The sequence below is a fragment of the Sus scrofa genome, chromosome 6 (genome assembly GCF_054392235.1).
Source record: "Sus scrofa isolate SSC_HxYL_T2T_F1_AM1 chromosome 6, Sscrofa_HxYL_maternal_Yorkshire_Landrace_v2.0, whole genome shotgun sequence".
NCBI lineage: Eukaryota > Metazoa > Chordata > Mammalia > Artiodactyla > Suidae > Sus > Sus scrofa.
In genome coordinates, this window is record NC_139388.1 from 154,626,881 (window position 1) to 155,203,596 (window position 576,716).

The 576,716-nt window shown below is 40.2% G+C and overlaps 3 protein-coding genes, 6 long non-coding RNA genes, 1 other non-coding gene and 2 pseudogenes across 20 annotated transcripts; 5 read left to right on the forward strand and 7 right to left on the reverse strand.

Annotated features, from left to right (window-relative positions):
* Nucleotides 1–4,079: 4,079 nt before the first annotated feature.
* On the reverse strand, nt 4,080–6,349 carry LOC146402916 (endogenous retrovirus group V member 2 Env polyprotein-like). Its single transcript, XM_084964859.1, has one exon. The coding sequence runs from the start codon at nt 6,119–6,121 to the stop codon at nt 5,015–5,017; it is 1,107 nt and encodes a 368-aa protein (XP_084820985.1). The 5' UTR covers nt 6,122–6,349; the 3' UTR covers nt 4,080–5,014.
* Nucleotides 6,350–8,857: 2,508 nt separating this feature from the next.
* Nucleotides 8,858–10,899, reverse strand: LOC100624077 (uncharacterized). The gene is made up of 2 exons (XR_014808121.1): nt 10,857–10,899; nt 8,858–10,163 (listed from the first exon to the last, which is right to left on the reverse strand). It is a non-coding gene; the product is annotated as an uncharacterized LOC100624077 (transcript).
* A 1,801-nt stretch (nt 10,900–12,700) lies between these two features.
* Nucleotides 12,701–13,120, reverse strand: LOC110261404 (phosphatidylinositol N-acetylglucosaminyltransferase subunit P pseudogene; annotated as a pseudogene).
* Nucleotides 13,121–23,724: 10,604 nt separating this feature from the next.
* Nucleotides 23,725–31,176, reverse strand: LOC146402917 (uncharacterized). 2 transcript variants are annotated; one of them, XR_014808126.1, is made up of 3 exons: nt 31,117–31,176; nt 30,177–30,309; nt 23,725–25,574 (listed from the first exon to the last, which is right to left on the reverse strand). It is a non-coding gene; the product is annotated as an uncharacterized LOC146402917 (long non-coding RNA). The 2 variants fall into 2 exon arrangements; XR_014808125.1 differs by lacking the exon at nt 23,725–25,574 and adding an exon at nt 28,373–28,641.
* Nucleotides 31,177–32,405: 1,229 nt separating this feature from the next.
* Nucleotides 32,406–389,397, reverse strand: PATJ (PATJ crumbs cell polarity complex component). 6 transcript variants are annotated; one of them, XM_084964860.1, is made up of 46 exons: nt 389,268–389,397; nt 375,335–375,394; nt 375,066–375,232; nt 372,446–372,640; nt 370,341–370,480; nt 364,296–364,491; nt 361,911–362,039; nt 349,165–349,383; nt 342,817–342,919; nt 339,717–339,808; nt 337,734–337,875; nt 331,908–332,051; nt 327,307–327,383; nt 325,260–325,316; nt 313,487–313,621; nt 307,868–308,029; nt 304,027–304,158; nt 279,485–279,694; nt 274,664–274,777; nt 272,457–272,852; nt 266,862–266,985; nt 260,122–260,296; nt 248,652–248,723; nt 246,590–246,767; nt 240,779–240,889; nt 236,436–236,513; nt 225,548–225,647; nt 188,301–188,497; nt 161,785–161,876; nt 140,558–140,630; nt 125,763–125,855; nt 110,287–110,361; nt 104,727–104,841; nt 100,974–101,107; nt 80,670–80,753; nt 74,468–74,661; nt 70,957–71,104; nt 69,722–69,808; nt 65,813–65,927; nt 64,534–64,571; nt 61,222–61,344; nt 60,384–60,488; nt 42,561–42,667; nt 39,096–39,219; nt 34,231–34,397; nt 32,406–33,120 (listed from the first exon to the last, which is right to left on the reverse strand). In XM_084964860.1, exons 2-45 carry the CDS (start codon nt 375,354–375,356, stop codon nt 34,251–34,253), a joined length of 5,721 nt encoding a protein of 1,906 aa, XP_084820986.1. In that variant the 5' UTR covers nt 375,357–375,394; nt 389,268–389,397; the 3' UTR covers nt 32,406–33,120; nt 34,231–34,250. The 6 variants fall into 6 exon arrangements, with proteins under 6 accessions (XP_084820986.1, XP_020952216.2, XP_020952217.2 ...); XM_021096557.2 differs by having other exon boundaries at nt 32,406–34,397; XM_021096558.2 differs by lacking the exon at nt 125,763–125,855 and having other exon boundaries at nt 32,406–34,397.
* On the reverse strand, nt 221,238–224,532 carry LOC146402918 (uncharacterized). Its single transcript, XR_014808128.1, has 2 exons — nt 222,911–224,532; nt 221,238–222,468 (listed from the first exon to the last, which is right to left on the reverse strand). It is a non-coding gene; the product is annotated as an uncharacterized LOC146402918 (long non-coding RNA).
* LOC146402919 (uncharacterized) lies at nt 361,508–365,344 on the forward strand. Its single transcript, XR_014808127.1, has 2 exons — nt 361,508–363,728; nt 364,003–365,344. It is a non-coding gene; the product is annotated as an uncharacterized LOC146402919 (long non-coding RNA).
* Nucleotides 389,398–399,188: 9,791 nt separating the features above from the next.
* On the forward strand, nt 399,189–436,034 carry TM2D1 (TM2 domain containing 1). 5 transcript variants are annotated; one of them, XM_013988894.3, is made up of 7 exons: nt 399,189–399,365; nt 400,598–400,671; nt 405,607–405,715; nt 414,492–414,583; nt 422,900–422,973; nt 433,361–433,489; nt 435,712–436,034. In XM_013988894.3, the coding sequence occupies exons 1-6, from the start codon at nt 399,208–399,210 to the stop codon at nt 433,469–433,471; spliced, it is 618 nt and encodes a 205-aa protein (XP_013844348.2). In that variant the 5' UTR covers nt 399,189–399,207; the 3' UTR covers nt 433,472–433,489; nt 435,712–436,034. The 5 variants fall into 5 exon arrangements, 3 of the variants coding, with proteins under 3 accessions (XP_013844348.2, XP_084820988.1, XP_020952221.2); XR_014808123.1 differs by lacking the exon at nt 422,900–422,973; XR_014808122.1 differs by lacking the exons at nt 433,361–433,489; nt 435,712–436,034 and adding an exon at nt 425,702–426,000 and having other exon boundaries at nt 422,900–423,387.
* On the forward strand, nt 407,100–409,738 carry LOC146402920 (uncharacterized). Its single transcript, XR_014808124.1, has 2 exons — nt 407,100–408,255; nt 409,081–409,738. It is a non-coding gene; the product is annotated as an uncharacterized LOC146402920 (long non-coding RNA).
* A 31,461-nt stretch (nt 436,035–467,495) lies between the features above and the next one.
* Nucleotides 467,496–467,813, reverse strand: LOC146402921 (putative G antigen family E member 3 pseudogene; annotated as a pseudogene).
* A 62,466-nt stretch (nt 467,814–530,279) lies between these two features.
* Nucleotides 530,280–541,306, forward strand: LOC146402922 (uncharacterized). The gene is made up of 3 exons (XR_014808129.1): nt 530,280–530,589; nt 531,371–532,288; nt 537,906–541,306. It is a non-coding gene; the product is annotated as an uncharacterized LOC146402922 (long non-coding RNA).
* Nucleotides 541,307–560,252: 18,946 nt separating this feature from the next.
* Nucleotides 560,253–565,007, forward strand: LOC146402923 (uncharacterized). The gene is made up of 2 exons (XR_014808130.1): nt 560,253–560,543; nt 563,321–565,007. It is a non-coding gene; the product is annotated as an uncharacterized LOC146402923 (long non-coding RNA).
* Nucleotides 565,008–576,716: the final 11,709 nt, after the last annotated feature.

Genomic DNA, 576,716 nt, shown 5'->3' on the forward strand with positions numbered 1-576,716 from the left:
CCAGGTGCAAGTCCTCTGTAGGACTATGAGCAAGTGAAACTACAGGATGCACAAAGGAAAAAAAAAAAAGAAGGGTTAGACTTTATTTCCCAGGAGGTGTTAATGGGCTTTGCTGGTGACAGCATTACCGATAAGATGAACTCAGCATCTCCAAAGCATATAAAACTTACTAGCAATCTCCCTAATGCTCCATACTAAGACCTCAATTTTCCTGTTAGGTCAGGTCACACAGTGGTTCAAGGAGAAGCTGGGTGGGAGGTGGAATGAACTGCAATAATTGAGAGTAAGTACTTCATAGTGCAGGACCTTGGTGCATTCTTCTATTTCTAACTCTGTTTTGGTTGAACTTTGTCCTTTTAAAAAAAAATTATTTATTACCATTTTCAGGTCAAAGAAATTTACTGAGATATAAGAACATTAAGTGTAAGTTTAAGGTGTACATATTTTGTCCTCAAGCTCTAAAATTCTACCTTCGTTATTCTTTTGTTACCTTTAAATAAAAGTAAAAATATTTTATTAGTATTTTAATTTACCTGAAGGTAAAAAGAGTTTGTATATTTGTTTATGGAGTCTGCTTCCCTTTAAGTTTTAACCACCTCCTGCTGCATCCTGCCTGGTACCTTCTCATTTAAAAAAACCTTACCACCTAAATTTTTTTTTTTTTTTGGTCTTTTGTCTTTTTAGGGCTGCAACCGCGGCATATGGAGGTTCCCAAGCTATGGGTCGAATCAGAGCTGTAGCTGCCAGCCTACTCCACAGCCACAGCAATGGGAGATCCAAGCCGAGTCTGCGACCTACACCACAGCTCACAGCAACGCCAGATCCTTAACCCACTGAGCAAGGCCAGGGATCAAACCCTCCTCCTCATGGATGCTAGTCAGTTTCATTAACCACTGAGCCACGACGGGTATCCAACCACCTAAATCTTTGAATGCAGCTTTGATCATGACATTCCCCTGAAATAATCCTTCAAAAGCCTCTAAGTTCTATAAAATCAGAATGGCTTACCCCTAACTTTGGAGAAAAAGTACCAGTGGAGGCCCACTTATCTGCCTAAACATCTAAAAATTATAAAGCTAAAAAACTGCTATAGATATGCCTTCATGAGGACCTAGAATTTCAAGTTCAAATTCAGAGTTCTCAGACCCCTCAGAATGCTGTCCTAGAATCTGGAGAAGAGGGGAGTCATCTCTGGCTCGTAGCCCATCTCTTCTCTGCCTACTCCCAGCTCATGCTTGAATTTGGAGGATTCTCATAATATACAAGTGGACATCCAGATTCATGCACATGTCTCTCCAATTAGCCCCACTCAGAGAGTCAGTCCTCTGTCACCTCTAGGGCCCAGCGATGCTCACATCAGCTGTCTATCCTTGGGAGGTTAGGTGGGTAATAGGTGTTGGAAAGCCCTAGTAAGGGGCTCCAAGCTTTCCAACCAGGAAATTCCTAGGCTAGATGGTGAGGGGAGGAGTAGGTTCTCTGCATGGGCTCCTCCTTCAGCTCCTTGGACTCCTCTTGTGGGTGGGGGTAAGGTCCAAGAGGTAAGGGGATTTGAGAACCCAGTGGGACAGAGATTAAGATGAGGGGGGGTTTAAGGACAGCGGTGGCCTCCAAGTTTGCTTGCAAACACAGAGTCCTCTCTATACTTCTGCCCTGAGGAATGGTTTTCTCCAGCTCTTGCTCTAAACACGAACTAAAATAAAACACAGGAGAGCAAGGGAAAAAAACGCATAATCAGATAGAACCCTAAAGTGAAGCAGGGATAAAGGGAAAGAGTGACTTAAAACTACATTAGGAATAAGAAAGAAGAGTTCCCACTGTGGCATAGTGGGTTAAGGATCTGTCATCGCTACAGCTGAGGCCCAGGAACTTCCATATGCCACAAGTGCAGCCAAAAAAGAAAAAGAAAAAAAAAAAAAAAAGAACAAGAAAGAGGTAAACGCTGGTAAAAGAAATGAAATAAAATTTTAAAATAAGCACTGGAAACCCCAAGGAGATATGATGAAGGATATTTAATGTAAATGGATTAAAATGCTAAAACCAATACAAGAATTTAAAAACAGGAAAGTAGAGGGGATAAAAGATTTAATGGGTAGAAAGGTGAGCACACAAGGCCCAGCTCTTTAGGCCTGCAAGGAGAAATGAGATAAAAAGCACTTAAAGTTATAAAAGTAAAAGCACATTCTACAAGTAAATAAATGGGTGCAGTGCCTGAACATAACACCCAGGGAAATAATGCAAGCAGAGGTGTCGTATCTCAATAGAAGTCAACATCAAAAGTTACAAGGTACCACTTTTTTCATATCAAAAGGTGTTTTTAATTACAATAGTCCCCTCCCCTTTAATCCAGGGTTTCACTTTCCACAGTTTAGTTGCCTATGATCAACCTTGGTCCAAAAGTTTTAAATGGAAGATTCCAGAAACAAGTTTTAAATTGCACACCATTCTGAGTAGTGATGTAAATCATCCCTTTGTCCAGTGTCTTAGTCTCTTAGAAGCCATTTAGTTTATCAGATGGCTGCAGTATTGCATTGCTGGTATTCAACTGACCCTATTTTATGTAATAATGGCCCTTCAAATGGGGTAGTGCTACTGGCCAAAGCAAAGACATAATGTGCTTCTTTTAAGTAAAAGGGTGAAAGTTCTCAGTTTTCAAAACTGAGAATACAGTGTTTAATGGGGAGAGTTTCAGTTTGGAAAAATTGTGACATGGGCAGTGGTGATGTTTGCATGACAATGTGAATGTATTTACTGGCGCTCGACTCTGCTTCAAAATACCTGTGGTAAATTTTGTGTTACATATACGTTACCACACCAAAAAATGCAAGAGTTTAAAAGCAAATAATTTATAAACATAATTCACTACTTTAACCACTTAAACAATCTATATTGGTTATTAAAAACTCTTAAATTTAGCATTTGTTTGTTATAAAATAACTCAAATTATGAACGACAGATGAAGGTTAAAAACGTATATGAAAGGCGTTACGTTACAGAAAAGGTCAAAACTGAAAACATAAGAATGATTACTAATAAAAAAGTGATCAATGTTAGTTACATACACCCTCTTGATGAAATAAACTAAAAATAGAAGTTGTATCTAAAGCTATCAACGTGAGTGTGAGGAAGCAACCAGAAAATCCACAGGTAGGATCTTCAACAGGGCTCCAATAACTCCATGACTTGGGGGATGAGGGGCTGCTCTAGTTTAGCAGACAAAGAGAACTATGTGCCTCTTATTTAGATTCTGTCTTGAATAAATAAATTGTAGAAGGAAATTTTGCATATGGACTAAATATTAAGGAATTTGAAATTTATTAGCTGGGGCAATATTATTGTGATTATTTGAAAAAACATTTTTATATTTTAAGAGGTAGATACTGAAGTTTTTAAGGGTGAAGTAGTATTGTGGTTGGAATTTACTTTAAAATACTTCAGCCAAAAAAAAAAAAAAGGAACAGATGAAGTAAATAAAGAAGATGCTTGTTCTTGAATCTGGGTGAGAGTTTATTCTTTTGTATGCTTGAAAGTATTCCTAAGGAGTTCCCTTGTGATGCAGTGGGTTAAGGACATGGTGTTGTCACTGCAGCAGCTCAGGTCACTGCTGTGGTCCAGGAAATTTCACATGCCACAGGTGCCTAAAAGGAAAGAAAAAAGAAAGTGCTCCTAAAATTTAAAAAATTGAAAAGTTGTGGAGTTCCCATGTGGCACAGTGGTTAACGAATCTGACTAGGAACCACAAGGTTGTGGGTTCGATCCCTGGCCTTGTTCAGTAGGTTAGGGATCCAGCATTGCCATGAGCTGTGGTGTAGTTCACAGACACGGCTTGGATCCCTCACTGCTGTGGCTCTGGCATAGGCCGGTGGCTACAGCTCTGATTAGACACCTAGCCTGAGAACCTCCATATGCCATGAGAAGTGGCCCTAGAAAAGGCAAAAAAGACCCCCCTCCAAAAAAAATTGAAAAGTTGTTAAGGAAAACCACTGAACTCTCCCAGTTGAAATGCAGGCTGTTACTGAACTGAATGCCAAACTGAGGTCTGCTCACCCAATGCACAGTAAAGTCAATCCACTGACACTGGATTGTGATGAAGAAAAGTACAGCATTTATTCACAGGATGTCAAGCAAGCAGGATGGGCAGCTAATGCTTAATGGACCTGAACTCCCTGATAGCTTTCAGGCAAGGGTTTTTAAAGACTAAAATTAAGGATGAGTGTCTTAAGCATGTGATTAGCTTATGGATTCTTCTGATTGTCTGGGTGTTAAGCAACAAAGTTATATTTCTGCCATCTTGGTCATCACTCTTCTGGTTCCAACTTTTCTGGGTCTCCATGGCTGTGGTCAGCAGGTTTCATCACGGGGTCTTGGTTTCTGTAAAACAACTCAAGAAAATGCATCGGATTGTTATCTATATCCCTTGAGGAGGAACTAGGAGTCCTGTGACTCTGCTTTATGGCTGAACTTTTCTTGCTTGATTGCTATTCTTTGTTTCTGCATTTTTTTTTCACTTCTATAATTATTAACTGCTTGAGTCTGCTCTTTGGAACCTGCAAAGGCCTAGGGGACTAAAGATTTTTCTACAAACAGGAAGTGGGGGACACAGAGGGCACTGTATCCAGGAAGGCCCTGCAGGATCCTGCTCAGTTTCAGTTCCCCCTTTCTTCCATACTCCTCAATCCTAAGGGGAACAGGGGCGACGACCGCTCTGGCTACTTCCTGCTGAACAGGGGCGATGTTAATTCTTTAGGATTAGAGGAGAGAAAGTTTTGAAACTTCTTTTCAAAGAATTCTCAAGTCCCAGGCTTAACATCAGTATTTTGGATTATGAAAACATTTGTCTCTCTTTTGACCACTTTGTCACAGCACCTGGACAGATATTTGAAAATTAATAAGCACATTACAAAGAGGATGATCATCAAAGTGGACCCTTGAATCAGTACCCCCCAAAGAGTCCCCCCTATTCCAGATGGCAACCAGGAAAATAAAAGTCCTGGTGCATATCCTCTTTAGGTCCATCCTATAACCAGGTAGCCTGTTGACTTACTTTATTTACTTGGGTTTCAACTTCTCCATTGGAATTGATGTATGTGCAGCATGTGTCATGAGCCACTGCACATACTCCTCCTTCTTTTGCCCGTAAGAAATCAAGAGCCATTCTATTATCCAGGACCACTCGAGCCATGGAGTTCAAAGATGTGTGTTGGGCTGCAATACTTTCAGCTGTGTCCTCAGCAATTTGTTCAATTGTGGCAGATAGGTTATGGATCATATCTCTATTGATATAAATTCCGGCACTTGGTATGAGGTTGCTTTGTCCTTTATTGTCCTCATACCTAGCCATTATCTCTCTTTTAAGGCGGGAGTTTGATTTAGAGTGGGAAGTGATGCTCTGCAGGCTGTGCACGGAGAAGGGGGTCCTAAAATATCCCAGTAGACATGACCCTTGCATTTGCCAGCTGTCTAAGCAGCGATGTGCCCATCCTTGCGTTGGCGAGTCACTCCCTATGCCACAGACAAAGACAAATCCCGGAGGAGCACAAGTTACACCTCCCAGGGTAGTGTCATTAATTTGGTCATTTTGGGGGAGTTTAGAGATTATGTTGTCAAGCCAGGAGTGAGAACTACTACAAGCCTTCCACAGTCCATTTACATGATATCCAACTTGTTTGACTTTCTGGCATAAATTGGAGTCAGAATTAGCCCTTACACATTCATTCAGTGTACACTTGGGGGGGTTTTGGGCATCACATTTTCTCAGAAGAAATTTGAGGGACCTTGGGGGACCAGTAGTCATTTTTCCTGCAATGGAAATTACCTCAGACAGGTGGAAGCAAGGAGTTGGGGTATTCGGAGGCCCACTGGCTATCTGAACTTGGAATGTGAGTCGTGGAGGAGAAAGATTATAGAAGGTCTCAGGGTCTGGTATGGTATCAAAATCAGTGATGGGGACCACTGATGGGAGATACTGTCCATGGCTGGCATGAGGGCTCATATGACATATCCAACAATTATTTAAATTCCCACCATCGGCTACACTCTGAGACAACTTAACTAGAGTATTTTCCTTCCAGGAAGTAGCAGACACCAGTGAGATGAGACAGTAAAGAACAACAAGAGCCATCATTACAGTTGGGGCCAACAGCTTATATGGGAAAAGAGTGGTGGCCCTAAACTTTGGTACTAACCCTATTACCACAAGGGTTAAATTAAAATAGAGCAAGAGATAAGTATCTCCTGTTATCAGTATTACAACAAATAACAGATCTGATTGACTGCAATAACAGGCAGGTAAAATGATGAATCAGGAAGCAAGCAAAGGGACCTAAGCAAATGATAAATCGGAAAAGTGCTCCAGCTGATTATAAATGCTATTATGAATGGCCACACGTCCTTGACTACTTATCTAAGATAATTTCTTCAACTTTAACTGGAGCCTGGGTCCAGACTTGCAGGAAGGAGCACTGGCTTTCAGCCAGCCTTGTGGTTATCTTTTCTGTAACTGCTGAGGACTAGGTTCGCAGTTGGGTCAGGAGCCAGCTTCACCCACGTGCATGCTTCATCCACAGCTTGACTCCTGTCAATTTAACGGAAGAGCGAGTTACCAGCAGAACAAGGTAAGGTCCCACCCTCTAAGGGTGGAGTCGGTTCTTTGGGTGTTTGCCCTTCTGCGTTTTCAGGAGTACCCAGTCTCCAGGTCTACCATGCTGGAGGGGGACATCTGTGGGAAGCATCATTTTATCAGTAACAAATTTATAAGTAGCATCTAAAACCAACCCCAGGGAGTTCCTGTTGTGGCGAAGCGGAAATGAATCCAACTAGCATCCGTGAGGATGTGGGTTCGATCCCTGGCCTCAGTGGGTTAAAAGATCTGGCGTTGCCATGAGCTGTGGTGTAGGTCACAGAAGCAGCTCGGATCCCGAGTTGCTGTGGCTGTGGTGTAGGCTGGCAGCTGTAGCTCTGATTTGATCCTTAGCCTGGAAATTTCTGTATGCCATGGGTGCAGCCCTAAAAAAAAGACAAAAAATAAAAATAAAACCAACCCCAATATTTGCACATATCATACAGTGTCTTGTTCTCTTACCTTTCGATCAGATGTCTGGTCCCCTAACCACTCAGAGTAGAGGAAGGGTCTCCTACACAATATCTCATAAGGACTCTACTGGAGTCTACTTCTAGGAGCCACTCATGTTCTTTTTTTCTTTTTTTTTTTTTTTTTAGCTACAGTTGTGGCATGCAGAAATTCCCAGGCCAGGGGTCGAACCTGCACCGTAGCAGCTACCCAAGCTACAGCAGCGACAACACTGGATCCTTTACCCACGGAGCTACCAGGGAACTCCAGAGGCATTCTACTTCTAAGCAGTGTGACCAGTAGTCCTCTATCCCAAGTTATGTTAGTTTCTTGGTAGAAACTGTCAAGATACAAGATTCTTCTTTCTCTAGCTAAAAGGAAGTCCACAAAACTGCCAGCAAATCAAGAAGAAAAAAAAAAGCATACTAAGAATAGGCCGCCTATTCTGAAAAGTTAATTCCCCATAGAGGAAACACAAGTAGGTAATAAACATATGAAATGATGGGAGTCACAAGCCAAGAAAATGCAAATCAGAACAAGCTTTTTTTCACCCTTGAAATGAAGGGAAATTGGTTTACTGTGGCACAGCCTTGCAGGAAGCCCAGGTGAGTCCCGGAATTGGAGACCCAGAGAAACGCAGCCAAATGCAATTTACGATTCGCTCTATTTATTGCACACAATCCCAACATCACAAGTGAGTCATGTAAGTAAGAGAGAGAAGAGGGTTCTGGAAGGAGGCAGCCCAATGGGAATGATGCCCCCAGCCCTCACCCCCATGGGTCTCAGCATTAGAGTGAGGGGGACGTCACAGAGCCTCCAAGAGCACAGCTCACCCGTGACCAAGAGCCTTCAAGTTGCTCAGCTCAGTGGTTCCATTTTAAGGAGCCTCCAGCAGGGAGTACCCGTTAGGTCCTGGGGTGGGGGTGGGGGTGGGGGTGGGGGTGGGGGGTCTTATCTCTATTAATCGTTCCTGTTTCAGTGAAGTCTTTCCTTGGACCTTACCAAAGTCTTTACTCCTATCAATACTCTTAATATATCACACTTACACACTTGCAGTCTAACATCTTTTTTTTTTTTTTTTTCCCTTATTTTTAAGGGCCGTGCCCACAGCATATGGAGGTTCCCAGGCTAGGGATCTAATCGGAGGTACAACTGCCAGTCTGCACCACAGCCACAACAATGCAGGATCCAAGCCACGTCTGCAACCTACACCACAGCTCATGGCCATGCCATATCCTTAACCCACTGAGCGAGGCCAGGGATCGAACCCACAACCCCACGGTTCCTAGTCAGATCTGTTTCCGTTCTGCCACGACGGGAACCCCAACATGTGAGCTTCTTAACCTACTATTTAACAAGATTGAGTGGCAGATCTAAACTGTTTGTAAATTTTGACGTAGAATGTAAAACTCCGCTTCATGATACGTGCAAAACTGTAACATAAAATTAAAACACCTGTGATTTCTAGTAGTGACAAAGTCATGAATTCTGCCAATAATATTGGGCTGCCAAAGCTCCAGGTTAAGGATCCCCATCCTAGACTTGTTCCTCATCAGTCCAAAGGGCCACTTCCCCGATTCACTCTAAAATATGTGTGCCCCCACCCCCGCCCTCCACTTCTCCACTTACCGAGACACTCAACTACCAAGTCTTAGCTGCTGATTAAGTGAAAAACCACAGGCCCAAAATGGCATCACTTATGCTAAAGCCAGGAAACCAAATCTAGACTTGACTTGACTCATCTGCATGTTTCCACCTTCTCCAGAAATGTAATCCTTTTTTTTTTTTTTCTTCTTTTGCTTTTTAGGGCCGCACTCACAGCATGTAGAGGTTCCCAGGCTAGGGATCTAATCAGAGCTACAGCTGCGGGCCTACACCTGAGCCACAGCAACGTGGGACCTGAGCTGCCTCTGTGACCTACACCACAGCTCACAGCAACGCTGGATCCTTAATCCACTGAGCAAGGCTAGGGATTGAACCCGCAACCTCATGGTTCCTAGTCGGATTTGTTTCCGCAGCGCCATGACAACTCTCTCCAGAAATGTAATCTTAACCAAGGAGTTTGGAATTTGCTGGTCAGCACCAAGGAGTGGTCTGTCTGTGGACCCTCTCCATCCCTGGTGCCCAGAGGAAGAAGTGGATTTGTGTGGTAAACTCCATTCCTTTCCCCCGTCAAAGAAAACCTGGCCTAAAAATAATCTTTCCTTTTGTTTCCCTAATGGCTCCCTTGCTCCACCCTTCTTCCTATTAAAAACCTTGTATTTTGTGTAATTGCTGGAAGCCTTCTGGTTGCCACATGGGCTGCTGCCCAGTTCTTGAAACACCTAATAAAGCAATTCAGTCTTCACATGTACTCAGTTGAATTTGTGTGCGTGTTTTGTTTCTTTGGGTTGTTTGTTTTTCCTGCCACATGAAGCAGCTTAAGCTGGGAATCTCAGTTCCCAGACCAGGGATTGAACCTGGGCTGCAGTGGTGAATGTGCCAAGTCCTAAGCCCCAAACCACCAAGGAACCCCTTGAATTTTGTTTTTTTGATGTTTTTTTCTTTTTTGGCTTCCTTGCAGCATATGGAGTTCTCGGCCCTGGGATGAGATTGGAGCTGCAGTTGTGACCTATCAGCAGCTGCAGTAATACTGGATCCTTTAACCCACTGTGCCAGGCTGGGGCTCCCTGGCACTGCAGAGACACCATCCATCCCAATGAGCCACAGCAGGAACTCCTGAATTATTATTATTATTATTATTATTTTGTCTTTTTAGGGCTGCACCCATGGCATATGGAGGTTCCCAGGCTAGAGGTCAAATCGGAGCTGCAGCCGCTGGCCTACACCATAGCCACAGCAATGCAGGATCCAAGCTGAGTTTGTGACCTACACCACAGCTCAAGGCAACACCAGATCCTTAACCCACTGAGCAAGGCCAGGGATTGAACCTGCGTCTTCATGATGCTAGTCAGATTCGTTTCGGCTGAGCCACGACAGGAACGCCCTTGAATTTTGTTTTTTTAACACTGCTCACCTGCTGAAGATCCTTGTTCTGGAAGGAGAAGGAGTTCTCTGCAGAGCAGGACTTGGTCTCCTGTAGAGCTGCGTCTCAGGCCTAGAATTCAAGAAAAGTCCATGATACAAAATTCAAGTTTAAGGTCTAGCATGTAGAAGAGTACCCAATTTTGCACATGGGAAAAAAGATACTCATCTAGCTATGTGTTTGTTTAAACTTCTGTGACTATAGCAGTAAACGTCATTCCTTTCATTGCTTGAAAGATAATTCAATCAATTGTTTGAACAAGGAAGCAAATGCAGAAAAAGTTAACTACTTCCAAATCTATCTCCCAAACATACTCTGAAGAAATAGGTTGGAGATAAAATTCAGTGCCTCACATCTAGGAAACGGAGGGGATAGAATGAAAGCCTCGGTCCAGGCTCCAAAGCTCTCACTTAGGCCATTGCTCCCAAAGACACTGCCAATTTCACCTCCCGAACCTGGGGCAGGCAGGTGCTTCTAGGCCAGGGATCAAACCTGCACCACAGCAGTGACAATGCCAGATCATTAACCCCTAGGCCACCAGGGAACTCCCCAACCCTGTATTTAAAGGTGCTTAAGTACGTCCTCATTTCCTCCTGGACTTTGTTTTCTGCTCATGGCACTCCTCTTTCAATATCCCCATCTGGGGGGAAGGGGACACCTAGGAAAGTGCCTTTCTCCCAGGCCGGTGAGGGACAGAGCAGGTTGTAAAGCTAGCGGGGCTCAGAGCAGCACCCAGCCCCTGCCCCCTGCCTCCCCCATTCTTACCTGGAGAAGGGCGCCAGCCCAAGGACGCAGCCCTGAGCAAAGTGAGGAAGGAGGCCAGGGGACTGGCTCTTTTTGTCTGGCTCCTCCCCTCCTCTTGCAGAGTCTGCAAATTCTTAGACTCAATCCTTTTTCAATCCGCAACCCCCCTCGGGATATCTCAAGCAGCCCAAGGTCCCTGCTGACTTCCTGTCCAGCGCCCACTTGAGCAACACCTCCAGCTCCCATTCGTTGGTTCTCTAGCTGAATGCATCTCGCCCCCAACACACAGCCAGGATGCCAAGCTCCCCATGCAATAAAGCCACTGCTCATTGCCGAGTTATTCAGCCAGAACCCCCAGAGTCAAACTTGTTTTCTCTTTTCCTCAATCCTCACATTTAATCACTCGCAAGCCCTTGACCTGGTCTGCTTCTTTCTCTCTGTGGCTCTGTACCCCGAGCAGGACCCTATGGGGTCTTCCCCCCAGGTCCAATGCTACAGTGCCTCTCGGAAGCACCTAGGTAACAGTCTCTGATGCACATTTCCTGAGTTGTTTTACAGATGCTGAAACCCCCACCAAATGGAAGAAGCTAACTGCTTGACAACCATGAATCCCCAGACCTACTGGAGTCTGAAGATTGAAATGTGACACTGCTTGGTTACCGCACCACCAACCCATCAGAGATTTGTGCATGAGCTGATCCCATACCCTGGGACTCCTATTCCCCACCTAGCCTTTAAAAACGCTTTCCTGGAAAAAAAAAAAAAAAATGCTTTCCTAGAGTTCCCTTTGTGGTTCAGCGGGTTAAGAACCCGACTAGTATCCATGAGAATGTGGGTTCAATACCTGGCCTCACTCAGTGGGTTAAGGACCTGGTATTGCTGCAAGCTATGGTGTAGGTCGCAGATGCAGCTTGGATCTGGCATTGCTGTGGCTCTGGCATAGGCTGGCAGCTGCGGCTCTGATTTGACCCCTAGCCTGGGTATGGTCCTAAAAAGAAAAAAAATTTCCTGAAACCCGTGGGGGCTTTCAGGTGTTCTGAGCCCTGTCCTGGACCCTTGCTCGGCACCCGCTTTCCTCACCACAACCCCTTGTTGGTAGATTGGCTTTACTGCAGGTAGGTGAGTGGTCCAAGTCTGGTTCTAAAACAGCTCCTGATGTGTGTCACAGGGCCCGGCAATCAGGGCAGGCAGATAGTAAAGGCACTGGAGAGAGACCAAACACGGCCAATATTCGATTCACTAATCACTCAGGTTATTGCACACAATTGACACACAAGACAGGTTAGTCAAAGGAGGAAAAATAAAAACAAAGGTAAGGAACCCCTCCAAGGAGAAGTCTGGGCAGGAGACATCTCAGCAGGAGCAGGGTCTCCAGACAAGGGTGAAGGGGAGTCCCCTAGACTCCGACAGGGTCCCTCTGGAACAGCTCTCAGCAGGTGCAGTCAGGTCCTCAGCGAAGAGCCTCATTTAAGCAGGGACATGTCCTCAGGGGAGGAGGCTTTGACTCTTTATCAGTTGCTCCTTCTGTTCCAGTACGTACATCACCCATCAAACTCCTCTCAGTTTATCCAAGACACCCTCAGTCCTAGAGCAGATGTTTCAAGACAACAGATATGGAAGTTGACCACTGGCCACAGCTGCCTCCATGTTGAACTGCTTTACCTGTCTTAACCCAGTTGAAATCCTCTGAGTTTCACACAAGATGAGTAGGAATCACAACACAAAAGAAGACACATTCTAACCCCATTTATAACTAATATTTGAGAACACATATAACATCAATGGTACTTAATGCTAAGACATTCAATTTACATTTTGTTTTACATCTCAAACAAGAGAGATGGTCAAAATAATTATAGTCAAAATTATAATGTCAAAAACTTATAAATGCCTTGTGTTAGTATGTCTATGTTCAGTTTTTGTTGAAATTCTTTGGCTGTAAGAAAGAACGTCCAGTTCACTTTATTGAGAGGAATAGCTCTTAATACCAAGATGGCTTTTTCTTGGCATTTCTTCTGTGATTGTACGAATGAAGTTGAGTGACAAGGTACTTACCAGGTAATTCCAAAAAAAGAGCACGCAGCCAATGATTATAAAGAGGTAGACAGGTAGTGCAACTGCCCAATATTTTGGAGGCTGATATGTTACACATAAGAAGTTTAGCCAAGTTTCAGGAATAAAAGCCTACATGGGCTAGAGGATGAAGCTAAAGTGGGAAGTTAAGAAAAGAACGAAGCATTGATGAATAGCTCTTTCCATCACAGCCATGGTGAATTTTCTATCATTTTCTCTCTGGCTTTGCACATTCTCAGTGTTAAGTCTAAGAGGGTAAGAGAGGAAAAACCAAGGGAAAGACGATTGTGCCACAGCCCCTCAACCTACACACTGTGGATCCCGAATAGTTTTAAGAGACTCGGTTTCCAGGGTCTCAACTTCCATAAGTATCTGAGGCTTATCTCCCTGAGAAGGTGAGTGAGCTATTTTTTTTCTCTCTCTTTCTCAATTTTTCTTTTCCTGATTTACAGAATGATTACTGGACTCACTATGGGGGCATTTCTCCCTGGTATAAAAGTCTAGGTGAGAGTGCCTGCTTCTGAGTAGGAATTCCAGGCCCAGCCTGGAGGATTCCCTGAGAAATATTGAAAAGGGAGTACTTCCTCTCATCCAGGCAACAAATCTCTCTATCCTGCCATCCATCCATCCATCCACTCATTCATCCACTCATCTATCTATCCATCCACCCACCCGTCCATCCATCCATCCACCCACCCCTTCATTTATCCACACACTCTTCCCTCTCTTTCTTCCTTCCTACCCTCCACCCATCTCTATTGGACTGAGAATCGAAAAAGTGAGAGAGATGTCGCCAGGATATACTTTAACACTATTATTTCGACTAAAATGTGAATTCCAACTTTTCCTGATAGAAAGTATGATTTGTCTGAGGGGACTGGCTATGCCAATTAGCTTATAATTTTCCATAAACTGGATGAACTAAACCTATTTTTGACAAAAAAAATACACTTAAAGTATGTCGGAATATAAAAAACACTAGAAAATTTATCCTTTGGGAGTTCCTGCTGTGGTTCAGTGAAAACAAATCTGACGAGCATCCACGAGGACGCAGGTTCGATCCCTGGTCTTGCTCAGTGGGTTAAGGATCCAGCATTGCCATGAGCTGTGGTGTAGGTTGCAGACTCGGCTCAGATCCCATGTTGCTTAGGCTGTGGCATAGGCCAGCAGCTACAGCTCCAATTGGACCCCTAGCCTGGGAACCTCCATATGCTGCAGGTGTGGCCCTAAAAAGACAAAGAGAAATAAAGAAATAAACTACGATTCAAAATTTTTAGATGTCATCCTAAAAATGTGTTTTTTAAGGAATATAAGTGAAAAGCATTAGAAAAAAAATGTCCCTTTGGCCCCTACCTGGTCTAAAACAATCCTAAGGAATCACCTTGGAAGTAGAGAATGAACTATCCAGGGGGTTTGGGCAAAGAGGCTGAGCCTTGCAGCGGACTTCTTGTCCAAAACCAGTTCATCTTTGAGTCTGCCCAGCTCTTCAGACTTGTCTGGACTGTCAGAACAGATTTTGCCTGTTTCAGTTTGATTATGAAGTTGACACTCCTGCCACCTGCTAGACCACCCTTGGCCCCAAAGGCAGAGGCATTCCTGGACTTGTAGCATCCGAATGTTGAAGAAACCTAGCTTGGAGCAGGAGCAGAGACACACCTCTTATGCTTATTCTGCTTGAGAAGCCCTTTCTCACCCCAGATCCACCCTCTTTGCTCGGTTAATCAGCTCACTTGTCAAATGTTTAGTGTAAACATGCTGGGCGCCAAGCACTGTTTTTCAAAGTCCTGCTTTGCTGACCCTCTGTTCCTCTAAGGAGAAGTACTGTTTGACCCTCTAGCCCGAATTAGGAACTGTCCCGAGTCCCAGCATCCGGAGACTTCTGCTATTAAGGCAGTCACCTCTGGGTACAGTCATTGTTTTTTGGAATGTAGAAATGGCCACTCAAAAGACAGCTGGAGCCAGATTCAGGCTATTGGGCTGAAACCACCACTTTACCAGCTCTGTGAACTTAAGTTGGTTAACCTCTCTATGCTTCCATTTCTAAAAGCTATCAGGCAGGCAAAACAGTACCTGCCTCAAAGTTTTGGGAAAACTTGAGATAATTCAGTGAAAGTGCCTTTCACAATGCTTAGAATTCAGTGACACACGCATATTGAGATGTTTGTTAAATACAAGAAAGCATAAAGAATTAAAGACTATGGTCAACATTTGATGCACATTCTTTCGGATTTTTTCTAGCGCTTAGGCACTTACATAAAATATGAACCTCTTCCACAGTGAACTTTCCTTCTTTAGGGATTTTGATGAGATTTGGGTTAAATATAAAAGCAATTGGGGTGGAGTTTGTATATTATTCAAGCTTTCCAGGAATGAAGTCTCATCAGGCAATTACTTAACCTCTTTGTACCTTTGTTTCCCTTAAAATACTGTAGTACCTCCCTCATAGATTGTTGGTTAAGTGATCTAAAATATGCAAAAGTGCTTAGAATAGTGCTCTGGTAAGCCTCCTATAAATGTTTGTTATTGATATTGTTAATATCTGGAGTTCCTACTATGGCGCAGCAGGTTAAGCATCTGACATTATCTCTGAGGTGGCGTGCGTCCAATCCGCAGCCTGTCACAGTGGGTTAAGGATCCAGCATTGCTGCAGTTGTGGCACAGCTGTGGCTCATATTTGACCCCTGGCCCAGGAACTTCCATAGGATGCAGGTGAGGTAAAAAAAAAAATTGTTAATATCATTTGTTCCAAATTTGGCCATTTTTTTTCTCATATAGGTCTTACATATTTTCTTATTTGGGGTTAATATTATTCCTAGGTAAGAATTATTTTCATTGCTATTGTGAATGATATTCCCCCCTCCCCCAGTCTATGATTGATATGTAGGAAGGCAGTAGCTGACAGGTGACAGCTAGTGGCTCAGCCTAGCATCTCCTGGGAAAGATGGATCTCGTAAACAGATTAATTTTAATGCAACTTGTTCATTGAAAAGGTAAAGGCAAGCAGGGGTTCTACGAATGGCAGAGAAAGCTGTCAGTGATGCTTGCAGGGGAGGCCTGGACAAGGTTTCTTGGAGTCATAATATGGGGCTGGATCTTGAAGGACAAGGCATATTCTGCACATGTTGTGGGAACTGTGCTCCCATCACTACTTAGCAGTGTTCAGCAGAGGTGCCAAGGTGGTGGGCTCTGCCTCCAGCTCCCATTGACATGAGGACTCAAAGTGGAGGCAAAAGAAGAGAACAGGTTAGGGAGTCTGTTGCATCCATCTCTACTTGTGCTGGGACGAGAGACCTTCACTCCTGTAGTTCCTAAATTCCAAAGAGACCCACACTGCCCTAACCGCTGGCCCTGACTTTGCAGCCAAGATGAAACAAGAGTTTGCTTAGAGCTTTCCTTTGGGGTGTCGTAGTATTCTAGCCCAAAGGTCATATCCTAACCTACTGATTTTTCTCTAGAGGAAAGTGGCGTCTAAGGAGAAAGAATGCTTAATTCCATCCTTCATTAAAAGTTCTTGGGAGTTCCCACTGGTGTAGCAGAAACGAATCTGACTAGCGACCATGAGGTTGCAGGTTCGATTCCCGGCCTCGCTCAGTGGGTTAAGGATCGGCATTGCCGTGAGCTGTGGTGTAGGCCGATAACGAGGCTTAGATCCTTGCGTTGCTGTGGCTGTGGCGTAGGCCAGTAGCTGTAGCTCCCATTCAGTCCCCAGCCTGGGAACTTCCATATGCCATGGGTGAGGCCCTAGAAAGCAAATAAAAAAAAAAGGTTCTAGTTTCTCATTTCTGGGTGAGGGTGCACTCCTGGATTGTGGTAATGAGATTAAGCAATTTCTTTTGAACAAGATTTCATTCTGAAGGTAGTGATCAGGTCAATGGAAAACCTGCGCCATCTTCTGGCCATGATTGTGAATAGCTTTTTTGAGACGCCTTGTTCCTTTTTTTTTTTTTAAATGAAGCATAGCTGCTGTACAGTATTGTATAAGTTACATCATAGTGGTTCACAATTTTTAAAGGTTACACTCCATCTATACTTCTCTAATAGTAAACACAGGTTTTTCTCTTCTTTCCTAGTTGTTAAAACAAAATTTTGGAACTTCAGCATGTATTCAATGAAGATTTACCCAAGGAGCTTGGTGAAAGGGCAGATTCTGATCCCTAAGTGTCCACCCGTCTGCGCCAAAATCCTTCTGAAAACTGTTCATGGACTATACTGTTTCTTGAGAAACAGTAACAATGATGGGATGAATGCCAAAATATAAAACAAATAATGAGTTTCTAAAATCATTCTATGATTAAAAAAGAAACCACTTTTTCATTCAAGTATAAACGTTTGGAAAGTCCAGAAATTTTAGAGATTAAAAATTAAAATGACATATCCCAGATAAAAGCAACATTTTATAATCTTGCTTTTGTGCCTTTTAATTTTGTATCCCCAGTACAGAAATTACTTTGAAAATGTGCTTTGAACTAGGCGCGTCATTTTCCACTGGGTGGCTCTGTGCCATGTCGCGTTTACCTGTTCCCATGTGGATTACGAAGACCTTTAGGCTGTTTTCACTATTATAAATCTAGTACGGTATTGGTGTGACCATCTAGTTACATTAATCTTTGTGCAACTTTGATCATTTCCACGGCGTATACTAGGAATGATCGTGGTAACTTACTCTCTTTTTTTTTTGCTTTTTAGGGCCACACTCTTGGCATATGGAGGTTCCAGGCTAGGGGTCAAATCCTAGCTGCAGCCACCAGCCTACACCACAGCCACAGCAACATGGGATCTGAGCTGCATCTGCGACCTACACCACAGCTCATGGCAATGCTGGATCCTTAACCCACTGAGCGATGCCAGGGATCAAACCTGCAACCTGATGGATACTAGTCAGATTTGTTACAACTGAACCACAACCTGAACCCCTTATTAATTCTTAATAATATTGCCAGCTCATTATTTCCTGATTTACTACATTAGCCAGGATGTCCAAAACACGGAATTGCATAGATTAAAGGAATCTATAACTTCTCTACAAACGTAACAGTCTCTAGTTAGAATTATGGAGACTAAGAGTTCCCGTTGTGGCTCAGCAGTAATGAACCTGGCCAGTATCCATGAAGATGAAAGTTCCTTCCTTAATCCTTAGTGGGTTAAGAATCCAGCATTGCCATGAGCTGTGGTTTAGGTCGCAGACGCGGTTGCCAGCGTTGCTGTGGCGTAAACTGGCAGCTGTAGCTCCAATTCGACCCCTAGCCTGGGAACCTCCATGTGCCATGGGTATGGCCCTAAAAAGACCCCCACCCCCCCAAAAAAAGATTATGGAGATAATGTTTGATGGAATTTTGCATCCTAAGAAATAATTCCTCTGCACGTAGACTTTCTTACTTCTGCTCTTTGTTTTCCATTCTACTTTTCTTCAAGTAAAAAAATCTTAAATTTTGATGGTTTTTAAAATTAGCTATTAGAAAAATAGCTAATTTTACTATGTGCCAAGCACTGCTGTTTTTACATCTACGATAATTTGTTCAATTGCCCTATGTTATGTTATCCTATGAAGTAAGTCTTATCTTTTATTTTTTGTCTTTTTGCCTTTTCTAGGGCCGCTCCCATGGCACATGGAGGTTCCCAGGATAGGGGTCGAATCGGAGTTGTAACCCACTGAGCAAGGCCAGGGATCGAACCCGCAACCTCATGGTTCCTAGTCAGATTTGTTAACCACTGGGCCACGACGGGAACTCCAGTAAGTCGTATTCTTATCACCATCTTCCCCATTTCCAGATGAGGATATTAAGGCAGACTAACTTGCCCAAAGTTCTAAGAGCCAGAATTTGAACCTGGGTGTTCCTGCTCCAGAGTCCATGCACATAACTGCTAAACAATAGTATCTCTGTGTAATACCAAACGGAAGGATTCTAACTGTGGAGGGTCAAGAAGATTTACAAAATCACTACTTCAGTGAATGTTAATTGAGCAACTACTACATGGCGAGCAATGTGCAGAGCTGGATGGATACACCGTGGTGAGATAGTCATGGTCCCTGTCTTCATGAAGCTTGGGCCAACTTAAAGCAACACACACAACATAAGAGTGTGAGTTTCAGTTTATTCGGGGAACTTACTGAGGACTATAGCCTGGGAAAGAGCCCCACAGACAGCTCTGAGGAACTGCTCCAAAGGGGAGCAGGGAGGGGCCAGTATAAATATGATTTTGGCTTGGGAGTACGTGCAGACAAGCCCAAATCTTTTTTTTTTTTTTTTTTGTCTTTTTGCCTTTTCTAGGGCTGCTCTCTCAGCATATGGAGGTTCCCAGGCTAGGGGTCGAATCGGAGCTGCAGCTGCCAGCCTACACCAGAGCCACAGCAACGCAGGATCCGAGCAGCATCTGCGACCTACACCACAGCTCATGGCAATGCCAGATCCTTAACCCACTGAGCAAGGTCAGGGATCGAACCCGCAACCTCATGTTTCCTAACCACAACCTCATGTTTCCTCAGCGGAATTCGTTAACGAATTCCTCAGCGGATTCGTTAACCGCTGAGCCACGACGGGAACTCTCCTAAATCTTGATATAAGGTTACTGCCAACCATGAGGGCGGATACCTCAGTTAATGATTTTAGTGATTTTCCTATGTATGGGAAGATGCAAGAATCCATAAAAGTTTCATTAAAAATTTTCCCAAGGTACATCTAACTTTCTAAGGGCTTGTTTTCAAAGCAGAGTGCCTCATCCTGTTCTTTGGCTGGAACTGTTTCCAGGGCACACTGTCAGTCAGCAACTGCTGTGGCTAATGACTTGATCCTTACAGAACTGGAGAATGGGCAACATTCTTTGTTTTACACTTGCAATCAAGCAGGGGAGCCACAGAGTAAACAAAAAACCCAAATAAATACACAATTGCATACTATTATAAATGTCACAGAAGCAAAGAAACAAGTACTAATATAAAAATAACAACAGGATGAGGAGGGGGTATTAGGTTATGGTGGCATCATGAATGACCTCTCCGAAGAGACACCAAATCTGGAATTGGGGGAAGAGGAAGCGTTGACTAGGCTCGAAAGTGGGAGAAAGAACTTGAGTGCAGGCCCTGGGGTCAGAAGCTCAGGACAAAAGGAACTGAAAGAGGTTGCAACAGCACAGGAGATGCTGTTAAGAAGAGATTATTCTCGGTCATGTCAAACAGGAAATGAATTTATCCTGAGGTCAATGAAGGGTTTGAAGCAGGAGTGGAGAAGGGGTTACAAGGTCCTATTAACATTTCGAGAAGATCATTCGGTTCTATAGAGTATGAACTGAAGGCTGAGAGGCTGAAAACTGAGAGAGCAGTCAGAAGCTGTTCCAGGCAGAAACGATGGAGGTCGGGACCAGGCTGGTGCCTCTGGAGATGGAGCCAAGTGGACCTTCTACAGACACGCATTTGGAGCAGACCCAGCAGTTCTGGGGTGGCTAAGACGTGAGGGTGACCTCTAGGGTTTTGACTTGGCCAGCTAGATGGAGGTGAAGGTGTTGATTGAGATGGAGAAGACGGGGGCGAACAGGTTTTGGAGGCATCACAGAAGATCTTTTAAAAAGCCAGCTCCCAGAAGTGATCTTCTACCAGAGTTCAACTAACTTAAGCTAGTTCAATCACATTCCCTTTTCAGCATAATTCACACTCACCTCCTCTTCTATCTCTATAAACAATCCTAATAACCCCAGGACAATAAGCACTGTGACCTAGGGTCTTGAGAAGTGGGACGAATGAGCACTTGCACCAGACTCCTCGAACCTCACCCAGCCATCTTTCCTTCCTTTTGTGCAGTGACTCGACCCTCTGAGAGGTCAGGGATCTTATCTGATGGTTCATGGACACATCCCTTTTCTGAGAGGGCTATTGTGTTTTCAGACTTATTCCTTGATGAGCTCTCAACCAGCCCTTTCCACTCACAATTAGAAAGTTTATTACTCACCCCCCATTTTTTCCCCAAATCAATTTCAAAGGGGAGGGGAATGCTGGAGTATTTTGGACATCAGGGCAGATATTTGAGATTTTTTTCAGACATACAACTCTTGTTCTTACTCCACTATTAGAGTGATTTCTTTAAAGGGCAAATCTGACCACAAAACTTCCCAGATTAAATGTTCTCAGTGACTCCAGGATGCTGAAAAGATAAAGTCTAGGCTGGGAAGTGGCCCAGAGGCTCCTTCCTGACTTGGATCCTGTCTGTCTGCCCAGTTACCTCTGATCCCACTTCTCAAATCTCATGTTCCAGTCACACTTGACCCTTGGTAGTTTGCTGAACTCACCATTGTTGATTTTCACTTTGAAAATGCTGCTGTTCTCCCTGGACTCCTTGTCACCCCTTCACCTAGCCACCTAGCCACCTGTGACTGCTCCCAAAGCCTCTGAAGGCAGTTTCCATAGCACCCTCTACTCGCCCCCATCACAGCATGACCTCCCTTGGCCCTAATATCAACCTCCCACTACGGCAGTACCATTTCCTTACCTGCCTCCCCTTTAGACCAAGGCGGTCAAGGACAGGGAATATGTCTTATTAGCTTCTGTATCTCTGGAACCTAACACACAGTCAGCTCTTAATAAATGTTACATGAATAGTAACTGAAAAGGTCTTACTGTACCTCGTTGTTTTAAAATCGATTTTAATGACTGTTAAATCTTTTAGCACTTTCTAAGTGTATCTAACAAAAGCAATTTTAAAATGCACAATAAAATGATAAATTCCAGCAATAGGACTGTGCCAGAGCTCAGGTTCTGAAAGGGAGCAGGACGATGGGCGCCGGGGCGAGAGGTGGGGGGGGGTCGAGGGGTGGAGGGGGCCCCGAGAGGTGGTGGTGGGGGAAGGGATCTTAAGGACTGAAATTCTTGCCCTAGCCCTGAAATCCTAACATCTCTAACTTATTTGCTCACTGTCAAGAGCCAGACAATTCAGTTAATGGAAACGTGGAGCTTATAATGCAATCAAACCTGGTCATAGGACCAAACCACTAACAACTACGAGATGTGATGTCCACGCTCCTTTACTCTTAATAACGTGGCCGGCTGGGAGGGCCAACTTTCCAAATCTCTGCCCTTCTCCATCCTTCACTTCCTCTTCTAGTTACTGAAGACTCAGCTAAATGGTACATGTTTTTCCCCCCAATCTGGTGCAGCTGCTGATTGCAGACTCCGAGGACTCGCAGCATCTCTCGTGCGCCCCCGCGCGGCTGTCTGTGGTTTCGCAGGTTGCCGCCGGGAGGGACGCACTTGGGGTCTAAAGTGAGCAAGTTTGGGTGCAAGTGGCCCTGAGCCAGGCTTTCATTTCTAGCCTTTGCAAGTGAAAGAGTATCAACCTGCCAGTGAAGCACATGTCCTGACCTCACTGCGTTCGGCAAACCAAATGCCTGGCAAACTTCCCTGGTTAAAATCCTCCCATGTCTCTAGAAAACCAGTGTTTTAAGGAAAGGTTTGAACAGAGTAATTATATTTCAGTTATGGACATAAAACTCCGAAGCTTTGGGAGAGTCCCAGTGGTGTTTCAGACGAGTCCTTGATCCTCTGCTTTGATTTTTAAGCCACATTTAATTGAGGCATCTTTGTCTAATGTTAATACAGAATGGCTCTGTGAAACAAGGACATTGCCTACTGAGCAGTCAGGCCACTTCCGGGAAGGAGCGTGTGTTGGGGTGGGGGTGAGGGGAGTCCTCCAGCTCCCTAGGGAAACAGGAAACCCCACCTCTACCCTCTGCGTTGGTCAGAAGCAAGCATTGTAGCCTTCCCAATCCTGGAAACAAAACGTTTCCGTTTAATTCATGGGTCACAACTGGGCTATCTGGACCTGGTGACCGCATTCTGTCTGACAAACAGAAAAGGAGTTTGTCTCAGAGCAGAGGGGGAAATGGTTTGGCAGAGTAGGTGTGATCCCACTTCCTTCTTTGTGTGACCTTGAGCAGGTTTCTAATTTATTTGATTATTAGTTTCCACCTTTTGTAAACGGTGAGGACAATAAAATCTATCCTTAAGGATTGTGAAGATGCATTGGGTCTCCCCCCAATATTCTCTTATGCAAAATTTCAAACATTCAGCAAAGCTGAAAAATTTCAGAGAACATCCACCACCAAGACTGTCATTAACATTTTACTAGGCTTGTATTATCACACAGCTATCCATGTATCCATCCATCTATTCATCCATGAAGACTTTCTTTTAAAAGATACATTTCAAAGTAAAGCACAGAGAGATTTAAAAAATTGTATCTGGTACAGTGCCTGGCCACATGTTTCAATTCAACAAATATTTGAACATTTAGTTTGTGCCAGGAAATATGCTAGGTGCTGGGGGTACAAGTGGGAAACTGTTTTTGTCCTTAAGGTGTTCAGAATTTGGTATGAATAAGAGAGAGAGTTTAACAGTTGCCAACTTTCTTATAGTTGATAGCATAGGGAAGCTCCACAGTTGACCCCAAAAAGAGGAGAGAGACTTAACAAGATATGTGAAGTCAGGGAAGTCTTCCTGGAGGAAGTGACTTTTTCAAAAGAGACTCTGTGTGATGTGCACTTAAACTAGCTTTACCCTACACCCCAGGATGGTGAATTAACACTGAGGTTGTACTCCAAATAGGAATCTTATGTCCAAAAAGTGGATAATTAGCATCTAACTCCACATGCTTCTAGAATGTCTTCAATAGCGATGGAAAGATATTATACTCCTGGGATGGCTCCACACATCAACATCAAAAATTAAAAGGTTCATTAATTACCTTAAGGGTAATTTCTTTCTTTTTTGTCTTTTTTTTTTTGTTGTTGTTGTTGTTGTTGTTGTCTTTTTTTTTAGGGCCGCACCTGTGGCTTTTTTTTTTTTTCTTTTCCTTTTATTTAAAGGCTGTACTTGCAGCATATATAAGTTCTCAGGCCAGGGGTCCAATTGGAGCTGCTGGCCTACACCACAACCACCACAGCACCAGATCCAAGCTGTATCTGTGAACTACAATGCAGCTTGCTGCAATGCCGGATCCTTAACCCACTGATTGAGGCCAGGGATCAAACCCACATCCTCATGGAGACAACATCAGGTCCTTAACCTGCTGACCCACAACAGGAACTCCTTAAGGGTAATTATCAGGCGAAGTGAATGTGTACACGATCTGCTGTTGGTAAGAGGATGGAAGCGGCACTGCCCCCGCTCTTGCTTGAGTAGGAACTGGTGATCTAAAGCCAGAACCTTCAAGGGGCCTTCTGGGTTGAGAACTCTCAGTTCAGCCTGTCCCATCTCCACCCCCTCCTCAAGAAGGGTTTATCTGATGGGTCAGAACGTCTGAATGTTGTTGCGATTGCCTGGGACTGAAACTTTTCAAGCCAGGTGTTTGTGGGAGGACCTAAAACAATTGTACTTAACTGCATCTGAACATTAGAATCCCCGGGGGATCCTTAAAAAAAATACTTGGACCCCCCCCCCAGCAGTTCCTATTTACAATATTGACCTGGGGTGTAGCCGGCCCTTGGGCACTTAAAATACCCAGATGATTTTAATGTACGGCCAAAGGTGAGAACCACTGGCCTAAAAAGAAAGGACAGCTCAAGAGACTTTCTAGACAGGTGGGCTGTATGTTGTGGTGCCTGCTGACGAATGGTTGTACAGTTGCCCAACTCAGGCGGGCGGGCTTTCAGTGTGAGAGAGAGCAAGGCAGTGAGGAAGGAGGCCTGCCTTCCTGTCTGCCTCTAACACTAGGGGTCCATAGGTATTTACCAAAAAGAACTTGGCAGCTGTAACTGACCACTGGCCAGAAGGAAAAAGGAAGAGAGTGGTCCACCCTAGTGGTTTTCCAACCTCTGTATGTATCAGAGGCAACTGGAGAGTCAGTTAAAACACAGGTTGCTGGGGGAGTTCCCACTGTGGCTCAAGGGGTTAAGAACCCAACTAGTATCCATGAGGATGCAGGTTCGCTCCCCGGCCTCGATCAATGGGTTAAGGATCTGGTGTTGCCAGAGCTGTGGTGTAGACTGCAGATGTGGTGCAGATCCGGCGTTGCTGTGGCTGTGGTGTAGGCTGGCAGCTGCAGCTTCGATTTGACCTCTTGCCTGGGAAGGTCCATGTACCACAGGTGCGGCCCTAAGAAGCAAAAACAAATGAAAACACAGATTGCTGGTCCCCACCCCAGAGATTCTGACTCAGTTGGTCCAGGGCAGAGCACACATTTGCATCTCTCCCAGCTGCTGCTGCTGCCCGTCAGTGGTTTAAACCTTGAGCGCCGTGCTCTCTCTGCTAATGAAAAAGGTGTGCGAAGACCTAAGGGAAAGAGAGCTTGGCAAGCTTATTCCGGGAGGTACCTGGTGACACCAGTGTTAATCCTATTGCTGGAGGTTGAGATGGAGGCTGAATCATGAAGTGCCTCCATAACCTGCTGAGTTTGGACTTTACCCTGAATGCACTGAGAAGCCCCCTAATTAGGTATAAATACCTAGGGCTCCCTGGTGCTGGGATGGCAGGGGCAAGATCTCAGCTATCTGCGAGGGGCCCGGGGAGGTGATTGTGGTGATGGTGACAGCATCGGGGCTGTGGACACCAGAGGGGGACAGGAGACCAGTTGAGAACGAGGATAGAGATCATGCCCAGGCTTACCTTAACGGCAAGGCTGCCTCTAGAGGAGTTGCAGTTCAAAGTCCCATCGGGTCTGTGATAGCTGATGTGAAGTGTCAACTCTGAGGGTGTTTTGGATGAGATGAACATTTAAATCAGTACACTCAATCTAACCAATCGGTTGTGTATGTGTTAAAAAAAAAGAAATGCAGGAGTTCCCGTTGTGGCTCAGTGGTTAATGAATCTGACTAGGAATCATGAGGTTGCCGGTTCGATCCCTGGCCTTGCTCAGTGGGTTAAGGATCTGGCGTTACCGTGAGCTGTGGTGTAGGTCACAGATGCGGCTCGGATCCCGCGTTGCAGTGGCTGTGGCATAGGCCAGCGGCAACAGCTCCGATTAGACCCCTAGCCTGGAAACTTCCATATGCCTCAGGTGCGGCCCTAGAAAAGACAAAACAAAAAACATGTAATCTTATAATCTAATAAATAAATAAATAAATCAGTAGACTCTGGGAGTTTCCGTTGTGGTACAGCGGAAACGAATCAGACTAGGAACCATGAGGTTTAGGGTTCAATCCCTGGCCTCGCTCAGTGGATTAAGGATCCAGTGTTGCCATGAGCTGTGGTGTAGGTTGCAGACTCGGCTTGGATCCCGCATTGCTGTGGCTGTGGTGTAGGCCAGCAGCTGTAGCTCTGATTCGACCCCTAGCCTAGGAACTTCCATATGCCTCGAGTGTGGCCCTAAAAAAACCAAAAAACAAAAAACAAAACAAAACAAAAAAACTCATTAAAAAAAAATCAGTAGACTCTGAATTGGCAGATTGCCTCACATGACATGGGTATGGACTTCAGCAGTTGAAGTCCTGAATAGAACAAAAAGACTGGCCTCCCTGAGCAGGAGGGAACTCTCCTGCAGCCTTTAGAACTCATCTGCATCAACTCTCTGGAGTTTGTGAAACTGCCAATTTTGGACTTGCCAGCTTCCGTAACTGCATGAGCCAGTTCCAGGTAATAAATCTCTCTTCTCTCTCTCTCATACACACACCACCCCCCCCATTGGTTCTGTTTCTCTGGAGGACCCTGACCAATACTATGTCAGGCAGGTAATTTCTGCTCCCAACCTTTAAAAACAATAAATCCCATCCCTCAGCGGGATGGGGGCCACTTGGAACCTGTTTTCAAACACCTCTCTTGAAGTTCGCAGGAAAATAAGTTTCTGGAGTTGAGTGGCTGGTATCCCTGGTTCCATCACCATTTCTTCTGCTCTCCCAGGAGGGGAAAGCTGGGCACATATACAGACAAGATATTAGGCAGGAGGGGCAGGCGACATTGTACCTGTCATCAGCCATGGCTGTCTTGAGAAGAATTCCACCCTGCCATAAGCATTTCTCCCAGAATGTAGAGCTGAATGTGGAGTCGGCAGCCTGGGTTTCTTTGTCAATATCCAAAAGCTACCTCTCTTTTCCCTTCCTTCCTAGGCTTTATTTTTGTCTTGTAAGAACCTTGTGTGGGGGAACTAAGTTAGGGAGAACTGACATATGCTTTAAAAGTGTTGGGCTAATTTACAAGCCATGTGTGGATGCTCTGCAATAGCTTTCTAAATTGATGAATTCCCACCGAGGTTTATTGAAGACTTTTCCGCCTGCGAATTAGCTGAGTGAATGGGCAAGCCCCTTACTTCCTCTGGCATGTTGTCCCCACCTGTGAAATGGGAGTGGCAAGCAGGTGTGAGCAGGACAGACGCTGATTTTTTTTTTTTTTTTTAATGGCTGCACCTGCGGCATATGGACGTTCCCAGGCTAGGGGTCCAATTGGAGCTGTAGCTGCTGGCCTACGCCACAGCCACAGGGGATCTGAGCCATGTATGCTACCTTATATCATAGCCCATAGCAATGTCGGATCCTTAACCCACTGAGCGAGGCCAGGGATTGAACCCGCATCCTCATGGATACTAGCCTGGTTCGTTACTGCTGAACCACAATGGGAACTCCCAACAGATTCCAATTCTGAGGTGGCCAGGATTTCTAAAATCTGATTATAGAAGGAGGATCAGAATTTTTTTTGCTCCTGTATAGCTTTGCCCAGCACAGGTCCTGATACTTGATAGCAACATCTCAGGGACCCATGGCCAAAGCAGCTTCTTCCTCCTTAAAGTGACAGGAAATGGAGTGCTGCTCAGAATGGGTGGAGATTAGAGACTTTTAAACACACATGCACACACACTTCTCTTCCAAATTTTATCTTGGTTTTATGCAGACAGTGAAATTTCTTTTTCATCTTTACTTAAATACAGAGAATCTGAAGTTTGTCAAGCTATTGAAAACTTACCGTTTGTACTAGGCTGACATAAAATTGGAGTTATTACCTAAATTGAAAACTGTGTGCTCAAAAAAGTCTCACTATTCTGATCACCTTTAATAGAAAAATAGAGGTATAAATAAAATATAAAATTGGGGAAGGGAATTGGGGACACAAGGTTTGAAAACCAACACTTAAGTAAAGGAGATGTGGCTCCATCTTTCAAGATGAGGTGGTGGTAGTTCTGATCCTGATAAAGTGTGTCCTGAAGATGATGCTCCCTCCAGGTCACCTGGGCAGGTGTGGCAATGGCCAGGGGTGGGAGAAGGAGCCCAAGGACTGAGTCAAATGGACTGTCAATTCCAGAGACTGGGAGAAACCAAGGGGTATCCTGGGAGAGTGCTTCTTTGAGCAGAAAATGCTTACAGAAAATCGAATCATCATACTGTGAAAAATGCTCATTAGCATCTCAAATCCTTTTGATTAGATCAAGGATAAAGGACTTTTGCTTCTGTCCATGAATGAAATGCTATGGGAATTACCCACCTATGCTATGGGAATTTCTAGTGAACAATTAGAAAAGTGGGTATAATATATTAAACAACCATTTTCAGACACCGGACAACAGGCAGCACAGAATTTTAATGCCCCAAAGAGGGGAAACAAGGGATGGTCTACAAGTGCCCCAGTTTACTGCCTGGAAGCAGTGCCCAGGCCCCAAGTCAGCAAAAGGGAACCAAATGGACTCCATGAGCAGCGGAAAGCAAGATCAAAGTTGAGGGAGGCCACGGCTTAAGTCTTGTTAGGAATATCAATCTGCACATGCACAAGAGGGAACTCCTCAAGGCCAGGGAAGAACCATCTGGAGTGCAGACTATGGATAGTTTCCACCTGTCAGAGTAGAAAGACCTCATAACACAAAGCATTGGGTAGAAATTTCAGAATAATGACTTAATAGTGAGACAAAGTTAGCCCTAATGGCTGCATTAGACCCACCCTGAGAAAGCCTAAAATCAAGAATTGAAAGGTTCCAACTGGGAGTTCCCTTGTGGTATAGTTAGGTTAGGTTAGGACTTGGCATTTTTTACCACTGTGGCCCAGGTTCCACCCCTGGTCTGGGAACTGAGATCCCGTATCAAGTCACTGCATTCCATGGCTAAAAAATATTTTTTTACAAATGGATCAAACTGATCACAAGTTAACATAACTGCATGCCAGAACAGTCTACTGCTACTTAAAGGAATGCAGTGGTACCCATCACCCAACAATGTACATTTTCTTTTTTATTTTTGGCCCCGCTGTGGCATATGAAAGTTCCCAGGGCAGGGATCAAATCCTTGCCACTGTGGCAGGCCAGATCTTTAACCCAATGCACTAGGCTGGGGATTGAACTCATGCCACCACAGAGACAACACTAGACCTTAGTTCACTGTGCCACAGCAGGAACTCCTCTGATAATGTAAATTTTACAATGTCTGGCATCCAACAAAAAATTATCAGACATTCAAAGAAAAAAAAATTAGACCTATCCATAGTCAGGAAAGATATTTCAATCAATAGAAAGCCTCTCAGGAATATCAAAGACGGAATACTAATTCTGGATAAGGATCTTAGCTACCATAAACCTTAAAATACATTCAAGTATATGCATGGGTAAAGTACAGCCTGTGGGGCAAATGTGGCCCACTGCCTGTGTTTGTAAGTAAAGCTTTATTAGAACACAGCCAGCTTGTTCATTTATGTATTATCTATTGATACTTCCATGGTAAAGTTGAATAGTTATGACGAAGGTTGCAAAGGCCTGAAAAACTTAAAATATTATTTGGTTCTTCACATCAAAAATTTGCTGACTTCTGATGCAAAGGGAAACATGAACATGAGGAGGGAAATGGAAGATATTAAAAAAAAAAAAAACAAATAAAAAAACATCTACAGAGTTCCCGTCGTGGTGCAGTGGCTAAAGAATCCCACTAGGAACCATGAGGTTGCGGGTTCGGTCCCTGGCCTTGCTCAGTGGGTTAAGGATCCGGCGTTGCTGTGAGCTGTGGTGTAGGTTGCAGACGCAGCTTGGATCCCGAGTTGCTGTGGCTCTGGTGTAGGCCGGTGGCTACAGCTCCGATTAGACCCCTAGCCTGGTAACCTCCATATGCCTCGGGAGTGGCCCAAGAAATGGCAAAAAGACAAAAAAACAAAAAACAAACAAAAAACCCATCTAAAGATGGGACATACAGAATTTGAAAAGGACGCTGGATGGAATTAACATGAAGATCAATATGACCTAGTCCTTGTTTGCAAAGCTTATCATCTGGTGGGAGGAGGCTGACTTCGCTGACAGTGGGTAAGTGTGAAGAAGGGAAGAAAGGCAGTGTCGCTGAGTTGATAAAATACAGTTTACAATTCCAAATTCATGGAACTAAGGTACATACCAGGTTAAAATTCCTTGCCAAGGGGTGATAGTTCTGGACGTGGGTGGCAGGGGCAGGCATATGAGCTGGTACTACTCCCATCCCAGCAGCACAGCTGACGGCTGAAGCCTTGATTTCAGCTTTGTGGCAGCTTCTTGAAAACACAATCTCTAGTTACTCAAGCTCATGCCATCATAATCAGATACACACTTCGTTATCTGATTTGGGGCAACCATTCAGAGCTAAGCCACCCTCAAAAATAGTTTTTTTAAAGGTCATTACTGATTTACACCACTAATCTCCAGTGTCTAAATGGGATAAAAGGTTTATTGTTAATATTTACGTAGTACTTACTATGAGCCAGGTACTAGACTAAGGGTTCTACTTAGATTTTATTCACTATAGTGCTTAAAACCCCTTCCCCCCTTCTAGCCAAAGAAACTAAATAATTTGGATAAGGTCACATGGCTAATAACTCAGGATTCAAACTCCAGCAGTGTCATGCCAAGACTCATCTCCCCCACATACACCTTTTTTTCCCCGTTGAATCTAATGATAGATTTTTAAAAAATTTTTATTTGGCCACATCTGCAGCATACGGAAGTTCCTGGACCTGGGATTGTGATAGAGCCACAGCTTAACCCACTGTGCTGGGCCAGGGATCGACCCGTACCACCACTGAGACGATGCCAGATCTTAATCTGCTGCATCACAGTAGGAACTCGTTTATTTTTAAAATTCAGATGATTTACAATGTTGTGCCAATTTCTGCTATACAGCAAAATGACTCAGTTATATATTCCAGGAGACTGGGTAGAGTTCCCTGTGCTAAACAGTAGGACTTTGTGGATAATTCTAAATGCAATAGTTTGCATCTATTAATCCCAACTCTTAGGCCATCCACTCCCTCCCCCTATGGTTGGCAACCACAAGTCTGTTCTTTATATCCCAGAAAACTCACCTTCTGGACTGCTATACTGGCTCCTTTGTAAAGCATCTCTTCTAATGCCTGACAACACAGCTGGCAATTAATACAAGATAGTTATTAATGGGCCCCAGATTGTTAAGGGGATTGGAAAACTTTGTGAAAAGTTGAATTTTTTTTTTTTCTTTCTATTTGGGAACATAATAGCTGAAGAAAGAAAATCAGATGCAGGGGTTCCTGTCGTGGTGCAGTGGTTAACGAATCCGACTAGGAACTATGAGGTTGTGGGTTTGATCCCTGGCCTTGCTCAGTGGGGTAAGGATCTGGTGTTGCTGTGAGCTGTGGTGTAGGTTGCAGATGTAGCTCGGATCCTGCGTTGCTGTGGCTGTGGCGTAGGCCAGCGGCAACAGCTCTGATTAGACCCCTAGCCTGGGAACCTTCATGTGCTGAGGGAGCAGCCCTAGAAAAGACCAAAAAAACAAAAAACAAAAAACAAACAAAAAAAAAAAACCAGATGCAGAAATTAGCATTTTCGTATAAAATAAAACTCCATTTGCTCCCTGGCAACAATATTTATTTAGAATCTTTAGAAACATTTTATACATACAGACATTCATCATTTTGTTTTGTTTGTTTCGTCTTTTTAGAGTTGTACCCGCAGCATATGGAGGTTCCCAGGCTAGGGGGAAGAATCAGAGCTGCAGTCGCTGGCCTACACCACAGCCACAGCAATGCAGGATCCTTAACCCACTGAGCAAGGCCAGGGATCGAACCTGTATCCTCATGGATACTAGCTGGGTTCGTTAATTGCTGAGCCATGATGGGAACTCCAAACATTCAGCATTTTTATCTTTTCTGTCTTAATTTCCTCTCATGCTAACTCTTATTTGTAATATCATTACTATAATTAAATGGCCCAAATGATGAGGTTATAACAATATATGTGGCTATGAGATAACTACTCCTTTCACAAATTCTCATCTTCACATCCTCTTAGTTTGTTGGTAAGTTCTGATGCAAAAACAAATGTTTTGGGGAAAACATTTATTAGTCATGCAAGAAAGAATCAGTTATGAGAAGCACTAGTTCTATCAATTTACTGCTGCAAGGAGTATAAAGTATCACAATTCCTTTATCAATAGACTTTTCGTAGCATGTCCTAAGAGGATACTGTGTAAAGAAATACAACAAGGGGAGTTCCCTGGTGGTCTAGTGGTTAGGATTAGGGGCTTTCACACTGTGGCCCGGGTTCAGTCCCTGGTCTGGGAACTGAGAGCCCACATCAAGCCACTGCACAGTGCAGCAAAAAAGAAACAGCAATGATGTATTATTTCAAAATGTGAATTTAATGGCCATTCCATCAAAATCAAGCAGAATCACATTTCAAAAGTGTGTATATATATATAATATACAACATATTATATATATATATTTTTAAGGTGCATTTTCAAGTTTTATTTGGGCTTCATTTCTTCTTGGCTGCTTGAGATGTTCTTGCAGATATAATTACCATAGAACATTCTGAGGCTGATAGGTTTCATGCATTGAAGGACAGTTTTTAACAACACTGCAGATCTTGGGATACGTTAGAAATTTCAAAAGCCATGTGTAATTTCAGAAAACTTGATACCAGTCATGAAAGACATTTTCAACAGAAAATTTAGGCACTCTATACTTTGGAATAGCCACAGAATATTCCAACAAGGGTTAATGCACTTTGTGATTACAGCGACTGAAAGATAGCTCTCAATTAAAGTCTCTACTTCTTATCAAATCACATTTTAAATTAGAGCCCACTACATTTTGCTAATTTTTGTGACTCATTTATAGCACTGTGTTTTTGTTAAATAATGCCACACTATTGGTACGCATCTTACATGGCACACTTTTTATAGAGGAACCTAGAACATTCACTGATAAGCATCTCCCCCTTTTCCTGCTAATACCTGAATAAGAAGGCTGCTCACCAAACTGAAAGGTATTCTTGTATTTTCTGTAGTTGCTTTCTTAGCATGCACACTTCAGCAAATCGGAGGCTCCCTGGAGACCAGGAAACATTATTAGCCAAGGGGCCACCACTGACTCCCAAGGCTCAGTTCATTTGCTCAGTCACATTGTGGCTAAATGCATTGCTCCATCTATGGTCCTACAGTCTGTGCTGTTAGACTGACAGGGAGGGAGCCAAGGGGAGGGATCTTCACAACTGTCACTTTACTTTGCACAGTGCCAAGGCCATCCAGACCTCGGCTGACGTGAGGCAAAACTCACTGATCTCTGTGGGGTGACGCTGGGGTTTCCACCTCCTCATCTGAAGCCTGAGGGGTGGTAATGATGCCTGCCTGCTGAGATGCCATTAACTCCAGATGAAATTCCCAGACTTAGGCATCACTTAGCATTGTTAGGATTCAGAACATGGAAGCTAATTGTTCCGGCTGAGAATAAGGTGCAGTTGCTCAATAGTATGCATTTATGTAGCTAAGAAAATAATTAGGAAGCCATTCAGAATTTTTAGATTACAGTCTGCAAATTGACTCATCATAATCACCAATGACTAACTTATAAAGATCTATCCAGAGAAATGAATTTGAGACTTATGTGACGATAAGCTGTACAGAAAAGAGCGTAGTAATTTCCCACGGAAGAATTTGGTATTTCATCATGGGGATCACTGCTAAGTTAATTACACTGCTAATGTTTCCTGGTGTATCTGAAGAGACAATTAGCATAGGTAAATCATGAGTGAGATGACAGGATGCTTAACATTTGTTTCTGTTCATTGGATGAGATCTGGTTGCTGCTCAGCCTCCGTATGAGTCAGGATGGGAAGAGAAGGACATAAGGAATGAGAGGCTATGAACTTTAGTTTCAGCAAATGTAAACAGAACCACTTGCAAACGTGGACAGACATTGATGTTAAATGCAAAATGCATAAGACTAATTCAGCTGTCAGGAATTGACCTCACCAAGAGGTGAGAGAGGCTGGGAAACACTGGACTGTTTGTTGACTTGGGAGAGTCATGGGAATCCTTGGCTGTCTCTTCTAAGAAGCGAGGATAAGACAGTAAGAGTGAAGGTGGGTTTTGGTTGAGACTGCTTTTCATCCTCTTTCAGATCGTGGGCTTCCTATGGATATTCTACAACGACAACTACCTCTGATCAGGACCCGAGGCTCATGACAGCACAGTTAAGACTACAGTCCCTCTCTGGTGTTTAAGAATGGCCACGGCTTGCTCATGAGTAACGCCTTCCAGAGTCTCGCCATTAACTGCTAAAATCTGATCACCTCGCTTCAATCGGCCGTCATCTGCAGCTGCTCCCTACAAACAAGAAACATTCTCGTTTAATCGGGGGTGATGCAATTAAGAGTCAAATAACATTAACATCATAGGATGCATATTAAAAGAACAACTTTAAAAACAGTTATTTCTAGGTAATGTATTTAAATTAAGGAAACTAAGAAATGTAGGACATATTATTTGAACACTAGTCGAATAGCAATCATAATTATGCATTGTTAATACCACACACTAGTAGAAATTTACTGACATTCATATTTTAATACAGGTAGGACCTTATTTCAAAATTCAGTACTGAATGGAATTTGAACGTCATACCATATCATGTTCATGAATATATAACCTACAACAAAGGCAGAACTGAATCTGGTATTAGTTTTATTGCCAACGCCATCATTATACAGGGCTTCATTGCATTATGAAGCTATCAGCACTGCAGTGATCTGTCAGACATAACTGTAGCTTCTAAATGAGTGAATTGCATCGTACGTGAATTATAACTCAATAAAACTGTTCTATATGAAGATACACAAAAGCAGAGCATCTCTAAAATTCTGCAATATCATATCCAAGAGCCTCAACTTCATCTGTGATCCATCTACATAGGTTTCTAGATGACTGCTTTCATTACAGACTCAGTCAGGCATGGCTCTTCAGAATGGCAAACACAAGAGAAACTCGGGCTTTTTTTCACTCTAACGCTGAATATCCCCAAATGCCACAATATTATAAGAAATACTTTGGATGGGTAAGGAAAGAAAAGACCTAGAAAATGATTCATAGGAAGCTTTCTGCATCTGCCAGGGTAACTGTGAGCATCCCTTGAAGAGTTGGTGCCCCAAGAGTTCTCTACATGATGTCGAACTACTGGGGAAAACAATCCAGGCCCACACCTAGCTGGTCCCTGACTCGCTCATGCAGAAGCAGAGCGAAGCGGCACTAACACTCTAGAGGCTTGCATCCCACAGCGTGGGGGTCCTGAGCTGATGGGTGCATTAGCTAGAATTTCAAAACTGTGAACAGGGTGGAGTTCCTGTATAAAGGTGTAATAAACAGTACTCAAAACCAGGGGGAAAATACGAAGATTAAATAATTTGTAGCTTTATTCCAGTCTTTTTTTTTTTAAGAAAATGTGTTAACGGCACTAAGGACAGGATTCAACCAGTTACTCTAATGGATAAACTAACTTGATTCCGATCCATTTTACATGCTGAGATTTCAGGGCTGCCGTAAACGTCAGATACCAGAGCCATTCGTTTTTGAAAAAGCACATGAAGCTCTTCAAGTTTTCATTTTCACTACTGCAAAAGAGGAGGGTTGTTCAGCCTTCTAGGGACTGAATACTGTTTCAGGTATTGCTGTGCTTACCTGATAACTGACCTGTATCTCCTCTCCTACTTGATCAGTGTGGCATTTGTGGACTAGACAGGGAAGGAAGAAATAAACGACTCACAGGCAGACGTCCATCTAGCTTGGACACGTGGCCTTACCCACTTGCTCTGTCCCAGCTTGGACACTTTGCCCTCCCTGATACTGTACAATGGGCTTTCCAGCCTGGTCTAAGGATTAAGTGTAGGGCACACAGCATTGACTCAGACATGGTGGTCATGTAATAAAATGAAACCTGAATGATGATCAAACTCATGTTTTCAGATTTCACAGGCTCTGAAAAACCGCTCCCTCAATTTTCAGGGTTGCTGAAGTCTTTAGGCCAATCTCTTGTTGGTTTATGTAAAATTGGCTGCTGAAGGGACTAAGACCTAAAGTTGGCTTTGATTTAGATTTGATTTGATTTCCAACCAAACACTTGAAAGAAAAGGGAAGGCCCTAACAGTCTGTTAATCCAACTAAGTCTTTTTTTTTTTTTTTTTTTTTTTTTTTTTGGTCTTTTTAGGACCACATTCTCAGCTTATGGAAGTTCTCAGGCTAGGGGTCAAATCAGAGCTGTAGCCACCAGCCTATGCCACAGCCACAGCCACACAGGATCTGAGCTACATCTGAGACCTACACCACAGCTCACAGCAATGTTGGATTCTTAACCCAGTGAGCAGGGCCAGGGATCGAACCCATGTCCTCATGGATACTAGTTGGGTCGTTACCACTGAGCCAAGACGGGAACTCCCAGACTAAGTTTTATAAAGCTTACACACCTGAAGTCCCTGTGATACTTCCTACTTCTGGAGGTGAAAGAAGACCTGGATGGGCCAAGTTAATTTTTCAGTTGAGTGAGAAAAGTGTTACAAGATGCTCAGGGTATCAAAAAGTTCATGTGATAATCCATACCCTGTGGACATCTGAGATCCAGAAACCCGAGTCAGAGACAAACATTTTAAAGACTATAGGTTCAGTGTTAAAGAAACACAGAAAATACATAGCTATAATTCTTAGATCTTCAAAATTCCTATTGGGGGAATCTTTAGCTTACTGTCCAAATTTGCTTTTTTTTTTTTTGGTCTTTTTGCCTTTTTCTAGGGTCACACCTGCGGCATGTGGTGGTTCCCAGGCTAGGGGTCTAATTGGAGCTGTAGCCGCTGGCCTAAGCCAGAGCCACAGCAACATGGGATCCAGGCTGCGTCTGCGACCTACACCACAGCTCACAGCATCGCCGGATCCTTAACCCACTGAGCGAGGCCAGGGATCGAACCTGCAACCTCATGGTTCCTAGTCAGATTTGTTAACCACTGAGCCATGACGGGAACTGCAGTGTCCAAATTTGTTGTACAAAGACATTACCATAAATTCCTTTGCTAGGTTTTGGTTTATTCATTCTCTACAGAAACCTTTTACATTATGATATACTGGTTCACTCTAACAAATAAAAAAAGGAGAAAAAGGCATCACATGAAATCATGTTAGAATAAGCTATCAGAATAATAAGCAGGATAATTATTGGGATTGGAATATTCTTTTATTGAGGCTGAAATAAGTAGGCCATTAGCTAGGACTTTAGAACTTTTTTCTTGTTCTATTGAGTTTTTCATTTCCAGGTGTGCCTCACTTTACCAAAAAGGTCCATTCCTTAATAAAACACACCGAGGATACTCAGTCCTTACTACGCAGTTACTGCTTGCACAGGTGCTTCCTCAATGAACTCGGTCAGTGGGGACCTTTGAAAAGAGTGTTCTGTGTGAGCTTCAGTCCATTCATTACACCTACTGCTCCTGTCCCTGCTACTCTTGTTTCTTTTCAAAAATCTGCCAGAAAAGCATGTTCTGGTGACCTGAGAAACAGCGCCTGGCTCATCCCATAGTCTCTGTGCAAGTGTGGACAGGAACAGGAGTGGCCTGAATAACTCTGGGCCCCGGGGCAAAGGGCCTTAGAAATTAACCTGTCCTCCCTCTGGACTGTAGCTGATCTACCCACAGTTATGAAGTGAGCTGTGATTACAGACATTCTGGAGTGGCTTTGCAGAGGCGAAGGCAGGCAGAACTTGCGAACAAGTAGGGGCTCTCTCTGTAGCTTTCCACTGTCCTTAACTACAGAGCTGGCTCTTTACATGCAAAGCAAAACAATGCCCCTAAAGAAGAATTATCTCAGCTACTTAGGGTGTTATCTTAGGAAAGAAGGGTCTGAAGGTGGATTATCCACCTTGGAAATTCTCAGACTGGGGTTGCATGGTTATCCAGAATATTCTGATCTGCCTTCCCTCTCCCCTTTCCTCTGTCACCAGGTCAACAGTCGTGTGTTTGGGAATAACATGGCTTCTTAACAGGCACTCTAGCAAGATGGAAACAGGTGCATAAATCTGCAGCTGCCTAATGTGTTCCAAAAGCAAATGCCAGATGATGTAAGGCTTACGTCAGGTCTCAGATCCAGGTAACAGGTAGATAAGAGCTGCACAGGGAAAAGCAAACGTGCATGTAGTGTACAGTGTAGCTTTCCAGGCAGAAAGAATCTATCTTATTTTTTCTTTTGAAGATCTTTATTACTTTAGGAAAATAAAGCGCTAGGGGTCAACTGGATCAATTAATAAGATTGTGATAAAAATCAATGAAGAATAAAGTTGTAATATCAATACTAAATAATTTTCAGAGATCTCAAAAGTTTATAATAAATTTAAATTCCAACTTATAATAATGAAATGAAAAACTTATCTAAGAGCCATCTAGGGGCAGCAATAGAGGGGCACACCATGACCTCTGAATTAAGTAGGATAAACTGGAATATTTAATTCCTGAAAAATATCATTATCCTGTCTTGGTCTAACTCACTGGGCAGTTCCTGCAAGTACTTGGCAGATTATTGGGAGAGAGAAACCACCTTCGGCTAAAGCATCCTGAGGTTTTGGTGATGGGCAGCCATTGACGCTGCACCGATTTGAGGCTTATACAAAGCTTTATGCCAAGGCCTTTTGATAACATAAAGGAGAAAGCCAAATCTGTGTCCAGCCCAGAACAATAGTTCCAAGACTAAAGAACGCTTCCAAAGCATGTGGCATGCTCCTTATACTGGCTGCTGAAAGAAGACACTCTTTAAAAAGTGTTAGCATCTACTTTTGTAATAGGGTCCAAAGAAAATTATATTTCTTGTGACTCCATTTTTACATAAAAGAATTCTTCTTGTGCTAGTGTGGTGCGGGAATTTCCTATAAGATGAAAATGAAACAAGCATACATGCACATATTCAGGTATTATCCAAAGTAAAGCAAAGCAAAACACTTGAAAAAAAAATCTCACCTAGGTTTCATTAAAAAAATTAGAGTGAAAAGGAAAAAAATACCTTTGCAAATATAGTCTTGACATAAATTGGCAGGTCTCCATGGGGACTTCCATAACCCCCTACAATACTAAACCCCAATCCTTCAGAGCCTTTCTCCAAAGTAATAATCTTAGGTGGAGGTGTTCTGAAAACACAATGCATGCTGTTTAATTCAAGAATCGATATTGCGAGGGAATTTCATTTTAATGGAAGAACACAGATTTGAGAGAGACTTTCATACTGCGAAACGATGAAGGTCAATTTATCAAATCAAACTGTCAGAGAGCAATCTAGAAACTTATTTTGAAATGGCCTATATCATGCCAATATTCTCGATGTTTTAGAGGTTTCTCTTTCATAAAACTCACTGTTTTTTTTTAACTAAAAATAAAGTCATGAGGCTGACGTTGTCAAAGCACTCTTCCATTCACTGAGGTCTTAACTTTTAAACTTAACTGCTTAACGCTGAACAGAACTGTCTTCACACCCTTGAAAAATGAGCCTGGACAGGGGATATCCTCTGAGCTTGGTGTGCACCGCAGTTTCAAGTGGACTTCTGAACAAAATAGGTGACGCCAGCCCAAGAGCTCCTTTGAGGGCTGTTCCTCTTCTACCTGAACATCCTCACGGCCCCTGACCCCACTCCCACCGAGAGGGGAAACTCACTCTTCAAAAACCCAACTCTGATCTCCAGTGTGATGCTTCTCTGACCCTCTTGGAAGCATGAGCCCTGATCTTCTCTGTGCTCCCTTTGCTCCTGGTCCAGATTTCCATACGGCACTTGTCATGTCACACTGTCATTACTCAACCGTCTTTCTCCTCTAACAGGCTAGCAGCCTCTCAGGTCCCCCTCCCGTCCCCCGCCACCGCTGAGCACTCCCAACACCAAGCATCATGCCTGGCACAACCTCAGGATCATGACTGTGTAAATGATGACTGAAATCCAGGAGAGAAGAGAGAAACCATGGTGAAGCAAAACGGATGAGGACAATCTGTTTCAAATGCGCAATTTCGATTTTCAAAGCTTCGTCCAGTGTGGAAGTCATCTCTCTCAGAAACAACATAGGTAAAAATGAAATTACCTGTGTGGGCTCAAGGAGTTAAAGCTAAGCTTAACTAATGCCAATTTCTTGGTCCCAGATGTGGTTGTCCGAAGGGTAAAAACCTAAAGGAACTCTGGCACCCCAGACCCTGTCCTCTTACTTGCAGGAGTGTATCCTGGCAGTGTCACTTGTTTTGGGGCCACACACGTCCAAAGAGGCTGAGCCATCTGATATAAACACAGCCATTTGTGTACTCAGAGCAATTTGCAAAACTGGGATATAAGCAACCTTTGAAAGAGCTGTTCTGTCTGACTAGAATATTCTTCCCTCTTCTCCTCCTTAGTTTGGCCCAGCTTGTTTTAGGCTTTATTTTGAGCTGCTTCCCACGGATACCAGTGCTGATGAACTTGCTGGTTGTTTACAGCAGGCATCCCTAGTAATTGCTAACGTCTATGTCAGATATATATTAACTGTTTCAAATGCCACTTCTGCTTCTTCCAGTTATTTCATTTATTTATTTAAAAATTTTTTTTTTTTTTTTTTCTTTTTAGAGCTGCATCTGCGGCATATGGACGTTCCTGGGCTAGGGGTCGAATCGGAGCTGCAGCTGCCGGCCTATGAGGGATCCGAGCAGTATCTGCGACTATGATGCAGATTGCGGCAATGCCGGACCCTTAACCTGCGGAGCAAGGCCAGGGATGGAACCCACGTCCTCACGGACACTATGTTGGGTTTTTAACCCACTGAGCTACAATGAGAACCCCTTTCCAGTTATTGCAACACTTGCCAACTCTTTCGGAACCATGGATGCATGGCTTTGTTTTCCAGTTCTCAGGCAGATCCATGAGGACTGGGGCAATGCCTTCACTATGTTTCTAAGTTTGAATCCTTAGGATCCAGCACTTGTGCAGTGTCTAGCCTTAGGAAAGCACCCAAAAAATATCTGCTGAAATGATTCATTATTCCCCAGGCTGAATGGTAATGACATCGTGAATAAGCTCTACCTCTCATCACACTGTGGCCTTATAAGCACGCTCAGGAACAGCCCCACTGGCTAGGCATGAACTGGATTCACGTCTCTGCAGTCAAACAGGGCCCCATTTCTAAGGATATTGAAATGGGAACCCAGGCATCCAAAGCCACTGTTCTAGAGCTAGCCCCTGGGGGCCACCAAATCTTTAGAGACGTTCACAATTGTGTCTCTTCACAATCAGAGCCTGTTTTCTCCGGAAGAGGGAGGGACACAGCTCTACTCCTCCACTGGCACCATTCGATGGAGTTTGTCTCCTTTGTCGCACACTTTCAGTTAATTTTAATTTACTTTCACGTAGAAGACTGATGGAAAAACAAACAAACTTCAAATGTTAACAGTGGTTGGATCATAAATGACTTTTAAATTATTTTATTCTAGTGGTTCCCAATGTGCCAGGAGCTGTGGAATTAGAGCAAAGGGCCTAAGTACACAGGGCATCTCTATTTCTGTGGACACATTAAGGGATGCTAAGTGTACAATATTCTTCATTTAAGGGCTCTGTTTTTTTTTTTTTTTTTTTTAATAAAGGGCCACTAAAGCTCAAAAATGTCTTACTTTCATATATTTGTTACATTTTAATAGTAAGCATTCATTATTTTCATAATGAGAAAAAAGTAAAATGAGTTTAGTTTCATATTCTATCCTCAAGAAAAACAAACTCAAAGCTGTCATTTAAGCTGATGAACTATCAGGACAAAGTTGGGAATGGCTGTGACCATCAGATCCTTCCAATAAACCATTCAGATCAGTCAACAAACATTTATTTAGTGACCAGGCAGCGGAGGAGCTAAGAGGAGTAACTCTGGGCAGCATTTCTCCAAGTGTGGATCCTTTGTCTGCAGCAACATTTCCCCGGAGAACCCACCACAGACCACCTGCTAGAACCTCTCAGAATGGGCCATAGGAATTAGCATTCTAAAATATGCTCTTTAGATCATTCTTAGGGATGTTCTAGTTTGAGGGACACTGCTTTAATGAGCAGCTTTAACTGCAATGACTGGTTTTAATGAAGAATGAATGCCAGCAAGTACGACAGTAAGAGTTAACCTCAGAACAAGATTTTAGCTCGGAAGACAGAGGCAACCTGTTTCCTTGCATAATAAAGCAGGGTGCACCTGGGCCATAAATCTGTGGTTTCTTAGGGGAAAAGGCACGGGCACTGGTCACAATGACGAGGGGCTGTGCGGGCAGGCTCTGTGGCAACGGTGTGTGCAGGGGGTGGAACAAAGCCCCATTAGAAGAAGTAGGGTAATGCTGGTGCTTTCTTGGAGATTCTCTAGCAACTAGAAAAGGTAAGGTGCACCTTCCCATTCTTCTCCTTTAGACAGCAACCTTTTCTACAATCTGGAAAAGGCCTCACTGCACTTTGGCCCACACACGTATGAGATGCTCTGCATCTAGAATACTCACTCTGTGTCCTCCGGATGGTGCTCAGTAGTGGGTGAACCAAGGTGATAGCCCGTGGACATGTTTTCAAGTTGAGTTGCTATGGCGCTTATATTGGTATCTGCTACAACCTGGGGGGAGTCAGAATAGGACAATTCATTATAAGTCAGTGGGCCAGCAGAGAAACTGTGCTCTATCCAACTTCAGTTCTCAGCCTCATCTTTTTTAACCTATCTGCACATTGGCACAATGGATTATTCTAAACTATTCTCTTTATTTGGCTTCTAGGACACTCCACTTGCAACCAGTTTCCTTTCTACCTTCTGGATCACTTGCTGAAGTTCTTGGATGATTGATTTATAAGGTCATCTATAAGTGATGTGCCCAATTGGGTCTCCACCTTCGTCTCCTAAGGTTCTCCTCTGGCTTCATTCTGCTCCAGCCCTGCTGGCCTCCTGGCTGTTCCTCCAACATGTAGAGACATCCCCACCTTGGCGCTTTGCAACTGCTGTGCATTCTGCCTGGAAGGCTCTATAGCCAACATCTGCATGGCCAGCTCCTTCACTTCCCTCAGGTCTTCACTCTAAAGTCACCGTCCTTGGCCACTCTAACAAAATTTCCACACCGATATTCCAGCCCCATATTTTATATTGTTTAAAAATAAATAACAGGCTCCTGGCACAAAAACAGACACATGGATCACTGGAACAGAATCAAGAACCCAGAAGTAAATGTACACACTTAGGGTTGATTAACCTATATCAAAAGAGGCATAAATATGCTATGGGGAATAGACAGGGTCTTCAACAAGTGATCCTGGGAAAATTGGACAGGTAGGTTTAAAAAAATGAAATTAGAACACTTTTTCACATCATAGAAAAAATAAACTCAAAATAGGTTAAAGAGCTAAATGTAATACTGAAAACCATGAAACTCCTAGAAGAAAACAAGCAGTACACTCTTTGATAGAAGTCTTAGCAGTATTCTTTTGGATCTGTTTCCTTAGGTAAGGGAAACAAAAGCAAAAATAAACAAAGGGAAGTAATCAAAAGTTTTTCACAGTGAAGGAAACCACCAACAACATGAAAAGACAACCTGTGAATGGGAAAAAATATTTGCAAATGATATGTCTGATAAGAGGTTAATATCCAAAATACATAAAGGGCTCATACAAATCAATGTCAAAAAAACAAACCACTTATTCAAAAAAGATGGAGTTCCCTTGTGGCATAGTGGGTTAAGATCTGACATTATCATTGTAATGGCTGGGGTTGCTCCTGTGGCATAGGTTCCATCCCTGGTCTGGAAACTTCTACATGCTGCAGGCATGGGGGAAAAAAAAAAGACAGCAGACTTGAATAGACAATTTTTTTTTTTTTTTTTTTTTTTTTTTTTTTTGCTTTTTAGGGCCAAACTCCTGGCATATGGAAGTTTCACAGGCTAGGGGTCAAATTAGAGCTAAAGCTGCTGGCCTACACCACAGCAGCTCTGGATCCAAGCCACCTCTGTGACCTACACCACAGCTCACTGCAACGCTGGATCCCTGACCCACTGAGCGAGGCCAGGGATTGAATCCACATCCTCATGGATACTAGTTGGATTCATTTCCGCTGCGCCAAAATAGGAACTCCAACAGTTTTTTTTTTTTTTCTAAAGAAGACAGAGATGGCCAACAGGCACATGAAAAGATGCTCAACATCACTGATCATCTGAGAGAAGAAAATCAAAACCAAAATGAGATATCACCTCATACCTGTTAGAATGGCTATCAGTAAAAAGACTACAAATCATACATTGGCAAGGATGTGGAGAAAAGGGAACCCAAGTACACTTTGGTGGGAATATAAACTGGTGCAGTCACAAACAGTATGGAGTAACATAAGTGTCCATATACAAAGAACAAACTAGTTGTTACCAGTTGGGAGAGGGAAGGTGAGAGGGTAAAGATAGAAGGAGTTTAAGAAAAATAAACTACTAGATATAAAATAAATAAGATACAAGGATATAATGTACAGCACAAGGAATAGAGCCAGTATTATACAATAACATTAATGGAGTACAATCCGCAAAAACACTGAAGTACTATGTTGCATGTCTGAAACTAATACAATGTAAATCAGCTATATTTTAATTAAAAAATAAATTAAAAAAAAAAGAAACTGGCCCAAAATGGAGTCATTGCATGCTAAGCCCCTGGGACTTAACACCTAACTTAAGTGCAGTTTCAGCTCCTCCTTGGAGTGAATTTTAAACCAATCAGTCAGGAATTTCCTATCAACACTAGAGAGGGGATCTTCTTGATAAGACCCTCTGCCTTCCCCTAAGGGCAGGTGACCTTGCCTGAAATAATCCACTCTTTTATTTTCAGAGAAAGACAAATATATGATATTGCTTATATGTGGAATCTTAAAAAAAAAAAAAAAGATACATAGAAAAAAAAAAAAGAAAGAAAGAAATAGACCCACAGACATAGAAAACAAATGTATGGTTATCAAAGGAGAAAGGAAGAGGAGGGATAAATTAGGAGTTTGGGATTAACAGATACATACTATTACATATATGATAGATAACCAACAAGGACCCACTGTGTAGCACAGGGAATTATACTCAATATTCTGTAACAGACTATAAGGGAAAAGAATCTGAAAAAGAATATATATGTGTGTGTCTGTGCGTATAACTGAATCACTGTTCTGCACACCTGAAACAAATTCAACATTGTAAATTAACTATACTGCAATAAAATAAACAAAAAACCACAAAACCATTTCAAAGTATTAAGAACAAATATGGTATAGTTCCGACAGCCCATAATAGGTACAGAGAATGAAGATCTGGAGTTGAGTTTTTGCCACCTAAATGATACTGTTTTGTTTTTGGCACTCAAGTTTTAGATTCCTCATCTGTTAAACAGGAATCATAAAAAGCCTGCATTGTCCTCTTATCCTGAAGTTGTCTTCTATCTCAACTAGTCTGTTTGTTAAGTTTGTTTTTTCCTTTTTACACTGCCCCTGTGGGATAAGGAAGTTCCCAGGCTAGGGGTCAAATCAGAGCTATAGCTGCTGGCCTGTCTCACATGCAGCAATGCAGTATCTGAGCTGCACCAGATTCTTAACCCACTGAGCAAGGCCAGGGATCAAACTTACATCCTCACAGACACTATGTCATGTTCTCAACCTGCTGAGCCAAGACAGGAACTCCTTGTCAGAGGTTTTTATTTTGTTTTGTTTTTCAAGAACTCCTGGGCTACCTCTGCTTCTGATGAATAGTTCTTCTATATAATAGTTCATTATAACAGTGTACAAGTACAGAGTGAAGGGATTTGGATGGCAGTGAAAAAGGAGCTTGATTTGATAGCAGCTTCTGAATAAGCCACAGAGGGTATGGTTGCCTAAATAGGTAAATTTTGCCTCAGTTAGTAGAGTATTAAGAACAAGGAAAGCCACAGGCAGGGCCTGGCCCCAGCCCCTGCTGGATCAGAATACATTTTGAGTGAAGCACTGTATTTTTTTTTTTTGATTTTTCAAAAAGTTTTATTGAACTATAGTTCATTTACGAGGTTGTGATAATTTCTGCTGTACAACAAAGTGACCCAGTCAAACATATCCACATATCCACTCTCTCTCAGAATCTTTTCCCACATAGATTATCACAGAACACTGGGCAGAGTTCTCTGTGCTGTACAGCAGGTCTCTGTTGGCCAATCATTCCACATACCTCAGCGGAAGCATTATATTCTGGGAGGAAACACTGCTCTGCATGGATTATTGGATCTTCTGGAAAGTCCATCATATAAAGAATGAATTGGAGAATATTTAGGATAAGAGACAAAGGAAATGACAGATCCTTCCTGACCACAAGAGTCCCTCTACTTACTACCAGTTCTTTATGCTCTTCTCCCAGGCAAACGAGTGGAGGAGTTGTCTTCGCTATGTAATCCTATCTACTCTTAATCTCCACCATCTTCAGAAGCCCATTCCATTCCAGCTTCCATCCCTACGGCCTGGCCCAAACTTCCATGATCACCCTCTGGTTCTTCCCTTGCTCCTGGGGCCCACCCTTCCATCTCTGCTATTCAGCCCTCATGGCTCAGTCTTGACTCCCTTCCCACTTGCACCCTCAGGGTCCAGGTCACAGCATGGACATTTCTGCAGCTCTAAATACCAACAATGTGGATGGAGTTCCCAACATGGCTCAGTGGTTAATGAATCTGACTAGGAACCATGAGGTTGCAGGTTTGATCCCTGGCCTTTCTCAGTGGGTTAAGGATCTGGCGTTGCTGTGAGCTGTGGTGTAGGTCACAGATGCGGGTTGGATCTGGCGTTGTGGCATAGGCCAGCGGCTACAGCTCAGATTCGACCCTTAGCCTGGGAACCTCCATATGCCGCGGGTGTAGCCCTAGAAAAGACAATAAATAAATAAATTCATTCATTCATTCATTCACTATTCATTCCAACAATGTGCTGCTTCTTCCCAGCTTAGTCGGTTGTATCCAACTGCCAGTTCAACATTTGTGTTTCAATATTCCAAAGCTTTTGTTTTTTGGCCACACCTGCTGTATGTGAAAGTTCCTGGGCCAGGGATTGAATGCATGCCACAGCAGCAACCTGGACCACTGCAGTGATAATGCCAGATCCTGAAGCTGCTGTACCACAGGAGAACTCCTCAAAGTCTTATTAAAGTTAACACAACCAAACCCAAACTCTTGATTCGACAACCAAGTACCTTCAATTCATTTTCCCTCTGGTTTTCTTAGTGGAAGGCACTAAGATGCCTTCTACTAAGGCACTTCAAAGCTGCCTAATTAGAAACTCACTAGGTGTAATACTGCATATACTAGATTGCTGGCTGGTGACCATCTAACTGGAAAGGATGCTAGGATGCTAAACATACAGGTGCTTATTCTGAATATCAACCTGATTCCGCCCTCACCTGTCATGTGTAATCCACCACCAAATCCTCTGGACTTTACCTCCAAAGTACTTCTCAATTCTGTTTACTTTTCATCTCTATGGTGACCATTCTGACCAAGCCATCATCACCAGCTGGCTTTTTTTTTTTTTGGTCTTTTTGCCTTTTCTAGGGCCTCTTCCCGGGGCATATGGAGGTTCCCAGGCTAGGGGTCTAATCAGAGCTGTAGCCACTGGCCTATGCCAGAGCCACAGCAACTCAGGATCCAAGCCATGTCTGCAACCTACACCACAGCTCATGGCAACGCTAGATCCCCAACCCACTGGGCAAGGCCAAGGATCAAGCCTGCAACCTCATGGTTTCTAGTCGGATTTGTTAACCACTGCGCCATGATGCGAACTCCCATCATCAGCTGCCTTTTAACTGGAATTCCCATTCACCCTCTTCCACTCTTTCTTCCATACAACAGCCAGTTATCTTTTAAAATATAAAATGGATAATGGCCCTTTGCTGCTCAAAACCTTTCAGTGGTCTCTCTTTGTACCTGGAATAAAATTACAGACTCCCTAATTATAAACACAAATATCCCTCCCTAGCCTACCCCTCTAATCCCATCTTTATCTTCCACTCCACCCCACATTCCACAGTTCTCTCTGCCTGGAATTCCACACCCTCCCCACCCTCCATCAAACCAGTTGGCCTGGCATCAGCTTAAAAGTCACTTCTATCATACAAGCCTTCTTTGGCCACCCCACGGCTAATTTCTTCTGTTTTTCTCCCCATAGCACTCTAAGTATTTCTCACAAACTGTCATGACATTTCCTTGTGATTGTTAACTGCCTTTCCCACCCAATCACAGGATTCATGAGGATAAGAACAGTTTCTCAGTATGAAGGTGCCCAGCACACAATTGTTTAGTGAGTATTTGCAGAACGAATAAGTGACTGAACCTAAAACCTTCCTAAGGAATATGGTGTATGAGGTTCAATTTTCTGAATTTACACAGAGCCAAGTGAGACTGATAGAGCTTATAAGGAGACTGGTTTGGGGTCTCTTTAGGAAGAAAAAAAATCTAATAATTAAGGCAGTGACAGAATGGAATGGCTCCCTTTGTTAGGACATAAGCCCACGGAGAAGCAAGTACTTAAATAGATACCACAAATCTATCAAATCTCAACGTGGTCAAGGGGATTCCTGTAGTTGGTGGGAATTTGGACTGTATATTCTCGACTGACATGAAACAGATCATCTGCTGTAGAGGTGAGGAAGAAGGTCAGTAGAATACTGTTTTTTACTTTTCTTTTTTTCAGGCCACACCTGCGGCATATGGAAGTTCCCAGGCTATGTGGGGGTGGAATTGGAGCTGCAGCTGCCGGCCTACACCACAGCCACAGCAACACCAGATCCGAGCTGCATCTGCGATCTACACCACAGCTCACAGCAATGCTGCATCCTTAACCCACTGAGCGAGGCCAGAGGTCAAATCTGCATCCTCATGGATACTAGTCGGGTTCTATTCTTTTTTTTTTTTTTTCATTACTCCATGAATTGTATTACATTTATAGCTGAACAACGATCATCACAACTCAATTTTAAATCATTTCCATCCCAAATCCCCACTAGTCAGGTTCTTAACCTTCTGAACCACAATGGGAACGCCTGCTTTTTTCTGTTTCCTTTTGGTCGCACCCTGGCATGGAGAAGTTCCCAGGCCAGAGATCAAACCTGTGCCAGGGCAGTGACAATGCTGAATCCTAACTACAAGGTCACCAGGGAACACCCCGCTTTTTTCTAAGATACCTTCAAAAGCTAAGACTTGATTGATGGCAACCTGCTCCTTTCTTTAGTGGCTCATTTATTCAACATATAACAGCTCCATGATACTGAATATAAACTGACCACTTACTCTGTGCTAAGCATTCTTCCCTATAGAGACAGGTACCATAATTATTCCCATGTTACAGAGCAGAGAGGTTAAGTAACTTTACCAAAGTCAGCTAAGGAGTGAGGGCTGGATTCAAATCCATGCCACCTCTCGCTAGAATCCTGTGCTCGTGATTGAATGCAGCGTGAGGCAAACCGCCTGGTGAGGGAGTCACAGGGTACAGACCCGGTCTGCCTCACCTGGCATCTAACTACAGTCTAGATGTGGAGCTGGGAAGAAAGAGGAGCAGAGTCAAACAAAAGCAACAGCAAGGAGAGTAGGTCTTCACGGCCCGTGCTTAGCAACAGTGGGACGGGGGAAGGAGGGAAATACATCTCTCCCAACCCCCACCCAGTACTATAACGAGGGGGCTCAGGGTGTAGGAGGGGCATCCCACAGATGTTCTAGGAGGAAAGCTTTTGAACTTTAAGAGAGTAAAATTTCAGCAGTCCATGAAATCAGGCACGTAAAACTATGAAACCAAGGTCGTCGGTTTTATTTGGGTAAAATTATTTTTTTTTAATCTAGCTAGAAAACATCAACTTACTTCCACAGCACCATCTTACAGAAAAACTCATATTCCCTCTAAAATCTGAAGGCCTCTTGCTCACCTCCAACCTTGAAATGAAAAGGGCCTGCCAACAACCGATAATGTTAAATCCTAGGGACCACCGAGGGTCCCTGGATCCCTAGAGCACACCGGGCTCCTGCCTGGTTGGGAGGCGTGAGAAATGTGAATGATTTTCACTGATAGCTTGGTCTTCTGCAGGAAAACAAGGAGACAAATTCATCACCCCCAGATGACTTTACAGCCTCAAGGCATATGTATTAACCACCCTGGTCTCAGAGTTGATTGGTCTTCCCAGGGATTGACCTGGGAAAGGGGATAATCTGATCTTGGAAGGGTGTAGATGTTCCTCTGGGTACAAGTTTGAGGAGATTGCATGTGGAGTGGCAGTCCTGGCTCAGCCCTGTGTCTGAAGTGCTCTTCGCCCACCAATACCAGGGACTGCAGCATGGAGGTAAGGCTGGGGAGGTCAACTTGAGTGTTTGAGGAAGGTGGGAAGGCAATAGGCTCCATGGGAAGTTAGCTCATTTTTTAAAATGTAAATCTTGGAGTTCCCATCATGGTTGTGGAGCAGTGGTTAATGAATCCCGACTAGGAACCGTGAGGTTGTAGGTTCGTGAGGTTGTGGGTTCGATCCCTGGCCTTGCTCAGTGGGTTAAGGATCCCGAGTTGCTGTGAGCTGTGGTGTAGGTCCCAGATGCGGCTTGGATCCCGAGTTGTTGTGGCTCTGGTGTAGGCCGGCAGCCACAGCTCTGATTAGACCCCTAGCCTGGGAACCTCCATATGCCACAGGAGTGGCCCTAGAAATGGCAAAAAGACAAAAATAAATGAATAAATAAATAAATAAAACAAAAATAAATGCAAATCTTGAACTCTTGGGCGCAAACTTCTGTGGTAGGTCCTGAGGACAGGGATGGGAGCAGAAGAAACCACAGGATAGCAAATTGTTCCCTGCACTCCAGTAAGCAGGCTTGCCATGCATCTAGTTCGGGAGGCAGAGAGGAACACGTGCCCTTCTGAATTGAGTGGAGAGGGATTCCTGGGCAACGCAGAGAGGCTTTGAGGTCCCGGGGATGGGTACTAAGGTCCGTGCAGCTTGATAGAGCTGTGGTGTCTGGAGTCCTTGGATCCCGCCACGGCCAACTCCAGCTCCTAAGATCTGCAGCCGAGGGTATGGCTTTTTACATCACTCAGATCAGCAACCCTTTCTCTCATCCCTCATGCCCAGGGGACTGGAGGGTGGCAGATGTGCTGCTTGTTTCCCACTCACTCTACAAGGTCATTAACCTGGTTCAAGACCTGTGGGTTCCTAAACCTATGTATTCCTCTTTGTTGCATGCAGTGCTGCTGTAGATACCCTGAGAGAGGTTCTTTTATTTTTTTTTAATTTTAGTTGATTTGCAATGTTGTGCCAATGTCTTTTGTACAGCAAATTGACTTAGGCATATATATATATATATATATTCTTTTTTTTAAAATATTATCTTTGGAGTTCCCATTGTGGCTCAGTGAATTTAACTAGCATCCATGGATGCAGGTTCAATCCCTGGCTTTGCTCAGTGGGTTAAGGATCCAGCGTTGCTGTGGCCCTTAAAAAGACAAACAAAAACAAAAACAAAAAACTTCCATCATGGTCTATCCCAGGAGATTGGATATGGTTCCCTGTGCTATACAGTAGGACCTTATTGTTTATCCATTCTTCTTTTTTTTTTTTTCATTAGGGGTCACACCCGCGGCATATGAAGGTTCCCAGGCTAGGCGTTGAATCAGAGCTATAGCTGCTGGCCTACACCACAGCACAGCAATGCCAGATTTGAGCCACATCTGTGACCTACACCACAGCTCATAACAATGCCAGATCCTTAACCCACTGAGCAAGGCCGGGGATCAAACCTGCAGCCTCTTGGATATGAATCGGGTTCATTACTGCTGAACCACAATGGGAAATCCAGGGTGCATGTATCTTTTTGAATTATAGGTTTGTCCAGATATATGCGCAGGAATAAGATAGCTGGGTCATATGGTAGTTCTATATTCAGTTTTCTGAGGAAGCTGCATACTCTCTCCCATAGTGGTTTTACCAATTTACATTCCCACCAACAGCGTAGGAAAGTTCCCTTCTCTCTACACCTTCCCGAGAGAGCTTCTTTAAGAGGGCAACTAGAAGGATGCACATATGAAATGCACAGACCTCCCTAAGGTGCCATGTAGTTGCACCGGTCCAAACTCTCACCAGATACTTAATGAAAATACTTTGTTTTCGCACATCTCCCCAACCTTGTTATGATCAAACATCTCATAAGCGCCTACCAGAGCAGAGGGATGTCGCTGACCCAAAGGAAGAAGAGGAGGAAACCTCGTCCCCGGAGCACAGGGCGGCCATGGACTTGGAAGAAGAGGAGCAGGTGTCTCTACCTTTGGAGGGGGAGGACACTGATCTGAGGGAAGAGGAGGAGGAGATCACCCCACCTGAGGAGGGATGGACGTGTGAAACGACGGATGGGAAAGAAGCCCTATCCTTCAAGCCTAAGGAACAAGCAGAGAGCGTGGAATCTCTGGAAGAAGAACCAATCAGTGTATTCCCACCTCCAAATACGTTTCCTCCTCCTGATGCAACTCCCCCTCCCTCCGTGTTTCCCCCTCCAACAGCATTTACCTTTAACTCTGTGTTTCCCCCTCCAACTGGGCATACCCCCAACTCTGTGTTTCCCCCTCCAACTGGACATACCCCCAACTCTGTGTTTCCCCCTCCAACTGGCCATACCCCCAACTCTGTGTTTCCCCCTCCAACTGGGCATACCCCCAACTCTGTGTTTCCCCCTCCAACTGGCCATACCCCTAACTCTGTGTTTCCCCCTCCAAATGAATTCCCCCTTCAAGAAAGTTCCCCCTTTGATATTTATTTCCTTCAATTTTCTCTCTTCCTCAAACTTACTCTGACATGCTCTCTTGTGCTTTGGCTCCTTTCTGGCATTTAGTAATTTATATTAAAAGCAAAACTAAATTCCATCAGAACTGTACGTTCTATATCAGGACCCTGTATGTCTGGTAAATTTTCTAATTTACCAGAGTAATAAAGCACAGGTCTTTACGGCATGGACCCTAGGATGAGCACCTTTCCTTAGGAACAGATTTGGGGGATGATGCTTTGAAGAATTGAGAAGTACACATATTTTCCAGATAAGTATGACCTTACAATGCATGAAAGCATGAGCTTCTTGCTTAGAACCTTCCTGACCTGCTAGTCCTGTAAAGGAGGGAGATTAGCTTTTAGATCTGTTAGGACTCAAGATCTTGTAGTACAAAATACAAACTCAGCACTCACGCCCAGCTGCTGTCCTGGATCCATAGAGCAGATATACTAGAGAGAGACAGGAAGGCTGTCACGTTAAGATGACCCTTGAGAAAGTTGGCATCTTAAGGGCACATTACAGTACAATCAGAAAAGCTTGCCTTGTCCTATGCCTGGCGTTTGGTGTAACTTAATGAGGTAGAAAGCATACCTGATTAAGATTTTCATTTAGAATCTAAAGACACCGATTCTAGCGGCATCAGAATATATTGATTTTAATGTACCTGTTGTAAAAATATAATGGTCTGACGGTCAAATGGTTTTAAGTTTGGAGGGAAATAAGAAAGAAAGTGACCTAGCCACATCACCATCTAGTGGCACACACCTCAAATGCCACCTGGAGAACCACCACACTTCTAGAGTTCAGAGGAATTTTAGCACCCTTTGACTTCAAGACTATGCCATTACAATGAGATAATAAAATATCCCCTACTTAATGCTTAACATTTGCAATTAGCTGTTTTTATTAAATGCTACATCTCAATCCTCACAGTGACCTTGGAAGGAAGAAGCTATGATCCAGTTTTCCTAGAGGAAACTGAAGGATTAAGAGGATTCAAAACACACAGCCTTCTGAGAGTTCCCTTCTTGGCTCAGTGGTTAATGAACCCGACTAGGATCCACGAGGATGCAGGTTCGATCCCTGGCCTTGCTCAAGGAGCTAAGGATCCGGCATTGCCACGAGGTCGCAGATGTGGCTCAGATCCTGTGTGGCTGTGGCGTAGGCCAGCAGCTGTAGCTCCAATTCTACCCCTAGCCTGGGAACTTCCATATGCCAAGAATGAGGCCCCGAAATGCAAAACAAATAAAGGTAAAAATAAAAATAAATGAAAAGCACAACTTTCTGACACTAAATAGCCTACCTGTCCTACAAAATTCACCCTAGGTCTTCACTTCGACTTTCTAACCTTGAGCTTTGTCCTTTTCCTGAAGCTTATGACCACTTCCTGGCATCATTTGGCTCTTTACCCATCATGAACCCCCACAGATCAGCTGGTCCTAACTCCTGGCTTCAAAACCTAATCACCTGGAAAGCTTTAAAACATGCCAGGGTTGGAGCCATGGTCCAGACCAATTAAATCCATGGAGTGAGACCCAGAAACTGACACTAGAATCTGTGATTTTATTGGGCAACCAAGGTTAAGAATCAACCATATGTACCTTTCTAAAGCGGGGATGTGGGTGGAGAGAGATCATATTCGAGGCATAGAGAAGAGCATGTGTAACCCTTTGCTCAACCCTAAAGGATGCACTACTACTCCAGGGGCTCTCAGGTTGCTCTCTGAGCTGGCAGCATCAGTACCACTTGGGAGCTTGTTATAACTGGAAATTCTTAGATCCACCCCCGTCCTACAGAGTCAGAAGCTCTGGGGACCCAGCACTAGTGTTTGTTTAATGAGCCCTCCAGAAGATTCAGGAATGTGCAAAATTTGAGAAGCACTTCTCCCAAATGTCAAAATCTTATCTCTGTTCATTCTTGGAAAATGATTATCCTAGAAGGGAAGCCATCAGATTCAAATGCCCCTGGAAATTCTTTTATCCTCTTTTTCAGAGGTAACATAATCTCCATCTATTATCTTCTTTGCTCCCAACTACTTTCCTGCTCTCTACTGATTTGCCACCAACTTTGAAAGAAAGAAAGAAATTCCTTTAAAGAGTACCACTGATTTATCTGCCAGTTGTAGTGACTTTCCCAGCTTGATTTACTTCTGCCTCATTGGTAAGTGTGCTATTCTTTTCTTTTTGTCTTCTTAGGGCCGCCAGCAGCATATGGAGGTTCCCAGGCTAGGGGTTGAATGAGAGTGTAGCTGCCGGCCTACACCACAGCCACAGCAATGCCAGATCTGAGCTGTGTCTGTGACCTACACCACAGCTCATAGCAATGCCGGATCCCTCACTACTGAGCCAGGCCAGGGATCAAGCCCATATCCTCATGGATACTAGTGAGATTCATTTCCACTGCGCCACCAGAGGAACTCCAGTAAGTGTGCCATTCTTAAGTTTCTTTTCTCTTGGGAGTTACAGACGTGGCTCGGATCTGGCGTTGCTATGGCTATGCTGTAGGCAGGCAGCTATAGCTCCTATTCAACCTCTAGCCTGGGAACTTCCATATGTTGTGGGTGCAGCCCTAAAAAGCAAAAAATAATTTAAAAAATTCTTTTCTACTTTAAGGTCTAGGATCTATATTCTTGACTCTTGGTCTTTTTCAATTTCGTTTTTTTTTTTTTTTTAGGATATTTCCTTTTGTGTGCACATGATAAAATTTTAATAGTACAGTATATGATAAACTCAACACTCTCACTTCCTAGAGAGAGACATATTAAACTTTTCTCTTTTCTTTTCTTTTTTTTTTTTTTTTTTTTTGTCTTTTGTCTTTTTGTTGTTGTTGTTGCTATTTCTTGGGCCGCTCCCGCGGCATATGGAGGTTCCCAGGCTAGGGGTCGAATCGGAGCTGTAGCCACCGGCCTATGCCAGAGCCACAGCAACGCAGGATCCGAGCCGCGTCTGCAACCTACACCACAGCTCACGGCAACGCCGGATCGTTAACCCCCTGAGGAAGGACAGGGACCGAACCCGCAACCTCATGGTTCCTAGTCGGATTCGTTAACCACTGCGCCACGACGGGAACTCCCTTTTCTCTTTTCAATTCTAGAAGTATAAGCTAAATAATATGCTTTATAAACCTTTTTTGAAATTTATCTTGATGACATCTATAGATTACCTATTCCAACAGATGAAAAATTTAGCTTGCCAAAATCTTACAATTAACTTTTATATTTTTAAGTTCTTTATGTTTCCTCTGTTTAAATATGTACTTAAACCTTGGTAGTTTCAATGATTTTCAGCACTCTCTTTATTTCAACTTTAAAGATTTAGTTCTCTTATATTTTCCTCTCCATGAACACATCCCAAACCCTCACGCTACTCACATTTCATGCATTATGATGCTTCATTTTATTGGCTTTATTATGATTTTAATGCTTATAAAAATGTTATTCATACTGAGCCAACTACTATACTTTGCTTACATTTCTCTCTTTTTTTAGTATAAGTTTATTTTCCTCAAGGTTAATAATGATCTCATTTTAACTTTCATACACATATCAGAAATTCAGTCCCAAACTTTCCAACTGATCTTAAACTTCCAATTCACTTAAACATATGAGATCATCTATTTGTTCCTCTTTTTTCCCTCCTTAATTTAGAGCATCTCTCTTAGAGCCCTCTTTTCCTCCTGCTCCAGTTTGGACAAATTGTTCTCCCAGGACACTGCTGTCCTGGGAACTTCCATGTTCCTCATCATTGGATCCACTGGCTTCCCTCTCTCATACTTCGCTCTTTGGCTGGAGTACATCCTCAAGTCATTTTCTCAAAAATACACTGCTGAAAAAGAGATGGGTGCCATTTGAATCTCATGTTCTTTTGGAAGCAGCTTATACTTTGAACGTTTTAGAATGTAGTATACAGGTATTATTCTTCTTTTATTTATATTGCTTATTGATTAATGGACCTTAAGCTCAACTTATTTCATATCTTTATTTTTCTGTTTCTCTTTTTCAACCCCTGGTGGTTGGATATTGGACCTCCTGAATTCATCCTGTGTCTTATTTTTCCTCTTCTATTTTCAATCTAGGGATCACAAGAGAAGTGACTGTTTTCTCTACATTATCTTGAACATGACACATCTCTCTCTCCTAACCAGCTACTGGGCCCTCTCACATCAGTTTGTGTGTGTGTGTGTGTGTGTGTGTGTGTGTGTGTGTGTGTGTGTTCTGGAAGATGTTCTCAAGGACCCCCCAAACTACTTTGTAGACAGACCCTTAATTAATCCCCCTTGACTGCAGACTCTCTTCTGCACTCCACACTCGCTGCTGACTCCAAGCCTTTGTCCTCTTTGTCTCCACTGTTTTCACTCATTTATTCAGCCAGTATCGGTGAAGCATAAGGTGTCAGGCAGTGAAGATGTCAACCCCCAAAAGCCTCAAATGGCTTTCTTCACCCCGGTTTCCAGCACTGACGTCTCCCCGAGAGCTGGCAGGGCATTTCCTCTGCCTGCTGGACGTCTCCACTGGGACACCTCCCATACAATGTTCTCCTCTCCCTCAACGTGCCCTCCTGGTCTAGTTAACCCTACCTCGAGCCACATTCTCCTGCAATGTCTGACCAGAATGACCCCCACAAGTTCCTTTAGCGATAAAAATCCCTGATGTACTCTTTTTATCTTCTATGTTCTCGAAGAAAGAGGTGAAAATAAACACAATTTTCTGGGGGAGAGCCTTACTTGATTTTATCCCGTTTTAGGTGCTACGGTAATTCATAGACAAAAGCACTAAACCAAGCAATCAGATTACAGAAGCAAATCTACTTGTGAACATTTAAAATGACCCTCCCTGGAGTTGCTGCTGTGGTACAGCAGAAACAAATCCAACTAGGATCCATGAGGATGGGTGTTTAATCCCTGGCCTCGTTCAGTGGGTTGGACATCCAGCATTGCTGTGAGCTGTGGTACAGGTCACCGATGCAGCTTGGATCCTGCGCTGCTGTGGCTGTGGTATAGGCCAGCAGCTGTAGTTCTAATTTGACCCCTAGCCTGGGAACTTCCATATGCCACAGGGGCAGCCCTAAAAAGCAAAAAAAAGAATATAAATAAATAAAAAAGACCTCTTATGCCCAAATCAATCCCCACTGACCGATCTATAATTGACAATAGGAACCTTTAGACTTTAAGGGCAGAAATATATACCTCCTCACTACACGTAGTAGTAGCAATTTGAACTATGGGGAGAAGCTTCCAGAAGTGTGTTGGTTGTCTCCCCCACTCTCTTCCCCTTCTCCACCCTGCAGTCTGCTGACCCAGACCTTAATCTTCCCCGCTCAATCAGCAGTTGCTGGTTGCTTTGCACGTACACCGACAATAAGTCTTTTCCACATCATCAGACACAATTATCTGACTTTCCCTACTACCCTGTCAATGGGCTGGTTCACCTAATAATAAAAATGATTACCTACTGCCAAGTCAGCTGTGATAATTGCATTGCTGGTACCACTCCATGCACATTGTTTTAATTAAAGTAAATACACTATGCAATCGAAAGGCGTCTGATTCAGGACCTAAGAATTTCCTGAATTTTGTGTTTAAGGCCTTTGGCAGCACATATGCTCCATACCCAGAGTTGTGTATATCCCAACTGTCAAAATCCCAAAGGATTCCATTAAGCTTTTAACAGCACCTGTTAGACAATAACACCACTAACTGATGTGATTAACACAAGAGAATGTTTTGAAACCAAAAGTCATTTTCTTAAAATGCAGAAATAGGAAAAATAAGGAACTCCTTCAGAAGTATGTCCACAGTGGCAATCTGGCCGAAGGAAGAGTTAACTCTGCATGGGAGAGCATGAGTTCATTTCCAGTTAAGGTATTTTTATAGTGTTACACTTTTACACTGTGTCTTCTCACTGTGAAGAAGGTGGAGCTGAACAAATTATACTGGCATATAAAAATGTCGACAGGGAGTTCCTGTTGTGGCTCAGTGGCAACAAACCTGACTAGTATCCATGAAGGCACGATTCGATTCCTAGCCTTGCTCAGTGGGTTAAGGATCGGGCATTGCTCACTTGCTCAGTGAGCTGTGATGTAGGTCGCAGACACAGGTCAGATTCTAAGTTGCTGCGGCGTAGGCCTGCCACTGCAACTCCACTTCAACCCCTAGCCTGGGAACTTCCATATGCTGCGGGTGCAGTCCTAAAAAAAAAAAAAAAAAAAAAGACTAAAAAATGTCAATAATAGTAGATTCTGCCAAGGGAAACACCTTGTTTTTTTCCCTGACATAGTTACCATTTGAAGTAAATTCTTCATAAAATTCTGTATAACTAATGGGCCGCAGCTGGGCGACTGAAGCGCTACATCTGTACCGCCTCTAGGGGTCAGCATAACTCGAAGGAAGCACAAGGTCCGCAAATACGGAACCGCAAGGATCTGCAGGTTCTGAGGATGGCGGGGGTGGCAGGTGAAAAAGAGGTAACCCCTGGGGGTGAGGAAAAGGAGTGGAGAGGAAGCCAGCCCTCCTGCCAGTCCCCACAGTGTTTCTGTTTGTGTTCAACAAAGAGTACCCACATCACTGAATAGTATGTTGCCTATCACATAAATGCCCTGGAAACTACCGCATAAAAGCCGCTGACTTTTTTTTTTTTTAAATGTCTGTTTTGGCACTTTGAATTTAGATCTTTGAGTTATGAGTTAAGCATTGCAATTGGTCCTCCCCAAAGCAATGGTTTTTCAACTCAAACTTATTATTTAAAGACTAGAATGATTAGGGGGGCTGGCTAGCCCTCTCTCCAAGGTACTAAATGGTGGATTTTATCCTTTCCACCTATAAACCATTTAATACTACCCCTTTGGAAGTACGATGATTATAGCCATACATTTTGGAGGGAACTCATTAACAAAACTGGCTGCCAGTATGCTGCCTCCAACTCACTGCACGATATCATTCTCAGAGATATTCAAAGCGCTGAAAGAGAGGGCGGGGGGCTTAACAGCACACCTCGTTTTTACTTCCTAGTATATCTCCCTGTGCCTCTAGACAATACTCTCGGGGACCACAGTGGATCAATGATTGTCTGCCTTAGTTGATGACTACCATGCAGTGAGAATTTAGCAGTGTTGGCAATCATTCCTGCTGCAGGAAAGAGCACTGTTACTTTTCCCTTCCTTTGAAAGGAGTGGAAGAAACAACCCTTGGGCAGTTCAGACACAGTTTTGGGGCATAAGAAAAGAAATCATTTCCTATTCCTTGCAAACTTTGATTTACAAAAGGATGCCAGAAGCTAAAAGCCTTGTTGATTTATCATGTGAAGCAAAGAGTAATTTTTCTCCCCTTGTTATGCTTTCATATAATCATGCTCACTGCCTGTATGGGTGGCATTAAAGAATTTCTGAATAAAAATAATAATTTCTTGCTTTCAACCTTCATAATTCACATCAGCAAGCACCCTGCCGGGTGGTGATGCCTCCTGCCAGTGACGCTCAATCTTTTTTGCACGCCACTTATCTGCCTCTTGCAGCTGCCCTTTCCATTGATCGTGGTACCTGCAGGATAATGCGCCCGTAGGCGTTCTTCAGCAGATTAACCACATCCGCGTGAGACAGCCCATCCAGAGGTTGCCCATTAATGCTGACAATCCGATCTCCAACCTGGAGGTACAAAAGTGGGAGAAAAATCACTATCATTAAGAAAAATTAAATTTGAGAAGAATGCTTAAAATTCTTTGTAAGTCATATTTCCCATTTGTGGCTATTGTGAAGATTCTGTTGCTACTGTGTATGCATGTTCCAGAAGCATGAGGAATTTTTATGGCTTTCTCCAAATACAGACCAATCACAGAAACAAGAAGGGGGTCAAATTTGATTATTAAAAGGCCCGGCAGGCCACTTTTGTGTTTTGGTAATGGTGGTGTTGCATACATCCATTTGCCAGTAATAGTGGGGTGTACAAATTAACTGTTCAATAAAGCTCTAATGAGGAAGCCAAACATTTTCTGCTTTTTTTTTTTTTTCTACTTAAGATTAAGGGGGGATGGGGTAAAAATCATAAGAACGTTAATTCTTTTGGTGGAAGGGAGAGGCTATGGTCAAGTCTCAGGTGAAAATAATTTTGGCTGGACTGAGGTGCTAAAAATATGGCAGGTTTTGCAAATGAGCTGCAATTTCTTCTTTCACTGAGACGCTCTAGCCCAGAACAATATTTTTATATGCTCAGGGACATAATGAATTTCAGGTATAAACTTTCTCCAGTGCATTTTGCCTTCAGTGTGGGTTTCTGACAGCTGCTGGATTCCAGTTTTAAACAGAGAGTCTCTCGAGGCCACCCTCTCCCACCCCCCCACCCATCGCATGCTGTTAGCGCTTCGCCACCCCCTTTGTTTACTTTAAGCTTCTGTGTACGTGCAGCCACGCCGCTGGCCTGAATCATGGCAATAAATATTGGTATGTCTCCTAAGGGACTTCCTTTTCCTCCAGCAATACTGATTCCAAGGGCATCACTGAGCTCCTAAAAAAAGAAGAAGAAGAAAAACAATGAGTATGCACTGAACAAAGAGCCACAACCTGACTGTCCTCGGATAGATGCTGAACAGAATCCCTCTGTGATGCAGGAGGCCAGGGGAATACAGGAGTTAACTGCAGCATCTTTGAAGTCCGAAAGACCAGTGTTTCAGCTCTTACTAAGCTGGAGCACTCGGGGGGGGTCGGGGGGGGGGTCCCAAGGAAGTCCCTTAACCCCTTAGAGCTTCTGTCTCTATGCATAAAGTGGAAATAAAAGCAGGAAGCTCACAGAGCTGATGTGAGGATTAAATGAGGTGATACAGTGCAGTCCTGGCCCACAGAGAGGGCTCAGTAAAAGGCAAGAGTAGGAGTGGAGAAAACAAACAACCCTATGCTATTGCTCAGTTGACTGGCCAATGTTGATGCAAACTTGGCAAACATGTCCTCATATGGTGTTTACGATTAAACTGCCGCACATATCATGCTCTTCTGGGTGTGAACAAACACACTTGGCTCTGGAAAAGCTTCAGGCCGGCGTTAGAACAAAGGATCTTCTAGGACGCCCCCTGTCGTGATTACAGTTTGGAGAGAGAAGTTTCACGTGACTGAAAATGTTCCCTACGATTAGTAGGTGAGGCAGTCTGGTTCACTTCGACCCTGGTGAAGGGACCCCGGCTTTTGTTTATGTTTCCCCCACATTTATATCACAGGCTTAATACTTTAAAACTCCCGAAAAGAACAAATGACAAGGTTCAGGTTCTGCATGGTGGCATGGGCCCCCTATAGCGTCGCTCTCCTGCTGATTAAAATGAAGACTTTTTGTCCAAATCTAAAGAATGACTACCAGAGGCTTCTGAAAAGTAAAGAAACTCAAACAAATTGTGGTAGAGACCCAACACCTGGAGAAACGACAGCAGGGGGTGAATTTCCCAGGAGTTTTCTGGGCAGCTCTGTCCTGAAGGCAAGACCCATTCAAGGAGCTGTAAAGGTGGCGCAAACTGCTAAAACTCTGATGTTAACTCCCAACTTTCTGGTCAGAGGAACCAGGAGAAGGAGCCCTGGTGCCTGGAGAATAAAGGAAGGAAACTAGAGAGAGCCCGCCGAGGAGGGCACTCTTTCCCACTGTGAGTAAACCCAGAGAACTCTCAGGCTCCATTTAAGCCACACACGTGCAAGACAGACCCATACTTGGCAACAGAACTGAGATGTGAACAACCACGCACAAAAGGTGATGCAGAACCTGCAGTCTGAGCCTAACTGGGCAGACACTGGCTGAAACATAAATACAAATATTCTTCACAGCATAACTTTCACCCAAGCTGGGAAAAACTCCTATGTTACTTGGCAAGCAAAGAACCAGGAAAATGTGACCAACCTTCTTACGTTTTTTCAAATATGCAGGACAGTTTAAACCAAAATGATGTGCCACTGTCTGGTGGGGCTCTCAATTTACGTAGATATAAACATATGACAGCTATAACATAAATGTTAGTGGCGTGGGTGGGGTCAAGTGACCTACAGGGCTGCAAGGCTTCTGCAGTTTTAACTGATCACTTCAAAACATACACGTTTAACGTGCTTCAATTTTCCTCAATAAAGTGGGAAAAAGGAAAAATAAAGGACAACAAAACCACATAAGAAAGAACGATCATATCCTTTTTTCCAAAGTGTTTGTGATTGGCTTATATTTTCTGAATGCATCAATAGTACAGCCCTACATGCAAAATGGCAATACGCATTTTATCATGAAGTTTCTGCTTGGACTGCATGTGGGAGAATAGGGTGGGTAGGAACAGGTTTTTGTTTTTTTTTTTTAATATAAAATCCTGTAAAAACAAGCAACTGAAATGACATTAAAAATCTCAGAATGAGGGGAAATTTCTGGAATGATTTGGCTTTGTTCAAATCCATTTTCCATTATTACGCACATGTTGGTACATTTAACTTCCCCATCAGAGGAACACGTGAGTTGCCACTCTGGTGGAAAGACGCTAGGAACAGATACGGCAGATTTAGTCAAAGTTGTAGTCAGGAACAATGGACGGCACTTCCTGGCCATTCATGAGGCACTTGGTATGATGCTAAGTACACTGTATGCGTTACCTCATTTAATCCACATAACAAGATTTACCTGGTGAGGTAAGCGTAATCATTTTCAACCTACAGATGAGCAAATTGGTCACAGAGCTAATACACGGTAGTGTGTTCAAACACAACTGTGATCGAGTCCAGAAAAATAAGTTAAGCTGGATAACTTTTACGGCAGTTGATCTATGATTTACAACAAGGCCATTTTTTCATGACTTCTGGAATCCCCATTTTTTTTTATATTATGATTTTTATTTATTTTTTTCATTATAGCTAGTTCATGACATTCTGTCAATTTTCTACTGTACAGCATGGTGACCCAGTTACACATACATGCACAGATTCTTTTTTCTCACATTATCATGCTCCATCCTAAGTGACTAGATATAGTTCCCTGAATCCCAAATTTAATGGTGAGAATGATAAAAATCAAAGTGCTTTCCGGAATTCAGGATATCATACAGGAATCTCAAAGTCAGAATTTGACAATTTAAGAACTGAAATGCATCTTACACAATCTTCTCAGGAGGGCGATTTAGAATTACATATAAATGCCTCGAAACAAATGCGGATTTTGACGCAACAATTCATTGCTAATAACTGATCCTAAGGAAATCACCCATGATGAGCAAAAAAGAAAATACAAAGATATTTTGCTATAAAAGACAGCAAAGGTTGAGAAATATGCTAATATGCTTAATTATTATAAGAGGACACTGGTTAAGAAAAAGGAAAACACATTCATATGATGGATACTAAGAAACTGATAAAAATCATGCCATATGCTTCCAAAAAAACACTTACTGGCATGGCTAAAAGTTCATGCTTTAAAGTAAAAAAAGGCAAGCTACAAGAGTATAATACTATGACACCATTTTTTGCTTTATAAAACTTAAACACAGGGCATAAAAGGTAGTGGATAGGATGTACCAAAAAATTCACAGTGGGCATGTATGTGCTTTATTACATTTTTCTAAGTCTGTTGTATTACATAGACCACACATTTTCTTCAGTAACTTAAAATAACATGCTAACAATATTGTATTGAGGGGACTAGGTACATATGATGTAAATCCAACGCAAATCAGAAGAAAAACAATTCACTTACTCTGATTATCTCAACAGTCCTTGGTCCCACATCTGTGCCTATAAAGAAGCAACAAATTAACTTTTTAAAAGTAAGAGATAACATATTTAGGATATAGTATTGTCCCATGAAAATGGTATCATTTTCTCGGTCTTTCAAGAGAGAAAACTAAGGCACACAGGCATTATAACTTTTCTCAAAATTCAAACTGGCAGCTGTCGATATGGCCTATGTCCTCTATTTTAAAGAAGTCCTCTGTTTGAGATGGATGTGGCTGTAATCATTTGGCCTGACAAGAGCTGATAGGCTATAGCAGCAGCTGCCTGGAATATGGTGATTAAATGGCTTAGAGGGTGAGCCATTTGTGTTTCATTTCACATTTTTCTGCCTTAAACAAAGATAACCTTACCCAAGGAAAGACTTAAAAAGACCCCCTGCCCTATTCTACCCACAATGATGTAGGTGCTTCTGACCTTCCTGGAGTGACCTGTAATTTTTAAATTTTCTCTTTGGAAATGGCTTTACTTTATAAGTATTTTAGATTTCTGCTTTTCTCTCTTTTTTTTTTTTTTTTTTTTTTTTTGTCTTTTTGCCTTTCCTTGAGTCACTCCCGAAGCATATGGAGGTTCCCAGGCTAGGGGTCTAATCAGAGCTGTAGCCACCAGCCTGCGCCAGAACCACAGCGACATGGGATCCAAGCTGTGTCTGTGACCCACACCATGGCTCACGGCAATGCCAGATCCTTAACCCACGGAGCAAGGCCAGAGATCGAACCTGCAACCTCATGGTTCCTAGTTGGATTCGTTAACCACTGAGCCACAATGGGAACTCCATCTGCTTTTCTCTTTTTTATGTGATTTGCATAAAGTTAAAAGCAAATTCCAAAAATGAATCTCTATGGCCTTCCTTCCTTTAGAAGAGGCCTTTTAGAAAGCTTGGGTGTATGTTCAAAGATTTTAAAATATTTTAATTGAAGGCAAAAAGAATCTTTTTTTTTTTCTCCTTCTTTTAGTGCCATACCTGCGGCATATGGAGGCTCCCAGGCTAGGGGGTCCAATCGGAACTGTAGCTGCCAGCCTATGCCACAGCCACAGCAATACATGATCCAAGCCTCTCTGCAACCTACACCACAGCTCACAGCAACATCGTATCCTTAACCCACTGAGCAAGGCCAGGGATCGAACCTGCAACCTTAAGGTTACTAGTCAGATTTGCTTCCGCTGCACCATAACGGGAACTTCACCAACTATTAATATTTTTAAAAATTGGGTAACAGGATGGTTTTGCTGAGGGTGTGTACCTGAGCCTTTTGGGGAAGGATCCGAAGGTCTTTTTGAGCTGACCAGGTTTTGCAGGCTGGTGATAACAGGAGCAAGGGAAGGAGGAAAGCTGCTGTGTGTGCTGTTCTGACTCCCCTGAAAAGGAAACTCAGTGCTCAGTGTTAAAAATTCACACTTATTTTACTGTTTTACTTACTGAAGTAACCATAACAATGTAATAGAAAATTCTGGAGAGCCCAAAAGAATAAAAATTACCCATACCCACTTGCTTTTCACCCTAAGCAATTCCATTAACATTTGCTCCACTGTCTTCTCCATTGTACATCCTTTTTTTTTTTTTTTTTTTTTGGTCTTTTTGTCTTTTAAGGATAGCACCTGCGGCATATGGAGGTTCCCAGGCCAGGGGTCCAATCAAAGCTGTAGCCACCAGCCTACACCACAGCACAACAATTCTGGATCTAAGCCGTGTCTGCAACCTACACCACAGCTCACAGCAACGCCAAATCCTTAACCCACTGAACAAGGCCAAGGACTGAACCTGCTTCCTCATAGATGCTAGTCAGGTTCGCTAACCACTGAGCCACAATGGGAACTCTCACTGTATGTACTTTTATATGTGGTTTCAATCATCAAAGTGGAAAACATGCAAAAATTTTAGCTTTCCATGTTCCACATGAAATCAGAAACATTTTCCTAACCTGTTACACAGCGTTTACATTTGATTAGTTAACGACACTATGTGTCATTTGGGGACTACAGTCAACATTTATTTCCTTACTACCCAAATTACATGATCTATCTTATTAAAACAAGACTAATAAGATCAGAAATTTGGGAAAACAGAACCCTCAACTGTAAGCAAAAGCAACAAATACCAAGGGAACATATTGTTTTAAGAATATTAAAATTTTTTTCTCAAAGATTTTCCTGGGCTAAATTTGCTCTACCTGCATTTCATGGATTTTGAATAAATCCATGTTTATTTAAATAAATTTAAATAATGTATAATCATGTTTGGCTAGTGGCTAGTCAGTGAAAATCATATGCCCAATGAAGGATCTTTCCAAGGCAGAAAACAATGACACCAATAATGAATAAAGACTTTTTTCTACCAAATTATCAATATTATGTGTAATTGCCTCAAAATTTGAAGATAAACCTAAGCCACAATAATCACATGATAAATTATAATTTGCTCTATTTCCTTAGTGTGATGTAAGTTGTTTAATACTTTAACATTCCTTAAATATGAAAATTTTCAAATATACAGAACAGTTGAATTATACAGTAGACACAATACCTAGATTCCAAAATTAATATTTTACTATATTTTCTTTGTGGTATGTCCATATGTTACTCATTTGTCTTTTAAAAAAAATTCACTTCAAATTTACAAACATCAGTATACTTCACAATATTCATATATCCACACACACACACACACACACACACACATACATATCCAAATAGTGCTTTTCTATTTTTCCTGAACAGATAGGATTTAAATAAATTGTGCTATAATAGGCAACTATTTGGAATTAAGAAAGGAAGGAAGCATATAACAATTTGCCTAAACAAAAATCTCAGAACATTGGGTTTGCCAAGGCCTTTAGAAATATGAATTTTGCCTAGCAGTGTCCCCTCAGTTATCTGAGGAAAAGATTTCTCAATACTATTACACATACGTTCCTCTGCAAAGTAGTGACACTTTTTCCTGGTTAGTGGGGCCTTTTTGTTGTTGTTGTTGTTGTTGTTTGCCACACCGGCAGCATCATACTGAAGTTCCCAGACCATGAATCAAACCCATGCCACAGCTGTAAACAGAGCCACAGCAGTGACAACACCGGATCCTGACCAGCTGAGCCACGAGGGAAAAGGCATTTTAAAAGAAGAGGCTTGGTAACCCCACAGCTAGAAGATCACTCTTAGGGAAGCGACTTTAGGACAAGTCAATGAGCTATAATTCCTCCAGACCCTCAAAAGAAAACATTTGTGTATCATATAATTGCCCTCAAAGAAATCTGTGCCCCTAGAGAGTCCTGACTGCTTTAAAAACACGTGGAGGGGAAAATGCTTGGGAATAGGTTCCATTTTTTCTCCGTCTGGGTCATGGACTGGTCTTAACTCATGATGATGGGAGAAACTTCCTTTTCACAGCCAGCTATGAGCCTTCTTCCCATTAGCCAAATCTTAGGATAGACTCTCATATCATCTAGGTCATAATTTTAAGGACAAAGCAAGAATAAAATGTATTTGCTGTTTTTCTTAAAATGGAATTAAATGTCTACCCTCTCAAATAAAAATTATGTGCAAGGACATTAAAGTATTTGATACTTTGTCCCAGGTTTCTAAAATATGACAGCTTACATTACCTAACAGATAAATGGCAATGGTAGGTTTTTGATATTTAACAATGAAGCCCCTAAATATGTTAGTTCTGTATTTAACCTGTGAACTTCATTAATCATCTAGATGCATATATATATTCCTCAAGGACAGAAATCCAGTTCTATCTACCATCTCACCTGGCTGTTCAAACTTTTCTTAAAACACTGGGATTCCTTGCACCCCTTTTTGCCTTTGCATATGTCACACCCTCTGTCTAAGAGGTCTTCTCCCTCTTTTCAACCTATCAAACTCCTTCTGGAGTGAGACCCAATGGAACCGCCTCTGTGTCACCCTCCTGTACTCTCCAGGAAGAAACATTTCATCTCCAGTGTTTTTCATTCTGCATTCTAACCCCTATGTACAATGGGGCTTCAGTGAAATCACTCCAGCTAATCTTCCCTTAAGGAGGAAGCCAAGACAACTACTTTGCATCTCAAGTTTCCACTTTTGATTCAAGTCTGGTCAGAATCCTCACCAACCACTGACTTCCAGAATCCTACTCTGGGTGTACTTGATATTTGCTACTCATTACATAAATCAGAAATGGAAAAAAAAAGTTCCAAACTTAAACATGAAGTTTATCGGGTTTGACTGTGATGAAGATTCTCTAAGACAAGCCAGCTGATCTGTGATCCTGTCTGAACAATGGTATTTTTTTTTTTTTTCCAACTCATTTTCTAACACGAATGAGACAAAAGGGGCAGCTAATAGCATTCCGGAAACACCTGTGTGCTAACACTACAATCAGAACATCTTTCAAACAAAGGCTTTGGACAGGCTTTAAGTCTAAGGAAACCAGGGAAGGGACCAAACGTCGTGCTTTAACCTCAAAATAAAGGCCTATCTAATAACCCACAAGGGGAATAGGGGGTCTCATCTAGGTTTCTATAGCTTTATTATGACTTAACATAGAGTCTACCATCTTGATTTTGTCAGCCTTTATGATGGTAAAAACAAAACAAAACAAAAACAGTGAAATATACTTTAAAAAAAATGGTACTTACATCAGCCTTGCAAATAAACATGAGATGTTTGCTAACCCACAAAATATCACCCACTAAGACCTCCCTCCCACAGGAGAAACTCCCACACTTTGCTCTCCCAGGAATATACCATTAATTGCCCTCAGCATGTGTGAGTGGCTATTCACAAGTTAACTTTATGGCAATATTTAATTGAATGAACAGAACAATGTTGTGCTAATGAGGGTCAAATTGCCACCAGATGTTGCTGCTTTCTCTTTTTTTTAAATAAACACAGCTGTGTACAGGCAATGCCTGGGCAATATAGAACTAATAGTGGGAGAGAAAAGTTGTTCTAAGAAAACATTTGGAGGCAATAAAGGAGAGAAAAATCTAGGGATTCATGAATTTCCATCCCCCCTCTCATTTTTATTTCAAACACATTAAAGTACAACCCATTGGGTGTTGTGAATATGCTATTAGACATTATTTCCAAACAATCATTAATGAAATGGGGAACTTTCTCCCAATGGGAACAGGTGGGTGAGTGAGTCAGTCCGACAGGAGCCCATCAACAACCTGACTGTTTTGCGATGTCTTCCTCGAGGAGGTCCAGGAACCAGCTCGCAGTCTTCCAATCTCTAGCTGCACAAGCCCCTGTGCACACTTGAGAAGACATGAAAAGAACATCGGTGAAAAACTGGAGCATCTGTGTTCTAAATTATCATGGCAGAGCCTCCCACTCACCTCTGCAGCCAAGAACTGTAAATGGCCAATGAAGGCCACAGGTGGAAAGGAAATTCAGTTATCAAAAAAAAAAAAAAAAAAAAAAAATCACATGAGGTGACAAAAGTTCATCAACTCATGATTTTGGACTTCTTTAAACATGTTAAAAGGGTTACGTTTCAATTCACCTCTTTTCCCTTCTGATGAACGTATTCATGAGCAGTGAAATGATCAAGAAATGGTGAAAAGGAGAAGAGAAAAACCCAACACAGAGGTGATCTATACAAGCCCTCCCTTGAGTGATAACTGATAGTTGACTATTTCAGGAAATTAGGATTTTAAAAGACACAATATTCATTTATCTTTGCAAAAGTTCCCACAGTTACAGTATTTGTGAAACAGAATATGATTATTTATAGGTGAATGGACCTGGTTATAGTTGAATGGAAATTTACAAGGACTTTTATTAACCAGTTTCTTCCAAAGGAGGTAGGATCCACGTGGCAGAGATGCCTGGAAGGGAATCTTGAGCCCTAGCCTCTCTGGAGCTTCAGTGAGAGACAGCTTGGATGGCAGGAAAACCCCTCACACACAGCTTTGGGATCATCCTGCTTCTCAAACTTCCTTGTGAGACAGAGGAGTTGGTCTTTAACAATTTTTAATGTCCCTTCAAGCAATAATAGCTGGATTTGATGAATTCATAAATATAGCCTCAGAGGGAAGAAGATAAATGTTGTGACTCCAGGAGAACCTGTCCCATCAGATGCATTGAGAGGACGGTTATGGATACTTGGAATTCTCACAAATATGAAAAACTAGCTTAGAAATCCCTGAATAGCATTCCCGTCAATCCAGTCAGTCAATATTACAACTTCCTTTTAGAGCTATTCCTGATTGGCTAAAATAATCAGAGATTAAGTCTCTCATAAAGAGTAGAATCAGCATAAAGTAGAATCAGCACAATACGCAGCATATGAATATATGTTATTGGCATATAACAATCCAGATCAGAATCCAGATCCAGAATCCACATTAGAATATACAGACCTGAGTTACACCAGCCAGACGGAAAGCAGCTAGGGACTCACCTTGAGGATAGTGGCCACTGTCTCCTGGGAGGCACTTCTCATGTCCTCCCCATTCACAGATAAGATCTGATCTCCCTGAATCAACCTCCCATCAAGGTCTGCGGCTCCACCTTTCACGATGTCAGAAATAAACACTCCACTTCCATTTCTGTGAATACCATAAAGCAGTGTAATGGCACCACCTAAGTATTTCTGTACTAAATCTGAGATTACTGATACTCTGCCCAAATGATAAACCTCAGAGTGCTCACCCTTTAAAGAGTTTATACCTAAATGCTGCCTATTGTAATACTCACTTTCATTGGCCCATGGGCATAATTTCTGCAAGAGGATAATTTTAATGAAATGAAATAGAAATTCACTTTAAAGAGGAAAGTGCTGTTAAAATGTGCAAGTTATTTCCTTAGAGATCAATTCAATTGTTATCATCTGATCTATTTCTAGACTCTCACTCTCCCTCCCTTTCTCTGCCTCTATTACTTTAAGGTTTTAATTACATTTATTTTGCCATCAGATAAATAAACGTGCATATTAAAATTCAAGAGGTTAAAAAGCGGGACCTTGAAAAGTCCTCCTCTCACCTCTATTCTGTCCCCCTTCTCTTCTCAGAGGTAACCAATGTTACCCATTTCTCAGGTATCTCCAAGAGATATTCTGAGTATACATAAGAAATACCTGTATGTATAGTACATATATTTGTAAGTGGATATACATGCATATATATTCCTTTTATCCCATACAGTTTTATTTTAACTTTGCTTTTTTCACTTAACACGCTTTGGCAATGGTCTTTATCAGCACTTGGAGCTTCCTCAATGATTTTTTTTATGGCCACATACTATTCTATGAATGTTCCTTAATTTCATTTATTGGTAAACCATTGATAGATGTACAAGTTATTTCCATTCTTTGGCTATTCCAAACAACATACAGTGAATAACATACCTACAAGCATATTGCTGGGATAAATTCCGAGTCATGACGTTGCTAAAGAATTGTGAATTTTGGAAGCTTATACATCTGCCCTTTTACAATGAAACCTCTCATGCTAAGGAATGTAAATGTTCCTTACAAACTCAATCTAAAATGCTGGTGTTGTATGAAGATTGTTTCATCAACCTACTACGAGACAATAAAGGAAAAAACCATTACTCTAAGTGGAATCTCTCCAAGCACAAGTACACATCACAAGAGAGCAAACTTTAACATGGGCTCCATCAGCTGTTCTGCACCCAGATGTGCACTAAGTTTGCTTAGAAATATGTGTCCTCAGCTCCTCTGTTTTGTAATGCATTTCCAAAATGATAGTTCTATGGTGCTAAAGTGAAAAATGAGATTATGAGAGCACAGTATATAGTACAAACTCAGTGCTTAAAAGGGGTATCTTTTTCTTTTTTCTTTTTAGGCTGCACCTGCGGCATAGAGAAGTTCCCAGGCCAGAGGTCAAACCCGAGCCACAGCATGTGGCTGTGGTGTAGGTGTGCTGGCCTACACCACAGCCACATCAGTGCAGGATCCGAGCTTTATCTGCGACCTACACCACAGCCCATGGCAACGCCAGATCCTCAACCCACTGATCGAAGCCAGGGATCCCTGAACCCACTACCTCATGGTTCCTAGTTGGATTCGTTTCCACTGCACCACTACAGGAACTCCAGCTAATATCTTAATAACAGCTCAGACTGCTGGAAAAATCTCTAGGCTAGTCAGCAGAGGTCTGTGAGGGCAGATGACAATGTATATAAAATTAAGTTCGGAGTTCCCGCAGTGGCTCAGTGGAAACGAATCTGACTAGCATCCATGAGGACACAGGTTCGATCCCTGGCCTTGCTCAGTGGGTTAAGGATCCGGTGTTGCCGTGAACTGTGGTGGAGGTTGCTGTGGCTCTGGTGTAGGCTGGTCGGTAGTTGTAGCTCCGATTAGACCCCTAGTCTGGGAACCACCATATGTCACGGGAGTGGCCCTAGAAAAGGCAAAAAAAGACAAAAAAAAAAAAAAGTTCAATTCTTCCTCATACGGTTGATACCATTTAAAGCTATTTGGGGCGTCAAGTGAAAATCCTGCAGCCCCGTTGGAATAAGTACACTGTAGATATCTAAAGCCAGTAAATGGTGGAAGTTGGAACTGCAGTTTCAAGATCCTACTTACTTCTCTAATTTATTAATATTATTCTGGAATAACTATTGCCATTCTTATGAGTAAGCAGCATGGATTTCAAAAGAGAAACCAAGCCATTGGGATCTACCTACATCTTTGGTGCAAGCTGTTATTTTGGGGACATTTTTCTTTTTTAAATCTTTTTTTTTTTTTTTTTTTTTTGGCTGTGCCTGTGGCACGTAAAAGTTCCCAGGCCAGGGACTGAACCTGTGCCACAGCAGTCACTTGGGCCAGAGTAGTGATAACACTGGATCCTTAACCTCTAGCCCACCAGGGAACTCCTGGGAACATCTTTCTTAATAAAACACTGTCAGGAAGAATCTATGTCACTCAACTATGTCAACTCAGCTAATTTCAGTAACTCTTCAAGTAGCTTTAGGTAACAGAGTATGAAATTAACATGGTACTCTATGGCACAGCAATTGTCCTAACCCAACATTGTATATATAAATCTTTCTTGACACTAGCTGTTTCTTGGGTATGGTTGCTTTAATTAACCTCCACAAGCCTCCGATCTAAGTGACTCCAAGTTGAGAGAACTTTGTTGACTCTATTCTTACTCAACATGGGAATTAAAGTCTAAACAGTCTAGGTTGACTGGACTTAGAGTTCTCTCTCTCTCTTTTTTTTAAAGACTCATCTGACTGATGTACAAATCCAGTTTTCTTTTTAGGGCCGCATCTGCGGCATATGGAAGTTCCCAGGCTAGAGGTTGACCTACAGCTGCCAGCCTATGCCACAGCCATGCCAGTTCTGAGCCGTGTCTACGACCTACAACCACAGCTCATGGCGACACCAGAGCCCCGACCCACTGAGAGGGGCCAGGGATTGAACCCGCATCCTCATGGATTCTAGTTGGATTCAGTTCCTCTTCGCCATAGAACTCTCCATAGAGTTCTATCTTTATATGACACAGTTTTTGGCTAAGACCTGCTCAGAAACATAACCGATCTTATTTAAATGTTCATAAATATGTTATTTAGAAATTAAGGAGTTCCCTTTGTGGCTCAGTGGTTAATGAACCCGACTAGGATCCATGAGGATTCAGATTCAATCCCTGGCCTCGCTCAGGATTGCCGTGAGCTGTGGTGTAGGTTGAAGATGTGGCTTGGATCCTGTGTTGCTGTGGTTGTGGTGTAGGCCGGCAGCTGCAGCTTCAATTCAAACCCTAGCCCGGGAACCTCCATATGCCGCAAAAAGCGAAGGAAAAAAAAAAAAAAAAGAAAGAAAGAAATCAAGTCACTAGTCTGCATTAGGCTTACTAGGTTTTCTCTTTCAGTATTTACAGGCATTAGTCCCTAGGATTCCAAAGGAACAAGGCCAATCGGTCCTAACATTCACGTCATTTCCTTACCGTTTCCCAACGATGCTCAGGCCCAGTCCTCGGCCGGCCTTCTTCTGAAGATCCACGGGAAAAACCTCCAAGTTCTCCTCATCCCTATAGTGGGCCTCATCTCTATACACCACCAGTCGTACCTTCTGGGGGGTCTGCCTCAGAGCTGTGATGGCTTCTTCGTGGCTGGCGCTTCTGAGGTCAATCCCGTTAACCTGGAACAGTTGGCATCTGAGATGGGCTGCTGACAGCAGAAGCCTCTCTGCCTGCTGGAGCTCCTTGACCCAACCCACGAAAAACCTCTAGAAATTTCCAGCCATTTCCAAACATACTGGTAGTGACCACTAGCAGTCATAGCTGCTTCAGATACCAAGGACGTAACCCTTATACTCCACACCGCCCCCACCACCAAAAAATATTGAGGGTAGGTTAGTACACAGGAGAATGTGACTTTAGATAGCTGTGAACTTTACTACGAACTCAGCCTGAGAGAGCAAGGACTGACTGGCTCATATAATTAAGGTCAAAGGGGAAATAAACATTAGTGTTTGGTCAGCATCTTTCAGATGCAGAATGCTTATTGAATTTGACATCCTCAGCCATAACTACTGACATCACAACTACTTCAGAACAGGCCAGAAAGAGATGAGGGACTGGAATTTGACAGCGTCATAGACACCCTGAAGCCCGCTTATTTGAACCTGGATCCGAGTGAGCAGAGATAGGACCATGTATTCGACAGCAAACTGCACCAGAAAAAGCACTGAGTAAAAACACCGCCCTGTTGCTGGCTGGTCATGTGACCTCTGAGCCTCTGTTTCCTTGTCTGTTAAATGGAAATTATAGCCAACTTTTTACTTAACAAATGCCTTTCATGAGCATTTTACTCTATTAATCCTCACGTTAACTCTTTGAAATAGATACCATCTCCATTTTACAGATGAGGAAACTGAGGTATGGAGAGGTTACATGACTTAACCAAGATTACACAGCTAGCACATGGAGGGGCCACAGTTTGAACCCAGACTACCTTTCTTTCCACCCCTAGTCTCTATACCATGCTGCCTCATCTTACGCTGGGTTTTTGGAGCCCTCTGCTACAAGGAAAGTCAAATACTTTATTTTTTGCTTTTTAGGGCTGCATGTGCGGCATATGGAATTTCCCAGGCTAGGGGTCGAATCAGAGCTGCAGATGCTGGCCTACACCATAGCCATAGCAATGCAGGATCCTTAACCCACTGAGCGAGGCCAGGGATTGAAGCCGTATCCTCATGGATACTGGCTGGCTCTGTTCCTGCTGAGCCACAACAGGAACTCCCAAAAAGTCAGGATTGATGTTGATAAGTGAACTTCACACAAGGGAGAAATGGAGGGGCAGGGCAGCCCAGACTCAAAGGAAGGGAGTCCTGGGTCTCTTCTTCAAGGTCACAGCTAAAAAGTTCCAAACAAAGGGAAGGATGGGCCCAGGCTGTGGCCAGGTAGCTGGCAGAATAGGACCGTTCTTTCAAGATGCTGGTCTCAGTCCATGTTTTGGTCCATGCCTGTGTGTCCTGGGCAGGTCAAACCTACGTCTGCACCTTTATTCCCTCATTTGTATAATGAAGGGCTGCTCTACAGGCTTTTTCAGTTTTAACATTCCAAACACTTGTGCATAAAGAATGGTTGCCAAGAAATAGCAACAACAACAACAACAAAGGCAAAAAGACAAAAAGACAAAAAAAAAAAAAAGAATGGTTGCAGGAGTTCCCGTTGTGGCATAGTGGAAATGAATCTGACTAGTATCCATAAGGATGCGAGTTTGATCCCTGGCCTCACTCAGTGGGTTAAGGATATCCGGTGCTCCCATGAGCTGTGGTATAGGTTGCAGACATGGCTCAGATCTGGCATTGCTGTGGCTGTGGCCAGCAGACATAGCTCTGATTCAACCCCTAGCCTGAGAACTTTCATATGCTGGTTGTGCAATGCTAAAAAGCAAAAAAAAAAAAAGAATGGTTACAGAGAAAGAAAAAAGAGGAATGAGCCTTCTGGAGGAAGTGATTTAAAAAAATTTTTTTTTATTTTTGTCTTTTGTCTTTTTAGAGCTGCACCTGTGGCATATGGAGGTTCCCAGGCTAGGGATATAATTGGAGCTACAGCTGCTGGCCTACACCACAGCCACAGTAACACAGGATCGGAGCTGCGTCTGCGACCTACACCACAGCTCATGGCAACGCTGGATCCTTAACCCACTGAGTGAGGAGGTGATTTTTGAGCTATTATTTAAAGCTGATTCTATGAGTCAAGAAAATGATTAAAAGCCTGATTTTTCAGAGTTCCTGTTGTGGCTCAGTGGTTAATGAACCCAACTAGTAGCAATGAGGACACCGTTTCAATCCCTGGTCTCGCTCAGTGGGTTAAGGATCTGGCGTTGCCATGAGCTGTGGTGTAGGTCCCAGATGCAGCTCGGATTCAGCATTGCTGTGGCTCTGGTGCAGGCTGGCAGCAACAGCTCCAATTAGACCCCTAGCCTGGGAACCTCCATATGCCTCGGGTGCGGCCCTAAAAAGACAAATACATAAATAAATACATAAAAAAATAAAATGCAAGCCTGATTTTCAAGCTGCTTTTTCTTTTCTGGTACATCTTGGTAAGTGTGTGTACTTGTTTAGATTAACTACACCTAGATTAACAGTGATTAGGCATGGGTCTTGGATATAGATGGACTTTGGTTTGAGTGCTGATTTCAACTTACTGTGTGTAACCCTATATACAGTACTTAAGGCAGCTTCACCTCTGACTTCCACCAGCTGGAGAGTCATCATCTCTAACATCACCTTCATATCTACGTAGTGTTGTGAGGATTAAATGAAACAAACCCTGCAGTATATTCGGCATAGCTTGGCGCACAGTTAAGTCGATGGAAGTTAGAAATTGCTATTTTACAAGGAACTGAAGTCACTGCAGTCGAGGCTGTGCTCTCTCAGCACCAGCACTCACTTTAGGCCCACGAATGCACTTTCATTTTTCCTGAGATAAAACCCACAGAACAAAAGGGAAAACAATGTCTCTGGCAAAAGTGGCCTGAGCTGATTATGTTCCTGTATTCCAACAGATGGCACACTAGACCACTTCTGTTACTCAACTGAAAAAAAAGTTACCTCCATGAACGGAAGGTGAATTCTCTAAGCCTCTAAAATATCTTTGGAAAGGCCCTAACAGCTATGCTTTTAATTAAAAGCATTGTCATTAAACTGTAATGTGACAAAAGCAATTCACACTAAATGGCAGCATCAAGATGTCTGTTCAAATCAAAGTGATCGGTTCCAAGTTCACAATTTTCATTTTCTCCTCTATGGAGAGACACCACTAAATGCACCAATAATCGTAAGAGAAATACTGCCGTGCGGCTAGAGTATTGTGCGGTGATGTATTACCTTAAGTGCCTTCCATAAGTAGCAGATAAATTATTCAGAACACTGATTGTAGAGAAGTAGGGGTGGCAACAACAGGACTCCCTTTTTGAGAAGGGCCATAGGAAGCCCCATTTGTCAGGGTGTATATCATGTCCCTCCAGTAGGACGAGCATGAGGGGAAGAGAGTGAGCTGCTGCTTTGCAAGGAAAGAATAATCAAACTAAGGGCAGCCGTTCCACATTATTTGATTCCACAGGGAAAAATAAGGTATGAACCCTCTACTCTTTCTGTTCCCACTTGTACAAAAATAGAAGGGGATCACAGAAGTAGGGGTAGGGTAAGAGGAAGGACTGACCCTTTAAAAAGATCATAAAGTACAGAGTCCATGCCAATTAATTATTTGACTATATCATTGTAAGCAAAATCTGGCTTGTCTTAATTTTAACATGAGGATAGTATAAAACCATGGAAGGCCAGCTTGCATAATGCAGAGGACTCATGAGTAGAAAGGTCATTGTTTGGAAAAATACGGTCTCAAAATATATCACCGAGGCTGATCTGTCTTCTTCTCGAGGCAACCTTCAGGCCCCAGGCTGATTATATCTCATTATACATCTGTACATAGAGACAAAATCAGAACAAGTTCAAATGTGGAGTCTAAAGGTGCTTGGAAAGGAGACATGTTCCTTGACCAAACTGAGAGCTATATTTCTTTCTTTTCTTTTTTGGCCATGCCCATGGCATGAGGAAATTCCTGGGCCAGGGATCAACGCCACACTTGTAACCAGAGCCATGGCAGTGACAATGCTGGATCCTTTACCCACTAAGCCACCAGGGACCTCTGAGAGCTACATTTCTTAACAAAACACACAATATTCTTTTGTGGACAAGACCCTGTCTGGCCATCTTTCTTTGGGGGGGGGGTCTATTTTAGGGCTACATCCATGGCATATGGAAGTTCGGAGGCTAGGGGTTGAATTGGAGCTGCAGCTGCAGGCCTACATCACAGACACAGCAACGTTAGATCCGAGCTGTGTCTGTGACTTACACTGCAGCTCATGGCAACATCAAATCCTTAAACCACTGAGCAAGGCCAGGGATCAAGCCTGCATCCTCATGGATACTAGTTGGGTTTGTTACCACTAAGTCACAAAGGGAACTCCTTTAATGAGAAGTGTAGACCATCCATCCACACTGGGTAATATAACTCGGCCAAATGCCAGGAAATAGTTTACTTGACCTTTCAAATTCTCCTTGCACTTAAAACAAATTTGCTTTCTTCATGCTAATCTGTCCTAAGGATTCACTTGAACATAAATATACTTTATGGAAGAGAGAAGCTATAGCTGACGGTCTATTCAATACAAATAGATAAATTTAAAATTTTTCTTTTATTGAGGTATAACTGCTATGACACAAACTATACATATATAAAGTGTACAATTTATACTGTAAATTATACCTGTGCAACCATTGCCACAATCAAGATAATGCACATTTTTAAATCTATATGACCATTATGGAAAAATGTGTGGGCTTACAAATCATCTAAGTACCAAGACATGAATGCATCTGTATTCTTTTGAATATTCAATCTATTCCTCTGTAAACCAATTATGATAGCGAGAGCTAATTAAAAAATCTGGGGGCAGAGGGGAACCCCTCAAAACTCCTGACCACTAAAAAACTGGTGTTGCATGCTAAAGCAGACAAGTTCATTCCCAAAGAGGACACATTTATTTTTCTAACCTCATACACTTGCACTTTAATGAACACACTGGGAATATGTCCTAATCCAGTGATGAAGTACAGTACAGGCCTGCAGAGAAACCCTATAACTTGTCCTGAATTTAATTTGTAGTCAGCCTGGCCTCTCCTTTAACTCCTTCTTGCCTATATTCCCTACCCTTAATTATATCTCTAGTTTCATCTTGGGAGGCAGACTTGAAACACCAACGGGAAAAATAAAATTCTATGATGTCATGCATAATGTGCTATATTAAAGTTGCAAAGCAAAAATGCACATGCCCACCATAAAATGTTAACTATTCAATTAAATTCATCCAATGAAAGAAATAAATGTTGCCTAAAGTTTTCACACCATTGAAAAAGCTCTTTAGTTTCACCTACCAGAATGCCTGGCATTGACTTGCTCTTCAACCGTTACCTAGTTCAGATATTGCCTGCCCTGGCTCTTTTTAAAAGGCTTTAACACCTTTCCAAATGAGAGTCCTTTTAAAAGAGGCAAGTTAAGTTTCAATGTTTAATAAATACCATATACCACCTAAAAAGAAGATTCTACATTTTCATCAGCTGGAAAGCAAAGATGCCAGGGGATGGACCTCCACGTGACATAAACATTTATCAGGAATAAGAAAAATATACTTAGAGCTGCAATAAAATCTTTTAAGATATCAAATGTGCATGTTTATGTGTGTCTATAGAAGGGAATTTAGTAAGAGGTAATAGAGATGGAAAAAGTAAACTGCAATACTATAGAGTTTCCTTTGATAAAATTATAGAACCATGAGCGGTACTTTCCCTTTTAATTAAAAAAAGTTTCCAGAGACAGATTTAGGTTGATAATCTGTCATAATTCTAATGACAGCTATTTGATGCATATCAGAAGAAAAAAGAATATGAAGAATACACACACACACACACACAAAAGAAAAAGAAAAAGAAGAAAGAATATAGTACATGTTTTGTTAAATTTGGAAAAAAATAAGTGAGGATACAGTTGAATGGGAGACAGTGAATAGGTAAATTGACTGCTGGTCAAGTCAGTAAAGGAACCATATTGGATGGTATGAAACAATTCATAATCATACCTCTAATATCTGGTCACCAGCCCAAAGTCTTCCATCTCGGGCTGCTGCCCCTTCTTCATAGACTTCGTGTATAACTATAGCATCCTATGAAAAAAAAATCCTTATTAATTTTCAACAACCATAAATGCTTCCTTAAGCAAACAACCAAACCATAGGCAGCAATCCATAATTTGCAATTTGCTAATAAAGCCATATTTTATTTGACTTAAAATACACAGTTATGGTACATTTAGAGGTATAATTAATTTTTTCTAAGTTTATTATTTCATTCTTTTAGGACTGGTTTTGCCTAATATTTCAGGTTAAACTTCCCCCGTGTGTTTTACTGTTAACTCTGTGTATACATTGCTGTTACGTATAAACTTGAGGTGAACTATGCCTCATTCTTATTTACATTTTATGGTATATTTTGAAACATGGTTTCAGGTATTTATTGATATTCAAAGATTTGGCATAGCTGTGTGGCCTGATGAAGGGGGCCCATCAGGCCTCATTACTTCGGCAATGAAAGACAAGAACTTAGTGGAATGAACTGGCCCTGGAGGACAGAGCATGGAGTAGGAGAAAGGGCAATCTAAGACCAATGTGGGTTCAAATCCAGACTCTGCCCCTGTGCAATCTTGAGCAAATTAACTCCTGAACTCAGGCTTCTGAACCATAGAATCAGGACAGACAGTAGTTACGGTAGGTAAGGTTTGGTTGAAGAAAGTGTTTCATGGTTAATGAGTTAAAAAATAATTTTTCTTCAAATTAATAACCTTAAATTTGTTATCATCATAAAAATAACATGTATCAACGTAAAGGACTTGAGCAAAACCACAGGGTGTAGGAAACCACAAAAAGACTGCCTACTGTGCCTGGCCTTCAGTCCTGCTCCCCAGAAACAATGACCACCAACAGTTTCCTAAGGATCCCTCCAGACAATTTACATCCATACACCCAATTATTTATGTTCTGGTGAGATGTATTTGAAAACATTCAACAGTGTATGTTCATACAATCTTTCCCCTTTCCCTCAGGTTGAACAAGAAGTCAAGCTTTGACATTTCTTGCCTCAGGGATTTTTGTGGAGCTGAAAACTGAAGCAACCAGAAGTCATTTTTTTTCTGCTGCTTATAAAAGTGAAGGGCACTGAAAAACCGATGTTACAGGAGGTTCTAGGAGTCTTGGAGAGCTGCTGGGAGAGGAAAAGTGCTTTTGAATGGAGACTAGAAACAGAGTTGTGTGGAGCTCCCCCTGTGGCACAATGGGATGGGCAGTGTCTTGGGAGCACTGGGACACAGATTCGATCTCCAGCCTGGCACAGTGGGTTAAGGATCCAGTGTTGCTGCAACTGAGGCTAAGGTCATGACTGCGTCTGGGATCTGATTCCTGGCCCGGGAACTCCATATGCTGTGGGGTGGCCAAAAAAGAAAAGGAAAAGAAACAGAGCAATCCTGAGGAACAAAAACCATGCAGGAGGCATAACTCTCCCAGACTTCAGGCAATATTATAAAGCCGTGGTAATCAAGACAGTGTGGTACTGGTACCAAAACAGACATACAGACCAATGGCACAGAAGAGAGAACCCAGAAATAAATCCAGAGACCAAGAGTCAATTTATCTTTGACAAAGGAGGCAAGAATATAAATGGGAAAAAGTCTTTTCAGGAAGTGGTGCTGGGAAAACTGGACAGATGCATGTAAATCAGTGAAACTAGAACACATCCTCATATCATATACAAAAATAAACTCAAAATGGCTTAAAGACTTAAACGTAAGGCAAGACACCATCAAACTCCTAGAAAAGAACATAGGTAAACATTCTCGACATCAACCTTGCAAATGTTTTCTTAGGTCAGTCTCCCAAGGCAAAATATATAAAAACAAAAACAAACCAATGGGACCTAATCAAACTGACAAACTTTTGTATAGCAAAGGAAACCATAAAAAACCAAACCAAACCAAACAAAAACAACAACAAAAACCCTACAGAATGGGAGAAAACAGTTTCAAATGATGCAATTAACAAGGGCCTAATCTCTAAAATATATAAACAATTTATACAATTTAATAGCAAAATAGCAAAAGAACCAACAACACAATTGAAAAATGGGCAAAAGAACTGAATAGACATTTCTCCAAAGAAGATATACGGGTGGCCAACATGAAAAAATGCTCAACATCACTGACTATTAAAGAAATACAAATCAAAACCACCATGAGGTACCACTTCACACCTATCAGAATGGCCGTCATTAATAAATCCACAAATAAAAAATGCTAGAGAGGGTATGGAGAAAAGGGAACCCTCCCACACTGTTGGTAAGAATGTAAACTGGTACAACCACTATGGAAAACAGCATGGAGGTACCTTAGAAAACTAAATATAGAACTACCATATGACCCAGCAATCCTACTCTTGGGCATATATCCAGACAAAACTTCCCTTGAAAAAGACACATGTACCCGCATGTTCATTGCAGGACTAGTCATAATAGCCAAGACATTGAAACAACCTAAATGTCTATCAACAGAAGAATGGATTAAGAAGACATGGTATATATACACAATAGAATACTACTCAGCCATAAAAAAGAACAAAATAATGCCATTTCCAGAAACATGGATGGAACTAGAGACTCTCATACTAAATGAAGTAAGAAAGAGAAAGACAAATACCTTATGATATCACGTGTATCTGGAATCTAATATATGGCACAAATGAAACTTTCCACAGAAGAGAAACTCATCAACTTGGAGAATAGACTTCTGGTTTCCCAGAGGAGGGGAAGGGAGTGGGATGGACTGTGAATCTGTGGTTAACTGATGCAAATTATTGCATTTGGAATGGATAAGCAATGAGATCCTGCTGTATAGCACTGGGAACTATATCTAGTCACTTGCGATGGAGCACGATGGAGGATAATGTGAGAAAAAGAATGCATATGTATGAATGGGTTACTTTGCTGTACAGTAGAAAATGGACAGAATACTATAAACCAACTATAATGGAAAAAATAAAAATTATTTAAAAAAAAAAAAAGAAAGAAAAGTAACAGAGATCTGAGGGTCCCCAGAGAAGTGAGGATTTGAGTCTTGCACTGCCCAGTGTCCTCACATTCCCTGGCCCTTCAGCCCACACACAGGAAAGACTCAGCAGGCAATGGTCAAAGGTGGCAGACTCCAAGCATCCCACACTGAAAGAGGTCTTGAGTCCAAGCATGAGGCCCGGAAGCAGGAGGACTTCTGGATGTGATGAGATGGTACAGGCTTGGATAAGCATGGGCTTATGATTAACAAGATGGATTGATGACAATGACCACAGGGGCCTACCAACATTGGGGAGCTTGTGGCAGAACCAGCTCAAAAAAGACTGAGGTTGACTCTGCCTCAGTCCAGAGTGTGGAGCTTCAGAGTTAGAATTAAATTCACTTGAAGTAAATAAATGAAATATTTCTTGCAAAAATATAAGATAACCCCAAACCAAACCTTTCAAAAAACTTCAAAAAAAAAAAAAAGTTTCCTAGACAAACGCTGGGAAGCAACAAAAGAAAATAGGAGGTCTTTCAAGATGATCCATCTGGATTCCAAATATCTTTACAATATTAAATGCTCTTATTTTATCACCCACACAGTTCTGAAAATATTCTTTATTATGGCAATTACAGAGGCAGCCCCTAAGAGCCAGGAAAAGTTCCTGGATCCAGACAATTTACATTTTAGATTCTGTACCAGCAGTATATTTTAGACTATTCTTTGTTTTAACTCTGACTTATGAAGTTTCCAGACCCAGAGAGCATTTATATTGCCAGGAGATTGTTTCTCTGAACTGTTTCAGGGGAATGATCTTGAGGAAACTTGCTGGGCCAGTGGCTTAAGGCAATCCCAACAACCCTGCCATTTGACACTAAGGGCCATTTTTATGAAGGTAGTGCAGGGAGCAACTGATGCAAGCTCCTGATTACACCCTGTGCCACGCTGGTTTTCAAAGCCTTGGTGGCCAAACACCCGATTTTCATTGGATCTGGGAGAATCAGACTGAACTCATACCACGCATGGCTTTTACAGAGTTGAATTTTCAGCATAAGCTCCTTTGATCTTGGAACATTACATAAGTTGAATGGAAAATTTCTCTTAGTTCATACTCAAAGAGAAGAAAAAGACTCACTGAAGTTTCTGTTCAATAGAAGCAGACTGAATTCAAACTCTTACTTTCTGGTACTCAATGAATTATAAATACATAAAATAAATATACTGCTAGTAAGCTCAAATAAATGCTGAACTCCCTGCCAGTGATCTGTTTTTAGTCCATGAGTCTTGCCGTATGGAAAACTCCCTTTCTTTCTTTTTCTTTCTTTCTTTCACTTGACTACTGCTGTGATTTCTCTTAAAGTCAGAGAACTTACAAGAAAATGTGACACTCTGACCTGTCAATAGAAAAAGGTCACATTTCTTACCATGTGTTCCTGTCTGCCAGAAGTGTTCTATGAAGCTGTGGTTCTGGACAGCTGTATTAGTTGGGGGTGACAGAGGTGAGCGAGAAGGACCACATTAGAAATGTGAGCCACTGAATTGAAAAGTTTTTTAAACTTACACAGTTCATAGCATGGGACAGAAATAGTAAGACAGATGCTGGTTTGGGATATTTTAGGCATCTGCCTGATAAGGCTACATTAAAATTTTGGTTCTTTTTGGCTTTGAAAAAATTGTGATTAGATGAAATAATGGGTCATTGATGAAAGACCGACCTTTTTTATTTTAAAGAAAAGTGTGGAGTTGAGGCGTTCCCTTGTGGTACAGCAGTTAAGGATCCAGCATTGTTGCTGCAGCAGCTTGGGTTGCTGCTGTGGCACAGGTTCAATCCCTGGTTGGGAACTTCCACATCCCACAGACACAGCTGATTATACACTTCATTCTTACCTGCTCATTGTATCCTCCTGATCACAATGCTTTTGAGCTATTGGGCAATATTGCTTATTGGCACAGTTCTGAGTGCTTGGTCCCCCTATCTTTGTATGTTTAAATAATACTCCACCCTGGATGCCTCAGTGACTCTGTCTACCAGTACCAAGGACATCTAAACATCACCTCTTCCAGAAGCAGTCTATTGGTCCTTTCTCTGTGGCTGGGTTGCTGGCTCATGCTGAGAAGAGGCGGTAGGGATAAGTGATTATGAGGCAGGCCTCTGGAGTCAGACTTCTCAGTCCAAATCCTGGCCCTGCTACTTCTGTCCTGGGAAGACTGTTAACCTCTCAGTGTCCTCATTTTCACATGGTTTTAACAATACTATCTACACATAAGGCTTTAGGAACAATGCCAGCATGCAGTAAGGAGGTGATAACATCTCATATAACATCTGTGTGGCAAAGAGGCCCCACACTTTCCACTTGTGCCATTGAATCCTCCTAGCAACTATGCCAGTTTAGTATTATTAGTCTCATGTACAGTTGGGGAAAAGGAGGCTCAGAAGGGTCAGATTTAACCAGGTCTTTGCAGCTTCTAAGTAGGAAAGACGAAATTCCCACTTGGGACTGTTTAACACCAAAGCCTATGTTCCTAACCACTACTGCAAGCTTCTCATCTGCTTTGAATATTTTATTTTGCACTTGTATAAAAATGAACTTGAGATTTTCCATATGGCATCAATTCTGTTGAAATATTATCTCCTCGACTCCACAGCAAAAACCTTGAGGGCATGAGCTGATCCTTTTATAGAGAGTGAATAAACAGACAACTATGGAAGTGAAAACTGAAGCTTTGGGCTTAACGAGGTGGGTGATGATCTATGGGTCTCACTTGCTGGTGCTGGTACCTGATTAGGGATTTGCATGGCACAAAGCATGATGGGCAGGCCCTCTACCCACCCCGACACAAGGTCTTTCTTAATTCTACTTGTTATTCTTGTCACTTTTTCATCTTTTCAGTCTTGGTTCTGTGTACTCATATTATTCACAGAATATTTTTTGCCCCCACAGGAGCAGATAGAGACCATTATATACAAGCGATAAATCAGTGTTTAAAATAAGAAGTGGAGTTCCCATCATGGCTCAGTGGTAACCAATCCAACTGGTATCCATGAGGACTTGGGTTGGATCTCTGGCCTAGATCAGTGGGTTAAGGATACGGAGTTGCCGTGAGCTGTGGTGTAGGTCACAGACGAGGCTTGGATCCTGAGGTGCTGTGGCTGTGGTGTAGGCCAGCAGCTGCAGCTCCAATTGGACCCCTAGCCTGGGAATGTCCATATGCTACAGGTGAAGCCCTTAAAAAAAAAAAAAAAAGTGTTCAATCCAGGAAAATTAATTTCTCCTAATTAATGGTAGCCTTGAGAATCATTTATAGATGACCAAGACTGACATATTAAAAAAAAAACAACTAATTTTTCTTGGTAGCAAGGTGACTTTCACTGGGACAATAGTAATTTAAATAAGATAGTTTGTTGACTTAATGTCAGAGCTGGACCAACAATTTCCCCTGGACATCCAAATTTGAGCCAGAGAAGAATTTGATCAGAGAAGAAGAGCTGATAAGAGAAGAGCTGTTTGAGAGAGTTGGAGAGTCTCGCAAACAATGGGTTTTCCCTAATCAGAAGGGTAAGGCAGGATTTTAGAAATTAGGAAAATCTTCTACTTAAAAACTTCTCCCTCACCAGTCTATATCTGAAACACATTCAACTTGAAAAAAAAAATTCCCTTATTCCACAATTGGGGGTAATATTAAAACAAACAAACAAACAAAACCCCCAAAAACAGACAGCCAGGAAGAAGTAGCTGGCTAGGGAATTCATCATATTGTTTAAGGAATCACTCATTGCTTTAATGTCTCTATCCCTAAAATAGTAAGTATTTACTTATTTTAAAATATAAATAAAAGGAGTTCCTGCTGTGGTGCAGTGGAAACAAATCCGACTGGGAACCATGAGGCTGTGGGTTCAATTCCTGGCCTTGCTCAGTGGGTTAAGGATCTGGCGTTGACATAAGCTATGGTATAGGTCAAAGATGAGGCTCAGATCTGATGTTGCTGTGGCTGTGATGTAGGCCGACAGCTGTAGCTCCAAATGGACTCCTAACCTGGGAACCTCCATATGCCGCAAGTGTGGCCCTGAAAAGCGCACAAAAAAAAAAAGTATATAAATATATATATTTATATATATATAAATAAATATATATATATAAAGTATGTATACATATATATAAAGTATATATAATATGCACATGGTATTAGCCTCAAAAATAATATATGCTGAGATGTTTCTCTGTAGTACCTGTCCCTCACTCGATTCCCCTAATGAGAAACATTGAGTATGAATGTTTCTTATGTCCTTTTACAATGAGTCTCTATATCTACATTTAGTAAGTACTTAGATATATACTTAGAAACCAAATTAGGCACCAAATACTTGAAGGTTGTGCCCTCTTTTATCTGCTACCTCCTTTGTTTCATGAAATTCTGTTGGAGCCAGCCAACCATCAGCTCTTCTGTGAAACCTCTGACTCTCTTCCTCGGTAAAGTGGATCAACCTGCCCTGTGGGTCATGACTCTCTTAGTATTGAACTTACAGATCACGATAGCTTGTTCATGGATCTAGGTCCTGCATCACTTCCTACCCTCAGTGGAGCCCTTCCAGAGAGGGGCTGTTCCCAACTCTTCTTTATATCCTGGTGCTGAGCCCAGAGTAGGTGCTCAATGAATGTTTGCTAAATGACTATCAAGAAATGGGTTGGAGATAGAAAAAAGGCATCAAAATGACCCAGAAAGAGGAGGCTGGCAGGGTTATTAGGATGTCATAATCTTACCCTGACCCAAACAAGTTTCTGAAATAAAAGTATATACAATCAAAATACCCATCACACATGGATATTAAATCCATCTGAATTTCCGAAGGATTTACTTTAGCTCAGAGAGCAGTTTTAAAAAGCCAAGTATGAGGGACTTAATTATCACCAAGACCCACAAAATCACAAACATCTCCAGGGGGATTTAAACTTTGAATTACTGGAAAAGAATTTCACAACATGCAGTAATGTATCCTTAGACAGAGTCAAAGTCATCAGACACTTCAGCCCATCAATCACCATTTTCTTTACTGTTCAAGCTGCCAACAAGTAGATAAAGTAACTCACAAACACACCAATCATTCAGCAAAAGGAAATTTTACTGTTGTCACAATAGGCCCATAACATTTAAAAAAGCCATGTGTTAGAAAAATTCACCACGGGTCTCCTGTGGATTGAAGGCTACCAATGAGCACTGACTGCTGTGTGGGTAAACTATTTCCACAGAATGAGGTTTTATAGTTTTCATTTCGAGATATTCAGTGGATTGTTCTAAAAAGCATTTTAGGACAAAACTTTGACACAGAATTGTATGTCAGATATTATTATAAAGGATTACATATATAAGGCTTAATTTTACTGCTTGAAGGCACATCTTACTTAATTTGGATAACTCTGGAATTCAACTCAATCTTTGCCATACCCATAAAAGCCCCCACACCCACGCCTAAGGGACATTTTAACTATAGAAAAGTTTCACATTGAATTTCATATTCAAGTGGAAAACATATTTATCAATGATCCAAAAAGAGTGTTTTGTGTTTTTTACCCCCTGCTTTATGAGAAAAAATAAAATCCCTGCTAACAAGAAGAATTTAAAATATTATATGTAAAATGGGCATTTTCTTCCCCCTTTAGAAGAAGCCATGGTTCGGATCTCCAGCCTTAGAGGAGCAATGCTATTTTTAAACATTTAATAAAGTTTCCCTTTATGGCTGTGTGTGTTTAGAAGTCATACAGAGTTCCTGTGGTGGCTCAGGAGAAACGAATCTGACTAGGATCCATGAGGACACAGGTCCGATCCCTGGCCTCACTCAGTGGGTTAAGGATCTGGCACTGCCATGAGCTGTGGTGTAGGTTGCAGAAGAGGCTGGGATCTGGCATTGCTGTGGCTGTGGCATATGCCAGCAACTGTGGTTCTGATTTGACCCCTAGCCTGGGAACCTCCATATGCCTCGAGTGCGGCCGGAAAAAAAGCAAAACAAAACAAAAGAAAGTCATACAGACATGCCTTCTATAGAGTTTACTTTCTTAACAAGAAGGCCAAACCAATGAAGGATGATAATACAGTGGGGTTAGTAAAACATGTAAATCAAAATTACATGCAACTCTACACTGAAAAACGCATGTAGATGAGTAAGTTACTGATTTGTGATATCTATCACCGTTAGAGAGTTTAAAAAGAAAGTGTGGGTTAAGACTGTTATAGGATATCTCACGTTGAGCAAAGACGACAGGCTCCAAACTGTATTTATATAAAGGGAGGAGTATCCTAGAACATGATTCTTTTCTATCCCAAATCCCTGTGGTCCACATTCTTTAAAATCGCAGCTTTTCTTTACATTTCGATTAGAATATGATTTGCACTTTGATGCAAAAAGTGATTTGAAAAAAAAGGGCAGTAGGTTGTGAAAGAAGGACCCAGGACTGGGAGTAAGAGGAGTTAAATTTTCTGACAGCTCTGCAGGTAGCCAATTCTGCAAGTGGTTCTGCATGAACCACTTTTTTTGGTGACACTTACCATCATCAGGAAAGCACAGAGCTAAATCACAGGACTTCTAAAGTCATTCCAGCTCTAAACTTGCCCACTGTATGCCCACCTCTATGGACCCATACAGTGGGCAAAGCAAAGCAGAGAAAGCCTTTGTTTTACACAGATGCTTAGGCCTCACCTAGGAATAAGACCTCCTTCTACATGACAGACCAGGAGAACTCCAACCCTCAGAGCCTGAGAAAGACCAGAAAGATACAGGGGCTTGGGCAGACTACATGAGTCATCATTTGCTGCAAAACGTATTGGCTTAAAACAAAAACTAACCATTTGTTTGTAAAATGCAAAGATGATTCAAGACAAGTTGCAAAGTAGTTAATCTTCCCCACCTTCAGACCAAGAACTTTTTTCTTCTTCTTTGAAGCAAAAAGTATTTGGCATATCCTCATGGATTCATAAGAAGCAAACGATTAAGAGGTTACTTTCAATATTCATAAGAATGTGCAGGACCTGAGGCAGAATGCAGTCAATAATTACCATATTTCCTTTATTCTAAGATTTTTTTCTCACTTTAATAATTTTATAATTTGGTGTCCAATTAATGTACTGCATTCATACCTTGGATACAATAAGATTGTTACTTAAGAAGAAATACAGTATTTGTCAAATTGATGTAGTTTTGCCTGCCAACTTCATAGACTGAATATTCTAATTGTTCAGAATATCTGAAAGGCCTATAGGTTATACAAGGGAAGTCAGCAAGAGTCAAAGGAACTTATCTTACATATTTGGAATTTTAAGAACCTGGATTCTCTATTCTGCTCACTGTTAAAACATACGGATTTTCTAAGAATCTCAGGATAATTAAGACTTCAATTAGTCCCCATACAACTCTGCTACAAAAATAAAGAAGCATCTATATATTCTAATCTCAATTTATTCATCTATTCTAATATGCTTGGGGTGGCATATAAAGATTTGCACCTACAAAACCCTTCAAAGAGAAGGAAAATGGATCACAGGGTTCGGTACCTATTATTTTGGAATACTGCAATATTCTCAGACAATACCTACAGACAACAAATAAGCTTTAAATCAGCAATAGATATAGAGGCTCTTTTGATATAAAAGTAAAAGTAAGGATTAAATGATCAGCTATACAGTATGTAATAACATCAACCTGTGTGTGCATGACTATATAAGCTACGCTAAAACTCAAACTCAGGGATTGCAAATTTTTGCACACTATTTACAAGTAACTAAAATGTGGAATGAAAATCACAGCAATAAAAGAGCTAATATAAGAATTGCTGTGAATACATTAAAAAAATGTTTCACATTTTAAGGCTTTGAAAAGGTTTCTCTTCTCAAGCTCAGAAGAGAAAATCTTTTATATTTACTTAAAATGGAGTTCCCTAGTCAAGGCTGATTTAACAAAAAAGTTGATACTCATCAATATGAATATAATTTTTCATACTGAAATACAGGTTTAAGGAAATGGGATAATATTTGCATTATAGTTTATAAGTCCCTATAGTTCCATCTGGTCCTTATTTATCTAAATTTTACTCAGCTTGCATATTATTTTTGCTTACAGTCATCTTCTTTAAGATCAGAAATGCCCAAATCTGGAAATTTTGAGGTACTATTCATTAACATTCTTTCAGTGTGATTCATGGACTTTTTAGCAAACTCTGCTTTGATTTAAAATAAAACTAAGGTAGTAAGATGTTTTGTATAAAAATATATGACTTAAGCAATAACAATAAAAGGAACTTAGCTTTGGGGGATTACATGCCAAAGCAAACCACACTCCTCGTGAAATAGACTGTGCAAAGTTCATTTGAAGGGGAACAGCAAAATAAAACACTTAATCAAAAGTAAAATAGCTTTCTACGCTGCTTACTTAAAATATCTAGTGTTTTAAGTTGCTACAGTCCTACAGTTAAATGGTCAGAAGCTGTAACAGCTAAACAATAGCATGCCGCATGGTGAAGAGGTTAATCAGGTCACTTCAGAACCTGATATTGCTACAGCTAAAGGACATCCTTCAGTTTCTAGATGGACAAACTTTGCCACATAGCGTCCTCCCTGATGCTTGTTGTTAATGTGCCTACCCTACAGAACTCCTCTTTAGTAAGAATGAATTAAATTGAGAGTATTTTGGGTGGTGAAAAAAATAAAGGTGTACAACCTGGACAGAAATGATGAGATTCTGAATCTGACATTCCCTGGCCTTTTTAATATTAAGAGTATCTAAATTTTACAATCTGGCATGCTGGAGTTCCTCTCGTGGCTCAGTGGTTAACGAATCCGATTAGGAACCATGAGGTTGTGGGTTCGATCCCTGCCCTCCCTCAGTGGGTTAAGGATCTGGTGTTGCCATGACCTGTGGTGTAGGTTGCAGACGCAGCTCAGATCCCGTGTTGCTGTGGCTCTGGTGTAGGCCAGTGGCTATGGCTCCAATTCCACCCCTCGCCTGGGAACCTCCATATGCTGCAAGAACGGCCCAAGAAATGGCAAAAAGACAATAAATAAATAAATAAATAAATTTCACAATCTATCCTGGAAATCCACTGACCTCATTTACAATGGGGTAGTACCAAGAATATAAAGATAAATGCCCTAGTCTAACTGTTTTCCTTTTGCAAAGAGACAAGCTTATCTCCAGACCCAGAAGAATACCAGTATAGCCACTAGGGCTTATATTTACACACTGTTCTTTACAAAATGATAACAAATATTAGCTTCCATAAAACAAAACAACATAACAATGATTATGCCTTATTCTCTAGTTTAAAACTCATGAACATGAGGTTTAGAAATTTATGAGATAGGAATGCAAAGGTGGGGGGGGGGATGAATTTTCTTATATTATCACTATTTTGAAAAAGAGCGTTATAAATGAAAATGTTCCTCCCTGATTAAGAAACAAATCTTAGGCGTTCCCACTGCAGCACAGAGGGATTGATGGCATCTTGGGAGCCCTGGGACACAGGTCTGCTTCCACGCCCAGTACAATGCTAGAGCTGAGGCTTGGGTTGAGACTGTGGCTCAGATCTGATCCCTGGCCTGGGAACTCCATATGTCATGAGGCGTGTCCCCCCCCCACCAAAAAGAAAAAAGAAAGCAAGCCTAATAATAATACAATCCTTGCAGAGTGGCTTCCTGCCTTTGTCAAAATATTTCCTGAGATGGGACACTCATTATCCCCAGGCAATTCATCCCATCTTTGGTTTGCTGATGTTCAGAAAGTCCTTCCTTAAAACAATGTGAAACCTGTCTTTCTATGGGTCCCTTGGGAGCACCTGAATTTTCTCATCTTTCATCCATAAGAAAATAATCTTAGAGGAGTTCCCATCATGGTGCGTCGAAAATGAATCTGACTAGGAAGCATGAGGTTGCAGGTTCAATCCTTGGCCTTGCTCAGTGGGTTAAGGATCTGGTGTTGCCATGACCTGTGGTGTAGGTTGCAGACGAGGCTCAGATCTGATGTTGCTGTGACTGTGGTGTAGGCCAGCAGCTGTGGCTCTGATTCGACCCCTAGGTGGGAACCTCCACATGCTGCGGGTACAGCCATAGAAAGCAAACAATAAATATATAAGAAGATAATCTTGCATGTTTGCAGAAAGTCACTATTTGTCCTTTCTGTCCTTTCTTTTCCAGTCTGTTCTACTCTTCCTTAGAGGATGCTGTTTCAACAATGTTTTTGTTAAGCCCAGAAATAAACAGAGTACTCTAGTTATAGTTAAAACTTGTCAGAGAAGCACTCCAGACAGATTTAACAGCATGTGCAAAAGCCCTGCCTTAGGTGGGAACAAGTCTCTTTAAAGGACCTGAAGGAGGCCAGAATGGCTAGAATTTAGCAGGAGCCAGTGAGGGCTGGGTAGAGTCCTATTTGCTTTTTTTTTTTTTTTTTTTTTTTCTTTTTTTTCTTTTTAGGGCCACACCTGTAGCATATGGAGGGTCACAGGCTAGCGGTCCATTTGGAGCTGCAGCCACTGGCCTACATCACAGCCATAGCCAGAGCAATGTCAGATCAGAGCCGTCTCTACAACCTACACCATAGCTCACAGTAATGCCAGATCCTTAGCCCACTGAGCGAGGCCAGGAATCGAACCCTCATCCTGATGGATACTAGTTGGGCTCATAACGGGAACTCTAGAGTCCTATTTTAAGTGTGAAGGCATTTGTGAGGGTACGAAAGATACAAAATAAAACAGGTCTGTTCTCAAGGAGGTCAGGGTCTGGTGGGTAAGGTGGATAACTCCCTTTCCAGGTGATGACACAGAGTGGCAGCGCTAGAAAAGAGGCCCACAGAGTGTGGCTTTTGAGTCAGATTGCCCGATGCAACCTCAGCTGGACCAACTGCTAGTATTTCGTGCTTGGAGAAGTTACCTAACTAATCTGTGTCTCAGTTTCTTCACCTATAAAATGGGGCGAATACTACTCCTTCTCCTACAGGGTTGTTATGAGGATTAAATGAGATGATGTTTCTAAGACCAGGACAAACCACTTTTTAAAAGTTAGATGTTAAAAAACAGCTAATTATCTCAAAATGAAGTCACTTTTCTCAACGTGCAGGTATCATCCTAAAGACGCCCAGATGAGGGGAGTGAAGGATGGACTTTAAGACAAATATTTAGTAATAATTAATCATAACTGAACTCAGTGTACACAGCCACTGTGTAAAAGTCCTTTACAATCTTAACTTTAACTAATCTCTATATCAACCTTAAGAGAGAGATTTGGTCATCACCACTATTTTACAAAGGAAGACACAGATTTAACTTAGAAGAGTTAAGACACAGGTCCAAGGCCTCACAGTTAAAGACCTGGGATTCTGAGGCCTTGGGAAGCATCATCACTCTGCTATGCTGCCTGCTAGATTTAAGGAAACATTGCATATAGTCAATGTGGACCTTTGACCACGGTACTTGGAGAAAAGAAAATGCAGAGTGAAGGTCCTGGAGAACCTTTCCTCAATCTTTCTCTACTTCATTCGCTCAATCCCAAGAACAGTTCAAGTCGGCTGATACTCTAAAATAAATTAAATTTTTTCTTTGAATCTAGAATTTCCAAGGCTGATAATAAAATAACCTCAATAAATGACACTAGAGAACTATATTTTACTTCTTCTGAAGACACTGCAAAAAAAATTTTCTCATCAGCAAGCAAACATTTCTGAGAATTGGGCATTGTGAGGAATATGGTACAAGCATCCTAAGAGCTAAGAGTCCTTGATCTTGCCTTTGGCAGAATACATCAAGTCTTCGGAGCAAAGGGATTTCATGCAGACTAAAAAGAGGTGGCAGGGAGAGACAGGATGAAAGGATGGCTAGATAGATAAGACGGAAGGAAATTTTAAAAATATAAGTTAATATACTATCTCTTTTATGCATGAGCCTTAGCCGGTTTCTTGGCTGTGTGTCCCCTTAAAATTCATATGTTGAAATCTTCATGTCCAATGTGATGGTATTTGGAGAAGAATCTTTGAGAGGTGACGCGGGCATGAAGGCGAAGGCCTCATGAATGGAATGGGTGCCCTTGTGAAAGAGATTCCACAGAACTCCCTTGCTCCCTTCATCATGGAAGGAGATGAAATGAGGGCTATCATTTGACCATGCTGGCACCCTGATCTTGGACTTCCAGCCTCCAGAACTGTGACAAATAAATTTCCCTTGTTTATAAGCCACCCAGTCTGCTGTATTTTGTTACGGCAGCCCAAACGGACTAAGATATCTGCTTAGGAGAAACATAAAAACTAACCTATATTAATTAAACCTAGAAAAGTTTATACTATGGTTTTACTTTTTTCTATTTTCTAGAGTTATTCCCTATTTAAATAATCCCTGCATTAGGGATTAATAAACATTAAAGGCAGTAGAATCACCTTGAAGGGCAGGGTTATTTTAATTCTGTATCCTCAGCTCTAAGCCAAGGGCAGCCTTTGAGCAAATACATGCATCCTATCACAGAAGAGCCACATTTGCCACAAGAAGACCTAGGAGCACATCATAGGATTAAAACAACAGAGGCAACAGAGGCAAAGGTTGTCACCGAGGATCGGGTCCAGGTGTGCTCGTAAACCTACCAAGAAGCTCACCTTTAGCATTACCTTGGTGTTTTAAGAGGTCTGTTTAGATGACTGGCTACAAAAACAATGAGATGCTGTGTGAGATCTCCTTCTGTGATCTGGGAAACCATCTGTCTTGGCTCCAGAGAAGCTATTTATAGCAGGTAGGACGGATATGGTGTCAAGACCAAGTCCCAGGGGTTTAATTCTTCTAAAGATGGCAAAAAATATCTGTTGGACACACGCAGAAACCCTAATTGGGAGGGTTGTGGCAAATGCTTAATGAAGATCACGAGTCCTCAGAATTCGCCCTTTCCCGGCATCGGAGCTGAAGTAGGGATGTGTCATATAATCGAAAGCACAAAGTGCTAAGGTGCTTCTGTCCGCGGATCTCAACACTGTCCACAATTTCTTTCCATAAGGTCTCACCTTTGTTTGCTAACTTCCTGCTGGCTGGCTGCACTTCCATGACCTGACTGGATAAAGTGACCTGGACTGTCAATTAGGCTGTGTGTCCCATGCCAAAATTTGGGAGTGGGGGGAGGAAAAAAGATAAGATTCTTATTGTGATGAATAACAATTTTATCTGTTAAAGCACCTTCCACCTGCTGCTGACCAGCCTCGCCAAAATAACACCCCTATATATTACTCGTGAGCCTAACTTACAGCTTTTGATGAGGTACTTGAGGTTAGGAAATAAAAGCTGTGTTTCATTTTTCATGTTTAAGTGGTGCTTATCCTTCCAAGGACAATGCGATTTACAGTCTCAAAAGGCAGAACTATATATTATGAGCCTCAAGATGCTCTTAAAGAATTTTTTTGGGCTGCCTCATGGTGGCAAGAGAAGCAGAGCACAGGTGAGCAGAGTCTGAGAGGCTTGAATGTGTACGTGGGTCTGGGTTACACTGGTCTGGTCCTGTGTGGTGGTGTGTTGCCTCCTGCGTACAGCAGGAGCTTGCTGAATGGCTGGAAGGATGGCCAGAGGGTTTCTATGAACTGTTCAAAGACCAGGTCACATATAATTAGAGGGCATTATGAAATATACAGTTTGAAAAGATAACCTAGACCAAATCACATGAAGGGAAGCTTCTCTAAGGAAGACTTTGCCCCCTTCCTCACAAAGAGCCTCCCTTCCAGGATGCAGGAGGTGATGTCAAGCAGCAGAAGTCCTCCAGCTGGTGGCCAGAAGCACAACCATACACAGTATTAAGAACCCGAGAGCAGCCAGGCACATCTGACCAACCCGCACAAAGGAAAATTATATTGATAACAACAAAAGCGAAAAACAAAACCCAAAAAACCAAATCAGCTAACAAACTCACTCAGCTAGGCCAGACATGCTGATTAAAGTCTTCTAATTTCCTCTGGGAAATCTAGTTCTGTATTATTTTTGAGCCGTATTAAGAGAGTTATATTTATGAAAAATCAGAGGATTTTTATTCTATGAAATAACTCACTGAAGAATTTCCTTCAAGTGTAATTTCTCTGGTTCATTGCAAATATAACTTTATACAAATTCAATTTATTTACTGTTCAGGAACACCACTTTGGGAAAATGAGGCAACAGGCTATGGGAGGGGGATATCCCTCATGTTCAAAGTCAACCAGCAGTTTCTGAAAACTTCTCCAATGGCCTTAGTAGAACAATGATATATGTATACATACATAGAATTTTCTACTGTTTATAAAGGCTCTGATACTCATAGTAGTACCATGAGTTGGTATTATTAAGTTTACTTAGTACCTGTGGTAACTGAGGCTTGGAGAAGGTACATGTCCTGTGCTATTTCTTACTATGTACGAAGCACCAGGCTGAGGTCATCTCTTTGATCTTCCTAGCAACTCTACAAGGTATTAGTGCCCCACACTAATAGATCAGGAAATAGGCTGAGAGGTTAAGGGACCTACCCCAGCTGGGAATGGTCGAGAGAAAATGTGGCTGAGCATTGAAGGAGAGGGATGGTTGGCCATCTGCTTCAAGTTCAACTGAGGTGAGACTGTGGAAGCCGGAGAAGCAAGGGAAGATGCAGGCGTGGGGTTGGAGAAGGAACAGAATCTTGATGGGGGGGGGCAGCTGTGCAGGAAGAGAGCAGTTCGAGGGGAGGTGAGCAGAGTCTAAGAGGCTCAAATGTGTACGTGGGTCTGGGTTACACTGGTCTGGTCCTGTGTGGTGGTGTGTTGCCTCCTACATATAGCAGGAGCTTGCTGAATGGCTGGAAGGATGGCCAGAGGGTTTCTATGAACTGTTCAAAGACCAGGTCACATATAATTAGAGGGCATTATGAAATATACAGTTTGAAAAGATAACCTAGACCAAATCACATGAAGGGAAGCTTCTCTAAGGAAGACTTTGCCCCCTTCCTCAGTGACAAAGCCTGAACAGAGAGCATCCCAAGCCAGACAGCAAAAAAAAAAAAAAAAAAAAGTAGAAAAGTCCTGTGCCTTAAGCGGCCAAAGACCCATGAAAGGGCTGGGAGCTGAAAGTGGCCACTGAACTGGCTAACTCCAGATGTTCCCAATTCCATGCAAGCTGATGAAAGCATCACAGCTATGCAGGAAGCCACACACAGCAGCTCCTGCCTGCACAGGCAAACCGAGAGTAACTCAGGAAATAAATTATCCCAAACCCTGGAGAAAAATTTTAACAATACTTTAATCAAGCTGGAGGTAATAAAATCCTTTAATAAATAAATATCAGCCTCTTGAGCACATTTAGGTTCAGGTGGTTCACTGGCAGAGTCAAACTAAACACCGGGATTCTCTACATCAGGCCGGCTGGGAGAGAGAAGGATCATGACAGGAAACACGCAGAAGCATTAAGACCCTGGTTTCTGTGGCATATGCTGTTGTTGAGTTGCCTTGTGCCTCAGAGGACCAATATTTATTGCAGAAAAATAAAGTAGGACCTCCTCACCCCCCCAAAAGTACTAACACAGAAACATTACATGCCTGTCAAAAATGGAAAGAATTGTCTTATTGATCATATTATACCTGTTTTACCTAAAAACCTGGCATGTACATTTACTTTTTGCCAAATGAGCAAAAGAAATACCAAAACATTCATTTAAAAACATATTAAGCCAAAAAGAAAACAAAAAGACAACTTACGGAATGGGAGAAAATAGTTTCAAACGATGCAATGGACAAGGGCTTCATCTCTAGAACATACTTATACAACTTATATAACTCAACAGCAAAAAAGCCAACCACCCAGTGGAAAAATGGGCAAAAGACCTGAATAGACCATTCTCCAAGAAAGATATACAGATGGCCAACAAGCACATGAAAAAATGCTCAATATCCCTGATTATTAGACAAATGCAAATCAAAACTACCATGAGATACCACCTCACACCAGTAGGAATGGCCATCCTTAATAAGTCCACAAGTAACAAGTGCTGGAGGGGGTGGGGAGAAAAGGGAACCCTCCTGTGCTGTTGGGGGGAATGTAAGCTGGTATAGCCACTATGGAGAACAGTATGGCGGTACCTTAGAAATCTATACATCGAACTGCCATGTGACCCAGCAGTCCCACTCTTGGGCATATATCCGGACAAAACTCTCCTTAAAAGAGACACATGCACCCGCATGTGCATTGTAGCACTATTCACAATAGCCAAGACTTGGAAACAACCTAAATGTCCATCAACAGACGATTGCATTAGGAAGATGTGGTATATATACACAATGGAATACCACTCAGCCATGAAAAAGAACAAAATAATGCCATTTGCAGCAACATGGATGGACTCTCATACTGAGTGAAGTAAGTCAGAAAGAGAAAGACAAATACAGTATGATGTCGCTTATAACTGGAATCTAATATATAGCACAAATGAATGTTTCCACAGAAAAGAAAATCATAGACTTGGAGAATAGACTTGTGGCTGCCTGGGGGGAAGAGGAAGGGAGTGGGAGGGATCAGGAGCTTGGGGTTAACGGATGCAAACTATTGCTCTTGGAATGGATTTACAATGAGATCCTACTGTGTACTGAGAACTATGTCTAGATACTTACTTTGCAACACAGCAATGGGAGGAAAAAGTATGTGTACATGTATGTGTAACTTGGTCCCCATGCTGCACAGTGGAAAAAAATTTAAATTTTTTAAAATTTAATAAAAATAAAATAAAATATATAAAAAACTTAAAAAAAACCCCATATTCATTAATAAGAGTGATTGTCTCTAGGGAGAGGCCCTGGTTGGGGTTGAGGGTGGGGTTGGAGGGCAAGGCTAGGGCAAAAGGGTAGGAGGGGGATTTATCTTTCACTTTAGATCCTTCTGTGTCCAATTTAACTTTGCATAATGTGCAAGTATTGCCTATTCAAATACATATGCATTAATTAATCACATCTTTGTAAGTCAAAACCCCAGAAGTTTCACATTTTAATGGCACTATTGATTAGTGACATTCAAAATGCACTGAATAATCAAAGTTCCATCATCCGAGTAAAAACATTCTAAACCAATTTTTTAAAAAAATTACAAGTAGACATGAACATGGTCAAAATAAGGCCATGCCTAAATTTGGGGGCTAGAATAACTGATGTATACTTTTATGTAGCAGTCCACTAAATAATAATGACGATCATGATAACAATAGTTCATATACGTGCGGTGAACAGTCTTCCACAGAAGTGAGACGCCTAGGACTCAGCAACGAACTCTGTGCCAACAGATATATTTCATTTCTAGAAACTTACCAAGGGTGTGTCTTTTCCTCCCACGATGCTGAGACCAAGCCCCGAACGTCCCTTGGATATTTCTATAATCATTTCTTGGCCGGGAATAATGGGACATGTGGCAGGGTCCACTGACAGAGGAGCCTGGAAACCACCTGGAGAAGGATTGAACACAGAATGACTGGCAAGTAGGAGATGCAGCTCCACCTGCACGCTCCACCGCTCGGGCCGTGTTTATCATTTCACTCCACTCCTGCCAAGCACCATGAAGGGGCAAGTGGGTCACTCCTGCCCATTCACCCGGTGAAGAAACATGACACCCCTCTGACACTTTTGAGATTAAAACAGGAACTACCCCAACCCCAACAATCAATTACTTTAGTTATACTTGACATTTTTAAAATCTTAAAATACACCATGAAAACTGGTATGGAAAATTTTAAATTGACTGAATGACTAAGTATATATGGGTATGTGTTATAATGAGAATAAAGACTGATATAAATTCTGAGCTATAGTTATAAAATACTAATTAAGAAATAATGCTTACTTTTCAATTAGAGCATATCATATGGATTAAGATGTATAAAGGATATAATCAGTAAAGTATGATGCACCTGAAAATAATAATTACCTAAAAATTATCCCCAAATACATAATAGTAAAAAAAAAAAAAAGTTATAAATACTGTGGAATTAATTGCTCGGTCCATAACTGAAAAGTTTGTTAAAGGAATTAGTGCTGTTTTACAAAGGTTTACTTTTAAAAATCATTGTTTTAAGCTGAGCTTTTCCAAAAACTGGAAGAAAAAAATATTTACAGGCTAAGAGATGTTCAGTCACGCTTACTAAAGAAGTTCTTACTAGCATAAATTCTCCACATGTTCATTTTCAGTCAAACCTAACTCACTGAAAAATGAAAACATCCAGAATTCCTATTGAAGCTCCAGGGTAATGAACCCAACTAGTCTTTGGGTTTGGTCCCTTGATTCGCCCAGTACGTTAAGGATACAGCATTGCCATGAGCTGTGGTGTAGGTTGCAGATGCCGCTAGGATCCTGCATTCCTGTGGCTGTAGTTGGCAGCTGTAGCTCTGATTCGACCCTTAGCCTGGGAACCTCCACATGCTGTGGGTGAGGCCCTAAAAAGTAAATAAATAAATAAATAAATAATCTAAACATCCAAAATGTTAGTTTCAAGAGAATCTTATACAAATAATAGTTTCTAGAGAATGCCATCTTTTCTGATAATTAGGTTTGATCATTAAGAGTACTGACTCTTACGTAGTGATATAATTGGGTAAAAGGCTGGTGACAGAGGGCCCCGTCTGCTGGTCAGGTGCAGCTAATGCACAGGGGCAAGGCTGAAATCCACAAACCTCTGAACAAGCAAGAGCCAAGAGACTGTGGCTAGAGGACCAACAATCATTTTTGTTTTCAAAAGGTTGGGGGGAAGAAAGAAAAGAAAAAGAACACTAAATTCCATGAACTTCAAATTTTAACGTCCATAAATAAAGTAGTATTGGAACACAGCCTTACTAATATATTTCCATCTAGACTACGGCTACTAATGGCAGAGTTGAGAAGCTGCAACAGAGACCATATGGCACATAAGACTTAAATATTTACTATCTGCTCCTTACACAAAAAGTTTGCCAATCCTTGTATAAACCAAAAGGAAACCGGCTCTAGCCTGTGAGGGTTCTGCTCTGACTAAGCAACAATCATTGTCTTTGGGACAAAAGGGCACAGGTTTGGGGGTGGTGCAGAAATGGATTTGAGGAGTTCCCATTGTGGAGCAGCAGAAATGAATCCGACTAGGAACCATGAAGTTGTGGGTTCGATCCCTGGCCTCATTCATTGGGTTAAGGATCTGGCATTGCCATGAGCTGTGGTGTAGGTCACAGACGCGGCTCGGATTTCGTGTTGCTGTGGCTGTGGTGTAGGCCAGCAGCTGCAGCTCCAATTCGACCCCTAGCCTGGGAACTTCCATATGCCGTGGGTGTGGCCCTAAAAAACAAATAAATAAAAAATAAACAAACAAACAAAAAGAAGTGGATTTGAGTTCCTAAGAGGGAAATCAGTAAGTGGGTGAAACTGAGGCTCATCTGTCATCAGAAAAAAGCATATAATCACAATCTAAGAGGCTGTTCCAGATCTTAGGCCCAGGTACTGGCATAGCGTAGGAGTCACATAGGTGCTGTTCCTGGCCACATGGAATTTATTAATCTGATGGCCTCTTGGTTAACAGTGAGAAATTCAGATACAACCTCAGCAACAATTTTAAAATGCCAAATTAGAGGAATATTAAATTGTAAACCTAATTTGACTCTAGATCTTTTGGCAACATGTATTTCATGCTACATTTTTCACTAATTTACCGTAAAGACAATGTAGGATAGAGGCAGCACACCACAGATGCTTTAAAAATTGATACTCCTTATGTAAATCACTAGCTTTAGTGTCTTGAGTGAGTAGAGAAAACACAGCAGGAGATACTGGTGGTGGCATTTCTTTCCCTCCTCTGCTTCTGCCTCACCCTGGCCAATTCTGGTCAGTGTTGGTATTTATTTCTCTCATAGAATCTGGCTGAAGGCCTGGCTCCCTCCGAGCCCCCCAGTCAATGCTTGGTAAATGGACAGCTGAATGAATATAACCTCCACAGATTAAACTGCAGGATGAGTAATTTCTCTTCTCGAGGTAAAGATATATGATATATACTCTCAATACTCAATTGGTCTACATTGGGGTCATCAAACATTTTTGGTAAAAGGCAGGTGGCAAATATCTTAGACCATACAGGCTCTGGTGCAGCCACTCAGCTCTATCCTTATAGAGTGAAAGCAGCCATATACAATATGTACACAAATGAGTATTCCAACAAAATACTATGTATGGATACTGAAATCTGAATTTCACATAATTTCTATGAAATAGTCTTTTGATTTTTTTTCCCAACATTTTAAAAATGTGAAAACCATTTTTAGCTTGTAGACCATATAAAAAGAGCTGCTGGGCCAAATGTGACTCAGGGGTCATAGTTTGCTGACCACATTCATCAATTATTTTAGCAAAAAGCTAGAGCTTTAGAATAATACCTGCCTGCTAAATTTTTTGTGAGTTAATGTTCATGAAAAAAATACCGTAAAGACAAATACCATGATGGTGTCAGGTCTGCTAAATTCATGCAGGGTTATATTTTACCATTGGGGAGCATGGTGTTTTAAATAGTCCTTCTTTTAAAACTGACTTATATTGCATGAAAGCAAAATGGAAATATTCATTATTCATCTTGAAGTTCTATTTTCAACCATTAGTCAGCATAATTCAACCCAGAAATTCCAAGAGAGAAAGTGAATACCAATGTTTTTAAGCACTGAAAATTAATAGTCTTTAAATAGCTGATTACATTGACCTAAGCAAAAGCTACAGTCTGGTTCAACGTGATTTTTAAGAGATACTGCTCATGAACTAAACACAATCTTTTGGAGAGCTTAGAGAATAATCTGGAAACCTCAGATTCAACTAGCATTTACTGAGGGCCTTTTTGTTCTGGTATTTTTATGTTCAATAAATAAGAGGCAATCCCATGGATGGAAATGAAGAAAATGGTGTTGGAAGTAAAGTGACCTGCCCACGTCCCATAGCTCAGGGACTGGGGTAGGGAGGACGACCAGGCTTCCTGATTCCTGGTCCACTGGGCTCCTCAGGACATCACAATTCCTTCCGTTCCTAAGGTTTGATGAATCAAGTCAATTCTGCTGAGAGAGACATACCATAGCCTGTGAAGTCTGCATCTGTTGAATGGTATGAAGCTGGTGCTAAAGGGATCTCTTGTGAACTGAAGGAGACCTTTGTTGAATATTTCTGCTGTTTACTTTGGCTGCCAGCCTACAAAAAGAAAGAAAATTAGATGAACATCAGAGAGGAGAAAGGTAACAAGAGAAAACTTTAAAATTGGTGTATTAACCAATGGTACACTCCAATAACGTCTCGTGAAAGTTTAGAGTTAGAGAGGTGGCAAGGGGAAGTTGGGATGATTTCTGCTCCATTCTCCATGCTTCCCTGTTTAACTTTACATCTAAAATGCTTCAGTGAAGGATGGATCAAGGAAGGGAAGAAGGACAGAAGCTGAAGCTAAGTGAATGGTGTGGTTTGCGAATGGAGCTGGGGCTGGGAAGCATTTTTACATGACGAAATCATCATGGAGTCTACGTATCTGTGCTGTGCCCAATGACAAACAATCTATGCTGTGGATGTTCTGAGCACACAACACTGTCCATCTTTTCTGGACATATTCATATAGTTAAAAAGCATGAGGTAGGTTAACTGCACAACATAAGGGGCAGGAAGAGACAACAAACATCTACTGAAAGCCTACTAAGTGCCAGGCACAACAATTACAATTAATTTACCTAAAATAGTGCATATTCACCTTTGATTCCCCAGCCTGGAACATAGTGTGACCTCAATAAATGTTTGATGAATGAATGAATGAATAAATGAATAAATGTAGAAGAGCAAAACTGAAGACATGGAAACAGAATAAGAAAGAAATCTGTAATTCAATGACGGTACAGAGACCTTTGCTGTGTGAGCTTTGGAAAATTAACTTGTAATTCTGTATTTTTATTGATAATACCACTAATGAATATTAGTATTAGAAAAACTAAGACAAACCAAAAGGACTCCATGCTTTCTTAACAGGCAGCTAGTTAACATAGGTAGTGACCTGACCTGCCTTCTGGATCTGTAGTTAGCCAGGGAACCCATCCCCAGCTGGAAGATTCTGGTAGAGGCAGTGAAGCACCAGACTGTCCCTGGAGTCTAGAAACAGGATCAAATTAACTGCTCCAGAACATAACCGTTCAAGATTCTGTCAATGGAAGGCTGTGCCTCACTCAATACACAGTACTGTGCAGTGTGTAACAGGAAATACAGTAACACCCATGGTACATCTGCATTGTGCGTTCCAGTTTTCAAAAACACTCTTACATTCAATGAATTCATTTAATCATGAGAACAACCCTGAGAATTAGACAATATTCTGCTTTCTTACAGATGAAGAAACTAAGACACAAATGTCAAGTGACATATCTGAAACCATACAGCTAAACAGAGGAAGAGTGTAGGACTGAAAGTGGGTATTTGAAGAATGCTACAAATTTAAAGAGTTTATCAAACAGCTAGGCAATGATTCTACTGATGTTCTTTTTTTTCTGCAGTTTTTTTATCACCGTCATTTCATAATGACTGTACACTTATTTAAAAAGACTTTTTTGGAGTTCCCACTGTGGCGCAGTGGAAATGAATCCGACTGGGAACCATGAAGTTGCAGGTTTGATCTCTGGCCTCGCTCAGGGATCTGGCATTGTCATGAGCTGTAGTATAGGTAGCAGAAGACAACTCAGATCCTGTGGTGTAGGCCGGCATCTATAGCTCTGATTTGACCCCTAGCCTGGGAACCTCCATATGCCATCTGGGTGTGGCCTTAAAAAGCAATAAATAAAAATAAATAAAAAATAAAGACTTTTTTGGGTACATATTTTCAGTGATTTTTTTTTAATTTTAATTTTAATTTAGTTATTTTTGGCTATGCCTGTGGCATGCAGAAGTTCCTGCACCAGGGATTGAACCCGCACCACTGCAGTGACCATGCCAGATCCTTAGCCTGCTAGGCCACCAGAGAACTCCATTTTCAGTGATTTTAAAAAGAGGAAAGTGGAAAAATGACAAAGTGGGGGTTACAACCAGAAAACTGAACAGTGGAACCACCTAGATATCCAGTTACTCCATGAACCACATCTGCCAACCTCCTTGAACTAGATGTGACCACAGACCACTCTATGGTCAATGGGATGGAAACAGATAGGAGCTGTACAATTTTCAGGCCATTTTCTTAAGGAGAACAATCTTGCCTTTCCCTTCTCTTTAGATGAAATACAGATGGAACAGTAGTAATTAGAGCAGCCATTTTAGACTAAAAAAGTGGATGCTACGTTTTGAGGACGGTAATCAAATAAGAATTGTACAGTAATCAGATAAGAGGTGCTTGGGTCCATGACATCATGGAGCCACCATATGGTCCTCAAACTGATCACATCTGCACTGTTATGTAGAAGAGAAACTTCTTGTACCAACGGAACATAAGCTTAACGGAGATGGTACAGCTTTCCTTTGCATCGTCTCAAGAAAGAACATTGCTAACAAAGCTAAACGCAAGCTACAGAGCTCTTTTATGAAAAATGGCATGAATTTTAAAACAGGAAAGCAGAAGAGACACCCATGACTATAGCATGACTTTTATAACAGCAGGGAATGTTTGTTGTTCATCTTTATTCCCCAGCTTATGCAGCCTCCCATTTCATTGTGCATACTAGGTAGGCTTCTAATAGATATGGGTAGAACTGAATTCAATTCAAAAATAAGGAAACAGGAGTTCCCGCTGTGGCTCAGTGCAAACAAATCTGACTAGCATCCATGAAGATGCAGGTTCGATCGGATCCCTGCTCAGTGAGTTTAGGATCCAGTGTTGTTGTGAGCTGTGGTGTAGGTCACAGACACAGCTCAGATCCCACGTTGATGTGGCTGTGGTGTTGGCCAGCGTCTACAGCTCCAATTTAACCCTTGGCCTGGGAACCTCTATATGCCATGGATACGGCCCTAGAAGGACAAATAAATAAATAAATGAAATGGTCCATAGAAACCAAGAGAAACAAAATGTGTTTAGAGGCAGACTGCTTGTTGCTAAGTGTGGTAATGGATGAACATAGCTCCCATGACTCATCCATTGACGCAAAACCAAACTACCAAGTATGAAAGATAATAAAGGTCAGATTTGTAGACTGCAACCATTAAAAATTATATAAATTTTATTTTATTTTATTTTATTTTGCTTTTTAGGGCTGCAACTGTGGCATATGGAAGTTCCCAGGCTAGGGGTCAAATTGGAACCGCAGCTGCTGGCCTACGTCACAGCCACAGCAACTCGGGATCTAAGCCGTGTCTGTGACCTACACTAGAGCTCACAGCAACGCCAGATCCTTAACCCACTGAGTGAAGCCGGGGATAAAACCCACATCCTCATGGATGCGAGTCGGATTTGTTTCCACTGGGCCACCATGAGAACTCCCCAAATTTTTTTAAAATAAGAAAAATCAGACTTGCTATTGAATGTCACTGTATTCAAACATAAGAGCTGGAGAGGACTTTATTTAAGTCATTCAACCTAACTAAACCTGGGGTTCTCAACCCTGTCTTCATAATAGGAACTGCTAGGGAGCCTTTAAAATTTATGAATGCTGGAACTCCCATTCTAGACCAAACACACTAATATAGGAGTGTGGAGCTCAGACGAGTATTTTCTGGTTTTTTTGTTTGTTCGTTTTTGTTTTTTTGTCTTTTTAGGGCTGCACAGGCAGCATATGGAGGTTCCCAGGCTGGGGGTCGAATCAGAGCTACAGTTGCCGGCCTGCATTATAGCCACAGCAACTCGGGATCCGAGCCGTGTCTGCAACCTACACCACAGCTCACAGCAACACTGGATCCTTAACCCACTGAGTGAGGCCAGGGATGGAACCCATGTCCTCATGGATACTAGTCAGGTTCATTAACCACTGAGCCACGATGGGAACTCTCATTTTCTGGATTCTTTTTTTGAATTTGTGTGTGTGTGTTTTAATTGAGACTTATTTTTTAAAATTAAATTATGGAGTCATAACCCATAAATGGGTAAATGGGTTTCTGAGATTTAGATGGAAATTCTAGGAACTGTAAAACCTCTGCAGTTGTATCAAAGTTTTATCTAACAATGTTCTTCTGGAGAAAGAGTCCACAATTCATCAGATTTTCATGCTGAGGAAAAAAAAAAAAAGACCACTCCTCAAAAGAAGATATGAATTGCTGAGTTTTTTAACACTAATTAGCTGTGTGACCACAGCCAAGTCACTCAACCTCCTAAACACCCTCATCTGTAAACTGGTGGCCATACATTTCTGCCTTGAAGGGTTGTTGTGAAGACCGAGGAGATAGGTACATAAAGAAACCTCTCGCCATGTCAGGAACAAAGGAGGAGTTCAGTTAATAATAGCTACTAATGTTTTATGTCTTTTGATAACTTGTAATAAATTATCACCCAGCTTCAGATGGAAAAACTTCAAGGATGAAAAAATTCCATTTCCTCAAGGAACCTCATTCCATTTTGGAAGAGCGCGAATGCTTAGCAAGTTCTTTATGATGAGCTGCCCCAGCTTCACTGCAGACGCTGCCCACTGCTCTCTGGGCTGTTTCTCTTCTGCAGCCACAGAAAAGGCAGATAATCACTTTCCCAAAGGAGAATGCTTTAGATATTTTAAGTGCTCCTTTTTCAGCAAGGAAAAGAAAGGCAGGAGGATGTGTAAGATGTGCCTCAGCTCTAAAGTCCTATGGTTACACAATTTTAGAGATGGTTAAAATAGAATGTGTACATGTATGTATAACTGGGTCACCATGCTGAACAGTAGAAAAAAAAAGTATTGGGGAAATAACTATTAAAAAATAATGAATATGTACCTTGAAATAGGTAAGAGTATGTATATAAAGTACTAACATATTAATAGTATTGGCAAATACATTAAATAAAAATCTGGTTCTACATTTTTTAAAAAGTGCTTAGAGGTTTTCAATTGCACCTTATTTTTAAGGGTCTTTTATACCTACTTATATTTACTTAGATATTTAGCATATTAGCATATTAGAGACTTTTCAAAGGCATTTTCTGTGGCAACGTTTGAAATATCATATATTTCCTGTAAGCTCTGATCATCTATAGTTCCATAAACATAAAAACAGTTAACATTGTAATAATGTAAATTTTAGCAGCACAGAAGTACAAATGAGCACACAGAAATGAGAATCAGGACTTAAGAAAAAGTTCAGCAGCAACACAAATACAAAAATCTGACAGAAATTTATTGTTTTTTTTTAAGAGAAGTGAAACTCAAAATACAAGGAACTGCATTTATATTTTTATAGAGCTACAAATGCTCCCACTTAAAATTTTTATTTATCTAAGACATGAGGCTCTCAGAATTTAGATGCAAGTGTGTTTTCAGGGATGCCTCACTTTTAAACCCTGCTTAAGATGCTGGTACAAGGAGGCACACAGAAGCTATTTCCACACACCTTACGCAGAATCGGTGATACAGCTGTGGGCTGACTCCAAGTTGAAAGACACACCATAACTTCCTGCCAAGTAGTAAAGGGTCTAATTTCATTTCAATCACTCCCTTTTCTTCTGGAACCCGTTTATAATGCACACCACATCAGAAGAGCAAACCTAAAGGGTAGGTTACGTACATTGTCAGTTGGACATTCTGGTGCCTTCTGCTGACCTGTCACCACACCTTGACCAGCTGCCTGGGAGATGTCTTCCTGAAACGTAAAAGATATGGCCAGTTATCAGCATTATAGGGCTCACCTGCACGCTCCAACTTCCACAGTCAAGCACCATTTAATGGGGTTTCAGGCAACTGCCAGGCAAAAAAGTTGTATTTATCCATCTGGACTAGTTCTCAGAAATGAACATAGCCTTACCATTTCTAAATGCTTTTTTGGCCCTTTTAAATCTGTTAGTCTTTAAGCCTATCAGATACCTTTGGATGGTCATTTCAGCCAGAATTTTTTTCTTCTGCTGTCATACCAGTAATCCCTATATATAGATATACTTACACTGGATATTAAATCCTTTCAGGTTTCAAGTCGTGACATGAGAAACTCACTAAAGATCCTGGGAAATACAAAGATAAGTTGGCCCTGAACTCCATGGAAAAGTGTAAACTTCAGTCTTGGGAGAGAGGCAAACTACCAGAACATGTGTGAAACCGATGAATAATTAAAGGATAGTTAACTGAAATACGTAACAGTGATAAATTGACCAGAATGCTTAGGTCCATCTTCCACCTTATCTCATCCTTTTTATTTTTTTAATTGCTTAATTTTTATTTTATTTTTTTGCCTTTTAGTGCTGCACGCACAGCATATGGAAGTTCCCGGGCTAGGGGGTCTAATGGGGGCTACACCTGCTGGCCTATGCCACAGCCTCAGCAATGCAGGGTCGGAATGGCATCTGCACCCTACACCACAGCTCACGGTAGTGCCGGATCCTTAACCCACTGAGTGAGGCCAGGGATTGAACCTACGGCCTCATGGTTCCTAGTCGGATTCGTTTCCACTGTGCCACCATAGGAACTCCTTCTCTCATCCTTTTTAATAGGCAGTTTACAGGGGAAATGATCACACAATGGTTTACTCTAAGGCATGAACTCACGCATTTGGCTTGGACAAGGCAGGGAACACAGGAAGACTGATTTGGGTAGGAGAAAGGATGGTTTACTCTGGCTCTTGGTAAATGTCTCCACACCCAGGTGGGGAGGTCTAGCGCACAGCTGACAGGTAGGCAAGCTATCTCAGGACGACGCCGAGAGGTGTGCCTTGTACAGTGGAAAGTTGGGAGTTTGTGACCCTAGCTCCTTGACTGAAAAATTACGAAATCCTGAGCAGGTTATCTGACCTCTCCAAGCCTGAATTTCTTCATCTTTAAAATGCAAGAAAAATAAGAGTAGTTAAATAATAGGGATGTTGAAAGGATTAAATGGAGGAATGCATGCAAAGCACTTAGCATGTTTCCTGGCACATAGCAAGTATTTAATAAAGATGCTAATGACGACAGTAAATGAAATCAACCTATGGGACACTCTGCTAGCTCTGCTACAGGGGTGGTGAAAAGAGTTACCTGGATGGGACACTTTCTTCTCAGGGGAACACTGGCCTATTATCTGACACCCCAACCCCAACCCTCACCCTGGTTTATTTTCTGGGCATACTGACTTACTCTTTCTTCAATAGGCTCCCATCACATTTGTAACAATACAACAGATAAAGATCAGTGTATGCCCAGCCATTATTACTAGATTATGTTATACTTTCCTTTTGTCTCTGCAATTCCTTATCAGTTTCGAACCTGAGAGATTTAACCCTACCATGTAAAACCCTGAGACAGCAGCCGAGGACTGCTGGAGGACTGTGAGTACCCAGAGCTGCCTACTTGTAACTTATGTTTTAGGACCAGAACTATCTCCCATTTAGATTATCTCTTATTTCTCCCATATGGGAGGAAGATTCTAGAACTCCTCTCCCTCATTCCTGTTTTTTTTTTTTTTTTTAACTTTACTCCTAAACAGATTATGTGACATAAAATAAATTTTTATTTTTTATTTTTTTAGAGCTGTGCCTGTGGCACATGGAAGTTCCCAGGCTAGGGGCTGAATCAGAGCTATAGCTGCTGGTCACACAACAATGGAACTGTAGCTGCTCGTCACCACAGCTACAGCAATGCCAGATCCAAGCTGCATCTGTGACCACAGCTCATGGCAATGCCAGATCCTTAACCCACTGAGCAAGGCCTGGGATCGAACCCACATCCTCATGAATACTAGTTGGATTCATTACCACTGAGCCACAATGGGAACTCCTAAAATTAATTTTAAAATTACCTCACCCTTTAATTCCTCCCTGAGCCCCTGGGTGATGTTCCTTCCACAGCATGACCAATTATTTCACCACAATTTTTGCAACATTACGTAAATTTAAGTCTTATGTGTTTGCCTTCCATATAATAACGTCATTGATTTTGTCCTACTGGTTTCTTAAACATGTGGTAGAATAGAATATGCACTTGATAAAAGGCTAGTGCTGAATGAATCAAAGTTCGAGAACTTAAATCTTAAATGCACCTGGGTGGATGTCACAGCCAGCCACGAAAGGAAGGTGACCTGTGGCCTCTACTTTAAAGATTCACAGTTGAAAAGAGAGAAGAAAGACATGGGAAGGTCAATAAATAGGGCTCAATTTTCAGAATAAAGTTCAAAAACCCCTGCCTTATAAATGGAAGCCATGGGTGTTGTTCTTTACAGTGGGGATCAAATGGCTTTAGGATCAAATGCCTCTATTTGAAAATGATACTGCAGAGGTCCGCCATCCTGGCTTTGTTTAAACCCGGATTAACCAGCAAAGTGGAGCTGCCTCTCCCAACTAAACCCACTTTGCATATGATGTAGAGGTACTATTAATTTGGTAGAATTTGTCCTCATCATTGACCCTTGTAAATAAAAGAGAGGGTGCTGGGATAGCAGCCAGAAAAATCTGGGCTTACATTGGTTATACCACTTATTAGCAGGAGTAGGACTTGGAAAACTTCGTTTTTTGCAAGAGTAAGAACTACCTGAATGAAGAGGTGGGATCAAAGTTGAGTTCAACACACGATCATTGAGCATCTGCTCTGTGCTCTGAGAAAAGATGAATGGAACTTAACATTGAAGACATATTACAGAAATAATTACGGAAATGTCGAATTACAACTGAACGATATATGGGGTATATGGGTGAAGGCATGTGGCAGACAGCAGGTGCCCAAGAGGCGTCAGTTCCCTTCTCTTTCTTTTATCTCGTCCTGAAAAATGTGAAAGGAGGAAAGCAGAGCTCTGAAAAGCATCCGGTCCACCACACTGTCCCATGTGTTATACAGAAGATCCTTAAACTTTTGGGGCCAAGGGATGGAGCCAGTCCAAGATGACCATAATAATAACATCCGCTAGAACTTGCGGAGCACTGACGCCAAGGTACCCAGCCAGGTAGGTTACACATTTTAGATGTCAATGTATGCAACAGATTTACAAGTCAGGTACAGCGTTAACTGCCATTATTCTTGGAAGCTCTGAAAGCTCTCTGAAGGTAAGACCGATGTGTCCTGTTCACTGTGATATGCCCTGTGGGGTCGCACAGTGCTGGGGACATAACAGGCTTAATTTCCACTTTCTTTGAAGGAGACCATAATTAACATAGGGTTTAGAACCTTAAAATTAGATTCAGTAAAAAAGGGTTCCTCAGAGAAGTAAAAACTTTACAAACTCAAAGAACATCACTACATTAAATAAATGAGCAAACAAAACATATAGATATGTAGGAGTAATCTCCCTCCCTCAAAAAAAAAAAAAAAAAAAGGACATCACTACATCTCTAAGAAGCTCTGGGATTCAGATGATAGGGCACCAGACACAGGTAAAAGAGTATGAATTCAGGGCTCTGAGCTGCCACGTCTAAGGGCTTCTCTGGACCCTTCGTGCATGCTAAACAATTATGATTGTAAGATTACTTTCTCAATTTAGAAACATCTGATAAGTAATCATTTCCTTCCAGGCAAGATGAAATTCCACGTTGAATAACAAGTCTCCATAGCAGGCCATGAAGTTGGTTGGGAGTAAAAGAAAGCTAGCAGACACCCAAGATGTGAATTTGTGTTAAAAATGTATACCTAATATTTTTACTGTCTTGGAGTTCATGAGGTTACTTTACTGGCTACCCTCACATCTCTATATTATTGTCATTTCAATGCAGAGGGGAAGAGAATGAAAGAAAATGCCAAAAGCTTGTCTCTCCTGACTTCCATAAGGAGGAAGGCTTGACTGTAGATCCGTCTTTTATGACCAGGAAAGGGAAATTTATCATGTAGGCAAATCTCAAGTGCTTTTCAGAAATACAAGACATAAAGTACAATGAGCTGTGAAAAATATCCCCTATCTGAATGCACCTGAATTCTGCCACTGGCAATTTGCATACTGTCACAAGAGAGAGGCCAGTGCTGACTGAGACACATTCTCTCCTGCTCCCTATAGCGGATGCCTACACTCCTGCTACAGATGCCGTTCTCATATCAGATCTAAAACAGAAAATAAGATTCACATAGTGGCCCTGGCTTCCACAGCCAAACTAGAAATCCTGCACTTCTTGATGGAGAGCAAACTGGGGATAAAAACGGATTTTAAGCACGCAGCTCAGAACTTTGCTTTTAAAATGAGTAGGATATTACACCTGAAAATTCTAGCCTGGATATAAGACCTAACAAGAAGCTTATAATCATCAGAAACACATTTTAAAGTCCCCCCACCCCAAATTTGGATGACAGCACTTTAAAAACACTTAGGAATAACTTTTAATCAAGCACAGCAGTCAAAATTGATAAATTGAACCTGTGTCAGCAACCACATGGTATGTTATACCTTATTCATTATCTTCTCACACATCCACTTTTTCTCATATTCTTTTTTTTTAATTAGTGATAATATCAACTTCCTGCATATCCAGGTTTAAAACCACAGCTAGCTTGTGTTAACCTCTCTCCTTGCCTGCTTTCATCTAATCATTTGTAAAGCACTCTCAATTCCAGGAACACAACATGAAGCAAAGTAGATTTTTCTTAGATGCTGGGATTTCACAGACCAGAAATTTTTCCAAAGAACTTTGAGGATATAGAGTTACCTTTTCTTTTTCCCCAAGTAATTGAGACCAAAGAAGTATTAGGTTGGAGCATATGAATTTGCTACTTTATGGGTCAAGAAAGGGTCAAATAGCACCGATTTCTGAGGGTCCAACCTATTAAAGTCATCTCTCCCACAACTAACCACTGTATGTTACCACCATAATGTCAGGTAGGAAGAGCCATGAACACTAAAAAATTAGGTGTGACACAGTTTTAAATTGAAGGACAGTCCTTTGGAGTTCCCGCTGTGGTGCCGTGGGTTAATGATCCCGCCTGCCTCTGGTGTTGCCAGTTTGATCCCCGGCCTGTTACAGGGGATTAAGGATCCAGTGTTGCTGTAGCTGTGACAGAGGTGGCAGATGTGGCTTGGATTCAATCCCTGGCTCTGGAACTTCCATATGCTGCAGATGTGGCCAAAAAAGGGAAACATGTTTTTAAAAATTGCAAATTAAAGGACAGTTCTTTAAATTGAATAAATTTAGCTTTATGAAGAACTCTCCATGTGGTTATTATTTTTCACATTTCCCACAGACTCATGAAAACTGTCATGGATCCACATGGGTCTAATTAATAACACTTCAGAATTATCTGGACACAGAAGAAAGCTTGGACTCTGAAGTCTGCCAGTGGCTCATATAGATTACATGCTCTGTGACAAATTAGGCCTCTCTGAACTTCAGCTTCTTTATGGTTTAATACCGAATATCTCTTGGAGAGGCAGGATGGCATGAGTCAGGCACGTGAGGCACAACCATAAGGTTTTGAATCCTTACTGTGGTACTTACTGCCTCTAGGTTTTTGAGCAAGTGAATTAACTTGTGAAATACTCAGGTACCTCAGATGCAAAATGGAGATAATAATGCTTCATTATGGAGAGGATGGAGATAATACACTGTGTTCAGTTCCCAACAAATAATAAGTGCTCAATAAATGGTAGATGGTATTTTTTTTTTTTTTTTTTTTTTGTCTTTTTGCCTAGAAAGGGCTGCACCCGTGGCATATGGAGGTTCCCAGGCTAGGGGTCTAATCGGAGCTGTAACTGCCAGCCTACGCCAGAGCCACAGCAACGCAGGATCCGAGCCGCGTCTGCGACCTACACCACAGCTCACGGCAACGCCGGACCCTTAACCCACTGAACAAGGCCAGGGATCGAAGCCACAACCTCATGGTTCCTAGTCGGATTCGTTAACCACAGCGCCACAACGGGAACTCCTAGATGGTATTATTACTACTACTATTAACTACTGTTTTTGTCGGGGTAAATGAGATAACCTTTTAAGGTGCCTACTACAGTGACAGGAACATAATGAGTAGCCATTAAATAACAATTGCCTATCTTACAGTGACACCTAAAACTCAGTAGACAAGAAAGAACAAATCATCTTTCCCCACAAATCTGCTTTTCCTCCTGTCTCTTTTCTCAGTGAATGGCATCAGCCACCCAGCCAGTTCCCTGCCCAGGATGAAATCTGAGAGTCCTTGCCTCACCCCACTTCACCTCCAGCTTTGACATTCACACAACCATCAAGTCCTATCAATTTTTTTTTTTTTTTTTTTTTTTTTTTTTTTTTTTTTTTTGTCTTTTTGCCATTTCTTGGGCCGCTCCCGCGGCATATGGAGGTTCCCGGGCTAGAGGTCGAATCGGAGCTGTAGCTGCTAGCCTACGCCAGAGCCACAGCAACGCAGGATCCGAGCCACGTCTGTGACCTACACCACAGCTCACGGCAACGCCGGAACCTTGACCCACTGAGCAAGGGCAGGGATCGAACCCGCAAGCTCATGGTTCCTAGTCGGATTCGTTAACCACTGCGCCACGACGGGAACTCCCCTATCAATTTTAACTCCTGTATTTACTGAACATCTTGCACTCACTGACAGATCCCTAGTTTAGATCAACTTTCATCTCAGTTACTCTAACAGCTCTCTAACTCCCAGCCTTCAGTTTTGATTTTTTATCAGATTCTTCACAGGGAGCTCAGAAGGGTCTTTTCAATAGGCTAATCTCATCATTATAATCCCCCTGTAAAAACCATTCCAAAGGCTTCTGCTGGTATAAAGACTTTCCTTCTGGCCCACAAGGCCCTCTACCACCTAGCTCCCGTCTATTTCCTGGCCTTCACCTTCTACCACTCCATCCACATGGCCACAGCTAGTAGACCAGGGATACAGCCTCAGGTACCCAGAGGTGATGTGGATGACGTGGGGACTCAGGTACATCACTCAGGTGGGTGATGGGGAAGCAGGCTGGGGTTAGAGAATGGTGGAAAGGTAGGGACCGAAATAAACTAGAAGAGTGTAATTGGGGAAACAGACAGCCTAGAATGCTGGTCCATTTTCAGTAGAAAATAGAAACTAGGATTTTTAATGTAAAAATCTTCTGACAACCAGTTTGTAACCTTTGAATTAGACCTCAAATGGTAAACTCGCGAATGAGAGATGTCTTTTTTATCTTTACATTCCTGGAGCTTGACACACCTCAGGTTCTTGGGGAATGCATACTAAATAACGAGCTTTCTGGCACACCTGGATCTTACATAGACAAAATCCGGTGTTAACAACAGCTGCATTTACTGGGCCCTTACGGCATGCTGATCACCATTAAGAATTTCACATATAAAATCACACTTGATCCCCACAAAAAAATAGGCAGGCTTCCTCCTCCCCCATTTTTGGAGGAAAAAGTGAAAACGAGTAAGAGAATTCACTTTCTAGGTCAGAGCTAGTGAGGGCAAAGGGGAAGTTCATGTTCGTTCAGACTGCAGAGCCCATGATTGATATCTGACAGCCTTTTTCATCTGAGAAAGCAAGTGCTAGCAGGCATTTGAAGATATAGGTATTATTTATAACACTCAACACTGATTTTTCAATAAGTATGTTTGGAAATTTTGTGCAGATCGAGCGTCTCAAGGTAGAGAGTAAAAAGTGTTCCTAAGATATTGCTATGCTGGCTGGTGGGGACTCTTGAAATGCATCAACTGTGGCGTGAATTTCCTGTCACAGCCTATTCAGGTTAATGATAGTTAATTCAGAAACAGTTCGTGCTTCCCAGGCATCTTGCTACCCTGTAAATTCTAAAACCTCCACAAAGAAATTACAGGTTGAATGCCACATCAAGCTGACTGGAATACTCTCATTTTTCTATTCTTATCCTAAGGGTCAAAAATTACATTTCATAATGAAAGACAACAGTAAAGACAAACACGGCAGACAGTTTGAAAAAAAATCTAGACGTTCTGAGGAATTTTGAAAAATCTAATCGTTATTGAGGCCGTCTCTCATGACAGGGATCGCCTGACACACAGACTGCATTGTTGCTAAGCAGTGTCGTAAAACAGGGAAAGAACGCTGGGCGCATCTGCCAGGGGCATTTCCTAGCAGGGTTAGCACGGGCTGCGGGCCAAACTCTGGGATGATGCTTTTTCTCAAGACCCAGATGGTGTAGAAAGCGCCATTTTAATAGCTCTAAATCTGCATGCAGAGGAAAGCTTAAAGCATACATGCGGCAGCAGGTTTGCGTACTGAGAGCAAGAGAGGTATATTCTTTGACTGGCAACTCTCTGTGGCTCTTACTTGGTAAACACATATATTACCTTGCCATTTATTTTATTATGATTTTTGCAAAGACGAAATGGGAGACTATATCCTGCCACCGCCATCTCTCACAGGCTGCCATTGCCATTGCCACAGCAGTCCGTCAGCATTCACTCTGGCCCCTGTCCAGCCTGATGGCTACATTACAGCTACAGTTTAGAGTCACCTCCTACTAAAGCCCTCTGTGGCTTCCCCCTGCTGTTAGCATACAGACCATCTAATCAGCATGGCCTGGCTCCTGTCAACCACTCCAGTGTCGTTCCCATCTCATCAGTTCTGGCAACCGTGAACTTTCTGAGTTTCAGTTTCCCAGACTCCCTGAGGCTCTTAAGTTGCCTAGCTCCCTCCTTTGTTTCTTTTTTGTCCCAATGTCAGGTAGCACCGGCTTCTCCTTCAGTTTTCAGTTTAATTTCTACCCCCCACCCCAAGAGCCCTCCCTGATAAGGTTAAATCCCCCTATTATATGCTCTCTTAGTACCAAGAGCCTCTAGTTCTCAGCTTTGATCCAAGTTGAGATTTCAATCTATTTGTGACACGACATGATGTCCCTCTCCCACACAGACTATGAGACGCAAGGAGAGAGACTATTTATCTTCAGTAGCATCTTCCCAGGAACCAGCAGAGAAGGTAGCAACAGGCAGAATGCAAGAATCTGTAAGATGAAGTCAGGCTTTCATTCAGATGGACAAGTGGGGTTTTTTCTACCGGGGTGCAAATTACTAAACACTTGCAAAATTTTCCAAAAGATAGACTAGACATTTAAAATTCTTTGCATGGATCATATTATATTTATTTAACAGAATCACAGAATTTCCAGTCTGGAGGTTACCTAGAATCAAATTTCTGATTTTATTTCGGTTTGTGGATTATCTATATTCTATCGTTCCTTCTTTCTTCTTCCTCTTGTAATTTTTAAAAACATCTTTACTGAGATATAATTAACATAGCATAAATGCACCCCTCTAAAGTAGGCAATACAATGGTTTTGCCATTCAGAGTTGTAAAAGTGTCATCACAATTTGAGTTTAGAGCATTTCATAACCTCTGAAAAAAACCTTGTACCTCTTAGGTTCCTCCTTATTCCCCAGCCATAGGCAACTACTAATTTACTTTCTGTTTCCATAGATTTTACTTCTTCTATACAATATGTGGTTGTAGCATCATGTATCAGTCTTTATCTTTCATTGCTAAATATTATTTCCATTGTATGGATATACCATATTTTATTTATGCATTCATCAGTTGGCAGACATTTAGGTTGTTTCCATTTGGGGGCTATTATTAATAACACTATGTGTTATGTGTCTTATGTGGTTTTGTTGTAAGCTAGTTGCTTTGAAATTATTTTATAGGCTATTAGTATCTATAACAACATAGAGAAAGAGACAGATAAGAAAAGAAAATGTAAACTGGTTTTACGTCAAAGCAGAAAACTACAGAATTAGACAGGGATAGAGATCCAAAAGTGGTAGCAAGAACAGAGGTTAGTATTTATAAGAAGAATATACACTACTGCCTCTTCTTTTCCTTCTCTTGCTCCTTCCTTCTGGCCTAACTCCTGAGCTTCTAAAGACCGCAAGGTGATGTGAACACCTGTCCTTGACCATCTCAAGCCTTTTAAGCACTGCTAAGTTTTGCTCATCACTGAATCCTCTGTACCTCACACTGTCTGACATGCAAGAGATACTCAATATTTGTTGTTTGAACAAACAGATCACACAGTGATATTTCTGATATTCCAAGAAAGGCTGTCTATGCGAACTACACAGTGAAGTGAAGATGGTGATTAGAGGCAAAGAGAATGGGGTTTGGGTCCCAGTGGTACAACCCACCAGCTGGGAGATCCTGGGAAGAGATTTGCCATCTTTTAGCCTCAGCGTCTTATCAGTTAAGTAGGGCCAATAACGTGTTCACCATGGGGTTAAATCAGATAACCAGTATGAAAGTGCCGGACATAGCTTAGCTTCTTGAAAAGTTTTAGTTTCCTTCATTTTATGAAACATCTGTTTGGAGGTCTATATAACTTCATTTACCAGTGTGAAAGGCAAATTTCAGTAACTATCTGTTTCTACACCGTAACTTTCTATGTCAAAGTTCAAGATGTGGACAAAAGGGAAAGAAAATCACCAACTTCAAACCCCAGCATAACTTTCTTGCTGTCCCTTGTTTTGTCTGCCTCCGAGAGGCAGTACTACACAGGGGTTATAGGGCAGCCTCTAGTCCCAAAGGGCACAGGCCTGGATCCTGGTTTTACCATGTGCTTACTTAACATTTCAGTACCTCGATCTCCTCATCTCTAAATTTGGGTAATACCAGTACTAACTTCATAGGATTGTTATGTGAATGATCTTAGAAGAACACCTGACACATAGGCATTCACTAGATGCTGTCTATTATTATCAGCAATTGCAGTTTGGGGGTTAAAAATTCACTTCAGTTTTCTAAGTTACATCAAATGCTTCCTTCAGTACAGCCCTCCTGGCTAACCCTTAATGCTTTAATCAGCATAACACCATCAGCATCAACGAGTCCCCTTTGTACACTGACTCCAGTGTATTCTGGTATGGTTCTACATAGTATTTTTTTTCCCCTTTTTTAGGGCTGCACCCACGGCATATGGAAGTTCTCAGGCTAGAGGTCAAATGAGAGCTATGGCCTATGCCACTGCCACAGCAACACCAGATCTGAGCCACATCTGTCACCCATGCTGCAGTTCATGGCAACTGTGGATCCTTACTTAACTCACTGAGCAAGGCCAGAGGTTGCATCCTCATGGATACTAGTTGGGTTTTTAACCCACAGTGGGAACTCCTAGTCCTTTATCAACTCCTTTCTTTTACATTAACTCTTTGTTTCTTTCTCCTATTTTACAGATGCAGAAACTGAGGCATAGAGAGGTTAAGCCATTTGCCTAAGGTTATATTGCTAGTAAATGGTGGAACCAGAATTTGAATCTAAGTAGAATGGCTCTAATCTTTGCACTCTTAATAATTTAGTTACAGGGCCTCAAAAGAGTATATTATGTTAACACAGATATCCCCCAAATGACAAAAACATACCAAAAGATTAAAATAATCATTTGTAGGGGTTCGTGATCTTCTATGTCTAGGGAGATACCAGGGAGACAAAGGACCCTTCTCTTTTGAGGCCCATCTCTTTTAATTTCTTGTTTTGCGATCTTTCACTAAAGCAGCTTAAAGTCACATCTGTAAGTCAGGGATAAATAACTCCTGTCCTACTTTTTTACATAGGGCTATTTGGGGGATAAAATTGAATAAAATTATGAACACACTAATATCATGTTAGAAAAATTTAGATATTAAAAAATTAAGCTAATGAGATATAGTTGAGATTGTCCCGCAAATTGCAAAGCTCTATGTAAATAGGGTTTTTTTTTTTTTAAGTTCCTTTCAAAAGGCTTAATGGGCTCTCACCTAGACATCTGAAATAGATTCCAGACACTTCCCTGCCTCCAGTCTCTCACAATTGAAATCTATGCTTCACAAACCATCATCTGATCAGTTGTTTAAAAGTTATTTTTCCTTTAAAAAATATTTTAGGGAAATCTAATACCTACCTACATTATTCTGAACTCCTTGGCTGTCGATCTGGAGACTACTGAGATATGGACCAAAGCCAACCATAACTGAATAGTGGAAATAAGCATTGGAATATATGTCAACTCAAGCCTTAGTCCTGCTCTGAAAACAGGTAATCTTGGAGAAGCAATTTAATAGCTCTTTGGGGTACGGTTTCTCATGGGTAGCACTTTGGGCATGTATGTGTCCATGCAGTTAATGAGACATTTATTGAGTACCAAGCATAAAAAGATGAATACACTAATCTATAATTCATAGTGTACAGTTCTGTGAATGGTTCTACTGTTCAACCTTATTGCCCACTGTACAAAAGCCCAGCCCTTACTCGTTACTCCATAATCCACATTTTGATTCACCTGGTGAACCGTCTCCGATTTATACCAACTTCAGCAGTCAATTGCCTTCCCATCTTTAAAGGTTCACCTTAAAGGCCATGATCCAAGACACCTTCTCTAATTCCTGAATGAGACAGTTTTCCTTCCACTTTTGAACTCTCATAACATATCTTTCCCCCTCTCTCTAGTACACTTCTGCCTGGTCTAATTTTCCAGACACAAATTCTGTTATTCTCACTGATAGCTCGAGGGTAAGCCACTTAAGAGCAAGGCCTGTGTTTTTCTCCTCCTCGTCTCTCCTGTAGGGGCCAGCAGTGCTTAATGAAATGCAGGCTCCCACAGGAGGCAAGCAATGCAATCTTTAGAGGTTTAGAACCTACTGCTTCCAACTGACATAAAATAACAAAAGCCAAGGCCCATAAGGATCACAGACTGTCCTCTGACAAGGCACATCCAGCAACAACCCTGGAATGGTGAAGCAATACAGAGGAGCTCACACCAATCTCAAAACAGAAACAATCAAACGATGACTAGCGATGAGGAACTACTATCAATACGGTCAGCCCTTGAACTGCATGGGTTTGAACCATGTGGGTCCACTGATACACAGATTTTTTTCAACAGTAAATACTATAGTACTGCACAATACGCAATCTAAGGTTGGTTGAATCCATGGATGTAAAGGAACCCTGAACCCAGAGGGCATTATAACTATGTGTTATTCGTGGATTTTCCACTGCGCAGAAGGTCGGAACCCCCAAGCAATGCATTTTTCAAGGGTCAACTGTACTTTATAATGGGACAAAGATGAATATTTTAGGTTGTGCCATTTGAATTTTTTTTCCCCCTCAAACCCAGCAATTTCATATGATTTACTACAATTCGCTAATTTATGTATTATCTAACTCCCTTTCCCCCACCTACCCATGAATGAGTCTCCATGAAGGCAGGCATTTGCATTGTGTTCACTGTTATATCTCCAATGCCTTGGACATAGTGGTATTTGGCAAATATTTTCTGAATGAATGAATGAACTTACTAAGCACCAACTATGTGCCTCAAACTCCACTATATGTTTCTACTTTATTGCCCATTTGTTTCCTCATAACGTCCCAATGACTCCCATTCTTCGGAGGAGTAAACTAAGGCTTGGTGAGGTTTAACTTCCCCAAGTTAGACACATGCTTAGCAATACTTTATCCTAGGCCATTTACAATACCTAAAAAGTATCCCCCAGGCCTCAGGTCCTCTGCCTCAGGGTGGGGCTCATTCATTTTCTTGGCACTTGGAGCCCCATCACTGGCGGTGCCTTCTTGGGAAGAGGGGGCGGTGGATGATGGATGGCTTTTGCCTGCAGCCTACAAGTGAGCCTCTGTGGGATGCCAGCCTCTCCCAGCAAGCAAGGGAATGTTCTCACTCTTTTCACCATTTCCTTTGTGGATGAAATCGGGGGCCCCTACTTACAAAACCCTTTTGCTTTAAAAGGCATTTCCCTAACATCCATGGAGAAATGGTGCCAAAGAGAACAAGTTAATGGTATTTTTAAACGAAGGAAGGAGTGTGAATTTGAAATTTGTTGATGTTACCCATTCCCCTTCGGTGCAAATATGCAGTTTATCTTTTGGAAAGGGAACAGTGTAACCCTGGAACATCTTGTTCAAGAACAGCAGTCATAATCTGCTAGTCCCACTATTCTTGATGACTGACATAGGGTTTGCATAAGCGTGGCCCATTATAATTTTCCTGCAGACTGAAAGAATCAGTTCATTTTCTAGGATATGGATTCTAAGCCAGTCCTGATAGATACTTTCTAAAAGTTGAAGGAAGATAAATGGATGATTTTTCAAACTCCCTGAAATAAAATGAACAACTTTGTGCTGTCATAAAATCACAGGGACCCTCCTAAATGATTAATTCTTTGAGATTTGTAAGACAGTTTGAAACACAGAAGGGAAAAAGTCCAGATTTCTTTCCAGAACTTGCAGTCTAACCCTGGAAGTTCTAGGCCACAAAACAGAAAGGCAGATTATGAGCAAAGGGTTAAAAGTCAGATTGAATGAGATCAATCTCCAGTCTAGGACACACCGTGGAGTGGCCTTTGGTTAGTTAACATTGCTAAGCCTTCAGTTCCCTCACATGTAAAAGAAAAATACTGTCACCTACAGAAAATGAATGTAGAACACAGCATAGTACATGGTACACAGTGAAAGTTCCATAAATAGTAAATAATAAGGTATCAAATGTCAGGACACATAAGGAGGGAGCATTCTCTAAAATCACTTCTCTCCTAATGCTCCAGCCCTTGGATGAGTTTAAGCATCTTTTACTATGAATAAAGAAACACTTTTAAAAAATTAATTAATTTATTTATTTATTTTGCTTTTTAGGGCTGTACCCGTGGCATATGGAAGTTCCCAGGCTAGGGGTCAAATGAGAGCTGCAGCTGCAGGCCTATGCCATAGCCATAGCAATACAGGATCTGAGCTGCATGTGTGACCTACACCAAGGCTCATGGCAACACTGGACCTTAACCCACCAAGCGAGCCCAGGGATCGAACCTGCATCCTCATGCATACTAGTTGGGCTTGTTTCCTCTGAGTCAGAACAGGAACTCCAAAGAAACACATTTAACATCCCTTTTGAGCCTCTAGGACTAATTTGGCACAGTCCCAGCCTTAAAGAAGCCCAATGTTAAATATGATTTAAAATAGAGATTACTTTTTTAGTCGTAGACAGCACTTAAGTGTGAAGAAAGCAGGAGAACCTGTTGTTCTTTGGGTCATTTGCTGTGTGGATGAGTCATTTTTTATACAGAACAGCTTCCCCTGTCTCAGCAATCAAGATTCCTAGAGACATAAACACATCAATTGATCCAAAATATAAAAAAAATACATCCCTAAAAAGAACACTGGATGAAACGCCCAGGATTCTCACCAGTTTGGAGCTTGCACTTTCAGGCAATTGCCTAATACCAACTTCGACACTGCCGTCTTCCTCACTACCAACCAGTTCAGTGCCACTCTGATCCTACGAGACATTAAAAAGAAAATGGCAAAGACGTCATTCTTACTCACAGTGACCTGAACTGTACGCAATCAGAGTTACTTGTTTTCTTCTTGCAATGGATAGTGTCTCCTCTCCAGAAGTCATTCTTATTCCCCTCCTTTGCAGAAGAAGGCCCTCTTTTCCCTCAGGTACCTATCCCATCGCTCAGAGACACACCTTAGAGAAGGCTTATCCTCCTCTCCGTCCCAAGAGTAGGCCTGACCGCCCTAAAGCTAATCTCATTCTTTTTGCCACTGATTTTTTCAGGAACAGGTACGTGATCCAGTTGCAGTCAATGAGACACTGAGACAGCTTTGCTGGAGACTTCTGGAAAGGTCCCTTCCAGAACTTAAAGAACTGCAAGCAGTCCCCATACCTCCCAAATTAGCAAGAGAGCATTAAGTGCAAATAGCCACGGGCAGCCATTGCATAACGAGAAGGAAACAGCCTGAGAGTGACAGAGCAAAGACAGAGATGGAAAGAACTGGATCAACCAAACCTGAAGCCCAGCCTTATTCTTAGCAATCTTCTAATGAGACCTGACCCATTTACTTATTGTTTCACCCAGTTTGAGTTTGCTATTTTGTTCCCTCCAGCCAAAACTTTGAGACATTTCTTTATCTTCTGCACAAGTCTACACTGTTTGAGATAAAAAACTGTGTTTATCTTTCTTATTTCTGAAACTCAAGTACTCAGCATCCTGCCTGGCATGTGGAAAACACTTGATAAATACTGGTTGAATCAGTGAATACGGTGCTTGTTTTCTTGATGATTTTTTTCCTGAAGATTCCTAAAAATATTTAATATAAATAAGACATCTGGTAATAATAAGCCCCATTAAAATTTCAAAACACATTAGGCATCTCTTCAATTGAATTATGAGATATTAAATGTTATAGTTAATTAACCAGAATTGTCTTCACTTTCTAAGGGCACACAGAGGAGAATAAGGGTATTAATGGAATATCTACACTGTATTTATCTGGATTTTTATTTTAAAACACTACTGTCATGGGATTACTACAAATTCATGTGGGAATGTTTGTACAGAAAGAGTTTTTATTTTGAGACATTTAACCTCATAATTTAAGAAGTGCAAATTGGGAGTTTTCCTGTGGCTCAGCAGGTTAAAGATCTGGCTTTGTCATTCATTACAGTGGCTCATCTTGCTGCTGTGGTACAGGTTCAATCTCTGGCCTGGAAACTTCCACATGCTGATGGTGCAGCCCCAAAAAAAAGGGCAGTGCAAATTAAAGCAAACATTCTTTTCATCTGTCAAATGGACAAGAGAATAGACAGAGAACATTCTGTATTAATAATGTTGTAGAGAAACAGGAATTCTTACACACCAGTGAAAAATGTAAATTAACACAGCCTTTTCAGAAAAAAAGCCTCATACATTATAAAGATACAGATGCAGGGAAAAATATATGTAAGCATATAGAACACATTTTTAAATGGCATACTTCTGGGGAGTAGGATTAGGGATTTTTCAACTAATTTTTGCATTTAGTAAGTTCTACACTGTTCGATTATAGAAGAATTAGTGTGTATTATTGCATGTTAAAAACAATTAGGCAAAGCTATGAGAAATGTCTAAAGGAAAAAAAAAAATCCAAGAAAGTAAGTGGCATAGGCTTTAGAATTGGTCCGACCTGCCTGAACTTAAATCTCAACTTTGTCAATAGAATTAGAATTACATGATTTTCTGCAAATTACTTTCTAAATCTGAGTTCAGTTAGTTGACCCTTGAATAATGAAGGAATTGGGCAACCAACACTCCCTACAGTAAAAAAAATCTATGTGTAAATTATAGTTGACCCTCTGTATCTGTGGATCCTCCACATCCAGCTACAGATTGGGTAGTACTGTAAAATTTACTATTGAAAAAAAGTATGCATAAGTGGATGCACACAGTTCAAACCATGTTGTTCAAGGTCAACTGCGCTTGTTTTTAAAGTACAGATAAAAGTATAAATGAAAAATACTACACCACTAGGTTGCCTTGAAGACTAATTCATTAATACTAACTTTTGTTTCCAGATTTTTGTTGACACAGCTTCTTTGACCTATTTCATATAGTTGCCATAAAAATGCTAAATGGGTTTGTACCACTGTGATCCCCATTCATAGATGGGAAAATGATACATTTAAGATACATTAAGATACATTAACAGGTTACCTTTCAGATAACCTGTTAAAAGAACTCCTAGCTGGTAAGATGTGAGCCCAGCTTCCACAGCTAGGTAAGACTGCCGCAGAAGGCCATGCTTTTGGTAATTATGCTCCAGGCCCTAAGTAAATGATGCTCTTGTTTCTCTCTCTCTCTATTATATATATATATTTTTCAGTATTGAGCAATGATAACTAATCTCAGAGAAGACAAGATTCACAATCTTAAAAAAAAAAAAAATCACTGTCATTAGACCATGGATTTAACAAAAAGCATTTCCGCATCTGTCAACCAGAAAATTTCATTAGATAGGACATCCTCTTCTCAGTGAATTTGGGGGAATCAAGAAGTTACCATACAATATAAACATTCTGAAGTTAAGAAACAAAGCTTGAAAATACATTGATTTTCAGTGTTGCCGACAGTGGGTAAGTTCCAGAGACAGAAAAATTCTTTAGATACAAACTATAGTTTTAAAAAACTTAACTGATGAAAAACCTTTAATGCTCTGGTTACTTAGTGTGTCTGGTTCTGTAAGCTGTGGGAAACCCTGAAGGGGCCCTGGTGAGGTTACGCTATCCAATCGGAGGATATGATGGAAACCATCCTTGTAACCTCAGCATTAGATTAGAAAACAAACCTACAGGTAGCTTCTCTAGTCACTCTGTAAATGGCCACCTCCTCTGGTCCCAGATAAGAGGAGGTTTTTTCACCAGGATGGTGGTCAGCTGATGCCATAGATCTAATTATGTCTCTTTGGGGAAAGTGTCGTTTAAAAAATCAGAGGAATCTTTACATTTCTCAGCAATATGAGTATGCATGTTGAAATTTTTTTGGTCTTTATAATATGAATATTAAAGAGGGAAAGAAAACAGCTGTTTGATGCTTCAACTTTTTTTTTTGGTCTTTTTTTTTTTTTTTTTTTAGGGCTGCACCCCGACATACGGAGTATCCCATGCTAGGGGTCGAATAGGAGCTATACCTGCTGGCCTACACCACAAGCCACAGCAACACGGGATCCAAGCCTCATCTGCAACCTTCACCACAGCTCATGGCAACACTGGATCCTTAGCCCACTGAGCAAGGCCAGGGATCAAACCACTGTCCTCAGAGATGCTAATCAGGTTCATTAACCACTGAGCCACAATGGGAACTCTCTGATGCTTCAACTTTAAGAAAACATGGGCAAGGCAGTCTAGGTTGCAGATGGTCTACATCTCCTTTAAGATTTAAATAAAAACAACAAAAAAGAATACCCTTTATCTCCACCACACCCATAGATTTTATCATACAAAGTCTCCAATGCCACTTGCTCCAAAAACCTTATTCTTCTTAACTAGAAAATGTCTCTTCTTCCTCTCAGTTTATCTAACAGTTTACCAGAACTTCTCATGTCACTCACATGTCTCAATTGTATCCTAATTATATATGTACAGAATTGATCTCCCTGATGAGATGGAAAGATGCTTGAATCCAACATCTGTGCCTCATTCATTTCCTTGGTCTGATTCATTTTTATATTTATCCTAGGTCTGTCTCATTTCGAAGCTGATGCTCTTTTTAACTGAACTTTGAGCCCCTTCTAAAGCATTTCTTCTGTTTTCAGTTCCCGGTTTAGTATGAGATAGCTCCACAGAGGAGGGTTTGAGGTCAAAATCAAGGTGGAGAGTCAGGGAAAAAGGAAGTTGGAATTGAAAGAGGTTAGCAATAAAGTATTTACTTTCCTAGGAGAGCCAAAGTACATAAAAGAGTTTTCATGCTTAAATGAAGCACAGAACAAAACAATGAAACAATGTAGGGTCTGTTCTGAAAAAAAGAACGGCTTATATGTATGAAGGAGCCTTCAAAATACCCTGATGACTAGGAGCTTAGAAAACAAGAATCACTCGGAGATGGAAAGGGGAAAATAGGTCAGCAGGCATGATTTCTAAAGCACAATTGCATCATGGTGGTTTGAGGACCATCTGGCTGATGGATGGTGGCCCATTGACACCCAAGATGATTTGGCTTATCTGGATGGCTGGGTGTTGCCTCTCTCTGTTGCTGATCTTCAAACCACCTGTCCAAAGCTGCCAGCTCAGCCAAGGCTGCTCAAAGAGAATGACCTTTCCCCATGAAGACAACAGTCAGTAGATTCCACAGTGAATTATGCTTTATAGATAAATGAAAGGAAAAGGCAAGGCTCATGATTTTACATTTAACACTGACTTCACCCCTCAAAAAAAGAACTGATAAGAAATGCTTTTCAATTCCTACAGAGAAGTCTCTTACAAATTCTTTGAAAGTTTTGAACTCCCTCTGCTGGGTTCCTCCAAAACCTTCTACAGAAAGTGATGATAAGTTTTGTTTTATTTTTGTACTACTTTGTTTTTTTTCATACCCATTGTCTATAGTTTTCTCCAACTAGGCAGTGAGAACCAAGCAGGAGTTTTTGTTTTATTTGAAGGAGGCTATCAATAAAAGTTAAATTACTTGTTGTGGATTGGAAAAACACTTCTGATCAGATAAATGTTCCAAAGTGTTGTTCCCTATCCTCTTTCTCATTTAACATGACACAGGGTACATCAGTATACACAACTGTTTTTCCTTTTAAGATTTTACTAGGCAAAATTAATTTTAAAAACCCTAGCAATTATACCTCTCTGATATAACTGAACTTTTTTAAAAAAATAAATAAAACATATGTTGGTTTAAATTTTGTCATCTCATTATTTCCTAAATCCAATGCTCTCTTCAAAAAACCACAAATGATTTATTAGTTTCATTGCCGGCCTAAATTCACAAATATTTCTTTCTGCAAAGTCATATTTACTTGATGTGACAAACTGAATTTCTTCCTCCTACCACCAATTATGAGCACTATTTTCAGGGCTACTCAGAATTCCAGGAAGGCAGTGCACAATTAAAGATAAAATAGAAATTATGGTAATAGGACTCCCTAGGTGATCAACCTTGTCATTCTTTATGAGGTCTGCTCCATCTCAATATTCAAAAAAGCACAGCTTCTGAAAAAAGAAAAAAACAAAGATTCTTGTTTCTATAAAGATATTCTGAAAGACTCAGCCTGCCTGGTTGAGGAATAGAATAAATATCTTACCTCCCAACAATACCTGAGCCCTCATACCTCTGAAAAGACACCAGAGCAGTAACTTCGTATTTGGGTTTCCACCTTCAAGATATCTTTGACTTTGCTATTAGACTAATCTACCTGAAGTAGAGCCCTGATCAGATCAATTCATTATTCAAAATACCTTCAACACCTCCAAGTGCCTACGGCATGACATTCAAAGATTTAAATTCAAGTCTCTCTCATTTGACTTCAATTTATTTTTCCAACTCTATCTGCCACTACTCCCTTTCACATACCCATCTTATTCTTCTCCCTATTCCTCACCCTATTCTTTTCTTACTTTCGTGTTTTTGTCTGTGCTTTTCCCACATTCTTATCTAACAATATCCACATTTTATTTTTATTATTTTATTTTATTTTTTTGTCTTTTTAAGGGCCACACCCCTGGCATATGGAAATTCCCAGGATAGGGGCTGAATCAGAGTTGTAGCTGCCGGCCTAGGCCACAGCAACATGGGATCCAAGCCACATCTTCAACGTATACCACAGCTCATGGCAATCCCAGATCTTTAACTCACTGAGTGAGGCCAGGGATCGAACCCACATCCTCATGGATACTAGTCAGGTTCGTTACCGCTGAGCCATGACGGGATTTAAAATCAAATATATCCATCAGAAATAGCTGTTCTCCTATCAAGAAATACAATTCATCTTCTGTGAACTGCTACGATAGCTTTATCTCTTGGGCCACTCTGTTTTGGTTATTTGCATGTCTTATTTCCCCTGTGAGACTACAAGTTCTTTGAAGGTAGGAATGTTGTACAATTAATCTTTTTATGCTCTACAAAATAGGTATTTGGCAAATAGTGGCAGAATGAATTGAATCAATAAGAAATAAATATTCAGCATTGAAATAAGGCATTTAGAATGCAGTAGAAATGGCAGCAACCTAAATTTCCATTGACAGATAAAGAAGAGGTGGTACATATACATAACAGGATACTATTCAGCCATAAAAAAAGAATGAAATAATGTCATCTGCAGCCACATGGATGGACCTGGAGATTATCAAGTCAGAGAGAGAAAGACAAGTACCACATGATGTCACTTATATGTGAATTCTAATAAAAATAAAGAACTGATTTATAAAATAGAAACAAACTCACAGATTTCCAAAATCAAACTTATGGTTACCATACATAAAATTGGGGCAGACCGAGGAGAGATGAATTAGGAGGATGGGAATAACATATGGCTACTGTATAGTAGTTATTTGTAATAACTTATATGGGAAAAAAGAATGGATATATGTGTGTGTATAATGGAGTCACTCTACTGAACACCTGAAACTAACACAACATTGTAAGTCAAGTATACTCCAATAAAATTAAAATGAGAATACAGTGGAAAAGCCAAAATATAATTTCTATCATTCACTTATTTCACAAATATTTATTAAGCAAGCACTATATGCTAAGCACTGAGGATACAGTAGTCAAGAAGACAACAAGCCTGGCCCTGCAAAAGCATTCAATTTAGCGTGGTGTTTATGGACCCACTCTCTTAAAACATGGAGATAACAAAGGAAAGACAAGTGAGAAGATCTCAGTTTATAAATCCATTTAAACATGGGTCCCCCCTTTTCTTCTCTTTCTTCTTCCCTCCCTTTTTCCCTTTCTTTCTTTTCCTTTCTCTCTTTTTTTTCTCTCCCTCCCTTCCTTCCATCCGTCCATCCTTCCTCCCTTCCTCCCTTTTCTTTCCTTCTTTCTTCCCTCTGCTTTTTAGGGCCGCACCTGCAGCATATGGAGGTTCCAGGCTAGGGGTCAGATCAAAGCTGCAGCTGCCAGCCTATGCCATGGCCACAGCAATGCCAGATCCAAGCTGTGTCTTTGACCTACACCACAGCTCACAGCAACGCCCAATCCCCGACCCACTGAGCAAGGCCAGGGATCAAACCTTCATCCTCATGGATACCAGTCAGATGTGTTACCGCTGAGCCACTGCAGGAACTCCAAGGGTCCCTATTTTTCTATAAGGCCCAAGTGACATCACACAAAGGGCAAAGGGTAATTTTTATTTTTTAAACAAATCATAAGTGTAACTACAAAGGGATTAAAGATTACCAAAGGGAACAGTGTGGGATGAAGTTGGTCAGAATAGTATCCCACGTCTTTGAGCCTTATATCCCAGGTACTATGCTTATTGCTCGGTATGCATTATTTTATTCATTTTGAGTCATGGAAAAATTGGAGGCAGCTCCCAAAAAGCAATTCTTCAAGGACTGTGCATTAACAAAGAGGAAGTGGGAAGGCAACCCTGGTGGAAGAAACAACAGGAACAAAAACATAAGGGGTGGAGAGACAAAGATGCCCATGGCGGGGTGGGGGTGGGGGGGTTGGAAATCAACAAACGCATGTAGAGTGCCCAGCACTGTGGTATACACGGGAGAGAAAAAGGGCTGTGGAAACAGGTATGATCACAACTACAACGAGCTCTTACTGTGTGCCAAGAGAAAGGCTAAACATTTTATAAATATTATTCAATTCTCCCACCCAATCTAAAAAATTATTATTATCAAACGCCATTTAAGAGTGAGGAAATGCCATTATCAAACACCATTTAAAAGCTCTTACAGAGCTTAACTGGCTCAAGTTCACTGTGCTAGTAAATGGCTGAGCAATGATGAGGGATCTGTTTGACTTCCAAGCTTGTGTTCTCAATCACTGTGTTGTTCAGCTGCCCCAACAATATTACAATTACCCAAAGTGCAGCAGCAGAAATGCTAATCATCCTTGACATATGTATAGAGCTGCACAGACTATAAAGTACTTTTACCTCCATTTAGAACTTGATCCTCACAGCTACCTGTTGACATGGGCATGGGAGGCTACTGACCTGGCTTTACAGGAAAAGGCAGACTCTGAAAGGTTAAATACTTTTGCAGATAGTCAGATGCCCAACAGGCAATTGGTAAAGCAAGAATAAGAAGCCACATTTTCTTGTTCCACAGTCAAGCGAGCGCTTTTGTTCACTCTCTTAGTGCACAACTGCAAGAAGCAATTTGTTCTCTGCTATAACCATGGCAGTTGCTGACACATAATAAGAGCTCAGTAAATGTTTGCTCAAAAAAGGCATGAACATGAGGTCCCATTAGTATTTAATAAAAGTGCTATTCAGCTATACTGAATTATTATGTCAGGTCTGAATTCATGATGATATGGCTGAATTTCATCTATTTGATCATGATCTAAATGGGCTAGCTCCCTCGGTCATATGTCACATATGAATTATGCTTAAGTATTTACTAGAAATAGCCGTAGGGGGAACTGGCATAGTGAGAGGGGCACACAGGTGGATGGGGAGGGATAAAGAGGTGGTCACGGGACCAGAGCAGTCCTATATAGTACTTCATATACCACCTGCAGAAGGGGTATCGCTCACCATTTGGTGGCAGCTACTGGAGGCTAAAAGTCCAGAGAGAAACTAAGAAGAAAATCTCTTTATAGCATAACTCACTGTGAATGTGCAACACAAGCATCACATAGGGTATCCTTTTAGAGAAGAGAATTTATTATATATTTATAAATTTAAATGCCTGACGTGATTTATTTTGGAAGATTAAATGCAAATAAGGCACCCTCAAACCTGATTTAAGTATTGTGATAAGGTTCTTAAAACTTAAGACTGGCATTATTTATATTTTACACATACTATTGGTTCTTTATTCAAAAGTAAAATCAGTTCTAAAATTTCAGAATACAGTGGAGTTATTTTTCTCACTTACTACTGATTCTGCTGTTATAGTATAAGTGAAATTTATTTTTTTACAGGTGACTGAATAATGACAGTCATTTCTGTGGTTAGCAAAATTTAAAAAATTAAATACGGCTAATATCAAATCATATATTTAAATATTTTAATAACTAGATCACTTTTACTGAGCATTTACTTTGTGCCATGAACTATACTAAATGCTTTAAATACATGACTTCCTTTACTTTTTTCTAGTCTACAAAGGATTGGTGGTAACACCTCCACAGACAGATGAGGAAACTAATGCTGAATAACACAGCTGTCTCTGGGCACATGGGTGTTCTCTGTAGCCTCTCTACACCCCAATCTCTTCCTCTGTAAAGTGAAAATAATAATAATGTCTCTCAGAAGTCTGGATGTAAATAGGACTTGGGACAATGTGTCTAAGATAGTGTTTAACACAGTCCATATTATACTCAATCATTCTCTTCCAAGTTGCTGCCCTGTCAGCAGGAAGGCAGCAGAAACCAGCTGGCTGGGTACAGAGGAGAGAAAACACACAGCTGATATCATAGGTCATTCCTGACAGAAGGAAAACACAGGAAAACAGAGACCCCAGAAATGGTCTTCTCAAACTAAGTGTTCACACCTCCACTATACCTTTACTCTAAGACACAAAAGCTGGATCTTACATCAGCTTTACAAGTTGATGACAGGCTAGCCTTCTGGATTATAAAGGCTTTTTTTTTTTGCTCTGAGAAAAAAATATGAGCAATGAAAGAAAAATTCAGTTCCAAGGGGATGCTATTTGGTCTTTTTTTTTTTTTTTTTTTTTTTTTTATAGGGCCATACCTGCAGCATATGGAGGTTCCCAGGCTAGGGGCTGAATCAGAGCTGTAGCTGCCAGCCTACGCCAGAGCCACATCAATGCCAGATCCGAGCCTTGTCTGGGAACCTCATATGGAGGTTCCCAGGCTAGGGATCGAGTCGGAGCTGTAGCCGCCGCTCTACACCACAGCCACAGCAACTCGGGATCCCAGCCGCGTCTGCAACCTACACCACAGCTCATGGCGATGCCAGATCCTTAACCCACTGAGCAAGGCCAGGGATCAAACCAGCAACCTCATGGTTCCTAGTCAGATTCGTTTCCACTGCACCACGATGGGAACTCCATGGGGATGTTATTTTGATGGGAACATTCATAACTAACAATCCTATAGAAAACAATTATTCTAAAATATTGAGCTCCACCCATCCAAGAAAAAGATTTATATGACATCGTATAAACAGAAAATTAGGAATTAAGTCAATAACAACAACAACACAACCCAATCAAAAAATGGGGAGAAGACCTAAATAGACATTTTTCCAAAGAAGACATACAGATGGCCAATAGGCACATGAAAAGATGTTCATTATCGGTACTTATTAGAGAACTGTAAATCAAAACTACAATGAGGTACCATCTCAAACTGGTCAGAATGGCTACCTTAAAAAAAAGTCTAGGAGTTACCATTGTAGCTCAGCAGTTAATGAACCTGACTAGGATCCATGAGGATGCAGGTTCAATCCCTGGCCTCTTTCAGTGGGTCAGGGATCCGGCGTTGCTGTGGCTGTGGTGTAGGCCAGAAGCTATAGTTCTTATTCGAGCCCTAGCCTGAGAATCTCCATGTGCTCTGAGTGGCCCTAAAAAAACAAACAAACCCAAAAAACACAACTCTACAATCACTAAATGCTGCAGTGGATGTGAAAAAAAAAAGGAGCTCTTTACTGTTGGTGGGAGTATAAATTGGTGAGCCACCATGGAAAACAGTTTGGAGGTTCTTCCAAAAACTAGAGTTGCCATAAAATCTAGTAATCTCACTCCTGGACATATATCTGGACAAAACTATAATTTGAAAAGCTACATGCACCTCTATGTTCATTATAGCACTATTCACAATAGCCAAGAATGGAAAAAACTTATATGTCCATCAACAAATGAATGGATTAAGAAGATATGATCTATATATCATACATATATAAACATAAAATGGAGTATCACTCAACCATTAAAAGGAATGAAATAATGCTATTTGCACAACGTGGCTGGATCTAGAGATTATCATTCTCAATGAAGTCAGAAAGAGAAAGACAAGTACTATATCACTTATATGTAGAATCTAAAATAAGGACACAAATCAACACATCTATGAAATAAAAAGACTCACAGATATAGAGAACAGACTTGTGGTTGCCAAGAAGGAGGAAGTGTGGGGGAGGGGAGGAGTGGGAGTTTGGGATTAGCAGAAGCAAAATATCATATAGAGGATGGATAAACAACAGGGTCCTACTGTATAGCACAAGGAACTAAATTCAATATCCAGTGAGAAATCATAATGGAAAAGAATATGAAAAAGAATATATATATATGTATGTATATATATGTATATATATAACTGAGTCATTGAGCACTTTGCTGTATAGTAGAAATCAACACAGCATTGTAAATCAACTATACTTCAATAAAATTTTTAAAAAGAAGTAGAAATTAAGTTCTAATATTTATTGGGTAGCTACCTTGTGCCTGGTAAAAGATATCTCTATCTAGAATGACAGATAACATAGATATGGATACTTTCTTTCTCACTTAATCTTAACAACCTTATGAAAAAGTAACTGTTGTTATCTCCCTTTAGATAAGTAAGGCTAGAAGAAGTTACTATAACTACCCAAGTTCATACGACCAGGGTGTCTTTGTGCTGGGAACTAAAAGGAAGCAGTGTGCCTTTGGGGCCCCTCATCTCCACCACCATGCTAACTGCTTACCCTAGTCTAAGCACAATGAAATCTATGCTATAGAAATAAAAGCACCATGAGTTCCCATCATGGCTCAGCAGTTAACAAACCTGACTAGTATCCATGAAGGCGCCGATTCGATCCCTGGCCTTTCTCAGTGGGTTAAGGATCCCATGTTGCTGTGAGCTGTGGTGTAGGTCGTAGATGCAGATTGGATCTGGTGTGGCTGTGGCTGGCAACTACAGCTCTGATTGGACTCCTAGCCTGGGAACCTCCATATGCCATGGGTGTGGCCCTAAAAAGCCAAAAAAAAAAAAAAGAAAAAGAAAGAAAGAAAGAAGGAAAGAAAGAGAAAAAAGAAAAGCACCAGTATCAAATTATTGCTATACACATGTGTACACATTGCACATGTATGTTTATTTTGGTATTCTTTTCTGGGGGGGGGGGGGGCTGCACCTGCAGCATATGGAAGTTCCAAGGCCAAGGACTGAATCTGAGCTGCAGCTGCAACCTACAGCACAGCTGCAACAACACTGGATCCTTAACCCACTGTGCTGCACTGGGAATTGAACCTGCACACCTCAGCAGCAACCTGAGCTGCTGCAGAGACAACGCTGGATCTTTAATCCACTGCACCACAGTGGGCACTCCGATTATGGTATTATTTAACTGGAAAATAATTGGAAAATCATCTGAATGTCTGTCAATTGGGAAAAAAAACATGTAATACAGCATACTAAAATATGACCATTAGATTAGAGAACATTAAAAATAGTGTTTCTCTCTCTCTCTTTTTTTTTTTTTTGTCTTTTCCAGGGCTTCAGAGTAAAGCCAGGAAAAGCCATATGGAGGTTCCCAGGCTAGTGGTTGAATCGGATCTGTAGCCGCAGGCCTACGCTAGGTCCGAGCTGCGTCTGAGACCTACACCACAGCTCAGGGCAACGCCAATTCCTTAACCCACTGAGTGAGGCCAGGGATCGAACCTGCAACCTCATAGTTCCTAGTCGGATTCGTTAACCACTGAGCTACGACAGGAACTCCCAGTCGTTCTCTTTTTAATGTATAGAATCTATTCCAGAAGAATGACACCTCAAATTTGACGGATCTAAAACAAATCTCTTAATTTCTGCCTAAATGTAAACGGCATCACCATCCGTCTAGTTGCTCGTGCCAAAAAACTAGGCTTAGGTAAGATTCTCTAGTTCTTCTGAGCTCCCACATTTAATCAGTCAAATCTGATTCAACACCCCAAACATCACGCCTCAGCTCACTTTGCTTCCAACAACAAAACTTCACCTAACCACAATCAAGCTTCACCTGGGCTTTTGCCATCTAACATACTACTTTTACTGTCCATTCTCTACCTAGCAGACTCAATTATCAGCCCATCTCACTCCCCTGTTAAAATCCTCCCAGTGGCTTCCACTGCACATGGAATAAAACGTGAACTTCTTACTCTGACTCACAGAGCTCCTCTCTCACTTCCATCTCGCCCCACCCTTCCATCTTCCTCCCACCCCATCCTATTCCACTATTCTCCCAATACGCTCCCAGCTCATTCTCACTTGAGAGCTATTTTTGTCTTCTCTACAGAAAAAGAGCTTTCCCCTTATTTTTGCATGTCTGGCTCCTTCTTATCATTTTGACCTTGTTTAAATTTCACCTTGCCTAAGAGGCTTCCTCCATAACCAAAGTGGTCACAAGCCACATTTCCTTTTTAAATTCCCTGCAAGGCACTGAGCACTACTGATAATTCTTTTAGTCTACTTACGCTACTTGCTAATTAATTTCCTCATCAGAATGCAGCTGAACCATGGCAGGGAGCCTTATCTGTTTTCTTCATGCCTATACCTTTAATACCAAAATAGTACCTGACACGTAATATGCATTCATCGAATACTTGCTGAATGGAAAGAATAAGTATTATATGATCAAATATTTACTAAAAAAGATGCTATTCATATATAGGTGTTTATTTTTGTTGTAGGAGCAAAGGAAAAAGTAAACAGAGACAATAACAAGTAAATATTAATTTCCTTGAGAGGGAGGAGGAAAATCAAAATTTCTTTCTTTTTTTTTTTTTTTTTTTTTTTTTTTGTCTTTTTGCCTTTTTTAGGGCTGCTCCCATGGCATATGGAGGTTCCCAGGCTAGGGGTCTAATTGGAGCTGTAGCTGGCCAGCCTATGCTACAGCCACAGCAACGCCTGATCCGAGGCGCATCTGCGACCTACACCATAGCTCACGGCAACGCCGGATCCTTAACCCACTGAGCAAGGCCAGGGATCGAACCCTCAACCTCGTGGTTCCTAGTCGGATTCGTTAACCACTGAGCCACGACAGGAACTCTGAGGAAAATCAAAGTTTCTAATAACTGCATTGTTTGATTAGTTATGATAAACATGTATTGGGGGATTAAAAGTAATTTAAAAAGTAAAAAATGTGAGGAGAATGTGATATTCCCTCAGCTGATTATTTATACAGCTAGCTAAAAGTAGATCAATGTTAGTGACCTTGCTGTATTAGTAATTTCTTAGTAGATAAAAGTATTTCAAAACACCCACAATCATAACATTAAAGTCTTTTGAAACCATAAAGAAAGGTACAATTCAGTTATTCAAAAAGAGAATTTTCTAATAAATTCTGAAATGCCCAATGTGGACAACTTGCATATCTAGAATGAACCTTAAGGAACTTTGAGGAAAGCGGCACTCATACGGTTAAGTTCTGATGTGCTTAACACTTTTATAATCATACCTCAAATACTTCCAGTTTTAATTAGGGAAATCCCCTGGTTAATAAGTTCTGAGTTCAGAACACCAGACACTGAAAATAAAAAATGTCAGATTTGGGGAAAATGACCATGACAAATCCATGTCATTTATTCACTGAGCTTATTAGGAGCCAACTTACCTCAATAGAAGAAGGAGAACTTGACGGCAATGGAAAGGGAGTAACGGCCATCTGATTGACCGCATCTTCGTTTCTGCGGATGTTAAAGTAGGCAGAATCAGTACACAGTACACGTTAAGTTCTTGGCTCAAATTAGAATCGTTTCCTCAGTTCTTAGTTGAAAATGCACATACAGCACCACAGAATTTAAAAAAAAAAAAGCATGTAAATATACATTGGTTTCAAGCATGACAAGCTATTAGGCACAGAAAGAGATATATTACTCAAGGAATACTAAGGTACAATTATTAGTGACAAAGAATGATGATGCAAGGGGTTGGCCAAATCCTGCCCCGTCAGTCAGGTGCTGCAGAAGGTAATTGTGGGAAGGCATCAAGTCTCTCGGCACCAAGGACTATACACTTTTTCATATAGCCATGTGCAACTTCTAGGACCCGTTAACACCTAGAGTATTTTGTTTTTTGAACTGTAAAGTAGGTTCCCAGCTTCATCACTTGCCTTCTAACTTTGTTCTACAAGATGAAGGATGCTGGGATGTATGTGACAGTGGCCGTATGGATGGACTGTGTAAGGAGGAGTGATGGATGGGGAGAGTAGAAATCCAGACAGACAGTGCTTTGTGGGTTAGGTTAATTCTACTCCTCATTATCCTAATTGGAGCAGAAGTGGGAGCTGAAACTTCATTACCAGGAGGTGCAGAACAACTCCTAGGATACCAGTTCTGGTGATGTGGGATTGTTTCCGCTACATTACTAGCAAACGGTAGATAGGCAATGGTTCTGTGGGAGAGCTATCCTTTACTGATATTTCATGATGCATCACCAAAATAATTATCTCAATATTTACGTGACATTTGACTTTAGGTTTCACAACATAAACCAAAAACTGGTATGCAAAGATCTAAGATTCTCATAACTTTCTATGTCCAGGGTACACAGGATAGCCAGTACTTGGCAGGAAGGCACTTAAGTCCATTTGACCAAATTCTAAAATTCTCACCAACTGAAAAAAGATTCGTTGGTTGCTTTCATTCCTACTTTGAGGCTTTAATCTTTCTTATCACTTCCTTTACCTGAAATCCTTCTCTTTCATTGCGAGTTCAGTAACCTCAACTACATGAATTATTCCCTTGAGCTCAAAAAATACAAATTGTTATCTTTAAATGCACAGTCAGCCTGTATCTTTTCTCTTTCTTTTTTTCTTTTTTTTTTTTTTTGTCCTTTTTGGGACACACCCATGGCATATATGGAGGTTCCCAGACTAGGGGTCGAATTGGAGCTGCAGCTGCTGACCTACCACAGCCACAACAACGCAGGATCCGAACTGCGTCTGTTACCTGCACCACAGTTCACAGCAATGCAGGATCCTTAGCCACTGAGCAAGGTCAGGGATCAAAACCGCGTCCTCATGGATACTAGTTGGATTTGTTTCCACTGAGCCACAACGTGCACCCTGACAGTTAGCCTGGACCTTTTTCTAAGCCTAGGATCTGCATATTCAACTCCTACTTTTGCATCTTCACTAAAGGTCTTAGAAGCATCCCAAACAAAATAGAACTCTTTATCCCACTCAGTCCCCAGAATGGTCTATAATCAACTTCCTCCCCACTGTAGTAAAGATCAGCAATATTATCCAGTTATTTAACCAGGAACCTAAGAGTCATTCTTAAACCTCTCGCCCCTCAATGACATATCCACTCCATCAAGAAGTCCTACTGATTCTACCTTCAAAACGTAGCTTGAATCTTTGCACTTCTTTCTATCCTATCCTAGTATATACTGTCATCATTCCTCACCTGAATTAATCTAAGAGCATCCTTCATCCTCAGTCCAATTCATTCTTCAGCCGAATGGTTATTATGGTTCTAAAACATTAATCTGCTTATATTTCTATCACCTGCTTAAAATCCTCCTATGGCTCTAGCCTTGAGCAATATGGCCTTGAGCAACATGGCCCCAGCTCCTATCTACCAACTTTTGTCTCCCTTCTCCTTCCTCACTTTGCTCCAATCCAGCTACACAGGCCTTCTTTCCATTTCTTAGCTGAGCCAAACTCTATCCGTCTCATGGCCTTCTCTCATCATCTTCTCTTCTGCTCTGCATGCTTGATGACAAAATCCTTTGTCTGATTTTCTATTTCTCCTTCATAGCTCACCATAAATGTTATTTCCTGAAACAAGTTTTCCAGAACCTATATATAGCCAATCTATATGCTTATAGCACCCTACCAATGATCACGGATCTGTTTTCTTTCATAATTTACCTAACTGATTTGTTTGAATACTTACTTCAAATACGTCTTCCCCTTAGACGGTAAGCACTCTGAGGATGGGACTTAATTCTTCCCACTTTCAGTTACATCATCTACAGCAAACTCAGTACCACCGGGCAAATAATTTGTTCTCAACAGTTATTGAAAAAAATCACTTCAGTAAGGAGAAAGAGGTAGAGTCAGTCTCAGCACTATCACAAATTAGCGGTAGGGTTTGGGGGTAATCACTTCTAAGAGAATTAGTTTCCTGATTTCTTAAGACAGTTGAACAAGAAGAATCCTAAGCCAATAGAAATGCTTGTGGAATAAGGCAGAGTAGAAATAAGGAGATTAAACCTAGGTACCACTTCTTTCTCTAACCTTCTTAAATTTTTGAATTATCTAGCACACCAGCCAAACCAAAGCAAAAGGGAGAAAAACTAAAACCAAAGTGACACAGAGCATGAAGAATATTTCTTTTGACAGCATTATAGAGGCCTTGAACATGCACTATTATGTTAGGAGATGGCTGTTGTTTTTCAGGGAGTACAATCCATTCCTCAGCAGTTCGCCTGTACATGGAAGAAGTAATCAGTTACCCCTGGGTAAGGGATAGCATTTTCCCAGTGGCAATTCCCTTTTCCATTCAGTTTCCCCCATGGAATAACACAATGGAGCTCAGTGCTGGCTTAGAGCTGAAAGCCAACAGGACATGTCTGTTCCAGATTCAGAACCCATGGGGGTAGAGAGTATTCAGGAGTAATTAAGCAGATGGCTTTTCATATATCTTTCAAAGGTTACCGGCATTAAATATACGGCTGCACACAAATTCTTACAGAGAAATCATGATTAACTGGACCAAGTTAGCGCAAATCAGCCAAGTTACCCCTTCATAATTTAATAATTTCCCCCAAATTAGTATGCCTACAATGGCCTTTAAATCCACATTAATTTTTTTAAGCCCCCACCCCCACCCCAAGAATAGAAAACCTCAATGGAGAGAAGAAAGCTGCTTTAAGAAGTTACAGTTCATAATCCCTCATAATCCACTTGTGAGTGAGTGTTCACACACTCCGCATCAAGCAAGTGGAAACCTGACAGGGCAGCAAATTAAAAGAGAAAGATGTGGGAAGAGGGAAACAAAAGGAGAGAAGGCATTTACACTTTACACAAGCAGTTATCCCAAAAGAATTCTGGTGACCCTGTGACCCCCTCATAGTCCACGATTCTCATAAGGAAGGAAATCTGTTTGATTCATCATTAACCTTTCCTTTCCAGTATAATCAACATACGTTTCTTGGGCCCCATACAGGACACAGCCAGGAACTGTAACTGTTTGTGGTGTTTTTATGACTCCCTTTAACAGCTGCAGGGAGAGAGACAGTGGAGTTCTCCATAAATGCGAGTAAGAAGGCTTTCTGGGGTACAGAACCCTGTACATATATCGTCCTCATCACTGTACTTTCCGAGCTCTATTAAAGTCATTTGTGCTGTTCTTTCTCCTTCCCAAAACAGAAATGGGATCTTATTTCTTTGTTCCCCAGTTTGTAGCAGGACACCTGACAGAGAGTAAGTGTAATACAAATGTCTGTTGAATGACAGGGGTCTTGACAAAGCAGGAAAAACATATGAAGCAGAACTATCAAGAGCATGCCCTGTGCATTTCAAGCTGCTTCACGAGTTAGTGACAGTGCGCTGCCTGCAGTCACCCAGCTATTGGTGTTTACATGGATGAATGTTTCTTGGGGCATCTGCCCAGCTCACAGTGTTTCCCTGAATGGGCTGCACTGTGACACACGGACAGCCAGCCTCAAGCTCAGTGCACATAGGGAGCAGACATCTGCCTCGTTTTGAGCCAATCATGTTCTCTCTCCCAGGGACTCAAAATTTATAGAGACGGAGAGTGGGGTATCCAGACAATACCAGCGGAAATGCTCAAGGCGACACAGGGGGTCAGAACTCCCTCTGCTGACATCTCTGGAGGCACCCTGGTTACTTCTCTTCTGTCTTAATTGTACTTCTTAAAGAGTCCTCAGATACTCCTGGTTTGAAATGATGATGGCCCAATCCAGCTGCAAGGATCTGAGATCTAAGCAGGCTGGAATAGGTTGTAGACCCTGAGGAGTCAGCTTGAGTTTTATTTACAAACTAAATCATATCAACAGTATTTTTATTCACACTGGAATGTTTGTTCTTAAATTTTATTCACTGTAATTAAAGAATAAAGATAAAGCCTTAAAAAAAAGAGTCCACAAGATAGTACTGCCTTCTTTAAAAAAAAAAAAAATTAAGGCATTCCCATCATGGCTCAGTGATAAAGAACCTGACTAGGATCCATGAGGATGCAGGTTTGATCCCTGGCCTCCCTCAGTGGATTAAGGATCCAGTGTTGCCATGAGCTGTGTTGCAGGTTACAGATGTGGCTTGGATACCACTGTGACTGTGGTATAGGCCTGCAGCTGTAGCTCCGATTAGACCCCCAGCCTGGGAACTTCCACATGCTGTGGGTACAGCCACCCCCCCAGAAAAAAAATTTTTTTAAATTACAGTTGATTTATGTGTTCTTTACAATACGTTCTCTTTTTAATTTAAGCTGGCTGGAGTTTAATTGGTTGAAACTCAACAATATAGTTCTAAATTTATTTTGAATATATTCATTTGTTTATTTAACAAATATTTATACTATGAATACAAAGATGAATAAAACATGATTCCTGCCTTTGATGATATTAGCAATTAGTGAGGAACATAGCTAAGTAAACAGACAATTATAATGGTGGAATTTCTATCTAGGGACTGTCAATTTAGTTTTTCTCCAAAAGGATGCTAGAAACACACCCACTTCAGTTCTTTGTTTGTAGAATATACTTATATATATGGCAAACACATATTCTAGGTCCTGGTTTCAATTCTATTTCATTATAAAAATATATTCACATTGGTAAAAATCATACAACATGTGTTAGGCAGAATTCTAAGTCTTACAGGTTACGAACAGGATGAATTTCACTTTCATATAAGTCATATTCTACAGCACAGTTGACCTCAAGATAAAGGGACCCTACCAGTATGGGCCAGACTTAATCACATGAGCCCTTTAAATCTGGAGATTTCACTTCACAGAGCCTCACTGTCCTGATCTCTTAAATGAGTAGGTTGACTTAGGTGCATTCTAGAGAATTTCTGGAGGTCAGAGACAGAAAGTCAGAGCTCAGAAGTGCCATCTCTGATTTGAAGGTGAAAGGTGCCTCATGGTAACAAATCTGAATGGCCTCTAAAAGCTAGGAGAAGTCTCCATCTAAGAACCGACAAAGAAACCGACTTCAACAAGAATGAGCTTGCAAGTGGATTTTTCTCAAGGCTCTAGATGGGATCAGCCTGGTCAGCATCTTGATTTCTGCCCTGTCAACCAGTCAGCAGAGAGCCCAGCCCTTTTCAGCCTGACTTCTGACCTCCAGAACTGTCAGTTCATACACGGGGTTATTTTAAGCCATGAAATTTGTGGTAGTTTGTTATATAGCGAGAGAAAAGTAATACACAACAAAACTTTTTGATTTGGAAAACATGGGCACCATAAACATAACTTTTGAGTTATCACATATCACTATTCTAATGCTTTTTACACGTTAACTCACTTAACTTTCACAACAGCTCTATGTGGTAGTTACAGTTACTTGCTTCATTTTACACAGACATTAAGCAACCTGACCAACGTCACGAAGCTAATACATAGCAAGCTGAGATTAAAATCCAGCTGTCTAGTTTAAAAACCTATTCTTTTAAACTATTACAATGTTTCCCATGTCAGTAGCCTATTCCAAGGCCACAAATATATGCTCTTATTTATCCAGACCCATCCTGAGGAGAAGTTCTACTAGGTTGCAATTTACGCTTTTAAAGCTATTGCACAATTTTCTTTGGGGTAAAGATGCATGCAGGGTTCTAAGTTTGCTCACACTGATCCTACCAACTTTTCATATTTAAATGCTGAGTGCTACAACTGCAGTACCATCCCTTAGATGAATGACTATAAAATGCATTAAAATATTCACTGTGCTTGGTGGGGCAGGCAGGGTGGTGAATAACACAAGGGAGTACCATTCCCTCAGTCCTCTTCTGTGATAGTTATTAGCACTGCTCATAAATGCTCTGGCTTGTACTTTTCTTCACCTTTAAAGTTGAGCCAGTACTTGATTAACTGTGTTTCCCTTTCTGCATCAGTGGTCATGGAGACACATGCTGAGATGGAACTTCTGTTGCCTGGGTACGTGAATGACCACAGTGAGCAAAAAGCCCCCCTGTTGAGCCTCATGTAAACATGAGAAAGAAATAAACCTTTGTTGTTTTAAGCCACTGAGATTTGGGCTGTTAGTTACTGAAGCATACAAGACAAGGATGCCCACTCTTACCACTTTTATTCAATACAGTATTAGAAGCCCTAGCCAAGGCAATCAGACAAACAAAAGAAATAAAAGGTATCCAAATTGGAAGAGAAGAGGTAAAACTGTCACTGTATGCAGATGACAGAATACTATATATAGAAAACTATAAACTAGAAAACTATAAGGATTCAACCCCAAAACTACTCGAACTGATCAACAAATTCAGCAAAGTAGCAGAATACAAGATTAATATTCAGAAATCTGTTGCATATCTGTATACTAACAATGAAATATTGGAAAAGGAATATAAAAATACAATACCTTTTAAAATTTCACCCCATGATGAGCATTGTACAACCATAAATGTAATAAATTCATTGAGTAATAAAAAAATAAAATTGCACCCCCAAAAATTAAATACCTGGGAATAAACCTGACCAAGGAGATGAAAGACTTATATGCTGAGAACTATAAAACATTTACCAAGGAAATTAAAAAGGATTCAAAGAAATGGAAAGATATTCCATGATCCTGGGTTGGAAAAAATTAATATTGTAAAAGTGGCCATACTACCCAAAGCAATCTACACATTCAATGCAATCCCTATCAAATTACCCATGACATTTTTCACAGAACTAGAACAAACAATCCAAAAATTTATATGGAACCACAAAAGACCCAGAATTGCCAAAGCAATCCTGAGGAACAAAAACTAAGCAGGAGGCATAACTTTCCAAGACTTCAGACAATATTACAAAGCCATAGTAATCAAGACAGTGTGGTACTGGCACCAAAACAGATATACAGACCAATGGAACAACAGAGAGAACCCAGAAATAAACCCAGACACCTATGGTCAATTAATCTTTGACAAAGGAGGCAAGAATATAAAATGGGAAAAAGACAATATTTTCAGCAAGTGGTGCTGGGAAAACTGGACAGCCACCTGTAAATCAAGGAAACTGGAACACACCCTCACATCAGGAACTAAAATAAACTCAAAATGGCTCAAAGACTTAAACGTAAGACAAGACACCATCAAACTCCTAGAAGAGAACATAAGTAAACATTCTCTGACATCAACCCTACAAATGTTTTCTTAACTCAGTCTCCCAAGGCAACAGGAATAAAAGCAAAAATAAACCAATGGGACCTAATCAAACTGACAAGATTTTGTACAGCAAAGGAAAACATTAAAAAAAAAAAAAAAAAAGACAACCTATGGAATGGGAGAAAATAGTTTCAAATGATGCAACGGACAAGGGCTTCATCTCTAAAATATACAAACAATACAAACAATTTACATAACTCAACAGCAAAAAAATCAATAACCCGATTGAAAAATGGGCAAAAGACCTGAATAGACATTTCTCTAAGGAAGATATACAGATAGCCAGCAAGCACATGAAAAAATGCTCGGCATCCCTGATCATTAGAGAAATGCAAATCAAAACTAGTATGAGGTACCACCTCACACCTGTCAGAATGGCCATCATTAACAAGTCCACAAATAACAAATGCTGGAGAGGGTATGGAGAAAAGGGAACCCTCCTGCACTGTTGGGGGGAATGTAAGCTGGTATAGCCACTATGGAGAACAGTATGGGGGTGCCTTAGAAAACGATGCATAGAACTACCATATGACCCAGCAACCCCACTCTTGGGCAAATATCCAGACAAAACCTTCCTTGAAAAAGACACATGCACCCACATGTGCATTGCAGCACTATTCACAACAGCCAAGACATGGAAACAACCCAATTGTGCATCCACAGACGAGTGGATTAGGAAGATGTGGTATATATACACAATGGAGTACTACTCAGCCATGAAAAAGAACAAAATAATGCCACGTGCAGCAACATGGATGGAATTAGAGACTCTCATACTAAGTGAAGTAAGTCAGAAAGAGAAAAAGAAATACCATATGATACCACTTATATCTGGAATCTAATATATGGCACAAATGAACCTTTCCACAGAAAAGAAACTCATGGACCTGGAGAATAGATTTGTGGTTGCCGAGGGGGAGAGAGTGGGGTGGACTGGGAGTTTGGGGTCAGTTAATAGATGCAAACTATTGCATATGGAATGGATAAGCAATGAGATTCTGCTGTATAGCACTGGGAACTATATCTAGTCACTTATGATGGAGCATGATGGAGGATAATGTGAGGAAAAGAATGTACATGCATGTGTGACTGGGTCACTTTGCTGTGGTATAGAAAATTGACAGAACACTGAAAACTATAAAGAAAAAAATCATTAAAAAAAACACAACTAAATCTACACTGATTCAAACATGCTCCAAGCAAGTTTATTCCATATATATTTTTTAATTATTATTTTTTTTTTGTTTGTTTTTTGCCTTTTCTAGGGCTGCTCCCGCGGCATATGGAGATTCCAGGCTAGGGGTCTAATTGGAGCCATAGCCACTGCCTACTCCAGAGCCACAGCAATGCAGGGTCCGAGCCACGTCTGCAACCTACACCACAGCTCACAGCAACGCCAGATCCTTAACCCACTGAGCAAGGTCAGGGATCGAACCGTAACCTCATGGCTCCTAGACGGATTCATTAACCAGTGAGGCACGATGGGAACTCCATATTCTATGTATTTTTTTAAAGTCATGCTTGCATCTTACTCAGAATAGCTAAATACTGGAAACAACGTAACTGTCCACCTACAGGAGAATGGATCAACAAACTGTGGTATATTCATAGACTGGAATATTTCTCAGCAGTTAAAGGAACTACTGACATACAAAACATGGATAGATCTCCAAAAATTATATAAAATGAAAGAAACCAGACACAAAATAATGAATGTTGTTTAATTCTATTTACAGGAAGCTCGAGAATAGTTAAAACTAATCTATGGTGACAGAAATCAGAAGTGTTGGTGGCTCTGGGGGATCTAACTGGAAAGGAACACCAGGAAATGTTCTGGGGTGAATGACCTTTTTATGTTTTTGTTTTAGATGATGGCTACACAGGCATATGCTCTTCAAAACTCAACAAACTTAACACTTAAAATATATTGCAGTGAGTATAAAGTATATCCCACTTAAAAGTAATTCATAATTATATACAGTATAAAACAACTATGTGCTATTCTGGAAAGAAATCCAGTCCAAAGCAGACCTAGGTAAATGTACAGTCCTATCTGCAGTTCCACCAGTAAGATGAAAGCAAGATACTAAACTTTTAAAAAGTCTTTTTTCTTAATCTATAAAATTAGAATAATATCCTCCAATAGAATCGTGAAGTAATATAAATGTCAGAATAGTAAAGCAGCAGAATAACAATAGTTACCATTTAATATTTTATATTCAGTCTTAGATGCTTACATTAATAGGTGCTAAGTCCTCAGTTACTGTTAATTCATTCAATCATCAACACTTATACCCAAAGAAATCATCAAATCTAAAGGCTTCATTCTAAAGATTTCATCTTTATTTTCTCTTTTCTTCCAGGGTCATATCTCCATATTAATTCATGTACTTTTCATGTTGCCTATAGTGTGAAAACAGTGACCCTGCTAGTTTCCTTGTTCTGCTTTCTCTATGTTTTGGTCAATCTAAATCACTCCACTCTCAACTGTGCAAACCCTCTCTGCAACTAAGCCTCAAATGCATCTGAATAATCCAACATTATAGAGTTCCCCCTGTTAGTGCTTGTTTTGCATGATGTATAGTTATTTATCTGCATGTCCTAGACATTCTTGGAGATTTTCTTACTTAACTCCATGTTCTTATATACCATCAGAGATACAGTACGTACTCAATAAATACTTGAATTAAATTTGTTCATGTGGTTTAGACTTAATTTTATCCTATGTAAATCTATCTGGGTAGCATTAACTAGCTCTTGCTATACCAACTTTCCCAGCAGATCTCTCTCTATCTCTCTCTCTGAATTTCTAAACTACTTACATGGCTTTTCGCAGCAACCTCATTCTATTCTTCTAAGAATATGTCACTGCGTTTTGGAACATACAAGCCACACACAGGGATTTGCTGATAAAACCTTCTTTGTCTATTCCTTATCCGTCAAAGTTGTAACCATAACTAAATTGTAGTAAGAGATCTCAGTACATGTTATTTGAAGCATCAGTCCAGCAACCATTGACTGATTCCTTAAGATTAAGTAAGAGGGAATTAATATTCTCTAATATAAATTTTGAAAGAATGCTATAAATTGTGATCAAAAGAAAGATTAGTGCAATATGAGGAGAAAATGATGAGTCCAGGACAACAATGTCTGAATGAGGAGAAAAAACACATCTGATGTAATGGGCTGTGTGTGTGTGTGTGTGATTCCATAACTTTTCATTTATCAGGATCTGAGATATCTCCAAGGAGTATTTCTCATCCTTTAAAAAGTGAAAGTATGTTCCATCCTAAAATTTTTTTGGAACATCCAAAAAAATCTTGGAAAAGAGCAAAGTTGCTGGTCCCACCCATTCTGACTTCAAATGTACTACAAAGCTACAGTAATCAAAACAATGTAGTACTGGCTTAAAAACAGGAATGTAGACCAAAGGAATAGAATAGAAAGTCCTGAAATAAACCCTCACATGTCAGGTCAAATGATTTTCAACAAGGGTGCCAAGACCATTCAATGGGGAAAGAAAGATCTTTTCAACAAATGGTGCTGGGAAATTTGGATATCCACACGCAAAAGAATGAAATTGGATCCTTCTACATCATATACAAAAATTAACTCAAAATGGATTGAAGACCTAAATGTTAGAGCTAAAACTGTAAAACTGTTACAAGAAAACATAGGGGGAAAGTTTTATGACATTGGATTTGGCAATGATATATTAGATCTGACACCAAAAGCCCAAGCAACAACAAAGAGATAAACTGGACTACAATAAAATTAAAAACTTCCATGCATCAAAAGACACAGTCAACAGAGTGGAAGGCAACGTATGGAATGTGAGAAAATGTTTGCAAATCATACATCTGATAATGAATTCACAAAGAATTCCTACAACTCAACAGTGATAACAAAACAACCTATTTAAAAAAAAAATCGGCAAAGAAAGGACTTGAAAAGATATCTCTTCAAAGAAGTTATACAAATGGCCAATAAACATATCAAAAGATGCTCAACATCACTAATCATCAGTGAAGTGCACAACAAAACCATGCTGAGATACCACCTCATAGCCAATAGGATAACTAATATAAAAAAAAAAATAGAAAACAACAAGAATTGGCAAGGTTGTGTAGAAAATGGAACCCTTGTCTGCTGTTGTAGGAATGTAATATGGTGCCGCTGCTATGGAAAATACAGTGGTTTCTCAAAAAATTAAAAATAGAATTACACCTTTAGGTATAGATGGAAAGACTTGAGGGTGGTCTCAGAGAGACATGTGTATACTCATGTTCACAGTAGGATTATTCACAATAGTCAAAAGAAGCAACCCAAGTGTCTCTCAAAAGATGAATGGATAAACATTCAATAGAATATCACTCAGCCTTAAAAAGGAAGGCAGGAGTTCCCATCGTGGTGCAGTGGTTAACGAATCCAACTAGGAATCATTGCGGGTTTGATCCCTGGCCTTGCTCAGTGGGTTAAAGATCCAGCGTTGCCGTGAGCTGTGGTGTAGCTTGCAGACGTGGCTCGGATCTGGCGTTGCTGTGGCTCTGGCGTAGGCTGGCAGCTACAGCTCCAATTCGACCCCTAGCCTGGGAACCTCCACATGCTGTTGGTGTGGCCCTAAAAAAAAAAGGACAAAAGACTAAATAAATAAATAAATAAATAGGAAGGCAATTCTTCTTCTTCTTCTTTTTTTTTTTTTTTTGGTCTTTTTGCTTTTTCTAGGGCCACTCCTGTGGCATATGGAGGTTCCCAGGCTAGGGGTCTAATCAGAGCTATAGCTGCTGGCCTATGCCACAGTCACAGCAATGTGGGATCCAAGCCACATCTGCAACCTATGCCACAGCTCACGGCAACGCTGGATCCTTAACCCACTGAGCAAGGCCAGGGATCGAACCGGCAACCTTATGGTTCCTAGTCAGATTCATTAACCACTGAGCCATGATGGGAACTCCAGGAAGGCAATTCTGATGCATGCTTCAACATGGATGAACCTTAGAAATATTACGGCTAAATAAAATAAGCCAGTAACAGACAGAAAAATACTACAGACAAATACTATATAATTCCACTTTTATAAGGTACTTAATATAGTTAAATTCAGAGACAAAAGGTAGAAAGATGGTTGTCAGGAGCAGGGGGGAGGGTAGGTGAGAATGGGGTGTTATTTGTTAATGAGTACAGAGTTGCAGTTTTGCAAGATATGAAGAATTTTGGTGATGGCTGCACAACAATGTGACTATACTTAATGCCACTAAACTGTACACTTAAAAATGGTTAATAAGGTGAATTTTATGTTATGCACATTTTACCATAAATTTAAAAATTAGGACAAAAAATACAAGTGTGATGAGAATATGTTTGAATTATTTAGAATATCACATAAAAGCATTTTATCTTCAGGACTGCTCTGGTCTTGCCATTTGGAAATTCACCTTCACTAAACCCATAGAATCTTATTTCATATCCAAAAAACAGCAATATATCGAAAGTAAAAGTTATATGCCTGAATTCAACCTGGATTCCTGAGTGAGCTGATTTCATTTTCTGCAACCTGTTCATAAAATGATCTAGGGGCTACCACATTTGTTTAGGTCCATTCACAATCTAGGGGCTACCACATTTGTTTAGGTCCATTCACACACACACACACAAGCTGTATTAATGAGGAACAGATAAATACAACAAAACTTGCCTAGATAATGTTTTTCTGACTGTACTAAATACAGTGATGAGAGGCAGCTGAGGACAGAAAAAAGAAATACTGCATTTGCTCTATTAATTGGAACATGACATACTAACATTTGGCCAGGAAAGCTCCATGTAAATGAACCAGAAGTAACATATAAAACAAATCACTACATCTCAGTGGGAACAAAACTCCTTTCTGAAAAGATACCAAGAGATATTTCTAACTCTATGAGTACATTGAACAGTTTCTGATTTCCAACAGGGAGAAACCACCAACATAGCTGAATATACTGAATCTGAAATAAATGTCCAATGACAGTGGGATTATGAACTCTATCTACTTGGCATTCCAAACAGTGCCAGTCACTAAGGAGGGCTGCTGGGAGTAACTGAGCATCTAGACCCACATCTTACAAAGGTGGCCCCAGGCAAGTTCTAAGTAATTGTTGCCAGTCATAAAATACTTGATAGTGTAGGTTGGTGGCAGTGTTAGTGTGGGGAACTTTAGGACTGGACAGCCTAGTAAGTTTCTCATAGAGATTCTTTCTAAAGACAGCATGGTAGACACCCACAGCCATTCTTCTCGTTACCCTGGCTGGCAAAGTCCAAGTGCTGTTAAGATATCCAGCCCTCACCATAAGGCCATGTGCAAGGAAAGATGACTCTTCTCACAGGCATAAGTCTGGCAAAAAGCCTGCCTGATTGCTCTGAAATCAATCTCATTTCAAGAGCCAGCAGCAATGGCAACATGTCACACTGGAGATCCTTGGTAGAGACTTGTTCAGAGGGAGGTCTATGCTCTGCTAAATAAGTTTGAAGGATATAAAAACTTCTTAGGATCAAGGGTACAGCCCACATGTGACAAGCATAGGTGCAGAGGGAAATCACTTTGGTTGCTCATGATTTGTTCAGATAACTCTTACCACCCTTCTCATTCATGAGGATTCTTTGGCAACAAGCAATAGAAATGAATTTAGGGCAATTAAGCAAAAGGTAATTAGAGGGGTATTCAGATCTCACAAAACATAGGCAGACTCTGTACTCAGACTTGGAACAGATAGGAACTAAGAGACCTCCAGTGACAAGGAAGCTGGATGCAGAATGACGTCATTTTGGGAACCTCTCATCAAGGCCCTGTGGCTCCTTGAATAAATACCATCCAAATAAAATCACTCACATTATCTGCTTCCTGTTCTAAGTCTAAGGTATCACATTGTCCATATTTAGGTTGCAGGACCACCCACTGGCCACACCTTGGCAGTGAGAGAAGGATCTGGCTCCTTCAGCTTCTATAGAGAAAGATAGATTTACTGTTTTTACTGTTCCACCACACTACATACATTGTGTGTGTGTGTGTGTGTGTGTGTATCTTTGCCTATCAAAGGAAATAGACATCCTATGGGGAAAGGAGTAAAAGTATTGATCAGCGGGGGGGCGGGGGGGGAAAGACAAAAGGTGGAGGGAGAAAAATGCCCTTGTCATCCCTGACCATCACAATGAGGTGCTTTCGAGGGCCCAAAGAAGTGAGGCAAATAGTTATAATTACCACAAGCTGATACTATGTTAAGAAATAGGAGCAGCAAATGAAAAATTAGCAGTTCTATTCATGAGATATTAAAATTGGTTTTCAAAGATAACAAGTCCTACAAGAAAGGTGGGCTTGGTGTTTGGTAGCAACACTTTACCTAATTGACTGAATTCACCTAATTCATGAATGGCCCTATAAAATTTCTGGTTATTTCAGGCTATCTAACTCCAACCACTCCTCAAAAGAGGAAAATGTATGTCTGCTGTAGATATTCAAAAGAGAATGTCACAGGCTTTCAAGATGATTCCAGAAATGTACGACCCAGTGGAAATGATAACTGGATTAAATATACAGCTTCCCAAGGTTACTATAGACTGAAAGGGGCAATGTTTCCTATGTGGCTGTATAAATTCCCACGTCTTTGACAAAAGATCAAAACACAAAACACTCCAATTCCACCTTGTTCTTGAAGTAAAAGTCTTATAAATTCTACTTATGTGCACTTGAAAAGGGACACTGCATTCTCTAATGGTCCATGAGAGTGATAAAGACGCTTGCTTACAGGTATCAAAACAAATGACATACTTAGCTGTATTCATCCAATAGTACTTTCCTAGAGATGGACTGCTTTTCTCCTAGAGATAAACATGCAGGTACACTGGGCATAACACCCAATTCCAGAAATGTTTAGGTTGCTGTCCATGCTATGAGTTTGCTGACTTCAGGTCTGAGCTTTACAAAGGCTGACACCTTTACAAAGGCTGCAAAACTAGGTTAGATGTGTCTCCCATATTTTCCTGCAGTATCACATCACTTACATCACTGGGTAAGGTACCAGACTGTTTTACTCTCTGCTTCCTGCTTTAGGGGACAGATTGTGTTATCTGTCACTTGCTCCACAGCACCCCCACAAGGTGGCACTCAGCTAATGCTTGTCAAGTAAATGTGTGAATATCTATGAAAGTCAAACTCATACTTGTTCCTACAATCTTTTTCTATTTATCAAAACTAGATATAAAAAGGTGGCTGGTGGGTTAGCAGGTTAAGAATCTGGTGTTGTCACTGCTGCGGCACGGGTTCAATCCCTGGCCTGGGAATTTCCACATGCCTTGGGTACAAAAAAAACAACTAAAACCAAAGCATCATGCCTACATGTATAACAACAACCACCCAACCTAGATATAAAGGATCAAGAACATGACAAAGATGTTAAAAACAAGTATTCCATTGGCTTACTCAGCTGGAGTTACTCTGACATTCACGTTAATTTCAAATCAACCTCCTCTTTTATGGACATGGCCAGAGGATTATAGGTCACACTCTTTTTAATTACAAAAAAAACAAGACATGTTCAATGGATGGATACAGTCCTGTGGCTCCCATGGTGAGTCCACACTCACTCAGTAGGTCTTTATAGCTATAGCACTAAATCTCTCCAAGGGTTTCAGTTTCATTTGGCCTCCTTTAGCCTCAGGAGTTTTTCACAGTACACATTTTCCACATGTAATTAAGTAAAGGAGAGTGAGTTGTTATACATGACATTTAATTTTCGATAGTGGGGGAAGGTATGACAGGAGCTGCAGGCAAGATCATTAATCTCCTTGGATCCCTGCACTGCCAAACACAGCAATTCATTCTTCATCGTTATTAATACAGCATTCCTCCTGTACTGAAAATGCAGTGCTTGTGTAGAGGGAATCATGCGGCATGGAAAACCCATAGAACTGCATGGGTGGTACACGGTAAGATCCCGGATTGTGATACACGTCCAGATGATCCACCGTAGAATAATTTAGTGTCCCAGAGTCCATGTGTGCTATCGGGCACAACTACATGATTACGGAATTGTCCACAATCTAACGATGTGGGGGGAAAAGGCCAAAAAGCGATTATGTAAATCATGCGTACCTAGCATCACTTGCTAATTTTCCCTAATGACTCAAAGACCTCTTGTGAATTATAGATCAATTAGTATACGAATAAATACAAGTGCTAAAAGAATATGACAAGGACCTGATCAAACAAATGCACATCACTGCAGACTAAAGGCCCTAGTTAATTAAAATGCTGCCTGCAGCATATTTTAACAGCTTTCTGTCATTACTGTTAATCATTCTCTCAAACCCGTGGCCAGTTCCCATTTTTAATCTCAATTGTCAAGAAAATTTGAAAGGAGTTGCTGAGGTGTAAAAGCCAAAAATTTCTGTATAATGGAAATGCACAGGGAATCAAAAATTTCAGCCAAGATGGAGTTCCCGTCGTGGCTCTGCAGAAACGGAGCTGACTAGGAACCATGAGATTGTGGGTTTGATTCCTGGACTCTCTCAGTGGGTTAGGGATCCAGTGTTGCCGTGAACTGTGGTGTAGGCCACAGAAGTGGCTTGGATCTGATGTTGCTATGGCTATGGCATAGGCTGACAGCCACAGCTCCGATTCGACCCCTAGCCTGGGAACTTCCATATGCTATGCATGCAGCCCTAAAAGGCAAAACAAAAACAAACAAATAAACAAAAAACAAACAAAAAATTCAACTGAGGGAGTTAGTACTTCCAAGTAGAAACACTAACCAAAGATACACGATTTATAAAAATTAGTTTTTAAAGTAACATTATATAACACAAAGCAAGTTATGCCATTTTAAAGAAAAGTATAATTGCATCCATTGTACTGAGATGACTTAAGTGCTAACTTCCTGAAACTTGGTAACAAATCAATATTTAATTGTTTCAGGATTTGGCTCTAAAACCGACAAAATTAGGGTTCTGGTAGCAATAGTCTGAAAAAAGTAATGCATAGGCAGAGGTTGAAAGAAATACCTAAATGAGCAATGAACCAAACAGTCTGAAGAAGTGAGGATGATGTGTGGGTAGCATCTAAAATGCACAGGTAACCACACATGGTTAGGATACCAATTACCATCATACTCTTACTCGTGATGTACCGAGCTGATGAGCAGTAAATATTTTATGCTTTGATTTTCTTAAGTGCTTTAAATTCTGACCCTATTTGGTATTACTTACCTCAGTAAAATCTGTTATATTTTATTGACATGGGGATAATTCCTGTTAATTAGACTTCTCTTTATACATTTCTAAACTAAATAGCATTCTACTCCTCATTAGAACATGAGGTCATCATTTAAAAAAAAGAAGACAACGACAATGCGGAAGCATCAGCAGCGAAGGGACAGCAGACAGAGAACTAGATGTTTTAGGCAGGCTGTGTCCATGTCTCTTATTCTAACATTTACCAGAATGTCTGTATGTAATGTCTGTGGCTATCTCTTCCCATACTTAATCATTACGATGTTAATCAAAGCATCCTTAAACTGTGAATGTGCTTTACTAAAAAAAAAAAAGTCTAGAAGTAGGCAAAGCATATGAGAAATCATTCTTTTTCCCCAACCTCCTCTTTCATCCTCCCTGACTACTTCTTTCCTTTTCTTTGACCTCCGGCCTCCCTCCCTCCCCACGGTGTCCTGCCATGGACATCATCACCACCATCTCATCACCATAGCAGCCAGCCCTGTAGATTGAGTCCATACTGCCAGGCAATTTATATGTATTAATACACAAGATAATTTATGAGATAGCTATATTATTCCCATACTATAGCTCAGGAAATTGACCAAGCTCACACAGCTAGGGTATCACAGAGTGGGTTTCAAACCCAGGTGGGGTGAATTCATGATTTCTTTTTTTTTTCATCTCTAAGCCTTTGAGTTCAGTCTTGCTTTAGAAAAGAATTCATTACTGAATTCTTTTTAGGTGAGAGTTCTCAGTCGGATGACTAGTTCCTTCCCTATGGAAACTGAAGCATTAACTAATTAATGTTGGCACACAAATTATCAGCTACATATCTGCTGATCAAACAAGAGGTTGTGCTCAGTGCATACATCACTCTTGATTCAACTAATTTTCCTTTGGTCTAAAAGTGGTTATGACAATAGATTTTTCAGAATCATGCCTACATCATTTTTCTTCCTACAAAAGAAGATATAGAAAAATCTTCCTAGTTAAATAATTTGGAAAGGTAGTGGGAAAAGGGACTAAGGTATGAATGTATGAGAAATTTTGCAAAATAATGAGTAATCTATCTATATGTGGTTTTGAATCCACAAAATAAGTTTAACTTACTATGATTGTTGTCTTGGACAGTAAGTAATCTGGATTGCTCAATAGGAGCTAAAAGGAAATTTATTCTGTAAAGCTTTCTGAATACCCACTATGTGCTAGGCATGATAATTTAATGACCATGGAATAAAGGTTCATCATTAGATGACATGAAATTCTGAAAGAAGCATGATATTTCAAAAATCAAAACTGAAACCATCAGACACTAGACTACTGGGGATTTATTACTATTAAAATTCTACTCAGCTTTCTCTTCTGCATTCTAAATACTTTCAAATCATTTACCCTTTCTTAAAGATGAGGGCTTCTGTTTCCCAACTACTTAATTGCATTACACGATCTCCTTTGGAATCTATTCAATTTTTTTTCTCTTTAAAATGGGATGACTCAGTGTGAGTAATAAAGGCCCCAAAAATGCTGAAGAAGTAAACAATCATGTTAATGACATCTTTTGCTGCACTTTTGGCCACCACTGCAAGCACTGATGTGTGGACAATGAGTGCTACATAATGTCTTCTTATGTAAGCCTCAAACCACTTTATACAAAGTTCTCAAGCCTACATGGTTCAACTCTTTACTTGTGTGGGCTTCTATTGATGGACATCTTAAATTTTCGAGTGGCTGAACCTTCTTCAAGTCTGTTCATGCTTTTACATCTAACTCTAACTTTGTGACCTCTAGCTACACGAAGGATCAAGAATCTCCCCCCAAAAGAGACTGGTGCCAAACAGAGGACTTCAAGGTAAGTAAGCCAGAGGAGGTTTCTTAATACATGAAGACAGATGAGAAGGAAGGTTTCTTCCTCTAGGAAAAAAAAAAAAAAAAGTAAAAAAACCCAAAAAACCTGGAAATCTAGGAAGTGTTACTGAGCAGAAGAAAAGGGTATCAACATAGGCTTTCTCCAGGAGCAGAGGAGCAATGCCTGTGAGACTAAAGCGATGGCATGGGAAGGAATATTTCAATCACCTGCATTAGGGCCCATCTCTGGGAATAAAACTACTCCTTAGTCCCAGTCGTCTCCTGGGAATAATAAGCAGGTCTTACTGACAAGTAACTACTGAGAAGAGGAAGAATTACAATCACCACCATAAGGACCAGCTAACACTTTTTCAAGCCTTTACTCTATGCTCAACATTGTGGTAAGCATTTATTTTTTTTACGGCTGCACCAGCGGCATATGGAGGTTCAAAGGCTAGGCATGGATCTAGAAATGCAGGATCCAAGAGGCTTCGGAGGCAACCTACACTGCAGCTTGCGGCAATGCTGGATCCTTTAACCCAGTGAGTGAGGCCAGGGATTAAACCCACATCCTCATGGATATTAGTCAGATTCTTAACCTGTTGAGTCACAGTGGGAACTTCATGATAAGCATTTCTAATTTTTGAAATACCACAATGAATGAGGCAAGCACTTTATAACCCCCATTCTACAGATAATATCTGAAGCCCAGAAGGAAAAGACAGAGGGACAGTTAACATACAGGGTTAGTTGCATCCCGTAAAAATAATTCAGATTTATGTCACTTCGGTCCAACAACAGGGAATCCAACCTCATTCCACTGCTGATGAGGCAATGATGGCTACACAGAAGGAGAGTCCCAATCCTGACTCACTTATGCCAAAAGGATTCAGTCAGCAAGCAGACGAGGTATGGGCAAATGTGGAGCCTCACCAACCACACAATTCAGACAGCAGAGCTCATGTCCCCTCTGCTGTGTATTTCTTATCAGCACTCTTAACTGTGAAGTACCTAAAACTTTCCTGGGTTCTGCGTTCCTGCCCACTTTTCAACAAAGGCATTAATGAGCCAGCAAACGTACTGAGTGATGGTGACAGGAGGAGAAGCTAGAATGCTGTATTATATTTATAAAGAGGATAATCAGGAAGATCCAGGAAGGGAAGAATTTTTAAAAATGGAAAATATAAATACCAGCCCCGACTAACAGTTCTATCACAGGAAACAAATAACATCTCAAAATCAAAACAATCTAGAAAGTGTTGTTACAGAAGGAAAATGCATTTTTAGAATACAGTGATTTTGTTAAACGAACCAAAGATAAAACAGTCTCACACAAATAAGAACATCTCCAGAAGAGATGTGAAGCTTTAGAAAATCAGATTTCTCTCTCTTACCTGATGAAAACCAGCTTGACCTTTGAGGGGGCAGTCTTAATAATGGCAGATGCATTTTGGTGACTTCTTCCATACAGGATCTGATTGTTTATCTACATGGGCAAAACAAAATTTTTTTTTGTAAGATTGCAATGAGTATATTTTGTATGGAAATATATAGGAATATACTTATACATGTGTCCAAGTATATGTGTATATACTTGAAATTAAACAATGAGGTCCATTCTTTTTTAAGTAGGCAGATGAAGGACTCTTTAATGCTAAAAATCTTTCTCTACAATCTGGATTCAAACACGAATTCTAAGCAGCTACTAAGATCTTATAAATTTAGCTTTGAATGCATTTGATAAAGAACTTACAGTTTTTGACTCTTTACTAAACTGGAGAGCAGTAGTTGAGCTGGATGCAAAAACCTTATGATAAATATTTCATTTCCTATCGCTTTTCCAGGTTCCTAAAAAATGTGGAAAGCAGACCAAATTGTGGTACCCATCAGAGCTCTGAAGGGCCCATTAAACGTGATTCTGTAAACGTGTCAAGTTATTACACAGCATAAATTTTGTTACTCCAGGGGACATAAATACTATGTCTTCATTGTAAGTCAAATATTAGATCAGCTGCACAGAAACATTTTACATAACCAATCAATGAGGCATCTGCTCTTATGCAAGATGCGGTGGGATTTTTAACTTGATTGAATTCACCTAAGTATGATCTAAAAACATCTGTATTCTAAATTTTTTCACTCCAGATTTTCCCACTGCTAAACTATGATGATAGTCATAAGCAATCTTTTATTTTATTTCAGCCATCTGATAAAAGCTCATACAGTTTTGGTTTTTTCCCTCATCTCTTCAATAAGTAGTTAATGACCTATGTTATACTACCCTTATTTGAGGCCTTGATAATTTCTACTATTTAAAGGACAATAGAGTACACTATATAAACAATAGTAAAAAGGGATTTACACTTTTTGTAATTAGCATCTAATTTGTCTGTCCTTGATGTCTCTGAACATTTGCATTTGAAGACACGTCTGAAAAAGGTATCATTTTTGTCATAATAGCTAAACTGAGAAAATATATGGAAATAAACCCTTCAAAGGATGGAATTCACCATTTCCAAGTGGTAAAGCTGGGATTCGTATCACAGGCTGTTACCAAGACTAAACCTGAACTACATTTCACTACGCCTCTCATTTTGTCGGCTTTTGTTCTTAAGATAATCAGTCTCCCAGAAATCCAGTGATCTCCATACTGTCAATTCTCTGTGCCTCAGTTTCTCCTTCTTTAAAAGGAATGTAGGCATCTATTTCATAGAACTGTTGTGAGAATTAAATAATGCCTCAAAATTTTATTTACAGTAATCTTGATGCTCAAAGGATTTTTATGTGTTAAAATTACTTGTCTTTTCTGTTAAGATTTCTCCCTTTTTCAATATCGTGGGTTATTTTTCCTTTTTTGAACACACTCAGGGCATATTTGAAGTTCCCAGGCCAGAGGTCAAATCTGAGCCACAGCTGTGACCCATGGGCTGGAGCTACGGCAACGTCAGATCCTTAAACCACTGTGCCAGATAGGGGATCGATCCCACACCACCTCAGAGACAACGCTGGATGCTTAACCCGCTGCACCACTGTGGGAACTCCCCAGTGTCATGTGTTTTAAAATGCGTCCACCCTCTGTATGATACTATGATGATGGATACATGCCAACATCCATTTGTCCAAACCTATAAAATGTACAGCACCAAGACTGAGTGCTAATGTAAACTGTGGACTTTGGGTGACGGTGCTGGGTCACTTGTAACCAATGTACTGATCTGGAGAGGGAAGTTGGTAATGAGGGCAGCTGTGCCTGTGTGAGGATAGAAGGGATGTGGGAAGTCTCTTAGTTTTCTCTTAATTTTCCTGCTCCAAAAATATAAAAAACATTTTAACTGTCCACCCTCTAGATAATATATTTTCTCCTAATACTTCATGGCTTTATTTTTCTTATATACATACACACACACACACACACACACACACATACATATATATATAACCACGTAGTCATTGGGAGTAATGTGAAAAAACATACATTAATGACATACGAAATATCCAAAATGTATTAAATGACAAAGCCTGGCTACAGAATAGTATATCTAGCATGATCACTTTTTTTTTTGCTCATCAGTTTATTATAATGAACTGAATAAAGTAAGGAACTTTAAATCACAATTTGAAAATGAGCTGATGCATGAAATATGCTTGATTCAATGTCTAGGCACTCAGGTAATTATTTGTGAATATCTTCCCCACTGTGCCTGGCCTCTATTTTCAAAAAGTCTTTCCTAAACCATAACCTATCAAACCTTCCTGTCTTTGAACTCTATGGCACTAGGCTTAAAATTTTTTCTCTGATCGCACTTGCACTCCACCCACAAAGTCAAGTCCACCTGTCAGGTGGAAGCTTCAGTGCGGGCATGCAACAGTTACTGAACAGAGCTAAACCCTGTGAGGGCAAGAACTGGTATCCTTTTCTTGGAATCCTGATATCCCCCGGCTTGCACACAGAGCTTGCCACAGTGATGCTCCATGAGGATGCACTGAATCACAGAGCCCTGAATGGAAGTAGTCCTTCCATTAATTGACTGCTAGGACACTTTCTCTAAGGTGGGCTCCAGTCTTCAACGTGATTGAAGTTTTTTTGTTTTTTTTTTTAAGTTTTTTTGATTAGCAAAAGCTTGAGCATATAGAAAACTGAGCTGTTTCATGTTTATGAATATGCCTGCTTTTTAGCTGTGACCCTCCATTTTGATAGGATAGAATCCTTGGCACTACTATTCTAAGAGGGAAAAATCGCAGTCCAAATGAAAAAAGCAAGTCATTAATTTTAATTTACCTAAGAGTAAATCTCAAGTTATATCTTTCATGGTGCCACTTCTGAATATTCAGAGGCCCTGGCAGTAGAAAGGCGAGGCAGCTTGCTTGCTGTCGATGTTTTTTTCCATTGCCAACAACGGTAGCATTTACTGCTAAGGCATCAGCTCCCTGCCAATGTTCAGGGGCCTCTGGAGAGACTGTTACCCAGTGGAAAACTGGGAACAAAACAAGAAACCCAAGATAGAGTGAAACCTGATTTTACCGGATTAAATCTAAAAGAAAAGTGCATCTTTCCGGATTAAAAAAAAAAAAACAAAAAAAAAAACAAAGCCTCTTTTCGGCTGTAGAAATGATACATTAGCAGCCCTCTGAGTTTCAGGAGAGAATAATCTTTGCCTTTTCTCAGATCTTAACTGTGTATGAAACAATTTCACTATTTAAACAAAAGGTATATAGCTTCCAATGATATCAACAGTTTTTATATTTCCTCATCTCTAAGGAAACACATTCCAGAGAAAATTTGCCAAGTGATTAGAAAGACTACGCTGCACTTCAGGTGACTTATCCTATTTCTGAGAAACTGCTATTTTCTGAGGGCACTATTGTTTAAATAACAGATTTATGACATCTTCTAAGTACAGCGTTGACAAGAAAGAAAACATTTTACACCTCGTGGAAGTTTTTCGGGTTAATTCTAATTAATGATAGCCTCCAGTTACTGATTGCTTACTCTGTGCCAAACACTCTGCAAAGCTCTTTATGCACAGAATCTCAGTTAAATTTCAGAATAACTGGGTGTAATGTACTTTCACCAGATGATGAAACTGTCACTCAAGAGCTTGTTCAAGGTGATTTAGCTATTAGCTTAAAATCCTATAATCCTGAAGCACACCTAGAAGTTACATCATCTGTACAGTGTACATAAAAATCAGTTGATTTCTGAAGTCATCTTTGTAAAAATGTCTATAAAATAAACTCTGAACTGGACACTTACCATCTTGGGTCCTGGAGTTTTGAAACAAAAAGACAACTTACAAAATGGGAGAAAAATAGTTTCAAATGATGCAACTGACAAGGACTTCATCTCTAAAATATATAAACAACTTATGCAACTCAACAGCAAAAAAGCCAACCACCCAATGGAAAAACGGGCAAAAGACCTGAACAAACATTTATCCAAAGAAGATATACAGATGGCCAACAAGTACATGAAAAAATGCTCAACATCACTGATTATTAGAGAAATGCAAATCAAAAACTACTATGAGGAGTTCCCGTCATGGCGCAGTGGTTAACAGGTCCGGCTAGGAACCATGAGGTTGCGGGTTCGGTCCCTGCCCTTGCTCAGTGGGTTAAGGATCCGGCGTTGCCGTGAGCTGTGGTGTAGGTTGCAGACACGGCTCGGATCCCGCGTTGCTGTGGCTCTGGCGTAGGCCGGTGGCTACAGCTCCGATTCAACCCCTAGCCTGGGAACCTCCATATGCCGCGGGAGTGGCCCAAGAAACAGCAGCAACAACAACAACAACAACAACAAAAGACAGAAAAAAAAAAAAAAAACTACTATGAGGTACCACCTCACACCTGTCAGAATGTTTGTCGTTAATGACTGCACAAATAACAAATGCTGGAGGGGGTGTGGAGAAAAGGGAACCCTCCTGCACTGTTGGTGGGAATGTAATCTGGTACAACCACTATGGAGATCAGTACAGAGATACCTTAGAAATCTATACAAAGAACTACCGTATGACCCGGCAATCCCACTCTTGGGCACATATCTGGACAAAACTCTCCTGAAAAAGACATGTGCACCCACATGTTCATTGCAGCACTATTCACAATAGCCAAGACATGGAAACAACCGAACTGTCCATTCACAGACAATTGGATTAGGAAGATGTGGTATATATACACAATGGAATACTACTCAGCCATAAAAAAGAATGACATAATGCCATTTGCAGCAACATGGATGGAACTAGAGACTCTCATACTGAGTGAAATAAGTCAGAAAGAAAAAGACAAATACCATATGATATCATTTATATCTGGAATCTAATATACAGCACTAATGAACCTTTCCACAGAAAAGAAACTCATGGACTTAGAGAATAGATTTGTGGTTGCCAAGGGGGAGGAGGAGGGAGTGGGGTAGATTGGGAACTTGGGGTTAATAGATGCAAACTATTGCATATGGAATGGATAAGCAATGAGATCCTGCTGTATAGCACTGGGAACTATGTCTAGTCACTTATGATGGAGCATGATGGAGGATAATGTGAGAAAAAAGAATGTATACATGTATGTGTAACTGGGTCACTATGCTGTATAGCAGAAAATTGACAGAACACTGTAAACCAGCTATAATGGAAAAAAATAAAAATCATTATATATAAAAAATTTTAAAAAGTGTACAAATGCCTCTAAGCATTCCACCACAATGCACAGAGGCAAACAAAGCCTGACAGTTCTGTTAGGCTTTTGCAATCCCTAGCGCAGTATATAGTCCTGCATAAGACTGTACCTTTCTCTTTGTGCAAACAAATCATGCCCTGAACAATAATACACTTACTACATCTTTTTTCATTATACAAATAGACATATTGACCACGTTTTAAATTATTTTCTGACCCAAGCCAAAGGAAAAGTTAAAATATTTCATTCTTTTAGAATAAAAGTGATCAGATGATCTAGAAATTGGAAAAAACATTTTCCATTTACTTCCAATAAACTGAGAAGTAGAGAAACTAAGTGCTTTTCCCAAAGTTTCTCCTTTCAAAGGTGACTCAATATACGGAAAGAATAACAAATTTTTTAGATATATCCTTACCTTTGACACTATCTTATAAGGGTAGAAAGAACTATCCTTAGCCCTGACTTGGTATTCCAATTCCACCCAAATTATCTATCTATCTATCTGTCTGTCTGTCTATCGATCTATTTACCTTATTTTTTCTTTTTAGGGCGACACCCATGGCATATGGAGGTTCCCAGGATAGGGGTCCAATCGGAGCTGTAGCTGCCGGCCTACGTCAGAGGCACTGCAATGCGGGATCCGAGCTGCGTCTGCGACCTACATCAGAGCTTATGGCAACGCCGGATCCTTAACCCACTGAGTGAGGCCAGGGATCAAACCTGCAACTTCATGGTTCCTAGTTGGATTCCTTAACCACTGAGCCACTATAGGAACTCCCAAATAATCTATTACCTTAAAATCTGAGATGTACAACTCTTCCATTCAAGGGTAACCATATATTCTAAATCTGGGACATGTTGTCCCCCTTATTAATAGTGTTCCCTCTCAAAAGAAATCCAGTTTGGATGATAAATAGTATCTTTTTTCCCCACATCCACCTAGCCATGACTGTGGGAAGTACATTTTATACCTCTCCATCTCGAGTTCCGTATTACCGAATGAGAAAGCTGGATCAGGCTGGGAAGCAGTAGAGACTTTGGGGATCTTTGCCAGCACACAATCACTTCTCTCTGCAAACGACAGTCCTTGAAACCTTCCCATCACAAATGCCACCCGCGCTGGTCAATTGCCAGGTTAGAATTGCTTGTCATAGAACTCCAGGCTGAAGCTGGAGGACATATGACACAGGCTAGAACCATCAAGATTTCCTCTTTTGGGGGGTTTGAACTGTGCCCCAGCTGCAGGTGACAATCCTCTACATCTTTTCTGTGACATGGCCACAATCTGCCACATGGATAAAGAGACAGGATAAGTCACCACTCCTGAGCCCCACCCCCCAACATCCTGATTTTCGGTTCCAGAAGGATCACTCATGCCATTCCAAGAAATTCTCCTTCTTTTGGTTAAATTACCTTGAACTAATTTCTATTCTTTTCCATTGAAACGTCTCTGCTAATATCATATCAGGGAGTCCTAATTCTAAATATTAATTTATACACCCAAATTACTCTATCTTCTAGTCTTATGTTCTTTCAGACACTTGAAAAAAGAAAAAGACAAAGGAAAAGGACTTTGGTGTAAAGGGTGCTTTCTATGCTCTTGACTCACAATTCTGGTTTTCTTATCTGAGTTTGGCTTCTCTTTTGTTTACTGACAATAAAAGCCTTTCCTCAGGGTTAGCTCCGTGACCTAATATTTATCATAGGTAAGTAAGCTCATCTTTTTATAGTTCTGAATTTCCAGTTGAATGGAATGTCATTCAGGAGCACCTTAGAGCAGTTCTGGATACTGAAGGCAATAGCATCAAATAAGAAACATCTGTATTTGTAAAACATATAAGTCATATTATAATTGGTTTTCATTTTGATCCATATTTCCCTTCATGGGTTTGTTTCTGCTTACTGTAGTGGGGGAGGGGGCGGAAACAAACCAAAAAACATCACTGATTTGAGGTAAACCCTCTATATTTAGGTACCAGAGATGGGACACTTAATTGCAATCTTTTATAGAAGTAGAAGTAGAACTAGGGTTAAAGGGATATAAATTCTTTTATTATACTACATAAACTTTCACTTTAGAGGTCCTTAATTAGATTTGTTTCAATAAAATTAATTATTCAAAAATGTCCTGAAGAAATAGGCTTTCAACTACTCTTAATTTTCTATAGTTTAATTGAACATGAATATAAATTTATGCTGAAGAGTCGCTCAATTAAATCTACTCAAAATTTTATCAAATTGGTAGTAAAAGTTAATTAACTTATGCTTAGATTAAAAATATTAATTATACAAAAATTAAAATTTAGTTCAAGTAACAGATTTACCTGAGGTTTGAATACTGTGTTAAAACATACTCAACTCTCTGCCCACGTTCTTATTAAAGTAGGATGATTTATTATGAACAGTGTTAAATTATTATTAAAAAATTGAGTTGGAATTCAGGTAACTGGAATGCTGATAATGAAATCTGAAAGTCTTCCCTAATCCACCTTTAAATATGTTCTAAACTTTTCCTTCCAAAACATTACAGGCTATAGGTTAACTTTCGTCTTTAATCAATTCTCTTATTGACTATAACACACATAGGAAAAAACAAACTAGGATCCTCTTATAGGTTCCTTTTAAATCTAATAATTCCATTTCTAAGAATTCATCTTAAAAAGATTAAAAACCCAGGTTTCAAAATGTCTGTATGGCTATACCAACAACTTTAAAAAATTGGAAAAAATTATACATTCATTAACGAAAGATTTTATTATATTTGCTATCATACATCAACAAGTGGAAATCTATGCCATTAAAAGGAGGTGAAGGAGGATGACATAGATCTGTATCAACTGCCCTAAAAGATAACATTATTGAGTAAAAAAAGTAACAAAACATCATGTAATCTGTTTATCACATTATTTTCATTTATGTAAAAGTTCTGAGACTAAAGAAAGCTCTGTGAGTATCTCTACTAAATGTCAACAACAATGCGATCTCTGGTGGGAGGTGATTTCCAGTTTATTTTTCTATATTGATATCATAACCGTTTTGTAATAATATCATTGATAAATGCTTACAGCATACAAGGCATAATACGCTACACTTGTACATACACATGTGCCTTAAATACATTATTTCATACAAGTCAGTACAAGAATGCATTATTACCTCTTTACACAGATGGAAAAATTGAGGCATAATGAATTAGGAATTTGACCAACATATCTAGAGCCAATATTTATAGCCAAATCTGTTTGAATCCCAAAGCCTTTCCTATTAATAATTCAAAACTGCTTCTAAGAGTATTGGGATAGAGGGGGGAAAAGCCATAGAATAAGTAACTCCCTTTTAATCCCATGTAATTTTAAATCCAATTAACAGAGCCTCACAAAATAGAAACCCCAGATCAAGAAATATTCCAATAAAGATATAATAGACATGCGTTAATACCCATCAATTTATTCACTTATCCAATAGTCATGGGGCAAGTGATGAGGATACAGGAATTTCATTATCATCATTACCATAGCTACCATGTATTGAGCACCAAGCATGTTCCAGATATCTGTTCTCTGAAAGTCACTTTATAGTGACTTTTATTTCTTTTTATTTAGTCGGATATGGTCTTTGCACTCAAGAACCTGGTACTCTAATGAGCGGCACAGTCTTGGAAATAAATAATTGTGTTGCTGTTATGATGGATACAGGCACAAAGCAAAAGGTGATCATCTTGACTCAGATGGGTACAGGCCCAGGATGCGTTGCGGGCAGGAAGGGCACCAGGACTGGGGAAAAGCATATGAAAAGACATGTAGGTGGAAAACGGCAGGTCTCTCCCTAGGAACCACAGGTATAGCTTTAGAAGGTGAGGTATAGACTTAACGGAATAGAGGTAACCAGGTCCTGTACAAAGAGGACTTCGTAGAATATCGTCTACTTCCAAAGCTCTTGGCCACCCCCACCTCCATGAAGAATAATCCTCCCTTTCCAAACCACTGCCTTCAGTTTTGCAGATGGGAAAACTGAAGGGAAGAAAAGAGCACACACCGAGGCGGGGATAGATCTGGGAAGACAACATACTCACGTAAAAATGCAATTTCGGATAACAAAAGAAAATTTATGAATCAATTATCACATTAATTTCTTTCTCAAAAGACAAAATAGTACATGTCAAGCTCCAGTAACTTAATAGTTTGGGCAAGGAAGCAGGCTTTATGGACTAAGTTTAATGAATACAGTACTGAAATGAGGTCCTCTGCTACTTCAATTTAATCTCTTTCCTGTGAAGGACAATGTTCCCAAAGGAGCACATTCATTTACAAAGCCTAAGCCTGAGAGATTTATTTTCTCTCAGACAAAATGAATTAAATTGAAAAATCTTCTAAAGGCAGAGTAATAGTACGTCACTCACATCTCTCTGAAGATGATATATTAGGAAAACAGTAAGATGTTCCTTTGAATCCTAAACCCTGACAATACTGAAAAATACTGACTTCAAAGAAGCGAGAAGGGAAATGTTTTTATGTGTTGCTCTAATTTTTAGTGTTTCTGTGGAAGCTGCCCCAATTGCTGTAGGTTGGTTCATCTGACCAAACGAAGTAGGTGTCTGTAGATAATTTCCTATTACCTGCAGGGCCTAGGAAGGAATAAGGGAATAGAGGCAGAAGTACCAACTACTTCTCAGCAGCTCATTGATATTGCAGAGGAGTCATGCTCTCCTAGGAGGCTGAGGCATTACAGTCTATCTCTGTTAATGGTATTGTTAGTTTTGTAAGTAAATGGGACTCAGGAACAGTGACCTGGAATTCCTTCTTCCAAGTTCTTCCAAGAACATCAGTACATGCTACCAAGTCAAGACTTCTCCCAAACTAATAATATCCAACTTAAAAGTTGCATCATTCATACAAATAATCTGATTAGCCCTCTATTCCAAGTCCCTGTTACTAGAATCTTTTTTCTCTTGCCTTCAAAATATTTTCTTTGTTGCTTCTATAGACACAGCCATAAACCCAATCAACCATCAAAGTTTATCAAAACCTCCAACTCTCCTCCTTCCAACCCCAGTCTTGTCCCCCACTTCCCTCCCTCCCCCCTGCCACATCTCATCAGTGACTCAGTCCGTAAGGCAGGATTATATCACACGCATTTGATGTCTTTTAAAAGCATATTTCACAAGGAGTCCGGCCCTGCCACAGTGCTCAGTGTCACACACTGGAAGAGTAGGTGCTCCTGTACTTTTGTAAGTAGGACACTGAGACTCACAAGCTCGGCAACCAGCGCAAGGGTTCTAAGTGAGGTAGTGGCAGAGTCAGAATCCAAACTCAGGTCTCCCGATCCCAAAGCCTCTTTCCAGGTAGGTATGGGGCCTTTGGTATGGGTGACATGTATGTTCAACTGGAGGCTATGAGACTCTTGCTACGTTGCTTAATACTCATTCTATCACCCATATCTCATCCCCAACCACCTTGCTCCTTCTCCAAAATAATTCCCCAACACCGAATTCTCTCTGTACAGTGAGTGATGGCAGAGAAAAATCCAATTCAAATGTCAACTTTAAAAACTCTGCCTAATAAGAGTGTAGTACTATTTTCGTAGTTACTTCCTCTTGTGCATATGTGTGATATATGCATGAAATTTTTTTCAATGGAAAAAACTGCACCTGGCAGGCTGGTTAAGGTCTGATTATATCCAATGGTTGTAACATCTGGGTGGAGGGGGGGACAGCCCATACTTACATACTGTTAGTGGGGCAGAAAATGTGTATAATACTAAAGAAAGATGATTTATTTATGCCACAGGTTTATTCAAACAATTGCACAGAGACATACAGACCCGTATGTTACATTATTTGTAATGGTGTGGAAAATAATACATCATTCAGTAAAAAAAGTATGTACAATATGACTCTATTTGTGTATATTAACTATAAAATCTATATTTGCACAAACGTATATGACTATGCATGAGACCAACAGGAAGTCATGGTGAATTGATAGTGGTCACTTCCGAAGGAATATGATTATACAGGTAAAGTAGGGACAATTATTACTTTTACCTGTACAATTACAATTTTCTATGATTACATGTCACTTTAAAAACATGTAAAAAACCATAATCTACCAGTTAAAAAAGAGAAAAACAGCAGGAAGAAGCGATGCCTTTACGAAAACTTGGTATGTTAGGATATCAATTAGAATTAAAGCCAACTTGCTAACTTAATAGTTTTAAGCCAGAAACAGAAATAAGGATGGTCAGTAAACTTCAGCTAAAATCATTTAAAATTATAATATTTTAAAACTGTACAAAACTTGAAGCATTCAGCTGAGAAATTATTCTATTCTCCTGCTCTCGCTTTTCCAGCCACAGCTGCGGCGTCTAGGTCAACCCTACTTTCTTAGCATTTAGAAGAGATGGATTGAGACAGAGACGCAGAGGAAGGGCCGGCAGTACTATGGACCATGTAAGGATCTCTTCTCTGCCCGTTGTGGATTAAGGGACACATCCAATGTTACTTGAATCAGTTGTCAAAATTTGCTAGTTCCATTACTGGGTACACCATTTTATTTCATGCAGTTGCTGGGGAGTCTGTATGAACAGCAAATGGTTATATTTTCTGCTGTAAGAGGCTGCTATTATAAGAGCAAAATTTCCCATCTAGACTTCTGATTAGATTTATGTAATATTACAATTTTTTGCAACGTACAAGAAGCATACCAAGGCCTTCAAACTTCAGAGATTTTCATTTAGTAGGCTGGGGTGGAGGGTTGTTAGTGAGGCAAAACTGCCCACAATTCTGCTCTGCAACCTTGGTTAAGATCAACTTACATAGTTAAAGAGATTTATTTAGTAAAATTTTTGAGAAAGGATTTATAGCTTTTATGTTCCCCAGAATAAAGATCAGAAATACCTTAGGCTAAATTATATGCTGAAATTTGGGAAGCAAAGATTTAGGTCCCAGTATTATAAAACATTAAGTTTGAAAGGTTCTCAAAGATTTTATTGACTATTCTTCCAATTTATAGTTAAGTGATGACCAAAGAGATTAAGGGAGCTACATAAGAAAAATAATTACTTAAAAATACATGTAATATTAGAAGCTACCTCTCTTCTTAAAGAAATAGTACATTTTCAACATCTAATAGTATTTGTTTTTCCATCCTGTAATCTTTACCTCTGAATTTCAAGTCAATTACCTAAAGTTAACAAACATTAAAAAAAAAAACAAAAAACAAAAAACCAACAAGCCCTATACTAACAGATATCAAATTTAAATAAGAATTTTTATTTAGGATAATAACAAAAATAATCTCATGAATTTATGCCAAAATAGTTGAGCTAGGTCTTAAAAATGCGTTAGTATACCTAATAAAATACATGGGCAAAAGAAGAGAATAAGAAATGCACGTCTGTAATGAGAACTTATTTAAGTGGTTTGATATATATAGCTGGATTGTAGAATAGTGAAGTAGTGGCAAAAACTGAAAAAGGAAGAATTTTGAATATTATAATAAAGACTTCTGGAGTTCCTCTTGTGGCTCAGTGGTAACGAACCCTACTAGTAACCACGAGGATGCAGGTTTGATCCCTGGCCTCACTCAGTGGCTTAGAGATCCAGCATTGCTGTGAGCTGCTGTGGAGGTCGCAGAAGCGGCTCAGATCTGGCGTTGCTGTGGTTGTGGTGTATGTAGCCAGCAGCTGCAGCTCCGATTCCACCCCTATCTTGGGACCTTCCATATGCCTCAGGTGTGGCCCGAAAAAGAAAAAGAAAAAAAAAGAAGTTTTGACTAGCCCACAAATCAATATCCTTTTGTGTTATATTTAAATTTCATTTTAAAACATATACAGATATGCTAATTGGGTGCAGAAAAAGCATTTGACAAAATATCCAACTGTGATTTAAAAAGGAGGAGGAGGAAGAGGGGAAGAGGACAGAGAGGAAGAGGTAGAGGAGGAGGGAAAGAAATGAAGGCAGAAGGCAGGAAAGAAGGAAAAATAAAAGGTCATAAAAATTGAAAGGGAAGAAATAAAACTTCCTATAGTAGGTGAAATGACTATTTCCCTCTAGAAAATGCAAAGGAATCAAATTTTTTTTTTTTTTTTTTTTGCTTTTTAAGGGCCGCACCTGAAGCATATGGAGGTTCCCAGACTAGGGGTCGAATGGGAGTTACAGATGCTGGCCTACACCACAGCCACAGAAACACGGGGTCCGAGCTGCATCTGCGACCTACACCACAGCTCATGGCAATGCTGGATCCCCAACCCACTGAGTGAGGCCAGGGATCGAATTCACACCCTCGTGGATACTAGTCAGATTAGCTTCCACTGCAACACGAAGGGAACTCCCAATAAAAGCTCTTAAAACTAGTAAGTTAGCTTAGCATGACTATAGGATACAGGGTCAATACATAAATATATAAAAATCAATTATATTTCTACATATGTAATAGCAACAAACAAGAATGAAACTATAAAAATCCCACTTAGGAGAGCATTGAAAAATATAAAATACTCAGAATACACTTAACTGAAAATGGAAAAGCTCTACACTGAAACTTATGAAACATTGCAGATAAATAAATAAATGGAGAGCTATTCACATTCGTAATTTGGAAACTCAGAATTGCTAAGATGTCCAGCCCTCTTAACTTAAACTATGGATTTAATACATTCTCAATGGAAATCCCAGGAGGCTTTTTTTTCTTAATAGAAATTTGCAAGTTGGTTCTAAGATGCATATGGAAATTCAAAGGACAGAATAGCCAAAATCAATTTTGATAAATAAGAACAAAGTCATATGTGAAATCTAAAAAAACACAACAAACTAGTGAATATAACAAAAAAGAAGCAGACTTACAGATAGTTAAGAGATTCTAGTGGGAAAGGACATAAGAGTTTCTCGGGAGATGGAGAGGATAGGTTTTTAGATTACACAGGTGTACACAGTTGTTGAAAGCATACACAGATTTGAGCATTTTAATGCAAATTTTAACATACCCACATATACACAACTATAAAAATAATAATTGTTTAGAGCAGAGGTGGGTGTATGGAGATACAGATGATACATGAGTGGCATAGCATTGAACTATGTGACAACTATACAAAAGAATTATGTTATTCTTTTTACTTTGTAGATGTTAAAAAATCTCTATAATAAATATTTTTAAAAGACGAAAGACACATATGGATATGCCTCCCTGGTTAACATTTTCCTGATAGAATACCTTTTGATTTTCCATACTCAAACTTCATAGAACTACATCTCTCTCAATATAATATTTTCCAAATGTTTATAAAGAAAAAATTTGTATCTACATCACCCCATATAAAGTAAAAGACTTTATTTATTTATTATTTTTTTTGGGGGGGGAGGGCATGCCTGTGGTAATGCAGAGGTTCCTGGGCCCAGGATTAAACCTGTGATACAGCACTGACCTGAGCCACAGGTGACACCACCAGATCCTTAATCCACTGAGCCACCAGGGAACTCCCAAAGCAAAAGATTTTAAACAGACACTTGTGAGAGAAAAGGCTGGAGCTATATTTCAAATATAGAATCACAGGGAGACATTCAGAATCACAAATTCAGTATCAACAAAGAGAGTGGACAGCTTAGATGCTAGCAGAGTTAACAGAAGCCATGTTATTGCGTACACAGCAGTTATGTTAGCCATCACAGTACCTGGTGATTCAGAAGTAGTATCAGCTACTTTACATCCTAACATGATTATATGTTACCTCTATACAATATTGTTACCATATTTTAGTTATTTTTTAGAAAACTGAATGGGAGGTTTGGAGTTGACATGTTGTGCTTCGATTTTCCTGACCTAATGTGAAATTGGGACATGCTTATTACCATGTGGGGTGGAATATCTGATTTTTCAGGTTGGATTACTGATGTTAGGCCTACATCTTAAAAACTATAATTAAAACACACATACATGAGCCATGATTGTGATGAGCTCAAGCAGGTGTTTGCTATTGTTAGTAAGGCAAATTTGGAGTAAGAATTTCATGGGAGTTCCCATCGTGGCGCACGGGGAAACAAATCTGACAAGTATCCATGAGGATGCTGGTTCGATCCCTGGCCTCACTCCCTGGGTCGGGATCCAGTGTGGCCGTGAGCTGTGGTGTACATTGCAGACATGGCTCGGATCTGGTGTTGCTGTGGCTGTGATGTAGGCCAGCAGCTGTAGCTCCTATTCAACCCCTACTAGCCTGGGAACTTTCATATGCTGCAGGCGCAGCCCTTAAAAAAAAAAAAAAATCATCAACACTTCTCTTTCAGGTTTTGTATCTGAAAATTGCATGGAGTCTGTAAGAAATTTCTATTGTGCAACTAAAGCAAAATACAGAAATAAATTATATAATGGGGCTGATATAAGGAAACACTTCTCCATAGCCTAAGAACCTATCTTTCCAGACTGCACTGCAATGTGACAATGAGTAGGGCTGGAAGGGAGTGGGGAAGAAATTGGACAAAGGAGGGAACAGAGGCATGGACACTTATCCCAGTATGTCATGTAATGGTCTGAGAGTCTCAAGAGGCACAGCTGAAATCCAGTTACTCCTTCCAAACGGCACTTTCTTCCCCTGCATACATTCTTATGCCTTTTGTTTATATTCTTCTACAATAATTAACTTCCTTTGAATACCCTCATTTTTACCTTCTCTTGCAGGGCACTTTGTCTCCATGCTTTTAAGACAACATAGTTAATGGTAGAGAGCCCAAAAAAAGCTTTTGTGCAGCAATAATGAAGACTGCAATAATAAAAATGAAATGATTGTCATTCCTCCAAAAGATTAGTAAGAATATAGATCTTTAGCCAAACTATTTCAGCAGCATAGATAATGATGTGTGACCAAAAAATTCAAAACACTTCCCCCGAGAAGCCAGAGCCAAAAACAAAAATGGCAGCAGAGCTCAAAGACTTCACTCCAGGAAACACAGAAAAGAATGAGGCCACCCAATATGAGCAAGGTTTTTTACATAATATTTCCTGCAGCCTGAAAATAAAACCTTAACTCTATAGTGGCTCTGAGAGGAAAAGGTGTTAAATTATGAAACTCAGAGAAGCTCTCAAACTGGCCAAGAACAACATTTCAAAAAAAAAAAAAAGATTATTTTTCTTCTTTGGTTCTTGAGAGATGGGTATAATTTCGCTGACTGCATTCCTCTTTTAATGAATTCCAAGTGGCATTGAATTTTAAGAAGATAAAAAGAGGAACAGGGTATTGTGAGACACTATATCAGATAGTTTAAACTAGGACTGGATTAAGTTCATTAAATTAGACCTATCAAAACTAGAAAATGATGAGAAATTCACTTATTACCTTCTACGATCACCAATCCGGAACTAAATAACTTACGAACACACAATCTTTAGAGTCTAAAAAGTCAGTGTTGATTCTGCCCCTCATGTTTCAGTGTCCTTATCTGTAAAGTAGGGATTAAAACAACACTTACTTTTGCTAAAAAGAGAATGCACGTAAAGGATTTAACACTGGCTAGCAAATAGTAAGTGTTCGAGCTTAATTCCCAATACAGCTCCTCTACTCCCATTTCTTTTTTTTCTTCCTTTTTTTTTTTTTTTTTGGTATTATTCTGTTTGTTTTTTTTTTTCCCCCAGTTTTACTGCGATGTTATTGACATATAAGATTGTGTAATAAGGTGTCCAATTTGAAGATTTGATACTGCAATGGTTACCAAAATAATGTTCGTTTACCAACATATTCATCAACTCACATAGTTACCTTCTTTGTTGTTTTAATGGTGAGAAATTTTAAGATCTACTCTTAGCAATTTCAAGTATACAATGCTGTGTTGCAACTATGGTTACTGTGTTGTATGTTACATTCCCAGAACTTACTCATCTTATAACTGAAATTTGTACCCACTGACCTCATTGACTTATTCCCCACCCCTGCCAACCAGTGATCTACTGTTTCTATGAATTTATTTGTTTGTTTGTTTAAGGGTTTCGATTACACATATAAGTGGGATTATAGAGAGTCAGTCTTTCTCTGACTTATTTCACTTAGGATAATGTCCTCAAGATCCACCTCGGTTGTTGCAAATAGTAGAATTTCCTTCTTTTTATTTTTTATTTATCTGTCTCTTATCTTTCTAGGGCCGCACTTGAGGCACACGAGGTTCCCAGGCAAGGGCTCCAGTCAGAGCTGTAGCTGCTGGCCTTTGCCACAGCCACGCCAACCCGAGCCACCTCTGCAATCTACCCCACAGCTCATGGCAACACCAGATCCTTGGCCCACTGAGCCATGACAGGAACTCCAGAATTTCCTTCTTTAATAATACCCCTCAGTGTGTGTGTGTGCACGCGCGCGCACACGCACACACGTTGAGGGCGAGATATCCCAGATTTCTTTTAATAAGCACATCTTTTTGTAACCCAGATTGAATGTAATACAATGGATTACTTAGGGATGATTATTCAGCAAAAAACAGATACTACTGGTTACAATGCTGTAATGACCAAGGAGGCTGAACACCAAAGAAGGAAAAAACGTACACACATCAGAGGTCTCAGGACACACTTGTGTGTGAAGCCAACCATTCAGCCAGCACCACATTCTTCTGTTGACTTTGAGAGTTGTGAATTAGGCTGCAGACTATTTTAAGAGTCCAAAAATGGAGTGACTCTAGCTTTGCATAATGGAAGGTCATATTCAGGCCCTGCTAAGAATATCTATTTTTGTTAGGTTTGATCAACCCTTTTTTAAAAACAGGTTTATGGAGATACAGTAGACATACAGTAAATCACATTTTTTTTTCTTTTGTCTTTTTTAAGGCCGCACCCATGGCATATGGAGGTTCCCAAGATAGGGGCTGAATCAGGGCTGTAGCTGCTGGCCTACACCAGAGCCACAGCAACACTGGATCCAAGCCGCATCTGCGACCTACACCACAGCTCACGGCCAGGCCGGATCCTTAACCCACTGAGCGAGTCCAGGGATTGAACCTGCAACCTCCTGGTTCCTAGTCAGATTTGTTAACCACTGAGCCGCAACAGGCACTCTTAAGTCACGTATTTGAAATGTAAAATAAGGAGTTCCCGTCGTGGCTCAGTGGTTAAGGAATGCGACTAAGAACCATGAGGGTTGCGGGTTCGATCCCTGACCTTGATCAGTGTGTTAAGGATCCAGCGTTGCCGTGAGCTGTGGTGTAGGTCACAGACGCGGCTCTGATCTCGTGTTGCTGTTACTCTGGTGTAGGCTGGTGGCTACAGCTCCGATTAGACTCCTAGCCTGGGCACCTCCATATGCTGTGGGAGCAGCCCGAGAAACGGCAAAAAAGACCAAAAAAATAAAATAAAATGTAAAATAAATAAAATGTTAAAATGTGATATACGTTGTCACTCTTGACACCCTAAAAAAAAAAAAAAAAGATTTAATCAATTTATTCTTGTGCTTTTAGCTACTGTAAATCTATCTCGGTTAATAACACTGTAGGAAAATAATTTTCTTCCAATTTTGAAATCCTTTACTCTTCTTTCTCTGCTCCTCAAACTAGTGTTTTTACCACTAGGGATATTTACTCCATGAGGTCCCTTAGGGCATAATTATTGCACGTAAGAAGTATACTTTATAAAATCATATCTATCTATGGTAATAATGGTAATAATCTAAAAGAGCCAATCTAAGAAGATAGAGGCTTTTGACCGTAAATTAGAAAGAACTTATCTGTGGATGCCCAAAAGCTAGTGATTTACTAACATAATGTGCTTCTAAATCATATCTAAGTCTTCCAAGATATTATTTATCTATTTATTTATTGGTCTTTTTAGGGCTATACCCGCGTCATATGGAAGTTCCCAGGCTAGGGGTCAAATCAGAGCTCTAGCTGCTGGCCTACACCACAGCCACAGCAACACCAGATCCGAGCTGCATCTGCAACCTACACCACTGCTTGCAGCAATGCCGGATCCTCGACCCACTGAGCAAGGCCAAGGATCAAACCTGCGTCCTCATGGATACTAGTCAGAGTCATTTCTGGTGAGCTATGATGGGAACTCCAGTCTTCCAAGAAATTAAAAAAAAAAAAATTTCACTCATAACAAGCAGAGAGCAAAGGATCAGACTTTGCTAAGGACCATCAGACAGGAGTTCTGTCATAAATCAGCTGCACATACCCGGATTAGTCATTTAACTTTTTTCTCCCCAGTTTTTTCCTCTTATAAATACTACTAGACAAAAAGATCTGAGTTTACCTGTAGTTCTATACCTTTACCCCTGGCAAATATGGAAATTATTCATACTTTTATAATTATTTATTTATTTATTTATTTTTGGCAGCAGGCGGAAGTTCCCAGGCCAGGGATTGAACCCATGCCACAGCTGTGCCCTGACCCAAAGCAGTGACAACACCAGATCCTTAACACCAGGCCACCAGGAAGCTCCAGATACTTTTACTTTTAATGGTTCTTAAACTTATTATACACATGCAAAATAAGATTTAATTTAGATTATCCTGCAAGTAAATGCTACAAAGGGAATGGACTTCCTCTATCTTGAAGGGTGTGGGAGCCACATAATACACAGGTCTACCTGCTAGTCCCATCCACAGCACTCCTTACACCACCCACACTGTTCCCTCTGGCTGCCTCTGTCACCTGACAAATCACTTCAATTCCCCACACGGCACTCTCAGCTCTCTCCTCCCACCCTTGCACTGTAGGAAAAATTATAAATAAATCCTATATTCACATGACAGCCCATGCCCAGGCCTGTGTATTTTCTGGGACTAATTGCTTAGGGAAAGCCAATACTCTAGAGCAAATCTCATTCCAGTCTACATGGTAATTATATGCTAATGCCTTTTGAAATTAATTCAGAACCCCCACACCAGCACTGCAGTAAAGGAGAAAGACGCTGAGATTTAATCGCATTGTCTTCTGGGGGTTTAATGTAAGATTTCTTTTATACATGAACTGGGCCATCCATCGACAGAACCGACTGCTCTTGCACTGTAACAATGCGGTTCCACAGCCACAAAACTGCTGGAGGTGTTGTGGCAAAAATCAGTCATGGAGAGGGCGCTAGGAGAGATGCAAAATTCCGCACTTCAAAAAAGCCACTGCATATGTTTGACCGTTCTCTCTTCTACTTCCTATAAATTAGCCTCAGCTGAGGGCCTAAAAGAAGTCAGCTCAACTATAAATAAAAGGAAGCTGTGAGCAAAGTAATAATGTAATGACAACAACAAAGCAATTATGAGAATTAATAAGAGGCAATGGTGGAGGTATAAGAATAATCAAGACACAGATAACTTTACCTCAATTGAGGAGAGAAACCACAAAAATGAACGGAGTGTGAATGGATAAGTAAATACACAAGATTTGCCGTAGCCCAGAAATCTAGTAAGTATCATCTAAAAGCCTCCTTTGTGAGGCAGTGTCCTTCTGCAATCGAATATGCTGTTTATCCAAACAACAGCTACTATAACCCTGGCTTCTAGCTTTCCTGGTACTCATAATTAAATCAATGTCTTATTCTCAGTTCAAATGCGCACTGGATTTGATGTTAGTTTACGCTATGTACAAATTCTTCACATATCATAGAGAAATGACTGAAATTTTTCTCAGCTATAAAAAGAAACCAGGAGAATATTTCCCACATGAATATTTTTCCCCTGTCGACTCTGGCTTGTAACTGTGTAAGACTCCAGTATGTGCATTTTTCCACTCTCAGCTTTTTAAGATGCTACATGGAGCTACTGAACAACTGAAGACCGTCTCCCTCTGGGACATATTTTCAGAGACAAATGTATCACTGTAAGTAAGCTAAAAACTGAAATACACAAATCCACATGAAAATATTATAAACATATTAGTTGAAATGTACTGTGGTATTACCATGTGCCAGACAACAGAGAAAAACTTGCTACATATTCTCTCATTAATTCTCATAACAGGAGTTCCCATTTTGGCTCAGTGGTAACGAACCTGACTAGTATCCATAAAGATGTGGGTTCAATCTCCGGCCTCAATCAGCAGATTGAGGATCCAGCATTGCCATGAGCTGTGGTTTAGGTCCCAGATGCGGCTCGGATCCCACATTGCTGTGACTGTGGCGTAACCCAGCATGTACAACACTGATTTGACCCCTAGCCTTGGGAACTTCGATATGCCATGGTTGTGGCCATAAAAAGACACACACACACACAATTCTCATAACACCCTCTGAGGTTGATGCAGTCACTAGGCTGTAAGCTCTCTGAAAACAGGACCACAAATGTCAAAGCAAAATCAGCACCTTGTTCCTAGACTTCCTCCTATATGACAGATGCACAGTCAAGTACTTGCTGAATTAATGAAAACTTTCCACTTGATAGAACAATAAAGATTAATAATTAGCCAAAGATATGTGATGCTAGAATATGTTTTCATTTGTTTGTCTCAATATGTTTTCATTTGTTATTTTTAAAAAATAAGAGACTCTTGGAGAATGGAAGGGGGATTAATTTATTGCAATATCTAATCTTCTTGTTCTTTTCATCTCTAAATGAACATAAGATTGCTAAGCAGTAACAGAAGGACCAAATTCAGAATGTCAAAGGAAGGAATAGGAGGAGTCTGAAATGGCAAGATGATAATAACATTCTTTTTCATTCAGGAGGGCCTCTAGCCTAGAAAACAGTTACCTGAAGTTTCTGTCTTTAAGGGAAGAATCGTGTTCTAATTAACAACCATGTGCCATGCACTATGTTAAGTCCCTTATGAAATGCAACTAATAACTGAAAGAATTAGGATAAGTTAACATAGGTCTTCCAAGTCCAGTGTTCATGGCCCTGCACAGTGTTGACTATTCTGTAGGACCCGTAAAACACTCTCATTTCTCTGTAGCCACAGCTCATCTGCTACCTCTATCTAATAAAATGTCAGACAGAGAAATAAAATACCAGTTCCCCAGATGGCCATGATCCCATAGGCTATTCCATCTTGGGTATTACTAAGGTAGAGGGAATAGAATAAGAATCTTCATGTTCCGAATTATAGCTTTTGGAACATTTCCACGTACCACGCAAGACAGGAAATCTCTGTCTAGGTTCGTATAATACAACAGAATGATTTAAAATACATGATTCCCTAGAGCCGAGGGCATCATAAATCAGGACTCCCATGGATCTAAACAGATGGGGTTCAGCTGATGTACCATGGGGAACACAGTAGACCTCAGTGGCCAGAGCATGGATATTGGAGCCTGGTATGCCTAGGTTCTTAATAAAACATAGTAACTTGGTTCTATAAGTTATCTATGCACTTTTTAAAATACATAAAGTGGGGATAACAGCAGTTATTACCATATAGGGCTCTTAAGAATACTGAATACAAATGTTGGAGCACATAGACACAATGCTAGGAATTACTCAGCAAATTAGTTTTTACTTTCTTTTTTTTTTTTTTTTTTTTTTTTGGCTTTTCTAGGGCTGCACCTACAGCATATGGAAGTTCCCAGGCTAAAGGTCCAATTGGAGCTGTAGCTGCCGGCCTACACCACAGCCACAGCACCTCAGGAATCCAAGCCGCGTCTGCAACCTACACCATAGCCCATGGCAACACCGGATCCCCAACCCACTGAGTGAGGTCAGGGATCGAACCCACAACCTCATGGTTCCTAGTCGGATTTGTTAACCACTGAGCCACGACGGGAACTCCAGTTTTTACTTTCATCATTATTACTCCCACTACAACTTTGGTTTCATTTCTCAAGAAATCTCAAAACTTAAGCCAAAGGTGGTTTGTTTTTACAGTTGTGTAAATTATTTGTATAATTTGGAGATTAGGCCCTTGTCAGGTGCATTGTTTGCAAAGATTTTCTCCTATTCTGTGGGTTGTCTTTCAGTTTTTTTTGTTTCTTTGTTTATTTTTCTTTTTACGGCCACTGGGCTAGGGGTTGAATTGGAGCTGTAACTAGCTGCCAGACTATGCCACAACCACTGCAGTGACAGATCTGAGCCACATCTGTGACCTACACTGCAGCTTGAAGCAATGCTAGACCCTTAACCTAATGAGCAAGGCCGGGGATTGAACCCGCATCCTCACAGACACTATGTCAGATTCTTAACCTGCTGAGCCACAACAGGAACTCTTTTTTTTTTTTTTTCCCTCCGTTTTTTTAAATGGTTTCCTTTGCTGTGTGAAATCTTTTGAGTTTATTTTTGTTTTTATTGTCTTTATTCCAGGAGGTAGATCAAACAAGATCTTGCTGTGATTTATGTCAAAGAGCATTTTGCCTATGTTTTCTTCTAGGAGTATTATAGAATCTGGCCTGACGTTTAGGTGTTTAACCCATTTTGAGATTATTTTTGTGTATGGTGTTAGAGAAAAAAATGAAACAACCCAATTGAAAAATAGGCAGAAGACATAAATAGACATTTCTTCAGAGAAGACATACGGATGGCCAGTAGACACATGAAAAAATGCTCAACGTTGCTAGATATTAGAGAAATGTAAATCAAAACTACGATGAGGCACCACTTCATACTGGTCAGAATGGCCATCAATAACAAGTCTACAGGAGTTCCTGTCATGGCTCAGCGGTTAACAAACCTAACTAGCATCCATGACGATGTGGGTTCAATCCCTGGCCTTGCTCAGTGGGTTAAGGATACAGCGTTGCTGTGAGCTGTGATGTAGGTCACAAACTCAGCTCGGATCCCACGTTGCTGTGGCTCTGGCATAGGCTGGAGGTTATAGCTCCAATTGGACCCCTAGCCTGTGAATTCCATATGACATGGGTGCAGCCCTAAAAAACCAAAAAGACAACTACAACAACAAAAATAACAAGTCTACAAATACATGCTGGAGAGGGTGTGGAGAAACAGGAACTCCTTCACTGTTGGTAGAAATGTAAATTGGTACAACAGCTATAGGAAATCAGCATGGCGGTTCCTTAGAAAACTAAAAATAGAACTATCGTACAGTTCCACAGTCCCATTCCTGGGCATATACCTGGACAAAACTATAATTCAAAAAGCTACATGCACCCCTATGTTCATAGCAGCACTATTCACAAATAGCCACAACATGGAAACAATCTAAATGTCCATCAGTAGATGAATGGAATACTACTCAGCCATAAAAAAGCATGAAATGATGCCATTTGAAGCAACATGGTTGGAACTAGAGATTCTCATACTAAGTGAATAAGTCAGAAAGAGGAAGACAAATACATATGATATCACTTATATGTGGAATCTAAAATACAGCACAAATGAACCTATCCATAAAATAGAAACAGACTCACAGACATGGGGAACAGACTTGTGGTTGCCAAGGGGGAGGGAGGAGGAAGAGGGATGAACAGGGAGTTTAGGGTTGGTAGATGCAAACTATTACATTTAGAATGGATAAACAATGAGTTCCTACTCTACAGTATAGTGAACTATGTCCAGTTTCTTGGGATGGAACGTGATGGAAGACAGTATGAGAAAAAGAATGTGTATACACACACACACACACATATGGCTCACTATGCTGTACAGCAGAGATTGACACAACACTGTAAATCAACTATACTTCAATAAAAATACAATAAAACAAAAATATAAGCCAAAGGAAATAAACTTGAAGCAATGAATTATATTGGTTAATACATACTGTCACTTTCGATTTTTATTAAAGATCATGTGAGTTGGTGCTACTATCCAACATGGGTCATTTCATGATGTTATACTACAACATATAAAGAACAAGAAAAGTAATTCCAGTAGTGCCTTCTTCATGGAAACAGGTTTTAGATGGGGAGACAATGCTGGGGCTTAGAAGACAGAGAGTGATGCTAATGGTCTCACAGTGGTATCTGACCAGCTTTGGCTAGAGATATTATTAGGCAAGTCACATTATGGTTGTCTATGAATTCTATTCTGAGTCGGAGTCTGAAAAGGAAATTGTAAAATGAAAAATTAGTAAGGCCTCATTTTAAGTAAGCCGTCTGACACTTAGTGCCTCTGTGATTCAATCCCCCTCAATGTCCAAGAGTTGGAGTATTTTAGGCAAGAGGTCTCACAGCACACTGGGTAACAAAGAGCTAAGAAGTCAAAGCTGCTCAATACTGGACCCCAACACTTCATTTACTTTATGATCTCAGCAGTAAAACAGTATCTGGTACCAGGTACATATTAGCTGTTGCTACTGTTGTTGTTTTGGGGTTTTGGGTTTTTTTTGTTGTTGTTGTTGTTGTTATATAACAAGCTTTTTATGTCTCTTTTCTTCCTTGAGACTGTGAGCTATTTGAATGAAGGGACTGGATGTACTCATCTCTTTTTCTGTGTCCAGTCCTAGGAGATACTCAAAAAAATGTTAGCTGAATGAATGACTGAACAGGCCAATAAATATCAAAATATCAGAGTAGAAACCCTAACTTTAAGTATAGGAAAATAAGAACAACCTTTTCATATTACTGATGAAATCATCTAAAGTATTAGCAGAGGATCAGTCATCTCCTTAGTTTCTCTTATCTCTCCTGTTCCTAAATGAGGAACCCATGTGGGCTTAACCACATCACCAACTTCACAGGTATTAACCAGTCCTTGACAACAAGTTTATAAAGTTTTGTTTGCTATAACACCTTCACCCCAAACTAAACAACAACAGAAACAAATGTTAATACATATGGTAAGTTCGAAAGCTAAAAAGAATTTTGATAAATACTAATAATATTAGATTAATAAACAAATAAGTTTTGAACCTTTGGAATTTATATATAAAAACAAGCCCTGGTGGTCCTGCTGTGGCTCGGTGGGTTAAAAACCTGGCATAGTGTCATGAGGATGCAGGTTAGACCCTTGGCCTCACTCAGTGGGTTAAGGATCTGGCTTTGTTGCAAGCTGCAGTGTAGGTTACAGATGCAGCTCAGATCTGGTATCTCTGTGGCTGTGGCATAGGCCTGGGAACTTCCACCCCTAGCCTGGGAACCCCTAGCCTGGGAACTTCCAAATGCCGCAGGTGTGGCACGGGGGCAGGGAAACAAGCCCTATCCTTTTAATATGTTTCCATGAGACTTTACTTAAGGGGCCCCTAAATTATTTTGTGAGATTAGTTTTTTAGTTATGTGGCACACAGCAACTATAAGCAACAACATGACTTTTGTTCTTGCTTAGGAAAATTTTCTATAGATGAAGAAACTGTAATTCATGGCATTCTTCCCCTTCACTTCATTTTTCTGTACACTATGCTCTATATCCCTTCCTCTCGGCAGAACAGAAATTAAGAACATATGCCCTCACCTCCAACAGTTCATCTCCGATACGCATTCGCCCGTCCTTGGCAGCAGGTCCTTCCGGGTTAATTCCCACCACGAATATGCTCATGCGTGATCTGTCTTTGTTACCAGCAAGGCTGAGTCCAAGTCCATTTTTATCCTTTTCGAGTTCAATAATATGCAATTCTCCAGGCAGGTCTGCATACCTTTGCCTAATTTTTTCTGTCAAAAAAAATTTAAATAGAGCACTTGAATCTATATTACAAAAGTACTAACATTGCCTCATCCTTACGGATTCCTTTATAATGAACTGTCCCTTCTCAAGAGTGAAGTACTTGAGGTCATTCATAGCTTTACATATAGATTACAGTTAAAAATTATTTGAGATCCTTCTGAGAAGACTAGCTCACCCATAAAACCTCTGATTGTTCAGTTCACACTGCCCTAGAATTTCTATGCAATATTTTTGTACCTAAGAGAGTCCCCACAACATGGTAGAAACCCTGGTCTCCTGACACACCCCCCACCCCAAATAAACGAAAAAGGGAAATAATATATACTGATCACCAGCTATGTTGCAAGCAAGGCATTTGGTCTTGGAAATATCATTTTGAATAAAACATACATGGTTCTATTCTCAAGGACTAGCAGTCCAGGAGGAAAGCAAATCAACAATTCTAAATAATTACATTTACAAATTGTACAAAACAATATCGGGTGTTATGTGAGTACAAACAAGGGGAAATAAGGATGCTGGTTTAGCTTCAGATCTGAATTCAATACACAAATATACCACCTACTCAGTGTCTAATAAATAATACATTATTTCACCTCCAAGGAGTTCCACTTCTTTGTCTTTAAAATGGGCATATTAATACCCACTTCATGGATTAAATAAAATAAACATTAAAGGACTTAATAGCTCATGGTTTATAGGTATTTTACAATTCTTTTTATTTATTTATTTTATATTAATTATTATTTTTTAATAGTAAATCAATGAAACTAGAACACACCCTCACACCATGCACGAAAATAAACTCAAAATGGCTTAAAGACTTAAATATAAGACAAGACACCATCAAACTCCTGAAAGAGAACATAGACAAAACATTCTCTAATATCAGCCTTATGAATATTTTCTTAAGTCAGTCTCCCAAAGCAATGGAAGTAAGAGCAAAAATAAAGCAAGGGACCTAATCAAACTGACAAGCTTTTGCACAGCAAAGGAAACCAAAAAGAAAACAAAAAGACAACTTACAGAATGGGAGAAAATAGTTTCAAATGATGCAACTGACAAGGGCTTTATCTCTAAAATATACAAACAACTTATATAACTCAACAGCAAAAAAGCCAACCACCCAATGGAAAAATGGGCAAAAGACCTGAACAGACATTTCTCCAAAGAAGATACACAGATGGCCAACAAGCACATGAAAAAATGTTCAACATCACTGATTATTAGAGAAATGCAAATCAAAACTACTATGAGGTACCACCTCACACCTGTCAGAATGGCTGTCGTTAATGACTGCACAAATAACAAATGCTGGAGGGGGTGTGGAGAAAAGGGAACCCTCCTGCACTGTTGGTGGGAATGTAAGCTGGTACAGCCACTATGGAGAACAGTTTGGAGATACCGTAGAAATCTATACATAGAACTTCCATATGACCCCGCAATCTCACTCTTGGGCATCTATCCAGACAAAGCTCTACTTAAAAGAGACACATGCACCCGCATGTTCATTGCAGCACTATTCACAATAGCCAGGACATGGAAACAACCCAAATGTCCATCGACAAATGATTGGATTAGGAAGATGTGGTACATATAGACAATGGAATACTACTCAGCCATAAAAAAGAACAAAATAATGCCATTTGCACCAACATGGATGGAACTAGAGACTCTCATACTGAGTGAAGTAAGTCAGAAAGAGAAAGACAAATACCACTGATATCACTTATATCTGGAATCTAATATACGGAACTAATGAAACTTTCCACAGAAAAGAAAATCATGGACTTGCAAAATAGACTTGTGGTTGCCAAGGGGGAAGAGGAGGGAGTGGGGTGGTTGGGGAGCTTGGGGTTAATAGATACAAACTATTGCCTTTGGGATGGATTAGCAATGAGATCCTGCTGTGTAGCCCTGGGAACTATGTCTAGTCATTTATGATGGAGCATGATAATGTTCAAAAATTGAATGTGTACATGTATGTGTAACTGGGTCACTGTACTATACAGTAGGAAAAAATTGCATTGTGGTATTTTTTATAATTCTTTAATTTGATCTTCTGTCTCACCTTCCAACCTCCACTTTATGGTCTAAATTCCGTATTTGAAGATATAGCTGGTTATGCTTCACTTGTGTTGTTTCTGTGCAACAAAACCACATTGGCAGATCACTGTGGAGAATGATACTGCTTTAAAAATGCCTTGTACCCCATGCAGCACCAGTTCAGGCCAGGTGTGCTGCCAAGGCTTGCTGACTACTCCATGGCATGATGCAATCATCTCATCAGCCAAATAACCAAGCGGGAGCTTGTGGCTATCCTGAAACTCTCCACACTCAGTCTAACACTTAAGTTCACTGTCCTCAGAGGGAACCTTGTAACCTGAAAGTTTAACTCAAATAATTGGTGGTAAGGGGGTGGGGAAGGAAAACAGCCTGGTCCACTGCATCACTTTACCAGACTCAACACTGCCTTATAAAAGAACAGACAAATATAAACCCGTAAAAGCTATTTTATGCATAAATTTACCCCGAAAGAATTAATCATAAATGACTGCTTATTTTAGAAAGAGGTTAAATCTGTCTGCTTTGCAAAGATTTTGAAAAGAATCAAAGAACTTTCATTGATAATGCTTATTATAAAGAACACATTTCGCAAAATACACTAAAATAAATTACTTACAACGTAATAAAACTGTCCTTTATATAGAAATAAAATTATTCATATTAACATTGAAGTAGATAAACACAGTATTTTAGTCAACTACCAAGGAAAAGCCACTATGTGGGTATTTTAATTAACAGAGACAATACAAAACACATTACCCTCAAGTTGTTTGCACAATAACATAGGGAAAGCAAAAAAATACAACACATATTAAACAACTACAACTATGAAAATAGCAATTCCAACCACCATAAGTGCTGGTCACTGAATAAATATTAATTTATTAGTGAATTAGGTCAGTGAATAAACACTACATTAACTGTGCTAGCAATAATTACTTTTAGAGTTCTAAGAGTTGACATGACTAAAGAGATTTTGTGGAAGAAGCAGAATTTGAGGAGGGTTTTGCTTTATTTTTTATTTTTTTAAGTGAAGTATAGCTGACATACTGTAGTATAATAGTTTCAGGTGTTTACCAAAGTGATTTAACATTTATACATTACACACTGATCACCATAGTAAGTCTGGTAACCATCTGCCATCATACAAAGTTATCACAATATTACTGACCATATTCCCCATGCTGTACATTATAGCCCATGCCTTTTTTTTTTTTTTTTTTTTTTGTCTTGCCATTTTCTAGGGCAGCACCGGCGGCATATGGAGGTTCCCAGGCTAGGGGTTCAATCAGAGCTGTAGCCGCAGCCTACGCCAGAGCCACAGCAATGTGGGATCCGAGCCTCGTCTGCAACCTACACCACAGCTCACGGCAACGCCGGATCCTTAACCCACTGGCAAAGGCAGGGATCGAACCCACAACCTCATGGTTCCTAGTCAGATTTGTAAACCACTGCACCATGATGGGAACTCCCATCCCATGTTTTTTATAATCATAAGTTTGTACCTCTTAATCCCCCTCATCTATTTCACCCACCCCCATCCCCTCTGGTGACCACCAGACTGTTCTCTATAACTATGGGTCTGTTTCTGTTCTGTTTAGTTTATTGTTTTGTTTCTTAGATTCCACATTTAAGTGAAATCATATCGTGTTTGTCTTTGACTGCCTCAGTGCAACAGCATCTAGGTCCATCTATTTTGTCACAAACGGCAAGACATTTTTATGGCTGAGTAGTATTCCACTGTGTATTTATACACCATTTTTTCTTCATCCATTCGTCTAAGGATGGACACTTAGGTTACTTGGATATTATAAATAATGTTTCTAATAACACTGAGGTGTGTATATCTTTTCAAAGTAGCTGAGAAATCTGGACAGCTACGTGCAAAATGAAATGAGAACATCCTCTAACACCATACACAAAAATAAACTCATTAAAGACCTAAATGCAAGACAAGATGGTATAACACTCTTAGAGGAAAACTTAGGCCAAACACTCTCTGACATAAACTGCAGCAATACCTTCTCAGATCCACCTCCTAGAGTGATGACAATAAAAACAAAATAAACAAACAGGACCTAATTAAACTTAAAAGTTTAGCACCACAAAGGAAACCATAAACAAAACAAAAAGACAACCCACAGAATGGAAGAAAATGTCTACAAATGAAGCAACTGATAAGGGATTAATCTCTAAAATATATAAACACTTCTGCAACTCAATATTAAAAAAAAACCTCCAATCAAAAAATGGGCAGAAGATCTAAATAGACATGTCTCCACAGAAGACACACTGATGGTCAAAAAACCCATGAAAAGATGCTCAACATCACTAATTATCAGAGAATTGCAAATCAAAACTACTATGAGGTACCACTTTACACCAGCCAGGATGGCCATCATCAAAAAATCTACAAATAATAAATGCTGGAGAGGGTGTAGAGAAAAAGAAACCCCCTTATCTATTGGTAGGAATGTACACTGGTGCAACCACTATGGAAAACAGTATGGAGGTTCAAAATAAAAAAAAACACCTAAAAATAGAACTTCAATGAGATCTAGCAATCTCACACCTGGGCATCTATCCAGAGAAAACCATATTTGAAAAGATACATGTACCCCAGTGTTCATCAGAGCACTATTTAAAACAACTAAGACATGGAAGCAACCTAAATGTCCATCAACTGAGGAGTAGACAACAAAGATGTGGTGCATATATACAATGGAATATTACTCAGACATAAAAAGGAATGAAATAATGCCATTTGGAGCAACATGGATGGACCTAGAAACTATCATACTAAGTGAAATCAGACAATGAAAGACAAACATCATGTAATATCACTTATATGTGGAATCTTAAAAAAAAAGGATACAAAAAATTTATTTGCAGAACAGAAGCAGACTCACAGACTTTGAAAAACTTAAGGTTACCAAAGGGGACAGGTGATGAAGGGGGTGGACTGGTGGTTTGAGATTGGCATATGCACACTGAGGTATATGAAATGATTGGCCAACAGAGACCTGCTGTATAGCACAGAGAACTCTACCCAGTATTCTGTGATAATCTATGTGGGGAAAGAATCAGAGAGAATGCATACGTGTATATGTATCACTTAGTCACTTTGTTGGACAACAGCACTTATCACAATCTTGAAAATTAATTACACTTCAATAAAACTTTTTAAAAAAGAACAAAAGAAGAGTATGAGGTAAAAGGGTTAATTGTTTGATAGCTTGTTTACAGAAATACTATTCCAATTCAGGGATTCTGCCCAGATACCTTGGGCTACACTCTGGGGATGGGGCCTTGTGAAGACACTCAAATTAAGACCTATTCTTCCAGATTAAACCAGAGCAGTTATAATTTCATCTGCTTTGTTTACTGAATTTACACGGTAAAATGCTGAAGAAATGATACCACGGCTAAGAAAACAAATAAAATAAAAATTTAACACATCCTTCTCAGAAAATAATAAAATGGAAAAAGATTTTTAAAAACAGAAACCGAAGACTTAACAACGCAATAAGCTCAAGGTATTAAATGTAAGAGAAAACTGACAGACAGAAAATACATTTTGGGGGAATTATATACAGAACAACTGCAGAAACAGATGGTGTATTAGACCATAAAAGAAACTTCAAAAGTCTCAAAAAATCATTAGTATACATGGGTGTCTCTGGACATAGTACAATAAAAGTTTGAAAACCTGTTAACACCAAAAATAACTTTAAAGCTCTCTTATATTTAGACATAAATTTAGACATAAATTAATAATAAGTTAACGTTAGTATTGACATACCTAAAGAGTTTCAAAACAGTGCTAAATGAAAAGGGGGGAAAGCAGAATAGGCTCAATACAGTTATGCAATACCACTTATGCAAATTAAGATTTCTGCACAAATACTACAGTATATATTTTGGAAGTACATATACAAAAACACGAATATTTAACACATTAGAATGGTTGATTATAGTGGACAGAAAAAGAGAGAATGCAAGGGAGTAAAGAAAACCAAACTGGGACCCCCAGTTGAGCAGTGGTGGTAGCATGCCATGAAGGATTACATTTAATGCAATCTTGTGCCCCTGAGGATGGAAAAAAAGAATGATCCTGAGAAAGGTGTTAGCATTAATATAAAAAGAATTCCAGGTTCAAAATTTGTCTTTCTGCAACTTTCATCAGAGAAAAAAGAATAACCTTTATGGCCATTAAGTATATATTCAACTGTGCAGACATGTAAGTGATTAATGACAAGAGGGACCCTCCTTTGGTAAAACATGGGTCCGTTACAACTGATGAGCAACTCAAACTATGCTACAAATGGTGAAGCCCTATCAACCCGTCCTGTGGCAGAATAGAAAGAGCAAGTGCTAACGGATGAGAATTTGGTTCAAGTCCTAGCTGAGGCACGTGACACCACTGGTTCCTTGGACCATTACTGAACCTCTACGAATGGCAGCTTTCTTATTTGTAAAATAGGACCGTTACCTTAACTAAAAATTCCTGGGACAGAGGGTCCCAATGCTAGAGGGAAAATACAGCCATGACTTCATTTTCATCATTTAGTTATGCTGAGGTGTTAAGTGGATCTTCAGTTGGTGACAAAGCTACTCGTTTCTTCTTTGTCTATCTTGAGGAAAACTGAGACTTGGGAAAGGAAGCAGTGGTTCCCATGATGGCATAAGGGAAGCAGGCACACAGCTCTCCAGTGGGGATCTTTAGAGGAAGGGGCTAGCATCATTCTTCCCAATTTTCCTCGTTGAGTTACTCATATGGAGACGTCCCAAGGAGAACTTCTTGAGGGGCAAAGGAATCACAGCACTGGTTCAAGTGACGGTCCTGTGGCTCACAGGCCACTGAGGGGGCTTTAAACTGTGTGCCAGTCAAGTGTGGAGTTAAAAACCCTTTCTGTAGTTTCAGTTTGGGACGATGAGAAAGTTCTAGAGATAGATGGTGGTCATAATTGCCCAACAATGTGAATGTACTTAATGCCACTGAGTTGTACACTTAAAAGTAGTTAAAATAGTAAACTTATTATGCATATTTTACCACAATTCAAAAAAAAAAAAAAAAGCTATCCATAGGCTTAAAAGACCCTTCGAAAAATTAGTTCCCTTATCAACATTCCACCAAGGGACTAGGTTATAGATTTTATCCTGAACTTTTGAAACAAGCAGTCCTGTTTTTCTAGCTAATGTTTTGTTATGACACTAGTATATTTCCATTTCTTCCATTAACAAATATCGATCGAATTCACATTCTTGTCAGGCCTGTAATGTAAAGGGCACACTATGGAATTTGTTTTCTATCATTGAAGATAAGCAAACATATCATTAATTCTAATTCAGAGAGAAACGATGAGAAAAAAAAAAACCCAGCAGCTGAAGTCACCCATCCATTTCACTTAGTTGTCAGAAAAGCCAATTAATGTCTACAAACAACACTGAGTATTATAGATATTCTAGCCATCTCTCACTCTACACATCAGATGCACTTTCTAATGCATAACGTGCCCTAAATGCGTGTCATTTTAGCTGACATTTCCAATAATCCTGCATTCAGCTTCTTCCAACTTTATTTCTCTAAACACTAGGACATGGATTATTCAGCTTTCCTTGACTTTTTTTTTACTATCCTTTTTTTTTTCTTTCTCTTTTTAATGGGAGAAGGGGGTAAGCTCAACAGAATAAAAATCAGCAAAAAAGTAAACCCAAGAAAAATAAAGAGCTGGGAGTACTTGAATAGTTATAAAGTTTTATTAATAATTTATTGGGGACCTGCTAAATAGCAGAAACTATACTAAAATCATTCAATAAATTTTCTCTCATTCATGCTAAAAACCACCCTATCAGGTAGGAATTATCATATCTGTATTTAAGATGTGGGAAATACGACTTTGATGTTTAATAATTTTCCAAAGGTTACCCAGCTAGAAACTGATATGAGGATGCAAACTGATGTTATCTTTTTTTTTTTTTTTTGGTCTTTTCTAGGGCTGGCATATGGAGGTTCCCAGGCTAGGGGTCTAATCGGAGCTGTAGCTGCCAGCCTATGCCACAGCCACAGCAACATCAGATCCAAGCCAAGTCTGCAACCTACACCACAGCTCATGGCAACACCGGATCCTTAACCCACTGAACAAGGCCAGGGATCGAAGCCGCAACCTCATGGTTCCTAGTCGGATTCGTTAACCACTGAGCCGGGACGGGAACTCCAGACTTTTAAATAAGAAGCAGCTCCCTTAAAGGAACTTAAACAGTGGTTCCTAGGCTTTTTTTTTTTTTCTTTTTTTTTTTTTTTTTGGTCTCCTTAGATTATTTGCTAAGCTGGCTACCTAAAAATTATCTTTAGAGCCTATAAAGCAGAATCATGGCTGGGCTCCTCCAGCTGAGATCCTAAGTCAGTCTGCGCTAAGTTTACACATGGGGTACAGTTTTCTTTGTAAAAAGGTCCTTAGATGATTCTTGTGGTCAGCTATGTCTGTAAATAACACACTAATCTCTCGGGCAACGCAAAAATTTTTTCTACGGCAGCAACGACAGTCAACCATAAATTTCATACTTATCAAAGTTAAGGCAGACTTTAAATAGTCCCTTCACAAGACTAGTCTAATATGGAGATTGTCTCTGACTTCATAATTACACCTTAGAGTTAAATAAGACATTTGGCTTGACTATACAATAGACTACTCTGAAATCTCAATCTTTCTCCCTCTATCTCCCACTGGCCCAGACTGCCTCTCTCCTCCAGTCTCAAGAAGATTCCTGTAACTTCCATTACCAGTTGCTTCTACTCCGTAGGTATAACAAAAGACGAACTAGAATTTCAAAAGAATAGATGGAAAACAAAGTTGGGGGAGCGGGGGAAGCAGACCAGAATTTTTATCTTTGAAAAATCAAGACACAAGTGAGTTTGTTAACTCAGAATCTAAGAAAGAAATCATAGCTGAGGTCTCCCTGTGTGGCTGAGTCAGCAAGTCAGTACAAACTGTTCTATAGCATCAAACATGTGGCCCCACCACAGGGGAAGCTCACACTACCTGGTATTTGGTCTAAGGGCTGCAGGGAGTCATTTCCATGGCAACCAGTGGGTGAGGAAAAGGATAAGTAAAAAGAGAATGGTTTTCTTATAACTTATTCATTTCCATTTCATTACAAATCATTGAAGAGGTGGGTAAAGACTATGATTTTATCTGAAGCCAATGAGGTTCTCGTCTAAAATTAAGAAAAAAGAAAATCCAAGAACTCATACTTTGTTTCCTATAAACATGCATACACACACATACACATAAACATATAAGTACCAGCTTTTAGCAACATATCCATTACTAGTATTTCCTAGAAATATCTGTAATAAACAGCCAATCTTAATACTGATTTTCACTGACTTTCACAGTATGTTAGTCAAGTGGCAGTAGTTCCTACCCCACATAACCTGGATGCCTTCCATTTCTAAACCCAAATCAGAGATTAGGAGGCACCAGGCTTCTTTTGACACCATGCTTTATTTGAGTACCCCCTGAACAGACATCAGACTAGAATAACTAGAGAGAGAGAACAGACTTTTGACTCAGCTGAAGAGTCACACTTGTTTTAAACATGGATTTTCTAACCCCATAACAATGCTATCTGAAAAGGAATCTCAGGTTGCTCATAATTCTTTATCAAAGAATCAGCTCCTTTTCCTTGTCCATGAAAGCCAGTAAGATTTCTCTAGTGTATTCTCAGGGTGTTTTCCTATAATCATGGGATATTAGATGTTGCTAAGTAACAAAGCCTTTCTCCCAAGAAGGAAACAATTCAAGTCACTGCCCAGTATCTTAATAGAAGATGTTCAACACACCGGAATAATGACCCAGTACAATTTCAGAAGCACTTAGTTATCTGATCTGTTTCCAAACAGTAAAAAATAACTTAATACAGAGAAAATATTTAAATACATTTCTTATACATTAAATACATCTCCACTTATAAATAATCAGATGCTTCTCTTGAAGCATCCTTCTTAATTTTCTTAACCAGTAACCAACTTTTAATTCTCTGCTGGTACATGCAGATTTAAGAAGTAAAAAACATATTTTTCAAAACTCGTAATCAATCAGAAGAAACAGCATGTGAACTGAGGTAGCAAGAAGAAACTCTCAAGTGAAATTTCAGACCAAATAAAGAAACTAATGAAAACATGTCAGTGGAAAGAAACCGTATTTGACAGGACACTTCCCTCTGAAATATAGTAGATTGAGAGCTGGAATAAAAACATTATATACAGAATTTGGAAGAAAAACAGAAGTCATTTCCTTCCTTTCATTCACAAAAATTCAATCCATATTAAATATACAGATGGAAAAGGAAAGCAACCATAATTTTAAATTAACATAATTCACGCTGTCAATTAGAACAAGAATCATTACAATTAATTCCTTAAGAGACCATTATGTTAAAAAAACAAACTAAAGTTTTGCCATTAAAAGAAACAAAATTCAAATGAATCACTATGCAATAAGCAGATTTTAAACACAAGGCAAAAAATTAAAAATAAAACTACCATATGATCTAGCACTCCCATCTCTGGGTATTTACCCAGAAGGATTTAAACTAGAGTCTTGAAGAGGTATTTGTATACCTGTGTTCATAGCGGCATGACTCACAATAGTTTTCTACCACAATCAAAAAAAATTTTTTAAATAGTTTTTTTTTTTGAAAATTTAACCCCTGAAAATGTATTCAAGGTTATGTTGTGATCAAGATCTGCATTTGCCAAAACAACATCTAAGAGTTAGGAAGGAGACCACATACATATTTTGTAGGAAAGCCACTTTTGAAAGGAAGCATGTACTCCACACATCTGAGGAAGCCAACAAAAAGTTCAAAAAACAAAAAACCCGGTAGCTAAGATGATTATAAAAAAAACACAGAAAAGATACTAGAGAGTGTCAAAACAAACTGCTGACACTCAGCATTCAGCTCCTTCCCACAGAGGAACTGATAACTGGTTTCCTCTATGGTGTGTTTTTGCACCATATAATACTTTACCCCTTGGGCTTTAATATCTTTTTGGCTCTTTTTCAGGCAGACAATATAGTCATATGAAAAAGGAATTGTTTCAGGCATTGTAGCCAGTCTGTTCTCATGTGTGTCTTGTCTTTAGATTGATTCCACTCCAAAAGCAGCGGACAGTCAGAACGAGGACAGGAGCTTGCACATCAGCGAACAACTGCTTTCTCTCAAGATAAAAGAAAAAGTAAATGAGAGGGGGTGGAACTGCAAGAAAGAAGCAAGCAAAAGAGAAAGGCAAAAGTCATGGCAGAGGAAGAAAGCAAGCAAGGAAACATGTGCTGAAGACCAAGCTAAAATCCCTTAAGAGCAATTCTGAACCCAAATTTATAACAGCAGCAAATGCTGCCTTTGAGAAACAGGTACCCTTAAATAAATGATCTCATTTAATACTTTGTCCTTTCTAGAAATAAGAAACACTGCAACTGGGAGAGATTAACTGAACTTCCCAAGAACATTAGCTACAAAGGGCAGAGTTGATATTTTAATATATGTCACTCTCTTTTATAAATTATAAACCACACATACTTTTTAAAAGGTAACATGAAACTGTATTTAGTACTCTCTTTTTCTAATGTGTAATCAAACTGATCCTATAAAGAGCAGGTATTGAATGCTTGTTAAAATGTCCTTCCTTGAGGAGTTCCGCCGTGGTAGAAGAATCCAACTAGGAACCATGAGGTTGCGGGTTTGATTCCTGGCCTTGCTCAGTGGGTTAACGATCTGGCTTTGTCGGGAGCTGTGGTGTGAGTCTCAGATGAAGCTCGGATCCCGAGTTGCTGTGGCTCTGGGGTAGGCCGGTGACTACAGCTCCAATTAGACCCCTAGCCTGGGATCCTCCATATGTCATGGGATCGGCTCAAGAAAAGGATAAAAAGACCAAAAAAAAAAAAAAAAAAAAAAAAACTTTCCTTGAATAGAAAGTTCAATTCTTGAGAGATAATATAAGGTATAATTAGCAAAACAAAAAAATATCAAAAAAAAATCAAAAGTTTAGAAAAAACTTTAATAAAAGATTTGAAGAATAAAAGGAGTTCTTAATCTAGTATAACCAAATAAAAACAAAATGATCCCTTTATTTTATTATTATTTGCTTTTTTTAGGGCCACACCCACAGCATATGCAGGTTCCCAGGCTAGGGGTCAGATTGGAGCTACAGCTTCCAGCCTACACCACAGCCACAGCAACACTGGATCCAAGCCGAATCTGCAATCTACACCACAGCTCACGGCAACACCAGATACTTAAGCCACTGAGCGAGGCCAGGGATTACACCCGCAACCTCAGGGTTCCTAGTTTCTGCTGTGCCATGACAGGAACTCCAACCCCTTATATTTTAGATAGTCTAAACATGTGAAAGTGCTCAGTAAATACTGCTTAGAAGCTCCATTTCTTCCCATGCTCCCCAGCAGGATGTACCCTGGTCAGGCCTCCTCTGTTTTTCCATGCCTTAGTGACTTTGTACAATGCTCAATGGGCCATTCAATGACTCCTTGATTCTTAGAATGAGAAGTCCTTTTATTATTTCCAAGGTGCTCTCAGCCTTTCTCTATCAAAGTTCTTCCTCCACTGTGAAAATTGAATTCTTTTAGCTTTCTCATAGGATGGGGGCTCTTTAAGAACCAGACCTGTGTGTGACTTTTTGTAGCCCCAACACCTATCATGGAATCTGGCACATAGTAAGCACTCAGTTAAATGATTAATACTTTGATTTGCAGTCTCAAAGAATTTAAAGATAAGAGTCTATATTTCTTTCAGGTTTGCCTTTCCTGGCAATTTACTTTTGCTTCAATCTTCATCCCTAAGAGATAACAATTCAAACATAAGGCCAAAAGGGAGTTCCCATTATGGCACAGCAGAAACAAATCGATTAGGGACCATGAGGTTGCGGGTTTGACCCCTGGCCTCACTCAGCGGGTTAAGGATTCGGAGTTGCCGTGAGCTGTGGTGTAGATCACAGACGAGGCTTGGATCCCGCGTTGCTGTGGCTCTGGCGTAGGCCAGCGGCAACAGCTCCAACTAGACCCCTAGCCTGGGAACCTCCATGTGCCGCGGGTGCGGCTCTAAAATTTAAACAAAAGGCAAAACACACACACACAAACCCATAAGGTCAAAAGAGTACCAGCAGGAGAATCCAAGATACTTGGTAAAAGGGCACCCCAAATCCATCTTAAACCCTATGTAACAGCTTCTTGGGTGAACTCCCAAACTCTCCCGGTACAAATCCCTAGTACTCTAACCATCCAAAACAATGTCTCCTTAGTAAACTGGGCAATAAAAACTAGTGACTAAGAATGTGGGCTCTGGTGTCAGAAGATGCATTCAGATGCTGCTTTGGCCACTCACAGCTAGAAAACCTTGGGTTGATTAACCTCCTACGTCTCTCAGTCACCTCGTGCATAAACTGAAGATAATAATGGTAACTACATGTGCGAGTTGTTTGGGGGACTATGCAAGGTAATGCATTTGAAGCACAGCACAACACCTGGCCCTACTTCCCACTCTCACTCCACTTGACCTTGCAGAATCCCAGAGCTCCCCATACAGGCAGTCTCTCCACATGATAATATGGCTACCTTATAGCCCAGACTGGATTTCTCTGTCCCGGGTCAACTTAACTACTTAACTCCCTGGTCCCCAATTCTATCTCATGAGATCAAAGAAGAGAAATTAAAAAGGTTCCATTGATTGACATGCGGGGGTGGGGTGGGGGGGTTGCACTTTGTAAATCACTAGGTTCGCTTAAACAATTATGTAACCTTTAGCTTAGAGATATCAAAAACAGTTATGATGAACCCAGAAGATATTAAAGACTAGTTATATTCAAATGCAAATAATATCTATTGAGAATGCTTGTATATTAGGCACTGCAACAGCCTCCTTCACATGTCTTTTTTTCATTTAATCTTCAAACTTATATTCAAGGTAGGCTTTCCCCCTGTATACAGAGAATGAATAACCTGAATCCAAGAAAGTTTTAGTGGCTTAACTGAGCAGACACAACTAGAGAACAACTGAGCTCAAATCTGAATAAAGACTTTCTGACTCTGAAAAGGTGCTTTGACTCCACTGTAAGGGTTTTTTAACTCCAAAGATAAGGGTGAGTTAAAGTGATGTATTTTTCTTGATCAGGATCAGTAATATAAAAGCGAACTTTGCTTGGTTCTCCAGTACGAAGTATAAAGGCTGACAATTATGCTTACTCCTTCGCTCATTCAAAAAAAGGTTTTGGTGGAGCTCCTGTCATAGTGCAGCAGAAACCAATCCGAATAGAATCCATGAGGATGTGGTTCGATTGCTAGCCTCGCTCAGTGAGTTGGGGATCCAGCATTGCTGTGAGCTGTGGTGTAGGTCTCACATGTGGCTCAGATCCCACATTGCTGTGGTTGTGGTGTAGGCAGGCAGTTGTAGCTCTGATTCAACCTCTAGCCTGGGAACCTTCATATGCCATGCGTGCAGCCCTTAAAAAAAAAGTTTTTGGTGGTACTGATTAGGCGACAAGCATGGTGCTGGGAGCTGGCGGGCAATGTAGAACCTGGCTCAGGAGGCTACCACCAAGTGGAAGAGACAGAATTAATCTCTTATCATAAGATAAACACAGATAAAGGGTATTTAAAAAAAAAAAAGCACTACAGGGAATGTATAGTAAAAGTATCTATATTTGAATTAGACATCAAGGAGGTCTTCCTTAAGGAAGTGAGGTTTAAGACAGTTGAGAGAAAATTATTAGGCAGCGGAAAACTGAGCAGAGGTTGTGAGGCAAGGATGACGACGGCATTCTGGGAAAATGCCACTATAGAGGGGACCCAGAAGAGAGGGGAGGGAAGTGGAAAGAGATCCTGGGACAGGTCCAGGAGATCCTTAGACACTCACAATGGGAAGGGAAGTCACCAAACTGGGGGCAGGGATTGTCAGCCAAACAGGATGAATGGCTTCTCCACAGAAATATCCAAATGAACAACCATGTCATAAGTGAAATTCAAAGCTTTCTTAAAGGTTATATACAATTAAATTAAATGTAAAAACTTCTATAATGTTAATTCCCAAAGAAATAGGCAAACACAGATTTTATAGCAGACAACAAAAGAAAAAGAAAAAAAGAAATCACCCACAAAACGCATTTTAATACTCAGGCACAGAGATGAAATCCTAGTTATACATCCAACCACAGATTAGAGGGTTTTAAATTTTTCAAATTATAAAATTAAGTTTTCTAATATCATTTTTCATTTTTATATGATTCTAAGAATATATAATCAAATGATCAGGCAGTGCAGTATGTAAGTAGAGGGTTCATACATTATTTGCTTTCAGCTCTAACCTACAAACTCCATTCAGAGTAAATGCCTTATTTTCTTTTCAAATTACAACTTAGGCAGAATTTAAATACCTTTTCTACATGTCAAAGAAATCTCTTCTGAAAGCTTTAACCTGCCAATATATCACATTTTTATTTAACTGGTTATTTTAGGGATAGTCAAGAACATTAAGAAATCATACTGCTTTTTAAAAACCTTAATATAAACTATAATAAATAACAAAATATACATTACTTTCTAGAAATGATTATATTACAATAAACATTCAACTATAAAATCATAAACCTTTAGAAATACCTCCAAGAGACTTAAAACACCACACAGGCCAAAACTTTTCACTCTCTTCTAGTTTGTATAGTTAAGTGCAAACAAGCAAATAAACACAATTTTTAAAAGGGATAAGACACGCTGTTTTTATTCTCTTCTTCTTAAAGTGTTTGAAGTCCTATATAGGAAAGCATATTTTGGTCTCATTCCACAAATATAAAAACATGCCCCTTGAAAAAAGGTATAATATTATACCACAGATTCTTCCTTACTCTTATTCCCAACGTTTAAACCTATGACATAAACATAGGTCAAGGCCAGAATGACCAGAAAAGAAGTTAATAAAATATGAAGCTGACAGGTCAAAAGAGTGAAGGTGCTGGGCTTTCTGATATGTTCACAGGCCTGAGGTCTTTAGTTCCTCACATGAAATTGGAAGAGGTACGTTTCATCTTAAAGGTTAAATGCTGCCCTCTGCCTCTCCTGCACTGCCTGGACACTGGTCTTGTTTTGTTTTTGTCTTTTTAGGGCAACGCCCGCAGCATATGGAAATGCCCAGGACAGGCACTGATTGGGAGCTGCAGCTGACGGCCTACACCCCAGGCGTGCTGCATCCAAGTCATGTCTGCGACCTACACCACAGCTTGGGGCAACACCGGATCCTTAATCCACCGAGGGAGGCCAAGGGATCAAACCTGCATCCTCATGGATACTAGTCAGGTTCGGTACTGCTGTGCCACAGTGGGAACACCTGGACATTGGCCTTAAAGGTGCCTTCTAATGATGGTCCTCGGGGGTCCTGTGCCAGGCCTTTATACTCTCTCCCTGATCATCACAGCTGCTCTCACAGCTTCGAGCACCAACTCCACACGGACAACACCCTTTACAGTTAGGACTACACTAGACTCTCGATACAACTCTCAATAAATGTGTGTGTTGAATGAATGCATACGTGCATCACTTATCTTCTAAGAAGAGTTCTATTTACACCAGCTCATGGCCTGCTCTCCATATTTCCTAAAATATTTCTTGAAAAATATGATATCCATTCTTTCTTCCTTCTTAATAGAAACAAGTATGTTTAGCTGGGCATGTGTCAGCCCAGAAGAACAATAACACTTCCTAGCCTCATTTATGCTAACTGTATTATTAAACTCTGGATAGTAAAATAAAAGCTAAGAAGTTATACGCAACTTTGCAGAAATTATAATGAGAAGGAAGAAGGTTGCCCTTCTCTTTTCTCCATCCTGGAAGCGGAATAAGCTCTGATAGCTGGTGCTCGTGTCCCCTGGATCCTAAGGCGATGTAGGGAATGGGGCTCAGGCACTGAAGAGCACCAACAGGAAAGACAAAGGTGCTTGAGTCCCAGACACCAGGCAGTGCCCACGTCCAGGCACATACCCGTGAGAAAAATAAACTTCTGTCCTCTAACTGTACTTTGGGGTTTCTTTGCTCACAGCTGGAACTTCATCCGAACTAACACATCTTCTAAGTAGTTCTCTATACCCATCCCATGTAATCTATCAAGCTCCTTTTAAATTGTGGTCAGAAGACTATTTCTCAGGCTCAAAAGTTTTTAATAGTTCTCTCCTGACCACAAGAATAAGTCTCTCCTCATTCCAAGCCCTGGAGCATCTCAACACAAACCTCACTCACTTCCTCCACACTTGAAGCCTGATTTGCCTCTTACCTGCTTTATCAACTAGAAAACTGCTTTGTACCAATCACGCAAAAGTAAACTCCAGACAGGGTATTTGAAATTTCAAGAAGAGAAAAATATCAAAAAATAGAAGATTATCGTCAATGCCCTAACCCTTCCTATTCACATGTCTTCTGAATAATTTTACATAACCTGATGTTCATCCATTCACCCTTTCATTTAATATTTATTGAGAGTGTCCTCTGCACAAGGCAGTGACAAGACATGCTGAATTAAACATAAATCAAGACATGCTATTTTCCTGAAGCTATAAATATAATGAATAACTATATACAAATAACTATAATATCAACATAGGCTATGAAAGTAAAAGTGAAACAAGAGAAGAACCAGTAGGAGTTCCGGTGGTGGCGCAGTGGTTAACAAATCCGACTAGGAACCATGAGGTTGTGGGTTCGATCCCTGGCCTTGCTCAGTGGGTTGAGGATCTGGCATTGCTGTGAGCTGTGGTGTAGGTCACAGACACAGCTCGGATCTGGCGTTGCTGTGGCTCTGGCGTAAGCTGGTGGCTACAGCTCTGATTGGACCCCTGGCCTGGAACCTCCATGTGCCGCGGGAGCAGCCCAAAGAAATGGCAAAAAGACCAAAAAAAAAAAAGAACCAATAGAAAGAACTGGAGAAAACAACACTGGCAGCTGAGGTAATCAACAAACATTTCCCAGCAAGAAGATAAGATGGTAGAGTTTGAGCTTTGGTATGAAAGGCTGCTTACTGTCCAACTAAATAGAGGCTTCTGTATTCATATTTCTTATGTCTTCTTTAGTTTTTCTACCTCTTTTGCTGTCAGGTTGATACTTTTCATTTGTTAATCCTGCAGTTAGCACTCCTCTCTAAAGTCTCTCTGACAAACAGTTTTTGTCCCATTCTATATGAATGCAAAATATGATAGGATATGATAGGTAACAATTGAAAATTTTATCTGCACGTTGGTGGCTAACAAGATCTTCAAGTCAGGGATTCATTTTTGAAAAGAAAAAAAAAAAGAGCTATGAGTACAAATGTACTCATATTCATTTTGGCCTCTGGGAACCACACATGATCATTTCTTTCATGGCTTCGTGCTTAGGCTAGAGATGGTCAGGACGTCAGAAAGCTAAGTTTCAGAAGATTCAGTACCAGAACCATCCATGTTTCCTTGTACTGAGTGTGTACCGCACAAGAGTGCCTGACACAGCAAGGAGAGGCTGATATCCAGTCCACTCACCGCTCATGGAGTTCCCACCCTTTGTGAGAGATTGCATCCAAAGCTTCCTTTTTCCTTTGCTCAAAGGCATTTGCTTTGCTACATCTTGTGTGTGCTTAGGCCGGTGTTTTTCCAAAAGGTGGGACTATTCCCAATTCACACGATGGGATAGCTCGTGGTAGTAAAGGAGCGAGAACTCCAGTCTTACTTCTTCCCAGGCCCATTTTGAGAGCTCAGCCATATCCTTGGACACCTGTTTATCTTTCTGTCTTTAAAACAGGCAAGTCTTTTCTTTCCCACCTGAAATATTTAGGTGTCGTTACAGAGATCAATCTTTCTGTCTTTAATTCTGCCCCTTTTAGTGAAAATGCATTGTGTTAAAACCAAAGACACAGAAATCAGTGTTGCCCCTTATGTGAAACTGTGACCGAAACCAAGAACACTGAGAAAAATGCTCTGTAAAATCACCTTTTCTAGAGTACTTTTCAAGATTTGGAGAAATTTCTGAAGATCAAGTCAACAAGATCTTTAAGTCGGTGATTCATTTAATATGACAGGAATATGAGCTGTTCTCCATGAAAATTATACCAAAACAATTTTTACAATGCGCTTAGATTTATAGGAGAGCAAAAGAGAAAAAGATGATCAACTTGGCTGACAAATTTATGCCATCAAAGTACAGAATTAGAAATAGTGAGGATGTCACTATTTCTAATAAAAAATATAACACAATAACCATGTCAACAAATTATTTCACAGGAAGAGTGTACCACTATAAAGTTAGCTTTCAATCTTGCACAAAGGAAAATATACTAATACATAGTTTTTGAATGTAGCTAACTTTTTCAGAGTCATTATCATTTAAAAATCAACATGTTAAATACTTTACATATTTTATTCCATATAATCACCAGGAAAAACACATGGGGTAAGTATTAGTATCCCCATTTATAAAAAAGGAAATAAAAAGTCAGACAATTTTGCAACAAGTAATTTACTGAAAGCTACACAGGAGCAAGCTGTAAAGCAAGATTCAAAGCTTTAACTTCTTTGGAGTAACTCCAGGGTTGGCAAACTTTCTGGAAAGAGCTAAACAGTACATTTTTTAGACTTTGTGGGCCCTGTTTTTTCCATTACACTGATCAACTCTGCTGGGTTTGGTACCTCAAAAGCACTAGAGACAATATGTAAATGAACGGGTATATCTGTGTCTCGATAAAACTTTATGACAGAAACATGCAGCAAACCAAATCTGGCCCAAGGTTATAGTTTGCTGAATACTGGAATAAATGATTAATTTCAAATTTGCTCATCCCACACCAAAGGTTTGCTGATTACAAAATGGAAAAGTTGTTATTTTTTCCTACTTGACCAAGAAACTATTCTGTTACTTGCCCTGAACACAAGACAATGCACAAATCATGTCATGAATTTGTTCAGAAACCACTGAAGAAGCAAATACAATGGACTGACCAATTTTTTAAAAAATGATAGTAGGAAAATAAACTTGTCTGTTCATTATTATCCTGTTCACCTCATAAGAACTTCTTTATGATTATTTTTAAAAATTTTCCAAGAAAAACCACTGGGAGAAAATGCCTTTTCCTTATGTACTATCATCACACTATGTAGTCCGTAAAAAGAACCTTCTAAGTAATACATGTAGCTGCTAGAATGATTTCCTTTTCTTTAGAGAGCCATGGTTCCAAGAGAATTCCCACTTTATGAATTGAATAGATCCGGCCATTCTCTCATGCATATTCATTAGGCTTTTCGACATCAGTTCCAAGAGCATTTACTGAACATCTACTGTGACCTAAACTTGGGCAGTGAAGGAGATTAACACCTAAACATCTAATCCCAACACAGCACTGTAAATGCGTTAAGAACCATATTCACATGAGGAATGTGATTATTTAAGCACAAACTGAAAGAAATAAGGGCACAGGCATAGGATGAAAGTGATAGACTCCACAGAGACTGAAGAATGAGAAGCTGGTTTTGTAGGTTCTATGATCTGTGAAAACACAGATTATCCATCTGCCAATGAGTCTTCTCAAAGAACAATCAAAACAGGAGACTAAACAACTTGCAAATTATTATATAAATGTGCCTTGGCAATCAATCAAATGCAACATCTGTCATTAGAGGAAACAAAGCATTTAACTTAATTCTGCACAGAAGCAAAATCTCTGTTGTCAGAGACTTTGCATGGCACGGAAGAACAGCCATAACTAATATAATTTTGTTATTAGACTTCTACTCTCTGTGCATGCTTTATCCCTGCAGGTCTATCAAAATGTTTCCAATCAGATGTATTCAAGCAAACACCTAGATGGGAAGCTAGTAAGCTCCATTAGATGTAAATTCTTTTACATAAGTCTTCTATATGTTGTGATCTTTTGCGTTATGAAGCTAACAAGGGCTCCTCTCTCATCCACAGTACATTCTTCTATCTGTATTGGCTTTTGACAAATATTGAAAACCTGAAGAAGATACAGGCAACACTGAGCAAAACTGAAATGCAACTCAAAATATTTACCAAAATGCTTATACTTCCATCTCACCTAGGATGAACATGAAAATACTGAGTGACTCAAAATATAATTTTGAAAAATTTCATTTAAATATCTCATTAACCTTAGATACTTACCCATCCCCTCCTGGTTAGCATCAAGAGACTTGCTATTCCTTCTCCAAATACAGAGATTTCTCAGTAATGGAAAAGAAATGTGTTTACACCAAGAAGCTTGATTCATGCTGTGCTGGGTATGATGCCACAGTGAAGTACACCCAGAAGACTAATGGCATGTCTCCATTACTGTATTTTTCCCCAATTCTGCTTCATTTGGTCTGTGACTTTTCTTTTAAATTGGAACTTTCAATATTAAAATGTGGTTTGCTGAAGAATAAACATTTTTTAGAATTCAGAACTTCGGCATTTGAGGGGGGGAGTTCTAATTATATGTCTATTACCCAATTAATGAAAAGATAGCTATCAATTTGTCTTCGCCAATGGGATGGATTACCTGAGAAGAGCCTTGAAAATATGTGAATGAAAACTTGTTAAAAGGACAGACTTTGAAATAAAATAATGAGACTTCGAAAAAGAAACTCATATAATTCTATGAATTGAAGAAAGTAATGTATATATTACATATAACATATATTATATAAATAACATATATATTCAAAACAGAACTTAAGTATGCAGGCAAGAGTAAATAAAGTGGAATTTTAATTCAGCGTTCTGAAATGTTGTCCCCGTGGCTTGGCCATCACTACAATTCATATTTCAGAAAAGAGCAAGTTCTTCTGCTTTGAGACCACTGGCTCTTCTAACACCTGCTATTAATTCATCTGCTCTGCTTTGCGGCACGTCTCTGTCCCCTCTTGGTACAGTTCATCTTTGCCCACTCCCTCCTACACATCTGGCTTAGAATATTCCTTTGCCTTTTAGTGGATGCCTCGGCTGGAGCTGCCACGCTCCTGCCAAATCCTGCCAACCTCTCAAACTCAGTCTCTTCCAGAGGGCCTTCCAATACATCTGCACCTATTCACATTTTCTCTTTTTAGGAAGATCATAAATTTCTTGATGGCAGAGACTGCATTAGCTTGTTTCTCCCAGTAGGCTCCAATTTTTTTTTTTTTGTATTTATGCTATTTTTTTTAATCGTAATCAATTGTTATTTCCCAATACCTTTTTTTTTTTTCCTACTGTAGAGCTGGCTGACCCAGTTACACATTATCATGCTCCATCATAAGTAACCAAGGAAGATATACAGATGGCCAACAAGCACATGAAAATATGCTCAACATCACTGATTATTAGAGAAATGCAAATCAAAACTACCATGAGATGCCACCTCACACCAATTAGAATGGCCATCATTAATAAGTCCACAATTTTTTTTAATGCCATATCATCACAGTAACTGAGACTATGTCATACTTCGACCAACTCATGGATAAACCACTCCTAGCCTTCTATAAAAAATTTTACTATCTATAAATGTGAATAATAAGTCTAACTAACTTGGGATATATTCAGAATATACAGTATGAATCTTTCACACTATATAAGTATCTTAAGAGGCTTGGAATATCATAAATATAAAGGAATAGATAAATGTGATTAAAAAAAAACTAAGTAAGAGACTATTATAGAAATAGAGTAATATTTTTTACTTTCCTTCCCCATTATACTCATCAAAATAGAGGCAATCTTTCAAGAAACTAACTTTTAAATGCTACTTAATTTTTGACACACTCTCTTCCTAATTAAAATTATAATACTCTTTTTTGGTTCAACAATGGATCAATTAAAATGATGAGGGTTTAACTTATATTCATATATGTAAATCTGAAATATTTTAAAGCAACATAAAACCACTAATATCAAGGCAGCATAAACCTACCGAAAATAACATTTCCAAGTAAGTACAAAAGAAAAAGTAAATTCTCTGCAGACTGAGGCCTCATCCTGTACTTATCATCCTCTGTATAACTTTTTGTAAAACATGTCAAAAAGAGAAATGAAATAGAAAGATGCTCTTAAAATTAACTGAATTCAGAGCAGGAAAGTAATACAAATACTATTACAAAGCATTAAAATGCTGTGGAGTTAGAAGTGTATACACAAAGAGGAACCTTTAATAAATGCTGGGGAAAAAAATATATATATATATCAGGAAAATCGTAAATGGTTAATCCTGAGCGTGAACACTGGAAAAGTAATATATATAATGCAAATACATGTTTACTTCTAAGATACATTTATAGCTAATAACCTAAAAACCAAATTCATATATTATTTTGAATAAAATGCAAAAGACACTGAAATTCCTACTGATTATATATATTCCATTCGATTTCTGGAAAACCCACTGTGAGGATTCTTGAAGGTTTGACTGGGGTTACGAAGCCCGGACAGTGGCAACTATATCATGGTGAGATGGAAATTAAGGAAATTATCAGTGACGGTAGGTTACACTGAGAAGACTAAAGCACTAGCATATTTTTAATCTGGAGAAATAGATTTTAAAATTAAAAAACTTCCTGAAAGAAAAAAAAATGAGCAAACTGCTCTGGGGACTCTGATGAAAAGCAGGGAGGGTCCACATATATTCGGAATCACTCCTATAGCTGCCTTGTCAATACAAGTCTGAGAAACAGTATTAAAAAGATGACTTTTGTACACTTAAAAACAATTCCAACCACAGCATGGAAAGAAATACAATATGGACAGTTGTCACTACATGGAATCTGTGACACACCCATTTAGGAGCTATAATATTTCCTCTAAATTAAAATAAAAAAATTGGATACTAGATAGCTCAGGACTTCAACAGGATCTTCAGAAATTATATTTTAGACAAAAGGAAAGTTCTTGCTCAAGTATTTTGACTACACAGCTAGGAAGACGCTTTGCTAGCTTAAATCTGGAATGCAGCATATATCCTTGCCGTTGCAGTAGAAATAACCTAATTTGCGTGTGCACTGCTGAAAAGAAAAAGGCTATAATGTGATGTCTAACTCTTTGAGTTTGCAATTGCCTCCCTCAGGCAATAAATGCTTAGACGAGAAGATCCCTATTATGTCTAAATATGGCATATCTTACGAGGATAAAAGAAAAGAAGCTCTGATGTTAATATATTAATTTTCAAAAGTCAGGACAAAAGCGTACACTAAAGAGAGCATTTTATGGCATGAAATTACATTATCAACCTAGCAATCATTTCAAGAACCATATGCTCACAAGGAGTTGCTGATAATACTTCCAAGCACTGAGCCCCCACCCCTAATGAATTTGAATTGGTAGGTTTAGATCAATGTGACCACAATCACGATTAGCAAATAATACTTGAGGTATTATCTTACAGTTTAGTAAAAGAAGCCTTTGTTTACTCTGTGATTCCTTAATGATGCTCCGCTTTTACCTACAATAAAATGCTGCATGACCAGTTTTTCAAATTAATCCTAACAACCTCTTTGATTACAGTGAAGTCACAAATAACAACAACAATAACAAATGTCCATGAGCTCGACTTCTCAATTACAATTCTGAGAGGATACTGCATAAACACAGTGTTAAGAATTTTGGCACTGACTACTAGCATATTCCTGACAGTCTGATAAACTGTTCTACTTTACGAAAACATTACAGGGATGATTCCAGCTACAATACACATGAAAAGAAATGTTTACAGGTTTGTTTCTAACGTACAATTGCCTTGCACATGCAGAGGTACCCTTACTCTTTCCCTTAAGATAAATGCCTTCGCTTACGATTGTTCAAACCTTTTACAACATCCTGCACCATCACTAAAATGGCTTAAGACTGCATTCCCAGAGACGAACCGAAGATCAAAGAGGCACAGATCTCTTACCTGGGAACCCCCCTTGGACCATTGCTGCACCAGTGTTTCCTTCAGGGTGTCTGCATTCCTGAGAAACATTCAGTGCTGGAAGCAGCTCAGATCCTCACCACAGACTCTGTCCTCTCTCTTCTGTCGACCTTGGGCCTATTTTTTTTTCCCCTCAGATTTTTATTCTCCTTAAGGGCACGTTGTCAGTCTATTTCTCTCAAGAGAAGCAATCAATTAAGCTAATTTCCAGCTACCCCCCAAGCTAATAGTCACATCTGTCAAGGAGGTGAAAGCTGCCTGGGAAAGTACGCCAGGAGAAGCAAAAATCCCAGGTTTCCAACATCTGACCCTCGGATGCTTCACGCTGCCGGCTGTGTACCCTGCTCGCATCAGGATGACAGCTCTATTCCAGAACAGGAGGTAATATAAACACAACCATTTATTTTGTGGCCAGCTTCAATTAATATCATTTTAATGACCCAGTTTTCCTGCTGCGAAATAGTTCATCACATTAGCTGCATCTTTGTAACGCAGATGAAAAAGAAACAGCAGTTGATTTTAGCCTGTCCGAAGTAAGAGGAATAGTCATCAACTTTCTCCTTACTGCTCACAGCACTGAATCATTTTTGTAACAAAGAAACTGGTGAACCACACTGAACATGCAGTATCCCCTAGCGAGATTCATTTGTGTCGCAGCAACATTCTAAACGTGCAGTAAAGATTCTACTGAAGCAGTCAAGTCTTCAAGTTAGCTTTCTGAGGGGGGAAAAAAAACTTATGGAGAAAAAACAACCCAGAAGCTTCAGAGAAATCACCAGATTCTTAAACTTCACTTAAAATTCTACATTGCAACGCCTACCCCAGCCCAACCCCAGCAGACCTTCGTATAATTATCTAACCAACTGTAATTACTTCAGATTCACCTATCAATCACTACAGTATCTTCTGACCGTTCTTTGTAAAATGTAGAATAAGAAGTCATCTGTCTGATCACAGATCAAATGGATGAGCAATATAAGGTCAAGAACATCAGAACATAATTTAGATGATTCTCAAGAGATCTTAAACAATATATGTCTTTACTTATGGTTACAATAAATGCATCCAAACAATATCAAGGGCTGAAGCTTTGGAAATTTTCAGAAAAAAAAAATTCCACTAAAATAGAAAGTAATATTCATCTATCTCCAATTATAGGGCTTATTTTACTTCATCACAAAGATCAAGGGTTCAGAAAAGGATAATTAACTATAGGAAATGAGAAAAAGAATTTATATAAAACTAAAAAATTAAATTTTAGCTTTTATGTCTTAATCTTTCCCCTCCCATTGTGCACTGCCAAAAAAAAAAAAAAAAGGAAAAAGCAAATAAATTCACATATTTAGTAAAATGAACATGGAGATACCAGTACAAGCCACTAATGAACACAGTTTGCTTGAGGTGAATATTCTTAACATATTCTTTAAATCCTCGATATAATTGCTGTTGATTGTAGTGACATCTATTGGCAAGGTAGAGATCAACTACAGAGGCCACAAGAAAACAATTTTTTAAATCAAAATAATGACTAGTTGCTCAATAAATCTTCACTAATCATGAGTCCACATCATGTTAAAAACTAGCATGGTGCACACAGGAAGGTCCTGGAAGGCAGATCCTAAATGTAGCTCTGAAATGAGACCTGGGTTCCAGCACTGCCCTCGAGAGTAACTCATCATGTGTCTTTGGATGAATTAATAGCTATGGGTTTTCAGATTGACTGTAAAATCGGCCGTATCATACAAGACTGATGGTTCTCAAATCCCATCACCATCAAGGAAGACATTGATTAAGATACTTTGGGAATGATACTTCTTTTAAAATAATTTGCTATTTGATTGCCCTCCTCCTTTTATGCAGACCTTTTTATAATTACTGTTTTAACCAACCCTTACAAATGTGTTTTTTTTTTTTTTAGTGTAACATGATGTCTAATTTTGAAATGACTTTAAGCTTTAATATAATTTACACACCATAAAATTCACTCAAGCACACAATTCAGTGATTTTTTTTTTTTTTTTGGAAATTCATAGGCGTGTACAACCATCACCATGATCCAGTTTTAGAATACTTCTGCCAAAAAATTCCTTCAAGCCCAATTCCAACTCCAACTCTAAGCAACCACTGGCCTGCTTTCTATCTCTAAAAATTTGTTTTCTATGGACATTCTATATAAATGTAATCATACAGTATACAGCCTTTTGCATCAGGATTCCTTTACTTAGCATAATGAGCATATATCAGTATTTTGCTCTTTTTATTGAGTGTATAAGAGTATATTCCATTGCATGGACATACAACATTTTGTTAATCCATTCACCAGTTGATGCACATTTGGCTATTTCCAGTTTTTGGTTATTATGAATAATGCTGCTATGAACATTCATATAAGAGTCTTTGTGTAGACATCTGTTTTCATTTCTCTTGCGTACATACCTAGAGGTAGAATTGCTAGGTTGTAGGGTAAACTTGTAACTTTTTAAGAAAATGCCAAATCGTTTTCCAAAGTGGCTGTACCACTTTACCTTTTTTTTTTTTCCCACTGTACAGCAAGGGGGTCAGGTTATCCTTACATGTATCCACTTTACATTTCTACCAGCAGTGTATGAGGGTTCCAGTTGTATGTCTAATTTAAATAATTCTAGTGGATGTGAAGTGCTTAATTTGAATTTCCCCAATAAATTAATAATGATGAGCACCTTTTTGTTGCTTATTAGACATTTATATTTATTTGGTGAAATGTCATTTCAAGTTTTCCCATTTTTAAAAATTGAGTTGCTTGTTTTCTTATTACTGAGCTGTAAGACAAAATGCCTTTTTTTCTTCCAAATGAACACATTTTGTTATACAAAAATTCAAGTAGATTAAATAAAGTTGAAAGTAGAAGTTTCTTCTCAAAATTCCCTTCTCAAAGCATCTTGGTGTACATGCTTCTACACTTTTTTTCAATAAAAAAAATACTAGGGATTCTATAAAGTTCAGCTTTGGCCTTAGAATTTGACTGAAGTCTGCACTTTGGCTTTGCTTCCAGGAGGCCAAAGATCTGGGAGACACCTGGATATCATTCAGGCACCTCTGAATCAGTACACCATCAATGATCCTGGGTCAGCATGGATTAACAATGAAAAACTAAATTGTGTGTTAATGGCAGTGATTCAAGCAAGGCTGACATTTCTATTCAGTTATTCCCGAGGTGAGCAATCTTTTTCTTTTTTGCCTTTTTAGGGCTGAACCCACGACATATGGAGGTTCCCAGGCTAGGGGTTGAATCAGAGTTGTAGTCACTGGCCTACGCCAGAGCCATAGCAACACCAGATATGAGCCGCATCTGCAACCTACACCACAGCTCACGGCAACACTGGATCCTCAACCCATTGAGCAAGGCCAGGGATCAAACCTATATCCTCATGGATACTGGTCAGATTCGTTTCCGTAGAGCCACTTCTAGGTGAGCAATCTTGATGTAACTTGGAGTGAAAATGTCTTTATGTGCTTGATGTGTTGAAATTCTAACAGCTTATTTAAGTATACAAGTGTTTACCACTACAAGAGCAAAATATCACAAAGATAAGGATAAAACCTAATTTTTACATTAAAATTAATAAAACTTTAAAAATGTTAGGTAGAAAAATACATTTAGAGTTAATGTGAATATTTAGAATTAACTCTACAAAGAACATTATAACCTTTTGTGAATCAACAAATGTTTATAAATATTTAAATACAATAAAGCATAATAATAGAGATTGTCACGTCATAAACTTGGTAGGATTGTTCAGCAAACTAGCACTCACATTAAATAAAGTAATCTTTAAAAGATATATTTTTAGTTTTTAAATTCTACTTGAACCATGAATTTTTTTTAATTTTTATTGAAATATAGTTGATTTATAATATCAGTGTTAAATGTACAACATAGTGATTCAATATTTTTATAGATTATACTCCACTTAAAGTCATTATAAATACTGGCTATATTCCCCAAGCTGTATAATGTATCCTTGTAGCTTATTTATTTTATATCTCTTAATCCCCTACGCTTATCTTGCCCCTCACCTTCCCCTCCCTCCACTGTCAACCACTAGTTTGTTCTATCTGTGAGTCTGTTTTATTATATTCATTCATTTTGGACCACAAATTTTTCTCAAAAACTCCTCTGGTGTATCCTTCCTACACTGGGAGGAATGAAATGCAGGTAAATTATCAACCCTACAACACTGAAATTCCTTGAGAAGGAAAAAAAAAAAAATCACAAAATCATAAACAAATGCTTCTAAGATAATTCCACCTTTGGTCCAGATAAAATAAATCATAAACAAATGCTTCTATGATAATTCCACCTTTGGTCCAGAGAAAACAAGATGAGAGAAAAGTACCAAAGAAAAATGAAGTACTCCAAATATCTTTCTCTTCTAATGATCTCCATTGAAAATATAAGAGTGTTAGGGAGTTCCCACTGTGGCCCAGCAGAAACGCATCTGACTAGTATCCGTGAGGAAGTGCGGGTTCAATCCCTGGCCTCACGCATGGGTCAGGGATCCTGTGTAGCCGTGAGCTGTGGTGTAGACGGCAGACACGGCCCAGATACTGCGCTGTTGTTGCTGTGGCTGCGGTGTAGGCTGGCAGCTGCAGCTCTGATTCAACTCTTGGCCTGGGAACTTCCATATGCCACAGGTGCAGGCCTAAAAAGAAAAAAGAAAACATAAGAGGGTTAAAATATTCAACAGTGCTCAAGGAACTATTAGTTGTAGACAGTGTTAATGAAGTACTGTTCCAATACTGTTAAACTTCAAAAAACTGACTTCTAAAATGTTTAAAACATGCTCATCCCGGAATTTCATTCTATAACGGGAATATCCAGCAAACATTAAAGAATGTTGTATATACTGGTAAGAATAAAGAGTAGCAGCTAGCGTTTCTGGAGCACTTCCTATGTGCCACCTTCTATATCAGCACGTTGCATTCATCATTTCTTCTAGTTTTTCACAAGCACACAGTGGAAGGAATACTACTATTATCCTCATCATCCAAAGAAGGAAACTAAGAGAGAGACATGCAACTCGTTCTAGGTCAAATGGCTAGAAATGTTTAGAAATTAAGTAACTTAAGGCTATATTATACCTCGATTTCATATAGTATATATATATATATTGCTTTGCTATTCTTGAAAAACGCAGCAGTAAACTTCTTTGTGGGTATACGTATACACACACACATATTCATGTGGGCAATGAATTCCTTAGGATATGCCACTGAAAGTTGCATTATTCCAAGAACATGTACATTTAAATGTTTTCTATGTCCTGCCAAATGAGGTACATGAATTCAAATTCCCACCAACAGTACATCAACTATTTTTCTACAACCTCTCTAATAATGAACAATATTAAAATCTTAAGTAACTAGTAGGTCAAAAAAATCTTATTTTTTGGATAACTTACATATCTCTCATTATTACTGATGCTAAACAAACTTTTGGTACTTGTTGCCCAAATCTATTACATGATGTTTGATTTTTGCTTGCTTTTCTACTGTTGTACATGTCTTTTTCCTGAATACATACACATATTTTTTTTTTTGTCTTTTGTCTTTTGCTGCTGTTGTTGTTGTTGCTATTTCTTGGGCTGCTCCCGCGGCATATGGAGGTTCCCAGGATAGGGGTTGAATTGGAGCTGTAGCCACCGGCCTACGCCAGAGCCACAGCAACGCGGGATCCAAGCCGCATCTGCAACCTACACCACAGCTCACGGCAACGCCGGATCGTTAACCTGCTGAGCAAGGGCAGGGACCGAACCCGCAACCTCATGGTTCCTAGTCGGATTCGTTAACCACTGCGCCATGACGGGAACTCCCATACACATATTTTATACATGTATGTTTTTGACTTTTATATAAGCCAACTTATGATTCTCTTTAAAGTGTTGGAATAACATGAAAGGCCTCTCTCTGTTCCAAGCGAGTAGAGGGTAAGGATCTATTAAACATCCATCAATGCAAAGGTTACGTCCTGCACAAAAAAGATTTAAAGGCTAAAATGTCAATATACCAAGGTTGATAAAAACTCTTCCAGATAGCCTAAAACTCTCCCACTCATTTCTAAAAGCTACAGACTGAGTTTAAAAACCATCAGTTTAGAATATATTCAGATACTAGAGAAGTGCAAGTCCTCCACCTCTAAATATTTTTCTTTCCCAAAACAGTCTAGCACTTCATTTCCAAATCAATGTTCAGTCAAATGCTCATATTTTTAAAAAAAGCCTACATAGCCTTAGGATTTGGATTCAAATTACCTTAAGTGGGATTCAGGACTTTCACTAAATAGGCAAAATGATACCTATTTAAAATTGTGTGTGTGTGTGTGTATCTGCATACATTTTTCTTGAGCATGGGTTTATGGCTTTCATAAAAACTGCCAAAGAATAAATGACTGTAAAAAGAAATGCAAATCACTGCCATTATTTACATTTCTAATCGTATTATTACTGGATTTTTTTTCAGTTTTTCTATCATTGCTTTTAGAAATTTCTATATTTTCAAAGTAGATAATACTGACTAGAAGACTTTTTCATATGTGCAAAGAATATATAGCCTGACTTATTGCTGCCAAAAGATTCCTTTAGGTTTTGCATTTTTGAGACTGACCACTGCATTATCGATGAATAATAATTTTGTTCTCTTTTTTTTATTTTCCTTTTTTTGTCTGAGCCCATAGCATGTGGAAGTTCCTGGGCTAGGGATCAAACCAGCAGCCACAGCAGCTACCTGAGCCGCTGCCATGACAATGCTGGATCCTTAACCTGCTGTGCCCTCCGCAAGAGAAACCCTTGTTTTTTTTCTTTCTTTCCTCTTTTTTTTTTTTAATTTTGGAGCTGGGAAGAAAGTGATCTTAGTTCACTGCTAGATTCTTGAGGACAGTGGGGTTAACAAGCATCTTTGTCTTCTAAATTTAAATTCAGTTTGGATTTTTGTGGGTGTGTGGGTGTGTGTGGGTGTGTGTGGGTGTGTGTGGGTGTGTGTGTGTGTGTGTGTTTTAATAAGAGGAAGAGAGGTTTGGGGCAGTTTTCACCAGACCACTCTATGGGAACACATGAAGATTATCTATAAAATATTTTTAAAAATTAAAATATGTGTTTGTATATTTTATATTGAATGAATGTATTTAAATATATGGATTTATTTATATCTTTTTTTAATAAATATGCTAAATAAGAATGACTGCTAATAAGCAGGGTTTGATATGGGGAGGTGTATGAAAATGTTCTAAATATTCTAAAACTGATAATGATGATGGTTGAACAATTCTGTAAAAATACTAAAAGCTACTGAATTGGACACTTTAAGTCCATGAATTATATGGTAATATGGATTATATGTGAATAAAGTTGTTGTTTTTTAAAAATCATCCCCTTTAAACTTACACATGTGACTCTGAGTAACTTGGTAGCAAATCACATTTCAGAAGGTCTTAGTGAGTGTCCTATCCTTAAAAAAAAAGACAAAACTGAAAGAAAACAGTAAGAATTAAAGTAAAACAAAGATGTAACCTAATTTTCATTTGTGTGGTGTGGTTCACAGGCTAATTTCTCTATGCTTCATAATTCAAATATATTCCTTATACCAAATATTACATTATGACATATAATGGGGGGGGAGAGTCTGAACAAAAAGTCATAAAGATGTATCATAGTCAATAATTAAACCAAATTCTTACTAAAGAATTTTTACTAAATAAGGGGGAAAAAAACAAAACACACAGAGAATATGCTACTCTGTAATTAAAAGATAACAAAAGGGCTCTAAGAGGCCATTCATAGAAGATTCCATTCACATCTCTGCTACATCACTTAAAAGCCAGGTGTCAAACAAGTCAATTATATTCTGAATATTTAGGACCTAATATGCATCAAGAGACATTCCTATTGTATGATTCTCATTGCTTCACTCTCTCATTTTACAAAAAGCCATTCTTCTGCTCCTTGCAGTTTAAACCTGTAATTAAAAAAATGAATGCTAACAGGTTAGAAAGAACTGACTGATAAAAAAGCACTTAACTTCTGAGAACAAGAATGAACAAAGGAGGACTTTCTGGAGATTGTGGTTCTCTCTCTGGGGATAGAAACTTTTAGATAACGTACGAAGTGGCATATTGAGAAAGAGACATCAAGCTGTTCTGGACAGAATGCTCTGAAACTACGTGGATGGTACAGTTCAGTAGAAAGGGTACCTCCGAAGTGCCAGGAGCATACCGGGGTTTTCAGTGCACCCCCATGTGACTAGGTGAGTCGCATACCCTCTGTCAATAATTTGCCCCAAATACTGAATTCCCATTATGTCCCAGGCCAAGACAGAGGGTAACCAGGCTCAAGGAATTTAAAGTTTTGATGGGGAAGACAGGTATTAATCTAATAAATAATTATATTTTGTTAAGTACTATGAAAGAAAAATACAGGAAGGAGTAGGGCAGTTTTCAAAAAAACACAACATGAAGCTAAAATCAGCAGAAGAGATAATATCTCCTTTCAAAGGCTCTTCTGAGAATGCACTTACAGAGTTGGGGAGAATTTACGGCACAAGGCAGGTACTCACTGTGGCTAATTACCATATAGTTACTAAAATGGTGGTAATAAAAGTACTAAGGAAACTACAAATATGAGAGAGATTGGAAAAGAAGATTCATCTACATTTGTTTATCCACTGTCAGGAAGTAAGATAATAAAGGTATGGCATCTTTCCAAAAGCCAGTTGAAAATCTGGGCCAGGATATCAGAAGAAGGTTAAGGCTAGAAGCAAATACTGGAAAGACACTACGTGACAGTGAACTGAGTGATCACTTTATGCCTTCGATGATCTTATGACAAGACAATCTAGCTTTACATTTAGGCATTAAAGACTACTGCCACAGAAGTTCCCATCACGGCTCAGTGGTTAACGAATCCGACTAGGAACCATGAGGTTTTGGGTTCAATCCCTGGCCTTGCTCAGTGGGTTAGGGATCTGGCGTTGCCGTGAGCTGTGGTGTAGGCTACAGACATGGCTTGGATCCTGCATTGCTGTGGCTGTGGTGTAGGCCGGTGGCTACAGCTCTGATTAGACTCCTAGTCTGGGAACCTCCATATGCTGCGGGAGCGGCCCAAGAAATGGCAAAAAGACCAAAAAAAAAAAAAAAAAAAAAAAAAAAAAAGACTATTGCCACAAAGTTAAGTCAAAAGTTCTGCACCATTGATACCTCCTTTTGACAAATCCTGCAGGTTTGATAATGGTAGTTGTGTTAACAGCTAAGCATTTATGTGGATATTGTTTCTTAATGCTTAATTGTTCCGTAATTCTTAAAATTCAAGAAATTGGAGTTCCCGTCATGGCACAGCAGAAATGAATCCGACTAGAAACCATAAGGTTGCAGGTTCAATCCCTGGCCTTGCTCAGTGGGTTAAGAATCCAGTGTGGCCGTGAGCTGTGGTGTAGGTTACAGACCTGGCTTGGATCCAGTGTTGCTGGGGCTGTGGCGTGGGCTGGCAGCTGTAGTTCCGTTCAACCCCTAGCCTGGGATCCTCCTTGGGCTGCAGATGCGGCCCTAAAAAGACAAAGAGGCCAAAAACAAGTAAAAATAAAATTCAAGAAATTTTCATTATTAAAATGGTTGTAAGACTTCTTACGGTAATTAGACACCAGAATGTTACATGTACAACTATGCAAGACAGGTGATTTATAATAAAAATGCCTGTTATGTAACACATTCTCCATGCAGGTATACAGACCTGTACACAGACCACCGTAATAACGTGCATGTCAGAATAAAGTGAGTCATGCCAATTTTTTGGTTTCTCAGTGCATATGGTTTACACTATACCATAATCTACCAAGTATGCAGTAGCATTATGTCTAAAGAACGATTACATACCTTAACTAAAAAACACTTTATTGTTAAAAATTGCTATCCATCATTGGACAATGCAGGATTGCCATAAATCTTCAATTAGTATAAAACACAATTATTTGTGAAGAGCAATAAAGTGAAGCACAATAAAAGGAAGTATGCCTGTATTAACGTACCACTGAATTCTCACAACAACCTGAACAATAATTAGCTTGGCTATTTTACCTTCCTCTGTTCTTCCTCATCAACCCCATGTTGCTAACTTCAGTGGTTCCTATTCTGTCTCCCATCTCCTCAGTCCCTCAGAATCATTCCGCAGTTGACAACTGAGGTTCAGTGACAGAACTCCTCTTGAAACACATTCTTCTCTTAATCTATTTAACTCTATAATCGCTTCAAAGGGTTCTCAAGCTAAGACGCCCTTACGCAGACAGGTGCTGCATTCCCTCTTGTCCCTGTCTACACCCACTACTCTACCTCACCTGTTCCCATTACCTTAATACCATCCAGATCAGTAGTTTTCAGAATGTGGTCCCTGAAATGGAATGATCAACATCACCTAGGAACTAATTAGAAATGCAAGTTATTGGGTGATGCTAGATGTAAGAAATTAGAAACTGGGGTGGGGCCCAGCAATCAGTATTTTAACAAGCTCAACAGGTGCTTCTGATGCACACTGTTATTTGAAAACAATTGATTCAGATTTGTGTTTTTTTATATTGCAGGTTGTAACTCATTAGCTGATCAAGAAATAAACTGAGGTGCAAATAGCCTTTAAAAAAAATAAAAGTACAAAAAAAGAATAAACTTCTTTATATGATATCACGGTAAGTATATTTCATGAAACTTTTGTTTCAATTATATATGTATATTAGAGTGTGTGTGCCTGTGCATATCTATATTTGGTTATTAAATATGTATTACTGTGGATGACAGTCTAAAAAAAATCTGATCGATATAACTATAGAAATCAGCTCTTTGGTTCCTTGTTATTTAAGTCTTATCTTGCTTGGGCTTCCTTACTGATAAGTGAAAATAATGCATGAGAAAGTGCCCTGTAGAGTACAAAGTACAAACCAAGTACTTTATAAGGTCAACTTAATTATTATAGCTAATTTATTTTATATTGTATTTATATTTATATATTGCTATATTTAGAAAAATATAAAGTTATGGTCAAATTAAAAATAATTATTAACAATACTAAGAATTATAATACTTGTTAAAGATTCATAATATGCCAGGCTATTTTCATCCTTACTTTAATCCTCATCACAATTTTATGAAATAGGTACCATTATTTTCACAGAAGGGGGCATGCTCAAGGGTACACACTAGGAAGTACTAGAGCCACTAATTTAACTTCTTCAATTTCTATATCAAATTTCTTTTCAATATTATAGAAAAAATATTATTTAAAAGGAAAATACTACTTTAAAATATGTATGTTTCAAAAACCATAAAATTTACCCATTTAAATGCATAATCCTATAGGTCTTGGTATATTCACAAATTGTGCAACCATCACCACAATCTAATTTTAGCACATTTTCACCACTCCCCAAATAAATTCCATACACAACAGCAATCAGATCTAACTACATATACTTTACATGCATAAAAGAAACATAAATTCTCTTACAGAAAGCCTCCATTAAATATATGTATGAATGTATATTTGATACAACTAATGCAAAAGAACATCATGCAATGAAGTCTAAAGGAGAAATTATGACATGGTGGGCTTTCTGTAATTGTACATTGACAGTATCACCACCCATGCGAGGAGGGCATGTAATCAAGAGCTAACACCTACATTCAACTGATTATTAGGGGTCAAACTCCAATATCAAGGACTTCTTAACATTTTTGTATTCACAGCCAAACAATAAGACTAGGAGAGAATGTAGATGAAAGTGTACTATCTAGGTGCCTTTGATATTTTCTTTGTTACATAGTGTCAAAGACAAAAGCTTAGGAAAATAAAGTCATAAAAGCTTAGGAGATGAAAACTTTCTTTTTCAACAAGATATATTCATGTACATTTTCTAAGAACCTATAGTACTGTATTTGATAACTTACTATTATTAAAGCAGAATTTAATGAATTCTGCATCCACACCAAATAATGAAAAGGAACTCACTATTGGTAAATGCATATTCTTCTTCAGTCTCATCACTGTCATCAGATGGAGCTTTATAAGGAGGCGGCAGTTTCATTGGAGGTGGAGCAGTTCCTCGCCTCTGAGGATGCAAAATTGAGAGAAGGGTTAATTGCCTTTGTACAACCTATTCCTCAATGACAAATAGGATAAAAAGATAATTTGTAAATATTTTGACTGTATTTATATCACTAGGACTATAAAAAAAAACACAATTTATTTTCATGTTATTCTGTAGAAGTGACTCTAGGATATAAACAACCCAGTAACAGTAAACAGAAATTCAAAAGCAGTTTTTAAGACTGACCTACCCAGAAGAATGCATTTCTTTCTCTAGTATTTTCCTTGAATTCCTGAGCTTAATTTTCTTTGTTTCTGACCAAATAACTCAAATGAAGGACGTTTCAAAATTAAGTCTAAATATAAAAACTACCCACTGTGTTAAACCTACATTTAAACATCTTATTCAATTGCAAAAGGCACAGATTTCATTCTTTAAAAAGCACGTGAAATACCAAGATTTTCTAACTAAAGAGGTATTCATAATTTGTAAATAGAAAACACATTTTAATGTTTTAAAAAAGAAAGAAAAAGGTTTATATGAATATTTTTGTATTTCTGTATAAGTCATCTTTAAATTTATGCACCAAATGAAACAGTACATCAACATTTGGTTCAAATAGACTTAAAGCAGACTTTATGATCAGATTACCTTCACAGAATGTAGACATTTTCTTGAACGCTGGGGAAAATAAAACATGCCAACCTATGGAGAGTTCCAAGCTGCTGGAAAGAATAGGAGCCGATATACCCAGGCACTCCAAATACCAAAACAACTGGATTAAGATTTGTTTTGCTACAGGATTCCAATAAAGTACAATCAATTATGCTTTATAGGACGGAGCCACTAATGGCAGGATATACTTCAGTAAATGGACAATGAGTGGTCCATTACAGAAAGCAGGCATGTCATAAATTCCTCCAAAATAGAACACACTATTTGGGAGCCACAGAGAAAAACACACATGCAAATTTATTTAAGATAATGTCTAACCAAAGCAGTACTTTGTATATTTGTAGAACATCCAAAAATCAATAAAATGCAACAGTGATGAAGAAGATGCCAAGTACAAAAATACTTATTAAGCAACAAAAGAATTCAGAAATGTGATTACTGCATCTCTAATTCCTGCTTGAGAAAACATAAAAGTTAGTTAAATGAAGAATGAAAAAGGCAAACGAATTTTCAGCAAAACTTTTCCTCAGAATCAGATCATTCTAAGTGAAAGACAATGCTCAGAACAAGGACAGCCAACCTTCCAAATAGTATTAAAAGATATGAATTCTCTTGAATAGCACTTTAAACAATATATAAAGGGGAAATTGTTTATGCAACTGATTTATTTAATTTCTACCAACACTCTCAGAAAGAATGCAAGATAAGTGTATTCTGGGCTCCCTATGGTTTGAATGTGGGTTGCCAGATGCCCAGGCCATCTTTCTCCTGCACAAGGGAGAAGGGTGCAGGCAGGTCCAGGATCTCCCTGTGGCAACAAAGGCTGGAGCAGAGTGTGTACAGGAAGGGCCAGATAAACAGAACCTCTATGAGGACAGAGAACAACTCAGACTGTATGGCATCCTCAGCTCTAAGAACAGGGCCCTTAACTATTTCCCAAAGGAGTAAATAGCTAGTTGTCACTCATATTGCTTAGGTTCCCTGACATATTAACTCTTAGAAAATGACAATAACATAAATGCACTACATATTTATTTTGTCTGGCAGACAAAATTTGCTAAATTATTTTAGCAAATTATTATATTTATATTGCCCATATAATATATAAATATATTTATTAATATAATATAAATATATTTATATTAACCAGTTTTGTATCTAAATTTGAATTTTACTTATGCATTCTTTCCTTCAGCAATTATAAATACTTTACTCTGAACCAGGCTAACCACCTTGTTGTCTCTCTTCCTAGGGATCTAAATAAATACCTGGCACCTGTACAGTCTGCACAATTTCACAAGTTATGCTTTTATTTTTTCCTAAATTACACTAGTGAGTCTTAGGGGTCCCACTGAGATGTTCAAGTAGACTCACCTTCCAGACCAAGGGAACTGTGACGCCTGAGATACACAACTCATCAGCTATTTAAGCCCATACACGTGATTTCCTGGTTCCCACAGTAAATCCCCAGTGGCAACAGAACCTTGTCTTTTTGACTGTTTCTCCATTTTTAAATTTCCAATTCTATATTTTTGTTTCTGATACTAAGCTCGGTTTGGTTCTGATTTTTACTTGGGCTATAAGTTACTCGCCATTGGTAGCAGCAATCACTGAAGTCTGGTTTTATGATCTGGCAATTTAGCAGTATTTGTTGGAATGATGAGGATCTACTATCCACTGGTTCCACAGGCACCTATTCTCTCTGGATTGAGAGACAACAGGGAACGTGTTTATTAGACTTCCTGTTTGCCTGTCCATGCTTTTGTACACGAAGATGTCTTGGGTCCACTGGAAAGAACAGCTTTTTGCCATACAGATCAGTGGGATTTAGCACTTCTGCGTCTATATTTGACATATGGCTAAGGTTGCAGGACAGAAACCAAAGTGCTCTGTGTATCTGACAGGCAGAAGAGGTCTTACATCATTGTGAGTGTGAAATATTTTCCTATCTTCGGGGGGTATTAAAAATTTAGTCTCAAAGAATATTTTACTGATTGGTTTATATAGACTAATACATATTATTTAAATCCAATATTCCCAGAGTCTTCCAGAAAATAATGAGCCTCAACTTATAAAATTTTAGATATGCCAGCCTTCAAAAAAAAAAAAAATCCCTTTTCATAGAAATCAGTAACTCAAAAGCGTATTTATATAAGAATATAGATTCACAAAATCAAAGAGATTTGTTAACTTTAATTGAAAATTCTATACTTTCTCCCTGAGCTTCTTGATCTTTGGTACAAAATATAAAACAAAAACACACAAGATGATAAAAACATGTATAGCAATGTTGCATGACACGCACACATCTAGATGCTGTGTGTGTGTGTGTATCACAATGTTTACACATTAACCTGAGTATTAGCAGCCAACTCTAAAGGCTAGTACAGTAGGGAATATCATGGATGGAACACTGTATTATTTGTTGCTCTTAAGGGTAATCAGAGAGTGTGCATCCTGCAACACTCTAAGTGTCACTAAGAGATCCACAAGAGATTCTGATCTTAGCAAAATGCCTTCATGAGGTTCCACTTAGTCCTAGAGTTTGGCATGCTCAGACTTTTCACTTGGAATAGATACATGTCTTAACAGCAACCTTACTGAAGTATAATTTACCTGTATTAAAGTGTATTCATTTGGAATAGGTCATTTTTATAAGGTAACTATATTTTAAAGACTACTATGTTTAATGGGAAACATTTTCATTTGGGAAAAACATAAAATAAAGTGGAGAAAACAGTAGAGGATGACTCTTCCGCTGATGAACATCTCCTATTTATGACTAGTGTCCACAGTTCCTTTAAAGAGAATATAGGAGAGAACACCGAGAATGTAGAAAGAAAATACCAAAGAGTTGTTATGAACAGCATTTCTGTGAATAATGACCGTCATTATTTCACATTCTGAATCATGCAAAACAGGTCAGAAAACACTCAACTGAGAAAAAAACAAGAAAAAACTAGGGATTTACTCAAGAAATGCTTATTAATTCTTTTTTCGTTTTTCACCACTCTCTTCCCCTCTCTTTTTTTAATGTGAATAATTTTAGGTCAAACTTATATCTCTAACCTAAATTTCCACTAGTGATGAATTTCAAGTGATTTTTATTGTCTCCTTTCTGATTTTCAGAAATTCTACTGGACATAAACTGCTTCCTCATTAAAGGAAGAAAAAATGCGTAACAGGAATTACTTCTATCGATAATAATTGTTAACAAAACAGTTATCATCTGACCTTCCATCTTTGGGAAAGTCTCCCAGCCTGTTCTCCTCTAGCACCCTGGGCATATTTCTATCATACTAATTAGACTTCTGATTATTTCACTACATGCGACATTCATCTGTGTACCTCTTGGAGTGAAGGTGCTTTGTCATTCCAGAATGGAGAATACTGCTTCATACACAAGATATAATTCCAGAGGAGAGTAATACAGTAAAGTATATCCTTTTCTCATTAAAACATCATTCTGTAATGGAGACGTAGATTCTGGTATGTTCAATCAACTCATAAACGGGAGTGATCTGGGGGCAATAATCACCTCTGCATTCTCCAAAGAACTCACATAAGTGACGAAGTATCATCTACCTATGAGGGCCAGAACACTGCCTTGCAACTGATAGACCCACAATACCTATTTAGTGAAAGAAGAATCCTGAAGACAAAACAAAAAAATCTCTGCCTTTAGGTCACTAGGATTGGCACAAACTCTGGACAAGTGCCACCCTCCTGTGCTCCACTTAACCTTCTGATTTGGGGTTTATGGCTGCAATGTTAACTACTGCCATGTCACCTTAGTGATTAGTTATTTATATCCAGGAACTTAGCTGGATAGACCAACACTGACTTTTGGTATTACAACTCTTATTGGATTTTTAAAATTTGAATGCAAATTTGAAATTCAATTTCATTTAACAGAGCGGGTCAAAGTTGATAAGAATCATACATTTATCTTTTTCCTTCTTGAGCTCTTATGTGTAATTTTCCTTAATTAAATTGCTTTGGTCCTCAAAGTAATTAAATTAGTAACTAGTTTATTCATCTGTGTGTGTTTATTGTCTGGATCCCCCAGACTGATCCTTTGTCTGTTTTCTTTTTGACATTATATCCACTGACTGAACAGTAACCCACACACTGAGGTTTCCAATAAACATTTGATGAATGTTCAGATATTTAAAACATATGAATCAACAAAACGTCCTGCAATGGGACAGACTAAATATTCTGAGAAATCCTTCTTTAAAAAAAACATATGAGTACAGCAGGTTAAGGATCTGGCATAGTTACTACTGTAGCATGGGTTTGATTCCTAGCCTGGGAACTTCAACATGCTGTGGGTGTGGCAAAAAAAAATATGTGTGTGTGTGTGTGTGTGTGTGTGTGTGTGTATACACTTTATAACTAAGGCCAGAAATAACCTTAAGTCCCAAACCCGAAGGTAAATCTCCAGAGGGCATGTCCCAATCCTCAGTGACCTAAGGCCAGAGATTTTGTTTTGTTCTGTTTTAGAACTCTTTATTCATTCAATAAACATTCAATAAACATGTATTCTGTGCCTACCAGGCACCTGGTGGTGTTCTGGGTGATATGGAGAGAGTAACTATGAGACAGATTATCTCCCTGCCCTCATGGAGCTTATATTCCAATCCCTTTTAAATACCATATTTTGAGGGGCTTCAGGTCTTATCCCCAAATCACTTTAAAGTAGCAGTCACTGAATTCTATATTGCTTGATTTGCCCTACTAAAATGCAAACTCCAGAAAAGCATGAAATTTTTGTCTTTGGTAGCTTCATTGTAGCATACTGAAGTATAATGAAATAAAGTTGCACAGATTTTAAAGTGTACAATTTGAATCCACCACCACAATCAAGACAATGAACATACAACCACCACCCACAAAAGTTCCTTTATGACTCTTTCTAGTCACCCTCTTTCTCCCCCCTTCCCCTGGCACCCTGTTCTCCTGAACGACTTATCTCCTTTTTGTCACTACAGGTTGTATTTTTCTATACATTTATATAATCATGCAGTATCTATTCATTTTTATCAAATGAGAGTTAGGAATCTAATTAGTCCATAGTTTTTGTTTCAGGTCAAACTACGTGGGAGGGGGGACTAAAGATTCAACCCTTCCAAACCCCAATCCCTGCAAATAAAGCCAGTGCCTCCAAAAGGCTGAGGGAGAATTCTGCAAGTGATGACCTGCAATCTACACATAGGTAACACTTCTGCGAGCAATAACCATGGTCTTCTAGAATCTACAAATTATCTGTTTATTGGCGGTTTTCAAAAACAAATCACAGAATCCTGAACACACAGAGTATGCCGCTGCTAATCTGAACATCATCTTTGTGATTAAGATCTGAACTCAAAAAAGGCAGCCACGCAAGCTAAAACAGACAGTTCTATGATTTGGTAACCACTTAATCCTTTATCCTTTTCAAAACCCTTCCCCACAAATCCCCACATACTCTGGAAACAGGGTATTCTCAAGTGCTCTCAAGTCATTGTTTGTTTGTTTTCGCTTTAACAGGGTGAAACCTGAAATGGATGAAGTTACAAACAAACAAATCAAAAACCAAAATCTTGATCACAGCAGACAGAAGAATTATTTCCTGGCCCTGGCCTTAGCTTGAGATGGAAGGAAACGAAAGAAAAAAAAAAAAAAAAAAAAAAAAGGTGTCCTTTGAGAATTTCTTATAACTCCAGACTGAGCTGGAGACCTGAATTCAATCTGTGTGTGGCTCAAACATTTCCAAGCCAAAATACCAGGCAAATACAAAAAGAAACCTGGCATAGTTTCAGTGATATTGCATGAAATGAATATTAAGACACTACTAAACAATGACACATGTTAATAAAGGGCTAATTATACCCCATGAGGACATAAAATTTTAAAACTTATAGATACTTATTAAATTAACTTGAAAAAATATAAAATAAAAACTGAAAAACTACACACGAAGCAGACTAATTTAACCATCAAAATGGAAGTTACACTGACAAAAAAAAAAAAAACAGTACATATATAGAATATCTGAATAATTGAATTCATTTGCCCTCATGACTTTGTATAAAAATCTGTAACCAATAACTAGATTATAGTTATTCTTTTAAATCACAAGTATACATTTACAATAACTATGTGCTAGGCCATAAAAAAAGTCTCAGCCAATGTAAAAGATATTATATAAACCAAAATTTCTGGTTCTAACTGAAATATGTTAGACAACAACAGCAATAAAGTTTTTAAAAATGCTTATATGCAAATTTTAAACTACATATGGAAATTTGAAAATACATTACAAAAAAACAAACGGGTTAAAAAAATAAATCACTTTGGGAGTTCCCCCTGTGGTACAACAGGATCAGCAACATCTTGGGAGTGCTGAGACGCAGGCTCGATCCCTGGCCCAACTCTGGTGTTGCCACAGCTGTGGCTTAGGTCAAAACTGCAGCCCGGATCTGAGCCCTGGCCCAGGAACTCCATAAGCCTCAGGACGTAGGGAAAAAAAAAAAAAAAGAAAGAAAGAAAAAATATCATTCGGAAGCTAAAAACATACACAGATACACAAACTTAGTACAACAGAAATTCAACTGAATATATTGGGATGCAGAAAAAAAGGACTCTAGGAAGAAGTGTATGGTCTTAAATGATTATTTTAGAAAAAAAGAATGGCTAAAAATTAATAAACTCGACAACAATCTAAAGATTAGTAGAGGGGGGATAAACCCAAATAAGGCATAATAAAAATGAGAACAAAATTAATTAAGCACAATAAAGATACAGTAGAAAAGACTGATACAGCTCAAACATTAACTCTTCAAAAAGAGGAATTAGGGAGTTCCTGTTGTGGCTCAGTGGTAGCGAACTGGACTAGTATCCATGAGGATGCAGGTTCTATCCCTGACCTCACTCAGTAGGTTAAGAATCTGGCATTGCCATGAGCTATGGTGTAGTTCGCAGACACAGCTCGGATCTGGCATTGCTATGGCTGTGGCATAGGTTGGCAACTGCAGCTCCGATCTGACCCCTAGCTGGGGAATTTTCATATGCAACGAATGTGGCCCTAAAAAGCAAGAACAACAAAAACACATAGAGGAATTAAAGGAAAAATTACTTTCAAGATTAGTTAAAAATAAACTATATTCACACACACAAAAAAAAAAACCTATCATGGAGAAAACATAGATTATACATGTTCAGAGAATACATGAACAACTTTATACCAACAAATGTAAAAAATAGATGATATCAATATTCCTAAAAAAGAGCCAGTAATCAAAACTGATTCTAAAAGGAACAGAAAACCTGAATAGCTCAGTAACTACTAAAGAACTAAATCGGTATTTTAGATTTTTGCCACATAGAAAACACAGGCCCACGATGGCTTCACAGGCTAGTTTGACCAAACATTTAAACCATAAATAATTACTATTTTACACAAACTCTCAGAGAACCGAAAAGAAGAAATACTCCTACTATTCATTTTAGTAGTCTTGTATAACCCAAACCAGAGAGGACAGAACATAAATGTAAAATTCTAGGCCAAACTCATGCAAGACCACAGATGGAAAAATTCTAAAAGAAATAATACTAGGAAGTGGCAAAAAAGATCCTGACCAAATTAATTTAATTCAAGATTGGTTTAACATTGGGAGTTCCCTTTGTGGCTCAGTGGTTAAACTAGGATCCCTGGCCTGGCTTAGTGGGTTAGGGATCTGGCATTGCTGGGAGCTGTGGTATAGGGCGCAGACACGGCTCAGATCCACATTGCTGTGGCCGGCAGCTGTAGCTCTGATTCAACCCCTACCCTGGGAACCTCCACATGCCACAGGCACAGCCCTAAGATAAAGAAAAAAAAAGAAAAAGATAGGTTTAACATTACAGAATCTATTAACATAATTCAGAGTTCCTGTTGTAGCTCAATGGCTTAAGAACCCAACTAATACCCACGAGGATGTGGGTTTGATCCCTGGCCTCGATGTGTGGGTTAAAGGATCTGGCATTGCCACAAGCTACGGTGTTGCTGTGGCCGGCAACTGTAGCTCTGATTGACCTCCTAGCCTGGGAACTTCCATATGCCATAGGTGTGGCCCTAAAAAGAAAAAGAGAAAAAAAAGAATCTATTAATATAATTCACATTAAGGGATTCAAGGAGAAAAAAAACACACTCTCGATTATTTCAGTGAATGTAGATAATATATTTGATAAAATTCAATGTCAACGCTACTCATGATAAAAATTCTTAGCAAAATAAAAATGAAAAGGAATATTTCCTTAACCAAAGGATTATCCACCAAAACTGACAGCACACATCACATTCAATGGTTAAATACTGAAAGCAATTTCTTAATTATCAGGAGGCAAAACAAGAAGAATGTTAACTCTTATTACTTCTAATAAACATAATAGAGTTCCTAGCAGATATAATACAACAAGGGGAAAATACGGGAAAGGGAAAAAGAAAACTGCCTTTATCCAAAGTGGTTACTATTATCTATACAGAAAATCCAGAAATGAACATCTACAGACACAGTACTAGTACAAATTTGAGATTCATATTCTTATTAAAAATTCTTTACATATGGAGTTCCTATCGTGGCTCAGTGGTTAACGAATCCAACTAGGAACCATGAGGTTGCGGGTTCGATCTCTGGCCTTGCTCAGTGGGTTAAGGATCTGGCGTTGCCATGAGGTGTGGTGTAGGTTGCAGATGCAGTTTGGATCCCGCGTTGCTGTGGCTGTGGTGTAGGCCGGAGGCTACAGCTCCAATTAGACCCCTAGCCTGGGAACTCCATATGCCACGGGAGCAGCCCTCGAAATGGCAAAAAGACAAAAAAAAAAAATTTTTTTTACATACATATTGTTGCAGCATATATACCAAGACACTAAAAGCCTCTATATGAAATATTTAATGTTTACTTTTGGGTGGTACGTTTATGGAAGATTTTAATTTTTTTATTTCAGCATTTTGGTTTTGCCATTGTTCTGCACTAGATTATTTTGTAAAAGATTGAGAATAATATTACAGGATGTCAAAAAATACGTAGAAGTCAATTTTATATCTACATATTAGGAACAAACAGAAAATACAGCTCAAAAATATTTAAAAGCAACACAAAATATAAAGATTTCTAGAAATAAACCAAAGATTTACAATGCCTTTCTGAAGAAAATTATAACAATTAATTGTAAGAAATAAAAGAGGAATTTAATAAATAGACATAATCACATTAACGGTTAAATAGGCTCAATAACATAAAGACGTGAGTTCTTTACAAATTAATCTATAGAGTTGACATGATTCTAATCAAAATCACCAATGAGATTTTTTGGTAGAATTTGACAACCTAACTATAAAATTTATATGGAAAACATAAAGGACACAAATAGGTAAGACAGTTCTAAATAAGAAGAAATACGTAAAGGAGACTGCTTTACTAGAAAACAAGATTTATTATTGGGCTTTAATAATTTAGGTAGCATCTGTGCTGGGACAGACAAAAGGAACAAAGAGAAAGCTCAGAAAGGGACTCCCTCTGACAACCTGAGATGTGACAGAGGTCGTGGTGCACATCAGTGGGGGAAGGAGGGCCTACTTAAAACACGGGGATAATTAGCTGTCTTTATGGGTAAAAGTGAAAGTCCATCCTACCAGATACCACCTCCTAAGATAAATTTTAGATCAACTAATTCTACCAGAATAGAGATGGGAAAACAGGAATGGAGGATTTAGTTTGATTAATGCGAGCAGTGTTTTCCCGGTAAAGATGACCTTTGACCTGCTCGTTGGAGGATGAAAAGGAAGAACAATGTGAGACATGAATTTCCAGCTGAAAGAACAGCAAGGGCAAAAATCTCAGAAACAGACTGGATAGGCGACCAGCCCTGCAGAATAGGAAAGACAGATGAAGATGAAGATGGCTGATTAGTGCTTCCTGACATTTTTACACCTCTGTTTCCCTAGGTCTTTATCCAGGCCAGAACCAGTTATGTTCACAGAAGGAAAATGTGATAACTACAGGACTGCTACCCTGATCCTCATCAAAAAAAAACCCACTTATTAATTGCAGCTCAGCTATGCAAAAAGAAACCAAAAACATTTTTTAAAAGCTTGAGAGGTTAGGTTACCTTTTCTTTTTTTTCTTGAGTGTTCTTGTCCTGGTTATTAGCAATTTTGTTGGTCTTATTGTGCGCACTAGGAATAACCTACCACCACAAAAACAAGGAAGAGGGAGGAGGAAAACATTAAAACGTCACAGTCATTACATTGCTTCATGTATTTTTTTTTAAAGCAGTTAAAAATCTTACTTAATTCTCTTTCATCTAAAAAGTAAAAACATGAGAAGTACAATTCAAAGCCAACAAAACAACTTGGGAAATCTACAGCTGTATAACCCCAAATGTGTATGTGTGTGTAGCATCAATGGGCAATAAATTCACACGCTTGAGTAGATCCAGAAAGTGAAGATGAAGAAGACCAAAAAGAAGGTCACACTTCTTACTGTCATCCAAATACCTCATTTTGCAAAATACAAGGGTGACCAAAGTTAATTCCCAGAACGCTGGATTCAACATTTATTTCGTAGATCTACTTTATTCATCACTGCACCCCGGTTCATGCATGATACCCAGCACACTGAACATTCAGTAAATATCTCTTTATCACTGTTAACATATAGAGAAATTACAAATCTATTTACATCCCTGGATAAAAGCTCAATGAGAGCTGGAGTTTAGTGTTATTTATCACTAAACACCCTGTTGCTCAGAAAAAGCTTAATACATAGCAGGGTTTAATAAAATTGTTTATTATGGGAGTTCCCATTGTGGCTCAGTGGGTTACAAACCCAACTAGTATCCATGAGGATGCAGGCTCAATCCCTGGCCTTGCTCAGTGGGTTAAGGATCTGGCGTTGCTGCGAACTGTGGTGTAGATAACTGATGCTGCTCGGATCCTGCATTGTGCTACAATTCAGCCCTAGCCAGGGAACTTCTATATGCCACAGGTGCGGCCCTTAAAAAAAAAAAAAAAAGTTTATATGTGAATCAAACAGTTCAATTTCATAGAAATAATTTTAATTCTTAATGGTGCCAACAGCATATTTTTTTATTCATTTCTTTTTGTAAAACTACCCAAGAAACATCTTGGGAAAATATAACTTTTTTAGTGATATTTTAAAGGCTCCTCAAATAGTTAATACAGATAATGTTGACATAAGTCTGATGACAGACATGAAGATTAAAAGGAAAAATAAATCTCCTTTCTCAAAATTAAAGGACCTGCTTGTCTAGTTCCTTTGTAACAACAAGGCTAAAAAACCTCTTCTTTCTAATAGCAATTTAAGGTTAATTCTTCTTCACTTTTAATAGAGTCCAAAGAAATAATTTTGGAATAAATGAGAAAATCTTAGAAATGTTTGAGTAAAAAAAAAAACAGTAATGATAAGACATCAGCATATATCTGGGGCCTCCTATGTGAATAGACACTGTGCTTAATATTTGTTTCTCTATTTAATACACACAAAAATGTAAGTCAGAGTTCAAAAATTGGTGGGTCTACAGGAATGTGTTTCTTGTCCTGAAAAGTCTTAAAACAAATACTTGTTTCTCAGTCAGAATATTGGCCCACACTGGATCTACTTTTTCCTACGGAAAAACCAAGCTGGAGCTGAACACAGAAGCTTTGGGATGGGCCAGAATGTCAGTTGCCATTTATAACGTTTACACTGCTTGTTTTTCCGAATAGCAGAGAAAAACCTTCAGTACACATATCATTAGCAAAATTTGGAAGACAAAAGGCCCACAAAAAAGACTACATCTTTAAGGAAAGTAAAATGGTGCACATTTCTTATGAAAGTACAAAACATATGAATGTATGATTAATATGCAAAATGTACATGTGTCAACAAAGTATAGGTGCCATTATGAAATGATGATATTAGGGAAATACAAATGGAATACAGAAAAAAAAAACCACAACACATGAAAATAAATTTAATGAATGGAAGGAATTACCTCAATTACAAAGGATTTGTTTTTGAATATGAAAAAAAAATCTGACATTACTATGAAATGCAATTATAAGTGGAAATTACACTGGCGTAAAAACTTTCTATGGAGGTGTGCCGTATAAATCATGAGTTCTGCTCTCAAACAAGCACTTACCAAGTAAATCTAAGTGGATATACACATTTCTTTCTAACATGCTGAAAATATGTTGAGAAAAGAGTTGAGAAATTCAAGAGAAAAGGCTTAAAAAGGTAACATGTTGTTGATCCTCCTAAGGAATATGTTAAAAGTGCAAATATAAAAAAAAAGAAACTCAAAAAAAGCACAAATATAAGTGCCACTGCTCAGTTCATGATGTTGATGAGAATTTCCATGTAATCAAGGCATGTTTAGACATAGGGCCTTTGATGGACCAAACATTAGGAAATGATTTCTTTTGAGGTTTTGAAGAAAGTCTCAAAGATTCATGTAAACTGATCAAAAATTATTAAGAATTTGGATCTTTTTCTGTTCCCGTGATGACCAATATTACTTGCAATAAGAGGTGAGCCAAAGAGGGTACCATTTTGCAAAGATATGAAACGATTTATTTCATGCCTTATTCAATTGGAATCACTTTATGCTAAAAAAAAATAAAAATAAAAAAGGAACAAGTCATGGACATTAAAATATCACTTGAACTCACTCCCTCGGCCAGAATCACAGAATGCACAGTTCATGCAAGTTCAATATTTGATGACCTGAATGCACAACGTGACAGTCTGTGATGCTGCCTAAGGGAAAGTGACTTGAACATGTCATGATGCTGAAGACATTTTCTTCTTTGTGAACAGTTGAAAGAAACTGTACTGTTTGTACAAATTTTCCAAATGAAAATTTCCACGTCAGCTCACCAGCAAAGCTGGATTAAAAGCTTGGCTTTTTGGCTGACTTTATAACCTATTGAAATGCTTTGAATATTTTTCGGCAGGGCATTGAAAGGTAGCCACATAAATATATAACTTGACTGGCTCATTCTGGCTCAAAACTGTTTCCTTGGAAGTGTTATTTTGGCAGGAATAATCTGGCCAAATGTCCTACTGAATTCAATTTCCAGAAATAGAAAATGATGCCCTCAACCACTCTCTCAGTAAGAGTTGAAAGGTAGATTCCAATAAATCTAGAATTTCAAACTGCGTAGAAATGTGAAGACTTTATTCAGTTTACCCCTCTCAGTTAGTCTTCATGGTGTAAACAGAGCACTAAGACTGGAAGGAACCTTGCTGCAGTCCAGGGCATCACAGCAGAGTTGCCTAAGTGGGGTGAGGCTGCAGCCCCCCGCCCCGTGTGCAGGCACGCTACAAGTCTGCTGAGAAAGCAGGTTGATGTCTCCGCCCTTGGGATAGCCAAAAATCTGTTTACCCAGTTTGCCATACAAATGTTATTTTCCAAATGCCTTGACACAAAAAAAGTTAAAAACCACTGCATTCATGTATTGGAAAGCAAATTTTTAAAAAATAGGCAGAGTTTTTTCTACTGTTCAGAAGTGTCCATGTTTTGAACAGCTATCTTCCATTACAAAATAAAGAAAAAATAAACATTGTTTCCAGTTACAAACTTATTCATGACATTTTCTAATGCATATTGCAATGTAAAATACACATCCTACCACTGACATCTGTGAATCTAATTCCATATCAAAAGATTAATTTATTACAGAAAAAAAATTTGATTAAATACTGCTCTTTGTGCACTCAGAATCTCCAACAGAACATATAACAATGCAACATGTTTGCATTTTTAGTCACCTGTAATAACCATACAGAACATTTGATATGCCTCTAGAAAGTTTTTATACTTGGCCCACCTTGTATTTCAAGTATTTAGGTAACTTGCCTCTAAATTAGCAAAACTGGTAAATAGAGAATTGAGGATGAGGAATTAAAAACAGGTCTTTTGGGAGTTCCTGTTGTGGCTCAGAGGAAACTAATCTGACTAGCATCCATGAGGACACAGGTTCAATCCCTGGCCTCACTTAGCGGGTTAAGGATCAGGTGTTGCCGTGAGCTGTGGTGTAGGTCACAGGCATGGCTCGGATCTGGTGTTGCTGTGGCTGTTGTGTAGGCCAGTAGCCATGGCTCCAATTGGACCCCTAGCCTGAGAATCTCCAAATGCTGCGGGTGCGGCCCTAAAAAGACAAAAAAAAAAAAAAAAACCAAAAAACAGGTCTTTTGGACTATATAGACTCTGACTTAAACCACCGTACATTGGAACAACTTGATCTTCATGACCAGGAGATCAAAATCAGAGGAAAAAAGGGGAAACTGAAGTTAATAACTAAATTTTTATGAAGGTACTACTCCATTTAAGTAATAGTAGAGTAACAATAAAAATAAGTTGAAAAATACTTGGAGGCAAAAGCTTGGTCCACAGATATACAGAGAATATTTTAAAACTTTTTGAAATTATAAACTAAAGCTTACTCTTGGAGTAGATGACAAGCTCTGAACAACGAACACCACAGGGTTTCCTGCATTCTTAATGGCCTCAACCGCTTCTTTGTGTGAGGCATTCTGCAAATCTATTCCAGACACCTAAAAATACAGAAGTAATTTATGTCCATTAGAAAGGCAGATCTTGTGCACAGGTTCAATTCAAAGTTCATGCGTATTATCTAGTTATGAGAGCAGCTAGAATCTAATGAATTAGACCAAAGCCAGAAAAAAATAAGATTAGCCCATGAAAAGCTTTGCTTTGTTCCTTTAACACCATGTTTAAGGAAAATAATGTTTCGCTTCCAAGAAAAGTAAATAAGATAAATATTATAGTAAGACCAGCCTTAGTTAAATATATTCATCCGAAATAGGTAGCTCAGTCAGTGACAGAATCTTGAGAAGCTTCTGAACTTGTAATGTCACCTCTGTCATTATCACAGCACACAATTCTGAGTGGGGGCAGCAGGCTAGGCTCTCTTTGAACTCATCTTCTTTCAATTAAACTAAGAAGAATATTTTAAACAAACTGCCCATTATTACAACTGAGTAGTTGAACATTTCTCAGATTATGTTCAAAGAAAGAAGTATGAAAACTTCCATAGGTTCTTTTACTAAAAGTTAACCATTTGGTTAAGTGTAAATGTCCTGTTATTACATAAATCTGAGATCTAATTTGTGAATATGCCCCAAAACTCAAAGAGCCTTCTAGATTAATCCAACATATTTAACAGATCCGGTTTTTCAAAGCAAGAATGTAAAGAAGCCTTGGTAACAGCTGAGGTGGTTTAGAGTCAGTGGATAGTGACATTTTGTGAACATTGTTTTGCCATCAAGGGACCAAAGAAATAGGAATGTAGAGAGGTCTGTGGATCAAGGTTTTGTTTTTAAGAAGGTGTGCATGACAGTAATAATGATGCAGTGGGAGAGGGAAAATGAAGGATAAAGAGAGAAATGACGACAGCAAAAGCAAACCCCCTTGAAGAGGGAATAGTTAGAGAGACTGGCTTTAGACAGAAGCACAGAGAGTTCCTGTCTTGTGACAGCCAGTTAGAAAAAAGCGTTGGTATGCAGTGAAAACAAGGGGAACCACCCTTCTGCCCGCTTTGATTTTCTCAATGAACTAAGAAACAAGGACCCTAAACTGAGATTACGACTGAGGAAGGAGGTATAGAAGGTCTGAAGTGTGAAAGCGGAAGACTGAAACAACTCCAGAAATACCACAGAACTGCAGAGCGGAATTAAAGTCCCACTTGAGGGGGTGGTCATGATTTTAAAATGAGACCAGACAGCACGGGTAGTTATTTTCTCCAGTCATGCTGGAGACCTGAAATAAGCCAAGTGTTGCATTTAACTAGGATGTGGTTCTTGCAAACAAGTCCAATGAAAGGAAAGAGGATCCAAGGAGTTGCAAGTATAAGCAAGGGAGTGACAGTCACTGGACCTGAGCAGAGTGAGGAGAAAAGTGAGCACGCCAGAAGCTGAGGGACTGAGAACGGAGGGCCCTAAGGCAGGAGATGGGAGCCTGGTGTGCTAGAGGGGTTTCAGGCTAGGTGAGTATAAAGACAGTGAAAGAGGAGCGAGCAGAAAGAGGTACGGTCGGGGGGCAACTGAAGCCACATCATGCAAAATCCAAAAGGCCATGGCAAGAACTTTGGCTTTTTATTCTCGTAGACATCCATAAAGATTTTATTGCTCTGTCAATGCTCTTTTCCCATCTGAGCTGAGGAAAAAGAACAGCAATTTTTTTTAAAACACAGAAAAAACAAAGTGAATGCTTAAAAGCTGTCACAACAGTTTGACAAGTTTAATGAAAGGAAAGAGGATCTTTCTTATCTCTTGAATAACTTAATCCCCAAAATATTCAACAGTAAGAGAAGTGGAGACTACATGGGAACTACTTCCTCTGAGTAATAATCAGGTTTTTTTTTTTTTTCCCCTAACACATATTTCTACAGTCTTAAATGGGAATCACTGAAGTTAAGGGAAAAAATAGAATTGTCATGTTACAACAGAAAAATAATCTTACTTTTTCTTAACTTTAAAATTATAACCTAAAGTATGTCCATTCACACAGATGAAGACCATTTCTAAAAACTAAGTTAAATTCTAATTTCCTAGTTTAAAAAAAACTCTTCTTTATACAGACCTAAACCTTTTATGCAATTGTTTCAAGACAGAGAGAAATGATTACTAAACTTCACTAACAAAACAAACAAGCAATGCTTTTCATAGAAAAGAGTAAACAAATGACTCATTATGCTTCACAAAAAAAATAGAGTGTAACATTTCAAGGCTGTTGTGAATTTGAAGAAATATAAATTATTAAATCTGAGACAAAAGAGTAGAGACTTATTAGTAGGTGTAAAGTGATGATGGATTAAGTGAGAGAATACTTTGTAGTCAACCAAGAACAGAGAAAAGATAGGAGGAAAAAAACCTAAATTCAAAAAGATAAAACAATGAACAATCCAATTAAAAAACAGGCAAAAGACATGCACAGACTTCTCACCAAAGAGGGTATTAGGTGGCCATTAAGCACATGAAAATTTCTTCATCATTCGCCATTAGCGAAGCATAAATTAAAAACAACAATATCAATATATACCCATCAGAATGGCTAAAACGAAAAACAGTGACAACACCAAATGTTGGTGAGGATGTGGAGAAACTGCATCACTTACACACTGCTGGTGGGAATATAGAATAGTACAGTTTGGCAGTTTCTTTCAAAACTAAAAATCGACTTAACACACAACCCAGCTGTTATACTCTCGGGCATTTAACCCGGAGAAATGAAGACTTATTTTCACTCAGGAACATGTGTACACATGTTTATAGGCGCTTTCTTCATAATTGCCAAGAACTGGAAACCACTCAAATGTCTTTCCATGAGTGAATGGTTAAACCGTGGTATCAGGGAATACTACTCATCCACAAAAGGAATAAACTGTTGGTAGACACAACGAACTGAATGAACGTCAGTAAAATATCACAGGGTGAAGAAAACCAATCTCAAAAAGATACGAAGTACATAATTTCATTCACATTTACATGGTAACTGTGAAATAACAATTATGTACATGGAGAAACAGAATAGTGAGAAACAGGCTAGAGGGTAGGGATGGGAGAGGAGAGGGCAGGAGAGCAGTGGCTACAGAGGGGTCACATAAGGGAGTCTTTGAGTTGACGACACAATTGAGTTCCTTGATTGCTGTGGTGGTTATGCAAGACTACACATGTGATAAAACTGTGTAGAGCTATAAATACACACAAAGGGAGCATGGGTGAAATGTGACTAAGGTCTATAAATTGTGCCAATATCAGTATTTTGGTTTTGTGATTACACTGTGGTTGTGTAAGACATTAACACTGTGTGAGGCTGAGGGGAGGGTATGTGGGACTTCCTTGTACATTTCTTTGCAATTTCCCATGAGTCTATCATAATTTCAAAATAGAAAGGAAGAAAGATAATTTTAAAATATATATTTTGTATTTTGTTCTAAGTCCGAATGTATCAGTAATGAATATAAAAAATAAATGTTCCTTATTTATTAAAGGTTATCCATTTAGACTTAAAAAAAGCAAAACCAGTTATATGTTGCTTAGAAAAATACAACTAAAACAAAACCACAAATAAGGGTGAAAATGAAGAAATGAAAAAAATGTACCATGCAAACACTACCTAAAAGAAACTCTTGGGGTGCAGCAGGGGATATTCCCCATGCCAAGTGGGGCAGCCAAAAAAAAAAAAAAAAAAAAAAAAAAAAGAAAAGAAAAGAAAAGATATGAAATCACACACCACACTGCCCCAGAAGCCAGAATAATCCTTTTTAAAAATGTGTATGTGGTGTTCCCATTGTGGCTCAGCGGTAACAAACCCAACTAGTATCCATGAGGACGTGGGTTCAATCCTTGGCCTTGCTCAGTGGGTTAAGGATCTGGCATTGCTGTGGGCTGCAGTGTAGGTCATAGATGCAGCTTGGATCTGGCATTGCTATTGCTGTGGTGTAGACCAGCAGCTACAGATCCAATTCAACTCCTAGCCTGGAAACTTCCATATGCCCTGGTGTGGCCCTAAAAAGACAAAAAAAAAAAAAGTGTATGTGGTCATAATTCTCTAATGGGTTCTCCACTATTCAGTGTAGACAACTTTCCAAGCACTACATGGTCTGGCTTCCGAGTAGTTCTCAGACCTTTTTTCTTTCACCCTCTCTCTTGTTCACTCTACCTACCTTAGCAGCGCTGCACTTCCTCCGTTCCTTCAGCACATCCAGTCAAGCTCCCACTTCGGGCTTTTGCATTTTAGTTCTGTCTGCCTGGAGCCTTCTTCCCCCACATATCTACATTGCTCACTCTCTCATTTCCTACATTTGTCCCAATACCATGTTGCATCACAAACCTATTCATTGCAACCATTGCCTACCCATCATTCCTTATCCTTGTCCTTGTTTTTTTTCTCCATAGACACTTATTACAATTTAACATTCTATACATTCCTTATTTTGCATATTGCCTATGTCCCCCACTACCATGTAAATGCCCTAAGAGAAGGGATTTTGGGTCATTTTCTTCATTGTCATATACCCAAGGTGTTTAATTTTTATTTCACAAACATAAATAAAACCTAAAATCTGTATACACAGAACAGTTTTAAGCAACTGTTCGACTTAATCCTCAGAATGATGCTATCAGTTTTGAAATCTTATTTCCATTTTATTTGGAAACTGAAAATAGGTACAAGAACAAACAGAAAACAAACAGGACAATCTAGACTTCAACCAATGACTCCCAGAGTTCTCCTCACTCTATCAGAGCTAAAACACCACAGCAGATGTTTAGCATCATAAAGCATGGACCAAGAAGAAGCGGATTCTGGGGATGGAACTAAGTGAAGTAAGTCAGAAAGAAAAAGACAAATACCATATGATATCACTTATACCTGGAATCTAATATATGGCACAAATGAATCTTTCCACAGAAAAGAAACTCATGGACTTGGAGAACAGACTTGTGGTTGCCAAGGGGGAGGGAGTGGGATGGATTGGGAATTTGGGGTTAATAGATACAAACTATTCCCTCTAGAATGGATAAGCAATGAGGTCCTGCTGTATAGCACTGGGAACTATATCTGGTCACTTATGATGGAGCATGATAATGTGAGAAAAAAGAATGTATACATGTATGTGTGACTGGGTCACCTTGTTGTACAGTAGAAAATTGAAAGAACACTGTAAACCAGCTATAATGGAAAAAAATAAAAATCATTATTAAAAAAAAAAAGCAGATTCTGGGTTTCAAGATATTCAATATGGTCTCACCCAATAAACCCACGCAAAGAAATGTATCAGATTCAGACCTCTTAGTGCCTTGATATGCCCATGAAACTCACTCTGCAAAGCCTGCCACATGTAAAGGGTAGACTCACCTCTCCCGCAATGGCCTTTGCCTTCCAGGGTCAAATTTGGGAGGACAGCGTGGCTACCCCACTGACACGCACAATTCAGTATTTGTTAAAAGACTATGGGCAAAGCTTGGTGCGAACCATCTGCTTCATTTTGCTAAACTGCAAATTCATTTTTTCAGTCAGCTGAGGCTTTTCCTTTTATTGTTTTATATGCTGTCAGCCCAACTTCAGAAACTCACAGAGTTGTACAATCATACAAACTACACTATCTGAACAAACGATACCAATTGTACACACAGATACCACAACACATAAAGGAAGGACTTCTGGCTGTATGATTATTTTACTGCCTGACAGCATGTTTCAACCAAAAGCAGAACTTTAACACAATTTACCTCAAGTATTTTATCTCCAGTTTTAAGGGCATTTGTTTTTCCTGCTGGACTGTCTTCCAAAACTTGTTTGATAAATATACCTTTAAGCTCCTCTCCATTCTTTAGGCGTTTTATAACCGTTTGTCCACCAACAATACTAATGCCAAGAGATACATCTGGTTCTCTAAAAATCTCAACACTGTAGAAATAAAAAAACAAAATTCAGTCATGAACAAGGTAATGTAATTTGTTGTACTGTCACTGTGTTCAATGTGTACCACCTCCTTGTGATTCATATTTTATATAAATATATTTTAATTTTTTTGTCTTTTGTCTTTTTAGGGCTACACCTGTGACACATGGAGGTTCCCAGGCTAGGGGTCCAATAGGAGCTACAGCTGCCACCTACACCACAGCAACGAGGGATCCAAGCCACGTCTGTGACCTACACCACAGCTCACGGTGACACCAGAAACTTAACCCACTGAGTGAGGCCAGGGATCAAACCCACAACCTCATGGATGCTAGTTAGATTCGTTTCTGCTGAGCCCTAACAGGAATTCCATACATAAATATATTTTATAAATATATTTATAACTGTCATAGAAATTATATTTAGCACCAACATTATAAGATACTGTCAATAATTCATAGCATATGTGAATGTTTAACTCCTGAAAAATACTTCCCAAACAATAAACACAATGTTTAATATTCAAAGGTTTAATCAAGCCTTAATGTTCTTATCTCCTACCACCACATATTTTCTGTGTTTAGTCCTTTTCATCTACATTGTAACAAGAGCAAAGAATGAACTAAGGAAATGACAAATGGGTGGGGAAAATAGAATCAAGAAAGTCACATATATCGTTTTGGCAAGAAAGACAGACTCGTGGAATAAGATAAACTTGCCACTGACAGGCTCACTGCCCATAACGTTTTTCTAAGTCAGCAGGTTTAACTTGTGGTTCTGTTACCAGAAGGCAGATTTTACTGACCTTACGGCCAGAGGTTTTCTTTCCTTCCTACTTCCATATCATTTTCATAAAGAAAGTATAGGATAAAACTTCCCCTTAAAATATTAGAAATTTTGCTCAAACTGCACAGACATGGTCAATAATTAATTTTTAAAAAGTTGCTCAGAAAACAGCTCCTAAGAATTTATAAGACAAAACTCAAAGGTGCAAGAAAAAAAAAAATTGGGGTGGCATGGTGGAATTAATAATGCATGAAGAATAGAGACAGCAAATAAAGGGAAAATTTTATAATCTTAATAAAGTGCAGCCCCGGTGACTACTTAAAACCATGAGAGGATCTGAGGGAACATGGGCCCAACGCATTCTGTTAGTTCAAACAAGGCACACACTTGACCTAACACAAGGAGAGGAGGGTAAAGATACTGTTATATAAGAGCCTCAACTACTACCATTGTTGTTTCATAAAAAAAACAAAAACAAAAAAAACCACAAAAAACAAAAACAAACAGCTTTCCTGCACTCAAGGCAGCCCTACCTGCCTTGCTTAGTGATGCAGTGAGAAAATATACTTAGTCCATCACAGAGGGACATTTATAAATTGCTTTCTCTGAAAGACTATGACAAAGATTTTCCTAAATATTGGGTATGGTCATTTTGCCTGGCTAAAAATCTCTAAGTAAGGAGTTCCTGTTGTGGCTCAGTGGAAACGAATCTGAATAGCATCCATGAGGACGCAGGTCTGATCCCTGGTCTCACTCAGTGGGTTAAGGATCTGGCGTTGTCGTGAGCTGTGGTATAGGCCGCAGGCATGGCTTGGATTCCGCGTTGCTGCGGCTGTGGTGTAGGTGAGCGGCTACAGCTCCAATTTGATCCCTGGCCTGGGAACCTCCATATGTCATGGGTGTGGCCCTATAAAAAAACCAAAAAAAAAAAAAAAAAACCCCAAAACAAAAACTAAATAAAAGTAAATGAAACTAAAATTTAGACCAGCGTAAATGGGAAGTAGGGCTATCATTTGAGATTAACTGAATGATACAGTTATGGTAAAGAAAAGAGCAACTAATCGTGCTGTCCTATCAAGAAAGCCAATCATGTCATCAACATACATTCTTGGTGGTCCCCAGTGGCTGAAGTTTGGCGTTTCTTCTCCTTCACCTTCTTCCCTCTCAGGTAATTCACTGAGGAGAAAGAAAACACACATAACAACACACTCATCTTAAAGTTTCTTGAAAAGTTTTGACCTTGCACCATTTGTATTTAAATACCTACTAATTTCTAAGCTTTAAAAGGATTTAAATCAATAGTTAACTATTCATACAAAGCAAAAATATATTGCTTTAATGTTCAACTTAATATCCACCAGAAAATCACTGATTATACTTTTACTGGTGACACTCTAGATGCTATTTTCTAAAAAAAAAAAAAAAAACAACAACTGTATTTGAACTTGCATAATTTCACACGTTTCTCTATCATCATATAAATGTTATAAAATATATTCCTTAAAACTTGGTATGATTAACCAACTAATAGAACCGTCTAGGATAAACTGAGAAACAGCTGAAATAATTAAACAGTCAGTAAACATGACTATTCTTTCTAGATTTCTTTGTCGCTCTAACCCTAAATAATTTCTCCTGTCATTTGTAAACTAGAAGCATTTGGTGTAGTTCCACTGCACTTCTCAGTTTTAGGGCATTTTACTTATATAATGTGACTGTCCCACCTACCACCACCATATTTCACCCATCAAGTCACGTTAATATGGAAATGCCTAACTGGTTAACAGAAAATTTTGGATTACAGGACAGTTATAAAAGGAATGCTTTTATACCTATTATCTATTATCTGGGAGAAGAGTCTGGATTTCTAAGCTCCAGGCTAACCTGTACCACAAAACAGGTGTGTGACTTTGGACCACCAAATGAAACAATACATGGGATACTGTCACTTGTATTGCTCTATTCAAAAATGTAGGTACTACCTCTTCCATTTCATTTTCAAGATAACCCTGTGACATAAGTACAGCAGGTCATACTACTATATTTTCCACATGAGTAAGTCAGGCGCAGAGAAGACTCAGACAACACAACCTCTCCACAGTATCCACATCTTTCAGCATGAAGTTTCCATGCTCCACTTTCCTCTGGACTCTCAAATAAGTCCTATAAAAAGAACACAACTCAACCTACTTGCCACTCTATAACCTTCTGGGATATAATGGTTTAAGGCTGTGTGAAAAGGAGAAAGTGAAAGATCTAGACAATCTAAAAATCAGTTAAGGAACTGGGATCCTTAGGGATCACTGACAGCTCACCCACTGCCAGATGGCCTTCTTGTCTTGGTATACTTGTTATAATTAAAAATATCAAAGAATTCAAGGACAAACAAGTTGGCAGATACTTGCTGGTAATTTATCTAAAGTTCTATTTCCCCTTCTTCCTTACCAACATAACCTCCCTTTATTCCAGGTGGCTCTATGCCCAGCTTTAAAAAAATAAATTTTCTGGATTTCCTTTCAACTAAGGGTAACTGTGTGCATTGGCTCTGATCAGCAACAAGGAAACAAAAGTCCTTGGATAAGATTTCCAGAAAAACAGTAGAGGAGAGAGAATAAGTTGACAGGAGACTTTTGCTCTAGGTTTTCTCTCTTCTTCCCTCTTTCCCTAGAAGGCAGAGGTGATTATTGGTGATGAAGAATCCATCTTAAAATCAGAAAGAAACAAGGAGAACTTGTCAGTACACTAAGGACAGCTGAGCAGAAAGGAAGATGGTGTTTAAGACCCTGACATACAACCTTCTCCAGGACTTTTTTACATTAAAAAAAAAGTACTCCCCAGTTGGGTTAAGCCACACTAAAAAGAAGATGTGGTATATATGTACACAGTGGAATATTATTCAGCCATTAAAAAAGAATGAAATAATACCTTTTACAGAAACATGGATGGACCTAGATATTATCATGCTAAGGTGAAGTAACCAAAGACAAATATATGATTCGCTTATATATGGAATCTAAAAAAAGACACAAATGAACTTACATACAAAATAGAAACAGTTCCATAGACACAGAAAACATACCTATGGTTATCAAAGGGGAAAGGTAAGGATACATTAGGAGTTTGGGATTAACATACATATACAACTATATATAAAATGAATAACCAACAAGGACCTACTGTATAGCACAAAGAACTATACTCAATACCTTGTAATAACCCATTAGGGAAAATAAATCTGAAAAAAGAACAAATATATATATATATATAATTGAATCACTTTGTGGTACACCTCAAATTAATACAACTATACTTCAACTTATAAAACAAAAAAAAAAAAGCATAAGGATGGGGGGGAGAGTTTAGTTTATAAGCAGCTAAATGTAATTGCTAAATGATATACCCAGGAGTCTGCCAATTTAAGTGAAGTATTCCTTTATCATATCATATTATTTTTGTACATTTGCATATATGTTCATTGGGTAGTTACAATCATAGTGTAAAGTTTCATATTTTGAGTACATAGTAACAAGGATTAAATGAGATATGACTGGCATTTATCTGAGGCTCAACCAATATTCATTCCCTTTACACTTTTTTCATTTGAATTTACATCATCATTTTCCCCAAGATTATTATAATCTTGACCATTTTTTATTTAATAGCATCCTAAGAGTCCATGGTATTGCTGTAATTTAATTTGTCTGCTATCCCAGTATATGATGCGCTTAGATTATACCCTGTTTTTTGGAACATAAACATTATTGCAAAGAATATTTTCATACTCTGCTATATTTAGTATTCTCCTTTAAACAGATATTAATTGAAGTAAGATTGAGAACTAAAAACCAAACCAACACTGAAAACTTCTCTCCATTTTCCACTTTCCAGTTGCTACAGGTGTGATAATATGAAATAAATATTTGGTCTTTGTCCCTGGTTTCTGACACAGAGCTTCTAAAACATTTGGAATTTTCTGAAGGATAGGGGTGACAGAAGCATTTTTTTGTTACTCATAACAAGCCTCACTAACCATACCTGAGTTTATGCTAATAAGGGAACACTAGGTAGGACCATGGACAGGTTCAGGATGGGGGCTGGATGCCAGAGAAACAACCGTGTGATCAGAGTTAGAACTTTCAGCTCCACCCCCACCCTCTGGGGTTCAATCACCAATGGCCAATGGTATAATCAATCATACCTGCATAAGAGAGTCTCCATAAAGCCCCTTGAAGGACAGGGTGCAGAGAGCCTGCATCCTGGAGAACACACCAAGGTGGGAGGAGTTAGGTAATGCGCCCTGAGAGAGCATGGAAGCTGTTGCATCCTCCACACACCCTTCCTTGCATTATACATCTCTTCCATTATTTCAGAATTGTATCTTTTATAATAAACCAGTAAGAGTGAAGCACTTTCCTGAGTTCTATGAGCCATCCTAGAAAAGTTTCAAACCTAAGGAAGTTGCACCTACTTTAGAGCCACTTAGTCAGAAATAGGGTTGGCAGCCAGGGACTTGTAACTTGCATCTGAAGTTGGGGCAGTCTTGTGGGGCTGAGCCCTTATCTTATGGGGTCTGCACAAACTCCAGGTAGTTAATGTCAGAACTGAAATGAATTGCAGGACACACAGTGCGAAGAAAATCAAAGAATTAGTGGTTGGGTGGAGGAAAAAACTCAAGACGTTTGGTGTCAGAAGTGTTGTGAGCAAAAACAGTTCATGATAAATGTAAAGAAAAAAACATAAATACACATTTTTTTCCTTTTTTGGCCACGCCCACAGTGTATGGAAGTTCCCAGGCTAGGGACTGAACCCTCGCCACAACAGTGACCTGTGTCACAGCAGTGACAATGCCAGATCCTTAACCTGCTAAGCCAGAAGGGAACTCCTGTACATATTTTTTATTATGGCATGTGTATAATATAAGAATTAAATTCTTAAATTTAAAATAACTTAAAGAATGGAAACTAAGCTTAACATTAATATGGGATATATTATTTTCTGTTTCAAAAAGTTAAAACCAAAAATTTCCTAAACTGCTGGCTTTCACATACGATATTAAGAGAAAGGGGGGAAATCTGTCTAAAATATGGAAAATTTTACTTTTCTTTAAGAAAATGTGTAACAAAAGGATTATTGTTAGAAGAGACTCAATGACATTTTTGAAGCATATAATCTTTCTTCCAGATGGTGATAAACACATATTTTGTTTACATTATTTCATACCTAAAGAGAGAAAACTTCCAAAAAGTAGATAGTGTGATTAGTTTTGGAAATACAGTTACAGGAGATGAGAAACTATACGAAGCAATGTAGTCTCTTTACACTGATGAATGCAAATATATTTTAACCCAAATTAAAACTTAACTGAGAAAGTAAAATAATTTTAGGGGAGTTACCATCATGGCTCAGCAGTTAACAAACCTGACTAGTATCCATGAGGATGCAGGTTGGATCCCTGGCCTCGCTCAGTGGGTTAAGGATCCGGCCTTGCCATGAGCTGTGGTGTAAGTCACAGAGGCAGCTCAGATCTAGCATTGCTGTGGTTGTGGCGTAGGCTGGCAGCTGTAGCTCCAATTAGACCCCTAGCCTGGGAACTACACGTGCCGCTAGTGAAGCCAAAAAAAAGAAAGTAAAATAATTTTATTGTACCTATTAAGATGTGAATTTGCACAAATGTATCTGAAACTTTCACAAGGGATTTCTAACATCAAATTTTACAATTCACACTTTGACTTAACATGGTCAATAGCTCATTCAGTTAGAATCTCAAGTCTTAAAATAACTAACTTTTGCCTTTTACAATTTTTTTCTTTTTTTTTTTGCCTTGTAGGGCCACACCTGTGGCATATGGAGGTTCCCAGGCTAGGGGTCGAATCGGAGCAGCAGCTGCCAGCCTATGCCACAACCACAGCAACATCAGATCCGAGCTGCATCTGCAACCTACACCACAGCACCTAGCAACGCCAGATCCTTAGCCCACTGAGCAAGGCCAGGGATCGAACCTGCAACCTCATGGTTCCTAGTCGGATTCGTTAACCCCTGCGCCATGACAGGAATTCCTGCCTTTTACAATTAACCAGAGTTTTACCACCATTTTTTCTCTAAAATTAACCATGTAATAGAAACAACGTTTTTTATTCCAGTCCTTTATAACAAGTGCCCAAAGTTATCATCCTTTACATATTTGGAAGGAAAGATGGAATGCCCTATTAGTGAATAAGTGGACATTAATCGTAAGATTTGATCATGATATACAATGTCTTTGAGAATAAAATTTTCAACATCATACAAAATCAGATGAATCCAGATAAGCCAAGGTAACCTTTCCTTTTCAATATACCTTTTTTCATATAAAATTTATATGTGCTAAGCCATAGGAGGGTCAAGCAAATTCAGCACTCCAAAATGATGTAAGCAGGAAGAGTTATGGTTGTGGCTAAGTTTTCTCAAGATTTCTTTTTCCTCTTAAAATATAGATTCTATATGGCAATTTTCTGTGACACACGAAGGGAATATGAGCCTTTGGAAGCAGGAAGAAAGGGCACTAGCATTTTCCAAACTAGTGGGGTTAGTTACACAAATGTTACACTATGACTCTGAAGTTACAAAGCGAATTATTAACTGACACCAGAATACTTAAATTAGGCATTCTTGTATAAGAAAGCTTAGAATGACACAGACATGGTGCTGTGTAAAAGAAGCCAGACACGCACCTACTGCATAATTATACATTTACATGAGTTCCTGAACAGAAAAGGTAATTTACAGTATTAGAAGTCAAGAGGTGGGGGTCAGGGGAGGGAAATAGTCAATATTTTGATTGGGGTACTGATAACATGAATGCACACATTTACCAAAATTAAGAAAACTGTCTCATAAAACTGCATTTAAGACACTTGTGAAGAAAGAAAAGTTCAAGGCATGAAGGGTAAGTCGCTTCCTTAGGCTATTCTCTTTTTACCTTTTGTAAAGCCTGGATTAGCAATCAAATGTCTCATTATGTTTATAAAAGCAATATTTCTATGTACCACTTGGCCTCATTTCTCACATTTGTCTCCACCTACAGTGTGGGCCACAGCTGCAACAGCGCAGTAAAAACGGGAAAGTGTCACATATGGAGAGGCCATAAAGTCCCTGGAAACTCCCCCTTTTCCCCCCAATGCAAACATTCCAGAGTAGTCCTCTCTCAAATAGACATATATATTTTCCCCTCACCCTCAGTCTTCTACCACTATTCTGAATTTACACATAGTTTTTGGCATTTGAACTCAAAGGTAAACCTACTTGATATTCATCATTTACTTAGAAAGTACTAAATTCCAGGCACTGCGTTGGGAGCTTAAAACATAACATTAACTCATTTAATCCTTTCCCCAATGACTATACTCTGCCTCCTATTTCACCTCCCACTATTCACAACAAAGTATCCAAAACCTGAAAGCACTTCTTTTCATTTGCACCCTATTGTACCTTCAACATGAATTTTTTTTTTTTTTTCAATTTGAAATAAGTATGTCTTTCAACCTCAGGTTCATCACCTTCCCAGGCTTTAGCCTCTGGCATCTTCCTTGTTTTATTTACTGTGAGTTGATTCTTTTTCTTTTTCTTTTTTCTTTTTTGTCTTTTTGCCTTTTCTAGGGCCACTGCCGCAGCATATGGAGATTCCCAGGCTAGGGGTCTAATTGGAGCTATAGCCTTCGGCCTATGCCACAGCCATAGCAATGCAGGAGCCAAGCCGAGTCTGCAACCTACACCACAACTCACAGCAACACTGGATCCTTAACCCACTAAGAAAGGCCAGGGATCGAACCCGCAACCTCGTGGTTCCTAGTCGGATTCGTTAACCACTGCACCATGACGGGAATTCCCGTGAGTTGATTCTATTTTAGTTCTTCATAAAAAAAAATCTGTAAGTTTCCAATCTGACTGCAGCAGTTTGGGTCACTGCAGAGGTGCAGGTTTGATCCCTAACAGTGGGGATAAAGTTCTGGCATTGCTGCAGCTGTGGCTCAGGTCCCAGCTACAGCATGGATTTGATCTCTGGCCTGGGAACTTACATATGCTGTGGATGTGGCAAAAAAATTAAAAAACAAATTAAATAAAATAAAATAGTCTACAATCTCCTTAAGTGTTTCAAAAACCTCAGCAATGATGACTACCAGATACACTCTGGGGTCCGTGAGCCCATCACTGTCCTCCAGAATCACTGCTAACCTTTCATTAAACATTTACTATGTTCAAAGCATCACATGAAGGCCTTCATATTCACTCTTAATTGAACCATAGAGCAACCTACTTTACAAGTGAGGAAATAAAGGCACGAGGGAAACCCTCTCAGGGTCACATGGCCATAAATAATAGAGAACATTTGTGAATAGCACCACCATACATTTATACTGTAGATCTCATTAGTCTAAGAAATACCACGTCCCCCACTAATGGGCACATCCATGGCTTCCAGCAGCAGGTGACAACAGAGGTGAGTTAGAAAAAAAAAACTGAAACCAGGTGAATTCTGAAAACACAATCTCAAGTGATTTCCTGAGAAAGAAGGATACTCAGAATCTAAGATCACTTGGATTCCTTTCAGAGTTCTAACGCTCTGCCTGCCCACAGTCCTCCCTTCCTGGAGATCTTCACATTCGGGGTGCATCTGACCTCTCAGCATCAATCCTGCCTCCAAAGGAAAGGGGCACAGTGCACAATGAGCAGCTCTGCTGGACCCTGTGCAAAAATTAATGCAAAGAAGAAAGTGTAAAAGGGCATTTAGCACTAGATGGCACCCTGATGAGCTGAGAGACTATGTTCTGAAAGAATCTCTGCATTACTCAAGGAGTCTCTGAGTGGCAGTAAATATTCACCTATGAACCTGAGTCTATGGGGCATACTCTGAAAGATTAAAAGGGTGAGTATGATTTACCGGAACGCTTCTGGAGTCTGCTAAGGTTTAAATACATCCTGAACCTATGACAGCAAGCCAAAACAGCAACATTCAAATGCAAGACCGATCTCCCCTGATAAAAGTTAGGCTGGAGCGCTTAAATGCCTGTGCTGGCACAAGAAAGCAGCTGGTCAAAGTACTCACTTTAGGAGTAAAGCAAATCCTCTCTCTCTGAAGCTGAGCGAATTGAGTAAGACACAACTGACGGGACGTTTCATCTTTTGTACAACAGAGGAGGGGTGGGTTTGGAAATTCATTTAAATCTTTTCCAACTTATAGTTACAATTCTACATCTTTCTTTTTTTATTATTATTATTTTTTGTTTTTTGTCTTTTTAGGGCCATATCCGAGGCATATGGAGGGTCCCAGGTCAGGGGTTGAATCAGAGTTACAGCTGCCGGCCTACCCCACAACCACAGCAACATGGGATCCGAGCTGCGTCTGCGATCTACACCACAGCTCACGGAAACACAGGATCCTTAACCCACTGAGCGAGGCCAGGGATCGAACCCGCAACCTCATGGTTCCTAGTTGGATTCGTTTCTGCTGCACCATGATGGGAACTCCACAATCCCACATCTTAAAAAGTAGCCTCATTTCTGAATTCTTCAGCCAGATTCAATTATTAACACTCAGCACAAGAGGAATTTTAAAAACAAAAGTATCTTATTTGACAAGTAATTTGATCATATAAAAAGTCAAAACAGGAGTTCCCGTCGTGGCGCAGTGGTTGGCGGATCCGACTGGGAGCCATGAGGTTGCGGGTTCGGTCCCTGCTCTTGCTCAGTGGGTTAACGATCCGGCGTTGCCGTGAGCTGTGGTGTAGGTTGCAGACGCGGCTCGGATCCCGCGTTGCTGTGGCTCTGGCGTAGGCCGGTGGCTACAGCTCCAATTCAGCCCCTAGCCTGGGAACCTCCATATGCCGCAGGAGCGGCCCAAGAAATAGCAGCAACAACAACAACAACAAAAAAAGACAAAAGACAAAAAAAAAAAAAAAAAAAAAAAAAAAAAAAAAAAAAAAAAAAAAGTCAAAACATACTCCTAACTCTTCCACTGCCAGGCGTCTCTCCTAAAGAAACAAATCCACTGCTGTTTGACACCATGTTCCTCTGGGAGATGGGGAGATCCCTCCCACTAGGACCCTGAGGTGTCAGCTTCTCCCCACTGCACCCTGGTCCAGGTCTGTGGAAGAAAAGCCACCAGTGGATTCCTCTGACTAGTTGGGCCTTTCATTCTTTTCTTTCCATTCAGAGATGAACTTTGCAGAAACAGACAAGAACATTTCATGAAGCTTCTACCTAAACCACTAAGCAAAGGTCATAAGTCACTGTACAGAGAAGTGATATCATAAAAGTCCTGAGACACTTCACATAGCAACACAAAGTCTTTCTTGGACTAAGGTTTTAATAAAAGCATTAAGGCCAGTTAATTGCATCCTGTCCATCCCTACCAGGTTTTGCCGACATCTCTAACTCTTGTTCGCTTCTCCTGCACACACAGTGCTACACACCTCTCTGGTTTTTCTTTCAGATGTACTTCTGTTCCCATATCCCACCCCAAGGCTCACCCAGACAAACTACCCGTTACCTTCCAGGAAATCCCTGTGAATTGTAAAGAAACCTCTGCACACACTAACTTCTTTCCTCAACTCCCTCTGCCCTCCCAATAGCTTCTGCTTCCCCTCCATGGATGCCGCACTTCAGTGGGTGATGACGCTCCTTCTCTTACTCCCTGGGAAGCTGGGAGAAGACAGTCGGTATTTTTCTGAATTCCTTCCTATCACTAGGCCATACGCCTCTATCCTCGCTTCAAAAGCTAATCCCTACTCTGATACCTCTCCTTTTATGGCCCTCTTTACTAGCACCCCTGCATAAATAACCTTTCTCTTTTTAAATGACAGAAAAATAAAAAAATCAAGGTCATTGGGCAAGAAACTCCTTGGGTCCTGTCCTCAAGGTACCAACAGTACCTGCATTCGTGCTTTCCTTTCATTCCTGGCACCTATTTCCATGGAGGAGATGACGTTCCTCCTATCAAATTATTGTTTTTCCTTTTTCTTTTTATTGCCACACCTGCAGCATATGGAAGTTCTGGGTCTAGGGGTTGATTCGGAGTTGCAGCTGCAGGCCTATGCCACAGCAATACCAGATCTGAGCCACGTCTGCGACCCATACTGCAGCCTGCAGCAAGCCGGACCCTTAGCCCACTGAAGGAGGCCAGGGATGGACGCTGCATCCCCATGGACACAATGTTGGGTTCTTAACCCGTTGAGCCACAATGGGAACTCCCTATCAAACTACTAAAGGTAAATCTCTAGGTGTGCACTGTCCTCCTCTCCTTCCACCCTCTCCGGGGATTACCTTTAATCACCCATTATCTAGCATCTACACATTCTTTTCCTGGATCTTTCACACCCACAATCTGTGTAGTCATATGTGTATATCCCCCCTTGCCTCAGACCCCAATACTCACTCTCCAGTTGTCTAGGTAACATGCATTCTTTCTGCCTCTTTTCATGATCAGTTTTCTCAAAACACCAGTCTGCTCTTACGTTGTTCAATTTCTGACCTTCTGTTCAATTCTCAAGCCATTATTCTCTGATTTCCACTTTAATGAAACTGTTCTTTGCTTACCAAGGTCATTCAGGTGATCAAGCCCCATGAAACTTTTCCATTTTATCTACCTTCACCTCTCTGCAGCACGTAACCGTCTTTAATGATCCTTTTGTTAAAATGCTCTCTTCCCTTGGTTTCCACATCGACTTCTAGGTCCACAATTTTCTTCTACCTTTTGTTCATGCCACTTCGCTATTTTCTTCCCCCATTTATGCCCTTAGTATTGCTGCTTTGCAGAACGCCAATATTCATCCCAGATGCTTATCACCTAACCCTCCCATGGATGATTATTCACATCCAAAAATTTCACCTACACTTGATTTTGCTCCCAATTATCCACATCAGGATAGACCTCAATATTAATTCCCAGAATCATGTATTTAACTCCTTTTCACTTTGTTGTCCTATGGATACATGACCTTACAACATGTCCCAAACTAACTCATTATTTTCTCTTTCAACCTGCACATGCTCCTATAATCATACGTCAAAGAATAAATGGTCCTGCTATCCACTTGCTATCTATCCGGCTTCCCAGTTCAGAACCACAGGTCATCCTCCTACTCCTTCTTACTCCCAACATGTTACCAGTCACCAACTCCTAAAGATTCTCTAACCCCATAGTCCATTCCTTCCTTAATGTCAAGTACTTCTTGCTTGAGTTGTTAAATTTTTAATTAACCTCCCATTCTCTAAGTAAGTACTCTACATAATTCATTTTGCACACAACTGCAAGAATACGAAATTGTATATATGGTCACCTTGCTGTACAGTAGAAAATTGACAGAACACTGTAAACCAGCTATAATGGAAAAATTAAAAATAATTATTAAAAAAATTGTATATATGGTACAATTTTAAGTGTGTGAAATTCTCACAGTCATTGTCTGATGTAGCAGATTTTATTGTGTTTTTCTGTATTTTCCAAACATTCTCCCATGATCACGCCTGTTGTTGCTTTTAACAGAAGCAAAAAGAAAACAATTTTACAATTAGAAAACAAAGAGAAGTAATATCATACCATGGATCAGTGGCATATCTAGAAGACAATATTCCTGTATATGCTGAGGCTTTGGAAACAGCTTGAGTCCTGGGGAGTTGGTACAGAGGCAAATCTTCTTGCTCCCTTCTTTGAGCTACAGCAGGAAGTTCAACAAGCAAGCCAGGACCCTGGACATCGGTGGGAATCATCATGCCTAAAGGGCAAACCCAGATGATAGTGAGCACATGATATACTCACTCACTTCATTCATTCAACAAATAGTTATGGATACCTACTACAGGGGGGCCCCTTCGACATAGATTATTTTAAACTAAATAAGTAAAACATTTAAATGTCAGATGGCGACAAGTACCATGGTTAAAAAAAAAGTGCAGAGTTCCTATTGTGGCTTAGTGGGTAAAGAACCTGACACAGTGTCCCCGAGGATACAAGCTCAATCTCTAGACTTGCTCAGTGGGTTAAGCATCTGACATTGCTGCAAGCTGCAGCACAGGTTGCAGATTCAACTCAGATCTGGTGTTGACATGGCTGTGGTACAGGTCTGCAGCTTCAGCTCTGATTCAATCCATAGCCCTGGAACTTCCAAATGCCGCAGGTACAGCTGTAAAAGAAAAAAAAAATTCAAGAAAGGGGGCTAAGGTATTGCTCAGTGGAAGAGGGTTATAGTCTTTAAGTGTGGGCTCATTGGAAGGTGATATTTTAGCAATATGAATCATTTGTCAAAAGAATCCCCTCTGTAAGTCAGACGGAGAAAGACAAATACTGTATGATATCATATGTATGTGGAACCTAAAAAAAAACCAATAAATGAGTAAATAAAACAAGAAAGGAGCAGACGTACAGATACAGAGAACAAACTGGTGGCTATCAGTGGGGAGAAGAAAAGAGAGAGAGATAATACAGGGGTAGGGAGAAAAAAAGGGCATTATTATAGGATTATGTGAACTCGTGTGAAACTTCTGAAAACTCTAAGCACTGTAGAAATTAAAGAATCTTTCATTCAATTTACAAAAGAAGAATCCCCTTTCCTTTGGTATTCATATCTTACCACACAATTTCCTTTTCTCAACCTAGGCTGTCTCAATGACAGGTGCACGGACATTTCACTGATTTAAAAAAAATAATGCCAGAGTAACAATCAAATAAAACACATTTTTAAAGGGGCTTTGTTTATAACTTCTAGAATTCTTTTACACTTGTTACTTTATCTCTCACATTAAACTATGAGTTAGAAGAGATACTAGCAACCATATTTTACAGATGTGGAATTCTAGGTTAAGCAATTTTGCCAATTAGAATGTGCAAATTTACCTGGTATGTCATCTGTATCATTTTCCCATTTATTGAAAAAAGGAGTAACTAGGGCAGAGCTGTGCATGCAGTCCTATGGCACATGTTTTAGAGACCTGCACCCAAGCTGCCATAAACCCATTAATCACTCTTAAGATACACCCCCAGTAACCACTATATCGAATCCATTATAAATTCCCAGCCAATCTTTCTTCATCATGGAATGATGAAGACAGGATGACTAGTGCATCAAATGCTTCCCTTAAATCCATATACTTATAGGAATTCCCTGGTGGCTTAGCAGGTTAAGGATCCAGCATTGTCACTGCTGTGGCCAGGAACAGGTTTGATCCCTGGGCTGGGAACTTCCACATGCTATGGGGATGGCCAAAAAAAAAAAAAAAAAAAAAAAAAAAAAAAAAATCCACATATTTGTAGTATATCTTGGAGACCTGGCTTATCAGAAAATTAGAAATGATCACTAAGAGAGAAAGATACTCTTCTACAACTTTTCCTATAAGCATCACCTAAACGTTCCATTTCTTCAAACTGAACAAATTTTCTAGTACACTTCTGCTTTTTATCTTGTCTAGACACTTTGGAATCAGGATTCAATCAGTGGTAATGCAGAGGGGGTGAAAGTAACTCTAACACTCAGGTGGTGTTAGCATCAGTTTCAGGCGCCTATCCCTCAGCCCCAGGCACACTCCACCCCCATCTGCTGGGCCTACATCCCTGCCTGCAGTCAAATCTACATGAGTGCTCCACCACTCTAGCGTCACCTATGCCCCCCTGAGAAGGGACCAGGGGAGGGATGGAGATCCTGGCAGGAATGGCCAAAAACCAGAGTTTAAAGAACAGAGGACTGGCTCTGTTTGCAGAGCTAGTTCCCATCCAGCTATGCTGGTAAACAGCAGCCCAGTGAACTAGAGCACTGGGTTTCACAGGTTGAAGCAGATGGCTTAAAACTTACATATAGTAGCATGTATATTTTAATCCCAACACCCTAATTTATCCCTCCCCTGCCCCACGTTTCCCCTTTGGTAACCATAAATTTGGTTTCAAATTCTTTTGAGTCTGTTTCTGTTTCATGTTTCTTTGTATCATTTTTTATTAGATTCCACATATGAGTGAGCTCATACGATATTCGTCCTTCACTGTCTGACTCACTTCAATTAGTATGGTAATTTCTAGGTCCAACAAGAAATATTTTTTGAGCACCCACTCTGGTAACATAATCAGATATAAGCCTTGACCATCAGAGGCTCATGGTAAGAGCCGGGCATGCAAATGTGTGAGTGTGCCTGCTGCGCAGGTGCAAGGACAGAAATTCATCCAGGTTCATTGGAGGCCCATTCCAGGCAGGGCCAGCCAAAGACAGAACTACTTTCTGAATGAAATCTCTTCACACTGAATGTACTAGCTACTTGGAATTTATCTTACATGCTTTACATGTGCTAGTTTCACAGCCCATGAAGAGCACAGGTTCTTTGAGGAGACCTCATTTTAGGTGAAATCAGGCACATTCAGGGTGGTCCACAAATGCTGGAGAGGGTGTGGAGAAAAGGGAACCTTCCCACACTGTTGGTGGGAATGTAAATTGATACAACCACTAATGGAAAACACTATGGAGGTACCTCAGAAAACTAAATATAGAACTACCATATGACCCAACAATCCCACTCTTGGGCATATATCTGGAAAAAGTTTCCATAAAAAGACACATGCACCCACATGTTCACTGCAGTTCTATTCACACTAGCCAAGACATGGAAACAACTCGTGTCCATCGACAGATGATTGGATTGGGAAGATGTGGTATATATACACAATGGAATACTACTCAGCCATAAAAAAGAACGAAATAATGCCATTTGCAGCAACATGGATGGAGCTGGAGACTCTCATGCTGAGTGAAGTAAGTCAGAGAGAGAAAGACAAATACCAGATGATATCACTTATATCTGGAATCTAATATACAGCACAAATGAACCTTTCCACAGAAAAGAAACTCATGGACATGGAGAACAGACTTGTGGTTGCCAAGGGGAAGGGGGAGGGAGTGGAACAGATTGGGAGCTTGGGGTTAACAGATGCAGACTATTGTCTTTGGAATGGATTAGCGATGAGATCCTGCTGTGTAGCACTGGGAACTATGTCTGGTCACTTATGACGGTGCATAATAATGTGAGAAAAAAGAATGTATACATGTATGTGTAAGTGGGTCACTATGCTGTACAGTAGAAAATTGACAGAACACTGTAAACCAGCTACAATGGAAAAAATAAAAATCATTATATAAAAATTTAAAAAAGAAGATATGGTATATATACACAGTGGAATACTGCTCAGCCATAAAAAAGAACAAAATAATGCCATTTGCAGCAACATGGATGGAGCTGGAGACTCTCATACTAAGTGAAGTCAGTCCGAAAGAGAAAGACAAATACCGTATGATATCACTTATATCTGGAATCTAATATATTGCACAAATGAACCTTTCCACAGAAAAGAAACTCATGGACTTGGAGAATAGACTTGTGGTTGCCACAGGGGAGGGGTAGGGAGTGGGATGGATTGGGAATTTGGGGTTGATAGATGCAAACTATTGCCTCTGGAATGGATAAGCAATGAGGTCCTGCTGTGTAACACTGGGAACTATATCTAGTCACTTGTGACGGAGCATGACAATGTGAGAAAAAAAATGTATATATTATGTGTGACTGGGTCACTTTGTTGTATAGTAAAAAATTGTTACAGAACACTGTAAACCAGCTATAGTGGAAAAATTTTAAATCATTAAAAAAATAGATTAGGTACAGGGTCAAGAATAGCCTTTTACGCATAGGGGCTCAAAAATAATCGTTAATCTAGTTGCTCAAAGATAAATCTAAAATTATCTGTTACTAATAGAGTGGTCAAAGGGCTACAGATTTGAAAGAGGCTTTACAGAATACTTAGCCCAAGTCCTTCATTTTACAGCTGAGAAAGAGGAGTGGCTTGGAGAAGGAGGCAGCTTGCTAGATAACACAGCAGGCTAACAGCTCAGTACAGAAGGACCTGGAACTGAAGCTACAGTGACTCTGTATCAACAATTTCTCAGTCCACCCACAGTTAGCTCTAATCCAAGTACTCACACCTGCCACATGGCATTCTGGTGGCTCTCAATTTTTCTGAAAAGCATGAGGTTATGAACACTTTTCTAATGAGGACGGGCCTAAAGTATACAAGTACAGATTAATTACTAAAACTATAATCTCCAAAAATAATTACCCTGGGCCTTGCCAAATATAATATTAATGCAGTACAGTGTGTTGAATGATGGCACACCTAAAATATGTATCCTGCCACAGGACCTATAAATGAGACCTTAGATGGAAATAAAAGGTCTTCAGAGGTGTAATTAAATTAAGTATCTTGAGATGAGACCATCTGGGATTACTGAAGGGGGCCCTAATCCAACAATAGGTATCCCTGTAAGAGAAAGAAGAAAAGATGTGGATCATAAGTGACTAGATATAGTTCCCAGTGCTACACAGCAGGATCTCATCACTAATCCATTCCAAAGGCAATAGTCCGCATCTGTTAACCCCAAACTCCCAATCTGTTCCACTCCCACCCCTTCCTCTTGGCAACCACAAGTCTATTCTCCATGTCCATGAGTTTCTTTTCTGTGGAAAGGTTCATTTGTGCTGTATATTAGATTCCAGATATAAGTGATATCATCTGGTATTTGTCTTTCTCTCTCTGACTTACTTCACTCAGCATGAGAGTCTCCAGCTCCATCCATGTTGCTGCAAATGGCATTATTTCGTTCTTTTTTATGGCTGAGTAGTATTTCATTGCGTATATATATCACATCTTCCTTTGACTTTGATCATAACTGTCACAGCTGAGAGTAGGAATACTACTGAATCTAGGGTTAGGAGGCAGGGAGACTGTTAAGCATCTTACAATGCACAGGTAAGCCCTCCAGAGTAGAATTCTCTATTCCAAAACAATGGTGATACTGCTATGAAGTACCAGTGGTAATCAAACAGATATGGACCATTAATTCATTTATTCCTTCATTTTTGCCAAAAATTTTCTCCAAGTATCTAACAGGCAGAGGACTACAGAAATGTGGTGAATAATAATAATTTTTAAAAAGCAGTATACCATGAGAATTCTCGTGGAAAAAAGTCCCATTTTTCTCCTAGTCACAATCAGTTTTATACGTTATGAAAAACTGACTCATTTACTCTTACATATTCAAAATTAACTATCCTAGTTTACTTAATTTTTACTTTATCTTGGAGTATAGTTGATTTACAATGTTTTATTAGTTTCATGTATATGGCAAAGTGATCCAGTTTATATGTATATAAATTATATATTAATATACATATTTTTTCAGATCCTTTTCTGTTATCGATTATTACTAGATATTGAATATAGTTCCTTGTGCTATGCAGTTCGTCCTCCTTGGTTATCTATTTTATATATAGTAGTGTATACATGCTAGTTCCAAACTCATAATTTCTCCCTCCCCACTCATTTTCTTTTTTAATTAATTAATGATATATTTTGACCCGCAGGAAACTGGCAATTATTATGATCTTATAGATGCCTTCCATCTTCAACCACATTAAGAATACTATTTGCTAGATTTCACTTGACAGAATGTTGAATTCACATGAAACTGCTACATAACTTTCTATAGCTATCTCTATCCCTCCTAACATATTACCATACAACATGAGAACTGCCTACATAGTGAGACTTTTCTTATACAAGGGGTGAAAACAGGTGAAGGACAGCATAAATCCTGAACAATAGCTCTATAAATCCCAATGCTATGAAAGAACTTACCAGTCTCACTAGGGATCTTAAAATTCAATGACATTCAATATTGCAGTGCCAGATAAGGAAAGATTATTTTTTAAAATCAAGTTTTCAAAAATATATAAGAATCAATATGGGACAAGGCAAGGAGAAGCACTATACTTTTAGGATTCTTTAATGGAAATAAGTTATTAATGTACCAAAATTGACTGTAATATATGGCTATAAAAATGTTTCATAAATGTTTAAAATATGTCTCTCTTTATTAATATTTAACAACCCCATTCAATGAGCTAACAGTATCACTTAATAGCATCAGAGATTTTAATATATATTAGCAGAGACTTATTTCAGATTCAGCATAAGGCACTAGTTTTCGTTTTAATACATACAGCTAATAAAAAGCAAAATGAGACGGGGAAAATGCAGCCTTTTCAGAAAACAGGATCTGAAAGTTCTAAGTTGTTGAACTATGAGTTACATTATTTTTCCAGATATTCTGAAGCAGATTAATTAACCAGATTTCAATTCAAAACATTGTAATGAATGAAGATTTGACAGTAAAATTTATCATTTAAACAAATAAAACTTAAAAGATTGCAAGATAATGTCATTTGTGCTTATGAAAAATGAAAATCACAAACCTAAATCCAGACTGCTTTTTGTTAATGAATTAAGATTTTCCAGATCATCAAATCTGCCTCGTGGACTGTTTCCTTCCGTTGACGACATGGAGGGTAGGGAATCAATGCCAACATTTTCTTTCATCTTGAGAGGAAGAAGAACAGAAACGCATTAGCAGCACTTTTATGACAGTGTGGAACACCATATATTGTTCAGCTCAGATCCTAATGCCGGTGGAAAACTGGCCCGGCAAACAGGCCTTCTCTAGTAACGGTTTATGCTGTGCTAAGCAGTAACGAGTGCCAGTAACTTAAAACCTGAAAGGGTTCAGGCTAGTAAAACCTGTCTTTTCCAAGCACTGGATTTTTTTAACAACAAAAAAAAAATTTCTTTTAGAAACATTAATAAGTGGATTTAAATAAACATTCCACCAAGGTGGAGGAGAAAAAGATTTATCAGGTCAAGCAAGGTCGATGGTTTGGTACACTAAGTCCTGGATTATGCTGGACCACAACTTAAATAGCTTCATTGCTGATCCAGAAACACCTGGTCAATTTTCATGGTTTTAAGCCTTTGCTATGAACCTCCTTCCTCCCTGGCACTTTTATCTGCCTAGTGAACAACCTGTTCCCTAAACTGAAAAACTACAGATAAGCACCATCAATACTTCTTATGCTTTCCTTGTCTTCCTCTTCTACACATTTTTTATGGCTTTCCAAAGTTACAATCTTCCAGAACATACAGTTTTCACTGATGTATTTTACTTTGAGATTAACACAAAACTTTTATATGCATGAAATTAAATGACAACATCATGGCCACCATAGGAGGATACATTATTTCATTTAAGGTGAATAACAATATATTATTCTCTACTGCTGGAAATTTTGGTTCATCATAGCAAAAGTACAAATTACATTTTTTTTCAGCAGTCCATGTTTCTTTATGGTTATACCAGTCATACTTCCATGGTAGGAAAAGGACCTCTCCTAAACTGATATACCAAATACTGCTAGATGTTACCAAACAGGTTATGAATATAACTGAGTATATAACTGTATCAGATCCATAATGGAGCCTACAGCACACAGAACTCAACTCGAATACTAAACAGAAGTGAAACAGGAGATGACCACTGACCACTTAGTTGCCTAGAATAAAATAAGCAAAAAGAACTTACAGAAGGGAGTAAGGAGGAGATGGCAGCCACTGGGTACTTAAAAACAAAATTACAAACAATTTTTGAATTGTTCAGACTTTTTAAAAAAAGTTTATAGCAATTATATAACTGAGGAATAAGAATTGATTACTTGAATCTGAGATTTCAATACAGTGGGTATGAAAGTTTAGGTCTTTAGAAAAATCAATTCATTTTTTTCCTAAATAGAGAAGAAAATAAGAACATAAAATTATTCTCAGGCAAATAGTCCTCGGGCAAAAAGAATTAGATCTTTTTTAAAAACAGCAAAAGACTCAGACATTTCTCCAAAGAATATTTGAAGATGGCCAATAAGCACATGAAAACTTGCTCAACATGACTAATGGAGAAACAAAAATCAAAACCACAGCAAGCTACTATTTTATACCTATTTAAAAAACAGAAAACAGGAGTTCCCATCATGGCTCAGCGGAAACAAATCTGACTCAGCCTCACTCAGTGGGTTATGGATCTGGCATTACCATGAGCTGTGGTGTAGGTCACAGATGCAGCTCGGATCTGGCATTGCTGTGTCTGTGGCGTAGGCCAGCAGCTACAGCTCCGATCCCATCCCTAGCCTGGGAACCTCCATATGCTGCAGGTGCAGCCCTAAAAAGACAAACAAACAAAAAAAACAGAAAACAAATGTTGGTGAGCATGTAGAAAAATTAGAAAATATGTACATTGCTGATAGGAATGTAAAATGATAGAGCTGCTACGGAAAACAGCATGGTGGTTCCTCAGTGAATTAAACAGAATTACCATATGATCCCACAGTTTCACCTCTGGGTGCATACCACCCAAAATTTGGTTATTGAATAGATATTTGCATACCAATATCCACAGCAGCACTGTTCACGAAAGCCAAAGATAGAAACACCCAAATGGCCCTCAGCTGATAAATGAGTACACAAAATGTGCTATATACATTCAATGGAATGTTATTCGGCCTCAAAAAGGGAGAAAATGCCCACACATGCTACATGCATAAAGCTTAAGACCTCATGCTAAGTGAAATAAGCCAGACTCTCAAGGATAACTCCTGTATGATTCCCCTTATATGAGGTACTAGGGGTGGTCAAATTCTTAGGCAGAAAGCAGAATTATGGTTGGCTGCCAAAGGATGAGGGAAGGGAACAAGGAGCAGTAACTGTTTAGTGGGTACAGTTTCAATTTGGGAACGTGAAAAAGTTCTGGAGATGGATGGTGGTAATGGCTGTACAATAATGCGAATGTACTAACGTCACGGCAACTGTAAGCCTATAAATGGTCAAGTTTATGTAATGTATATTTTACCACAACTAAAAATAAAGAACCAGATCCATAAACCTTGATGGTTTCACCCTTCAATAAAATGGAGTTAAGAAGGTGGTTGAGAAAGATAAACTTGTAAGTAGTTGGCTACTCTTTGCACTCCACAGATACAGCTATATCTTTTGCCCTTCAACATCACACTGAAGACAGAAGTGATAAAGTTCTCCACCTTTCTGGAGGGCACCCTTCAAATAGAAGAGTAATGGGAATTACATATTTGTAAGGCATTTGACTATGTTTTTAAAACCTACACAGAGCTTACAGTATAAGGTAATAAAGCATCATCCTGGGGTCCACCATCAAGAAAGAAAGGCAAATAAAGATCCAAGCCTGGAGTTCCCTTGTGGCTCAGTGAGTTAAGAACCTAACTAGTATCCATGAGGACTTGGGTTTGATCCCTGGCCTCACTCAGTGGATTAAGGATCTGGCATTGCTGTGAGCTGTGGTGTAGGTCACAGACGTGGCTCAAATCCCACGTTGCTATGGCTGTGGGGTAGTCCAGCATCTACAGCTCCAATTCCACCCCTAACCTTGGGAACTTCCATAGGCCGTGGGTGCAGCCCTAAAAATAAAATACAATAAAAATATATATCCAAGCCCATCCTGATATGTGGATACAAAGGTTAGAGGAGATCAGAATATTCAACCCAGAACCATGCCACTTTGGCATAAGGATTTTTTTGTGCTGAAGAAAAAGAGCAGACTCAGAAAAGCTCCTTATTTTCCCTTGATTCTCAATCAACAGAGATGACTCTAGATCTATTTTCGCTCAGAGACGGCACTAGAAGAAATGTACGTGACAAATCTTACCAAAACGAACTTATCGTCCATCAATTCCCCCTACATATTTACCTTCCCACAGTATGCTGTGCCTAGAAGCCTAAATCTCTTGTTCTTTGTCTTGCCATTTTTCTATAAAGGTACTGTTCTTTGTTAAGATGCTATATAAGCCCAAGTTCTAACCCCTCCTTTGAGTGACTCATCACAGAGTTTCTTCGGTGTGTATGCATGCTGCAGGTGTTAATAAACTGTTTTTCTTCTGTTAATCTGTCTTTCGTCAGTTTCATTTCCAGGGCCGCACCCAGAGGAACCCAGGAGGGTAGAGGAAAGAGGTTTTCTTTCCCTCCCCAACACTGGCATCCTTGGGGGGTGTGGAAAGGGAGGAAAAGAGTTAATGACCAAATCAAGAATATGTAATTATCTAAAGAAAATAAAATACTATTTAGGCAAGACACATCAGGGCTGAAACAATCTTAATCAAGGCCAGTTTAGGGAACCTATACAAGTTACTTCACAGACAGAAAGCCAGGAAATTTAACCTAGCTTTCTAGTTACTAACCTAGTTAGTGAATTAGTAATCAGGATGCATGTCCTTCAAACTGTGAGCATTCGATGTCATTAATCAAAAATTTTTAAGAGCATTTGAATAAACAATAAAGTGGTTACATTGTGTAAATCATCAATATAAACTTACAGGGGAATTTTTTAAAAACCTAATGTTATGCAAATGATACTTGAGATCAGAGTAAAATTTTGACTGACGGTATGGATTCAAAAATTACCGTCTCTCAACCTAGATGGAAATGAAGATGGCACAGTTGAAAAACAGTGTTAAAAGATCAAAAAGTAATCCTAGTAATAATGTAGATTCTGGCATTAAATATGCATTGAAAAAATTGGAATAAAATTCCATCATTAAATGTGAAACCAGGTAAAAATTAATATTTTACAGGCTTTAAAATATGAATGCTTAACTAAATTTATAGAGTAAATATTGTGAATGGGTATTTGACTATTTCATCTATATCCCTAAATGTTTACTTAGTAAAATGGACCTATATTTCAGGTTGCCTTATACTGGGGTAAAAAACTTTTTATAGAAGAAAACAGCCCCAATAGGGGAATGTTTATGAATATTCACCAATCCGTGATCACTAATTTGTTCCATATAGCTGAATATTCTGTTTGAGGTCAAGCACTCACAGACATAAAAGTGGATCTGGCAAAGACAGAGAGAACCAGTGTCAGTGGCAACACACCAGGTGATCCTCTGTCACCTCTTCCCACGTTATTCACAGAATCCCCAAACATCTGTTCTCTGGTCGACTGCCCAGAGTCTTGTCATCATGGGGAATCCTCTGGGATTCCTTAAACACAGAAATACAGTGTCTTGCATAGCAGAGGGACTCACAAGCACTTGCAGGAAGGAAAAAGGGAGGAAGGTCTGGGAGAGGCAAGAAAAACACCAGCTCTACACCTGCCCTGTGAGAGAGCTAAGAAGGCCACTTTGCACATGGCTGCAGGGAAGCTGCCACCTCAGTAAGGAGGACACCAGGCTGTATCTGAACGCACTGCCACATACCCACACAATAGGTTCCATTTGTCTGGAAGTTAACTGGGGGCAGGAAATAAAAAAGCAAAAATAAAACATTAAGAAAAATCTCTAAGGAAAGATTCCATTTGCTGCCTAGCCAACTCTAATTTTATTAAAAATAAATGTTTATCTGTCATTTAATGGTAAGGGCAAACCTATTAAAATATACTGCCTCCCTGCCAAGTTGTCAATAGACAGTATCACAAATGTAAAGGGAAAGAAAAAAAAAATAAAGATATTTTTCTAGAGTTCAGTGACTTTCTCTTTAGTATCATATATAATGCAGAGAACAGTGTGGATAAGCAAGACAGAAACAGTAATATATCTTTAATCATTTTGCCTTGATTTTCCCTGACAAAATACACTATGCAAGAAATATAAATCTTCCTGAGGGAATTAAAAAAAAGTCACAAATGGCCAAAGAACTCTTCCCTGAAATGGGTTATTAGGAGAAAAATATCACTAAATAAGCAAAATTAAAAAAAAAAAAAAAAACATAAAAGCAAGGCAATTGCAGGTACTGACTCCAACTAGAAGTTATGTAATACAGAAATGATGAGCTTTTACTTAAAGCAACACATGGCATGGTACATGTTGGGGGAAAAAATGATTGATGAAGAAAAGATCCATTAAAGTTTGTTCATCTGTTTGAAAGTTACATGACTCATGCACAGAGCTAGGGAGGGAAGGAGTCAAGGACAAGATGGAAGATGTATTCTAACCCCATACCGTGTTTTCAGCGCTATAGCCACACTGCTGCATCTCCTGGGAATACACGCTCATCACAGATCTTGCTTCCTGAGGCTCAGGCAGTTCATGATCACAGAACCACTGTGCACCAAAGTGAAGTTCCTTCATGGATGGAACAGGAGCGGCCTCCTGAATGTGCGGTGAAGGATACGACTCCATGGACTGAAGGTGGTCTTGATACAGCTCATATTCTTCATCGACAAGCATTTCTCTTTCTTCGCCCATTTCCTGCATTCTGGGAGCCATAAATTCGTGCATTTCCCAGGCCTCCTTGCTGGTGTCTATCTCTTTTTGTTGGGACTGGAAAGCCTTTCCCAAATCTAGAAATGGCTCATCCACAAGTTCTTCTTTAAAATAAGGCTCATCTCTAAAGCCCTGTTAAAAAAAAAAAAAAAAATGCAGAAAATCTTAAACTATGCCTGTCTTAAAGCTGCACTCTATACATTAACTAGGAAATTAACCCCTGACATAACTGCAGCAAGGGGTATTATGTGCCAATGCACAGTTGACCTAAACAGCTCTCCACTACAAATGAGGAGAAACACAAGCTTACTACCACACAACCCTCAACCTCAGAAAGAAACAAACAGCAAAATAGGAAGCAAATACGCCTTTGGCAAGGTGACTGACTGGTTTAATAGGTTCATTATTCATTAACCACCTGAAAATTCTCAGTCAGAAATAGGAATTTTGTTCAACACTGTAAACCAATTACAATGGAAAAAATAAAAATCATTATAAAAAATTCATACTTCACTACTCAGAAGATCAAGTACATAAAACTGAAGCTAGATAGTCACACGTGAGCAGAAACTTTGTGGCGTTCTTAGGTAACACTTGAAATCTGCTGCGCCTTGACTGAACTCCAAGGCTCCTGATGTCCATCTTTTTTGTTGGGACTGGAAAGCCTTTCCCAAATCTAGAAACTTTAGGGTGCTGAGCAGTGAGGCCCAATTCCTTCTAAGGAATCAATGACATTTCCTATTTTAAGTGCTATTCACTACATATCAATAAATGTAAATTCCTGAAATGAATCTACTTCTTCCCATTGCTTCCTCATTTGCAGCTAAACATTACTGTAGTGAAGCTTTTAAACTAGTACAGTATACCAAATACTGCAACCTAGTTATTTCAAAAAAAATTAAAAGCAGCACTTAGAGGATATAACCTGTCACATAGTTATGAAATTATAACAAAAAAAATGTCTAAACTGAAAAAAGATAACGGGGCGTTCCCTGGCAGCCAAGTAGTTTAAGGATCCAGTGTTGTGACTTAGGCTGCTGCTATGGCATGGGTTTGATTCATGGTCTTGGAACTTCCACATGCCGTAGCAAAAAAAAAAAAAAAAAAATACACACACACACACACACATAGAGAGAGAGAGAGAGAGGAGAGAGAGAGATAAAATGTACATTACAGGACTAAATATCGGCTTTAGACACTGTCAACAAACTGTGCAAAGAATATCAAAAGACAGTTGTTATCAAGTAAAGCAAAACCATACTCTAACTGCAAAGAGCAAAATAAACACAATTCATTTTAAGAATAAAAAAGGAAAAGTTTCCTTTCTAATATTAAAGCATAAAGTAAGGTTTGTCTAAATAACTTTTTGCTTAAAAAGTATTCAATAAGAAGCTCTTCTGTTCAGCTCTTATTCTACAGCATTTTAAATGCAGGTCTATTCGCAAAAATATGTTCTACCCTCCAAATTTTCAGAATATATTAGTGACATAAAATCAGGTATGTTTGTTTGTTCTTTGAAAATGTCTTACACACCTGGCTGATGTCAATGTGATATGAGAAAAAATTTTAGTTTAAAAAAAATTAATAAAGATAGAAGGATTATTTAATTTGTATCTATTTAGCCAAGGGAGGGAGAACAAGCTTTTGTCTTCTTTAAAATAGCAATGGTTGGAGTTCCCGTTGTGGCTCAGAGGTTAACGAACCCAACTAGTATCCATGAGGACGCGGGTTTGACCCTTGGCCTTGCTCAGTGGGTTAAGGACCTGGTGTTGCTGTGTAGGTCGCAGACATGGTTCGGATCCCGAGTTGCTGTGGCTGTGGGGGCTACAGCTCCAATTTGACCCCTAGGCTGGGAATCTCCATGTGCCAGGAGTGCAGTCCTAAAAAGACAAAAGACCAAAAAAAAAAAGCAGCTGTTTAAATGGAAAAATAAATAGATGTACCTTGGGTGCTTCAAGTATTAAAGATGAATTTAGATCATGAATTGTTCCTGAAGTTTCAGTCTTGTCTTCATTATTGTTTGAATATAAAATATTACTTTCTTCCTCTTTTTCTTCCTGAAAATAGAAGCACTTTTAATTTTTAATTTTTTAGCATGATTGAAGAAATGTTTTTGTCAACCATGAAACTTTTTTTTACTGAGTTCTAATCAACATACAATATTATATTAGTTTTAAGTGTACAACAGAATGATTTGTATCTTTTGATCACTTTCACCCATTTTACCCACTCCCAGCCCCCACACTTAGCAACCAAAGTAGTGGGTTTTTTTTTTGGGGGGGGGGTGTTGACTGCGCCTGATGCAGAAGTTCCTGGGCCAGGAATGAAACCCATGCCACAGCTGTGACCTGAATTACAGCAGTAACAATGCTGGATCCTTATTTCAACTGAGTCAAAAGGAAACTCCAAGTAAAGAAGCATTTTCATAATCAAGAAAATATCTTACTTTCAAACGCCTTTCAGATTAATTCTCATCTTTACACTAAAAGCAAGTATGCAATAAAAGTTATGTAAATTGTTTTATTAGACCAAATTTTATTTAATAATAATTTTAAAAGGCATAGGCAGGTCAAAGCTTCTCAAGGCTTTTACTTTTTTCACGTATTCCTTAAAGAAAAAAATCACTTTCCTTAATATTAAGAAATGCCTAAGTTTATACGGTTGATACTGGAAATATTTAACAAAAGTACATTATAGTCACTCTCCATCAGAAGAGGGACAATCCCGAGGCTCACCAGCTCAGTATCAGTTGCCGGTAATAACACAACTGCTATTTATCAAGTCCTAGCTATTTATCACCATCTATGGTAAATTTTACGTGCTTCATCTCAATCTTTACAGCAATCCCATTAGGTCATGAATTTATATTCACATAAAAACAACAGCAAATATATATATATATATACACATACATATATATATATATATGTCTCACAGGCACAGGTTTTTGCACTTAAAATGTAGCAATTCATTTATTTATATATACTCTAAGAAGTAGGTGCTCTTGGAGTTTCTGTCGTGGCTCAGAGGTAACGAATCTGACTAGGAACCATGAGGTTGCAGGTTCGATCCCTGGCCTCGCTCAGTGGGTTAAGGATCTGGCGTTGCCGTGAGCTGTGGTGTAGGTTGCAGATGCAGCTCGGTGGCTACAGCTCCGATTCAGCCCCTAGCCTGGGAACCTCCATATGCCGCAGGAGCGGCCCAAGAAATGGCAAAAAGACAAAAAAAAAAAAAAAAAAAAAAAAAGGTAGGTGCTCTTATGAACTACATTTTACAGAATGAGTAAAAGATGCACAAAAATTTGCTCAATGTTACATAACTAGCCAGTTATACAGTTATACACCCAGAATTTGAGTCCCGGCTGTCTGGCTCTAGATCCTGGGACTTCCACCAGCATGCTATGTGATCCCAAGCGGGAGCTGGTGAGGGAAATAACTGGCCCAAAGATACATAGCTTTGCAAATCACAGAACTAAGCAAAAACCCACAGCCATCTGCTCAAGAACTCCATTGCCAGCTCTGTCCTGTTAGTTCTGAAGATACAATACAGTTTTTAAGGTCAGTTCATTCATATTTTGTATGTGGAATATTTGAGGTGAGTTGAGAAAAGAAAAAGTCGCATTTGTGCTTATAAAAATACACATGTAATATATATGTATATAAGACTACAAGATTGTAATACAAGATTATATAATATCTATAATATATAAATAGTACATATCTATATAAGACAATAAAAAATAATTTTGTTCTCCTGTTTTCTATTCATAGTCTTTCTGCTCCAACCTGACTCTTCTTTACACTCTATTCCTGGTTCCTTTGAGGACTAAATAAATATTCAGCAAACATTAGGTGATAGATAAGTGGCCACCCATTGGACCATAAAAGAGAGAGAGACAGGCAGACAGACCTCAGCAGAGATCGATTTAGACTGTTCTGCTAAAAGAAACCAGGTGTTATAGAAGGAACAACTCAGTGGCAATTCCACTAAGAATTTTTAAGTCTTGAAAGTGACCTTCCTCTCATTCCTTTCCTGGCCTCCCACACCCCAGTATTCCAGCAGCCTTTACTTGCTGAGGGAGGCCTGGGCAAAGGTCCATCTCACAATTATCACATTCAAAAATCCTCCCAGAGTAAAGCTCCGAGGTCCAGAAGTTTCTGCATCTCCACCTCTCCCCAGAATAGCGCAGGCATCCACACCCAGTTAGTACTAAGTTCTGGTTTTTGTGGTTTTTTCACACTTCCTGAGACTTCCTTAAACTGTTTCAAAGTAAAGTCACACTGTATGCGATGGGATTTCTTCTAGCAACCCAAATAAAGAGGCAAATAGTCATCAGGGGAAATCTGAACCAAAGTGCTTGCCACAATCCAAAATAAAGAAGATGAGGTCCCCGTAAAAACACCAAGTTTTCCGCTTCTCAATTTTTCCAAAAATCAAATGGGCATCTCCTGGTATATATTGGGATGCCCCCCCACCCACACACACACACACACTAAATATGAACATAAAGTCAAGAACATAGCTATGTGCTATATTCCATTTTGAAATGTTTAAAGTATCTGGTGAGTATAACATACAGTCATTTTAATGTGTAATAGATGAAGAATAATAAAGTAATGCATGAAGATCATGTGGGGTTCCCCAAGGCAAAAGTACTATATGCAATACATGAATCTGTCTTTATCTATATATGAACACATCTAACTATATCTATGCAGACAGTTATCTACCTACACATCTATCTATTTGAACACTTGTGGTATGCTAATCTGTTGCATGGAATAAAAGAATTTTAAAGTTAAGAAAGATCTTAGGAATTTGCTCAACTTGCTCAGTCTTTTCAGAAATGCAAAAGTAGGTTCAGAAAAGAAAACTGATGTACCTACGATCAAACAACTGGTACAGTGTTTCTCAAAGCACAAGAATCTACATCAGAACTGAAGCAGTGAAAAAGTAGGTTCAGAAAAGAAAACTGATGTACCTACGATCAAACAACTGGTACAGTGTTTCTCAAAGCACAAGAATCTGCATCAGAACTGAAGCGGTGACTCACTAAAGAGGTAGACTCCTGAACAGCACATGGCAACCACTAGATCAGAATCTCTGAGAGTAGGATCTGGGAAACTGCATTTTTTTTTTGTTGTTGTTGTTGTTGTTGTTGTTGCTATTTCTTGGGCCGCTCCCACAGCATATGGAGGTTCCCAGGGTAGGGGTTGAATCGGAGCTGTAGCCACCGGCCTACGCCAGAGCCACAGCAACGCGGGATCCGAGCCGCGTCTGCAACCTACACCACAGCTCACGGCAACGCCGGATCGTTAACCCACTGAGCAAGGGCAGGGACCGAACCCACAACCTCATGGTTCCTAGTCGGATTCGTTAACCACTGCGCCACGACGGGAACTCCCGGAAGCTGCATTTTAACCATCTTCATGGTGATTCTGGCCACATCCATGGCAAGTGGAAGTTTCTGGGCCAGGGACTAGACCCAAGCCACTGTAGTAAGAACACCAGACCCCTAACCCACTCAGCTACCCAGGAACCACTCCACAGCAATTTTTATGTCTATCACATATCTTTGAATTTGAGACCCACTGGGCTAACTTGTAGCAAAGTTAAAATAGAGCCCAGATTTCTTGAAATCCAGTCCAGCACTCCACCACAACCATGCTATTTAAAACATGCTGCATAAAACCAAACAACTAGTGACAATAAATTAAAATAAGAACACACAGCATTGTGGCTAAGAGCACAGGGTCTGAAGCTGACTTTCTATTCCAACTCTGCCCCTTACTAGTTATATCACCTTGGACAACTGACTTAACTCTGTGTTGTGACTAACTCATCTGTAATGACAGTAAGAAGAGGACTGCCTCCTCTTAAAGTTTCTGTGATGATTGAATTAGTGTGAGTTAAGAGCTTAAAATACCGACTGACATTCAGTAAGCACTCAAAAATACTTTCGTGCCGCTTGAGAATTATCAAGTATTTTTTACAAGGGGAACCTCAACAGCACCATAGCTAATGCAGCTTTCAGTCAGAAACAGTTAACTGATCTAGTACATGTGATTAAGCAACAAGGTGACTTCAGGAGAGCTTGACCACATCAGAGTTGTTACAAGGCACTTTGATGGTCAGAAAAATATATTAAAATCTCTTTGCCATATGGTTAAAATGATATGGTTAACTAGATTTCAACTTATCATGCCATCTCGACATCATGCCCAAATGACAGTTAAAACACATAAACAGACTTAATTTATATCATAGGGGATATATATAATGAGAATGTAGAAGTCTGTGCTAAAAGCATGAAGGTAGAAGTAGTAGCAGTAAGATCCGTAATGTTGGCAGCTAGCACTGATGTTGTAATGTGCTAAGCTCTTAACATCATCTCTAATCCTCAAAACGCTGCGAGGTAGACGTTTTTTCTGAACATTAAGAAACTTGCACAAGGACTTCTCACTGTGGCTCAGTGGGTTAAGGACCCAATGTTGTCTCTGTGAGGACGTGGGCTTGATCCCTGGCCTCGCTCAGTGGGTTAAGGATCTGGCAGTGATGCAAGCTGCAGTGAAAGTCACAGATGCAGCTCGGATCTGGTGGCTGTGGGCTGTGGCACAGGCCTCAGCTGCAGCTTTGATTCCACTCCTGCCCCAGGAACTTCAATATGCCACAGGTGTAGCCATTTAAAAAAAAAAAAAAAACAAAAAAAAAACTGTAATTAACCATTACAGTATTATCCTATATTAATAAAATTCAACACTTACCACCAAAGGCTTACAGATGCCAAGGCGTACAGTGCCTGGTGGCACAGCCTTCAGCACTTCTACAGCTTCAGCAAGGGTGGTATTGTCCAAACAGTATTCATTGACTGAGACCAGGCGGTCTCCAGGTAAAAGTTCTCCACCTCTTTCTGCCACACCATCTGGTACCAGGGAGCGAATCACAATCACTGATCTTGTGGGATCTAAGGGGTCCTAGGGATCAACCAGAAAAGAAAGATAAGTCAGTTCCCTGAAAACAAACACAGAGCCTTAAGACAGGTAGGTGTACCGGTATCCCTCAGAGATAACGTGGGTTCCAGACCACTGCAATAAAGCGAGCATCACAGTAAAGCAAGTCACACAAGGTTTCTGGTTTTCCCGGGGCATATAAGTTACGTTTATACTATACTATAGTTTATAAAGTGTACAATAGCATTATGTCTGAAAAAGGAAGGTCATACCTTAGTGAAAAAAATACTTTATTACTAAAAAATGCTAACCATCACCTGACAACATAGGGTTGCCACAAACTTTCAATTTGAAAAGAAAAAAAAAATGCAGTATCTGCAAAATGCAATAGAAAAAGGTATGTCTGACTCATGACTTATCTATTTATATGCCCAGCATCCTGGTGATACTCTTCCAGGACATAATCTATTAAAATATCACTCTATACATCCACACAAAGACAAGATCTATTAAAATATCACTCTGTACACCTATGCAAATATCAGCGTGTATCAGGGTAAAGTCATAACCTTAACAATTTCAATTGCATGTCTGAGTGCTTAATACATATGAATTTCTTTTTTAAACTTTTGATGACTGTTATTTTGTTGGACAAGAGGTCTGGGGAGTTGGGAAAGACTCCGTGACATCCTCAAGCAGAATCATAGTATGGACCAAAGACAAGCCCATCTAATTACTGCTCTTGGACAATAAGTATATGGGGAGTATAAAATCTTCTTGCGAAATCACTTAAGTTCAAAACAGACATGTCAACGATGGCATACTCCACTGTATTTAAAAAGTATGTTTATAATGCCATTTGCAGCAACATGGATGGAACTAGAGAATCTCATCCTGAGTGAAATGAGCCAGAAAGACAAAGACAAATACCGTACGATATCACTTATAACTGGAATCTAATATCCAGCACAAATGAACATCTCAGAAAAGAAAATCATGGACTTGGAGAAGAGAATTGTGGCTGCCTGATGGGAGGGGGAGGGAGTGGGAGGGATTGGGAGCTTGGGCTTATCAGACACAACTTAGAATAGATTTACAAGGAGATCCTGCTGAATAGCATTGAGAACTATGTCTAGATACTCATGTCGCAACCGAAGAAAGGGTGGGGGAAAAACTGTAATTGCAATGTATACATGTAAGGATAACCTGACCCCCTTGCTGTACAGTGGGAAAATAAAAAAAAAAAAAAAAAAAGTATGTTTAAAAATAACATAACCTGGTGAGTTCCCATTGCAGCTCAGCAGTAATGAATCCAACTAGGATCCATAGGGACACAGGTTTGATCCCTGGCCTCGATTACTGCATTAAGGATCTGGGGTTGCCATGAGTTGTGGTGTAGGTTGCAGACACAGCTTGGATCCTGCGTGGCTGTGGCTGTGGTGTAGGCTAGCAGCTGCAGCTCTAATTTGAACCCTAGCCTGGGAACTTTCACATGCCTCGAGTGCAGCCCTTCAAAAAAAAAACAAACAGGAGTTCCCATCGTGGCCCAGTGGAAACAAATGCAACTAGGAACCGTGAGGTTATGAGTTTGATCCCTGGCTTTGCTCAGTGGGTTAAGGATCTGGCATTGCCGTGAGCTGTGGTGTAGATCGCAGACACGGCTTGGATCTGGCATGGCTGTGGCTGTAGTGTAGGCAGGCAGCAAGAGTTCTGATTAGACCTCTAGCCTGGGAACCTCCATATGCCACAGGTGTGGCCCTAAAAGGACAAAAGACAAAACAAACCAAAAAACCCTGAAATTTTGACATGGTATATATAGGTTTCCCTAGGTGAGAACTACCCCAATCCAGAGAAAATGAATATGAATCCATGAACAAAACCCAGAGTTCCCGTTGTGGCACAGCAGTAATGAATACAACTAGGAACCATGAAGTTGAGGGTTCAATCCCTGGCCTCACTCAGTGGGTTAAGGATCCAGCACTGCCGTGAGCTGTGGTGCAGGTAGCAGACACAGCTTGGATCTGGCCTTGCTGTGGCTGTGGTGTAGGCCGGCAGCTACAGCTCTGATTGGACCCCTAGCCTGCAAACCTCCACATGCTGTGGGTGTGGCCCTAAAAAGACAAAAACAAAAACAAAAACAAAAACAAAAAAACAAAAAAAAAGAATCCGACTAGGAACCTTGTACAAAACCCAATGTGCAAGTCTCTCTCATCAACTGGGAGGACCCTATATTTTTTTTCATTAAGCACAGAAGAAAACATTGAAACTCTATAAATAGATATGGCTAATAAAAACTTATAACCCCACTGTTATTTTTTACTTTATTCAACAAACACTGTGTGTCAGGCTTTGTTGTAAGTGGTTGATAATCAGTAATTCAACTAATCCTTACAATAAACTCCAGGATGTGGGTAGATTTATTGTCTGTATTTTACAGATGAGGAAACTGAAGGTCAAAAAGTTAAGGAAAATTGCCAAGATCACCCAGCTGGTGAGTGGCAGAACCAGGATCCAAACTCAGTCTGGCTCCTAAGCCCTTTTCTTGACTACCGTGCCTCTTTCACTTTCTCTACATCATAACAGTTCAGAAGAAATTGGAAATGAAGAGTTATGAGTGGGAAAGACATATTCACATGAAAATCCTATGGTTGAGTAGAATCCCTTAATTCATCCTAATGGTGCGGGTATATGATACTATTACTGAACCCCAAACTTTACAGTGGAGAGAACAACAGATCTCACTCATAACATCGTTTGCTTTGGTTTGTCTATTTTGCTCCTACTGTTTCATTACTCACACACTATTCCATAAAGGCAAGACGTAGTAACATAAGATTTTACTACTGCTAGTCTCTATTAAACCCTTCCTGAGAAAGTAGAAACTATTAAGTTTTGCATCAGAATTATAATTTGGAATTAGTAAAGTGAGACTTTGGCAAGTTCCAGGCTATATCTGTTTGAAGTGGCTGGGTTTTGCTTTTTTTTTTTTTTTTTTTCAAGTTTTCTAATGCAGTTTTCTATATCTCTGTGTACAGACATCAAGGCTCATTTTCATTACTGCATGAAATTTTAACCAAATATACTATATCTAACTCAACAAAGGCTACAGAACTAATTCCCTGAAAAATGCCTTCAAACAATCAATTTCACTTTCCTTAACTAATCTTGCTTGTGCATAACCAGGTCAAGAGATTCTTGGTGAATTTCTAACATGCCCTGTTGTTATAATATCACATATTTATAAAGAGGATTGAAAGTAAAAATAGTCATGGGAACTCATTAATAAAGTACATAGTGTTAAACTATAATTACACCAATATTTTCAAGTAGAGGGAGCTATTGCATAGGAAAAGAATAGGAAGGAACCAAAAAGAAAAAAAAGTACAGTGGTGTATCAGCAGGCAATCACTGCAGTCATATAAAAGAGCTGTCTATTTTGTCACCAGCAACCATGAATCACAACACACTTTTTCATTCTGAAATATGAAACCATTACATTTTAAGTCTGACACACTAATAAATAAGCTGTACAATTATGTCCTTCATTTAGGATGTCAGTTTTTGATGGAAGGCTTTTTTATTAGGGGGGAAGGGAAACTACATAATAGCTGATTCCCCTCATGAAATGCACAGAAAGCAGTCAGTGTTACTTCGTATTAATAATTACTAAACTTTCTTAGAGAAAACTGCCCCAGTAAAATATACCAAAAGCAAATAAATGATTTCACTGGGTTGGTGTGAGCCATCTCCACAGCTTCATTTAACACCTAATCAAAAAGTACTGTTTTTAACCTGAATAAAGAGGTGAATTGGTTTACAAAATGCAGCCAGTTGAAATGATAATTAGAAACATTTCAAAGGAAGATTAACCAGGAAAAAATAGAAATAGAAGATAGACTAATAGATTTCCTTTATTATAGAAAAGTCATGGTGAGCAGTTAGTTGTACAAAATGTAATCTTCTTTAGACTGCAAAGTAGTACGGGGTGTGCTCGCTTACTAAAATTTATTCAGGCTGGGGTCTCTACTTCTTCTAAACACTAAATCTAATCTACCACCCCTTTTCCTGGAGGAGAAAACTCAAGAGCAACTTCTTTGTCACTTAAAAAAAAAAAAGACAAACCTCCCACTGCTGAAGATACCCCATTATGGATAATCACTACTTCATTTTCCACGGTGACGTTTCTGACTGTGTGATTTCTCACGTAGCTGCATGGAGTTGCTCTACTGAGTGAGTAATGGTCGTTTCCTTTCATGGTCATTACATGGTAAGGCCCGTAGCAGCCACTTTATGGAAAAAGAGCTACTAGGGCAGCTACTGCAAAAAACATGCTTAAAAACCAGCCTCATTCAGGCTGCTTCTCATCAGAAAAGTCTCTTAGCTGAAAATACAGTCTATAATAGCATATCCACGTTAAAACAAACAAAATGTTATTAGAGATATTTCTTAAGACCTCTACACAACTCCTGGACCCTATCCAGATTTTTTCCAATTCCTCATCAGTTTTAATCATCTTTTAACATAATTTTAAAATCTAATTTTTCTTGTTTTGGTTAAAAAAAAAAAAAACAATGCAAGGAACACTGTTTTCAAGAATAAAGATGTTGTTTATTCTTTATCCTCTAAACAGCCAATAGAGGGCACTCAATGCCAACCACAGAACCCAAAAAATATCATCTTTTAGTATGTAAGCTTTTCTCCTCTTCTGAAAGATGTTTTTTCCTATTTATTCAAAAGCCATATATTCTTGTACATGTCCTAACAGTATCCCATATGTTTACTTTAACTCTACCATTTATGAAATTGTTCCCTACAGCTCCTAAAAACTCTTACAATCAATTAAGCACGGCCGACTTTCACCAGAATACTGCACAGGAAGACAGGAGATCTGACCTGAATTCTTCTCACTACTTAGCTATGAAATCCAGAGAGAACCAACCTTAACTGCTCTCACAGGTGAATAAAAGTGCCTGAAGAAAAGTGCATATAAGTGCATTTTTGAGGTCTCTTGAGGTGATAACTAATGTTTGATAGTTATTATAAACACAGGATGTTTCAACATTGGGGGAAAGCCAAGCTGACAGACTCCACTCCTCCCATAACCCCTAAGTGGTACGACCATACATGAGCCTTAACTTCTTTTCCTTTGCCCCTTCACAAAGTTGCTAACTAAGGCACCTCCTTTTTTTGTTTGTTTTGTTTTGGCTTTTTGTTTTTGCAGGGCCACACCTGCGGCATATGGAGGTTCCCAGGCTAGGCGTCGAATCAGAGCTGTAGTCACCACTGGGCCTATGCCAGAGCCACCGCAAAGCGGGATCTGAGCCACGTCTGTGACCTACACCACAGCTCACGGCAACGCCGGATCCTTAACCCACTGAGCGAGGCTAAGGATTGAACCAGTGTCCTCATGGATGCTAGTCAGGTTCGTTAACCGCTGAGCCACTTCGGAAACTCGAAGGCACCTCAATTTCATCTTCTATCTCTTCTATCTGATCCTCTCTCCATTTCTGCTGCCACAGCCTTGGTTCAGCCTCTCATTATTTCTTCCCTACTCAACAGCTTCAGTCTCGAAAAAGGTCTATTTCCAAGCTTACCCTCATCAGTCTATTTTCTACAGAAATAAAGCAATGATTTTAAAGACAAAAATGGGTTCAGAATTCCTCCTTTGCTTCACTTTGGTGACACTCACTGCCTTCAGGATAAAGTCCTAACTCTTTGGTAGAGAAATTCTTCCAGATCCGCAGTTTAGTCTCATCTCCCCTTGCTCGTCCCCCGTGTACCACTGCCCACCTCCATTTGCCCCACACGTTGTCCCAACAATCCAGAACTCCTGAGGTTCAGGGACTGTGAAAGGCTTCAGCATGCTTCAGCACACCCTACAAACCATTCCATCTGCCAGGAATGCTTTCCCTGTCCCACTGCCACTGATCCAACTCTTTACCACCAGAGTCAGCTCAAGGGCTTCCTCAAAGCTTTCCCTGACCCTCTGAAGAAGACACCAGTGCTTCCTACTCTGCGATATCTCTAAACCCAAAAACGACCTTCCCTTCCAGCATCTGTCGTAATATCGTCTCCAGATCTTTTCGAATAAGTTAGGCCCTCCTGCTAGATGTACCCACGGCACCTTGCATTTTTCCTGTAACAACTCTTGACATTTTACTGAAATTATTTTAACCATCTTCCCTACTGAGCCCAAGCTTCATGAGAACAAGGCTATATTTGCTCATCTGCTACTTTGTTTCCAGGGCCAACCACAGTGCCTGCCACACAGAAGGGACGGAATAAGACTGGAAACATCAAATGACTGCATCTATTTAGTTTCTCTCTCCTTGCTAGACTGTAAGTACATTACAAGCAAAGACCATGTTCCATCACTTGTGAATAACAACTCTTGTTAATGCTTACTGAACTCTTGCCGTGACAGGCACAATCTAAATATTTTACTTTTTTGAACCTATTTTATCCTCACGGCAACACGAGGTAGGGACCATTATGATTCCTGCTTTCCACATGAGAAAACCAAGACAGAGGAACATTAAATAACTTAATCAAAACCCACAGTTGATAAATGATAGAACCGGTATTTAAACATGCCAGTCAAGCCCCAGAGTTTAGGCTCTTAGCCACTATGTGATGCAGCTTCTCTGTCTTAAGGTAGTGTTTACTAACTAGATGAATGTTGAAAGAAGGCAAATTGTTAGAAAACGTATTTTATTACCTTGCCAAAGTGTATAAAACTGAGCCCATGAAATACCACATTGGCCACTAGAGGTTTGTATTTTGGTACCTAGTTGAGAAAGTGGGAAAGCACAGAATGGGTGGCGTGCCTGCATGGACATCTAAAACACGCATTTGTTTGCCAGGTTTTAATTTACACTGATATTCTTAAGAATCCATTCCTTTGGTGAGCTAAGAACACCTTTATGTGAACAGATACAAACATGTGACAATCATTATGCCCAAATGGATGTAATTCAAAGATCCGAGGTGTGTGTATAAAATATATTCTATGAATATTTGTGTGCATTCCTACCGAACAAAGAGACTGGGGTTCACATAAACTAAAGGATTGTACAGGGGTGTCACCTGAGGCAGAAAGGTGCTTCAACTGAAACTGGTCTCTCTCAGAGACAGGACATCAGCCAGAAGGCAGGCAGAGCTCTAGGTGTAAAGCTGCTCTGAAACTAGTAACAATACAAGCAAGCAACCGTGGTCAGTGGAAAGGCACGAAGCAGAACATGTATATAAAGGAAGAAATGCACATGAAGAAACGTGTTCATTTAATAAACTGGCCAATGCCTCAGTAAGAGGCATTTTTTAAAATAAGAGGAATATAAGACATATATCAAGGACCATTCTGACATTCAATAGTTACATGTTTGCAGTATTACTCTAATGAAGAACAACAAAGAATAAGGTGTAACAATCACTGGACTACATGGATTCACAATAAAAGATAACCTGTGGGTTGTCCTTCTTTTTAAAAAAAAATCTATTTTGGGGAGTTCCCTGGTGGCCTAGCAGTTAAGGACACAGCATTGTCACTGCTCTGGCTTGGGTTTGATCCCTGGCCCAGAAACCTCTGCATACTGTGAGCGTGGGCAAACAAAATGAAAACAAACCTATTTTGTATCCACCACCAAAACGTTTTAAAAACATTAAGTCATGGAATAGGAATGTAGGGACCACAACAAGATGGCAGAGACCACAGTTTATTTCAGATAAAAACTTGGGTATAAACTATGTACCCTTGATAATGTTAACACTTATTGTCAACTGAGTATAAAACATAAAGTTGGCCTATAGTAAACTCAGGAGAGGAAATAGGGTTCATTCATAGAGCCTTAACTCTACGTCATCAAAGCGCTGTGCTGTTAGATATCTCACCACACCCAATCACCTGCTCTCCTGTATTACAGGAGTCCTTCCCTAAAATGAAATGATTCCAAAGAATGACTAAGAAAACAACTTCAAACAACTAGGAAATAAACAGTGCTCTACAAAACTGATCTCTTAACCGATGAATTCAGTGTTGTGTATGTTACTACACAATCGGGCTACTGAGCTTCACCCCACAAAGTTATTCACATTAGTATGAGGAATTGCGTTTCAAAGATAATGTGGAAGGATCAATGTGCATTAATTTCTGGACAACATGAGGCAGCTAACACATAATATTTGATAAGATAATTGCTCCAACCTTATATATGTATATATATATACGTATATCGTATATATGTGTATATGTGTGTTTGTGTGTGTATGTATATATATATATATATATATATATATTTTTTTTTTTTTTTGGTCTTTTTGCCTTTTCAAGGGCCGCTTCCCGCGGCATATGGAGGTTCCCAGGCTAGGAGTCGAATCGGAGCCGTAGTCACTGGCCTATGCCAGAGCCACAGCAACGCAGGATCCAAGCTGAGTCTGCAACCTACACCACAGCTCATGGCAACGTGGGATCCTTAACCCACTGAGCAAGGCCAGGGATCAAACCCACAACCTCATGGTTCCTAGTCAGATTCATTAACCACTGCACCACGATGGGAACTCCGTTCCAACTTAATGTTGGTCAACTGCGAGAAAACTATGAAAGCAAAGAGCCAAATATGTGCTTCTTGAAGAGTCTACTCTTTTCCTTTTGGATATATAAAATTTATCATTTTAAGTGTACAGTTCAGCGGCATTAAGCACATTCACAATGTGGTACTACTGTCGTACCACTATTCATCTCCAGAACTTTCTCATCTTCCCACACTGAAACTTCAGACCCATTAAATGAGTCCCAAATTTCTCCCAACACCCAGTTCCTGGTAAGTACAATTGCACTTTCTGTCTCTCTGAATTTGTTCTTGGTTTGAGGCATATACTCTTAGAGGTGGTAATGACTCTTTGGAACTAAAGAGTCGTAAGTTAAAATCTAAGTAAATTAATAGCTAAATAATTTTTAAAGTAAGATCTCAAGGAAGTTACTAGAATGGAGAACAAAGAAAGACACCATTGAGTTTAAAAGGGAGACAGCTAGCTATCTCATCCTGAAGGAAGGCAGAAGAAAGAATAGGGGACAAAGAAGGGCAAAGCAAAGGTTCTTTTATACACACACACACACACACACACACGTATACATTTAAAGGAAAAAAAACAGTGATCTGCAGACGTGCTGATGCACAGCTGGCATGAATTAAAATTTCCACAGCGAGCGATGTCAGTCAGGAAACAGGAATCCAAAGATTTTTCTAAAAAGAAGAAAATAAACAAAGGAGAAGACGACAAGGAAGACAGTCACTCAATCCATTAGTAGTAGGATGGGTGAGGATTAGAAGTCAAGGAACAAGTTCTGAGCCCACAGCCTGACTGTGTTTGGTTTCACAAGTTCCACATTTCTCTGAGTCAGTTTTCTCAACTGTAAAATGAGAAAGTTGGATATATGACAGTTAAGATCTGTTCCCAACTCCAAAATCATTAACTAAATTTGACAGAACATCTAGAGTCAGATTTGTCCTTAATTTCTACCAAAACATGCACGAAACCACTACAAAAAGTAGGGAATGACGGAAGTTAATTACAAACACAGCACCAGCAATGAAAAGATGTACACTCGGGTCACAAACATGGGATAAGTGTGTCAATGATGTCTTTTAAGAACTCGTAAAACTGCCACTACCAAGAACTAACTTCCTGAGAATTCTACCATCGAAACAAAAGATATATGACGTGTTCTTTTTTATAACATGAATATTAAAAAGAACTTGTTAGGGCAAGAAAGGGCTGTGGGTTTGGAGCTGAAGTAAATAGAGGCAGGGAGTCCAGACTGTTGAGGCTTCAAGTAGTTTTACTGACCAACAAATGGCCAGGAGCACTGAGAAAAGGTCCAGGCTCCCCAGCGTTAAGGTGGTAGTAGGTTTTATAGGGGCTTGTGGCTGAAATAACCTGTGTCAAGGTTAGCATCAGGGTACAGGGGAGAGGATGAGAAAGTTCCAAGATAGGGTGTGGGAGGCGTAGGAGGAAAGGGTGAGAATGTTCCAAGATAGGGTGTGGGATGAAGATGAACAGACAAAATGTAGGGCAATCATTGTTCTGAAACGGTCGGTTCTTGGCAAGATAAGGGGGGTCAGTGGTTTGATCAGTTTAATCTGGCTCTAAGACAACTTTTTTGCCATTTTTTACTTTATCTGTCTATTTATTTATTGGCCAAGCCCGCAGGATATGGAAGTTCCCAGGCCAGGGACAAAACCTACAATACAGCAGTGGCCCAACTGGCTGCATCACAAGAGAATCCCCCCCCCCTTTTTTTTTTTCTTTTTTACCATTTTTATTTTTTATTTTTTAGTCTTTTTGGCCTTTTATAGGGCTGCTGCCGCAGCATATGGAGGTTCCCAGGCTAGGGGTCTAATCAGAGCGGTAGCCACTGGCCTACACCACAGCCACAGCAATGTGGGATCTGAGCCATGTCTGAGACCTACACCACAGGTCACAGCAATGCTGGATCCTTAACCCACAAAGCAAGGCCAGGGATCAAACCTGCCATCTCATGGTTCCTAGTCGGATTCATTAACCACTGCACCATGATGGGAACTCCTCTTTTTCACCATTTTTAAATAGCAACAAAAGACATGGTAGGGACAAAATGCTGAATTAAAATCACTAGATTAGTCCTGGTTTAAGACAGTAGGATGCAATTAATAAACACTAGAAGAGCATCCTCTGACTTAACCAGTAACCAAGCATTTACTTTTAGGAAAGAGAAACAAATGCATTTATAGTGAAGGCAAGGCAATAACTAAGTGATTCTAATGTATAATGAGCAAGTTATCTTATCAGAATCTAACCCCATTTTTTTTTTTTACTATTTTATAATAGCCAAGTTTTACACTAATCATACCAATCACCACAACACCATAACATTCAAAGTATCCACAAAATACTTTCAGTGCACTCAAGATAAATTAAACTGATATGGTTCCTGGCTCCTTGTGTCTTATTACTTCCTAAACACTATCAGGCATTAAGAACAGATTTTTTTCATGCATCATACATAGAAGGAAACAATCCCTGAGTAGCACAGCAAGCATAGTTCACAAGGCAATTAGAAGTGCAATGGAAGAGAAGTAGACAGAGAAACTTGCTAAAAGATCAAAATATAGTCTAAAGTAGAGGGGGAAAAATATCTAAGCTTGCACATGATTTTATTCTATATAGTTTAGTACTTTAAGAATCCATTTTAAGTACCATAATAATTTAAACGGCTCAAGCAGATTCCCATGACTTTATCTTTTCTCCTTCTTTTCTCCCAATAGATATTTTCTTGGATACTAAATATGTTTCATCTCTTGAAAATTTTATATCAAGCTGTATTTGTTGGAATTCCTGTCGTGGCTCAGTGGTTAACGACTCTGACTAGGAACCATGAGGTTGCGGGTTTGATCCCTGCCCTTGCTCAGTGGGTTGAGGATCCGGCATTGCCGTGAGCTGTGGTGTGGTTTGCAGACGTGGCTTGGATCCCGAGTTGCTGCGGCTCTGGTGTAGGCCGGCAGCTACAGCTCCCATTCAACCCTAGCCTGGGAACTCCATGTGCCCAAGTAGTGGCAAAAAGACAAAAAGATAAAAAAAAAAAAAAAAAAAGGCTGTATTTGTTTACATATTTACCATATGTAAATATGTAAACAAATACATATGTAAATATGTAAACAAACACAGCTCCTGGCCCAGGACTTCTGCCAGCTGTAAGGAAGACAAAACAAACCACAACTGTCCTTTATCTAAAAATCCCATCATCTGACTGAAATGGTTGGGGTTCCTCAGGCTGACTATATTACTCAAGGAGAAAGTCACACCCTTTATTAAAATTACATTATGAAATGTGAATATACCTAACACGAACTACATACTTAAAAACTGTTAAGATGGTAAATTTTGTATAATATATATTTTACCCTCAAATTTTTTTCAGGTAGAAAATGGATTTGTAAGAGACACCTCATTATCCTCCAGAAACTCTATCAGATGAAAGCTAATATGATGCAGGGAAAGTATGGACACATAAAACATTAAAAGCTTCTTACGTATTAGAGCTTATTTTAATTTCCCAAACACATCACTCTTAACCTAAGTCAAACACAGAAATACCAGCTGAGTGATACTGTTCAATTTGTCTAATCTCTGAGTTTCTCAAACGTAAGCAGAAATAACAATAGTATAGATTTGGTAGAGTTGTTAAAAGCATTAAATGAGATAAGCCTTGACTAAAGTCCTTGGCAAACCCAAAGTAATCACTTCCTAAGTGTTTTTACTCTTGTTATTGTTATTACTCTTATTATTACTGTTACTATGAAGACGATGGAAAAGAAGTTGATAGGACTTATGTGTCCAAGGCGTCAACAATTACCATTTCATCAACTGCCTTCTGAATTCAACTGAGCATGTGTGGTTTAGAAGCACCCCTGGTATTACACTTACACCTTAACACATGACAGTGACGTGCTGACCTTGCACTCTCCAGATATGCGGACCTCTGCACCTGAAGAGAGGCTTAGAGCAGGGAGGCGTCCCCCGTTCCCACTCTTTCTTAAAGCAGACACTGAAAGACAGGCGCCTCTCTACACTGGCAACTTCTCTGACAACCGCCGCCTCATCAGGTGCACATGACGCCCTTCTTTCTTTAGAAAAGATTCTGCCCAGTTTTTGTTTTGTTTGGGGAGAGGGCTTTTTTTTTTTTTTTTTTTTTTTTTTTTCCTACTCTATGAGATGTAGCAGGCAACACGCAGAACGAAACTTTACCAACTTTGAACCTAACTGGAAAAAGGCTTAAGGAGTCCTGCTGGGAAATGTAAGATAAAACACACAGTTTCCACTCTCTGGCAGGGAAAAGGCCATCAGGTCTCTAAAGAACTCTGGCTAGGTGGGAGCAATAAAGGCAGGAGACCATAAGGATTCAGGAATAATATGAAGTAAATCGTTTGGAACTGCTGTTTCTCTCTGGAAAGATAATCAGAAATTTTTATCATTTTTCACTGGAGCCACAACTATGAAGAATCAGTGTTGTTTCTGGTCAAAAGATGTACTTTCACGCTAGTAGACCACAGACTTGGGAGCCCAGCTCCATCACTTACTAACTGGTGATCTTGAGCAAATTCCTTAACCTCTTGTCATCAGTTTCCTTATCTATGAGGATGAGTGTAAGACCTACTACATGGGATTGTACAGATAGTTAGTGTGTGTATGCAGCACATAATTACTAGCTATCACATCCTGTGAGATGGTGGTCATGTTTTATAAATATGAGAATAGATATTTTTTCAAAGGATTGTTCCTTAAAAGGAAAAGACATCAAAGGTTCGATAGATATTAAACAGTTCACAGGAGTTCCTGTCGTGGCGCAGTGGTTAATGAATCCGACTGGGAACCATGAGGTTGTGGGGTTCGATCCCTGGCCTTGCTCAGTGGGTTAAGGCTCTGGCGTTGCCGTGAGCTGTGGTGTAGGTTGCAGACGTGGCTCAGATCCCGCGTTGCTGTGGCTCTGGCGTAGGCGGGCGGCTACAGCTCCGATTCGACCCCTAGCCTGGGAATCTCCATATGCCTCGGGAGCGGCCCAAGAAATAGCAACAACAACAACAAAAAAAAGACAAAAAGACAAAAAAAAAAAAAAACAAAACAGTTCACAATTACTAAAGAAAATAAAGACGTAAAATCAGGGCCAAGTTAGCAATTTCAGGACATTCCTGTGCCTGGAATGCCCACGACCTGTGTGTGTATAAGACATGCCTCAGGTCCCTCTGAGGCCTCTCTGAATGCTAAGAAACAATCATCACAGATTCCCTGAGTCTTAAATCCATCATTGCTAAAATCATAATGGATTACGCAGAGTTGTTTTCAAGTCTGTTTCCTTTATAATATTTTAACATATGTTTATTTATCCATTGTCTCTCTACTCCCAACTGACCTTACACTGCATAAGGACACAAGGCCCATTACCTATTTTGTTTATTGCAACATCCCCAGTGTCTGGAATCGTGCCTGGCACAGAAGAGGCCCAATATCCATTTGTTAAACATCAGATCGTGAAAAGAATTATATCCTTTCATCTTTATGTCCCCCCATACTAACTCCTAAGTGAATAATAATTTTTTGGAAGGAGAGAATGAATAACAAGTATACCAAGTCTGTGCTCAGATTTTATTTTTAAAAATCATCACCATCATCGTTTTTCAGGAACGAGAAAAACATTACTTTATGCCTGGAAAATTGAGGGCATTTATAAACAACTTTTATTTAGTCTTTACAACTTTATAAGGCAAATATTACTTCTGTTTTAGAGATGACTGTAGAAGATAGACTAACAAGTTTGCCCAAAGTCCCAGGAGGGACTTACTTGAGAGTGCTCTCAGCCACACTCCATGTTCACAGTGGCATACTCTATGTTATGCTGAACATAACATATGATTAAAATGAAACACAGAGGAGACAGCTGAGAGGGGAACTGGAGCCCTAGAAGTGGTGTGTCAAGGTCAGGTAGCCAGTCCCCTTTCATGCACCATTAACAAATTAGCCCTTTGGTCCCACATGGAGGCAACACCACTTTCTGGTGCTCACTGGGGAAGAGTGTGCCTTCTCTGGACCACTGCCTGGCTCCAAATGATACTCCCAAACAGAGCAGAGCAGTACAAACCACCATGTCCTAGGAAAACAGGTTCTCAATGCCTTCTGCCATACTCTAGGAAGGGCCATGACTTTCATCTATGAGCATGGTGCTCACCCCTGACATCAGAATCTAGAGGAAACATACAAAACACACCCACACCTAGAGGTAGAGGAAGACTGGTGAGGAGACACCTCTGGAGACAGAGTTTTTTCTTTAGACTATTTGGAATGGATAAGCAATGGGATCCTGCTGTACAGCACAGGGAAATATGTGTGATTGGGTCACTTTGTTGTATGATAGAACTTGAAGAAACACTGTAAATCAACTATACTTCAATCATAATAAGTAAAAAAAAAAAAAAAATAGTAATTGTTCTATTTCTAATGACAAGGGAGACAGACATGCAGAGCCAGACTGACATTCAGTAACTTCTGAAACATCTTAAGCATTTCACAGAAGAAACATAATTACCAGCTATTGCCATAAACCTGAGCACTCTTATACCTATGTTTTAACTCTCCATGGTCGTTTCATAAGCACTAATATTTAAAGATTTACCATTTGGCCATTTCTGAAATCCTCACTAAAGGTAAAATAACAGACATATCATTTTCAGAACCTCCTCCTCCTCAGCAAAGCAATGCCTTCCAGTAACATGCAGAAAGAGTCCTTAAGAAACACTTGTGAAAAGGGGAGCTACCCTATGAGAAAGCACAATCAGCTGACTAACATTTGCTGCCTGCCCCTATTCTCTCTCCCCCCATTAGACACAATGGGATTTTTTGCCAAATTCGTATTCCAGAGGAGCCATGAAATTCCCGCAAAGTTCAACATCAGGCCTGACTTCAGATCTTTGAGGCCTCCTGCTAACTTCATCCCCCTGCAGCTGCCTCGCTAAGGCAAGCTTTTGATCTGTACTATCTGGATTTCAAGCTGATATACACACAGCCTCTTTGATCTCTTATTAAGTGGCTTCTGGTCTCCTGATGCCTTTAGTCTTGCTGCACTGAGGTTTTTGGAAGTCAGTCACCGTCCTGAGTGCCCTACAAACTCCACACACCAGGAGTGGGCTTCCTTCATTCACCCACTTTGCAGGCTTGAAAAGCAATCTTTAAGCCATGAGAGAATTTCCCCAGTAGCCACAATCAATCCACTCCATGAACACACTACTAAGAATTATTTTTCAAATGAAGCAGCTTAAAATGATTTAAAGGATATAGAACTTTCCCATAGAGGAAAAGGCAGCAAATCCTCTGTGAAAAGAAATCTTCAGCCCAGTTGGCACTGGAGCTTACAGTACTTTGATGTTAATAAAAATAAATGTGGGTAGGAATCAGGGATAGACAAAGAGTAGCCTCTATCAGGCCCAAGTTCTGGTAAGCAAAAGTGACCTTTAAATGCAGCTGTGTGATGTGTTTAATAGTAGGCTGTAGGCTCTATTTCCAAGAACATGGATACTGCCATTAGGAGCAGACTGATGGCATTTTTTTAGTACCAATATCTTAATCCTACATGGGTGAACTGGACCCAAAGCTCCTTAAAAAAAAGATAAAAACAGCAACAAAAGGAAAAAACAAAAACAGAAACCAGACATTGGTGGCTATGTTATGAGATCTCCTGAGCATTAAAGTGGAAATATCTAATAACTTAGACTATGTTACTGTCCTCTGTATCTGAGATTCTGGAAATAGCATAGGTTTGAGCCTGACTTTTTAATGTTACTCATTAATATAGGTACTATTATATGTCAAAATTATGTCAACACCTATCAAATTCTATATACTGGATTCCATAAACTAATCAATTGGTATGAATGTAAAGATACTGGGTTTCCACATATTCCTAAAGACTATGTGCTGATGGTAGCATTCACCCCAAATCTCAAGTCTCATGCCAAAAAATTAAAGTCCTTAACTTCTTCCATTTTTAAACTCAACCTTCTAATAAACAAGATTAAAACTGGTGAAAAAAATAGGGATAGAACCAAGGGCATTAACATCATGATCTGCGTATAGTTTATGCCCTTTCTTATGCCCACTCTTAGCTATAAAGGTCAATAAATTAATTGCTACCAATATAAATTTGAAAAAAGTTGATAGTTATATATTGCTATCACTTAGTCCATCTGTATTATGGGAAATCATTAGCAAATCCATGAATTATGCACCTACTTGCACTTTATTTTTCAGGAGAATTATCTAAAAGAAATTATATAAGAGGACATCAATTCTGAGAGCCTATTTGGAGGTTCTCACAGGGGAGTGCAGCTACTTCTTTTCCCTTGACCAAAGATGGTCCTCCTCTATCGGGAAAGGTCATCTTCTTCGACTGAGCATGCAGCTTCAGGAGAGATGCACGTGGAGCGGAGAGAGAGGAAGGGGACACCCACCCAGCCAGCCAATCAGCTGTATCCATCCTATCCATCAATGGAGTGACAGATGTTGCAGCCAGATTGCCCTCACCTCCAATGAGAAAACATCAATTCTAAGTGGTCTAAACACTTGTGAGTCTCACGAACATTTATGTTCAAGCAATTTAGTAAAAATACACCGAAATTTAAAAGATATACGCCCTTTCAATGAGCAATTCCTCATCTAGGGATTTATCACAAGATTTATTTCCACCCTTTTACAAGAGTATGACAAGGATATCCACTACAGCCTCACCTGAAATACCCACCAACTGGGTACAGGAGATTGTTTAAATAAGTTACTGCACAACAGCAATAATAAAATATGCATTCATTAAAAAGAATTGGGTAGCTCTATAAATCCCAAAATAAAATATATAATGGGGGGGGAGCAATGTGCTTAAAGTGAGTTTGACATATTCCATTTATGTATAAAAAGTAAAAAACATTAGACAACCAAACAACTATTACTTATATAACTACGTCTTTATAAAGTATCTCTGTGAGGACAGACAAGAAAAACAGGAGTTTTTATCTGGGAGAACTGATGAATTATGGTCAGAGATAGATTTACTTGTCACAAGATACTACTATGTACTTTTAAATTTTTATGCCATACATATGCATTACTTATTTTTAAAACATTTCTAATATGCACAGAAAGTCATCTATTGCACATATAAGAAAAAAGCTAACTTAAATCACATGCATGAAATGTATACAATCCTTTCCTATAACTTTTAAGAATCATTTTTAGAGAACCCCATTTAACAGAATTAGTAATTAGGCAAAAACTGTACACTAGGTTTTTCTCACAAATACTAAGGCATGCCACACCCAAGACTCAGCAACACTGCGATTTTTTAATACTCATACTATTTAAGTTTTATAACGCATTTTTTTAAGAAAAATTAAACACTTAATTTTCATAGGGAGCAATACTTTCACTACTTTTTTTAATGAGTCATCTTTTGTCTTTGGCCTTTCAAACAACTTTGCTAATAGTATTTACGTATGAATCACCTCTCAAGGCTGTGCTATTATGCTTTCTATTTTTATCTCAATGTCTAAGATAAACCCAAAGTCTTTCAAAAATATCTGCTTTGGCAAAAATTTTTGAGTTGGGTCCCCATGTCAGGAATGGAGAGCACTGAGGAATGGAATGTGGGAGGGAAGAGAATTATTGGTTAATAAATTTTACCTTCTAAACCATTGAAATTCAAAAGTATCAAGAATGGCAATATCATGGCTAATGTTCAAAAATTGGCTAATGTCAAACATTTCTAGTGAATTATAATCATGAGGGGTTATTCAAAGTTCAACATAAATCAAAACACCAGAAAATATCCACTTGCCATGTTTAATTTATAAGGTCAACTGAAGGTAAAATCCACACGGTTCCAAATTTATTTCAAGCTTTTTGGTACAAATTTAAAATTACAGACTCTCGGACTATGTAATAATTGCTTCATTACTGAACATTATCCCACAACAAATTACTTTCACTAATTTAGGATTCTTAAATTTGTAATTATTTTCGTTTGCAGCAATAAACACTAGCTCTTACGCACTGCATATAAGCACACTGTATTAATTTTTAATACTTACTAAACTTTCATATAAGCATTGAAAATGAGAATACTATCTAGCAGCTTGTCTTTAAGATATGAATTTTTTTCCAAGCTGAAAAAACAGGAAGATCTGCTGCAATAAATTTATTACAGGGATGCCCTACAATAAAATATGCATAGAAATAGCACTCATAAGTAAAGAAGCAATTTGTATGGCAGTTAAAAGCACAGATTCGGGCAGCTAATTGCTTGAGTTCAAATTCTAGTTCTGCCATATACCAGCTGAGTGAATGTGGACTAGTTACTTTACCTCTCTGTGCCCCAGGTTCCTCACTTATAAAATAAGGATAACAATAGTACGTCCTTCATATGGTTCTTGTGAGGAACACATTAAGCATTTAGCAAATATTTAAACATTCACTGTATGTTTGCTATTATTATTGAATTTGTATTAATATTAGGGTTAATATCTCTATGACCATTAGTGATATTCCAAAAAATAATGACCTTACAAATAAATAAAGGGTAATCAAGACAAAGATATAACTAGGGAGTTCCCATCGTGGCTCATTGGTAATGAACCCAACTAGTACCCATGAGGATGGGGGTTCAATCCCTGGCCTTGCTCAGTGGGTTTAGGATCTGGCATTGCCGTGAGCTGTGGTGTAGGTCACAGCCGAGGCTCAGATCCTGCACTGCTGTGTGACTGTGGCATAGGTCATCTTCTACAGCTCTGATTCGACCCCTGGCCTGGGAACGTCCATATGCCATGGGTGTGCCCCCCCCAAAAAAGACAAAGATAATTAGGGTATAGTATGCAAATTATACCTAGAAACTAGCAAAAACAAAAAATATATATATATATACTATAAAAACTTATAACCAGGAGTTCCTGTCGTAGCGCAGTGGTTAACGAATCCAACTAGGATTGCGGGTTCGATCCCTGCCCTTGCTCAGTGGGTTAAGGATCCAGTGTTGCTGTGAGCTGTGGTGTAGGTCGCAGACGCGGCTCGGATCTGGCATTGCTGTGGCTCTGACGTAGGCTGGCAGCTACAGCTCTGATTAGACCCCTAGCCTGGGAACCTCCCATATGCCGCGGGAGCGGCCCAAGAAATAGCAAAAAGACAAAAAAACAAAAAAACAAAACAACAAAAAAAAACTTATAACCAAGTTTCTTAAGAGTTCTATATTGCTTAGAAACAGAGTACACAGTTAAGTCATAACATTCATGCGCTTGACAAACTGTGCCCATCACTGCTTTCTATGACACGATCCTACAAGGCGTGACGTCACAATGACCAATGACTCTTCTAATACGGTACACACACAGGCAGGATTTTAACTAGCCATTACATGGAACAGTGCCTACACATTTTGGGACTAAAATATTCTACCTCCGTTCAAACCACAGCCAAAAAAGCCACAATTATTTCACCCTACAATTTCATGAGGAGACTTACAACTTGAACCCTGTTTACCAAGCCTTCCCTGTTGCTTTCTTCTCTTCCTTTGCCCCAATCTATTTAAAATGTGTTTCATGAAAATGAATTTCAACATATTCCTCTTTGGCCATATGACTGAGTGGCAGAACTGTACATCAGATTCAGATCTGTTTTTGTTGTTGTTGTTGTTGTTGTTTGTTTGTTTGTTTGTTTTGATTCAGCTCTTTCATTTCAGGTATCAAGGACTGGTTCTTCTCTCTGCTCACTACACACCTTCCATCAATGGAGAACCACTGAATCACCTGTCGTGGCTCAGCGGTTAGACCGCCATCCTATTTCATGACCAATTCAAGATCCTTTATCTGCTCGCTCATCTTTTCTTAAGGTTTAGCTCAATTTATGTAAAAAGTAAGTTTCTGGCCAATAATCCACAACTGGATAATTCACATATGGCTCATCAAGAGTTGTCTGCATTTTATTTTATTTTGCTTTTTAGGGTCGCACCCACGGCATATGGAGGGTCCCAGGCTAGAGGTTGAATTGGAGCTACAGCTGCCGGCCTACACCACAGCCACAGCAACATGGGTACCAAGCCGTGTCTGCGACCTACACCACAGCTCATGGCAACACCAGATCCTGAACCCACTGAGCGAGGCCAGGGATCGAACCCGCAACCTCCTGGTTCCTAGTCGGATTCATTGCTGCTGTGCCACAAAGGGAACGCCTGTGTGCATTTCAGAATGTAATTTTACAATTAAATGTAGACTTCATTAAACTAAGGCATCTACTCATTAACTTTCCTAAACTAACTAGACAGTTAAAAATTGATAGAGTATAAACATATTGTAGCATGGCTCCATCTTTAAGGAAAATTCCAAGTCTTTCTGTGCTTATTTTCAAAGTCAGATGATTGTTGGTGGTACTCACATTTCCAAAATAACGTAACATTTCCACATCTTTACATATTAATTTACTTAATCCACAAGACTTCTTTCACTAAATATTGTGATCCCCCTTTTACAGATGAAGAAATTGAATAAGCACAAAGATATATTGTATATCATTTTGTCAGGCTCTTGAGGAAGCTCTTATTTTTCTAGAGAAAAACTCACTAGTGAGAAAAGTGGTTAACTAAAATTAAAATATCAAAGTAAATTTTCAATCTCTTCAATACTGCTAATGCAGGTTCTTTACAACCTGAAAGCCCTCTCACGTTACAAAAATTTTCTCCATGGGCTAAGATGTTTCTACAGCATTATATATATTAATTATATATATATATATATATATATATATGTTCTTACTTGAAATATGCTAAGCTAGGGGTGAGGTTGAAGATCAGCATCAGTCTTATTCAGCTGCTTAATAAATTCATACAAGAAGCATCAAATTCAATAATAACCAGGAGCATAGCCTTTCATGGCTTTTGCCAAACCTTCACCTGGCCTTGCAAAAAATACTTTGAACTTTAGAATTTATTGCCTAATTATAATAAGGGAGAGTATAACCAATTAATTAACTTGCCCAAAACCAAATTTTAAATTGTGTTTATGTGTCATCTAAATGTCACAGTGGATAACAGTTCTACATATCACTGACAAATGGTGAAAATGTGCTGTGTACAACTATAAATGTATTTAAGATTGACTTAAAAACATTCAATTTACTTCTGAATGGTTTTTTTTTGTTCCAAAGTTCAGCTACAGAAATAAATAAGCTGAACCTTTTAATGTGAACCAAAGTAACATTTAAAAAATGAAGTATTTTTCCAACAGTTCTCCAGTAAGCACAAAATCAAGAAGACTACCTAAACACTTCTTTTGCAGCAAAATCACTTTATATAATTTGTGAAGAAATCAACACCCGTATGTGCAATGAAGATTGTGAGGAAGATGAGGGGGGAGCACCTAGAGTTTAATAAATAAAAATAAAATTCAAAAAAATCCATAGGAGGTTACGATGCATGTCTGTTGGAATATAGTGAAGAAACTCTTTAGAACTGACTGTATACATTTATATTTTTTAAATGTAAAGCTAAGAACTAATAAAAGAATCTTTCTGTTAACTATGAATTAACTGTTAAAGACTATCAAGTTTTTCTTTCCATCTTTTGCTGAAGTTTTTGTTTTTTAAAAATTTCCAAAGTACCTCTTTAACATGTACAATATTCAAAATATAAAACTTGTAGATTATATCATTTAAGAGAGTAAAAGCAATCATTATGATATATTTATAAGGATGCAAAAACATATAGAGTCCAATGACAATGAAAATGTAATGAATATCTAAAATCATAACTGAAAGGTGTTTTCTAAATTAAATTCCAATACTAAAAGGCTAACAGGAGTTCCCGTCGTGGCGCAGTGGTTAACGAATCCGACTAGGAACCGTGAGGTTGCGGGTTCGGACCCTGCCCTTGCTCAGTGGGTCAACGATCCGGCGTTGCCATGAGCTGTGGTGTAGGTTGCAGACGCAGCTCGGATCCCGCGTTGCTGTGGCTCTGGCGTAGGCCAGTGGCTAAGGCTCCGATTCGACCCCTAGCCTGGGAACCTCCATATGCCGCAGGGGCGGCCCAAGAAATAGAAAAAAAAAAAAAAAAAAAGGCTAACAAAAAATCCTATTCAATGTGTTCATTTAGTTTAGTCCCAGTTAATTTTGGCTAACCTAAACTTTGTTTAATTATTCTGCAAATATTTATTAATCACTTACCATGTGCTAGGTAATAGGGCAACACTGGAAAGGAAAAAATAAGATAGTACCTGCCATTTGTTTCACAGGCCTTGATATTAACCAATATATAAACTTCCAGAATCTTATATATTGATATTTCTTGATAAAAAATATTTCCCAAAATATGCATTATTTAGAATCAACAACTCACAATTCAATAATATTCCAAAGAGAACTTTCAATAACAAAGAGGGTTATCTGGCACAAAAACATGGCAGCAAAAGTAAAAGAGATATAATCTATTTCAGTAATCTTAAATCACACTGCCAAAATATGGAATTTAATGTTCTTACATAATGCTCAAAGTATTTTTCTTTTAATCTATTCCCGATTGCCTTATTAAAAAAAAAAGAATTGATTTTTCCATCACTTGGCATTTTATGTGCTTTGATAGAGTACATTTTGCTTTATTAAACCACAATGTGTTTAGGCAGCACTAATGTATTAAAATATGGATCTTAAAAGTGAAGAGATTTCTTGCCAACACTTTTAATTCCCCATGATAATCAGATGGTCTAAAAATATTATAAACTGGTAAACTGGTACCCCAAATGTATCACTAACTTTACACTTTGTTATAATTGGGGCACGTATAAACATATTAAATGTTCTATATTAAATTTAAATATATACACATATACACCCCAAATGCATCAGTAACTTTACACATTGTTATAACTGGGGTACATACAAACATATATTAAATGTTCTATATTAAACATATACATATATATACATACACACACATAACTTCATCAAGAACATTTCTACTTAATTAAGTTGAGATTAACAGGTAAGTAAAACTATAAAAACTTTTATGCGAAGGGAAGAGAGTGAAGATTGAGAATTGGGAGTGACTGCTTTGGGGTTTCTTCTTGGGGTGATAAAAGTGTTCTTAAATTAGAGAGTGGTAATGGTTATACAACTCTGAATATACTAAAAACAACCAAACTGGGTTTTAAATGGTTGAATTTTATGGCATGGGAAATATATCTCAATACAGCTGGGGAAAAAACCCTCCATATAAAAAAATTCATCAAGTTCCAGTCTCGAAAAGCATCCATGGGAGTTCCTGTCAAGGCTCAGTGGTTAAGGAACGTAGCTAGCATCCATGAGGACGCGGCTTCGGTCCCTGGCCTCACTCAGTGGATTAAGGATCGGGCGTTGCTGTGAGCTGTGGGGTGTAGGTCGCAGACGTGGCTCGGATCCTGCAATGCTGTGTAGTGTAGGCCAGCGGCTACTCCTAGCCTGGGAACCTCCATATGCCACAGGTGTGGCCCTCAAAAGACAAAAAAAATTAAAACTTTAAAAAAATAATATAAGCTTCCATGGGTATAAAACTATTGGTTCCCTTATGGTCCAGTTATCATATCATCCATCATGTTATGCACTGAGGGAGCTATCAATTGTAAAGGTAACAATGGAAATTCAAACATCCTGTCTTTGGACAGTAGCATGACACATCAAATAATTCAGTTCCGCCTACGTCAATAGGTGTCTTAAACAATTACCACTTCCTATAACTTTAATACAAACTGATTGCTCTATAAGGGTTCTTATACCTGGTAATCCAAAATGCTGAATCCCAAGCCTTTGTGATCTTTCACTAGTTCAACAGTCTTGACTTCAGGAGACCACAGTGCTAATTCCCCATCATCATCTTCTTCAGTATGGACATCTATATTGCGGTTGGCCTGAAACATCAAAAAAACATAAATGCTTCAAAACACTGTTCTTTCAATCCTGAAAAGAATCAACATATTAGGAATCTCATAGCTTCTTCTCAAACTAAGGAGTCTCACTAGCATATGGCTTTTCTTTTTAACCTTTTAAAAAGGGGCATGCACTAGGGCACATGTACTTTAATATAAAAGTCTTTGTGAAAATTCAAGCACTTAAAAAAACAGACTGTTCATATAGTTTTTTTTTTAAGTTAAAGTACCTGTTTCATTCAAAGTGTTAACACTGACCTCTTATACTTCAATGAGTTCTGTCATCCCATTAGAAGCATAAAAGGAAAAATATGCAGTTTAAGAAAAAATGAAAACATCATACAAAGTCAAAGTTCATATGATATTTAAGTAGCAATAGCTGAATTCGTAATTACAGTGAGAGAGAGAAAGATACCAACACAGAGGCCAGGACAGGACACTGAGATGCCCTTCTGTTGGCCCCTAGAAGTTTTCAACAAAAACTTTGCTAGAAAAATAAGGGGGAAAAAAATCTAAATCTTTTGGGAATCATGTAAATCTAAAAACAGGTATCTCACAGAGCTGAAATAATGAAAAACTGATCTTGGAGGAAGTAGGTCAGCACAACTATCCAGTGTGCAGGTCTTCGGTTACTTTCCCTCACTCCACAACCTCCTATTCCAAGCTCCCTCCTTTCAGGGAAAAAGAGCTGCTGCCATATGGACTTCGAGGAAGCTAATGAGGGTCAGTGAGTGGAACACACAGGAGAAGAGCTGCTCCAAGCTTCTGCTTTTATTCAATGTATAGCATTGTGTGGTTTTCATGTGATTTAACTTCCCCAAATACTCTGAATTTCTACCTGAGGCTCAAGAATTACCTTCTTTTTCTTGGGAGCCCTAGCAATTAACAAAATGCCTGGCTAGAACGGAGCAGGCTATCACAGAGTTTACCCTGGTAAACTCTACAAGAGTATGTGGTTCTGGGTAGGCCCTTGACAAGTGCTTGTTCAATACACAATGAATCAATCATCCATCTTTGAGTGGCTTTCCCTTGAAACTTTTTTCTTCTTTAACAGCCACACCTGCAGCATATGGATATTCCCGGGCTAGGGGTCAAACCAGAGCTTCAGCTTCCAGCCTACACCTCAGCAACCACAATGCAGAATCTGAACTGCATCTGCGACCTACAGCACAGCTTGCAGTGACACCAGATCTTTAACCCACTGGGCAAGGCCAGGGATCAAACCTGAACCCGCATTCTCACAGAGAGTATGTCAGGTTCTTAATCTGCTGAGCCACAACCGGACTTCTGAAACTCTTTTTAAATAAAGCTATAAACTAAATTTTAGAAGTAGACTTTTTTTTTCTTTTTTTCTTTTTTTTTAAATAGGGCCACACTCATGGCATGTGGAGCTTCCCAGGCTAGGGGTCTAATTGGAGCTACAGCTGCCGACCTACACCACAGACGCAGTAACATGGGAGCCGAGCCATGTCTGCAACCTACACCACAGCTCACGGCAACACCAGATCCTTAACCCACTAAGCGAGGCCAGGGATCAAACCCCAACCTCATGGTTCCTAGTCAGATTCGTTTCTGCTGTGCCACAATGGGAACTCCTAGAAGTAGACTTTTTAAAAGTTTGGATGATCTTAGTAAATAAAACAGAAGTACATCACTCCTATGAATATAATTTTGAGTGACCTGTGTAAGAAAATCCACTTAATAGAATCAAAATCGACAGCAGGGCTCTATTATAGAGGAGTAAGGCACTATAGCTAATACAAAACCATCTTAAAATTAGCACTGGACCTGATCTCAAACTGTCTCCACAGGACATATAAAGTCAATATTCAATATTCAATCCCTGGTGAATTGAGTCTAAACATGGGAACAATTTCTTGGTTCTTGAATTACAAAACTTGAAATTAGTGGGAATGTTCTGGATCAATAAACTTCTGTTTATATCAGTCTGATGTGAGGAAATAATACATTTAAAAAGAAAACATTCATACTTTCCAATAAAAAGTAAAGTTACAATGGCTAATACAATGTGATTGATGTTTTACTGGGGCATTTAATACTTTCACTGATTAATGAGCATTAGAATTTTGGCTGAGCTGCCTAACCAGACAGGGTTGAAGAACCTAAGATGGTACTGAGATAAATGAAAAAGAGACAGAAGAGGGCCAGGATTTCGAGAAACCACATATAATTTCAAAACCCAAGTTTATAGAAATTTCAAGGCATCCAACATATATAAGATATTATACTCCAACATGAAATATATCACTTTGATGCAATCAATCCTCCACAACTGCTATATTTACAGAATAGAAAGCAATCAACTAATGGGCAGCAAGGTTGACATTTAGCATAATTCAAAGCTGTTGTTTATCCATTGTGGTAAAGTATGACAGATGGGAGCACAGAGTCAGCAAGCTGGGTTGGTGATTTACACACCCTGTAAGATTAGATTGATGGCATTTTTATCAACCTTTAGAGGTAAGCCATTATCCACATTTAATTTTAGTAAAGGTAGCAAGAATCACAAAAGTGTAGCATTTGAAGTATGTTTACCAAAGATGCACATTTTTAAAAAATCACAATCAATAATCCATAATTTACTAAGCACTTCTTATATGCCCAGTAAAGATAAAAACACTGAGAGACACAAAATAATTCCAAGATATGGACTCTGCCTGCAGGAGCTGACAGTCGTCTTGTAAAAACAAACTTAATACACATTAAAGTATCTGGGACTAAAGGACAGAGCTAAACTCTTGTACTTTAGGAAGTCACAAAAGAGATAGGTGGACTTGAGGCATGGTGAACAGCCATAGCTAATTTTTACTGAGCACTGTCCATGTGCAAGGCCCTGCTAAGAACTTTGCACACATTACTTCATTTCCTCCTCCCACAAACTGATGACGTAAATACCCCCCAGTATCCTCACTTTTCAGAGGAAAGTCAAGTTATTTGCTCAAGGATTCAAAATCCTTAAGTAATAGATGCAGCATAAGGGTCCATATATCTTGAAAATCAGACCGTAGGCAGGTAAAAGGAGGGCCCTATGGATCAAAACTGTTGTTAATGGAATAATAATCTAAAAAAGTCTGGAAAAGGGGAAAGTGACATAAAAAAATAGTTATAAATAACATAAGATGCCACAGCATGTGTTTAAAACTGTTTTCATAATTACAATGCGCTAAGAAACAAAACAAAAAACCAGCAGCACAGAAAGTGTTATTTTGTTCTCTGACCTTCTGAAGGCTTTTACAGCAATTTTTAGACTCACTTCAAAATTGGTCATAGATCTTCGTGTTTTTAAAGCTCTGAAAAAGGGAAGTCCATTAGATATTCAACACTCTCCAACATCTTAAACTTATTAAGATGAACTGAGTTGAAGTGGGAGCCAAAAGTAACACGCTCAGGCAATCACTAAAAAAAAAGGTTTTCTAAAATCAAAGTGCATGCACATTAATGTCACCAACATTTCAAGTAAAAAAAAAAAAAGAAAAAAAGGAATGTTTCATAATGATAAAGAAAAGCAACAATTTGAAAAGCTATGCGTCGTTGCCCTTGAGAGCGACTGTTGCCGGATAAGAGAGGAAGGAGGTTTCCCCCTCCCCCTTCACATTACAGTACACTCTCTGGAGCATCCCTGCTGAAGGGGCATGCCTAGGCCACTACAGTCTGTGCACTCATCTAGTACCTCCATTGCGGAGAGAGAGGCTTCCGTGGTCCTTGGCTCATCTACAGAGGCTTCATCATCAAACAACCGTCGACAGCAAACCAAGGTAAAGGGGGGTGGCACTTCTTTAAGAAAGGAGACTGCTTCTCGGCGAGATTTCCCATAAAGCTGCACGCCATTGACCTAGAAAGACAAAGGATATGTCAGAACTCAGGAGGCCCCAGATGAAAAAACAAAAATCTCTTGCTTATGTCAATCCATCAAAATGAAAACAGGATATCGTTTTATTTTCCCTGTAAACAAAGGGCCTAAACTTAATCATTCAAGCAGTAAAAAAAAAGAAAAAAGAAATTAGAAATCCTCAAAATTTATAACAAGACTAAAGTTTACTGAACTTGGGTGAATAAAGTACAAAACAGGCTCAGAGCACAACTATTACTGGGTATGTGGTCGGCCTGACTTTTCACACCTCCCTGCTTTCTCCTTTCTGTATTCGAGTCTGTGTGGTTATTTCCTCAATCTACTCCCCATCTCTCCTTAAACACAATATCAATTATAGCCTTAAGTCCACTTCGTTTCACTCTGTCATTTTGTGCCAATATCAATAGGCATATTAACACTATTTTAAGGCTGTTAAAAATGGCTCAACTTACAATGTGTAGATAACAAAATCTGGGCTACCCAGCTGTCAAACTTAGCATCAGTTCACAATTTTCTTTCGCATCCCATGAACTCTTAATACCATCCTAAGAAATCACTTCTAAACACACATAACTTAGCATCAGATCCATCGTTGTGTACTCTGCTAACACAGTCATCAAGTATAAGAAGGGAGTCAAGTTTTCAAATTGTTTTATACAAGTCTTCCACATGTTTAAAAGAATAAAAAGATAACAAACTGTTCCTCATTAATGATTAGCGCTTATCACTACAAGATTATCTAAACTTCATATTCTATTTAGTGTCTAGTAATAATGCTTTGCACCAAAGATAATTTAGAGACATAAATCTATTCTAATTTTTAATATATGTGACTTTAGCTCAAGGAGCTCTCGCCTCTGTCAGCCACTCCCTAAAAGCTGAGGCATGAACACAATCCAGGCAACAAATACTCTTTTCACATCTAACTCATACCTTCCTGGGAGGGTTCAGCAGGGTTATTAGTTTTAAAGATATTTCTGGTCTGGCCTTAATTTCGGACAGGTGCAATGCTAACGTCCAGATAACTGGCAGGGTTGACTTTCTAGGGAGGGACATTTCCACAAAATCTGTCATTGCTCAGAGAATAAGAGCACAGTGGGGTGCGGGAAGCATCCCACCAACAGTGGTCTGAACCCAGAGTCATTCATGCCTTGGAATTACTCTCAGGCCCATAACACACCAAGCACTTAGCCATCAGGCCAGACATAATCTCCCTGCCTCTTAATTATTTACAAAGAAATCACCACATAGTAAAGAGATCCACATGTGCATCAGGAAGCAAGTCCTAAAAAGGAAATGCTGTCTCCCAAGACTTTATGACTGATGAAGGGGGCCAAGGGGTAGCAAGTTCAACAGCAGCAGAAAGGTTTTTCCTGGAAGAACTGCAAGTCCATCCTCACACAAAAAAAAAATGGGAAAGGAGGTACTTGGGATCTTCTTGTGATCAGTCACACCACGTCCATGGTGCCAACTGGTGCCACAAGGACAGAAAGTTCTAAAATCAACCAGATGGGGAGTAATGAATACTGAAAATAAAACAAGTGGATACATTCAAAGCAGGAATTTTACCCATGCTCAAGTATTAGTCTGTGTTTCCCATTGCTTCAACAAATTAGAAAAATCACTTTTCAGGTTTTTATCTTGCAGTACATTTAAATATTTATTTAGCTCATTATTTATTCATTTGAATCGTCTCCAATTATTACAGCAATGCCTGGTAGTCCTTCTCACCACTCTCTATCGCTAAAGGGATTGGTCACATTTCCCATTAGCAACTCCTATCTAAGGGGATTTATGGCCACTGTAAATAGCTGCTCTGGGCTGAGACTTGGCACAATGTTCTAACCCCAAAGCATATTTGTCTTTCTGGTTTTAAGCTCTAAAGAGTACATTACAGACACACACACACACATACACACACACAAAGTTCAGGAGTTTATTTGGCAAACTTTACAGGGACTTTTTAATTTCTATATTGGGTTACTTAGTTGAAGCCAATTTTTATTTTAAGTTCACAATATTTCTCCAGGCTCTTCAAACCCTCTCAAGGGTTGTCAAGTCTCAGTTATTCAGACTTTGTGATAAGAAAACACATGCACACATTCACACGTATTCATTTGCAGAGTACATAATACTGTAAAAGTACTGTCCTACTACGTTACATCATTCAGTCCTCATTCATCCAATCCCGAAACGGTTCTTTTTGTTTTGTTTTTATTTGTTTTTGTTGGTATTTCCCCCAACAAAATTTCTTTTTCTACTGTACAGCATGGGGACCCAGTTACACATACATGGATACATACTTTTTTCTCCCATTGTCATGCTCGGTTGTAAGTATCTAGGCATCATTACACCTTTTCACAGTGGTCATATTGCCAGTATCTCACAGTAAGATGATGCTTTTACAGTTTCCATGGAAGATATTCCATTAGATCCTCACAAACATACAGTGAAGTAGGCATTTATTGATAAAGAAATGATTCTCAAACCAAGTGACATGCTAAAACACACAGCTCGGCTGTGGCAAACTCAGAATCAAAAGCAGCTGACTTTCAAACCTGGGCTTCTTTCCCAATGCCAAGTTCTTTCATCCGAAATCTACACTTGTGAATTCAACCCGTCTTCGTGCTTCCTTATTATATCCCATACTATTACAAGGCAGAAGGCCCATGGAATTCCAACTAAAACAGAGGACTCAGCTGATGGCTGGGATCTCCTACACTTGCTCTACTCAGATCCAGCCAACATTTCTTTATCACCTACCAGGACTAGCGTATAACTCATATTTTATGCCACTGAGTTATACACTAAAAATGCTTTAAATCATATATCTTGTGTTGTATATATTTACCACAAAAAGTAAACTAAACTGGTTTTTAGTCATATTTCCACATCTCCCAACTAAATACCCAAACAACCACCTATTATAGAAAGTGTTCCCGTCGTGGCGCAGTGGTTAACAAATCTGACTAGGAACCATGAGGTTGTGGGTTCGGTCCCTGCCCTTGCTCAGTGGGTTAAGGATCCAGCGTTGCCGTGAGCTGTGGTGTAGGTTGCAGACGCGGCTCGGATCCCACATTGCTATGGCTCTGGCGTAGGCCGTCAGCTACAGCTCCGATTCGACCCCTAGCCTGGGAACCTCCATATGCCGCAGAAGCAGCCCAAAGAAATAGCAAAAAGACAAAAAAAAAAAAAAAAACAACTCCAATCTGCAGATTATCTTGTGTGATATCCACAAAATTGTGCCATACATTCTGCAAATCAGAAAAGAAAGACATGATTCAGCACCAAAAAAATCATAAGTGATAAGAGTAAAATCTAAGGTGTGAATCTACAATAAGAGTTCCAATTTCTTGGGAGCAGCCCAAGAAATGGCAAAAGATGAAAAAGAGGGGAAAAAAAAAAACAAAACAAGCCCTTTGCTACCTCTTAAAATAGGACCCCAACAGTTGGCCTCCCATGCTTATAAAAGAATTTGACAATAGCCATAGCACTTTTCTCTCTGACCTCAACATTTAACTCAGAATTTTCAATATACTCATCCAGGTGATTGAATGAGTCACTATTAAAACACCCACATATCTTTGCCATCTATCTTGCTATCTTTGCCATTCAACTTTAAGCAAATATAAGTTTAAGAAAGAAACTTTAAAAAGACAACAAAAGGAGTTCCCATTGTGGCTCAGCGGAAAAGAACCTGACTAGTATCCATGAGGATGTGGGTTTGATCCCTGGCCTTGCTCAGTGGGTTAAGGATCCAATATTGCCGTAAGCTTCAATGTAGGTCATAGACACAGCTCAGATCTGGTGTTGCTATGGCTGTGGTGTAGGCTGGCAGCTGCAGCTCAGATTCAACCTGTAGCCTGGGAACGTCCATATGCTACAGGTGCAGCCATTTAAAAAATAAATAAATAAATAAATAAATAAAAGGCCAATAAGAAACCTATTTGCTATCCTTGCCTTTTCACTTTAAACAAATATAAATTTTAGGAAGCAATCTCTATTTCAAGGCCCATGGGATTCTAATCTTGGCTAAGGAAACTAAGCTGATTCTACCAAATCCACACTAGGACTTCTTGTGGACCTTAACTCTTGGGTGAACCCTCTTCTACACAGCCTTCCTTAAGTTTGAACATTGCTCACATCTCTCTTTAGAAGCTTAGAAAGTAATGTGATGTACTGAAAAAAATAGTGAAATGGGAGTTAGAAAACATGAACTAAAGTCATCAGCCTATCAGTGTATAAAATTGGGGAAATCAGTGCCTTATTTGCTTATCTATAAAATTAAGGGTTTCAAGATTGTTTGCTTTGTTGTACTCCAGAACTGTCCAATCTAACAAAACCTCTCAAGGAAGTCATGTCAAAGCAGAATTGCTCTAGAATTGCTCCAACTAAGAGAGGCTGGGAAGTCTGCATAAGCCAGCCCACCAGACGCTGCCACGTTGAGAGGAGGGGGTTCCAAGGAGACAATCTGAAAAGCAGTCAGTGCCACATAAGCCTGAGTTCATCCAACCCTAGTCCTTATTAGAAATAATGAATAAAATTCTGGAAAACAAAACAAAATAAAGCAAAACAAAAAACAGACTACATGTAAACAGGGGTCAGGGATTAGATACTTAAAAACAGTTTGGGCGGAAAAAACTAATTACGCTGTCAAACTGAAACAAGACATTAGCTTCTTCCTTAATATTAAAACTAAGCACTCACATCTCAGGTGTCCCAAAGACGGGAAAAATGAACTGAAAACATATCATCTATTTCCCTTCTCATTACATAAGCAGTTAGTATTTTTCTTCATCTTCATTTTGGTTTTTCCAGGTTTACTGAGATATAAATGACATATAACATGTACAAGTTTAAGGTGTACAATCTAATGATTTGATATATATAGTAAAATGATTACCCCAATGAGATTAATACATCTATTCTCTCATAAAGTGACCATATTGTGTATGTGTAGTAAGAACACTTAAGATCTACTCTTTTAGGAGTTCCCGTCACGGCGCAGTGGTTAACGAATCCGACTAGGAACCATGAGGTTGCGGGTTCGGTCCCTGCCCTTGCTCAGTGGCTTAAGGATCCAGCGTTGCTGTGAGCTGTGGTGTAGGTTGCAGACGCGGCTCAGATTCCACGTTGCTGTGGCTCTGGCATAGGCCAGTGGCTACAGCTCCTATTCGACCCCTAGCCTGGGAACCTCCATATGCCACGGGAGCGGCCCAAAGAAACAGCAAAAAGACAAAAAAAAAAAAAAAAAGATCTACTCTTTTAGCAACTTTCAAGTACACAATACAGTCAAGTATAGTCTCTAAGTATTTTTCTAAGTAGCTCACATTACAGCAGCACTGGGGATAATGTAACTCAGCGGATTTCTGGTGAGAACACATTTTCCTACAAGTTAGAAATTCCTGCCCTCTGTCTTTTTTCCCTCAAAAATTTTACCTCAAGAAGCTCATCCTCTGGCTGTAGGAGGTTCAGGGTATCAACAGGACCACCTGGAGCGATCGAAGAGATGTAATGGTGCCCATCAAAGGAATCCACTTCCATGCCAAGCCTCAGAGTGTGAATGGGCAGCAGCTGCAGCAAAACACAGGGCAGTAATATAAACACGACAAGGACACATCTGGCTGTTAATCCTCCATCAAGTATTGTTTTGACTTGAAAGCCCCACCCCTTGAATCGGATCACTGAAATCCCAAAAGAGACAATAATGGGAAAACTAGCCCCAAGTAAAACATCAAGTCATTTATCATCTTGTTCCCACTCTTTTCCTTTCAGATTCCCTGGGAACAAAGAAACAGATGTACAAAGTATCCAATTCTAAACTCTGGCACTCACAACTTCCTACAGTTCCCACTATGTATACTGTTTCACTTTTCTACAGGGCTTCCCATCCCCCGGAATATTCTAGCTCCTTTTTATCACCTAACTTCCACTCATACTTCAGTACCAAAGCAGTGTCACGTCCATGAAGCCCGTCCTGATATCTGAGTTAATTCACCTCCATCTGGGGTCTAAGACCACCCTGTACAATCTTCATCATAGCTCGCAATACACTGTGTTTACAATTGTTATTTTTTCCTTTTTTTTTTTTTTTTTTTTTGTGGGGGTTGGGGGAAGATGCTTGCCGCATGTGGAAGTTCCCACAAGTTGGCCAGTGATCAAACCTTTGCCATGGCAGCAACCCAAGCTGCTGCAGGGACATCACTGGATCCTTAATCGGCTGCACCACAAAAGAACTCCTAAAATCCTTATTTTCTTAATTGTTCCTCCTCCTTGAGGGCAGAGTCTGTAATTTTTTTCTCTATATAAACTCAGGCCCTAGAATAGTACCAGGCACTGAATGTGGGCTCATTAAATGCTATTTGAACTAACCCATGAAAGATGGAATCTCATTCAAGATGTCTTTTTTCATCTCACCAAGTTAAGGGAGAACGATTCCTGATTTGGGGGGAGGAGGGGTATGTAACAAAGAAGGCAATCATTATTCCACTCTAGGATTGATTCTGTTAGTTTAGAAGGATTCATACATGTTCAGATACGAGCCAAGCATTATGGAACTCCAGACAATGTCAAGGTAAAAAGATGAGTATCTTAGTGTTGTTGGCTATAAAGGTCAAAGACATTCACCAAACTCCATTCCCTTAACTTTCAAAGATGGAGCTAATGATTTCTCACTGTGGCCGTATAAACTCAAATATGATAAATGGTACTAATCATGATTTATATTTCCTATATCAATAGTCTGTTTATCTAAAATTCCAGGCTCACCTCTAAATACACAGTTGCTAAGAAGAAAACCCCACACAAGATGGCAATGCATCCACAACATGGCTTTTCCCCTCCTATCTCCTTTTCTCCATGATCCCTAACCTCAGAGCTTGCCACCTCCCCCTAGAAATCTGCTCTGAGTCCCCAGAGTTCCACAAGCCTTGCTGCAGACACCATCTGGGGCTCATTTCTGTCCCACTCCAGACACAAAGACAAATGTGAAGTGGCAAGCAGTCCAGCTGACTGGCTTAAAACAGGCATGAGGGACTCCTGGCCTTGGGCTAATTTTCTGAAAATTAAGTGCTCTTGAGCACCAACCACTTCAGGGCCTACAGCCATCTCTGGCAATAAGATGTTCTAGCACTCTACATGGAAGGGTAAAACTGTTTTCACTCTTGTTCCCTCTCTGTGACGTATTTCTCACTGCTGCCATCACATTCTTTCTAGTCATGGTACCAACTTCTGTACATCAAGCTACGTTAGGATCATTTTTTTAGCACTAAAAGGTAAATTAAAACTCTCAAGGAAATGTTTCTGTAATAACAAGCTGCCCATCCATCTCCGCCAACTCTCTTCCCTCCTTTGTTTATAAGCCAAACACTAGGGCAGAGAGTGGTCAGTAGGTCCACCCATAGGTCATCCCCAACAGTATGCTGAAATCTGCTCATAAGAGAAGACGGTTCAATTTTCAGGAATTTTGCAAGCCAGTGGTTAAGGATAACCACTGCGACACACAAAACTGCAATAGTACACTTTTTTTAAATGTTAAAAACAAATTTAGTAAGTGCTCAAAATCTATCACTTCCCAATTACTTTGACCTCATGTTATCTATGCTCTTGAAGTCAGTCCTATCTGTTATATAGGCATGGTTGAAATACTCTCTAAGAATGAAAGGAATCCAAAGAGGTGAACAACTTAAAAAGACAGATGAAATGGTTGATTTGTTTAGTGCTAGGTCAGGTCATCAAACAGCCTGGCTCCCACAGAGAAACTTGGAACAGTGAAATGCTATGGTGAATTGCTACCTAACTGGATGTTCAATGATGTCATGTTGGTAGCTTGCAATCTGCCACGGCAGAACTGTTTACACCACAAATAGTGGTAAATGCTGCAAATTAAGGTTGCCCCCCCCTTTTTTTCCCCTGAGAGCTAGATATTTACCAGCATACCAGAGATCCACAATCTAGTTTGGACATGATATCTAGGACATATTTATAGGGTGTAAACTATGTAAAAGAATTTGAGCTTTGGGCTGGAACTATGGGATGAGCAAAAGAATCTCTTACTCTCTGGAACTAACATCTAGTGTGGAAGACAGACAATATAAACAAGAGAGCAAGCAGAGCAAGCAAAACAAGCAGGCCAATAAACAAAGCACCAGCAAACAAATGAAAGACCCCAAATTAGTGTGATAAATGCTATGAAGATGTTAATCAGGGTCAGGATATCAGACACGACTGGTGGAGAACATTTGAAAAATTGCCTAGAGTAAGTTTCACAGAAATGGGGACATTTAAGGTGAGACATGAAGGGCAAGAATGAGTCAGCCCTACAGAGAGTCTGCTGGCAGACTGCTTGTGAGGGGTGAGTGAGAACAGCAATTACTAAATTTTTGGTTTGAGCGACTGAGTAGATAAGTGGTAGCAATTTCTGCATAGAAATAAATGCCCAAATTAAGACAGACATTACTATAAACAAAGAGAGATCACTGCTACTTATATAATAACATGCCCCTACAAAAAGTAAAAGGATTTAGGAGGGAACGGACTCCTATCTCCCCTTCCAGACACTCACTAGTCATGCTCTGTTCACATGGTTGCCTCCCATGCCCACACCGTGGAACAGGTGACTTCAGGAACAGGCTGGAGCACTGAGTTGCAGCAGGGGCTCACCAGATACAGAGCTGTGCCCTTCTAGGCTATTCCCCCAGATATCTATAAACACCACACATGCTCCCTAGAAACTTAATGCTGTGAGTGGAACACACGTGCTCCATCTTCAATCACACTACACAAATAAACCAGAAATGATGTTTACAGAAATCTGTCAATCTGAAAGAGGCCCACCTAATATAGTTCTGAATCTAAATCTGAGTACAGCTGTGTTTCTGAGACTTCATGTTACATGGCTGCAGGCTTCCCTGTGGGGGCAGAACTGTTTAATTACCTATCCCAGCTGCATTTAGCAACCAAACAAATCAACCATTTCATCTGTCTCTTTCAGCTGTCCACCCCTTCCCTATTCTGCATTCTTAGAGAGCAGTAAGTGCTAAAATGACAGGAGTGAGTGCAACAGACAGATGACTGATGCCTTCACGCACACTGCACATTACGCTTTTTGATGCTTATTCAGTGCGCTCTGCAGGGGGTCTGATTTAAAGTTCATGAATAGCAGGATTTTCATGATCCTGATATGGCAAGTAAAGGATACAAGGAAATGCATCCAATGAAAGTGTGACCACTGCGTGATTTACTGTCAGTGCTAAAATGATAAGGATCAAATGAGATCGAGAAAGCTAGAGGCCTTCAACCTATGAGTGGAAAGATCTGTCAGGAAATAAACTGCAGCTCATTCATTTCACTAGAAGTTTCACTTTTAGGTCTCTAAAATAAGATATCAAAATGCTCAAGGGGGGGATAGAAAAGATGTTGCTGGAGGGGGGCGCTTCTGAAGAGGGACAGCTATGTCAGCGAGATGGGGAAGGATGCTTCCAAAAAAGCAGAACTTAGAACAGAAGGAACTCTAATTGGCTCATAACTGTTTATCTCTCTCTCTCTTTCTCCCCCCCCCCCACACAAGATATTAAGTAACCATTTATGTTCAAAGATTGGAGGAAAAGAGTTGCTAAATTTACCACAAATAAAAAACAAACCAAGAATGAGGCTATAGCTTTTAAACTCCTAGTGAAACACAGCACAAGGGCTCTCTAAAGTTGGTTATGCTCTCACAGAGGTTATGCAGGACAGTCAGCTTAATTTATATTAGTTTTTCTTATCCATCTAAAATTTTAATTCTGAATGTTCAAAAAATATATATTACATACTCTGGGATACAGAAATATACTGAAGGGTCTCTTCAGCTACTTAACATGAAGGTCATATGTCAGTTGCCATTTTTCATCTTAGGAATCAATTATGTTGCCTGTCCGGCCCGTGTGGTATTTGAGTTTTTGATACCTAATCTAACACTTTGCACTTACGACTCTTTCTCTACTTTTGCTCATGGTATCTATTCCACCTGGAATATCCATTGTTCTTATTTCTCCAAACTCATTCTTCATCCACCCAATAAGCCTCCTTCATCTGGCCTGAGGAAGTTACACCTCCTTCCTTGAATAGAGTTGACCATTTAGAATTCAGGGTTGGAGGCAATGAGCCTCCATAAAGTCAAATATCTGTGTATAACGTACAGTCAGCCCTCCATATCTGAGGTTCCTCTGTGTCCAAGGATGGTATAGTATGTGGTATTGACGATTGAAAAAAGTCACATATAAGTGCACTCATGTAGTTCAAACCTGTGTTGTTCAGGGGTCAACTGTATGTATAAGGCATTTCAGCAACACCTCAACAATAATTCTCAATGAAGCAAGGGAAGGAAGGAATCAGACCTTCCTTTAGGGACCTCCTCCCAAACCTACCAAATCAGAATATTGGTCAGGAGGAACAAAATAGGTTATATGTATTTTGAAAAAGCTCCTCTGATGTTTCCAATAAGCCACCTGCCCTAGTAGATAACCATTGTCACAACAGGTATTTGATTCTGTGTCAGGTTCTCTGCTCCAAAAGAGACCAGAAAAGTGTAAAATCACATGCCTAAGCATTGTTAAGAGTGGTTGGTTCTCATGTAGTTCAAACCTGTGTTGTTCAGGGGTCAACTGTATGTATAAGGCATTTCAGCAACACCTCAACAGTAATTCTCAATGAAGCAAGGGAAGGAAGGAATCAGACCTTCCTTTAGGGACCTCCTCCCAAACCTACCAAATCAGAATATTGGTCAGGAGGAACAAAATAGGTTATATGTATTTTGAAAAAGCTCCTCTGATGTTTCCAATAAGCCACCTGCCCTAGTAGATAACCATTGTCACAACAGGTATTTGATTCTGTGTCAGGCTCTCTGCTCCAAAAGAGACCAGAAAAGTGTAAAATTACATGCCTAAGCATTGTTAAGAGTGGTTGGTTGCTTCTGATGAGGAGAACAATGGGACTGGGATGAGAGGGAAACATTTTATGCAGTCCTTCTTTCTTTAACTTTTAATATTTTTCTTGTCCATATATTTTCTATTCAAAAGGGAAAGAATAAAGACTGACACAGACTCAGGAGCCAGATACTTCTGACTGTTTCCTAAATGTTGCCACTTCCTAGCTGTGTACTGTGTTAGGCAAGTCATTTTACCTACCTGATACTTAGCTTCCACATGTTAAAAATGGAAAGGAAGAAACAGCCCTGACCAATAGAGTGACTATGAGAAATAATGGAGAAAATGCCTTTAAAGCAAAGCCCTGACCCTGGTTGCTGAGAGGGGCCCAGGACATCCCACTGCCTTCACAATTCTATTTGTGCAGAGTGAGGGGGACACACCCATTTTAATGCCCTCTGTCTCAGACAATGTAACTCAGGAAGGGAGTAAAGCGAAATTTGTCAGTCTGTCTTGTCAAAACCAGAAAAAAGGACCTGGTCTGTTTGATTCCCACGCCACGGATGTTAGGAATTACTAATGCTCACTTCGCATTACAACTCATGGCCGGCAGAAGGGTCACTGGCATAAGGATAATGCGTCTCCCTCATAGTGCTGTGATTATCTTAACAGTAAACACTTGCCAAGAAAGCCATCCCTAAAAGTGCGAGTCTCCCCAGATGCGGGAAAACTGTTCTCGTGTCATGATTAACAGCTTCCTAGAAGCAGTGCAGCTAATGCTCAAACCACTGCAAATTGCTTTCCCCTCTCTCTTTCCCTATAACGCCATCCACCTCAAAAGAAAATCTTATTAACATCCTCCTGTCATACAGGAAGATGCTTCTTGAATCAGCATCCCTTTAAGAGAAGCTATGAGGTGGTAACCAGAGCGACCAACTAAAGAAGCTAAACCCTTAAGAACACCAGCTATAGCCAAGAAACATGATCTTCCTAATCAGAAAGTTGCTAGGACAGAGGAAAAACCTACAGCCTCGACCACAGAGCATGACACTACTCCGCTTAGAACCCTCACTGGTGGAGTTCCCGTCGTGGTGCAGTGGTTAACGAATCCGACTAGGAACCATGAGGTTGCGGGTTCAGTCCCTGCCCTTGCTCAGTGGGTTAACCATCCGGCGTTGCCGTGAGCTGTGGTGTAGGTTGCAGACGCGGCTCGGATCCCGCGTTGCTGTGGCTCTGGCGTAGGCTGGTGGCTACAGCTCCGATTCGACCCCTAGTCTGGGAACCTCCATATGCCGAGGGAGCGGCCCAAGAAATAGCAAAAAGACGAAAAAAAAAAAAAAAAAAAAAAAAGAACCCTCACTGGTGTTACCTCCTGAGAATTAAGCCCAGGCTTATCAGTGTGGATCTCAAGGCCCCACAGCACCTGGGCCTCCTCACCTAACAACTCTTCATTCAGTTTGACTGAGACACCACAAAACAACCAACTTCTATTCCTTCTACAGCCCAGCTTTTTCCCACCTGCACCGGCTGTTCGCCACGTTCGGATCCTTCAAGAGTGAACTCGGAAAGGCTTTCCCCAGCTCTCTCTTAAAGTGGCTCTCATCACCCTGTTTCTGCCTTTTTCTTTTCTTTTTTTTTAATAATTTAGTGTGCTTTTATTATTCCAGGAAAACTTATTTAATTCTATGCCTTGCCTCACTCCACAAAGCTTTTAAGTTAGCAGAAAACTTTCTACCATCTTAGGATCTAATTTTTATAATCTAAAATTGGAATTTGGAGCTCAGATCAATTCAAACACTATTAACTCTTCTCTAAGAACAGCTACTTTGTTTTGGGGGCCTGGTTCTTCTAGCATAGTTACTGTTTTTTCTGTCATTATAGTTTGTCCTTCTAGCTCTTCAGAAGTTAATTTATGATGACCTAGGGGTCTCCAGCCCATGAGAAAGCCAGGCGCTGCTGTGTTTCCTGACAGGCGGGAGGGAATCCCAGTGCTGCTTTGTTGTAGAGCTTCCTTTTCTAGGAAGATGAGGCTAAGCCATAAGACCATACCAGATGTCCCAGGCAATGAACATGCCCGGGAATTTCTGGCCCACACACCCCATTTCTGCCTCTTGAATCCTCATCACTTCTTACAGTGGCTTCTTTGCAACACCTCTTAGAATTTATCATTATCTTCTTAGGTTATGCTCTACTCGTCCATTATCCTGCCCAGAACTCAGGCTCTAGGAGGGTGAGGACCCTTTCTACTTGCTTCCCACGCATGGGAGCACAGTGTCTGCACAGAGTAGCAGCTCAGTAAATACTTCAGGAATGAAAGAATGCTCTCTATGCTGCAAGCTGCCTCTGGTATTATCTAGCTGTGCAACTGGAGGTGATTCATTCAACCAAGGCAAACTTTAGGGTCCTCATGTGTGAAATGGGTTTGGGTAGGCCAGCATCCTTTTACGCACTGTAGGGAGAAATTAGAAACTACTGAATTAAGAAGTAAAATTCCCATTTTAAGAAAAATTCCAACTGATCAGAATAATTAATGTGGACAGACATAATTAAGAAATCAATGCACAAAAAAGTAAACATGTGTGATAATGTTACACAGAAAAGGCACACATCCCTTCTCTGACATTATACAAAAGGATGGGTTTACCAACTACAAGCATATAAACATATACAGGGGTAACAGCTAAATACAAAAAGGGAACAGTGCAAGTATGGATGACTCTTTCTTCTAGAGTAAAAAATAAAAAAAAGTTCTTGCTACAACGAAATTTGAATTAAATAATTAAATGTTTTAAAATAGCTCTCTTTTTTTTTTTGAAAGAGTCTTTAAAAGGTCAGAGACTAAAAGTACTAGAAACATACAACTGGGAAACAAAACCACCATTAACTGAATGGTTCTTATGTGTTGGCCAATATTTTAATTGGGGCATATATTTATTATACTTATATTTAACCTTCTACAACATAGGTATCACTTTTCATATTATGTAGAAGAAAAGTTAGGCTGCTTATTTCACCTACGAAAGTATTTCCCCAAATGTCACCTTCTTAATGAGGCTTTTTTACCTGGATAAACTACCTAAAATGGAAAATCCACATTCTCTCCCAAGTTCCTTATTCATCTTCCATGCGTGGCACATATCACCCATACTATATAACTTATTACATATTATCTATCTCCCTCTACTAAAATATAAGCTCTACAAGGCCAGGATTTTCTTTTTTTTCCTGTTCTCTTCTGAAATCCCAGCACCCAGTAAAGAACTTGGCACTGAGTAAATATCAATAAACACCTGATGATTGAATGAATGAACAGTTCAACTCAGTCCTTCCAAGCCATTATACCAGAGTAACTGAGTACAAATATATACAACACATAGCTGCTGTTCAGGAAAAAGATAAAGTTCATATGACTGGAGGCAAGGAACTAGGTAATGAAGGTGAGAGAACATCTTCTGCCTGGAGAAAGACAATGACCTTCTTTAAGATGTTCAAAGTGCAGTTACAGTCCATTTTTCTTACTATAGAATATGACGATGATGACATAGGATCTTATGGCTTTGCATATGGGAGGTCAACAACTAAAGCTGAACTGCACAATGAACAGAGCCTCAGTTAGGGCATGTTTCCCTCCAAGGACTCTCTTGAGTTCTAATGGGCAGGGAGGCTAAAAGCGAATCAGGAAACCTTGGAAGAGCAAAGAAAAGATTTCTACAGTCCTAAAGCACTGAAGGAGAACTGGAGTTCAGGTCCCACCAGGAAGAGGGGACTGGTAAACACTCCAGACTCACTGGAATACTTGGAAGGCTATGTATGAGAAGCAAAAGCAACTGGGGAGAGTCTGAATCTTACCTGAACTATACCTTTGGCTTACCTCTGAGATGACCACCCACCGGTTAGGGGTCAAACTGGAGCTGCAGCTGCTGGCCTACACCACAGCCACAGCAACGCAGGATCCGAGCCACGTCTGCAACCTACACCAAAGCTCACGGTGACGCCAGATCTTTAACCCACTGAGCGAGGCCAGGGATTGAGCCCACATCCTCATGAATACTAGTAGGGTTTGTTATTGCTGAGCCACAATGAGAACTCCCTCTATCTTCTTTTTAGAAGGAAGACTGACTCCTCTGAATGTAGATAACACTGCCTGAAGACTTTTGTAGTTGACACTCATAATATGAAACATTCAGTCAAATTATGCCATGCTGAGACATACAACCAAATAACCATAACAAGAGAAAACATCAAACCATAGAGACACATCCATAGTTATCTAGATATTGGAATTAATTATATAAAGTCCTTCATATGTTCAAGAAAAAGATGACAAATACAGATTTTTTTAAAAAATTAGAATTCTTCCAAGAGAATTATAATCTAGAAAGACTAGAAGAGAAAAATAGAACAAGTAAAATTAAGAACTCAATAGACAGGCTGTAGTAGCAGATAAGGCACAAGAAATTTAGTAAAGTGGAATTCCTACACAGTCCATATCACCAGCAAACTATACTGCAATAATTAACAACACATGAAGTTTAGTGAGGTATCTATATTTCTTACTCTTATTTTGAGTTAAATCCCTCTCGACCAATTTAGATGAAACTCATAATGAGTGACTAATCTAACCTAAAGATGATTTTGTAAATAATTTAAAATTCAGTACGAGTTGTGTCGTGTTCTTAAATATCGCACATCTGAGGAAAGCCTGGTCAGCTGGCCACACAGCACAGCAAGGAAGTGACTCCAAATGCAGGCTTGCTTACAAGGAAAGAAACGCTCTCCACAGCATCAGCTTTGAAAGCAACACAATTTTAGAAGGAAACTGTTCATCACAAATACTCAAGGAAGGAAATGGTAAAACTATCTACGGAGATGACTTCTTACAAAACCCACTTGGGACACAGAAAACTCATTCTGAATGCTGCATGTGACAGCAGAGTTTAAGCTGGACTCAGCTCATACATCCCAGGTAGAATGAGAGTATAATGTTTGAAACTACTCAGACAACAACAACAACAAAAAAAACACCTTTCCTTTCACATCCTTTGTGGAGAAAGCCACCTGGAAGGCTTCCCTAAGGTTCAATTCCCCTGGCCTCTGATGATCCAGAGTAAGGACTATAAAATTAATTTGTAGTGAGAGGACACTAAAAATGTTAGGAACACCTGTAAAAGTTACCTTTGACAATCTTGCCTTTAGAAATTAAGGTCTAACTACCAAATTTTCTAAGTCCAAGAAAAAGCATTACCTATCTCAGAAGATAAAACCACTTTTTTTTTTTTTTTTGTCCTTAGGCATCTGGACTGGGAGGATTTTTTTAAGGCTATATCAAAGATATAGACATAGAACATTGTGTTAGTTTAAGGTGTGCACTTGATATGCTGCACTTACATACTGCAAAATGATTACCACCACAGACTTAGCTGTCATCTCCATCACTCACACAATTACCATTTCTTTTTTTTATTATTATTATTAAAGTATAGTTGATTCACCATGTCGTGCCAATGCTGTACTTGGCCATACATACAATCTTTTTGTTTATATTATTTTCCATCGTGGTCTAGCCCATGAGATTGGATATCATTCCCTGTGCTGTACCACAGGACCTTGTTGTTTATCCGTTCTAAATGTAATAGTTTGCATCTACTAACCCCAAACTCCCAGTCCCTCCCACTCCCTCCCTGCTCCCCCCATGGAAACCACAAGTCTGTTCTCTATGTCTGTGCATCTGTTTCTGTTCTGTAGGTAGGTTCGTTTCTAAGTCTACATCTTGATCTTGAATTTTAGGAAACATTTTAAAAGGACTTTCGATAGCTGAAAAGCTAACACACTGGGCACAAAGCCGCTCTGCATACGATCTTGAAGGTGGGCAAAGCAGTCAAACCGGGAATTTTGGTTTCTGGAAAGGACACGATGACCCACATTTTCCCCAGGCATATCTAACCATCACTTGTCATAAGTGAGAACCTACTACATTTCTAGAAAAGTTCTAAAACTAAATCATGGAAACGTCAGATCACAGCACTAATCTCATTTCTTCAACAAGAACTTAGAGAAAGTTTTTCAAACAACAAAAAACTGGCAACAATTTAAAAAATAATGCTTGAGTTCCCATCTTGGCGCAGCAGAAACAAATTCGACTAGGAACCAAGAGGTTCCCCTGGCTCAGATTCTGCGTTGCTGTTACTGTGGTGTAGGCTGGCAGCTGTGGCTCCGATTTGACCCCTAGCCTGGGAACCTCCATATGCTGTGGGTGCGGCCCTAAAAGGTCAAAAATTAATGAATAAATAATAAAAAATAATGCTTACCTTTGAATACTTCTGTAACTCAGCATCATCTGCAATCTGTGTGTCCAAAGTAGCAACCTAAATTCACAAGAAAAAGTACTTCCAATATTTGTAAAAGCATTAACTCTATTTCTTCCTAGGCTTTCTGAAATTAAAAAATCTGTATAAAACCATATATTGATAACTCCATCTAATTTCTTTTCTGAAATCCTTAACACTAATGTTAAATTTCAGAGCATATTTACTTTGTTGTCGTCATTGTTCTCCACAGCAATCTTTTTTCATAAATTATTCAAAAGCTGAACTAGAAGGTGATGGGCAAATGTACTATTTTTAAAAACCCATGATCCCTAAAATTTTAATATAATCTTCCATTATATTAAAGCCATAAAAATTGTATTCTTTTGACAAAACCAAGAGCATGTTCATTTTTACTTCTAAACTCAAGCCTTGAAACAAAGTTTGCAAGGTCAATAAAATCAGACAAGTTTGGAAAATCTGAAGCATCTGACTTTCCATGGCGTGCTCAAACCATTTCCCCAGGAAAAAGATCTGGCAAGGACATAAACAGAAAGACCTGGACTGGTGGGAAGCTGATGGAATACTGAAAATCTTTAATCCTGGCCTAAAACTATTGTTCTGAACTTCAATGGTAGACATCCACAGAAATGAATTCCTTGCAAGCAAAATACTTTACAAATGATCTGCATCTGTAAGTTGTTAATAAAATATGGTGTATCTGCAGGGAGGGGATAAGTTAAACAATGACCCAACTAAAGCTTCTGAAGGTACTGCACTTCAGGTAAGTAGATTCTGGAAGAAAATAGAGAAACACGAGTGCATGCATGCATGTATGTACACATGCCTGGCTTCTCTTTTTGGCTCCTCTTCCCTCAGAACATGCTACAGGTCTTAATGAATGAACAAAACTGTCACTTTAAATTTCCAACTTCAAATTCCTTCTCCTCTTTGTAGCTCCTCTGTTACAACCTCACCATGTGATAAATAAATTTTGGAAGGGTAGTTATAAAGAGGAAACATTTTTAACAAAAGAGCTCAACGCAAAACTAACCATTTCAAAAACTGGTACACCAACTATTTCAAACATCAACTACTTAGGTGAGGAGAAAAGGTCATATGCTGCATGACAGCCTAGTGACAAAACAGCTTCAAAATCTACGAAGTTAAGAGCGAGCAGTTCATGAGGACTGACGTGCAAGTACAAAACTAAGAAGAGAGAGTATGGACTGTTTTGACTCATCTTCATGACACTGAAAAATGTCTGATAATAGTGGCTGTACACTTTGAACCAAGAAGAAGAAAAAAAAAATCTCCAACCAGCCAATGAGTACTAATGACAAACATATGTAAGAAAATGTGAATGACAATAGAAATTTAATAGAATACTTTATTACTAATGCATTTAGTGAACACTGTAGAGGCTTTTCTAAGCGCGGCTTTCTGCTTTCATGTGGATTCATACGGGGAAATGTAATCAATCCCTTACTCAATGAATCTAATAACAGGTGAAAGGAAGTCTAATGGACCACTGGCACTATAAACTTATACCTAACCTAAATTACTTCCTTTTCTCCCAAATATATTTGATAATCATTCTTACATTTTTCTCATAAAACTGTAAGATTCCTTGTGAAACATAGGACTAATATCCACGGCCCTTTCAGTGTACGATAAAACAAACAGATCATAAAAGCAATCATAAAAATGCCAGCAATTTTAAGCAGCTGATACAGGTTATAAATTTAAAGGCAAGCTCTCTCTCTCCCCGAACATTTTTCTGCCTATCGTTGACTGAAATGATTTCAACATGAACTGAGTGGCTGATAATTGTAACTGAAACTTGTGTGCAGTCCTTAACTGCTCTTGCAGGTTAAAATGAAAAGGAAAAAAAAAAAATCAATTAATGGTTCCAATGAGGAAGAAAGGCAGGAGGAAAAAATAAAGGCAGGCTGGCTATTCCTTGACTCTCCCATTTTTTTCAGTTGTAGCATTAGGAGCTAGACATGAAATGAGACGTGAGTGTTTTTTATTAGAAGATTTAACATACCATTACTTCATAATCAGGGCCCAATAGGTTTTCCCATCTGGATTTCAGCTCATTTTCTAGAGAGTCTGGGACTTTTTCTGGATTAAAAAAAATGTTGGAAGATACTGTGAGCCAAACACACCAAACTACTAAATAATTCTTTCATAACAGCACAGTTTTCATAAGTAAAAGAGAAATGAATAAAAAGAAATAGGCATTAACTTAGGTCTATTAACTAAAGCAAATCAGAAATGATTTTATACGATTTTTTTTGTTTCATTTTTTAGGGCCGTACCTACAGTATATGGAGGTTCCCAGGCTAGGGGTGGAATTGGAGCTAACGCTGCTGGCCTACACCACAGCCACAGCAACACCAGATCCTTAACCCAGAGTGATGCCAGGGATCAAACCCACAACCTCATGGTTACTAGTCAGATTCGTTTCTGCTGTGCCACAATGGGAACTCCCAGAGGTGACTTATAAAACTAATGCAAGATGTAAAGACAGGCTGTGACCAAATTATGATGGCGCTTTTGCTGTTAAGAAATATTTTAAAGGGAAGAGGGAATTATGAATATTAAAGGAAATTTGAATTTCAGTTTACATACATTCTGTGGTTTACAAGTAAAATGCACCTGGCTTTGCTTTATGCTGTGTTAGGAAACAAGGATTTGGGTGATCACTCCAGAGTAGTACCTTCCACTCACCTATAGGAAAAGTAAAAATTTATCAAGGTATCTTTACTATTGGAGTTCCTGTTGTAAACTGAATCTGACTAGGAATCATGAAGTTGCAGGTTTGATCTCTGGCCTCAATGAGTGGGTTAGGGATCTGGCGTTGTTGTGAGCTGTGGTATAGGTTGCAGATGCAGCTCGGATCCTGCGCTGTTGCTGTGGCTGTGGTGTAGAGGGGCAGCTGTAACTCTGATTAGACCCCTGGCCTGGGAACCTCCATGTGTCTCAAGTGGGGCCCTAAAAAAAGAAAAAGAAAAAAAAAAGATATCTTTACTATCAACACGATCCAATCAAATTTTTCACTTGGGCACACATAAAAGCTTACCTGGTTTAATTCAACCAATAAGCTGCATAAGCCTTACTATAACAGAAACTTTGGTTTTACTTTGGGCTTTTGTGGCTACTTTGTTATTATAGCTTTATGGTTTTCTTATTTAAGGGTAATATTGCCTTTTTTGCACTGGTTAGATGATTTTTAAAGAGCTAAGGCAGATTTTAAGTGTCCTCCCTGCCTTTCACATGATCTTAGCCAGAAGCTCAGTGCAGTTTGTAGTCTGAATAATGCCTAATAGATAAAAGTCAAGACTAAAACTATAATTTTAATTTATAACCATGTAGTAGCAGAAAATAAATTTCTACTTTTCTTTAAGTTTAAGAAAAACTCAATTTTGTCACAAGATTAGACAAGTCACAGAACACTTATCACAACTGACATAACCATCTGCCTAAAATCAAACATAACTTGCAATATCAGCTTTTTCAGCCTTCAGCACAGACAGCTAATCTTGGATGCACATAATACTTAATTACATAATACAAATCATTAACTAAAACAGGCTAACCTCAAAAAGCAGAGACTAAGACTAATGAACACTAAAGAATTTAAATTACCAGATTTACAAAAGAATATCCATGAAGTAACTATATTAACTGATATGCTAGATTACATTTCAAAGATAACTAACTAAAGATCCTATTACAAACAGTATCATTCATGTGGACTCTGCACCTTTGTGCCTACTCTGTTAACATTTCCATAAGAAATTACATTAAGAGTTCTATTAAATTTCTTGCAGGCAGCAGTTTCTTCTGTGGTAGGCTAACTTGAACAAAATTTGCAACGCATTAGTTGAATTCTAAGCGTAAAACATAATATTTAAAGATATTTTATACAATAATGTTGACATTTCGCCTACAATTCTTTTGACTATATTTTTACCCTTTAGTCATACAAGGAGAGCAGACAATCATGAGTTTTGAAACACAGCACGAAGGCCTAAGTACCAGAGGAAAGAGAGTAATTTGTTTTCAGCAGCTCAAAAAAATCCTGGGCTACCCAAAATGATTTTTAAAAACAGGTGGGGGTGGGGTGGGAGTAGTATGATGATCTGAAACAATTATGCAGTAGTAATGAAGGGGAGCAGAATATGCTATTCCCAAATACTGCCACTTTGGCATGTGGATTATTTTGAGATGAAGGCAATCAAGACTCAGCAGGGTCAGGATAACTTTTGCCTCTCCATTAACTACCTTAAAGAATTTAGATAGGGGCCCTGTACCAGAAAAAGAGCTATCATCAAAGGTAATGATGATAGCTTTATTTGAGAGACCTATCTGCAAACATCTGCTCTTCTTATCATCTTGTCAGTTACTCTCCTCCCCTATCCCATTCCTTAGCTCGGGATGGCACAGAAACCTCAACTGCCCAACCTGCCCTTGGATCTCATATTTTTATGGGACTCCTATACATAGAAACTTTGTTTTTCTCTTGTGTTAATCTGTCTTACGTCAATTTAATTGTTAGACCAGCTAAAGAACCTAAAGGAGAAGAGGGGGAAACTATTCCACCTCTACAGCAAAAAAGAGCTAACTTCATAACAGTTGGAAGAATGTGGTCTCTCAAGCTAAAATTATACATACTCATGAAAAAAAAAAAGTAGTGATGTTGATCCAAAAAGAGCAGATATTTCTAAATTTTTTTTTTTTTTTAATGGCTGCACCCATGGAATATGGAAGTTCCCAGGCTAGGGGTTGAATCAGAGCTGCAGCTGCTAGCCTGTGCTACAGCCACTAGCCTATGCTACAGCCACAGCAACTCAGGATTGAAGTCAAATCTGCAACCTACACCACAGCTCAGGGCAATGCCAGATACTCAACCCGCTGACTGAGACCAGGGATCGAACCTGCATCCTCACAGACCTTAGTCAGGTTCATTACCCCTGAGCCATGATGGGAATTCCTCTAAAAATATTTTTGACTTTAGAATGCATTTGATTTTCACCTGAGAGGTCACTCTAAATCAATCTGGGTTCACTTAAATTTAAAAAGCAAAAATTAACTTCAATATAAGTGTGTCAAAAAAAAAAAAAAGGTAAGTTTCCAAACTATAGGAAATTTTTAAATTTGAATGAGGGGTTTACTCCTTTCTTCAGGCCATTCTTTCCAGAGAGAAGATAATCCCCAAAGCCATAAGCCAAAAAGTCTCTGGACAGGGAGTTCCCATTGTGGCACAGAGGAAACCAACCTGACTAATATCCGTGAGGATGCAGGATATATTTATCCTTTATAAAAAAATAAAGGATAAATATATAGCAACCTGGCAATCTGATGAAACACTGTTATGGTGAAAAGGAAATACTATTTGTATAGATAGCAACATGTCTATATCAAGGAGGGGTTTACTCCTTTCTTCAGGCCATTCTTTCCAGAGAGAAGATAATCCCCAAAGCCATAAGCCAAAAAGTCTCTGGACAGGGAGTTCCCATTGTGGCACAGAGGAAACCAACCTGACTAATATCCGTGAGGATGCAGGACTGATCCTTGGCCTTCCCCAGTGGGTCGGGGAGATCCGGTGTTGCCCTGAGCTGTGGTGTAGGTTGTAGACACAGCTTGGATCCAGCATTGCTGTGGCTATGGTGTAGGCCAGCAGCTGTAGCTCTGATTCTACCCCTAGCCTAGGAACCTCCAAATGCCACAGGTGCAGCCCTTAAAAAAGAAAAAAAAAAAAAAAAAGTCTCTGAACAGTGATGAAGTTTAAGTATTCTGCCCATTTCATTCAAATGGCAAGGCTTTCCTGAGTGTCTTTGTACAGGGAACTGTATGAGATTTTTACTCAACATGCTTATAGAACTGAGTCATCTACAGCAGCCATGGTATCAAAGATCAAAGCACAAGGACAAAGCTGCATATCAATTTAAAAAAATAAAGGATAAATATATAGCAACCTGGCAATCTGATGAAACACTGTTATGGTGAAAAGGAAATACTATTTGTATAGATAGCAACATGTCTATATCAATGATAATATACAAGCTAAAGTGTGCAGTAATTTAAAATGCTGACAAGATTAAAAAATTCCCATCCTACAAAAGCAAATAAACAAAGATTAGACAATAATATGCATAGTGCTCAACTGCCACAAATGATAAGATGTTGATATTAAGAATATCCTATTTTAAGAGTTCCCGTCATGGCTTAGCGGAAACAAATCCAACTAGGAACCATGAGGTTGCAGGTTCGATCCCTGGCCTCACTCAGTGGGTTAAGGATCCAGTGTTGTCATGAGCTGTGGTGTAGGTCACATACATGGCTTCGATCCGGTGTTGCTGTGGCTGTGGTGTAGGTTGGCAGCTGTAGGTCCGATTAGACCTCTAGCCTGGGAATTTCCATATGCCACAGGTGTGGCCCTAAAAAGCAAAAATAAAATAAATAAATCAATAAATAAAATCAGTTCCATGCAAAAAAATATGTATATATATATCCTATTTTATAGCTCCAAAAATGCCTCTAAAATTCCTCACATTATATTAACTATAAAAAGAGAAAATGGTTAACAAATGAGAAAGTCAAATTACTTTGACAGCTTTGAATTGAATGCTTTGTGCCTACCCAGTTTTTCTAAGGCTTGTATGTTGTCATTTTTTAGATTATCTATTCTTTCTTCAGTTTCCTCATCTTCATCCAAATTAGTTTCTGTTTCCACTGCTCCAGTCAGAAAGAGGGCTGGTGTTTTCGGTGGTTCTACCACAGTTCCTAAAATAAGAATTGCCAGCTTGAATCACTCAAAGATGAAGACCACATTTAAGTAAGCTTATTCCATCCCTTTTCTTCAATTTTACAACCTCATTACATGCATCTCAGGTAACTTACATATATGATTTCTTTACTTAAAATGCTATGTGTGATAACCTCTCAATTCCTTAAAAGAATAATCATGTATTGGTATTTAATAGAATAAAAAACTAGGCAATGGGAAGAGAAAGGCAAGGTAAAGTCGATGACAAAGCAGGAGTCAGTGCTTTTCAATAAGGCCTTGGCGGGAGGGGAGGGCTGCGGTGGGGGGATGATGGAGAAGAATAGTGGGGTCATGTGATCTCGCTGTGGTCATGGGCAGGGAGCCAGATAGGCAGAAGAAGCCAGTCCCACTGTTCTGGGCAATCCTAGGTTCTGACATGACATCATCATGAGTTTAACAACTCTACATTAAGTAACCTTGTGCATGGGAAGGAAAAGGGAGAGAATTCCCCTGCTTGCAGAGGTTTCTTCCTTAGCTAAACTGAGCTCAGTAAGCTTGCAATCTCAAGCATGCTAGTCACTATATATCTCCTACACAGAAGAAAGGCTGAACAAGAATCACTTTAAGTTATTTTTGTTAATTTTTTTTTGCATTTTAGGGCCACACCCATGGCATTTGGAAGTTCCTAGGCTAGGGGGAGAATAGGAGCTACAGCTGCTGGCCTACGCCACAGCCACAGCAGTGTGGGGTCTGAGCCACATGTGTGACCTACACCATAGCTCAAGGCAACGTCGTATCCTTGATCGAGGCCAGGGATCAAATCTGCATCCTCGTGGATACTAGTCAAGTTCATTTCCACTGCACATCAGGAACGCCCTAGGTTATTTTTAAATAGCCACATGTGACTGATAAGGTATTGAACCTGAATATAGGCTTTAGCTCTAGCTCCTGGCTCCTAAGAAAATAGTGGACAGAGGAACAAGTTAAATGACACCACGAGGAAACAATCAACTTCTGAATACAGCATTCTAATGACAAACAGACAAATCCCTTCAAAAAGTCTATGTTGGAGATCCCATCATGGCTCAGCAGTTAACGAACCCAAATAGAATCCATGAAGACAACGGGTTTGATCCCTGGCCTTGCCCAGTGGGTTGAAGATCTGGCATTGCCATGAGCTGTGGTGAGGGTTGAAGACGCAGCTCGGAACCCATGTTGCTGTGGCATAGGCTGGCAGCTATAGCTCCAATTTGACCCCTGGCCTGGGAATCTCCATGTGCCATGGGTATGGACCCAAAAAAAAAAACAAAAAACAAAAAAAAAAACAAAAAAACAAAAAAAAAAGTCTATGTCATGGAGGCAGGAGCTGTGTATTCTCTTAGGCTAAGAAACCAAAGAAGCATAATACATGCAATAAATGCAATGCATAAAATCAATGATCTTAATTTTATGAGGTTTTGGATGGGGAGGGAAAGGAAGTAAAGAAAGAAACTAGAAAAGATATTTGAAACAAGTGCTGGAGGGGCTATGGAGAAAAGGGAACCCTCCTGCACTGTTGGTGGGAATGTAAACTGGTACAGCCACTATGGAGAACAGTTTGGAGACACCTTAGAAGTCTATACATAGAACTTCCATATGACCCCGCAATCCCACTCTTGGGCATCTATCCGGACAAAACTCTACTTAAAAGAGACACGTGCACCTGCATGTTCACTGCAGCACTATTCACAATAGCCAGGACATGGAAACAACCCAAATGTCCATTGACAGAGGATTGGATTAGGAAGATGTGGTATATATACACAATGGAATACTACTCAGCCATAAAAAAGGACGACATAATGCCATTTGCAGCAACATGAATGGAACTAAAGACTCTCATACTCAGTGAAATGAGTCAGAAAGACAAAGACAAATACCATATGATATCACTTATAACTGGAATCTAATATTTGCATTTTAGGGCCACTCCCATGGCATTTGGAAGTTCCTAGGCTAGGGGGAGAATAGGGAAACAAATCCAACTAGGAACCATGAGGTTGCAGGTTCGATCCCTGGCCTCACTCAGTGGGTTAAGGATCCAGTGTTGTCATGAGCACAAATGAACATCTCCTCAGAAAAGAAAATCATGGACTTGGAGAATAGACTTGTGGCTGCCTGATGGAAGAGGGAGGGAGTGGGAGGGATCGGGAGGTTGGGGTTATCAGATACAACTTAGAATAGATTTACAAGGAGATCCTGCTGAATAGCATTGAGAACTATGTCTAGATACTCATATTGCAACAGAACAAAGGGTGGGGAAAAAAATGTAATTGTAACGTATACATGTAAGGATAACTTGATCCTCTTGCTGTACAGTGGGAAAATAAAATTAAAAAAAAGAAGTTACCATTAAAAAAATAAATAAATAAGGGTTTTAAACTTAGAGAACAAAGGATAAAATATAAATTCAATATTCGTTTCACAGTTGACACATAATCTGTTAGCCATGAGGAAGGTTTATTTCTTCCTCGGCAGCAGAAATTCATCTTTTATCGGTTGAGGGTTATACCATCATAACTATTAAACACAAATATGTAAGATAACTTTTTCAAAATTTAGTGTGAGCATCTGGGTGCCACTCATAGGTTGTTTCTGCCATGCCAGGCCTGTTCCTTAACCATGCATCTTTACTGTCACTTTAGTCATTGATTTGAAAAAAAATCCAAAGTTTCCATTTGGTGTTCAAATACTCAATACCACTGCAACTATCCAGAGGCTTTACATATGTCATTTACCCAATACTATATTTATTGTATGTAAATATTAATTATAAATGTGTGAATTGATCTGACATCTACTTTCATTACAGTTAGCCTAGAAAAGTGAAGAAAGGCCCCTGTGATCTCCAGTAGTTGAATTTACCTAGGATATCAATAAACAATACTGACAGTAAAAAAAAAAAAAAAAAGACATTTGAGAGCAATTGGGAAAATTTAAGTATGTGTTGGGTATTTGATATTAAGGAATTAATATTAATTTTCTTTGGTATGATGCTATCATGTCTATAAACTGAAGCATGCAGAGCTAAAGTGTCATGACGGCTACTATTCACTCTTAAAACAGTTCAGAAAAAGAAACAGATGAAGTAAATATGGCAAAATGTTAACTGCTGAAATCAAATGGTGAGTTTGTGGGTATTTGCTACATTACTTTTCAATTTTTCTGTACATTGAAAATTTTTCACAATAAAAAGTTTAAAAATATCACCAGTTTAAAGTTCCTATGATATCAGCATGACTTTTTTTTTTCTCTTTATGACTGCACCTGTGGCATATAGAAGTTCCTGGAACTAGGGGTCAAATTGGGGCTGCAGCTGCAGCCTGCACCAGAGACGTAGCAACACCAGATCCAAGCCACATCTGTTACCTCTGCTGCAGCTTGTGGCAACACTGGATCCTTAACCCACCAAGTGAAGCCAGAAATCGAACCCACATCCTCTCAGAGACAATGTCAGGTCCTTCACCTGCTAAGCCACAACAGGAATTCCTTAGCATGACATTTTAAAGCACACCTAGGATATTTTAGAACATTAATCTCTATACATACTAAACGCACATCTCTCTGCTATCAAAACAACTGCTAGCCAGAAGCTGCTGGTATAGCTTGGGGAAAAGTGTTACACAGTAAACAGAGTGTATAGTACAAAACAATACATGATTAACTGTATGCTACTAGTATACAAACTGGTACACAATATATGGGAGGTATGCAAATAATAGTAGTTTAGAGGAGAAAAAGTAGGATTTTGAATGTGGTAGAGGAAAGTGTTACATGAGAGCTAGAAGCTGTGCAGTATGTTTCAGTAAAACTGCTTTAAATGCTGACTCTAAGGAAGGCACACAGAGGTGTGTTAGATGGGGCAGGGGACACAGGAATAACCACTCCCCCACATTATAATGGCCCACACATAAAACAGGTAATTACAATCCACTGTGATAAATGCTATAGTAGAGTGCTCTTCAAAAGGTGCTAGTGAAACATAGAGGGAAGACATCCAAACCATGGAAGAAATAGTGCAGATTTAGTCAAAACCTATGCCAATACAAAAGTAAAATGGAGGCATGCCCCAGTAAAGAATTAGTATTTGCAGGCGTTCCCGTCATGGCGCAGTGGTTAACGAATCCGACTAGGAACCATGAGGTTGCGGGTTCGGTCCCTGCCCTTGCTCAGAGGGTTAAGGATCCGGCGTTGCCGTGAGCTGCGGTGTAGGTTGCAGACGCGGCTGGGATCCCACGTTGCTGTGGCTCTCGAGTAGGCCGGTGGCTACAGCTCCGATTGGACCCCTAGCCTGGGAACCTCCATATGCCATGGGAGCGGCCCAAGAAATAGCAAAAAGACAAAAAAAAAAAAAAAAAAAAAAGAATTAGTATCTGCAGATGACATAGTTCATTTAATATAGCAAACTAAAGCCAACGGCTCTCTTTTTCAGAGCTACTAAAAACCATTATATTGGTATAAATATTTATGTAAACCTTTTAAGGTCAATATAACATTTGTACAATTTGTACTATTTACACAATTTTAAATTTCATATATAAAATGCAGTGTATAGGGCATCTATCTTTCTGCAGCAAAATTTCTACTATCACGTAAAACTTAAAAAGTTCCAATGTAAATACAACTCAGTATCAGTTGAAAGCAAAGGATTCCAGGCTCATTCTATCTCAAAGGAGGGAAAAAATGTATTCATCTTCTGACAAATTCTAATGGAATTATTTCTTACTCGATAGATATACAATCAGTCACTCGTTTTAAATTCAATGTGTTCCCATGATTGTCAAAATTTTTGATCGATATTTATAAGTTAATAATTAAAAATTGTCATGCATACAAATATGTATTTGTTCCATAATGAAAATTTACTATTTTTGTAATCAAAATAACAAATATCATTTTACAAATAAAATGTTCTTGGGAGTTCTGTCATGGCTCAGAAGTTAACAAACCTGACTAGCATCATGAACCAAGTCCACCATGAGGACTTGGGTTCAATCCCGGGCCCTGCTCAGTGAGTTAAGAATCTGGTGTTGCCATGAGCTGTGGTGTAGGCTGCAGACACGGCTTGGACCCAGTATTGCTGTGGCTGTGGTGTAGGTCAGCAGCTGCACCTCTGATTCGACCCCTACCCTGGGACTTTCATATGCAGCGGGTACAACCCTAAAAAAACAAAAAAAAAGAAAATGTTCTTGATAGAAATCCATGTTTTATTTTCTCTTGCTATAGTTCACAAAGTAAATCAAGAAACATTAAGACTTAAATACATCATTAGAAGTCATATGAAACCTGAAGTTTGCAAAATGTCAAAGCATTAGACAAATGAGAGCCCTTGGAACAAAAGGCGGCAAAGCTTTATTATTCAAATATAAGTAATAATGAAATGTGGAAGCTTTTTGGGACAACAATTTCCATCTCCATTTAAAGAAGCTCTCAGAGCTTAATGCATGTCAGGGTTCGTGTTCTAACATTTGAACTGGCACATTATAATAGGCAAAAGAAACTCTTCCTCAATGCATAAATGGCTGATTCACTGCTCCATTAATGCATTATACAAGGTGGGCATTTTTTTCTCTTCCAGACTTACAGAACGACTTCCATAAATGAGCTATTCTTCCAAATCCAGACCACAAGGTGGGGAGAGGGACAGCAGGATTAATTACCTCTGTCTGAGTTCCCTTCAAGAGGAGAAGCAGATGAAGATGTCCTCTTTCGAATCAGGGTTAGGTGCACCACTTGCCCTGCATTTCGTAACACTTCAACAACATCCTGGTTGGCAAAACCCTGAATATTCACACCATCGACCTACAACATTAAGAGATACATAAACAGAGGTTTCAAGTTAGCGACTCCTTTTAATTCTGGAAAGGCAGGGTAAAATTAGGCCATTCATTTCATTCCAAAAATAATTTGCATTATACCTAAGAAAGTATTTTTGGATAAGGATGTAAAATGAGTAGTAAAACATGCAGACAAATGTCCTGAGAAACCAGAAAGCAAACTTAAACTTGTATTCCTCAGTCATACATTTTAACTTAAAGCCTGAGGAGTTCCCATTGTGATTTAACTGTAACAAACCCTAGGAGTATCCATGAGGATGTGGGTTTGATCCCTGGCCTTGCTCAGTGGGTTAAGGTTCTGGCATTGCCATGAGCTGTGGTGTAGGTCTCAGACGCAACTCGGATCCCATAATGCTGTGGCTGTGGCATAGGCTGGCAGCTACAGTTCCAATTTGACCCCTAGACTGGGAACTTCCATATGCTGCAGGTACAGCCCAGAAAAGCAAAAAATAAATAAATAAAAATAAAAACTAAAATAATAATAATAACTTAAAGCCTGAGAGAAGTAAAAGGTCTTAATCTCTGATGCTACTCAAAATGCAAAGTGCCATTAAAGGTGGTCGGTTGTTATGCACAGCTCTCAGGATGTATCAACAGAAGCCATTATTACTAAAATTGAAGAGGCCATCCGACACTTCATCCCTCTACCATGTATCACTAGGTGATATTTTCCAGAAGAAACTCATCTCCCTCCATTAGGTTTTCTAGTATTCTGAAAATGCGTGGGAAAGAAAAGTATTTACCAATTGCAATCAAGCCCAATTACACATTCTTAAATCTATCAGGACCAATAGGCCTCCTTTACTCAGTATTCTTCAAGCTAGCCAAAGCACTGCTTTAGATTTCCCCCTAATATTTTCTCCAAAGCATCCACTGCTACCACTGGTCTCCAAACTGCCAGTCACATTTCCTAAACCCAATAATGGAAAAAGCCAAGGGTCATGAAAGGTGCATCCTTTGATGGACTTGAAGGACAAACATTCAAATTACACCAATAAATATTTGTTTCTGTGCAAAAACTAAATGTGTGTGTGTACATGCATCAAAATTATTATGAAAATTAACTATATGAGTTTCTGCCATGGTGCAGTAGGTTAAGAATCTGACTGCAGCAGCTCGGGTCACTGTGGAGGTGCAGGTTTGATCCCCGGTCTGGTGCAGTGGGTTAAAGGATACAGATTGCCACACCTGTCACAGCTGTGGCTTCAATTCAGTCCCTGGCCCAGGAACTTCTATATGCCACAGGTGCAGTCACAAAATGGAAAAAAAAAAAAAAAAAAAGGAAGAAAAAAGAAATTAACTGTAAAATTTAAGTAATTTCTATTAACTTGAGGAAACATCAATCTTAATTGATAAAAGGCAATCATTATATTCTCAAATACACAAAATACCTTACTTTTGTATATACTCAAAATTACTATTAATAGAAAAACTACTTTCACAAAGAGATAATAGTTTAGGCAAATGGCTTGTGTATTAACTAAAATTAATAAATTTATAGAACACAAAGAAGTGCTTGAAAAGTGTTTTCTAGGCGGATACTAGAGCATCTTTCAAATATATGTGTACATATATTTAATAGACAGACAGAATTTTTTTTCACAGGCAGTTTAAAACATACACACACACACTAAATTTAAGACTATGAGAGTCCAAATTATGAGATTATACTGCGCTAACAGATTTAATTTTTAAAACATTATGAGACTTTATTAAGCCATTCTCTTTGGGTACATATTATAATAGTAACTTTTTCCCCCAACTTGATTCAGTGCTAAAAGAGAGGGCAGTTACTTAGTTACTTACAGCAATTATTTGGTCATTCACTTGAATTTGGCCATTGTGGTATGCAGCACTGCCAGGTATTATACTTTTCACATAAACCCCTGAAGCTTCTCCTAAGGTGCACAAAACATATGGAAAAAGGAAGAAAGCTCTAATTAGGCTGTGATTGCAAAATTCATATCAAGAGGTTAATTAGCTAAAGGGGCTGACTGGAGGCTTGATAAATACTATTCTGAACACAAGCAGAGAAATTGATGGATTATTTCAAACTGTCACCATCACAAGTGACCTGAATTTGAAATGATTTGACTGATGCCTACTTTTGGAAAAATAATTCATAATGAAACCTTGAGGAAATGTGCTCCAATATAAGCTGGAATTCGAGAGAGTTCAGGTTAAGTCTTATCTTCTTTCTCTTGGTCCATCTCCCTTCTTGCTGCTAATTTGGCATAAGCCTTCATCAATTCTCACCAGTACTAAGACAAGAGTGTCCCAACAGGTCTTCCTGCCTACATTTAGTTCACTGCTTATGTTAGCTTCTATACATATGATAAAACATATATGCATACATATAAATTACGACTATATAAAAAGCATGCATGCCTATGGGCAAGGACCAGAAGGGATGTTAGAAAAAACGTAACTCTGGATGATTTTACATTTTTGTATTTTAATTTCGAATAAACTTAAAATATTGTCTGTAGATGGAAAATGAACATCAATGGATCCCTATAATCTACGTAATAAAAGGAAAATTTCATACAGTCACATTCAAGGACCTCCATAATTTGCCCCAAACTTTTGTTACTTCATCTTCCAACTACAATCCCTCCAATAAGACAAAAGTCCAGACACACAAGACTCATGATGTTCTACCAAATCATCAAGTATTTTCATGATTTTATCCCTTTTCTCATTTTTTTCTTCCTGTCAATCTCATCCTTCTCTCAAAATCCTTCTCCTTTCCATGCCTACTACAACTGTCCCTTTCTCTCTGAATTCTCCCTTTCCCTCTGACAAATGAGACTTTCATCTGCCATGTGATGAGAGTTTGCTGGCATCTCTGCTAAAATGTATTTCATTTATCTTCAAACAACTGAGAGTTATTTATACGTCTGTCTCCTTGAATAGACTCTTCTTCTTTCTTCTTTTTTTGGCTGAACCCCACAGCATACAGAAGTTCCCAGGCCAAGGATCAAATCCGAGCCAGAGCGGCAACCCACACCACAGCTGCAACCTACACCAGAGCTGCAGCAACGCCAGATCCTTAACTCACTGCACTGGGCCAAGGATCAAACCACTGCCTCCACAGAGACCAGCTGGTTCATTAATTCATTACACCGCAGTGGGAACTTCTAAATAGACTTTTCTTATATTCATTTTTCTACTCCTTCTGAAACTAAGCAAAGCAACTGCTCTAAAGTCTCCAAGAATGGAATAAAGTAAATAATTATTTTGAAATACTACACGTTAAAAAAATATTGTTATAAAATGTTATAGTTTTTATTTTTTGTTTTGATTTGTTTGTTTGGCCACAGAAGTTCTTGGGCCAGGGATAAAACCCCCACCACAGCAGTGACCCAAACTACAGGAGTGATGATGCCAGACACTTAACCCACTAGACCACCAAGGAACTCCCAAATATTCCAGTTTTGGGGTTCAGCACTGCTCCCCCAGCCCTTGCTCCAGGCCTAAAAGCTTCATTTTGAGGATAAAGAAGTAAAATGGGAGTTCCTGTCATGGCGCAGTGGTTAATGAATCTGACTAGGAGCCATGAGGTTGCGGGTTCGGTCCCTGGCCTCGCTCAGTGGATTAACGATCCGGAGTTGCCGTGAGCTGTGGTGTAGGTTGCAGACGCAGCTAGGATCCCGCGTTGCTGTGGCTCTGGCGTAGGCCGGTGGCTATAGCTCCAATCCGACCCCTAGCCTGGGAACCTCCATATGCCGTGGGAGTGGCCCAAAGAAATAGCAAAAAGACAAAAAAAAAAAAAAAAAAAAAAAAGAAGTAAAATGATTCCTTCTTTTATTCAGGAATATAAACACCAAATTTTCTCAATTTTCTACTAGTTCATTTTACTAATGCATGAATATTTTACTCCGCATGAATATTGTTAGATTTACAACTTGAAAACTTAATGTAATAAAGGTTCATAAAACACAAGTTTAGGAACTTAGCCATGATTTCTCCAACCAGACAGCCTATTAAGCACTGCTCAATACTTTTTTTTTTTTTTTTTTGCAACATTATTATACAACCCATACTTAGCTCTTTTGGAATTCATTTAAATTCTGAACCTAAAAATGGTGGCACTTGGAAAAATCTAAAGGTTTGAAAACAGTTACTTCATTAGGCTAAAATAGCACAAGGTAGCCTGACATGAATTTCACTCAGGACTTTGAATACATTAGCACTTTTAATCTTTCCACCTGCTTTATATATGCAAAATTGTAACTTTTAAAAAAATTAACTCTCTAACCTTGCAATTTTAAAAAACTAGAACATCTCATAACTCTGACTTTTCATCTTAACGGCAAATGTTTATGAAAAAGGTTTACTTTTCCTTACTGTAATTATTTCTTATCATAACAGGATAACTCTTTCAGTGAAAGTTACCAAAGCTTTGCATGTAGGAGTTGAGGGAGTATGATTCAGAGATACTTGGGCTGTGTATTTACTCTTACAATGTACTCCTTTTATATGAAAGAAAAATAATTCTGATTAAGGTGTTTATCTTTTTTGATAATTAAATAGTAATACTTTTTTGACATTCACAATATGAAATATATGCAGGAATGATTTTACTATATCACATATAAAATGTCATAATACATAACAGGCTCAATATTCAAAATATATGTTCTAAGAGAAGGTACAACGCAAATGTTATACACTGTGTTAGATAATTAAATTCTTTTGTTAATGACTATCAAGCCAGCTATAAAACTACTGAGATAAAACTCTGATTCTCTAATCACTGAAAAGTAACTGGTTGCTATTATAGATTCATAGTTTTATTGTTCAATGTTTAAATTAAAATCTGAAGATATTTAATTTTACTGTCTAGAAACCTTAACATCCTTTACAATTATTTCCAAATATAAAATAGAAATGATTCATTTACCTGTATGAGTAGTTCCAACATAGCCAACAATTCTAATCCCAAGACTCTGTCCATCTTTTTTAATAAGTTCAACATCATAAGTTTCACAGGGAGTAGAACTGTCCTGGAAGGAAAAAATAATTTTAATTACATACAATGTTTAGTTACATTAACTTTGTGGACATAATCAATTTTTGCAGGTTTGTCAAGTATTTTCTGAGCACCCATGGTATGCAGAATTTTAAAATGATCTCCATGACTTTTGATCCCTGGTGCCATTTCTGTGTTACTCCTGGGAAAAGGAGAATATCCAAGAGGGCCTAATCTAACCAGACACCCTTCAAAAGCAGAGTTTTCTACTACTGATGGCAGAAAGGGAAGTTAAAGATTCGAAGCATAAGGAATGGAACTGTGGTTTGAAGAGAGAGGGGTCATGTAAGAAGGAAGACAGGGGGCCTTAAGGAGCTGAAAGAGGGCCTTAACTGACAGGCAGTAAAGAGAGACTTCAGTCTTAGAGTTGCAAGAAACTGTATTCTGCCAAGAGTACGACAGAGCTTGGAAATGCATTGTCCCCAGAGCATCCAGCTAAGACCCAGCCCAGCTGACACCTTGATTTTGGCCTTGTAAGGATCTAAGCAGAGAGCCCAGCCAAGTTCACCCAGACTACTGACCTACAGAACTGTGGATCAACAAAGTTTGTCATAATTTGTTACATGACAACAGAAAACAAATACAGCCACTTAGAAAACACTCTGCATAAATTTGTATCTGAAAGAACTTAATATAAAAGAAAAAGTTAAATACTACTATACAGCACAAGAAACTATATCCAATCTCGTGAGCTAGAACATGATGGAAGATAATGAGAAAAAGAATGTGTGTATATATGTATATACACACACATTTTAATATATATATACACATATATATATATATATGACTGGATCACTTTGCCATAGGTGGAAATTGGCACAACATTTTAAATCAACTATACTTTAATTAAAAAAATACTACTTTATAAGAAAAAAACACCACCAAAAAAAAGTGGTGAGACTAATTATTGTAACAATACTGTGAACAAAAAATATTGACCTAAAACGCATCAGTTATGTCTTCTAATTTAAAATATTTCTGTAAGAGCAAAATATCTAAAAAACATCGTACTTTGCTTTCAATTCAAAACATCAACAACAGAAAAATAGATAACTGATTGCACCAAATTCTCACCTATCACACAGCTACACTGGTCCCTCCCTACAAAGTAGAAGGCTTTAAAAATAAATAAATAAATATTAAAAAAAAAAAGGAGTTCCCGTCATGGCGCAGTGGTTAATGAATCCCACTAGGAACCATGAGGTTGCGGGTTCGATCCCTGGCCTTACTCAGTGGGTTAAGGATTTGGCCTTGCCGAGAGATGTGGTGTAGGTCGTAGATGCGGCTCGGATCCATGTTGCTGTGCCTCTGGTGTAGGCCAGTGGCTACGACTCCGATTAGACCCCTAGCCTGGGAATCTCCATATGCTGCGGGAGCAGCCCTAGAAAAGGCAAAAAGACAAAAAATAAATTAAAAAACAAACAAACAAAGTAGAAGGCTTCAGAGAACCAGAGTAATCGAGGGAAAAGAAAATGGTCCTAACTGGTTTGGAGAAGAAAACAAAAATGATTCTACTACCTCCAACAGAAAACTGCAAAAAACACAAACACATGGAGACTAACCAACATGCTACTAAACAACCAATGGATCACTGAAGAAATCAAAAAGAAAATCAAAAAATACCTAGAAGCAAATGGCAACAAAGATGCAACATTCCAAAACCCATGGGATGCAGCAAAAGCCATTCTAAGAGGAAAGTTTACAGCACTACAAGCCCACCTCAAGAAACAGGAAAAAGCTCAAATAAACAACCCAACTTTACATCTAAAGCAGCTTAGAGAGAACAGACAAGACTAAAGTTAGTAGGACAGAAATCATAAAGATCAGAGTGGAAATCAATGAAATAGAAACAAAGAAAACCACAGAAAAGATCAGTGAAACAAAAAGCTAACTGGTTCTTTGAAAAGATCAACAAAATTGATAAACCCTTAGCCAGACTTATCAAGAACAAAAGAGGACTCAAATCAATAAAATAAGAAATGAAAAAGGAGAAGTAACAATGCGCATCACAGAAATGCAAAGGATCATAAGATACTACTATATGCAACTATACGCCAATAAAACAGAAAACCTAGAAGAAATGGACAAATTCTTAGAAAGGTACAATCTTCCAAGACTAAATCAAGATGAAATAGAAAAGATGAACGGACCAATCACAAGTACTGATATTGAAACTCTGATTTAAAAACTTCTAACAAACAAAAGTCCAGGACCAGATTTCTTTGCAGAGGAAGGGATCCTCCCAAACTCATTCTATGAGGCCACCATTACCCTTATACCAAAACCAGACAAAGATACCACAGAAAAAGAAAATTACAAGCCAATTTCACTGATGAACATCAATGCAAAAATCCTCAACAAAATACCAGCAAACCACATCCAACAACACATTCAAAGGATTGTATATCATGATCAAGTGGGATTTATCCCAGGGATGCAAGGGTTCTTCAATATTCGCAAGTCAATCAGTGTAATACACCACATTAACAAACTGAAGAATAAAAACCATATGATCCTCTCAATAGATGCAGAAAAAGCCTTTGACAAAATCCAACACCCATTTCTGAGAAAAACCCTTCAGAAAGTGGGCACAGAGGGAACCTACCTCAACATAATAAAGGCCATATATGACAAACCCACAGCTAACATCATTTTAAATGGTGAAAAGCTAAAAGAATTCCCATCAGGAACAAGACAAGGATGTCTGCTCTCACCACTACTATTCAACATAGTTTCGGAAGTCCTAGCCACAGCAATCAGAGAAGTAAAAGAAATAAAAGGAATCCAAATTGGAAAGGAAGAAGTAAAACTATCACTATTTGCAGATGACATGATACTATACCTAGAGAATCCAAAAGACTCTACCAAAAAACTGTTAGGGCTCATCCATGAATTTGGTAAAGTTGCAGGATACAAAATTAATACACAGAAATCGACAGCACTTCTATACACTAACAATGAAAGATCAGAAAGAGAAGTCATTTACCACCACATCCAAAAGAATAAAATACTTAGGAGTAAACCTACCTAAAAAGACAAAAGACCTGTATGCTGAAAACTCTATAAAACGCTGATGAAAGAAATCAAAGATGACACAAACAGATGGAAAGACATACCATGCTCTTGGATTGGAAGAGTCAATATTATCAAAATGACTATACTACCCAAGGCAATCTACATATTCAATGCAATCCCTATCAAATTATCAAGGACATTTTTCACGGAACTCAAACAAAATATTTTAAAGTTTGTTTGGAAGTACAAAAGACCCAGAATAGCCAAAGACATCCTGAAAAAGAAAAATGGAGCTGGAGGAATCAGGCTCCTGGACTTCAGACTATACTACAAAGCAAGAGTCATCGAAACCATATGGTACTGGCACAAAGACACACACATAGATCAGTGGAACAAGATAGAAAGCCCAGAATTAAACCCACGCACCTACAGCCAACTCGTCTATGACAAAGGAGGCAAGAATATACAATGGAGAAAAGACAGCCTGTTCAATAAGTGGTGCTGGGAAAACTGGACAGCCACATGGAAAAGAATGAAATTAGAACACTCCCTAACACCATACACAAAAATAAACTCAAAATGGATTAAAGACCTAGATATAAGACCAGACGCTATAAAACTCCTAGAGAAAAACATAGGCCAAACACTCTCCAACATAAATGACAGCAACATCTTCTCAGATCCACCTCTTAGAGTAATGACAGTAAAAACAAAAATAAACAAATGGGACCTAATCAAACTTAAAAGTTTCTGCACAGCAAAGGAAATCCTAAACGAAATGAAAAGACAACCCACAGAATGGGAGAAAATATTTGCAAATGAATCGACTGAAAAAGGATTAATCTCCAAAGTTTATGAACACCTCCTACCACTCAATATCAAAAAACCAACAACAACAACAAAAACCATCAAAAAATGGATAGATCTAAACAGACAATTCTCCAAAGAAGACATATGGATGGCCAAAAAACACATGAAAAGATATTCAACATCACTCGTTATTAGAGAAATGCAAATCAAAACCATGATGAGGTACCACCTTACACCAGCCAGAATGGCCATCATCCAAAAGTCTACAAATAATAAGTGCTGGAGAGGGTGTGGAGAAAAAGGAACCCTACTACACTGTTGGTGGGAATGTAAATTGGTGCAACCACTGTGAAAAAGAGTATGGAGAGTCCTCAGAAAACTAAAAATAGAATTACAATTTGATCCAGCAATCCCACTCCTGGGCATCTATCCAGAGAAAACCATGACTAGAAAAGACATGTTCTCCAATGTTCATTGCAGCACTATATGCAATAGCCAAGATATGGAAATAACCTAAATGTCCACTGACAGAGGAGTGGATCAAGAAGATGTGGTACATATACACAATGGAATATTACTCAGCCATTAAAAGGAAAGAAATGATGCCATTTGCAGCAACATGGATGGACCTAGAAATTATCATGCTAAGTGAAGTCAGTCAGACAATGAGACACCAACATCAAATATGATTACTTACATGTGGAATCTAAAAAAAAAAAAAAATGACACAATGAACTTCTTTGCAGAACAATGAACTTCTCACAGACTCTGAAAAACTTATGGTTTCCAAAGGAGATAGGTTGGGGGGTGGGGGGATGTACTGAGGGTTTGGGATGGAAATGCTGTGAAATTTTGTTGTAATGATTTTTGTACACCTATAAATGTAATAAAATTCATTAATTAAAAAAAGACAAAAAAATCAACAACAGGAAAATAAATAATTGATTGCATCAAAGTCTCACTTATCACATAGCTACACTGGTCCCTCACTACAAAGTAGAAGGCTTTAGAGAACCAGAATAATGGAGGAAAAGAAAATGTTCGTAACTGGTTTGGAGAAGAACACAAAAATGATTCTAATATCTCCAACAGAAAACCTCCATTCATACGGTTTCAAGTAGGGAAAGGGAAATAACTTTCCAGAAGACACTGAATGGTCCTTCTGATGAATGCTGAAAAGGCAGTTTCCCATCCCCTTCTCATCGTAATCATTTCCCTTTTCTCTTCTTCCTGGTTCTTCCTTTTAAAAACTATTTCTTTCCTTTGGCCACATTATCTCTTTTTTTTCTTTCTCTCTCTCTCTTTTTTTTTTTTTTTTTTTGGTCTTTTGTCCTTTCACCCACGGCATAAAGAGGTTCCCAGGCTAGGGGTCGAGTGGGAGCTATAGCTGCCAGGCTACACCACAGTCACAGCAACGCCAGATCTGAGCCTCATCTGCGATCTACACCACAGCTCACGGCAACGCTAGATCCTTAACTCACTAAGTGACACCAGGGGTTGAACCCACAACCTCATGGTTCCTAGTCAGATTCATTTCCACTGCTCCATATGGGAACTCTCACATTATCTCTTGATTCAAAGCCTGTGAAATGATTGGAAAGAGCTGGAATTGGGGAGGAGCGGGGGTGCTAGATTGAGGCAGTCAAAGGTACAGACTTAGAGTTATAAGATAAATAAGTACTAGGGATGTAATGTACAGCATAATAAATATAATTAACACTGCTATATGTTACATGTAAAAGTTGAGAGTAAATCTTAAGAGTTCTCATTATTAAAAAAACTGGGGGGCGTTTTCTGGTAGTCTAGTGGTTAGGATTCAGTACTCTCACCTCGGTGGCCAGGGTTCAATCCCTTGGTCTGGGAATTGAAATCCCACATCAAGCCACTGCATGCCAAAATTTAAAAAAAAAAAAAAAAAAAAGCTGTTTCTCTTTCTTTAATTTCCTATCTATATGAGATAATGGTCACTAAACTTATGTGATAATCACTTCATCAGGTATGTAAATTAAATCACTATGCTGTACCTGTAAAATTATACAATACTATATGTCAATTAAATCTTAATAAGATTGGAAGGAAAAAAAAAAGAGAGCTTGGAATGGACCAGAAAGAACTAAATTCAAATCCCAGTTTTGCAACTTACTACCTATATGACCTTTACAGATGAGGAGCTGAGGCTCAAGGAAGTTAAATGACTTAACCATGAGAAACGGCAAAAAAAGAAATCAAACTTGTCTAGTTATCTCCAAACTGGGTCCTCCTCTGCTTGGCTGCTGAGCATTGAGACACTACTCACACCCACATGGCACCTGGCATTGAGAGCATTTCTAATCCTGCAGTCTATCACACCCAGTATTGGATTTAAGAGGAAAGAATAATTTGCATACTCACAGAACCAGGGCTCCTGTTGGCTACAGCAGGCAGGGCAACAGGTAAGGCTGCAGGGGTAGGAGGGGTTACGGAAACTTCACCAATTGGATCTCTTGCCACAAGCATCCTGACAGAATTCCCACAGTTCCTTAGCACTTGTGCAACTTGCTCACTGGTCATTCCCTGCACATTTGTGCCACCAATCTTCAAGATGTGATCCCCGGTCTGGAGTCTGCCATCCTTTAATCCAAGAGGGAAAAAAAAATTACTGAGAAATCATTGATCTAACTTCATTAGTTATTTACAATTCATCAGACTTTGAGTTCTGGTAAAATGGCTGATAAAGAATCCACCTAAAAATAAATGAAATGGGAGTTCCCGTCGTGGCGCAGTGGTTAACGAATCCGACTAGGAACCATGAGGTTGCGGGTTCGGTCCCTGCCCTTGCTCAGTGGGTTAAGGATCCGGCATTGTCGTGAGCTGTGGTGTAGGTTGCAGATGCAGCTCGGATCCCGCGTTGCTGTGGCTCTGGAGTAGGCCGGTGGTTACAGCTCCGATTAGACCCCTAGCCTAGGAACCTCCATATGCCGTGGGAGCGGCCCAAGAAATAGCAAAAAGACAAAAAATAAAAAAATAAATAAAAATAAATGAAATGGACTACACATTTAATAAATACTGAATTGGCAACAGAGAAAGAGAAGTCCATGTAAAACAAAACAAAAGACGGAGGTGGGGAGGCGTACAGGAGGAGAGTTCAAAAAAAGAAGAAGAATTAGAATTCTAAAATGGGCACTTACTTGAGGGTATCACTTTGTGTCTAATGACTGCGGCGCCAGGTGTGAATGGCCACACATGTAAGGAAGAGACTGAAAGCCTGGGCATCAGGAAGGGAAGAAGCCAGATGATAAGCCTCCAGCACAAAGCTAGGAACCCTAAGGGCCCACAAGCCTAGTGACATGCTTAAGGAATGGCCAGAGGTCAGTGTGGCCAGAAGTGAATGAGCAAAAAGAAGAGTCATTTAAAAACAAACAAACAAACAAAAAGATGGGAGCTTTAATATGGGTCAGCAGAGTAGACCATCTGAGTGAGTGACAAGGGAAGTCACTGGAGCATTTTGAGCAGAAGAGTGACATTATCTGACTTATTTTGAACAAAATCACTCCAGCCTCTGTGCTGAAAATAGACTGTAGGAGAGAAAGTAATACATGCAGAGATACCAGCTGGGAGACTAATGCAATAATCTAGAAAGAGAAAAAAATAGCTTGGACTAGGATAGCAGTCAGGGTGTTGCAAAGTAATTTTTTTTTTTTTTTTGATCTTTTTGTGGACCATACCTGCATATGGAGGTTCCCAGGCTAGGGGTCCAATCAGAGCTATAGCTGCTGGCCTAAGCTAGAGCCACAGCAACACAGTATCCAAGACTCGTCTGCAACCTACACCACAGCTCACGATAATGCCGGATACTTGACCCACTGAGCGAGGCAAGGGATCAAACCCGCATCCTCATGGATGCTAGTCGGGTTCATTAACCACTGAGCCACGAAAGGAACTCCCAAAGTTAGATTCTTGATGCATTTTCAATGAAGGGCCAACAAGCTCTGATGATAGCTTCTACATGGGCTATGAGGGGAAAAAAGGAATCAAAACCCTAAAGGTTTAGCCCAAGCAGCTGGAAAGATAGAGTTGCTGCTGAGATAAAAAATAAAAGACAAAGCAAAAAACTGCAGAGGAGCAGATAGGTGGGAATAGAAATCAGGAGTTCAGTTTTAAAGATGTCAAATATGAGATACCTATTAGACACTGCAAGTGGAGATAGCAGATATGCAGCTGGATGTACAAGTCTAGAATTCAGAAGAGAAGCCCAGACTACACATTCAAATTTGGGAATCATTAGCAGATACACGGTATTTAAAGTCATGATTCTGGATGAGTTTAGAGAAGGGACACGTAATGTCCTGTTTCTTAGGCTGGTGACACGTAGATGAGTAATTATTACTATTATTATTATTTAAAATGTTCTATTTCTTGGAGTTCCCCTTGTAGCGCAGCGGAAACGAATCCAACTAGGAACCATGGGGTTGTGGGTAAGATCCTTGGCCTCACTCAGTAGGTTAAGGATTTGGTGTTTGCAGCAAGCTGTGTAGGTCGCAGACATGGCTCAGGTCCTGTGTTGCTGTGGCTGTGGCATAGGCCTGAAGCTGTAGCTCCAATTAGACCCTTAGGTGGGAAGTGCCATATGCCACCAATGTGGCCCTAAAAAAGGCAAAAAAAAAAGTTCTATTTCTTAAACTGGGATATTTGTACGTTGGTGATTATTGTCATTATTATTTAAAATGTGCAGACATTATATGTACTTTTATATTCCATACATGAAAAAGTTTAAAAACATATCAAAGAGTATATCGGTTCAAAATGTTTATTCTACTTTCATTTGTGAAATTTTTGAAATAGCTGATCCACCCACCTTTTCACTAAATTTATTACATCAGAAAGTTTGAATTCATGGGAGTTCCTGCTGTGGCTCAGGGTGTTAAGAACCTGACTAGTATCCATGAAGATTCGGGTTCAATCACTTGCCTCACTCAGTGGGTTAAGAATGCAACATTGCCATGAGCTGTGGTGTATGTAGGTTGCAGATGTGGCTCAGATCTGGCATTGCTGTGGTGCAGGCCAGCAGCTACAGCTCCAATTAGACCCCTAGGCTGGGAACGTCTATATGTCACAGGTGTGGCCCTAAATAAATAAATAAATAAATATAGTTTTAATTATCTTATCTTTACTATAATATATTAAGGATTCCAAAATGTAAATACACTGATTATGAAAAAATTACACCAGCAGAGCACTTCACAGGTTGAAAATCACTTTTCATATATTATCTCTCTCAATGAAGGACAACTTTTAACATGAGAAAACCCAGATTCAAAAAGGTTGACTAATTTGACCAAGATCACAAAGCTAATAAGTGGCAGACCCAAATTTCAACCTACCGTCACACTGAAGACCTGTCCTTTAGTCATTTGACTTAGGCTTTGATATCTCCAAAGTAACATTAGTGGATAGCAAATTTACTGTGTTCCTATTCTCTAAAAAAGGCCCTATAACTGTCAAAAAGCTTTAAATAAAATCAAGATTAAAAATAGATATTTTGCAACTGGGCTAGTTCAGTTCTAAGCTTCACATTCCTGGCTCCAGAAGGCACCAGATATCTATGTAAGCTGCAGATGGAATTCAGAAGGAAAAAATGGAAAGAAAAAAGGGGAAAGGAAGGAGGGCCTTAAAACCAAAAAGCCTATTTCCCATTATGCCTTTTCTCCAATTTTGCAGAAACCTACATGAAAGAAGGTGTTAGATCAAAATAATGAGTAGAAAGCTATGTGCTTTGTTTTGAATTCTGCAGAAGGCACCAGAAGCTACTGAAGGAAGAGAAGCCGTGAAACAGAAAACAATTTAATTCAGAAACATTTGGAAAGACTGAGAGAAAAGAAATAGATGCAAGGAGAAAATTATTGTGAAAAAAAGGAATAAAGAATTGCTGGATTTCTCTGTTAAGCATCGACAATTTGATATTCTATTTTGATTAATGCAACATACTTGAAATAAAACAAGCAACTACGTAAGAGAAAGTTAGTGTTCATGATGAAAAATAAGGGTAAGCTGCCTCTGAATTAAACCACTCTTGGAGAGAATTATGGCCTGACCACAGAATAAAGAATATGTCGAGTAAGTATTTTTAAACTTGGCCAAAGGACATTTCCCTGCAAGTGCATATTTAGCCACTTCTTAGGCACTATTTTCTGTTTGTTTCCCATTTTACCTCAAGTCAATTTAAAATGATGTAGATAATTTGCATCTGTCACTGAAAGTCAAACATTTTCTTCTTCCAGAAAACAGGTGTTCTAAGGAATTCATAAGTACAAAAACAATCATAATCAGATTGATAGGAAAGACACCAAAATGACAGCTAGCTTTTAAAAGTCCAGCAGCCTCAAACATTGCATTTTATTGATATTTTCCGATTAACATTCTCCTTTCATAACCTGTCTACTGTGGAAGGAAACTAAATGGCATAGAGTCCCTTCCGTTAACAGAAATCATAAATCAATGATAGCCAATAAATAGCTATGCCAAGATTCAAGGATATAGAATGTTAACCAAACATTCAAACATAAAAGTTTATTAATCCATGGATTCTTGCAAAATAGAAAAAAATTATGCATACAAAGATAGTATGGAAGGCAAAATAATTAAAACACCTGATTTAACAGGTTAATACACCATCATAGCACAAACACTAACAGTACCGTTTGCGTAGTTTTTAAAAGAAAAAATACTTTAATCCAAGTTAGCAGTTATTGGCTGAAAAATATTTATTCATTTGCATTTTAAGTTCTCTGACAGGCTATTGTAGATAATAATGTCAATTCAAAAAATATTTGAAAACCTAAAGGAATTCAGGCCTGAGCTACAAAAGAAATAAATGTTTCTCTGAAAACTAAAAAAAAATGACACCAAACTATAACTCAGAAGATGAAATTAATACCACATTCAATTTCAGGACATTTCCCTTTCTTTCTATCTTTTTTTTTTTTTTTTTTTTTTTAAGATTTTTTTTGGCCATGCCCACAACATGTGGAAGTTTCTGGGTCAGGAACAGAACCCAACCCACAGCAGTGACACCACCAGATACTTAACAACTTAGGCCACCAGGAACTTCCTTCTAGGCTATTTCTGTCATCGGTCTTTAATCAAAAGTTATTGGAGTTCCCATCGTGGCGCAGCGGAAACGAATCCGACTAGGAACCATGAGGTTGCAGGTTCGATCCCTGGCCTCGCTCAGTGGGTTAAGGATCTGGTGTTGCTGTGGCTCTGGTGCAGGCCGGCAGCTACAGTTCTGATTCGACCCCTAGCCTGGGAACCTCCATATGCTGCAGGTGAGGCCCTAAAAAGACAAAAAACAAAACAAAACCTATAAGGAGTTCCCGTCGTGGCGCAGTGGTTAACGAATCCGACTAGGAACCATGAGGTTGCGGGTTCAGTCCCTGCCCTTGCTCAGTGGGTTAACCATCCGGCGTTGCCGTGAGCTGTGGTGTAGGTTGCAGACGCGGCTCGGATCCCGCGTTGCTGTGGCTCTGGCGTAGGCCGGTGGCTACAGCTCCGATTCAACCCCTAGCCTGGGAACCTCCATATGCCGCGGGAGCGGCCCAAGAAATAGCAAAAAAAAAAAAAAAAAAAAAAAAGACAAAAGACAAAAAAAAAAAAAAAAGTTATTAACAGAAATGTCATTAACAGAAAATAGTTTATAAAATAAACACTCTTTCCCTCAAAGAATAAAGTACTCAATATATCTATCCTATTTGACTCAAATTTTCAGAGCCCTCATCAATGATTTTTAAGGATAAGGAAGATACCAGTTTATAGACTCACTCAAAGCAAAATTACTGACAATAATCAATTATTTAGTGGCCTCAAGCTGGTCCTTGATTATTCTAGATTGAAAATTCCACATAGTTCACACCCACCCCTCAATCATTGGTTGGTTCTATTCCTTCTTAGCATTAAACATTACTGGATCATTAATCTGACTCATAATTTCCTCGTACCAAGAAGTCAATAATTCATGACAACTTTTAAATAGGTTGGGTTCTAACAGTTACCTTTTGGGAAACAAGATAACTTCAATGTACCTCATCTCTCTAGAAGTCCTCCAGATCTCATGAAAGAGATTTTTGCAAAACAAACAAGTTTTACACCGCCCATAACAATTTCCAAAAAAAAAAAAAAAATCTTCTAGTTGCTGAAATTTTTGCCATAGCCGAATTCTCAAAAGACGAATGTTTCAGGTACTGTGAATTTTGAAGAATATCTAAGGATTACAGGTAGATAGGTCTTTTAGCTCCCCTTACACAATATCATATAATTTCCTTATCCAAGGAATTGGCCATGATTACATTTACTGACTGCTCATTGTAACTAGGTCTCAACAAACATTTCTAAAAAATTCATACAAATCAATATTCTTCCATTTCATTTACTTTATAACCTTAGAGGCAGTAGACTTTAGAATGACACATAAAGGCTTTAGAGTCAGACACCCAAGTTCAAATCTTGGCACCACTTTGATCCAGCTTCAGGGCCAGAGGTCAGTTACTTATCCTACCTATGTCTCAGATCCCTCTTAAACGAAATGGGGATAAATTCCTCTCTCATTGCGTTTGTGAGCACTACACTCAATACTATATGTAAAAATGTTTCAGCCTAGTGCAAGTCCTCAATTGCATCCATTTCTGATGCTTCTTTAGGCTGCAGTGACCTCATTTAAGTGCTCATTGCTACACCCCCTCAATTCTACCCCAATTGACTCATCTGCACACAAAAGGAGATATAAGGGGCTATTTTATAAAATCATTTTAAATAAGAAATACTGACTTCCTTTTCTAACTTTGTTATACAATTTTCTAGTCTTTGAAGAAAGAAGTATTAACCCCTCTAGTGGAATGTAGGTACCACTTTATTTATTTATTTATTTATTTATTTATTTATTAATTATTTGCTTTTTAGGGCCACACCTGTGGCATATGGAAGTTCCCAGGCTAGGGATTGAATCGGAGCTACAACTGCAGGCCTACGCCACAGCCACTGCCACCTGGGATCCAAGCCGCATCTGAGACCTACACCACAGCTCACGGCAACGCTGGATTCCCAACCCACTGTGCAAAACCAGGGATGGAACCTGCATCCTCACGGATACTAGTCAGATTCGCTTCCACTGCACCAAAACAGGAACTCCCATAGGTATCACTTTATGATCAATTTTGATCATATGTAATTAGTGACATCCATATTCCCTTACCATGCAGATAGCCACAGTCAACAGTATTAATATTCAAAATATGAGTAGATTTTAATAAAAAGCAATATTCCCTTTAATAATTTTAAAGCAATGATTGGGCCACATAAGCAACAACTGTAAGATTTAGCAACAAAGCACAGAGTCAGTTGAAGAGATTTTATCTGCCATTAGCTGGGATGAGGGGAAGAGAGAAGTAAATACTACCCTGACCCCTACTTTTAGGTATGCCCATACTCCCTACAGGATAGATGCTCTCAGAGCTGGCTGTTTCCTAATGACAGGCTTGACCAGACCCGGACAGGTGTACACCAGGAAAGTGAAAACAGCAGGATCAACATTGGATAGGTTTAAGCAGTAATGCACAGGATGCAAACAGATGTGGGCTCAATCCTGACTTCCTCAATAGCCTTGGGCAATTTCTTAACAGTTTCCATATCTAAAATTTGGGAATCAAAGTCATAACTGTTTTAAGGACTACATGAGAATAATGTGCATTAGGCTGACAACAATGTCTGGCATAAATACTCACTTCTCCATTAAGACTCTGACAGGCACACTGTCGTCCCCTTCTGGAGACCAGGAATAGGGACGACGCCTTCCAGGAAAGGGTGAAAAATCAGACCTGGGATTTTACCAACACTGCCTCAAAAAGATTAATCTGGGAAACTCTGTGCATCATATTCATGTGAAAATTCATAATGCACATTAGGATATTAATAGCTCAGAAAATTCTTACAGTAAGAAATCTATTTGATTTCATTTAACTTAATGCTCTCTAAATTTATTTGGCTCTTTTTTCTTCATAATAACTACTCCACTTAACATCTTGAAAAAAAACCTACGCCAACAAGTAAGTCTATTAAAATTGCTAAAGGAGGGGTAGGTGGATAGGAAGAGGCGTCAATATACTCTTCAATATCTCATTCCTTTTCAGGTTTCGAAAAAAAAAAATTTAGATCCTTAAAGATTATTATTTGTATTGTGTCACAGAGGTGTTTTGAAGCCCCATAAAATGACCATTTTCAACCATCTGGATCTCAGAACTATCTTAAAAATAATTTGAGGATGGGAGTTCCCACTGTGGTGCAACAGGACTGGTAGTGTCTCTGGAGTGCTAGGACACAGGTTTGATCCCTGACCCGGCACCGTGGGTTAAGGACCCAGGTGTCACAACAGCTGCAGCCTAGGTCACAAGTGCGGCTTGGCTCTTATCGCTGGCCTGGGAACTCCATATACTGTGGGATGGCCAAAAAAAGAATAAATAAATAAATAAATAAGTAACTGACGACAATGGAACAGGGATTACAAAAGGGCACAGAACATCTTTGTGGGTGATGGATATGTTCATTGTCTTGACCGTAGTGATAGATGGTATCATGGTTAAATTTTATGTGTCACCTTGGCTAAGCTCTGGTGCCCAGTTGTTAGGTCAAAAAAGAGCCCAGATGTTACTGTGAAGGTATTTGGTAGCTGTAATTAACATCTACAATCAGTTGGCTTTCAGTAAAGGATGTTACTCTGATAACACAGATGTGCTCCATCTAAAAAGTTGAAGACTTTATGAGCAAAACCAAGATTTCCTAGAGAAGGAATTCTGCTGTAAAACTCTAACAGAAATCTTGCCAACTTGCCCCACAACTTTCAGAGTCCAAACTGCAACATCAGCTCTTGCCTGAGTTTCCAGCCTGCTGGTCTGCCCCATAGATTTCATATTTGCAGTAAACACATCAAATTGTATACTTTGTATATGTGAAATTTAATTTATATTGTATGTCAATTATATCTCAAAAATTACGGCACTTTTTTTATATGGTTCTCTCTGTTGATACCAACTGAATTAAGAAAGAGCATTGAGAAATTTTTTAAATACTGAAGATATGCAATATATTAATATAAATATTTTATATATTGAGGTATATATTTTTATTTTTAAAAGTTATATTTGCTAAAATGAAAAAAAAAAATTGTGACAAGAGTGGAATTCCTTTTTTTTTTTCTTTTTGGCCATGCCTGTGGCATACAGAACTTCCCAGGCCAGTGAATGAACCCGCACCACAGCAGCAACCTGAGCCACCGCAGTGACAACGCCAGATGTTTAACTCACAGTGCCACCAAGGAACTCCAAAGAGTGGTATTCTTAAAGCTATTTCTTCAAGTCTCTTTAATGTCTGGCTTAAAAGAAGACAGCTGAATTTTCATATCCACTTTAGCATTCAGTGTGTTTCAGTATGTTACTCTTGTTGAAGTATATAAAGAAAACCTGGCCTCAACCATATACACAGTTGGAAAATGGATAAGTATCTTAATAGCTCTTTCAGCTCATTCTTTGATAACATATCAAAACTTGACAAGAGGCGATCAGTTGCAATGTGGAACCTGAAACTGTATCAACAAATTTTCAGAAGATCCTGTCGTGGCTCAGTAGTTAAGGAATCCGACTAGGAACCATGAGGTTGCGGGTTGGATCCCTGGCCTCGCTCAGTGGGTTAAGGAAATTGCCATGAGCCGTGGTGTAGGTCACAGATGCAACTTGGATCTGGCGTTGCTGTGGCTGTGGCCTAGGCTGGCGACTACAGCTCTGATTAGACTCCTAGCCTGGGAAACTCCATATGCCGCAGGTGCAGCCCTAGAAAATAGACGAAAAGACGAAAAAAAAAAAAAAATTTCAGATGCTGTTTCGTTAATATCTATTAATTAATCTTGAATTTTGAATGGATTGTTTTACCTATACATTATTTTCATATCACACAGGTCTTCAGAAAACACTGATTCATAGAATAATGCAGATCTTCCAAATATTAGTATATCACATTATACAATATCAAAAAAATCACATTGATTAATATCACCAACAATCTAATTTTGAAATTTTCAAGTTTATGATAAAACACAAATTTTCCAAGATTCTAATTCATGCTTAAAAGTTCAAGTTTTACATTCGGCAACAAATGCCATCAACTGTTTTCCTTGAAGTAACAGGCTCACATCATTCATTTTCAAGGAAATGTCTCCCAAATATCCAAGTCTGAATAAACATACTTTTTCAGTCATTCTTTCAATAATAAAAATGTGATTCCATGTATACATCTAAGGATAACCTGACCCCCTTGCTGTACAGTGGGAAAATTAAAAATAAATAAATAAATAAATATACGCACCCATCAAAAAAAAAAAAAAAAAACAAACAAACAAACAAACAAAAAAAAATGTGATTCCAGATTGGTGACTGCCAGAGGCAGGGGAGTAGGGTGGACAAAATGGGTGAAGAAGATCAAAAGGTACAAATTTTCAGCTATAAAGTAAGTAAGTTATAGGGATACAAACTACAGCATGGTGACTATAGTTAACAATACTGTATTGTATATCTAAAATTTGATAAGCGTAGATCTTAAAAGTTCTTATCATAAGAAGAAAAAAAATTCTAACTATGCAATAATGAATATTAACTAGACTTCTTATGGTGATCATTTAATATATAGAAATATCAAATCAGGAGTTCCTGCTGCAGCGCAGCAGATTAAGAATCTGACTTCAGCAGCGTGGGTCTCTATGGAGCCACAGGTTCAATCCCTGGCCAAGAGCAGTAGGTTAAAGAATCTGGTGTGGCTGCAGCTGTAGCTCAGATTCAACCTGGGGCCCAAGAACTTCCATATGCCATGAATGTGGCCATAAAAAAGAAAGAAATATCAAGTCATTGTGTTGTATACCTGAAACTAAAATAATGTATCTCCAAAAAATTAGATCTCAAAAAAATTGTTGAATAAAAGCAAAAAATGTAAAAATAAATTTAAAAAATTAAAATGTGGAGTTCCCATTGTGGCTCAGGGGTAACAAACCCATAGTATCCGTAAGGCTTTGGGTTCAATCCCTGGCCTCATTCAGTGGGTTAAGGATCCAGCATTGCCGTGAACTGTGATGTAGGCCTCAGGTGCAGCTCAGATTCTGCGGTGCTGTGGCATAGGCCAACATCTGTAGTTCTGATTTGACATCTAGCCTGAGAACTTCCATATACCGGCACATTCAGACCTAAAAAGCAAATAAATAAATAATAAATAAATAAATAAATAAAATGTTGGTCCATATTAAAAAGTGTCTAGTTTGTTCCTTGCTTTTTCTCAAGACAACCACCATACTTCAGTATATGGTAGAAGTGCTATTGGTACATCTCATTTTGTCATACAATATTAAAAGACAGGTACTAAAAGGTCAATTTTCTTTAATTTTTTTTTTTTGCTTTTTAGGGCTGCATCTGCAGCATATGGACGTTTCCAGGCTAGGGGTCGAATCGGAGCTACAGATGTTGGCCTACGCCACAGCCTCAGCAACTCTGGAACTGAGCAGTGTCTGTGACCTACACCAGAGCTCACGGCAATGCCAGATTCTTAACCCCACTGATCGAGGCCAGGAATCGAACCTGCATCCTCATGGATACTAGTTGGATCTGTTTCCTCTGTTCCATGAAGCTAACTCCTTAAAGGTCAGATTTTACTTAAATTAGTTTTTACTGCAATTTCTTAAGTGAAACTGGAATTTTTCTCTTTTTTGTTGCAAGCACAAGGCAGAGAAGAATGCCACGACAACTAGTGCAGCTTGATGCCATTGCCCTGTTTCACACTAATTTGCAGGGTTAGTCTACCACTGATTTGCATTATCTTATCAGTGCAAATGTCAACATGGTGAAGGGTTTAAATCTTTGTATTAGTACAAAGTGTTTTTGATCTTAAAGACCCGTACAAGAGACTCAGGACCCTTGGGGCCCAGAGAAAAGTCTTTGGGCCCCAAGTCATTGTTCTAAATAAATACACTTACTTGCTGAAAGGATAATAGAAATATTAGTAACTCCACAATTGTATAAGGTGGCGCAATCCTGATAGGAAATGGGAGCTGAGGAACTTGCCTCAAAGCTGAATGTACACAGCAACTTCATTTTTATTTCATATGTTAATTAGAAGGGATCAATTTATATGTAATTGGGCACTAATCAATAAAATTTACGTTACTCTGATTATCATGGGCAGTCCACATTATATGAACGTATTATTAAACAGCTTCATGACCAAATTTCTACTTTCTAAAAACTCAGTGTAGTATTTAACATTTCCTTCAATGTAAAACCAAACCAAAAGAGCTAATAAGTCTTTAAACAGCCCGCTTTCAGTTTAAGCACTGCTAAATAACGAAGGGTAGTGCTTTCATTTTTAGTGCAAAAAAAATTGTAATTCTAGTGAAATTTACCACATATGATATTGGGATAAACGTTTGTAATCTGCACCATCTGATTTCAACATATAGGTCCTCGAAAGACATACTGGAAAAAATAATACAGATATTCAGAATGCAATACCTATTAATGATTCCTTTCAATAAAATCATTGTCCTCTGATGGAATGAAGAAAATGGTCACTCATAGGCCCCCTCAAAACACCCAAAAATGTTGACGTAGAAGCTTCTTAAAATAAAGCAGAGTGAGTACATATGAACACTTAGGGGAAAAAAAAACATTTTTAGCTATACTTACTTTTTTTTTTTTTTTTTTTTTTTTTGCTTTTTAGGGCCACACCCGTGGCACATGGAGGTTCCCAGGCTAGGGGTTGAATTGGAGCTATAGCTGCCAGCCTACACCACAGCCACAGCAACTCAGAATCCAAGCCGTGTCTGTGACCTACACCATAGCTCATGGCAATACCAGATCCTTAACCCATTGAGTGGGGCCAGGAATCGAACCCACAACCTCATGGGTACTAGTCAGATTTGTCTCCCACTGCACTACAGCAGGAACTCCAGCATTTTTAGCTATACTTAAATTCTGGTCATAGACTCACATATCCTAGAAACCCACGCTATAAAATTACATTTCAAGCCACTGAATTTAAATTATATAAAACCAAAATGAAATCAAAGAAGATCAACTTACTCGATCTGCTAATCCTCCAGGAACTATAGTCCTCACAACGACACCACTTGATTTTCCTCCAACTATTCCAAACCCCAATCCAGAGCCATCGTTAACGAGTTCAACATCTTCAATATGGCCCCAACGAACCTACAAATTAAAGGCAAGTAAGAACCAAAGTGTTAGTAAAATACATAGATTCTTCACTTCCCAACACAGCAACTACTAAAATAACAGATACACAAAAAATTTAACATTCATACAATTCCTCAAGTCAACTTTCTCGAGGCTGAGAAATACATGAATATGATCATATGCTCCCTGCTCTTAAGAATTTTATAATCCACTGGAGAGATAAACTGAAACATAAACAACACGCAAGGCAGACTACTGGATTATAAGGCACTGTAGCTCTAAGTAGACAAACACACATTGTCTCATTCCCCAGTGGCTGCCTGATATCCAGCACAGTGCCAAGCACCTAGTAGGAACCAATAAAAATGTGTATATCTGAATTCAAAGAGAATCAGTAAATATTATAAAGATGAGGGGGATGCAGAGACAAGAAACAATGAAAAATTATGGAAAGCTTCAAGGAAAAGGTAGCATTTCAATTGCTCTACAGAGAGAAAAGCCATTCCAGCAAAAGGGAAGTTTAAGAGCAAAGCGAGGCTCAGACAAGCGGGAATAATGTGGGGAGGTTTTAGAAGAGGGACTGACAAGAACAAAGCATTGGTTTAGCGTGATTAATCTGGCAGCATGTGAAGTATAAAAAGGTGAGAGGGTCACAAAGTAATGAGACTAACTGAGGAGACTAAGATGAAGGAGAGGAAAGGGAGGCCCGACTGAAGATGTTAGCAACAGCATTATACAAATCAGACTAAGAGACATAAGCATTTTCCCTCTAATAGCAGGTCTGCTATCAGAAACGTGCATTAATCCACATAATCCAACTGCAGAGCAAATGTCTCCCCCTCGAGACATGAGGACATACTCATTACTTAGTTTTTCCATTATGCTAAACTAGAAAATTACTATGCGATGTTAAAATAACCAGGAATATTGGGGATGTTTAATAAATTCATGACTGGGACAATATCTAGTATCTGGGAAGCAACAGTGTTTGCTAAAACATGCCTGAATTAGGGGCAGTAGTTAATATTTAGAGAGTTTTTTCTGCCCCAGGCCATGTGCTTTTCTCTTCACATGCATGCTCATTCAATCTTCACATCTGTGAATGGGACACGTTCATCAGTTCCAAGCAACCAAGAGCTGAGGAAACTGAGGTGTGGGGAAGTCAGGGAGACTCAGCTGTGAAGTGGAAGAACTGGACTTGAACCCACTGTAGCCTGACTCCAGGGCCCTTGTTCTTCACCACTATGCTAAACAACTTCCCATTCTATTTATTATGTAAATTGTGCTATATAAATATTACTGATCACAACAGGGAAAATGTCTATACATTAATTTGTGTTGTGACCTTGTACTATACCCAGACAGTCTATTTTTTCTTTGTCCCAATGAATGAAAATTAAATAAATCAGCTAGCACTTAGTGTTATAAGAAAATAAGATGTATTAGCTTGCATTCTGAGGATACAGGCCAAAGTCTGTAAAATGCTATAAAGCAAGTTTAAAGATACCCAAAGGACACATAAACTTTATTGTTTTAAATTGTCCAGTACACATCCTTACATGACAAAAAGAAAAACTTCCATAATTATGCAGTATCAATAATCCAGTCATAAACATTCAATATAATTTACAAAAATAAAGTTTTTGAAATATCAAATCTTACTTAAGATACTCAACAGTAAATCTCTAATAAAAATTCTCGGGAGTTCCCGTCGTGGTGCAGTGGTTAACGAATCCGACTAGGAACCATGAGGTTGCAGGTTCGGTCCCTGTCCTTGCTCAGTGGGTTAACGATCCGGCGTTGCCGTGAGCTGTGGTGTAGGTTGCAGACGCGGCTCGGATCCCGAGTTGCTGTGGCTCTGGTGTAGACCGGTGGCTACAGCTCCGATTCAACCCCTGGCCTGGGAACCTCCATATGCCGCGGGAGCGGCCCAAGAAATAGCAAAAAGACAAAAAAAAAAAAAAAAAAAAATTCTCAGCGTAATTAAGTGGCTACATCACCAAGGAACTCTTTCCATCACCAAATTATATCCAATACTACAATTTGACCTCTATCTTAAATAATAATCTTGAACATGGAGAATCACAGGACAATGAAAAAACAAAAACCCTTCACGAAATATCTTGTTTAGTACATTAATGCCTGCATTTTGACATATAATCATCCTTCTCGAACTATAACAAGTAAAATGACACCATCTAAATGTCTTTGCTCTTCTTAAAATCAAAGGCATAATTCAAAATTAAGTATTTTTCCAAATTTGCAACTCACTGTTTCAGGCAGAGTTACATCAGTTAGGCTGGTAGAAGCACTGCTTTTGGTGTGGACTGGTTCCCTGGCCACAACCAGATGCAAAGATCCAGTGGTCTGTTGTAATAATGCAATTGCTTGCTGATGGGAAATGTTCTGATCCAATGGCGTGTGATTAATAGCCAATATTTGGTCATTTTCCTTTAACCTCTGATCCCTTGATCAAATAAGAAAAATTTAAGTGAAGTAACAACCTGATTTTTAAAAATCTATTATTTAAGGTAAGTAGTTTATACCACTTTCACTTAGTATTTTTATCGAAATATTTATTTAATTGTATAAGAGAGCTCCTCAGAGTGTTTTTCATCAAAGCACTTGTTAACTAATTAAACAATTAAGTAGCTCACCCCTACATACACAAAGACACACACACTCTTTAAAAGCCATTTGGCTAGAAAAGAAAGCAAACAAGTGTTGGGCCCCATTACTAAGATTTTCCAAGTATGGACAGTACTCTCATTGCTGCACCAACTCTGTACTCCCGAACCCCTTCCAATCTGACTCCCACATGCACCACACAAGGTGATATGTTCCCCAATAACCTCCTCCCTAGCAGATTCACCCCAGCTCCATCATCCTTCACTTCTCCAACATTTGTCAATAGAGGCCAAACTCTCCTTCTTAAAAATCAATAGAGATTATTTCCAATCTATATCTGAGCCCTGCTCTCTGTCCTAATCACCCATCTCCAAACTGCTAACCAAGGTAAAAAGGATTTTTAAAAAGAAGTTAAGAAAATCTTAAGGAAAAAAAGCACTAATATAATTAATATTTACTGGGCACTGATGACTTGCCAGGTACTATGCTAAACGCTCGATAGGCATTATCTCCTTTATTCCTCATAATCACCTCTTATTTTACTTTACAATTTTTATTTTTATTTTTGGGTTTTTGTGTGTGTGTGCGTGTGTCCTTTTAGGGCCACACCCACGTTATATGGAGGTTCCCAGGCTAGGGGTCCAATCAGAGCTGCAGCCGCCGGCCTACAAAACAGCCGCAACACAGGAACCACACCCCATCTGTGACCTACACCATAGCTCATGGCAATGCTGGATCCCTAACCCACTGAGCAAGGCTAGGGATCGAACCTGCATCCTCTTGGATACTAGTGGGTCTGTTAACCACTGAGCCATGTTGGGAACTTCCCACAATCCTCTTTTAAACTATTTAAATTTTAAGTGCCAGAAATTAGAGCCTGAATAAGCTTAACACCTTATCTAAGCGTCCTATCTGAGGCTTTAACTTCTTAAAGTGCATAGAAAAGGATTTACTTTGGTTTACTCTGTTTGACTTCATTATCTCTCAAACACCCCTCCTAGCCTCCCGGTTTCTCCATTATCACCACAATTCCTTCTTTATCTTCTCTTGCATCCACTCATCTCCTCCTTTCTACTCCCAATGTCTACCATCTAACTGAGATCCTTATCTAATACCTAAAACCTACCGTGAAAAATTCCCTCAAGGTTTATTTTTCTAGGCTCTCTTCATGTTGGTATTTCTCAACTTGAAAGTATATAATGATTATCTATGATTATTGATCAGTAAGAAAAGACTCAAAGGAAAGAAAAACTCTTGTCATGACTGTGTTATAAATGAACATCTTTAGCCTTTAAAAAAATAAAAAAGTCCCTGAGGAGTTCCCGCTGTGACACAATGGGTTAAGAATCTGACTGCAGCAATCAGGTGGTTGCAGAGGTGCAGGTTCAATCTCCCACCTGGTGAAGTGGGTTAAAGGATCCTCTGTTACTACAGCTGCAGCTCGGATTCAATCCCTGACCCAGGAACTTCCATATACCATGGGTATAAGCATTAAAAAAAATTAAAAATTTAAAAATTAAAAATTTCCCTGAGAAGGAATTTATCTCAGCACAAAGTCTCATTCCTAAATTTAAAATTATAAAAATGCTACTACATTGCCCTTATTTTTTCTCAGGTCGCAGTAGATTCAGCAAAACTTCATCATGTACCAGAAGTTGGCAACGTCTGACCTCTAAAACACAAAGTAAACTTTGTTGCTTGGCCCCAAAGTATTCGTCCAAGTTTGGCTTCCTCCCTAAACTCCTTTTCCAAATATTTTGATTTACTCTTTCTATTGCAAACATGTCTGGTAGTTCCTGCTTTTGTATAAATGATTTTCTCCATCTCTAATGCCCTTGCATTCTGCTCAACCAAATTCAATCCATCCTCCGTGTTGTAGCTGTGTGTCCCTGTCTCTATCTCTTCGTCACTTACCTCATTATCATGGTGCTCTGAACCACTTGTTTATCACACACTGAACATGCATTTACAAGTATGATGTCGATAGAGCTAGCTAAATCCTCCCCTTTTAGATTTTAAGTTTTCTGAGGACAGGAACTTAGATGTTTTAGATCCTCCTTTGGAACCAACGAGTTGAATATTTTAATGTTTGAGGCCAAAATTGTGGATGGCTCTTAAAATAGATCATGTAGCATTAAAAATATTGCTAATACATCCTTTTTATTAATATTAGAAAAGGCTTATGCTATCCTAAAGACTAACAATAAGATACAAAATTGCATATACTCTAAACCCTGTCTTTACAAAAGAAAACATTCTCATGTACTTCCTAGTTGTCTCAGCGTGGTCAAAGTCCAACAGCTTTTTTGGGGTTTGGGGGAGAGGAGGTTATTATACACCTGTATTTTCTAATTTTCTATTATAGGCACATATTACTTCCATAATAATTTTCTTAATTTTGAAATATATATTTTTAAAATTAAGAATGTTGTCTGTGAACTTTTTCCTTAGTCTTAAAGAAACATTTATTTTTCAATGTGACCACTACAGGACAATATCCAGGAATTACTTCCATTTTCCCATCACCAATGCCCTCCTTTGTCTAACTTCTTCACCTAAATTCCTATTCAGAGCCTGTTCATTAAAGGTAATTTCTTAATCCCAAATGAATGAGTTACTCTTGAATCTTTTCAAGCCTGTTAAAACCCATTTTGCATAAGTCAGTTTTTACACTCAAATTTTCCATTTTCTGGAAATCGATCTATTTTAATCTACTTTTCCCTCTACCCAATAGCCTTCCGGTACACCTCATTTCTTTCCAGTTAGTATATGCCTAGGGAATGTAAACTCAACCCAAAATAAACAAGGTTCAGAGAAGTCTCCTGGAAAATATGATTTGATGCATTTTAAAGTTGAACAGAATTCATTTTACTGCTACTATTATTTTATAATTTAACTCACACTATATATAGATACATATGTATATACATAGATATATAGATATAGATATATTTAAATTCACACTTTCCATTCAAGAGGAGACCAGTTCTTATCCTTTCATTGAGAGATTCAGAAATAATGGATTTCTGGGAGTCCCCACTATAGCACACTGGCTGAATGATCCAGCTTGTGTCTGTGGTGTTGCTGGTTCAATCCCTGGCCAGGTGCAGTAGGTTAAGGATTTGGAGTTGCCACAGCTATTGAGTAAGTCATAACTCTGGATCAGATTTCAATCTCTGGCCTGGGAACTTCCTACACCATGGGTGCAGCCAAATAAATAAATAAATAATGGATTTCCATGACTTTAAGAACCAACAGGTCTTAAGCAAGCTCCTAAAATAACATAGTTCTATGTGGAAAGTTCTCAGAAAAAAGAGCTGATCATAAGACTACTTAATATGATCTAGAAAGTCCTGCTTGGCTGGCCACTACCTCCCTCCAGCCCCTTCTTGCAATGTCTCGCACTAAGCTCCCAGACCAGATGAACACCAGCCACACTCCAAGGACACAAGCTGTGTTCCAATTCTTCACGGGACTACTGGTGAGGTGTCTCTATTCCTCTTTCCAACACCTTCTGTTCTCTGCAGACTCCACTGTCGCCCCTCAAACACTACTACTGCCTCTGGGAAGCCACCTGACTCCTTAGCCTTGGTCATGGGTCTTCACACATTCAAATATCAAGCTCCTCTTTTTGGAAATGCTCACCTCAATTTGTACATGCAAACCTATTAACTGAGATATAAGGTTTGACAACAAAGATCGACAACATTAAAAATACACTAAAAACTACTGATTCATACATTTTAAAATGGTGATACTTATGTGAATTATACCCCAATATTTTGGAGGGTGGCTGTGCCCATATTATGTGAAAATTCCGGGGCCAGGGATTGAACCCAAGCCACTGCAATGACAACACCGGAAACTTACCCTGCTGCACTACAAGGGAACACCTCAATAATGATTTTTAAATTTAAAAAAATTAAAAAGTTTGGCCAAAGTTTAATAGGCTTTTTGTTAAGGAAATTTACAGTCTTAAAGGAAACTAAGATCAAGTGACCCTAAGTTCAGGTTTACCCTGAATTATTTAGGTTTGCAAGAACAGTCCTAGTTTATATCTACTATCTCAGTGTCATTTTTTCTTTTTTTTTTTTTTTTTCTTTTTAGGGCCGCACCTGCAGCATATGGAAGTTCCCAGGCTAGGGGTCGAATCAGAGCTACAGCTGCTAGCCTACGTATGCCACAGCCACAGCAAGGTGGGATCCAAGCATTGTTTTCCACCTACACCACAGGTGATGGCAACTCTGGATCCCTGACCCACTGGGCGAGGCCAGGGATTGAAACCGCATCCTCGTGGATACTAGTCAGATTTGTTTCTGCTGTTCCACAACAAGAACTCCTCAGTGTCATTATTAATAGCATATCCTCTCACTCCCAAAACCGTCTCAACTTGAACAATAAATTGCATTATTACCCTAAGTACACATATTCAATCTGCATGAACAGGATAGAGATTCTCAAATATAATTGACCACTGCTATGGCTCCTGAGAATATACCAGAGGAAATGCTATATGAGATGGCAGAATAAAGATGCAAAGTCATGGAAATCCATTATTTCTGAATTTTCAGTTGGGGAGACTAAAACTGATCCCTAATGAACGAATACTGTGAATTCAAAAATATATTATTAACTGATCATTTTTCTGTACTAGTTAATGCTACTGTTGCTACTTTTCTAACAGGCAGTAGTAATATAATGAATAGTATGCTTATTGAGTGAATAATAAAGACCTAAAATCAAATAGAGACAAAATATAAGTCTTGCACAGAACACTTAAAAAATCCAGACACAAATGCAACAGAGATTATCACATAGACTTGAGAGGGCATTTTACTGATGACAAGCAAAAAAATCAACACTATGTTATGACCACCAGAAAAAAGTTATAATCTCAAATTTAAGAAACAATATAGTATGCAGAATGTGAATTTCAAATGCCCATCTCACTGATCTGACCTTAGCTAAAATATCATGTTCAGGAGTTCCCGTCGTGGCGCAGTGGTTAATGAATCCGACTAGGAACCATGAGGTTGCCGGTTCGGTCCCTGCCCTTGCTCAGTGGGTTAACGATCCGGCGTTGCCGTGAGCTGTGGTGTAGGTTGCAGATGCAGCTCGGATCCCGCGTTGCTGTGGCTCTGGCGTAGGCCAGTGGCTACAGCTCCGACTAGACCCCTAGCCTGGGAACCTCCATATGCCGAAGGAGCGGCCCAAAGAAACAGCAAAAAGACAAACAAACAAAAAAAAAAAAATTAAAAAAAAAAAAATCATGTTCAATTGTGAGAGAATATGATGGAGTAGAAAGAACACTAGCTTTGCTGTCAGACAGTCTTGGAATCACATCATGGTTCAACATTAAAAGTTCTATGACTACAGATAAACCACTGAGCCTCTCTGAAACTCACTCCTCTCATCCATTAAATGGAGTAATGTCACACTAGAGAGACTGCTGCCACTAGTATATGCGAGAATACTCACAAAAGGCCTAAAAAAGGGGGGTGGGGATGTTAGCGGGTGTCATTAACGGTTTTGTATGACGAGTTTCTTATTCTCTGTGTAAAGTTTTCAGAATCGTATCCTTAACCGTTTTGTATGACTAGTTTCTTATTCTCTGTATAATGTTTTCAGAATCGTCAGGGAAAAAAAAAAAAAAAAATCAGCAAAACACAAGATAAACGTCTTCCTCACCTGCCAGCGATACTCCCCGGCTGCACCTCCTTCACAAAGATATTGACTTCGCCCAGGTTTTGACCTCTAAGGGCCACCACACTGAATCCAAGGCCTCCAGTTGAGGGCCGTTCTATATCTATACTTTCAATGTGCCGGCCCTAATGAAGGGGGATTAAAAAAAAAAAAAAAAAAGTCGATGAAGGGTACATTTAACCAATATACCTGTTCTGAAGAACTGAAATTTCTATTTTGCGAATAGCCCTTCTTAAATCATTTCTATAAAAGCAAATAAACTCAGCATTTCAGGAATAAATTATTTCTGGAAACCCACTTAATTATTTTCAGCAGGATGTAAGAGGAACTGCATCCACAGTAGGAGATGAATCCCAAGCTGGATGAAAATTCCTGAGAAAAATGTCTTTTCCCAAAGTAAATTCTAAACTACTTTTTACCCTCAATTTTTCTAAATTCTTTTGAAGCAAAATATATTTTTAAATGAGGAAAGTAAATTAGATTTATCAAAAATATGCTATTATGGAGCTCTAAGTCAGAATCAACTGCATTTTTCAGGGTTCTATTTTAATTCTTTAGTGATAAATTTTTTTTTTTTTTTTTTTTTTTATCTTTTTCTCCTTTTAGGGCCGCACTGGCAGCATGTGGAGGTTCCCAGGCTAGGAGTCTAATCGGAGCTGTAGCTACTAGCCCACACCAGAGCCACAGCAATGCCAGATCTGAGCCACATCTGTGACTAACACCACAGCTCACGGCAACGCCGGATCCTTAACCCACTGGGCGAGGCCAGGGATCAAACCCGCAACCTCATGGTTCCTAGTTGGATTCGTTTCCACTGCACCACAATGGGAACTCCGAAAAATTAATCTTCTAATACTAGGTTAACCCAAAAGATTATGGAAAGGCCACCATTCAAATGGGTCTCCTGTGACAAATATTTTATGACTTTGGTTAATAATTGCAATTATGATATGAGACCTTCGTAAACGTAATCAACTGATAACAGAAAAATAATTACTAGTCAAATTAAGGAGATAAAGCAATAAGATTAAAAAGAGGAATCAGGGAGTTCTCTCGTGGCACAATGGGTTAAGGATCTGGCGTTGTCACTGCAGCAGCTCAGGTCACTGCTGTGGTGCAGGTTCAATCCCTAGCCCAGGAACTTCCACACGCCATGGGTGCAGCCAAAAAAAATAAAAACAAGGAATTAGGTACAGAACATTATTTAACTATCACACTTAAATGGATTCTTTTTAACTTTCAAACTCAAGTTAAATTGTCTAGGACACTTGTTAGAAGACAAGGTGAACAAACATAAAACTAACACATCCAAAAACTCAATTGTCTACTATTTAATTTGTAATAGGTATTAAGAATAAAAGTGGATTACTCTTTCAAATATTTCCCTAGATTTTCCAAATTATATTAGTTCTAATTCCCATTAATTCTCTTTTGATATAAAATTAAAAATACTTTCAAAGGGGAGTTCCCATCGTGACACAGTGGTTAACCAATCCGACTAGTAAGCATGAGGTTGCGGGTACCATCCCTGGCCTTGCTCAGTGGGTTAAGGATCCGGTGTTGCCGTGAGCCGCGGTGTAGGTGTGTAGGTTGCAGATGCGGCTCGGATCCTGTATTGCTGTGGTTCCGGCATAGGCCTGCGGCTACAGCTCTGATTAGACCCCTAGCCTGGAAACCTCCATATGTCATGGGAAGCAGCCCTAGACAAGGCAAAAAGACAAAAAAATAAAATAAAATAAAATACTTTCAAAAGAATTACAATACTTCTGGTAGACATAGTAATTTTCCTATGAGCAAAACTATTAGAATCTCTTTCCCTACAAGTATATAGATGTGTCAAATTGGAGTCACTGTCTTAAAAACTTTGCTCACCACACACAGGGATATTTTCCTTATGTAATTTGAAATGAACAAATTTCCAACACATGGGTTAAAAAATAGTATCAATTTCTCCTAAGAATATAAACACACAAGCTGACAAAACAAAGAGCAACACATTTTAAAGGCAAAAAGAGAGAGTGGAGGTTTCTTTTTCAACCTATAATAGGAGAAATAAAACTAAATATTCCCATGACAAGATATAACTTTACCTGGGCCATCTGTTGCATGATAGAGCTAAAATCTTCATTTCCCAACTTTGTGGTCCAAGGAAATAACCCAGATACACTCTGGCTATTAGTGGACCTGTGGGCATTCCCACTAGTACTGGCACCATCCGTGAATACCAATAACCCTTTCCTAGAAAAATCAAAGTTGGCTGTACAATCTGAGGGAATATGGCTGAGCTGTTGGGGGGAAAAAAAAAGAGAATTATCAACAGAAACCTATAGACAAAAAAAATTCTATTTATTAAATACTATATTTTGTACATCACATGTATAATTGCATGCTAAATATATACATGTGAAAGAAATAAGATACAGATCCATGAATCTGTGTTTATAAGGCTATAAATTTTTTATTTAGTATTACACAAAACGTTTAATAGCTTAAAATTTGTTGTTTCCTGCCTTTTACCATTACCTCAAGTTAACAGCATATTCGACAGCTCATTATACTTCACATACAGATACATCCAGTCATATAAAGATGCATGTAAGACACTGAGCCCTTTTGCATTTATCTATATATTTCCACTGGGGAGTCACAAGAGATCTGCAGGTGGTATGTAACAAAAATAACTCAGTATTTATTAAGTGCTTGCTATGAACAAAGTACTATACCAAAACTCGTACACTGTCTCACTCAATGCTTACATCAGCCCTAGGAGATGTTCCTATTTCATTTTGTGAACATGAAAATTGAGGCACATGGGGATTAGTAACTTGCCTAAGATTAGTAGCAAATGAGTTGTAGAGCCACTTAAACACTCCTAAGGCAGGGGTGAGGTAGGGTGGTGGAATCCAGTAATTATGCAAAGAGGAAAATAGAGGTTAATTTTTAAAATATCATTGGCTGATACAAGTGCCAACACAATGAAATAAAGATTAACATCAAGAACAAATGTCAAGGAGTTCCCATTGTGGCTCCATGGGTTAAGAACCCAACTAGTATCCATGAGAATGTAGGTTCGATTCCTGGCCTTGCTCAGTGGGTTAAAGGATCGGTCGTTGCCGTGAGCTTGTAGTGTAGGTCACAGATGTGGCTCAGATCCAGTATTGCTGTGGCTGGGTTAAAGGGTGGCAGCTGCAGCTCTAATTTGACCCCTAGCCCAGGGAACTTCCATATGCCACAGGTGCAGCCTTGGAAGGAAGGAAGGAACAATGTCCTCGTCAAAAAAAAAAAAAAAAAATGTCAATAGCACCTCAAAGAAAAAAATCAACACACAGAGAAACTCCATGATAGGGCATTGATAGGAAAAAATCATGGGGATTTTATAGCTGAATGGATAAAATATGATTATGTATATAACAATGCAAACTATATAAGAGATTGTTATGAGGCAGTAGTTAGTTAGGTCCACTCTGAGTCCAGTAAGAGGGGTAGATTTATAGTGCTCTTTCTCACTTTCTATTGCCATAGCATCCACTGTTGTGATGTACTCATTCTATGATCAGAGAATAAAGAAAATGAAACTTCAATACAGGGAGTGCTAAAATTAGAGAAAGAAATTCACAGAAAGACATATGTGCAGAATTCAATCCTTAATTAGCTACATAAAAATCACTTGCTAAATATTTATGGATAGGCATTTTGGTTTATCAGAAAATAGCACTTTTTCCCAAACTTTGTTAATTTTCATTTAACAACTCTGCTACATCATCTTCAATTGCATTGAAAATTCATGCCCAGGAGTTCCTGTCATGGCACAGCAGAGACGAATCCGACTAGGAACCATGAGGTTGCGGGTTCAATCCCTGGCCTCGCTCAGTGAGTTAAGGATCTGATGCTGCCGTGAGCTATGGTGTAGGTCACAGACGTGGCTTGGATCTGGCATTGCTATGGTGTAGGCCAGCAGCTGTAGCTCTGATTCAACCCCTAGCCTGGGAATCTACATATGCCACAGGTACGGCCCTAAAAAGCAAAAAATAATAATAACAGAAATAAAGAAATAAAATTCTGCCCATATTTAACCTATAGGATAGCTACTATTCAAGCTCTGATTCTGCCATCCCTGACCCCAAAAGACCGTCAACAAGAGGACAGTTAAAACTCTTAATTTACATCACTCCAAACAGAGGTGTTAGGTGTCCCAAAATTCAGCAACCATGTATTAGTGGCTGCAAGAGCCCAGGTAGTGGGGGAAACCAAAAAATAGGGAAACACTAGGTACACCGCTATCAGGGGCTTTCTAATCACAACATGCATGGCATCTGATATTTATTAGATAAATATTTGATAATTATTCAAAGGTATAAATATGTAATGTCCTATAAGGACATGATCACTTCATGCTAGAAAAAAGATTTCCTGAAGAAAATATATTTAAGCTAAACACTATTTTATTATTTTGAAGAAAATGTTGAGATCTCTGTGTACCTGACCTTTACTTAAGAAACCATATTCCAAAGCCAAACATAAAATTTATTATCAACGTTTTTAAACATTTATCAGCATTTTTAAACTACCCATGCCAATGCTACCCACAGGTTACAAGTCCTAATAATCTCTTTGCTGAACTGAGAGTAGAGACAATTTGTATCTTATCTCCTTCTATCTTTCTTTGCTGGTTTGAGTGTATCAACATATAAAACCCTGAGGGTAACTTACTTGCCCCTTCAGCTGCTTGATGGACTGCTGGAGTGTGAGTATCTGGTTGAAGAGAGGGCTCTTTAGTGTCTCATAAAACAGAGACAACTTCTCATTCTGCGAAGTGTCACCTTTCTCCTGCAGTTTCATTTTCAAGCGATCGAGAACTTGCAGGACCTGCAGTTTATCTTGTGTGAAGAAAGATAATCAGAGTATAGGTTAAATCCCATTGTAACTTCCATTTTTGAATAATGAATTAATTTAGTGATAGGAGGATATGTCTAGTATACCTGTAGCAGGATTTTCAGGCATTTTGAATTATTGCCTCCAATCACTTAAACTGAAAACACCTAAAGAAAAAAATTGAATACAAAACATGATTTTTCATTAGTGTATAAGCCTATCATCCTATAATAAAATTACAGAAAACCTTAAGAACATTCTCCATCAGAAGACTTTACTCAGGAAATTCAAATCAAACCACGATGAGCTGCCACTACACAGCCACTAAGATGGCTAAAACTAGAGAGCCGAACAGAGAATATGAAGTCTTGGCAAAGATGTGAAGCAACTGGGACTCTGATACATTGGTAGTAGGCATGTAAAATGACACACTTTGAAAAATTGTTTGAAAGTTTTGTGAAAGTTAAAATTACACTTCCTACATGACGCAGCCTTTCTACTCCTAAATACTTACCTAAGAGAAATGAAAATACATGCCCACAAAAGACTGGTATGAATGTTCACAGCTCTTTTATTTATCAAAGCTCAAAACTAGAAAAATCCAAATGTCTGATAATAGATAAATGGATAAATCAATTATGATATGTAAGCAGAAAACTCAGAAATAAAAAATTACTGGTACATAAAATAAGGATGAATCTCAAAAACAGTATGTTGAGGGAAAGAATACAAAAAAGGATATAAGTTATATGTTATATGACTCCATTCATATTAAATTGAGCCTGTAGTTATAGATTAGTTTACCTTGGCCAGGTGGAAAGGAGTTGAATGGGAAGGTATTTGAGGGAGCTTTTTGGGATGACGGAAATGTTCTATGTTTTGAGCAGAGTATTATTTATACAGATGTGTATGTGCCTGTCAAAATTCCTTGAACTACATATATATATTTTTATGAACAACATATATGTACAATTTATATTTTATATAAATTACATTTAATAAAGTTAATTTTTTAAAAAAGGATCTTAGGCTGGAAAAGAACATCCAAATTAAGGGATCAAGAAGATATTAGAGGGGAGTTACCTGGTGGTCTAGTGGTTAGGATCTGGCACTTTTACCACTGCGGCCTGGGTTCAATCCCCGATCTGGGAACTGAGATCCCACAGTATGCTGCTGCCTGCAATGGACTACACACACACACACACACACACACACACACACACACACACGCACGCGCGCGCGCATATGATTGGGGGAGGGGGGAACCCAAACTAATCATCCAAACTGGTCATCTGAGTAAGTCTTCTAAGAGGTAATCACCCAACAGGCATTTTCCATGGATAATTTAATTCCAGTTATTTGCTCAAACTTGCCCAAAGTATAATGTAAACAAAATTCAAAAAGCTAGCAAACCCTATCCTATGACCAAAATGGCACTTTTACAGTGGTCATTTTCACTATTGGTACATTGTTGTAATGAACCATCAAAGAAACGAGCACTAAACAGTCAAGATGTTCTTACACCATTCCTGTTTACAATTTGCTTGAACATAATCTTCTATCTTATAATTCAAGGTCATCAAGTAAGAAAGTGCACTAAAAACCAATAAGGGGAGTTCCCATTGAGGCGCAGTGGAAACGCATCAGACTAGGAACCACGAGGTTGTGGGTTTGATCCCTGGCCTCACTCAGTGGGTTATGGATCTGGCGTTGCCATGAGCTGTGGCATAGTTTGCAGACACAGTTCAGATCCCCCGTGGCTGTGGCTATGGCATAGGCCAGCAGCTGTAGCTCTGATTCAGCCCCTAGCCTGGGAATCTCCATATGCCGCAGGTGTAGCCCTAAAAAGCAAAAAAAAAAAAAAAAAAAAAAAAAAAGCCCACTAAAAAGGGATTCCTTTGGTATTGATAAGAGGTCCATGTATTTCCATCCCAATATCCACTGGATTCTATGAGAACTACCAAACTGCTGAATAGAGCAACACAGAAACACTTCTGAGGTGCTTAGCATCTCAGCTATACAACCCCAAACACTCACTGCTCATTGACAGGTAACGATGAATAACGGAAAGGCAGTCACAATAGCATTGTCCTTTTCCGTAGCAGCATGGAGCCCAAAAGGACTAACAAGAGCAGCTTTATGGCCATTCATACATCAACCTTTCTAAACCAAAAAATGCGACTTAAAACTATGAGGTACTATTTTTTACTGTTAGATTGATGTTTTTTCCTAATAATAGACTGTACTCTAAATGTCCTAGAAAAACAGATGGGAATATAAATTTGCACAATCTTTTGGAAGAACTGAGCAATATCTATCAATATGGTAAGCGTATATTCTCCTCTACCCTGAATATCTATCTACTTCTGAGTGTCTCTCCTAAAGAAGTCTTCCAAACAAGATTGACTCAAAAAGGTAAAAAACTTAAAAAAAAAAAAAAAAAAGCCTTACAAAAAGGGCACACAGATATATATATATATACACAAGCATATTTGCTGGATTGTTTTTAATAAAAAAACACTCAGACAAATTGAACTATCAAAACTAACCAATCAGGAGTTCCCGTCGTGGCGCAGTGGTTAAACGAATCTGACTAGGAACCATGAGGTTGCGGGTTCGGTCCCTGCCCTTGCTCAGTGGGTTAACGATCCGGCGTTGCCGTGAGCTGTGGTGTAGGTTGCAGACGCGGCTCGGATCCCGCGTTGCTGTGGCTCTGGCGTAGGCTGGTGGCTACAGCTCCGATTGGACCCCTAGCCTGGGAACCTCCATATGCCGCAGGAGCGGCCCAAGAAATAGCAACAACAACAACAACAACAAAAAAAAAAAAAAAAAAAAAAAAACTAACCAATCAAAGTTCCTACTTTGGCGCAACCATTAAGGATCTGGTTTGTGTCTGCAGCGGCTGGGGTCGCTGCTGAGGCATGGGTTCAATCCCCAGCCCTGAGCAGTGGGTTAAGGATCAGGGTGTTGAGGCCACTGCGGCATAGGTCGCAGCTATAGCTGATTCTATCCCTGTCCCAGGTACTTCCATATGCCGCAAGTATGGGGGGGGGGGGGTAATCAGTCATTAGCATAAAGCTTCAAATATAGTGAAACAAGAATGAGAGGGCAACAGTGAACAGTAAGACTGTGGCTCAATCCTTCAGCGAGGGATTCCAAACTTTATACCAGACCTCCTTGCAAACAAGCTAAAGGTTTTTAATAGTAAGAGACAGGGTCCTTCATTTTAAAATGTCGGGAAAATACCTGATCTGTCTTAATTGCTTTTGTAAATAATCTGAGAACATATAGATTTATGGGGCATGGCTGGCCAAAAGACATTTTCTTTCTTTTTTTTTTTTTTTTTTTTTTTTGATCTTTTTGCCATTTTCTTGGGCTGCTCCCACGACATATGGAGGTTCCCAAGCTAGGGGTCTAATTGGAGCTGTAGCCGCTGGCCTAGGCCAGAGCCACAGCAACTCGGGATCTGAGCCTCGTCTGCAACCTAAAGCACAGCTCACAGCAACACCGGATCCTTAACCCACTGAGCAAGGCCAGAGATCAAACCCACAACCTCATGGTTCCTAGTTGGATTCGATAACCACTGAGCCACGACGGGAACTCCACAAAGACATTTTCTATTTGGGTAACTAATGGAGTATAAACCTTGGGATTCTCCAAACAGAAAAGGCTTCCTTTGAGAAAGCATTTTGGTATATATTGTTCGGAACTTGCAGGTAACCCAAAACAAAACAAAACGTGTCCGAAGGTTGAATTTCATTCCTATAAACACATTAAAAATCACAGTGAAAAAGTCTGTTAGAAATTTATAAGTGACTTAATGTCAATCTATATGGAAGTAAGTATTTTAAGTATGTTGATAATATGCTCCAATATGAGAAAGTGATATTCTTTGGAAGCTGTGTCTACTGGCTGGGGGCTCTTTCAGCAAGGAATGGTTATGCCTAGCTCCTGTGTTAGCCTCCTACCTATAACCTCCAAATCATGAGTAAGGTTTAGTGCCGGAAAAGATCTCTCATTCACAGGAGGATGCTTTGGCAATTCAACCCTTTGTGTTAACAGGGGACATTATCTAATATACACAACTAATTCAGGAAAACAGCAGGTTTCAGGATACGTATATTATTTTCTCCTTTTTGTAAGAAAACAATACAAATTTGTGTGTGCATACGTTTCTAGATTTAGAAAGGTAGTCAATTTAATAGTGATAACTTCTAAGAAAGGGAGATAAAAAATTAGACTTTTCCTTTGTAGATTTCAGTGCTATTTGAATTTTATTTAAAAAGCATGTTAGGAGTTCCCGTCATGGCTCAGTGGTTAACGAATCCGACTAGGAACCATGAGGTTGCGGGTTCGATCCCTGGTCTTGCTCAGTGGGTTAAGGATCCCGCGTTGCTGTGGCTCTGGCGTTGGCAGGCGGCTACAGCTCCGATTAGACTCCTAGCCTGGGAACCTCCATATGCCACAGGAGCGGCCCAAAAAATGGCAAAAAGACAAAAAAAATAAAATAAAATATAAAAAGCATGTGATTGAAGGAGTTCCCATCATGGCTCAGCGGTTTAGGAATCTGACTGGCATCCCTGAGGACTCAGGTGTGATCCCTGGCCTTGCTCAGTGGCTTAAGGATCCAGCGTTGCCATGAGCTGTGGTATAGGTCACAGATGTGGCTCAGATCCTGCGTACCTGTGGCTGTGGCGTAGCCCGGCAGCTATAGCTCTGATTCGACTCCTAGGCTGGGAACCTCCATATGCCATGGGTGTGGCCCTAAAAAGCAATAAAATAAAATAAAATAAATACAAATAAAAAGCATGTTATTATTTTTATAACTTGAGAAGTAAAAGGGACGAAAAGATAATGACTAAATAAAAAGTATGAGACAATGCCGTTCACAGCAACATGGATGGGCCTAGAAAGAAATCAGAAAAAGACAAATATCATATAAGATCACTAATATGTGGAATCTAATAAAAGTGATACAACAGAACTTACAAAATACAAACAGATTCAAAGATTTCACAATCAAACTTATGTTTACCAAAGGGGAAAAGTTGCGGGGGTGGTAAACTATGGGGCTGGGATTGATATAAACACACAATTATATATGGAACAGGTGGGTAATGGGGGCCTACTTGTAGCAAAGGGAAATTTACTCAGTACTGTGTGGTAGCTTGCATTGGAAAAGAACCTGAAAAGAAATGGATATATGTATATGCATAACTGATTTACTATGCTGTATACCTGAGATTAACACAGCTTTATGAGTCAACTATACTCCAATAAAAATTTTTTTTAAAAAGATAATGGTTAAGATGGTCTAATGAGGGAATTTCCGTCGTGGCTCAACAGTTACAGAATCTGACTAGGAACCACGAGGACGCAGGTTCAATCCCTGGCCTTGCTCAGTGGGTTAAGGATCCAGTGTTGCCCTGAGCTGTGGTGTAGGTTACAGACACGGCTGGGATCCTGGGTGGCTGTGGCTGTGGCATAGGCCGGCAGCTATAGCTCTGATTAGACCCTAGCGTGGGAACCTCCATATGTCGCGGGTACGGCCCTATAAAAAATAAATAAAATTTTAAAAAGGCCAATGAGAGAGCAAGACAGACACAGAGCAAGATAATGGCAATACAACAGGATAATTATATTGTAAGGCACAGACATACAACAGCAAAGGTATGTACCACGTACAGAGGGAGATTATAAAAAGAAAGCAATTCCCGTGCCTGGGGAAGTTTGGGAATGCTGGAATGAGAACACACTAGAGACCTCTCGCAGGAAAGAAAAAAAAAAAAAATGTAAAAGCAGAGGGACCATTTGTCCTCCTTCGCCTAAAAGAGTCTCAGAATACCCAGCATCTTTATTAATAGTGCTCCATTTCACTCTCAAATGTGTTTCAGTTTGAATGACACATGGGGCTTCCCTAAGTTAGTGGTACGCAAATGTTAGTGTGCATTGGAATCACCGTGAGAGCTTGCTAAAACACAAATTGCAGGAACCACTCCCAGTGCTTCTGATTCTGGAAGTCTGAGGTGAGCCCAGAGAATCTGCATCTCTAACAAAATTTGCATGTGATCCAGGTGTGACCAACCTAGAGACCACAATTTGAGAATTACCACATACAGGTGTAAAAGTGCGTGAAAATATGTGAGAGGACTAACTGGCTGTAAACTACTCTAACATGTCTAAAAGCAGCAGGATGGACAAAAAAGTGGTTTAGACCTGTGTTACCACAGGTATGAACTGTGGATTGATGCTTGACCTACAAAGAGATAAGTACCAAAATTGGAAATAAGCATTTAGAAATCATGGAATGTTGTAGAGATATAAAACCACTTGACTTACATTGTATTTTTGTAAATTTATAAAAATTTTATTTTGTGTATTTATAAAAATACTAGTCCTTGAAAGACTGGGGGAGGGGAACCCTAATCTTTCACCACTGATAGTTTGAGAAGCACTGGTTTAGACAGACTATTTTGAGAGGGTCCTTGTAAATAATGCTAAGTAGACTGGTCTTTATCCTGTAAGTAGCAGGAAGTAATCAAAAGGCTTTTAAGTAGGGAAGTAGTGAGTCCAGATTTCTATTTAAAAAGGTAATTCTGGTAACAGGATAGATTAGAGGTCTTCAAACTTTTTTAAACACACATTCCCATCTAAAAATAAGTTGACCACTCATTTTATTTTTTGTATAAACATATATTACTATATTTGCATGTCATGTGTTTTAAAACATATATAGCTGGTTTGTTCCCGGATTTCAGCACCAACACATTTATAAAATAGAAACATCATGAGAGTAAGATAAAAACTAAAAAGAAAGATTCTACTGTCATCATCCTACTTTCTCAATGGATCATCCCACACATTTTTGGAAACCATGGTGGTAGATGTCCCTCCGTAAGGGCTAAGGTTAGAACTGGCTGGCTATCCAACTCTATGACTCAGATTTAATGAAAGCCAAACTATGTCCATAAAGCAGGCCTGGAAAATTACTACAGTTTCATGGGGTTAGATAATATCTAGGGACAGGCACCTAGGCCTTAAGAGCATACGAGGACAGAAGGAAGAAATGCAACAATGCTATAGCTAAATATCCAGGAAGCAGCATGTACACTAAATGGAATGAATGTTTCACTCATTTTGTGGTCATAGGAAATCTTTAAACAATCCTGACCTGTTTGGCCAGGCTAAGCAACAAGCAGGACTTACAACAAGGAATTTCAAGTCTGTTTCAACACGGCAAAGCTAAGTCTAACTTGTAGACAGGCTACCTACAATCGGGCAGCACCTGGACATTAAATGCAACAACGTGCCACTGTCCACATACTTATACAGCCTCCAGAGAATGAGTCGTTCTTTGTGTTTAGCAGCTTCCACTCCGTCATTGATCCACAGAGTCTGTGCCATGAATTTTTCATGTCCAGGTCACTGTGGGATTTGACTGAAGGAAATCATTATAATATTGTGGCTTTTTAAAAATACCCATGCCCTTCACCACTACCAATTAATGGAATATTTGAGAAGAGCTAATGCCAAGTTAGAAATTTAATTTGTTTCAAATTTTGAGGTGAAGGAAACTTATTGAAAAGATGAACCTCCTCAGTTCAAGAATGGGGGGGCAATAAGGACCCTAAGATACTCTTCAGACTCCTAACAGCACACAAGAATGTAACTCTCCAAGACATCCTATGTCTGAACAAGATTATTTTATACATGGAAAATTTGGTGTAACAAAACATCTTATATGTCTATCTTTTTTTTTTTTTTTTTTTTGGCTATTTCTTGGGCTGCTCCCGAGGCATATGGAGGTTCCCAGGCTAGGGGTCGAATCAGAGCTGCAGCCACCGGCCTACACCAGAGCCACAGCAACTCGGGATCCAAGCTGCATCTGCAACCTACACCACAGCTCACGGCAACGCCGGATCGTTAACCCACTGAGCAAGGCCAGGGATCGAACCCACAACCTCATGGTTCCTAGTCGGAGTCATTAACCATTGAGCAACGATGGGAACTCTAAAACATCTTATATGTCTAGCTTAAAAAAAAAAAAAAAGAAAAAGAAAAAAAAAAAGGAATTCCCATTGTAGCTCAGCGGTTAATGAACCCAGCTAGCATCCATGAGGACACAGGTTCGATCCCTGGCCTCATTCAGTGGGTTAAAGGATCCGGCATTGCCGTGAGCTGTGGTGTAGGTCACAGACACGGCTCAAATCCCACCTTGCTGTGGCTGTGGTGTAGGCAAATTGGACCCCTAGCCTGGGAACCTCAATATGCCACAGGTGCAGCCCTAAAAAGACAAAAAAAAAAAAAAAAAAAAAAAGAGAGAGAAATAGGTGACTCGAAATCTGTTTGGGCAAGTATAGGTAGTCAGCCTTTAACTGCAGGTGTGAGTTGAGCAGATCACAATTAGACAGCATGTAACTCCTCAAAGCCAGTTCCCCAGAGCTCAAGGGAACCAGGGAGTCTGAATGATCTAAAACCTATTAACTTAGGAGTTCCCGTCGTGGCGCAGTGATTAACGAATCCGACTAGGAACCATGAGGATTTAACCTGTGTCCCAGCGCTCTCAAGACACTGGAGAGCCCACTGTGCCAGAGCGGGAACTCCTAAGCTCCGTTATTAAACATTCTAATTATTTGAATTTTTTAACAATCCTTAAAATGTCATTAGGCGTCTGGAAACTCAAGCTCATTTTAGCTAATAGTCACCTTTGCTGACGCTGCAAAACGAACCAACTTGAGATTTTTACCTCTACTCCTCCCTAGCTTTTCTTTTAAAAAGTTGTGGGCAAATAAATTGACAGACAGCCTATAGGAGTTTAGACGGCCTAGAAGTGGTATTACCATCTTCAGTGTAACATTTCTTTTCCTCTTAGGTCTTCAGAAGGTCTTGGTTCTCCTTAGGTCTTCATTCACTTAAGAAACACTGGTTTGGAGTTCCCGTCGTGGCGCAGTGGTTAACGAATCCGACTAGGAACCATGGTAGTCGGGTTCGGTCCCTGCTTTTGCTCAGTGGGTTAGGGATCCGGCGTTGCCGTGAGCTGTGGTGTAGGTTGCAGACGCGGCTCGGATCCCACGTTGCTGTGGCTCTGGCGCAGGCTGGCAGCTACAGCTCCGACTAGACCCCTAGCCTGGGAACCTCCATATGCCACAGGAGCGGCCTAAGAAATGGCAAAAAGACAAAAAAAAAAAAATTCCATTGCTTCCTTTGGAAACCAAAGTTCTTGTTATGTCTAGTTATCACACCTTTGTCCTCAAAGCTCAGCCTGTATGAGGTACTGATTAAATGGAAAACTCTCCTAGCCAGAGAGCAATAATGGCTCTTCACCCAACTATAAATAAACACATCTGTTACTATCTTAATGCAGATTCAAGTCAGGTGTCCTGGCCTTGTGTCCATACAAATGACAAGGGCTTTTTTCAATCCCTTAGATGTAAAAAATACTGCCACCAAAACACTGTACCCCTAGCATTTTGGAAACAGATATATATGTAAATTCCACAACTATCCTGATATTTTGGGACCATGTGCCTAGGCTATAGGCAATTAAGTCCACTTAATGCGGGACATTTAGAACATGTTGAAATCAACGCTAAAAGATAAATTTTAAACTCAAAGTCAGAACTGAAAATGGAGTCACTTCTTCAGAATAATTCAGTTAGCTAAACACTAATTTTTCTCAGCGTTCCTGCTGTGGTACAGTGGGTTAAAAACCTGACTGCAGCATCTCAGATAGCTGCGGAAGTGTGGGTTCCATCCCAGCCTGGCACAGTGGGTTAAATGATCTGGCTTCGCCGCAGCTGCAGCACAAGTCGGATGCAACTCCTGGCTTGGGAATTTCCATACGCCTCAGGTGCGGCCATTAAAAAAATTTTTTTAAATTTTTTTTTAAATACCAATCTTTCTCATTGAATATTCAAAGTAATCAATGTGTGTCAATTTCTGCCTGCAGCTTGGTCACTGTGTATGAACACAGTGAATCTGTTTTATGGCGGGGTTTTGTTGTTTTGTTTTGTATTTGTCTTTAGGGCCACACCCAAGGCATACAAAGGTTTCCAGGCTAGGGGTCCAATTGGAGCTGCAGTCACTGACCTACGCCACAGGCACAGCAACGCAGGATCCCTGCTGTGTTTTCAACCTACACCACAGCTCACGGCAATGCCAGATCCTTAACCCTCTGAGCAAGGCCAGGGATCGAACCCATGTCCTCATGGATACTAGTTGGGTTGAAAGGACTATGAAAGATAAAGCATTCCATATGCCGCCAGTGCAGCCCTAAAAAGCAAAAAAATAAAATTTAAATTTAAAAAAAAGAGCTCTGATGTGTAGCCAGTCACTCACTGAAATGAACCAGGCATTCATACTCCTCACTAATGACTAGTTTCCACCTCAGTCTCCTGTTCAATCCTCCCTACATGGCAGACTTGTGCCCCTAACTTCTCTCCAGAAATGTAGTCATGCCAATACTTGTCATATTCAAAACAATCCTAACAAACTGTAAAACAGGCCAAACCATGCTTTAGACACTCCTCCCACCAATGTTCCCCATTCTTCTGGCCTTTTCCCAAAATCTGTGTTATCTGTCACAAATCAAGTAACTAGTTTTTTGGTGCCTACTGTGTACACTGCAGGACCATTCTGTATCACATCTCATTTATCTTCTTAACAATGTATTATCTCTACTTTGCAAATGCAGAAAATTTCTTAAACTTCAAAAAAAAAGAAAGAAAGAAAGGGGAAAGCACTTGGAAAAAGATAATAACAGGAAGACAGCATAGCTGCTACTACTGAATGAAATTAATTCCACCTTGGGAGGAGGGCCAGTCAATCATTCAAGACTTTTTCAGCAGATAACTCCTTAATTTTATCAGAATTAAACATATCACTGAAGGAGCAAAAAATGGGAAGAGAATGGCTTACAGTTTACAAGGCACTTTTTTTTTTTTTTTTTTTGGTTTTTAGGGCAGCACTCATGGATATTCCCAGGCTAGGGGTCTAATCGGAGTTACAGCTGCCAACCTACACCACAGCCACTCCAGATCCGAGCCACATCTGTGACCTACACCATAGCTCATGGCAACGTTGGATCCTTGACCTACTGAACGAGGCCAGGGATGGAACCCACAACCTCATGGTTCCTAGTCGGATTCGTTTCCACTGCACCACCACGTGAATTCCTACAAGGCACATTCTTGAACATTGTTTCTTTCACTTCACCTTTCCCAAACTCAATGAGGTAGATCATTTACAAATGGGAAAAGAGAGGACCAGAGTCAAGTAACTTGCCAAGAGTTATGTGGTAGGTGGACCAAATTCCTTGTCTCCAAACTCCACAGGCTACATGGTCGAGCAAATGCAAAAATTAAGCAGGCGGGAGTTCCCCTGTGGTGCAGCTGGTTAAAAATCCAGCATGGTCACTACTGCAACCTGGGTCACTGGCATGGGTTCGATCCCTGGCCCAGAAACTTCCACTCGCCAAGAGCATGGCCAATAATAAATAAGCAAGCAGACTCTCCATCTTCAGCCTAGATCTATCCCACAACTACGAAGGGTACTGACAGGCTCTAAATTTCTCTCCATTTGCACCAGAACCTAGAACAAGTGCTTTAAAAAGAGCATCCAAATCTACAAAAATATCTGAATACAGGGGGAAAAGTAATGGCCAAACGATCTCAAATATTAAAGTGGAATAGTCCTGTTTCTCAGTTTACTACCAAGGTGAGCAAAATCTTAAAACTTAGTAAATCCCACTTCAGCTTCCCCAACCTAATGCATTTTTGTTAAAGTTTAACAAAGCAAGGAAATTCAGACTGCTTGGTTGTTTAGTTTAAGGATAATTATTAATTGCATTTAAATAAAAATGCAACTGCAAGAATTAGTGAATGCTGAACCACTGTCTCAGAATCATAAGGTTCTAAAAGTGAACTCACCATGAGAAAATACAAAGATTTTTCTTTTTTAAGAATACTAACTGAAAGACAAGATACTATAATTTTATTAGTGGTTATTTTCAATGGTAGGTGGGTTTCTGTGTGCTGTTAGTTTCTTTTTTGAAAATTCTCCCCAATTTTCCCACAATGAATATGTCAGATTTATAGTTATAAAAATATTATTACTTGAATTTATTTAAGCATCATTAAACACAAATGGGGCCTTAACACAATTTATTTACAGCTTTAAACACAAATATCATTCTGATACCAAGTTCATGTTATGTAACCGATGGCAGGATCTCAATTAGCAAAAGCAAACCTCTTTAGAATTTGGTTTGTAAATTCTATCAGTAAATTACCTTCCAGCTCTTTTATGTTTTGTATTTCCTTTTCTTTTTTGGCCACCCTGCGACATACGGAGTTCCCAAGCTAGGGGTCAGATCCAAGCTGCAGTTGCAACCTAAGCAGCAGCTCCTGCAACACCAGATCCCTAACCCGCTTGTGCCGGCAGGGGATCGGGGATTTAACCTGTGTCCCAGCGCTCTCAAGACACTGGAGAGCCCACTGTGCCAGAGCGGGAACTCCTAAGCTCCGTTATTAAACATTCTAATTATTTGAATTTTTTAACAATCCTTAAAATGTCATTAGGCGTCTGGAAACTCAAGCTCATTTTAGCTAATAGTCACCTTTGCTGACGCTGCAAAACGAACCAACTTGAGATTTTTACCTCTACTCCTCCCTAGCTTTTCTTTTAAAAAGTTGTGGGCAAATAAATTGACAGACAGCCTATAGGAGTTTAGACGGCCTAGAAGTGGTATTACCATCTTCAGTGTAACATTTCTTTTCCTCTTAGGTCTTCAGAAGGTCTTGGTTCTCCTTAGGTCTTCATTCACTTAAGAAACACTGGTTTGGAGTTCCCGTCGTGGCGCAGTGGTTGACGAATCCGACTAGGAACCATGGTAGTCGGGTTCGGTCCCTGCTTTTGCTCAGTGGGTTAACGATCCGGCGTTGCCGTGAGCTGTGGTGTAGGTTGCAGACACTGCTCGGATCCCGCGTTGCTGTGGCTCTGGCGTTGACTGGTGGCTACGGGTCTCCGATTAGACCCCTAGCCTGGGAATCTCCATATGCCGCGGAAGCGGCCCAAGAAATAGCAAAAAAAAAAAAAAAAAAAAAAAAAAAAAGAAAGAAAGAAACACTGGTTTACTGCGCACCTACCAATGGCCAGATTCTGAACACAGCTGAAAAGCAGCCTAGAGAAGTAAGGCCCTTAAAGGCCACCCTCTCAATCGCGCAAACCAGTAAACAACTACTTCCAATCCAAAGTGATAAGAGCCATCTGGAGATATGACAAACTACCAAGAGAGCACTCCAGGGGGAGAGTAATTCGGCCTCCCAGAAGGGCTGCGACGCTTTGGAGGAAGGGGGAAGGATTTGAAAATGCTTTCCTGAGCTTGACTTAAAGCAGGAATCCAGCAATTTCCCCAAAGGCTGGAGCCAGAGCACTTTCTGCCTGGTCCTCCCCACCTATAAAGTGGGATAAGCAAAGCCCAGGCCTGACCGCCGTTCTGGGAACTCCTCTAAATGACCACCAGGCGCCCAGATGCGGCCGGGGCCAAGCCTCCCCTCATCTGGGGACTGGGCACCCCCTCCTCCGGGACCCCGAGCAGGCCACCACCTGTTCACTCCTTTCACCATCACCAGGTGGGGAAAGACTCCACCCAGCTCGGGGGGCGAAGCACAGGCACAGATCCGGGTGCAAAATTTGATCCCGGCCACTCCCGGTACAGACTCAGGCCGAGATTGGAGGGCCGGTAGGGCCTGCTGGAGCCGGATGGCTCCGCGGCCTCCGGCGAGCCCTGCACCCAGGGGGCGGGTCCCACGGTGGTGTCACCAGGCCAGACGCAGAAGGACGGCGTCCCGCACCCTCGGCGGGACCGACTGGTCGCCCAGCGGCGCCCTCGGTCCTCAGTGCCCACTCCTCCCGGAGGGCGGGAGGAGCGCGCGCCGGGGCAGAGGCGGCGGCTCCGGACGCGAGGAGAGCGGCCCCGGCCGGCTCGAGGGGCAGGGTCCCCGCCGCCCAGCGCGCGCCCGCCCCCCACCCCCGCCTTACCTGGTCGGGCAGAGGCGCGGGTGGGACCCCGAAGCTGGCGAGCGGGCGGCCTCGGCGTCGGCCCTCCCTCACCTGGGCGGAAGTGAGTGGCCCAGGGCGACCGCGCCTCACCTGGCAGGCCCTCCCCCTCACGCCTCCCCTCCCCTCCCCTCCCCTCCGGGGCGGGGCGCCGAGGTGGCGCGGGAGGGGCGGGCGGGGGAGCCGGGGGCCGACTCCAGGGGGGGAAGGCGGGAGCAGTGGGCTTCTCTCCTTTCCGCAGGTGAAGCTCTACTGAGTGAGAGAAAGTTAAAGAGCCTGAAAAAGGTAGGGTCTGGGGGCCGCGTGGGCAGACGAAAAGCTGAGTAGTGGAGTGAACCGGCTGGACAGGTGTTGTAAGAGGGCTGGGCGGAGAGCAAGACCCGAGATCTAGGAAATGAAAGGACATTGATCAAAGGATTAGGTCAAGTCTGCTTGCTCTTTTTGTCCCTTTCCTTCCCCGTTTTGTCACCCCTTCTTTGTGTTTTCTGTATCAGCTGACCCAACATAAAATTCTAAGAAATATAACTGGGGGGGGCGGGGGTATTTTTTTCTCAGTTGAGGAAAGGCAAGAACCCAGTCTAGCAGAATTTGCCCGCGAGAGTCCAGGCGCTAGGTTATACCTTACCTCTTTTACTGGGAAGAAACTGAGCCCCTACAGGTTAAGTAATTTGTCCAAAGTTTGGGACCCTGACGGGATCGTTTGACTCTAAGTACAATGTTGACTTCATTATATGTTTTAACATCTTTATCCTTGATGTCAAAACTTGATTTTGAGAAAGACTGTAAAACCTGCAGTGGCTTTATTCCACTCTCTTTAAGTTTAGAGTTTTGACGATAGGCGTTTTATTTTGTCTGCTACAGTGTGCACATTAACGATAAACAGAATCAGTCTTCAGGTATGTATTCATTAAATAAATCCAATATTTGTAAAACACCTGTCATTGTAAAATGTTTATTATGGGGTACCTGGCCTCAGGAAGATGATATCTACAAAACAACTACAACATAAGGACATTTGTTGGAGTTCCCATTGTGCTGCAGTGGTTAACGAAGCCGACTAGGAACCGTGGGGTTGCGGGTTCGATCCTTGGCCTTGCCCATTGGGTTGGGGATCCCGCGTTGCGGTGAGCTGTGGTGTGGGTCGCAGACACGGCTTGGATCCTGCGTTACTGTGGCTCTGGCATAGGCCAGTGGCTTCAGTTCCAATTAGACCTCTAGCCTGGGAACCTTCCATATGCCGCGGGGAGTGGCCCTAGAAAAAGGCAAAAAGACAAAAAAAAAAAAAGGACATTTGTTGTAAAATCATACACTTGACACCTTATACTGTTATTTTTAGGGGGTTTGTTTTGTTTTTTTAAAGAAAATATCTCTTAGACTTGGTAAGAGATACACAATTTCAGCACGGTTTCTGCCTCTTAGGAATGAACAAACTTATTGAGGGAAATAAATTTATATAATAATTTATCAAAAAAATGAGTTCCCCTTGTGGTTCAGCTCATTAAGAATCTGACTGGGGAGTTCCCATCGTGGCGCAGTGGTTAACGAATCCGACTAGGAACCATGAGGTTTCGGGTTCAGTCCCTGCCCTTGCTCAGTGGGTTGACGATCCGGCGTTGCCGTGAGCTGTGGTGTAGGTTGCAGATGCGGCTCGGATCCCATGTTGCTGTGGCTCTGGCGTAGGCCGGTGGCTACAGCTCCGATTCGACCCCTAGCCTGGGAACCTCCATATGCCGCGGGTGCGGCCCAAAGAAATAGCAAAAAGACAAAAAAAAAAAAGAATCTGACTGGAATCCATGAAGATGCGGGTTCCATCCCTGGCCTTGCTCAGTGGGTTAAGCATCCAGCATAGCTATGCATGTAGGTCACCCATGTGGCTTGGATCCCTGTTGCTGTGGCTGTGCCGTAGGCTGGCAGCTGTAGCTCCAATTTGACCCCTCACCCAGAACATCCATATGCTGTGGGTGCAGCCCTAAAAAGAAAAAAGAAAAAAAAAAAAAATACTAAATAGAATGAAGCCCGAACTTTCAGAAAAAAAATTATGCCTGTTGAAAGCATTGGTTAGAACTTAAACAGGTCTTAAGAGGTGTTTAGGGTTTGCTTTAGAAGGGATTTATTTGGATGGGGAAATGCTCCCTAAATGGGGGGAGGAGAGGGGTAATATGCAGGTGGAGACCAGTTATCTTAAAGCATCACCTTGCAAACATTAGGACTCTTCTTTGACATTTGATGATGGTTATGAACATATTTCCCCTTTCTCAAAAAATAACTTTTAATTGTGAAACAAAGTTCAGACTTCTGTTCCTAGTATTCAAGGCCCTCTAAACTCTCCTTGCTTGTTCTTCAACCTACTCTTCCATTTCACATCTCCAAGATACTCGGGTCAAATGGTCTGGTCCATTCTCTGTCCTGGCACGAGCACACCATGACCTTTCTGTTGGTTACTCAGCCCCTTTCCCATGTTTGGAATGCCCTATGAGCCCTCCTTCCCCCAGGGCCTTAATGACCATTCCCAGAAAACATCCATTTCAATCACCTTTAATCTCATTTTCTCCATATTTTAGTGTGTTTTTTTTTTTTTCTTTTTTTTTTTTTCACGGCCACACCAGCAGCACATGGAGATTCCCAGGCTAAGTGTCTAATCAGAGCTACAGCTGCTGGCCTATGCCACAGCCACAGCAATGCCAGATCCGAGATGCATCTGCAAGCTACACCATAGCTCACAGCAACGCAGGATCCTTAACCTACTGATCAAGGCCAGGGATCGAACCAGCAACCTCATGGTTACTAGTCAGATTCATTTCCACTGAGCCACAACAGGAACTCTTAGTGTGGTCATTTTAATGTGAGCCTTCCTCTGGCTCTTAACTGGAATGTAAAGAAAGGTTTAACTTATTCCATACGTTTTTAAGGCACATACTCTGTAGTAAACATATTCTGATCACAGAGGGGCTTTTGGTTTTGGGGGTTTTTTTAACCTCAAGAGTATCTTTTTTTATTTTATTTTATTTTTGTCTTTTTAGGGCTGCACCCAGAGCTGTTGCTGCCGGCCTATGACAGAGCCACAGCAACTCGGGATTCAAGCCGAGGCGTCTGCAACCTACACCACAGCTCATAGCAACACTAGATCCCTAACCCACTAAGCAAGGCCAGGGATCAAACCCACAACCTCATGGTTCCTAGTCGGGTTTGTTTCTTTTGCACCACGATGGGAACTCCTGAACACAGTTCTTAAGAACACATCTCTGGAGTGGCACAGTGGAAATGAATCCAACTAGTATCCATGAGGATATGGGTTCAATCCCTGTCCTTGCTCAGTGGGCTAAAGATCTGGCATTGCCATGAACTGTGGTGCACGCTGCAGATGTGGCTTAGGTCCTGCAGTGTAGGCTGGCAGCTGCAGCTCCAATTCGAGATTCGACCCCCAGCGTGGGAATTTCCATATGCCTCAGGTGTGGCCCTATAAAGGAAAAAAAAAGAACACATCTCTGATGTCAGAAGATCTGACCTTGAAACCTGACTCCACCTCCACCATTTCCTAAAGCACGTGACTTTGACAAGTTACTTAAACCTTCTAATTCCCATTAGTGAAATTTCAGTACCAGTACTTGCTTCACCTGGTTGTTTTGAAGATTAAATGAAAGAATTATATGCATCGCATACACCTGACAAACAGAAAGTAATAAATGAAGCAGGATCTAGATGGGGATGAACATGACAGATGCTTGTACACAACAGCAAGGAGATAGCTAAGAGTAGTAATAAAGTTAGGCCAGAGCAGGTGGTGGAGGACCTGAAAATACTACAGAGAACTTTAGGTTATAAGACTTTATCCTTTATCTCTAAGAAATTAAAGAACCACTGAAAAGTTTTGAATAGGATCTTTATTTTGGGTTTTTTTTAAAAAAAGATTAATGATGGTATTTATTCTAAAAAAGTGCGTCATTTTTTTTAGAGAAGTTTTAGGGTCTAAACTGAAAAGAAGGTCCAGCTTTCCCATGTACCCAGTGCCCCCCCACACGCATAGCCTCCCCCTTTATCAACATCCCTCACCAGAGTGATACATCTGTTACAAATGAAGAACCTGTGTTGACACACAATCACCCAAAGTCCATGGTTTAACGTTACAGTTCCATTTTGTGTTAAACATTCTAGGGGTTTGGACAAATGTATAAGGGCATGTAGTCACAATTCTAGTATCATACGGAGTATTTCCACTGCCCTAAAAATCCTCTGTGCTCTGCCTATTCATCCACCTGCAGCTGCCCTCCCTCCTCAACGCCTGGAAATCACTGATCTTTTAATTACCTCTGTAGTTTGGTCTTTTCCAGAATGTTAGATAGTCGGATTCATGCAATATTCGAAGCCTTTTCAGACTGGCTTTTTAGTAATACGCAATTAAATTTCCTCTATGTCTTCTCATGACTTAATAGCTCATTCCTTCTGGCATTGAATAATATTCCATTGCTTGGATGTACCACAGCTTATGTATCTGTTTACTTCCTGAAGACATCTTATGCTTCCAAGTTTGAGCAATTATGAATAAGGCTGCTACTCATAGGTGTGTAGGTTTTTGTCTGGACAAACATTTTTAACTCCTTTGGATAAAATCCAAGGAGTTTAAATAGGATTCTGAATAAGATTTTGAAAATGGAATTCCCTTCATGGCTCGGTGGTTGACAAATCCGACTAGGATCCATGAGGATGCAGGTTCGATCCCTGGCCTCGCTCAGTGGTTAAGGATCCAACATTGCCGTGAGCCATGGTGTAAGTGACAAACACGGCTTGGATCCTGTGTTGCTGTGGCGTAGGCCAGCAGCTGCGGCTCCAATTCACCCGCTAGCCTGGGAACTTCCATATGCCTCGGGTGCAACCCTAAAAAAGCAAAACATTAAAAAAAAAAAAAAAAAAATTTAAGATTTTGAATATGATATAGGTTTTGTGCTTTCTTAAATGAAAGATTAGTCTGGAAGCATTGTGAAAAATGGATTGACAAAGTTGAGGAGAAGGCCTAGAATCAAAAAGAGGAAGGAAAAAGTCACCACAGCAAGGTACACAGAAAATGATGAATACCCGAAATAGGGTGAAAACATAGGATTAAAAAAATGAGCACTTTAAGGTATCAGTTGTTTTGATAAAGGAATTAAAGAAAAACAAGGAGAAAACTGAAGTGCAAAGATGATTCAAACTCTGGACCTGATGAAAGGGATATTGGTGGTGAAACTCACAAAAGCCAAATTCTTCTTTTTTTTTTTTTTTTTTTTTGAGAAAAAGGACTCTGATAAAATCAGTTTTAGCTCCTACATTTGACATTCAAGATGAAAATACACTCGGCATAGAGTGGGCCTTCCTAAGTGATGAGTCAAAGTTAATCTAATTGGAGGGTGGGCAGATTGGTGCACCAAAAAGAGGACACAAAAATACTTGAGAGACAACAGCATGGATGCAGAAAGATTCCCAATGTGCAGAAGACTATAATAAAGATGTACAAGGATCCAGTATCGTGGATTTAACACCAGAGGAAAAAAAATTGCCCATCTCAAGCAAAAAAAAAAATTGGGGAAAGTTATAATCTTTTACCTCGTAATGATTTTGTTCTAATCATGGAAACAGGAATGGGTTTGCTATGGACAAAACTATCTGTTAATGTAATTAGGTGTATGCTAGAATCTTAGGAATGGAAAGATCCAATGTGCAGAGTCCTGGAATCCCACCGAAAGCTCTGCTTCAGGCGTCACTGATAATCCTCTTTTCTACAGTTTCTACATAGCAGTTTCCATCTTGGGCTGTGCTACTCATGTCCTTTACTTTCTACTGGATTTCCATGGAATTCTATTAAAAAAATTTTTCTTTTTCGGAGTTCCCATCGTGGCTCAGTGGTTAATGAATGCGACTAGGAACCATGAGGTTGCGGGTTCGATCCCTGGCCTTGCTCAGTGGGTTAAGGATTCGGCGTTGCCATGAGCTGTGGTGTAGGTTTCGGGTGCGCCTCGGATCCCGGGTTGCTACAGCTCCGATTAGACCCCTAGCCTGGGAACCTCCATATGCCACGGAAGCAGCCCTAGAAAAGGCAAAAAGACTTTCTCTCCCTCTCTCTCTCTCTCTCTCTTTTTTTTTTTTTTTTCCTCTGCTTTTTAGGGCCGCATCCGCAGCATATGGAAGTTCCCAGGCTAGGGGTCAAATTGGAGCTGTATCCTCCAGCCTACACCACAGCCACAGCAACGCCAGATCATTAACTCACTGAGCGAGGCCAGGGATCAAACCTGCAACCTCATGGTTCCTAGTTGGATTTGTTTCTGCTGCGCCATAATGGGAACTCCAGAATTCTATAAAATTTTTAAGTTCAAAGAAGTTTTGCATTGAAAATGTGTTTAAGACTGAGACTTAACTTTCTTACTCCAACTAGACAAAGTAGCAATCCTCTGATCAGAGACTATACTTGCAAAGAAATAAAATATTTTACTGAACTGTGAGAAAATAGATTAAGGGGCAGTAAGAAGAGAGAGTGAACCAGAATCAGTTCGAGTCAAAAAACTGAATTTCTTTACTTTCATAGGAAGGGGAAGACTCTCATTCGTTTTAATTTATATATTATAGGAGAGAACAAAAATAATCATTAGAATCATAAAGACAGATTTTTGTAATGGGATTGATCAGTCAGCAAAGCATGGTTAATTGTTCAAAATCTTTATGAAAAATGACACAAAGGTTAGCCATATTCCTACAGTCGGCCAGAAAATATCTAATTTTGCCATATTTTCAACAAACTTAAACTAAAAATTGCTTCCTTTCACCTTCTGACTTGATTTAGATTGTATTTTGAAAATCTAACCAGAACTTTTTTTTTTTTGCCTTTTTATTTTTTTAGGGCTGCACCTGTTCCCAGGCTAAGGGTCAAATCAAAGCCACAGCTGTCAGCCTATGCCACAGCCACAGCAACAAGGGATCTGAGCTGAGTCTGTGACCTACACCACAGCTCATGGCAACGCTGGATTCTTAACCCAATGAGCAAGGCCAGGGATCAAACCCACATGGTCATGGATCCTAGCCTGGGTTCATTAACCGCTGAGCCAGGAAGGGAACTTCTAAACAGAACTTTCTAAAAGTGTCAAAATGGTAGTCAAAATGCAAAGTCACTGCCGTTTATCACCGGATAATATATTTAACAGATATTCTGATCCTTATCCCTGGATTTTATCTAATCCTTCCTTGCCCCCACCCCCACCCCACCCCCTCCACCTCTTTCTTTCTTTCTTGTTGTTGTTGTTGCTGTTTGATTGGTTGATTTTTTTTTTTTTTTTGGTCATGCTGAGGCATGTAGCATATTGAAGTTTCTCAGCCAGGGATTGAACCTTAGCCCCAGCAAGGACACTGCTGAATCCTTAACCACAAGGCCACCAGGGAACTCCCCAATCCCTTTTTAAAGTTTCATCTCAGGATAAGGCTGAGGATTGGTGTTGAGCTAGATATTATATACATTATTTGTATTGTTTTTAACTTAAACCTAATTGTCTAGGCTATATTTTTTTAGGTGTTGTATTCTATGAAGATCTAACTCTGATCATTCAGTTAGGTCTGGATTTTGGGGGAGTGTTTTTGTTTTTTGGCCACACCTACAGCATGTGGAATTTCTTGGGCCAGAGATCACACCCAAGCCACAACAGCCACCCGGGCTGCTGCAGTGAAAACAACACCAGATCCTAAACTGCTGCACCAGAAGGGGATCTCCTAGCCTGGATTTTGAATTATTTTAATGCCAGTGACAAAATACTGTGTTCTAAGTACTGTCTGGGGGATTATGTTATCAAAATCCTTATCTACTACAGTAACTAGCACATGCTTCTATTGTAACAATTATCAGACAGTATGTTAACTATCTTTCTCCCCAGCAAACAAAAAGTGCTTAACTACTGGGTTCTCGTTTGTTTGTTTATTTATTTATTTATCTTTTTGCCTTTTCTAGGGCCACTCCCGCAGCATATGGAGGTTCCTAGGCTAGGGGTCTAATCAGAGCTACAGCCGCTGGTCTACGACAGAGCCACAGTAATGCGAAATCCGAGCCATGTCTGCAACCTACACCACAGCTCACGGCAACGCCAGATCCTTAACCCATTGAGCAAGGCCAGGGATCAAATCCTCAACCTCAGGGTTCCTAGTCGGATTTGTTAACCACTGAGCCACGATGGGAACTCCTTTTCTCTTTATTTTTTAAGTAGGGTCTCATCTAAGGCTGGGTATATAATAAATTCTTGATAAACATTTTTGTGTAGGGGAAGAAGGAGGGAAAGAGAGAGAAAGAAGGAAAGGAAGACTCTAAGAGGAAAGGTGGGGCGGAGATAAGGTATAAGTTCAATTAAAACAATTTAAAATTTGAACTAGTAGAAGTTCCCGTCTACTAGTTCCGGCTTTGTCATGAGCTGTGGTGTAGGTCACAGACGCAGCTCGGATCTGGCGTTGCTGTGGCTCTGGTGTAGGCTGTCGGCTACAGCTCCGATTCGATCCCTAGCCTGGGAACCTCCATATGCCTCTGGTGCGGCCCTAAAAAGACAAAAAAAAAAAAAAAAAAAGAAAAAAGACCCCCCGCAAAATTGAACCACTAAATTTACCCTTAAATCTTTAAGTATAAACGTTTTAATTTTTAAAATAGCACAGTTAATGTTGCAAAATTGGTTTAAGAAAAAAAAAATTTTTTTTTGTCATTTTAGGGCCACACCTGTGGCACATGGAGGTTCCCAGGCTAGGGGTGGAATTGAAGCTGTAGCTGCTAACCTACGGCACAACAATGCTGAATCTGAGTTGTGTCTTCCACCTACACCACAGGTCAAGGCAATGCCGGATTCTTAACCCACTGAGTGAGGCCAGGGATTGAACCCACTTCCTCATGAATCCCAGTCAAGTTCGTTACAGCTGAGCCACAACAGGAGCTCCCAAGAAAGTGTTTAAATGTAGTTACAATACTAAGTTATTATTGCAAATAGTTTCATATCTTCTCATTCAAAAGCGATACGCCTCCTGTTATCTCAAGGTTGTCAAAGTGTGGTCTCTAGACCAGCAATATCAGCATAGCTAGGCAATTAATTAGAAACGCAAATTATCCTACCCATTCTACATCTTCAGAATCAGAAAATGAGGCGGGCTCAACCTTCTGCGTTTCAACAAATACTCCAGGTGATACTAATGCTCCCGAAAATTTGGAACCACCACACAACACAATTAGTACTTAGTCCCACGGTGGCGAAGAGGCACCAAACGCAGTATTTTTATATTAGCGAAAAAAGATTAAATTTTCACTAAAAAAGTACACATTTTGTTTGGTATAGAAGATACCTCCAGAGAAGAGATGGAGGAAAAAACCCTCCAACTTTTCACTTGGCTTAAACTCTTTGTCTCCTCTTGTTTTTAGGCCCTTTCCTTCACTTCACTTTTACTGATAAAGATAAAGGTGCAGTGCTTATCTTTGTGATACAGCGTCCTCAAGATCTATTCGTAAAAGCTCCTCCTCTAAGAAAAAGGCCAGGCCATTATATCCTGAGAGCACAGAGTCTGAAATCGGGGAAACGTCAATTCTGTTCTAACTCAGTAACTAAGGTCAACATGCTTTTCAGCGTCTCTGAGACTGGTTCGTTATCTGTCAACCCAAATCCTACTAGACTAATGGAGATAATGTTTGTAAGATGTTTATCAAATCTCCGGGCGCCGCTGGCACTTCTGCAGATGGAGGGCAGCGGATTTTCCAAGCCAGCTTTTTTCCTCGGGCTTTGAAAGACCAATCAAATCTCTTCGAGCTGATTCTGCAGGCCTAGAGGGAGGCTCTACTCCAGCCCTTGCAGGGTCCCTTTAAGAGCCTCCCTCCCATGGTCCGACTCCGCCCGGCTCCCGGGCGAGGGCGGAACCGGAAGTTGTGGGGGACGCCCCGGTGCTCAGCATGGCGGCCGCCTGGCCCTCCAGGCCGGCTGCTCCCGACACAGTGGCCGCCCGGTTCCTCGGTGTCCTGTGGTTCATATCAGCCACCACTGGACCTTGGGGAGCTGCCGCCGGCGGCAGCGAGGAGCCACTTAAGTGCGAGGACCTCAAAGTGGGACAATATCCTCTATGAGGAGCCCCCAGTGGGGGCAAGGTAGATTTCGGGTTGAGAGTGGGTTGTGGACCTCAATACCGGCTAGGATTGGACTGAAGGGAACGGTGACCTGTGTCCTCTAATGACCTCGGGACCTCGCGGGGGCGGGGGGTGAAGAGAGATGTGGGGGTGGGACGGACAGAGGCCATCCTGTGAGTTCCTTGGGATTTTACTGTTCCTTGGCGCTTCCCCTTCTTATCCACCTTTCTTCTTTCCTTTCCTTCCTCCCTCCTTCCTTCCCGGTGAGTTTGTTTGTTCAGTAAACACATAAATGCTGAAGTATGTAGGGTCCTGTTTCTAGGCACTAGTATTAAATTAAATGATTGATAGACCCTACCGCGGAAATTTGCCCACTTAGAGGGAAACACAGTAGTTAATAACGATATAGCCAATGTATGCTACCCATTTATCATTAACTTTACACTTACTATCTTATATCCTCTAAATCTCCATGAGAAACTGAGGCAGTTCATCAGTTAGGTAGATCTGTTCATCAGTTTATTTTTAGCTCTGATAAAGAGAGGAGTTAGGTAGGTCTGTTAATCAGTTTATTTCTGCTCTCACTGTCATGGGGCAAATTCCTGCTCCACTTTGTAACCGTGGACAAGTTATTTGAACTCTGTTTTCTCATGAGTAAGAATGTAGATAACAGTGGTACCAACCTAAAGGTTTGTTTTGATAAACTGGTACAGGTAGAAGGTAAGTCACTTAGAACAATGCCTGGAACACAGGAGTAGGGGCTATATGTGTAAGCTGTTTATTTACTGATGAGAAACTGAGGCTGTTCATCAGTTTATTTTTAGCTTTGATAAAGAGAGGAATTAGGTAGATCTGTTCTTCAGTTTTCAGTCAGATCTCTAGAAACTGATTTTTTTTAACCTAAAATTCTCTTAATAATTTGGTGACAATTTTTATTTTAATTTTTTCTTTGTGCTTTGTACATAAACACTGACCGATGTTCTTTAAAGATAGCACCCTCTGCTAGAGTTTTAACAGATGTTAGTATACTTTTCCTATAATAAATTCATGTTCAGGTCTTATTTAGTGACACCGAAAATATATCTGTGCCCGTACCTGTTGACTTGGACAAACTAACATCCTCTATTTACATGTAAATATAAACATAAATGTATAAGTTAAAGACTGGATAATATTGTTTTATATTGGAATGTGGTTCATATTTCCTTAACTTTTCTACATATATTTGTAAAGATCCAAAAATAAATGAGGCTACACAAGAACCAGTTAACTGTACAAACTACACAGCTTATGGTAAGACTTCCAGAAACATATTTTTTTTATTTTTTTAAAATTTTTTATTGTTTTTGCTTTTTAGGGCCACACCCATGGCATATGGAGGTTCCCAGGTTAGGGGTTTAATCTGAGCTACAGCTGCTGGTCTACCCCACAGCCACACCAGATACAAGCTGCATCTGCAATCTACACCACAGCTCACGGCAATGCCAGATCCTTAACCCACTAAGTGAGGCCAGAGATAGAACCCGGAACCTCATGGTTCCTCGTGGGATTCAGTTCCACTGTGCCACTATGGGAATTTCAGAAACATATTTTTTTTTTTTTTGTCTTTTGTTGTTGTTGTTGCTATTTCTTGGGCCGCTTCCTCGCCGCTTCCTCGGCATATGGAGGTTCCCAGGCTAGGGGTTGAATCGGAGCTGCAGCCACCGGCCTACGCCAGAGACGCGGGATCCGAGCCGCGTCTGCAACCTACACCACAGCTCACGGCAACGCTGGATCATTAACCCACTGAGCAAGGGCAGGGATCGAACCCGCAACCTCATGGTTCCTAGTCGGATTCGTTAACCACTGCGCCACGACGGGAACTCCCCAGAAACATATTTTTAAAAATACTTTTTTTTTTTTTTTTTTTTGCTTTTTATAGAGTCGCATCCTTGGCACATGGAAGTTCCTAGGCTAGGGGTTGAATCAGAGCTGTAGCTGCTGGCCTACACCACAGCCACAGCAACAAGGGATCCAAGCTGCATCTGACCTACACCACAGCTCACGGCAATGCCGGATCCTTAACCTGCTGAGCAGCTCCAGGGATCGAACATGCATCCTCATGGATACTAGTTGGATTCATTTCTGCTGAGCCACGACAGGAACTCCTAAAATAATTTTTAAGACATTATTTCATAGATCAGTTTTTAATAACCTAAAGTAATTAATAAATGTGCTTTTTCTTGAGTTACAACATTATTCTGTTTCCAGAATGAATGAATATTGGAGAACTGGCTAGGAACTGTTAATATTTAATTTAAAAAAGAATCTTACTCTATTACTTATATAAATTGTGTTGTGTGTGTGTTCAGTTTCTCCTTTTTAAAGGATACCAGTGTTACTGGATTAGGGCCCATCTTAATGACCTTATCTTAAGTTGGTTAAATCTGCAAAGCCCCTATTTCCAAGTCAGGTCAAAGTCTGAGGATTAGGACTTCAACATCTTTTTGGGAGGAAATAATTCAGCCCCTAATATGTCTTTAAAATAATCAGTTTCCAGATCCTCGGCTTTCATATGTGTACTTTTTCCTACAAATGATGTAAAATTTCTGAATTTTTCAGAAGGTGCCTTTTATATCCTCTTTTGAGTCTTGTTGGCTGTTAAATTGCTGTGGTATTTAGATTCCATTTTAAAGAATGCTTTAATAGGAGTTCCTGTTGTGGCTCAGTGCAAACTTTCAAACCTGGCTGGTATCCATGAGGATGTGGGTTTGATACTTGGCCTCGCTCAGTGGTTAAGGATCTGGCTTTGCTGTGAGCTGTGGTGTAGGTCACAGATGTGGCTTACATTCTGCATTGCTGGGGATGTGGTATAGGCTGGCAGCTGTGGCTCTGATTTGATCCCTAGCTTGGGAACTTCCATGTGCCTTTGGTGTGGCCCTAAAAGCAAAAAAAAAAAAAAAGAAAAAAAAAGAAAAAAAAGAAAAAGAATGCTATAATATTTAAATATTGACAGCAGTATTTACAATATTTTGGAAATAATATTTTTCTAATCATTTATATCCATGTTGAAAAATTTCAGATGTCAAATTTAAAATGTGTGAAGAAGTACACAGTTTAAAAAAATTATTTTAGGGAACATGAGCAAAATTTTTTGGACACCACTGATCTGAAGGGGTGTTTTTCACTCTTGACACTATTAGTGTTTGGAGCTAGAGAATTCTTTACTGTGAGGAGGCTGTCTGCGCATGGTAGGATGTTTAGGAGCATCCCTGACCTCTAACCCTAGATGCCAGGAGCAGCTTTCCAGTGTTTTTTTTTTTCTTTTCCTTGTCTTTTGTGGTTTATTTTGTCTTTTTAGGGCCACACCTGCGGCATTTGGAGGTTCCCAGGCTAAGGGTTGAATCAGAGCTGTAGCTGCTGGCCACAGCCACAGCCACTAGGAATCTTCAACCAGTGGAGTGGAGTGAGGCCAGGGATCAAACCTGCGTCCTCACAGATGCTAGTCAGATTTGTTTCTGCTGAGCCACGATGGGAACTCCAGCTTCTCAATATTGACAACCAGAAATGTTTCCAGACATTGCCAAATATCCTCTGGAAAGCAAAATTGTCACCTATCATTGAAATAGAACATATCTGTCTCCTTTCAGTTGGCAACATAGAATATATATTGGCATTTTAGGCATATGCTAATCCCAATTTTGAGTTGTTTACTATATAACTCCAGTCAAAAAGCATGACCTCAGATGGAAGATCAAGAGATATAACCTAAGGGGCATGATAATCATTCACAAAGGTCAGAAAGTTTTATTCCTATATCAAGGCAGGTGACCACGTAACTGCATATAAATCATGGTAACTTCTGACCCATCTCTGTAGATCTTAACATTGTAAGCTCTTGCTTATATTTGGAGTCAGAATGAGAAATGACTTTGTGAAAAACCTCTATTGTTTTATAAAAGTTCTTATTGAGGAACTTCTCTCTTATGTTCTGTTACCCTTGTGTCATGAACCAAACCAGGCTCCCACAGTGGTTTAAAGGTGAATTGGTATGTTTTCTTTCCATTATATTGCAATAGCTTGGTAAAGCTTTTTGCCTTAACTACCAGGAAACTCTGAGCTAAATTTGTGATCAATTACACTATTTTCTCTTAGTTGTTTCCTAGTGTAATTATTTCTTTACTCTCCTTTTCCCTTCCATTTTGTTACTTTTTTTTTTCTTTTTTAAATTGTTCTCAGTTATATTGAGTCTATGCTTTTTAGCATAATACCTCCTTGTTTTGAAAATGTAAATATATGAAATAAACATAATGTTTGTAGGGTGATGTAGTTTGAACCATCATTAATACAGCAAAAGGGTGCAAAGTCATAGGATTTTTTTCTTGGCATCATTCTCAGTGTACTACTGGGGCTTAAAAAAGGACAATGATTTGTTGGAAATTTTAGGATAATTATAAAGTAGGCAGGAAACAAATGCCATTTTTCTCCCATAATAAAACTCTGGGGTCTCTGGGGTTTTTTAAGACTGTTTTACCAAGTTCTATTTTCATTTTCTCAAAAAAACATCTGTAACTATTGATGTTAAACATAGCATAAGCATTTACTAAAACTAGCCTAAAAACATTAGTACCTATTAGTCAGAAATGGTGAAGAAGGAGTTCCTGTCATGGCCCAGTGGTTAATGAATCCGACTAGGAACCGTGAGGTTGCAGGTTCGATCCCTGGCCTTGCTCAGTGGGTTAAGGATCCAGCAGTGTGGTGAGCTGTGTTGTAGGTCGCAGATGCGGTTTGGACCCCATGTTGCTGTGGCTCTGGTGTAGGCCAGCATCTACAGCTCCAATTAAACCCCTCTCCTGGGAACCTCCATATGCCACGGGAGTGGCCTAAGAAATGGCAAAAAAAAAAAAAAAAAAATGGTGAAGGAGGAAAAGGCACTAACATTTATTGAATACCTACTAAATGCTCTGCTTATCACATTTAATCCCCACAGTAGTCTTATGATACAGGTGATCTTGGTGCTATTTTTATTTACAAAGAATCCAAGGTTCTAAAAGAGTCAGTGAACAGAGAGGTCATTCCCATTGCAAAGTTCTTGTTCTTTACATGGTGAGGCTTTAGGACAGTGTCTGCCTAGCACATAGTAAGTTCTATCAAGTGTTACTTCCTTTTATTATCATGTCCTCTGGGGTGTGAATAAAGATTAAAATTGCTAAATGCTGAAATAATATACTACATCAAATCCTAGAGAGAATAGAGAAATACATTTAAAATAAAAAGAATCTATTTATGGATTTCCCTCAAGGTACAGGGGGTTAAGGATCCAGTGTTGTCACTGTAGTGGCTGGGGTTGCTGCTGCAGCGTGGAGTCAGTCCTTGGCCCAGGAACTTCCACATATTGTGGGCATGGCCAAAAAAATAATCTATTTAGAATATATAAAGAAGAATCTTAGTTTATTGTAGCCATCATCTATAAGAATTTAATTTATTTTATTTATCTTTTTAGGGCCGCACCCAGGGTGCATGGAGTTTCCCAAGCTAGGGGTCAAATTGGAGCTACAGCTGCTGGCCTACAGCACAGCCACAGCAACACGGGATCCAAGCTGAGTCTGCAACCTACACCACAGCTCACAGTAACACCAGATCCTTAACCCACTGAGCGAGACCAAATTTTATAAATTGGGAATTACCACTGTGGCACAGTGGGTTAAGGATCTGGTGTAGGTCAGAGCTGCAGCTTGGAATTGATCCCGAAGTTCGTGGGAACTTCCATATGCCTCAGGTGTGACCAAAAAAAGAAAAAAAAAAAAAAAAGGAATTTTATAAACTGAAAGTACAAAACCAGATTATGTTAAATTTAGTGAATTACCCAATGAATTACCAACAGAAATTCCAGAAGTGTTCTTTATCCTAGAGATGAAGTAAAGGATAGTAATATTGTGCACTTCTTTCTTTGTCACCTTTGTCAGAGGCGAAAGATTGAACCAGATGGGTCATGCATCTAACCCAGTGTGTCAGTTCTTACGCTTGTGTTGAGGCCACTGTATCATATTATCTTTATCTTATCCTGTGCATGAACATATATATAATGTAGCTTTTCCCATCTAAATTAAAGTCTCATATGTTATTTGGGGAGGTGGTTTATTTTAACATTCTATTTTCTTGTGTGCTATGCTAACCTTAAAAAAAATGTAATTACATACTTTTCCATAGGAAAGAAATAATAGGCACTTGCTTTTTTTCTGTCTTTAGTTGAATGTTTTCCAGCACCCAACATAACTTGTAAGGATTATGGTGGCAATGAAACACATTTTACGGGAAATGAAGTTGGTTTTCTCAAGCCCATACCTTGCCGGAATGTGTAAGTACATTACTGAAGCTAAATTTTCAGAAATCTTATTTATATTGTATCTTGATTGCATAAAGTGAAGAGGTAAAGAGTTAATTTATAAGGACAATTCTGCGCTAATTTAACTTTTATCTTTCCGCTTATGTCAGAAAACCTCTATTTTAAGTGTGCATATTGCTTTATAAATGCAATTTACTAAGTAAAGCTCAGTCGTTCACTCTGTGGGATAAATAAAGACTTAATGGCTTCATGCCATGTCAGTTCAGTCGGTTTATGCTAGCAAATAAGTTATGTAAAAATTCTGTTTTCAAAATTCGGGGCCTTTCTAGAGTGCAAATAGGGGATTGTGTACCTATAGTATGACAAGAATGCTAAGTAGTAGTTGTTTTCATTTTGAAACTTGGTTTTATTCTTTGTAATAGGTATGGATGATGACTGGTGATGTTAAACAGAATTCAAAAGTTAGTTTGGTATATTAAGAGAGAAGACCATCTTCTTGAGAATGTTCTTTGTGTGAAGGACTTAAGTTTGCGATTTATTTTTGATACAGTAAAGCTAACAGTTTATTCTGATATGCATGCTTTGTACTGAAAACCTGATTTAGTTTTAACTATTTTTGTTAATTTCTGGCACTATATGTTTACCTTTTATCTGTACATTGTTGCATTGTATTTGATGGCACCTATTTTCCAGCTGTATCAAGAAATAACCACTATTTGACTTTCTGTAAGTTCTATTAGAATTCTTAGAAATTACCATTAGAGTCTTTTTTTTTTTTCTTCTTTTGACCCTACTTCACTGAGTTAATTAGGAGCTTTAAATTCTATCTTGCTGTGTAATCCAATCACTTTAAGCTTCTTGAGTTCCAAGATTTCTCATTAGTAAAAATTGTTAAAAGGAATTATTTCCAAAGTACTTAGATATGATTTAGTCACTTTTTAAATTTAGAAATTGTTATTTCCAAATGATAAATAATTTATTAAGTACTGGTCCAAGATATCATAGGTTATAATACAACAACTAAAAAAATCGTCTGTTAAGAATAGCTACTCAGTTTGTACCTTGCAGCTTCATATTACCTGTAATGGTAGCACCACAACAGTCTGCCACTTAATTTCCAAGTTAACTCTGATTTTTCTTTTAGTATCTCTGATTAAGCACAATGCAACTGAGCTGTATTAATCATGCTCACGAGACATTGATGTCAATTATGATAAGAAATATCACTCCCAAGGAAACTAGATACTCTTTAAGTCTCCTGGCCAACTTAATCCCCTCCTGTAATAAAGTCTGCAATTCCAAGGTAGAATTTGCTTGATGAGAATTGAATCAGAACAAGTAGAGATGGATCGATAGATAAATGATAAGTCATAAAAGTAAGATAACCTGATAGGTCACTTTCCTTTTTTTTTTTTTTTTTTGTCTTTTTGCTTTTTCTAGGGCCGCTCCTGCGGTATATGGAGGTTCGAAGGCTAGGGGTCCAGTAGGAGCCATAGCCGCCGGCCTATGCCAGAGCCACAGCAACACAGGATCCAAGCTGCGTCTGCAACCTAAACCACAGCTCACGGCAACGCCAGATCCTTAACCCACCGAGCAAGGGCAGGGATCGAATCTGCAACCTTGTGGTTCCTAGTCAGATTCGTTAACCACTGCACCATGAAGGGAACTCCAGGTCACTTTCCTTTATCAGGATATTCAGTACATGCTTACCAAACAGCCAGCTGCTTGTCAGCTGCTGAATAAAGCTCACTGACAAATTCATTTTCATCGAGTGTCCTTTTTCTAATGTACATATTTTCCTTTTTCTCCTGCTAGCATATTCTTTTTTTACTTTTTTTGCTGTTAGCGTATTTTTTCAAACGTATATAATATTAATATTTGATTAAAACCTCATCTTAATATTGCAGATATAGCCATTCTATAATGTATTGTTCAGCTCAAGTCTAGTAACTAATTATATCTGATTAGTTACTGAGTCTCACACCTGTTTATACTGGCTATATTAGCTGGAGCAGCTAACTGTTGTAACTAATGCCTTTAGAATTTCATTGGCTTAATACAGTAAATGTTATTCTCACTCCCATCATAGTACAATTTGCGTTGCCTTGGAGCTCTGGATGGGTAAAGGGAGTAATGGTTGTTCCATGCAGTCATGCAGGGCCTTGCTCCTTTCATCTGATGACTTTGCTCCTCTAGTCCTTAGAGTCCTTTCTGTTTAGCCAGCAGATGAGAAAGAGGGAAGGGAACCCCTGTAGGAATGTTTTATGGGCCAAACCTGGCAATGACATACATAGCTTTTGTCCTCATGCCATTGGTCAAAACTCAGTTATGGCTGCACTGAACTGCAAGGTGAGCTAGAATCCACACAGGCATACCTTAGGTTTGGTTTCAGACTACTGCAATAAAGCAAGTCACACAAATCTTTGGTTTCCCAGTATGTATAAAAGTTATGTTTACACTATAAGTAGTTTGTCAAATGTTCTATAGTATTGTCTAAAAAACCCATGTACATACCTTAATTTAAAAAATAAGGCTGGGGAGTTCCCATAGCAGTGGAAACAAATCCGACTAGGAACCATGGGGTTGCAGGTTCCATCCTTGGCCTCGCTCAGTGGGTTAAAGACCCCATATTTCCGTGATCTGTGGTGTAGGTCACAGACACGGCTCGGATCTGGCATGCTGTGGCTGTGGTGTAGGCCAGCAGCTGTAGCTCCAATTCAACCCCTAGCCTGGGAGCTTCCATATGACTTGAGTGCAGCCCTAAAAAGCAAAAAAAGTAAAAAATAAGGCTGTTGGGGAAGTGCCCATTGTGGCTCACTGATAAAGAACCTGAGTAGTATCCATGAGAATGCTGTTCGATCCCTGGCTTTGCTCAGTGGGTTAAGAATCTAGCATGGCCATGAGCTGTGATTAGGTCACAGATGCAGCCAGGATCCAGCTTTGCTGTGGCTGTGGCTGGCAGCTAGAGCTCCAGTTCGACCCCTAGCCTGGGAACTTTCATGTCCTTGGGATGCGGCCGTAAAAAGACCAAAATAATAACAATAATAAGGCCGTTGGAAAAACAGTGCCAGTAGACTTGTTTGACATAGAGTTGCCACAAACCTTCAGTTTGTAAAAAGCACAGTGATTCAAAGCACACTAGCAAGGCTTGTTTGTAGTTTATCTGTATGTCCATGAGAAAAATAGAACTGATTTGGTTAGCAGTTAGACAGATCTTTGCTACACACTAGTTTTCAGATTATTCTTTAGGGTGATTCATTTAATAACTGCTTTTCTTTCTTCTTTTCTTTTTTGCTTTTTAGGGCCGCAACCTCAGCATATGGAGGTTCCCAGACTAGGGGTCGAATCGGAGCTGTAGCTGCTGGCCTACACCACAGCCACAGCGATGCAGAACAGAGCACATCTGCAACCTACACCACAGCTCACAGCAACGCCAGATCCTTAACGCATTGAGCAAGGCCAGGGATTGAACCTGCATCCTCGTGGATCCTAGTCAGATTCCTTTCTGCTACACTACAAGGGGAACTCTGATAACTGCTTTTCTAATTTCATTCCCCTTCCCAGCCAAGCTTTTTGAGAGGCTGTTTCTATAATATTTATCTTTTATGAATTTTTCAGTCTAATGCAGTATGGCTTTTGAAATTCACCAGCGATCTTTGTTGCTATATCAAATGGATATTTATAGTTCACATCATAATCCTTCTTCAGCGTTTAGCATCCTCTTCTCTTAAAATACTTATTTCCTTAACTTCCCGTATAAAACCCACTTCTCTTTCCTTTGATTCCTAGTCTTTCCTTCTTCCTTAAATCTCAATATTACCAAAATTATATCCTTGGTCCTTTTCTCTTTTTCATTCATTCACCCCTTTGGTTTCTCTCACCATCTTTCTATAAGGCCCCAAACTGAATCTGTCATCTTTTCCTAGAAATCATTTCCTCATTTGTATTGGTGAATACAGATGTTCTACCCAGCTTCCTAATCAGAAACGTCCATATTCCATACCTATAGCCCTACAAAGATCAAAAAAAGAAAAAGAAGAAGATGCAGTGAATATGTCTATGGAATGTTCTGTGTACATCTATTACTAGGTCTGTTTGGTCTAATATTTCATTTAAGGATAACTTTTCTTTGTTCTCTTTCTGTCTGGATGGTCTTTCCATTGATGTACATAGGGTGTTAAAGCTTCCTACTTTTATTATGTTGCTGTTAGTCTCTTCCTTTATGCTTGTAAATAATGCTTTATATATTTTAATGCTCCTTTGTTAAGTGCATATACAAAATAAGTGTTATGTTTTCTTGATGGATTATCTCCATTATCCTTACTATATAATGTCCATCTTTGTCTCTTGTTAAATTTTTTATTTTGAACTCTGTTTTGTCTGATATGAGTATGGTTATTTCTGCTTTTTTTTTTTTTTTCTTTTGTCTTTTTAGGGCTATTCTCGTGGCATATGGAAGTTCCCAGACTAGGGGTCGAATCGGAGCTGTAGCTGCCAGCCTACACCAACACCACAGCAATGCCAGATCTGAGCTGAATCTTCGACCTATACCACATGTTACCACAGTTCATGGCAACACCAGATCTTCTTTAACCCACTAAGTGAGGCCAGGGATCAAACTCGCGTCCTTCATGGTTGCTCATTGGGTTTGTTACTGCTGAGCCACAATGGAAACTCCCTATTCCTGCGTTCTTTTCACTGCCATTTGCTTGGAACATTATTTTCCGTCCCTTTCCTTTTAGCCTCATCTCATTTCGAAATGAGATGAATCTCATGTAGGCAGCACGTAGTTGGGTCTTACTTTTTTATTCCTTTTCGGGTGCACCCACAGCATGTGGAAGTTCCCAGGCCATGGATCAAATCCGAGCCACAGCTGGGGCAGTGCTGGCTCCTTAACCCACTGTGCTGTAGCAGGAATTCCGGATCTTATTTTTTATTCCGTCCAGCCACTCTGTGTCTTTCAATTGGCGAATTCAGTCCATTTACATTCAGTATGATTATTGGACCTGGTGTTGACATTTTATCTTTTGTTTTCAGGTTGTTCTGTATTACCATTGTTTCTTTTTCCTTGTGTTTTTGTTTGCCATTTTAGTTTGGTGGATTTCTATGATTTTTTCTCAATTTTCTCTTTTTTTATGTTTTGTTTCTTTGCTCTAGACTTTTGTTTTGTGGTTGTCATGAGATTTGTATAAATATCTTAAAGATAGAATAGTTCTTTTCCTGCTGTTAGTATCTTTCCCTCATATGCCTATACAGGTTCCATTTTTTTCCTCTTCCCCTTTATGTTTTTGCTGTCACAAATATGTCTTAATACAAAATGATGTTTGTTACCAAATTTGTGTAGCTAGGTATTTTTAGTGTTTTCTCTCCCTTTACTCTTTGTTAAGGCTATTATCACTTTATCTGATTAAGTACAGGGGGGTTGTTCTTTTTTTGTTTTGTTTTGTTTTTGCTTTTAGCTGTATCCATGGCATCTGGAAGTTCCCTGGCCAAGGACTGAACCTGCACCATAGCAGCCACCCAAGCAACTGAGGTGACAATGCCAGATCCTTAACCTGCTGTGCCATAAGGGAACTCTGACAGTTTTAATATAATGTCTTGGAGAAGGTCTTTTTGCATTGAGATAGTTAAGTGTTCTATTAGTTTTGTGAACTTTTATATCTAGTTCCCTTCCCAGATTTGTGAAGTTCCCATGTCATTTCCTTAAATAAATTCTCTGCTACTCTCTCCCTTTCTTCTCTTTTTGGGATACCCATTGTCCTTATGTTGCCTTTTCTAATGGAGTTGGCTAGTTCTTATGGTTTCTTCATTAAAAAAAAAAAAAAAATCTTAGGGATTTCTCTTGTGGAGCAGCAGGTTAAGGATCCAGCATTGTCACTATAGTGGCTTGGGTTGCTGCTGTGGCATGGGTTTTATCCCCGGCCCAAGAACTTCCACCTGCTGTGGTCATGCCCCCCTCCAAAAAAACAAAAACAAACAAAAAAAAACTGAATCATTTCTCAGTTTCTCTCTTTGAGTTCACTAAATCTCTCTTCCACATGGTCTACTCTACTTCCAACGTTTTCTAATGCATTCTTCATCTCATTTATCAAGTTCTTGAGCTTTGTAATTTCTGTTTTTTTGTTTGTTTGTTTTGTTTTTGTTTTTTTTTTTAGTTTCTCTCTCTTTGATAAAGTATTCCTTCTGTTCATTAATTTTATTCCTCAGTTCATTGAACCACCTTTCTGAGTTTTCTTGTTGAATTTCTTCCTGATAGCTATTTTGAATTCTCTGTCAGACCACAGTCTTCTGGGTCCCACTTTAAATTTGGCCTCTGGGAAATTGTCATTTTCTTTTTCTGATACTATGTTACTGTGGTTTTTCATGATGCTTGATGAGTTGTTCCTTTGCTGACACATTTGAAGTAGTGAATATCTTACTTAGGTACAATTTATTTACTTTGATTCTAACAGTTAAACAGTTTGTTAATTAGAGTTCTTTCTTTTGTTTTTCAGTAGGTGGCACTATAGCATAAGTTATAGCTTGGTTTCACTTACCTCTGGCTATATTTGAGAATTGGCATTTTGCACCCTCCACCACCTCTACCAGTGCCCTTGCCATCGCTGCTTGTTCCTCTGGGGTTATTGGTGCCTTGATGCTACCAGCGTTGCTACTCTTGCTGGTATCACCACTGGGGACACCAGGATGATGGGTCCCTCTGCCACATGTTGCCTGGCTTGTGGGCATTGCTGTAGCAGCAGGGGGAACATGACAGGTTTATGGGTTCTGTGAGATGGGGGCAGAGTCACAGACACTGCTGTGGTCCTTCCAGATTTTCTTAAATATGTATTCTGTCTTTTGCCCTTATCATGTTACCAGAGTTGCTCTTGCGGAGGTCACTAAAGATCTCCTTTTGGTTAAATTTAGTGGTGAATACTCAGGCATTCTTATTTGTTAGTCACAATTAGCACAGTTGATCACTCTGTTCTCCGTAATACTGTCTGCACTTGGCTTCCACGATACTTCACTCTTTTGGTTTTACTTCTTCATTGTTAGCTCTTTTCTGGTTTCTTCTTTCTTGATCTCTTAGTATTAGAGTATCTCAGGGCTCATTCTGTGACTTTCTTCTTTTGCCTCTTTATTCACTTGGCAATCTCCTGACTTCACATACTTCCTGTATGCCTGCAGCTCCCTAATTTGTATAGCCAGCCCAGACTTGTCTCCCTCACTCCAGACTTGCAAATCTCGCTGTCTTTTGGACGACTCCACTTGGATGTCTGAGAATCATCTCAAACTCACATGTCCCAAACTGATGTCCTGATCATCCTTTCTAGGTCTGGGTCATCCTCAGCCTTCCCAAACTCAGTTAACGCTAGTTTCATTTTATAGTTACTTAGGATAAAATCTTTAGCATTGTCCTTACTCCTTTCTCTTTTCATGCCCTAAATCTAATATATCAGGGAATTGACTTGGATGGACTTAAAAATATATCCAGAATCTGGTCACTTCTCACTCTTTCCTTTGCTATTCCTCCAGGTTAAGCCACTATTAATTTTCACCTGGATTTCAATAGCCGTCAAACTCCTTTGTCCCTGTGATAGTGTGAATTTGTTCAGCAAATCTACTTCTCTCAGTCCCTGCTAACTGGGTAGTGTATACTTCCCACTCTGTTGGTTTGGGGCTTGACCACGTGTAATGTTAGCAGATATAAAATAAGGAGAGGCTTGAATGTGCTTGTGGGGTTGAGCTTTCATCTTATACTTGGTAATATATGCTGGAAAGAATTTATCCCAAGTAAATGCCCCTTCAGCCTGGGCCCTAGAAGAACTTAAGTGGAACTGATTTGAACTGAATCCTCAGCCTGGATTCAACTGCAGACAAACTTCAGCCTAAAGTAGCACCTCCTAGCCAACTCCAGCCTAGGTCAGCTGGACCATAGCCAATTGCCATCTACAGGTATGAGAATAATTGCTTATTGTTGTAAGTCACTGACTTTGGGGATGGTTTGTTATAAGTTATTGTGACAGTAGTTCACAAATACTCCCCTACAGTCTATTTTCAGCACAGCAGCTAGAGTGATTATTTGAAAATCTAAATCAGATCACACCACACCCCTTCTTACCTCTGCAGTAGCTTCACATATGTCTGAGAGTGAAAGACAGAGGTTTCTACTTGTGATGATATTCAAGGCCTGTATGACCTGCCCTTTTCGCCCCCTTTCATCTCTCTGACCTCGTCTCCTGTTATTCTTTCCTTCTCTGACCCCACTCCCACTACAATGGCCTCCTTAATAGAGCTCAGACATGTCAGGTATGCTGCCTTTGCAACAGCAATTTCTTTTGTCTGGGACTCTTCCCTCTGAGATATGGCATGACTAAGTCACTTATATCCTTTAGGTCTTTGGTCAAATATCACCTTCTCAATGAAGCTTCCTCTTGTCATGCCACTTAAATGGCCTTTGTCTGTACCCCTGGCATTCTGGATTCCCCCATATACCCTAATCCATTTCTTTTTTTCATAGCGTTTATGACTTTCTAACATATGATTTACTTTTTAAATGTGTTCGTGTTTATTGCTTGTTGCCATTAGATTGTAAACTCTTTAGGGGCAGGGATATTTGTCTCTTTTGTTCATTAATATATTCCAGTAGCCTAAAGTAGTGCCTGGCACTCTGTATCTGCCCAGAAATCATTAACTGGATGGATGAATGAGCCAATTAACAAATAATAATAATTAACACTTGTATTTTCTACAATGTTTACGTGTTGGAAATATACGAATGTGACATTCAGGTTCTAATTCTGTGCAGAAATGGCTATTCATACAAAGTGGCAGTTGCACTGTCTCTTTTTCTTGGATGGTTGGGAGCAGATCGATTTTACCTTGGATACCCTGCCTTGGGTGAGTATGTTTCATTTAAAAAAAAAAAATCTTGTGGAACTTGTAGGTAAATGTACCTCTTCTCATAGTTTGAATCTCTGCATACTTTTAATAGTTATAAGTTCCTTGTAGCTGGAGTTGAATAGTCAACCTTCTTCTATAAGTATAGAGTGAGCAGTTAGCTCTCTAGTTAACTTGGGTAAGAAATATTGACTTTTCCTGTCTTTTCATCTTTTATGAAAACATTCACTCAAGATAGTATAGACTTGAGCTGTTATTGCCAGTGCTGGTCATGCAGTGGACATTCAGTAAGTTTTATGAATAAATGCCCATCTCTCCCTACTCGTTCAAGAAATATTTGCCTTCTACCTGAACGTCTATCAATGTTGCCTTGGGAATAAAAACTACTTTCTGGAGAAGCTGGGTTTGGGACAACAGCAACCGGCACGAGCTGGTGCGGAGCCTGATTATTACTCTTGATCCCTCTCCATACCTTCTTTTTAGGGCCGCACTTGCAGCATATGGAATTTCCCAGGCTAGGGGTTGAATCAGAGCTGCAGCTGCCAGCCTACGCCACAGCCGCAGCAGCATGGGATCTGAGCCACGTCTGCAACCTACACCACAGTTCACGGCAACTCCAGATCCTTAACCCCCTGAGTGAGGCCAGGGATCGAACCTGCATCCTCATGGACACTAGTCGGACTCGTTTCTGCTGCGCAACGTTGGGAACCCCCTAGCTATAATCTTTACATTTACCATAGTCACCAATGCCTATGAAATCGATTTACATTTGATGATGGCTTTTGCTGAATACTTTGACATGCCTGCCCTTATTTAGGCCTTAAAACTCTCTTGAGTTTATCATCCTGCTTAAATCTTCTTTTACAGGTAGGGAAGTTGTCACCAGAGGGGTTAAGGGATTTACTCTCTGGAGGCCTTGCTTTATACTGTGACATATTTGTTGTTATCATCCTTGTTTTATGGATAGGGAAATAGTGATGAGATTAAGAGATTTACCCAAGGACACTCAGCTAGTGACCTGAATTTGAACCCAAATATTCTGGCTCAAGAGCTCATGCTTTATTTACTGTAGTACTTTGCTTCTATGTTAAGCCCTTCACTGGGCAAATGTAAAGTTTCTGAATGATTTGCTTTCTAGCTAGCAAAGTTAATCTTATTCTTTCCATGTTGCTACCCACCAGAGATCAAAGAGGAATCTTCACTGGTAACCTTGGTGGGAAGTATGCTTCTGTTAGCCTTACCTAGAACTTGGTGTTATAAGGCCATAAATGGAAGTCAAAGTTTAAAATACTATATACATGATGGTTTTTTGTTTTTTGTTTTCAGTTAGCAAACATTTGTTCAATGTTTACTCCTTTTTAAGTGAGTAACAAAGTGCTCTGGAAATGATGGAGATTACAGTTCATAATGGTTAGAAGAAAATAAATAAGAAATAAATGTGTTTGGTGGGCCAGTTTATGATACAGCACTCTCACAGAACCATTGTTAAGTGCTGTGAGAGCAAAGGGACTGATTTAGTTAGCCTTAGGATGTGAGGGAAGACTTCTTGGATGAAGTAACCTTCGAATTAGCTTTTAAAGGATGAGCAGATGGCAGAGACTTAGGGCATTAGAGGGAACAGCATGTGCAAAGGCACAAGGTGTGAAAGAGCATGGGTGTGTTGAGAGAATGGGGGATAGTTTAGCCTATGGTGTAGGAAGAAAGATGGCAGGAGATGAAAAGTGATTCCAGAGGTAACCTGCGGTCAGATTATAGAAAGCTTTGAGAGTCTTGTATTGGAGTTTGGACTTTCCCTTTAAGCATCAGAAGCTGTCAAGGTTTTTGAGCAGAGGAGTGTCATGGTCATATTTATATTTTGGGAAGATGGTACTGCTGAAATTGTGAGAAGTAGCCTAAAATGGAGGAAAATTGGTGGCAGAGGAAGATAAAAAGAGATTGATGCAGTCTCCTGACCTGAATGATATCTTAACTGCATTCTCATGCCATTTGTTATATAGCAATCATGCCTCTCTATAATACGCCTGAAAACCAGATAATATGTACAGAAGGCGTCTGAGTTGCCATAATAAGAGTCTTTTAGTCTAACTAGTGTTTTTAGATGATGGATAGATGGGCAGAAGGACAGATGATCAGATGGAGAAACTATCTTTAAGGGGGTCTTAGAGTGGAAGGTGAGAGGAGTTAAGTGGACATGTCAGATTCATTATCTTTTTTTTTTTTTTTTTCTTTTTTTTTTGGTCTTTTTAGGGTTGCACCCATGGCACATGGAAATTCCCAGGCTAGGGGTCAAATCAGAACTATAGCCACTGGCCTACACCACAGCTATAGCCACTGGCCTACACCACAGCAACACGGGATCCAAGCCACAGCTCATGGAAACATCGGATCCTTTAACACACTAAGTGAGGCCACGTCCTCTTGGATGTTGGTCTGGTTCGTTACCACTGAGCCACAACAGGAGCTCCCAAATTCATTATCTTTAACTGAAAGTTCTTTTATTTCTTTAAGCATTTAAATATTTTTATATCTATCTTACTTGCATTTAAACCATCTTAAGTTTAAGGATTTTGATGTTTTATCAACTTAATCTAATCTAATATGTAAAATTACAGTGTTTGTAAACTTAAAAAATTTAAATGTTTTTAACTGAGTTTAAATTTTTTACTAAGAATCCAAGGTTAAGGAATTCTGGCATTCAATTAAAACAATTACTGTCATTTTAAAAAATTCTTAACTGGCTAATGCAATGTTGACTGGTATGAAAATAGTTATAGGTAGAACCTCAAATTCTGTTTTTCTTATGATCTTATTTATGGTTATGAAAAGTAGTAGTAGTATTTTTAGATAGCTTTTTTTTTTTTTTCCTTTTTGTCTTTTGTCTTTTTAGGGCCACACCCGCGGCATATGGAGATTCCCAGGCTAGGGGTCTAATCAGAGCTATAGCTGCCAGCCACAGCCACAGCCACAGCAAAGCCAGATAGGAGCCACATCTGCAACCTACACCACAGCTCATGGCAACGCTGGATCCTTAATCTGATGAGCAAGGCTAGGGATCGAACTGAAACCTCATGGTTCCTAGTCGGATTTGTTTCCGCTGTGCCAAGATGGGAACTCCTGCATTGTCTTAGATAGTTGCACAGATAGAAGGGTATTTTCAAGACTCGACCTGTAATAAAATAAAAAATTCTCCTCCCAATTTTTTAAATACCAAATATTAATCTTTGTTTTTTTTTTTTAATCTTATACCCAATTAAATCTTTTTATTGAATTTATGTACTTTAAAAGTAAAGTTTAAGTTACTAAAGTGTTGGCGTCATGGCTCAGCTGTTGACGAATCTGACTAGCATCCATGAAGATGCAGGTTCAATCCCTGGCCTTGCTCAGTGGGTTAAGGATCCAGCGTTGCTGTGAGCTGTGATGTAGGTTGCAGATGCGGCTCCGATTCTGCATTGCTGTTCTTGTGTCGGCCAGTAGCTACAGCTCCAATTCCACCCCTAGCCTGGGAACCTCCATATGCCGAGGTTGCGGCCCTAAAAAGCAAAAAATAAATAAAGTGTTAGTAAGGTACATTCAAAATAGGAGCTTTATTAATGTCATCTGAAGCATAATCTTTTGGGAAGAATATATCTACAGTAGTAATGGTTTAGGACAGAAACGGACCCTTCTTGACTAGAATCACTTATTTGGAATTTCAAAACTGTTTAAAATCTAAATACAATATTTCTTTCCACAGTAAGGTAAGTAAATAGGATCTGTACAAAGAGAGCTAACAACTTTTTTCTTTGGACAAAAAGGCTACTTTTGGAGTTCCCGTCGTGGCTCGGTAGTTAATGAATCTGACTAGGAACCATGGGGTTGCGGGTTCGATCCCTGCCCTTGCTCAGTGGGTTAAGGATCCGGCATTGCCGTGACCTGTGGTATAGGTCGCAGACGAGGCTTGGATCCCGAGTTGCTGTGGCTCTGGCGTAGGCCGTCAGCTACAGCTCCGATGACTCCTAGCCTGGGAATCTCCATATGCCGCAGGAGCAGCCCAAGAAATGGCAAAAAGACAAAAAAAAAAAAAAAAAAAAAGCGTCAGGCTACTTTAGGTAGCTCGCAAATATCCACCTATCTTTTAAAAAACCGAAACTGATGTGCTAAGTAATGAAATCCATAAGAGTAACAGCTTGCACTTCTTTTAGTAAGTGCTGTTTAGAATGTATGCTGCTTTGTGTTGTTCAAGTTGATCAGTGTTTGTTTACAAGTAAGGTAATTTACTATTGATACAGTTTGTTCCCCAGCAGTCTTATTGATCAGGCATAGGAATGACTCAGCCCTGACTTCGTATTGCTCATGGAAGGGTAGTGGAAGACAGACAAATAAATAGTAAGTCCCACTATGGGATATGTGCCCTGCTGAAAATTAAGGGCAGTGTGCTGGGGAGCATCTAGGAATGTCATTAAATTTATCCTGGGAGTGTTAGAGAAGACATTCCAGAAGTTTTATGAGACAATTAAGAATTAGCTAGATGACTGATTGGGAATAGTGGGGGCAAAGGAGGAGGCAAGGAAGAAGACAGCATAGCACATATAAATGCAGTGATGGATGAGGGAGACATGAGTTTTCTTCCACAGCACAATGGAAGAGAACTTCGGGTAGTTGGGCTGTAACATGGGCAGAGGAATTTGCAGGAGATGAGACTAGGTTAGATGATGCTACTATAAATAGTGTGGACTTATGCTGTCTAAATTTCTCAACTATAATAATAATTGTAATATGGTAGAATTGCAATAGTGTAGCACAAATAACACCTGAGATAACATTTATCATATGTTTGTCATGAGCCTTGTACTATTTGGAGTTTTATTTTGTTTTGTTCTCTTTTAATTCTTAATATCATCCCTGTCTTCTTTTCATAAATTGTTTTTACATTTGAAAAACTAAAACAAGTTTAAGATAGCATTATCAGCAACTTCATTAATAAAGTCATCCTTTGTCTTAAATTTGTAGAAACGGATGGATCTTAGTTAATATCACAAGTGAGACAGGATGTAAATGACTAGTGATTGTAAACTTTAAAGTTTTTTTTTTTTTAAACAATCAACTTAATTCCTTATTACTATTTTTTTGTGCATCTTTTTTTTTAAGTCCACACCCGTGGCATATGGAGGTTCACAGGCTAGGGGTCGAATCGGAGCTATAGCCACTGGCCTACACCACAACCACAGTGACGCATGATCAAAGCCACATCTGCAACCTATACCACATCTCACAACAATGCCGGATCCTTAACCCACTGAGCGATAGAACCCACAACCTCATGGTTCCTAGTCGGATTTGTTTCCACTGGGCCACAATGGGAACTCCCAGTTCCTTATTTTTTAAAAACAACTTTATTGAGGTATCAATAACATATATTAATGTGCACATATTTAAGACGTACCATACAGTTTGATAAATTAGACATATACACATATGAAACAATCGCCATAATCAAGAAAATGACCATATCTGTCACTCCCCTAAGTTTCCCCATGCCTATATTTATTTTTATTTATTTATTATTTTATTATTATTATTATTTTGCATTTTCTTGAGCCGCTCCTGCGGCATATGGAGGTTTGCAGGCTAGGGGTCTAATCGGAGCTGTAGCCACCAGCCTACGCCAGAGCCACAGCAACATGGGATCCGAGCCGAGTCTGCAACCTACACCATAGCTCACGGCAACACTGGATCCTTAACCCACTGAGAAAGGCCAGGGATCGAACCTGCAACCTCATGGTTCCTAGTCGGATTCATTAACCACTGAGCCACAATGGGAACTCCCGTCATGCCTATTTTTAATCCCAGCCTTTTGGCCCTCTTTGTCCTGCTCTTACCTGCTTTCTGTCAGATTAGTTTGCAGATTCCTTAAAAGCTTAAATATCATCTGGATCTGTCCTTTAGTTTCTTAAATGTGTTACTCTGGGAGAAGGTAACATTTACTAAAGTTCCAAACATATGTATCATTCTCTTATCTAATATTTTATCTGAACCTCTCATGTTCGTTCTTATGAAGCACCCTTAGAGAAGGGCAGCACAATATCTAGGTTTTTAATGGACTCTTATCTTCCTCTGTTTTGAGTGTTATCACATTACTTTGCCAATAAATAGACTTCATTCACTGTTTTCAAATAGCTGTATGAGAGAGTTCTCATCCTGGCTCAGCAGTAACGAAACCGACTAGGATCCATGAGGATGCTGGGTCAATCCCGGGCCTTGCTCAGTGGGTTAAGGATCTGGCATTGCCGTGAGATGTAGTGTAGGTCGCAGATGTGGTTGGATCTGGCCTTGCTGTGGCTGTGGTGTAGGCCAGCAGCTGCAGCTCTGATTCAACCTCTATCCTGGGAACTTCCATATACCCAGGTACAGCCCTAAAAAGCAAATAAAATAAGATAAAATAAAATAAAAATATGCATGATATTTTCTCCTATTATTAGATGTACCTTAATTTCTTGAGGCAATTTTTCCTTGTTAGACATTTAGGCTGTTTCTAGTTTTTTGGTAGTTATTAAACAAAAATTTATCAAAATCTGTCTGTCACATACCATTCAAGGAATTGAGGTAAGAACCCTACCTTTAGGAATTTACATGGCATAGGAAGATTGAGAATGAATGAACAAACCAACAAATATTTCTAATCATCACCACGAAGAGAATGAATTGAGGAGATGTGATGGAGTGCTGGGGCTAAAGATGTAGCCTGAGATGAGAAGAGCTTCAGGAAGAATATCGTTGGCAGAGGATATGATAAGGGCACAGGCTCTGACATGGTTGCATTGTCTTCATAGAGTAGCAGCAGTTAATTAAAGACAAACTTTTGGGAGACCATTCTTAATATTCTTTTTATTAAAAATTGAAGGAAGGGAAACTGATATTTCCAAAATGTTCTTTGAAGAAGGATACGTTTCTGAAATCAAATGAGTGAATGGATATAATACATATGTAATATGTATATAATACTAAGTGGATAAAGCTCCTTGGGCAACTGTACTAAAATGCAGTGAATGAAAAAATAAATAAAGGAATTGTTATATAAGGTCATGGAAAAGGTTAAGGGTCTTTAGGAAACAGAAAAGCTGAGAAAACATCTATTCATTCAACAAATATTGAGCATTTACCATGTGACAGACAATATTGTAGGTACTAAGGACACAGAAGTAAACAAGTCAGATGAAAGACCCTCTCCTACCGGGGCTTCCATGAAGCATATAATAAACAAGTATAAACTATTAGGTAGGTTATAAGTGTTTTGAAGAACACTTTTAAAATTATTTCCAACAAGTGTTATCCCAGTACTTATAGCATTGTTCTGCTGTATATCTAATACTAATAAGGATGGGGAATCATCTAATATACCTGCATATTTCAGAACTTATTTGTGTATTTTCAAATGTGTGCAAGACGTGATCTCATCCAGTCTTTCAGTTTTAGCTAGCATCTATTTGTAGTTGATGCTTAGAACTACCCTTTCACGAAGAGTCCTGTTTCATACCATTTTTACATCTCAAATTGGATGTCTGGAAAGCAACTCAAGTTTAAATATGGAAGAGAGATTACTCATCCCACCCCCACCCCCAATCTGCCTCTTCTAATTTCATCACCATGTTTTTGTGTTGTATCGTTGTATATGTCCTAAATTCTGTGCTCTATTACCATCTATTATTGTACCTTAGCTCTAAGGTTGGAACCAAGGACAGAGGTGTATATAGTTCACAGAATTGTTGATTTTAACTATAGAGCTAATAATAAACTTAAGATGCTTAGGAAAAAAGTATAGGATAAACCCAAGATAATTGGGTTCCTAATAGAGTTTTGCAATTTAACTCCAGGATCAGTGGTTTTTCCCCTAATTATTTTTTCTGTACCTTTATTTATTTGAACTTTCTTTATTTGAACTTTGTTATACATGAATATTAAAATTTGAATCTATAATATATTAAGTCTAAATAAATAAGGATTTTAGGACTAAAAGATGTTCTGTAACTCTGATGTACTGAGATTTAAAAGATTTATTTTCTTAGGCCTTTTCTCTTAAGATATTTTTTAAAATTGCTTTGAGTTTTTATTTCAGTTCCTATTGTTTATTTGTTAAGTGAATAATACATTTTTGGTGACTTTTCCGTATTGCCCATTTAACTTTTTTCATGTTTTTAGATGAAGATTTTTTCTTAAGTGTTAATTTTATGTTCTTGATATAAGGAGTTTGTGGTATATATAATGGTTTATTGGGAAACAGAAAAGTTTATTAATATCTAAGACTTTCCATATTGCAAATGACTTTACCTTCTTTTCTAGGTTTGTTAAAGTTTTGCACTGTAGGGTTTTGTGGAATTGGGAGCCTAATTGATTTCATTCTTATTTCAATGCAGGTAAGTTAGTTTCGGTCTAGAAGATTCCTACTTTTTCATTTAAATTTGAGTTCTGTGATATATTTTAACTATGTCAGAAAGCAGTTAAGAGTGCTTTTTAAATTTTTCTGCAGATGCTAAATCTAAGGGATCACAGGCATGATTTGAGTAGCATTTCCTAGCCTGCGCTCTACCAATAGTAGTTCCAAAAGACATAAGAATAAATATGATTTGTAAATTGTGAGTTCAACCAAGTGAATAGAGGTTTCTTTACTGAAGAACATCACAGAATCTTTTTTTCTTTTTTTAGGGCCACACCTATGACATAGAGAAGTTCCCAGGCTTAGAGTCAAATTGGAGCTACAGCCATAGCCATAGCCACAGCAACTCCAGATCCAAGCCGAGTCTGTGACCTACATCACAGCTCACGGCAATGCTGGATCCTTAACCCACTAAGCGAGGCCCAGGATCAAACCCTCATCCTCATGGATACTAGTTGGATTCATTTTCACTGAGCCGCAATGGGAACTCCCTCAGAACCTTTAATTTATATTTTGAGTCCCTAAATATACATGGGATTGAGATTTCAAACTATTTCTTTTCCTGATACTCAAAATAATGTCAATTACTAAATAGGATACTGATGGGAATCTGATATTTACATATGAACATATAGAGGCAGAAACAAGATTTTTATTTGTACTGGACAGGTACTTTATAGTAGTATTCTTTTGGTTGCAAAAACGTGGTAACTGAAATCCAGCTAGCTTAAGCCAAAAAAGAAAAAAGGACTATCTGGGCACTCTGTGGAAAATCCAGGAGTGGGGCTAGTCTCAGGTTAAGACCAAATCCATAGAATCAAATCATGTGTTCAGGACTCTCCTGCTCTTTGTCTCTGCTTCTTTGTGTTAGCTTTGTTGTCTCCTGCTGCAGTGGTTTGTGAATGCTCTCCTTAAGCATTTAAAAGTGCCACCAGATGTTTTCTATTAAATTATACTGAACTGGTTGTGGCTAACTTATGAGGATTCTTAAATTAGAGAAGAAATGAATTTATTACAGCAAATGTCACAAGACAGCATTTCAGTAAGCATTTATGGAGCACCGAATGTCTTCAGCAAGTGTGTCAATGTGTGTATTTAGATCATTATCAGTTTTGCTCTTCTTTCTCATACAGTATTTCCACTCCTCAAGTCTGCTTGATGTTATCCTTATGCTCTAAAAGAAAGTCAAAATCTAGGAGTTTTTTGGTAACATACTGTGAGGAGGGGACCATACTGTGAGGAGGAGGCAACATATGGACCAATAAGATACCAGAATTAAACAAGGAAAATATTTGGTTTTAAAGTTGGAATTCTCCTGTCTTTATTCATAAACATATGCCTAACCAAATATCCTGCCTTCTCTGACTGTGGGACAGGCAAGCAGGCATGAAGAGGCTAAGGTACTCGTGCACATATGCTTGGAAATGGGTTTCTCACTTTAAATGAGGATCCAAGGATTTTAATGTATTATTGGGATCCTTTAAGATACATACAGAATTCCGTGTCTTTAAAACCCAACCATTTAGTTAATATTTTGCACTAGGTTCTTTCTTTGGCGATGTCAGTGTTTGTCGCTTTATCTATGTCAAATTACAGAGCTTTCTTGATTCAGCCGCTATTTTCCGGCACATGTATATCTACACTTTTCAGAACTAGTAGTTCTTTTTCTTAAAGATCTAGAATTGAGACTATCACATTAACAGAGTATTGAAGTAGAGTTAGAGTGTTTAAATTTCTGCAGTAAATTTCCCTAAATAAAACATTTTTATGAAGATGACCACTTAAGACTCTTTTCAGATTGGGAGAAAAATCATTTTTCAAAAGTAGCCAAATGAGATGTGTGGCCTTATACTATATGTTGTTTAATATACTTAACATGTGATGTTGATCACATTAGTTTTAGAGAATTTTTTTAGCAAATCAAGTAGGTTTTTACTATAAATATCATAAACTATGTTAATATTTTTGCCTTGAATATATTTTTTAAATTTCTCATAAACCTTTTACATTCTATCATCTTTTTTGTTTATTCTTTTTTCCTTCCTCTCTTTCTCTATCCCCAATTTCTTTTCTTTGCTATTAAATATTATTCCCCAGGGAATTGCAATGTTTTTCTTTTTGGACTATGATTCCAGAAACATATTGTGCAAGAACTCAAGACCTATAAAAACGTCACAGTGTTTATAACAAAAATCCAGGAAAATCTGCTTTTAAAAAAATAGGTCTAGTTATTTCATCTTTTGATGGAAACAATATAAAATATAGAGCATCTTTTACTAGCGTAAGGAAGCTTTATAACTGCATTTACTAAAAATGCTTTGAGAAGTTTGTTAGCAAACCTTTGACATTTCTTCTATTTTTTATTCTTAAAAAATATGCAGATGGCATTGTGTGAATGAATGGTATAAAATGATCCATAAAATTAATTCAGTTCTTTTGTGCATTCAACAAAATCTAAATCATGATACGTGTATAGCATATCATCTTTCAGTTATGGGCAGCTATTTTGTATAACTGCTGTATGTATGTTTGTATTCCTAAGACAGGTCTTAATTTTTGTCTTTTTGCCTTTTCTACGGCCACTCCCGTGGCATATAGAAGTTCCCAGGCTAGGGCTCTAATCGGAGCTATAGCTGCTGGCCTGTGTCAGAGCCACAGCAACGTGGGATCCGAGCTGCATCTTCTACCTACACCACAACTCATGGCAGTGCTGGATCCTTAACCCACTGAGCAAGGGCAGGGATCGAACCTGCAACCTCATGGTTCCTAGTCAGATTCGCTAACCACTACACCATGATGGGAACTCTGACAGGTCTTAAAATTTTAAAACACTGTTTTGTGCTTATATATATATTTATATACATCATGGAGGATAGATAATTTTTTTATCAAAAAATATGAGAATATTTGATTTCATTTAAACCTCTTTTCTTTTCACACAATCTGGACATTCTTAATTATGCTAAAACTACTGTTGTGTACTCCACCAAACAAAAAGGAAAGAAAATCTGTTAAGTGGTGACAAGACAGCCACAAATCATAAAGATGAAGATGGGTAGAGGGAGAATGGAAAAATGATTTGGAATATGAAAAGTTGTTAGAAGGAAATATGTCAGAGTTCTTTGTGACAGTTTTAAAAAATTCTATGCATTGTGAAAGAAATTACTTTTATTTTCATTCCTATTAACATTGCAGAGTAGATGTCCTTAAAGGACTCCTGACTTTATAAGCAGCAAAAATTTACAAAAGCAGTGTAATCTCCAAGATGTTTATGAATTTTCTAAATAAACTTATCAAATATCTCATTAGTTTGGCACGTTAACTCATTTTAGCACTGGATTATATACTGCTTTTGTATTCTTTTTCTTTAAATTTTACATCCCAAGTTTGGCTTTTCATGCAGATTTCTTGAGGAAAAAAAGATTTCATCTCCTCTAGCACTAACAGTATGCTCAACATAGAGTATGCTCTCAAAATTTTTACTGATTTGAGCTAAATACAGTATACCTTGTGAAAAGTGTGACTTTGTGCCAGTTACAGGGGGTGATGAGAGGCTAAAAATGGTAGTTTTTAAAAAGTGCTTTTCTTTAGGGCTTTAAGTTTCTAAATTTCATAGGGTCACTTGAGAGGTAATGAACAAAATAAAAGTAGGTATGATAAACTCTAAATAGTAGGTTTTGTGCCATTGGTGAGAATGGATTTAACGTGTACCAATTACGTATAAAAGTTGGAGTCCTTGCCCTATAAGTTAGGGTCTTTGCCCTAAAGGAACTTATAATCTTACTCTCTCCAAAGAGGTCTAAGAATAAGAATCCACTTATTATCAGAAATATTTCCTTGAACACTCTAGGCTGAAAATTTAAAAAGGCTCAACTTTATTTCATCTTGTTTAGATTCTTGGAATTTTACTAAAATTTTTAAAAGCCTAGGCTTTTTGATTTAGAGCATAAATAAGGCTAAGATTATAGATGCAGTTCTGTGTAAACCAATATGTTTTGTCAAAGATGTAACCTATGCCCTTGCCCCATGAAATACATGTTATTGATCAAAAGGAGGACTGACTGTGGGATCACTCTGAATCTCTTATTAGTCCTGGAAAAGTTGGTCCGAGTCCTTGATAGTTCGCTAGATGTAGGACAGCAATATACAAAAACTAGATATCAAATCTTCCCAATAGCTCTGCTTTATTTATTTAACCCTGGTATGATTTATTGGGGAAGGTAACTGGAAAACTGAGGAGACTGATTCGGGTAGCTTCCGCTCTGTCACATGACCTTAGTGAGGTAGATTTCACTTAGTTCCCTTACCTGTGAGCTGTGGTGTAGGTTTCGGACACGGCTTGGATCCCATGTTGCTATGGCTGTGGCGTAGGCCAGCAGCAGTAGCTTGGATTAGACCCCTAGCCTGGAAACCTCCATATGCCACGGGTGCAGCCCTAGAAAAGACAAAAACAACCAACCAACCAAAAAACTAGTCTTGTGTCTGAGCCAAAAGCTGTGTTTTCCTCAGGAGATATAATGGTGAATCTTATTCATTTCTTGAGGAATGATGTTTATATTGATCCTTCAGGATAAATAACAACCAGTCTTTAAATCAGATAAAGTCAGGGGATCTGCATGTATAACTTACAGCACGTGTGGGAATTCTGGTGCTTAATTACAATGTGACTAATCAGATGGTTTTAACAGCCTCATGTTAAGATTAACGACATGTAGAAGTCCACTCTGGACCCAAACATTTGACTTTTAAGAGAATATGAATTTCCTCTTTGGGGAATTGGGAGGGACACAGGATGCAGCATTATCCTCTAACTGCAGACAGCTGTGTCATTTTACTTGGCACCAGGTTAATAGGTCTTCAGGAGATGATTTGATCTTGCCAGTATTAATATTTGCATTCTTCATATGGAGAAACTCATATGTGGATTAGATAGAAAAGTGATACATTGACAGAGTTGTATAGTGTTAGTTTTTTTCTTTCTCTCCCTAAATCTTTCATAACATTTTAAATTCATAAGAATTGAGTAATCTAAGCCATCTAACTTCAACAACAAGACAAAGTCAGTAAAAAGAGATCATGTCTGTTGTTAAAGTTTAGGTGTTAAAGTACTTACTGGTAACCGAGCTCTTTCATTTGCTTATTTTTATTAGAATGCTACTTAAAACTTATACAAACAAAAATATGTTTTCCACTAACAAAATCAAAAATTTATAAATTACAAGAAACACTACAACATTGTTCAAGTTCAAATAAGCTCTTTTTTGGTGTGGTAAAATATATATGCACAATATAAAATCTCCCATTTTAATGTTTTTTAAGCATACAGTTCTTTGGCATTAAGGATATTCAGAATATTGTACAACTGTCACTAATATATATATATATATATAATTTTTTTTTGTGGCCACCCTTAGCAGAATGAAATTCTCAGGCCAGGGATCTAATCTGAGCCACAGTTGCAACCTATGCCATAGCTACAGCAATGCCAGATCCATAACCCACTGTGGCCAGGCCAGGAATTGAACCTGTATCTCCACAGCAACCTGAGCTGCTGCAGAGACAATACTGAATCCTTAACCCACTGCTCCACAACAGACACTCCACCACTATCTATTTCTTAAACTTTTCATCACTCAAAATGGAAACTACCCAACAAGCAGCAACTTCCCATTTCCCCTTCTCCCGGATCCTGGTAATCTCTAACCTACTTTTTATCCCAAAGAAATTGCCTACTCTAGATATTTCACGTAAATGGAATCATATAATATTTGTCCTTTTATGTCTGGTTTATTTTACTTTGCATAATGTTTTCAAGATTCCTTGATATTGTGGCATGTATCAGATCTTCATTAACTTTTAAGGCTGAACAGTAATATTCCATTGTATGTATATATACCACATGAATGGATAAAAATCCGTTCATCTGTTGGTGGACACTTGGGTTGTTTGCATGTTTTGGCTATTGTGAATAACGCTGCTATGAACACTTGTGTATAAGTATCTGTTTAAGCCCGTATTGAATTCTTTGGTGTATATACCTAGGAGAAGATAAACTTTTACATAAAGCTAGTTGAAGAGACTGTCTTCATGACCTTATATGGATTAAGACTTCTTAAGCAAGACCCCAAAAACATAAACCATAAATAAATCACTGACTTTGATACATTAAAATTAAGAAATTTCTTTTCTAGCAGTTTCCATGGTGGCTCAACAGGTTAAGAGCCTGACGTAATGTCTGAGAATGCAGGTTTAGTCCCTGGCCTCACTCTGTATGTTAAGGATCCGGCATTGCTGCAAGCTGCAGCATAGGTCACAGATGTGGCATAGATCTGGTGTTGCTGAGGCTGTGGTGTAGGCCTTATCTGCAGTTCCAATTCGACCCCTAGCCTGGGAACTTCCATATGCAAGTACAGCCACTGAACAAAAAAAAGAGAGAGAGAGAAATTCTTTTCTAAAAAGGATACTATAGACCAAGTTAACAGTTAATAGACTGAGTTAAAAGTATACTAGCAACAGGAATTGATATGTGGAACATGCAGGTCATCAAGAAAATGATAGGGAGCCTAGTAGTTAAATGAGCCCAGTAAACTAAGAGGTGATTCATAAAATCACCCAAATAACTAATGTGTAAGTAGAGATATTTCTGGGCATTTACTCACGCTCCTGTCCACAGGGTGACATTGTACAAATATGTCTGTTGTAGTACTGTTTGTGGAGCAGGAGGTTGGACTTAACCTAGATAGGTGCACTAATTGGAGAACAGATGCATCCTCTGTAACACTAGGCAGCAGTTACAGTAGATGTACATAACAGCTACACAGAAATGTCTTGCTGTCCTGTGAAAATAATTTGAAACTGAACAAGATCTACAACATCCAAGTATCATTTGGATAAATTAAAGATACCTATTTATTCAAAGAACACGTTTTTCAAAAATAAATATGTTACATACCAGATTAAGTATATGGCCATTATTTGTGTGGGTGCATATGAGTGGGTCAGTGGAGTTATAGAGAATTAGAATAGAGATCGAAGTTGAAGAACAGAAAAACAATAGGAAATTTGGTGACCCCTGCTTAACATTCTTGACTTTGATATGTTTTTCTAAAGTTTTCTGATTTACTCTTCTTGCTATAGATTTGCACCCGTAGAAAAGCCTACTCTTTTTTGTTTGTTTGTTTTTTAGGGCCACACCTGCGGCATATGGAGGTTCCCAGGCTAGGGGCAAATCAGAACTACAGCTGCCTGCTATGCCACAGCCACAGCAACGTGGGATCCAAGCCATGTCTGTGACCTATACCACAGCTTATGGCAATGCTGGATCCCCAACTCACTGAGCGAGGCCAGGGATCAAACCCACAACCTCATGGTCGAATTCATTTCCACTGCACCACGACAGGATCTCCGAAAAGCCTACTCTTTTAAGTAAACAATTCAAAAATTTTTGCATTTAAGCTGCAAACAATATTTCATCATGAAAACAATCAGAAGTGTCAAGGAAGAAGAAATTAAATTCCACCTAATTGCTTCACACCACTGCAGCCATCTCCATAGAAGGAGAAATGGTAGGACAAGAGATACCCGTATCAAATCCCTGGAAACTGTGAATATTATCCTGTTTGGGAAAAGTGTCTCTGTAGAGATGTGATTAAAATAAGGATGTCGATGTGAAGAAATCATAAATCCACTGACCAGTGTCCTTCTAGAAGACAAAAGAAAGAAAGACACAGACACACAGAAAAGAAGCTGGTGTGAAGACAAAGGCAGAGATTGGGGTGAGGTGTCCACAGCCGGGCAGTGCCTGGCAGTGCCTTAGAATGGGTTTTCCCCTGGAGTCTCCACAGGGCTTCTGGCTGGGCCCATACCTTGATTTTAGACTTCTGGCGTTCAAAACTGTGAGACTGTATTTCTGTTGTTTTAATCCACTAAATCTGTGGTAATTTGTAATTATAGGAAGCTCACGTGGAGGAATATGAGGTTGCTTTCTTGCGGTCTTAGGGCTTCTCACACAATAGACATCGACCCCCCTTTGTACAGAATAGCTTCCCATGGAGTAGTGGCCCCCCTTTTGCCCTCTTGTAACATGAAGACATGTAGCAGCCTCTTGGTGCATTGATTGGTAGTAAGTGGTCTTCTCGCCATAGGTTTTCAGAAATGTCCCAGCTTATCAAACAAATACTTCATGCTATAGAATTTGGCTTCAGGCTATTTCTTAGAGAAATAAACACATAATTTTAGGTGTCATACTCTGTTGACAGTGAACAAAGTGGGCATAGGCATATTTAACTGAGTAAAAAAGTCTCATTATGAGGTATTTCATTCTCTAGAATAAGCTCCCTGTTGGCATATTGTATCTTATTCACTGTTCTGGGTATAATGCCCAGCACAGTGACTGGGATGTGGGAATTAAGTATTTGTTGAATAGCTTTTAAAACCAAATTTATTTTAAAAATGTAGACTGCTCTACAGAAGTGTTCTTCAAACTCTGGTTGCATAACCCCTAAAAGAATTTTTTTAAATCCCTACCCTACGCATGTTTTAGGTTGACATTTAAGTTCTCTATCATAAGTTTAAATAGTTGCAAGGGATATCATTTCCAGTTTGTAAATATTGACATATTTAAATAAAACTGTTACATCAATTTAAAAATGTATCCAACAGAATGTAAATGCCATAGAGTTTAAAGTATCCCTCACTCTAAAAAGACATGAATGAATCCTTCACTAACCATTATAATTTTTACATTGTTTCTTTTTCTCCTTAAATTTTTATTCCTATTCCCATTTCCAACAGAATTTTATCCTAATGTAACATGTTTTTATGCTTTAAAATAATACTGATCATATTATTCATTAAAATTAAAATGTACAAAAATTTTCTGTGATTTCTGGATTAAGTTGTAATTATAATTATTGGCATACAGTTTGTCAAAATAGCATAAATATGATACAAATATTAGCAAATTTTTTTAAGCAAAGAAAGTAAAAATTTTACTAGGAATGGATCTTTTGAACAGGATGTAACAACATATTTTTGGACCCTTGATTAAAGAGGATTTTCCTAAGTCTAATATTTTGAATTATCCCTTTCTTTGACATATCAGAGATTTTTATGCCTCAAGGCAGTGTGCCATCATAAGGCTCAGGGGAGGAGTTCCCATTGTGGCTCAGATGCTTAAGAATCCGACATAGTGTCTGGAGGATGCGGGTTCTATCCCTGGCCTCGCTCAGTGGGTTAAAGATATGGCGTTGCCGCAAGCTGCGGCATAGGTCACAGATGCGGCTTGGATGCTGTTTTACTGTGACTGTGCTGTAGGCCTGCAGGTGCAGCTCCAATTCGACCCCTAGCCCGGGAATGTCCATATGTTGCAGGTGTGGCCCTAAAAAGAAAAAGAAAAAAAAAAGACTTGGAAGGTGTGCTTTGATGGAAAGTATGCTTTACTGTTGTCAAGTGGAGAGAAGACTACAGTGAGAGGGAAGTGGGCAGGGGACAAGCAGGATGCTTTTACCCTGGTGTGGTATCAGGAGAATCAGTTTTTCACAGAATATTTATGTGAATTACATATCTCAAAATGACCTCCCTTGGAACTATCTGGGCTTACATATACTTTGGTAAGTCCTTGTGTACCCCTAAGGCTACATTTGAGGATTATTTTCTTTTAACTTTTTTTTTTTGCTATGGAGGATTATTCTTAAAGGATCCGTTGTAGAGATCATGTTAAAGTAGATTGTTACCAGTGTGATGAAATGGACAAGACTACTGTAATGAGCATGGGTTATTTTTTTCCCATCTCTTCCTTTTCCATTCCATGTGGTTGCGTTAGGACTGTCAGTTATACCACCTCAACCTCCAGAGGAAGCCTGGTCTGGTCAATGTTAATCCTATTTCCTTGGATATGACCATTTGTTTATCAATAGATATAAAAACCAGGCAGATCAATCAAAGTCCTTTCCTGAAATTGGTATATAAACATGAAGGAAGAACATTTTACTTTCTTTCTATTGGGAACTGCTAAGCTGCAACGATTTGTATCTGGAATTGTTGGCAACCAATTGGGAGTGCCTATCTGCAGAATGAAGGCAAGCAGAGCTACGTAAAGAGGCAGGGAGCCAAACCAAGGGCCTTGTGGGGTGTGGGATTTCAGTCCTTGAGGCCTTGTTTCCTGCAGCGGCCAGAATTATGTAAGCTTCCTCAGAATCCTTTTTAGCTGCGTGAGCCACTGCATTACTTTTTCTGCTTGAGTTAGTTTGAATTGTATTTGTGGTGTTAGTGAAATGATTTTTTTTGTTTTTAACGAGAAAGTAAACTCAAAGTATGGTTAAAATATCTTTTGCAAAATGGGTAACTTGGAAATTTTTCTCTTCTAGATTGTTGGACCTTCAGATGGAAGTAGTTACATTATAGATTATTATGGAACCAGACTTACAAGACTAAGTATTACCAATGAGACATTTAGAAAAACGCAGTTATATCCATGAATATTTTTAAAAGAAACAGTAAGTGATATATGTGTGTGTAATCTTAATTATAGTATGTTATCTGTATAAAATTATGGGAATTTGAAAACCAAACGAAATTTAAGAGATCATCTAGTGTTACAAACCTGTCATTTTGCTTATCAGGAAACACAGGTCTCTATTTTTATTTTTTATTTATTTATTTATTTTTTTTAGGACCGTACCCGTGGCATATGGAGGTTCCCAGGCTAGCCATCATATCGGAGCTGTAGCCACTGGCCTGCGCCACAGCCACAGCAACGCCAGATCTGAGCTGAGTCTGTACCCTACACCACAGCTCACAGCGGCACCAGATCCTTAACCCACTGAGCAAGACCAGGGATCAAACCCACGACTTTATGGATGCTAGTCAGATTCATTTCCACTGAACCACGTCAAGAACTCCCCAGTCTCTAATATTTCATAAAGTGTTTTTATGTGTGTGATCATTGCTTCTGCAGTTCTCAATTTAAACTCTCTGCAGTGAGTATAGTTTAAGGGAAAAGTTCATGAGAAAAGATACCATCAAAACAAAAAGATATTCCATGGTTTTATATAATGGGTATGATGAAAGTATGTGTTGTAGATAACGAAGCGTGTCTTTTCTACTGTCCATCTTTCTTCGGGTCAATATGATCCTTAAACCTCATTCTTCTCTCCTCCTTTCCTAAACCGGAAAGTTGATGGAGTTGCAACCCTAAACTACTACAAGTACTTACTTTAACCTAAAGTTTGGTCCTGCCCACAAGAATTATTGATTAGCCTGAGAACTATTTAGCAGCTTTGAGGGAAGGCAGAAACAGGCTGAATGTTTTGGCCACAGTCATAGTCCTAGGGTTTTCAGTTGACTCTCAGTGTGTGCTTCTAGAGGCCAGGAAGGGAATAGATATTCATGTTCTATGTTATAAAATATCAATAGGATTTGAATTATTATTTTTACCCTTAAGGTATATTTTTTTCTTTTCTCACAGTAAAATTATGGAATATGCATAGTTACAGTCTTGAGAGTTGAAAAGTGGCAGACCCTTCCTGTCAAGATCTGAGGAATTTAGGAGTTCCCATCATGGCGCAGCGGTTAATGAATGACTAGGAACCATGAGGTTGCAGGTTCGATTCCCTGGCCTTGCTCAGTGGGTTAAGGATCCAGCATTGCCGTGACCTGTGGTGTAGGTCGCAGATGCAGCTTGGATCCCGCGTTGCTGTGGCTTTGGTGTAGGCTCTGGGAACCTCCATAAGCTGCGGGAGCGGCCCTGGAAAAGGCAAAAAGACTAAAAAAAAAAAAGAAGATCTGAGGAATTTATTCAATGATCCAAAAAGTTTTTCAAATCTTTTCTTATAAACTGTAAGAGACTTTGGATTTAAAAGTGAGATGAAGCATAGAGATCCATCTGCCTCTTTAACGGGGAAGAAACTAAGACCTAAGAAAGCTAATTGAGACCTAAGAAAATGTAATCAGTGCTAAACTGAATCTAGAACTGAAGTCTTCTGTGCCTTCCACAGCTTGTTCTCCACCTCCCACCCTCACTCTCCACTGTGGCATTTTTTATTAGGCATCTTTGTCTTGGAAATTATTACTCCTACTTTATGAGAAAGGTTGTGTAGTTTCACATCACCTTATTTTCACACTATAAATTGTTGTTTCTCTTTTTAAAGTATGTAGATTATTTTAAAACTACAATGTGAGAGTTCCTGTTGTGGCTCAGCAGTAACAAACCTGACTAGTATCTGTGAATGAAGACAGGACTCGGGTTCGATCCCTGGTCTCTATCAGCGAGTTAAGGATCCGGCATTGCTGTGAGCTGTGGCATAGGTCACAGATGTGGCTTAGACCTCACATTGCTGTGGCTGTGGTGTAGGCTGGCAGCTCTAGCTCTGATTAGACCCCTAGCCTGGGAACTTCGATGTGCCACAGAGGCAGCCCTAAAAACAGCAAAATCTATAAAGTGAAAAGTAAGCAAATGCAACTTGAAAAGCAGTTCCATTCTCTGTAGCCTATCATATAAACATTTGATTGGGGTTCCAGATTCAAAACTTGAAGGGCCCATTGAGAAGGCAGGTCTCTACATTGTCATGCTGTGATCTCTGATAGCACATGTGCAGGTGTTCCTAGTGTAAGAAAAAATGACTTGAATAAATGAAAGCATTAAAATGTGCATCTACAATAACCCCATTGGATTCTTTTAAAATATTGTGTTTTAACATATTTCTCTTTTCTGTTTTAGGATTTGAGCCTTCTTGATTTTGATAGAGAACTCTCAATATGTAAATTCCCAGGTTTTTTTTTTCCTTCTTCACATACCACTTTATGGATTCTTTTTAATTTTTTGTTGCTGATGTTTTTGTTTTGTTGTTTTAGTTAAAAGCATATCAATCTGAGATTTATTTACTAGGATTTTCTTTGAGAGCTGCATGATAATAGAGTCTTTTCAGGCTACTGTCTCTGAGATAGATGACTTCCTACGCTGATATTCTTTAATGCTTTTCCCAAAGGCAAGTTGCCTCTTGTCATCTTCACTTCTGAAAAATAAAATTATACTTACTCCAATTTTTAGTGCTTTATTATTAAGAAAATCATCTTAAACATTGAATATTGCTGTCTTCTGCATTTTGATCCTTCAAAGCAGTTAATCCATGATGCAAACAAATACCATTTATATTGCCTGGGGCTGCAATCTTGTATATGACAACCCACCTGTTTTTCCTGACACTTTCAGATCCGTATTTGCCTTGGTATCTATCCAAAGAGCTAAAGATCATCACGGAGTCTGAAACCATGAGGCAACATGGATACTTCTGGCATTGATTCAGGCCTCTGAAGTGTGGACTTTTTCCTTTTTGCTTTGGAAGTGATACACTAGCTTTTGGAGGACGAGATACTGACTCATCTAGCTCAGTGCAGTTATATTTGAAGCCGGCTGGACAAGGTGGGAACACCAAACAGATGAATAATGTCTTCCATCTGTTAGCACTGCCCAGCAGATGCCGGCACAAGTGTCTTAAGTGATGCACCAGTGTCTGGAGGAAGCAGCACCTGTACGTTAGCACTGGTTTTTCTTCCTGTGTTTAGAAGGGTTTTAAGAGATGGAAATACAAGAAATGTTATGTCCCTAAAATTCTGTCATACTCTTAACTTTAGTAACAGGCATACCAATTTCAAAATTACTGGCATCTGGGCTCCCCAAAAGTAAAAAGCGTAATTTTTCATCCCTCATTTCACTCATAAATATACAGTATAGTCCAGTTAGCTTCATAACATGTTAGACATTCAGTAACAGCTTCTTCAGTTGGTAGATTATTTAAGTATTGATATATGAAGTGAATTTGGATTGACTCCTAATATATACCCGGAATGGTGTCTGATTTGTTCATTAATGAAAATACTGAGTGTCTACCATGTATTTTATTTATTTGTTATTTATTTATTTATTTTTATGGTCGTGCCCATGGCATGGCAGAAGCTCCTGGGCCAGGGACCGAACCTATTCCACAGCAGTGACAACGCCTGATCCCCAATCCACTGAGCCACACGGGAACTCCTGGGAGGCACTCTTCTAGATTCTAGGATACAGCAGTGAACAAAACACAAGCTCCCTTCGGGGCTTACATTTCCTTGGGATTCACTTTCTCAGTTAAGCTTGATGTCCATTTGCTAGTATTCCGAAGTTCCTTTTGGTTGCAAATAGTGCTTTGAAGTTTCTTTCAGGATCACCTAAGCTCAGATCTTAAGTCTTTTAAGTTGCTACAGCCATATACATATAATTACATAAGAAATACTTGCACTTAAATCTTGAAACTAATCTTGCTTTCCGTGTAATTGTTATAATTAACTTGACCAGGTATGAAGTCTGTTTCAAAGCAAGTGTTTCTAAAAGTATTTATTTACATAAACTGTGCTCTGAAAGAGTTGTTGGTAAAAATCTAGAAGTAAAGTCCCTTCCCAGCACACTCTTAACCTTTAGACTTTATTTTCACTATACTTTTCTTAATTTATATGACAAGAACACTTTAGTTTTTCCAGTCTGTATTTTCCCTGTTGCCTAACATATGTAATTTTTACAAATAGGTTTTTTTTGGTCTTTTTTTTTTTTTTTTAATGTGATTGCATTTAAAGTATGTGCATGCAGTTCTGTTTTTTGGTGTTTGTTTTAGTTTCATGGAGCACTGTATTATTACGGCTATTTATTTGTTAGCAGTGTGTGTGTGAATGAAGTATATATTATGGCCTTTATATGAGGTGTTTTATATGATAACCCTGCTTTTAGAACAGTGACCACAATTGCGAGATGGATCAGTTTAGTCATTCCTGATTACTTCCAAACCCTCTAAAGTAAGGTGGAAAGGTTTCTTTGACTTCTATAGAAATAGTGTTTCTACAGGAGCATTTACAAATGGTACTATAGCCTGAAAGGATTAATACAATATCCAAAAGTACCTCTTTACCTAGAAAGATTTCTTACCTTCTCTCATTAAGCTAAAGGACCTTTTTAAGATTTCAAAGATTCTGTTAGGTCTACAGCCAGCATTTGTTCATAGGACCCCTGCTAAGACCAGGAGAAATACTAGTTTGGGGGTATGTTTTGTTTCACAAAAATTTTCTGGAGTTCCCATCATGGCTCAGCAGTAACGAACCCAACTAGTATCCATGAGGATGTGGATTCGATCCCTGGCCTTTCTCAGTGGCTTAAGGATCCTGCATTACCATGAGCTGTGGTGTAGGCCAGCAGCTGTAGCTCTGATTCAAACCCAAGCCTGGGAGCTTCCATATGCTGTGGGTGTGACCCTAAAAAAACAAACAAAAAATTTCTGTGTTTTTTCCCCCTTATTATAACTTAGATAGTTAAAGCTAAGTATTATTATACAGACAGGCAGCTAGGAGGCTAAAATAAATCTAATGGCAAGAAACTAGCAAAAAAAAAAAAAAAAGTTCATAAAAAGTACAAGCCTAAGATGTTGGTTCATCTTTCTTATTCACATACCTTAAATGTAGGTATTCCCAAAGGTTCTGGTACCTTCCTTCTTCCTTTCTTTAAATAAGCGTCCATTTTGCTTTTTTTCTATTTACAAAATTAATATAAACTTAACGCAGAAATTTTGGAGTAACACATAAAAGCAAAGAAAAAATTCATTCCAGAGCTCAAAGATAACAGTATTTTTGTATATGTCCTAGTAGTTTTTCCATGCCTGTATGTTTATCTTTCTTCACAAAAATGATGTATTATCCATACTGTTTTGTAGCCTGCTTCTTCTTCTTGTAAAGATTTTTCTATTTCAGTAAATAATCTTTTACAAAATTATTTTTAATGGCTGCTGAGTATTCCATGTCTGTATCATTATTTATGTAATTCCTTATTATTTGGTGTTTAACTTATTATAAGGTGTTTAACTTATAAATAAACAGTGTACATTTTGATTTTTTTTTTAGAATTGTCCTTTTTAGGCAAATTGTAATTATTTAATGATGTGTGTGTGTATATATAACCATGTATATAGCCTTAGTTAATCAAGGTAATAGAAAAAGAATGAAGTAAAATAGTCCAAACTCAAACCAAACCATAACTAAATCTTAATTATTCCAGTGCAAATTAACTGTAGATAAAATGCTACAAGGACCTGCAACTACCCCCTGCTCTGCAGTTTGACCATTGCATACTTACTAGTGCTGACTGCTGCTCACATCCCAGGAGCTGGAGAAGATAAGCCACACTTGAGAGTACAGAATGCTGGTTATGGGTATCAGGGAATAATAGCAAATCTGTTAGTTTGCTCAGGATGTCAAATAGTTGACCGAGTTACCTAATTGCCCTCTTTGACAAGAGAGGACAATAGTTTTAAGGAGTACATAGGAAGCTCATTCATAATGGTCTTTATTCGCCACTGCTGAGAAGGAAAGGGGAATAGACAAATTTGGAAAATGAGAAAAGTTACTAATTGAGAAGGAATAAAAATTCTGTACAGCACCGAGTACCCAGTGGAGTCCTGGAACCGTGCATTTGTAGCTGAGCCAGTCAGCGTGGTACTCATTCCTGTATCTTTTGCAATAGAGCCTAATAGCTTAATTCTTAGGAAATGTAGCAAAGCTAGTCACTATCTGATGAAGAAACACTGTCATCTACTCTCTTAGAAAATAGATGTTTTTAGGGAAAAAAATTTTAAATTGAGGCTTAATATCTTAAATTTTCAAGATTTTAGCTTGTTAAAAGTTCCTTTTACTGCTCTCCATGTGCAAGATATTAAGCTCTAGAGAATCTTCCTAAAGAGTCGCTATCATTATGCCCACTTTATAGATAAGTAAAGTGAGTCCCACAAAGATTGATTCACTAGCCCAAGGTCATGAAATAAACTCAGGTCTGTTGACTGCTATCCTCCTGCAATGTGATAGAATTTTCTAATTCTTTGAACTCTACTGCTAATGATTGTGTACTAGAGATTTTTCTAGCTTTGTTGTTCAATGTGTTCAGTAAAGATGGAATTGTCTTCCTATATGGTCTTTTTACTTAACGGGTAGTTTGCTGGTTTAAAAAGAAAAAAAGAACTTACTTATTCAAACTTCTCAACTTTACATCATGCAATTGCCAAAATGTTTTATGAATATTAAAAGAAGGATGTGGTAGACCAGCGGTTATTGTCCAGAACCCAAAGATTTTTCTGCTGTTACCTCATCTGACATTTACAGCACGTTTAGATCAAAAGCCTAATTGTGGAGTTCCCGTCGTGGCGCAGTGGTTAACGAATCCGACTAGGAACCATGAGGTTGCGGGTTCGGTCCCTGCCCTTGCTCAGTGGGGTAACGATCCGGCGTTGCCATGAGCTGTGGTGTAGGTTGCAGACTCGGCTCGGATCCCGAGTTGCTATGGCTCTGGTGTAGGCTGGCGGCTACAGCTCCAACTGGACCCCTAGCCTGGGAACCTCCATATGCCGCGGGAGCGGCCCAAAGAAATAGCAAAAGACAAAAAAAAAAAAAAAAAAAAGCCTAATTGTGATAAGAGGAGAGATGCTAGGTAGTCCCATACTGTCACGTTCTGCTTAGTCTTGCTGAGGTCAAATGAAACTAAAGACATCTTAGGTGGTGGGATTGCAGGCAATTTTTATTTAGTTTTTCTTTTGGCTTATTGGAACCTTCTAGTTTTTCCACAGTAAACATGCATTATTTGCATGCCTATATTGAGCACAATAAATAATAGTATAGGTAAATTAGAACAAAGAACCCAAGAGAATTTTATTCTCTTCTCCCTTTCCTTCCACTTCAAGATATGCTTACCCTGATTTCTGACACAATTCTGATTTTAAAGAGTAGATACATTTCAAAGAAAAAGATCTAACATATGATATCAAAGGTTAGTCATCTAAGCAGCACTGTTTGTCATCTAAGCAACACAAGACTTTAGAATCAGGCCTGAGTTTGTCTTCTGTCTTTTCTGCTTGTTTTTATTTTTTATTTATTTACTTACTTACTTACTTACTTACTTACTTATTTATTTATTTATTTATTTATTTTAGGACCACATCCATGGCATATGGAAATTCCTAGGCCAGGAGTCAAACCAGAACTGCAGCTGCTGGCCTACAACGCAGCCACAGCAACACCAGACCTGAACCGCATCTGTGACCTACACCACAGCTCACGCCAGTGCTGGATCCTTAACCCACTGAGTGGGGCCAGGGATCAAACCCGCATCCTCATGGATCCTAGTCAGGTTCATTACCACTGAGCCATGACAGGAACTCCATTTTGCTTCTTGTTTTACTGTAAGAGTTATGAGCACCTCTGTAGGGAAAACAATATCAGGTAATGTTGAGAGATTACGATGACAGTGATAATGGTCACCTTTTACTAAACTTATATTAAAGGAATGGAATGATGTCACATTAGGCATTGGGGAGCCCCATCTGGAATTTGCAAGGGGTTCTTCACCCTTTGGCTGTAGTGTGGTTATACCTTGAGTAAAATAGCTGTGGACTCAAAAATTCCTTTTACAGAAAAAAGGAAGGAAAGATGTGTACTTTAGGTTTTAACTTACGCTTTTCTTATCTCCACTATCGTTATCTGTGGCTACTCTGTGTAATAAGGGCCAACAACGTCTCTTTTCTAGAGAAAGTAGTCTTATTGGCACCTGCGCTGTTTTAAGATTCTCTTTACTAAGGGAGGCCTGCAGTGTCGCAGGTTTTGTTTTTGTTGCTTTTTAATCTGAAGTTCTCTGGAGATATTTATCTAATAAATTTAGAAATGTTGCTATGAGGCAGCTGTTCAGTCTACTTTCAGCCTAAATTAAGGTTAATTGCAAGCAATCGCTAGGCATATAACAGAATGTTGCTTTTAACCTGTCAATGTTATCAGAATATGCCAAGCATGTGGAGATTAAAACTTGAAAAATGATGAAAGTCAGAGCTATTTGGACTGCACATGCCAAAGAAAAACGTTGTTTTACCAGAATGCTTTAAAAAGTGTATGGTGTTTGAACTTTTATTCCTGTGAGCTAATTTTATATATAAGTGGGTATGATTATGAAGGCTCACAGTCCCATCTTTGATTTTCAGGCAGACCTCAAAATTGGACTCCTAAGATTGTGAAATTAATTTATTATTACAGCACAAGGATCAGGAAGGATGCCATGTCTTCTTTATACGATTTGAGTGGTTCAAGTGAGACATGACACAAATTACTTGAAATAAGTGCAGCAAGTCTTTTAAAAGGTGTTCAAAAGAAATTTTATTGTTTATTAATTTTTAATGAGTTGTGGATCTACTGTATGTCTCTTCTGCTCTTGCCTTCTTGTATATATTCTCCTCACAGACAAATGATGAAAGTCAGATGTCATTTGCTTTGTCATATCATGACAAAATATCTTTTTTTTTTTTTTTTTTGCTTTTTAGGGCCACACCCTTGGCACATGGAAGTTCCCAGATTAGGGGGTCAAATCAGAGTTACAGCTGCTGGCCACAGCCACAGCCACAGCCACATCCACTGCAATGTGGGACCTGAGCCATGTCTGTGACCTACACCACAGCTCACGGCAACACCTGATCCTTAACCTACTGTATGAGGCCAGGGATTGAACCATGTCCTCATAGATACTAGTCAGATTCATTACTACTGAACCACGATGGGAACTTCCAAAAATGTCATTTTTCTGCCAATTCTCCCATGGTTACTTATCATGCTCCTACATGCTAAAATGGTTCCCATTTCAAGATTTTCATACTGGCTTTTTCCTTTGCTCTTACCTGGATCTTTGCACGGCTTACTTCCTCACTTGTTCAGTCTCTGCTCAAGTATTATCCCTGCCATTCGTCCTCAAATACTACCCCAGCCCTCCACTAGTCGCTCTCTGAATCTGGATCCCACTTCATTCTCTACATGGCACTTATTGCTCCTGGAAATTATGTGTGTTTATGTATTCTCCCTTTCTCTCCCTACTAGAATGTAAGCTTGGTGAGGGCAGGAACTGTTTCATGTGTTGCTGTATCCTTGGTTCTTAGAACAGTTCCTGGAACATAAGACGTGCTCAAAGTTGGTTTTTTTTGTTTTGTTTTGTTTTTTGAGTGAATGGGAATGCTAGAATGGGTTAACAGGAATATGAATTAATCTGAGATTAAATAACTCCACTTTAGTTCACTTACCTCAGGAGTTGTCATTCCATCCTGGTTCCACCCGTAACTTTTGTCTACAGGAGGCGGGTGAGGAAACGAGCCTGTGCTGATCTATTCAGGCCTTTCGTGGTCCCAACGCTTAGAGCAATGCCTGGTACAGCATAAGAATTTCATAAACATTAAATGGTGGGTGATTACTGGAGGTAGTTCTCGAAAAAAGACCAACCAGTAGATTATTAGAATAGGGAAGTGGGAGGCGAGGGGGGGATGCCTACTAAATCACCTAATATGTGTCATTATGATAAGTCAGGTACTATCTCAGTTATTCCCCATAGTCACAAGGCAGGTCAATAATTAGCTTCCCTTCCAGTGATCTAGGCTGTAGATGTCGATTGCTAGCCTTTAAGATGTTGACAGAGGAAGTCCCATTGTGGCACAGCAGAAATGAATCCGACTGGCATCCATGAGGATGTGGGTTCGATCCCTGGCCTCACCCAGTGGGTTAAGGATTTGGTGTTGCTGTGAGCTGTGGGGTAGGTCACAGACGTGGCTCAGATCCCACGTTGCCATGGCTGTGCCATGTAAGCTGGCAGCTATAGCTCTGATTCGACCCCTAGCCTGGGAACTTCCATATGCCATGGCTGTGGCACTAAAAAGCATTTAAAAAAGATGTTAACAGAAAGCTTTAGCTAAATATTATGCTTCTCTGAAGAACTCAGGCTGGTTCCTGATTCAGCTTTTCACTATCCACTTACCATCCAGTTATACCACTGGTTACACAGATTAATGTTTTACGCTCATGTGCTTTGGGATCAGACAAATCTGCCACGTATTATGGGCCAACTCTTAGAATCTTAGTTTCCTTACAGTTAAAGTGGAGATATTATCTTATGTGGTTGCTGTAGAGCTAAATAAAATCATATATTTCACAGTGTGTAGTCCATAGTATGTATTTAATAAGTGATAGATGATTGTTTTTAAGATTTTTGTATTTATCTCATGTAGTACTTACCACACTTTTGTAAGGTACTATTATTTTTTAAATAATAAAAAAATTATTTTGTCGGTACTATTATTTTTTAAATAATAAAAAAATTATTTTGTCGGTACTATTATTTTTTAAATAATAAATTGTCTTTGATTTGTTTTATACCGAGTATCCCCAAAGACCCTGATATACACACCTCACATCCCAAAGTTCTAGACCTTCACTAGAGAGTATCTAGTATGCTTTGATAAAAACTGAACCTGGACCTAAAATTTCATTATCTTCTCAAGCATATTCCTTAAAGAGGGATACCCAAGATCAAAATGGTACCTGGCAGGCATCGAAACAAAAGAATTTGGTGATTAATTTTAGAGTAGAACTTTCCGTATGTTTACTTGCTTAATCTTTAATCTCAACGGTACTCACCCAGAAAAAATTAAAATCCAATCACAAAGTATTAGCATTTCTGCAGCAATAGGAAACTAAGATGCACTCCAAACCTCATTTTATACAAGGCTACCTTTGTGGGCATGGAAGTTAAACTTCCTAAGTTCAACTTCTACCCTCTGCACTTCATGTGCTGCTTGACCTTGGGCAAAATCCTTCACCCCTCTAAGCCTCAGTTTCCTCATCTATAAATTGGGTCGGAAGTAATAACTACCCGTTAAAACATTTCTACTTATATTTTTTTCTGGCCCTGTATGCAGCATTTTCATTGTTATCATCATCTTCTTCTCCTTCTTCTTCTCCTTTTTTTTTTTTTTTTTTTTTTTTTTTTTGGCTGGGCCCATGGCATACAGAAGGTTCTGGGGCTAGGGAATGAACCTGCACCACAGCAGTGACAACACCAGATCCAGAACCACCAGGGAATCCCCTCATCTTGATTTTTTAATGTAATGTAAGGCTTTATTTTTTAGAGCAGGTTCACAGCAAAATTGAGCAGAAGGTATCAAGAGTTCCCATATACTCCCTGCCCACACATACATAATTTCCCTAATTATCAACACCTCTCACAACAGTGGTACATTTGTTACAATTGATGAACCTACACTGACACAGCATAATCAGCCAAAGTCCATATAGTTTGCTTTTGGGTTCAGTCCTGGTGTTGTGGACTCAATGAGTTGAGACAAATGTATAGTGACAAGCACCCACCATTATAGTATCTTGCAGAGTATTTTCACAGACCTAAAAATTCTCTCTGCTCTGCCTGTTCATCCCTCCCTCCCCCTAACCCAGCCTAACCACTGATCATTTCACTCTCTCCAAGGCTTTACCTTTTCCAGAAAGTTATTTAATTGGAATCATGGACTATGTAGCCTTTTTAGTTCAGCCTCTTTGGGAATAAGGCATTTAAGCTTCCTCCATATCTTTTCATTGCTTTATAGCTTATTTCTTTTTAGGGCTGAGTAATAATAGTCCATTGCCCAGGTATACCACAGTTTAGTTATCCTTCCATCTCCCAAAGGATATCATGGTTGTTTCCAAGTTTTGGCAGTTATAATAAAGCAGCTACAAACATATATGTGAAGGTTTCTGTGTGGACAGAGTTTTTAACACCTTTAGGTAAAGTCCAAGAAACATGATTGCTGGACTGTGTGGTAAGGGTATGTGTGGTTTTGTTAGAAATTGTTAAACTGCCTTATAAAGTGGCTGTATCCATTTACATTTTCACCAGTACTTAGTGAGAGTTCCTGTGGCTCCACATCCTCACCAGCAGTTGGTGTTGTCGTGGGTGTTTTTTGATTATGACCATCCAGTTGCGTAGTGGTGTCTTACTGTTTTTTTAATTTGCATTTCCTTGATGAGATATGACATGAAACACCTTTTTGTATGATTGTTTGCCATCTGTATATCTAATTTCGTGAGTTATCTGTTAAGGTCTTTGGCCTATTTTTTAATGATTTGCTTTTTTTCTTACTCTTGAGTTTTAAAGAGTTCATATTTTCAATAATGGTTTTTTCTCAGATAAGACTTATGCAGAATTTTCTCCTAATGTGTGGCTTGTTGTCTCATTCTCTTGAAAGTGTCTTTTGCATAGCAGAATTTTTAAATTTTAATGAAGTCTAGCTTATCATTATTTCACGTACTGTGTTTTTGGCATCATATCTAAAAAGTCATTACCAGGAGTTCCCATTGTGGCTCAGTGGGTTAAGAATCTGACGTAGTGTTTGTGAGGGTACAGGTTCAGTCTGTGTCCCTGCTCAGTGAATTAAGGATCTGGCGTTGCCACAAGCTGTGGCCTAGGTCACAAATGTGGCTTAGATCGGGTATTGCTGTCTCTGTGGTATAGACCATCAGTGGCAGCTCCTATTTGACCCCTAGCCTGGGAACTTCCATGTGCCACAGGTACAGCCCTAAAAGGAAAAAAAAAAAAGTCATTGCCAAACCCAGAGTCATCTAGATTTTCTCCTATGTTATCTTCTAGGATTTTCATTTGGGATTTTACATTTAACTCTGTAATCTATTTCGAGTAAATTTGTAAAGATATGAGGTCTGTGTATCAAGATTCATTTTTTGGGGAGGGGGGCAGATTTCCTGCTGTGGCTTAGCGGAAATGAATCTGAATAGTATCCATGAGAAGGCAGGTTCATTTCCTGGCATTGCTCAGTAGGTTAAGGATTCAGCATTGCCGTGAGCTGTGGTGTAGGTTGCAGACAGGGTTCAGATCTGGTGTTGCTGTGGCTGTGGTATAGGCTGGCAGCTACTGCTCCAATTTGACCCCTAGCTTTGGAACCTCCATGCAGATGTCTGGTTGTTTTAGCACCATTTGTACAAAATTCATCTTCATCTTTAAAGTGATTTCTGCTGTGTTCCTTATGACAGAAAATAGCAGCACATCCACTAAGAAAGAAACTCAGAAGTGATCTTTGATGCTGTCGATGCTGTCTCTTCCCTACGTCGATGGATCACCAAGCTTTTAAATGCCACCTCATAGATTCTCTGTCAATATTACTTCACCCACACTGCAGCTTGGTCATTTCAGAGGCCAGCACATCTCTCGTCTAGGATCCTGTGATAAACTCCTGCCTGGTCCACCTGCCTGAGCCCCACCTTCTCTCAGTTTACCTTTCCTCCTCCCATCAGAATGATCTTTCTGAAAAGCAAGTCTGATCATCTCTATTTGGCTGCAAACTCCCCAGAAGCTCCCTATTTCATTTATGATAAAATCCACATTCCTCCTCCAGACTTAAAAAGTTTCTCCTGGAGTTCCTGTCATGGCTCAGTGGAAACAAACCTGACTGGTATCTGTGAGGACACAGGTTTGATCCCAGGCCTCACTCAGTGGGTTAAGGATCTGGTGTTGCCCTGAGCTGTGGTGCAGGTCACAGACACAGCTCAGATCCTGTATCGCTGTGGCTGAGGCATAGGCCAATGGCTAGAGCTCCCATCTGACCCCTAGTCTGGGAAACTCCATATGCTGAAGGTGCAACCCTAGAAAAGATTAAAGAAAAAAAAAAAGAAGGTTTACCCTGATTGAGTCCCAGCCACCACCTCTCCTCTCCCTTCACTGTCAGGACCTGGAAACTGGAGTTTACGGCAATGTGCCCTGCTCTGTTTTACTCTGAGACTTTTGCTTCCTGCTTGCTGTTCCTTGTTTTGAAACACTCTGATCACCCACTTCCAGGTATCTCATACGGGTTCTGGAAGACATGGCTGGAGGCAGAAGTCCCGCAGGAATCACGAGACTAAAATGAAAGAATCCTCAGGGATACGTCCTCCTGGAGGCGCTCCGGGAGAATCCATTTCCTTGCCTTTTCCAGCTTTTTTGGCCACCCCGCAGCATATGGAGTTCCCAGGCCAGGAATCAGATCCAAGCCACAAGGGCAACCTAAGCTGCAGCTGCAGCAACACCAGATCCTTAACCCACTGGGACGGTGGGGGTGAAACCTGCATCCCAGCTCTCCCAAGACGCTGCTGATCCCATTGCGCCACAGTGGGAACTCCTCCAGCTTCTTTCTCCATTGGGTTAGCTGCCCTTCTTCTGTCCTGTAGTATCCTAGGCTTCTCAGTAGCATAGCCCTGATGATTTATGATTTTGATTATTAAAACAATAATAATACTTCTTAACATTGATTTAGGCCTTATTGTGCCATATTACAAACTAATGAAGAAAAGTGATGTAACAGATATCTGTGTACTCAGCACTGAGATTAAAACATGGTAGTAATTTGCCAAACATTTCAGATTTCTCTTTTTTATCTTATGAAATAAAATGTTATGACATATCTAGTTCTACTTTTCCCAAACCTTTCTCCATCTTCCCTCCCTAAAGGTAAACACCAACCCAAAGCTGGTGAGAAAAAGTTTTTTGGTTTTTTTTTGTTTGTTTTCTTTTTAGGGCCGAACCCAAGGCCTATGGAAGTTCCTGGGCTAGGGGTAGAATTGAAGACACAGCTGCCACGGCAACGTGAGATCCTTAACCCACTGAGCAAGGCCAGGGATCAAACCCACATCCTCCTGGATACTAGTCAGATTTGTTACCACTGGACCACAATGGGAACTGCCTGGAAAAATCTTTCTACCTCCTGTTCCCCTTGCTAAACACAAGGCCAGGCAGGGAAAGTGTGTGTTGTTTTGCTGTGATCTCTCTATTGCCAGTGCTTGGCCCAGGGCTTGTCAATCACGCTCTTTGAACAGCTGGCTGGATAAAACCAGCCTCAGCTTAATTGCCTTTAACTTGCCACCTTCCAAAGCAGCTCTTTCCATTTTTCAAGACAGCTCTGCCTGTCATTCTTTCTTTAATGGAAATTTATTCCTTCTCAGAGAAGGGCTGAGATTATTGCAGAGGCAAAAAAAAACAAAGGACAGAGCATGAATTTTGGAATCAAACTTACTGGGTGCATGCCTTTCAGCAATTACTTAAATCTCTCTGGATGTTTAATTTCCTCTTTTGTAAAAACGAGGCTAATAATACTCATTTAGCAGAGTTTTGTGAGGACTAAATGGAAAAAAAAAACAAAAACAAATGTGAATGTTCCCTTTTTGGTGGAAGAGGTGCTCCATAAATGATAATGTTCCCATAAAGTAATTATTTTATCTTTTCGTTTTTCTTACTCAGATTTTTCCCCTTGCAGACTTTTCATTTTTTCCTCTTGTCCATGCTTATCTGTGCCACTGCTCCTCCCTTCATTCCATTGCTCCAGGAAGGGAGCTCCACTTTGTGCTGCTTGACAGGGTACAAAAGTTCAAAGACACTTCAAGGTCCAGCTCTCCCCAATCCTGAATATTCTGACCTTCTTGTCCGCTTTACTTCCTCAAATGTAGGTCATAGATCCTTTAGCATCTGTGATAGACTCTTGCTAACATGGCATCTGTGCTGGCCACATTATTGTCTTTAAGTTACTTCCCATTCTGTCTGTAAGCTGCTTGAAGGCCGGGACTGTGTCTTTTTTTTTTTTTTTTTTTTGTCTTTTTCTATTTCTTTGGGCCGCTCCCACGGCATATGGAGGTTCCCAGGCTAGGGGTCCAATCGGAGCTGTAGCCGCCAGCCTGTGCCAGAGCCATAGCAACGCGGGATCCGAGCCGAGTCTGCAACCTACACCACAGCTCATGGCAACGCCGGATCCTTAAGCCACTGAGCAAGGGCAGGGACCGAACCCGCAACCTCATGGTTCCCAGTCGGATTCGTTAACCACTGCGCCACGATGGGAACTCCCGGGACTTGTCTTAATGGTTCTCTATTTCCACGCTTCTCAGCACGAGCCTGGGAAATGGTATGACATGGACTCAGGGGGTTGCCTGAGTTCAAATCCTTGTTCTGCCACTTGCTAAACTCTGCAATCTTGATCAAGTATCTTCACTTTTTTAGGCCTCCGTTTCCTTAGTTGTAAAGTGAGTGGAATATAATATCTACCTTTTGGTAGAGTTCTGAGAATTAATAAGATATGTCTATAAAGCATCTTGCACTGAGATTCTCCCTAAGTGCTCAATAAATGCTGGCTGCATTATTATCCATTAAATAATACAATGTTATATGTCAGTTATAGTTCAATTTCCAAAAAGGACTGCTGTGTTTTCTTAATGTTAGTGCTAATGCATTAGTTTCCCATTGCCACTGTAACAAAGCATCCCAAACTTCTGGCTTACAACCACGTATGTTTTTCATCTCACTGTCAAAAGTCCAAATTGGGCCTCATGGGCTACAGTGAAAGTATCTGCAGGACTGTGTCCTTCTGGAGGATCTAGGGGAGGAGCTGTCGCCTTGCCTTTTCCAGCTTCTAGAGTTTGTTCACATCTCTTGGCCCCTGGCCCTTCATTATTCTGACCTCTGCTTTTGTCATCCTGTTGCCTTTTCTTTTTTTTTTTTTTTTTTGTCTTTTGTCTTTTTTTGTTGTTGTTGTTGTTGTTGTTGCTATTTCTTGGGCCGCTCCTGCGGCATATGGAGATTCCCAGGCTAGGGGTCGAATCAGAGCTGTAGCCACCGGCCTACGCCAGAGCCACAGCAACGCAGGATCCGAGCCGCGTCTGCAACCTACATCACAGCTCAGGGCAATGCCGGATCGTTAACCCACTGAGCAAGGGCAGGGACCGAAACCGCAACCTCATGGTTCCTAGTCGGATTCGTTAACCACTGCACCACGACGGGAACTCCCTGTTGCCTTTTCTGACTCTGACTCCCCCTCCTCCCTCTTTCACTTATAAGGACCCTTGTGAGTACCTTAGGCCCACCTAGATTATCCAGGATAATCTCCCCATCCCAAGATTATTAACTCAGCCACATCTGCAAAGTTCTTTTTGCAGTAAGATAAAACAGTCAAAGGTTCTGGGAATTATGATGTAGATATTTTTTGGGGGTATCTATTTTGCCTACCAACCAATAGAGTAAAACTCATTCACCCATTTAACTTACATGTACTCATCATGTACTCTATGCCAGGTCTTGTTTCAGACCCTGGCACTGCAAACAAAAACAATACCTACTCCTCACATGACTTTTAGTCTAGAGAAAATTTGGAAGGCAGTGGATCTATCTTATGAAAGGACTCCCCAAAATGTGGAGGGGAAATGATAATGTCTCATAGTTAACAGTTACCCAAAGCTTGGTGTCAGTTTGACTGATGGAGAAACAGAACATGGATGCAGCATATTACTTGCTAGGGTATGCCTACCATAGACGTGGGTGTGTGAACACATGTTAATGAAGTTAAGGTATTCTTTTTTTTTCTTTTTGTCTTTTTAGGGTGGCACCCATGGCATATGGAGATTCCTAGGCTAGGGGTCAAATCAGAGCTTCAGCTTCCGGCCTACACCACAGCCATAGCAACAAGGGATCCAAGCCATGTCTGCTACCTACACCACAGCTCACAGAAATGCCAGATCCTTAACCCACTGAGAAAGGTCAGGGATCGAATCTGCATCCTCATAGATCCTAGTTGGGTTCATTAACAACTGAGCCGTGATGGGAACGCCGTATTTTTTTTTTTTTTTTAGGGGCTGCGCCAGCGGTGTATGGGAAGCTCCCAGGCCATGGGTCGAATCGGAGCTGCAGCTGCTGGCCTATACCACAGCCACAGCAACACGGAATCCTTAACACACTGAGCAAGGCCACGGATAGAACTCACAGCTTCGTGGAAACTAATTGGGTTCTTAACCCGCTGAGCCACAACTGGACCTCCAAGTGGAGGTATGCTTGAAATTGTTCTCCTAATAAGGAACCAATGGAAACCAGACACACAATTTTCAAGTAAGAGGAAGAAAGTGGAAGGACAGTATTTCCTTTTATTTTCTGCTTAGCACTGAGGTTTCACGTGTGCATTGCAAGGAATAGGAGTGAAAATTTACTTGGGGCATTATCTATCCAAAAGGGTAAGCTTATTTCATTTACCTTCTCACTCATTAGAATAAACACACTGCTTCTTATGTTTTTGTTTTTTTCCACATCTGTACTTTCAGTGACTGATCACCAAGCTGCCCAGGAGCATCATCACATGCTATTCACTGAAACAGAAAGTGGAATGGGAAGAATGAGCACGGGGATGGGAAGTACCTGCCGTAATTCTTAGACATATGGCCTTGGTTGGAAAGGCAAAGCCAGGAAAAGAGAACAAACCAAAAATACTATTTCCAAGGGTCAAGTCAATCATGTCTTTATTTCGATTCCATTCTCAGAAATGAACAAAAATATTTCTCTCTAGACCCTGTGTTTCCTATCTAATAATTCTACCTGACGTCTTTGGACCCAAATGTTGCCCCTAAACTTCTCTTCTCATCCATAATCTTCCTCCTGTATGACTATTAAGACGTGGGCTAATGACACCAGAAAGACAGAAGCTTGAAAGAGTTTCCTACTTTGCAAATACCTGACAGTACATCATGTGTTTTTGTTGGTTGGGGCCTTGGCTTGTCTGTATTTTGTCTTCTTTAGCTCTGACAGATCCAGAAATGGCCTTTTCAAAATGCAGGAAGTTCATTCTAACTGTGTTTTCTTTATTCTTTATTTTCTTTTCTTTTTTTCTTTTTTCTTTTTTTGGTGTGTGTGTGAGTCTTTTTAGGGCCACACCCATGGCATGTGGAAGATCCCAGACTAGAAGACGAATCAGACTTACAGCTGCCAGCTTATACCACAGCCACAGAAAAGCAGGATCCAAGCCACATCTGTGACCTACACTACAGCTCACAGCAACGCCGTATCCTTTAACCCACTGAGCGAGATCAGGGATCGAACCTGTGTTCTCATGGATACTGCTTAGGTTCGTTGCCACTGAGCCACAATGGGAACTGTCAATTCATTATCTTAAAGGCGGGATCTTTGTAAGTCACTTTGGTTTGTAGAGATCATTTTGTGAAGGTTGCACTGACGTTCTCTCATTTGACACATAATTATTGGGTACCTACTGTGTGAAAGATGGATGCGGGGGGGCCAAAGATGGGGAAGGGAATTCACATTTACTGAGTGCAGTAGGTACATGCACTGTGACCTCCTATGCTTATTTAATTTGCCTAAGAACTATAAGCCATCATACTCAAAGTTTTCAGTATGTAGACAGCTTTCTTCCAGTCCAGCTCCAGCTATTTGTCTGTAGCACTGTTTGGAGAAGGACTGTGAGGCTGAGCTTGAGCATAATGGGAAAGCATGGGAAGATCAATCAATAACATCTGCTGTGAGTGCGAGAGGGGAGAAGGGTGGCACATATGCCATAGAAACTTTCATTTCCTCATTGAATTCTTACCGAATACAAAGTATATTCTGAGCACCATGAACGCATATGTGGATATAAAGGCGATACAGAGCTATGGGTAAGTAATGCCAGTGGATGACCACCAACATGTCGTACCACTGAAATGTAGAGAAAATACTCTGGAATGGCGAGGAATCCATCAAGGAGCAGCTGTTGCATGAACTCGTTACATGATCCTGGGGTATTGGTTAAGGTTTCATCAGAGAAGCAGAACCACTATGAGTGTTATGGAATAAGGAATTTAGTATAGCAATGAGACATCACATAATCATGGGAGCATCTGGGGAAGTAAAGTCCTGAAAGGGGAGCTAGAGGATCAGAGATAAAGTCACCACCTCATCTTCTGAAACACTGGCACTGGTAGATAAGTAGAAATTTCCCAGGGAAACCTGGGAAACCAGGATAAATTGAGCAGCTGAGATAGGACCAGCAAGGGGAACTGATGGAGAAACCCATGGAGGTGACTGACGCTACGTTAGGATGGGCTGGGGGAGCTGGTGGTCACAGGGCCAGCAGTTGGGAAGAAGAGCTGGTCGCGGAGCAGGGGAGAGACAGGACAAACTTGAACCTGCGAACACCTCTTGCTGCATCTCAGCAAGTCTCTAGTCTTCCAGAACTCTTGAAAATTCCTCTCTTGATCAACTCTAACCTGGACTCCTACAGGAAAAGACATCGTGGGACATGCAGTTCTAGCTTAGTCAAATTGACAGCTCAAAACATCAGACCTCAAAAAGTAGGACAAATTTTCATAATAAGGAATGAATATAGCTTGTGGGGAAGGTTTGTGGGCAAAGGTTTGCCAGGAATAAGTAAGTCAGTGTTTATGAAACCACACGTAGATCAGCCTGGATATAGTGAAGGGCTCATTCTGGAAGATAGTGGAAGATAATAAAGATAAGGCTAGAAACAAACATTGGAATGAAAAATTAACAAGTTCATTAGCTTATTCAACCATTATTTATTGAGCACATTTTATCTACCAGGCACTGTACTAGGTGCTAGACGTATAGTGATGAGTGAAAGAGCCAGATTTGAAAATGTTTTGAATGTTAGGCTGAAATGCTTGCTCAGGCTTTGATCTATCTCTTGAGAAAAAGTAGACTCTTCCACTTGGAACAACTAGTCGCTTGAACTTCTGCCCTTGATTCAACTCGTCTAGTACTTAATTCAATTCAACCAACATTTAAGTTCCTTCTCTGAGCAAGCTCTTCACAGGCCCACTCTCAATGTCCTCTCAAATTGTGAAATGTGCCTGCATCTCATAATATTGATCAGAGTGCAAGCGTGAGTCACTTTTTTCCTTCATAATTTTCTAGAATGATTTGTGTTCACATTTTATTTTAGGCAATGATGTCCTTATTCCAAAGCAGATACTTTATTATTCACTTAAGTGAGACAAATAATGTGTAGAATAAATTGCCTAAAACAGCCCCATTTTTGTTAAAATACATGTTATTTCAGACTTCTGTAAAAGTGTTGATGCCTAATTCACATTAGCTTATCTTGTGTGATAAATGGGCTCTGTGCAAGTCAAGGGTAGCACAGCTTCATGTTGTGCCTTTTGCTTGACATACCTGATCTCATTTCACCCTCACTGAAGCCCTGAAAGGTAGGTACTTTTTATTGGCCCAGTTTTGCAGAAAAGGAGATTAAGTACCCTTCCTAGGATTATATAATGGGTAAGAGGTTTAGCTAGGCATCCACTCTTCTTAATCACTCTACAGCCAACAAAGGAGCAGCCAACTACTCTAGAGTTTGGCACCCATCGACTTAAGACTCTTTAGTGACTCAGAAGGACTATTTTACAGGCAGGAAAGGTGTCTAAGAAATATTACTCATAGTCTTAATAGATACAAGTTGAGGATAAAACATCTGTGGAAGGAAATCTGCAAAGAGCAAAGGAGACCTTTGAAGTCTTTAGGCTTCGCTCCAAGGGTGCAAGTTGGCACGTGAGCATTTCCTCTAGATTCCAAGATACAGGCACCTGCGTGTCCAACCTCTCCTTTTGATGGTTGGATAGCTTTAGGCATTGTGTGATGGGTGTTTTTTTTTTTTTTTTCTTTACAACGATCCCCCAAACTTATTCCTGGATATTGTGCTGCCTTTTCTTCTAAACCTGCAATGTCAGGAGGATCTTATTGCATGGCATGTGTGCTTGTGTGTGAGAAAGAGTAAAGCATCTTTGCAGAGTGAGAACAGAACTGAAACCAAAGACAGTCCCTGACCCTTGAAGGGTTTGCCATGGAGTCAGTAGCTTTTCCTTCTTTTATTTCTATTTTACCACTTTCTGCTGCCTCAGATCCTTACTGAATATTTCTATCAGCTTGATAGACTCTATATTTCTTGATACTGAGCCCATTCTCCTCCCTCTGCTAGATCTAGTAACAGATTCCCACATTCCTTTGTAAATTACCAAGCAGTGTTGCACTGAACCCTCTTAGTTAGTGAGTTAGTGAGTTAGGTTAGTGGGGTTGTCAAGGTTAGTAGTACCTTTGCCATTGTACCGAAAAGGCAATGGAGGCCAAGAGAGACAAAAGACTTGGCCAGCTACTTAATGGCAGAACCAAGACTAGTCCCAGCTTTTTCTGCTCTGACCATAATTCTAATGTCAGTTTTGGGAAGGGGAGCATCATAGTTCTGAGTCAGATATTTTGTTTTTTAATCAAATTTTCCCAGGCTGACATCCTATTCTCTTTTGGACCCATTTAAAATTAACTTTGGGGTGGGGACATGAGGTTGTGTTGTGATGGGGAAGGGGGGATAGGAATCCAAAACACAAAGTCCAGTGACCAAGGGGTGGCCTTGTTTACAGCACAAACCATCCAAACCAAATGTGACAAATGGGCAGAATCTCATAAGTATTCCAGCTCTTCACTTCCCTAGTTTGATTACATTGTACCGGATGGCATTTGGAACTCGGTTCAGGGTGCATATAGCTGAATTATGCAATTTGCCAATATGCAATTAACTGGAGTAGCAACACATTCAATCTAATGGGGGCCAGACAGAGACTGCATAATTCTTGGGAGCACAAGCTGATTATGCAGTTAAGTGATATGCACTTAAGAGAAGTGCACCACATCTATCTGATCCCATTTCTTCCAATAGATTCTTCATGGCACTTTACTCCAGCATTTCTGCTTTTATGGTCAAACATATTCTAACCTGTATCCACTTGAAATGAGAACCTTATAGTTCATATGTAGATTTGGGATTCATTTCTTTTAAAAATCAACCTTTAAAAACTTAACTCTTAGATGCAAAAATGGTTAAATACATGAGAGAAGAAAGGGGAAAATCAGGGCCTTGGTATGTTTGGGTCTCAGAGATAGGAAAAGAGACCCGAATTGTACAATTTAGGATGCTTCGTTTTTTAGTACCGCCCCCCTCCTCCACCCCCGCCGCCGCCGCCACACCTCCCGTTAGGAAGTTGTATTTCAAATGTAAACGTGAGGTGCATGAAAAGATTCCTTTTTAAAAGCAAAGGTCTTTGCAGTCAGTATTTGTTTTTTTTTTTTTTTTTACTTGAAAATGGATATTGTAGAAAGGAGGCCCTTTTACGAGAAATTCCAATTAAATGACAGTTCATTGAGTATAGCCAGTTTTAAGTTACTCTGATGATGATGGATTGTTAATTTAATTTGGCAGGTTTTACTGGTTTACTGTGTGCTTGCTATGTGCCCTGGATTGACCTAAATCCTTTGGGGGACCCCCTGAAGTATAAAATATGGCTGGCTGTCCTCAGCCTCCTTGGGAGGTCATGACTCATGAAAACGAAGTAATTGAGAAACAATGAAACATAGCAAATGATTAGGTGTCCAAAATGGCTGTTAGAGAGAGTGAAAGATAAAAGAAATCAGAGAAGGTAGAAAGGGAACTGGGCTGGGGCTTTTCATCATGAGAGGGAGATAGAGGGAGAAGCTAAAGTCAGTGCTTCACATGCAACCAAAACAACTCTGAAAAGGAATTACTATCCCCAATTTACAGATTACGAAACTGAGACTCAGGGAGCTTGAGAAACTTGTCCACAATCAACGGGCAGTAGGAAACAAGAGTCAGAATTTAGGATCCGGTCTTTGTCCACACTTCCTTCTTGAAGGTGTTCTAGCAGGAGGCCATGGCAGACGGGCTGTGTAAGATTGAGACTTATCAGAGCATAAATATCCTAACCAATGCTATTTCTCCCAATTCTGGGGTCCACTGGTCTGGGAGGATCTCAAGAAGCAGGTGGGAGCTGTGGTCTCCATTTTGAGGAAACTCCTTATTCTTTTAGCAGAAGAGACACCAGCCTCATAGACAGAGCTTTTCCTGAGATGAATACATTTCTTCAAGTTCCGCAAAACCAAAAGTGGTGATGGAGCAAAGAACAGAACTTGGCATTTGGGATTCTTGTGGTGGGTAAGGAAGAGAGGACACTGAAGATGAATTATCACATTCTCATTAAATCTCCTTACCCTAAAAGAGAAGCTGTTCATGGCCCAGGAATGGGGAGCCAGGTGTGATGGGGCCCAGCTGGGACCGAATTGGTTCCTGTCTTTAAGGTTTGTATCAAGCACTTCAGGGCTTTCTGCCAGTCAATAATTTACTCTTCACCTGTATTAGTTTCCCCTTGCTATGTAACAACTCGCCATGCTTGGTGGCTTGAAACAATACCCATTTGTTATATCTTAGTTTCTGTAGGTTTGCAGTATATGTATGGGTTAGCTAGTTCCCCTGCTCAGTATCTCACAAGACTGAGCTCAAGATGGTATCAGGGCTGCATTCTCATCTGGAGGTTTGACCAGGGCAGAATTTACTTCCAGGCCCATTCAGATTGTTGGCAGAATTCAGTTCCTTGCAGCTGTAGGACTCACAATGGCTTCTTTCTTCAGGGTCGGTTAGCTCTGGGAAAGTACTTTGTAGTTTGCATAAATGCTTTTCCTTTCTAAAATTAACCACAATCATGTTCTTCTCAGCTAAAGTCTTCATCCATCATTCAAACAGTTGTCCAAACCAAAATCCTAAAGGATACCCTTGATCATTCTCAAGTCCTATGGTCTACACCTCCAAATAAATCCTGAATTCAATAGCCAGTTTGCATTTCTCCGCTACCACCATTGTGTAAGGCATCTTTCATCAAGCCTACTGCAATGCCTTCTCACTGCCTTGCCTGCTTTCCCCCTAATTCTCTCCAAATCCGTTCTCCACTGAGCAGCCAGGTAGTCTGCTAAAGATGAAACTAAGATCACAGGGTTCCTCTTGTGGCTCAGCAGTTAACGAACCCGACTAGCACCCACGAGGACACGGGTCCAATCCCTGACCTTGCTCAGTGGGTGAAGGGTCTGGCATTGCCATGAGCTGTGGTGTAGGTCACAGACGAGGCTCAGCTCTAGCATGGCTATGGCTGTGGTGTAGGCCAGCGGCTGCAGCTCTGAATGGACCCCTAGCCTGGGAACCTCCATATGTCGTGGGTTCGGCCCTAAAAAGACCAAAAAAAAAAAAAAAAGAAAGAAAGAAAAGAAAAAAATGAGATCATGTCCCCTTGCTTAAAATCTTCCCATGACTTCTCACAGTTGTTGCGATAAAATCCAAATTCCTATCCTTCCATGATCTGGCCCCTGCTTACCTCTCTGATGTTATGCCCTACCACTCTCCCTCTTGGTCATCAAGTTTTGGCTACACTGGCTTCCCTGTGTGAACTCTCTGTGCCTGGACCTGCATATGGCCACTTGCTTTTCATTATTCAGATCTCAGCTCTACTTTACAGAGAACATTCCTGATCACATTTTGCAAAGTAAAAACCACCCCCCCAATTTAAAATCATTCTTCATCTCATTACTCAACTTCCTTTTTCTCATGACTCTTATTACCATACCAAAGATCTTCTCCTTCCCTCTCTTCCTTCCTTCTTCCTTCCTTTCTCTCTCCTACATTCCCTCCCTCTCCTTTCCTTTATCTTGCTCTCTCCTTACTTATGTACCTATTTTTTATATGATCATTGCTTTTACTTCTTTCTGGAATATAATTGTGTGAGAGACTTTCAGCACTATGCCTGGCACATAATAGATGTTCGATTAAAATTTGTAGAATAAACACTGTAATGAGAGCAAGAAAGGGGTTATTAGTTTCCATTTTAATGAGAAATATTAGGTCACTTGCCCAAACTGAAAGTATTGTCCAGTGTTTACCCATGAGCTCTCTAAAGACCAGGACCACATATATTTTTTTTCTTTTTATGCCTGCACCCGTGGCATATGGAAGTTACCAGGCTGGAGTGGAAGTGGAGCTGTATCTGCCAGCCTACACAACAGCCATGGCAACACCAGATCCGAGTTGCATCTGTGACCTATGCTGCAGCTAGCAGAAATACTGGATCCTTAACCCAGTATTGGGATCAAACCCTCATCTTCACAGAGCAAGGCCAGGGATCGAATCCTCATGTTCACAGATCCAGAAACAATGCTGGATCCTACTGAGCAACAGCAGGAACTCTGGGGCCATATTTGATACATTTTTCTTACCCCAACACAGTCTCTAGCATACATTCCCTGGGAACAGGATAGAGCAGTGGTTAGTGAGTTGAAGTCCTGACTCCCCTATTAACTATGTGACCCTGTGCAGGATATTTAACCTCTTTGAGGCACGATTTCCTCATGCGTGAAATAGGAATAAAAACTAGTACATATTTCATAGGATTATGAAGATCAACTCAATTAATACAGGCAAAGCTCTAAGCTCCGTGTTTGACATATATTGAGGGCCATGGACTTTCTGCATTTCCTTCTTTTATTTTGCCTCCTTTTCCTCTTTGTAAGCATTCATTTAATTTTGGGCTGAGTCATTAAACTTTCTATAGTTTTCAAACTGTTTGAAGTGAGTCACCTGATTGGTTTTCAGTCTCTCTAATCCCAAGCAAGTTTTCTTTCTTGACCTCAAATACAAATGTGAGTGGTATTTGCTCCATGCAAAATAGCAATGTCAACACAACTGCAAAGGTGCTTCCCCTCCTGGCATTCTGCGAGGTTCAAGGTGCAGAGGTGGAGCCCGGATGAAGAGGGAAGGAGCTGCCAAGGCTGGATAAGGTTTTGCCTTCAATCGTGAGCAGAAATGTTTCTGGCCTTCAGCGGTTTCCTGGGAGTCCAGCTTCCGGCTGGATCTTCCGCCTCCTCCTCATCTTGTCCTTCCTCCTTGCTCTTCTTTCACCCCCTTTCCTCTTCCTTTTCTTTCTTTAGCCAGTCTCAGCCCTCTTCCCTCTGCTGCTACTTGTTCTCTGTCCACACAAGACCTCTCATTGAAGTCTGTCTGCCTTTGGGTCTCTTTACCAAGCCTCCGGCCAGAGATGCAGCAGTGAGAAGCAGGGGTGCAGAACATTGACTGCAAGTCAGACAGGTCTGTGTGCAAATTCCTGGTTTTCTGTTTAGTAACTCTGTGAACTGGGGCAAGTTCTTCAACTTCTTGGTGCCTCGATTTCCTTATCAGTATAATAAGAATAATATCTACTTCACAGTTTCGTGTTCTTGTGAAGATTTACGAGATAACCTATGTATATGGATGAGCACTTAGTAGGTGTCTATGCCCAACCCACCATACAGATTTTAATTTCGAATCACTTCCAAATCAAATTTGAAGGTCTTTTTTAAAAAGGATTATTTGTTTTCCATGTAAGGTTGATTATTTTATTGCCAATTTGAACACAAATGACTGGGAGTTCCCTTCGTGTCTCAGCGGAAAGGAATCTGACTAGTATCCATGAAGACTCTGGCTGGATCCCTGGCCTCGCTCAGTGGGTTAAGGATTTGGCATTGTCGAGAGCTATGGTGTAGCTTGCAAACATGGCTCAGATCTGGTGTTGCAGTGGCTGTGGCGTAGGTCGGCAGCTGTAGCTCTGTTTCAACCTCTAACCTGGGAACTTCTATATGCTGTGGGTGCAACCCTAAAAAGACATACATACATACATACATACATACAAATGACTTTATATTGGAAAAAAACCTATTTGCTGCAAAAGTAAGAGTCAAACTAATGTAGGCAGAAGATTTCTTCATATTAGCCAAAGATGAGAAGCAACCAAAATGTCCTTCAATGGGCGAAAGGAGAAACTGTGGTTATAGCACATCCAAACAATGGAATACAACGTGAATCAGCAATAAAAAGAAATGAAGTATAAATATAACACAGCAATATGGGTGGATCTCAAAAACATTATACTAAGCAAAAGAAGACACACACAAAAGGGTACATAAATGCATGATTCTCTTTATGTGAAATATTAGAAAAGACAAACATAATCTACGGTGATAGAAAGCAGATCAGTGAGTCTCTGGGACCAGGGGTGGAAGTGGGGATCAACTGGCACAAAGAAACATTTTTGAATGAAGGAATAGCCTCCAAAATTGATCGTGGTGGTAGTTAACGAGGGTGTTACTGGTCAAAACTCATGGACGTGTACCATGAAAACGGATGCGTTTTACCTTATGTAAACTCTACCACAATAAAGGTGATTTAGAAAAATAAGAATCGAGAAAAACTGACAATTTGGATAACTCACACTTGACAAGTACCTGCCCACAGTGATTTATCTTTTTTTCCTTTAACATCCCTCATCTAAGGAAAGAGAGAAAAACATGCCTTTGTTGTACAGATATTCCAGTAAGAGGTATTAGCCACGCCTTGGAATGAGGAGGAGTTTGGGGTGTAGAGTGTTGTGCTTTCATGGTTTGGGAAGGAGGCCATCTGTTGTCTCCCATCAGCTTTGTTCCTTTATTCCCGAGGGTATGGGGTGTGTTATATTACTTTATAAACCCTTCTCAAGTTCTGCCCATCTTCTTTTGCCCCTTCCCCCCTGCCCTTTGCCCCTTTCCTTTTCTTCCTTTCTTTGTATTTCTTTGCCTGCCAAGTTCTGCGAGGTTCTGAATCACAGAAAAACAGATCACCTCACATTAATCTGAAAAGCCAGGTTCAAACAGGAAAAGTAAGCAGGAACATTTCGGGCAATTGTCTTGAGATAATCCAAGCCAAAGTTCTGCTTTTTGTCTTGTTCTCGTGATAAACTGGGTTTCTTTGCCTGAATAAGTAAGCCTAATTCTTCATTACTATCCACGTCCGTGCCCGTGGAGGAAACATAGTGAGTTCAGGTGTGTTTGGAAGTTGTAGATCAGAAGAGATGCTGACAAAGCATATAAACACTTTGGAATTTCTGGTAGCAAATACATTTTAAAAAAGAGATATAGGAGTTCTGGCTGTGGTGCAGTGGGTTAAGAGTCCAACTGCAACAGCTCAGGTGGCTGCAGTGGTGCGGGTTTGATCCCTGGCTCCCACGCAGTGGGTTAAAGGATACGGTGTTGTTGCAGCTGCGGCTCAGATTCAATTCCTGGCCTGGGAACTTCCATATGCTGCAGGTATAGCCACTAGGGGGAAAAAAAAAAAAAAAAGAAAAGAAATTATAAAAAAATTATCATTGACAAAGTCCTAGAAATGACCAGTTAACTCTTCAGTATCTTTCTTATTGTCTACATTTTTGTTTCTTATGTTTTTTTTTTTTTTTTTCCTTTTCTTAGAGCCATACCTGAGGCATATGGAGTTTCTCAGTCTAGGGGTCAAATTGGAGCTGATGGCAATGCCGGATCGTTCACCCACAGAGCGAGGCCAGGGACTGAACCTGCGTCCTCATGGATGCTAGTCAGATTCGTTAACTGCTGAGCCACAATGGGAACTCTAGTTTCTTGTGTTTTAACATAAATACATCATGCTTTGCAACTTGCCTTTTTCAGTTTCTGATATGCTTAGAAATTGTTCATATCTGTACATACATGAAGTTGAACCATGTGGAATGACTATTTGCATAGATCTAAATAGGAAAGAACTGGCAGTTTTATGTAGCTAACCTAATAATCTACTTCGATATTTTAATGGCTATATAATATTACATTGTAACACATATTTTAAAAAAATCATTCCATTATTGATGGGCATTTAGATTGTTTCCATTTTATTTTCCTAATACAAACAGAACTGTAAGGAATGCACACACATATAAATACATATACATATATACATACACATATATCTTTCTGTGTGTGTGTATATATATATATGTATATCTTTGCAGATAAATGCATATATGTCTGTGTGTATGTATACATACATATATATCTTTGTAAATATAGGTACATCTTTGTATGTGTGTATACACACACACATACACGCAAATATTTCTATATATGTATCAGTATTTCTGTGGAATAGATTGAATAGATTTCTAGACCTGTAGCTGTGGTCAAGGGGTTTAAACATTCCACATTTTTTGATAATTACTTCCAAAGGGTCCTCTAAAATGACTTGTAACAATTTATACCCCCCGAATGTCCTTTTCCCCTACACTCTCAATAATCCAATGGGTGAACTGGCTTTTGAAGCATTCTGAAATTATTTTATTCAGCAAAAGATGTAAGACAGACCTACCATGTGCCCAGCTCTATGCTAAGACTCAGAAATAAATATGTGCCTGATTAATCTGGTCTCACAATGTGTGTGTTCTGACAGGTATAATGACTAATGCACAGGTGCTTACACCCCCCCCAAAAAGCAATGATTTCCCTGTCATAATTACCGATTATTTCTAGCAAGACTAACTGAAAATATACCAATTGCCTATGCTGAAGGTCTACTGGAGTCAGACAAAACAAGTGTCATTCCAGTTCCTCTGCTATCGGTGTGACCTGAGTTTCTTTATCTATTTTATCTCTTGTAAAATAGAGAGATAGTAACATCGGTGCCCTTCTGGGGTGGTTGTGAAGATTCATGTACAGTACAAAGCACAGCTCCCTTGGTAGGGACCCCACGAATGTTAGCTACTGCCACTTGCCTTCATTTCAGGAGCACCAGCTTCAGTGCCTATTGTTATCCCCCTTCTAATGTGGCATTCCATTCTGAATAAAAACTATTTCTGGAGTTCTCCTGTGGTGCAGCAGGTTAGGGATCCAGCATTTTCGTTTCAGTGGCTCGGGTTGTTGCTGTCATGCAGGTTCAATCCCTGGCCAGGAACTTCCACCTGTGGTGGGCTAGTCCCCCCGTGAAAAAAGTCCCCCAAACTATATTTTATGTGATATGTGTAGCCCTGGGGAGACGGGCCTGTTACTCCCCTTATTCTGAACATTATACTTATGTTAGTACAATCTGGTTGCTAAGGTTTCTGCTCTAAAATTATTTTATTCTAAGAACTTTACACATTGCCTGCACCCTCAAACAGAGAGATTGCTTATTGGTATTTTGATAAACCTTGATTCCTTTTTTTTTTCCTTTTTGTCTTTTAGGGCCGCACCCATGACACATGGAAATTCCTAGGCTAGGGGTTGAATTGGAGCCACATGCACAGTAATGCCAGATCCGAGCTGTGTCTGTGACCACACCACAACTCACAGCAACACCAGATTCTTTAACCCACTGAGCAGGACCAGAGATAGAACCCGCATCTTCGTGGATACTAGTTGGGTCCATTACTGCTGAGCCACAACAGGCACCTCCCCCAAAAAAACCTTTATTCCTGATGAAAGAAGGGCCATTTCAATTACCACTAGTGTGTTTTATGAGGAAGGGGGTAAGGGACTACACTCTAAGTATTTTTTGGCCAAAATAGAATGATGCAAAGCCATGAGGTATTTACCCATAACAGACAAATTTCCTGCATTTACTTTTAATGTTTCAGAAAAAGACTGTTTTCTTCCAGATGTGGAAATTTCGGGTCAGTGTGGTAGCCTGAGCAGGTGGCTGGAAAAGCGCTCGGTCCGTTATGCATGACCATGGAAACACTGTAGTCCCTAAACATGCAGCTTCCTTCTTCAGGACATTTATTACATCTGTTCCAATTAATTGTCTATTCCTTGCTTAGGTGGCTGCAGCAACTGCTGCTCAATGGAAATTGTGAGAAAAGATCAGAGAAATGTGAACAGGTGACAGTCTAACAAGAGGCCATTGTCCCCACTGGAAACTCATTAAGGGGAAGGACTTGGGTATATGTAAATGGCCTTTGGAAGGAGGCCTCTCCATCAGCTGCTGAGGATACCCTGACGATGTGGACAGGTCTGGATTGATAAGTGGCAGCAACAATATGCTAAAATGCTGTCAAAATGCAGAGCTGAAACCATCCAGTGCAATCAGACCCAAGGTTTTCTGTATGGGGATTCCTTGACATAATTATTTGTAATCAGTAAATGATTCATAGGCTACCTTGAAAAAGCTACCTGTTCCCTAGGAGACGGTCCTAATCTGGTTAGGGTCCCTGGGCTCCTTTGATCATCTGGTGAAATTCTAGTCCTTTGCCCAGGAAAAAAATAGTCCTGCATACACACACCTAGGGTTTTGCTTATATTCTCTGGGGCTTCATAGATGCCCCAGAAGCTCCATGGGCGCTGGATTAAGAAACTCTGCTTTGTGCTCATTTCTTGCTTTTTTTTTTTTTTTTTTTTATCCTTTACCCCCAACAATGAACTGCTAGTTTTTCCTTTTCAGGACAGATGTCTACTCATCTCCCCTACATCCCATAGATTCTACCCTTCCATCAAACCCAGTTCTCATTCACACCCTAATGGAGCTCTTGGTGTTCTGAACTCCTAGGACACTTAGAGTTGGTAACAACTTAGTACCCAGTTGTTAGGATGTCCTGAGACTATCACTCACATGGCATTTAGGTAGGCATCCATTCAACATGTATTTAATGAGTGCGCACTATGTGCCAGGCACTGTTCCCAAACAACGATTGTAGGGATTAAAATCAGGATACTATTGGAGTTCCCATCATGGCTCAGTGGTTAACGAACCCGACTAGCATCCATGAGAACTTGGGTTCAATCCCTGGCCTTGCTCAGTAGGTTAAGGGTTTGGCGTTGTCATGAGCTGTGGTGTAGGTGGCAGATGCGGCTTGGATCCTGTATTGCTGTGGATGTGGTGTGGGCTGGCAGCTAGAGCTTTGATTCAAACCCCCCTTGCCTGGGAACCTCCATATGCTGCAGGGCCTGAAAAAGACAAAAAAAATAAATAAATAATAATAAAAATAATAATAACAAAATCAGGATCCTATAATGCAACTTGCCAACGTGCCCATCAGACTGTGTTCTCAGGAGCAAGGACCAGCTCTCCTACCTTGTCATCTCCTTTTCTCTTGCCTTTTCTTCACTTATCAGTGAAGGCTCAGTTGAGGCATCCTTTCTCCTGGGCTGGGTTAGGAAATCTTCAGTATGTCTCTGGCACCCTGTGCTTACCCACTATTAAAACCCTTGCCACACTGATTTGAAGTCATCTGTTTCCATGTCTGTCTCTCCCACTGTGCTTTCCTCTAGTACAGAGCCTGGAAATGGTAAAATGCAGTAAAATATTTGTAGAAATGCTAAGCTTCAAACATGCTGTTCCCTCTACCTAAAATATTCTTCCTCCTTGGCTGTTGACTAATTCTCATCAACTTTAACATCACTTCCTCAGGAAAGCTTTTTATTTTTTTGGCCCCATCTGCAGCATGTGGAAGTTCCCGGGCCAGGGATCAAACCTGCAAAGATAGCAGTAACCAGATCTACAGCAGTGACAACAATGGTTCCTTAACTTGCTGAGCCACAAGGGAACTCCCAGGAAAGATTTTTGTTGATTCCTAAGTGAAATTAGATCCCCTCACAAGATGCTCCCCAGAAGACTTTAAACACCCCTAAACATTGTATCTTACTGTAATTCCTTGTTTAATATTTACGCTCATTGTTAAAATATCAGCTTCATTAGGGCAGAGGTTATATTATTTACCTCTGGATTAGCAAAGGGCAAGACACTCTATGGTCCTTTACTACTTAAAGGGTGGTTCAGGGACCAACAGCCCTGGCATTCCTTTCGAGCTTGCTAGAAATGTGGAATCTCAAGCCTCACCCCAAACCCATGGAATTAGAATCCTCAGATGATTTACATACATATTAAGGCTTGACAAGCAGTACCTGCTGAATGAGTAACAAGCGCTGAACTGAATACGATGGAACCAGTTCAGCCTTGGTACCTCTCTTGCTTTGCACGGCTTCTGGCTCAAGTAGGCACTCAGTAAGTGTACAAGGAACAAATACTGTCTTCCATTCATCCACAGTTTCCACTAGCTTGTAAGCCAAACTTTGGGGGCCAGAGTCCTATTTTGGCCATTTCTCTTTTATTTTTTAAAGTTGTAAGACTTTCTTGAGAGATGGTTAACAATCAAATTTCCAACATAAGGACAGTATGCTTGGCTTCTATCTGTCTTTGTTTAAATCTATGGTTGTCTTTCACCTGCTTCTGGCATTTTCATGGCTTCCTGACTTGGTATCTCCTTCTTGACATCATGACTGTCTCCAGGCTCATCCAGGATCTTCAGCAGAGCCAGCTCCTATTTTCACTATCAGGACTTTGAGCTACAGGTGCCCTTCTGAGCAGGTATAATATCCTGACTCTCTTCTGGTGGTTCCTCTAGTTGAGGTTGTTTATCACGGGGCTGCTGAGCTGATGGAGGTCCAACCATCATCTCTTGGAAGGATGCTCCATCATCTCTGGTTGCTATGGATTTGGATCTTGTTCTCACATGCCCACTCATATTTCCCAACTTGGTGCCCAGGAGTACCTCCGGGAGGGTTTCCTGGCTTGGTGTCAGTCCATGAGACTGGCACAGCTACTGTTGGCCTTTTTCCTTACATCTGTATCTTCTAACTCTGCACCCTATGCCTAGTAAGTACTCACTAAAGCCTTAAAGGTAACCTGACATTTCAAAATTAGGTCACAAATCATCCACCGATTGGTTTCAAGCCAGCTGGTTTGAAGGGTGGGGTGTGTGTGAAGGGACCAGGGACATTTTCCGTTGTCTTAGACCTTCGAGCCTAGAGAGCTGGGCTTTTAGTCTCCTTCGTCCTCTCCACAGGTAAGATCCCATGCGCAGCCCCAAAATGGAGAGGCCATGGCTATGAGAACTTTGGTTTCTGGCTTTCACTCTTTTCTCAGGACACTGTTTGGTTTGAAGAGGCCTAATTATGCCACTTACACAAGCAGAAACAGTGAAACAGATCCTTCTGAGCAGTATGTTTTAGTATAATTGCGTCTTCCAGATTTTCTCCAGGCAAAAACATTTGCTTTTTGGCATTTGGTCTTAGTATTAGGACAACTTACAGACTGTGGGCAAAGGCTTTGTGAAAACAGGCATATTGATGCATAAGGTTAGGCTTTTTTTTTTTTTTAACTAGGTGAAAATAAAATTGGGATTTAAAAATTATATTAATGCATTCAGTGAATACTCTTGATATTGTAAGAGAACCTTGCCCTGAGTTAGACTCAGCAGATGTTTCTTGAGCACCTCCTGAGTTTAGTGGTGCAGAGTCAATCTTCAACCTCGAGGAGTTCTAGTCTGGAAAAGAGATTGTGCCCTGGATGTAAAACAATTTTTATTTATTTATTTATTTTCTTTTTATGGTCACTCCTGCAGCCTATGGAAGTTCCCGGGCTAGGGGTCGAAGAATTGGAGCTGCAGCTGAGACCTACGCCACAGCCACGGCAATGCCAGAGCCTTAACCCACTGAGCAAGATCAGGAATTGAACAAGCATCCTCATGGAGACGATGTCTGGTTCTCAACCTGCTGAGCCACAGTTGGAACTCCTTGAATTTCTTTTAAAAGTCAATGTATTAGGATGCCAAGTTTTGGCGAGAATTTATGTTTGCTTAACGCTGTAAGACTTTAGAAAGAAGAACTGGAACGCTGGATTCCTGGAGTCTTTGACCCTTAAGTTGTAGATCACAAACTTTCCAAAACAGGTTAGATTATCCTGTGATGAAGAGTCACCATCAAGTTAATGGCCATCAGAGTCTCTCCGACTCTTTTCGTGCCTGCTCTGGGAGAGTTTCCACCATGTCAAAATTCCTTTCAGATAGTACTGGGAATTTTCAAGGATGTTCTCACATGAGCTCTACTTCCTGGTCCTTGGCTACACGGTGGGGCCACAATTTTGGTCCTATCCTTCTCTAACTTCTTGCAATGAATCTTCTTCCACGACAAAAGCTGGTGCCCTGGGTGACTCTCGCTGCAGGTCACCAAAGGCCCAGCTGGTGTGTATGGTCACACCTCCGACAGCACCTCCACCAGTCCTGGTGCCACCACCCACTCTGTCTATGGATACAGGTCGACACCTTTCCCCTCCTTCCCTGCCTGTGGCCAAAAGACTCTAAAACAAAAACAGAGCACACACCTGGATCCAGTTAACAATCTGCTCAGAAGCCAAGTAAACAAGGAATTTCTGAGTCACAGCCTTTCTATCCCTCACTTCATGTCTTCTGCCTGCTACCTCATCAGGCAGGAGAGGCCTGACATGAGAAGCTCAGCCTTGGCTTCAGACGTCCCAGACTGTGTTTCCATTTTTGCTCTCATTTACCATCCCCCCCGGGAGGAACCAATTTAACTCCAAATAAATGAAGGGAATCTATCAGGTAGGTGCATTTGTAATAAGGCAGATGCCTGTACTCCCCACGCCCCCAAAATTAGCTCAGAGAGACCCTTCCTTTCTCCCTACAGTCAGCTCAGACTGCCAAAGAGAAGCAGATTTCCTGGGGCTGTTTGTCCTAGACTTTCCCCTCTGAGGGGGCGTGGGGGATGGGGATCTGGGCTGTTTCATTTATTGTCTGCCTTAGAAAGAATAGTCTGGTTTGGTCAAGAGGTTATGAATCCCAACTTTGTACCCAGCACCCCAAACAGTTAGGAGCACAGGCTTTGGTAGCCAGATCCTGACTCTGCCACCTCTATCACCTCTAACTGTGCCCTTATCTGAAAAATAGGGGCGATCCTTGTGACAGTGGGGAGCGTGCGTGCACATGCACACACACATACACAAACACACGCATATAGATATTACACATGTTTAGACTTGAATCGTGTAATCATTCAGTTTTTGGTTGCTACTAATAAAAACTAAAATCCTTTTTATAGCAAGACATATGAGAGGAGTGTTTTAACATGTCTTCCTGTCTCCAGTTTCTTATTCTCTGCAATCCATTTTCATTCGGCTGCTAGATTCCTCTCCCCAGAACATTTTGAGCACATTACTCCTCCATGTGAAAATGTTAGATGGCTTCCCATTACTTACAAATAAAGTCTAGAGTCCTTCTCTTTGCAGTCTGGCTGCAACCAAACATTACCTCCGTTTCTCTACTACTCCTTCTCACACCACCTCCACTCCAATTAAAATAAACCAACATTCCTTATGTACACCCACACTCTGTGCACTCTTTGTCCTTTTTTCCGGAATCCAGATCTCATAGCTTTGTGCCTGCCTCCAGGGCCATCTCCTCCACCAAGTCTTCCCCAGCCCACAGTCAAACCCATAGCTCCCTAGGGACTCTGGCGCTTATGCTTTGTCACAACACAGGTATCTACGCAAACTTTGTGCTTCAAATTTACACATACATCTCTCATATGATTAATGATGCTATCTGCCTGATTCATCTCCATATTCCTAAGCCAGGGCTTCTCAGCCTCAGCACTATTGACATTTTGGGCTGAATAATTCTTTGTTGTGGTGGGGTGTCATGTGCACGGTAGGCTGTTTAGCAGCATCCCTGTCTCCACTCACCTGATGCAAACAGCATCCCCCAACCCCCAGTTATGACAACTCAAACTGCCTCCAGACATTGCCCAATGTCCCCTGGAGGGCAAAATCACCCCCAGTTGAGAGTCACTGCCCAGCTTGGATGCTTGAATGTGGATGGTCCTCCATAAACGCTTGTGAAAGAAAAGAAGGAGTTTGGCTTAGACCATTTTAAGTTTAACCAGTAGTGGAATATACAATTAATGATATTATTTCAGTAAGTGGACATTAAAGCACAGAGTTCCCGTGAGGACTCAGAACTAGAGATAAAGATTTGAATGCCACCAGCACCGAGTCAGCCAGTGGGTATCTATCGTGTAACATAACACATGTCGATGGGTCTGGAGTCATATAGGACTTGGGTTCCAATACGGCCTCACCGCGGTTGGCTGTCACCATAGGTGAGCACCTTTACATCTGTGAGCTTCAGTTCTCTCATTCTGTAAAATGGGGATAATAATCGTAACCCACATGGGGTTGTTAGAAGGATAAATTAGATAATGCACTTAAAGTGGTTAGCAGAGGGCCTGGAATGTAGTAAGCACTTAATAACAGTTCAAAGCTATTATTAATATTGTGATTATTGTTGTAATAATGATTCATGTCTAATCCTTTCAGAGGTCATGACAGTCTTATTTCCATTTTATAATGGGTTGTGGTTAGAATCTAGATCTTCTGATCTCTAACTTTCACTGCATCATCATTTATGAGAAACAACGCAAATGCAGTCTCTTTACAGGAAGAATCTTCACATTTTTAAGTTGGAAACTGAGTGCTAACTGCCTACAGCAAAAATTCTTTTTCAGTTGGTAAATATCCTCATCTGTAACAATCACTGGGACATTCAATAACTTCTTATTAACACTTCTGATAAGTAGATGTGCTAGATATAAGACCTGTGTTGCTAAAACATAGCACCTGCTTGTTTGTAGCCTACAAACCCACAAGTTCAAAGACTGCCTTTTAGGCTTAAATAAAATGAATCCATAAGTTTAGCAACCGGTTGGCACCAACCCCAGGCGGCATTTGATTTTTGGAGTAAAGCAGCAGGAGCAGCTGCCTTAGCCCCTAGCAGGGGCTGGGACTGAAACTCAGGGACGGGACAACAGGTAGGTGGGGTAGTCAGCTTCCGCCAGAGAGAGCCAATCAGCTAAGCGTATCTGTGCTGGTCAATCCGCAGTCCCGCAGAACAATTCTCTGGCTTTTGTAAACAAACGTCAGAGAGAAGGTCACGAAAATTTAGCCCCAAAGCAGTACTACCACCAACAAACTGGTTGGGGCGGGAGGGGGGTTGCGGGGGGAAGGAGGATTGAGGAGGGGAACCTCGCCAAGCCTCAGCTTACTCATCCGCAAATTAAGGGCATCAGATGAAATGAGTGTTTTTGTTTGTTTTTTTGGGGGGTTTTTGTAGGGCTGCACTTCCGGCATATGGAAGCTCCCAGCCTATACACCACAGCTTTATGGCAAGGTGGGATCCTTAACCTACTGAGTGAGGCCAGGGATCAAACCCGCCTCCTCATGGATACTAATAGAGTTCTTAACCTGATGAGCCACAAGGGGAACTCCAGATGAGTGGTTCTTAATTAGTGCTACCCACATTGCAAATGGACCACTGGACTAGTCTAAGATGGTGCAGGATTTTTGTAGCAATTACTAGCCCTTAACAAAATGTCTGATTACTCACATTTATTCCTGGGCGGGGGGGGGGGGGGAGCGGATTTGTTTTTATCACATTAGGTCTCTTGCTTAATTGAGTGTATTATCCTGTGTGTTGGATTCATTTATTTGTTCATTCATCCAGCAGTTGGGCACAGTGACTCTGTGCTGGCCCCGGACTGGAGTCAGAAATAGCCCAAATAGGGCTTATATTTAACTAGTGAAATCAATTCGTAGGTTATAAGAGGCCTGAAGTCTTCTCCTCCAAATACGAATCCCGGCGCTGCATCCGATATGCTGCTCTGGATCTGGTGATGCAGATCTCTACCTGCCGAGTCCTGACCGCCAGCTCCTTACACGCCGCATTCTGATTGGCCGGGAAATTCACCAGCAGTTGTCCCCCCAACCCCACCCCCATCCCACCCGGTTTCCGCGGCAGAAGAGGGATCGGCTTGAAGTACCTTCTGCTTCCTGTAGGTGGAGCCAAACCCCCTGGCTGAGAGGCTGCGGCCCCGCCGGCGCTTCTCAACCCGCCTCCCCTCTCTTCTCTCTCGGGAGGCCTCCCTCCACGTCCCCACCAACCCAGTGCGTCGGAGGGGAAATCGTGCCAGACTAGGAGACGGCTGCCAGGTTCCTCTCAAGTCTTGGCTTAACAAAGGAAAGCAAATTACAAAAATGGAAATTTTCAAACCAGCGTTCAGTGGTATTCAGATCGACGTTTGGGTAGCACGCAGGCACAGACCGCATTCGTGCTATTTTGTGATTAAAATGATACCGAAAATACCGCCTTGCTTGGGTTTTCTTCTACGACGACCTGTTTCCCTCCCTCTTCTCATTTCCCCCTTTTTTTTCACGGAGGGGCAGCCCCCCCTGACCACTGCAGAACCGCTAACATCTGTTGAAATCTTGCTTCTCCTGACTTTTCTAAAGAGTTGAACTTAAAAAATGCCTGCGCTTTTCAGTCTGGAAAAAAAGCCAGATAAAGAAGTTTCTAGGCACCTTCCCAGGGCGTCCTGCGTTTCGCGTAAGGCGCTCTGAGTTCTCTGACAGAGCATCAATCGTCTTTGCATTTCACCTCGATGCGAGGACAACACCTGAAGGCGAACCCTGCCAGAAAAGCAGGCTACCTTGTTCCCCCCTCAGCTTGAGCTGTGCGCTCCGTCTCCTCCTTTAAAAATGGGTTTAAAGTGGCCCTTGAGTTGGGTCTTGAAGGATTTTACTTTAGGCTGGAGGGGTGGTTTTTGTTTTTGTTTGTAAACCTGCTCGCGTCTTCCTTGCTAATTTCTGCAGTTGCTAGACCGGCTCTATCCCAAGTGGGTTTGTGAGAAAGGCCCTCCCATTGTTTGCACCCCCCACCCCCCCACCCCGCACTGCACCGTGGTGTTGTGTTTTTTTTCCTCCTTGGAAGCTTTGACTGTCTCCTTCTTACACAGCTGTGTTTGCAGTGCCTGGAGACAGGTGGGGGGCAGCCTCTAGGCCAAAGCTGCCAATTCTCTCTCTAAGGACTGTCTGAATAGCTATTAAAATTTAAAGATCTCTCTCTCGCTCACACACACACACACAAACACGCTTTTTTTCCCCCCCCCACACACACTTTTTTGGTGGCGTGGTCACTCACTAAGTCTGTTTGTTGTTTAGGAGGGGCTGTACCAGTAGCCAGACAGAGTCTAGAGGTCGCAGCCATTCTATTCTCTGTATCCTCCAGCCCACATAAGCATTACCTTGGGCCACAGCCTCATCTTTCTAGGCACCTTGGAAAACTGGGTCCAGTGGCCTTAGCTGGGTTGTGAGAAAGAGGACCACTCATCTCAACAGATAAATGTGAGCCATCTCCGGGCAACAGTCACAGTACGGGGATGTCGTGGGTTGGGGCCCATGCAAATGAGAGTTCTCTACTTGGTCAAAGGAGAGCAGAACACTTGGACTAGATGGGTAGTGATGGCCAGACTTTGAATGGAAGCATGGCTTTCCAACAGGGGATCAGACACCCTGTGGTTTCACCCCGAGGGCTCTAGTTCTGAGTACCCAGAGTCCTCTAGGGACATCCTCTTAGAATTTCTCCCCCCTCCTTGCTCTACTTCACAAACTCTTGTTTGTCTTTCAAGAATTCTCAAATGCACCCCCCCTTGAAGTCTTTCATAGCTATGCCTATGTGCCACTCGCCCTGAAGAATTAATCATTCTGTCATCTGTTCAATATAACTCTATTGCTTGAGCTATGTGACATACGACACTGTATTATGCATATTTTTATGCCTCTTTCTCCCTTGATAGAATATATACTCTTTGCCAAGGCAGGGAACATGTCTTATTTACCACATACCCCTCACACTAAAAATGCTCCGGAAAAAAAAAATCTCGTGGTCGAACAAATAAACATCCTTTGTTTTTAAATGCTTTCAAAGGGGAAATTTGTTTTCTTTCAAGTTCTTCTAAGTCAATGGCCAGACATCTATGACTGTAGAGATGAAAGTAAAAATTTTAAGTTTAAGTCTGATTTTAATAGCTCAGAGACATTCTTTTGCTTATGGTAAGGAAAGTTTGATATGTATGTAGGTGGAAAATTTCTATATCCCCACCATCTGATTAATGCATCTGTTCTTACAAAATCCAGTGAGAACAGAATATCACTGCAGACCTGGGAGCTTGTAAGAATGATGTAGTCCTATCATTTCGTGTCGCTCTATGAGTTATACTAACGAGTTGTTATTTATTAGACTGTCTTCCTTAAGTTGCTCAAGCTAGAAACCTGGGAATGTCCTTGGAACTTCCTTCTCCATCACTTCCCACGTCCAGTTATCTCCAAGTCATGTCATTTCTCCCAACTATCTCTCAGATTCGTCCACTGTTTTTCATCTCTGCCATTGTGCCATTCCAAGCCATTATCACTTTCCACCTGGATGATTGCCAAAACCTTCTAGTTAGTCTTTCTGCTTCTTGTCTTGCCTGCCTCCCATCATGTCACTCCCTGGCCAACCACTTCTCAATGGCTGCACTTAGCATAATCCTTTATGTGGTGTGGTGTGGTCTGGCTCCTGCTTGTCTTTTTAGCCTCTTTCTCACTGAATATACTGTCCTTTGGGTCCTTGAACTTGCCAAAGCCTTGCCCACTTCAAAGCCTATCCCTGTGCTTACTTTTCCTGTGAATACTCATTCACTCTCTTGGATCACTTCTCATCTTTCAGAAGTCAATTTCAGTGGCACTTTCTTGGCAATGTGTTCCCTGCCTCTCCTCGCTATTTCCTCTTCTCTGGACAAATCAGATCCCCGGTATTGTCCCTCCTAATGCTCTGTTTTTCCTTCATGTTAATTATCATAGGTTACAATAATGAAATATTGATGCTTTTAGTTACTTTATGTTTGTCTCCCCATCCACAGTAGAGCACACGAAGGTGGGGATTGCGTCTCTTTATTTGAGAGAGTTGACCTCTATACCCAACGCCTGACATATAGAAGGTTGTCGAGAAATACCCTGGGTTGTGCTGCAATGAGAAATGGAGCAGGTCATGTGTAACAGGTCTGTGATATGAAAATAAGTTCATGCAAAAAAAAAAAAATGGTAATCTGAAATGAGACTCAAAGATGTTTAAGTACGTGGAGCAAAGCGAGGGGAAGACTTGAGTTATGATATGATATCCCACTGCTATTTGAAAAATAAGAAGAGAACAAGAACAAAAATATTTGTTTTACAGCTCTACCAAGATTCAGCCCTCCCCTTTCTCTCCCCCTTGCATCAAGTACATCCTGTACTTTTGGCAACATGTTGACTGGATATTTAAAAGCTGTGAACTGTTCTGAAAATTTCACATACTGGGTTATGGGCCATGTGTGTTTGATCAAAATTCAATTACCACGCTGTACCATACTTGGAAACCTATCATCCCAAGTTATGAAGTATGACGAAATAGGCGAACCTAATTGGTTCAGTATGGGAACAGTATCAACCAAGCTTGTTATGATAAATAGCTTCCTGTGTTAAAGGTTCTCTAGAGCTTATAAGTATCTTGGCTCACCTCCTTCAGTGGAATAAGAATATTGCTCCCAGGGACCCCCTAGATCACTGTCCCTCCAATGCAACAGCAGTTTGGAGTTTTCTTCAATTTACTACCCCGAAAAAGTAAATTGCCGTGCAATTTTTTTCTCTTCTTTCTCATTTCTTCATTTAAAATTTGAGCACCTGGTAACTTCTTAGCCTTTTTTTTTTTTTTTCATAGAAAAATAATTTTAAAAATTGTGGCGTTCCAATCATGGCCCAGTGGAAACGAATCTGACTAGTATCCATGAGGACTCAGGTTTGACCCTTGGCCTGGCTCAGTGGGTTAAGGATCTGGCATTGCAGTGAGCTGTGGTGTAGGTCACAGACATGGCTCAGATCTGAGATTGCTGTGGCTGTAGTGGAGGCCAGCAACTACAGCTCCAATTCAACTGCTAGCCTGGGAATCTCCATATGCTGCGGGTCCGGCCCTAGAAAAGACAAAAAAAAAAAAAAAATTTGTGAAGCATTCCAAACACAGACACATAGAGCAAACTTCAGACATATTTATACCTACTGCTCAGAATTAACAATTACTTTTTCCTATTTCTGTCAGATTTTTTGTCTTTGTTTTTTACGGCTCCTTTATCCTGCTTCTTGGGACCAAAGGTGAACCATCATTTATCAAATGACAGCATCCATGAAATGTATAAATTCAGTCCTGACACACCTAAACACCCGCGAGTCAAGTGGGTACGCTGTCCATCACAGAGCAGTACCGGTACATGTAAATCTTTTCAGGTGTTGAAATGGACTCAGTGAGAATTCCTGGTCTACACTGTAGATGAAATTACAAGGATCCATAGAGGAAGAGGGTTGTTGGAAGTGTGAGGAGAGAGATCAAGACATTCGGAAAGGATAAACAAATAAAACAAAACGGAAAATCCTTCCATGCTTTGTGGTCATCGTGGGCATATGGTCATAATTTTTCTTTAGAAGTGGTATTTTGGGTTGGGTTAGAATTATTTCCTTCTAGTGATCTCGGTAAAGGGCAAAACAGCTGGATGATTGCCATCTCAACTTTTGAAGAACAATCAGTAGCACGGGCATTTCCCTTAGAATAGAATAGACAGGTTTAGGGAGTTCCCATTATGGCTCAACAGAAACAAACCTAACTAGTATCCATGAGGATGTGGTTTCAATCCCCGGCCTCTCTCAGTGGGTAAGGATCCAGCATTGCCATGAGCTGTGGTGTAGGTTGAAGACACAGCTCAGATCCTGAGTTGCTATGGTTATGGTTTAGCCCAGCTGCTGCAGCTCCCATTGACCCCAGCCTGGAATTTCCCAGTGCTGTGGGTGTGGCCCTAAAGAGCAAACAAACAAACAAACAAACAAACAGCTTTAAGCCCAGGAAAACTTGCATGGATTTACCTTAATTCAAGCCATCCACTTGCAATGGCTTCTCAGGTTTGCTCTCAGTTTGTTCACCACGTGTATTAGACCACCCACCTAACCCGTGAACAAAAATGCATAATGCCAAATCTACATGTCTCTCCTAGAAAAAAAAAAAAAATGTGTGTTCCATAAAAAGTTGTTTTGGTAAAAAGCAAAAGCCTGAGTTGGTCCTTGACAATAATTCATCAATCATGGGTGCTACAAGACACAGGAAGATCCTGGGTGAAGGTAATATGTGAGCCCACACAGAGGAAAAGTGAATATACCGTATGGTTTAGCAGTTTGAAACTGCATTGCTGTCAAGATTAGATTAGAGATATTCTTGTTCTGTGCAGTACCATTAGGTTTACTTTAGAAATTGCAATTAGCTTCAAAGATGTGATTTCTAAAATGGCCCACTCTGCTTTCTTGTTTCCGTTTGAGGTGGAAGCTTGTATCCTAATCCTTCTGTAATTTTTAAATAGAACTTCCAACAAGAAGTGCTCCCTGAGAGATATAAACTTCAAAAAATAGAATGTGACTGTAGGCACTTATGCTAATACGTGCCTACATAATTTTTTCTCATAGCAAATGTCTGATTTTGGCAAATCAGCTACTTCTTTCTTCCTTTCTTCCTTTCTCTCTCTCTCTCTTTCTTCCTTCCTCCCTCCCTTCTTCCCTCCCTCCCTGTTCATTCCTCCCTTCTTTCCTTCCTTTCTTCCTTCCTTCCTTTCTAATCTTGCCCAGTTGAATAGCATGGGAATTGCCAGAATAAACACTCTTATCTACGTACAGTAATTAAGGAAACAGTTGTCATCCTTCTAATCCAGATCAGGCTCTTCCCGCCTGTAATAAAGTTAAATGGAAAAGAATTACTGGGAGTTCCCGTCGTGGCGCAGCAGAAATGAATCCGACTAGGAACCATGAGGTTGCAGGTTTGATCCCTGGCCTCAGTCAGTGGGTTAAGGATCTGGTGTTGCCATGAGCTGTGGTGTAGGTTGCAGACCCAGCTCAGATCTGGTGTTGCTGTGAGCTGTGGTGTAGGCTGGTGGCTACCGCTCCGATTGGACCCCTAGCCTGGGAACCTCCATATGCCGCAGGTGCGGCCCTAAAAATTGGAAGAAAAAATAAAAAAGAATTGCTGGAGTATAGTGCAAAATAAAGGGAGGTCAGTGACTGGCATGTAGTTATTCTAGATGAAGAGCAGGTAAAACGGAGGGACACATTTTATAGAGTGGAAGAAGTTAAGTAACAAAAATAGGTCCACTTTTCTAATTTAATGAAATCATTATGTCAGAAACAGAAATGCTTCAGTTTCTCTCTTTGGAGAGAGTTGATCTTTGCTTCATAAACTTCAGTGTCTTATTTTAAAACACAGCTTCACCAAATACAGGTCAAACTCTACCATAGTAAACATCGGTTCTAAGACAGCAATTCTGTCAGTAATCACAGTAAACAGTTTACTGCAATAAAAATAGAACCAAGCTTTGGAAAAGGCCACTTTACACGGTTCTGAAAGGATGCTGACAGGAGTAAAATTTCCCTTCTGGAGCCAGCGTGCCAAAGTGTGGAGCCTTATTTCGTCCCCCGAGGTCCTCTATCGTCCTATTCTGTCTCTGTGTGGGTGTATTTATCTATCCTGACTACTATATATCTTGTGCTTCAAATATGGCCAAGCGGAGCCTAAGGGCCCCGGCAAGGCTTAGAACAAGGCTCACCCTGAAGCCATGAAATGGAAGAAACCAGTTTATTTTCTTTAGAAGAAATTGTAGCAAAGGCGTGGTTCTGTGCCAGGGAAGGCGGTAACACCGTATCAACCAGCATCTTAAAAACTGCTGTGCTCTGTGCCTTGGAAATTCTGGTGCAGGGGTCGGCAAACTTTTCTCGGAGTGGGCCAGAGAGAAATATTCTCAGCTTTGCAGGACATACGTTCTCTGTCACAACTACTCAACTCTGCTGTTGTAGCACGAAAGCACCACAGACAACATGTGAAAAAATGAGCATGGCCGTGTTCCAATAAAACTTTATTTATGGACACTGAAATTTGAATTGCACATACTTTTCATGTGTCATGAAATATTATTCTTCTTTTCATTTTTTCCAACCCTCGAAAAATGTAAAAATCATTCTTAGTTCATGGGCCGTACAAAACCAGGTGGCAGGCGGGATCTGGCCAGCAGGCTGGAGTTTGTTGGCCTCTGATCAAGTTGAGCTTTTTTTTCACTTAACAAATGTCTGTTAAGCACCTATTTGGACCCACATACTTTTAAAGCATTTTGATGAGTATTAAAATGTAGACGACACTGAACATATATGGGTTGAGCTCTGCTGTCCCAAGCATGGTGCTCGGTGCGGAGATGCGGCGGAGAGTGACACAGCCATCACCCGGCTCTCCTGAGGTTTTGCTGTAATGAAGCATGAAAAGTGCTACAGCAGGGAAATTACAGGGATTGTGGTAGCACAGGGTAAATAAAACCTGACGTTGAGTAGTTTTCATCTTTTTTGTTTGTTTGTTTTTTGGCCACGGTGTACAGCACCTTGATGTGGAATCTCAGTTCCCAGGCCAGGGGCTGAACTCCAGTCTCAACTGTGAAAGCGCTAAATCCTAACCGCTAGACCACAAAGGAACGCACAGCTTTTTTTTTTTTTTTTTTTTAGTGGCATTTTGTCCTTGCTCTTCCCATCTCTAATTCCTCCCCTCTACGTCACTATCTAATTCTTCTTCTTCCCCCCCCTTTTTTGTTTTGTCTTTTCCGTGCTGCACCCATGGCATATGGAAGTTCACGGGCTAGGGGTGGAATCAGAGCTGTAGCTGCCAGCTTATGCCACGGCCACGCAGCAACGCAGAATCCGAGGTGAGTCTTTAACCTACACCACAGCTCACAGCAACGCTGGATCCTTAACCGGCTGAGCAAGGCCAGGGATCGAACCCACAACCTCATGGTTACTAGTCAGGTTCCTTAAACACTGAGCCACGACGGGAACTCCACTTCTTCCCCTTTTTTAAGGCCACACCTGCAACGTGTGGAAGTTCCCAGGCAAGGGGTTGAATCAGAGCTGCAGCTGCCGGCCTACACCACAACCACAGCAGTGACAGATCCAAGCCACACCTGCGACCTACACCACAGCTTGCAGCAACACAGGCTCCTTAACCTCGTGAGAGAGGCCAGGGATCAAAGCCAAATCCTCATAGACATTATGTTGGGTTCTTTACCCTCCGAGCCATAATGAGGACTCCTAATTATTCTTCTAAAGGTAGAGTGTGATGATGATACTTCCCTGCAGGCGGGAAAAGTAAGATCATACCTAGAACAAATTTCTCTTTCCGTGAGGACAAATTGTCGCCCACTCCATTAGGGAGTGGTCCAATTTATCTGCTGCCACGTGATTATCTGATCTTTGCAGAGGATGGTATCAGATGGGGGGCTAAGCTTGGGTCTCTGCTGTTGGAAGAGTGAGGGCTTATCAGCAGTGCCACGCAGATCCAACAAGATGACAAGTCATTCTGTTACCATTTCTCTTACTAGGGCCACTTACTGTATTCATGAACACAGTGAGCAAGCTCTGGCATTGCTCGGAAGGATACTGGCAGATATTCACAGATCGGATCATCTTTTCCTACTATTATTTTGGGAGCCTCCTCTGCAGGGGGTGCCCTGGGACAAGCATCCCTATGGACTACAAACATTCTCACACTCGGGCCATTCATCCCTGTTACTAACGGTCCAATCGCGTTCCTCCCAAATCTATGGTCATTTAGTTAAACAATTTAGCACTACACATTTCTTTCTTTCCTTTTTTTTTTTTTTTTTTTTTTTTTTGTCTTTTTGCCTTTTCTGGGGCCGCTCCCGCGGCATATGGAGGTTCCCAGGCTAGGGGTCCAATCGGAGCTGTAGCTGCTGGCCTACGCCAGAGCCACAGCAACGCGGGATCCAAATGACTAAACTTAAGAGAATCCTTTGACATTTTCCAAAACCCATACATTTTCTGCCATGGCCATAGTGGTGAATTAAATGGAGCTGTGTTTAAAATCACCACCCAGCATATTTCAAATCTTATTTTTTAAATAGCTTATTATTGTAACCAACACGTGACTCAAGGTAGAACTTGGCCATTCACCCCAGAAGCCTCTATTATTCCAATCATAGCCCTCTTCCTCCCTTCAGAAATATCTATCCTGACTTCTATGTAGTGATCACTTTCTTGCATCTTTATGCTCTTATCATCTAAGTGTGCATTCTTAAATATTATAGTTTTATCATGCCCATTTGAAATTTTAGACATTTATCCAGCCCTTTGGAACTGTAGAGTTTCCTCATATCTGGGTTTTTTTTTAAATTGCACATTCATGGAGCAATTCAACTTGCCTCTTCCCCCTTTGTATTTCCTATAGCTCCCTTCTGACCCCATCCCTGTGGGGCAGGGGGATGCGACAGCAGCATGTGGAAGTTCCCAGTCCAGGGATCAAACCTGTGCCACAGCAGTGACAACACCAGGTTCTTAACTTGTTGGGCCACCAGGGAACTCCTACAGGTTTTTTTTCTTTCCTTTTCTTCCTTCCTCTCTCACTTTCTTTCTCCCTTTCTTCTGCTCTCCCTTTTTTTCTTTCATTTTTCTTTCTTTCTTTTATTTCTCTCTCTCTCTCTCTCTCTCTCTCTCTCTCTCTCTTTCTTTTTGGCTATATTTCATACAGGTGGGCAGCTGGCTCCAGAGGACTGATTGGACTCAGATTCAATCTCTTTGGCAATGTTATAGGTGATGTTTTGTTCTTTCATTAGAGGACACATAATATCTGTCTGATTTTCACTTTTTTATGATTTCAGTAGCTGATGAGGCTCAAGGCCTAGACCCACTTACTTATTGGAGGTTTCAAAATTGTGATATTTTATCTGTTTGTTTTCATATTAGCTGGAATAATTTTATAAAGGGACATTTGCTCATACCTATTAACTGGTTGGGCTGTTTTTGTAGAATAGGCCAGATAAATGCTTGATTCTTTCCTTTCATCAGTCCAATTCTCAGGGAAGTATATTGAGTTCTTTTTCATCCTCCGAATGTGACTAATGAGTTGATTTTTCCTTTACTATTATTATAAATAACTCATGGATTTACACATATTTTAGGAATTTTGATCTATCGCCATTTTTATTGAAGCTGAAATTTCCCCATCTTTGGCCAGAAGCAGCCTCTTCGAGCTGGCCGTTGAGTCTTTTTGACATGACCCCGTGGTCTTTGAGAGTTTCCTTACTATCTGGCATATCAGGATGTTTCAGGAATGGCTTGTATATATCCTGGAATCTGGAATAATTTCTCCCCCAACCCCCAGTTTCTTTTAATGAGAAATGGTATTTCAAACCACAGTCAGGGCTCTAGAGATGCCCAGGATGACTGGGTCAATCATGGGTTCTAGTTCATACTAAATTTTCCAATTTACATTCAGGCTCAGGATCTTTTATTTAATCTTTTTGGTATGACATCCATTATCTTCCTTTCTTTCTGAGAATCCTGGTTTTCAAGGACATGATAGAATTAGAATATCCCTAAATTATTTATCTGTTTTATCCCATATCGCATATATAATAGTTGCAGAATAGCAATATTAATACTGTCATCAAAAAATATGAGGAGTTCCTGCTATGGCACAGTGGTTTGATCCCCAGCCCAGTACAGTGGATTAAAGGATCTGGTGTTTCTGCAGCTGTGGCATAGGTCACAGCCAAGGTTCAGATTCAGTCCCTGGCCTGGGAACTTCCGTATGCCCTGCATGTGGCCATAAAAAGAAAAGAAAACAAAACAGAACAAAAAGCAGTTATGAGTACTGAAAATATAACTTAAAATGGGTTTTTTTTTGCATATACTATTTCCATCTCACCCATTTTTACTCTATGTAGATTGTCAAATTATGCAATTTTTATATACTATGATCTTTCCCTTTTAATCCTCATTTAGTCTGTTATTCAAGTAATATATATATATATATTTGTGGGGTTTTTTGCTCTTATTTTTCATAACTTTATAAATGGCATGACTGTTTTAGATATCTTCTCTCAGGCACACAGTGTACTCTTTCAATGTGTAATTTCAAATACTTTTATTTTTTATTTTAGGAAAGATTTTAGTATTTGGTCTATTCTCCTGATTTGGGTTTCTTCAGAAACTCTTATTATCCATGTGTTGGATTTTCTTTGCCTATCTTCAGTATTTATCATGTTTCAATACATTTTTCTTATTTCTTTTCAGATTTAAAATTTTTCTGGAGTTCCCTTGTGCTGCATTGGGTTGAGGATCCAGCATTGTCACTGCAGCGGCTCGGGTCACTACTGTGGCACAGGTTCTGACCCAGGAATTTCCATATGCCATAGGCATGATAAAAAAAAAACATTTTTTCCCCTTCTTTTCACCTCCATTTTTAAGACATTACTTGTATTTATTTGCTCCTACCTTTTTCCTGCAGTAATCCTCATTAAAATTCTTTTCCTTTTATTAGCAGTTCTTCCTTGAGTTTTGTCACATCATTTCTGAGTTTACCTAAATCTGATCTATGTTATTTTTTATACTGTATTATTATTATTTCATTAATTAATTAATTAATTAATTAGGCTTTTAGGGCTGCACCCAAGGCATATGGCGGTTCCCAGGCTAGGGGTCCAATTGGAGCTGTAGCCACCAGCCTACACCACAGCCAAAACAACACAGGATCTGAGCTGTGTCTATGACCTACACCACAGCTCATGGCAATGCCAGATCCTTAACCCACTGAACAAGGCCTGGGATCGAACCCACAACCTCATGGTTACTAGTCAGATTCGTTTCTGCTCCTCGACAAGGGGAACTCCTATGTTGTATGATTTTCTTAATCTCTTTAGCTTTTTGAGAGTACGTTGGACTTTGAGCACAAAAAAGCCTTTCAGGTGTGCTTTCATTGTCTGTAGAGATATTATTCTGCTTCTTTTCTTTTTTTCAAATAGTAACATTTTATGAGATTTCATCTTGGTGTTTTGGGGTTTGTTACTCATTGTCATGTACATTTGGTTTTTTATCGAACATTTATTTATTTATTTATTTATTTATTTATCTTTTTGCCATTTCTTGGGCCACTCCTGTGGCATATGGAGGTTCCCAGACTAGGGGTCTAATTGGAGCTGTAGCCACCGGCCTATGCCAGGGCCACAGCAACATGGGATCCGAGCCGCGTCTGCAACCTACACCACAGCTCACGGCAACGCCGGATCCTTAACCCACTGAGCAAGGCCAGGGACCGAACCCGAAACCTCCTGGCTTCTAGTCGGATTTGTTAACCACTGTGCCACGACAGGAACTCCTTTACCAAACTTTTAAAAGGAGACTTGTTTCAGATAGACTTTCTAACTTTACAGAGCTCCCTCTTCTGTTGTTCTCATGTAATGTTAAAAAATATGGTGGCTTATTTTCTGAGACTTTCTGGCTCTATTCTCCTTCCCCACTTTGATCTAGATCTCTTCTTGTTTTTTTCTTTCAAATTTTAAGGGCCACAACTTCAGTGTATGGGAATTCCCAGGCTAGGGGTAGAATCAGAGCTTACAGCTGCCAGCCTACACCATAGCCCACAGCTCGGGGCAATGCAGGTCCTTAACCCACTAAGTGAGGCCAAGGATCAAACCTGAGTCCTCATGGATACTAGTCAGGTTTTTTTTTTTTTTTTTTTTTTTTTTTTTTTAACCACTGAGCCACAGCAGGAACTCCTAGATCTCTTTTTCTGCTGCTCCTGTCCTACTCAAATTTAATTCTACTTGCAGGAGTTCTTTCTGTGGGCTTCTGTTTGGAGAGGGAGCCCTGTCAGATCTGCTTTAAGAGTTCAGAGGATTAGACTGTCCTGGCCCCTTTTGGGCCCTGCTCCTGACTACTGGACTTTCTGCATCTATTCTCGAATTGGCCTGCTGCACTTTTTGTTGGTACCTGTTGCCTTTTATAGCGGTTTCCGTCCATCAGTTTCACTGTGGTTTTCCTCTGATCTCCTCAACACAGACACCAATAACATACAGATATTGTTACTGTTGGTATTTGTACCGATTTGTATTTTGGGGTTCATCATCTACTTTTGTTGTAAATAAAGATTATTTCAATAGCAGCATCTCCCACAGAGGGCAGTCCCTATAATACTTTGATGGTTATTCGTGCTTCAACCAGATGTTCTTTTCTGTATCTTAGCTAAGAGAGCATCATTTGGACTTTTGTGGCAAATAAAGTTGAATGGTAAAAGAGCAAGTCATAAATAATTGTTCTATTTCAACATTATTATCTCCTTAAGTCTTTGTCCCCCCCACCCACACACATTGTATCAAGAAATTCTCGCATTTTACTCTCACTTGGGGTAGGACTCTGTGGAAACCAGATTTCAGCAGGTCAACTGAGCAAGCAGATGCATCCTCCTGAATTAGACCATTGAATTAAATATCTCTAGTAAATGCGTCCATGTTGACAATTACTTTTTATGGATCTATTCCTTCCCTTATCTGAAGCCATCATCACACATATTTCCCAGGTTTCTACAGATTTAAAAAATAGGATAGTGTAACTATCTAAATAGGTAAACTCTTTATTTGTCTCCCTGAGGCATAATGATATTTGACTTAAAAAAAAATAGGTCAAGAGATGATGGAAGTTGTTACAATGGAACATGAGGTTGAGAGGCATCCTCCTAAAGCTAGATGCTCAGGGAGATCAGTGCAGGGTCTCCACACAGGGCAGAGCCAACTTCTTCAAATGGGGAGAAAGGACTATTTCTTCTGGCAAGTGGGTATTGGGGGGCTCCAGGGATGAATAGTCATCTGAATTTAATCAAATGTTCTCATCTCAGTTTCCAGGGTTTCACTCTTCCTTTTTTCTTTTTAGGAGGCTTTTTTTTTTTTTTTTTTTGGTCTCTCTCTGTCTTTTTTTTTTTAAGGGCTGCACCTGTGGCATATGGAGGTTCCCAGGCTAGAGGCCCAATAGGAGCTACAGCTGTGACATACGCCACAGCAACCCCAGATCCGAGCCACATCTGCAGCCTACACCACAGCCACAGCAATGCCAGATCTGAGCCACATCTGCAGCCTACACCACAGCTCACAGCAACAATGGATCCTTAACCCACTGAGTGAGGTCAGGGATTGAACCTACGTCCTCATGGATATGAGTCAGATTTGTTTCTGCTGAGCCACAATGGAAACTCTGATTTCATTCTTTCTTAATCAAAGTCTATCTTGACCACAAAAGATTTGGTGAGGCTATTAATTCAATTTCATTCCAAAACTCATATGCTCAAGCCTTGGCATCTTATTTGGACAGGTCAGTCCACTGGTTTTAAGAGATTAGATACTGTTTCATGGTAGTTGTAGTCAATATCTAGTCTTCTAATTTTGCCTAGATGGTAGAATTCAAAGACATGTAAGGCCTGAGCACATAGTACCTTTCATTAAACTCTCTAGGGCCTCAGAAGTGTCTAGCTTGACCCATCGTCCTTGTCTGCCCCATTTCTACCACTGGAAGTCTTGCCTTCAATAAGTCCAAAAATGTGATAATTTAAGTAACCCTTTTTTGCAACTCTCATGGACTTCCAGTTCCCTTTTCTCAGGGAACTGAGTCATCTCTACCTTCAGATCCAACCAAATCAAATAACCACTCCCAAATGCCTGCTGTTGAGAACCTGTTGTCCATAACCACTTAGAGTTTCACAAACTACATTAGGGCTCACAATTTAGAAGATAGGAAATTGGAGTTTCCATCATGGCTCAGTGGTTAATGAACCCGACTAGTATCCACAGGAAATGGGTTCGATCCCTGACCTCGCTCAGTGGGTTAAGGATCTGGCGTTGCCATGAGCTGTGGTGTAGGTCATAGACACGGCTCTGATCTGATGTTGCTGTAGCTGTGGTGTAGGTCAGCAGCTACATCTCCAATTTGACCCCTAGCCTGGGAACTTCCATATGCCAAGGGTGCAGCCCTAAAAAGACCAAAAAAAAAAAAAAAAAAGAAAAAGAAAAGAAAAGAAAAAAGAAAATATCCTAGGTATTTTTTTTATATAGGAAATTGGATATTTTTTAAATGATCAGAGATGCTAGAGTAGCATGAATCAGGAGACCCCCACTGGAACTATAAAGTTCAGTGCTGGTCATCATAGAGGATGTTCAGAGATCAGGTATTTGGCATTAGGAAGCCAATTTCTCTGTCACTGTTGAAACTTTCTTGACACCCATAAATGTGGTAACCAGACACTGAGTCTAGTCATCATTGCCTCTCACCTGCTTTTTGACACTCAAGTTTTCGTTTCATGAGCTTGCTTGTTAGCAGAAAAAAACAACAGGAAGATTGCCTTTGATCCATATTTGTCTTTCAAAACTTTTGGGACTGTGTTACCCGTGGCAGAACCTAATTTGCATACAGAACCTAGCTGCAAGAGAGTCTGGGAGATGTAGGTTTTAACTTTCTAGTCTCTGAGAAGGTGAGAATGGATACTATTCAGTATTTTGAACAACCAATTTTGGGCGGCCTATGTCAGTTTCTGTTGCTTTATGCAAAACTGTAGTGAGGTGAAGAGTTAATGGAAAGGAGCAAAAATAGTATACTCTTTTAAAGAATTTGCACATGAAGAGGTGAGAGATGAAATGGCAATTAGTGGGGGAATTCAGAGTTTCTACTTAGAAGTCAGAGATTTAAGCATTGTAAGAGGGAGGAAAGAGTAGAGAAGAGATTGGCTAAGGATTTAGAATAGGACTCTAGGGCCAATTGACTAAATAAGGTCTGGGGGAGGTGGGGAGGAACCAGGGTTATAGGCATTAGGGTTGGCCACATCACAGAGAAGTAGTCTTTCTCTACAGTTTCCTGCCAGGCCCTTGAACCCACAAAGATCAAACACACGCAGGGACCCTCCAGATGTGAGAGATCAGAGAGTTTGATCACAGGCTAACACATGCCTACTTCAGTCACATAAGTATTTTGTGTAAAATAGATGAGATGTGAGTGTAGTGTTTTTGTTTTGTTTTGTTTTGTTTTGTCTTTTTCCAGGGCTGCACCCACAGCATATGGAGGTTCCCAGGCTAGGGGTCTAATCAGAGCTGCAGCCGCCGGCTTACACCAGAGCCACATCAGTGTCAGATCTGAGCCACTTCTGCAACCTACACCACAGCTCACGGCAACGCCAGATCCTTAACCCACTGAGCAAGGCCAGGGATCGAACCCGCCACCTCATGGTTCCTAGTCAGATTGGTTAACTGCTGAGCCACGATGGGAACTCCTGCGTGTAGTTTTTTTGTTTTGTTTTTGTTTTTTAGTTTTGGCCCACTCATGGTCTATGGAAGTTCCTGGGCCAGGGGTTGAATCCGAGCCTCATCTGTGACCTATAGCAATGCTAGATCCTTAACCCACTGTGCTGGGCTAAGGATTGAACCCATGCCTCCGCAACAGGAGGATTCTTAATCTACTACACCAGAGCAGGAACTCCTCCTTCAATCTTTTATTGTCCTTTTCTACCACTATTTAACATGTCTTGAGTATGTGCTGGCTTCTCACCTTTTGAATACGTTTAACTGCTTGTTCTCAAGATATTTGCTCAGGACAGATCAAATCTGACCTATCAAAAACAACATATTGTGTAAAATATGACACTGTTTCCCTACTCTTTTTTGGGGGGGGTGTTAAGGAGGACAAAGGTAGCTTTATTGCTTTGCCAGGCAAAGGGGGCCACAGCAGGCTAATGCCTTAAGACTGTGCCCCCTCCCACTCTTTTTCCACTCTTGCAAATGTGTGTAGCTGCCTGACACTGGATCCATGGATGGGTCAGAACTCAGCATTGCTCTGCTCAAGCCTGGCTCTTACGGACCTCCTTTCTGCTGACCACTGGCTCTCCGTCACCTCGCTTTAGCCATGGTGGGTGTGGCCCCGTGTAAACCCCTGAAAAGTGAGCTGGTTTTGGTCAGGGAGAATAATAAAACAATGAGGTTATATCACTCTAAGCCTGTCTATTCTTGGGAGAAACTATGATAAGAAGAGACATTTTGAACTAGGGTATTCACCAAGCCCAGAGGTAGGAAAGTAGGTGATGAGGGCAGCGTGCAGCCTGAATTCACATTTGCATTTTGCTAGGGATGCTGGTCTAAAACCCCTGGACGGAGGGCTCTTATATGTAAGGAAAGCGGAGAAGTCAGTTCTCTCCAGCTGTCAGGATCTTGTCTTCCCAGGTAGAGCAGAGACATGAAGGGACCATTTAAGGGGAGTGGTGGTGTGGAGGGAGCTTTCCAAGGGAAAGTAAGAGGATTTCCAGTTTCCCTCTTCCTCTTCTTTGGTCAATCTTAGGGTTAAGAGGTCACTTGGCTAGGTCCTAAAGTCTCCCTTATAATCTAACGCTCATTCCTCCAGCACGTCTCTTATCCTTAATAAACCCACAGCCCAGTTCAGAGTGGTTGTGCAAATGTAGCGCCACTGTGCCCTGAAGACTGGTCCCCGAGCAACCCTCTTCAGCCAGCAGGTGCCCCAAGCCCTTCCCACACAGTCTGGAGCTACTATGGCCTGATCACATACGTATGTCCTAACGCTCTATTCTGGAAACAAAATTGAAAACCACTTTCCTGTAACATGTTAAAAACGTCTGTGATTCTCCTTTCTCACCCGTACATCCTCCTCAGCCTGCCTGCCTTTCGCTGCCTCTATTTGCCCAGCTCTCCTCTTCTCCTACCCACCCAAATCTAGGGCCCTTTCTCCCTTTTTTGAGATGAACCCTACCTGCGTCCCTTTCTCTCAGGGCTCTGCAAGGTGACTGGCTAGCAAATTTAATTAACTAATGCACAATGAAGTCCCAACTGGCTTCATGCATCACTCTTTGAGGATAACATTTGCATTTTAAATGAAGCTTCTTAGGCGTCAAGCTCCTTCAGTAGCTTATAGATCATCAGGACAAATGCCCTGACTTTTCAAAGGAGGCCACCGAGGCTCAGAGGCCTCACAGGACTTGCCAGAGGTCTCTGGGGCGGGGGTGGGCGGGGTGGGGTCAGAGCCAGAACTGGAACCAATTTGGGGTCTAGGGCACCTTGCCCCATAACACACATGCTCTCACCACATGATCAATCATAGTGTTCAGATATGAAGGGAAAAAATACTTTGAAATGGGTATTTATTTAATATTCAACTTACATTTATCCACAGAGTTATCACTTCTTACCGAGAATTCCTATTCTCCCAGTATTTCTCTCTATGGTGCACTTGGCACAGAAAACTATAATTGTTTCTTATTGCATGTCTTCCCCAGCTGGATTCTGAACTCTTCGGATGGGGTCTGGGCTTTATTTATCATTGATCCCAGCACCTAGGCCAAGGTAGGGTGAGTGGGGATTTGATATATACTATTGAAATAATGAGAGAACAATCAAATGCTTGCCAAGCACAGGAGAGAGAGAGTCTTAAGCCGCACACTCTGGTGGTCCTGACACAGTTATCCTATCAGTAAAGCATCTTTTCTAAAATTCCCCCAGTCACATCAGACACTTGCCTTCCTCCTCCATTTCTTCTTAAGGCTGGTCGCTGCCTTTAAATAATTTGTACTTTTGTGTCGTTTGACTGTCATACACTAACGTTGTCCCCTCTCGAGTTTCCTCTACTCCACGAAATTTCCTTTCCTCAATGGTTATCATTTTCTTTGTGTGAGATTAAGAAATGACATACTTAGAGAATACCAGATGAATCTGTTCTGATTTTTTTTTTTCTCAGCTAGGGATAAAAAAAGAGCCTTTTGAACAACCTTCACATCAACAGTAATTTCAAATTTTCACAACATAAAGAGGCAGAGCGCAAAGTGAATTTGACACGTTGAAATATGCTGCAAGCCTCCCAGTAGACGGATGAACATGCTTCCACTTCATGAATGCTTGTTTCTTAAGTATTCCATAAATATCGATGTCAGGGTTGTTAAGTAATTAATATTAACCTATTGAGAAAGCGTTTCTTTTCTACGTGGTTGATTTCCAGTGGGGAGACTAATTAAATATTAAAGAGCATGTGAAACGTTCTCTATAATTACAGTTTCGAACTCTCTTTACAAATGATGTGTCTACGTGCAGAGTGAAATAATATATGGTATTAATCCATTTTTATTCCTGCAAAGAATATATAGTTTTTTTTCAGTCTCTGCCTAAGACTGTCCATAGCTATGTATTACCCCTCAAGTTTGTCTTCATGAACCCTTTCCATCCTACTTCTACCACGATTTGAAAAGCTACCATGCCACTTTTTTTCTTTTTTCTTTTTTTTTTTTGGCTTTTTAAGGCCACACCTGTGGCATATGGAGGTTCCCAGGCTAGGGGTCGAATCAGAGCTGTAGCTGCCGGCCTACACCACAGCCACAGCAACGCAGGATCTGAGCTGCATCTGCGTCCTACACCACAGCTCATGGCAATGCCAGATGCTTTACCCACTGAGCAAGGCCACGGTTCAAACCTATGTCCTCATGGTTACTAGTTGGATTCTCTTCCCCTGCGCCACAATGGGAACTCCTATTCCACATTTTTTAATGCCTCACTGCTTTCTGGCCTTATCTTCAGGCATCATGAGTTATTTCTGTCAGTCCCTCTTACTTGTGTTATTTATAGGCCAATAACAAAGACTCTCCTGTCATCAATATGACCCATTGCAAGTTAGTTGAGTGCTTAGATCTTGGGGTTTGGGGCAATCATCATACCAACGCTTACAGCATCTGCAGCATCCTTACCTCTTAACCTCTTCCTGAGATTAAACTGAACCGAAGTTCACACTTCGTAGGAAAGTCTAATGACTTCCCCAGCACTTGCACAAATTCTCAGGGACCTTAATTTCTTATAGTCATCTTTGAATACAGTCTCATATTTCTACTCAGCTCTTATTTTCCTTTCTGCCTTTTTGGGGATGGTCATTTACCTTCTTCACTTTAGCACTGATCCCCAGAGAATTCAAACATATTTTCTTTTCCATATACATGCATATATATACATGCGTATACATAATACATATACATATGTGTATATATAATACATATACATATGTGTATGTGTAATAAAAAACGCAAATGTATTTTTGTTTGTTTTTCGTCTTTTTAGGGCTGCACCCACAGCATATGGAGGTTCCCAGGCTAGGGGTCCAATCACAGCTGTTGCTGCCAGCCTATGCCACAGACACAGCAATGCTAGATCCGAGCTGCATCTGCGACCTCCACCACAGCTCACGGCAATGCTGGATCCTTAATCCATTGAGCGAGGCCAGGGATTGAATCTGCAACCTCGTGGTTCCTAGTCGGACTTCTTCAGCTGCGCCAAGACAGGAACTCACACACACACAAAAAAACCGCAAATGTATTTGTGTACGTATATATAAATATTATATTTTTTAAATCACCAAAGGCCTCTATACATGTGGCAAACTCAGTTTCACTAAGACAAAAGCTCTAAGATAGAGCAATATAGACAGTTTAAAAGAAAACTTAGGCCTGTTCTTAAGCGTTTTTCTGCTAATCCTCCATTTGCTTGCCCAGTATCCCCTTCATTCTCCTGTGACCCCTTCCTCTCAGGAACAAAAAGTCTTTCTCAAACGCTTCCCAACCTCTGTGCAGAGCAATCTAACCCTCTTCACCCTACTCCAAATTCCCTCAAGCCCTGGCTTTTCTTTGTAAATGCAACAACTGTCTTACAGTGCATGTAAGAGCCTAAACCACCATATTCTTTGATTCTCTGCTAGGGGATGGGTCGTGCCTGGTTTTGGAGCTTTCATGACACTTACTCTTCAAGCATAAACCATCAGATACTCACACATTTTCCTAACAACTCAAAAGCACACGAACAAGGCGGTTCTGATTTTTGCTTTTATCCTTTTCTTTATGTACGTATCTTTTGCTATAAAAACATACCATGCTTTGGGGGATTTTCGACCATGGTCCTTAAGAAATAATTGAAAGGAAAGTGTTCCGAAGCATCCTTGCTGACCTTGCTAAATATTTATATTAGCTAAGTGGATACAAGCAGATTGTTTCTGATGCAAAGAACCTTGACTCGTTTTTAATATATAAAATGCTATGACTTTCACGTGTATGTTGAAAGAGGATTAGACTTGGCTGTATTTAAATAGGGAGTGATAACTTTGATGAGGACATTTACCTTATATGGAGAAAATGTTTCCAAATCAAATAAAATTTGCTCATTAAAAAAAAAAAAAAGCACTGCCTTTCATTCTCTAAAAACCGAGGAAGGGAATTAATCTACTAATGGTTTAGAAGTTCCATTTCCTTCCATTCAAGGCAGTAGTCCTCTGTAGCTACACAGGGGAGAGGACTTGCCCAATCAATTCCTGCAAGAGGGAAATTCTCTCCTCAGACTCATGGATGCACAATCACAAGACTCAAGCACACTTAAGTCTAGACTCCTTTTGCAAAGTCCAATGCCAGGTGGGCTGCTCCTGAATCTTTTCATTCAGTGAATTGGACCAGGCATGATGGCTTTTCTGATAAAAGCTTTCCTAACTTGAGGCTCATTTAACACATTGAACTAGGAAAATAAGAATACGAACTGGAGTCCTTCCAAGTGTTTACAGGTTAATAGACATTGTAGGCACTTGCTAACTAGGCAATTATTGTTAAAGGAGAAACCACATATAGACACAGGTGGTATAGCCTCTGTAACGGGATGCAGGAAGCGGGGGTGGGTGCTGCTGATGAACAGCAGACACTAAGCCGTTTGGGGGTGGGGGCAGAAGGAGTTCACTTTACAAAGAGGTAACTCCTAAATCTTTTGCTAAGTTGTTTGTTCACCCATGGAACATGTTTTTATTGAGTCCTATGTGCCAGTTACTGTGATTCAGAAGGAACATAAATTCTCAAGATGTATCCGTCAGGATTCTTGGTTGCAAGTAACAGAATGTAACTCAAATGCCTTAGGCATAGCAGGGCATTAGTGGCTTATATAACTGGGAAAGGCAGCATGCAGTTATTTCTCATCGATTCTGGGGTCGAGTTATGTCACTCCGGCTTTAGTTCCTTATTCTAACCGTGCAATCCTCCCTGGGGTTAGCTGGACTCCATGGACATGCTATCGTCATGAGACAAGAGGGTGACTGATCACAGTGCAAGGCTTCTATCATTATGGTATTCAGTTCAAAAGAAAAAGAGGACTCTTCTCTTTCCAAGATTTATCTGTTATTGGTGTTCCCATCGTGGTGCAGCAGAAATGAATCTCACTAGGAACCATGAGGTTTCGGGTTCGACCCCTGGCCTCGCTCTGTGGCTTAAGGATACAGCGTTGCTGTGAGCTGTGGCATAGGTCGCAGACACGGCTCGGATCTGGCGTTGCTGTGGCTCTGGCCTAGGCTGGCAACCGTAGCTCCTATTCGACGCCTAGCCTGGGAGAAATACAGTTCAGTCACATGGCTGTGCTTACACCCGTCATTGATGTCAAGGGGATACGGTGAGGAATTCCCAGGACTGCACCCCACACTCAAGCAGGTAGACAGAGACATGTGAAGAAGAGTCTTTGCAGAACCACACGGGATGAAGGCTTCCCCCGTGGGAAAAAATGGTCCTGGACGTTCTTGACAGAATTGATAAAATTCTTAGAATAAAAAACTTAGTCCCTCCCTCCAGAAACTGAATATGGTGAGGGATGTGGACATATAAACAACAGCAAGAGTCGGATGAAAACGGAGACAGTACAGATAAGCATAAGATACCATGTGAACATAGGCTGAGGACCTGTAACTCAGATTTGGGGAATCAGTGATGGTTTCCTGGATGGTACACCCCTTAGCAGAGTCCCGATGAACAAATAAATGGGGACTATCAGGTGAATGGGGGGGGGGTGCAGAATAGATTTCTTGGCAGTAGAAATAGCACAGACAAAAGCTGGCAGATGACAGAGTATAATGGCTGTTTGAGGAGCTCCAAGTAGTTTGAAATGGCTGGGGCTGCAGCTGCTGGCCTACACTGCAGCCACAGCAACATCGGATTAGAGACTTGACTTGTCTGCAACTTATACTGCAGTTCATCTCTATTTTTAACCATGCACTAGTTTTCCCTTATCTACGGTTTTACTTTCAACAGTTTCTGTTACCTCTCAACATGGTCCGGAATATTAAAAGGAAAATTCCAGAAATAAGCAATTCACGGGTTTTAGATTGCTGTTTTGTTCTGCAATCTCATACCTTCCTGCTCCCTCCCATCTTCAGTTCCCCAACCATCCACAGGGTCTGCTCCTGACATCCAGGCGTGAACAACATCATAGCTGGATGATCCAGGATCACCCGAAGCTGACCAGCCTCCTTCTGCTGTGTTGTTAGCTCAGTAAAAGCCTAACGCGACGTCACCACGCCTACCTCCCTCACCTCCCTTCGCCTCATAATGTAGGCATTTTATCTTCTCACATCATCACAAGAAGAGGAGCGAGTACAGTGTAGGACGGTATTCTGAGAGGAGAGAGAGACCACTAACTTTTACTACAGTATCTGGTTACAATTGTTCTATTTTATTATCAGCTATCAGTGTAAGTTTTATCATAGGCATGTGTATAGGAAAAATATAGCATACATAGAGTTCAGGACTATTTGCAATTTCGGGCATCCACTGGGGTTCTGGGAACATTCCCCTTCCTACTATCAGAAATTCCTGTGACTTTTGTTGTTTCTGATGCAGCTTCCATACAATGTGCTCCTATATCTGGGGACCTTAGGCAGAGAGGTGGGAATTTCAAGACTTGGGCTTTGTTGATTTAGTCATCATAATTTAGGAACAGCAGCCTAGTGATATGAAAACCACTTTTTAAATTAGTGCTTAATCATTTCCTCCATAAATAGGGTAGGGGGACAAGAATGGAATTATCGGAGTTCCCATCGTGGCACAGTGGTTAACAAATCCGACTAGGAACGATGAGGTTGTGGGTTCAGTCCCCGGCCTTGCTCAGTGGATTGGGGATCCAGCGTTGCCATAAGCTGTGGTGTAGGTCGCAGACGCGGTTCGGATCCCGCGTTGCTGTGGCTCTGGCATAGGCCAGTGGCTATGGCTCTGATTTGACCCCTAGTCTGGGAACCTCCATATGCTGCGGGAGCAGTCCGAGAAATGGCAAAAAGACAAAAAAATAAATAAATTAATTAATTAAAAAAAGAGAGAATGGAATTACATTTTTTTTTCTTTTTTTTCAGCAGGCAATTGGCACATTCACAGGTTTTCTTCATAATGATTTCCTCAGACACTGCAAAGCTTGCAGAATGGGGTCCAAGATCTCTTATCTGACCTACGGGGTCATGAACAACCTGATCCCATCCATCTTTCCAGCCCCACTTCCTACCACTCTCTGATCTACAGACTCAACACTGATCCAGGTGATCCGACCTCCAAATGACACTGTGACAAAGGCCTGGCACACACTGGCACTTAGGGACATTCAATTTTTTTTTTTTTTGTCTTTTTGCCTTTTCTAGGGCCGCTCCTGCGCCATATGGAGGTTCCCAGGCTAGGGGTCCAATCGGAGCTGTAGCCGCCGGCCTACACCAGAGCCACAGCAATGCGGAATCTTAGCCGTGTCTGCAACCTACACCACAGCTCACAGCAACACCAGATCCTTAATCCACTGAGCAAGGCCAGGGATCGAACCCGCTACCTCATCGTTCCTAGTCGGATTCGTTAACCACTGCGCCACGATGGGAACTCCCTCACGTAGCATTTATCCTAAACTTTCCCTCAATTTTCGAATACTCATGTATAATACCCTTCTAAATTTTCTGTACGAATATTAATTGAGTGCATAGTTTACTTAACATTCCCTTGTAGCTAGATATTTAGGGTCTTTCTAGTTTTTGTAAATTGGAAATACTTTATAATGAACATCCTCAAAGATGAATTTGATCAATATTTCTAATTATTTCTAAGATACATAGTTTTTCTTTTTATGGCTACCCCTATGGCAAATGGAAGACCCCAGGCTAAAAGCTGAATTGGAGCTGCAGCTGAGGCCTATGCCACAGCCACAGCAACAAATTTGAGCTGCGTCTGTGACCTACATTGCAGCTTCTTGGCAACACGGGATCCTTAACCCATGAGCGAGGCCAGGGATCAAACCCACATTCCCAAGGAGAATATGTTGGGTTTTTAACCTGCTGAGGCACAATGGGAACTCCTCTTTAGATAAATTCTTAAAATTCTGGATCAAAATACATGAACATTTAAAACAATCCTGGATTCACATAGCCAAGCTTTTTCTAGAATAAAATTATTCTTGTATTCTCATCAAATTGTGTTATAATTATCATCAAATTGCATGTTAATGATTAATTTTCAGGATATTTACTCATATGTCAGGTTAAAAATTGTGGGGTTTTTTTGGGGTAACTTTATTAAACATCTAGATAAGTTGGAGAATACTTTTTATTTTAATAATATTTAAACTTCCAATAGTCTGTACTTCTCTACTTATTCCAGTGCTATTTTGAACCTTTAAATTTTCAAAGTCTTCCTCCATGGATAAGTTACACACATTTCTTATAAGTTTATCCTAAGTATTTACAATTTCTACTGATAATGACAATGGGATAGTTTCACATTGTAGTTTCTAATTAGCTACCTCTGCTACATAAGAAAAAAATATTGATTAAAAAAACACTGAAAAATCTCTTTCCCATCTTCTAAAGGGCATTTAAAGGGGAGGAAAATGTTTGACCATCTTCCAAACATGCCTTACAATTTATTCTCCTCTAATTTTTTGTTTTTTACCACACCCACGGCATGTGGAAATTCCCGGGGCCAGGGATTGAAACCAAACCACAGCGTAGGCCACAGTGTAACCAGAGCCACAGCAGCAATGACGCCAGATCCTTAACCCGCTTGAGCCATTTACCTAGGAAAATATTGACCATGAGGTAGGGATCTCCTCTACCTAGGAAAATATTGACCTTGAGGAAGAGACTGGTGGCTGCCAGAACTCCTTTGCATAGAGGATGCAGGTTCTAGGACCCCAGGTGGCACCAGCCAGATGTGCCAATGCTATCTTCTCACTGTCATCAGGCTCTGTGGCATCTCAGCAACTGCCAGTGATAGCCAACAAAGAGGAAAAGAAATGCCCGGTCTTTTCCTACCAGAGGAATCCCTCATTCCTGCCAGAGGTACAAGCACCAACACGTATTGGCCCTCCAGTGGGCCAGACTCTTTTTTGAGGCCAAAAGTTTCAGCCCCATCTCCCCCCATTACCCATTTCCTCTGATATGGTTGTCTCTTGTCTTTCAACTCCCAAACCGTCCCCTCTATGTTCTGCTCTGTGCTGCTGGGGTCAGGGTCTGTAAGCTGTGCTTCTCAGAAACTTTTGCCAGTTGGTTTCCTATTAGCTGATGGACTGGCAATGGGAAGAACCAGAGGGAGATTGGAAGACAGAATTAAGTAGAAGGGGCCTTTTCTATTTCTAGTGTTGGCCTCACTGCAGCAGGAACAGCCACAAAGTAGAGCGATGGCTTTAGCCCCCGGTTTTACGTGGCACTCCAGTGTGCTGTTCTCTCGTAGATGTGCCAACACCAGCCAGCCACATCCTTCTGGAGGTCTGATCAGCAGCAGGTAGGCAGGGCCTCTTCTAACCCTCTCTCTTCTCACTTGTTCCCCTAATTTGGCTCCCAGCTGCTTTCTGCAGTTATGAATACTTGGGCTACTTCCGCTTCCCCCTTTTTTGCCCCCTCAACTTCCCATCATCTCTGTAACAAATTCTCCGAATTAAGTCCCTTCTGTTTGAAATACCTAGCTTGGTTTCCATTTTCCTGACTAGACCCTGTCTGATGCAACAGCCATCCTCAGCAGGCCGAGGAGAGGTCTGTGGTTACTTTGGTTGAACACAGCCAGCTGAGACCTAGCTGCCCAGACACCGTGAAGCCCACACCCAACCAGTAAGATGGTTATTAAGATGGTCCTGCCTTCTGTTTCACTGAGAAACTTGGCAGCATCAGCTGCAGATTCCATAGACTTTTTTCTTCCTTCCCAATTAATGTGGGCCCTCCATGCATGGCATTCTTTACAGGGGCGTCTCTCCCTTCTCCTGCCGAACTGAGATCCTCAAGAGAACATGCCCTTGACTGGCGGTCAAGGTCACTGGTGCTCCGTAAGTCCTTCTGAAACATCCTTTTTCAGAAGCAGAAAGAAGCCCATGGTTCCAAGATGAGGGGCTGAGGATTCATGGCTACACCCCGGACCACATGGAGTCGAAGTATTGAGAAGAAGAACGGGACCTCATGCTGAGATAGCGTCTCCCAAGTTGAGTTGGCTCGCTGGAAAACAACTGGATAGGGTATGGGTCTTTATCACAGTTTCCACAGACTTTTTTAAAAAAAAAAAGATGTTTATAAAACAAAAGCCGCATATGATTTGGTATGGTAACATTTTTGAGAATTTTGTTTTTGCACAGCGGAAACCAGGGCTGATGTGGTCATGGTGGAAATGGAGCCAGTTCTGTTACCCCAAAGCACCTCTCCTAAAACACGAATCTGAGTAAGCCAGGCCCGGCCTTGCCAGGAACAGCCGGCATTGTTTGGCTCTTTGGAGAGACTCGCGGGTCAAAACGCTCCAGCCGACGCCAGCAGAGCCCCTCGCACGCACAGCCGGGCTCACCCCTTCCCATGCAGGAGGGCGCCTCCCGGGTCCCTCCTTTGCTCAATCCCACGGGAGTCAAGCGAGGTCACTGTGTGGGGACAGCATCGTGGAGGACACGGCTCCGGCCTTCCTCTCCAGCGCCAGGACCGCCTGGGCAAACGGAGACACCTCTCTTGTTTGCAGTTCTGTTCTCAGGCAGTGAAAGACGCCAAACGAAACATTCAAGTTTCCTGCTGTTTTGAGCCAGATCATGTGAAAACTGAAGAAAATCCATGTTTGCTGGCTTTGAGAACAGGAGTTAACACACTACTTTTTAAGCACAAAGGAAGCAACTTACAAGGGCCAGACTCACGGTGAGGAAGTGAAATGTGGAGGAAACCTATTAAAATGGGGGCTTTGGGAGACCTCCTATTGGCCGTGTCTTCATTTTCCATACAGTTAGCATCGTTGGGTTTCCTTCTGCCTGCCATTCTGTGGTGAAACATTAAATTCCGTGCTGCAAGCAAAAATGGGTGGGTGGGGGAAGAGTTGTTGTATTTTGGAGGCTATGGTCCTATAGAAACAATTTGGAGAGTTTTTATATGTATATTTTCCTAGGAAAATGAAAAGAGATACTTCATTTTTTTGATGCATTCAGTGGTGTGGTGACTCAGGTCTGGACACCAACAGACTAAGCTCCTGCCCTCGGGAGCTCACATGTGGTAAGCGGGGGAGAGGAACCACAAATTTGTAAACTCGGAAATACATCATGTAATTTCTTTCTTTCTTTTTTTTTTTTTAAAGGACTTCTGATTGTTTTAATAATGATTTCTATTTTTTCCATTATAGCTGGTTTACTGCGTTCTGTCAATTTTCTACTGTATAGCAAGGTGACCCATCGTCATGTAATTTCTGACAGTGATAGTGCTTTGAGAAAAAATATTGCAGGGTAAGGAGATAGACAATGAATAGGCAAGTGGTCAGAGAAGGTCCCTAGGAAGACCAGCTCTTTGTGCTGAGAGTTGAAGGACTGGAAGGAGTGAGCCATGCACAGTTCTGGAGGAAGAGCATTCCAAGCAAGGGTGGTGGCCCAAGCTGTGTACGGGAGGGAAACTGGTTGCAGCTGAGATTGGAAAGGTAGGCAGAAGTCAGGGCTTGTGGGCCCCTGTTCCCCACGATAAGGCATCTAGATTTTATTCCAAGTGTTATGGGAAGCCTTTGAAGAACTTTGCTGTCAGCTTACTCTCTACCCAGTTCTAGAAAGAGATAGAGGGAATTTCATCCACTCATTTGACAGTTATTTATGGATCACTAAGCACAGATCAGACTGGATCTAGTGTTTTAAAAATTGTGACCTCTGTCATCAAATGAGGTAATACAAAAGTAAGAAGATAATGTGAACAACCAGAACAAACTTAGCATGAGGAAAGTTCCAGAAGAGATGGGAAAATACTACTACTACTAATAATGTAAGAAGACAAATTACAAATACTATTGCTGATTGATTAATGTGAATGCTATGCACTAGGTACTATTCATGTATTTTTGGGCAATGACTCAATGCCTACGTATTTTATTCTTCCTTGTAAATGAGGAAACTGAGGTCAGAAAAGCAAAGTAATGCTTTAGACCAGAAGGCAGTTAGGCTGAGAAGCCAGGATTTGAATCCAAGTTTGTCTGATTCTAAAGCACAAGGTTTACCTACACATAGAAAGGAGCTACTGTGACAAGCCACATTTTGGGTAACTCAACATGCATAGGTGCTGCTTCTAGAAATAAGATAACTTCATCAGTCGAACTTGGGTCAGATTGGTTTCTAATACATACTCCAAATTGAACAAGTACAGCACTTTAAAAATCGGGTATTAAGCTATTTTTTATGATTGAATGCTGTATTGAGTTTCTATTAATTTGAATCATGGTCACATATCTTTGGCATAAGAATTTTCAACCAAACAAGCAGATTCATGCGTTTTCTCCCTTTATCTCGTTTTCCAAAGTCTTTGAATTATGAGACTTAAAAGGAGTGACAAAATCTAATTAACAAGAAAAATATTGGAAAATATACTGAGCTCAGTTTTTTTTTTTTGTTTTGTTTTGTTTTGTTTTCTGTTTTTGTTTTTTTTGTCTTGTTGCCTTTTCTAGGGCCGCTCCCGTGGCATATGGAGGTTCCCAGGCTAGGGGTCTAATCGGAGCTGTAGCTGCCAGCCTATGCCAGAGCCACAGCAACGCAGGATCTGAGCCACGTCTGCGACCTACACCACAGCTCACGGCAATGCCGGAACCTTGACCCACTGAGCAAGGGCAGGGATCGAACCCGCAACCTCATGGTTCCTAGTCGGATTCGTTAACCCATGAGCCACGACAGGAACTCCTATACTGAGCTCAGTTTAAGGAATTCATTCCATATAAAGGTTGAAATACTGTTTTTCAGTACTGAAACTGCCTCTATAGCTAATCAGCGCAAGAAACCAGGAATGGTTTGAGTTTCTATGAAATGATAATTTATAAAATTTTAAGACAAATTTTTTCCTTCGATTGATTTATTAGTTTAATGGACGTATAGTTGATTTACAATGTCATGTTAGTTTCAGGTGTAGGCTATGAAGACCTTTAAGAAACAATACTAGGAGTTCCTGTTGTGGCTCAGGGGTTAACGAATCCGACTAGGAACCATGAGGTTGTGGGTTTGATCCCTGGCCTTGCTCAGTGGGTTAAGGATCCGGCATTTCTGTGAGCTGTGGTGTAGGTCGCAGACGTGGTTCGGATCCCACCTCGCTATAGCTGTGGTATAGGCCAGCAGCTACAGCTCCGATTAGACCCCTAGCCTGGGAACCTCCATATGCTGTGGGAGCAGCCCAAGAAATGGCAAAAAAAAAAAAAAAAAAAAAGAAAGAAAGGAACAATACCAAAATCCTGCAAGGAAAAGAGCTCACGGATGACTTTTTTCCTTCAGAAAACATGTTACCATCTGTAATAACTGTGTTCTATTTGTTTGTTCCTTACTTTTTACCCGCCTCCCCTAGAGCACTGGAGCTGCCATAAGGGCAAAACCCATGTCAGACTGTTCACCCTTTGTCTGCAGATAAAATGACAGCACCTAGACTGCAGTTGGGGCTCCATTAATATTTGTGGAATGAATGAATGAATGCATGAAGCTTCACTGTATTTCTTTCCAGGGCCTGCCTTCACTGCCGTGTACCGCCCCAGACAGCACACAGAGATGGTGGAAGTACAATAAACATCAGAGGTATTTTGCAATTCATGGCTGACCCGTGCTGACCCTTTCTTTAATTAAATCTTTCACTTGTGAATGAATCATTTCTTCCATTAATTAAAATAGGATACACATATGTCTCTGTAAAGTATGTGTCAAAAGAAAGCATTCCACCGAAAATATACAGGAGGCGCTGACCACCGTGGCGAGTCATCCATCATAATCTGCTGAAAAGATCAGCTCTGGAGTTAGAACTAACACAGTCATCTCTCATGCCCACCAAAATATGAGTCGCACCTTCTCAACCAATCTGTCCGCTCCTGTGTTAACATGAGGAGTAAACGCAGAGGGTGAAGCTGTAAGAGGGCCGTTTACTTTGGAGGGCAGAGCATGCGGCCCCAGGGCTCTGGGAATGCCAGCATCCCTAATAACGGCTTGGAGCCCAAGCTCTCTGGAGACTTGTCTCTTGACTGTTAGAGCTGAAGGGCAGCAGGATCGCACTGTTGCAAGGCTCAACAATCGCTTCTTCAGTTCCCCCAGAAGCCAACGGGACAACTGCAGGAAACCTGATGGCCCTGTTTAGGCAGACAAAGCAAGTCTGTGTTCCCCCTCACCCCACCGTCTCCTCCTAGAAGAAGTGGGATGCAAAAATTGATTTGCAATCTTTCACTCCAGGAACAGTAAGCACATGCAGCCATTGTTCAAAATATTTTGTCTCAGAGTCAACTCTCTGGGGCCCAGACCTCAAAGACCCTCGATGAAGTACCTAACCATGTTTAAAAAAATCACCACTGGGGATTCTCCAGGCAAGATGAAAGGAAGGAGGGATAAAGCCTTGGGTAACTCAGCTTAAAAGTGCCTGAGGTCCTCTAAAAACAAGTTTTAAATATCCCGCAAGATTTCAAATGCAGCAATTTCTGTGAGAGTGAGCGGTTGTAAAGCCTCTTCTCTCAGTGAAGTGTCGGGCTTTGTAGGAGCAGGAATGATAAACACTCTTCCTGCATGTTTAGGAGGCTGTTTCAGGAGAGGCCAAGTGATCGCTAAACCAGTTGTGCATTCAGCGTAGTTTTATTACCACTGTCTTCTGTCCAATACTAACTGCTTTTTACTTTTCCTTCAAATTAATCCTGTAAGGCTGGCGGAAAAATGTTGGAGGAATGGTTAAGGGCTTTTGCCATCATGGGGGCTCTTTCCAACCGTAAAATGATGGCCCGGAAAGGCGAAGTGACTTGCCCAAGGCCACAGGCAGGTCCATGGCTCCCAATTCCTCATAGTCCTGGGCTCTTTCTTCTCTGTCTGTACTGACAGCTGAGTGAGGGATGATTTATTTCCCCAGCAGAGTGCTGGGTACACTGCCTGTGGATCGATTCATGTGGTAAGAAATTCAAGATCACTCGACAGATCTCTCTTGCATTCAGGAAAAAAAGTCAAGAGTTTTTCTTAGCCTTTAAGTCCCTGATATTTGGATTATTTCAGAGGTACTTTTCTCCTGCCTTCATCATTTCTCTGGGGAGTTCCCGTCGTGGTGCAGTGGTTAATGAATCTGACTAGGAACCATGAGGTTGCGAGTTTGATCCCTGGCCTCGCTCAGTGGGTTAAGGATCCAGCATTGCCATGAGCTGTGGCGTGGGTCGCAGATGCGGCTCGGATCCCGCGTTGCTGTGGCTGTGGTGTAGGCTGGCGGCTGCAGCTCTGATTAGACCCCTAGCCTGGGAACCTCCATATGCCGCGGGAGGAGCTCAAGGAAACACAAAAAGACAAAAAACAAACAAACAAACAAACAAAAACCACTTCTCTGATACGCACTGGCTTGTCTCCTGGGTCAAGATAAATGAGACTGAAGAGAGAAGGCATGTAAGAGACTTAACAATTAGTGGAGATGGACAGTAACCTTGGAGAATGAATTGTTTCGAATAGATTTGTGAGTAAGAGCATAGACTCTTGGGAGTTCCTGTTGTGGCACAGAGGAAAAAAATCCGACTAGTATCAGGAAGATGTGGGATCTGGCCCTGCTCAGTGGGTTAAGGAATCCGGTGTTGCAGTGAGCTGTAGCGTAGGCTCTGATTCCGAATCCAGAGGCCACAGCTCCGATTCAACCCCTCGCCTGGGAACTTCCATGTGCCACAGGTATGGTCCTAAAAGGACCAAAAAAACAAAACAAAACAAAACAAACAAACAAACAAAAAAACCCATACTCTTAATTAGGGAATCACACTGATTGAATCCTGGGTTCAAAAGCTGTCTTTGACCTTGAGGAGATAGGGTAGTCTAAGATTACTGATCTCGGGCTTTTTAAATCCCTGAGCCTCTGTTTTCTCCTCGGCAAAATAGGAATATTAGTACCTAATTTACAGGATTGTCTCAAGGATAAATTTTAAAATCTGAGGTTACCCTTCAAGATCCCATTCGTGTATGTAATTTAATGATACATATATACGTGTTCAAACAGTAATATTTGACAAGAGCGATGAGGAAAATTAGACCACTAGATTTGCTTTATCTTGATTGGAGCCTTCATAATAGACCATTTGTAAGAGAAAATATCCTTGTGCTATTTGATGATGCCATCTTCTTCCTCTGTACCCCCACCGCACCCCACTGCCGTTTAGATGCCCTGTGTTCTTTGTCAGCGCAGTTGCAAGAGCCTCCTCTCTGCTGCCTGCCTCTTTCTCTTTTTCTCTATCTGCAAGCTAGTTCTTCTTGAGTAACTTTTTAAAGGCCATGTTTGGCCATATCGTGCTTAAAAGTTTAAAAGTCTTCAGGGGTTCCTATGGCTTATCTGATAAAGCAGTATGTTCTAATCCCAATTCGCTATTGCAACACACTTCTACCAGCATCCTCCCCACACACCTGTCCTAACCAAACAGGACTAGTCACTGGTCCCTCAACACTCCATGTACAAATACGTCTCTGTGCCTTTGCTCATGTTGTATTCTTGGCCTGAAATTGTCTTTCCCCACTTCCTCACCTACTAAATTCCTGGTCACCCATCAAGACCCAACTACAATGTCACCTCTTCCACTATGCCCTTCCCTACTCCACTCTTCTCTTGGCAAAATGAATTACTCCCTGCTCTGTTTGCTGCTACTTTGTTCTTATCTCACGAAAAGCACTTACTCCATTAAATTATATTTTCTTGTTTGTGTGGTCTGTCCCTAGCTAAACCTGGGTTATCAAACATTCAAAAGCATTCCTTCTTTCCAAACCCAGGACTTGTGTCCCCACTAAGATCCAGTGCTGCCTAGAACTGTTGTTAACCAGTGCTCTGGGAAGCCCCTCTAAATCCATCAGAATTGACACTAGTGTGAAATGTATTTGCAACCTGTAGCTAAATAGGAACTGCCAGGACCTTGTCCATGTATCTCTCTACCTCTGGAACCTAGTGCAATACCTAGTACTTAAAAAATGTTTGTTAGATACATGAATGCAAAGCGCCACAGCAATGAATTACTACTAGATGTGACCTCTAAGGAGCAATTCTGGGTACTGATAATGAAGAGTTGGACCTAGGCTGTTAATACTTGACACCACACTTCATATCCTAGACTTGGGGATATAGAAATGTAAATTCTTTTTCTTTTCTTTTTTTTTTTTTTTTTTTGTCTTTTTCGTGCCGCACCTGCAGCATATGGAGGTTCCCAGGCTAGGGGTCTAATCGGAGCTGCAGCCTCTGGCCTACACCTCAGCCACAGCCTCATGGGATCTGAGCCGCATCTGCGACCTACTCCACAGCCCACGGCAATGTCTGATCCTTAATGCACTGAGTGGAGCCAGGGATTGAACCCACATCCTCATGGACGCTAGTTGGGTTCATTAACTGCTGAACCATGATGGGAACTCGAGAAATGTAAATTCTGACTGGAAAAAAGGCCCAGGTTTTAGATATTGTTACAAAGTATCTCAAACTGTATTATACACACAGATGATCTTGCTTGGTAGAAAATATTCCTTTTTAATATCATATGAACTTATTGGCCATATGACAGAATACTTCATCCTTCTTCATCAGATATTCCAAATAAGCCTTTATATCCAGTTTTATAATGCAAGTTACCAGGAAAGTAAGATTTACTTTATAGAGATTATAATAATAATTACTATGAATAATAGCAAACATTTATTCGTTCCTCACTAGGTCCCAGGAGCTGCCTTAGCTGCTTGATATGTATTAGTTTATTTTGTCTACACAACAGTGCTATGAGGTTGGTACCATGATTATCTCCATTTGTAGATGAGGGGAAATTGAGTCTCAGAGAAGTTAAGTCAGTTGTGCAACAGAAGTGAGATACAAAACAAATGGGCTAAATTTCAGAAACATAGCTTAACCATCATGTTATATCAGGAGAACCCACACTGCATCTTGTATTAGTCAGCTTTTTCACAATAATGCTGTGTAACAACCACCTCAAAACTCTGTGGCTTAAAACAATAAGCACTTATTCTCATGCTCGAAGGTCTGCAGATCAACTGTGATTCAGCTGAGTTAGGCTGAGCTCAGCTGGGAGGGGCTGCAGGTTTAGCTTATATTTGCTCCACATTTTAAATTTTGGGCTCCAGACTAAGGAGACAATAGGTACCCAGGGCATCTGACGGTGGGTCACCAGTGCACAAGATCAAAGCTAAATAGAGGAAACCACAGTGTTTGTCACACCCACAAACATTTCAGAGGCCAAAGCAACCCAACATCAGCGGCGGAGGAAAGTGAAGGCTCATGATGGAACATGGAAGGGAGTAAATAGTTACTACTAATAATACCAAATATCACACAGTACTTTTTTTTTTTTTTTTAAAGTCTTGGATAGTTGGTATTTTGCAGTTAGGCAGATATTTCGTTTCTGCCTCTGGGTAAAGACACAAAATTCCAAAGCTGCTGCTAAAGACTTCAGCCCTTCTAGTTCTTATGCAGTTGTGTGCTGAATGCTAAAATGTTGACTATCGATCAATCTCCTCAGAATGGCATCATTGTTGGCAGATCAAAATCCACACTATTCCTGGGAGTTCCTGTCGTGGCTCAGTGGTTAACGAATCCAACCAGGAACCATGAGGTTTTGGGTTCGATCCCTGGCCTCACTCAGTGGGTTAAGGATCCGGCGTTACCGTGAGCTGTGGTGTAGGTTGCAGACAAGGCTCGGATCCCATGTTGCTGTGGCTCTGGTGCAAGCGGGTGGCTACAGCTCTGATGAGACCCCTAGCCTGGGAGCCTCCATATGCTGAGGGAGCAGCCCTAGAAAAAGGCAAAAAGACAAAAGAAAAAAAAAAAAAAAAAAAACAACCACACTATTCCTCACCTGATTCTTTGCCAAGTTCGTAAAGGTGTTTATATATTTTTAAAAACCTTGCAATTAAACTTCGATGTCCTCAAGAGCAATGTATTTTCAGAAACCCAGAAGTTCTTGTGAACAGCTTTTATAAAGACTTGTAGAATAAGGTCACAGAGTTTCAGAACAGCCTTAGAGGGCACTTAGTTCAACTTTCTCATTTTACAGATGAGGAAACAAATAGTTTCAGTTTCAAACTTCCAATTACTGCATACTGCAGTCTGCACTTTTTTCTCATATAAAAAAAGCAATGAGAAAAAAAAATCTGGGGCAATCTTTACATGTTTACTGCAACTGTAATTCTATAATGCAGACTTTCATTCAGTTTTTTTTATGAGACCCTTCATACGACTTTGCCAGCTTTATCACTACAACCAACTTCACTGGTTGCTTAGGAAAAACAAAAATTGTGTGTCCATTTCTCTCCAGAATCTTGGTGATCTGCTTTTAGAGCCAGCAGAATAGGCTAAGAGACACCTGGTTACCTGCTCCAGTGTCCTAAAGACATCAAGGGTTGTTTTTCACAAGGGAGAGTGACAGAGAGGCACCCAGCCCAGTTTTCCAGAAAGAGAACTGTGAGTATCTTTCCAAGGGCAAACGCTTTCAATATTTAACCAATATTCTCTGCTTTCAGAATAGCACATTTAGAAGGGAGAGTATGCTGAGGTGAAGGTGGAAGCAAAGCTTAGAAAACTCTAATGTAAAAAGTACAGCTTATTAAATAAGTGTCTACTGAAGACCTCCTATGGGCCAGGTCTGGTGCTGGGTACCAGGGTGATGATGTGAACAAGACAGAAAAAGAGCCTGTGCTCCTGAGGCTTCCAGTCTAGCTTGTAACTAAAGTGCTATCAAAGCGAAAGCACAGGGTGTGGTGGGAGTGCCATGCAGTATTTAACCAAGTGTATGTGAAAAGGGGCTACGACGGTCAGAGAAGGTCTCCCTGGGTAAAGAGGTTTGACCCAATAGAAACTTTAAGGGGCTGCGGTAGAGAACTTTCCAGGCAGAGGAAAGAGCATGTGCAAAGGCCTAACAGAACTGAGAAGTAGCCAAGGAAGCCAGCGCTTACTGGGGAGGGGAGGCTAATATAAGACTAATGCAAACCCCCCAAAGCATGGGGTTGGGGGTGTGGAGTGGGGCGCTTACAGAACAAGAGTAGAGTACAGAACTTTATCATAAGGGCAAAGAAAAGACATCACAGGCTTTGAAGTAAGGGAATGACATATGACAACAGGATTTTCATTTTTTTTTTTTTTTTGTCTTTTTGCCATTTCTTGGGCCGCTCCCGTGGCATATGGAGGTTCCCAGGCTAGGGGTCTAATAGGAGCTGTAGCTGCCAGCCTACGCCAGAGCCACAGCAACGCAGGATCCGAGCCATGTCTGCGACCTACACCACAGCTCACGGCAATGCCGGAACCTTGACCCACTGAGCAAGGGCAGGGATCGAACCCGCAACCTCATGGTTCCTAGTCGGATTCGTTAACCACTGCGCCACGACGGGAACTCCCGGGATTTTCATTTTTAAAGGGAACACTTTATGCTATCAAGAATAAATCGGAGAGGGGATCTGCCGTATAGCACAGGGAACTCTACTCAATATTCTGTGATACTCTATATGAGAAAAGAATCTGGAAATGAATGAATGCATGTATATGTATAACCGAATCTGCTGCACAGCAGAAATTAACACATTATAAATCAACTATACTACAATAAAACTTAAAAAACTTACAAGGAAAAAGAATACATTGGAGCGAGGTGGGAAGAGAGAATTGGGGAATGTAAGAAAATTACATGGAGATCCTGCCGTGGCTCAGCGGTTAATGAGTCTGACTAGCATCCATAAGGATGCAGGTTTGATCCCTGGCCTCTCTCAGTGGGTTAAGGATCTGGCGTTGTCGTGAGCTGTGGGGTAGGCTGGTAGCTCCAATTGAGCCCCTAACTTGGGAACCTCCATATGCTGCGAATGCGGCCCTAAAAAGCCAAAAAAAAAAAAAAAAAAAAAAAAAGGAAAGAAAGAAAGAAAATTACATGGACAACAAAATAAGAATCTGGAGCTGATTCTAAACACTCAGCCCACATTGGCTGTTGATGATGCATAGTGGACAACTGGGCTGAGCTTGTACTCGTGTATGTACTGCATGTGCACATGTTCATAGATCTCATAGAGCAAACTGAAGTTCTTCTCCTCAAACTCACCTACAGCTTCTAGATAGCTCAGGAATAAGATCACTCATTTGGGGTTTGAAAATGTCTCCAGAACATGCTGGTGAAAGGACAAGAATGGGTTTAGAGCTAAAACTGGGAAATTGGGCACACGTATTTAGCTTCCTTTCTTCTTGAAACCCACTAACACAAAAACAAAGAGATGGGAAAAGGTGAAAACAGCAAAGCCCATGAAGGACTGGTGACTGAGCTGGTGGACCAGGTGGACAAGGCCCATGGGAAGCCTGCTGTGGGACAACTCCCAGAGCTTCTTGGGAACAGAGAGCAAGGGCAGGAACTGGTGGTCCTGGTACCTCTGCAAGTGAGCATGGAGGTGGGGCTCAGGTGGGAGGGTTGGCAGAGAGGGTGTAGAAGCAGGTAGAAGCCCCTCTCCACCACTCCCACTCTCCCTGTGCCATTCAGTGACTTAACTCCTTCTAAGCAGTATATGACAGGAGAGATTTATTTTCCAGAGACAGAAAACAGGGAGCTTCTGAGCTGGAGATGCAGGGAGAGTTGAGGTGTGGGAGACTGCTGTACTAACAGAGGGAGGTAAGGAATATTGATGGGCTGACCAAATTTTTGTGTTCCACCATCCTTCCAGAACACAGCAGCCCGACATATAGTCTACAAGAAAGGGATTGAGGAGTCTTCTCTGGACATCTAAGCAGTCCAAAAGGAAAGGCCCACATGGAAGTTTCCTTAGGAAATAGTCTAGTCATGTAATCCCCAGGGCCAGGTGGGAGTAGGTCAGAGAGCTCTGGGAGAGATCTCAAGAGAATGAAATCAACAACTACTAATGTGTTTGGATGTATTGAGAAACTTTTACACAACTGTGGCAGAATTTGGATATGATTAGTGATAAGGACACTAAAACCCAAGCAAGTGGAAAGGAAAAGTTTTGTTTTTGTTTTTGTTTTTTTTTTTTGGCTGCACCAGGGCCAGAGATCAAACCTATGCATAGCAGTGACAATACCGGATCCTTAACACACTAAGCCACCAGGGAATTCCAAGGAAAAGTATTCTTGATATTCTATGCAACTTAGCTGCTTACAGCATTTATACAGTCATGGCGAAGGAAACATTGGCTACTGATCTGACTTACAACACCACTATAGTGGACAGATGGAATACCACAAGTGTGTGTGTGTGTGTGTGTGTGTATGTATGTGTGTGTGTGTGTGCGTTCTAGAGGTGGAGTGCAACCTATAGATGGCTAAGTCCCCATCTTGCATGTTGGGAAGCTAACAGATAACATCTGTAATTGAAATATCATGTAGCAACATAAGTCTGTTATTTGGAAACTCGTAGTTAAATACTAATAGAATCAGAAAACTTGAAAAAGATTGGATTTGAGAGTGTGCAATAGGAGTGGGAAGCACTGCATGACTTATTAGCTCCTATTTTTAATAATAAGTCTTATAAAAGTACTTGACACTTACATATATGTGTGTATAATGTTAACGAAAATTAACATTAAATTTAAAAAGGAACATCACATCAATAAGAGAACAAAACCACGTGACCATCTCAGTATTTGCAGAAAAAGGAGTTCCTGTTGTGGTTCAGCAGTTAACAAATCTGACTGGCATCCGTACAGATGCAGGTTTGATCCCTGGCCTTACTCAGTGGGTTAAGGATCTGGCATTGCCGTGAGCTGTGGTGTGGGTCACAGACGTGGCTTGGACCCCACATTGCTGTGGCCCTTGTATAGACTGGCAGCTGTGACTCTGATTGGACCTCTGGCCTGGGAACCTCCATGTGCCAAAGATGTGGCCTAAAAATAGAGAAAGACAGAAAAGAAATAGATGAAGAAAAAGCATTTGATAAGATTCAACATCCACTGATGATAAAAACTCTAATCAAAGTAGGTGTAGAAGAAATTCAGCTCAACATAATAAGACAAACCTACAGCCAATACAATACTCACTGATTAAAAGCCGAAAGCGTCTACAAAATTCTGGAACAGGATGATTACTCTCACCACTGCTATGCAACATAATATTAGAAGTTCTAGCCATAGCAATCAGACAAGAAAAAGAAATTAAAGGTATCCAACTTGTAAGGGAAGAGATACAACTGTCAAAACCCTAAAGACTCCACACAATAACTACTAGAAATAATATATGAATTCAGCAAGGCAGCAGGATACAACATTAATACACAGAAATCTGTATAAAGCTTTTTTTTTTCTTTTTAGGGCAAAACTATAAAACATTGATAAAAGAAACTGAATATGATTTAAAGAAATGGAAAGCTATCCCATGTTCCTGGATTGGAAGAATTAATATTGTTAAAATGGCTATTCTACCCAAAGCAATATACAGATTTGATGCAATTCCTATCAAATTACTTATGAAATTTTTTGCAAAACTAGAAAAAATAATTATAAAATTTATATGGAACTAAGAAAGACCAAAATTGCCACAGCAATCCTAGGAAAATGAATGAAACTGGAGGCATAGCCCTCCCAGACTTCAGACAATACTACAACACTACTGTAATCAAACAGCATGGTTTTGGAATGTATATATATATATTTATATTTATTTATCAGTGGAACAGAATGGAGAGCCCAGAAATAAACCCACACACTTATGGACAATTAATCTTCAACAAAAGAGGCAAGAATACACAATGGAGAAAAGAGTCTCTTCAGCAAGTGGTCTTGGGAAAGCTGGACAGCCACATATATATCAATTAAATTAGAACACTTCTTCACATGTATACAAAAACAAACTCAAAATGGTTTAAAGACCTAAATATAAGAAATGACCCCATAAAACTCAGAGAAGAAAATATAGGCAAAACATCCTTGAATATAAATTATAGCAGTATTTTCTCAGATAGATCTCCCAAGGCCAAAGAAATAAAAGTAAGAATAAACTAATGGGACCTAATCAAACTTAAAAGCTTTTGCACAGCAAAGGAAACAGTAAACAAGGTGCAAAGACAACCTATGGACTGGGAGAAAATATTTGTGAATGATGTGACTGATAATGGGTTAATTTCCAAAATATACAAACAGCTCATATAACTCAACATCAAAAACAAACCCAATTAGTCAAAAAATGGGCAGAAGATCTACATTGACATTTATCCAAAGGAGACATACAGATGGTTGATAAGCACATGAAAAGATGTTCAACATTGTTAATTATTAGAGAAATGCAAATCAATAGCACAATGCAATATCACCTCACACCGGTCAGAATGAGTATCACCAAAAAATTTACAAATAATAAATGCTGCAGAAGGTGCAGAGAAAAGGGAACTCTCCTACACTATTGGTAGGAATGTAAATTGGTACAGTTACTATGGAAAATAGTTTGGAATTTCCTTTAAAAACTAAAAAATAGAGCTACTGTATGATCCAGCAATCCCACTCCTGGGTATATATCTAGGAGAGAGGAAAACTCTAATTCAAAAAGATACATGCACCCCAATGTCCATAGCAGCACTATTTACAATAGTCAAGACATGGAAGCAACCTAAGTGTCCAGCAACAGATGAATGGATAAAGAAGATGTTAGCCACAAAAAAGAATGAAATAATGACATTTTCAGCAACATGGATGGACCTAGAGAATATCATATTAAGTAAACTAAGTCAGACAGAGGACAAATATTATACGATATCGCTTCCACATAGAATCTAAAAAATAATACAAATGAATTTATTTACAAAACAGAAACAGACTCACAGATCTAGAAACCAAAGTTATGGTTACCAAAGAGGAAAAATAGGAGGATGGGATTAACAGATACACACTACTGTATATAAAATAGATAAACAACAAGGATTTACCCCATAACACAGGGAAATTGTGTGTATATAGAGAGAGGGAGGGCAGAGGGAGGAGGGAGAGGGAGCGTTTTATATATATATGCATAAAATCACTTTGCTGTACACCTGAAACTAACACAGCATTATCAATCAATTATATTTCAAGAAATAAAGGAAAAAGTAGCTATGTTAATATATCCCATTATTGGCTTTTTTATGTTTGGTACTCCCTTCTGGGTATGACCCCAGCACCGAGCACACATGGCTGTCACTTTACCTGGGGTTATGGGTTGAACTGATGTGGAAGACCTAACCCAAAGTACTTCAGAATGTGTCCTTATTAGGTGATAGCGTCTTTATAGAGGTAACCAAATTAAAATCAGGTCGTTAGGGTGGGTCTTATTCTAACATGACCAGGTGTCCTTATAAAACAGGGAAAGTGGGACCCAGAGACAGACACACACACACACACACACACACACACACACACACACACACACACACAGCGAGAATGCCATGTGAGGCTGGAGGTGTAGATCTGGGTGATGCATGTAAAAGACAAGGAATACCAAAGGTTGCCAGCAAACCCTCAGAAGCTAGAGGAGCATGGAACAGAGTTGCCCTCACAGACGTATGAAAGAACCAACTGGGAGACAGCACAGCTCTGCTGGCGAAGCCCCCAATATGTGGTACACGGTTATGGCAGATCTAGGAACTAATGCATGTGGCACACGACTGCTCAATAAAGGAAGGGGCCATGTCTCCGAATCTTCCACTGAAGGCAGGAGAAACGGAAGGGAGGAAAGAAAAGAGGGAGAAAAGGAAGGAGAGGAGATGGGCCAGAATATGCCTAGATCACACTTGACTCCCACTGGAAGATGTGCCTTTGAGAGAGAAGGGTTACACTTCTCTCTCTAGTTCTTTTATAGCCAGAACATATGCGTATAATGTTTGTCGTTGAAAAATAAATAAATACAAACATACACACCTACCAAAGAAAAATAGAAAAGAAAATGTTTCTCCTAAATTCTTCAAAATCTCCAAGTGGGAGAACAACTAATTGGTAGTGTTGAGGTGACTATAGGATATTGAGGTCAATAAAGTATTGCATTTGAATTTGTACTTTTTTCCTTAACAAAGTAAGGTAACTGCACTGGGGCAAGTTGGCCTCCACCTTCCTTCTCCCTTGATACTCACAGAGCCAGGAAGACAGAGACCCAGGGCAGTCCTTCCAGGACTTACCTGGGAACATTTAGAAAAGTTTCCGAAGACTGGCCCTCAATGGATGTAGGCTATCAGGAGACAGCTACCCTTTCCACCCAGTTGTCCAGCTTCAGCCTCTCTGTGCTTCACAAAGTTAAAAGTTATTAACTGAAATCAACTGAAATAAAGAGTTGCATTTGATGTGGTATACAATCGACTTCTCCAGCCGGTTTGGCCTGCACTGCAGGGGACACACACACACACACACACACACACACACACTCAGTAACCCTGGGGGAGAGCCCAGGCAGCTGCAGAAGCCCCAAACCTCCCCAGTCCTAATTAAAATCTCCAAGTTTCCAGGCAACACAGCCAAGGAAAAAAAATCACTTCCAAGCTGAAGACCCCCAGCCCCCACCCCAGCCAAGGAAACGGTCGTTTGGTTTAATCAGCCCACGTGCACATTCTTGCTCCCCAGGTTGCCAAGACGGAGCCTGTACCTAGCAGAGGTATTTGTGTAATCAAAGCTTCTGGAACTTTCCCTGCCAAGGCTACCAAAGTGAATAGGCTCCTGAGGTAAAAATGTTCCCCCTGCTGGGGACGGCGCCCTTGAAGTCGACATCAAAATCAAGCCAGGGTCACAGCTGTTGCGGCACCCCACAGCGGAAAACTTGCAAGAAATCCTAGCCTGCACTACTGCTTTGCCTCAGGTCTAGAGGAAACAGGCCCCAGTTGCAAAGGAGGGAGGAAGGGAGGGAGGGAGGGAGGGAGAGGAGAAAGGGAATATGCTTTCAAAAAGCCACCCCCTCTAACTAGTACTCTGGGGTGGAGAGACAAAGCTGCTCGGCTCCGGAACCTTGCCCCTTCACCAAGGCAACCCCACCCCATCCCCCTCGCCCGCTCCTCCTCTGGGAGCCGGGGGGTCACGCAGGTTGGCCGAGAGCCACTAGGTGGCAGCAGATTAACTCTTCAAATGCCAGGGTGGGCTCAGAGACCGTCCGTCGGGAGCTGGGTCCGAAAACTTTGCACCTGACCACTTCTGGGAGGAAAGGAAAAGACGAGTGGCTTTGTCTGTCTTTAAAAGATCCTTGCCTTGCAGGGTTGATTTGGAGGAATTCCCGAGAGGGGCGGACTGCTTCCTGGTCACCCAGATGGTAGCGTGAGACAGGGTGAGATGTGATGGCGACTGCTCCAGGTTTCACGTCAGTGACACTTGGTTTACACTTGGTTCAGGGGACTAAAAGGTCCTTTGAGAAATGTATGCTCACATTCGATCCACTTCAATAAACACTAACTATAATAAGAAATGAGTGCCCGGCATTTTCCAGGGATGGTGCTAATGGATGAGGGGGCGGGGGGGGGGGGCGGTCGGGGGCCCTGCCCTTGGGGAGTGTGGGGATGACAGGCACTCCATGAATTGTATTCTTTTTTAAAAATTCAAGTATACTTGGTGTACTATATTCTGTAAGTTACAGGTGTACAGTTACTGATTCACAATTATTAAGTTTATGCTCTATAGTTATTATAAAATATTAGCTGTATTCCCTGTGTTGTACAATAGGTCCTTGAAGCTTATTTTCTGCCTAATAGTTTGTACCTCTTACACCCCTTATGTTGCATCTCCCTGTTTCCCTCTCCCTGCTGGTAACCGCTGGTAACCACTAGTTCCTTCTCTGTGAGTCTGCCTCTTTTTTGTTAATATCATCAGTCGCATTGGTGTGCTAACCACCTTGGAGAAGTAAGGAGACTCAAATTTTCTATAACTAAAAAGGAAAGGATTATTAAATTAGGGAAAATAGGCTCACGAAGATCATTTTACAGTAAGCTTCTCTGATATGGGAAACCTTATGCTTTTACGGTGAGCGAGGTCTAAAATATGGGAGCCACCCGAAAGAAACTTTGCCAGCAGGGGCCAAAGCTGCATGCTGTTCAGATGACGAGGGAAACAAATCATTCCCCTGGCTATTCTAGCCTCAGCAAAGCATCCCCCCATTCTGCCTATTAAACTTCTGCCACAAATGTAAAAATACGGTGGTGTTGATTGGAGCAGTGGGCCAGGAAGGTGAAACTGATTTACTTTAGAAGAGGGAGAGAGAGAGAGAGCTACCAGCCTCCGGAGGAATAAATTCAGCAAGAGGGGGGCAGGGAGCTGGGAGGGAGAGGACAAGTGCTCTTGTCATTGGGTTTAAGAGAGTTTGGAGGGATATGGGAGGAGGAGGAAAGAATTAGGAGGGAGCCATAAACGTGTGATATACACAACTAGAGAGAGACGGGAAAGGCAATTTTTAAGATGTTTTGCTGTGCATTTGGGTTTCTCCTTGATATGTTTCAACAGAACTCAGTAAAGATTAAAATTCCCTCACATTTATTTTTATTTCTTGGACTGGGAAGTCACCGCCAACCCAGCAAGGAACTTTGATGGCAACGCTCCGTTCCCTTCCCGCCTATCTAGGTGGCAGGATAGTGTCCAGATTGTAAATTCTTTCAGGAAAAGCAACTCCAGGACTGCTGGTAGCTTATATAAATCCTAAGTATTTATTATGCTAATCCTAAGATACAATGTCTCATTCTTCTATGGGCAGCCTCAGAGTTTAAATTTTACTCTACTTTTCACAAAAGGATAGGAAGCATCACAGTAGGACAACTCTCCGTTCATCAAGGGATTTTGGACAGTGATATTGTGTTGTTTTCTTGAATCATCACCGTATTTTTATGAGTACATGGCAGGACTAATAGGTGTTGGATGGAATTGGGGCTCAGAGTGGCCCATGAACCTCAGTTCTTATTTGGGAGAAGAACTCTTTTGTCTTGGAGAATTTTAAATCAGTTAGTCCTAAAGACCATACTTGCATTTTGCACCCCCCCCCCACACCCCCGACCAGATTCCCTGTACCCCTACCCACTCCTTCACCACCCAACCATGTCTGGTCTGCTTAGCAACTTCCTACCCTAAAGGGAAGCCTTTTGAAATGTCCTGGACTCTGTGAAACCTGACCCGACCATGCACTATGTCCTCTGTACAGAAGCCACCCTTGGGAGCTACAGCACTGTTTTCATGTCTACCTTCCCAGCTAGACTGGGTGACACACATGATGTCCGTACCTTCAGTGCCCAGAACAGTGGCTGGCACACAGCTGTTGCTCAATAAACCATCGGACCAAGACCTGTCCCATATTTGTCATTCCATGCTGAGAAAGCTTTTGAAAGCCGTCACTTTCTAAGCAGTTGACCTAGTACTCACATGGAAGTTAGGTGCTAGGGAATTCGACCTCAATCACTCATCCTTCTAAGTATAACGTGTATTCTTCAATTGGCAGTCTCAGAACCAGAGTTCACTCAAATTCACAAAAAGTAGGGGAAAATGCCTCAATAAGGCAACTTTCCCTCATCAGTGCTGTAGGAATATGGTTCTATAAGCCTTTCGCGATAGAGGTTTCTGTGGGTGTACTTCTGTTTCTGACACGGAATTTTTACGCTTTTAAAAAATATGTATTCTTTTCAATATAAAAGTACCCCATGCCCATTAAAGAAACTGTGCAAAACAGAGAAAAGCAGAGAACCACAGAACAGTTTTTAATCAGTATCACTATGTAAATGGTAAGTCTGCAACATTTTGGAGTATGAATTACTCTCTTACTTATGAACTTTAATAAAAACCAGACAACAGCTCGTGCTGTCTGCTAAAATCAGAGCCAGATTCCACAGAAAATACGTACGTGGATTTCATAGTTGGTTCCTGCAGCACAGTTGCCTATAGGCGCACTCTGCTAAGCACTTCTTTAGGGAGAGATGAGGTAACGGAAAGGGGTGAATTAGCACAGAGGGGTGCCTTTGCTTGATCTTGTGGAGCTTTGTCTGTTGCCAACCACCCTGGAGCCCAGACAAGCCTCAGGCTTCCAGCTCCCATTTGTGCAATTATTGGTCAATCCTCTCAGGCTGCAATAATGGATGTGAGGTCCTTCATAAAAATCCAAGGGCCTCCCCGACAGCCCCATGCCCTTCATCACTTGTTTCCTCGACTGACCTTGCCTTGAGCTCCCGCACTTGAACTCTAGCTTCCAGCATGACATCCTTCCTTGGACCCTTAGTGGCAACCCCAGCACCATCACTTACTACTGTAGTGGGACAAATAGCTCCCCAGAATTGAATGATCGTGTCAGAGACATGACACCTCATTAAAGTTAATAAACAGATAGAGGCAGCTGTCAAACTGAGCAGGATGTTCCCATCCACGTGGAATGACCAGCCCCATGAAAAGCACACACTGGCTACTGAACGCTGGACTGGATCTTTACATGTGTATAAATGTTTGCTTTATTTAATGTAAAAAGTATTTCTGGGCTCAGAGGAATGAATCACTGCTGTGACTAAACAGTTTACCTGGGCTCCGCCAGGCACTGGGCTAATTGCTGAAGACATAAATATACATAGGAGAGTCCAGCTAGGGACAGAACTATGCACCTGTATGGAGGGAAAGGATTTTAATATTTATTGACTGCTCACTCTGTGCTGGGCGTTGTGCTAGGTGTTTTGTAAAATTCACACATTTAATCTCAACAAAGTGTAAATTAGATTATATTTCTTTTCATTTTGTGCAAGAAGAAACCACGGTTCAGAGAGCTACTTACTTCTCTAACTCCCACAGCTGGAATGTTTAACAAAAACTCAAAATCCTCATCCCTGCCAGTTTGATGGAGCGGCAGGGGGCAGTGGGTTGGGGAGCATGACCTCCTTGTGGCCCCATTGCTCCGCTTTCTGGGTCAGCCAGGGCTCAGGAGCCACACTGTCCTGGTCTTAATGCCACCTTCCCTGGTGATGCAAAGGAGGGAATGGCGGAATGAATTGGATGTGTTGATTTGCCCACCTACCAATGGCGTGGCCTCAGCTTCACTTCTTGATATTTTTGAGCTCGCTTCCTCATCCATATGAGGGCACAATGACCACTTTACAGGGTTAATATTGTGCATCCTGAGTTGTGAGAAGTGCTCACACAGCGCGTAGAATGTTTCAATGGTCAACAAACACTCACTCTTGTCCCTTCAGTGCTTTACCAGCATAGACCTATATGGTCAGCAACGTGCATGTCCTTAAATACTCTCTTTTTTATGTGTGTTCATCTTTGTTCTCCCAAGCCAAGAAATCATGCCAAAATGCATGTACCATAGAAGGCTCGGTGCAGTGTGAGACCCCTTGTAGGATCCCATGAAGGACTCAAGATGTGAAGGCTGTGGGAGACCCAGCATTTCAATTTCTGCTGTACCTGGGCATTGACTGCCAATGGAAAGAGGACCAAGAAACACCCTTTAAATAGAATTTTTGCTTCCCTCTTCCCCACTCTTCTTTAAGGCCCCAAAACATTAGAGAGGAAAGGGGAGGAAGGAAGAAAAGTGAAAGAGAAAAGCACACTCCTGTCCACAAGGAGTTAGAAGGAAGATGATTACATTGGATACAGTTTCAAAGGTTTAATCTGGATCAATTGTATTATACTGCATTTAAAAAAAAATTTGAAAATGAGCATAAAGTTTTACCTAACATGTCATTTAGGGAAGAGAGTGAGCTTCAACAGAGATTTTTTTAGGGTCAGTCCCTGTAAGAAATGGTATTTTTCATGTCTGAATTCTACCAAGTTTACAACATTCAATATGCTGGTTGTAAATTGGAAAAACCAAAAAAAAAAAAAAGCTAAAATGATAACTCTCACCCTGATTGGGCTATGGCCCTACTTATGAAAAGAACAGTGTATGAAAAGGGGAAGGAGAGGGGGTGAATTGGTCAGAGAGAGAGATGAATGCCTGGGATCTAGACTTAGGAGCCCCAGTGGCATTAGTTGCCAAAGGCAGAGCAGCATCACCATATAGGGGGTACTCAGCAAAACACTGCAGGGGATTAGGGGTCAGTGTTTCACCATTACTGCTGTCGTTTTCTTCTTTGTGGAATGAACTCAGTGAAAGTCACATTCTCAGCCTCTCACTGTCCCTCTCTTCACTCCTTCCTAGGACAGTTGGCAAAGCTTAACTGATGGGTAAGAAAAAAGAGCCATAGTCAGCTGAACTTCTCTCTTGCTCCTTCTAAGAATAAGTTGCCCCAAGGGCCATAATTCTGTTCCACCTCTCCATGCTGCAAATGATAGAGGCAACTTATCCCCCATGAGGAAGCCTACAGTGATTCAATCCTGCCTGGGAATGGGTGGCAAAGGAAAGAATTAGCATTTGGGGCCCTCTCCAAATCAAACCTAGAGGGCATTAATATGGCTGAGCAGAAAAATAGCACATCCTAGATGACAGAATAACCAGAGGACAGGGAAAGGAAGGATGATCAGAAAGTAGCTCAATTTTTTAAATTTTTAAAAAAATTTTTTGTCTTTTGTCCTCTTTAGGGCCACACCTGTGGCATATGGAGGTTCCCAGGCTAGGGGTCTAATCAGAGCTGTTACTGCCAGCCTACGCCAGCGCCACAGGCAATGCCAGATCCAAGCCACGTCTGCGAACTACACCACAGCTCACAGCAACGCTGAATCCTTAACCCACAGAGAGAGGCCAGGGATTGAACCCCCAACTTCATGGTTCCTAGTCAGATTCATTTCCGCTGTGCCACAACGGGAACTCCTTTAAAAATTTTTTTTTAGGGCCACACTTGTGGCATATAGAAGTTCTCAGGCTAGGTGTCAAATTGGAGCTACAGCTGCCTGCCTACACCACAGCCACAGCAACACCAGCTCCTGAAGGATCCGAGCCGCATCTGCAAACTATACCACAGCTCATGACAACACCGGCTCCTTAACTCACTGAGTGAGGCCAGGGAATGAACCAGAATCCTCATGGATACTAGTTGGGTTCCTTACTGCTGAGCCATAACGGGAACTCCCAGCAGCTCAAATTATATGGGAAACATGCCAACCCCTTTTTGGAACTCCCAAAGAGATGCAAAAAAAAAAAAAAAAAAAAAAGTGTGAATAAGCCATATGGCAGGTGAAGACTGGTAACAGAGCAGATTTAGGGGCAAACCCTTTAAAGTGACTTAACCCTCGTTTCATCAGCTACGGCAATGAAGGGGGATTTGGGTTGCAATAATCAACTAATACTTGAAGAGCTCCTGATAGGTAAGTGATACTATTCCAGGTGTTTTATAGAACTTAGGGGAGAAGCAATCTAACACCTAATAAGTTTATAGTCTAATACAATTTACTGAAATGTCAACTTTTCTTCCTGCCATGGAAGGGAAAAAAAAAAAAAAAAACCCTGCATTTCCCTCAGAGGTTTCCACCTAAATTCTCTCCATTTTTACCCCACCTTGTTTTATTGCTTCTACAGCTTGGAGGAGAAGGTATAAGACTAGATTAGTTTAAAGGTACTAAGCAATAATGTTCAAATGAACCCCCTCAAATCCCATTGAAAGACTAAGATCTTCAGGATGCAGGGTTTTGAAGATGTTCATTTCAAATCATTAAAAAAAAAAAATGTAGATACACTTCACCATTCTTAACTGATTTTTTTTTTCCTGTAGGAGAAAATTCTGAATTCAGCACAATCCTTGTCCAAAATAAGTGTTTCATAATGATATTCATACAAGTTCTTGTTACAACACAGCTAATGAGGGCCAGATTGGTTGTGGTTGAGTTATATTTGCCATTTTGTGGGCTACATGTTTATAAATCAGCCAGATCATTGTCTTAATTGGGGTCATTTAGGGGTTTTTGGGGTGGTGTAATGAGGTCACTCCTTTTCACTCCTGTGGTTCTTCATTCGTCATTCTGTGTGCCAAAGTGCAACAAGCATGAAGAGGCCGGATCCTGTATTTGCTTTGGGAAAAACAGCAGATTTCCAGAGCTTGTGATGTTGTAGATGACTCAAAGTGTTGAAAACCATTTTTCTTAAACTGGCTGTAGTTCTCATCTCTCAGAAGTAGAGAGTCAGGACAGGCTAGCATGGAGGAAAAACAACTGCCTTTGGAGGCAGGCAGTGCTACGCTCTGCACTTACTCGCTATAACATGAGGTAAGTTCCTTAATCTTTCTGAGCCTCAACTTTCCCATCTGCAAAATGGGATAACAATACTAAGACCATGAGATTAACGCTAGCTCAAATGAGATTGTCTATGGAAGGGCCTAATGCACACTAGGCAAGGAAACAGCAATGCAATGACTTTGGTAGTGCTAGAAAAGAATAGAAAACCCAGAATGATATGCTAAAAAAAGGCAAGAGGATATGAGCATTTCATAAAAATGCAGAGTTTTGAAAAGGTGCTGTTAATCAAGGAAGAACATCAGGAACAAATTGAACAAAAGCCTGAGCTGTACAAATTTCACCTTGTGCCGCGTGCCATGGTGATTTACAAAGACCAAAGAAACATGGCCCCTCGCTTGAGGCCAACTCCATCCTGTTAGAGATATGAGTCCTAGATACATGTATACCCGAAACAGTAAGTTAATAGAGGTCAACCAGTAATAAAATCATTGCCTGCCACATAGTTGATACTCCATAAATATTTGTCAAGGGAATGAATAGAGTCCCTCTCTCTCTAATCAAATCATAGATTGTGTGGCTCCAAAACTTCCAGAATGGAAGAGTAAGAAAAACAAATCGCTGGTGAAAATTATAGGAGACAATCATTTAAAGTGTCTGAAATGTGTCCTAAGGGCTTACAGCAAAGGGAGAAAGATTCCTTCAAGAAAATCAACTAACTCTTGGTAAGAACAGTGAGAGTCTGTGGCATCCGAGCCAGACCCTGTTCTCTTAGCCTCTCCCCAGCGTCAGGTTACAGAAGCTCTGCTCCAGGCATGTGCAGCCAAGAGGACAGGGGCCCCCTTCTCCCTCCAGCCCCCAGTTTGGAGCTAAAGGTTCACGAGGGGAGGGGCAGGCTGCTGGTTCTTATCTTCCCGCATCCCCACATTTCGGAAGCTCGATTCTGGGCAGGTGTGACTAAAAGGATCCAGTTTCCCTTCCTGCCCAGCTCTACATCATAGGATGGACGTTCTCCTCTGGGTGCCGAGGCTGAGAACCCTGGAGTCCACGACCCCCTTCCCAGAGTTCTTGGAGGGAGGAGGATCCATGTCCGAGGAGGAAAGCCACGAAGATGCAGGGGCTGCCACCTCGTCCTGCCCCCGCAGGGCTCACTCAGGGAGCAAAGGGGGCACTCTGGCAAAAGCAGGGCTCTGTCCCCAACTCGGGTGCAGTGGCACAGGGGTTCTGCCCGGGGCAAAGCCAGGTCATAAGGACGGAAGAATTCTATAGCTCTGCCTGATGGATCGACTTCATTTGGAACAGTGTGGGGAACGGCCTACCTAAAGCCCTTCTAGAACAATGAGAAGCTTGGTGGAGAGCAGTTAAGAGGAGGCCGGTAGCTCCATTGCATAAGAACAGTGGCAGAGCAGAAGCGTAGTGGAGAGAAAGCAGAGAAAGACAGCAAAGACAAGTGCTCCGAGGATCACAGTTATTGTGGGGTCAGGAAGGATGTATGCATGTGCTAGGCCGTACTGGCCAGGCACAATCAGATTGGGGTGTGGGGTCAACTTGAAAATGTCTCTCGGAGTTCCCGTCGTGGCGCAGTGTTTAACGAATCCGACTAGGAACCATGAGGTTGCGGGTTCGATCCCTGCCCTTGATCAGTGGGTTAACGATCCGGCGTTGCCGTGAGCTGTGGTGTAGGTTGGATACGCAGCTCGGATCCTGCGTTGCTGTGGCTCTGGTGTAGGCCAGCGTCTACAGCTCTGATTAGACCCCTAGCCTGGGAATCTCCGTATGCTGCGGAAAGTGGCCCTAGAAAAGGCAAAAAGACCAAAAAAAAAAAAAAAAAAATTTGATTCTAGAATTTTGTACTGAGAAAAAGTTTACACATCAGTAGCTTCTGATAGCCACCTTTTCCTGTTTGTTGCGATTCCAGATGACATTTTCTTAATACTTCTTTTGACGCCTCTCCTGTTCACTTGGATGTCACATGGATTCCAGTCATGGGACTCTTGCAAGTCCAAGTCCTATCCTGTTAAATCATTTGTCTGGTCCTTTAGAAGGACTGCAGTCCAGTAGAAACATGCTACAAACCACAGGATGTGCCATGTACATGCTTTCAAAATGTCTAATGGCTGCATTAAATAACTAAAAACAAATAGGTAAAATTAATTTTAACCTTATATCTATAAATTATTATCATTTCAACATATAAGCTGTATAAAAATGATTGAGACTTGGCATTTTTCATACTAAGTCTTCCAAATCTAAAGCGTGTTTTATATTTACATTAAGCCTGTACACACACACACACACACACACACACGTCACATTTCAAGTGCTCAGAAGGCACATGTAGCCAGCAGTTAGCATACTGAATTGGGCAGGGCTAGACTTCTACTCATTTCAATTGCTTGGACATTATGGTTATTATTATTCTTACGATGTATTCCTTTATCTTCCACTTCATTCCCACTCTCGTGATGTTTATTCTTTCCTTTTCAGCATGAAGTTCTCATATAGAGTCCAAAAGGCAAGAGCTAAATAGAGGTGGAACAGCCTCACTTTCTCTTTGTCTATTAATATTAACTAGGGTACCTTTTACAGTTAAGCACCATAAAGAAAGCTCATTAAGGGCAACAACATCCCCCAGCGCACAATTCTCCCTAGAACCACAAAATGGGTATGTTACAGGGCCTGGGAGCTAATTCTCTCCAGATGTTTGCAAAGTGAACAAGACCAAAAGGTGGAAACTGAAATTGCTAAACACTTAATAAGGAGCTGATGGAACCAAGGCCCCAGGGTTGGCCCAGCAATAAGTGAAACACAGAGACCCTGTTTGTTCAGAGGAACTTCAAAGCCCCCCATAAACTCCCAGGAAAGGTGAGAGGCAAAAACACTGCAGAGGAGACTGCAGCATTCCTGCAAAGTCAAGCTGGAGACTAACTTGAGATGCTTCCCCTGGTGCTTAAGAAGACGACTTAGGGGCAGGTCTGGTGAGCAGATGTTGGACTTTTGTTGATGCCCATTCTCACGTACAGTATGTGTATGGAGAATGTAGGCCTTTCTCTGGCGAGGCCAAAGGGGACAAAACAATTAAACATTCAGTTAAAAAAAGAAATAGAAAGAGCAAATGCTGTTTCTGTATTAAGTATTACTCCATACCAAAACCATAAAATTGCTAATGAGACATAACAGATCCAAATAAAGTTGGTAATGTTTATCTTTGGTTTTTTTTTTCCTTCCTTCCCTTTAATGGTGGGGCAAACGGCATGGATTTTGTGGTTAAGATCACAATTAAAGAGGAAGAAAAAACATCAAATAATCAAATGTAATATCAGTTGAAAGTCTGATACGTTATCTCCTGGGTCTCAAGTTACCTTGCAGGAGAAAGGCTTGTGGGATCCAATCAAGTAGCTGTTTTGTTTTGTTTGTTGTTTGTTTGTTTGTTTTTCTATTGTTAACCCCTGTCACCTGCCAAGTATATGCTGTTTGCCTTTCATATCTTTCTTTGGGATTGAAAGAATGAAACAGTGGCAGCCAAAAAGCAAGGCAAGAAAAGTGATCAAAAGTGACCCCATGGCCTAAGCAAAATAGCTGCCAAAGAGGAAGGGAGAGAAATAACCTTATTAAATCATTTTAAGAGAGGGAAAAGCAGATAGTTGTGGGGTTATTAGAAACTGAGGCAAAATCTCTTCTCCTCCCTGGAGAATCAGAACAAAATAGTTTCCCCTCTTTTTTTTTTTTTTTTTTTTTTTTTTTTTTTTTTTTTAAATGGAATCAGGTTCATTGCTCTCGGAATATAATGGTGAGTTAAATGCATAGTCTCTTTGGACCGAGACCTAGGATGGATTTCTGGCTCAGCCACTTAATAGATGTCTAACATTTTAGGTTTCTTAACCTCTCTTGGATTTCAGTCTCTTCATCTATAAACAGGGTAGGAAAAAAGTCCTTTCTTCCCAGGACTGTTCTGAGAATTAGCAGAGACAACAGGTACAAACACTTAGCTTTTATAGCCCAGTCCCTGGCACAAGGTCAGAGATAATTAACGATACCCAAGGTGACAGCTCACTATCCCATCCTCTGTTCACCTGTCTTCCTGAGGAAAACACCCTCTTGGTATTCGTAGACTTTGATAGGTTGCATTATTTGCAGGCAGATCCTTTTCTTTCTTAACCATCCAAAGGGTTGTTCCTTGTGTGAATTCTCTTCATAGAGAAAAGAAATCATCTCAAGTTACATACTGAATGCATTTCTTAACTCAGAGTATTTGCTGGAAGTATGGCTCCAGCAAATGGATCATTGCTGAGATCCACTGAGATGGATCATTGGCTAAGGAGTTACGTGCCACCCTGTACCCACGCTGCCCTCAGTCCCCCTTCTTAGGACTTTTGTGCATATGACCAGTCGCTATAATAACGCATCTCATAAAGTCATGATTCGACAAGAGAAAGATCAATGTAAACACTACACAGACAAACACTGAGGAGAAACATCTGGATGTCCACTGCTTATTTCCTGTTGAGAGAGTTTGGGAACTTGGGGATTTTAACAGTTTGGACAGGGCTAATTCTGGAAACGACTTCACATTTGTACAAAAAAAGAAAAGCACACATTTATTATGCTTTACTCGTCAGAGGAGGAAAGTCTGTGGTCAATTTCCCAAGCCTCTTGGAGGACAAAAGGATCGAATTGGGAACAGAGAGAGAATTTTTCCTTCCCCTTCTGCCCGCTCACTTTCAGGGCACCTCTTCTCCTTGTCATGACTTTGGGTTCTTTGATTGCTTTTTTTTTTTTTGTCTTTTCTAGGGCCGCACCTGCAGCATATGGAGGTTCCCAGACTAGGGGTCTAGCCAGAGCTACAGCCACTGGCCTACACCACGGCCACAGAAACACCAGATCCGAGCTGCGTCTTCAACCTACCCCACAGCTCACAGCAACACCAGATCGTTAACCCACTGAATGAGGCCAGGGATTGAACCCGCAACCTCATGGTTCCTAGTCGGATTCATTAACCACTGAGCCACAACAGGAACTCTGGGCTCCTTGATTTCTTCTTTTCCTTCTTATATTCAGTCTCCTCTTAGTTTCCGTAAGTCTTTTTTTTTTTTTTTTTTTTTTTTTTTTTTTTTTTTTTATGTGTCAGACATATTTTAAACCATTCCAGCTTATTTTTTTTCCTTTGAATTTTGACTCTACCACTGGTGGATCTCTTACTCTGTCTAAGCATCAGTTTCTGCTTTTGAAAAGAAAATTAACCATCATAGTAATAATAAGAGTAATAAATACCTGCCTTCAAATTTCACAGGATTGTGTAAATCAAATCTTCTCCTCCTCCCTCCCAGTTCCCAGGACATTTGATATTCTTTCTGGCTTCTCTATCTTTTAATATGGAGTTTCCCCTTTTCCTTCCCTAAAAAACTCTGACTCACCTTTTTAGACCCAGCCCAAATATTACCAGTGCTATGAAGGATTCTTTGTCTCCATCTCACAGGCATTAAAAATAACATTTCAGAGCACATTAGGAGTATGGGAAGTTTTGTAACACATCTTTAAGTAAGAAAAAGCAAGTTAGGAGTTCCCACTGTGATATCTCAGGAGCACTGGGACACAGGTTCAATCCCTGGTCTGGCATGGTGGGTTAAAATTCTGGCATTGCTGAAGCTGTGGCATAGGTTGCAACTGTGGCTTGGATCTGATCCCTGGCCCAGGAACTCCTTATGCTGTGGGGTGGCCAAAAGAGGGGAAAAAAAAAAGAAAGAAAAGAAAAATCAAGTTATAAACCATATGATCCAAATTTAGTAAAATACTATATATGTTTAAATTTATTTAACAGGATGATAAATGGGGCTTTTTTGTCTTGCACTCTGGGCTAGGGCTGCAAAGCTGAAAGAACCCTCACATTTTAAAGTGGAGATGCTGGGTACCTATGCAGATGTTATTAAAGGTTAGACCAGGTAGCCTTGCAACACCCCACTATCTACATAAGAGAAAAGAAGAAATTCAAATTCAGTTTGCTTAAGTAGGAACTTCTTGCTAATGAGTCGTTGGTTGACCAGAGACTGCTGTGTCATTTCTCCTTCATTCCCCATGAGTTACTGATTTCTCAGGCCAAATGAGAGTCGCTTTAAGAGAACCATTCCAAGAAATCAGGGCTGATGGCTAAAAGAGGAGCCTGGCTTTTCACTCCTCTCTGGATGTTGGCTGAGTCATTCCCAGGCCCATGGGGTGCTGCTGCCCAAGCAGCATAGTTGAGAAAGTTCTCGAAAGGTTGACACATGATTCTTTCCCTGGAGGTGGGGGGCAACTGTGAACCCAGTGAGCCCTGGCTGAGCTCCCTGAACGTGGGAGCAGAGGAGAAGTTGGCAGCAGCAGGGCGAGGAGACAAAGGAGCAGAGGCGCCATTCTTCAGCATAGGAGGGACGCCTGAGTTCTCCGTGGAGCCACGAGGGTGCCTTGAAGGTAACTGGGTTTAAAGCTCCTTGAAGGTTACCCCAGCAGGAAACAGCAGTGGGGTAATTGCAAAAGCTGGGAGGGGAGGAGGGCAAGACATCAGCTGGATTGTGTCACTCACATAAATGTCGCAGTGTGTAGGTTGTCCAAGTAATCCACACGTGCAACTGGCCAAAGACCAGGGTGCGGGGGTCCAGAGGCAGGCAAGGGTGGCCGAAAATAGCAGCAGCAGCCCCAGGAAAGGGCTTTCCTCTCCCTTCCTCTTTCTCTTCCTTCCGATAGAGGTGAGGTGAACACAACCAGACATGCATTCTGACTCCCCTCTGAAGATTCCTGCCCGTGACTCAGACCTCTGTCGAAGGTTGCACTGTGGGGGATGTTGGGAAAAGCAGAAATTTTAAGTTGAGAGGGAGATGCAAACTGTGGTTTAGGCTCAATGAAACTTGATATTATAGGGAGTTCCTGCTGTGGCGCTGTGGAAACAAATCCAATTAGCATCCATGAGGATGCGTGTTCAATCCCTCGCCTCGCCCAGTGGGTGGGGGAGCCCCCACTGCCGTGAGCTGTGGTATAGATCACAGACACGGCATGGATCCCACGTTGCTGTGGCTGTGGTGTAAGCCGGCAGCTGTAGTTCCAAGCCGACCCCTAAGCCTGGGAACTCCCATGTGCCATGGGTGTGGCCTTATACAGAAAAAAAAAAAAAAAAAAAAAAAGAAAAAGGAAAGAAAGCAACTTGATATTATAACCAAAAGTGACATTTTCCTTGTGGATCCATTCTGCTGTCAAGATCTCATTCCTATTGATGAATGAAGAAAGCTTCAGACCTGCCAATGAAAGGTGATGCAGCCTTTCCTCACTGACTCAGAGAGGGATCCATACGTCATTGTCCTGGGATCTTATAACTTCAAGGGAAACTCTCGCAATGTCCAGAGCTTTTGGTGTCCTAGCGATGAAGGAAAAGGATGCCCTCAAATCCCTTGCAGCAGGAACCCACCTAGGTGGCACCGACTGTGACTTACTTCCAAGTGGAACAGCACATCTACAAAAGGAAAAGCTCTATATTGAAGATCTGAAGGGGACGTGGGAGTAGCTTCTGTGATGGCTTGTGCCGTTGTCACCATTTAAAAACTGGCTGATCAGTGTCACATCCTCTGGGAACACTGGCCAGAGGGCTGTTCCAAAGTTTGCTGCTGTCACGGAGCTACCCCTATTGCTGCTGCCTCTCTCCTGGCACGTTCACTAACCAGGTCCAAGCAGCCTTCCAGGGCCACGTCTTTGGTGGTTCTTGATCCCAGGGCTGCCCACCAGCCTCCCACTGCTCCCTGCAACACAGACTCTCCTCTGCATCCTGTGCATGCTGCTGTCCTTGCAGCAACAAGGGCGATCACTCGGTGGGTCTGAGGTGGGGGCTGTGGGGCCGGGAGGTACCATCCCTCGTGAACCCCCGTGGGAGATCACCATGGTTTCTGCTGCTACAGAGGTGCTGGGGTGATGGACAAGGAAGAGCAGGCCTCCTGAGAAGGCCCTGACCAGGGAGGAACGTCAGGGTGACCGGACTGCCCCAGCTCCCTCGTCCTCTGCTATTCTTCCCAAGATCAGAGAGGAGCCTGGAGACAGAGGTGCTCCTGTGCCTGCCCAGCTGCTCCTGCAGAAGACGGAGCCCTTAGCCCATCACTGAGGACTGGCCTGCAGCTCCACTGAACGGGTAGGAACAGGCACTGAGTGGGCTCCTGCTGTTCTTCTCCTGATTTTAAAGCAGAAAACAGAGATAAGATTAGCAGAAAACAGTTTCTTTTTCCTTTTTTTTGGGGGGGGGGGTTGCCCCTGTGGCATGTTGGAAGTTCCCAAGCCAGGGATCAAAGCCTCGCCATAGCAGTGATCCGAGGTGCTGCAAAGACAACCCTGGATCCTTAACCCACTGTGCCACAAGGGAACTCCAGAGAACAGTTTCTTTAAAAAGAAAAGAGAAAGATAATGCCGTCTCTAGGTTTAAAGCTGTCCCAGGTATACATTCTGTGGATTCTGCTAGGAGGCCTACAGGGACCACATCTTCCTTCTCAAGGTGTCCCGCCTTTGCCCCTTACCTCTGTGAGGTGTCTGAGTTTAGGCAGAAGTTTACATAGCCTCTTCACACTGGGAGGGGACATCTCTAATTTACTTATGTTACAGATAAGAAAACCAAAGTAGCCTGTTAAGAGCCCATAGCTGATGAGGGGCACAGCTGCCTCTGTGGGTGAGCAGAGACTGACAAACATAAATGCAAGAGCACCCTGTGGATGGATTAGGCAATTGGCATGTCATAGTAGACAAATGAGGAGTGTGCTGGCTGGTTTGGGGGGCCATGGTGCCAGATCTTGGCATGCTTATCCGGATACTTTCAGACTCACATAAAACACACCAGCCTAATATGTTGGAGTCGTTTATTTTTGAAAGATGGACATGGTCCAGTAAAGGACACAGGACTTCAGACAGCTCCAAGTATGAGTGGTACTACGTGCTCCATTCATTTATTCCTCATTCACCTGTTAATAGGTGTGTTTTACATATAAGGTAATGTTCTAGGCACTGGGGATATAGAAAAACAAGACAAATGGCCCTTGAACTTGTGGAGCTTTTATTCTAAAAAGGAAGGGAGAGAATAAAAACTCATTGTGCGATTTTATGCCCCATGACAATTTTTGATAAGTGCTATGATGCATAAATTTAGCGTTCTGTGAGACCATAAAATAGGATATGACCTATTTGGTGGGTCAGAGAATCTTTTCCTGAGGGAATGGCCTTTGAGCCAAGCTAGAAAAGATGAGTAGAAGCTAGCCAAGGGGAAGACAAGTGTTAGAGGAATGTTCCAGAATGCTGATGTGCTATTCCTATTGAGACAGAGCATGGCTTAGTCACGAACTTGGGAAAGAGCTGGCATGACTGGATTGTGGTATAAGATTATAGATTAAGTAGGTATTGGATTCCGTCCATGGCCCACCGGATGATGTATGCAGCCGCACCCATAATCTTACCGGAAGTTTACTAGGAGGACCCAGGAACTGGAATAAGTAGCCTAAATATACTTGTATTATTTTGCCGTGGTTTCAATATGATGTGACAGAAAATCCACCTAACTGTACTTAAAACTAAGGTTAGCAAACTTTTTCTTTTCTTTCTTTTTTTTTTTTTTTTTTTTTTGTCTTTTTTTGCTATTTCTTGGGCCGCTCCCGCGGCATATGGAGGTTCCCAGGCTAGGGGTCAAATCAGAGCTGTAGCCACTGGCCTACGCCAGAGCCACAGCGAACTTTTTCTACCAAGGGCCAGGCTTTGCTGTCTCTGTTGTAAGCCGAAATCCTGTAGAACTTTCTAATTCTGTGACCTCCATACCAGTTGTGCATGTGTCCATGTACCAAGATGGAGAGCTGAACTTGAACATATCTGGATTGGTAACATCTTTTTTTTTTTTTTTTGGTCTTTTTAGGGCTGCGCCTTCGGCATATGGAGGTTCCCAGGCTAGGGGTCTAATCGGAGCTGTAGCCGCCAGCCTACACCACAGCCACAGCAATAGCAACACCAGATCTGAGCTGTGTCTGTGACCTACATGGATTGATAAAATCTTGATGGGGTTCATAAGATGAATTTGGGAATTGTGCACAGCTGGATTTTTGGTGGAAAACTTATTACCTCATTCAAAAACTCTTGAGACAAGATTTTTGTCTTCTCCTTGTGCTTCCCTGTGGGAAAGGACATATGTTGCATGTGAGGTTTCAGTTATCCATGTATTTATTTTGTGTGCACTATAGGAATGCTAAATAAAACTTGTTACACAAGATCAAAAAAAGATGAAAGAGAAACTTTTTGGCTGTACATTCTTTTTCTTTTCTTTTCTTCTTCTTTTTTTTTTTTTTGGCTGCACCTGTGGCATGTGGAAGTTCCCAGGCCAGGGATGGAACCCATATTGCTATGGCAACCCAAGCGACTACAGTGACAACGATGGATCCTTCACCTGCTGCACTACAAGGGAACTCTGAGAAACCTTTATTTTCAATGAGACTGTCTAGAAGAGATAGTTCATTGATCCACTAGGAAAGTCTCTCACCAAATGTTTATTTTAAAAAATTTAAAAACACACACACACACACATCCTCCCCCAAACCACACAACCCAGATCAAAAGGGAAAAACCAATCAAACTCAAAACCCTCACACAAAATAAGTCTTTGAATTGGGATTTCCAAGTTTATAGTCTTTCCCATGAAAAACGAAACAAAGAAAGAAACCAAGGGAGGGTAAAGAGAAACTTCTCATGAAAGCCTGACTTAGAGACTGGGAATGAAGGAGGTGTACTGTCTGCCTACTCAATCGAAGAAAGAAACCAAGCATCATAGCTTCTCAGATGCTCCGAGGGGAGCCACAAGTAGGAGGCTCTAAGTCCCTACAAGCCCAGGCTCAACAGTGCAGGAAAGCCTCCAGGAGCCAAAACGCCCAGAACACTGGTGATCACATTTGTCTCTGTTGCAACTGCTCAGCTCTGCAGGTACAGCACAAAATTGGCCAAAGACAGTATGTGAACACGGGAGCTCGGCTGTGTTCCAATAAAGCTTTATTTATTGGCTCATGGGCTATAGTTTGTCAATCCCTGGCATAAAACAAAAGGATATTTGAGATTCACTTAGGTCTAGCAGTGGTGGGTGGTGGTTTCAGGGTTGGTTCAGTAACATCACGAGTTTATCTTTCTTTTTTTTTTTTTTTTGTTTGGCTGTGCCTGCAGTATGTGAAAGTTCCCGGACCAGGGATCAGCCCGTGCCACAGAAGCAACCTAAACCACTGCAATGAAAACATCAGATCCTTAGCCCGCTGTGACAAGAGAACTCCTGAGCTGGATGGAGTATCTTGTGCTTCCCCGTGGTCATGTGAGCAAATAAAATCAAGACCTTATGCTTTTATTTTTATTTTAAAAAATTTTTTAATTTTTTTCTTTTTTTCAGGGCTGCACCTGAATCATATGGAAGTTTCCAGGCTAGGGGTCGAATCAGAGCTGCAGCTGCAAGCCTATGCCACCGCCACAGCAACGCCAGATCAGAGCTGTGCCTAGATCTACATCAGAGCTCAAGGCAATGCCTGGATCTTTAACTCACTGAGCAAGGCCAGAGATCAAACCTGGGTTCTCGAGGATCCTAATTCGAGTTCTTAATTTGCTAAGCCACAACGGGAATCCCTCTTGTTTTTGTTTTTAAATGCATGTTTATTAAATTAATAGTCAAGGGGACATAGATCCTTGAGGAAATTCACTGAGAAATTTCTTGAGGGGGAAACATCTAGGGGTTTTAAGAGCCAAATGAGGAGATGCAGTTCATGGTGGTTAGGCTGAGGATGGAAGCAGAATAAATCCACTAGCCTGTCTAGGATTTGTCGAAATCAGTGTTAATTCATTGGTTAGCAAAGGGTCTTCAGTTCCGTCCAGTAGGGATCTGATTCCTGGGGTCCTTCCACGTTTACCATCCTTCATCAGGTTCTGCTGCTTAGAACCAGTGGTGATAAAATACAGCAGTCAGTTTTGATCTCTTCTAGGCAAATGTTACATTTAGCAGAAATTTTACCTTTTCCAGTTTGTTCCCGGTGGCTGCTGATATTCCAAGCATCACTTGCTAAAGGAGAGCTTCTCACCGGGAGGAAAGGCATGGTCAGAAGAGAGCTTACTCACAGCATTCCCGCTTAGAGCAGAGAAGGTGTCTTTCCCAGAAGCCTCCTCCCACTACTGCATCTTACGCTTCCATCTCACTGGCTAAAACGAGGTCCCGTGCACCTCTACACATATAAGAGATGCGGGCTAATCACAGCCCCTTCCCTGGGCTGCTGGTCTGATTCCTGAGCAACGCTGGGCATCTGTGTGCAAGGAGGAAGGGCTTTGGTGGTGATGGGGAAGGCCACCGCTGGGTCCTTTAACAACCCTTGCAGGTCTACATTACAGAAAATATAGAGACAATGGGAGTCCTGCGGTGCCGAAAAGCTCTCTGATAGTGGAATCTACAACAGTTCTGCAAGAAATTAGGAGCCTCTTAGAGCACAGACCCTGATAATAGGCGGAGTGCTCTGAAGGGAGATTCAATAAGCTGGCCAGGAGTGAGAATTATCCTCTATTATCTGTTGGGAGATTTGGATTTTGTTTTTCATTAGACTGTTTAAAGGGGAACAGCCCTCCATGCAATCCTTCTTTCTATGACACATAGAACCAATCTAAGAAAAAAGCTTGAGGACAGGAAACTCCAGTTTATCTATAAAACAAACATACTTATAGTTTAAATAATCAGCCATAGGTTATTGGATTTCTTCTATTTATACTCTACTTTTATGAGAAACTGGCAAAGTATATATACACATGCCACAGTTAGGGATTTAATAAGAAAAGCCATTTCCAGGGTATGTTATAATTAAAGTCATACTAATTCAGCCCTATCCTTAAACACCTACCCCGCCTCACTCTGCACTGTGGGATAATGATGTAATTATAACCTTGAGCCATTGCAAGACATGGGAGAAAGGACGAACTCTTCAAGTTTTATGTTAATTGTATGTTACTGTTGTCTAATTATTTGTCAGGGGAAGTCGATGGAGGATGATGAGAAAAGCATAGTATTTTGCAGCTGGCTGACTTGGGATCCCCACTCTGCCACTTAGTAACTGCTTGCCTCAGTTTCCTCATCTATGCCTCTCAGAGGGTTTGCTCATTTGTTTGTTTGTTTGTTTGTTGTATCCTCAAGGGCAGTTTTTGTGCACAGAAAGATTAGAGGCTTAGTTTAGTTTTTTAAATTAATGGGTTTTTTTTTCAAGTTACAAACTGAAAACTTGTGTTCTTCTTCAAGCTTTTAAGTTCAGTTTCAGCTCTTATTAATCCATTTACAAGGCTAGTAAATTTTAACAGTCAATTTTGAGGAGGCCTATGATTAACATTTGCTTTTATTTATAAACTTGGTTAATTAAACATCTTCAGATATTTTAAAGTGCATTTATATGTTTAACATATTTGAATCCTTTCTTAAGGATTTCGAGTGTCTGATGACAAATAAAATTTCCTTGGTTTAAAAAAAACCTTACAGGTCTGGTAAATTAAACTTAGAAATATGGGAAATTGCAGCTCTCTTAAGTGTTCTGATACAGTACCTAAACCTCATGAGACTTCAAATGAAAATAACAAGTCTGATCATGTATTTGATTACATAATTTAAATTGCAGTTACAATATTGCCATTCTGTTTTGCCAAAGTCACACAAACATTGAAAATATGTAACACTCTCATAGCTTCCTCAGCCTGAAAGATTAATATTTAACAATTTCTCTGTTTAGGCAAATGTCATGGAGAGTCACTGAGGTTGCTTTCAACCAGGAGACCTGGAGCTTCGGCTACCTGGACCGACTCCTCTGGCAGCGCCCTTAGAAAAACAATGAATCTTCCCATGTAATTCACGGTTGGCTTTTTGAGTTTGCTTGTTTGTTACTCAAAACTTCAGAGTTCAGCCAGGATGTTGCCTGGGTTCTTGTTGACTCCGCTTGGATGTGCTCAACTTTATTCATGGTTGCAGATCAAGTTCAAGAGGTGTCTATCTGTGTCGCTCTTGTCCCTGAAGTCAATTTATACACATTTGGTTTTTTGGGTTTTTGTTTTTTGTCATTATTGTTCTTTTTTGGCCGCACCTGCAGCATATGAAAGTTCCCTGGCTGGGGATTAAATCTGAACTGCATCTGTGACCTAAACCACAGCTTCGGCAATGCTGGATCCTTAACCCATTGTGCCAGGCCAGAGATTGAACCTGCACCACGCCACCACAGAGACAATGCTGGATCCTTAACCCACTGAGGCACAGCGGGAACTCCAATTTATACACATTTTTACGTGTATGCTCTAGGAAGCCTGTAACTTTTGTCCAAGTCAGTCTCTTGGTAGGGTTTTGCATGTCTTCAGCAAAACCTTAAGATCCATAAGGGTCTCCTCACTTCTTCCAGGTTCCAAATGTATAAATAACAATGTAACACTTGTTATTTATATAATGTGCATTATGTATTGGATATTGAAATGATAACTGATTGAGTTTCAACTATCTCTTATGGCTTCGATTGTGGTCACAATACATGAGGCCAGTCTATTAGCAATCTGCACATTTGGAATTATAATATCCATCTTTGCAGGGCTGTTGTAAATGAGCATTCATTCATATTAAGCATCTACCCCATATTAAGTGATGGTACATTGTAGGCACTCAATCAGCCGTGGCCACTACTACTGTTTTTACAACTCATTGATTCTAATGCATTTTCTAATAACTTACCCGCTTCATTTCCTCATTGGCCAGCTTAAATTCCAGTATTAATTATGAAATCACTGTACCCTTGCATAAATCCTCAGTTGTCTTGACCCTTTCTTTCCTCATCAGATTACTATAGCAAACCACCAACCTGTGTAAACCCGTCGGTTTATCTACCCACGCAGCTGAAAGTGGCCAGAGAAAACCACACTAACACGCTCATTGGTCTCACTTGAATTCTTATTTACTCATTTAGGGATGAGTGGCGGTCATCATCTATTTTCCTAATCTGTTCACTTTCCCACTCTTCTCAACCACGATTTTATATCTTCTCATCTACCTTAAATTGCCACCCTATAGCAAGCCTATGAGCTTGCTTCCAATGTCACTAAGAAAATACAAGCACTCAAACACTAACTTCCACATACACCCTTCTCCACATGCAATTGCCCCCCTTCATCTATGTATATTTCACCTGGAAAAACGCCTGGCAAAAGCCAACTCCTCTATTTTTGCCCTAGATCTCATCTCTGGTCTATGCGAGGACACTGCTCGAGCAATCAATCTCCCCTCTCTCATTAGCAATCGCTTCTTCTAATAGATATTTTCCATTTGCCTACACAATGCTGTTGATTCTCCCATCTGTTATCCAATCTTCTCTTGACACCATTTTTTTGGCCAGTAAAACTCCATTTTTTTTTTTTTTACTTCCTTTTATAACAGAACTCCTTGAATGGGTCATCTCCATTTCTTTTCTCCCATTATCTCTTGAGCATAGTCCAATCAGGTTGTTGGCCCATCACTCCAGGGAAAACTGCTTTTCTCAAGGTTGCAAATGACCGTCACTTTCTAAATCCCATGCTCAATTCTCAGACCTCATCTCATTGACCTATCTGCAGAATTTAACACTCTGAAAGTCTTTCTTCAACACATTTCTTATTTTTCTTACTCATTAGCAGCTCCTTCTGAGCCTACTTTGCTGTTTCTCCTCTTCTCCCCGATCTCTTAGCATTTAGTGAAGAAGTTCGATCTTTAGATCTCTATGCCTTTCCCTCCACTCTTTCTCCCTTGGCACTATCACTGAATGTCATGATTTTAATACTATCTATACACAAATGGACCCCAAATTTAAGTTTCCATCATGGGTCTTGCAACTCAACATCTCCACATCGCAGTCTAAAGAGCATCCCAAACTTAACATTGTCCAAAATTGAGGTCCTGTGTTTTCCCCAACAAATTTATCATAGTCTGTTCCATTTTAGAAAACAGCAGCTCCATCCTTCCATTTACTTATGGCAAAAATCTTGGAGTCATCTTTGACTCCATTTTTTTTTCTTCCAACCTATATCTGGCATATCCACTAGCAAATTGTGTCAGCTTCATATGAAAAATATGGCTATAATCCAACCATTTTTCAAGCAACTCTCCTCATTCCCTTAGATTTAAAGCAATAGCCTCTTTACTGTGCTCCCTGCTCTGTTTTTCCCCCACCTGTGTTTATTCCCAACAACCCAGTAGAATGTTTAAAAAAATTTTAAGTAAGATCATATTACTCTACTTCCTATGACTGACATTTTACTTACACAAAAAGTTAAAGTCCTTACAGTGGTACACAAGACCCTCCATGATCTGAAAGTCCATCACTTCTCGGACTGCATCTTCTGTTCGGGTTTTACTCATTTGTTTTACTGTAAAATGTCAAGCATCCTCCCACTGTGAGGCCTTTGCACTATTACTCATGCTGGGACTGCTCCTCCCTAAATATTTGCCTTTCCTACTCCTCAGTTTCCTTTGGGTCTTTAATCAACTGTCATTGTAACAGACAGGATGGGCTAGGTTATGCTTCAGGGATAAGCATCTCCAAACGCAGCAGCTTAAAGCAAGTCATAATACATGTCCATTTTGGGGTAGCTGGTCTCTACTCCATGTTATCATCATTCTGGGTCCTGACCTGACAGAACAGTGCAATTGGACAATTGCTGTGGCAGAGGGAAAGAAAAAGCATGAAGAATCACATGCTTGATCTTAAAGCCTCTATGCCAAATGTCACACATCACTTCTACTTACATTTCATCAGCCAAAGCAAGCCAGTGGGCATCTCCATTTCCAATGCATCAAGGAAACACAACCCTATCACATGCCAGAAGAACTAGAAATTCTGATAAACAATACTATATTAATGGTTATTGATCATCATCTAACGGAGACCTTCCCTGGCCACATAGGAAGTTACAAGTCTTCCCAACCCCTTCCTGATTTCCCTCTTCCCCTTAACTACTGTATTTATCTCTTCAGCATCTATCATTACCTACGCATACTATACAATTACATATTTATCTTGTTTGTTTTATATCATCCTTCATTAGAATGTAAACTCCAATGGAAAGGAGAGTTTTGCTGTTTTATTCAATAAATATATTTTGCTGTTGTGTTTGTTCCCACTGCTTAGAGTAGTAACCACTATACAGAGGCTTTAGATTTTAAAAAATTGTGGAATAAATCCACAAATGACAAAAAGTACAATTAGTGATCCATGTAAAATATGCTGTGATTTTCAGTTTCTCAGCCTTGGATTTGGCTTAAGCCAGGGTTGGCACTGTTCGTTTAGTCAACAAATTCTTGCATATGCTTAACTTACACAAGGCTCTATTCATCAAGGAGAAGATCCTCATCCTTGTACATACCAGCTCCCAGGGAAATTAGCACCTTTCCCACTGCACACTGCTTCTGCCAGGAGGAGGAGGTGGAGCCGCTTGACTTTCCTGGAAACAAAAGTTATAAGCTTCATTTTTTCAGCTAATATCTGGGCTGAAATCAGGGCTCTCGTTCAGACACACAAGAAATTCTCATAGGTGACAAGCAGACTTCCTAATTTCTCCTTCCCGGCCCGTTTGCATTTCATCACACGTGCAGACCCCCCAGAAAGCTACACTTATGCCAATAATGAAGCTCCCAGCATCTTAATTTGAAAAGTGTTCATCAGGTTGAACAGGTTGGCCTCTTTGCATCAGGGTCTTCTTTAATGAATCAAATAACGCATTTCTCATTGGTAATTAAATAATACCTTAAAAGGCTCTGCCTTCCTCCAAAGACTCAGGAGGAATTCATTTCTACATAGGGATAATTATAGTCAGCATTGAGGGTAGACCCTGTGGTGAGGGCTATGGATATTCACCAGCTCCTCGAAGGCAAATCATAAAAGAACTTAGTAGACAAGTTAAAAAAATAAAAAGGCTTCGTGGAAAATGAAGTTAAGATGTAAATATCGAATCCAAGGCTAGCTTGCTTCCCCACTTAGAGACATTATTGAGTCCATTATTTGCACCAAGGATTTTTTTGTTGTCGATCTCGTTCTTATTTTTTTTTTTCAAAGATGACATCCACTTGTGTAAAATATTTGAGGGAGTAATGAGTACATTTGTATAGGATGTACAGAGAATTTGCATAGGGACATTGAACCAAGGACACAATGAGCTCTTCAAGATCCCAGGTTCCTTCCCTCTTTCTCCTCTGCCAAGTCACGCATGTTACCCGCTCTCATAGTGATAGGATGTTGAGCATGTTCTAAGCATCACCTCCTTCTGTCACCCTGCCTAGAAGCACGAAAGAAGTGAGGCTCTGTCTTTTTTGGTGTCCTCATTTAAGACTCAGGAAACTTCCCAAGAAATCCCCCAAATGCACGCCATTTTCAGGAAAATTCTAAGTTAAAATAAAATTCGTGCTATTTTTCTTTATTATGCTTTCCTTAGCTTCTGTGCCAGTCTTCATGTCTCCCTACTGCCTCGAGGGAAGACTGCCGTGTCTCCCGCTTGGCACCCAATCCATCACCTGCCATTTCTTTTCCTGTTTCCTGCATTATCTCATGCACCAGGCCCACAGAGCTACTCACTGTTTTCTAACATGCCATGAGAAGTCACTCTCAGTTGACTGTTCGTTACTCCCTTTCTCACTCTTCTTCCTTCCTAACAGAACAGTGATTTTCTTCCTTCTGGTATTGGTTGCTACAGGAGTCCTCACAAAGCTTTAGAGGGTAAGTTTTGATCCATTTACAACTAACTTGGTAGATCCAGCCCCTTGGTAAGTGACTGGTTTAGGCATGAGTATGTGTTACAATCCTGGCAAATGAGAAGAAAAGGGAAGATGCTAGGGGGTTTCTTGGAAAGTTTCCTGAGTCTTAAGTGAGGGCACCAAAAAAGACAGAACCTCACTTCTTTCGTGCTTCTAGGCAGGGTGACAGAAGGAGGTGATGCTTAGAACATGCTCAACATCCTATCACTATGAGAGCGGGTAACATGCGTGACTTGGCAGAGGAGAAAGAGGGAAGGAACCTGGGATCTTGAAGAGCTCATTGCGTCCCTGGCTCAAGCCATCATAATACAATCATAATTATGACTTCAGTGTCAGGCACTGTTATGGGAAATTTGCATATATTTATTCAAGCCTCACAACTGTTGTAGGCAGTAGGTATTTTTTTTATTATTTCCACTTTATAATTCAGCAAACAGAACCAGGGAGGAGTTCACACACCAAGGTCACTCTCCTTATTTATTAGTTTGCTTTTTCAGCTTTTTTTTAATAGAAAGTTTAAAGACTATTCTAAAGTGGAGAGCAGCGTAATGCATCCCCATGTATTCATCCATCATCCAGTTTAAACAGCCACTCCTGACCAGTCTTGACTCATTTATGCCACTGTCCACTTTTCCTCTGCCCCACATTATTTTGAAGCAAATCCCAGACCTCATCATTTCATTCTGCGTTACATCATGCATGCAAAAACTAAAAGCTACTTTTATTTGGGTCTTCTGTTACAACTAAAACTAGTCTCTATGTATTAATAATTTTCTCATCATAAAAATTTGAAAATATAGATAAGCTGAAAGCAAAATATGAAAAACCATCTATAATATGATCCCATGGAAATAACAATGAATAACAATTTAGTGTATTTTCTTTCAATATTTTGAATAAATTTGTTCTGGATGTGAGACTGTATTTTTTTTTCTCCACTTATGATGAGCTCAGCATTTTCCATCCTCATTTTCATCCTCGTTCCATTGTCATTCCTTAGGATGACCTGAGCTGGGCTCCTTCTATCAATCCTTTTCCTAGGAACTTGAAGAAGAGCTTCCTTTGTCTTTGTACAACGCCTCCACCATGTTACTTTAATCACATGTGCCAATTGTCTATTTATCTGTGTTACTAACTTGACCAGGGCACCCTGAGGGCAGGGAACATTTCTAAGGTTTGCTGTTATTGTTGTTCTCTTGTACCTATATTGTCATAAGAAATAATCTGATAAACTTATTATTGGAAGGATGTTGTTGAACACGGGGTTGCCTGCATCATGCAGTGTCCCCTCTAAAAATCTAGTGGAGAAACTTTCTTTTCATCCCAGGCACAGATAAAACCATGCTGTTCCTGAAAAACAGATGTGCTTTCTTTAGTGGATGCCATGGACAGTTGCAATATTCGTGTGTGTGTTCGTTTTTGCTTCCAACCTACCTCCATAGCCTCATCTAAAAACATCCCTATTCTGACCCAAACCTGATTCTCACACAATACTGTCCACCCAGTATACTGCAAATGTGCCATCTCCCTTGTCTCTCCTGGTTCTTGCACATGTCTTCTTGTTGCTAATAATGCCTTTCCATTGGCAAACCCCTGCTCTTTCAGAACTCTTTCCAGGTGTCACTGTCATCCAGGCAGCCTTCTCCAATCTCTGTTGTCTTTATGAAGGCTAGATGTGGTGTCTCTTCTATGTGTTTCCAGAACATCCCAAGGTTACACCTATGTCTCTTTATCACAATGATTTGAACCGCATGTGTCACCGTAAGAAGGAACAGGGAAACTTGTTTACAATTAGGGTTCTGGCATCTACAGATATGTTTGATGCATGGTAAAATGGGAGCAGGAAGACATTGCGGGGAGGGGCAGTGAGAGCCTAGAGGAAATGAGGAAGCAGTCTGGTGCTGTGGTCCACACTTGGCAACAGAGCCTGAAGACACAGTGGATGAAGCACAAAATGAGGATGTATTCATATATGCCTGAGGCAGAGACCTCAACTCTGCCCACATCCATCCTCTTTGTTTTTCTTTTAGTAATTTAAAAAACCTCCTAAGAGTCAAGCAGTCATATGTCTACCCAGACAAAGATAACATTTTCCCAGCCTCCCTTGCAGCTAGCTATGGTCATATGACCAAGGTCGGCCCAATAGGATGAAAGTGATATATGGGAACGGCCAAGTCATCACCTTAAAGACAAATCTGCTTTGTCTGGCTTCCTCTTTCCCCTTGCTACAGACTGAACTGCAGATATAGATGAAGAATTCTGTGTTCCTGAATGACTCTATGGAGCAGAACTGTCTGTGCAGACTAGAGAGTTCCCCTAGCTCCATTCTGTTATATGAAAATGTAACAAACCTCTGCTGTGTTTACTTAAGATGACCATCTAAGTCTTAAGCTGTTTTCCAGGTATTCCACCCGGAAAAATGTTGTGGGATTTACCAATGGAAGAGGAAGTCAGGGTGAGGGGAGGGTTATAAGAAATCATGCCAAAATGCATGTACCATAGAAGGCTCGGTGCAGTGTGAGACCCCTTGTAGGATCCCATGAAGGACTCAAGATGTGAAGGCTGTGGGAGACCCAGCATTTCAATTTCTGCTGTACCTGGGCATTGACTGCCAATGGAAAGAGGACCAAGAAACACCCTTTAAATAGAATTTTTGCTTCCCTCTTCCCCACTCTTCTTTAAGGCCCCAAAACATTAGAGAGGAAAGGGGAGGAAGGAAGAAAAGTGAAAGAGAAAAGCACACTCCTGTCCACAAGGAGTTAGAAGGAAGATGATTACATTGGATACAGTTTCAAAGGTTTAATCTGGATCAATTGTATTATACTGCATTTAAAAAAAAATTTGAAAATGAGCATAAAGTTTTACCTAACATGTCATTTAGGGAAGAGAGTGAGCTTCAACAGAGATTTTTTTAGGGTCAGTCCCTGTAAGAAATGGTATTTTTCATGTCTGAATTCTACCAAGTTTACAACATTCAATATGCTGGTTGTAAATTGGAAAAACCAAAAAAAAAAAAAAGCTAAAATGATAACTCTCACCCTGATTGGGCTATGGCCCTACTTATGAAAAGAACAGTGTATGAAAAGGGGAAGGAGAGGGGGTGAATTGGTCAGAGAGAGAGATGAATGCCTGGGATCTAGACTTAGGAGCCCCAGTGGCATTAGTTGCCAAAGGCAGAGCAGCATCACCATATAGGGGGTACTCAGCAAAACACTGCAGGGGATTAGGGGTCAGTGTTTCACCATTACTGCTGTCGTTTTCTTCTTTGTGGAATGAACTCAGTGAAAGTCACATTCTCAGCCTCTCACTGTCCCTCTCTTCACTCCTTCCTAGGACAGTTGGCAAAGCTTAACTGATGGGTAAGAAAAAAGAGCCATAGTCAGCTGAACTTCTCTCTTGCTCCTTCTAAGAATAAGTTGCCCCAAGGGCCATAATTCTGTTCCACCTCTCCATGCTGCAAATGATAGAGGCAACTTATCCCCCATGAGGAAGCCTACAGTGATTCAATCCTGCCTGGGAATGGGTGGCAAAGGAAAGAATTAGCATTTGGGGCCCTCTCCAAATCAAACCTAGAGGGCATTAATATGGCTGAGCAGAAAAATAGCACATCCTAGATGACAGAATAACCAGAGGACAGGGAAAGGAAGGATGATCAGAAAGTAGCTCAATTTTTTAAATTTTTAAAAAAATTTTTTGTCTTTTGTCCTCTTTAGGGCCACACCTGTGGCATATGGAGGTTCCCAGGCTAGGGGTCTAATCAGAGCTGTTACTGCCAGCCTACGCCAGCGCCACAGGCAATGCCAGATCCAAGCCACGTCTGCGAACTACACCACAGCTCACAGCAACGCTGAATCCTTAACCCACAGAGAGAGGCCAGGGATTGAACCCCCAACTTCATGGTTCCTAGTCAGATTCATTTCCGCTGTGCCACAACGGGAACTCCTTTAAAAATTTTTTTTTAGGGCCACACTTGTGGCATATAGAAGTTCTCAGGCTAGGTGTCAAATTGGAGCTACAGCTGCCTGCCTACACCACAGCCACAGCAACACCAGCTCCTGAAGGATCCGAGCCGCATCTGCAAACTATACCACAGCTCATGACAACACCGGCTCCTTAACTCACTGAGTGAGGCCAGGGAATGAACCAGAATCCTCATGGATACTAGTTGGGTTCCTTACTGCTGAGCCATAACGGGAACTCCCAGCAGCTCAAATTATATGGGAAACATGCCAACCCCTTTTTGGAACTCCCAAAGAGATGCAAAAAAAAAAAAAAAAAAAAAAGTGTGAATAAGCCATATGGCAGGTGAAGACTGGTAACAGAGCAGATTTAGGGGCAAACCCTTTAAAGTGACTTAACCCTCGTTTCATCAGCTACGGCAATGAAGGGGGATTTGGGTTGCAATAATCAACTAATACTTGAAGAGCTCCTGATAGGTAAGTGATACTATTCCAGGTGTTTTATAGAACTTAGGGGAGAAGCAATCTAACACCTAATAAGTTTATAGTCTAATACAATTTACTGAAATGTCAACTTTTCTTCCTGCCATGGAAGGGAAAAAAAAAAAAAAAAACCCTGCATTTCCCTCAGAGGTTTCCACCTAAATTCTCTCCATTTTTACCCCACCTTGTTTTATTGCTTCTACAGCTTGGAGGAGAAGGTATAAGACTAGATTAGTTTAAAGGTACTAAGCAATAATGTTCAAATGAACCCCCTCAAATCCCATTGAAAGACTAAGATCTTCAGGATGCAGGGTTTTGAAGACGTTCATTTCAAATCATTAAAAAAAAAAAATGTAGATACACTTCACCATTCTTAACTGATTTTTTTTTTCCTGTAGGAGAAAATTCTGAATTCAGCACAATCCTTGTCCAAAATAAGTGTTTCATAATGATATTCATACAAGTTCTTGTTACAACACAGCTAATGAGGGCCAGATTGGTTGTGGTTGAGTTATATTTGCCATTTTGTGGGCTACATGTTTATAAATCAGCCAGATCATTGTCTTAATTGGGGTCATTTAGGGGTTTTTGGGGTGGTGTAATGAGGTCACTCCTTTTCACTCCTGTGGTTCTTCATTCGTCATTCTGTGTGCCAAAGTGCAACAAGCATGAAGAGGCCGGATCCTGTATTTGCTTTGGGAAAAACAGCAGATTTCCAGAGCTTGTGATGTTGTAGATGACTCAAAGTGTTGAAAACCATTTTTCTTAAACTGGCTGTAGTTCTCATCTCTCAGAAGTAGAGAGTCAGGACAGGCTAGCATGGAGGAAAAACAACTGCCTTTGGAGGCAGGCAGTGCTACGCTCTGCACTTACTCGCTATAACATGAGGTAAGTTCCTTAATCTTTCTGAGCCTCAACTTTCCCATCTGCAAAATGGGATAACAATACTAAGACCATGAGATTAACGCTAGCTCAAATGAGATTGTCTATGGAAGGGCCTAATGCACACTAGGCAAGGAAACAGCAATGCAATGACTTTGGTAGTGCTAGAAAAGAATAGAAAACCCAGAATGATATGCTAAAAAAAGGCAAGAGGATATGAGCATTTCATAAAAATGCAGAGTTTTGAAAAGGTGCTGTTAATCAAGGAAGAACATCAGGAACAAATTGAACAAAAGCCTGAGCTGTACAAATTTCACCTTGTGCCGCGTGCCATGGTGATTTACAAAGACCAAAGAAACATGGCCCCTCGCTTGAGGCCAACTCCATCCTGTTAGAGATATGAGTCCTAGATACATGTATACCCGAAACAGTAAGTTAATAGAGGTCAACCAGTAATAAAATCATTGCCTGCCACATAGTTGATACTCCATAAATATTTGTCAAGGGAATGAATAGAGTCCCTCTCTCTCTAATCAAATCATAGATTGTGTGGCTCCAAAACTTCCAGAATGGAAGAGTAAGAAAAACAAATCGCTGGTGAAAATTATAGGAGACAATCATTTAAAGTGTCTGAAATGTGTCCTAAGGGCTTACAGCAAAGGGAGAAAGATTCCTTCAAGAAAATCAACTAACTCTTGGTAAGAACAGTGAGAGTCTGTGGCATCCGAGCCAGACCCTGTTCTCTTAGCCTCTCCCCAGCGTCAGGTTACAGAAGCTCTGCTCCAGGCATGTGCAGCCAAGAGGACAGGGGCCCCCTTCTCCCTCCAGCCCCCAGTTTGGAGCTAAAGGTTCACGAGGGGAGGGGCAGGCTGCTGGTTCTTATCTTCCCGCATCCCCACATTTCGGAAGCTCGATTCTGGGCAGGTGTGACTAAAAGGATCCAGTTTCCCTTCCTGCCCAGCTCTACATCATAGGATGGACGTTCTCCTCTGGGTGCCGAGGCTGAGAACCCTGGAGTCCACGACCCCCTTCCCAGAGTTCTTGGAGGGAGGAGGATCCATGTCCGAGGAGGAAAGCCACGAAGATGCAGGGGCTGCCACCTCGTCCTGCCCCCGCAGGGCTCACTCAGGGAGCAAAGGGGGCACTCTGGCAAAAGCAGGGCTCTGTCCCCAACTCGGGTGCAGTGGCACAGGGGTTCTGCCCGGGGCAAAGCCAGGTCATAAGGACGGAAGAATTCTATAGCTCTGCCTGATGGATCGACTTCATTTGGAACAGTGTGGGGAACGGCCTACCTAAAGCCCTTCTAGAACAATGAGAAGCTTGGTGGAGAGCAGTTAAGAGGAGGCCGGTAGCTCCATTGCATAAGAACAGTGGCAGAGCAGAAGCGTAGTGGAGAGAAAGCAGAGAAAGACAGCAAAGACAAGTGCTCCGAGGATCACAGTTATTGTGGGGTCAGGAAGGATGTATGCATGTGCTAGGCCGTACTGGCCAGGCACAATCAGATTGGGGTGTGGGGTCAACTTGAAAATGTCTCTCGGAGTTCCCGTCGTGGCGCAGTGTTTAACGAATCCGACTAGGAACCATGAGGTTGCGGGTTCGGTCCCTGCCCTTGCTCAGTGGGTTAACGATCCAGATCTGGCGTTGCCGTGAGCTGTGGTGTAGGTTGCAGACGCGGCTCGGATCTTGCATTGCTGTGGCTCTGGCGTAGGCCGGCGGCTATAGCTCCAATTCGACCCCTAGCCTGGGAACCTCCATATGCCGCTGGAGCGGCTCAAGAAATGGCAAAAAGACAAAAAAAAAAAAAAGTCTCTCAAGCTGTACACAGACCTATTAAACCAGGGCAGAAGCCACAGTAGCACAAGCGGCTGAAACACAGCCTCTGACCAAACGACAACTGATCAATAAGCTACTCCAACCCAGGGGTGACTCCTGGAAAGCCAGGTTTAAAAACAAAATCATGGAGTTCCCATCATGGCTCAGTAGTGAGGAACCTGACTAGTATCCATGAGGACTTGGGTTCAATCCCTGGCCTCGCTTAGTGGGTTAAGGATCCAGCATGGCCATGAGCTGTGGTGTAGGTCTAGGAGGCAGCTTGGATCTGATGTTGTTGTGGCCGTGGTGTAGGCTGGCAGTTGTAGCCCTGATTCAAACCCTATTCCAAGAATTTCCATATGCTGCGGGTGATACCCTAAAAAGACAAAACAAAACAAAAAACAAAATCACACTCATCCCGGAGTTCCCGTCGTAGCTCAGTGGAAATGAATCTGACTAGTATCCATGAGGAGGCAGGTTCGATCCCTGACCTGGCTCAGGGTTAAGGATCCAGCATGGCCATGAGCTGTGGTGTAGGTCGCAGACACGGCTTGGAGTCCCTGTTGCTGTGGCTGTGGTGCAGGCCAGCGGCTACAGCTCCGATTCAACCCCTAGCCTGGGAACCTCTATATGCCATGGATGCAGCCCTAAAAAGACAAACACACACAAAAAGGTCACACTCATCCCCGGCCATCTGGAAGCCTATGTGAGTGCCCACCACTGCAATCTTAGAAGGGATCAGAGAGAGAGCCTTCAAATGACAGAGCCTCCCAGAATAGGGGGCAAAAAAAAAGAGAGAGAGAGAGAGAGAAAAAAACTCCCTGAATTGTGATAGAAACCTCCAAGCCACACGCACGTTCATTGTTAAAGGGCAAGCGTCTACCTATCTGCAGGGGTGAAGCACAACCTTTCACTCATAAGTAGTTCATGCCAACCCAAGGATGAGCCCCTAGGAAGCCAGGATAAAAGATAAAAACAATAGCGAAACGTCTGAGCAGGGCCATCGGAGGCTGAGCACTGCTGCAGAAACAGACTTCAGAGGGTTGGTTAAGCGAGGTCACTAAACAAATAATCAAATAAGCACATAGCCGCAACCTTGTGGACAGGGACTAATATTCAGAGTTGTAAAGATATATTATCTAAAATGTTTCCTTCTCAATAAAAATTATATAACATGCAAAGAAACAGGGAGGAAAAGCCCAGGCAAAAGAAACAGCCGTTTTGTAGGAGCCCATATGGTAGACCTAGTAGACAAAGACTTCAAAGCAGCTATTACACAAACTCCTAGAAGAACATCCAGAAGCAAATCTTCATGACTTCGGGCTATGCAATAGTTTCTTTCTATTTTATTTTATTTTTTTCGTCATGCCCAGGGCTTGCAGAAACTTCCAAGCCAGGGATCAAGCCTGCATCACAGCAGTAACCAGAGCCACAGTAGTGACAATGCCAGTCCCTTAACCCACTGAGCTACCAGGAAACTCCAATAGTTTCTTAAACACGACATGAAAAGCACCAGCAACCGAAGAGTAGATAATTCGATTCCACCAAACAATAAAACTTTTGACCACAAACAACACTTTCACAAAAGTGAAAAGATGGTGCTCAGAACAGGAGAAAACATTTGCAAGTCATGTATCTGATAAGGGACCTATATGCAGAGAGTACAAAGAACACTTTCAACTCAGTAAGAAAAAGGCAAATAACCCAATCTTAAAATGGATGAGGGATTGGAATAGACGTGTCTCCAAAGAAGAAATACGAATGGCCACTAAGCACATGAAAAGATGCTCAGCATATTAGTCGTCAGAGAAATGCAAGTCAAAACCACCCTGATATACTGCGTCACAGCCTTTTAAGAGGCTATAATAAAAAATCTAAACAAAAAGGATTGGAAAGGATATGAAGAAATTGGAACCCTCACACATTGCTGGTGGGAATGTAAAATGGTACAGCTGCTTTGGGAAACATTTTAGCAGTTCTTTAAAATGCTAAATATAAGGTTGCTGTATGACCCAGTAATTCCATTTCTAGATAGATAGATAGACAGATAGATATAGATTATATAGATACATAAAAAAATTGTGTCTACACAAAACCTTATGCATGAATGTTCATAGTAGCATTACCCATAATAAAAAGAAAAGGGAAAAAACCTTAATATTCATCAACCGATGAATGAATAAATAAAATGTAGTATATTCATACAGTGGAATATTACTCAGTTACAATAGGGCGTGAAGCACCGAACTGTGCTACAACATGGATGAATCTTGAAAACACTGTACTAAGTGAAAGAATCCAGTCACAAAAGGCCACATATTTTATGATTATATTTAAACAAAATGTCCAGAATAAGCAAAACTCTACATATAGAAAGTAATTGGAAAATGCCTAAAGCTGGACAATTGAGGGGAAATGAGGAGAGACTTCCAATGGGCATGTGTTTTTTTTTTAGGGTGACAAAAATATTCTGAAATTTATTTTTATTGAAGTATAGTTGATTTACAGTGTTGTGTTAGTTTCAGTTATATAGCAAAGTGATTCAGTTACTTATATGTGTATATAAGTGAGTGTGTGTGTGCGTGTATATGTATACATGTATATATTCTTTTTCAGATTTTTTTTCCCTTATAGGTTATTGCAAAATATTGAGTATGGTTCCCTGTGCTATATAGTAGGCCCTTGCTGGTTATCTAGTTTATATATAGTACTGGGTATATTTTAATCCAAACTCCTAATGTATCCCACCTTTCCCTTTTGGAAGCCATAAGTTTGTTTTCTATGCCTGTGGGTCTATTTCTGTCTTATAAATAAGTTCATTTGTATCTTTTTTTTTTAAGATTCCACATATAAGCAATATCACGTGATATTTTTCTTTCTCTGTCCAAGTTACTTCATTTAGTATATAATAATCTCTAGGTCCATCCATGTTGCTGCAAACACTATTATTTCATTCTTTTTTTATGGCTGAGTAATATTCCACTGTGTGTGTGTGTGTGTGTGTGTGTGTGTCATATGTGTATATATACGCATATATATCACAAGTTCTTTATCCATTCATCTGTTTTGTTTTTTTTTTCTTTGCTCCCCAGGGCTGCACCCATGGCATATGGAGATTCCCAGACTAGGGGTTGAACTGGAGCTACAGCTGCCGGCCTACACATCAACACAGGATCAGAGCAGCGTCTGCTACCTACACCACAGCTCACAGTGACACCAGACCCTTGACCCACTGAGCAAGGCCAGAGATAGAACCTTCAACCTCATGGTTCCTAGTTAGATTCATTTCCACTGAGCCATAACAGGAACTCCTCATTCGTCTTTTGATGAACATTTAGGTTGCTTCCAACTCTTGCCTATTGTGAATAGTGCTACTATGAACATTGGGGCATGTATCTTTTTGAATTATAGTTTTCTCCAGATATTCGCCCAGGAGTGGGATTGCTGTATCATATTGTAACTCCATTTTTAATTTTTTAAGGAACCTCCATAATATTCTCTATAGTGGCTGTACCAATTTACATTACCACCAACAGTGTAGGAGGGTTCTTTTTTCTCTACCTCCTCTCCAGCATTTATTATTTGTAGACTTTTTGATAATAGCCATTCTAACTGGAGTGAGGTGATATTTCCTTGTAATTTTGACTTGAGTTTCTCTAATAATTAGCAACTGGAACATTTTCTCATGCGCCTGTTAGCCATCTTTTTGGAGAAATGTCTATTTAGATCTGCCCATTTTTTTTATTGGGTTGTTTATGTTTTTGATATTGAGCTGCATGAGCTAGTTGAATATTTTGGAAATTAATCCCTTGTTGGTTTTATCATTTGCAAATATTTTCTCCCATTCTGTAGCTTTTCTTTTCATTTTGTTTATGGTTTCCTTTGCTGTGCAAAAGCTTTTAAGTTTAATTAAGTTCCATTTGTTTCTTTTTGTTTTTATTTCCATTACTCTAAGAGACGGATCCAAAAAGATATTGCCACAATTTATGTCAAAGAGTGTTCTGCCTATATGTTCCTCTAGGAGTATCCAGTTTTACATTTAAGTCTCTTACCCATTTTGAGTTTATGTTTATATATGGTGTTAGTGTTCTAATTTCATTCTTTTACATGTAGCTGTCCAGTTTTCCCAGCATCATTAATTGAAGAGACTCTCTTTTCTCCAGTGTATATTCTTGTCTCCTTTGTTGTAGCTTAATTGACCATAAGTGCATGGGTTTATTTCTGGGCTTCCTATCCTGTTCCATTGATCTATATTTCTGTTTTTGCACCAGGGCCATACTATTTTGATGACTGTAGCTTTGTAGTCTATTCTGAAGTCAAGAGGCCTGAGTTTTCCAGTTCCATCATTTCTCCAAGAAGCGCTCCCTTGTGACAAAGTAGAGGAAGATCATCTTTGAGGTCTCTGGGCCTGCAATGGCATATCAACCATCTCAGTTTGAGGTCTGTATTAACCAAAAATGGGTGGTAGAATGGAAGCAAGGTAGGAGAGAGGCCAAAACAAAACAGAACCAAAAGGTTGCCCAGCCCTTCTTTGGAATGTCTCTTAGGGCAGCAAGCTGCTGGTACCAGACCAGCAAAGCACAGAGGACACCGGTGAACAGCCGTCTCTGAAGTTACAAGATCTGTTGATTCAGATTGGGGATAAGCTCAAGGAGAAGCACCTGGGTTCTCTATGGGAAGAGGTAAAAGCCTTAGGAGGGGATGGACAGGGATGGAGATTGACAAGTGGAAATTGACCAGGATGGGAGGCATTAGGCTGAAAAGCAATTCTAGTGTGTATGGCTGTTTTGATTTTTCAGCTAATATAAGACTAGAAGTAAAATTTTGAAAAGAAAAGGAAGGAAGGAATGGAGGGAGGGATGGAGGTGGAGGACAGTTAGAGGTTAGACATGCTTAAAATAGCACAAATGACATCTGAACATCTAGAGAGTGTGGAGCTTAGAAAAATCAAAAAGTTCATTCATTCAACAAAATTTTTTTAGGGAGTTCCCTTCATGGTGCAGTGGAAATGAATCCAATAGTATCCATGAGGATGCAGGTTGGATCCTCGGCCTCACTCAGTGGGTCAGAGATCTGGCGTTGCTGTGAGCTGTGGTGTAGGTCACAGACACTGCTCAGATCCTGAGTTGCTGTGGCTCTGGTTTAGGCTGGAAGCTGTAGCTCTGATTCAACCCCTAGCCTGGGAACCTCCATATGCTGCAGGTGCAGCCGTAAAAAGCAAAAAATAAATAAATAAATAAAATAAAGTAGCTCCTATTATGTTTCAGCCTGCACTCTATTTTCCTAGGAGATATGAGTGAACAAATCAGGTAGATATCTCTGTCCTCAAAAAGCTTACATTCTAGCAAGTTTCTAGTTGCAGAAAAATCCCTGGGTGCATTTAGAATACTGGCGTAAATCGTACAGATTTGGGTAGTTATTTCAGCCCTCATTACATCATAGCTCATTCACCAGAGTAATAATGACAATAATGAATAACTATTTTGTGTGCCCCATATGCTAGGCACTGCACAATTGCTTTCTATACATTAGCTTCTTCAACCCTCCCTGAAACCCTAATGTTATTTTTTCCTTTGAGCCAGTCTCTGGCCAGTCAGCAGGGTGTGCTGTGATTGGTCAAGCCTACTGTCTGTGACTGCTCGCCCCACCCCTGCTCCTCCCTCAACCCTCTCACCTCCACCCCGCTGAGAAAAAGTGTCATCAGTTCCATCACGGTCACGTGGATTGATTGGGCAGGATAACAAATGGGGTAAGGGTTGGTTCACCAAAGGAAATGATCCTGGACAAGCAAGCGTCTTCCTCCCAAGTTATATCCCAGGCCATTCCAGAAAGGTAATGGCTTTAGCATTCAAGGTCCAAAACCACAGGAATGGTGTCACAGGACAAAGCAGAAATAGTGCTGTTATCATGGTTGTTTTATAAATGAGAAAACAAATGCACCGGGAAAGGATGTAACTTGCTCAGATCCACACATCCAATAAATGGTGGAGATGGGATTTTGGTCTTACTCCAGGGCTCTTGCCTTAATCTCTGCACTCTTCTGATAAAGCCAGCAAGGTGGTTTCAGTTACCATAGCTCATGGTTTCTAAGAAGCCCATCTATCCCGTTTTAACATCTCTGCAATTGGGATGTGTCATATAATGGATGTGATAAGATTATGCAGTATCAGTTTAATTGGCAGCACAGCATTTTTTTTCTTCCTTGGTGGTACATAAAATAATAGCGCATCTCACAAAAAAAAGTCATGTTAGCATTGATGAAGCACTGTATTCTTTCAATAAATATTGATAATGCTCCTTCTCAGTGCCTGACAGCTATGCTAGGCTCACAGTGCGGTGAGGTGAGAGACAGCGATTCAGAGTTCACGATTACCCACAATGCAATGTGAAGTGTGAATGTGCAAGAGTCATGCACAGGAGGATGTGAGAATACAAGAGGGGGCGGTAGCCAGAGGAGAGGGTCAGGGAGCCTTCCCAGGGGGCGGAATATGTTGTCGGGGAAGACAATGAGTACAGCGGGGACAAAGTGGTTCAATCTAAATGGAGGATAAAGTATGAGGCAGAGAGGGGTCCCAGATGAGGCTGAGGTGTTCAGCACCACGTGATGCATGACTCAGCTGGACTATGAATGCCCACGGGTGTCATGCTATACACACTGCAAACAATGCATACAGTCTCCTGAAGGACTCTGAGGAGGAGTGGTCAGATTCCATTTTGAAAAGTTCCTCTGGGAGCTGGATGCCTGATGACTTATCATAGGGGCTGGTTCAGGGGCTGTGGCAGTCATACGGAAGGGCAGTGTTGAGGGCTCAAAGTTTAGGAGTCAGTGTTGGCAGGCAGAAAAGGAGGTAGGATTGAACAGACTTTTAAAAAAACTTTTAAAAATATGCAACATTCATTTTATTTTATTTTATTTTATTTGTCTTTTTAGGGCCACACCCGTGGCATATGGAGGGTTCTAGGCTAGGGGTCTAATCAGAGCTGCCAGCCTCTGGCTACATCCACAGCCACGCAGGATCTGAGCCATGTCTGCAACCTGTATCACAGCTCATGGCCACACCAGATCCTTAACCCACGGAGCAAGGCCAGGGATGGAACCTGAGTCCTCATGGATGCTAGTTGAGTTCGTTAACCATGGAGCTAAGATGGGAATCTGGATTGAACAGACTTTTAAAGGTAAGGTTAGAAAGGCAGGGTAGTGATTGGCTTTGGGGATGAGGGAAAGATAAGAGTCAGGGTTCTGGATTAGGACAATTGGCTGGGTGTTACAGCAGAAAATAAAGGAATAAGAACAGGTTTCGAGAGAAGGATGCTGTGTAGATTATGAACATTTTGAATGTGAGGGTTCTATAAGGTAAGGAGGTGCCATTTGTGACTAGAAGGAGCAGTCAGGCTTGAAGACAAAGTTCACAGTCAATAACATTGCTCCAGTGAACTTACTTACAAACAAAAATATAGACGAACAAACAGAAAACAAACTTATGGCTACCAGAGGGGAAGGGGGGGGGGATAAATTAGGAGTTTGTAATTAACAAATACACAATACTATAAATAAAATAGGTAGCCAACAAGGACCTACCATATAGCATAGGGAACTATAATCAATATTTTGTAGGAACCTGTAAGAGAAAATCTGAAAAAGAATGTATATATAGGAATTCTCGTCATGGCGCAGTGGTTAACGAATCCGACTAGGAACCATGAGGTTGCGGGTTCGATCCCTGCCCTTGCTCAGTGGGTTAAGGATCCGGCGTTGCCGTGAGCTGTGGTGTAGGTTGCAGATGTGGCTCGGATCCCGTGTTGCTGTAGCTCTGGCATAGACCAGTGGCTACAGCTCCCAATTCGACCCCTAACCTGGGAAACTCCATATGCTGCAGGAGCAGCCCAAGAAATGGCAAAAAAAAAAAAAAAAAAAAAGAATGTATATATAATTAAGTCACTTTTCTGTCTTGTTTTAAGTATCAGGATTTGTAGCTTGAGTGTGCCTGGCATTTAACTGCACCTGGTCTCCCTTTAGGGTAGAATGGATTGTTGTTAGGTTACCAGATTCTTTTCTTGAGTGGTCATTAGCTTATACCAGTCTCCCAAACTCCCTTAAAATTTCCTCTCTGTCTATAATCTCTTGATGGGATTTCTAAACTAACTGTTTAATTATCCTACTAAATCCCCATCAGATACTTGCTAATTGGAGGAATGAATGAATGAATTGAAGAAAAAAATTGCCCTAGCTTTACTGACAAACCCAGTGTTACTGTAGACAACACACTTGCTGTTCTCTCTGAGCTTCTTCTGGTACAGCTGCAAGAACAATTACGTAAGGTACGTCTGTCCACCGAGAAGAACCTTGTGTTAAAACGTGCTGGTCACAGATCATTCTGTCGTGTGCCCCTCCTCTAGCAACAGCAGGACCTAGTGCCTCACTGTCTCCTCATCACAGCAGATTCCCGGGAAAAATCCTGAAGGCACCCTCCCGTGATGCCTGTCCTGTGAGGAGCTGTCCACGTGATCCCCAAAGCTGGAGCACCACATGGATGCCAGGTTGGGGCTTCCCGCATCCATGCCAATGTTGGAAATCCCCTGGAAATCCCTCTAATATTCAACATCTCAGTTTCTTCTTTTTGATGTCATGGGACCTAGGAATGTTCGGAACATGCCCTTCAACCCCTGTTTTCTAAAGACCTGTTTATTTTAGTCCTTGCTATGTATTTATTTAGGAATAAAATCAACACTTGGAATCATTGCAGCATATGGTTAGTGTTTGCTGTAAGGGGTGGGGTATCCATTTCTCCATCATGTGGCGAAAGTGCAGCAGCTGTAATATCTCATTACAGAGCTTCACTTTATTTAATAACAAAAAATAGTATTGCACTACTTAACAAAATTATCCTCATCCTCCCCACCCACCCCCCAAAACCTGATCTGTGGTTTCAATGCCTCTTGCCGTAATAGCTTTAGATGGTTTGCATGTGATATTCGTTAGCTCCAGGATCTGCTTTCAATTCAGTTGCTTCAGATTGTATTTGCACTCTGAGCCATTAGTCACCAAATGTTGACAAGCATTTGTAAGGATGCCATCTCCCCCTTTGTTTATATGCAAGTGCAGCAACCAAAATGATTTATTTATGCTTTAATTAAAATTTGTGGATAGACCAGTGATTTTTAGCAGTGACTTTTCTAATTTGTGGGTTCCAGAAAGAAAAAAAAAAGTCAATAACCTGATACCATTTATGTTTTTATAGTTAGCCCCAGGCATTTATAATGCAGACCTGCCACTCACCTGCAGTCTTACTCTGAGGAGAGTGATCCTGACCACATAAATCTTCCCCAGAGGCCAAGAGGGTCTATATTTCAGAGTCACTTCCCTTCTGTGTCAGCTGTAAGTGAGACGTTACATGCTTTCCATTCTCATGGTTTTCAAGACAAGGCACAAGGCTAAAATTAATATTGAAAGTAAATTGATGGACTGTAAGTTTTATAATACCTGACCCAATCCGTAACGAGTCCTTAGAATTTTAATAATTTAAACCAATTGATTTTGGTTCCTGCGTATCCTTCTCCACATTGAAAATGTACCTTACAGAGTCTTTGGAAAGAATATACCCCCCAAACCACGCCTTTGTGGGAACTTAATATATTCGACTTTGCAGGTGCATAAATCTCTGTGAAATCACACCAAGTTAACATATTTACTAGTGCACACAATTTAGTAACCACTTTGTAAAAATCTAAATAAAGATAAGCCAGGTAGAGATGGGGAAAGAATAAGTGTCCCAGTGTATATTAACAAGGCGAGTTCATTGTCTTCACGAGGCTATCAGCTTAACTGGAAAAGAGTTAATTAATTTTCAAGGTGTTCGGGATGGTTTTAATTGCCGTTTTTCAAAGTCTGGGAAAATGAACTGTTTTTGCATTCTCTGCCAAACTCAAATTATATCCTCTCCTCCGTAGTCAGGGGTGGGGGTGGGGGAGAGTGATGACAAGTTGGGTGGGAAGCGAGAGACTTGGTTTTGCTCACCATTTTGGCCTCGGAGATAAAGGCATAAGTAACAAGGAGAAGCTTGTTTTAGTTCAGAAAGTCCCCCGAAGAAAGATCCCATCTGAGTTACTGCAATTTCCCTCCTTTCAGAATAAGTGTTTTCCAAGGTCCCTGCAAACACTCATACTCACGTGTTCGACTTTTCCTCTTTCTCTCATTCCACCCCCTTCTCTTAGCTTTTGCAGTTCAGCTCCGGGACATGAAGTCAAGTGTTCATTGCAGCACGTTGGAAACATCTGGCCATGCTATCAAGGAGACCCACACCCTGCTTACCTTTGAGGACAGAGTTTGTGTCCTTCACTAGGGGAGGATTTCCTAGCTCATGGAGGTTCTAGTTCGTTTCTTGGGAACTATCTAATTCAAAGGTACCAGCTATAATTTTAAGCAGCAGAACCCTGCCTTCAGATGAACCATGGACACCGTAATTCATTTTATAAATCAGGTAAGTGTGAAACTGCTGCTCGGGTTGAAATGGTGCTTCAAAAATAGATGATCCATGGGGATCTCTATAGATCTCCTGAAGCTACTTAGAGCAGAGGAGGGGAAAAACACCACTGAACTAACACTACTTCAGTATCAATATCTGTTAATGAAAGTGAGAAAGAAATGAAAAAGCCAAACACATCTTAATATGGCCTCTCTCTCTCATAAGTGCGTCTCTCTACTCTCCGGGTCACCCCTCCCTTCTGTGTGAGACATACTGACTGTCTTTCAATTCCTGGAACACAATTCTCTCCTATCTTTATGCTCTTGAACAGAGTCTTCACTCTTTCTGGAATACACCATGTCTTATCCCCTACACATCTCATCATCAGGCTCACTCCAACTAACACTTTCACTCAGAGCTCTTGTCCTGTATGAAGCCTTCTCTGACTCTCAAACACTAGGTTGAATATCCCTAGGATATGTTTTCCTGTAATATCAAGTCCTTTCCCAATCAGCACTTCACACTCTGTATGGTCCCCAGGAGGGAAGGAGTAGGATGGATGGGCAGTTTGGGTTTGTTTTTTTTTTTCCTTTTTTTTTTTAATTACTCAAATGAATTTATCACATCTGTAGTTGCATAGTGATCATAATGATCTGATTTCACAGGATTTCCATCCCACAGCCCAAGCACATCCCCCCACAGTTTGGGGTTTTTTGGATGTAAACTATTATATTTGGATTGGATGGGCAATGGAGCCCTACAGAACAGCACAGGGAACTGTGTGTGATTGGGACACTTTGCTGTACAAAAGAAATTGAAAAAACGTTGTAAATCAACTGTACTTTAATTTAAAAAAAGAAAAATGTTTTAAAAAAAGAAAAAAGAAAGAGAAAAGTGAGCACTATTTACAAAAATCTCCTACTATGGAATAAATTTAATAAAATGTATGTAATACTTGGGAGTTCCCTGGCAGCTCAGTGGGTTAATGATCTAGCATTGTCACTGCTGTGGCTTGGGTCACTGCTTGGAGTGGGTTCAATCCCTGGGCTGAGAACTTCTGCATGCTGTGGGTGTGGCCAAAAAAAGATGTACAATATTTGTACACTGAAAATTACAAAACGTCAATGAAAGAACTGAAAGACCTAAATAAACAGTAAGAAATCCCATGTTCATGGATTGGTAAACTTAATACTGTTAGTGTTTCAATACTTCCCATGTTGTCAATCCAATTAGTATCAACAGCTCAGATGGCTTTTTTATTCACCAGAAATCAATATTGTGATCCTAAAATTCACATGGAAATGCAAGGACTTCCAATAGGTAAAACAGTCTTGAAAAAGAAGAACAAGTTTGGAGGACTCACATTTTCTAATTTCAACATTTCATAATTTACTACAGGAGTTCCCCTTGAGGTCAAGCAGGTTAAGGATCCAATGTTGTCTCCATGAGGATGCCTCATGGCCTCACTCAGTGGGTAAAGGATTCAGTGTTATGATAAGCTGCAGTGTAGATTACAGATATGGCTTGGATCCATTGTTGATGTGGCTATGGTGTAGGCCTCAGCAGCACTAATTTTTGTTTTTGTTTTGTCTTTTTGTCTTTTAGGCCGGCATCCTCGGCATATGGAGGGTCCCAGGCTAGGAGCTGAATCGGTGCTGTAGCCACCAGCCTATGCCAGAGCCATAGCAACACAGGATCTGAGCCAAGTCTGTGACTTACACCACAGTTCACTGCAACGCCAGATCCTTAACCCACTGAGCGAGGCCAGGGATAGAACTCCCCACTCTCATGGATGCTAGCTGGGTTAGTTAATCGCTGGGCTACGACGGGAACTCCAGCAGCTCTAATTTGACCCCTAGCCTGGGAAATTCCATATGCCACAGGTGTGGCCATAAAAAGAAAAAAAAATTTTTACTATGGAACTGTAGTAATTAAAACAGTGCGGACCTGGCAAAAGGATAGGTGTATAAATCAAAGATATAGAATTCAAAATCCAGAAATAAACTTTTGCATTTATGGTCCATTAATTTTCAACAAGGAGGACAAGACAGTACAATGGGAGAAAGAGCAGTCTTTTAACAAGTGGTGCTTGAACAACTGGCTCTGCACAGAATGAATAAAGTTGGACCCCTTTGCCACATTATACACAAAAATTATCTCAAAATTCTTTATAAACCCAAATGTAGGAACTAAAACTAAAACATACTGAAGAGAAAACATACATAAGTTTTTGTGACCTAGAATTTGGCGATGGTTTATAGAGATGACAACCCTGGAGTTCCCGTCGTGGCTCAGTGGTTAACGAATCTGACTAGGAACCATGAGGTTTCGGGTTCAGTCCCTGCCCTTGCTCAGTGGATTAACGATCCAGCGTTGCCATGAGCCGTGGTGTAGGTTGCAGACGCAGCTCGGATCCTGCGTTGCTGTGGCTCTGGTGTAGGCCGGCGGCTTATAGCTCCGATTTGACCCCTAGTCTAGGAATCTCCATATGCTGCAGGAGCGGCCCAAGAAATAGCAAAAAGACAAAAAAAAAAAGAGATGACAAGCCAAAGTGCAAGTGATAAAAGAAAAAGTAGCTAAATCAAGGTTAAACAGATTTTAAAATAAATTCGTCAAAATAAAACTGTATTACAAAGGATACCATCACAAAAGTAAAATTAAAAATTACATGTTCTGATAGGGGTATGAATGTATAAAGTACATTTGAAACTCAATAATAAAAAGGCAAATAACCCAATTTTTAAATGGGGGCAAAGAATTTGAATAGCTTTGTTTTTCTTTTCTTTTTTAAGGGCCACACTCATAGCATATGGAAGTTTCCAGGCTGTTGGAGAATTAAAATGACTCTGGTTCAGATCATCGGTGTTGGAAAACGAGACGCATAAACACGGGGAGATCCCGACAATGTCTCAGACGAAGCAGGAACAAAATGGAGTAACCAAGACTTCCTTTGACAGAAAAGACATATGTTAATTCTCACAAGGCTAGGGGTTGAATCGGAGCCGGTGTGTGCCATAACCACAGCACCTCCAGATCTGAGCCATGTCTGCAACCTACACTGCAGCTCAGGAAAACGCCGGATCCTTAACACATTGAGCAGGGCTAGGGATCAAACCCACATCTTCATGGATACTAGTTGGGTTTGTTACCATTGAGCCACAACAGGAACTCCAGTAAATGAAGTTCTGATATGTTACAACATGGATGAAACTTAAAAACATTATTGTAAGAGAAATAAACCCAAAACAGAAGAAAAAAAATTATATGATTACACTTATTAATACATCTAGAATAAGCAAATTCATAGGGACCAAAAATAGCTTACACGTTATTAGGAGCTGGAGGGTAGGAGGATAGGAAGGGAATATGGGGTTAAAGAATTTTTTAAGGGGGTGCTGAAATTTTTGGAAATAGAGATGGTTTTGTGCAACATTATAAATGTAATTAATACCACTGACTTGCATGCAAAAATGTGTTAAAATGGTAAATTTTATGTTCTATATATTTTATTACTATTTGAAAAATTAATAATAGAATGCAACAAAAACCATTGCATTGTGCATTGTAAGTTGGGTGAATTGTATGCTATGAATTATATTTCAATAGAGCTCTTAAAAATGGCAACAGATTTAAATAGAATTTTTCTAAAGAAGGTATACAAGTGGTCAATAAGCACATGAAAAAATGCTCAACATCACTATTCGTTAGAAACATAAAACTACAACAAGATACCACCTCATGCCCTCTATGATGGCTCTAATTACCAAAACAAAAACAAAAAACCCAGAAAATTGCAAATGTTGGCAAAGATGTAGAGCATTTGGAAGACTCATATCTTGCTGTTGAGAATGCAAGGTAAGCTAACTACTTTGGAAAACAGTTTAGGAATTCTTCAAAAGTTAAAATTAGAGATAGCATTTGACCTAGCAATTGTACTCTTAGATATATTGAAAAATATTCCTAAGACAATTGAAAGCATATGTCTGCACAGAAACTTGAATAGACATAATCGTAGGAGCACTATTCATATAGCCCCAAATTGGAAACAAACCAAATATTCATCAGTTTATAAATGAATAAGTAAAATGTGGTATTCGATGGAATATTATTTGACCATAAAAAGGAATGAAGTATTGATACATGCTGCATGAGAGGTGAACATTGAAAGCATTATGCTAAGTGAAATAAGCCAGACACAGAAGGCCACATATTGTATGATATGATTGTTTTTATATGAAAAAATATCCAGAAAAGTAACTCTATAGAGAGTGAGTTTGTCAGGGGCCTGGCAGGGAGGGGAAAGAGGACTGAATGCCATTGTGTCTGTTTCTTCAAGGGGAGATAAAAATGTTCAAATATTAGTGGTGATGGTTGCACTACTCTATGTATATACCTAAAACCACTGAATTGTACACGTTGTAAGAAGGAACTTTATAGGTGAATTATATCTCAATAAATCTTTTATTTAAAAAACTCCCACTATGATTCTACATTTGTCTACTTCTTCCTTCTTGGTCAAGCTTTGCTTTGTATATGTTGAATGTTAAGTTAGTAGGAAGAAAAAATTCTGCAGGTTGGATCTGGTGTTGCCATGGCTGCGGCATAGGCTGGCAGCTGCAGCTCTGACTTGACCCCTAGCCTAGGAATTTCCATATGCCATAGGTGAGGCCATAAAAAGAAAAAAAAGAAGAAGAAAAAGAAGGAAATGGAAGAATATTAGAACATCTTCATTCCATTTAATACCCTCCCAAATTTGTGCTTTGTTGTCATGTATTTTAATTCGGTATGTGTTTTATACATTCAATTTCTCTAAAATTTATCTTTTGCTTTTTTCCTTTCTGTATCTCCATGCTTCAGTGAGGGATCATTTTCCTTCTGCTAAGAACATCTTTAGCATTTTCTTTAGTGTGCATCTGCTGTCTAAAAATGTCTTTATTTTGCCTTCGTTTTTGAAATACATTTTTGATTCTAGATTGCCAATTATAGATTCTATTCTAATATATTTTATTTTAAAAAGCTGTATGTAACTCCTTACATTGATTTCACAAACCACAGTGTTGAGGCGATCTGAAGACCACCACAAACCACTGCAAACCTGTAAATGGAAAAACTCTGCTGCAGAATGTGCCCCCTGACCATCTAACTTTTTCAAGTCACCCTGAGAAGTAAAGTGGTTCCCATAGTGAAGAATCTCCATCAAGCTTGCCAAAACACTAACCACTTTTACAGAGAAGGCCTTTGGAACAGTCATTCAGCCTTCAGCTTCCCAGACTCCACGGCTGGATCTGAGCCAACCTTGAGAGTTATAAGAAAGTTTCTACCCAGTAAAGCAACCAGAAATCAGACTGCTCGTGCTGCCATTGCAAGCACAGAATGGAAAAGATACACACTTAGAAAATAACCACTTGTAAAATCACTGACCAACCTTTGCTCTCAGAACTTCAGGAGAACCAGCGAGAGGCAGGCTGTGGCAACCATAAAATTCCAGGATTCACACATGGGTTAAGCATTCGTTGAGTGTTTACACTGTGCCAGGTGCTCAGGATACAAAGATAAGGTATTGGTCTCCATAATTGATGGGATTCCCATCAAAGCACCTGGTGTGACCACATCCAGCCTTTCTCTTCCCTAAGCACGTTAGGGGGACACCACCCACTTTGCCTCCACATCTCTCCTGTTTTTCCATGGTCTACCAGTAACCCAGGTCGCCTTCTGCATGACTCCATGTGTTTTAGTTACTATAATGCTCTCCATCAGTTCAGAGTCAAGCCTTGGGAGCCATTCTTCCATTCATTCAATAAACATTAATTCCATATCTATTACAAGTCAGGTACGGTTCTAGGTTCCAGAGATATAAGTCCTGGCATTGTAGAACCCTGTGGAGTAAGGAAGACAACAAATAAACAAGCAAATATGTCAGATAGTGGAAAGACTATGAATAAGGGTGACAAGAAAGAGAAACCAAGTATGCTGGGGAAATATTACAAAATGTGGTCAGTGAAGCCCTCGCTGAGGAGGTGCGATCTGGGCAAAGCTTTCAATGAAGCGAAAAAATGAATCATGAAAAAACTTGATGATCGAGCAGTTCCCCAACAGAGGAACATCTCATTTAAAAAATCCCTCAGCTGGATCATGCTTGGTCCATTCCGGGGAGAGCAAAGAGGCCAGCGTGGCTGAAGCACAGACTGCAGGAGAAGGGCTGATAGGAAATGAAATCAGACCGGCCATCAGGAGCCTGATGTCGTGTCAGATGTTAATTCCAGGTTTTCAAGGTGACGTGAGCCTTTAACAATTACGAATAATTTGTATAATTTTCATATAACTAACAGAGTTTTATTTCTCCAGGCTTTTAATCACTAGTTTAAAAGTCTGAATATACATTTATTATTTTATTTTATTGAAGTATAGTTAATTTACAATGTTGTGGTAATTTCTGCTATACAGTAAGGCTTTTCAGTTTTTATACATATATATTCTTTTTACTATTGTTTCCCAATATGCATTATAATAGGACATTGAATATAGTTGTCTGTGCTATGCTGTAGGAGCTTATGGATTATCCCCTTCATTTTTAATGGCTTACGTCTACTCACGGCAGCCTCCCACTCTACCCTTCCCCCAACCCCCTCCCCCTTGGCAACCACAAGTCTATACCCTATGTCTGTGACTCTGTTTCTTTTTCTTTTTTCTTTTCTTGCTTTCTTTCTTTGTGTGTGTGTGTGTGTGTGTGTGTGTGTGTGTGTGTGTGTGTTTGTGTGTGTCTTTTGGTCTTTTAGGGCTGCACCCGTGGCACATAGAGGTTCCCACGTTAGGGGTCTAATCGGATCTGTAGCTGCCAGCCTACACCAGAGCCACAGCAACGCCAGATCTGAGAGAGCTGAGCCGTGTCTGCAAGCTACACCACAGCTCATGGCAATTCTGGATCATTAACCCACTGAGCGAGGCCAAGGATCGAACCTGCCACCTCACGGTTGCTAGTCAGATTCATTAACCACTGAGCCATGAAGGGAACTCCTTTTTTATTTCTTTCTTTCTCTCTTTCCTTCTTTTCTTTTGGCCACACCTGTGGTGTGCACAAGTTCCCAGGCCAAGGAATGAACCCAAGCCAAAGAAGTGACCCAAGTCAAACAGCAACAATGATGAATCCTTAAGCACTAGGCTGCCAGGGAACTCCTGTTTCTGGTTCATAGGTAGGTTCTTTTGTGTCATATTTTAGATTCCACATATAAGTGATATCATATGGTATTTGTCTTTCTCTGACTTAGTATGATAATCTCTAGTTCTATCCATGTTGCTGCAGATGGCATTATATCATGCTTTTTTATTGCTGAGTAGTATTACATTGTGTGTGTGTGTGTGTGTACCACATCTTCATTCCTCTGTTGATAGATATTTATGGTGTTTCCATGGATATACATTTAATTCTAAATATAGTCTTAGGAAGAGCATGGGTGTGAAGCCACATTGGCTTCACTTTTAGACTTATCTGTAAAATGAGGATAAATGATGTGATATATAAAGCAAAAGCATTCGGCACAGTGCCCAGCACTCTGATGACCCTCAAATTTCTGTTTTGTGTCCTTCGAGCCCAAGATAGCAGAGAGGTGGGAGATCAGCCTCCTTGGGAAGAGAGGATTCGCCCACGCAGGGCACTGGCTAAATAGAGGAGGTTTCATTCTGCTGGGAAGGCCCGTTTAAGAGGTTTTGGGAAGAGGAGTGAGAATGAGCTTACTCAGGAGAGGATAGATTTGGAAGGGTGGTGGCAGTGGTTGGGAATAGTTACAGGAGGGCAGAAAACAGAGTAGCAGTAAGAAGACGGCCGCAGTAATCCAGGTGAGAGATGGTGAGAACCCGCCCTGGCTCACTGGTAGAAGAGTGGGAGTGGAGGTGGGAGAAGTGGATTTAAGAGATTCCCACGGGGAGTTCCCACTGTGGTGCAGCAGAAATGAATCCAACTAGTATCCATGAGGAAGCGGGTTCCATTCCCTGACCTTGCTCGGTGGGTTGAGGATCCAGTGTCGCAGTGAGCTCTGGTATAGGTCACAGACCTGGCTTGGATCTGGCATTGCTGTGGTTGTGGTGTAGGCTGGCAGTTGCAGCTCCAGTTTGACCCCAGCCTAGGAAGTTCTATATGCTGCAGGAGCAGCTCTAAAAAGCAATAATAACAATAATAATAATGAAATTAAATGAAATAAAATAAAATTCAAAGAGAGATTCCCTCAGCTCTTTAAAGCTGTGCAGGCATCTGTGCCATTGAGAGCTTCCTTCTCTGTCTAGTTCACTCTTCTCCCTCTGCACCAAGATGAGATTCTCCTCGTGTTGAGAATCTTCTGCTCAGGAAGCCCCCACTGGCCACCAAGCTGGCTTGAGAGGCCCTTCCTTATGCTCCTTCCATCACTCACTGATCCTCCCAGAAAGATGCTTTTCTTATGCCTCCTCCTACTCTCTTCCTGGGAGGACAGCAAGGACTCTGGCCCCCTGTCCTTTGTATGTTCGGCACCCTTAACGGATGCTCAGTCCACCTTTGCTTTTCACACTCATCCTAGCATTGTGACTTTCAAACAGAAGTTGATTAAACCAGGGAATGTTCCTGTTTTCACTAAGAACCTAACCATCCCTTGTTATTACAAGGTCTCAGATTTTAAGACCAAGCGGCATTCTTTTAATTTCAGAACAGCATGTGCCCTATAACAAGAACACACCCCACTGCCCAGACTTCTTATTCCAGGATTAAGGTTTCTAAGGGGAAGCTGGCTTTGGTGCCCAGTAACCAGGTTACTGTTGTTTGGCCTCCATCCTTGAAAACTTGTAATTTATTGATTCTGATATTTATGTTGTATTCCATCACAAGATTCACAGATGATAGAGGTCGGCATGAGATTCCGAATGGCCTGGAAAAAGACCCTAATAATTAAACCAGCGCCTTGGGGAGCACAGTGCCCATTTACTCTGGGAGTCTATTGTGTATAAATATTCTTTAACAAATTGCATCCCCATCAGGCCAGGACTCCCCAAACAGCGCCTTTCAGGTCAATCCAAGAAGACAATTACTTACAGCAAAGCTGGGAGTGGGGAGGAGACAGTATTTCAAACCTGCAACAAAGGAAAATGTGAAGGCCAGCAATGAGGAGCCCTGTCATTAGACTGGCTGGCGCTGTCCCCTGTCATTAGAGATGCACGGCTCTCTGCTCAATTTCCAGCATTCTGGGAGCAAGATGAACTGGGGGAAAGAGGAAGACCATATACACCGCATGCACAGGCTTTGGAGTCCAATATTAATACCTGGATTACTAATGCTCCTGACATCAAAGATAGCAATAATAACAGCCAACACTTACGCAAAGCTGACTGTTTGTCGGGCACTGTTCTAACCATATTAACACATTTCACCCTCACGGCAACCCCGTGGGACAGGTATGATTATTACTCTCATTTTACAGAGGAGGAAACGGAGGCTTAGGGAGATCAAGCGACCTGCCCAAGGTGACACAGGTAGCAAGTGGTGGGAATGGGAATCGTACTCAGGCCGCCTGGCTCCACAGTCAAGTTTCTTCACTACTCGGCTTTATCAGCTCTTCACCCTGGGCAAGTCGTATAAGGTCCTTGAGTTAAAGTTATCTCCACTGTTAAATGGGTAAATACGGGGATTCACACAGCAAGATTATTTTAAGGGGTCAAATAGTAGGCACTCAATTAAGAGAAGACAAGAATTAGCAAACAGTGTAGCGAAAATAATCCTGGACTTCAATATTTTGGAACAGTTTTTGACTGTAAGTAAAAGAATCTGGCTTGAGACGCCCTTCCTTATGCTGCTTCCATAGCTCTCTGATCCTCCTTTGCTTTTCTTATGTCTCTCCCCGCTTCCCTTCCTGGGAGGACGCTGGTTGCAGTGCTCTTGGTAATGAAACCCATGAAGGAGTGAGGAAGGCAGGTGGGGGCAGAGGGATGGCCTTTCCGAGTTATCCCAAGGGAGGCCATGCCAGGAAGGGCACATAACCCTGGGCGAGGTGGCGCTCATGAGCAAAGGGCAATTGGGGGGATGAGACATCTGGTAGCCATCAGCAAGCAATGCTTCCAGTCCTTCGGGGGAATCTGGGGAATGCACCAAAGCATCTTCTACAGGGCATGAGGTACAGAATTAAAGTGAAACTCACAGCCAGGCTTGAGAAAGGAAATGGCGAGGCTGCACTGGGCAAGCAAAGTAGCAAGAACCAATGGTCTGGAGTCACAATGTCATTCTCCTGGTTCCTTTCACTTAATGTTCCAATTCTAGGCAGAGAGCTCCTGGATGAGTCTACTGGGTTGCATGACACCTGTTGGCTCAGATGGGTAGACACTTTGATCATAAATTCTATCAAGCTCCTCCCATCAACAGATGGGAACTGTTTCTCCACCCCTTGAATGCGTGCTGCATCCAGCAGGATGCAGGGGAAGTGACACTGCTGCACCAGTTCTGACCCTAACAGGGTTTGAGGACTTCTACTTATTCCCAGCACCCTGCTCTGCTGCCAGGTGAATAGGCTTGGACTAGTCCACTGCAGGATGACACACCATGGGGCATAGGGATGGGTCATCTCAACTAACGCCAACACAGGCCTGCTAATTCCTAGCTGGCTCTGTAGCCAACTGTGCATGTCTGAGTGGGCCCAGTCAAGACCACAGGAGCCCAGCCCCACATTTGGATCCACAGAACAATGGGCTAAATATGTGGCCATTGCCACTAGGTATGGGGATGGTTGGTTACTTAACCAATGCTAACTGATACACACTTGTAATATACTATGTGTCTGTCACCCAACTGCCAGATCATGAGGCCTTGCCCATGGGGATTATGTGTGCTTTCTTCCAGCTCAGGATTTGTCACTCAAACCAGTACCTCCTTTCTTGTACATCTGCTTTTCCTTAGCTGAAGGCGAGGGTGCAGAGTTGAAGAGGCACTTAGTCTCAGATTCCTCACCACATTCAAATCCAAACCAGCAGTTTACCCCTTCAATGAGGTCTGTGGCCCAGAATGAGCTTGTGTGCATGCATGCATGTGGTTTTTTAGTTAGCTAGTTAGTTGACTTTTTTAGTTTTCCAGGTTTAGGAACAATTTTTCAGTTCTTGCAACATTTATTGAAAGCATGTTATGTATGATGCATTATATCAGCTGCTTTCATGCATATTAGCTTATGGTTGTCCCCATTTTCCAAAGGCAGAGAAGGTATGTGATTTTCCCTAGGCCATACAGCTAGTGGCAGAACCAGAACCAGCAACAAGGTTTTCAAAGTTTAATTTATAAATTCTTTGTCCTATTATGGGCAACCAACCAAACCAGTGGGCTGTGTGACCACTTCTACAGAAAGATATGGCTTTTGAGTCTACCAAGTAGAATCAATGGATACGTAAAATGAAAGAGAATTTATCTTCAACCAAAATCTGAGATTTGCATTGTTATACAGCAATAGAACTTGTGTTTACTAATATATACAGTTGATTAATTTCATTGTTTTTGTGGAAAACTATGCTTTGTATTTTACCACATCCCCAAATGTTCTATATGCTATTTTATTTGGATAATGCAGTCTTGAAGGGACACAGATATCCTGAAGCCTGCTTTTGAATTCAAGTCTAATACTTAACTGGCATGAACCAGAATAGCAGAATTGGTTGTCAAACTCTGAAATAATCCCATAGTTGACAGCACACTCTTGCCTTGAGCCTTCAGAAACCTACATATCCCTGACTCAGCTATCTTTTACCTTCACCTCATCCTAACTCCCCAAGATCCAGCAACTAAAGAGTTCACAACCAGCCCAGTGGGGTCTCCAGTACCCAGTCCCAGCAGTACTGTGGGCACCCAGTGTTAGACCTCAACCCCAAATATTAATATTTCCATAGCATTTCTTATTTCTGCTTGATAAACTTGGCACCTTAGAAAGATCTCTGAGAGGGTTTCATTTGTGGATCGGCTGGAGATAGCACAGATTGGTAGAATGGGAAGTCTGCATTCTGGAACTTTCTCCATCTTTACCACGACCCTCCAAAATTGAACTGTCTCATGTCCTACCCACTAGTCTCCTGAAATGTCCCCTGAATAAAAAGGTTCTGTGGTCCTCTGAGATGGTGAATGTTGCTTGCTATCTCCTCTTTCGGGAGCTTCATATATTACATAGTAAAATAAAGGCTCTGAGAAGATCCGTGATTTAAAATCTACTTTGTTTAATCCAGCATTTCCTAACCATGAAATCCCATTTACATCTCCTTATGCCTATTAAATTTCTACTTTCCCACATGAGAGACTAGGGAGTATAAAAGCCTCAGTGAGGGAGAATGAGAGGCGAGGGAAAGATGGAAAATGCTGTTCCCTGGGTACTTATTAAAGCATTCAGGGACAGGAAGTGAGGAGGCAGGCAGTGGAGCAAGAGAAAAGGGTGCAGGGGTGCACATTGCTGGCCCCTCTGCTCCATGGTCACCTCTGAATCATGGACAAGTGCAGAGAAGAGGGCCAGCCAGCAGTTGATTCTCCCCAGAATGTCTGGAAGACCTCTGGGCAAGGCTGGTTGAGAACTGGGTTCTTGTTTCAACTCAGTCATTTCTAGCTGTGTAACCTTGAGCGTGTTGTTTAAATTCCCTGGACCATTCTTCAGGTCTAAGGATGAAATGAGACAAATACATGGAAACGACTTCAGACTTGAAGTTGCGTGGGAGTCACCTGGAGGACTTGTGAAAACACAGAGAGCAGGCTTTCACCCCCAGTGTTTGATCCAGTAGGTCTGGGGTAGGTAAGGCGGCTGCTGCTGGTGGGGACCACACTTTAGGTAGAATGGATAGAAGTTAAAGTGCTTGGTAATTTGTTAAGCATACATCTTTATTAAGTTAAATTAATTCATCCAATCTGTGCAAAATAAGAATGTGTTTGGGATAAGGTTTATTTATTTATTTATTTATTTTTATTTTTTTTGCTTTTTAGGGCTGCACCCATGGCATGTAGAGGTTCTCAGGTTAAGGGTCAAATCAGAGCTGCAGCGGCCAGCCTACACCACAGCCACAGCAATGTCAGATCTGAGCCGCATCTGTGACCTACACCACAGCTCACGGCAACACCGGATCCTTAACCCACTGAACGAGGCCAGGGATCAAACCTGGAACCCTCATGGATAGTAAGTCAGGTAACTCACTGAGCCACAATGGGAACTCCTGAAACCTTATCATCTCTGTGCTTTTGGGAGCAAACGTTTTTGTTTCTGTGCCAAGAAGTGTGATTTCCATGGCAGTAGTTTCAGGAAAGCCTCTGGGCACCCAGCAGACTCTGCCACGCTGCATGGGCAGGCAGGCTCTGGCTTCAGGATGTCAACCCCTCAGACATCCCCCCAAGGGGACAGGGTCATCTTTCACCTCCAGAGTAGCTGACCCTGACTGATATGTTCCCTTGGTCACTATACTCTGTGGAGCCCTTATCCCTTAAGATACCCTGTGCTAAAAGCTTTTCTGTGATTATGGCCCCTTGAATATGTACTATTTCTTCTTTGAGTTTCACAGAATTCGTTAATGCATAAAGGCTCTAAGAAGTCCTGCAGGAAAGAAGCCTATTTGATTCTGATGATGTAGTGGTCCAAAGCACAGCATCTAAACCTGCACAGTCCAGTATAGTCACCACAGGCATATGTGGACATTTAAATTTAAGTTAATTAAATTTACATATGATTTAAAATTCACTTCCTCAGACCCGCCAGCCATATTTCAAGTATTCGATGGCATGTGACAAAGATCTACCATTTAAACAGAGCAGATACAGCATATTTCCTTCATTTAGAAAGTTCTATTAGACTCAGACACAGGGCTTCAAAGCCTAGCTCTACTCCTTACCAGCTGTATAAATTCACACAAGCTCCCTAAACTCTTAGTGCCTTAGTTTTCTCATTTATAAAATGAGGCAGATAAATGGCACATACTTCAAAGGGCTATTGTGAGAATTCAACAAATTAATAGATGTAGATCACCTAGAATAGGGTCCAGCTAAACAGTGTCTATATATGTGTGTGTGTGTGTGTGTGTGTGTGTGTGTGGTATATGTATATATATATATATAGTCTCTCTCCAACCCCCCATATATATGTACATATGCACATATGTAGCAAGCCCTTAATAAATGTTCCTATTATTAGAATTGGTTTAACTGATTGTTCTTAAATTGATTTTTTTCTTGGAGCCCTTTATCTATGTAAGACAATTCACTTCATGCAACCAGTATTCTGTGGAACACAGTTTGGAAAAACATTGTCCTGTATTTCAAAGTAGATTTCAAGAAGTCAGAGAGGTTCTTTACACCGCAGTTCTGAATAGAGTCATGAGAAATCCCCAGGAAGACAAACAGGGCTGAGAACTAGGTGAAACTCTTTAGACTGCAAGAAACAGAGCTCCTTGAAACTAACTTCAAATAACAAAGGCATTTGCGGGGGATGTATTGGGATCTCATGAAACTCAAAGCCAAATTGAACAACTAGGCCTTAGGCAGGGGGAGAACCATGGCCACTACAGGACTGTAAGAGCAGGAGTTGAAAGCCTTCTTTTGTAGAGTACTTCCAATGACCATTCCCAGCCCAGTTTCAGGTTCTGTCTTCCAGATACATTTTCTATAGAAAGAGACTCTTGCAGGCCCAGCTTGGGTCCATCACCAACTCTGGCCCCAACACGGATGGCTGAGGAGGCTCCGTCACATGATGGAAACGTGATTCCTTTTTTGTGATGGGGAAGAGGGCAGTTCTCAGAGAAAAGGTACCATCAAGCAACTCAGACAGTGACGTGTCCAAGATCTCACAGCTCTTCTTGATACTAAAAGCCCTCACTCTTAACTGCTAGGCAACACTCCCTAGACTGGAAGACTCACAACTGGATTTCACCCTGGCCTTCAGGCAGCCTAATTCATAATCAACAGGTCTTTTATTGCTTGATAAAGTGCTCGCCACCTTTGGCATATGAAGCAAGGCCACTGAGATCAGGAAGAGCACAAGCAGACCAGAAAGATAATAATAATACCATACAATGTCTCATGATTTGTAGACCTTCAGAGTGACATTTGCATTATCTTATCAGAACCTCACACTGACTCGGAAGGTAAGTGGGATGGTAATTGTGACTCCCATTCTACATATAGAGAAGTTGAGGCTTGGAAGGGATAAATTTGTTGCTAAAGATATCCAAATTTTATTTATTTGATTTCTGTAATTGAAGCATAGTTGATTTATAATGTTGTGTTAATTTCTGCTGCATAGCAAAGTGATCTATCTATATTCTTTTAAAAATTGTTTTCCATTATGGTTTATCATAGGATACTGAATCAGTTCCCTGTGCTACTTGTTGGAGAAACCCAAGTTTTTAAATGTGCCTCGGCTCTCACTCCCCTCCACCCCTAAAGTAATATCTCAATGATCCTGTGATCATTGTAGGCATGATGGAAATTATCATCATTATGGAAAAATGATAATACCTGCCTCCTAGGATTCTCATAAGATTAAATGACACAGGGTTCAGTGTCTGGAACATGGAATGTGCTCATTCATTAATTCAACACATATTTATTGACTTCCTTCTCTGCATCAGGCACTGATCTAGGCAATGCGGATTAACCGTGAATAAACTGGACTGTGATCTCTCCCCTCATGAAATGTATGTTTTATTGTTTAAGAACTGTGGCTTTTTATTATTATTTGACAGGCATTAGGCTACATTTTATGAAACCATCTATCTACACACATATGTATATGTACATGAACATATTTATATCCAATGTGTTAAGATTGTTCTCTTTTATTAGATAAATTGAGATTGCAGGGAAGGAAGGAAATTGTTCAGGTCCACAGAATCAGAAAGGGAGGGACCTAGAACTGAAATCCAAGTCTGTCTGCCTCTAAAAAGTTATTCTTTCAACAATGTCAGTTGCTCTGACAACAAGGTAGTCAGAGATGCAATCAGGCCCTCCAAAACCTCAGAAAGTGACAGCAATAATTCAGAGATGGTACGTTCCTTTTCCTTTTCATGTCAGTAGCTCTTGTTGCATAAACTCTCTTTAGAAGGAATAATAGATACCTGATTTTGAGTGCTGCATTGAGCCTACAGACCCTACCATGTGGGCCATAATTAATGGAGATGCCAACTGCCAACTAACCAGAAAAACTCCAGCATCGTAAATCTGTCCCCTGGCTTCTC

Bases quoted from the DNA above. Each gene is read 5' to 3' on its own strand.
- LOC146402916 (XM_084964859.1), bottom strand. From the start codon at position 6,121: ATGATGGCTCTTGTTGTTCTTTACTGTCTCATCTCACTGGTGTCTGCT.
- PATJ (XM_084964860.1), bottom strand. From the start codon at position 375,356: ATGCCTGAAAATCCTGCTACAG. The intron at 339,809-342,816 runs GTAAATGAATCA...TGTGCACCTTAG, and splicing joins TGTTGGAACTACTCATACAG to GAGAAGCTTCAGGGGTTTAT. The intron at 225,648-236,435 runs GTAACCTAACCT...TTGCATCCTCAG, and splicing joins CTCAAGAAAAAAAAGAAAAG to AGGCGAGGAACTGCTCCACC.
- TM2D1 (XM_021096562.2), top strand. From the start codon at position 399,208: ATGGCGGCCGCCTGGCCCTCCAGGCCGGCTGCTCCCGACACAGTGGCC. The intron at 399,366-400,597 runs ATATCCTCTATG...TAACTTTTCTAC, and splicing joins GAGGACCTCAAAGTGGGACA to ATATATTTGTAAAGATCCAA. The intron at 405,716-414,491 runs GTAAGTACATTA...AATTCTGTGCAG, and splicing joins CCCATACCTTGCCGGAATGT to AAATGGCTATTCATACAAAG.